At 42.2% G+C, this 576,716-nt stretch overlaps 2 protein-coding genes across 2 annotated transcripts; one reads left to right on the top strand and one right to left on the bottom strand.

Moving 5' to 3' along the window:
• Positions 1–29,138: 29,138 nt before the first annotated feature.
• FBN2 (fibrillin 2) lies at positions 29,139–323,598 on the bottom strand. The gene is made up of 65 exons (XM_088475116.1): positions 323,405–323,598; positions 318,944–319,026; positions 301,810–301,908; positions 300,296–300,391; positions 286,312–286,407; positions 234,108–234,305; positions 219,804–219,929; positions 201,467–201,592; positions 189,859–190,011; positions 188,216–188,389; positions 181,648–181,785; positions 181,030–181,149; positions 179,532–179,657; positions 176,667–176,789; positions 176,395–176,517; positions 172,560–172,712; positions 171,646–171,699; positions 169,920–170,045; positions 155,038–155,163; positions 152,183–152,302; positions 151,096–151,233; positions 150,318–150,368; positions 149,287–149,412; positions 146,745–146,972; positions 144,809–144,934; positions 143,451–143,579; positions 142,899–143,024; positions 140,525–140,650; positions 137,878–138,000; positions 135,770–135,895; positions 127,389–127,514; positions 124,692–124,814; positions 121,595–121,717; positions 119,231–119,356; positions 116,708–116,830; positions 112,981–113,103; positions 109,814–109,975; positions 109,541–109,609; positions 106,585–106,710; positions 106,363–106,488; positions 103,216–103,368; positions 97,273–97,341; positions 95,590–95,715; positions 90,486–90,611; positions 88,311–88,436; positions 87,616–87,732; positions 83,250–83,378; positions 66,348–66,467; positions 62,521–62,646; positions 62,229–62,381; positions 61,660–61,725; positions 60,435–60,560; positions 59,769–59,888; positions 57,018–57,140; positions 56,772–56,903; positions 54,832–54,954; positions 52,256–52,462; positions 50,494–50,619; positions 48,470–48,592; positions 42,298–42,414; positions 40,334–40,462; positions 39,347–39,466; positions 36,944–37,172; positions 36,443–36,614; positions 29,139–32,069 (listed from the first exon to the last, which is right to left on the bottom strand). The coding sequence occupies exons 1-65, from the start codon at positions 323,587–323,589 to the stop codon at positions 31,698–31,700; spliced, it is 8,601 nt and encodes a 2,866-aa protein (XP_088331242.1). The 5' UTR covers positions 323,590–323,598; the 3' UTR covers positions 29,139–31,697.
• Positions 323,599–433,944: 110,346 nt separating this feature from the next.
• Positions 433,945–435,768, top strand: LOC148521470 (uncharacterized). Its single transcript, XM_088475148.1, has one exon. It carries the CDS (start codon positions 433,945–433,947, stop codon positions 435,766–435,768), a length of 1,824 nt encoding a protein of 607 aa, XP_088331274.1.
• Positions 435,769–576,716: the final 140,948 nt, after the last annotated feature.

Below are 576,716 nucleotides of genomic sequence, written 5' to 3' on the forward strand. Positions count from 1 at the left end.
AGACCTCTCTTCTGACCTCTAAATCAGGCAGACGATCACCTGGCCCAACAACACTTCCCACCTCAATGGGAGGCACATCAGTTGGCGGGCCACCGTCACATTCCGCATTCTCTAGTTCGCTAACCATAGTAGAAAAAGGGAATAACTCTGACTCAGAAGAAACTCCCTCCACTACATCGACAACCTTCTCAAATGGATCGGGGTTGTTCACCTCTGGAACAAAACGGCTTTCCCACAACTTCCAGAAGTGAGCAAAGTCTCTCCCCAATATTGCATCGTACACCAGACCATGCACCAAACCCACAGAAACTATAGCAGAGCCACATGGTGTCTCGATGTTCACCTCGGCCGTAACATAATATTGTCACCACATCGGAAACACTGAGTCATATTAATGTCTAGTCGTTTACGGGGCAAGAACCTTCCCGGCCTGGCAGGCCTGTCTCCAGGTTCTACACCCTCAGTCTTAGGTACATTCCACCGCCCAGCACCCTTCTCCCCTGGAACAGTCTTACCAGTGTCTGTGGGAGTTCGCTGGTGCGCCATCGGGGCTCGGTGGGGCATACTCATCAGCTCCTCAGCTGCCACGTACCTCTCCACCAGCTCGACCAACTGGTCCGCGGACTTAGGGTCTGCATGGCTCACCCACTTGCGCAGAGTCACAGGTAATGATCGCAGGTACCGGTCCATCACGACCCTTTCCACGATCTGTGGTCCCGTCAGCGTCTCGGGCTGTAGCCATTTTGAGGACAGATGGACGAGGTCATGCATCTGTGAACGTGGAGGCTTGTCCTTATGGATCTCCCAGCGGTGGACTCGTTGGGCACGAACAAAGGTGGTGACTCCCAAGCGAGTTAGGATCTCCTGTTTTAGTTTTTTATAGTCCTTGACATCAGCCAGGCATAAGTCGATATATGCTTTTTGTGGCTCCCCAGACAAAAAAGGTGCCACCAGACTTGCCCACTGCTCCTGGGGCCAACTCTCCCTTTCGGCCGTTCTTTCAAATGCGGCGAGATAGGCCTCCACATCATCGCCCGAAGTCATCTTTTGGAGGAAGTGACTGGCTCGTACGGATTGAGTGGTGGTGGGAGGACCAGTATTAACATCTCTGGGCCGGGCGACCAGGTGCTGTACCACCTCTTTTATGGCCTGGCTGTTTTCCGCTAAGGCCTGGCGGGTTTCCTCAATGGCGACCTGTTGAAGTCTGGTAGATTCCTGCTGAATTCTGTTTGTCTCCTGCTGAGCTGCTGTATCTTGAAGCAAGGCCTTAATAATGTCCTCCATTTTGTCCTGGGGTGTAGGTTGGAAGCTGAACCTTGCCTCTCTGAGCATTGGCTGATGCCTCCTCTATGGGACTCCAAGGACACAGTGTTATTTCCACACTCACAAATTGGGTGTCTGTCCCTTTAATTTTTAAATGGAAAGTTTTCCTCTTGCTGCAACTTCAATGTGTGTGGTTGCCCGCATTCTCCACCATATTGTGACACAGTTAGGTTAGGGGGTCCCTCTCCTGGGTAGAGGACTCCTTCCTTACACACACACACACAGCAGCAGGGAAGCAGCACACCAGTCTGGATGCAAGTACAAGCTGGTCGGCGCCAGTCTTTATTGTACAATGTCAGAGACATAAAGAAAACAAAAATATAAATCCTAGCCCTGTCGGGGCACTAACTTCACAGGTAGTTCCCTCACTACCAGAACCTGGCAGGGCCTAATGCCCTCGCCAGCAACAAAAGCACAGCACAACACTCACGGTTAGGTTTCCAAGTGTCTCTGAGCAAACTCCCTGCCTGCTCTCCCAGGTGAGACAATCAGCCCTAAACAAACTAGGCTTATATTGGCCACTCTCAGGTGGAAAACTAACAATCCTGTTACCAGGCTGCGAGAACCAAAACCTGGAGTGGCCGTGGGTGGAGCCCTCCCTCTCCTCTCACCCACAAACCCCAGGTCCCAAACCGGCATTTCAAAAAGCCGAAACTCAAACTCAAATGTACCTGCCACAGACCACTTTACCAGTGATCCTATCACAATATATATATATATATATATATATATATATATATAATATATACACAGTGCAAAAAAGATCCGGCACTCGTCTAAGCCTGAAGCTATACAGTACCCGATGCCCTCAGAAAAAGATGGGAAGTGGAAAAAAGTACTGCGGCACTCTAGGTTTTAACTCCAATTCTATTTCAAATATACATAATGGTGAGCCAACGTTTTGGGGTCACAAAGCCCCTTTGTCAAGGTGAATGAGGTTTCATTCGCCTTGACAAAGGGGCTTTGTGACCCCGAAACGTTGGCTCACCATTATGTATACTTGAAATACAATTGGAGTTAAAACCTGGAGAGCCGCAGTACTTTTTTCCACTTATAGATATATATAGATATATTTATATATGTATCTATAGATATATATATACCTAGAATTGTGTAGGAATCCCTCTAGCCCGGCGAATTGCAGCAACTTGACATGCATTGATTCCACAAGTGGACAGATGACAACTTGAGACAAGTTGACCCATGCTGTCAGAATAACTTCCCACAGCTTCCTGATAGGTGTAGGTGCAGAATCTTGGGTGCGAATGGACCTCTCATGTTGGGCAAACATGGTGGCCACACCTTTCGTCACAATTCTCCAGAATTCTTCACAAACTAATTTTGGACAAATTGGGACCAATGATGCAGTGCATGATCCTGCTGGAATATTCCATCATTGTGGGTGTACATGAAGTCCATGAAGGCATGCAAATGGTCATCAAGCAATGCAACATAGTGGTTACCAGTCAATTTCATGTTTTTACAAAGATACAAATCCTTAAATGAGACCTTGCATGGACAAGCCTATAGGTGGGAAGGCTGGAAATTGCATCACCAAGTTGCTCCAGCCTCAAGAGCACAAGCTCTGAATAAAGGCCTCTTCTGATCATGCACAGGTCCAGCATATTTTCTATAAAACCCCAAATTTACAGAACATATCAGAAGAGGTCCATGTCCTGAGCTGTTGCTCTAGGGTTGATTATCAATGGCTCTGCCATCAATGATTTTAAACCATTGATGGTTTAACTTCAGTCATGTACAGACCACAGCCATGCATGTACAGATTATGCATGTACACTATCGGTGGCCTCCCATCAATGGTGAAACTAGCTACCGTTTCCATCTGACCATCAATGCTAATCATTTATGGTCGACTGCCAATCCTATGTTGCTCTTCTGTGAGCAGAATAGGGACTTTGGGAGAGTGACCACCATTGCTAGGCCCCCGTCCTCTCTGGGCCTGTAATGGCCACAACCCCTGCATCAGTTGTAGTTCCTCCACTAGCTCAGGTAAAATTGTAATAACCCTACAGAGAAGTGATTTTAACTCACAGGTTGTTGAAGCTGTTGGTGACAAGTATGAAGGTGCCCTCATTCTTCTGCTCTCTTTCCTTTTCTTTTCTCACATCACGACAGAGAGACAAGGACTCTCACAACCCAAACACAGCAATGCACAACTTTTTAAAATAAAATATACTCTATTATTTTATATGTTATTTCAGCGTGTTGTTCCTTAATTAATTCTATTATTTTATGAAGGTGCATCAATACACAGAAACAACAAATTCATACACTAGTTACCTTACTCATTTGTAACACCTTAAGTTAGAAGTAGTAACGAGTTTGCATGTCACACTAACAGAAACAATCATGTTTACCAATAGTATTCCCTATGTTCTCCTAACTCTATCTTACTAATAGCCTTATTCCCTTCTTTACTATTTCTACTGTTAGTCCCCTTCTCCCTTTCTATAATAAGCCTATAGAGCAGTAGAAATGTATTACCTTCCCCGATAACACCTACATAAACATAGACTACAATTATGGCATAGTCACTTTCTATTAACCTTTGTATTTAGAAAATGGTACCTCGGGGTCAGTGCTTACTAGGCTCAATAGCACAAGGTTCCTCAGGAAATTTACAGTATAAATTTAGGGTCTGATTCAGAGACAGACGCTCTGAAAGAGCGCTCGCTCTGAATCAGGGCATTTTTTTTTTTATGGAGCAGCATCCTGGCCGCTCGCATAGATGTGGGTGACCACCCACAGCTATAGCGGGCGGCCAGGTTGATGGTCGCGATGGTCTAAACCATCGCGACCATCAGGCTTGCGACGAGACCCTTGTGGTAGGGTCTCGTGGCCACAAGCCCCAGAGAGCTTCTGGCTCTAATAGAGCCGGAAGCTCTCCCACTGACATCACTGGTGATGTCAGTGGGGCCGCCCACAAACGGCAGGCGTTTGCTTGGGAACGCCTCCGTTTGTGAAGCCACCCCCTGGCCACACCTACCAAAGGGGGCGAGCCGTCAATCACCATCGACAGCTCGCCCCCTTTGGTGCGAGACCCGGAGCGTCAGAGCACCCGTTGCTAGCTGGGTCTCGCGCATGCGCACGACGGAGCCAGCTCCGTCGTGCGCATGCCCAGTGGGCAAACATCGACCCCGTTACGAGCGCTCAGCTACCGGGTCTGAATCAGGCCCTTAGAATAATAGTAATCAGCTGTTCAGTCAATATAACATTGTTGCACTTTAATTAGATGCAAACCCAGGTTTGCAAGAGCTCTTTGTTTGAACTATCTGAGCCATGTAAAAACAATATTCCGTTAATCGGGATTACTCTGACTTCCTTAGTCATATTCTCAATTTATAGGATTTGTAATAATTTATGGAAAACTGTTATGCTCAGTTACATGTGATGCCCTCTTTTTGGATTTTGGTAGGAGTGTAGCTATCTTAGCTGTAGAATTTATCCGGTAGCGGCTCAGTAATAAATTCATATAAAAAAACTATACTTGAAGAATTCTACAACATAAGTATATCTGCTGAGTCAGTTAATCTTCTGAGTGCATTTGAGACTAGCTGTTCCAATTAGGAGTTAACTGAGCCTAGGTTTGCTAGAATCTGGATTCTGCTGCATATAGCCGTAACTAGACTTTTTGGTGCCTTGTGCCAGAAAGAGCATTGGTGCCCCCCCCCCCCTACATTTCAAATAGGGATATAACACACCCGATAAAGGGGAGTGGACTCATGGGGAAGGACCAGGGAAGACATAGGGGAGGCCAGAATATGCTGGGAATAAAATAAGAGAAAACTACAAGAGAGAATGATAATAAATAGAAAGTTTACAGGCCCAAACAGCACACCCATGCCCTGCGGTGCTCTGTTCCATGGCACAGGTCGCACCACCCTAGTTACGGCCCTACTGTTGCAGTTGGTGGGGGTATCAAATACCCAGTGGTGGCTCCAGAGGTAAGGCTGCAGTGCAGTCCACAATTCAAATAGGGGAGCCACACCAACTGCCACTGAGTCCTGGCCGTCGATGTTTGGCAGCGTTTAGGGTGCCAATTGGTGTGGCTCCCCTATTTGAGCTTAGCACGGAGCTTAGCCCCATCCACTGATGGAACAATATGTCCCCCCAATGCTGATTGGCCTATGGCCCGCTGTGCCCCCCAGCAGCAGTGGCCATCAAGGGGTGCAAACCTTCAATGATTTACCATAAATGGTATTGTGTCATCAACGGTAATAACCGATGGAACCATCGATGGGCAGTCCACTGACTCCCATCCCTACAAAAAAAGGAGTAGCCTTTTTGGTACAGGCATGTGGTCTTGTGTCACATCCCTAAGTGTGTTATAACACAAAGCACTAAGTGTGTTATAACACAAAGTGTAATTTATATAACAGTTAAAAAAAAACAGTTGAACAAACATTGAACAACATCGACGACAAGGTAATTACAATATCATTCCTTACCAGTAGTTTGTGTGTTGAACATTATTGAATGAATTGAAAAATGGATCAGAAACTTCTATTAATGATCTCACTCCATGGAATCATCTCTAAGACTACTACATCCTTTACTCTCCCTGCAGCTCAACCTTCTGTACATATTGCTGCCTCATTACTTTCCTCTTCTCTTACAAACACATATGAGCTTTTAACTTATCTATACACATTGACAATAACATCCACATCCTGTCGCCATAACAAACATTCAGACAAATCCAACAAATATATTTATATCTCGCTCCTGTTGCTTCTATTAGCTGGTGACATATCTCCAAATCCAGGCCCAACCCACATGCCACACCCACAACGAGCTATAAATCCAGCTAACCTCATAAACATTGCATGCCTCCCTTCACCATCCAAGTCACTAAAATGTGCCTTATGGAATGTACGCTCTGTCTGCAATAAGCTAACATCCATCCATGACCTCTTTATTTCAACCAACCTCAACCTTCTGGCAATAACAGAAACATGGCTAACACAATCAGACACTGTCTCCCCTGCTGCACTTTCACATGGTAACCTACACTTCTCACACACCTCCAGGCCTGGTAATTGTAAAGGAGGTGGGGTAGGAATATTACTCTCCCAATCTTTCACATACACAGTTCTCCCACAGGTACCTTCACTCACATTTACATCATTTGAAGTACATTCTATCAGGACTTTCATGCCTTTCTCTCTGCGAGTTGCTGCTATCTATCGCCCGCCTGGGCCACCGCAACAATTTCTGGAACATTTTTCAGCCTGGCTCCCTCACTTCCTATCCTCAGACATCTCCACCATCATTATGGGTGATTTCAATATCCCCATTGACAGTCCACAATCTCCTCATGCCTCCAAACTACTCTCTTTAACCTCCTCTCTTGGCCTCTCCCAATGCTGACTCCTCTACTCATAAGGAGGGCCACTGCCTTGATCTTGTATTTACCAGACTATGCTCAGTTTCTGATTTCACTAATGCTCCTTTCCCTCTCTCAGATCACAATCTTATCACCTGCACACTTTCCTCCATTACATCAACCTCAATGTCAGTGAAATCAACCAAACCTCCTAAAACCCGCAGAAATATTAATGTGATTAACTTTCAACAACTATCTACCTCTCTACAACAATGACTCTCACCAATTTCTGCACTCACTTCTCCTGAGACTGCTGCATCACAGCAAAACCAGATTCTAGTAAAAGCCCTCGATGAAGTAGCTCCAGCTACCCATCACACTCCGCGTAGACTTAGACGTCAACCGTGGCATTGTAACCTAACAAGGCATCTACAAAAACTCTCACGTAAAGTAGAACGTCAGTGGCAAAAGTCTTGCACTCCAAGTGACTTCCTCACATATAAGTCCATCTACAACTCTTATCGTACTGCTCTGGACACTGCCAAGCAAATATATTTCCAATCTCTTATCTCTGCTCAAGCCTCTAACCCCAAGCGACTTTTTAATACATTTAAACTGCTTCTTACCCGTCCCTCACCTAAGCCACCTACTACTATCTGTGCACAAGATCTTGCTTCCTATTTCAAGGACAAGATTGATAATATCCGAAATGAAATGTTATTCTCTTCCTCAGCTAGTGACCTACTCAATTCCCTACCTGAACCCTCTGGCACATTCTCTTCATTTGACCCCACAAATGAAGATGAAGTATCTACACTCTTCTCATCCTCCTACTCTATTACCTCTCCTCTAGATCCTATACCCTCACAAATTAGTAAAGCTCTGTCTCCTGTGCTCATCCCAACCCTAACTAAAATCTGTAATCTCTCTCTTTCTACTGGCATCTTTCCATCACTGTTCAAGCATGCAGTGATTACTCCCATTCTGAAAAAACTAAATTCTGACCCTAACGCTCTCTCTAATTACTGTCCTATCTCCCAGATACCCATGCCCCTCCCAGCTACTGGAGAGACTTGTCTACACCCGCCTCACACACTTTCTTAACACCCACAACTTATTGGACCCACTTCAGTCTGGCTTCCGTTCCCAGCACTCCACAGAGACAGCACTGACTAAGGTAGTTAATGATTTGGTCACTGCCAAGGCTAAAGGCCATTACTCACTTCTAATTCTTCTAGATCTCTCTGCTGCTTTTGACACTGTTGACCACTCTCTTCTCGTACAAACATTACAATCCCTAGGTCTTAAGGACACAGCTCTTTCTTGGTTCTCTTCCTACCTATCTGATCGCTCTTTTTCTGTTCATTTTTCTGATTCTGCCTCCTCTTCGCTACCTCTATCAGTTGGAGTGCCGCAAGGCTCTGTCTTAGGTCCTTTGCTATTCTCAATCTATACCACCTCTCTTGGCAAACTAATCCGCTGTTTTGGATTTCAGTACCATCTGTATGCGGATGATACTCAAATCTACCTATCCTCTCCAGATTTATCACCATCTGTATTGGTCCGTGTCACTGAATGTATTTCTGCCATTTCATCTTGGATGTCATCTCGCTACCTGAAACTTAATATTTCTAAAACAGAATTAATTATATTTCCACCGGCCAATAACAGTTACCAATCTGATCTCTTTATCACTGTTGATAACTCAACAATCCACCCCACCCCACAAGCTCGCTGCCTTGGTGTCAACTTTGATTCTGAACTGTCCTTTGTTCCCCACATTCAATCTGTCTCAAAATCATGTTACATACATCTAACAAACATATACAATATTCGACCATATCTCACACAAGACACTGCAAAAACTCTAATCCATGCACTCATTATTTCCCGCATTGACTATTGCAATAGTCTCCTTACTGGTCTTCCCAAAAACAGGCTATCGCCATTACAATCCATTATGAATGCAGCTGCAAGGCTTATCTTCCTTGCCAAACGTTCATCGTCTGCTGCCCCGCTCTGTCAGTCCCTCCATTGGTTGCCGGTTTTCTACCGTATTCAATACAAAATACTGTTACTTACACATAAGGTCATTAACCGAATTACACCAACATACATCTCTTCACTCATCTCAAAATATCTCCCAACCCGACCTCTCCGCTCAGCACAAGATCTGCGTCTCTCATCCCCGCGCATTACTTGCTCCCATTTACGGTTACAGGACTTTCTTCGGGCTGCACCCACTCTATGGAATGCCTTACTACACACAATAAGACTTACCTCTACTCTTCAATTCTTCAAGCGTTCCCTGAAAACTCACCTCTTCAGACAAGCTTATCAGATTCCAGAACTGACCACATAACCTTCATAGCTTCCATGTCTTATTACATCCCCTCTCACAGTCCACACATAACCTCACATATTGTCTTTCTTTCACATACTCCTGACATTTTGCCGACATTCCTGTGTGACTGGATCATGCAGCCCACCAAGAAACTCTGCATTCTGGCCGGACCAAATTGCAATATATAGCACCTATCCTTGTGTATCAATGCCTATTTCCCTATAGATTGTAAGCTTCCGAGCAGGGCCCTCTTACCTCTATGTCTGTCAGTTATTACCCTGTTTTGTTCTATCAATGTTTCCAATTGTAAAGCACAACGGAATATGCTGCGCTATATAAGAAACTGTTAATAATAATAATAATAATAATCCCTATTCTCTGTCACGCTGGGGGCATTTCTAGCAATTCCTCTAGCTGCTGGGCTGCCCCCAGTCACTTTATTGAGATGTGCACAGCATCTATTCACTGCTGCTATACAGAGAAGCAGATGAGAGGTAGACCGCTCAACCTTGCCCCCCTGTGAGACACTGTGGCCCATGGGTGGGGTGGTGGGACCTTGCCCGAAAAGAGAGATTTTCCCGCCAAAATTGGGATGGTTAGACAGCCTGCATCTCTGATTTCATATGCAGAGCTGGTTATTTATTACTTTCTTTGAGAATCTCCATGGAATATATGTATATATTATTATTATTCTTCCTGACTGAGAATCTGTAACAGTAAGTCCCTGTGGTGAGGTGAATGCAGTGTTACAGTCCTCTCTGCTGCTTCCTATGCTATGCCTTCAGAGCCTAGGGATTCCTAAAGAGATCCTCTGGTGGTATTCTGAGCTGTGTCCTCCAATGATGTGGCTGAAGGGGAAACTCTGTTGATGCCTCAAGTTGACATCCATTGCAAATATCCACAGAAGGTTGGCACAGTCCCCCACCTTTCTCTTTCTGCTGGTCAATCCTCCTGTCTTGATGATACAGCCTCTAGGAACAAGCTGGCAGTACAGGTCTGCTCTCTCAATCAGGTACCTCAGCATAGCCATTAGTGGGGTCCTCTCCTTTATATACCTGCTATGTGTGAGCCCCCTTGCTCTTTCAGTCACCCCCCTGCAGCTTTCCAGAGCCTTCCCCTAGTGTCGGGTCTCTCCGGGTCTTTCCGGCTGTGGCTGCAAAAATCATTCTGTGATACCTCGCTGTAAAGTGACAGGAGCCGATTGATTGGTACTTTATCTCCATCCACTTTATTTCTCTCCAAGGCTTAGTACATCTCCCCCAAAATGAGGTAATGCTTGGCAAATCCCACAGTGTCCAATTTTACTAATTTATATATTAGCTGGAAAGAATAAAGGTTATCCTTGATCAATTAGTGCTTGGTATTCCTGGATAAAGAATTGCGATTATTTGCCTGGGTATATGTGAGTTTTTTTTCTATAAGCATTTTGTATGTACCCATTGGCGTACCTATAATGGGTGCAGGGTGTGTGGATTACACAGTCTTCTGGGTCCAGGAGGTCCAACACCCCACACCTTGCACCCATGAAGTACCCTACATCTTGAGTCCGGTGCCAGTGCTGCAGAAATCACTGGGAAAATGCTGCCATTTTTGCAGATACATTTGTATATACACAGTAGGGAAATCACCAGGAACATGACACGGAGCCGGCAACTGGGCCGGCGAGAGAGGAAGGGGCCTACACCAAGACTATACATAGGCTCCCTCCTCTCTTAAAACAACCCAGCATGCACCTTATTAAAAGCCTCGCTCATCATGTCTCATAAATGCGACAAGGTTCATTTTTAACATGTGTTTCGTATCCAGCCACGGAGACTTGGAAAACTCATAAATTTGTAGAGTATTTCAATGTTTACAACCCTGGAGGTCACACTGTGTATGGGAAGACAGGATTAATCCAGGTGTTACATCTCCTGCTGTGTAGATCACTGGCTGCTAGTATTTCTCAATTGTATTGTACAGAGTTCTGAGAATCATAATGACTACAAGTATTTTGGTTGTTTTAAGGACTTTTAAACTTTGTGCATTGCTGATTCCCTATTTATCATCATACAATTGTAAATATACATCACATCTGTGTGCTTTGTAATGCATTAGTTTGCCTATTTTATTAGAAGGCTGTGCAAGTATTACTATATTAGTCATTGCCAGCAGACAATAAAGCTGAGACATTACCATTGTGACACATACTGTATGCAGGGAAATGCTGTTGTATAAAGCATTGCATTGTGCCGATCCATCACAATATGTGTAGCCAGACGGTAATTAAAACAAGACTGTACACAGCTCGGGATGTAGTCAGGAAGCCGACGGTCTAAATGCCGACCACCGGCTTCCCATTTCTCTAATCCCGACGTGGTACTAATGACCAGCGTCGAAATCCCGATGCCTGTCATTATCCATACGCCAGACGACCGAAGCCCGGCATACCGAACGAAGGTAAGCCAGGCGCGGACAGCCACAGGGGAGGAGGGTTAGGTTTTAGGGCTCCAGGGGGGATTTGGGGTTAGGCACCCCCGGGAGGGTTAGGTTTAGGCTAGGGGAATGGGGGGGTTAGGGTTAGGCAGGGGCGGATTGGGATGAAAACCAGCCCGGGAAGTTTCGGGAAGCAGTCCTAATGGGGGTGGGGTCAGTGGTGGGGCGGGATACTCCCTCTTCATATGGCCTGATTCTGAGTCGGACGCAGTTGCAGTCACTACAAACCCCTTGCATTGTATACAGCCATATGTCTGAATGTGTAAGTACTGTGACTCCCATCTACAGCATCTTCACACGCTGCAATCTGCTTCGTGCTGAATCTGTAGATCCCACCATTGGTGACACCATCAAAACTTGGACCAGCCCTATGCTAGGTGTAGATCCTAAAACAATGAAATACTCATTATTAAAACCATTATTAATTCTCTGACACAGAGCAGTGTAGCAGAGAAGTCGCCACTTAACTCCTTGCTGGAGGCGTCTTGCAAGGAGTGACTCATAGAGCTCTGCAAAGGTCCATGGCAGGAGCTGCTGCGGCTGAGCACCATAACACCATACAAGGAGCCTCTGCGCATGTGAAGAAGCTCTAAACACTGGCCAATTGGAGCTAAGCTCCGATCGCTACAGGCGTCATACGCCACTGAGGGGAACACAGGATACTGCCCCTGGAGATATCTAACAATCCAGAACTCAAGACACAGCAGAAAGTTACCGAACGCAACATAAGAACAAAATGAAGAGAATGTAATTATTTTCGCCAACAGCTGATAGCGCCAGGTGCTCAACAGAGCAATTCAATTGTTGCTCTGTTTGTGGCGCATACAGCCACGGGAGCACACATTTCTGCGCACAGTCCCCTGGGCAGGTGAGCAGAAATGTGTGATAAGTCAGCAGTTTGGCCGCCCAAAGCTTGTCTATAGATTGGTTTAGCCATATTATGTGGCTAAACTCTGTCTATTTGGGCACGACATGTGCAATATGCATGGGCATCTAAAAACAATTGAATATAGCACCACGATCTCCCGTCACTTTAGATGGGAGTTAGGATGTGAAAATCATTTAAATTCCCTTGAATGGAAACTATAGGAGAAAGCACAAACATACAGCATGGGGGTCCCCTTAGTGATATACACTTACTACGGAATTGGTATTCCCGACAATGGTAGCCCGACATCAGCAGAGATCCCAGCAGCGGAAGCCCGACAGCACTGGAAATCCCGATCGTGGATAGGTAAGTATTGTCTAACCTAACCTAACCCGTCTAACCCTAACCCTCCTTAGGGGTGCCTAACCCTAACCTCCCCCCCAAGTGCCTAACCCTAATCCCCCCTCTAAGTGCCTAACCCTAACCACCCCCTTCCCCGCTGCCTAAACCTAAGTCCCCCGGGAGCCCTAAACCTAACCCTCCCCCCCCCCGCGGCTGTCCGCTCGCGGCGCCCGGCATCGCTGTATTTCGGCATTGTGTAGCGGGGGCGGGCCAAAATGACGCGACCGCGTGGCCCCGCCCCCTGTCACACCCGGAAACTGGCATCAGCCCGCCCGGCCACGCCCCCTGTTCTGCCGATCTGGCTGCTCCCTCCCGGAGGGAGCAGCCAGATAGTCGGCAAGTATGCTGTGTAAGCATGTGTGTGTATATGTGTCAGCATGTGTGTGCATGTGTCAGCATGTGTGTATCTGTGTCAGCATGTATTTATATGTGTCAGCATGTGCGTATATATGTGTCAGCATATATGTATCTGTGTCAGCATGTGTGTATCTGTGTTACTGTCAGCATGTATGTATCTGTCAGCGTGTGTATTGGTGTCAGCATGTATGTATCTGTGTAACAGGGTTGCCTGCAAGTATGCTGGGTAAGTATGTGTGTGTATATGTGTCAGCATGTGTGTATCTGTGTCAGCATGTGTGTATCTGTCAGCATGTGTGTATATATGTGTCAGCATGTATGTATCTGTGTCAGCATGTGTGTATCTGTGTCAGCATGTGTGTATCTGTGTTACTGTCAGCATGTATGTATCTGTGTAAGCATGTGTGTATTGGTGTCAGCATGTATGTATCTGTGTAACAGGGTTGCCTACCCTCTCGATTCGGGCGGGAGCCTCCAGATAAACGGATGCAGCTTCCGCCCCCCCGGAAAGCAGGCAAGCCTCCCGCATGCTGCCGTTCCCCTGTCTCCCCCCCGCCAGTACCTGATAAACCCCCTTCAGCGGGGGGCCGCTGATGGATTCGCATCATTTTGGCCCCGCCCCCTGCTTCACAATGCCTGTATTTCGGCATTGTGTAGCGGGGGCGGGGCCAAAATGACGCGAACGCGTGGCCCCGCCCCCTGTCACACCCGGAAACTGGCATCAGCCCGCCCGGAGGGAGCAGCCAGATAGTCGGCAAGTATGCTGTGTAAGCATGTGTGTGTATATGTGTCAGCATGTGTGTGCATGTGTCAGCATGTGTGTATCTGTGTCAGTATGTGTGTATCTGTCAGCATGTGTGTATATATGTGTCAGCATGTATGTATCTGTGTCATCATGTATGTATATGTGTCAGCATGTGTGTATATATGTGTCAGCATGTGTGTATCTGTGTCAGCATGTGTGTATCTGTGTTACTGTCAGCATGTATGTATCTGTGTAAGCATGTGTGTATATGTGTCAGCGTGTGTATTGGTGTCAGCATGTATGTATCTGTGTAACAGGGTTGCCTACCCTCCCGATTCGGGCGGGAGCAGCTCCCGCCACCCCGGAAAGCAGGCAAGCCTCCCGCATGCCGCCGTTCCCCTGTCTCCCCCCCGCCAGTACCTGATAAACCCCCTTCAGCGGGGGCCCGCTGACGCGATTTGCGTCATTTTGGCCCTGCTCCCTGCTTCACAATGCCTGTATTTCGGCATTGTGTAGCGGGGGAGGGGCCAAAATGACGCGAACGCGTGGCCCCGCCCCCTGTCACACCCGGAAACTGGCATCAGCCCACCCGGCCACTCCCCCTGTTCTGCCGATCTGGCTGCTCCCTCCCGGAAGGAGCAGCCAGATAGTCGGCAAGTATGCTGTGTAAGCATGTGTGTGTATATGTGTCAGCATGTGTGTGCATGTGTCAGCATGTGTGTATCAGTGTCAGCATGTATGTATCTGTGTCAGTATGTGTGTATCTGTCAGCATGTGTGTATATATGTGTCAGCATGTATGTATCTGTGTCAGCATGTATGTATATGTGTCAGCATGTGTGTATATATGTGTCAGCATGTGTGTATCTGTGTCAGCATGTGTGTATATACGTGTCAGCGTGTGTATCTGTGTCAGTGTGTATGTATCTGTGTCAGCATGTGTGTATCTGTGTCAGCATGTGTGTATATATGTGTCAGCATGTGTGTATATACGTGTCAGCATGTGTGTATCGGTGTCAGCATGTGTGTATCTGTGTCAGCATGTGTGTATCTGTGTCAGCGTGTGTATATACGTGTCAGCGTGTGTATCGGTGTCTGCATGTATCTGTGTCAGCATGTGTGTATCTGTCAGCATGTATGTATATGTGTCAGCATGTGTGTATCTGTGTCAGCATGTTTGTATATATACGTGTCAGCGTGTGTATCGGTGTCAGCATGTATGTATCTGTGTCAGCATGTGTGTATCTGTCAGCATGTGTGTATATGTGTCAGCATGTGTGTATATGTGTCAGCATGTGTGTATATATGTGTCAGCATGTGTGTATCTGTGTCAGCATGTGTGTATATACGTGTCAGCATGTGTGTATCGGTGTCAGCATGTGTGTATCTATGTCAGCATGTGTGTATCTGTGTCAGTGTGTGTGTATCTGTGTCAGCGTGGGTGTAATTGTGTCACCGTGTGTGTGTATCTGTGTCAGCGTGTGTGTATCTGTGTCAGTGTGTGTATGTGTCTGTGTGTGTCTGTATGCGTCTGTGTCAGTTTGTGTGTGCGTGTCTGTGTGTGTATGTGTATATGTCAGTGTGTGTATATGTGTCAGTATGTACTGTATGTGTATATGTCAGTGTGTATGTTTGTGTATATGTCAGTGTGTGTGTATATATGTGTCAGTGTGTGTATATGTGTCAGTATGTACTGTATGTGTATATGTCAGTGTGTATATGTCAGTGTGTGTGTATATGTGTCAGTGTGAATATATGTCAATGTGTGTATGTGTATATGTCAGTGTGTGCAGCGCCATAGCAGGACGGCAGTGCGCCCTGTGCTGCATTTCCGCCCCTCTCGCTCACCCCCACCCCCCTCCTCCCCCTGAGCGCTTACCTTTTCCTCTCGGAGGTGGGTGGAGGGCGGGGATCTTCACCGGCATCGCTGGTGTGCGCCGCGCAGCACTGCAGGTCACTTTCTGCAGACCTCTCCGGAGTCGGGCAGTTCGTGGCGGGTGCCGCTAGAGTATTCCGCCCTGTGCAGAGGCACCGGCCGCACCACCCTCCCTACGGCCCTGAGTGTGTGTTTATGTGTCAGTATGTACTGTATGTGTATATGTCAGTGTGTATGTATGTGTATATGTCAGTGTGTGTGTGTATATGTCAGTGTGTATGTATGTGTATATGTCAGTGTGTGTGTGTGTGTATATGTGTCATTGTGAATATATGTCAGTGTGTATATGTCAGTGTATATTAGGGGTGTGCACCGGCCACTTTTCGTGTTTTGTGTTTTGGTTTTGGATCTGGATCTTTCTTCGTGTTTTGGATCTGGATTGGTTTTGCCAAAACCACCCTTCCGTGTTTTGGGTTCTGGGTTTTGTGTTTTGGATCTGTATTTTTTTGAAAAAAAGCATAAAAACAGCTAAAATCACAGAATTTGTAGGTTTTTCTGCTCCTATGCTATTATTAACCTCAATAACCTTAATTTCCACTCATTTCCAGTCTATTCTGAACACCTCACACCTCACAATAGTGTTTTTATGTCCAAAAGGTTGCACCGAGGTAGCTGGATGACTATGCTAAGCGACACGAGTGGGCGGCACAAACACGTGACCCATCTAGGAGTGACACTGCAGTGGCAGGCAGGATGGCAGTTAGAAAAACTAGGCCCCAAACTGTACATAATGCAAAGAAAAAAAGAGGTGCAAGATGGAATTGTCCTTGGGCCCTCCCACCCACCCTTATGTTGTATAAACAGGACATGCACACTTTAACAAATCAATCATTTCAGCGCCAGGGTCTGCCACACAACTGTGGCTAAAATGATTGGTTCGTTTGGGCCCCCACAAAACAAGCTGGCAATTAATGTGTCCCTGCACAAACTGGCTCTACGGAGGCAAGATGTCATCCTCATCCTCCTCATCCACCGATTCCTCACCCTCTTCAGTGTGTACATCCTCATCCTCACAAAGTATTAACTCGTCCCCACTTGAATCCACCACCACAGGTCCCTCTGTACCTTCTGGAGGCTGGTCTCCCTGGAAGAGCTGATAATTCATTTTGATGAACATCATCTTCTCCACATTCTGTGGAAGCAACCTCCTACGCCTTTCGCTGACAAGGTTCCCGGCTGCACTAAACACTCTTTCGGAGTACACACTGGAGGGGGGGCAACTCAGGTAAAATAGAGCCAGTTTGTACAGGGGCCTCCAAATTGCCTCTTTTTCCTGCCAGTACAGGTATGGACTGTCTGACATGCCTACTTGGATGCTGTCACCGATGTAATCCTCCACCATTCTGTCAATGGTGACAGTATCATATGCAGTGACAGTAGACATGTCAGAAATTGTTGCCAGGTCCTTCAGTCCGGACCAGATGTCCAAACTTGGTCCTGCCTGCCCTGCATCACCGCCAGCGGGTTGCTTAGGATACCTAAGTTTTTTCCTGGCAGCCCCAGTTGCGGGAGAAAATGAAGAAGGAGCCGTTGACGTGTCACGTTCCGCTTCAGCTGACAGTGTGTTCACCAGCAGGTCTTTGCACCTCTGCAGGCTTGTGTCGGCCGGAAAGAGAGACACCACATAGGCTTTAAACCTAGGATCGAGCACGGTGGCCAAAATGTAGTGGTCTGATTTCAACAGATTGACCACCCTGGAATCCTGGCAAAGCGAATGAAGGGCTTCATCCACAAGTCCCACATGCCGAGCGGAATCGCTCCGTCTTAGCTCCTCCTTCACTTTCTCCAGCTGCTTCTGCAAAAGCCTGATGAGGGGAATGACCTGACTCAAGCTGGCAGTGTCTGAACTGACTTCACGTGTGGCAAGTTCGAAGGGCTGAAGAACCTTGCACAACACGGAAATCATTCTCCACTGCGCTTGAGTCAGGTGCATACCCCCTCCTTTGCCTATGTCATAGGTGGATGTATAGGCTTGTATGGCCTTTTGCTGCTCCTCCATCCTCTGAAGCATATAGAGGGTTGAGTTCCACCGCGTCACAACCTCTTGCTTCAGGTGATGGCGGGGCAGGTTCAAGAGTGTTTGCTGGCGCTCCAGTCTTCGGCACGCAGTCGCTGAATGGCGAAAGTGGCCAGAAATTTTTCGGGCCACCCAAAGCGTCTCCTGCACGCCCCTGTCGCTTTTCAGAAAATTCTGCACCACCAAGTTTATTGTGTGAGCAAAACATGGGACGTGCTGGAATTTGCCCAGATGTAATGCCCGCACAATATTGGTGGCGTTGTCAGATATCACAAATCCCCAGGAGAGTCTAAGTGGGGTAAGCCACTGGGCGATGATTTCCCTCAGTTTCTCTAAGAGGTTGTCGGCGGTGTGCCTCTTACTGAAACCGGTGATACACAGCGTAGCCTGCCTTGTAACGAGCTGGCGTTTCTGAGATGCTGCTACTGGTGACGCTGCTGCTGTTGCTGCGTAAGGTGATACATCTACCCAGTGGGCTGTCACAGTCATATAGTCCTTAGTCTGCCCTGTTCCACTTGTCCACATGTCCGTGGTTAAGTGGACATTGTGTACAACGGCATTTTTCAGGACACTGAGGACACTTTTTCTGACGTTTCTGTACAGTCTCGGTATCGCCTGCCTAGTGAAGTGGAATCTAGACGGGATTTGGAACCGGGGACACACTACCTCCATCAATTGTCTAAATCCCACTGCACTAATGGCGGATACCGGACGCACGTCTAACACCAACATAGCAGTCAAGGCCTCAGTTATACGTTTTGCTTCAGGATGACTGCTGTCGTACTTCATCCTCCTCGCTAAGGACTGTTGGAGGGTCAATTGTTTAGTAAAAGTAGTGGTGTTCCTACTTCCTCTCTGGGATGATGAACGACTCCCAGCAGCAGCAGCAACAGCAGCAGCGGCAGCAGTAGGCGTAGCAATGCAGGATCCTCCGGAGGAATCCCGGATAGGAGAGTCAGTCATGCCAGTGATATGGCCTGCAGGACTACTTCCGATCCTGACTAAGGAGGAAATTGACGAGGAGGGAGTTGACGGTGTGGTTTGCAGGCGCTTGGATACAACAGGACAACGGGATTTAGGTGTCCCTGGACTGCTTACGGTCTGAGCCAAAGTTTCTGAACTTGACAGTAACTTTTTATGAACGCGCTGCAGGTGCCGTATAAGGGAGGATGTTCCTAGGTGGTTGACGTCCCTACCCCTACTTATTTCACCTTTACATATGGTACATATGGCAAGACAGTTGTTGTCCGGATTTGGATAGAAATATTGCCAGACCAAAGAGGTGGAATGTTTGGTCTTCTGCCCAGGCATGACCGTGATGGGCTTTTTCATCCCACGGACAACAACTGTCTCCCCCGGAGCCTGATTTAAACAAACCACATCACCATCAGAATCCTCCTCGCCAACTTCCTCCTCAGCGCCAGCTACACCAGTATCCTCATCCTGTTGTACTTCAACAGTGACATCTTCAATTTGCATATCAGCAAGTGGACTGTGGGTGCTCCTTTCAGCACTTGCAGGGGGCGTGCAAATGGTGGAAAGAGCCACCTCTTCCCGTCCAGTGCTGGGAAGGTCAGGCATCGCAACCACCACCACACTTGGACTCTCTTTGGGGATTTGTGATATCTTCTTAGAAAGCACAGTTCTTCGCTGTGCTTTTGCCAGCTTAACTCTTTTGATTTTTTTAGTGGGAGGAGTGCTTCCATCGTCATGTGAAGCTGAACCACTAGTCATGAACATACTAGGGATCGACCTTAGCCGTTCCTTGCCACTCCGTGTCGTAAATGGCATATTGGCAAGTTTACGTTTCTCTTCAGCTGATTTAAATGTCTTTTTCAAGGTCATTTTCCTGAACTTTGCCATTTGGGATTGTATGTGCCCTCTACTATGACATTGGGCATCGGCCTTGGCAGACGACGTTGATGGCATGTTATCGTCTATGTCATGACTAGTGGCAGCAGCTTCAGCACTAGGAGGAAGTGGTTCTTGATCTTTCTCTATTTTATTTTTATCGGAGAAAGTTTGGTCCTCCATTTATGTTATATCGATTTGATATATACGTGCGGCTAAACACAGAAAATAAATTTTTTTTTGGTTCGGACTGGAGTGTACTTTGTGGGTTACAGCACCCTTTAACGGTCAAGCCAGCCGGCCCTTTACTTATGACACAGGCGCACTCTTGGCACTACTTTGTTGATGCACGTGCGGCTACTGCGCACACAATTCACAAACACAGAAAATAATTTTTTTTTGGTTTGGACTGGAGTGTACTTTGGGGGTTACAGCACCCTTTAACGGTCAAGCCAGCCGGCCCTTTACTTATGACACAGGCGCACGCTTGGCACTACTTTGTTGATGCACGTGCGGCTACTGCGCACACAATTCACAAACACAGAAAATAATTTTTTTTTAGGTTTGGACTGGAGTGTACTTTCGGGGGTTACAGCACCCTTAACGGTCAAGCCAGCCGGCCCTTTACTTATGACACAGGCGCACGCTTGGCACTACTTTGTTGATGCACGTGCGGCTACTGCGCACACAATTCACAAACACAGAAAATAATTTTTTTTTTGGTTTGGACTGGAGTGTACTTTCGGGGGTTACAGCACCCTTAACGGTCAAGCCAGCCGGCCCTTTACTTATGACACAGGCGCACGCTTGGCACTACTTTGTTGATGCACGTGCGGCTACTGCGCACACAATTCACAAACACAGAAAATAATTTTTTTTTTGGTTTGGACTGGAGTGTACTTTCGGGGGTTACAGCACCCTTAATGGTCAAGCCAGCCGGCCCTTTACTTATGACACAGGCGCACGCTTGGCACTACTTTGTTGATGCACGTGCGGCTACTGCGCACACAATTCACAAACACAGAAAATAATTTTTTTTTAGGTTTGGACTGGAGTGTACTTTCGGGGGTTACAGCACCCTTAACGGTCAAGCCAGCCGGCCCTTTACTTATGACACAGGCGAACGCTTGACACTACTTTGTTGATGCACGTGCGGCTACTGCGCACACAATTCACAAACACAGAAAATATTTTTTTTTTGGTTTGGACTGGAGTGTACTTTCAGGGGTTACAGCACCCTTTAACGGTCAAGCCAGCTGGCCCTTTACTTATGACACAGGCGCACGCTTGGCACTACTTTGTTGATGCACGTGCGGCTACTGCGCACACAATTCACAAACACAGAAAATAATTTTTTTTTGGTTTGGACTGGAGTGTACTTTCGGGGGTTACAGCACCCTTTAACGGTCAAGCCAGCCGGCCCTTTACTTATGACACAGGGGCACTCTTGGCACTACTTTGTTGATGCACGTGCGGCTACTGCGCACACAATTCACAAACACAGAAAATAATTTTTTTTTAGGTTTGGACTGGAGTGTACTTTCGGGGGTTACAGCACCCTTAACGGTCAAGCCAGCCGGCCCTTTACTTATGACACAGGCGCACGCTTGGCACTACTTTGTTGATGCACGTGCGGCTACTGCGCACACAATTCACAAACACAGAAAATAATTTTTTTTTGGTTTGGACTGGAGTGTACTTTCGGGGGTTACAGCACCCTTTAACGGTCAAGCCAGCCGGCCCTTTACTTATGACACAGGCGCACGCTTGGCACTACTTTGTTGATGCACGTGCGGCTACTGCGCACACAATTCACAAACACAGAAAATAATTTTTTTTTAGGTTTGGACTGGAGTGTACTTTCGGGGGTTACAGCACCCTTAACGGTCAAGCCAGCCGGCCCTTTACTTATGACACAGGCGCACGCTTGGCACTACTTTGTTGATGCACGTGCGGCTACTGCGCACACAATTCACAAACACAGAAAATAATTTTTTTTTTGGTTTGGACTGGAGTGTACTTTCGGGGGTTACAGCACCCTTAACGGTCAAGCCAGCCGGCCCTTTACTTATGACACAGGCGCACGCTTGGCACTACTTTGTTGATGCACGTGCGGCTACTGCGCACACAATTCACAAACACAGAAAATATATTATTTTTTTAGCACTTGGGGGGAGCACCCCTGATGGACAGAGCACCCCCTGGACAACACTACAGCACCCCTTTAGGACTGGGACACTGCACAGGACTTTGGAACTGACTGCACAACACAGTCCAGCCAGCCCCTATGGACTTTGAAGTAGTGGACACAGCCCCTATTAACAACAGCAGCACAGCACAACACAGCCAGCCCCTATGGACTTTGAAGTAGTGGACAACAGCAGCACTACACTACACTACACTACACAGCACTAACTCCCACCCTCCCTCTTCACTGTCCACAGCCGAGTGAGAAAATGGCGCCGACGCGGGTACCTTATATAGGATCCAAAACCCGCGAGACTCGGAAGGCGGGATGATGACGTTTTGCCTCGATGTCAGATCCGAGTCAGGCGGGAAAAGTCGAGCCTGACTCGGATCGGACTCGGATCGGGGGGGCTCGGGGGGGTTCGGATTTCAGAAATCCGAACCCGCTCACCCCTAGTGTATATATATATGTGTGTGTGTGTGTGTATTCATGTGTCAGTGTGTGTGTGTATATATATCTGTGTCAGTGTGTCTGTGCTGAGAGAGAACGCGGGGGGAAGATGATGGTGTGGCTGAGGGACGACGCAGGGAGGGAGCTGATCGCCTGATTGAGAGGCGACGCAGGGAGGGAGCTGATCGCCTGATTGAGAGACGACGCAGGGGGGAGGTGACGGTATGTTGAGAGATGAGGCAGGGGGGAGATGATGGTGTGCTGAGAGTTGACACAGGGTGGCGGTGATGGTGTGCTGTGAGACGACACAGGGGGGAGGCTATGGTGTGGCTGACGGATGATGCAGTGGGATGATGGTGTGGCTGAGAGACGCAGGGGAAAGGAAGTTACACAGGAGGCACGAGGCTGGTTGAACCGCTGTTGTATGATGATGACTTTGTTATTATTCCCACACAAACAGGCATCTTCCGGACGATGTGACCTACATGAATAGTGAATACCGACTGAAGATGCCGTCGTCCCAGGGAGGATACATTTCTTCAGAGGTTCCACGTTGTGAGAAACCACCGCAGAGATAAGGTGCATATGGAATGTAAAGGAATGTGCCAAAATATGGGTGTCGTGTCATGTTGGCACGCCCCATATTCAGTAGCCACGTCCCTTCTGGTAGGTGACCACACCCATATTTTTGGCGCGCACCGAAGGCGCGCAAGATATATTTGTGGTATGTGATGGGGAGGGGGGCGCCAATCTGAAACTTGCCCTGGGCTCCGCAGACCCTAGTTACGCCACTGGGGTGGTTCAATAACTAAGGAACAAGACCGCTCATTGTGTAAATGTATTCAACTCTTACATATGCGTATATGAAGCCAGGACATGACGGCTTGCTGAACTTTACATTCATGTTGTGCACAGTATCCACTGAAATGTTCAGTTCGTCAGCAATATCACTAACTTGAAAGCATCTGTCCTCCTGAATCAGACCTTCAATGCAGCACACATTGTCATCTGCGGTGGACATGCTTGGATGGCCGGGTCGATGCTCATCTTGAACGTCTGTCCTGCCGTTATCAAAGACGTGCACCAAACCCAAACCTGTTTCCGTGACATGGCATTATCACCGTACACCGTAACAAGTTGGCGATGAATTTCAGCTGCTGATGTGCCCTTTAGACACAGAAATCTGATGACACTATCTATCTCAATATTTGACTATGTTTCCACCAGCCCCACCATCTTACTACTGATGTTGTGACTGTATGGGCAGGATGTACTAAGCAGAAAAATGCAGCCAAAATGACGACAATACAATTTTTGGAGTTTTGCCCACATTTCCATATGTACCAAGCTCTGGAATATGGGCCTGATTCAGCAAGGAACGCACAGGAGAGAATGCACGCACTCAGCCAATGTTTTTGCACTGTGCATGCTTATGCGTTGCACTGCACGTGTGCAAACTAGCCAGTGTGATCGGTTTATGGTACGCAGACTACACGCAGTGTGTACGCAGACCCTTCTGCAACTAATTGATAGGAAGTGCCATTTGTGGGTGGTGACGGGGGGTGGTCAGGTGAATACAGGCTTTATAATGCCGTTATAAGGGCGTACATAATTAAGGCAGTGTGGCAGCATACACAGCCATACTGTAAGCTGTACACAGGAAGTGGCCAAATTCCTGTGGCAGGTCAGGTCAACCACTATTATGCTAATTAGTCTGATGGTTCTCAATGTTAGCGATGGTTACGCTATCTTGCGTGCTGATCAGGCTGTGAGTAAAGGTAGATGGACGGATTAGTATTGAGTTGGGCCTCTACATCTTGTGCTGCGGTCTCCGTGTGTATGCATTGATTAGCATATTCTCGCAGCGGATGGGTGCGTGTGTCTGCATCTGTGCGTTCCTTGCCGAATCATGCCCTATGATACATTCCGGACCTTGGACCCAGTGGTAATGCCTTCTATTCGCATTTCTTCTGGGAGGGATCCAATCGGATCTCCCCCAGTGTCCCCCATGGTGGCACATGCTATTCTGCTCATGCGCAGCTGGATTTCTCGGTATTAAACCCAGAAGCAGTGGCATAACTAGTGTATTTGGAGCCCTGGGCAAGTTAAAAAATGGAGCACTTCCAAGTATCTGTGCGCACCAAAGGGGGCACGGAAAAGTGGACATAGCCACATGCCACAAGGGGCATGGTCACTGAAAAATGGGGATGTGTCAACATGTCACACCACCGTTTCTCGTCACTCTGGGAACATTCTTTTCCATTCCATGTGCACCTTAATGTCCCCAGTAGTAGTGCCTCTCTTGCAATGCCCACTGTAGTAGTGCCCCTTATGCAAAGTCCCCAGTAGCAGTGCCCCCTGTAGTACTGACCCTTATGTGGTGCCCCCTTATACAATGCCCCAGTAGTGCCTCCCTATGCAGTGCCCCCTTGTAGTGGTCCCCCTATGCAGTGCCCCAGTAGTGGTCCCCCCCCTATGCAGTGTCCCCAGTAGTGCCCTTTATACAGTGCCCACAGTAGTGGTCCCCCTATGCAGTGCCCTTTACACAGTGCCCCCTGTAGTGGTCTCCCCTATGCAGTGCCCCCAGTAATAGTCCCTCTATACAGTGTCCCTTACAGAGTGCCCCCAGTAGTGGTCCCCCCTATGCAGTGCCCCTTATACAGTGTTCCCAGTAGGGGTCCCCCTATGCAGTGTCCCTTATACAATGCCCCCAGTAGTGGTCCTGCTTATACAGTCCCCCCAGTAGTGGTCCCCCCTATACAGTGCCCCTTATACAATGCCCCCAGTAGTGGTCCCACTTATACAGTGCCCCAAGTAGTGGTCCCCCCTATGCAGTGCCCCATATATATAGAACAGACACAGAAAAAACAGAAAAAAAACACAACACTTACCTGAATCCCTGCTCCTGCACCTACCACCATCCTCTCCTCCATCCTCCAGCTTAGCACTATGGGAGAGTCATCATGACGTCTCTCCCATCACCCACTGCGGGAGCTGGAAGGTGGATTTAATGAGTGAGCTCCAGCCCGGCTCCGGTCATGGGTGCAGCAGCCAATGAGAGTCTGTCTGACTCTCGCTGGCTGCTAAAACAAACACACCGCCGCTGGGTAGTATGAGTGTATTACCCGGCACCAACAGCAATGTGTTTGTTACTGTGTAGTGTGCCCCCCCACACGCCGCCAGTCCAATGGCACTCAGGGCACGTGCCCTGCTCGACCCCCCTAGATACGCCACTGCCCAGAAATCCCTCTATCGAGTCTATCGCAAAGGACAGCTCTTATTGGCATATCTAAGCACATACCGGCATAATCAATGCCGTTATGTACACGATAAGTGCAAAGCTTAGTACTTCCCGCCCCCTGACTGATATGAGGCGCAGTCTAATGACCGTGAGGGGAAGCAGTTGTCCAACTGCTCTGGCCTGCCGTAAAGTTAGAACGAAATAGAGAACATTACACACATGCTTGTTACCTTACTTATTGAGCCACCCTCATATTACACTTTCTGGTAAAATTTACAAAAGAATAAGAGGAAACATGACACATATGACAGTGTTCTGGTCTGTTCAATAAGTTCAAAATCATTCTACTGGTAAATTACATCACCAGTGTAAGAGTTCAATGGACATTTAAGAAACATGTTGCAGAAGAAACTTATGGCGCCCTATAAGTAAAGTGTAATAATAATAATAATAATAATAATGACCTCTTCCCTAGATAAATGATGCACATGCACCCGACCATCCACATGATGTAAAAGAAAATGTGAGTCATCAGATCAGGGCACCTTCTTCCATTGCTCCAATGTCCAGTTCTGACACTCACACGCCCATTGTATGCACATTTAGAGGTGGACAGGGGTCAGCATGGGCACTCTACACAACAAGCTGCAATGTACTGTGTTGTGACACCTTTCAGTTATAGACACAGTTAACTTTGGGCCTGATTCAGACCCACTCGCAAGCGGCTGTCCGCTCGCAAGTGGGTCGATGGTGTGCACTGCGCATGCGCACGACGGAGGGAGCTCCGTCGTGCGCATGCGCCAGACGCGACGAGCGAAGGACTTTCCTTCGCTCGTTGTGTCTGATCAAAGGGGGCGTGCTGTCGATGTTGATTGACAGCACGTTCCCAAGGGAACGCCTACCGTCAGAAGCCGGCCCACTGACATCACTAGTGATGTCAGTGGGAGTGATTTTGGCTCTGATAGAGCCAAAATCACTCCGGGCCTTGCGGTTGAGAAACTCAACCGCAGGCTCCGGGTCGCAGTGGTGATGGTTGCGATGGTCAAGACCATCACGGCCATCAACCTGCACGCTCGTATAGGCTGTGGGTGGTGACCCACAGCTATACGAGTGTCCAGGAGGACGCTCCATAATTATGGAGGACGGCCCTCATTCAGAGCGTGCGCTCTGCTCAGAGCGTCCGGCTCTGAATGAGGGCCTTTGTCAGCAATTTGTGGTACAGTAGCTCTTCTGTGGGATTGGACCAGGCAGGATAGCCTCCGCTCCCCACGTGCATCAGTGATCCTTGAGTGCCCATGACCCTGTCGCTGGTTCACCAGTTGTCCTTCCTTGGACCACTATTGGTAGGTACTAACCTCTGCATACTGGGAACACTTCACAAGGTCTGCTGTAGATGCCATGACCCAGTCATCTAGCCATCACAATTTCACCCATGCCAAAGTCACTCAGATCCTTACACTTGCTCATTTTTCCTGCTTCCAACAATTCAACATCAAGAACTGACTCTTCACTTGCTGGCTAATATATCCCACCCAACACCTGCCATTGTCTGGGGCGCCGAGTGGGGCGAGTACTAATTACCCAGAACCGGGCTTGTTGGAGGGGCCTGCAAATAGATATTTTCTTTTTCTTTTTTTTGTAATGGGGCATAGCCACGCACCCGCGATTAGGCCACACTCCCTTCCCCGGCCCGAGTCAGCTCTCTATGGCCCTGGCCATTGTAACAAGATAATCAAACATAAAACATGTAAATAATTCAGACTAAAGGAAAGCGGTTGATGGATTGTACCATATTTACTATACTATTTTATATTATATGTAAGATTATTATTATTGTCCCTGTGATGTGTAATGTGTAGCTACAGATGTGTCCACACTTAATAGACATCCATACCCCATACACTGATGTACAAATGTTGCACACTCCATTGATCAGTGTAGTAATGTAGTTTTGTCACTTCTATATGTTTTAAATGATGCAAATATTATGCACATATTGTGTGAAAAAGACGATCTGCGCTGTTGAGTCGCACAGGACTTGGGAGCTCATTCAGAATCGGTCGTGAGCGCTGAGTGCTCACAACCGACTCGATGTTGCCCCACAGCGCATGCGCACGACGGAGCCGGCTCCGTCGTGCACTTGCGCGAGACCCGGCTAACGACGGGCGATCCGTCGTTAGGGGTCTCGTAGCAGACGCGGCGAGCTGTCGATGTTGAGTGACAGCTCGCCCCATTTGCTGGGCAGGCTGGGGGCGTGCCCGGCCAAACGGAGGCATTCCAGTCGGAATGCTTGCCGTTTGGGGGCAGCCCCACTGACATCATTGCTGATGTCAGTGGGGAACTTCCTGCTCGAACAGAGTAGGAAGCTCCCTGGGGCTTATGAGTGCCCAGACCCTACCCTGGGGTCTGGTCGTAAGCCCTGATGGTCGCGATGGTCTTGACCATCGCAACCATCACCCATGTTGGTCGTTAGAGCTGTGGGTGTTAACCCACAGCTTAATGATCGACAAGGAGGCGGCTGTTCAGGATGCAAGCGGCCACCCTGATACAGAGTGACCGCTTGCATCTAATGACCGCCTCTAAATGAGGCCCTTGGTGCTCATTCAGCCCGATTGAAGCAACAGTAAAAAAAAGACACATTTGTATGAAGCAGAGTATTAAGACAGGAGGGGACAAGTGTGCGGAATGTCCATTGACTCCTCCTCCTCTAGGAAAAAGAGCCCAGCGCCAGCGCAGATAATGAGAGACTCTGAGTCTGCGCCAGACACTTATGTGCATGTACTTTACACATCTCCGACATGATCTTCAAGAACATGGCGACGGTGCCATGTTTCTGTTGATTATCCAGAAATATGTGGCGGCAGCTGTCAGAGATTTGTGCATGTGATGGCCAGGTGGTAAGTAAAACGATGGGTGCAGGGTGTGCAGTGTGACCCGTGTATACCGCACACCCTGCACCCATTATAGTTTCGCCTAGACCTGTAAAGGTATATTGGTGCCTATTCATACTGAATAAACGTGCTATAGAAAGTTTATTGTGTGTGTAAGTGGCTGGAAGAAAGTTATATGTATATGATTATTAGTTTTCCGTCTAGGATACCTGCTATAGTATGTGCCTGAATAATAAATAGTGATATATATGACTAACACTGTCTTATTTCAGAGCAGAAAAGAAGTTGTAGTTTGGGTAAACTCAAAACCGGTTCTAATCAGAGCCAAAAATAAATCCCTGAAAAATTGCCGCATATGTCTATGAACTTATCATGGATTCCGTTAACATGTTAATTTAATGGGTGTTAAAAAGGGTCTCTAATTGAATAGCCCCAGACATTAAAGCCTGAGGCTACCACTCATTTTTTACACCCGTTAAATGAACGTATCTAATTGAATTACCCCCTATATAGGATAAAATACTTGCTGATTATGTCGGTGTGTATGAAATTATCACTAAGCAAAAGCAAGAGAGCGCTAGATAGAACTAATTTGCAAAAAACAAAATGCTAAAAACAAACAAACAAAGGAATAAACAGTAATACTTTGTAAATACATTTCCCGGATTAATTAATGGAAAACAACAGACAACAAGTACCCCAAAATATGTTTTATTGTAAGAAAACAGATGTTATTCAAATACACACTGACCTATAAAACAAACCAAATGCTTAACATATTAGCACTTGTCAAACTTGAACACAGATTTGTTTTCTTAATGATTGACACTAAGAAAACTGTTCTTAAAAAGAATCTTTGGTCTATACAGGTGTAAAATAAAGCATGTCCATATGGGACTGAGGTGATTTGCATCAGAGTTTCCTCTTCTTTCATATAACTAGTTAAGGGCACCAGTTGTCTTAAGAAAAATAAAATTGGTATACCCTTTCTTAAGAAAAAGGGATAGTTTATTTTATAATACTTTATTTCAGAATTTGGTATTTTACCATCTAATTCCAGTACTTAGTGGAAAAATGTATTGCGAGCCAAAGCATGGTGTAGGTACACTAACATGCCATGTCTAATATAGTAATTATATACATTATTTTCTGTTTGTGTATAATGATTTTACAAAGACAATAGTTAATGTACCATTTGCTATCCCACTGGAAGGTGATAAAAAATGATGTTTCCCACAATGAAGATACCTACAGTACGTAGTTTATTGAGCACCGTGTTGTATAGCACACTACGAGGCATAATAATTACAGTGCTTTGTAAAAATGGAATGCCGAGAAACCATGGGTCGATCATGGCATTTCAGTACAGTAAATGAATAATGTATTTCTTGTTGAATGTCTGCTATACAACTATTATTGATCAGTGTCTGGTGGTACGGCCTTCCAATAAGTCAGAGCGGTTCCCAGTGTCTGTAAAACATGTACCTCAAACAGTCTTTGCTGCTATGTAGCATCCTAAATAAAGAAATATCAGAGTAGCTCAAAGTTGTGTTCACAAGTGAATAAAAATGGCTCAATTACAACAATGTATATTAACAAACAGGGCTCCATGCTCGTTTCACTAAGAATCCAATATATTACTGCAGCAAATAAATATACATTTACATTTTACTCTGGACTATAGCATATTACCTCAGAACAACTGCAGACTGCGAGGAAAATAAACCTTGGGGTGTCCTGCTTTGTTTCAAGTGCCTGGATATAATCCTTCACAGGAGCCAATCAGAATTTAGAATGCCCTGGTCTGTGCTTTTGTGTTGCATATGTAAATCATAATGAATCTGCATATTCTTCAGCTTAATTTGCAGATTCCTGAGTCACATTTAATTGTATCACTCAGAGAGCTGCTTATAGTGACTTGCATTGAGATGTACCGTTCTTACTTTGACGTGTAAAAAAAAGGTTTCTATACTAAGATCTACTGTACAGTATGTCCCAAGCTTTTGTGCCACTAAAAATATCTTTGATTTGCCAGAATCAAACCAATGGGCCTTATGCAGGGTTGTAAGTACATTGCGCATAAGTTGCAAAGGAGCATACATGGAAAAATGCATGTAAATGCAGAGTTATACGCATCACCAGACTGCCACTATGTTACACCTGGTTTGTTTCTAGTCATCATCCGACCTCATGGAGAGATGTATCAAACTTTGGATAGAGATTAGGTGGAGAGAGATAAAGTACCAACGAATCAGCATCTAACTCTCAGTTTACACGCTGTTTTTGAAAAATGGCAGTTAGGAGCGGATTGGCTGGTACTTTATCTCTCTTCACTTTCTCTCTCTCCAAGGTTTGATACATCTCCTACTCTCTGAGTATACTTCCCTATACCAGGTACAAAGGACACGTATCCAAACAGGCATGTTTTTGCTGACGTCCAACTTTTTATAGCACGCAGTTACGCTGAAGCGTCCTCATTGAATTTCACAATGTGAGAACGCCCCGCTACAACTCAGCTGTGCCTCTTGAGATGCAGTCAAAATGCAAATGATTATGTATTGTTTGTATACGCGTGCACTCTGTTCCGGAGCATGCGCAGTGCAAAAAACACGCAAGATAGCCTCCGCAAACAGGCCTATGTTCAACTCTGCACCATCCCCAATGTATTTAGTCTATGTACACTTTTTTTTAGCATTACATCTTTCATTTTGTTAACACTTATAAATAGCGATCAGCATAATATACACAATTTTAAAAAACATGCTTATATAAAATAATTATATAACTAAAAAACATATGCAAATTTTGTTATGGTATATTGAGTAAAAGTGGGTGAAAATGATTTGTATTAAAATAATTTTGTTCCAATTTATTTTAAGTTGGAATTTGGATCAATATTTGAAAATTTTAATACAAAATTACCCTTGTTTTCTTTTTCAGTCTCTACAATGGGCACGATAACGATAACTTGGGGTACATCTATATACTGTCTTAACTTAGTTTACACCTGTGCTGATTTCATTTTTTGGAGGCTATATTTAAATTATTAGAACCAAAGATGACATTTTATAAAATAAAAATATGTAAAACATTGACATTTCTACATTATTCATCATGAAAGTCATTGTGCATGTGTGATACAAAAAAAGTGGTCCGTTAAAAATAGTTATTGACTCCATAAAGCTTTCAAAAAAGAAGATATGCTCAGATAGATAAATAAAGGGGTGGACGTGATAGGTCTGAGTTTTAATTTGCTCTTAAATTTAAGAGATGTCTATCTGTAGTCTCATTCTGAGAGTCTCCCCAAGCTCTCCTAGGAGGTAGTTTTCATCATGTTTCTTTTCCAGTTTAGTGAAGTCACTTTTCCTATAAATGGGAATACTGGTTATGTCCAGTGTGTAAGTTCCTGGTAGGATTTTCTTCCGAGCTGTGTGGAGGTAACTGAGTCCATCTCGTTGGTTGATGTGAAAGATAGTATCATTGCCTTGGGATATAACATAGCGAACATGATTATTAAGTGGTTGAATTGCTGGAACAATTTCCACTATATGGTTCTTTGTATTTAACTCCGAGATGTTTAGCATTATCTTCAGTGGCACATCCATAGCTATACTCTTCAGACTTATATTTTCATTCTGCATAAAACAAAACCCAACACATAATTACACAATCAGCACACAATATATATATATATAACACCATAACTCAACCTTTCAATCAATAGGATTTGATCTGTTAACCAATCACAAAAACATATGGGTTATTCCATGGTAACTTGCATTACAAAGTGACATAGCAAACAATCAGCAACTCCTGTATACAGTCTTCCAAAGCATGACCCATCTCATCACTTTCTAAGCAAACAAAACCAAACTCCTTTTGCTGTTGACAGCCATGCACACACTCGTCACTTCACCCTGCAACGTGAGTACCCATGGCCCACATAACTGTTCAGTTTAATATACTGTATATAAAAGTTATTTTATACTAGTCGAAATACTCGGCGTTGCCTGGGTTTGACGAATGGACCTTGAAGTACATCTGCAGCCTTAATGTTTTACATTGTCTTCACCTAAAACCCCATTCCATTGACCCTGAAAATGACCCCACTGTTTGCTAACATGGTTTTAGCCCTGAAAAGTACCTATATATCCATTTACAGTCAGGTGCATAAATATTGGGACATTGACAGAATTTTCATATTTTGGCCTTTATTCACCACCACAATGGCTTTGAAATGAAACAAACAAGATGTGCTTTAACTGCAGACTTTCAGATTTAATTTGAGGGTAATTACATCCAAATCATTTGAACGGTGTAGGAATTACAACGGTTTCTATATGTGCCTCCCACTTTTTAAGGGGCCAAAAGTAATGGGACAAACTAAACAATCCTAAATCTAACTTTCACTTTTTAATACTTTGTTGCAAATCCTTTGCAGGCAATTACAGCCTGAAGACTGGAACGCATAGACATCACCAAACGCTGGGTTTCATCCCTGGTGATGCTCTGCCAGGATTCTACTGCAAATGTCTTCAGTTCCTGCTTGTTCTTGGGGCATATTCCCTTCAGTTTTGTCCTCATCAAGTGAAATGCATGCTCAATCGGATTCAGGTCAGGGGATTGACTTGGCCATTGCATAACATTCCACTTTTTAGCCTTAAAAAACTCTTTGGTTGCTTTTGCAGTATGCTTCGGGTTATTGTCCATCTGCACTGTGAAGCTCCGTCCAATGAGTTCTGAAGCATTTGTCTGAATATGAGCATATAATATTGCCCGAAACACTTCAGAATTAATTCTGCTGCTTTTGTCAGCAGTCACATCATCAATAAATACAAGGGAACCAGTTCCATTGGCAGCCGTACATGCCCACTCCTTGACACTACCACCACCATGATTCACTGATGAGGTGGTATGTTTTGGATCATGAGCAGTTCCTTTCCTTCTCCATACTCTCCTCTTCCCATCACTCTGGTACAAGTTGATCTTTGTCTCATCTGTCCATAGGATGTTGTTCCAGAACTATAATGGCTTTTTTTTAGATGTTGTTTGGCAAACTCTAATCTGGTCTTCCTGTTTTTGAGGCTCACCAATGGTTTACATCTTGTGGTGAACCCTCTATATTCACTCTTGTGAAGTCTTCTTTTGATTGTTGACTTTGAAACATATACATCTACCTCCTGGAGAGTGTTCTTGATTTGGCCAACTGTTGTGAAGGGGTTTTTCTTCACCAGGGAAATAATTCTTCTGTCATCCACCACAGTTGTTTTCCATGGTCTTCCGGGTCTTTTGGTGTTGCGACAGCTCTTTGGATCTCACATTGAGAGTCGACAGCAACTGATTCCAAATGCAAATGTCACACCTAGAATCAACTCCAGACCTTTTACCTGCTTAATTGATAATGAAATAAGGAGGGAATAGCCTACTTTTGGCCCCTTAAAAAGTGGGAGGCACATATAGAAACCGTTGTAATTCCTACACCGTTCACCTGATTTGGATGTAATTACCCTTAAATTAAATCTGAAAGTCTGCAGTTAAAGTACATCTTGTTTATTTCATTTCAAAGCCATTGTGGTGGTGAATAGAGGCCAAAATATGAAAATTCTGTCAATGTCCCAATATTTATGCACCTGACTGTATATATAGTATTTAGACACTGTTACTTCAACACTGAGGTATAAAATATGTTGTTTGTTTTTCCATTAAGAGCCTGAATGATAAGGCTGTTGGAAGCCCCCACTCTTGAACATGCCACATACAATTGCCTAAACTTAGCTTTAATGTGGCATACTAAAGGGGGAAAGCTTTGACATGGAACATAGAAGTCATTCACACCTGGATAACAATGCAATTGTTATGTTCTGGGTTGTTTGTGGACCCGGGGTGGTAGTAGGAGCGATCACAGAAGCGGGTTTGAATATAAAACTAGGGTTTTTAATACGTGCTTGAGTAGACATAAAATATGGCAGTAAATAAAAGTCCAGGTATATATAAACATGCACTAGAGTTCTGTGGTGGGAGTAATGGGTTAATGTCCAAGTAGAAAAAATTAGAACTGTCCAGGTGTGCAGGTAGTGAGACTGGAAATAATAAGCCAGGTATGCAGGTAGTGATGCAGGAAATAATAAGCCAGGTATGCAGGTAGTGAACTAAGGCAAATGAGCAGGATGTCAGCAGGCTCAGGCACTCAGGTATGGGCGAGGGTGGTGGAGGAAGCGGGGTAGTCCAGCGGAAGCTAGGAGCTGACTGGCAGACAGCAATTCACAGGAACAGGATAGGCACAGAGAACTCCCTCTCAGCTAGGCTGAGATACACATTGCACTGGCAAAGAAGGAAGGCACTGAACCTTCCTAAATACCCCATGCCGTGCTGTTACTGGCCAGAGGGAACATGTGACTCACCAGGATTGGTCAGCCACATCATATGGCCAGAAGGCAAAATGGCAGCGCCCATGCCAAACGGAACGGAGACGCTGCCAGGCCTTACCAGTGCAGAGTGACAACAGGCCCACACAACAACGCGCGCAGCCAAAGCCCCCCGCCAGACATCAGCTCCGCCACCAGACAGCCCGCGCCACAACGACCTCACAGGTAATACCTGCTTAGCGCCATGCTGAAATAACCTGGCCGTGACAGCAATTTATGAGTAAATGCCAGTGCACGCTGGCATTTTCTCTGACTGTTTGGAATGGGGTATATTAGGAGCAGAGTGACTTATAGGACAGAAATCAGTATAGCTTCCCAAATCACTGCGGTTTAAAAAATCATTGCAGAACAGAAATCAGTGCAGAACAGAAATCATTGCTGAGTAGAAATCTCTGCAGACCAACATTGGAGACCATGTCATATGAAAATGTGCTTGGAGGAAATTGGTAACTGTCAGCACAGGTGCAGTGTGATAGTTGATCCTCTTCCGTTGGAGCTCTGCCTGCCCCCCACTGGTATATAACTGTGCCTTCAGATCAGTGCAGCTTTAAGCAGTGACATGCAGTGAGGTAATTGGCTGGGGAGGCACCGGCTAGTAAGATACATATATGAACCCGAGAGTTCATGTGGGCATTGTACAAAGGTGCAGAAGTATATAGTGCTGGAAATTTGTTGTGTTTCGATCAGGGATGTGCGGAAAAGATAGACAAGGGAGGCAGTGCCTCACCTGTCATACACTTTTTACTCCAGAGTTTTGAGTATAAAAATGATTAGAATAATACAAAGAAGATATGTACAATACTTTATTTACATTTTTCTTATAATTTTTAAAGTCAAAACTACTCTGGAGTATACCTAAGTATGACAAAAATGGCTCTGCCTCACCTGACCACACATCACTGGTTTTAGGCACTGTAAAACATCCTGTTGTTTAAACAAAAATTTCAAATCAGAGACTCCACGGCCTATTTGGTGGGCACCATGTAGCGTCCATGGCCCTGACGAACTTCAAACATACCCAAAAACCTGCTCTTGGTCAAACTACACCAACATGCCCAATTTGGTGGAGCTTCTGTGGTGTAAAAAAATAGCTTTGCCCCATAAGTGGTGACCAAATTATTTCTGCGGGAAGCATCAGATCATGTTATAATAACATCAAAAACTCACAGTAGGTTATCCTTTTCTGTAGCTGGTCAGTCATGGCGGTGTGAAGACACCATCCAATCACAGACTCCCTTACTACAAAGACAATGTGAATGCGCTACGCTCAAACGGTGACATCATGATTAATATGAAAAGGACCAATGGAGGAAAAGTTCTCAGTTCAACCTTTTGCCCACCACTGGATATTTTTAATATTACAATTTTTTTTTTTGCATTAAAATGTTTGTATATAAAATTATTGCATGTGACACAGTGACTATGGTGTTGCACAGTATTTTGAATCTTTTTACACAATTATTTTCCGATTAAGCCAAGAAATTTCCACATAAACCCAAAAGATTATTTCATTTTAAGATAAAATGTGAAACAAAGATCAGCATAACAGTCGTGACAATAAATAGAGCACATCTTGCTCGTACCAGTGCAAATTGGGTATTGTTAGAACTTCTTTTTGCCCTTCCTGTTTTCTTTGGGTAACCGTTGACTTTACATTCATAGCAGGTTTCTGGGGACAGTGCATTTTCATCACTTTCTTCTCTGGCTGTAGACAAATACTGGCCTCTATTAAAACCCATGCTGGAGACACAATGCCTGCAATACACAGAACATACTTCTGTATTTACTTTTTTTAATAACAAAAGCTGTGGTTACTGGAGCATGTGGAGCTCATCCATTGTGGAATCAAAAATATTACAGTTTCCATAGAACATATACTGTATTTTATTTTATAGTACACAGAACAGACAAAGCTAAAGTGGCAGCATGTGACTGTGGTTGCCATGGTAGTCCATGACACTGCGAAAAGTTATAAATTAGTAATAGTTGTGTAAAATATTACATTGTAGTATTGAAAACCCCGCTATGGCTGTATTTACAGATCCCGTACAAATAGTAACAGTATAAGACTGGTATAATCTTACCCTTGTCCAACTCTGAAGTATCCCGGAGGACATCCGCAGAGGTAGCCTCCATCAGTGTTGGAGCAACCATAATTGCACGGATTCTTGGATGTACACTCATTCACATCATTGCAGGAAGTCGATAGCTGGTCAAATGTAAATCCAGGTGGACAAGCACATTTGAAGCTGCCAAGTGTATTGTAACATGATGCAGAACCACATGTGTTTTGTGCTGCACATTCATTTTCATCTGGCAGTAAAATAATGAACAGTTACACTTTAGATTAAGGATAATCATTATACTGAGTTTTCTAATTTCACAGCATAAGGGGTGTGTTGTACTAGAATCCTGAAGCCAATGTCAGTCACAAGTAATTGTTGAAAAAGGAAGAGCAGGTGGAATAAATGCAATAAATAAATGATATATGCTCATTGTGAAAAACGAGGCCCCTCATTCTTTTGTTAGCATTTTAAATTCCAGTGAAAGCAAAATAAGGGTACGAACTCAATTGGTTTCACTTGTACCCATATCCACTTGTGTCCATACACTGAAGAGGCAGCATTTCGGTGGCATGATCTGGAAACTGCCTGATCTATTTGCTGAAAGTGAACACAAAGGGGGAAGGGACTAGCCTCCATTATCCACCCTCCTACCCCAACCACCATCACCACGGGTATGTGTTATTTATTTACCCCATTACATTTTTAAATTACTATATACACTATAGTAGTTATATTTTATTTTATTACAATACTGTAGCTCTTCCAGTCTGTGTAATAATTGCTCACAAAGATTATAGTTATACATTAATCCTGCTAAAGCCAGGCTTAAATGTAAGCCATCCAGCTACACCTCCTTAGGGTTCAGATAAGATCCTTAGCAGCCACAAAATGAGTTATAGTGGTTCTTTGGATAGTGCTAGAAAGGTACAACTGTTTGCATTTATATCTATTTTTATACTGTACTCTCTTGTACTATATCTTTATCTTATCTCATTTCTTACAACTCACTTTTGAACAGCCCCATAGGCCTTCAAATATATATGTGAAATAAGCTGCAAAATGACCACAATACTGGATGGACATATCAACAGTTGGTTTGTGTAGCCGATGAACGTTCAGTGTATTATGAGGGTCAGCCAGTTGGAAAAAGATATTAACAAGAAGTCTGCTTTAATGGACTAAACATTTTTTGTTTAGTACATATAGGGCCGATTCAGAGGTGTACACAACTCATGCGTGGCTGTGATTTCTTATGGATTCACAATAGTGAAAATATGCAAATGCCAGTGTTAGCATTCACCTTCTGTAATAGCATGCGACAGACTCAGCAAACTCTGAGCAGCCGCTTCCATTATCTGTGCACAGTGCAAATCCGATGGTGGTTAAGAACAATCCACCATCGATGCACCATTGACCCCTAGCACAGCCTATGGGTCGTGCAGTGTATCCATCTGAAATCCCTCAACAAATGGCACGTGTGACTGTGGTGTGAATAAGAACATGCCCATGACATGCCCGTAGCATGCCCATAAGATGCTATAACCTCCCTATACTCTGTCCCTCCACAGCTCCTATCTTCCCTCCAATAAGGCCCTGCCCCTCTGTACACTTATCCTATCTGGATCCCCTGGGTCTATTGCATTATCCTTTACCATGTGGCTAACCATGATTAGGCTGGGAGACTAGGTTTTGTGTAAAAGCTGGGACCGGGGGTTAGTCTCCCACACAACTGGGTGTAGAAAGGGGTCATAGTGTCTTGAATTAGGTAAAGTGTGTGTGTAGTGATGAAATAGGGGGGGAAGTAAAAGAAAGGTCACCCCCTCTTTTCCCCAAGAAATGTGTTGGTGGTCATTTTCTTTCCTGTGAACCTCTGGCTCATGTCCAGGAGGGGACGTGATCTATGGGTGTTGGCAGGCCACCTCCCAGAAATGCCCATGATCACAGTGGCCTTTCTAATGATACCGATCCCATACGCTATCATACAGTTAGCTTTGCACATGCACAGTATGGGTTTCTCTGCGCAGTAGCAATACATGGCTCAACTGCACAAACTCCCTCCACCTTTGAATCAGGCCCATAGGTAGAGGGGAGCAGGAGCATGACTGACATCTGATTATGATAGTTTGATCAGAGAAACCTAATATAATCCTGTAATCCTAATTAAGACTGAAGTTGTGGGATCTCTGCTCACTGCTTGAACAGATAATTGGGGGCTATTTATCAACAAGTGGAGCTGTTACCCATAGCAACCAATCAGATTATGTCTATCATTTTATAGAAAGATCTAGATAAATTACAGCTAGAATCTGATTAGTTGCTATGGACAATACTACGACTTGTCCTCTTTAGAAGGTTTGCTAAATCTCTCCCTTAATTAAAGATTATTTACAAACCATATATTAGTATTTGTACAGGTCTTACCGACACACTGGTTCCATTGGTAATGCTGAACGTAGCCCTGTGGACAGCTACACCGGTAACCACCAGCTATATTCTGGCACCCATGCTGGCATCTGTGATTTCCATCACACTCATCCACATCTGTACAGAAGAACAATATCACTAAGTTAGTTCAAAACTGGATCTGACTTGCTCACATGCGGGCCTATTAATCAATATTATTTTTACTAAAATGTGAAAAAGGGTAGTTTTCATGATAACCTACTCCAATCACTGTAATGGGAAATGTGATCTGCCCAGATTTACCAAAAAATTCTATTGTGAAAAAATACTGGGGGAAAAACCCTGTGATAATAACACCATTTCAGATGGCGTTATTAGGGCTCTTTCCCAGTTCCCCAACTCCTGCTCTGTTTTAACAGGCAGAGTCAGGAGCCGGCCCCTGTGATCACCTGTGTGGTCTAAATAGACCACAAGCTGGTTACTTAAAAAAAATTGTAAATAAACAAAAGAAAAACTTACCTGCGTCCAGGGATCAGTGCTCAGGTGAGGGCCTCTGGGGCTCCGGTCAACTAGTCTCCAGGCTCCTGCACTGTGACCCTGGACAGCTGATGCATAGAGCAGCTGAGCGGGGTCACATTGCAGGAGCCTGGAGACCATCTGACCAGAGTCCCAGAGAGAGGACCACACAGGTAAATGTAAGCTGGGGGGGAATCGCGGAAGGGAAGGGCCACTTGGGACGGTCGCCGAGGGGGGGGGGGGGTAACGTTATGCCCCATAATCACAGTTGTCAGCAAGACAAAGAACAAAACTCACTTTTCCCAATAATGTCTTGTGTTCCTAAATGCTGAGTATTATCATGTGTAAATCTTCAATTAACTAGCATTCCATACTGTATCTATTTAAATAAACATTTTGCAGTCTGTCAAAAACATTATGCACACCTGATGCAACGAAACTAAATGATCATCATCACAAATAAAAAGAATCATCATATACAATACATACCATCACAGTTTAAGCCAGTGGTATCCAAAGAAAATCCTCTTTGGCATTCACAAGTGAAGCTGCCAGGTGAATTTTGACAAACTCCTTTAGAACCACATAAGTTAGGTTGTAAACTGCATTCATTGTTATCTGGAAAACAAGTGTCCTTTTTTAATATGTCAGATTTCCTTAGCTGTAAAGAAATACCTCCCTGGTTCTGTTGCACAGATAAAAAGCCATCAAACCTCTTTATTTCCTTGCAGAATAGGACATGTTCACTACTTGGAATTGTGAGTTCTAATGTAATTAACAGCTCTTTCTGTGATATAACATTTGTACTTATTACTTTGTATGTCTAAAGTCAATCCTCCATCAGAATTCAGATATTTAGGTAGCTAACGTGAAGTATATTGTAAGAGGTATCGATATGAGGGCATTTTGATTTAGATTTCTTGTCGATATATGAGTTACTGTATAAATCTGATGCACACTTGTCAATATAATGATAATTCCTATGATTTGTAGGATGCAAGTTTTGATAATTAACAGAGAATCATAGTACAGGAAGGCCTTTGATAGCCCATGGATGGGTTGTCATTAGTATGCTCCACTCAGGAGAGGAGATTGGTATAGGTCATTAGAATGCACTTCTGGAGTCATCCTTGTACAGGATGCCGAATTTAAAAGTACAATAATTTAACCTGATAGGATATGGGTAAACAAACCCTTTCTTATATGTATGCATTTATATGAAGTGAGGATGCAGTGCTATCTGCTAACACATATAGGGGGTAAAACAAAGCTGTCTGCTTGAAAAAGTATTCAGACATAAGCAGAGATCAAAGTCTCATCAGTTTTCATGCGGTTTATGACGTAAATTTAATATTTCTGTAATTGCTAGTAACTTCCAATGGCCCATAAAAATATCTACAGTCAATATGCAGCCCCAGTGCGATTTGGAAAGCCCTCGGAAATGTGACTTTCAAGATTTGAGGTAGCTAACCTTTCCCATATCACACTGCATCATAGTTACAGTTATATTGTAGCTAAAATAGCAGATATTATGTAAACACACCATATCTTAGGTAATCATTCTACAGGCGAAGTTATGCACAATTATTCAGATTTAAGTTAAAATTGACTGCGCAATTGTTGTAGAGTTTAGGGGACCTATGGCTCCTTTAAGTATCACAGGTGGCAGTAAAAGAAAGCACTGTATCATCTAGGTATTCAAATTTCAGAGCTCTGGCCACAGTCAGAGTGCACCTCTGTCAGGGATACTTACTGAGGTCCCTGACATATATCCACCATTATTTTCAGTAGACACAAAAAGTGACCATTTGAAAGGAGATACGGATCAGGGAATTTCCCATAAACAAAAAATGAATCATGCACCCTGCAGCCAGTAGAGCCACCTGGAGCATATTAATGCTCCTGGCATTGCTCTTCTTCCTAGTTCAGGTACCTGGCCCTTTTAGCCTGATATCATCATATGTTCGGGAGGCAGGGCTGGCACTGGATGGAAAAACATCCTTCTCTTGCTCTGCAGAAGGTGGGAGCCATGTTTGGTGGTGTGGGTGGCATGTTGGGGGAGCAAGTGGGGATGTACAAGTGGCTGTGAGGAAATGTGGTGGGCTATTTTATAATAATGGGGGTCTGAGTGCTTATACAGTAGGGAAATTTGGTGGCATCTGGTTAAATTTTAGAGCAAGTGAGCGGCATGTGGGGACATTTTGGAATGAGTGATGGGGTGCAGAGATAACTTTGTAGCTTTTTTATTTCTTAAAATTAAGAGTAATGTGCACCTCTTTTGAAGGTTGGAGGGTTGCACATGTGGCCCTTGAAGTTTGTCAGGTTGTCCATCACTGAGTTAGGATGACATCACAACAGGACAACATAAAGATTTTACTCTAATGCTAAATTTAGACACATACATGGTTATTTTCTTTCACATATGCACAATGTGGTACTTAGAATGCCCTCACCAATGCAAGCAGTGTGATGCTGGGTAAAGCCCGGAGGACATTTACAACTGAAACTTCCAACATTGTTGACACAGAGGAACTGGCAGTTGTGTTGTTTGGTTTGACATTCATCAAGATCTAGAATAAATAAGAGATCCCAGTTAAGCAGTTTTCGAACACACACACTTTCTCTTCATTTCAGCCACAAGGCAGGTGCACTCATGTTTTTGTCTAAAATTGTTGCAGATGTTACTCAAGTGCAGGTCTGAAATATTTCCCTTTTTCCTGCTAGAGGCCAAAGGCTTAGGCATAGAGGCATGTATGGAATCCAATAGAATATGACGATGTATCTATATATCTATATTCGCACTCATAAACATTGTAAAAGGGAAGTGTTGTCTTTGAGGTGATGCCAACCTTCCTTTTTCAGTATTAAACTGCGTTCCTAAAATCAGTATAAGTAATAATTAGCAACTCAATGCAACATACTAACTCAGAACTCTTCTCCTGACATACACTGTGCTTACAGTGGGGAATGATTATGTATTTCTTACATAGGTATAATGTGAAGGTTTTTTTTTATTGTTGACATATTTTACCATTACATTTAAAAGATATATGTGATTACAGGCTGAAATGTATTCTATACGTTTTTGCTTAATTATGTCTAGCAAAAGGTAATGTCTATTCCAGACTTAGTTTTATTCTCTATACAGACTATGAGTTGTGGCTGCACCTCTTTGCCATTTCTCTGTCCAGTCCTGGTCAACCGCCTATATCCAAGCCCACCTCAGTGATCTCACTTGCCACTAGGCAAGGTCTTCTAGCTGGACCAAATAAAATACATAATACTACGCAAGAGAAACAATATCTAAAATTTCACAATAAAATACACATTTATTAATAATTGAATGTATCATCCAAGCAACGCAATATATTATATCACTATGTAACCATACAAGTCACATATAAAAACAAAGAACCACACACAAAACCTCAGTAATCCCTTGAAGTTATTCCTGTCGAAATAATACTGTAATAGGCTCACTGGAGAGTGGTAATCAACAATGTTAGAGTTCTAAACTCCTGATGGTAGTACAATAGTGTCCGTTGTAAACGGGCTTCAGAGCTAGATAGATTTTCACCAGATTTCAAGGTGATTTAGCTGGAGGACTGTTCACCACCTTGCAAATGGTGTAAATATTGTGCAGATTTTTATTGTTCTATCTGTCCTGATAAAAATGAGTACCATATACTGGAACATATATTATAATCAATACCTAGTGATGCTATTCACACGTACAGTCTGTGCAACAGTGCTGCAACTGAAAATCATGGTGTATGTACAGCAATGTCCTGCCCGTCTTAATTGGTACTCTTTAGTGAGTTATAAGGGAAGTGGGGTGGGCAGGGAATAAAGGAAAATAGGCAAAGTAGGTGCTCACGGTTTCTGCATACTTGACAGTGCTGTGATTGAATTCCTCACACTACTCATCCGAGCGTCTTTGGAGCCTGTTACTTCCGCTATTCCCCAGGCACGTGAACCGAGACGGAACGTGTTAAGGGCTCCACCTCCTAACCACACACATACTGGAGCTCTATATCCGGCCACCCTGGATGTTAAGCGACGTTGGCAGTTATCTGCAGCCGGCTAGTGTGGAGGCTTCATACTACCATCAGTGTTTATGCCCGGGGGATTTTATTTGGTCCACTTTATTTATTTAACCCCCACAGTAGGTTAATTATACTCCAGCATCAGATCCAAAGTAGTTTTTAATTTGGTAGCACCTTGTTGTTTTGGTTTTTCTACTAAGGCGTTCTAGCTATTTATTTGTATTGTCAAATTGTAATCACACTAAATACCAGGAAGTCTCTAAAGGCAGATACACATCAGGCGATATATTGGACGACATATTGTTCCGACATGGATCGGATTGATATATTGTCCATATCACTCAGCGTGTACACTTAATCATGCACTCACATGCATTGTCAGCAACGTTGTCCCATCTGATGTGCTGTGCGTCAGATGGGACAACGTCGCTGATAACCGCATGCAGGTGAATGCGGAATGGAAGGTTATATTGCGCAGTTGTACAGTGTGTAAGGCTGCCTGATATATCCTTTCATTATGTGTCTGGACGGCTGGGATACACGTCTTTCTGATATGAGTAGATGAAGTGATTATAGGGAAGATAAATGATGGAACTGTACAGCAAAAGGAAGCTCTTCAGATAGACTTACAAAAAGTCCTATAAACAAATATATATATATATATATATATATATATATATATATATATATATAGAATCCCAAAACTGCCGGCACTCAGGGGGTTAAATCATCTGGTCTCGGTGTAATGTCAAAAGATATATATCAATCCAACGGGGAATAGACAGGCACTCAGAGGCACGATTGAAGATGCTCAAAATAGTGTATTAACGTCTACGTTTCAGGGCACCAGCCCCTTCGTCAGGACACACTTAACAACATATGTATGTTGTTAAGTGTGTCCTGACGAAGGGGCTGGTGCCCTGAAACGTAGACGTTAATACACTATTCTGAGCATCTTCAATCGTGCCTCTGAGTGCCTGTCTATTCCCCGTTGGATTGATATATATATATATATATATATATATATATATAAAACCTTTATCTTTGCAATAGACAAATATGTATGAAAGACAAATAATTCAGGGTAGAAAACCTTGTAGAAATTAGAATATATGAATTTTTTTTACACTGTTTAAAAAAATAAAGAGGGATAATCATTTTAGCAGAAGCCTCTATAATATGGCAGAACTGCAGATAGCTTATTGTTTCACCATTTTATCACAGTTTGTGCATATGTGTTTGCCAGCAGTTTACTAGAAAACAAAAATTGGATATACCATATTACTTATTTTGTTTTTTGATTGTTGGGGTAGACATGTTTAATTTTAAATTAGAGATAAAATACTATATAATATTAATTATATTTTCTGCTGACAGGGTTTTGAGAAGCTTGAGGCTTTTTCTTTGCATCAGGATGGTAGCAGAGAAAGTGGCTTAGTATAGTTAAATGTTTAAATATGAACTTGATTCTAATGTTATGATGAGTAAAGTGTCTGTGTACTTATTTTATTAATTATCATGTTAAATCTCCAATACAACATAGGATTTTTTTTTACTTAATGTGCCCATCCCAACCCAAGCCCGAGCCCCTGCGGCTGCTACATGCATGTTTTCACTGAGCACTGCCAGAAGGACAATGAATATTGTTACCCAACTTGTTAAATAAGAGAGGGGAGGTGGCACTATAGGAAAATATTTTCCTAGGTGGTCATTTTTAATTAGTCATAGAAGCAAACTTAGGTTTGATGTTCCCACCTGAGTGTTGAGAGATTGTTCCTGATTGGTTATATGTTTATTATGTAGATAAACACCTAGATATTAACTTATATTGTGCAAACAGCCCGTCTCATGCCATTGTTTTTTTTTTGTTTGTTTTTTTAACCAATGGATTAAGCTGGATAAAGACACAAAGAAGGGTGTAGATGAGAAATTCATAGTACCACTACACTCCAGAAAAATGTATGGGGCAATCATGTGGCTAACATTCTAACGGCAATATCTGGAACATTACAAATATTTAAAAATACAACTGATTAAAAAAAATAATGGGGTCCATTATGATTTTATTAAATATTTAATATTATTACCAAAACATATTGGGTCCATTATAAATACTTTAACTATATATTACTATTAAATAGGATAGAAGGGAAATATTATTACATTTTCACAATACTGGAAGTACTAAATGTATTTTAATACTGTACAGGGATACTTTGAAGGAAATGCAGGGGTGGCTTTAAATTAAACAATGGTAGTTTTCCCAAATCTGCACGTGATTTATGGATCGAGAGCCACTGTACATTGCCAGCAGTTTGATTTTTTACCTTCAAACTGCTGGCTAGTAAATCCAACATTTTGGAGGTTAAAACCACTGGCAATATACAGTGGTTTCATACCACCATAAAAAAAAACTTACGTAAATCTAGCCCTAAATATGATAATACCTGGGAAAGTTTCAAAGAGAATGGAGACGGAGTACTCAGATAGAAAGACAATATATTACAAAGTGTGAACAATGTCCAGTCCATTATATCCACAGACATCATTTGAGTTGGACAATTTAAATGTTCTTTGGGATATACACCTCTTTATTTAGTCTGTAATTTAGGTTGCACATATTCAATCACACAAAGTTTTCAGGTCCAAGTTTCAGAATGCATTTTCTATAATAATGGCTCAAGTTTGACATCAATGTTGCCAGGATAAACATGTGTTCTCCCACGATATATATAAATAAATCCACAGTTTTACATATGGTTTCTATCTTTTTGTCTCCAACAACAGTGATATGGATTAAACCTTTGATTTATTTAATGTAGCACTGGCAAAAAAAATACCTTTACATATACTGTAAAATGTTTGAGAATAATTCAATTTATTGGAATAATCTCTCTAAGGCCCTTATTCAGACCCACTCGCGAGCGGCTGTCCGCTCGCAAGTGGGTCGATGGTCCCCACTGCGCACGGAGCTCCGTCGTGCGCATGCGCGAGACCCGACGAGCGAAGGACTTTCCTTCGCTCGGAGTGTCTCATCAAATGGGGCGTGCTGTCGATGGTGACTGACAGCACGCCCCCTTTGGTGGGCGTGCCGGGGGCGTGCCTGCCAGACGTAGGCGTTCCCAAGGGAACGCCTACCGTCTGAAGCCAGCCCCACTGACATCACTAGTAATGTCAGTGGGAGTGATTTTGGCTCTGATAGAGCCAAAATCACTCCTGGCCTTGCGGTTGAAAAACCCAACCGCAGGCTTTTGCTCGCAGTTTCGATGGTCGCGATGGTCAAGACCATCGCGACCATCATCCTGCACGCTCGTATATGCTGTGGGTGGTGACCCACAGCTATACGAGCGTCCAGGAGGACGCTCCATATTAATGGAGGTGGGCCCTGATTCAGAGCGAGCGCTCTGGTCAGAGCGTCCGGCTCTGAATCAGGGCCTAAACTCCTAACCATTTGTAGGGACTAACATCTGACTGTGGCTAATTTTCACAAAGCCATAACAAAACCGGCTATAGGAAAAGCCAGATTATAACCTAATTTACCTAATTAATAAAATTGAATGTTAATATAAAGAATAATAATTCTACTGTACTGTATTGATCATTCTTATACAGCCTTCAAACCTTTCTGTGTACTATTAGCTAACATTTTGGCATACAGTATGTGTTCCTTGTGGGAAAAAAAATTACATATACAGTAATTGCTGCAACCATAGAAATAAAGAAAGTTTTATGTAGCATAAGGGCTCGTTCGTATAAACGGTTTGTTAGCATTTTCTTATGTCATATCCAACATGTAACAAGATATGGGTGTAACGGATACTACAGCACAGAGGCTGCTTCTGTGTAAATTCAGGGATGGATCCCAGCTGCTGGTACACAAAAGATTATCCGGACCCATGGAGGGAGCCAAGAGTCCGGTAGACAGATAGGCACTCGGGAATCTGTCCCTGGTAGCCAAGCATGATTTAGGGACAAGGTCAAGAACAGAGCCAGGAATGGAAGTAGGATGAAGCCAAGGGTCAAAGTGCAGGAAGTCAAACAACACAGCAAGATTAACAGGGCCAGCTAGACCAGAGTGCAAGCACAATAATCAGGCACAGGGACTGTTTTTTTACAGACTTATAAAGATCCAAGTCATAATTGTCATAATTTTGAAAATGCCCTCAGTGAGATACAGAAGGGCAGGCGCAGGTGTAAAGTGTGAGGTGCATTGAGTCACGTCATGGTGGCCAGGCCCCCCTCTGTTAAATGCCCATAGTTCGAACTTGAATGAGTTATAAGGGTAAATGAGTTGAATGTACAACCTAATATTTTTATTTGTTTTTTGTATTTACCGGAAACACACTGAATTAGACTTAATTATTGTGTTTAATTTTTTTCTTTTGTATTGCTGATTAAAATAAGCATATACTGTATACACACAAGTTTATAGGTTATTAGATGTCAGATTGTAAGTGTTGAAGCCAAAACTCTACAAATCACCTTTCTGTATGTGTAAAACATCTAGCAATTCACTCACTTCCAATAATTAGACCATTCCTTAAGAGCAACTTTAACTTCTTCACTTTCCTCCACTTACCTTTACAGGTCTTGCCGTCCTCTTGCAGTATATAACCTCGAGGGCACGAACACTGGTATCCCCCTTCTGTGTTCTTACAGATAAAATTACATGGTTTGGGGGACTGGGAACACTCATCAAGATCTACGAGGTAGTAAAAAGGATAGAAAAGGAATTATAAACGGCTTTACATAATTACATACGATGTTACATAAAGAGTGTAAAGGAGCTTTCCTGTTTTATACTGCAGGCCCAAGTACATTGCTCAGTAACGATAGGGAGATCCTATAGCTCTGGGTAGTTTTTGCTGTGCATCTCCCTTTTCATCTATATCGTTGAAGTAGTGAAGTAGCCAAACAGACTTTTTATTTATTGGTTTAATTGTGGTTTTATATGGGCTTGACATGCTAATTTTACTAATTAGTAGTTTATAGCAAAGTTAATTATTAATACATTAAATACAAATGACTTTTGTTTTTTATTTATTGTACTGTATATGGACATAGAAAAAAAGTGATTTAAATTATACATGTAAGTTATATGTATGTACAGGTGGCAGAGGACAGGCCTCATTCACCATGAATTATCTTTTACTACCATATTTATCATGCTTATTTTATTGGCAAAATACTCAAAACTACTTTAGTCTTACCCCTCTTTCCTGCTGGTATTACCCATCTAATGCCACTGACTCCACTATTCAAATAAGATTTGTAAAAGGAAAGATGCCACTGTGATTCAGAAGACGACAGAACTGGTCATACTAAATACAGAGTTTCCATTCGGTCTTTGACACCTTCAGAGCCATCTATGAAATGAGGCGATGCTCATTTAATGTAAATGCAAATTAATAAACACATCTGCCATTCCCTGATAATACCAAATTGACGAAAACATTATCTTTTTTGCTTTTATCATTTTGAAGAATTGATCAATGTCTGCAATGATATTTGGTATTTCCCCACTCATTATTTAGAATTGTGTGGATTTTTAAAAATGTCCTACTCATTAGATATTAATGCATTTAATAGTTTATAACAATATGAGCACAGCAGGACTGCCTTTATTTTAAATGTGATATATTTTTCCATGTATTTTACATTTAGGTTTAATTTAGCAGAAATAAAACATCGTACTTCGAATGAGTAATGAGAAGTGCATGTATTCCATAAACAGCAGGGTCAAAACCTTGCCTGGCTTTCCAGTACCCCCATTTATTTGTATTCAATTTCAATAAAAACTATTGTGAAAAAAAAAAACTTTCTGTGACACCTGTCTAATCAGGAACCACCTTCTACTTTGCTCTTTCCCCCATTGAGGCCCTTCCAAATATTACTTATATGTGAAGTTTTGCTTCAGAGCTTTCTGTACCCAAGACCTTAATTTCATAAGTATTGATTAATTAATCAATTAATTGCCCCCTTCCACCATGAGTAGCACAATTATTGTAATAATACCATATTTGGTCTAAGCAATATAAAACTGTGCCCACACTACATGGGGGAGATTCAATTATTATTTCTTGGGCTGCTTTTTTTGGGGGGCGCCCAACGGAGTAATTCAATTGTTATTCTGTTCGGGTACGATAGCTGCCGATGCCTCTTACTTCTGTTCAGGAAGGCACGGGCAAAGATGTGCAGCAAACCCATGGGTAGGGCTCCCAAACAGCAGTTTGGGTGCAGTAACCAGGACTTTAGATGGGTTTAGCTGTTTTACATGGCTAAACACAGTCTAGTAAGGCGCGATGAATGCTATAATTAATGACCGCCCAGAACAATTGAATTGCAACACTGGGTGCCCATTAATTATCGCCGCCCACAAAACAATTGAATCTTCTCCATTGGCATGATAGTCTGGGCAGACGTTCCTGGAATACTTTTGTCATGTGATCACTCACAGCCAATGTAATGAAAGCTGGTAGCTAGATGATGTCAAAGGGTGTTTATCAGGAACACAGTGAGTTTGCAGTTTTGTGAAGGAATGTTTCAACACCTTATTTACAATGTAACACAGCTAATCCATACAGCAGTGAAAACAGATCTTACCAACACATGATGTGCCCCCGATGTCAGTCGTGTAGCCAAAATTACAAAAACATCTAAAAGAGCCGATGCTGTTGACACATTGCCCATTGTGACAGAGGTTTGGCATCACTTTACATTCATCTATGTCTGTTCAAATAGATGACATTATTCAATGAGAATGCATCATGTGGATTAAGGAAGAATTTTCATTGTAATGCAGTTTTATTAAAATATAGGAACAAAGCAGGAATGTTAGTGTAAAGAAAAACAGGCATGTGTACAAAGGAGAAGTAATACAGAAAACATATTCCCCACATTCCTCACATTCTGTATTTATCATTCTAGAACTCAGGATGTTTTGGACGGTAAGATGTCAAATAAGGGTCTATTTACTAAGCCTTGGATGGAGATAAAGTGAACAGATATAAAGTCCCAACCAATCAGCACTTAACTGCCACATTGGTTGACAGTTACAAGCTGATTGGTTGGGACTTTATATCCGCTCACTTTATCTCCATCCAAGGCTTAGTATAATCTATAATCTATACAAGTGTTGGTGCTTTACTGCCCATGACAGCTAAACAGTTACATTTCAAAGTATGCAAATGGCAGAAAGGTCTACACATGCCAAAGAACTATAGCACCCTAGCCTTACTGCATCACCAGCTCATTGTAGTTTAGCTGTGATGTAAAATCATTTTGAATAGAACAGTTAGATATTTGACCACTGAATAGTTGATAACGTCAGGCATTTCTTTGTCTAAACCCTGTGAGTTAATGACAATGTCATTAAGGACCTCACTAAGAGTATGACACAAGGCAGGTTTTTAAATGTAAAATATGCTTTTGTTTGAATTGCACATGTACATGAAAAGGGGTATTCCTACATCCATATTACACTATTTGTGTATCCCTGATTAGTGCCGAGTCCTTACATCTGAAGAAGTGGGAAGGGGAATGTTAGCATAGGCCAAAGTGAGTAAAGGTATTTTTACTGTATGTACTTGTGCTCTACCTAGTGGTACTGTACGCTTGTCAGGAGGAACATCTGTTGTGAGCGATCTACTACAGGAGCAAGATTCCATGCTGGTGATGATCATTATCAGCACAGATCTGTTCAGTTAAAAAATGTTTTGAAGGAATGCATTACATGTACACGACATGACTGTCTCCAATTGTGGGGGATGGGACTGATGACACTAGAGCAGGCAAACTCGCAGAATGAAGACCCCTGTCATGAGTTCAACCACCGCCTAGACCTAAGGGATTCGGGCCAATATATACTGTAGATGCAGACCCATTCTACCTAGAAAAAAAAGCCCTATGCTGGATCACTAGAGCTCTCCTTAGCACATGTGCTGTGGTAATAAATACTTCAAAGATATATTTCACATTTTTTTCCTTGTGACAAACTGCAAGCAGCTGCAGCTCTATACTGCTCGGTTATGCTGGTGCTTATAGACCTGCAAGTGTCAGTAAAACTACGGATGCCATGGGATAAAACAAAGAAAACCTATCCATGGCGAGGAATTGCTCATTGCCACAATGTGAGTGACAGGGCAGGCAGCCTGACAGCTAATAATCAATACAGAGCAGCTTTACGCTAATGGTCACAGACACACATTTTATGTCTGTACTTTTGGTATAAACATGGGCAACTTTCAATGAGTGAATAGGAGAGATTAAACATAACGGTTGTGTGAAGCTTCGTACCAGACCAAGGGGCCCATATTCCAAATCAACAAACCATTTATTACAATTAAACCCACCAACTTGAACGTACCTCTCCCATCAATTGTGTATCCTGGTCCATGCGGGCAAAGTTTCTTAAATTGAGTGGTACCTGGAAGAGGGCAGATCTCACACTGGTTGCCCCAGCCTCTACCTCCATTGCAGCAACATTCAGATTTAGTCACATGATTGCGATTGCTGGATGACAGCTGACACATTGTTTGCAGTACTTCAGAGAAGCAAAATCCCTGGCGTGTGTCTGAAGGCGGTGAGACAGGCAACAACTTTATACATTGGAATGGTTAATTATCTGTAGTGCAGATCGGAGGTAGAACTATTTCAGTGGGCTAAACTTATTTATTAAACGTAACATGCAAATTCTAAGACATAAAAATGTATTTAAGTGTAATGATAAAAACAATATCTAGCATTATCACCTTATTTATGGTCTTCATTGTAGTTTTTCACAAGTTAAAACTATTGTATTAAACAAGCCTACACTGAGAAACAGAACCAGTTATTCTCAGTAATATATTTCCCTTCTGTTAATTCAATTATATTACAATTATTATAATATTTATATCTATTGGCTCTTAAGAATATGTTCAGATTGAGTGACGTGATGGCGAATACAGTAATAATGGGCATCAAACAAAACTTGATCTTTATGTCTAGAGATAATTTATCCCTCTGGAGGAAGGGTATATTATACAGAACGGCAGTCATGGAACATGGATAACACTCCTTCCAGAGCAAGTACTAATCACTGGCAATGTAATGAGGCTGCTGTGCTTTGCACGGTAGGGGCAGTAGAGTTATATAATAGCTGCCTTAACTACTAGAGCTAATTAGCTCCTTCCCCTAACTGGAGCCCGGGGACAGCCTTATGCAACTGTTTCTCTCAGGACTCCAAGGTAAGTGTCTCAAATCTGGACAAAAAAACTGCAAAGTATGAAGCTGATGACACCCAAATCTATATCTCCTCCCCCGACCTCTTGCCTTGCTACTCCTATCACTTTGCCTCTAGCCCTTCACCGGGACGGGGCAATTTCTGAAGCTTTGTCCAGCGCCCCAACTTTTTTTTAACAACTTCACACCTGTACCTGTCAGTTACATTGCAGCACAAAAATATGTTACATTCATGTAAAAACTGTATAAGCACATTTAAGACAGAAGATGGAACCTGCTTGGCATTTAGCAAATTAGCTATCAGATTGCATTTCTATTGTCTTACAAATTCCTCCTAAAATCCACAAGAACTGGTGTCGCCTTATTTTGTTCCAATTAAATATACTGCTGTATCCAAATGCCGTAAGGGCTTGTAGCTGTGTATTTCCATGAACATTATATATAGTAATGCATAGACAGCATCTTTTGGTGGATGTTTTCCACTTGTATATAAAATGAAATTCAAAGCCTTCATTTAACATGATTTTGCATTGGATTTCCTTTCCATCTTTATTTAATTAGAACAAACTGTTTTATACAAAATTGTTTGCCACATTGAAATATTTGGGGTAAAGTTCCAGCTATGGACTGCCTTACATTGGCTAAGATAGCACTTGTCAACATATGAGCAAGATCCCTTTCACTAATATATGTAATGTAGAAGTTCATAAAATATAACCCATACGTATTGTTAAAAATTATCCAGTCAGGTATTTTACAGTTGTTATAAAATGAAAAAAAAAAAAGGCACTGACTATCTAGACTTTACTTAAACCGGCTGTAGAAAATACATGATCTTGAGTAAGACAAGGCTGAAAATCCTTCATCAAATGAAATGTACCATAAAATTTTATACGGTGCAATGCTTCCAGGCTGTTTTTTTTAATGATGTATGGGCCTTTATTTGAGTCCTAATTACTTTACCACAGTATTACTCTTATGCTGCAGACATAGGACAGGAAAATGATGGGACACATAGGGCCAGAATGCTGTAAGATAGCAGACATTATCATATTGTCCATTTTTTAAATATCTTTTTTTTTTTTTTAAAGTAAATAGATTAACCTCTTCAGTGCCAGAGGCATATTTTGGCCTAGTCAAGCAAACTTTATTATAATATTTTGGGAGAAACATTTTGCTTTCCTGTGATAGCATATTAGCAATACAGTTGTATTTTCTGGCTAATAAATAGGAAGAGACTGCAAAAATATGTCAAATAAATGCTTCTAAGTTCTTCCTATAGTTACAACCCCACTATAACTATATCTACTTACAGTCATCTATCCTAACAACTTTCATTCATTCCTAAATTCTGTAAGCAACTACATAAAGACATTTCACATTCCAGTGCAGAACTCCGCCACTATAGGAATTGCAAAAACTCAACTGCACAATGCTGCTAATAAAAGACCTGAGGGTTAAGGAAACATGTGGAACTTTATATAAATCTAGTGCACATTAATAATATGCTTTTATTTTCTACCTACTACTAAAATTTGATCAGTTGTTATAGATTACAGCATGTTTTTCCAGTGTAGCAGTTGTCTTAAATATCCTTTTGTATTATGGCCTTGTATCAGTACCCATAGTGGGGTCTGCTTATCTTCTGCAAGGATTTCATTGCTGACATGGAGTTGTGTAACAGTAATCCTAACTAATTCTCATGTTCATTTTATTTACCGAGGCATTCCGTCCCTGAGACAGGCTGAAATCCTTCGTTACAGTCACACCGATAGCTTCCAATGGCATTGACACAACGGCCATTTTCACAGATACCCGGTTTGATCTGACATTCATTTTCATCTTTAACATGCCAGATAAAAGATATAAAAAGAGGAGTAAAACAATGATTACAAAATGTTACTTCTATATTGCTACGAGAGATATGCAGGCTCAGTTATTTCAAATTTTCCTGGCAAGTTCGGAATTTTCCCGCCAAATTTCGGGTCTCAGACAGAGACAAACGTCATCTTTCATGAACAATCTTCATCTTTCATGGACTTTTGTCCATAAAAATGTTGTTTGTCCATGACAGATGATGTTTTGCCTCTTTCTGAGATCTGAAATATGGCGGGAAAAATCAGAAGTTGGCGGGAAAATCCGAACCGATCCGAGCATGCACATCTCTAAAAAATATACGAATAAATATACTGACAAAATATGTGTAATAAGGCTACCTCTGATCTCTGTGCCTTAGACGTGACTGCTAGCTATTGAATGTCCAGTCTTTGATAACGTTCCCGGGTTCCAGCTCCATCACATTCTTCTGCCACTTACAGTTGTTTATAAAGCATAATATAGTATATCATATGATAATGTACTGTCATATCATAGTTTAGCACATTGTAAATGTTTATAGGTCGGCAGGAGAGTGCAGAGAAGACAGGACCCAGGAACTCTGTGAAAGAATGTAAGTACAGTATAATAGCGTACAAGCAGGACTTTGGTGCGACTAGCTGTTGTGCTCACCAGCAGTATTATGTATGTTAGTATCCTAAAATAAAAAACTGGTTCCATTAGAGACAAAGTGGTTACATTGAAAACTCTTTTAGGTCTTCATTTCCCATATAGTGCTCAGTATGTTATAGACTACATAACCATACGGAGGTCAATTATAGTAAATCATAATTATTTTTCTTTGCTTCAGATATGCATTTCCATCCTGCACATATGCACCAATAATACCTATACGTATCACTAACTCACATCACCCTGGAGCGGCAAGGCCTAGATTAAGTGTAATAATGTGTATTTTCCTGTTTGCTGGTGCTGGAGAGCTGATGCCAGAATACACGATTATAATGATGGCAATCAGCAGCACTATCCAGCCGATTGTAATTGGCTGACGACCTTTTCAACTATCTAGATTATAGTGTTTGTATAGTTTGCATGATATATATATAATATGTGAAGTTGTGATCATCTATTCGAAATTATTAAATGACATTTTTATTTACTACTAGTTACCAATGCTGGTAAGAAGATTACTAATATATTTGATTTTTAAAGGAAGTAAACAACAGTTTTTAGAGGTTTGTATTTTGATATATTTCATATTGAAATATGGACTTTATCATTTATTAATATCTGTTAAGACAATTTGTATTATTATGTATCTACTGCTTCAGAAGCCTGGTAAGGTTTATCTATACTGGTATAAAAGTCTAAATATTTCTAATAACTTAATCCACTTATAACAGAATAAAAAAACAGTTGTACTGTGCTTGGGACTTGGCCCTGGGCAAAGCTCCACATACACATAACATGTGAGCACCGTGTGACTCGGTAGCACCAAGCGTCTATTTTCCCTTAAATGCTTCTTATTCGCAAAGTGACACACAAGCAGGATCTGCTGATTAGAATTATATGCGGCATGTCTATAGTCTGTGTGCTACTGCCGCTGTGTCTGCATGCAAAATGCTACGTTACAGTATCACAGCCGAATAAGATGCATTTAAGGGAAAAAGTCACACAAAGAGACGCCCGGCACTACTGAGTCACGTCACGGCGTGATGAGTCTAGAAGGGCTGTTTAAAGTGCAATGAGGCTAGATGTATGTGGACACATCTGTAGGGTGAAGAAATGAAACGGACACCATAAACTAAAGAAACAAATCTTACCTATACATCCTTCTCCATCAGGCCGTGATGCCATTCCAGGAGGACAAATGCACCTAAAGGTACCAATATGGTTTTTACAAAGCATCCCTCTGGATTCACAGTCATGGAATCCCTCTAAACACTCATCAAGATCTGTAACACAGTGCATGACAATCAACATCCACAGGAAGAACCTACTCCATATTTACATAACAATTAGCTACATTTTTCTGAACAAAAGATGTAATACTGTACATTATTATTTACCTTTACACATCCTCTGATCCTCTCTAAGAACATAGCCAGCAGGGCATGTACATTCATATGCACCATAAGTGTTAATGCACCTGAATACACATATTAGTGGATTTAGTGCACATTCGTTGATATCTGGAGAAATAAATAAAATAATTAAAATTAATTAAAATTTAAATTAAATTAATATATATTTATATTTAATCAATATAAAATAAAAACAAATACAAATAACATGAATTAATATAAAATGATTATCCAACTATTCAGTTAATAACACATTTTGGGCTTATTCAGTACTGGAGTACTGATCGCAAGTGCAACAACGGACACAGATCGAGCGATTATTTGCCATCGCACATGCATATAAGCCACACTGCGCACGTGCAGCGATCGCACTGCAGCTATGGAAGCACAGAGGAATCCATTGCAAAGTGACTGACAGGCTGATAGCATTTAGGGGTAATGATGAGGGGGTAGTCAGAAGAAAGCAGGCATGTCTGTCCGTTTGATCGCCGTTTTCTGTATGTGCATAATTTATCCACTGCGACTGCATACGGAGCATGAGAGCTCTCTGCGTGCAAAGAGACTTGCAGTGTCTGTGGCTGGTCAGACCTGCTGTAAATGCTGCGTGACTGGCCAAAGTATGACGATGGTTCTGTTGTTTACGAAGGCAGGGGCGCCGAGAGGGGGGGGGGGTACTAATTACCCAGGCCCGAGCTTGCTGGAGGGGTCCAGCGGGGGCCCAGGTCTGACGCCGCCACCCTCCTCCCTGTCAGCTGAGCAGTCCATGCTGCTGTGTGCTGGGCTGCAAAGAGAGTCTCACAGTGCCCCCCTCCACAGTGCCAAAACAATGTTTTTTTTTCTTAAGGGGATGTAGCCACGCCCCCCGTAATGAGGCCACGCCTCCTTCACCCAGGCCCTGCACGGCTCTTGGCAGGCCTGTACATAAAATAGCGACATTGGATGGATATGAAAAAGCAGAAGTCGGCATCTTTATACTAGTTGAGCTTTGGCAAGCATTAGCATATTTTCGCAGCCGCGTTCCGTGCAAATTCGCAACTGCGATCGCAATTGCGATCGGTACTGAATCAGACCCTTTCTTAGCAATTGTGATAACTTTGGATCATAACAGCTATGTTACTAAACTACTTGGCTACTTGGTTCTTTAGGGTGTATATTTATGAAAGGGTGAAAAGCCCTGTTGCCATGTTCATTGGCTACAGGGCTTTCAGAGAGGAAACAAGGATCATGGCAGAATGATGTTAACCGAAGATAAAGAAAATGACTTTATTATTTGAATAAAGCATTTTTTTGTTTGGAAAATAGTTTCTACATATTTTTTTATTTTTTATTCTTTTTAATTAACATATTTTACAAGTCTTAGCTTTCATTTCCACTGCATATGTCAGTTCATATGTTCATCTGAGCCTAACCTGGCGGAGTTTAGCTGCCTTGCAAAATATTATTGATAAACTACAGCAATAACAGTTGTTTTATTGTTGTGATGAGCTAAGTTAAATTAAAAAAGTGGTTGTCTTTTATGTATAGGCACCATACATACTTCGCAACACTCTACATAAAGGTAAAACATACAAATCAGTGCAAACGTACAAAATAGTAAATGGGCTCCTATATGCTTTTAGTATTGTGATACCCAGCAGAGACAGAACAATTACCTCCCTTCAGTCAGCAGATATGAAAAAAATACCCTGTATTTCCTATAATAAAACATGTCCAAGAATATAATAAAAAGTGGACAAAAAATATTTCACTGCTGTGAATTTAATAATAACTAAAGATAAAATTGCAGGATATGGATTTGAGTTGGATTTAATTTCACATTGTTCTCTGTGATATTAGTACTAAGCAACGTTATTCCATAGTGATGAGGTGGAGATAACCTGGCTGTAGTGGAATGATTATAGTATGACTGGAATCACGTACACTGAGCAGTCTACATACAAGTCTATGTCATACAGTTATTAAAACACATGCAAAAGTCAATCTAGTTCTTCAACATCTAGGATACAGGCATTGAAACAATGGAATGATTAAATGTTCCAGCTATATGCTAATGCTATATGCTAACTGGTTTATAGTTACAAAAGAAATATGCTTCTTTGCAATATTAAATAATTTTTAGTTCTATAAATTGTTCAGCTCTATACTCTAAAGCTGGCCACACACTAGACCAACTTACATCCAACCATCCAACTAGTTGATTGGTTGGAATGAAAACCTGGTAAGGAATGAAAGCAAGTGACAATCAGCAATTTGCTCCGAAACGCCGGAAAATGGACAAAAACTGTTGTTTGAACAAATTGTTTAGAGCAAACATTTAACAAACTCGTCTGACGACCATTTTCATCTGTTTTCTGACATTTAGGAGCAAATTGCTGATCATCATTTACTCCCATACGTTACCAGATTTTCATTCCTACCTATCAACTAGTTGGCTGGTTGGATGAAAGTTGGTCTAGTGTGTGGCCAGCTTAGGAATGTTCCCGGTGTTGTTTCCCTGATGAGATGAGCATATACAATAGTTTTATTGTTACAACACATGAATACAAACTAACAATATGTACTGCACAGGGGACATAACAGTTGTTTTACCCATCCTTCCTGTGTTTAACCTTTTATCCCTATGGTTGGGATTTTGAATGCTCAACAACGGTCATTTGTGTTCTGCGACCTACATCCTAGCTGCAGTGAAAAAAACATTTGGATAATGGGTACACAAAGACATAGTTACTGGTTTACCTTCACAGTTCATCATAGGACCAGGTTCAAATCCTTCTTCACAGGAGCACTCAAAAGTACCAATGACATTAGTACATGTTCCATTCCCACAAGGATTACCAATGGAACATTCATCAGTATCTAGAATATGACATATATTCTATGTAAGACACTAAATTCATGAAAACAAAACAAAAAAGTACAGATAAAATATCCCTAAAACATTCCAATAGACATTAAACAAATAATTTAAGGATATAAAAACTACATTGCATAGCAAACCTTCTGGCCATATTATTTATGGGAACTGCTGGCTAAAGCACAGTCCCCAGCAATCGATTATCAGGACCATATTTGCATTACAGAAATATACAAATAAACTGTCAATGGCCACACCCTCTGCAATATTGTAAACCATTATGTGGCTATACGCTCAATACCACAGTGTGTGTGTGGCACAAAAACAATAGTGATGGCCAATAAAAATATTTGCCAATGCAGTATAGAATCTATAAATACGTAAATAAGAAAAAAAAAACATACAACGTTCAAAATACATTTGACTTTTAAAATAAATAAGTAAACAAGCAAAGAAACAAAGTTAAACATTTCTACGAATTGACATATCAAATTCCACATCACAAACTGAGCTTTCCTATGAGTTGTTAATTAACATATGATACTTACCTACACAATTGACTCCTGTATAATCTAGATTATAACCCATGGGACACTCGCATCGAAAAGATCCATCTGTATTAATACAATGCCCGTTTGCACAAATTCCTGGGTTTTCAAGGCATTCATTGACATCTAAAACCAATAGAAAACATTATAATATACAAAATATTTATGTATAGTATAACAAACAAGAAAATGATGGACCAGAAGGTGTACTCTTCTTATCTCCATACTAAGTAACAAATGTCATTTTTATACCTAAAGTAAATAATAAAGAACAGTAAAAGATTATCATACAAGAGTCACAACTGTGTATACACTGTGTAGCCTGTATCTCACTGCAAACTATCTCTGCTCCTGTATTTCATGCTGCAGTGAAACTCATTTAGGGAGACAGCTACTGACAAGGTATAATACATTCTGCATTCTGATATCTCCTTCTAAACCACTGTTGTACAACAGGTGAACATTTATTACACTACAGATTAAATAGGTGCATCAAAAATACACTCTATGGGCCCGATTCTGACTTGCACACAATAGCGATAGTGTACAAATCTCACAATTGCTTAGCAAACTACGCATGTGTCTAAGCCTGTATATGCAAAACAGAGTTGTAGAGATCACAGTCACTTCTCCACTTGTGTCTGTGTGGCTTAGAATAAGTATCCCCTGGGCACAGGTGAAATGCTACTTACAGCATATTACGCCTACGGGTAATATAACTTAAACATACTGCTTAAAGTTAGAACACCCTCACAGGTCAAATAATAAGTAGCATTTAACCTGTGTCGGACTCCTGGCGTCAGAATAGAGTTTTTTGGTACTTTTTACATAATGATCTGGTACCTATTAATATTTTGCATTCAAACTCACTAAAATCTTTTGTATTTCCAATACACCTATCCTGAAAATGGACATATATATGATCTGCTCTACTATATGTTACCAATTTGAGTAACATATATTTGTAAAGGGCAGGTGTATCTAATAAACTTGCCACTCAGTGTATATTATGCTATTAATATATTAATATGATATTAATTGAATTTCAGCTATTTTCCTATTTACTTTACACACCATACTCTCTGAGCCTTATGATGTTTTTGCTGTTGCTGGCTCTGGATATTATACTTCTATAGGACATACATTTCATTGGGATCAAAACATGAACATTTTAGCATTATAATGACTTCTGTTGTCTTAGTGGAATCTTCTCCCAAGTTGTTACCTTCTCTAGTGTCTCCGATTCCTGGAATAGTACCATGTCCAAATGGACATAAATGCTGAAAAGTCACTAAAAAAAAGGAAAATGAGAAAATAAGACCTACACCTGAATAAGTACATTATAAAAAAATATATGATTATTGCAAGAAAATAATTTAGAAGATGTAACTAATCTCTGAACAGGAGCAGGTCCATGTTAACAAAATGTCAAACATCACAGATGTGGTAGACAAGACAAAACATAACATAGCTATAACTATAGCCAAACCACATTAGAGAGTGGTTTGGCTGTGTAGAAAGCCTGGAAAGCCAGCTGAAAGGGCAGCTGTCTGAGTGTTATCATCTCCCTTCCCAATCAATTTTCCATAGAATTCAATGTAAAAATCTGTATTGTCCTTGGCTGTTCTCCAACCACAAAGAGTCTCGCCCTTGGCCAGATATGTCAGCGTTTCTAGTTGGCATAGACAATTTCTAGTCATCATAGAGCAAATACAGGTCAAAACATTTATGCCTCTGTCTACCTTCACATGAATGGAATAAAGAAAGTGGATTGGTTCCATTAGTCTCACATACCTTCTCCTTCCTTTGGGCAGAGTTCACATGGATCTCCCCAGCCCTCCCCGGGCATTTTGCTGCAGCAACATGTTGCTTTAGTGCTGTTATACGCTTTGGGGACTGAACATTTCCCGTTTTCAAATTTGGTAAAACAGAAGCTTTGACGAGTATCTGGAAATAAATATAATGTTTTGGTTGCTAACCTTGATTACTCTCAGTTTGATGTGCAATGTTGAGAATGATAAAACATAAAAAAGTAGTGTATTTCCTATTTTATGACATGCGAAAGCAGATTCGGAAGGATACCTACCAAAGCATCTTCTCCCATTATCTGATAAAACAAACCCTGGTGGGCAAATACATTGAAAGCTTCCTGGGGAGTTTGCACAGGTTCCAAAGAGACAGATATTGGGGTCTTCAATACATTCATCAATATCTTGAAGAGAAAACATACACTACTATTAACGGTCTGATATTGTGTACCTGGACAATGCTTCATGCAATGAGAAGGTGCTGCAGATCATTTGTAATTATGGTGTTATATATTAGTTCCTATAGCACATTCCTATTTCATAGCAGACATAACTCACCTGTTGCTTCTTCATTGTGTTACCTTATCCTTTCCCTGTCATATAACCACCAATAAGCACTAGCTGTATTTCCCCTCATATTGCCCAAATATTCCCTAAACACTGCACTTTCAATGTTTTATATTCATTTTATCTTGGCTCTTTGCTTTCTTAAGAGTCACAGCCTATGATTTACTGAACCTTGTATCATCTCAATTCACTCTGTAGTCATAATCCCCATATTATCAATGTCCAGGAATATACTGGTAAAACAGTGCACACAACATTGGAGAATTATGTTTTGTAAAGCTGGATTGCCCATGTTTGGCCTCTACAAGCAGAAGTTCAATAATACAGCGTGAGAAGTGCCTGCTTACTTATCTAGTACAGGACAAAAAGGAAGCTCAATTAAAATAAATTATTTGTATTCATCAATCCTATAGATGTGAACAAATTATACTTACATTATGCTAAACATCAAAATAATGCCTTGCTTCTATGTATAAAGGTCAGGATAATACATATATATAATGAAATATGTGCAAAGGAAGCATGGTCATCTTTGGTTTAGAAAATAAGAGACGGGGTCTTGCACTGACTGTTGTACATGATGTGAGAATTGTACTTTATCACTCCCATGGTTACAGTTACATTTCAGAGTCAGCAGGATAGCTGTTTCTTGTAGGGTATTGAAGCACTAGAATAGCTAAAGATATATTAACGATGTTATATAAAAACAAAATACAGTAACAGTTGCTGTATAAGTGATCTGCAGACACTGAATGATGTCTTGTTTCCTAGATGAAAAGCTCTACAATCACTCAGAAAGATCTTAGACTTTTTACAATTCTAAAACAACATACAGACACGGCTAATAACAGTTTTCGTGGTGTTTGCCAAGCATTACAGTTCTGTAGACACTGACATTAAGTAGACTGTCTGCATTTTTACATGTGCAGAAACAATTATCTCCAAAAATGCTAATGTCCTTTTTTATTGTAAAATATTTTCATTTCTAGGTGCTTTGTATTTGAACTAGATATGTAATGTAATATCATTATTGTTTTGTTCCATTTTTCTCTGAACATTAAACAGACACTGATGTGGTAAAAAACACATTTATTATCATGTGAGGATTTTAAGAATAATGTTAACACGATTATTGCTTGCCTGCTACTGCTGAAGCCCAAGCATGCTCTACACTTGCTGCAGAGGACGCCGGTGATTGACAACTGAACTAGGTGGGCACATGTACATCATGACGTATCGGTCCAACGATTGGTAACGGTGTATGCACTTATTTCTAATTGTCAGCTATGTCTTAGAATGTAAGATCTTACGAGCAGGGCCCTCTACCCTCTTGTACTTCTCCCTACTTTAGTTTCATCTACTTCTTACTCACCACTAGAGCACCTAACATTTGGTTGCTTATGCTCTGTTGCTTATCTGGGTGTTATGGTCGCTAATGTAGCAATATATATTATCCATGTCCTGGTCCTGTATTGTATTGTTCTGTAAGTCGCTTGTCTACAACTTGTTTATGTACTTTGTAAGGTGCTGCGGAACATTTGTGGCGCCATATAAATAAATTATAATAATAATAATAGGTCGGCAGATCGGCCGGGTGGCCGATCCTACTGACTAGTGTGTACCCAGCTTAACATAATAATAAAATAGCTGTTGAACTCTGCAAAACAAACTGACTTTTACAATAAACATGAACTTCTTAGTGCACATTTCGATCAAATTGTGAATGCCCATCTACCATGTCAAAGTCACCTCTTTCAGATGGGGACCTACACTAACTTTATAATTTTATTGTTGGACTTACCATACTTTCTGCCTCTGAAATACAACTATATGTATATTGGTAGGAACCATGTTGCTTTGATTAAAAACACCTAGATAGACCAGTGGGGTGCTGGACTAAAAAGAAGGCAGTCACCCCCTTCCAAATATCAGTCACCACCTTCCAAATATCAAAGTGTTAATGTAGATCAGTGCTTCTCAAAAGTCAGTGTTTGGGACACACTAAAGGCCCCCATACATCAGCAATATATTGATCTATTCATCAATCCCCAGACATTGGGGCATTAGTGAAATACAACATGTTGGATTTCCTTGAATTGCCATTCATGATCAAAATATGATCGTGATCAGAAAATTGGGGATTTTTAACATGAAGAATTTCACTGAATGCCAGTCAGCATTTTAAGCCAGCGAATTGGCGGTTCTGGTCCGATCGGTGAAACGGCTGCCTAATGTATGGGGCCCTTAACAGTGCATGTCTTTCAGGTCTCCTCACAGAATCCTAAGTGAAGTAATCAATACCACTTGTGGATCTTTTAAAACATGTTAGCCAGTAATGAATGTACCTGTGGTCCAGCAAGGAGTTATGGAAAACATGCACTGTTAGTGTGGCCCGAGGGCTAGATTTGAGAAGCACTGGTGTGGATTCCCATCTGAATATATCTATAGTGCTGAAATCTCCATGTTCATAGAGAGGTGGATTGGACTAGGTTGTGGGAGAAACTGAGTGATGAGTACAATAAGGAAACTTATGGTTTTCCTTACGGTTTATAAAACAACCTCTGCATACTGTAAAGTCAAACAAGCATTGTGCTGCCAGCAATATACCGGTTCACATTTAACTTTTTTTTTTTGCCTCTAGGCCACTTATCCTGTCTTTATCACAGGGCTGCATGTACCCCAACCTCATTTATAGCACACAAATACAAACGAAAAAAATATAGATTTTTGTCATAATTTAATTAGTTGCTAGATACAAGGCTATAAACCATAAATCTGAAATACCAAGTACCTGATAAGAGGGCAATAAGTTAAATATTATGTATTGTGGCACGATCAGGGCAGGGGTGCTTGTCATGCAGCAGCCAAGTAGTAGTACACCAATCCAGGGTAACCGCAGCTAGTTTTATTAGCAGCACAAATGTAAACAAATGTAGAAAAAACATACAAGTAAATCCTGACTAGGCAAAATGATTCCCTCTTTCAGAGTGGAGGGACCTAATGTCCCTCTAACAAAACAAAAGTCTTTATCAAAGCACTTACATTCAGTAATCACAGTGTCTCTCTACAGGCCTCTGACCTGTTCCACAGGCAGTGAAAGACTGATACACCCTTTATCAGCCTATTGCCGGTGGTCTGGGAATCAAGACTGCTAATCAGCTTCTTTTTACCAGACAGAAGCTAAAAACCTGGGCCATATATCCCTCCCCATGACAACCTTATCAGTGTTTTTGTCACAGTACACTTAGTGATTTGCTGAAGTAACATACAGCATACAGGTCTAATTATTAATACAAGTCTTATTATTAGACATATGCACTGTATACAGATTTCTCGGAATTATGTGATATACAAGTGGACCTTTGCAATTGTTAACTGGCAAAATAATGTAAAGCTGGTGTTTCTTATGGTCACGAAAAGCTCAAAAAGATGCATATAGATTCTGTACAGAAAGAAAGCAATATGATGAAATGCCAACATCACAACATTCTCCTCCAGTAAGGTTACAGCTGAGAAGGACAGCATTACCCAGCCTTACCTAGACAGTTATCAGCTTGGACTGCATATCCCACAGGACATATACATCGGAACGAGCCTTCCAAATTCTGACAGGACCCAGGAGCACATGAGCCAGGATAAGCAACACACTCATTGATATCTGTACAAAAACGTATAAAACATGGTTATTAGTAGCACATTTTGCAAGTCATTTAGTCATGTACATACTTTTCTAGCAAAAGTGATATGGTTGTTGTTCAGAATAAAGGTTTTTGTACATATGTGTATACTTATGTACAGTTTTATTCAGTCAAAAAAGTGGTATAAGTATAACAACAATTATTACTATTATTAATATTGTTTAATTATTGTATGAACATATACTCACATTCTCTTGTTTATAATGTTATATATTCAGGGAGGTTACTTGGTTATGGGTGCTACCTACTGGCTTCTGTATAAACCTGATATTTCTGGTATACTATTCTAATATATTTAATCAGCAATAGATTATACCTAGCAGGTGACATCCCTGTAATTTATTTATGAATGCAATATAATACAATGACTTATTACTATAAATTGTAAGCTTTCAGAATGGTGTACTTCCTTCATTAGGTAATTATATTATATATTACACTGAAAATACATGACAGATGTATGCAGAGAGAATAAAACCCACATTGTTTATACATTGCAGAGGGAAAGGTTCACGCAGAAGGACAAATTTTAACTCTTTCACTGCAGGCTATCGTATCAAAGATAGACAATGATCAATTATTCATATCTTGATCACAGATGAAAACTGGCTGAATGGACAGGATAATTTGCAAGTAAATTCCAGTAAAGGGCTAATCAGACATGGAAGAGAACAGACGGACCATTGTGATGTGCAGCAACAGAGTGTCCTTATACACCTAGCCTCATTACACCATACTGTATGAGAGGAATCGGTATGAAATACAGACTGCTGAATAGCCGCAGATTCTCATACTGACGCTGGAAGCCCGAAGGGAGGATATCCTGACAGCGGCCAGTAAGTATCCTACCCCTCCCCTCTCCCCCCCTAACCCTCCCTTAGGGGTGCCTAACCTCCCCCCAGTGGTGCGTAACCCTAAGTTTCCCCCTGCCTGCGGTGCCTAAACCTAACCCCCATTTCCTGCACCTTAAACCTAACCACCCCCGGGGGATGCCTAACCTTAACACCCCTTTCCCCTAGCCTAAACCTCCTCAGGGGTGTCTATATGTATGTCCCCGCAGGGGTGCCTAAACCTACCCCCCCCCCCTGTGGCTACAACCAAACCATCCCCGGCTTACCTCATTCGGGAAGCCGGGCGTTGGGATTTTGGCGTGGGGCTAAAGATAGGCATCGGTATTACGACACCTATCTTTAGTCTGGGAACGGCTTTCCGCCAACGGTTTCCCGACGGCCAGCATTCCCGGGTGAGACATTTGTCGTGGCTGTGCAGCACTAAGCGATGTAGTGTAGAGTTTTTCTCTTTACATTTTGTGTCTCCTACATATCGCAAATGCAGCGACACATCACTCATATTATACTAGAGACGCTGGGCTGCGACTTTAATTGCACAGGAATTAGTTTTAAACACGTACAAATTCACAGATGAAGCACAAAGGGACTTGGCATGAAAAGAAGCTGCGGCTGCTGCATTTTAGCACTTTGTATACAGATTCACACTAATTCGCACACAGATGTACAAATGTCACACATCAAAGTGACCAGCGCAGTCTGGCTTAGTAGTTTAGTCACTTCCAGTTGTTTTATTGTGCAAATAAGATGCTCAATACTACCAAGTCATTTGGCGCACCAAGAGGGTCTGCTTGGCCTGACTGAAGTCGCTGTGTGTGAGGACACATCTGTACAAGTCTTCCTTATTAGATTAGCAGATACATGCTCTGAAAAATCTATTGAAATTTATGTGAAGAAAAAAATAATTTGATCTATATAATTAAATATCTTTAGTATATGCAGAACTTTTATTTTTTTAAGAAGTTATTTATCATGTACACTGTGGTGGTTATATGCAGTCCAAAAAAAACATTAAATATGATTATTTAATTGAATTATTAAATTATTGCACAATTACTGTCTAGTTAGAGATTGTGACAGCTAAAGATATGCTGTTATTAGGTATATTTGTTGTTGATGCTCTACTCTAGGAGCAAATGACCTTGCTAGAATTGCAAAAACCATGTTATTTAAATATAAAATGTTAAAAAACTACTAATTATTTTCCACGGGAGCATATCTCAAATTGAATGTGCCTGTTGTCGAAGCTGGATTATTGGCTGAGACAAGATCAGTTTAAAATTGAATCGTGGCGACGCCATCTTAAGTACATATTGCGATATTACTATTAGCACCATGCGGCTGCATCTTTCATCATTTCTCATATACACATTAATACGCACAATTGCGCTGTTAACTAGTCGCATATTAGCGAATGCATAAGATCCGATATGAAAACGCTGTTTAGTAGCTGAATGCGCACGCATCTGTCCCCAGTTAACTAGTGTCTTTATATCAAACCCCGTATACTCACACATTACAGATTCACATACAAGGTTCCATAAGCTTTAAGGTATAAGATTTAAGTTTGTTCACTTAGTATAAATGCTGTGAAATAAAGATTATTTGGTAACTAAGGTTTTATACATGCTAAGTAAGCCGTGTTTGGTTTTGTACTGATGCATACTCTTTCAACAGAATTCCGGTATTATCGGTATGGAGATCGCATCATGCATTCTCGACTTATGGACCGCAGAGACTTCAAGCAACAAAATGTATATAATATGAACACCTGTTAGGATGTTGCATGTGGCGGGAATCCAGAGACCCGAAGTTGTTAGAGGCTAGGTTGGGTCTATTTGAATCAGCCTGTTAAACGCTCTGTAACAGATGTATCCCCCTTGGGAACCTATGACATCAGCAACAAACGTCTCTATTGTTTTGTCTATTCCTGGGGGGTATAAATATGTGTGCTCAAACGCTGGGTTTTTAGTCTTCGTACTGAATGCTGATAGACGAGGGGTTTCTTGCTGATGCCTAACATCTGGTCCGGAAGCGCTGCGTATGTATACTGTGCTTGGGTCTGTATAATTCCTTTGCGCCGAATTGTGTCTGGATCAATAGTGTGTAACTGACTGTTACACACTATTGAAAGAGAATTTAAAGACTCGGGTTCAGACCTCACTGCCTGGCTGGAGGGGATTCACAATAGATACCCTCATAGAATCTGCCATAGAACATGATAAAAACATCTCAAAAAAGAGAGAGACCCAGAGCGAAAAACTAATGGCTGTCAGTATCCAAGCTCTGGAGGGAATGACGGTAACATCTTGTAGACACAGGGGCGACCAGGTCAGTCATGAAATCTCCCGTTAATTTACAGGTGACCAACGAGACAGTACCAACAATGGGTGTAACAGGTAAAGTGGAACATTATCCTTTAACAAAGTCCACGGAGGTTACTATTGGGCCGTTGCATACCAGGCATTCTTTCCTTCTGGCTGCTGCAGCTCCTACTAACCTGCTGGGTAGAGACTTGTTATGTAAGATGGCATGTGTTATATATTGCACCCCTGATGGTGTATTTTTAGATATACCAGAGAGAGTTGCACACGAGGTGCGGGATATATTGGACACTCCCCAAAGGATAATGTATCACTCTACAAGTTTAAATGAAAATCCATCTCAGGTAGATGAAATGTTGTCCCAAAATCCAGATTCCCTTTGGACTAAAGATGGACAGGACACTGGATTAATGGCAAACGTAAGCCCTGTAATGGTAAATTTAAAAAGCGGTAGGCAAGCTCCAAAAATTCCCCAGTACCCACTAAAACAGGAGGTAGAACTATGGGTTTTTCCAATAATTGAGCGATTATTGCAACAGGGAATTTTAGTTCGTACAGCTAGTGTAGTCAACAGTCCCATCTTTCCAGTGAAGAAGAGTGGTGGGAGGGGTTATAGGCTGGTCCAAGACCTTAGAGGTGTTAATAAGGTAGTAGAGAGCCAATTCCCTGTAGTGCCAAATCCAGCTGTCATCCTGATGCAGATCCCACCACATGCAACCCATTTCACTGTCATTGACCTCTGTTCTGCTTTCTTCTCTGTGCCTCTCCACCCTGACTGTCAGTATCTATTTGCATTTACATACAGAGGTGTACAATATACATGGACACGGTTACCCCAAGGTTTCATAGACAGCCCCAGTATCTTTTCCCAGGCATTGCACGACTGTTTACAATCTTTCCAACCTGCCAATGGATCTGTTCTAATTCAATATGTGGACAATTTATTGCTATGTTCTCACTCCTTTATGTCATGTTTGAATGATACTAAACTTTTGTTACTTCATCTCTCGCATACAGGACACAAGGTGGCTAAGGACAAACTACAGCCATGCCAATCCAGAGTAAAATATTTGGGACACTGCCTAACCCAAGGGTTACGACATATAACAAATGATAGAATCCAGGCCATACAAAACATGACACTGCCGCAGAATCAACAGCAAATTCGTACCTTCTTGGGAATGTGTGGATACTGTAGAATGTGGATCCCAGGTTTTTCTATTTTGGCCTTGCCTTTACAGGAATTAGTCTCTTCCTCAAAGCTTGATCGTGTCATACACACAGAGGAAACAGAGCAGGCTTTTCTTAATCTTAAGGATAGTCTGACAAAAGCTCCTGCATTGGGAATACCTGATTATGAAAAACCTTTTGATTTGTATTGTACGGAAGCCGATGGTTGTGCTGCAGGTGTCCTTACACAAAAACATGGTGATGCCAGTAGGCCCGTAGCATACTACAGTGCCCAATTGTACACTGTAGCAAGATCACTCCCAACTTGTTTGAGAAGTGTAGCAGCTACCGCTCTATTGGTGAGTAAAAGTGAGGACGTAGTACTGGGTCATGAAATGATTGTCTACACTCCCCATGCTGTATCTGCTCTGTTGAACTCACCTCAAACCAGACACGTCTCTTCGGCTAGGTTTACAAAATGGGAACTAGCTCTAATCGCACCCGCAAACATCACTGTTAAACGTTGCAGCACGCTGAATCCAGCAACGTATTTACCATATGTACAACATGATGTACAAAGGGTGGAAGGAGATGAGTTGCTGGCGGGAGGTGAGTTCAGCAGACATAACGATATGCACGATTGTATGACATATCTGAATCAGACATTTACTGCTAGACCTGACATACATGACACACCTTTAGAGAATGTGGATGTGACTTTTTATATGGATGGGAGTTGTCATAGACAAACAGACAGGTGAATTATGTACAGGTTATGCTGATGTAAATGACACAGACATCATAGAAGCTAAGCCTCTTGGTCCTCCTCACTCAGCCCAGGTGGCAGATTTAGTAGCACTAACTAGAGCGTGTGAACTGGCAGCAGGCAAATCTGCTAACATTTACACTGACTCGAGGTATGCGTTTGGGGTGGTGCATGATTTTGGGGCTCTATGGCGTCTGAGAAATTTTATGACAGCAGCAGGCACACCAGTTGCACATTCCCGACACATAAAACATCTTTTAGAAGCAATCCAACTGCCCAAAGCGGTGGCAGTAATTAAATGCAAAGCCCATACATATGAGGATGATCCAGTGTCACTGGGCAATAACAGAGCCGATGAAGCTGCAAAATGGGCAGCAGGGTTAAAAATGTTTTCTCCAACTGAAAAAATTATGTCTTTCCAAACAATTGATATGCTGAAATTAATTGAGATGCAAAATTTGTGTTCAATTCAGGAAAAATCAATTTGGAAGGCCAAGGGATATGGGCAAGAATTCTCTGGGCTCTGGAGGGACGGACAAGGTAAGCCAGTAGCCCCCAAGGGATATTACCCCAGCCTGGCTGAGGCAGCACATGGTCTGACTCATCTGGGAAAACAAGGTATGTGCAAGTTGGTGAGAGCATACTGGTGTGCACCAGGTTTTTCTTCACAAGCAGAAAAGATAGCAAAGTCCTGCCTGACCTGCTTGAGGAAGAACATAGGGAAAGCGATCCCTACTGAACCGTCCCACATTTCACTGACTGATGGACCTTTCCAGGTGATACAAATTGATTTAATCCAATTACCACCCTGCAGGAACCTTAAGTATATATTAGTGTGCACAGATGTATTTTCTAATTGGGTTGAGGCCTACCCAGCGGCCACTAATACTGCAGTGTTTACTGCCAAGAAAAAAGTTCAGGAATTTGTATGCAGGTACGGTATCCCTAAAATCATCGAGAGTGACAGGGGTACTCATTCACAGCTGATGTTTTTCAAAATATGTGTAAGCTGATGGGTATTAATAGCTGACTTCACACCCCCTACCGACCGCAAGCCAGTGCCAAGGTAGAGAGGATGAACGGGACTAATAAAAATAAGTTAAGTAAAATCATGACAGAGACTGGACTAGGATGGCCAGAAGCATTACCTATGGTCCTACATAGCATAAGGACCACTCCTAGACCTCCTCTAAATCTGTCCCCATTTGAAATACTGTTCAGTAGACAACCTCATTTGATTATAAGTCCACAGGAAGACCTGAAGGGTAACAACGAGGTAACTGTAAAGTATCTTATATCAATGAGTAAGCAGTTAAAACAACAGCAGCAGAAACTGAAATTGTTGTCCCATGATATGCCTGAAACTAACTGTCATGATGTTGAACCAGGAGAATATGTTATGATCAGAAATTTCTTGTGTTCAGGTTGTTTGACTGATCGGTGGGAAGGTCCGTACCAGGTGCTGCTGACAAGTACTACATCTTTGAAGGTGGCCGAGAGAGATACCTGGGTCCATTCCACTCACTGCAAAAAGGTCAATCAACCGGTGGAGAAACAAGTTGGAGACAAGGCTGATAGCGTGGACCTGTCGCTCGCGAGCTTGTTCTGGGAGGATTAAAAAGGTCGTAGTGAGATACCTGAACTGTGGGAAATTTGCAGGTCTTGTTGTGACAATGGACGGGCCTGCTGTGTTCATTTTCATATTCTCTATTAGAGTGTTCACCATCCTGGCCGTTTCGGGAATATCAAGTTTCTGTGATGGGAGACCGATTGAGGAAATGGGAGCTTTTGGCAGTGCTGATGGAGTGGAGTCAGGAGGAGTGCAATGCCAATCAGGGGAGTGTCTGACCAATCTTAGTACTCTTATTGTTAAGAGAGCTGTCATTCCGGATACTCAGGGATGGTGTGGAGGTTTATCATCTGAAGATTCCTGTATTTGTGAGCTATGTGGGTCCCTAGTTGATGAGAACTGTATCCAACGGTGCCAACCTAATTATAACCCGTACTGGGGTGGGTATCCTTTAGAGGATTATCATAGCATGGTAGGAAAAGTGTTAAACTGATTGATGGGTGTGTTCACATGTGCCATAGGGACAGCATAATGTAGGGTTGGTGCCATTTCCGCTGAATATCACAGAAATTTTAGAATTACAGAAAGGGAAAACATTGGATGGAAAGTTCCTCTCATCCAAACCACCTCATTTCAAACTCTATCAATTCCAAGTAGATAAATCACTTTTGTGTTTAAACATAACCAACCCCAATAAACCCGGGAGTTGGGAAGTGACGGGGAATAATCAGATGATGACCTTCTCACAAAGAGCTGATAATGAGTCCATAAACCATGATCTGTTACGCTCAATTAAATCTGGTGGGAAACATTTTAGGTATCGGTATACATTAAGTTCCACCAAAGAAATTATTGGTAAGGTGCCAGATGGTTATTGTGCTAAAATAATACAGCCAGAGACTTGCATGTACCAGATAGAAGACCCAGAAATAGGATCGTTTGCAAGAGAAATGTGCTTAATGATAATGATGCATATCATCCCTTATGTTCTCCCTGATAATGTATATTTTATATGTGGAAGAAAAGCGTATAAGTGGCTCTCCCCGAGTTCCGAAGGTTTGTGTTACCTGGGAAGAGTAGTCCCAGAAGTTATGACCCTCACACATGTTGAAATGCTTGGTATACATAAAAACACACACCGTCACCATATCTTCACACACAATATGAACACAGAGGCAAAAGAAATATGATACCTGGTGACGTGCATAAAGCCATTCAGTTAATCAGTGAACCAACTGTCTTTCAAGTTTTAGTCGCATTGGATCCCACCAGTATTGCTCGGGGTACATTAAATTTTAGATATATTCAGGAACTTGCTAAATTGATAGATAATATCACCGAGATGTACGATGACACATTCAGGTATACAGGGAAAGAATTGGAAGCGTACAAGAAGAACTGGTGCAACACAGGCTAGTGTTGAATTATCTAACTGCTGTTACTGGAGGGTATTGCGTAACATTAGCCACCCAGTTTGGAGTAAAATGTTGCACCTACGTCACCAATGATACTAGCGACCCCAAGGAGGTGATAGACCGAAAGATGGATGAAATTCTGTAGCTAAAATGGGAGTTTCGTAAGAACCATAACGCTTCAGTGGCTGAAGTAGGGGAAAAGATAGAAGGATGGGTTTCATGGCTGAACCCAGTAAAATGGTTCTCAGGTCTAGGGGAATGGGTCCAGGAAGTGATCGCCCGTATAGGCAAATTCTTGATCCTTATACTGATTGTCATCATAATAATTGGCATATGCGTCCGGTGTGTTCCTATTATGTTGAAGTGTGGAAAATGTAAAAATAGAGTAAAACGAAAGAACGAAAGTATGATGGTGGTCAGAAATGACAATATGAATGCCGAGGTAAATATAGAACTGCATTACAACCCTGAACTAGGAAATACCATCATTTAATGTACCATATTTAGAAATACATAGAATGTATTATTGAAATGTTATTTTTAAAACACCTTAGATAATGTAAAGTCTCAATTCCCCTTCAAGACTGCCTTTATAAGACTGGTGCATCCCCACACCTTTCACATGATCTTCCAAGATCTGCGGTGTGCATATAATAGTAGTTTTATGTCCCCACCCAGAGACACATTATTGATGGATTAAGAACCACCTTGTGCCATTCCATAATAACACTAAATAGTATATAAATGTAAGCCTAAATTATATTTTAAAATCAGATTGTGATAGCATGTTGTTCGCTATCAAAGGGTGGACTGTCGAAGCTGGATTATTGACTGAGACAATATCAGTTTAAAACTGAATCGCGGCGACGCCATCTTGGAAATGAGATCGCAAGATGCCATTTTGCGACTGGCCGCCCAAGCGCCATTTTAGATATACTCACAATTAAGTACATATGGCGATATTACTATTAGCACCATGCGATTGCATATTTCATCATTTCTCATATACACATTAATACGCACAATTGCGCTGTTAACTAGTCGCATATTAGCGAATGCATAAGATCCAATATGAAAACGCTGTTTAGTAGCTGAATGCGCACGCATCTGTCCCCAGTTAAGTAGCGTCTTTATATCAAACCCCGTATACTCACACATTACAGATTCACATACAAAGTTCCATAAGCTTTAAGGTATAAGATTTAAGCTTGTTCTCTTAGTATAAATGCTGTGAAATAAAGATTATTTGGTAACTAAGGTTTTATACATGCTAAGTAAGCCGTGTTTGGTTTTGTACTGATGCGTACTCTTTCAACAGAATTCCGGTATTATCGGTATGGAGATCGCATCATGCATTCTCGACTTATGGACCGCAGAGACTTCAAGCAACAAAATGTACAACTGTTAGGATGTTGCATGTGGCGGTAATCCAGAGACCCCCAGTTGTTAGAGGCTAGGTTGGGTCTATTTGAATCAGCCTGTTAAACGCTCTGTAACAGATGTATCCCCCTTGGGAACCAATGACATCAGCAGCAAACGTCTCTATTGTTTTGTCTATTCCTGGGGGGTATAAATATGTGTGTTCAAATGCTGGGTTTTTAGTCTTCATGCTGAATGCAGATAGACGAGGGGTTTCTTGCTGATGCCTAACATCTGGCCCAGAAGCACTGCATATGTATACTGTACTTGGGTCTGTATAATTCCTTTGTGCCGAATTGTGTCTGGATCAATAGCGTGTAACTGACTGTACTTTTACTTGAATAATACTTGTGCTTTGGAACCACAGATTCCAGGTCTGAAGTCTTTATTTACTGTATGACTGCATATGCAAATTAGCGTCATCCTTAGAGGTTTATAGGTAGGATATTAGAAGGTATAGGCAGGGGTATATAGAGGTTCTAATCCAGTATCGTTACTGTTAATACACAAATAAATGAACCTTTTTTTGCATTGTAAATTTTATGTCTGTTCTTAAGTCCAACTCTAAAGCCCCTGTATGTTATATATATATATATATATATATATATATACACATATATATATATATATATATATATAGTGCTAAGCAAGAATTCTGTGTTAATATTAATAATATGGGATGTTTCCGAAAATAGATACGGTTCCTATTTTCCAATCCGGAAAAAAGGACTAGCTTTAGATTGCACCCTAATCCTGCACTTTACTCCATAAGTGCTGTCACCTGTCTTGGTTAGAAATAAAATCTGCAAAAAGCTGAAAAGGGATATACTGTAGATGTGTTGTCCAACCAGCAAACATTACCTATCATATACTTTCACTGTCCACTGACTGCTCACTGACTTCAAACGTTATTCACTCTCGGATACATTTTCTAAAAGCCGATTTTGGATTTTTGTGCGTTTTGCCATCTAGTTTGCAATCGGAAATTTACTAAAGTCAAAACCTACACAAAACTGACCAAAAATCCGACTTTAGAACATCAGACAAACATTTGATAGTTTCACCTAGATGACAATAGAAACTGGTTTTAAACGTTACTGTTAATAAATCTTCAAACAAAAAATTTACCTGTTTGGGAGAGCACTGTACAGATCACTACTGAATCATATGTGCAGGCTTCATTAGGTTTTAAAGTAAGCAAAGAGTTAAAGTTAAAGAAAAACAAAAAAAACAGTGTGGGGTCCCCCCTATATACATAACCAGCCCCGAACCTCTTAGCATGGGCAGGTATAGAAAAATAGGGGGAAGAGTTAAATACCCCCCTATTTTTCTACAACTAACATTGCGCTGAACCAGCTGGGAGGCTTACACTATAGCAGGGAAACAAACAACGTGGGGTCCCACTACTATAATGTAAAACCAGCCCCAAACTGGTCAGCCAAGGGCTGGATTTCCTAGGAAAGTGGGGATCTCAAATATAAAATGGAGTCTATTTTTTACACAATTAACCCTGCTTTCGACCCAGGGCTGGTAGTTCCTCGACAGCGGGGACCCCCATTTTATTTTTTGGGTACCCACTTTCCAAAAAATTCCAGCCCTGGTTTGACCAGTTTGTGGCTGATTTTACATTTTGACAGGGAGACCCCATACTGTGTGTAATCCTGCTATAATACTGGTTATAGGAAAATACAGGTACAGGACTGGTTACAGTTTTTTTTTGGGGGGGGCAACGCATTTTTTTTAAACCCTCTATTTACTTTCTAACCTAATGAAGCCTGCACAGATCATATTGTTCTGTACAGTGCCTCTGGTTGGAGGGCTTTGTAGTCGGTTTTGCACCTTATTTGCCATCTGCTTTTAACTAGGGGTGAGCGGGTTCGGATTTCTGAAATCCGAACCCCCTGGAGCCCCCCCGATCCGAGGCCGATCCGAGTCAGGCTTGACTTTTCCCACCTGACTCGGATCTGAAATCGAGGCAAAACGTCATCATCCCGCCTTCCGGGTCTCGCGGGTTTTGAATTCTATATAAGGTACCCGCGTCGGCACCATTTTCTCACTTGGCTGTGGACAGTGAGGAGGGAGGGTGGGAGTTAGGGCTGGCTGGGCTGTGTAGTGTAGTGTTGTGCTGTGCTGCTGTTGTCCATAGGGGCTGTGTCCACTCCTCCAAAGTCCATAGGGGCTGGCTGTGTTGTGCTGTGCTGCTGTTGTCCATAGGAGCTGTGTCCACTCCTCCAAAGTCCATAGGGGCTGGCTGTGTTGTACTGTGCTGCTGTTGTCCATAGGGGCTGTGTCCACTCCTCCAAAGTCCATAGGGGCTGGCTGTGTTGTGCTGTGCTGCTGTTGTCCATAGGGACTGTATCCACTCCTCCAAAGTCCATTGGGGCTGGCTGGACTGTGTTGTGCAGTCAGTTGTCCATAGGGGCTGTGTCCACTCCAAAGTACTGTGCAGTGTCCCAGTCCTAAAGGGGTGCTGTAGTGTTGTCCAGGGGGTGCTCTGTCCATCAAGGGTGCTCTCCCCAAGTGCTAAATAAATAAATATTTTTTCTGTGTTTGTGAATTGTGTGCGCAGTAGCCGCACGTGCATCAACAAGGTAGTGCCAAGCGTGCGCCTGTGTCATAAGTAAAGGGCCATCTGGCTTGACCGTTAAAGGGTGCTGTAACGCCCAAAGTGCACTTCAAACAAAATAAAAAAATATTTTCTGTGTTTGTGAATTGTGTGCACTGTGGCAGCACGTGCATAAACAAAGGAGCAGCGCCAAGCGTGCGCCTGTGTCCCATAAGTAAAGGGCCGGCTGGCTTGTCAATTAAAGGGTGCTGTAACACCCAAAGTGTACTCCAAAAAAAATAAAAATATATATTTTTTTGTGTTTGTGAATTGTGTGCGCAGTAGCAGCACGTGCATCAACAAAGTAGTGCCAAGCGTGCGCCTGTGTCAAAAGTAAAGGTCTGGTTGGCTTGACCGTTAAAGGGTGCTGTAACCCCCAAAGTGCACTCCAAACAAAATAAAAAAATATTTTCTGTGTTTGTGAATTGTGTGCACTGTGGCTGCAAGTGCATCAACAAAGGAGCAGCGCCAAGCGTGCGCCTGTGTCCCATAAGTAAAGGGCCAGCTGGCTTGTCCATTAAAGGGTGCTGTAACCCCCAAAGGGCACTCCAAACAAAATAAAAAAATATTTTCTGTGTTTGTGAATTGTGTGCATTGTGGCTGCACGTGCATCAACAAAGGAGCAGCGCCAAGCGTGCACCTGTGTCCCATAAGTAAAGGGCCGGCTGGCTTGTCTGTTAAAGGGTGCTGTAACCCACAAAGGGCACTCCAAACAAAATCAAAAATATATTTTTTTGTGTTTGTGAATTGTGGGTCTGATTCAGACCCGCTCGCGAGCGCAGGACGCTTGAAAGCGGGTCGATGGTGCCCTACTGTGCATGCGCATGACGGAGGGAGCTCCGTCATGCGAATGCGCGAGACCCGGCTAGCGACAGGGTAGCCGTCGCTCCGGGTCTCGCACCAAAGAGGGCGTGCTGTCGATGTTGATTGACAGCACGCCCCCTTTGGTGGGCGTGCCGGGGGCATGGCTGCGAGACGGAGGCGTTCCCATGGGAACGCCTACCGTCTGAAGCCGGCCCCACTGACATCAGTAGTGATGTCAGTGGGAGTGATTTTGGCTCTGATAGAGCCAAAATCACTCCAGGGCTTGCAGCAGCGAGACCCTACCGCAGGGTCTCCGTCGGAAGCCCGATGGTCACGATGGTCTTGACCATCGCGACCATCATGGACGCTCGCTATAGCTGTGGGTGGTCACCCACAGCTATGCGAGCATCCAAGAGGCCGCTCCATTTTCATGTAGTTGGGCCCTGATTCAGAGTGAGCGCTCTGGTCAGAGCATCCGGCTCTGAATCAGGCCCTGTGTGCGCAGTAGCAGCATGTGCTTCAACAAAGTAGTACCAAGCATTCGCCTGTGTCATAAGTAAAGGGCCGGCTGGCTTGTCCGTTAAAGGGTGCTGTAACCCCCAAAGGGCAATCCAAACAAAATAAAAAAATATTTTCTGTGTTTGTGAATTGTGTGCACTGTGGCTGCACGTGCATCAACAAAGGAGCAGCGCCAAGCGTACTCCTGTGTCCCATAAGTAAAGGGCCGGCTGGCTCATTTCTTAAAGGGTGGTGTAACCCACAAAGTGCACTAGTGTCCAAAAAAAATAAAAAATTATTTTCTGTGTTTGTATGCGCCTTAGCCACACATATATATCAATATAACATAAATGGAGGACCAAACTTTCTCCGATAAAAATAATATAGGGAAAGTTCAAGAACCACTTCCTCCTAGTGCTGTTGCTGCTGCTGGGAGTTGTTCATCATCCCAGAGAGGAAGTAGGAACACCACTACTTTTACTAAACAATTGACCCTCCAACAGTTCCTAGCGAGGAGGATGAAGTACGACAGCAGTCATCCTGAAGCAAAACGTATAACTGAGGCCTTGACTGCTATGTTGGTGTTAGATGTGTGTCTGGTATCCGCTATTAGTGCAGTGGGATTTAGACAATTGATGGAGGTAGTGTGTCCCTGGTTCCAAATCCCATCTAGATTCCACCTGCATCCTCAAAGCAGCAGCGACAAGCGTGCATCTGTCTGTTAAAGGGTGGTGTAACCCTCAAAGTGCGCTCCACAAACAATAAAAAAATTCTTCTTTTTTTTCTGTCTTTGTGAATTGTGTGGGCTGTAGCCGCACCTGCATCCTCAAAGCAGCAGCGACAAGCGTGCGTCTGTCTGTTAAAGGGTGGTGTAACCCTCAAAGTGCGCTCCACAAACAAAAAAAAAATTCTTATTTTTTTTTCTGTCTTTGTGAATTGTGTGGGCTGTAGCCGCACTTGCATCCTCAAAGCAGCAGCGACAATCGTGCGTCTGTCTGTCAAAGGGTGGTGTAACCCTCAAAGTGCGCTCCACAAAAAATAAAAAATTCTTCTTTTTTTTTCTCTCTTTGTGAAATGTGTGGGCTGTAGCCGCACCTGCATCCTCAAAGCAGCAGCGACAAGCGTGCGTCTGTCTGTTAAAGGGTGGTGTAACCCCCAAAGTGCGCTCCAACCAAAATAGAATAATTTTCTTTTTCTCTGTGTTTGTGTGTGAAATGTATGCGCAGTAGCCGCACCTGCATCCTCAAAGCAGCAGCGACAAGCATGCGTCTTTCTGTTAAAGGGTGGTGTAACCCTCAAAGTGCGCTCCACAAACAATAAAAAAATTCTTCTTTTTTTTCTGTCTTTGTGAATTGTGTGGGCTGTAGCCGCACCTGCATCCTCAAAGCAGCAGCGACAAGCGTGCGTCTGTCTGTAGTACTGACAGGAAAAAGAGGCAATTTGGAGGCCCCTGTACAAACTGGCTCTATTTTATCTGAGTTGCCCCCCCTCCAGTGTGTACTCTGAAAGAGTGTTTAGTGCAGCCGGGAACCTTGTCAGCAAAAGGTGTAGGAGGTTGCTTCCAGAAAATGTGGAGAAGATGATGTTCATAAAAATGAATTATCAACTCTTCCAGGGAGACCAGCCTCCATAACGTACAGAGGGACCTGTGGTGGTGGGTTCCAGCGGGGACGAGTTAATAGTCTCTGAGGATGAGGCTGTACACAGCACTGAAGAGGGTGAGGAATCGGTGGATGAGAAGGATGAGGACGACATCTTGCCTCCGTAGAGCCAGTTTGTGCAGGGACAGATTAATTGCCAGCTTGTTTTGTGGGGGCCCAAACGAACCAATCATTTCAGCCACAGTCGTGTGGCAGACCCTGGCGCTGAAATGATTGGTTTGTTAAATTGTGCATGTCCTGTTTATACAACATAAGGGTGGGTGGGAGGGCCCAAGGACAATTCCATCTTGCACCTCTTTTTTTCTTTGCATTATGTACTGTTTGGGGCCTAGTTTTTCAAACTGCCATCCTGTCTGCCACTGCAGTGCCACTCCTAGATGGGCCACGAGTTTGTGCCGCCCACTCGTGTCGCTTAGCATAGCCTTTTGGACATAAAAACATTATTGTGAGGTATGAGGTGTTCAGAATAGACTGGAAATGAGTGGAAATTAAGGTTATTGAGATTAATAATAGCATAGGAGCAGAAAAACCTACACATTCTGTGATTTTAGCTGTTTTTATTCTTTTTAAAAAAAAATACAGATCCAAAACACAAAACCCAGAACCCAAAACACGGAAGGGTGGTTTTGGCAAAACCAATCCAGATTCAAAACACAAAGAAAGATCCAGATCCAAAACCAAAACACAAAACATGAAAAGTGGCCGGTGCACACCCCTACTTTTAACTGATAGATTAAAACTAACGGCATTTAGAGCTGCAAAAACCAAGTGGCATCAATGTTGTGTTTCAATTGAAGCTGAAACCTTACAGATGATAACTATTGTTAAGTCGATGTTGATCAATTTTAAAATCAATTACAAATTGACCTTTAGTAAATTCACTACGCAGGTTACACTTCTAAATTGTGGTTAATTAAATTCATGAGGCTAAAGACTGCTATTAGATTGTTGTAACTTAGGGCTACTTTTTGTGAAACCCTAGGTACTATGGACCTCATTCAGAGACCATCGCGACCATCGGGGCTTACGACGAGACCCTAGGGTAGGGTCTCACTTGTCGTAAGCCCCGGAGAGCTTCTGGCTCTGTCAGAGCCGGAAGCGCTCCACTGACATCACTTGTGATGTCAGTGGGGCCTCCCAAAAACGCCTCCATTTGGGCTGCCACTCCCTCGGCCCGCCTTCCAAACGGGGCGAGCTGTCAATCAACATCGACAGCTCGCCCCCTTTGGAAAGAGACCCGCTACGACCGGCACTGCAATAATTTAATTTAAGTCGCCACCCACCAGTTGCCATCTACGAAAGGTCCCTGATTGTCAATCATTTTGCGAAGAAATCCTCACTGCGAGCGACAATGTTAGTGAAACGATGCATGATCAGTGCGACTCACATGCATGTACTGATAAGCTCAACTGCGTAAACATCAGCATTCTGTCCATCTCTTAATCAGACCCCCTGACTTTTACTAACTAAATTATATCATTATAATTGTTTTTATTCCAGATATGTTGTTACTTTTTTAATATAGCATACAATTAGATATAATGCATAACTGGCTATATTAAGTACATCTCTTTAAAGACAGTAACAGAGTTTACAATGCTCACAAGTTAAACTTTCCTAGCAAGGTCAAAGACCTAAGTTTTAATAATGAATCAGACTTACCAATACAATTCTTTCCATCAACAGTCAGCTCATAACCTTCATCACATAAACAGATGAATGAGCCAATTTCATTGAAGCAACGTCCATTTCTGCACCGCTGGCCATAATAGGAGACACATTCATCAATATCTGCAAGCAAAAAATAATTAATTAGACAGGTATTAAAAAATACTTGTGAGCAGAACCAGTATGCATGGGAATGAGGCCAAGTTTCTAGAATACTCACATCACTGAGGCCCCTTTATACTTAACCTAAGGAAAATAACCAAGGACACATCACAATTGCCTAACTGCTGTGAAAGTGGGATTGGTATGATTTACCGCCGGACACATGCCTGGCGGTTCTAATGCCGACGCTGGAAGATCGGCGGTTCTAATCCCGACAGATAAGTATTTTCCTATTCACTAACCTAACCCCCCTAACCCTAACCCTCCCTTAGGGGTGCCTAACCCCTAAGTGCCTAGCCCTAACTCCCCCTGTAAGTGCCTAAACCTAACCCCCTCTTTCCCGCAGCCTAACCCTAAGTTTCCCGGGGGGTGCCTAACCCTAACCTCCCCCCTAGGGGTGCCTAACCCTAACCCACCCTTCCCCTAGCCTATCCCTAACCCTCCCAGGGGGGTGCCTAACCCTAAGTCCCCCCCGGGAGCCCCTAACCTAAAGAGGCTGTCGGCACCCGGCTTACCGTCGATCGGGATGCCAGGCGTCGGGGTCCCGGCATAGGTAAAATGACAGGCGTCGAGATTTCGACGCCTGTTGTTAGACCCTTGCCGGGATTAGACAGTCGGGATGCTGATGGCCATTATTTAGACCGTCGGCGGCTTCCCGACTGCATACCGTGAAGGTGGATATTGTTTGAATGTTGACAAATGAGTTATACAGTTTGTACACAGTTTGACTTCACTCAATTGTTTCTCACTCAGTTTGCCGATGACTGGCCTAGCATTATAGTTACATGTCCCTGAACATGGTTTCACCAACTCTCACCACCACCATCTATAGATATTTTTAAAATTAAGCACATTGACCATCAACTATATAAACACTGCATTAATGATAAACTAATTAGTTATAAAGATGCCATGATTTGGGAACTTCAGTTAATAATGTTATGTTATGATGAAATTAGTTAATTGTGAGATACTAACTAACAATGATACTTTTATATCTTTCTATTAAAACTTCTATAATATGTAGGCAAATAGAATAATTGTACCATAAACCCATAAAGTAAATGATGTGCTTATCGTAAACGAAATACAGCACGCAGGGTAAGTGCAGCCACTTTAACATCATAAAGCAATTGGTGCATGTAGCAGCTGTATTGGAAATAAGCCTTACCGCACATGTGTAATCACAATCAGAGATCATTGCTGTCACTCCTGAATGAACCAGTGATGTTGGGTTGATCTCCCAGTTTGTATGTACAGTATGGGCCATTAATATTCCAGATATTGTTATGTATGTAGAAATGGTGATTTTCTACCTCCATGTTTATTTTTTATTATATGCTTGGTTTGAGTGAATGACACAAAATAATAATATATCACATTGTGAAATATGATCCATGTGGCATAGCACATGCATGCTCATTCTACATTATATATTTCAAGTACAAAGCTGGATGCACTAAACTTCCACCTTGCCCACCACCTGCTGTCACCCTTACTCATTCGGAAGACAGCCACATACCCACACTCTCCTCATCCCCCTGCTCTAAATCAATTGCAAGTCCACACTACAGCAACCCTAATAATCTCATTCTTCTCTCTCCTCTTAACTCTGTCCCTCTCTCCTGTGCCCTCTGGAAAGCCAGTTATGTCTCCGTTCATGACAGCTTCATCTCCAACTCCTTGAATCTTCTATCCATCACCAAATCCTGGATTTACCCATCTGACACCATTTCTTTTGCAGTTATCTCCTTTGGAGGCCTCACATTCTCTCACACACCCTGGCCTGGAGGTTGCCATGGTGGTGCTGTTGGGGTCACTTTATCCCCTGACCACTCCTACCAGGTCTTACATTCTGAACCCTCCATTTCATTATTTCCATTAGACGCTCATGATATTCGCCTCTTACAACGTCTTCAAGTAACTGTCCTTTTTCATACCCCTGGACTTGGCTCAAAATTCCTCGATAACTTTGCTTCTTGGCTCTTAATCTTCAAATGGGCTCTCAAGACCCATTTTTTTCTCAAAGCATTCCAGTGCTCATCCTAACCCACTACTGCATGCTCCTTCCTCACAATCTAGCCCATCTGTGTCACCCCTGTTTGTCTGCCCCTCCCCTTTAGTATGTACACTCACACTTCATATCTGCTCGAAAATAGCCTAATTTATGCCTTAAAATAATCATGAGAGTGAAGGGACTGTTTTTAATACGTGTCACTTTTGTGTGTCTAAGCTTTCTATTACAGTATGCCTATAAATGTTGTGGTTTACATCACCTCTGAGCAGTAGAAAAATCAAGTCCTTTTGCAGGAAGGGAAATACTGTGCATCCACCTGTTGTACTAAGAATACCTCCTTAGATGTACCTCCTCCTCTCTGCCAGCTCACTGAAATAACCTTATCCTGCGAAGTGGAGTCTTCTTTTCCATATTGAGTGCAAAGCTATTTATGTGACTAATCTGCATTTAGATATGACCAACATCAGGCATTTTACACTGCAAAGAGATGCAAATCTTTTGTACAAAAGAATACACACTAAAGTGACATCACCCTGCGTATTGAGAGTTTTGTATGGTCTTATGAGCCATATAGTACCTGCCCCAAGAATATGAAATGTCATTTACACTATTTCTTGATAACTGAAATAAGGATTTGAACAGCGCTAATAACCTAAATAGTTATAAGAAAATAATTGTGCCTTAAATCGTTATCCCGAGACAATCGAGATGAATTACATTGGACTCCAAGTGTATGATGAATATTAGCATAAAGAGAAGATACATCCATAGTTAGGAAAGCATAAGATGGTTTCCACTCTACGGACTCAAACTGCTGCTAGAAATGGGTTATGTCTCTTAGATGTGATCTCACAGCAGGAACATAAGGTTGGAGAAAGGTATCAACATAATGGGAAAGATTGGATGTGAGGGAATTGGTACCAGAGATATTGGGACGCCCGGGTGGTGAAGTGAGGGATTTATGAATTTTGGGAAGATGGTAATAAATTGATGTGACTGGATAAGTGTTACAGAGAAACCACCAGACTTCTCTCGATATGGCTCCAGAGGCAAGGGCCACATCTAACAAAGATTTGAGTTCCAGGAGGAAGACTTGGGTGGGGTCTGAGGGTAATGTACGATACAAAGAATGGTCACTCAGTTGGTTAATGGCTTCATTTAAATAATCAGCCCTATATTAGACCACCAGACCTCCCCTTTATCAGCCTCCTTGATAATAATTGAAGTGTCCTTTCTCAGTAAGTTTAAAGCTCTTTTCTCTTCTCTGGAGAAGTCTGAAGAGGGTTTGTCCCTTTTCACCTGATGACATAGGGATTTGAAATCATCCAAAGTGATTTTATAGGAGGATTCAACTGTATTACCTTTTGCACAGAAGGGATAAAACTCAGATTGGAGTTTTAATTTGTTTTGTAAACCCTGTGTACTGGCATCAAAAATTTTAATAGTCGTTCCAGATTTGATGGGGGAGATCTTACCCACTTCCCAGAGGTCCTCAAGTATAGATAGAGGAAGGGAATCAGTGGACTTTTAACAAGATACTTATCTCATCAATTCTTTTTATACTTTTCTTAAATTTATTTTTATTGTTTCCTTTCTTTTGTATTTCATTCCACCCATCTCTTATGAACTTATTTTTTATGTCTGGATTACCAGTGATAATACAGTATATTCAATTTTATTATATGCTTCTTTGCATACAATCTGATATCTGAAACTGCAGCAATAAACTAACTTTCTAATCAAGCCGTATAGAGTTCCATAATATACATAATATATACATCTTTTCATTATATTCTAGTCATTTTTAAATACCTTTCTGTGTATATATATATATTCTTATTTGCTAGTGGTATTTTACATGATGAATTCCTTGGTTAATTAACCCATGGCATAACTATTACGGTTATTAGCGCTGTTCAAATCCTTATTTAGTTTATCTTGTTTTATCGGGAGCCTGACACCCTCCACTTGAACCAGCTGCTTATTAACAGCGCCAACTGATTTCCTTTTCCCCTCCCTATCTATTTCATTGTGTATTACTTCTTGGTAACTGCTTGTAACTGGCGGTGATGTGTAGCATTCTAATAATACAGCTTTCTCACTGTACCATGGCATATGGAATCACAACGATAAGAAAATCGTGCAGGACACATCAATGTAAAAGAAAAACACAATACTTACCCATACAGTCATTATTATGAGTGAGCTCGAACCCAGGATAGCAGAGACAGTTATATGATCCCACTGTGTTTTTACAGGTTCCATTCCCACATGGCTGCCGCTCACATTCATCAATATCTGCCAAAGAGATACACGTGAAACAGGAGGAAATATTCTCCCTGCTGTGGCTAAACTTCATTTTATGACACTTGGAAGTTTTTTCCTAAACATTGGTTGGCTAAGATGAGAGCATGTGCAGTCCAACAATAACTAACAATCCACAAGTCTTCTACTGCTACTCTCTAGACTGCCATAGATCACACTTAAAATGTGATCAGTTACAAAATCTCTTACTTATAATACATACGTGCCAGTTTTATTTCATGTGCAACAGCAAAGGCCAGAACCGTAACTAGACTTTTTGGTGCCCTGTGCCAGAAAGAGCATTGGCGCCCCCCTCATTTTTTCAAAGGGACATAATGCACCCAAAAAAGGGGAATGGCCTCATGGGGAAGGACCAGGGAAGAGATAGGGAAGGCCAGGAGATGCTGGGGATGAAATAAGAGGAAGCTACAAGTGAGAATGATAATAAACAGAAATTTGACAGGCACAAACAGCGCCGCCTGACCTGTGGTGCCCTGTGCCATGGCACTGGCCGCACTACCCTAGCTACGGCCCTGACAAAGGCCCAGTAATATTACTGCTGGAGAACATACCCATGCACATAGTGCGATCCGGGGACGCCTTGAACCCATTGTTGCATTTGCAGCGATAGCTGCCCTGTGTGTCCTCACATGTGCCATGACTGCAAACATTGGGAATTTCCAGACATTCGTTGCGATCTGCAGAGTGGATGTACATATAAAATATATGTGGTTAAACAATTAATAGAGGAGACTGGTACAGCCCTTAGGGTTACAGGACATTACTTTCCCTATGCATGCTTCCTACGTAAACCTGAGCTATATCATACTCTGTGTACTTATGTTAGTCTGGATTTGTATTATGTTTTTTCATTCTACAGAGATCTTTGTACTTTCTTTGTACTCTTTGTGTAATATGTAAACATGAATTTATAAATTTGTAAAGTAAGTACAGAGTAACTAACAGATAAATCAGGTATTGTTATTACAGTAGTAATGTACAATTTCTAATTTATTATAATTATTGTATCTTTTGATGCTCTGAATACAGGTGAAGGATGGAATACTATTGTTCTCAAATACAATCTTCATAACACTGGCACTCAAATCCACATCACATACAGTGCAATATGGCATTCCTGTGGTGCATTAAACCAAGTTGATGTGTACTGCAGTACTGGGCAGAATATAACTATGAGTGATACTTTTTATTACAAGTTGTGTGAATAATTAATTTTACGACTGTAAAACATGCCTCATTTATAGTTAGGAGTAAACGGAGCAAGAAGGTGCAATATTACAGCTTGGTAAACAACAGGGCTGTAATTGTAAAATGTGCAAACAGATTTTTGGGTCTATTTATCAATCTGAGGCTGATTTTCTATAGATAATCAGCTATTGCAACAATGAAACTCTTTAAGATGATACGATTGTTACAGCTTTGACGGTCAATACTAGCCCTCTCTGTGCGTGACTTGGATTTGCTGGGTCATTTTCCTGGTGCGCTGGAAGCTTGGACTTGTACTTTCAGTTGCAATTTTAATTATATATATATATATATATATATATATATATACATATAAAAAACAATCAAATTCACATCCTGAGATGGTACTTTTACTGTTGCAGCAAAGGCTTTCACCTGCGGTATCCTGCAGTAGCTGTCGCCAACCGTAGGAATTGTTAAATACAGTAGGGATAAGCTCTAGATTTAGGAATTATCTCCCTTTAATAAGTGTACCCCTTATAGTTGAGAGAGGATGTTGTCCTACTGTAGCTCAACTCTAAATTGCAATGTAAAACTAAAGTTGAACAGTATTGTGTGCTACATGCAAAAAAGCCAGTTTTGTCCTGCATACAAATACATGCAATTCGTACCCATTGCATTTCAACATTGCATTATCTATAGTATTATTAAAGTATGATTCCATCATAAAATTAGCTGTGTTTATTACACAGGCCAACTAAGCACATGGCTAAGCAGCACTGTTCACAAAGCACTATTGAAATGGTTTAGTGTTCATTTTGTATATAATAAGTTTTTTGTTTTTTCCCCCAGCTACTTGGTCTTTAGCAACCACTTATTTTCTTTTTTTTTTTTTCAAACAGAGATAATGGATAAATGTGACAGTTTCATGAACATGTGAGGTGCACAATTGCTGAGCACTATAGTACAACCCTGCAGCTTTGATCTTAGCATCCAGTAAAGATCTGTTATACCTCTTTTCCACCAAAAACCCGGGTCCGACCTAGGTTTATAGACATGGTTCTAACCCAGGTGAGACACTGTTTACACAGCACCATCGATCTGGGTTATTCTCAGACCAGCCATGTTCACACTGAACCTGGGTCTGCCCTGCTAAACTTGTGAGGTCATAAAAAGAGGGAGGTGGCTGCTCCACAATCACCAACCAGCTCATTTTAGGCATGACCCAGGTCGGATAACCCGGGTTGCGCCGTTTACATTGCACCATTACCCAGGTTCATCCTGGGTCCGACCCTGGTAACTACCTGGGTTGGATTGCAGGGTCACTTGACCCGGGTTATTTTTTGGGGACCCTTTTACACTGAACTGCGACCCGGGTAGACCCAGCAATAACCCAGGTTTTTGCTCTGGTGTAAAAGGGGCATTAGTGACAACATCAAAAATATGGTTCTGTCTCCTTTGAGTGACACTTGTATCTACTTGTCATAAATGTTTAGTATGTTACCCATAGATACAAAGTGCAGAAATGGTGGGTCTCTTACCAATGCAGGCACCATTGGGCAAGAGCTTGAATCCAGCAGAACATTCACAGCGGTAGCTGCCAGGACTGTTTAAGCAATCTGCATTTCTCTGGCAGAAATACTCTCCATTGGTACATTCATCGATGTCTAAAACAATCAAACAATACCACATTCAATCTGAACAGCAACGATCAAGTGCTTAGATTTTGCTACAATCAAATCAATAGTTCTCTTTAGGATGAAGTTTATTTTATTTTCAGTGCAAATAAAATAATTGTATAACACATAAACTAGAGCTAAGAAACTTTTGGCTTTATATCAATTTTGAAGTAAAGTAACTACAAGTCCCAGATATGGTCACACCTGGACTTGCAGAAAGATCACATATGATTATTGTTATTATTATTCATCTATATAGTGCCACAAAGGGGTCAATCCAATTAGGTGCGAATTGTGAGGTGCGAGCTGCGAGTTGCTATTTTCTCTTCGAATTCGCATAGCGAATTCATTTTGCAATCCAATTAGCAACTGAATCAGTCAGACTGAATTACCATTTGCACCTCCCTGAGAGATGGAAAGGAAAAATCTTTATTTTAAGGTTAAAAAGTCAGGACACTGTGCTGCACCCCTTGGACACCCCCTACCCTTATGACTAATTAGGCAATTGGAAGTTTCCAATTAGCTTAATTAGTCCAATAATTACACGCCATTTTTTAGGGTCTAACAAAAAAGTCCTCAAATTACCCGCAAATCAACTTTTTTGTTAGTTTAGGCACCCCAAATTTAATTACAATATTTTTTTAATTGAAAAATACTTGTTTTTTTTAATCTTTTTTATTTTATTTTTCAAGGTGCCCTCAGAGTACCCCAAATCACCTTTTTTTCCCCTACTCTTTTTTTTTATTTTTTTCGTTCAATTCGTTTGAGATTAAATAAAAATAGTTAATTTTTTATAATTTTCCTGCATTTAAAAAAAAGCATTTGACACCATTTAAAAACCTACAGTACCTTCCTAATGACCACAAACAGCCTTCTATATGGTCCTGGTAACAAAATTATCCATTTTGGGGGGTCCAGGATAGTCTCCCCACTTTATCATGCACTTCTCTCAAATCTCATCTGGCAGCAATTCGCACCCCTCCACTGCGAGTAGTGCGAATTGGCATTTTTAATTGGATTGGAGAATTCTCGGGAACGCTCATCGATGCAAAGTCTGCGAGTTTCAAGAAACAAACTCGTTACTCACAATTTGCACCTAATTGGGTTGACCCCAAAGTGTTTGTGATGCTGTACAGGTAAATATTTAACAGACAGCACAGGTTAAAAAACACACAGTGTGATATTTATCCAACTGAATGACAGTAACAATAGCAGCTGTGACACAGGGCCTGATTCAGAGCCGGACGCTATTTGCGCTCGCTCGTTCAGAAAAAGGGGCCGGCTATTTAAATTGAGCGCTCGCTCTTTGCGGTCTGTTGACGCCTCTATGTCTGAACGAGCGAACGAAACATGCGCTCGCTATTTTGTAAAGACGCACCCTGGCCGCTCGCATCCTACGTCATCTCCGCTATTTATTTTATTAATCGAGTACATCGAAAGGCATCTGAACTGCTCGCAGTGCTTGTGGCAGGATTTTCCTACCGCAATCATGTGAACAGTTCAACCAAGTGACGTGGTCGATGACGCTGCTTTGTTAATTATGCACACCCTTAAAACGCCCATTTTGACCTTTAGGCACGCCTGCGTTCTGATCACCACTCCCCGTTTTCAAGCACCTTCCCCTGTTACCACCCACAAACGCCTCATCCTGTCACTCAAATTAGCAGGCACTTGCTATTTTGCGAGCGCTCGATTTCCAACCGCAATGACTGGTTGGCGCATGCGCATTACGACCCATATGCATGTGCAGATGTGCAAACATGGCTCGGAGCGAACGAGCGGCCGCTTACGAGCGGCTCTGAATCAGGCCCACAGTGCACTGGAAGAGCAGACTCACAAGGGGCGGGATATAAATGGAAAATGCGATTAAAACCCAGTTTTACCACATTTTCCATATGTACTATTGGGTGGCCGCCGGGGTTCTGACGCAGAAGATAATGTCAGCTTTTGCTGGCGTTACCCTATTTTGCTGGCGTTACCCTAAACCCGGAAGTCCAGGACGCAGTGCTGATTGCAAAGGACAGCTCTTATCGGAAGAGCTGCCCTTTGCGTTACTGATCGCATATGTTAGTACATTTGCAATCAGCAGGGATGCGATGTCAGGGGGAATGTACCGCATAATGTTAATACTACCCATCCAGGATTATTGCTGCTCATTGAGTGCGGGGTGCACTGGAAACATGGATAATGCAGGATGAGAATGTGAGAGTGTGGATGGCCCATAAGGGCTTACAATCTTGGTGAGTGGGGGAAAACTGAGAGGTAAACTAGGAAGAGGTAAGGAGGTAGGACAGCGGGCGTGAGTTGGGATTGTGAGGAGAGGTGGTAGGGTTCTATAAACAGGTATATCTTCAGTTCACGTTTGAAGTTCTACAGGCTGATAGAGAGTCTTATAGGGCAGGGGAGGGAGTTTCAGAAGAAAGGTCACTGACAGAGAAAGAACATAGAGAATGAGATTGAGGGCCTCATTCAGAGGTGGTCGGAGGATGCAAACGGTCGCTCAGAAACTGGGCGGCCACATGCATCCTGACCGCCCGCCTCTGTTTCGGTCGTTAGGCTGTGGGTTTACACCCACAGCTCTAACGACCGCTAGGGTGATGGTCACGATGGTCAGAGACCATCGCGACCATCGGGGCTTACGACGAGACCCTAGGGTAGGGTCTCACTTGTCGTAAGCCCCGGAGAGCTTCTGGCTCTGTCAGAGCCGGAAGCTCTCCACTGACATCACTAGTGATGTCAGTGGGGCCTACCACAAATGGTAGGCATTCCCATGGGAACGCCTCCGTTTGGGCTGCCACCCCCTCGGCCCGCCTTCCAAACGGGGCGAGCTGTCAATCAACATCGACAGCTCGCCCCCTTTGGAAAGAGACCTGCTACGACCGGCGCTGTTGGTCGTAGCGGGTCTCACGCATGCGCATGAAGGAGCCGGCTCCCTCGTGCGCATGCGCACTTGACAAACATCGAGGCGGCCGTGCGGTCGTAGACTGTACGCCCACCTCTGAATGAAGGCCTGAGTGTGGACTGCCATGAGTTAGAAACATGTAAAGTAAGAGGCTGAGGAGTGATAGAGTGCTTAGAAAATAAGTGTGATGAGCTCTTCATGAATTTGTAGGGAAGGGGAGTAAGGGTAGGAGCTGAAAAAGGAGATGTTCAGTCACAGCAATGAGATAGGAAGATTAGATGAACATCAGAACTCAGAACACATTTAAAAGAGAAGAGGTGGGATAGAGGAAGACCAAAGAGTAGGAGATTTCATTAGTTGAGGCAGGAAATGACTAAAGCATGTATAAGAGTTGCCTCCATAGGGAGTAAAGGTTAATCCGGGAAATGTTGCGGAGGTGAAAGTGGCAGGTTTTGGAGATAGTATGGATGTGGGGAGCGTGACACCTAGGTAGGGGGCTTAAGGGAGTGGAGAGAGTATAGTGTAGCAACAGAACGAGACAGGTGGGGAGGAGAATGGACTGTGGAGGAAGGGTTGGTATAGGGTAGACAATGAGCTCAGTATAAAGCTGGGGACTCATCATGCGATGTGTGTACCCAGCGGCGGCACCATGCGATGTACAATGGCAAGATGTGTAGTTCCATATTGCATTTAGCAGCATGGGGCCATTCATTACATCAACCATCTGCTGTGCATGACAGCAGATGAGACGATGTGATGAACGACCCATGGGCACATGCAATCCACGCGATATATCGTTCCAATCCACGTCGGAACGACATGAATCGCAAAGTGTGTATCCAGCTTTAGACATGTTAGCTATAGCCCTGGCCTAATTGTGGCAGTGCTACAGAGGTGACAATCTGCCTACGTTATTATTACTACTTTATTATTTTAGTTTTTATATAATCATTTGCTACTTATTATTTGCAATTTGCAATTATTTTATTACATGAATACAGTGGTATTACAGAGGGTAAAATTGGTCTAGAGCGACAGAAAATATAACTCCAGGCTACAATAGATGGATAACCACAGGATGTTCAGGTCTGACGTAAATGAAGGCTATCTAACTCTTTACAAAGCAGGAGCCTCCAGTTTGCTTGCTCTGGCAATTAAAGTGATATGTCCTCCATAGATTCCAATGGGATAGTGTTATCATGCAAAATGGAAGCAGGTTTTGAAAGCAAAACTTTCCCCGCCCCCCACCCCCAAAAAAGCAAACTTGCTTTTTGATTATTGCTGTATATTTTACTATGGGGTGATGCAAGCTCCAATGCTATTGCTATCGCAGCTGCTACCATGGTACATAGCACTATTATGGTAATGCAGCAGGAGGCATCACACATCCTGCATGCATTACTGTTCTGAGCTGTGTCCATGGACGCAGCATCGGAAAATCTGTGTGATGCTCTGTCAGCTGAGGGACCATGGGGTCACTCAAGCCAGTGATCGCAGTTGTTCAAAGAGGCCAGGAAATATCCATCAGCCGATGGAGATCCTGGCCTTTTCCATACCCCCCAACGTCAGCGACACGCCTCCATTTTGGGAAACGGAGGACGTTGCCGCCCCCTACCTACCCAGAAATGGCAGCAGACTGTCAATCACTGACAATCTGCTGCCGCTCTGCATGCAATCACGCAAGACCCGTACTGCAGATGCGCTGGCACAGAGCGGCTACATTCAGAGATGTGCGCTTACCATCGGGTTAGTGTACATCTCTGAATTAGCCCCTATGTACAGTATGGTATCAAAACAAGGAAATATTATACACAGAGAAGTAGGCCTGTACCTATAGAACATGGATTATTTTCTATCACTTCTGAATAGTATATGAGATGATAAGAAACCTCTAGCTAACAGCTGACAGATATCAGGGCACAGCTGTTATATTTAGAGTAGTTATCATATAATAAAAACAGATAAGCTTGTGAGACATTCAGTGCTCCATTTGAAATGTAATGGACATCTTTTCTAATATGAAACAAAGGTTTCTGTAATTGGAACAAGACATGGTTCTGTTACCTTCACAAATCAAAAGTAAATCATTGTAGCTGAACCCTGTCGGACATTCACAGCGGAAACTGCCAATTTGATTGATACAAACTCCATTTGCACAGATTCCAGGGATCTCTTTACATTCGTCAATGTCTAAAAATATTAAATAATGGAAATTATATGCTTACAGTAAAAAACACAACATACAATCACAGTGTTTTTGTCTTCTGACTCTAGAGAATATATTTCTACCATTATCAAAATATATTTTGGGATGACATGTGGCAATATTGAAGCAACTAGGCAGAAATATAACATAATATCAAATACAATTTTTCTCACTTCACTACGTCATTTTCTACATTTCCTGGTTTCTAAATATTATACAAGTTAAATAACAACTGGATTAAGGCTTAATTTAGCGTTAGCCTTAAATCCAAATGAGCATCACAAATATATGTGCATAGAAAAAGAAGTGAAATTTTGAGCATTGTGTAACCTTCATTAGTGCCCTCCTGTTGTTGGAGGGGCGCATGGTTTTGGTCAAGCACAAGTCATGTACAGCAGGAACCTGCACATGTAAGTGCAACAAATGCCCTGGAGATGTATCCTATTTAGGGTAGGTCACATCTCCAAGGGGTTGTAGCTGTATCTGATCCCAAAACCCTAGAGTAACAATAATATGTGCGGCTGATAATTAGCGGTATGGAATTCCCTAATGGAATTAGGTCTGCTAAAAATGTGCGAGCCATTGGAAATCAGCATTGTGTTTAATAGTGCTGGAACTCATTCTGGCACCATTTGGGCAATGGGTGCCAGGGCAATAAGTTGAAGTCAGCCCTGGCTGCCAGTGGCCATAATTCCACAAATGTACCTACTGTTATAGTGAAGAAAACAACCTTTTTTGAATCACATTATTCTCCTAAATCAACAAGGAGTATTATTTCTTCTTTTCTGACACAGTTCTAAGGAATAGGGAGTTTTTATGAAAATAATTAGGTAAAGCTGTTAAACTACATGTTCAGGTGCCCCTGGCTCTCAGGTCATGTTGGCATATGTAGTTCTATAAGCTCCAGTGTGCTCTCGCACCCACAGCACCAGCTTACCAAGGAGCCAGTTCTCCCCAATATGTACGGGAAAGTTCCCAATTTCGTGGAGCTCTTTTGGACTCTTGAAAGAGTGGACCAGTCTCCCACATGCTGCCCACTTACCTTGTGAAGATACACCAAAGGGGTTTGATGACACAATTAGCATTGAATCTTCTAGTCATCATGAGGGGGTAGATCCGCAATGATGTGATTGCTGCACACCCGCCACCTTCCCTGTAACTTGGACATGGTTGTCCCCCCTGGGACTATTCCTGAGTGGGATTTTTAACTGTCACCATGTATGAGTCAATGGTTAAAACTTTTTCAGGGGGAACCCAACCTCTTTAAACATCAAGAGGTATAGCACTGGTGAGGATGAGACACATCATTTTTTTAACGGTATTCAATTAATCTATTTTCAGAACAATTGCTGCTGATGATGATGATGTATGCTATACTTTAACTCCGGTCGCATCTAGATACTCTATCCCGCTGTATACTTACAGTATATGTCATGTTGTACTGTATGTATCTCAAGAATACTCATTTAAACTTCCACTAAATCAGGTCCTAAATGTGACCTAAGAATTCCGATTCCATATATTTTGTCTTCATAGCTTACCAACAGCTCTGCCGGTGTGTATATCAAAGGTGAAGCCGGGGATCGATCCACAGAGATTTTTGAAATTAACTATAAGACAGGTGGAAGAAATAAAGTCAGTAACTATTACAAATAAGGTGGAATTTTTATTGTAATATAAGAAAATAACAAAAAATACCATGCTGCACAAAACAATAAGATTTCTTTTTCAATATACTTGCATGAAATAAACCAGCACTTTTCTAGAGCAAAGAATGATATCAGTCATGAACGTTGGCAAACCTGGGTTAATTAAAGCTTTAAAGACCAGGCCTCAATTCTGATCCCTACTGTACTGTATGCCCTCTCTATGTGCCAAGATCTGGTCATAAACTGGCAACATTGCAATGGTGAAAGGCTGCACCTTAATTTTCTTGGAGCATTTTGCACTTCAGGGTAATTAATTAATTTTGTATATTTCCTTATTTGTACAGGGTAAGCTTGAGGCCATGGAGTTGTATTTCTGCTATCTAACTGTATGCATATGAGAATACATAATGTGGATATTTGGACAGTTTCAAAGACAATAATAATTGGCTACAGGAAACGTTGCATACACATCTATTTGCCAACAAGAATTCATTTTTACACTACTATACAGCTCCAAGTTTGGTGTAGCTTGGTTTCACTTTTCCAGTACTGGAGTACTGTATTCTGATATCTACATATGTATTCTATCAGTGTAATGGCTATGTCCAAGTGGGGTTTTCTTGGAAGACAAAGTCAATGTAAAGAGATTATTAGATTGATCTCTTAATAACATAAATATAAATATTGCATCTTATAACTTTATTGTTTGTATCTTTATGGAAAAATAATTATGCCTCTTAAAAGCAGTCCAATAAACTTAAGTATTGTCTGGACTACCGAGATCTTTTGAGACTTCAATACAAAATGTTTCCAGGTTGCCGTTAGTTTTAATTTGCAAGAAGCTGAGGGTTTATTTTATTATTCATAGAATTGGCAGGCCTCTGGCCTCTGTATGATACAACTTCCAAACAGCTCTCCTATTCCCTACTGACTTTGTACAATTCATTTATAAAAGCCATTAGCATAATTACAGAGCTGTATTTTAATCATTGTTGCATGTTTTCAAAGAATGCGATTCCCATCGAGAGGGATGTTTCAATTTGTAAAGCCGGTTACAACAGCACCCTACAGCGCAGCGTTTACTGCCAGCCGCACAGTCACTGATGTGGAATGTTATTAAATTGAATATATGTGTGTATGCAAGGAAATGGAAATGATTACCATAACTATTGTACGTTAATTTGATCTAGATTTAGAGTACATAGAAATGAGCCATACCACTATTAGGAACATTAAAGTAATATACTATCTGACTACTTCGGAAGTAATGGCTGTGATTCTGAGCATCATATTTTTCTCATACGTCGCATGCATTACTGGCTGCATGTGCATGTTGTGATCATTTCTATACGATCTCTAATTGGGAGATCCTGTGTGCAACTGGGCAGCAACAATGCAAGCGAATGCAAGAGAAAGATTTTTTGAGAGAGTTGAGGGCATGAAGCCAAAGTTATGCATTATTCTGAGTCATGTGTGTGCACTGTGAGTACCAAATTCAGTCGCATGTCCAGCACCAAGTATGGGGTTTGTGTAAATACCAATGATAAAGATGACGACTGCTCTTGCGTATGGAAGAGTGGGGCACTGCTATCACAGAGATGCATACAGATTAGGGGTTGGGTATGGGATATAGGCGCTCGGGATCCCGATGCAGCCATCCCAACAGGGATAGGATACCGACATCTGCCAGTCAGTATCCTAACCCTCTCCCTACCCCTAAATCTAACCCTCCCCCATTAGTTCCAAACCCTAACCCTAACTCTCTCTCTCTCCGCAGCCTAAACCTAACCCTCCCCCCAGTGCCTAAACCTAATCTCCCCCCGCACCATAAACCTAACTCTCCCCCCCAGTGCCTAGCCCTAACCCTCCACCTAGCGCCTAACCCCTAACCCTCCCCCTAGTGCCTAACCCTCTCCCTACCCCTAACTCTCTCTCTCCGCAGCCTAAACCTAACCCTCCCCCCCAGTGCCTAAACCTAATCTCCCACGCACCATAAACCTAACTCTCCCCCCCTAGTGCCTAACCCTAACCCTCCCCCTAGCGCCTAATCCTAACCCCTAACCCTATCCCTCCCCCTAACCCCACTTCCCATCGGGATGCGGCGCTGGGATTGTGACAGGTGTCAGGATTCCGGAGCCGGTATTCTAAGCATTGGCATCCCGTATGTTCGGCTTATAACTACATCCCCAGATTAGAACATGCATATAATGACATAAGCGTACCATTAGCATTTCATTCACATTTTGTTCGCGTCCTGAGTTGCATTTGCATTACGTATTGACTTACAATCAGGCCCAGTATTCCCATTTATCATATATGTTGGCACAAACAAACTTTCTTTGTAAGATGCCACACAATGCTATAAACTGTATGATCACCATCATTATCTACATTAAGATGACTGAAGCAGAGTTTACTAAATGAATGTAATTTAGGAGAATGTGTTTTCTCAATCCCAATCAAGGTCATAAACACTGTACAGTAGTAATGCAATCCTGCACATTGCTGTCTATGACCTGTATTTACTAGTTCTTTCTAAAAAAAAAATTGGCTTTGATTTACAGGAAAACTGTCTGTAATGATGAACTTTGCAACACAATGTTCTGTGCTTGGCACAGTGTCGAATCCTGTTTCTGTATAAATTTCTATATAATGTTTATTTAGATCTCTTTATTTATACTGACAGTTCAGTACACATAAAGGAATAGAGAAGTAATTTTGCTTATAAAGCTTATGGGTGTTGGTAAGTTTCACTTCCCCTCAGTTAGCAGGTCTGTGGCTTTGGGATTAAAATATATGGGAAGAGGAGGTTAGAGAGGTGTATTACAGTATGTAACATATGGGGTAGTAGCTGAGGGAGACAAAGGATACACCTATACATTTGTAAAGGACTGTACATACTCTAGCAAAATTACTCATCCAGTCAAATAACAAAACGTGTCCATATACAGTGATTTTGAAGAGGGGTTTGGTTGTATTGGATAAAACTGGCCCCAAGTCATTGCATTGGCCAGCTGACGGGTTCCAATCAATAGAGCTACAATAAAAAAGTTGACAGTGTTTAGATAGACACTAAGGGGTCTATTTACTAAGCAGTGTTAGGAGAATTGAAAAGTGAATAGTGAAAAGTGATAAGGTGCCAACCAATCAGCTCCGAACTGTCATCTCACAGGCTGTGTTTGAAAAATGACAGTTGGGAACTGATTGGCTGGCACCTTATCACTTTTCACTCTTCACTTTTCACTTCTCCTAACACTGCTTAGTAAATAGACCCCTATCTGGTAGACAGACGATAAGTCGTCAGGTACAAAAGGTCAACAGGTACAAAAGGTTGACACCAAACAGGTCGACATGGATGAAGATGAACATGTACAAAAGGTCGACGTGGTCAAAAGGTCGACATTTGAATGGTTGATACAAAATATGGACAACCCTTTTTTTTCATGGTCAGGCACTTACTGGAGGATTAGGATTAGGCATTACCCTGACGATTAGGGTTAGGCACCAGGATGGAGGGTTAGGGTGAAGATTACTATTAGAAAACAAAAACCCATGTGTCGACCATTTTTGTATCAACCATCCCAATGTTGACATTTTACCATGACGACCTTTTGTACCTGATGATCTTCATCCATGTTGGCCTGTTGTGTGTCAACCAATTGTACCTGTTGACCTATTGCCTGTCTACCAGTTGGTGTTGATCTTCTGACTGTCTAATGGGAAGAAAATTACTTGCAGTCAAGACTGCAAATATCCCGGCGCTCAATACAAAAAGAATAGTGTAATCAGTGCCAGCTGCAAGTAATGAGGGTTTGGTCAGAAACCCAGAGACAAAAGTCTCCACAGCAAAGACAAATGAAAAAACAAATCTTTACTGCGCTAAGCACTGCTGATAAATTGAAATTAGAATATCTATATCAGGTTTGCTGTCTGTTTAATAAACAGGAGGCTTAATATAAAATAAATCTGATGTTTTAATAAATACAATATAATCCACATATAAACGGCAAAAATTGCAATCAAGTACACATGAATAAAAATCAATCATCTAGAGAACTGCAGAGATCATATAACTCTCTAACTGTAATGCATTAATATGAGAGTATAACTCGATACCATATCACTGAGGTTCCACAGCACAACGTTCTGATACTGCCACTATTGCAACAATGTGGCTTTAAAAGTAGCAATTTGTTTCCAATGGTAAGACAGCTGAGTTCCGCTGCTTGAAATACAATCACTACTGGCGTCCCAGTGTGAAGTAGAGTCACGCTGGAGAATGAAAGGTGGAAAGAGGGAAAAAATTGTAGTACCTCAACCCCTGGATATCTGTATCCACACTGATGTCCGTCCTGGCTCAGCCTGTCTATTTTACGAGACGAAACGCGTTGACGTCATCACCCAGGCATCTGAGGTTGTTTCACAGCACAAAACCACTTGCCGCTTGACACTTTGGAGGATTTCTACAAGGTGACGATTCATCCCTGGAGTTCACCGCCAGCCGATACACGGCAACCGCTCCACAGGCAGCGCTGGTCTCCCGCTGCACGGCAGTCGGCCCCATCCAGCCGCGGCTTCACAGCAAATAGACAGGCTGAGCCAGGACGGACATCAGTGTGGATACAGATATCCAGGGGTTGAGGTACTACAATTTTTTCCCCCTTTCCACCTTTCATTCTCCAGCGTGACTCTACTTCACACTGGGACGCCAGTAGTGAGCGGAACTCAGCTGTCTTACCATTGGAAAGAAATTGCTACTTTTAAAGCCACATTGTTGCAATAGTGGCAGTATCAGAACGTTGTGCTGTGGAACCTCAGTGATATGGTATCAAGTTATACTCTCATATTAATGCATTACAGTTAGAGAGTTATATGATCTCTGCAGTTCTCTATATGATTGATTTTTATTCATGTGTACTTGATTGCAATTTTTGCCATTTATATGTGGATTATATTGTATTTATTAAAACATCAGATTTATTTTATATTAAGCCTCCTGTTTATTAAACAGACAGCAAACCTGATATAAATATTCTAATTTCAATTTATCAGCAGTGCTTAGCGCAGTAAAGATTTGTTTTTTCTTCTGACTGTCTATCTAATTACTGTAGATCATTTAATCCACACCAAAAAATGCCTGGCTATTCTGAGAAAGAAGATATCCTGGGCTTTTAGTAGAGATAGTGTAGAGAGGAGATGAGTAAATGTCCCATGATTTGCTCCAAATAATTATCTCTGTTATTAGGTCAATAGTTTATTTTTATCAAATCAATAAGAGGTGGTTTAATAAAAGGATTTAATTTTTTTTACTAGCGCTCAACTGTTACAATATAATTTTTATAAAATGTATTTTTGAATTCCAGATTTTTTTCAGGTTAGAAAATTCATAGACACCTGAACGTTGCTGTAAGATTTCTCTCACCTTGGGCTCACTTTTGTTGTTTCAGGGGTATATTTACTAAAGCACTGGTTTTTAGAAGTGGAGATGTTGCCCATAGCAACCAAACAGATTCTAGTTATCATTTATCTAGCACCTTCTAGAAGATAATAGCTAGAATCTGATTGGTTGCTAAGGGCAACAACTCCACTTCTAAAAACCTGCACTTTAGTAAATATACCCCTTATTGTACATGTAGGATGCTGGCTGTATGTGATAACTCTGTTCTCATCTGAAAGTTTATTGAAGGCTTTATGCTGCATTATTACATATTGTTGTATGCTTTAAATGACAGGCCATTTATCAAGGGATTGCATAGAGCAGGAAAGGTGAAGAATGTAAATTCTATGGTAAAGAGCAGAAATAAAGGTGATCAGTAATAATAACATATCATGTACCTGATCCAGGAATTGGGCATGGTTCACAGGGCTTACTCCAGGCTTTGCCAATATTATACGTACAGCAACACATCTTTTTTGTGACATTAAAGGGCAGTTCATTGTCACACATAGTCCCATTGTAAGTCCGGTAGCAATAACTCTTCCTCATATCTGGTAGAAATTGTAAAACATTTTTGTACAATTAAATAAATCTCAGCTCACAGGAACCAAAAGTTTATATAATATGATAAAATAAACCTGATGTATTACAAAATGGAAAAACTGCTTTCAGTCACCAGAGTAACAGTAGGTTCAAAAATAGAAAGTCATGCCAAATAACCAAAGGTAGTTTGTATTTTAAATGGATAATAAGTTTATGTTCGAGCAGACCCTGAATAAATTCCATCAGATTTGGATGCTTGACTAAATAACAATCCTCATCGATAGAACATATAAACCTTCCTCTCTTCTAAGATGGGATAATTTGTAATTGTATCTTGATATACAATTTACTGGATTTATATAGATTATATGTTGCTCCTTAGTATGGCAGGCACCCCCTCAATTTATCCCATTGGTCTCCACCTTTACTGTACCCCATTGTATTTTTGTTAATATTAGTAGAGTATAGCGTAGTGCACCTGGGCAGCATGTGACTTATTGGCGGAGTGAACTGGGAAGGACACTGGGGTCTGTAACTTGGTAGATGGTATGATGTAAATATATGAATAAAGCCACAGACAATACACTGGGCCCTGGGTGTACAGGATGTTAAGTGAGTGGCGCAGCCGAGGTGCTGGTGGTGGTTAGTCCCTATGTGGTACAGCTTAACCAGGTTTCAGGTTTACTTAACTAGATAAGACAATATGGTGGCATAAATTCATGGGGATGAACAGGAACAATAACAGTGCTGGAGCAGCCTGAAGTGTAAGGGTATTGCTGGGCGTTGTAGTACGCCAGGTGGCAGGATGGTGTATTACCCGGTGGTTAGTGGCGCTATGCTCTTTAGTAATAGCGGTGGTGGTATAGGGTGCTTGCAGTACTCTGTAGGGCTATATGTGGCTCTTATGGCTGGGAGTCTCAGAGAGCATGTCCAATGTACTGGAAAGCTGAGAAGCAAAGACACGCCAACAGGACATGCATGTGCAGTAGCTAATGTCGGAGGACAAGCCTCCTGCTGAGCAGCAGCGGGTCCTAGAGACCGCTAGTTCTGCTGCAGTATAGATATTAGACAGCGCAGAGCTCCACATTTACACTAAATGTTCATATTTTGAAAATAAAGGTTTCGAATATAAAGTCAAAACGGGGAACAGAAAAATTGCATTTCTTATTTATATGCTGGCTCTGTACCTTGTTTACTACGATTCACATTGTAACATTTTCCATCTGTTTTATAGCTGTATCAGGTTATGTCTATAATCTGATAATGATGTTAAATCTTAGAGTGGAAACATAAATCGCACTGATAATATTATAATGATTATTTCTTTGATAAGCTAAACTTGATCTTGGTCCATTATCGCAAAAAAATTTTTTGTCATTTAAACATTTTAAGAGGAAATGTTTTTGAAAATAGTGAAATAAAGACTTGGAAGAATCAATAATATATACTGTAATACTGTATATGTAATAAATAACATTTATAAGATTTGTTCTGTGTAAACTCAGAGACAACCTACAGGGTCTGATTCAGCAAGGATCACTATAGCGATTACGCATGCAGACGGGATATTGTTTCTTTCTCTGCATGCATCGCAGTGCGCGTAGGTCTCACTACACAGACCCATCGCAGAGTGATTGACAGGAAGTGACCGTTTAAGGGTGGTGCCGGGTGGGGGGTGATCGTCGAGACGCAGGCATCCCAGTTCGTTTGAACGCAGTTACAGGGGCGTGCATAAATTAGCCACTGCAATGCCATATGCAGCTTGGGCTTTCATTGCGTGTGCTGAGCAATTTCTGAGTAAGGTCAGACCTTGTGCGTGAGGCTCCGATGGTACTCGATGTTACCGATGGGTTCGCAGATTTGCTAAGTATTACGGATGTGTGTAAGGTGAAGTGGGCGTCCTTATGTTAGGCTGTGATGGCATTGCGATAGCAATCATTAGCATATTTTTTCAGTGAGACTGTGTGCGTAAATGCAGCTGCGATCTTAATAGCGATCCTTGCTGAATCAAGCCCACAGTATGTAACACATTCAAAACACTAATTGTAACATGTGAGACTGGAATGTTGCATGCTGTGTTTGAGTCAGAGACAACGGCGACACTTTCCTGATTCAGTGTTGAAATTTTAATGAAACTAGTGATGTTGTTCAAATAAATAGTTCGAAAAAAATAAATTTCAAAACATGTTCATAAAGCTTATTTTTAAAACTTATGGATGTACAAATTAGCAGGAACACCTTTCCTCTTCCAAACCTACTAGGGTTTATAAATACATATTTATAAGATAAAACCAAATATATATAAACTGTGTACAGTATACCAAGAATATATGTGGGTAATGGGCTTACAATTTGAGAGTGGCATAAAGTATCATTTGTAAATACATCTTTGTCTCCACGGTGCACCAACTAGCAGATCTTTAATAAATGCATTGGCCAATTAGCGTCGCATTTGCATCCAAGACTACTGCTATTAAGCATGCAGTTATTATCCTAATATGCCTTACTGCAGCCATTTGTGATCGGACAGTTATTCACATGCAGACAAATAACACTCTAGAATAGTAATGTGCAATTTCTCCACAGTTTTGATAAGACCCATATTAGCAAATAAATATAATTATATATGTCTTAGCCAAATGTAGAGCTTAAGGGAAGCCTGAGGTTTGTTTTAAAGGGATCCCTTTGCTTGGAGAGGAGGCAGTCATTGTGTGGGTTGAATCAATTGAAACAATAACACAGCAAATAAGTTGTCAAGGAACCAGTGACAAGGTGCTAGAGAGTTGAAAAGGTGCATTGGATTTGTCTTGAACAACAAAATTACTTTTTAAACTGAATATAAGCAATGGGTGCACCTTGATGCAAAATATAGTTTAAACCATTTTTCATTTTGTGTATTCTTATTTTATTTACATTTCAAGTACTGTAGTGACTTGTTCTTTATTGCCTCTATTAAGTTAGTCCTTATGGAGGGAACACAATTTAATGTATTTGTGTCATACCCATGCAATTATGTCCACCATTGACCTGCATATACTCCAGAGGGCATATGCACGTAAAGTTTCCCAAGGTATTGTAGCACGTTCCTGGTCCACAGACCCCGGGATTTGTGAAACATTCATCGATATCTGCAAGTTACCAAACAGAGATTTAGAATTCCAAAATAAATAAAATGGAACAGACTACAGCATTGGTTGTGTTTTCTCATTTCTGGTTGCAGTTACCTTCACATATGCGAGTTTCGTCACTGAGGTAGTAGCCTGGTGGACACTCACACTGGAAACTCCCAAATGTATTAATGCAATTACCACCTTGGCATAGACCTGGTAACTCCTGGCACTCATCAATATCTTAACAAATAACAGACATACCATTACAACAATACACATACTTAATATTTAGGATGTGTGTATAATCATATAGACCATAGTTGCAGTGCAATTAATGAACATTTATGTGTTCAACTTCAAACCATACACAGAAAACACACAATTAAAACAGGTTGAATCAATTTTTATGTACATTACACTGGGATGCAAATTATTGTTCATCTATTTTGGATGTGTAAATTTAGATGAGATATACAGATTAAATGAAAAGAGATCCTATTTATTTCAGTGTGCAATACATTGTGTATTCCAGTGGTTCTCAAACTCGATCCTCAGGACACCCACACAGGTCACGTTTTCCAGGTCACCCAGCATGTGCACAGGTGTATTCATTACTCACTGACACAGTTTAAAAGATCCACAGGTGGGGCTAATTATTTCACTCGTGATTCTGTGAGGAGGCCTGGAAAACATGCACTGTTTGGGGTAATGAGGACCGAGTTTGAGAACCTGTGGTCTATTCCACATGTTCTCAAACTCGAGAACCACTGGCCTATTCAATGTAAATCAGCCCTACATGCACAAGATAACATATAAGTAAGCAGCACATTGGCACAGTGGTTAGCATTACTGCCTCACAGCATTGGGGTCTTGAATTTGATTCCCACCTGGATCGTATGTGGAGTTTGCATGGGCTTCCCTTGGGAGCTCGTATTTTCTCCCATATTCCAAAGACATACTGTACTGATAGGTGAATTGGCTGTTACAAAAATTAACCCATGGTCTGTCCACATGGCAGGAAGTACTGTATAGACTGTAAGCTCCAGTGTGGCAAGGACTCTTGTAAATGATTAAATATTCTTTGTAAAGCACCGTGAAATATGTATGTGCTATATATAATATTTGTTAATAATAGGCGTTTTTCATGCTTTATTCTCAGCATCAGAAAATAAATAAAGAGGAACTTCCAATGGAGGGAAGAGATACTAGAATAGGGTGAAAAAAAGACAAATTTGGACAGCAGGGACCTTTAGTGAATGGAAGGAGGCAGGATGAGACATCGAACAAAAAACTGTATTTATATGTAACAAAGGTCACACATCCAAATTGTGTTTTTCACCTAGAGCATATAAAGGAAAATGAGAAAATTGGTCTAAATGCAAATACAAATCTGCCAGTACATGGCTGCAGAATAATAGTCTATTTCAGCTTTGCAGCTATTTGGGATTAATTTTCTTTCCACAAGTATAAGCCTAATGCAGCCAAAAAGTCTAGTCAAGTTTGCAGCTAATTTTCCAAGCTGCATGTGATCCAACACAAGAGCTTAACGTATTATTGCAGGTAGGAAGATGAAAAGTCAGCTCAACGCCAACCAATGTTATATGGAGGGAGCTAAACTGGACCTGGGGGCTGGGGACAACTCACAACAAGCTCCAAGCACTGTTTCCCCATAAAAATAATTATACAGTGACACTTCTACAACTTTTTACAAGTGAAAAGATAAATAAGTAAACAAATTACTTTTTGAAAGTCACTGTGCTCTCCAACTTCTTTTCCAGAGTGAAAACCATCAATCCACATTTAAGCAAAATAAACAAAACAAAAATAGTGTAATATTGACAAAATAAACACTCCAGTGTCCCTGGTGCCTAAACATAATCTCCCCCTCTCAGCACCCTAAACCTTTTCCCTTCCTCCTTAGTGCCTAACCCTACCCCCCCACCCCCTGTGGCACCTAACCTCTAACTCTAGCCCTCCCACTAACCCCAGTACTTACCGTAAGTATGCTGGTGGTCAGGGATCCCAACTGTCAGAAGTTTGACCAGATTCAGTGTCCAACAATTCTAATGTGTCCTTCGTAAATCCACCACCTAGGTTTAATTGTTAAGATGAAATACTCTTACTGGCTCCATATGGTTAGGGGCATATCTCTGGGTATTTTAGTCCCTTCTGATATAAAATGATGTGAAACACCCTTTAGGACTCTCATACGGCATTGAGAAAGATAATTTATTTAACAAAATGTGCTGCAGGAGGTGAGGCGAGACCCAAGGACTTACTAGACAGTGGATGAGTACATTGTATCTAACATTTGGGTTCCAGGATAACCAATGAGAGATTTTGATATGCCTTTTTTTCTTGTTCATCTGGTATAGAGCTTAATAGCATATGTTTTGTAATAAACTGTTTCATCTTCTTTATACCTCTTAGTGTAACTAGTAATTATATTTTATGACATTGGCGGTACGTCTCTATTGTGTACCTTATCTTTTTGTGGTATTTATGTGGAGCCCTAAAGGATGTTTGAAATCATATTACAGTACATCAGAAGGGAAGGATTAAATGACCCAGAGTTTTGTGCCTAATCACAAGAAGTCAGTAAGAGTATTTAATCTCAACAATTGAACCTAGTTGGAGGATTTACAAAGGACTTATTGGACACTGGGGTGTTTATTATTGTCATGATTACACTATTTTTGTTTTATATATTTTGTGTAAATATAGATTGATGGCTTCCACTCAGGAAAAGAAGTTGGAGAGCACAGCGCCTGTACAAAGTAATTAGTTTGCTTATTTATCAATTCACAACAAGCAGACAATGTTGTCGTTTGTTATTTAACTTTAAGTGTTCCTGCATTTATTCAGTTAGCTTTGTAGCATTTCACCAAAATCAAAAAACCACAATGAGTATGCCACAAGCAGAGTTTTTTCATTTCACAACTAGTTTGTCTACACATCTCTGTTCATGTAAGCACAATGCTATTCCATATTGGCAACTGTGCTATATTTTATCACAGTAGGAAATAGCATAAGAAAGTATACTATGGTTTATGCCATAAAAGTCACTTACCTTCTAATAGGATCGTGATGGGGTTGGGTCTGAATCCTTCTCCCCCGGGGCACAATGTATTATATTCAGCTGAAAACAATAAAGTTTTTTTTAGTATTTACGCAAAAAAAAACATGTTTTTATCTTTAATTATTCATTTATAAATCAATAATTTTAAATATTAATTAAAATTAATATTGAATCTACAATATGCTAAGTGTCCCCTGAATTAGCCTATATTATACTGGTAATATATTAAAACCACAAGGAAAAAGACACAAGATTCATTCTTACAGCTGTTGACAGGTGGGCATATCTCACATGGGTTCCCCCATGCTTTTCCTAGAGAACAGCAGCATGATGAGCGGCTTACTCCAACACCAATCTCTGTACTACAAGAGATGGTTCCATCACCGCGAGGTCCATGGTTCCGATAACAATTGCCCACTCTCGTATCTGAAAAGAAACATTAATGCTCTTGATGGACAGTCAATCATACATCAGAGAACTTACTAAGTCTGGTTACTGCCATGTCTTGAATTACTGTCTCTCTGAAGTTATACTGCTTTTATTTGTTACTAGCTAGGATATCCAAGCGTTGTCACTAGACTGGACCCTGAGTACATCTGCAACCTTCATTTTTTTACATTATAACATATAACCTATGCAACCTATACAACTATGCAAATTAGGAGTAAATGACAGTAGAGACAGCTGTATTCTCATATCCTTTGGAATGGGGTATATCAGGAGCAAACTGACTTACAGATCAGAAATCAGTTAAGCTTCCAAAATCACTTGAGTTTCAGAAATCATTGCAGAATAGAGGGGATAATTCAGCTGTAGACTGATATGATATTACAGTTGCTAACATGTTAGCAGCTGCAATAGATATAATATGGGAATGCAGCAGGAGGCGTCAAGCATTCATTACTGATCCGAGCTGCGTCCAAGGACATCCAAGCAGCATTGGATCATCTGCAATCCCTTCAGCCGGCTGAGTGACCATGAAGTCGCTCAAGCTGGCCACCGCATATGAGTTAAAGAGGCCAGGAAATCTCCATCAGCCGATGGAGATCCTGGCCTCTCCACTCACCACGGCGGTGACACGTCTCCATTTTGGGAAATGGAGGCAGTTGGCACCCCCTCCCCACACAGAAACAGCAGCAGACTGTCAATCACTGGACTGCGTGAAGGATCATAGACCCATACTGTACATGTGCAGTATGGGTCAAGCTCATGTGCAGATTCATAATAATCAAGAATCTGTGTGATCCATGTCACTGCATCCGCAGCTTAATCACCCCCTGAAATCACTCTGCAGGCCAACATTGAAGACCATGTCTAGCAGGGCTCCCATCAGGGGAGGATGCTGGGACTGGAGTCCTGTTCCCAGACAGAAGGGGGCCCACCTGTAGTGGCACTGTTTGGCTGCGATCAATCTCTCCTGCTGTTTGTAAGCTCCACATGCTAAGCTTTGCCAGGATGAAAGATTGTGGTTTGAATATGCTGCCTGCCACAGTCTGAATGTATCGAGTGCTGAGCTGCTTATGAGCCTGCCAGGCAATCTGCTAAGACCCCTGAGGCTGCTGCTGTAAAATGAGACAGTGAGTGAAATGCTAATAATGCACACTGTTTAATATCAAAGTTTATCATGCAAACACAGAGGGCTAACAAACTCTGTATTTCATGTATACAGAAAAGTGATGTAACACAGCACTTTGGAAGAGATGAGAGTGTGACAGTGTGTGTATAAAGCATGTCCCAGTTTTATGGGATTGTGTTACAGAGTGTGGCCTTGACAAAGTTCAAACCTAGGCAAAAACCTAATCTTGGTTCAAACTACACCACCATGCCATATTTGGTGGAGCTAAGTACAAAACTCTGGCCGTGCTTAAAGGACAGACACACACACACACACACACACACACACACACACACACACACACACACACACACACACACACACACACACACACACACACACACACACACACACACACACACACACACACACACACACACACACACACACACACACACACACACACACACACATTTTCTCACTTATTATATAGATTTAAAACCTTTCCAGATAAGAGATCATATTTAAGGCACCATAGTAAATACATAAGTGTGACATTTACTGTAATATATGATTATTGCGCTTGTAATGTAAAAGTAATACTAAAAAAAAACAGTATAGATAATATTACTGTACTAAATTATTCGTCATGGTTTGGGCTCACTCCAGTTCAACTCCTGAATGATGTTCTAATTAAATTTTAAGCTTTCAGCTGATGCCAAGTGCACAGCGTCTACTTCCCTGCAGAATTGTATAGGTTAGCAAAAAAATATGACATCTGGACAGGTCAAGAGATCAGTCATTAAGAGTGAATTCTTCCAAAAACAGAGCTGGCAAAACAGTAATATTGATCTCAGGAAGATAAACAAAGTGGCTAAAGTTTAATTCCTGAAGTGTTGGAAAGTTTCTGTATGTCGTGGCATTGCAGAATGGCTAGTTAAACAAAAACAGGTGTGCATATTTTCTTTTAATAGAAACACTGCAGATTCATCTTATTTCCACTAATTCTGCCACATACAGTATATCAAATATACAGTAACCATGCACAAATATGTATATCATATTATCTACATCCAAGATTCAGCCACTGTTGAACTGCAAGTACTGCCCGTCAGTGCTGTCCTTGATATACTGTAGGATTAGGCATTTTACACCTATCCAGGGGCTGCTATGCTTTAAGCTAGACAGTCACAGACTCTCGCACAAATATATTTTTAAAATAATATGGGGGCATATGGTGACAGATTTTGATAGATGCTTAAGCTGGGTACACACTAAACAATGTGTACCCAGCGCGATATCATGAGCTGCGGGACCTGGCGGGGGTGCCAGCATTGGCAAGTGCATGCAGGTCCGACGGGCGATGTCACTGACGACGTACGGGAGCGCTCATTGTCGGCAACATAGCGGCTACACACTGGCCGATGTGCCTAATATATCGTACGATCCGCCGGATCGGACGACATATCGTCTAGTGTGTATCCAGCATAAGAGGCTTAAAATTCCTGAGGTAAGGATCATTAACAAAAGAGGCTGAGGCAGGAGAGAGCAGGGGCAGAGAATGGCAAAGAAGGAAAGTAGTTATGAGAATAATGAAAGGGATGTTTCAGAATACATGAAGTTAGGGGAAGATGCAGCTGTATGTACTAAATAAATAGGAAGTTACTGAATAAGTATCAAGAGTAGCCTGCATTAAGGATAAGAACTTTAGGTAGTATAGTGAATGGTAGTAGACAGAGGGAGAGCATCCTAGCTGCTGAGTTTATGATGAACTGTAGATGTCAAATATTTCAAATCAAACAAAACAAAAACATACAATTTAAACATTTAATTATAGTGCAGATTCTTTAATGTACTCTTTGTAGCTTCCCCTTACCTACACAGCCTACACCAGTTGGGTTAAGCTGAAAGTCAGGTGGACAGTTACATTCATATCTCCCAGGAGAGTTAACACAAAAGCCATTAACACAATTGATTGGATCTGCACATTCATCCACATCTGCAGACAAAAAAGATAATATAATGATTATTAACGGTTACTTATATAGCACCAGCATATTCAGTTTCGATTTACAGTTGGAATCAAACAGTAATAAAACAACATATTTAAAAATGTACTAAATAGACAAAAATTAATTGAATACAATATAATGTAATGCATACAATACAATAAAATAAAACACCAAAGCGTATCCCCACTAAAAGAGACGTCTATTCTTGGAAGTACTGACCGGTAATTAATGACATCATCCCCTTTGGCTGTATACAAGCGGCGGTGGTGAGATATAGACATCCAACCACCCTGCCATTGCATATCAGCCTTATGGTGCGTTCACACGGTACAATTTAAATGAACGATATGAGCGATAACAATATCATTCATTCTTAAATCGTTCATATTTATGCTGCCATCGATCGACTAATGACTAACGATGCGTGTTCCTGCATGGACGTTAATGATATCATTAATCGTCCATGCATGCAGGCCAATCTGAACGATATCTATCAGTGACTGCAGGAGGGAATAGTCATTGGTCATGGGTGATATTGTTGGTGTGTGGGTGAATGATATCATTCAACCAACACACCAGGAATTTCAAGGGAGATCGTTCAGCGACATCGATCACTGAACAGATCGTCCCGTGTGTAGGCAGCATTATTCAAAAGGTGCAGCACTGTTTGTAAGACAGCCTGTAGGAGCATTTAATATATTGCAAGTCCGGAGCGGCACAAGTGAGTTTTAACCACCATTCTACTGCATATCAACATTGTTTAAAAGATGCAACACTTTGTGTGAGACGGATTGAAAGATCAGGCAGATTGCTTAATATATTGTCTGTGTCATGACTTAAATATTTCTGGATGTATTATTCTATGAAGATAAGCACTTTGATGTCTGACATATAAAGACTTTACATGAGCTATAGAAATAAGTGCCTATTTTTTCCTTATAAGCTTATGCTTCCAATTAAGTGGAGGCTGCCTTTTTTTCTGCACCATTCATTATAACAGCTCAGCACATATTTTAGCACCTTATACTGTACCTTATTTTGTAATGTGCCATATGTGAAATAGACAATTATTGTGCAAATATGTCTCAATTTTAAAAAGAAGAAACTCTGATCACACATTGGATACAAAATTGTTTGTGCTGGTGGATACAGATTAATGACTGTGTTGCTATTCCTTTGGATACAATTATTGGAATCACAGTGGAAACGCAGAGTATTTTCTATCGATTTTGACAGACATATGTCTTAAATTCTGATCCAGAGGATTTTAGTGGTGATATGGTTTAGTGTTTTATTTTATTGTATTGTATGCATTACATTTTATTGTATTCATTTAATTTTTGTCTATTTAGTAAATTTTTAAATATGTTGTGATTAAATATAGTAATCTGACAGCGCCTCGAATCCCTTTTTTCCTTTGTTATAGTTTTTTGTGGGTTGGTATATTTCCCACAATTGTATTCCAGGTGGCAGTCAGACTATTCACCTATATTTCCACTTAGGGGGTGCAGCGCCAGATGTTTTTGTTTTCTGTTCAGTAATAAAACAAGACTGGGTAATAAGAGGTAAGAGGGCCCTGCTCACAAACTTACAATATATGGGGATGCATAGTTTTATTAAATAAAATACAGTAATAAAAATTTATATGAATTAGGATACTGTCATACCAGCTCTTTATGCTCTCCTTCCCAGAAACTCACACTACTGTGGATACACACTATAAACTCTGTAAGCTGTTTCCGCTATAGTGTGACAGGGACACAGACACTACACTGCTTGCAATAGGCAAACAGAAGGAACAGGTAAACAATAGGGGGTATATTTACTAAAGGTTGATTTTAATTGATTTAAAATCAATGAAAATTGATTAACATTGATGTTGTGTTTCTGGGGCTAAATCACACATAACTAATACTTTAAAAACCAAATAAAAAATTGTCTGTTAGTAAATGTGTGATTTAACCTCAGAAACACGATGTCGAAAGATTTTGACCAATTTTCATACAGTAGATTTTAAATCAATCAATATTGATTAAAATTTACCTTTAGTAAATATACCCCTAGGGGTATATTTACTGAATGGCAGCAATAATAATAAGAGGGGTATTTATCAAAACTTGGAGAAAAATAAAATTACATTTTACAGGCAGTTTGAAAAATGACAGTTACTTTCTCTCTCACAATTTTATCTCTCACCAAAACTTTGATAAATACCTCTATAAATTCATAACCATGCATGTCCTGCATTTAAATTCTGCAGACAAACCCATCAACAATCAGCAGCTTTAATAAGCAACATTTGTGGATTTTATAAAGTGACAGTATGGCATCACCCTTATTAGGAATTTGGAATTCTATGTTTACAATATAGAGACAAACAAGATAAACAAGACAAACAACATACCATAAATTATATTGATTAATAAGAGGTATAGATTATTGATTACTTAGGATAATGATTCTTAGCTTTAAAAGTGTGTAACTGATACATTGTAAAGTTCTATACATTAAAAGCTCCATTAAAATCTATTTCTGACCTTGTCAATTTTGTTAATAACTCATATCATCTGATAATTACTGTAAGATTTTCTTTTCCAATGTGTCTTGCACAGAGTAACATGAGTTTATGCCCAAACCTCTTCTGATCCCCCTTCCTCCGTATACATTTTTAAAAACAGCCCAAATCTCAGTTTTTGATTCAGATTATCCTGTTTACAGACATCTGCCAAGTATTCAGTGTTCTTAGCTTGGGGAATGTCTGTGTATAATAAAATAAAACCTAAGGTTACAACTTTACCTCACTACAGCTCCAAGTCATACGTTTTTAAATATGTGTTTATTTTACGCCTTGGAGTATATTTTATTATGACTAGTTATATACAGTTGGGTATGGGATGCTGATGCTCGGGATCCCAGTGGTCAAAATCCCGACGCTGGCATCTCGACCTGGTTACAATGCCGATACCTAAAGGTAAGTACTCCTAACCTAACCCCTAACCTCTCCCCAGCACCCTAAACCTAACCCTCCACCAAATGTCTAAACCTAATCCTCCCCCTAGTGCCTAACCCTAACCCTCCCCCTAACCCCAGTACTTACCTACAGGATCCCGGCCTTAGGGATGATGGCTCCGGTATTCTGATAAGTGTCGGGATTCTGGCAACGGCATTCTGACTGCCAGAATCCCAGTGGTTGGAATTCTGATCGCATCCCATTATATATATATATATATATATATATATATATACACAAAGCCAAAATATTCTTGACCACTGTACAGAATAATGGTGACAATATGATAATAGGACACAAATGAACCCAGGTAGACAGAATCAATTGGAAATTAAACACCTTAATAATCTATATTATAAATTGAGAAGGACAGACAACTATCCTTCTTTTCTTAGTAATGGAAGCATCTGAAAACTAAATTCTAAACTATTATTACAGTACAACTTTTTATTGACAATAGAAAATGTATAATTTAAGTACAGTAACATAAATATAACGCTATGATTATGATTATGGGCAAACTGCCACCTTTGTTTTCTAGTCCTAGCCCAGAAAGTTACACAATCACCTATGGTACACACCAGTGCAATTTCCTCCAGTGCGGTCCAACTCATACCCATCATCGCAGACACACTGGAACATTCCTGGTAGATTTCGGCAGGTCCCAAACACACAAATATTATCGAAATAGCACTCATTGATATCTGAAAGAAGCAAATATCATATAAAATTTCATGGTAGTATGCGCATGGAAATTGGAAATGTATAAACACCATGGGCATAAGACTAAAGTAAAAATAATATATAAATGAAATGAATGTGCCAGTAAAAACAATTTAATTGTTTTTATAAATAGTTTTACCTTTTATTTAAATTAAATGTTTTTGGAAGAGTACTTTAAAAATGACAAAATCAAACAATAAATTTACAATTGACTAAACAGTCTCACGTTTATCATATAATGGGATCTGTACCAAACCATTTACTTTTTTATATTAAAAAAACAAAACAACAACACACTCTAGCCAGGAGCACTACTAAATATGAGGACTCGTCATAGTGTTATACTATAGTATTATCCGGTGCTCCTTGTCTGCATTTAGCAAGGAATGACCCCACTCCGTCTAACTACTCTCAGTGGGCCTGATGCAGAGATGCACGCACTGCCCGTCGCTGTTGTGATCCCATACGCAGCAAACTTGCGAAAATATGCATATGACTCAGCTGCAGTCTTCTGCACAGAGACGCCCACCCTACATCTTATGTACAAATACCAAAACATCAAAAACATTGGTCACACATCCAACCTGTGAGCAAGCCTAGAATGTCTGTCTCACCTAAGACACCGGGGGATCTCCTGATGTGTACATATTTGCAGAGACTCACTAGGAGATGCCCAGAAAACGGTCCTGACATGCCTGTATTTATCTAACCATCCCCGTAACCTCCATCAAACACTGACTACCTGTCACTCTCTTTGTGAATAAATCCTCTCTGCAACCGCCGTTGCTGACCTATCGCTGCATGTACGCAGGGCGGTTTTGACACAAAAAATACACTTCACAGTGTCCGACATCGTCATTTTGTGCATCTCTGAATCAGAGTAAATAAGTGGTAACAACGTCACCATCATGCCCCACAAACCACAAATGTACTGTGGTAAACTGAGGCATGATATCACCAAAGAGGATTTTACAATGTACCCTGGCAGCTGTGTGCTTCGTAATTACCTCCTAAATATGGAGGAAAATCATTGTTTTGCACATATTTACTAACACAATGTTTAATATTTTGCCGATATATTTCTGTACATTTTAGTCACTTTTTCAGATGTTATTTTTCTTATAGCCGTGGGCTATTACGCTAAGTTGCTCTATGGATTGCAATGCAGAGAGCCAACAAATACTATTTATTCCAGTGACATCAGAAAATGCTTTGCCTGATCCTATAAATACATGATTAATAGGCATTTTACCACAAGTAAGAAACACTTCCAAGTTTTCCGTATCGCTATCCTTTTAAGATCATTTAACCACTTTACTGACAATGTCCCTACTAAGAGGCATTCAAAATTTGTACATTACACCTAGGGAATGTGTCGCAATCCCCAGTGTCCCTTGGCCCTCATTTTAAAATTACCTCCCCCCCAAAGTGCAATAAGCCCCTCCCCCAGTGATCCTCAATAATATTATCCCTCACCCGCCTGGTGGTAATAAATCCCAGTGGCACTACAACCCACAATGTCAATATTTTATACACCCCCATCCCCAAGACCAAAAGACTTAATGGGGCAATACCCCAACTTCCAGTCCACACCTCGAGCAAAGTGCCAATAACCTCTTCCCCCGGGACATTTCCTACCACCTCCCATGGCATTCCGCCCCGTTCCGCACATGCAGAACACAGCAGAGGTTGTGTCATGGTGGACTGGCCATCAGACCCCCCCTCAGTGGCGCTTATCTCTGCACTCACAGAGATCAGTTTAGCTGTGCTCAGTGGGAGATTAAGTCCCCCTCCTCACAGTTTTGGTCACGGCGTATGGGCTTCAGAGTGCTGCTCGCATGGTATTTTGGGGTTAAAATTTTGTAGTGATGTCAATGGTCACAGCCTGCTACATTACTACCGGGGGTTGGAGCAGCAAGAGTAAATAATCCATTATGCACATGTGCAGAACAGATTTCCTTTTTAAAAGCCTGGGCACGAAGTGGGACGGCACAGTTGCATGGGCTGTAGTCTTGTCAGTAAAAGCACATCTGGGAACATGACCGTTGTTACACTCTGATTCTTGTGCACATAATAAAAACATATTTCTGTCATTTTGATACCTAGACCAGTGCACATGTGTTACTAGATCTTTATACATACAGTATCTAATGTCCAAACTCCTCTATGACCCATGGTGCACAAAAGCTGCTCAGTACATGGCCAAGTGATCCATTTCCTTTACACTTCGGAAGTGCCATGCTGTCCTATTGTAAGTCGTTTAAATAGACCATAGACAACTATTCTGGAAGGGTCTGTCCTTGTATGTGTAAAACACCTGCTCCCTTTTAAGCCATGATTTCTGACTGTTAAGCAACTGGAATGATCAGCCGTAGACTTACCCTGGCAGGACTTGCCGTCTACAGCTGTAGTGAAGCCCATCTCACAATCGCATCGATACGTACTTGGGACATTTAGACATTGCCCATTCTCACACAGGTTAATATTTTCTGCACACTCATCAATATCTGTATGTGACAAGAACATAATGGTGACCTACTAATTCCAATCCTCAAAGTTCATTTCATAATGTAGGACATTTTATTTCAGTTCCCACATGCACCTGGCATGTGATCAGACTCCAAAGTGTGAATCACAACGCCTCTCTCTGTTCAATACCTGTAACCAATTTCCAGAGACAGTCCCAGGTTGTAATGATTTGACCTTGGAATACTTTGTGAGAAGTACATTCCTATTTGTCTATATACTGAATGCAACTTCCAGTATCTGTTGTTATTTTCTTGCCTTTCTAAATTAATATTTGTTTAACAGCTGTGTTTCAAATGCAAAAAATACATTGTAACCGAAGTTAATAAAATACAATGATTGGGGATTTCTAGTAAACCCATGCTTGATGGGCATCTGAATAAATTTATTAATGTTTAGGCATACAGTATGTAAGTATAGTCAATCTGTGCGAGACAAGCATGAAGTTGTGCTCCTATTACAAATGTCTATGGAGTTATTCCTGATACCGGAAAATAAAAGCAATATTTATAAATATGAATATAAAGAGTTCATGGCCTCTGTACAGAATGGAGCAAAAAAAGCAAGTAACTTTGGGCCTGATTCCGTACAGATCGCAATAGCGATTACGCACGTAGTCTCACTGCGAATATATGGTAATGATTGTGAATGCAATGACATACGCAGCCTAACATAAGGATGCCCTCTTTACCTTACACACATCCGTAATACTTAGCAAGACTGCAAAAACACCGATAACATCGAGTACATGCAAAAGCAGTAAGTATTTACTGTACCTTGCATAATATATATATGCTTTATTTCCATCTCAGAATCAGCCCCAATGTTGTATGCCCATTTGTTTCCATTTAAAATAATATAGTTGGTACAGATGTGTCCTGATACACTATTGCCGCAGTCACGTCAAACAGCCCTTCTCATGTACGACTTGGCTTGTTCCGAGCGTCTTTTTGTGTCTTTTCTGCTAATATGCGTCTAAGATGCAATACGATGTGTCTAAACCGCTTAACGAGACTGCACTGATTCATTTGATATGCAACACTTGTACATATATGTGCAAATGAGTCTGACTCTGTATACAATGTGCTACAATGCAACAGCTGCGGCTTTTCCTCACGCCAAGTTCCGGTGTGCTTCATCTGCGACTTTGTACATAGTTATAAGTAATTCCTGTGTGGTTAAAGTCGCATCCTGGTGTTTCTGATACAGATTGAGTGGTGTTTTGCTGTGTTTGCAGTTCAAATAAGACACAAATTTAAAGGAAAAATAGCTAAGCTACAGCGATCAGCGTGGCTCACTAGACCCAGGTGTCTCGCGCCTCATGCCATATTGAGGCTAGGTGCATTAGGACACATCTGTACATTTGAAATAAACCTTAGAAGGAAACAATTTAGAAAACAAATGTAATAGAAGCCCAGTTTTGATGAAATTCACAGAATCTACTTGCATCAGAACTTGATTTTAACTCAATTATTATTTTTTTATATGAAATTGTTAAGGCCATACTCCCTTTGGGACATCATACTTTTTGTTTAGCCAATCAGAAGGAATGTTTAAAGCAGTGATGGGTGGCAGATGGCCTTAGGTATATAACTAAACCTGGGAGCTGTCACCTGCGGCCCCTTCATACTTTATTGTCAGATTGCGTGTTATAGAGTATAATACTAGTTTAAAATGTTTGCTGATTTTTTATTACAGATACAGTAAGTGTCTCTCTTTGGTTAAATGTATTGTGTTAACTTATTACTCAGATTAAGTGTAATATGAGGCCTTTTGAAGGTTAAAGGACTGCCTGTGCAGTCCCTGAACCACTGTATATCAGGTTTAGATTATTAAAAGTATTACTAGAAGTTTCCAAAGTTATAATCTTATCTTCCTCCAACAGATCATTCATATACATGCAGTGTATACTGCCAAGGGCATATCTGAAAAATCCACCACAAAATGGGCTTAAAATATACATGTCCATACTTCCATCCTGGAAGAAACCAGTGCATTAAATTCATCCTGACAAGACCTCATATATACTGTTACTGTGCATTTTGTTTACTTAACTTTGAGGTTAATAGCATTTTGCCAAATTTTAACCTGTAATTTTGATGGAAGTCTCTAACTTTCTATTGTACTTTTGTACTTTGGTAAACAATGGATCCTGTATGTTCCCGTCCCTGTGAGAGAAAAGACCTGCTGAGAACAAGTAATGCTTGTATTTGTTTCACCTGAGCATGTAAATCCATCTCCAGCATAACCTTCAATGCAGGCACACCGGTACGATCCAGGGGTGTTTAAGCAATGGGCTGAAATGCTGCATCTGTGAGTTCCATTAGAGCATTCATCAAGGTCTACAATAGAAACAGTTGTTAGAGGGTGTATAACATGGCATTCAGAGTAATAGATCCACTCGTAATTTGTAAATATGATGTATGTATAAATAGATCTATAGAAGTTAGTCTAAAGATGAACATAATTATTGGTGTCTACACTTGGGTGCGCCTATATGTAATGTGGTATTACTAGAAATAGTAAAAGTGAAATCCCTTTTCTACTATAGCAGAGAACAACTTGCCACATGGACAAAAGACTGGTGCAGAATTATTACTACGCTAGTTGGGTTAGCGTATATCATGTGACTTCTCACTGCACATGCCCATAATTGTGCTGCTTACATTTGGTTGCGCCTGGATGGGTGGAATGAGGGCATTTAACGTAGGTCAGGTAACATACGTTGTAGTGTTTGTGTGTGTGTGTGTGTGTTTTTTTTGCCTACATGATACAGGGAGTTGCTTCTGTTGATTTATAAAATTTTAAAGATGTCTAATCTCAAAAGAGTTTATTTGACATTAAATGATTTATAACAATGGGGCATAAGTATCTGTCATGTGTTTGGTACAATCTAGAAGTACATTCTATTGTTGCTGACATTTTGTGTGTCAGGTCCAAGGGGCTTATTCATCATTGTTCCCCTAAAACCACCCATGAATTAAGTATGCAACTCACCGTGAGTTGCTGCTGCGCTTACTAAACTCCAAAAAGCAGTTGTTCCTGCGAGCCCTACCACTAGCATTTTCACCGCTAATTGAAATGAAAATTTCCACTGAGTGAGAAGGTGCAGGGACAGAGGAAGGCGGAGGGACCCCTCTTCACTATCCGGACCTCCAGGAACTAACACACTCTGAAGATGGCGTCAGTTCCCTCAATCAAACGTGATGAATGCAGGTCCCCATACCAATGGATGGAATAAATGTACGTACTGAGCTGGGTATACATTTTACTTAAGCTTGGATAAATTGTTGCATCAATGGTGGGACTAATTGCAAAGTTTAGTACAGCTTTAGATTTATGATCAGAGCTGATGTATAGGTTATGATTACAGGAAAACATTTATTTTCTTCATAACTAGATGTATTAAACTCATAAGACTATTTTGGAAATATATCTCCCTACCTAGCATAACCTGCTGGCTAGGTACACACTTTAATAAACTATGGCCCGTATTCAATTTGGAGCGAAAAGCCGAAATCGGCGGAAAAGTTTCGCCGATGATGTAATTTCGCCAGGTGAAAAAGTATCGCCGTATTCAATTTGAAATACTTTCCGCCTAGGTGGAAAGTCAATGCAATGTAATAGGCGAAAAAGTTTCACCTATGAATAGCAGGCGGAAAAAAGTGCAGAATTGCGGTTTTGGGGTGCAACATTGCGGGAACCCCGTGCAGCCCAAAGGTAAACTGTGCCAATTTTTTTTTAAAAAAGACTTAAGGACACCCCAAAAAATGGCTTTCAATTTGGGGGCGAAAAAAAACAAAGTTGGGGGATAAAGTTAAAAACTAGCGAAATAGGCTCCAGGGGGGGTCCCCAAGTATGCTCCAGGTGCTTTTTCGATTACAGGTGTTTGTGGCAGGTGGATTTTTCACGATTTTTTTAACTACACTTTAGCAACTTTTAAATCTGCGACCCCCCATTTTCAAGTACCCAAAATTTGCTGGGACTAGTTATTTTCTACAAAAAACACTGCTAAATGGTATTCTTCACCACTTCTGCAAAAACGCTATGAAGCATCTATTGAGACCATTTAAAGTGGCCAAATACCTTCATCAGGGCTATTTGGGGGGACCCATAGTGAGCCCCCATGTCATTGCATCTTTTGGGGTGGTGTCAGGCTGAATTCCCCAAATCTGACAGCACTTTTTGCCTGTTTCATTTTTGCCGGGTGCCGTTTTTGCGTACTTTCAAATTGAATACGGGGATACGCGGGGATGAGCGCGATACTTTTCCGCCTGCAAAACAGGCGAAGTAGGCGGAAAGTCCGGTAGGCGGAAAAGAATACGGCTCTATGTATCAAAGAGTAACCTGAGAATCCCTCCCTCTACATGGGGACAGACATGCATAGAGGCCACTGCAGCTTCTATGCTATAGGACAATCTAAGAGAATTTCAATTCTCCTCAGCAAAAGCTATTTGAATTGGGAAATTCAAACCCAGTAACTCTGAGACATGTCTGTATACGACACCTGACCTGTGAGGTATACTGCCCTTATCTACTAAAGCTGTATATTTTACTTAACACTGTAAATTTTAGAATCATTTAAGCAACTCTTTATTGAAGAGACTTTCCTCTTTAAAACAAGGTATTCTATGTCTTCCTAGAACGCCAGTGGGCTAAAACACAAACTGTCTTACTAGGCAATGTAATAGCATCTCTGCTTTAAGGAGTCAATTTGCATACTTAATGAAGTACCGTGACTAAATATACATTGATAAAATACAATCACAGAACATATACATGACACTTCTGAGAACTGGGGTGCTGATAAAACAAACATATATTTGTTTCCATTCTATAAAACTGCAAGAAAAAAACAAAAAACAAAAACAGACTTTAGCTATAGGTGACAGGTAAGTTTTCCTGTGAACTAATTTTTATAAATGTTCATCATATACCTATACTGTAAACTGGTACAAATTAAAACCTTATAGTTCTCTTTTTTTCACGTTAGTAGTATATTAATGTTCCTGGTTATCTGGATGTCGTTGTCTAGTTTCAACAATCCCTTTGAAATCTGCATCTATTATATAAAACTGTAGGATGATAAAAAAATCTGTCATCACGATACAGGGGCCTGTCAGGCAATACTAGACGATCCAATGTAACGCACAGCTACTTTTTTAGTGATGGCAAGAAGACAGGCCTAAAACGCAAAGTGCCTAATTTCTCAGTTACATCACATGTTCCTAAATTTCCAGGAAATCTTTTCCTACATATTCCTCTAAATTTGCACCACTAATTTATGTTATGAGCCAATTACATAATTGTGCTTACCATTACATGTGATACCATTTCCAGTCCAGCCTTCCTTACACGAACATTTAAAACTGCCTGGTACATTGAGACATGTAGCATGCAGATCACAGTTGTGTGCGCCAATTTCACACTCGTCCACATCTGAAAGGATTATACAAACATTAAGCACTAAGAGGTTTGAAACTACAGGTCTATCTTGTAGACACCTTCCATGGATATACTGTACATGTGACGATGACACAAAAAAAGGCCATGCCAGCCAAGGTGCGCAATCCTGATTCTTCTGGACAGTTGTATAGTTAATCAGCTGCTTAAACCCAGCAATATAGTACCACAACCTGGACACTGAAAGGGGATGCTATGCTATGAATCCAGCTAATATAAAACAGAGTCAATGTCTCTCACTCTTCATTGTATAACTGCCATGTTTCTCACTCGGGGCCTGATCCGTCCATTTAAAATGCAAATGCAGAAGGAGGTGTCAGACACCTGCTTGCTGCATCTGCGTGATCCCAGCGCTGCAACCGAGGTCGCAGCCCGGGTTCACCACCGGAACAATCGTGACCATCGATTGCAATTGTTGTCCCTTCGGCCCAGCTGAGGTAAGCTTCCCTGACCGGGTCCTGGCAACTTGCATGGCCAGGAAGTCTGCGTGCACCCATGCAGACCCTGGCCTTGTCCCTCCCATAAAACAGGGGTGACACGCCCCTGTTTCTGAGAATGCTGCCAGGGAACGACCCCGCTGCGCCTACCAAATGCTGCAGCCTGTCAATCAGGTTGCGGCTGGGAGACACTGCGAGCGAACTCACAGACGGACAGCTGAACATGCGCAGTCTACCTCCTGCGCATACGCAGTCCTCCCATCATCGGAGATGTGCGCTAACCATCGGGTTAGCATGCATCTCTGAATAAGGCCCTTAGCCTTGATATTTTTCCAAAAATTATGAGCTATATTTCTTCTAGGCTGTGCACTTTGGCAATAAAAGTGTTAAATGATGAAGATCCATCCTGGTTATTGCATTGAACACCAGATACCCAATGTCACCCTTCAATGTGAAATCTGCATTAGATAAGGAATACTCATATTATCATTAGATTTATACTGTTTCTATTGCAGAGCACACATCACACAGGGAAGAATGATGAGGGTCCTCTGGTCCAATAACAGCTGCATAGACTTTTGTTACTGACCATGTTAAAAACTAGAAAAACTTATTTATTCTCATGTTTGACATTGTACATCCTACAGTATGTTCGGAATTATCATTTTCTCTAGATAAATGTCCATGCACAGGATTTAGGCAATGTGCTATAAAACCCTGGAAAAACCCCATCATTCTATACATAAGCCATACATAAGAGGTGAGTCAGCTGGAGACTCATTTTTCATTTGATGTTTTTTCCAAGTATGCTGTTTGGATGGAAATTATTTAATTATTAGGCTGCTTGTTGCATAGATTACAGTATACAATATAGTCCAGATCCAGTGATAATATAAACATTATAAAGGTCATCTAGTGATTATGGGGGTGATTCGGAGGTAGAAGCAAAGCAGTAGTAGCTGCAACTTTTGTTGCAGCCACTACTGCAAAATTCTGCAGTTGATGGGTTGTTTGTGGTGAGATGCCCACCGGCTGCAGCCCTATTCAAAGGCGCACCATCAAGAGGACATTGGCAGCATCATTAGACTTCTGAGCAACCCTATGTTTGCTCAGAATGTATGTCGGAATTTGGTTGCAGGAGCGGCGCAGTCCCTGCCACCGGCACACCCCCGACACTCCCGCCGTCTCGAGCCACCCCTGTTACCACCCAGGAATGCCTATCGGAACTGCACGGATTTCCATGCAATGGGAATCTGCATCTGTTGGTGCTGACCACCGGACTCTATATTGCTTTATACATACAGTACTGTGCTAATCAAAGTACAAGAGCTTTTTCCATACCGTTAATGAATGAAATGATTGCAAATTTCAATATCAGTGTCTATCTGTAACAGCTTTAGTTTCTAAAAATGTTAAAAACAAAACCAACATTTTTGGATTGCTGATAATGCTTTGTGGAAAAAAAAGGTTAATTTCATAATAAAAAAAATAGCAGCCACTGTAAAATTTTATACTAACTTGTGTGCAGGTTCACAAAAAAACAGAGGATGGCAAAATATTATATATATATATATATATATATATATACATACATGCTGTATGTATATATATATATATATATATATATTTACACACACATACATACATGTAAATATATATAACATTTATACATGTTTCATTTAGAAAAAAGAGAAAAAAAAGAAACCTTAGTGTTTAAGTATTGCTTTAAACCAGTCTTATAAAGCACTTTTCCTCTTTTATTTTAAAATACACAAGGCTGAAAATTTAGCCGGTGGGTTTACAGATAGCCATGCAAGCAAGCAAGCAAGAGGGTAAGGACATTCATCAACATGCACATGCAAGTCACTGACATTACAGGCAATTAGGTACTGCACACTGTCTGGTCTTTTCACACTTCGATCCATGCAATCATGTTAATGAGAAAAAAAAAAGCAAAACACCGAAGTCAAGTTAGAATTTTTTTTATTCGGACTCATGACAAACAGAATGTAGTAAATATAAAATTTTCAACCGAATTGGAAGTGCAATGCTCGCATCTGGAGTTATAGAAAAAATGTGTCTATCTTAGAAGTTCACCAAATTAATGGTATACCTGTGCATCCAGTTGTTCCCTTTTTCACTGAATACCCAACCTGACAATGACACACAAATGATCCTTTGGTGTTTTCACATTCACCAAACATGCAGATGTTTGAATTGATGTCACATTCATTAACGTCTGTGAAGAAATAGTTTATGATTAACACTTACAAATACAGCATTCACTACAGTATATCTCAGTCCATAAAAGTATTATAGAACAATGTGAATAAACATCATTATTAATCTAAGGCTAAAACAGTTTCTGCAAGCTTAAAAATAATGGACAGTCTTCAGCCTATCATCCGCACATTTTGATTGGAATTTACTGTGGTAATGGGGAAAATATAACAGCCGGCGAGAAGCAGGCATTCGCGTGATTGTGGCAAATCTGCCAGTTGTTTTAAAACGGCAATCATTTCAAATTGGCCAGAACTGCACCGATGCCTGCATCTCACAGGCTATTACATTTCATGAAAGTGTAGGTATGGAATATAGAATTTGGAAAATAGAATTGGTAATCTACAATGTAATCTCCTCTATATAATTCTGTAACTGGTGGGTTGTTATTGTTAAAGTGAAAATATATACTGAGCACAATTAACCATACATACGCTAGATCTAAATTTACATTACACCAGATAGCACTCTGTAAAAGTAGCCCTTCCTAATAAGCCCTTGCTGCTTGTAATTCCCAAAAGTATCTTCCATGTGAGATACGCTCCACACCTTAACAATAGGTATAGGGCCTGCTGAGTGCATGTTAGATAATTTATCTATTCCTGTATTACCTATCGTTAGTGAGTAAATAATCAATTTTTGATTTCTGTCATTATGAAAATGAGTATGGTTAAATACAAAAGGTATTAAGCCTTATAGACTCCATCTTGTTTTTCATATGTCTATACTAAGTGATTTAACTTTGGCCCATTTTCTAGGGAAAAAGGAATGTGTCTAGCTAATTGAAACACAGGGGCTGATTCAGCATTGCACACAAGTGGGCAGGACCCATTGTGCGAGTGTGCAGAATGGGTCCTGCATAATCACACATAGCCCCTTTGATGCTTCTGCCTGATTGACAGGCAGAGGCATTTAAGGGGTGGTGCAGAGGCAGTGTCAGCCGGCATTCCAGGAAACGGGGGTGCCAGCCATATTTTCTGGGAGTGTAAGACTCTTGCTGAGGCTTACAGCTGGCTGGCGGCCTGGCACTGTCCTCCATCACAACCATTAACCACCAGTGGTTGCATTGGTGATCCCAGCCTCCGACCTCAGTTGCTGTGCTGGGATCGCAGATGCAGCAGGGGGTGATATACAACTCCTGCTGCATTTGCATATTAGCAAGGACAGAATTGCAATGCTGCCATGCAATGACTATTTCCAAGAAGAATGAATGCTGAAAACCAATAGCAAATAGACTGTTTTACATAATGAATCTTTATGTAAGATAATATTTGCGGCTTTTCTTTTTAAGTACTGTTACAGTGCCTGTTGATTTCGTGGAATTTGTAGTAACGTACTATGAATGTTTATGAATATGCATTAGCCTAGCTAGTTGAAACCTGTTAATGTATTTACTATTTGTGCTGCGACACAATGAGCTGTTATAATGTTTTCATCTTATGAATACTTGAAGTAAACTATTAACTACTTCATTCTTCACTGTGCGGACATTCAATTATTACATTAATTACTAACACTAATATAATTAGAATATGTATAGTTGTAAGTTTTCACACTTATCTGTAACTCTCTAATGTACTTAAGTAATTTTGTTGCATGTTCTTTCATAATAAAATCCTATTGCTTTGGTCACCAATTTTTTTTTAATGCTTCGTGCATGGCAAATGTAAGACAAAAAGAAAATAGAAAAGAACAAACTAAATATACTAATAAGAGCAATGACTCATAATGTGCATAGTTCATTATTGTCTAAAATCTGTCCATGCAATCTTGACCTGCTGAGGACTAAGGCCCTCAATCAGAGTCAATCGCTAGATACAAGCGGTTGCTCTGAATTAGGGTGGCCGCTTGTGGTGGGAAGTGCGGGCTCCTGGTCGCTAGCTAAGCTGTGGGTTAGCTAGCGACCAGGAGCTCTAGCGAGTGACCAGGTTGATGGTCGCGATTGTCAGGACCATCAAGAACATCGTGCGCTTGCCGAGACCCTAAGGTTGGGTCTCGGCAAGCGCAAGCCCCAGGGAGCTTCCTGCTCTGATCGACCAGGAAGCTCCCCACTGATATCATTGCTGATGTCAGAGGGGCCACCCCCAAATAGCAAGCATTCCGTCAGGAACGCCTCTGTTTGGCCGGCCACCCCCCCTGCCCGTCTCCCAAATGGGCCGAGCTGTCAATCACCATCCACAGCTCGCCCCCTATGGTGCGAGACCCGTAGTGATGGAGCGCCCATCGCTAGCCGGGTCTCACGCATGCGCACGTCGGAGCCGGCTCCAACGTGCTCATGCCCAGTGGGCAAACATCGACCCGGTTGCAAGCGCTCAGCGCTCGCGACCGGGTCTGAATAAGGCCCTAAGATTTATTCAGTTGATATCTGTACTTTTCATTACTTAACAGTAGCGATATTGTAGTAGCTTTATTTTATTATACCTTTGGATTTGTATGATTTATTATATGAGCACTACATAATCAAAACATTTTCATATTGTTTGGACACTGAGGTGTCATTCTATTTTTGGTGGAGAGTCAGAAGAAAAAACATCATTAATTCAGCTTTTATTTTAAATATTATCAGAATCTGTCCAACTAGATTTTTGAGTCAACCATGTGATGAATTGTGGTCCTGATTCAGAGAAGAACATTGTAGCACAGCCCCAAAATATGTAAAAGCCGCAGAAGGCATCTTGAGTAATAAGAAGGCCACTGTTGGCTTCTCTGATCCGCTGCTGTGTTATGAGACACAGCCCTCAGAGCATCTGCATGAGCACAGGTCATCTGAGTAATGCTCAGGTTACTCAGAATGGCCGTGTATTTTTCGTTGCCATCCAAGAACACAGCCACTAACCTCGGCACACCACGAAAATGGGGTCGACATGCCCTCGTTTCCAAAGATGATGGCTGCCGCCGACCCTTCTCCGTCCCCAAACGGCTGCAGCATATCAATTATGCTGGGGCTAAGGGGGCACACCGACTGCCATCGTAGGCACATGCACAGTACGAAGTTGTACATAAACCATTGCAGTCCCTGCATTGCTATGGTAGAGAATAATCAGTTCCTATAATGAATATTTACCCTTGGAATCATGTAGCTAAGGGGTATATTTACTAAGCTTCGATTCATTTTTTGGCAGTTTTCAGCATTTGTAAGCTGCGTATTTACTAAAACTGAAACCAATGGGAAACTATCAAGAAGCCGGACACTGTCAGTGTTTTTAAAATATATTAAAATATTTATATATATATATAAAAATATATATATATAGTGCCCTCCATGCTATACACACTGGCTGTGTTGCTTCATGCAAAAGATTCCATACCGGTGACACTCAGGAGTGAAACACATAGATTATACTTCATTAATGTTTCAATGCTCTATTCATGCATTTTCGCCATGGTTTTTCTTGGATTCCCTGTATAGGCTTATAGTGATCACGTAGTGTGGTTCTCTCCGTGTGCCCGATTGGCGCCGCCTTCTGGTGTCATTCATCTGAGCTTGGGGCGGCGGCAGGCAGAGGAATGGATGGTCTCACAAGTATTTAGGTAGGTTTTATAGTTCATATATCATTTGCACCCAGACGAAGATGCATGAATAGAGCATTGAAACGTTGGATTATATTTCATTGGGTGTCTCATTCCTGAGTGTGTGTGTGTATACATATATATATATATATATATATATACGGGGAAGCAAAACTGAAGGGCACTCAACAGGACTTCCACAACCTAGGTAGATATGATCAAGAAACCAGGCAGAGCCAGATGTACTGTCAACGTTTCAGCAGAAGGTGCTTTTATCAAGACATTGTCTTGATAAAAGCACCTTCTGCTGAAACGTTGACAGTACATCTGGCTCTGCCTGGTTTCTTGATCATATCTACCTAGGTTGTGGAAGTCCTGTTGAGTGCCCTTCAGTTTTGCTTCCCCGTATATATTATACCTTCTTGGTTTGTTGTGGCACCGGGGCAATACTTATATCCTTTGGAGAGTGCCGGACTCCTACAGGTTTTATTTATATATATATATATATATATATATATATACACAGTCAGGTGCATAAATATTGGGACATTGACAGAATTTTCATATTTTGGCCTCTATTCACCACCACAATGGCTTTGAAATGAAACAAACAAGATGTGCTTTAACTGCAGACTTTCAGATTTAATTTGAGGGTAATTACATACAAATCAGGTGAACGGTGTAGGAATTACAATGGTTTCTATATGTGCCTCACACTTTTTAAGGGGCCAAAAGTAATGAGACAAACTAAACAATCCTAAATCTAACTTTCACTTTTTGATACTTTGTTGTAAATCCTTTGCAGGCAATTACAGCCTGAAGTCTGGAATGAATAGACATCACCAGACGCTGGGTTTCATCCTTGGTGATGCTCTGCCAGGCCTCTACTGCAAATGTCTTCAGTTCTTGCTTGTTCTTGGGGCATTTTCCCTTCAGTTTTGTCTTCATCAAGTGAAATCCATGCTCAATTGGATTCAAGTCAGGGGATTGACTTGGCCATTGCATAACATTCCACTTTTTAGCCTTAAAAAACTCTTTGGTTGCTTTTGCATTATGCTTCGGGTCATTGTCCATCTACACTGTGAAGCGCCGTCCAATGAGTTCTGAAGCATTTGACTGAATATGAGCGTATAATATTGCTCAAAACACTTCAGAATTAATTCTGCTGCTCTTGTCAGCAGTCACATCATCAATAAATAAAAGGGAACCAGTTCCATTGGCAGCCATACATGCCCACGCCATGACACTACCACCACCATGCTTCACTGATGAGGTGGTATGTTTTGGATCATGAGCAGTTCCTTTCCTTCTCCATACTGTTCTCTTCCCATCCCTCTGGTACAAGTTGATCTTTGTCTTTTCCGTCCATAGGATGTTGTTCCAGAACTGTAATGGCTTTTTTAGATGTTGTTTGGCAAACTCTAATCTGGTCTTCCTGTTTTTGTGGCTCACCAATGGTTTACATCTTGTGGTGAACCCTCTAGATTCATTCTTGTGAAGTCTTCTCTTGATTGTTGACTTTGACACACATACACCTACCTCCTGGAGAGTGTTCTTGATTTGGCCAACTGTTGTGAAGGGGTTTTTTCTTCACCAGGGAAATAATTCTTCTGTCATCCACCACACTTGTTTTCCGTGGTCTTCCAGGTCTTTTGGTGTTGCTGAGCTCTCCGGTGCATTCTTTCTTTTTAAGAATGTTCCAAACAGTTGATTTGGCCACACCTAATGTTTTTGCTATCTCTCAGATGGGTTTGTTTTGATTTTTCAGCCTAATGATGGCTTGCTTCACTGATAGTGACAGCTCTTTGGATCTCATATTGAGAGACGACAGCAACTGATTCCAAATGCAAATGTCACACCTAGAATCAACTCCAGACCTCTTACCTGCTTAATTGGTAATGCAATAATGAGGGAATAGCCCACACCTGTCCATGAAATAGCTTTTGAGTTGATAGTCCCATTACTTTTGGTCCCTTAAAAAGTGGGAGGCACATATAGAAACCGTTGTAATTCCTACACTGTTCACCTGATTTGGATGTAATTACCCTCAAATTAAATTTGAAAGTCTGCAGTTAAAGCACATCTTGTTTGTTTCATTTCAAAGCCATTGTGGTGGTGAATAGAGGCCAAAATATGAAAATTCTGTCAATGTCCCAATATTTATGCACCTGACTGTATATATAAAATAAACTACAGTATGTGTGTTTTTAATGCCATAATGGCTTGTATGTATGCATTTCTAATTATGTACACATTTTATGTGATTACCTGTTATATTTGGTCTACAATTGAAGGATCCAATCTATATATTAAATACAGATCATTCCACTAATGATTACCTTGGTCATAATAGCTTGGGTTATTACGATAATTTGGCAGGCAGTCTTATGAAGACTACAGTGCACCAAAATTTCAGTCCAGAATACATACATAGCCACCATTAAAGTTAGGGAGAGGTGGGCTTAAAGGAGCTAAGGAACCCTTCACTGGAAATGTGGCAAAATATTGTTTGAAATACTTTAAATATCTGGTAGAACTGCAGTGTGTTATTACATGGAAAGTTTACTCTCAGCTATAGCCATCTCTCTCCCCCAAGGAGCAGGTAGGAAGGGGGTGGGGGGTGGATTCCTTATTTGGACTCCCCTATACCTTGTTACATTAAGATTGGAGCAGCTGGAAACAGTTTACATCCTGTCTTTTTCCATACAACTTATTAAAGTGCTTCTATTGAAGGAGTTGGGGGAGGGTCAGGCGCTGGTGTGCAACCCCTATTTACTACATGAGCAAGTGAGAAAACAGAGTGTTGACCAAAAGGGGACTTTTCCTTCAAAAGGGGCATTTAACAAGTAATTTATATGTTTCCCCTGACAATTCCTTTTTTATTCTCGTGAGACAATGTTATCCATATAGCAGGAAACATGTGTTTTGCAGCTCTGTAGCATAGGACACGCAGTGGAAAACAGGACTGTCTTGCCAGCTGACTTGTAATGCCAACATTTTCTCGGAGTGTTTTCTTTGTGTTTAACGTTACAATTATCTTTGCATTTTTCTCTGCATCTATTTCTAATGAAACTATTTTGAAGGCTATACTGGAATCACTCCTCCATAGATTCAGTAATTGTGTATCCAGTGATTTTTTTCTTTCTAAATTGTAACTGCTGAGGAACTTCCAGGCAATAGCTATAGCTGGCTAACTGTACAACAGACTTTCTGGAAGGGGTTAAGTGCACACATTATTTCCCATAAACCTGTGACATCACCAGCATCTGGATTACTGTAACTCAAGTGGAGTATGGGATAAATACTGGGCTGTGGAAGTGACAAGACTTATTTTTCCAATGACATGGTTCAAAAGAAAACAATGTCTGCGTTTCCAGGGGAATTTTGTACCTGTACACTTTCCAGCACATCATACATTAAGCACACCGGATAATGTATACCAATCCTCACTTGTTACAAATATTGTGCAATGAAAATTTACCTAAAGATTAAAGTATACGTCAGTAAGACCAACAAGGAGGAAGTCAGCCTTTATTTAATTACGGGGAAATTAAACTGATGATGGTCGTAATAAACTAGCTGTATATGACTAATAGTTTTGAATCATTACATTCTTTCCCAGTTGCATTTTAATCTTTACTCTGGAAATATGTAATGCAATCTGAGATTGAGGGCCTATGGCAGTGGTTCCCATACTGTGTGCCGTGGCAGCCTTGAGCTGGTGATACAGTACCAAATAAAATGAATTTTATTCAGTGTGATAGGCAAAACCAGTGCTAATGACTGCCAATCAAATAATATGTGGACAGAAAGAAGCGCAGCCCTGTCAACCACCACATAACTGAAACTAGAGGTGACATAGAAACACAATTTACTTCAATTTCATTTTTTTCTGAATTTCTCAATAAGAAACTTGTGGCCCAGGGCAGGGGTGCCGTGGAAAAAATGCTGATACTCTAGGGCGCCGTGATTCAAAAAAGTTTGGGAATCACTGGCCTATGGTAAGTATAGGGGTGGGCCTCAAAGCCTGTTTTTCAATGTGAATTATTATATCACTTGTTATTTTATAAATAGGAAAACTGCTGATGAATTTGTGAACAAAATAATATAATATGCTGCATTTAAAAAAAATTATATTTATTTACAAATTAGCTGGTGTTTTTCTTATGTACAGCCTCTGTTTTATTACTGTGTCAATCACTCTACAATCTAACCTGTGGCTGTGTGAAGAATGAACACAGAAGAGCCCTAGGCCAGTCAGGGAGGTTTAGTCGGTTAATAAACTAAAATACATTGATTTGTTGCCTACTAAACTAAATTCTGACAGAGGCACAAAAACATTTTAAAAATAATCAATTCTCCTAATTTAAATTAAGACTGGTTGTAATGAGACAAGGGCAGAAGAGCAGATAATATCTTAATAAGGCAATAAAAAGGCGGATCCATTTAGTCACATGACCTTTGAACTCTTTCTAATTTTTTTAAAGCATTTAACATACAAATTTCCCTTAGAGAGTGCTCCTTCTGTAACAGGACAAGTGCCATACTGATTCAGGGTATTTTAAGTTGCATTACAGCAGAGTTTATGTGTGTGGGTAAGAAACAGCATATTTCAAACTATTATGTATTTATGGGGAAGAGATGTGATTTTGGTAGGTACAGCATATCTGCAGAAGAAAGGCAGAGATGGAAGGTTTCATTTACCTATGCATGTTTTCATGTCCACGCTCGCCATAAATCCATCGTAGCAGAGGCAGCGGTACTCTCCTGGGATGTTGGTACATTGTCCTCCATCACAAATATCTGGGCTGTCTTCACACTCATCAATATCTAAAAAATGTTGATAAAAGGACTCACCAAGTGTAGCAAATCTTTAACATGAATTTCTAATGTCAGTATGTGAATTCAAGAAATCAAAATAGAAAGACGCAATGTATAGTCACACACACAAGCCATGTAAATTATTGCAGGAGGGAATTTAAATATTGTGGTGTTAACCAATCACTGGAGTTGGATTTTAAATGAAGCAAGACTGCTGAAGATCAAGTTAATAATATTGGTGAATTGTGTGCTTTAGTCCCAAGTCCTGTCAAAGAATAATGGAGGGGAACATAAAAAAACCTGCGAAGGGGATTGGTGTACAGGTTGGTACATGCTCAAACCGTTGGGAGGAATATGCTTTAGACTAAAAACAACATGCATAATCAAATTCTATTTTTTTGTCTCGTGTTAAGGTTATCCAAAGTGGATAACCCACCTTTCATTAGCATATATATCATTGCACTACACATCATAACACTTACCCATCATCATCATCATCATCATCATCATCATCATCATCATCATCACACTTATACGTCAATGACCAGTGTGTACACACAAATTATTATATGGCACATCATCACATACTCAAGTATTGTAGATATATAACATTGCCCAATACATTGTATTAGTTATACATCACTATACTTACACATCATTCTCTGCATATGACTTTAAAGGGTACTATATGCATGCACACATTCTTGCACTACACACCACTGAGCACTGTGTGCATATACATTGTTGTACTACACACCACTGAGCACTGTGGGCCTGATTCAGAGCCGCTCGTAACCGGCCGCTCGTTCGTTCCGAGCGATGTTTGCACAACTGCGCATGCGTACGGATCGTAATATGCATGCGCGAACCAGTCAGTGCGGCCGAAAATCGTTTGTTCGCTAAATAGCGAATGCCTGCTATTTTGAGTGACAGAATGAGGCGTATGTGGGTGGTAACAGGGGAAGGTGCTTGAAAACGGGGAGTGGAGATCAGAACGCAGGCGTGCTTAAAGGTCAAAACGGGCGTTTTATGGGTGTGCATAATTAATACAGCAGCGTCATTGACCACGTCACTGGGTTATTTTATAGTCAGAACTGCTCGCAAGATTGTGGTAGGGAAAACCAACCACAAGAATAGCGAGCAGTTCATACGCTGGTCGATGTACTCGATTAATCTAATAAATAGCGGACATGACGTAGGATATGAGCGGCCAGGGGGCGTAGTTTTCCAAAAAATGACCGCAAGTTTTGTTCGCTCGTTCAGACCTAGAGGCGTGAACAGACCGCAAAGAGCGAACGGTTCATTTGAATAGCCACCCCTTTTTTCTGAACGAGCGAGCGCAAATAGCGTCCGGCTCTGAATGAGGTCCAGTGTGCATACACATGAATGCACTACACATCAGCGTTCTAGGTGTACACGCCAGAACATCACACATACATTATGGCATGTAACTGAAAAGACGTTTAACAAAGTTGACTCACACAGTAAATTCTCTAAAGGAATAAGTCAGATACAAGTTAGTAATTGCTTTCTGGTACTCCCAGTTCAAGACCTACAATAATATTAATTCAAACTATTTCTAGTGTCGCAACCTTTTTCCCCAGAAACATAACCTAGAAATAATTGTGGTGGATTTGGCTTACTCTGTGTTATCAGGAAATGAGCACGATGAGATCACTTTACATAAATCTCACTTAGCCTGTCCTGTGCAGGGGATATACTATTGTCATAAAGTAGGCTTAGTAATCATTTTAATAGCCCTACAAAGAATAACGGAGTATGATCCTCACTCTTATGTGTCAAAATATGGAATCATAATTCACACACTTTCTGACATTTGGGCATAACTGGAACTCCTAGCAATTCACAATTACCATTACATGTATCACAACTCTCCTATTTCATATGTCTATTATATGTCAAACACATTTGTGCACATACGCTACTTCTCTGTACAAGTGACCATCTGACATCATATAGACATCTGTTACCTCCACAGGTCCTTGAGTCTGGCAGTAAAGCATAGCCATCCAGACAGCTGCATTTATAGCTGCCTTCTGAGTTTTCACAGAGGGTGTCACATCCACCATTCGTTATCTTACACTCGTCAATATCTGAAACAGGATAAACATCATGTTTAATGCTGTAGTACTACAGTTACATCTCTAACAAATAACATGGTATAAAACACTACATACTGCGATTATGTTTACAGTTTAGCACATACTGTATGTGAGCCCACAATGATAGTGGTTACTGTCCATATGGGTAGTCAATGTATGCAATAATTGTGGTTTGGAAGGTGGAAATCCACAGCGCATGTTTTACAAAAGTGAAAATGTCACTGCAAGACACTATTATCATAATACATGTTTTATTTTTGCATATATATTTGTGTGTTGTGTGACATTCTTTTTCTTGCATGGAAGAAAGGACAGACAAAAGTTAATGAAAATGAATGGGGTAGCAGCCACTTCAGCAGCTGTAGGGGTTTGTTAGTGCTCCTCAGCCACAGAGACTCATGTAGCTGTCACCAGTGTTGCTCCAGGACCATGCTTTTTGGTACCGTCAAAAGTTTCTAGATTTTCCAAGCTTATTAATTAAAAAAAAGTGAAATAGTGATGCATGAGGGGAAATAAAGTCAATCATATGTAAAAATCTCAAGATGATTTTAAACGCATTTGTGTCCAAATTTGCAAATTAAAAATTTGCTCTCTAGAAAAAAAAAAAATCACAATTCCTGCTCTGCTCCTGTAGCATATGCCCCAGGCTCACGTCAGGTATACATCAGATACACTTAAATAGGGGGGTGCTTCTCATCGTTAGGCCCCAAATTGTGGGTCGCTGAAGATGGGTGGGGCCAAGGTAATGTGTTTTTCCGGATTTTTGTACAGCGTTGACACCCGGCGCGGGACCTCGGAGAGGTAAGAGTTAAATAATATTGATGCAGGGGGCCCGTGTGCACTGCATACCCTGCACCCATTATAGATACTCCCCTGCTTAGGGCCGTATTCAATTTGAGGCGAAAAGACAGTTTCGGCAATAAAAAGTATCGCGTGTGACCTAATTTCGCCAGGCGGAATTTTTTCGCCGTATTCAATTTTAAAGACTTTTCGCCTAGGCGGAAAGTCCATGCAATGTACCCGGCGGAAAAGTTTCGCCTATGAATAGCAGGCAGAAAAATTGGGGTTTTGGGGTGCAACAATGCAGGAACCAACATACCAACATACCCCCAAAGACAAACTGTGTCAAAACATTTTTTAAAAATACTACAGAAGACCCCAAAAAAGTACTTTAATTTTGGGGGCAAAAAAGACCCAAGTTGGGGAACACACTTAAAAACTAGCGAAATAGACTCCTGGGGGGTCCCCAAGTATGCCCCTTGTGTTTTTAAATTTGCATGTGCTTGCAACAGATTGGTTTTTTGCAATTTTTAAATCTTCACTTTAGCAACTTTTAAATATGCTACCCCCCCCATTTTCAGGTACCCCAAATTTGCTGGGACTAGTTATTTTCGCCAAAAAAACCTGCTAAGTGCTATTCTTCACCACTTTTGCAAAGAAGCAAATTAGAACCTATTGAGAACATTTAAGTACCCCAAATACCTTCAGCAGGGCTATTCAGGGGCATCCATAGGGTATGCAGTTGGGAAGCCGGCGGACGTAATCCCGACAGCCGGCATCCCGACTGCTTAATCCCGGTGAGGGTTAAATGACAGGCATCTAAATCTAGATACCTGTCATTTTACCAAAGACGGGAGACCCGATCGAAGTGATGCTGGGTGCCGAGCGCGGACAGCCACGCGGGGGGGAGGGATAGGTTAGGGGCTCCCGGGGAGGACTTAGGGTTAGGCACCAGCCTGGGAGGTTAGGGTTAGGTACCCATGGGGGGGGACTTAGGTTTAGGCGGCGGGGAAGGGGGGGTTAAGATTAGGCACTTAGAGCGGGGATTAGGGTTAGGCACTGGGGGGGAAGGTTAGGGTTAGGCACCCCTAAGGGAGGGTTAGGGGGTAGAATAGGTTACTGAATACTTACCTGGGGACGATCGGGATTTTTATCCTTGTCGAGCTACCGCTGTCGGGATTTGAACCGCCGGCCAGAGGTCCGGCGGTAAAGCATACTAATTCCATCCATAGTGATCCCCCATCTCAGTGCATCTTTATGGGGTGTCAGGCTGATTTCCCCAAATCTGACAGGACTTTTTGCCTGTTTAAGTTTCGTCGGGTCTCGTTTTCCCGTTTTCGCGTCCTTTCAAATTGAATACGGGGATAAGCAGGGTTGCGCACGATACTTTTTCGCCTGCAAAACACGTGATATGGGCTAAAAGTCCGGCAGGCGAAAAAGTATTGCGGGTGTGAAATTTATTGAATACGGCCCTTAGTGTGATAATAACATGTGTTACAATGTTACAATGATGTAAAAAGTATTATTTCTAATGTTTTTTTCTCTTTATTAAGGTAATATAATGTCAAAGTTGCTTTTGTCTTTTTTTAGCACATATTATCCTACTTTTTACACCCTTCTCCCCATGGTTCCATTTTCTAAGCATATACTGTAATTAATCTCCCACTCTGAGATGTCTCGAATGATTCCTTTGAAACTATTCCATCCTTAGGCCATTCCGTTCTTTACTACTTACCTATGCAGCCCAGTCTGTCTGGGGTAGATATGTACCCTGGGTTACAGGAGCATTGGTATGTACCAATTATATTCACACACTTTCCATTCCTACAGAGGTTTTCACTGAGAGAGCACTCGTTGACATCTGTATGGGATACATAACAAATATTTTGAAAATATATACAAGCTGCATAGTTATACATTATTTATTTAGAAACCTTTATATGGTCAAATGGACTATTTTGTTACCGTCTCTTATTATTTACCAAAGTCTATATTCATTTAGCTCCACAGAAGATACACGGCTCCACGCAGAAAAAAGTATATACCAAATGAAATTAACATTTTGTTTCTTCTAATAGATTCATGTTAGTAGTATTATTCTGAAATCCTCAGTGAAAAAGGTTGACACATGTTATACAGAGAAAATAATGGTCTTAATCTTGAACTCAGTGTATCCCATAGTTTTGAACCTTATACATAATGAATCTAACACAAGAACCAAAATGTTAAATTAATTAGGGAAGAAGTTGGTGTAACTGATGAACTTGAGATAACAGATTTGTACAGGATACTGTTAATACCTTCTGCTCTGTGACAAAAGAGGCAAAGCTGTAGGGAAGTTGTTGCATGTTCTATGTAAGAGAGGTGCGGGTAGTGGATAGACTGCGTGCTTACAGCTGCCAATAAAGTAATTCCAGTCCTGACTGTATAGAATGTAACAAATCAGGGCCAGATTTAAGGGTTTTAGCACCTTAAGCCATGTCTGCTGTTCACACTCCAACTATATAACTCCCCATTGGGCCATAGTTCCGACCCCAGCCATATAACAAGAAAGTGAGACGCGATGATAAAACAATTGTCAGGCTGCTGACCCAGGAAAGACTGAACAGGAGAGATTGCTTTAATTGTTTTGTTGTATACCACATGCCCTTGGCAAGCTTACTGATAACCACAGATAACAGTGATTTATAATAATATACATTACATACTGACTTACTCTAGCATTTCTTTATGGTATAGGATATAGACAGAAGTGATTTTGAGGTTCGCCTTTGCCCTTAAAAGACTAAGGGGTCTATTTACTAAGCTGTGTTAGGCGATAACTGGAGCGGAGGTAAGGTACCAGCCAATCAGCTCCTAACTGCTAAGTCACAGGATGTGTTTGAAAAATGGCAGTTAGGAGCTGATTGGCTGGTACCTTACCTCCGTTCACTTTATCTCCTAACTAAGCTTAGTAAATAGACCCCTTAGGGTGAAATTCAATTAGGCGTGATAATGCAATAATGTTTAGTGCGCAAAGTTTTCGCACCCTTCATGTGCGAATTTCCACACAAATTTTTCACGCAATTCAATCCCAAAAGTCACGTTGCTGCATTCACGCAAAAATTCTAGTGATATAGGATAACAATATAGAAGTTTATTAGTGGCCCTAATACAAGTATTTGGGGTTCTTAAATTGTGTCAAACGGCTGTTTTATGCATATTTAAAAAAATGTAAATAAGTTTAAAAAGTGTTTTTTTGCTAAATAAATGTTCTTTTTAAGTTGGAGGCACATACAAATGCCTATAAATATATGTTTGTGTCATTTAAAAACCTTCAAAATACACCTGTAACACCCACCTGGAATCTTAAAAACACCTATCCCACTCATATAGCACCCCCATATACTTATCCCACTCATATAGCACCCCCATATACCTGTCCCACACCAAGTAACCCATTTTGCTGCACCTTGCACTTTTTCACCTGAAAAATTATTTAGTTATTGGCCAAATTCAGCTCATTAAAAATATTTTTTGCCTAATTAGTCTTTATGGAGGGTGTCCCAGTGGTTCTGAACCAAGTCCCAACATTTTAAGTAAAAAATAGGGGTTTTGCACATCTTTTTGCCTACTCAGAAGGTGGTGAAACCTATTTGCATCAAATGTTATGGAGAATTTGCACCCGTGAAAAGTCAAGTCTAATAGGATTGCGCAATAAGTACAATTTCGCACTATAAGCTGTTTTTTCATGGAAACTTATCACGCTTAATTGAATTCCCCCATAATAAAATAAATAGGCCCTTAAACCTAAGTCTCACTTACATATTGTATCCCACTCTGCAGACCCTCTCTGCCTTCTGTTACCCAATAATGTAAGATTCAGAAACTCAGAACAATCATAAACCAGAAGGTAATGAGCACACATACAGTAAACTACCAGAAGAAGCAACTTCAAACTTTATATTTATTGTAAGCATTTAGAACCGCAAATGTTTAGGAAGGTTCAAGACAAAGGTCTGAAATACTTGAAGACACTGCTGGCTCTTAATCATAAGCATTTTCTTTAGCAAAACAAACTGCAGTATTACATGTCATATGGAATAGATGGAAACATTCTCTAGACGCACCTACACAGGCATCTCCTGATAGCGCGAGCTCATGCCCATGGGGACAGTTGCATAGAAAACTGCCCTCAGTGTTCACACATTCTCCACCCCTGCAAAGCAAAGGGTTCCGCTCACATTCATCTATGTCTGGAAAGAAACATAAAACAAACACTTACAGTAAACTGAAATCTGCATTATATCCTAATTGCTCTGGCATTAAGTCAGACTGCCAATATAATGTGATTTATAAAGTATATAAACAGAGGTTCTTATTCAAAGTGTTGTAACTTTTTCTCTATACAATCCAGACCCATACAGCAGCTTAGTGAATTTCATCGTTTTATTTAAAAATAGGGAGATTGTAGAATCAAAACAAAGTAGATATTTACATTAGAAAACAAATAAGTGCAATTAAATCACCTTTAATATGTGTGAGAAGTTCCAGATATGCAAATAGGTATTAATAGTAAAATTGCATGGATAACGATGTACATAGAAAGATAAACACCATGTGGGAGGATAGGCCTGGAGATACCACTAAGCAGGAAAGGAGAAAATTATTGAGTAACTCACCCATACAGTTCTTCATCATCATGAAGCCACTTTCGAAGCCTTCAAAGCACTCGCATTCAAAGCTCCCGGGTGTATTGACACAAACACCACTTCCACACAGGTCAGGAGAGATTCGGCACTCATCAATGTCTGTACATACAAATAACCTTAACATGTTTATTTAATGTAATCCTTTTAATTTAAGTAGCACGTGCATGATACATTTTTTGATGATAGTGGCAACAGCTAACAATACCATGTTGGACTATAAACTACTTCTCCCCTAAACCTTACTGAACAACTTCATTACAGGATTTCATTCTAACCTCAATCAGCAATGATGTGCAGATAACTTAGCTACCAAAATAAACATAAAGAAGACAAAAATAATGAAAGTAGGTACTTCTGGAATGATATGTGTGCAGAACTGGCTATGCATGACCATTTACCATAGTTGTGGTTCCTATGAGAAATAGACATACAGTATATGACAGACAGGGGTGATTCCTGGGGAGAGGCTGAAGACTATTCAGTTTGCTGATGTTTCATAAGGAACTGTAGCTAAGGTGATACTAGCAGGGACGTCTAAGGGAAATACAATATCAAGTACAGTAGTTGCAACCCTGGATGAATCGGGTTATGAGAAAGTGTTAGAGACAACATTGTCCTCCACCATTAAGCCATCATATGATGGAACTTCTCTTAGAAGAATAATGTGAAAATACAGCAAAGACTCTTAGACATTGCGTGTGACATACAGTGGCTAACAAGCACTTGTAGCTGCATTTCAGTAGGTCACAAGCATAAAAGATGCTTCAGGCAGCATCTGAAAAAACGCAACGCAAATGTACCTGAACCCAAATTGTAATGTGTGTGGGTATGGTGACTGTAGAAACATTTGGTTCCTATGACGAGTCTATTCACGTGAGTCCTTATAGCATTAGAAACACTAGTTTAATTAAATACATTTTGGAACCTATGGGCACCCACAAGTACTCTATTGACTTATGTTTCCCCCTAGCTGCTATAAAGGCAATTTATAACAGTGTTGTCTTTATTTAGGTAGTTACCTGGGCTTCACATGATGGTAAGTTTTTCTTCATTGTTATTTGTGTATTTATATATATTTTAAATCAAAATGACAATATTTACAATGTTTATTAAAACTTATGGTCATTTTAGTTTTGCAAAATTGTCAAATACAAAATGGAAATCTAATCCCAATATGTTGCACAAAATAAATAAATGGTACTTAGTGGTCCATAGGCTTGGCTCAAATTATTACTGAGTTATTGATAATGGCTGATTCGTATATATAATATAATATGCAGCACTGAAAATGCACTTACGAATAAGGACTAAAAACTATTTTATGTTACCTGTGCAATTTCTTTCTTCCATGTCCAGAGCAAACCCATTGTTACATTTACACTTGAAGCTTCCGATTGTATTTCTGCATTTCCCATTAGTACATATCCCATGGAAAGCTTTACATTCATTTATATCTAGGGACAAACCAAGAGATGTTATTGTACTGCCTTTTCCAGTAATCCTGTAATAGTCTATCACTGGACAAGATTTTTTATCTTGTAATATCCTTCCTTAATGTGTATTTATTGATATGACGTTTGATCATCTGATTTCAAAGTACAGGTTGAATCTCCCATATCCAAATATTCCGAAATACGGAATATTCCGAAATACGGAATATTTTTAGCATGACTGAGATAGTGAAAACTTTGATTTTTGATGGTTCAATGCACACAAACTTTGTTTAAGGCACAAAATTATTAAAACTAAAGTATAAAATGACCTATAGGCTGTGTGTATAAGGTGTATATGACACATACATGAAATTCATTTATGTACTCACACTTTGTTTGAGGCACAAAATTATTGAAAATATTGTATAAAATTACCTTCAGGCTGTGTGTATAAGGTGTATATAAATTATAAATGCATTCTGTGTTTAGATTTGGGCCCTATACCTAAAACATTTCAATATGGTATGCAATTATTCCAAAATACGGAATATTCCGATATCCAAAATACCCCTGGTCCCAAGCATTTTGGATATGGGAGACTTAACCTGTACTAAAAAATGACTTACAGATGTGTCCACATAAATCTTATCTCCGCGCACTACAAGTCACATTAAACATAACGTGTTAGCTTGGTAGCGCTAAGCATCTTTACTTGCGACTTTTTACCTTCAAATGCGTCTTATTCACAAAGTGATGTGAATAGGACATACAAGCAACTTCTGTTGGCTTCATACCTATATTCTATGTGCAACTCAAGGTGCATCTGCATGGAAAATGCTACGTTACAGTGTCAGCGGCTGTGACACTAACGTAGCATTTTACATGCGGATACAGCTGCAGTTGTACACAGAATACAGGCATGCCGCATATCATTTTAATCAGCAGAGGCTGCTTGTGCATTCTGGGCCTGATTCAGAGCTGCTCGTAAGCAGCCGCTCGTTCGCTCCGAGCGATGTTCGCACATCTGCGCATGCGTATGGGTCGTAATGCGCATGCGCCAACCAGTCAATGCGGTCGGAAATTGAGCGCTCGCAAAATAGCGAGTGCCTGCTAATTTGAGTGACAGGATGAGGCGTTTGTGGGTGGTAACAGGGGAAGGCGCTTGAAAACGGGGAGTGGTGATCCGAACGCAGGCGTGCCAAACGGTCAAAACGGGGGTTTTAAGGGTGTGCATAATTAACAAAGCAGCGTCATCGACCACGTCACTTGGTTGTTTCTTAGCCTGAACTGTTCGCATGATTGCGGTAGGATAAACCTACCACAAGCACTGCGAGCAGTTTAGATGCCTTTCGATGTACTCGATTAACCAAATAAATAGCGGAGATGACATAGGATGCGAGCGGCCAGGGGGCGTCTTTACAAAATAGCGAGCGCATGTTTAGTTCGCTCGCTCAGACATAGAGGCGTCAACAGACCGCAAAGAGCGAGCGCTCAATTTAAATAGCCGGCCCCTTTTTCTGAACAAGCGAGCGCAAATAGCGTCCGGCTCTGAATCAGGCCCTCTATTCGAATCACTTTGCAAATGAGACGCATTTGAAAGCAAAAAGTTGCATGAAAAAATGCTTGGCGCTACCAAGTCATGCCACGGTATGGAGCGACTAGAAAGGCTGTTTAACGTGCAAGGAAGTAAGATGTATGATTGTGGACACATCTGTAACTATCATAAATGTAATTTAATCCCAAACCTAAACCCTAGGGAATTAAACTATTTGCTGTGTTAAAGTAACAAAAGTATCTGGCAAGTCCATACTCATTTATTAGAGACTATTACCTTTGTAGAAAGGTCTCCCCGATAAAATATCTGCTCTATTAGTAAAGCCTGGACCTCTGGGACACAACAGATTATATTCATTAGAACCAGGCTGTGGACACTCCTCACACTCTGAGCCCCAGGCTGCTCCTACAGCACAACAGCAAGCATCCAGGCGGAACCTGCCAGGAATAGGCTGGACACATTCGTCTTCATCCCATTTTAGGAAACATTGCTCCATACGTAAATCTGCAAGTGAGTAAACTCGCTGTCAATCATTTGTCAACCCTTCATAAAGAAATGCAAAGAGTAGTGGGCGGGCGGTCGGGCGGTCACATAGAAATGGATACTAAAGTACTTTCTGAGAATTCAAATATATGTAATGGTGATATATCATTACCTATATGCAAGCTTTTCAGCGTCTAAAGTTGGGTACACACTATACGACGTGGAATGATATATCACACAAATCGTACAGTGTGTATGCCCGATCCATCATTCATCGCATCATCCCATCTGCGGTTCAGCAATGAATGACGCACTGCTGTTACATGTACCATGTAATGACACATGGTGCCATCATACACTGGATCGTGCAGTGTGTATGGAACATGCTATTTATTGTTACATCACATCAGTGGGTCGCACCATCGCATGGTGTGTACCAAGCTTAAGACGTCTTATGCACATTGTATATATATATATATATATATATATATATACACACACACACATACTACATACAGCATGTGTTTGCTCTAGTCATTATGTCTTTAGGTGTCTACTAATAAATCAACTAATGAAAGGGGTGTGACCCCAAGCCCTATATAAACCTGATTTAGTAATGCAAAGTATCTACGCCCTCCTTCTGAGGAAACTTGGAGCAAAAGTCCCAGAGAAATGCATTAAGCTGCATGGGCTCTTTTGATTTTTGCTGCTTAACTAAAACACAAACTGTCTGCTGCTGATTACATCTCCTGTAATTCCGATTACCGCCGACACTTTGGAGGATTCGAGTTGTGACACTCTGCTGCTTAAATAGCAGAATCGCTGCTGCCGGCCATTGAGCTTACCCCCTGCACTCTGCCGCTTGCACGCGGGAGCTTCAAACGAGATCACTCAGCTAACTATCCACCAAAAGTGGTCCAGCGGACCCAGCGGCTAACACACCATGGTGCTGCTCTATCACGGCGGCTGTCAACCCTCAGTGCCACACATATAGGGTCTCATTCAGACCCGGTCGCAAGCGCCGATGTGCTAGCAAACGGGTCGCTGGTCCCCACAGAGCATGCGCACGATGGAGCCGGCTCCGTCGTGCACATGCGCGAGACCCGGCTAGCGAGACGGCCGCTTCATCGCTAGGGGTCTCGTAGCAGACGGGGCGAGCTGTCGATGTTGAGTGACAGCTCGCCCCGTTTGCTGGGCGGGCCGGGGGCGTGCCCAGCCAAACGGAGGCGTTCCAGTCGGAACGCTTGCCATTTGGGGGCGGCCCCACTGACATCATTGATGATGTCAGTGAGGAACTTCCTGCTCAAACAGAGCAGGAAGTTCCCTGGGGCTTACGAGAGCCCAGACCCAACCTTAGGGTCTGGTCGTAAGCCCCGATGGTCGCGATGGTGATGACCATCGCGACCATCACCCTGGTCGGTCACTAGAGCTGTGGGTGGTAACCCACAGCCTAGCGATCGACCAGAAGGCGGCACTTTAAAAAGTAAGTGGCCGCCCTCATTCAGAGCGATCGCTTGCAGCAAGCGATCGACTCTGAATGAGGTCCATAGTTCACTGCGGGGACAGTTTCAAGAGACATGAACGGAGACTGTATTTAAAGAAGTTGATTCAGGCCGAGGTGAGCCACGGGACCAGAGTGGGAATTATACCATGGCACCCTCAAATTAATCCACATACACCGACAGCTCCTATCCTTACTCCCTTGTGCCGCACTTACAACGCACTATAGGAATATATGTAACCCAATCGGATTGGACATTGCAGACCCTTTTCAGACTGGGTGAGACTTTATTTCTCTTTATCCACACATATACTATCTGAAATGTTACATTGAAGAGACTATTGCTATCACCCTGTCTGTTTTAGCAGCTTGTTTTACATTGATACATTATACCCACAGGGCTCATTGGTATCCTCTATGTTTGCATTCACTGTTTAGCCTAACATTGTGGTTTAATAAATAGTAATTTTATATTTGTTTACCAGCGCTGCATTCTTTTCTTTTTATTGATTCATTTGTTATAGTGGGTTGCAGTTCCCACTCAGTGTAGCAGCTCAGTAGTCAATACAGTCCTCACACAGAATATATTGCGCACCTGTCTTCCATTTCTAATTAATGGTGCCGTCATACACTGGATCGTGCAGTGTGTATGGAATGCACTATGTATTGTTACATCACATCGTTGGGTCGCACCATCGCATGGTGTGTACCAAGCTTAAGACGTCTTATGCACATAGTAAAAAAAAAAATGTATATATATATATATATATATATATTATATACATACATACTACATATATGTAAATATTGGTCACCAATTAACAAAATATTTACCTAGGCAAACTCTGCCTGTTCCATCCAATGTGAACCCACCAGGACACTCACAGAGAAAAGATCCCTGAGTATTGACGCACAGCCCGTTGGGACACACACCTGGAAACACCTTACATTCATTGACATCTGAAACACAAAACAAGAATTAAAGCAAAAAGTCACAATGTCAATCAAAGTTTTATAAGTTCTGTTTTTCTGGATTGATGTATTGGTCAGAATGCACAAGTCAGCTAAATGCAGACTCCTTTGTACAAAAGATTCTCAACTACAAAACAAAATCTAAATCCTAATGTTCATATTAGAAATTTACAGAATGAATATAAATGATAAAATATGATCTATATTTTAGTTATTTTTCCAATGCATCACAAGGACATCAGCAACTAGTAGCATCCTATTTACTAATAGCACAAGGAACTAAGAAACTATTGTGTATTACAGTAATACCATGAGGAAATCAGCAACTACTGTTTACTAATAGCACAAGAAAATCAGCAAATAGCAATGTCCTGCGTAATAGTATGACAGGAAAATCAGCAATAAGCAGTGTTCTGTGTACTAAACTACTAATATCACAATGAAATCAGCAACAACTGTATATTAAAAACAGCAACTAGTACTAATATCAGCCAGCGACTAGACAAACTCAAGGCTTCTGCCATTCACAGTGAGCCTTCCCTTTAGGGCAGCCTGGTTGCTTTATTAGCTAGGACACGTGGTCTGCAGAATTTTGGTTAGCATGCCAGAACTGCAGTCAGTGTGTTGGGGAAGACTTTTTCCACTGAGTAACCTGTGAACGATTGTCCATCCTTTAAATGGCAGCTGTAAAGCCAAATGCCAAATATGATCTAAAAATGCTTTTATTAGCTTAAAAAATAAGAATGAATGTCAAAAGGGCAACGCAAACATTTATTTTTATCTTTTAAACACAGCAAATAAATGTAAGGCAGTATGCACATTTTCATTTGCAAGAACGCTTTGCTATATTTATAAGCACAAAGATTTATGAGCATGAGGATAAATGCTGTTACCTTCACATGAAACCCCTTTGACTCTTGCAAATCCACGGGGACAGGCTGTATCTGTAATATAAGAATGGTTTTATTATTTTTTTTTTTTCATGTTTTAAATTTCTCCTCAAAATAGCTAATTCTCAACCATTTATCACATAACACACAGCTGTTTTTATCTATTGTCTAATCTCTGTGTTTTTGACAGGAGAGATGGGTACATTGAGTTTACTGATCTCTATTGGGAGATGAATGGACAGTGCACATGTGGGTCGTACCGAAGCAGATTATGGAACAGGAAGTAGGATAAACAAACATTTTCTACTTCCCCCCATCTTTGCTCAGCCACCTGCTAAGCCAGTGATTGCTGGGCATTACTTGTCTCATGCTGACCCTAAAGGACCACTGTAGTTAGTTAATGGGCCACTGATTTAGCCCCTTCTGTATATAGAAACCGGACAGGGATTTTTTGGTCCAGTTTTTTATAAATTAGACGCCATATCATTGGGTTACCTGATAAATACCAGACTTGTATCCAATGATGGTAATTAACCATCACAATGGTGCCTGTGTTCATTAATTAACCATCACAATGGTGCCTGTGTTTATAAGCCCTTAGAACTGTTGTGACAAAATAACAGTAGATCATGGTCAAATGCATTGAGAGTTAAAAATTGTGACTTTAATCTCACTATGGATACACTGTTTCAACTTTTCCTCTTGAATTCATTAGTATGTCACTTAATTATGTGTTTAATAGGATAAATCATGAAATCACTATAAGTATAAACTATGTTACCTATTTCACATCTTTCACAAGGGCTTCCCCAGGCAGCTCCCAGACTAGCGCAGCATTCTGACTTTAGAGTTGCTCCATTAATATTGACCTCACAGCGATCATCTTGAATATTGAGCCAACATGTTCCTTTGAGACTATCTGCAGTAAATAGAGGTCTTTTAAGTGAAAAGATGATACCAAAACAAAACACAATGCGTAACGTGCTGCATATTGTTTTCATAAACATTGTATAGAATGGTTGTTCTTGCGAGCAGGGCCCTCTCCCCTTATATTCTTTGTGTAATCATGTAATCTAAGCACCGTCATTTTGTTAAATTATAAACTAAATTACTTGTCTGCAGAAGTCTGTATCCATTTGTATTGCTAAATTTATGACCCTATGTACGGTGCTATGGAACCTTCATGGCACTGTATATATAGAATAATAATAATAATAATAATAATAATAATAATAATAATAATAATAATAATAATAATAATAATAATAAATATAATAATAATAATGTTGAGTGTCTAGAGCAGTCAAAATAGAATTCATCTTGACATGTAATATATATAATATCTTAAAGCAAATAACTAAACAGATGAAAACACCAGTTTAGGAACCCTCTAATTTGAAATGAAGAATAAAAATAATTTTTATTTTCTGAATAATGAGCGAATGGAGTTACAATTATCTAGTATGATAGTATCTGGGTTTCTACTTCCTAAGGGAATATCTTCACTTACTCTCTAATGGTAGAACTAAGTCTTCTAGACAAATATAATGAACATATATGAAAGCCCCAGAAATCAGAAGTACACATACTGTATGTCTGGTGATAAGACTCTGCACTGACTCGGATATGGTATAAGACTTTGTTCTAGTGTCGTTTCTTTATAAAGATTACATATCTAATTTTTGCTATATTAATAACCAAATCCTCAGTCTCGTTACCCTAGAATATATAATAAATGATCACAGCTTTAGGTATAAAAGCGATGCAGAATGTGTGAACTGGTTGTGTTCGTACTACTACCTATTGTATTACTAATGTCTGTTCATTGTTGATATTTACAAACTTCCCAGAAAACATGAGATACCAACCTATGCAAATGCGAGAGGTGGAATCCAGCTTACTTCCAGGAGAACACTCACAGTTAAAGGAACCAACAATATTTCTACACGCTCCATTAACACATGGGTTACTTTCACATTCATTTATATCTGGAATACAAGCAAAATACTTTTGGTTAGACTTGGATTATGCAGCAAAGAGAACCCTGAAATGGATAAACAGAAATATGCAGACATGTCTGCTCAATATTTTAGCATTCAATTGTGTTTTGAGTTGTGTTCTATGATACTAACATGGCATGAACTGTTATGACATATAATAAAACATATTGGCAGAGATACAGTGCATATTTTTCCATAATCTGGAGTCTTTGGAGAAGTAAAACTGGTGTTTTCCTATCCAGCCCTCACATTCCAAGAAACACACAGAGAACAGTATTATTTTTGCCATGGCTGGCATGACTGCACTGGGGTTTAGGTACAGGGCTATAAAGAGTTGGTACAAAAAAAAACTACTGTAGTGAGCTCACTGTGTTCTTATTGGACAGAGATGAATTAGATATAATCACATAGATAGATCGGAGGTGATCTGTGTCTCCCTAGCAGTTGTAGAGCTTCAAGTCCCAACAATTCTGGAGCTAATAAGTTCATATCTTAAAGTCTGGTGGTAAATCCAGGTGTGTGGCCGCTTGTATGGGCCTGTGTGGCCAGTAAAGCCACCATTCAGATATTATTTTCCATCATTGTGTACTATACATTTACAGGACAGAACTATACCCATCTCTCAATGCCAGCCCTCAGGTATAGAAGCAAGAGTGGCCTAAGGAGCAAATATCCCTTTTGCTTATCTATAAAACTTTCAGAATGAGTCATGAGGTAAGTACCATTACCAAGTATGGAAATATAAGCAATGACAACAGCAAACACCATATATATGTACAGTATATATACAGAGTATTATAGCAGTTTATACATGAATGAAGGTCGTTCTCTATGTAGCATATGACACATGTTTCCAAACTCGGTCCTCAAGGCAGCCTACCAGTGCAGGTTTTGAGTATATCCATGCTTGATACTGGTGACTTATTTAGTACCTCAGTCAATTTGATTTAACCATCTATTCTCAACCATGGATATCCTTAAAACCTGAAATGCTAAAGTGCCTTGAGGACCAAGTATGGGAACCGCTGACATATAACAATTCTTACAATATAAAAATGTTCAAGTTCAATATAGTTCCTTGAGCATATGCAGACATGAGACCTATATAGCTCACAGATAAGGTTGCTATACACTAAAGTGCAAACAGTTATGGGATAGCAGTATGTAAAGGTAATGGCAGGCGGCGTTACCATATTGTGTCATCTTGGAAAGGCCCAGACCTGCATCAGTTGTAATCTGACATCTTGTGAGTCAGTTTAAAATCCGGCTAGGATGCTAATGCAAGGTGACGTGAATTATCGGAGTTCAAAACGGGCATGATAGTGGGTGCCAACGAATGGAACATTCCATCTGCAAAGTTGTGCAGACATTCAACGCTCCTCGATTTACAGTATCATGTGTGTACTAGGAATACCTCAGCGGTAGCAGGCAAAGCAGGAGTGGCATTAACTGGAGTCTTAGTAAATAGACCCCTTAATGATCATGACCAGCAGTGTCTGGACTGAATTGTTCATGGTAACAGACAAGCAACACTGGCTCAAATCACATCTACTTTCAATGCAGGAGGTACCAGATGCATATCAAGCAGGTCAGTGAAGTGTTCCTTAGCTTCCAGAGTGCCCCTGTTAACAATTCAACACTGGACACACCTCCTCACCTGGGCTTATGCCATCGCTAATTGGACCTGGAGGACTGACAACAGGTGGCATGATCTGATAAGTCACAGTTCCAGTGGTTTTGGGCTGATGTTAGGGTTCGGGTGTGGCGCAGACCCCATGAGGTCATGGACCTTAGTTGACAACAAGGCAAGACCGATAACCGCTATGTTGCATTGCTTGATGACCATTTGTAGCCCTTCATGTACCTCTGATTAAATATTCCAGAAGGAGAATGCACCGTGTCATCAGTTCCAAGTTGTCCAAAATTGGTTCGAGGAGCATTCTGGAGAGTTCTGTCGAATGGTGTGGCCACCACATTTGCTGGACATGAATCCAATCAAACATTTATGGGACGTAGTGGAGAGGTCCATTCGCACTCAAAATTCCTGCACCTACAAATATCAGGGAGCTGTGGGAAGTTGTCCAGGCGGTATGGGTCAATATCTCTTCAGAGGTCTTCTGTCCACTTGTGGAATTGATGCCATGTCGAGTTGCTGCACTTCGCCGGGCTAGAGGGGATCCTACACGATACTAGGCATCTATCCCATGACTCTTGGCACTTCAGTGTGTGTACAGTATGTGATGCTGTAAATGTTGTGAATGTCATCAACAAGGCTAATATGATACTGTTCCCAATCCGCATACATCTTAACATAGTTGTTGCTTTACATATTTTCCCTACTGCTGTTTTCTTAATTTCAGCAAAATGTGATTTGTTGTTTGTGCATCAGATTTTTTATTTCATTTCATGCTTTTCCTTCTAAAAAAGCACAAGTGCTGTCATAGGCTTGTGATGAATATAATGTGTAAGATTGGAAAAGCAAATGGTTACTAGTAGAGCGCTATGTGCATGTCTTCTTCTGCCTGATGTCTAAACAAAGAAAATACCTGGAGCAGTTCTGAGGTGTCTCAGTTCTTCTGAACTGGGCACCTATATTATGGGATCCAGACATTTGTACAAATTGGTGTAGAGGACCTAGTAACTAAGCATTTACTTTGAAGATGAAAATATTATTTAAATACTAACAGCAACTTACATTTCACATGCATGAACTGAATAATTACCTTCACAGGTCTCAGTACTGGTCTTGAATATGTATCCTTTGGGGCATGTGCAACTGTAACTTCCTGGTGTGTTTCTGCAGAGACCATTGTCACACAGCAATCTATTCAGTAAGCATTCATCCATGTCTGAAAAATAAATGTTCTCCATTTAAAGAAAAAAAAATCACCATTATTAATATACAGTACTGTGTTTGAGTCTATCCTAATTATATATTTATTTACCTTTGTCATGATGATGGAATGGTTAGAATGGTTAATAAAACGGTTAATGGAGGAAGGATCCGTATAGGCCTTGCTCCAGAAGCTATTGTAATACACCATCCTGCAGAAGCTTCTACACACAGAACAGATTTAGTTTTCGTTATCTGTCCAATCTGGCTTATTGGAAGGAAAATCTGGTAATGTATGGGAATAAATTACAGACGACCATTTGTTCCTAAACACTGGATGCAGACAAAATTGGTTGTTCATACAATTTGGTTAAATCCGTTTGATTTAAACAATTTATCCAAATTACAGTTTTTGTCCCTGTCTCAGCATTTGGGAGCAAATTGTCGATTGTTATTTACTCCCATACATTATCAGATTTTCATTCCAACTACCCAGATTGGACATATAGGGCGGGAATGCATGATGCATTGCATCCGAGATGTGATGCATCCCGCCGCTCTATGCATGCAAGCTGGCATTGGTAACACTGGTATGCATGAAAGAATGTGCATAGGACCGCTCTCTTGGTAAGAATGAGACCGAATGAGGGACTTCTGGGTCTAAGACCCAGAAGCTCCTCTGGCATTCTTCTTAGGGATGTGCAGGCTCGGATAGGTTTGAATTTTCCCTTCAAGTTCGTTTTTTTCCCGCCAAAAATCGGGTCTCAGAAAGAGGCAAAACATCATCTTTCATGGACAAACATCATCATTCCTGGACAAAAGTCCATGGAAGATGATGTTTGTCCATGAAAGATAACGTTTTGGATTTTTGGCGGGAAAAATCCGCACTTGGCAGGAAAAATTGAACCTATCCAAGCCTGCACATCCCTAGTTCTTCTGTGCATGAGCAGAAGGACGCACGTGCTGCAGGGGGTGCTGGGAGGGATCCGATTGGATCCCTCTCACAGCACTCTCCCAAGAGAAGCCCATAGGCTTCAATAGGGTAATGCCATTAGGAGATGGCATTACCCACCACAACCAAGCCTTAGAGTGCATCACATTGCGAGGCTTGGTGCATATGAGAAATGCGGTCAAACACGCATTTGCAGGGTTTGACCGCATTTCTCCCTTTGCTGCATCCTGCCTTTAATCATATTGTAAATACCTATCTTAAGTCATGCTGGCAAGTTCACATCTTACTAGTATATAATTTTTGACTAGCGTGAACTTTATAGGAAAATGCTCTCTCAAATGTCGACTAAACTGCATTCAAATAAATTATGAAGTATATAGGATCACATAAACACTCAGTTTAAAAAGATTCCCATGTGGGTGATTCAATGCTGAGATTCACATGTAGACCTGAATAGTTACAATAGCAGAGATTTAAAGTTTTTAAAACAGAGACTTTTCTTTATCGGTACTCTTAGTGCTTACTAAGTATTAGTAATACATTTCTATAGTGTAATCATTATATTTGGTTTGTATGTTCCAACTATCCCCATGGGGGTGATTCAGTGCGTTCCTTCAAACTTTAGGTAATTATATTCCTTTTTTCATCATTAATATCCGAGTATAGATAAGTACAGGGCTGGACTGGCCATCTGTATTAGTAGCAGCCTCTCCAAGGAGACTCACAGGGGCATGTTCTACCTATATGGAGGATGGAGCCAAAGACAGCGCAGTAGCACATTAGGTCGGATGTTGTGCTGTGACGTTACTCCGCACTACAGTGTCCCGGCAGCAAAGGGAGAGGAGATAGCGCTGAGCCCTCTCTTCCAATAGCTTTAAGTGTACAGAGAGAGTAGAAGCCCTGTATATTTATAGTTCCACTTTTAAAACATTTCAGAGAGGCACAAGCCTTTTTCTACATTTTTAAAACATAAGGAGATGTTTGAGGTTAGAAATTAATATACAGTCAGGTGCATAAATATTGGGACATTGACAGAATTTTCATATTTTGGCCTCTATTCACCACCACAATGGCTTTGAAATGAAACAAACAAGATGTGCTTTAACTGCAGACTTTCAGATTTAATTTGAGGGTAATTACATCCAAATCAGGTGTAGGAATTACAACGGTTTCTATATGTGCCTCCCACTTTTTAAGGGGCCAAAAGTAATGGGACAAACTAAACAATCCTAAATCTAACTTTCACTTTTTAATATTTTGTTGCAAATCCTTTGCAGGCAATTACAGCCTGAAGTCTGGAACGCATAGACCTCACCAGACACTGGGTTTCATCCCTGGTGATGCTCTGCCAGGCCTCTACTGCAAATGTCTTCAGTTCATGCTTGTTCTTGGGGCATTTTCCCTTCAGTTTTGTCTTCATCAAGTGAAATGCATGCTCAATCGGACTCAGGTCAGGGAATTGACTTGGCATTGCATAACATTCCACTTTTTAGCCTTAAAAAACTCTTTGGTTGCTTTTGCAGTATGCTTTGGGTCATTGTCCATCTGCACTGTGAAGCGCCGTCCAATGAGTTCTGAAGCATTTGACTGAATATGAGCATATAATATTGCCCGAAACACTTCAGAATTCATTCTGCTGCTTTTGTCAGCAGTCACATCATCAATAAATACAAAGGAACCAGTTCCATTGGCAGCCATACATGCCCACGCCATGACACTACCACCACCATGCTTCACTGATGAGGTGGTATGTTTTGGATCATGAGCAGTTCCTTTCCTTCTCCATACTCTTCTCTTCCCATCACTCTGGTACAAGTTGATCTTTGTCTCATCTGTCCATAGGATGTTGTTCCAGAACTGTAATGGCTTTTTTATATGCTGTTTGGCAAACTCTAAAATGGTCTTCCTGTTTTTGTGGCTCACCAATGGTTTACATCTTGTGGTGAACCCTCTAGATTCATTCTTGTGAAGTCTTCTCTTGATTGTTGACTTTGACACATATACACCTACCTCCTGGAGAGTGTTCTTGATTTGGCCAACTGTTGTGAAGGGGTTTTTCTTCACCAGGGAAAAAATTCTTCTGTCATCCACCGCAGTTGTTTTCCGTGGTCTTCCGGGTCTTTTGGTGTTGCTGAGCTCTCCGGTGCAATCTTTCTTTTTAAGAATGTTCCAAACAGTTGATTTGGCCACACCTAATGTTTTTGCTATCTCTCTGATGGGTTTGTTTTGATTTTTCAGCCTAATTGCTTCACTGATAGTGACAGCTCTTTGGATCTCATATTGAGAGTCGACAGCAACTGATTCCAAATGCAAATGTCACACCTAGAATCAACTCCAGACCTTTTACCTGCTTAATTGATAATGAAATAACGAGGGAATAGCCCACACCTATCCATGAAATAGCTTTTGAGTTGATAGTCCCATTACTTTTCGCCCCTTAAAAAGTGGGAGGTACATATAGAAACCGTTGTAATTCCTACACCGTTCACCTGATTTGGATGTAATTACCCTCAAATTAAATATGAAAGTCTGCAGTTAAAGCACATCTTGTTTGTTTCATTTCAAAGCCATTGTGGTGGTGAATAGAGGCCAAAATATGAAAATTCTGTCAATGTCCCAATGTTTATGCACCTGACTGTATAAGTTAGTAAATGAATTACATTTTAAACAAAGGGAAGGTTTACTGATGTAAATGATTAAATATCTATTCAATGCGCAATATGATGGTGCTACATAAATAAACAATAATTATATAATACGTTACTTGCATTTAATGCAATACATTAGCAGGAAAGCATGTTCCAATGGCAACCTCTGTATTTACTTGTTAGGATCCGGAGGAAGCACACTTCAGAACATACTTGCCGACTCTTCCGCAATGGGCGAAGGCTCACAAAAATCGGGTGGCCTTTAATCTTGCACCCCCACCACTCCCCCCTTTCCCCCTCCCCCCCCGTACTTACCTGACAAAAGTGGGAGATCCGGATGGGTCTGATGACATGATTTACGCTCAATCGCATCATTGTAGCGACGTCCCCTGCTTTACAATGTCAGAAATTTTGGCAATATATAGCGGGGGGCAGGGCCACCACGCCACTGCACCATCCACCATTGACACCACCAAGCCTGAATTGGCTGCCCCCTCCTGAAGGGGGCAACCAGAACGTTGACAGGCCTGCTTCACAAACACCTGGTAAAGTTAGCTCTGGCAGCTTCAGTCTTTCACCTGGCAACCAGCTAGCTGTGCAAAGTAGACGTTGCTGCTCTGGGCTGCATTCTAACTCATGATCAGGGTGCTTTTTGCAGCTGGGCTCGAAGCTGTGGTCAGCTATTAGTGATTGGCTGCTCAGCCTTTATTGGGCTTCTGATCTGACTATCCTTTGCTGGTTGTAATCAGTCTGTTGCTGTCTGCCCTATTGAACACTTGTATACCTGCTCAAGCATTGGTAATGCATCCAGCTAATGGGTTACTCAGAAAACCTGCTCACCATTGCTACAGCATTCAGATACCTGTGCCATTCTGAATACCTGCTCACCATTGCTATTGCATTTAGCTACTAGTGCCATTCTGAATACCTGCTCACCATTGCTGCAGAATTCAGCTACTTGTGCCAATCTGAAAACAGGCTCGCATTGCTACAGCATTCAGCTACTTGTGTCATTCTGAATACCTGATTGTAAGCTCCTAGGAGCAGGGTCCTCCTTCCCACTGTCTCACAGTCTTCTTCTCTAGCACTTCTATGACAGCATTCACCTTCCCAGCTGTATTGTGTATGGAGAATTGTGTTTCTAATTGTTACTTGTGCTCTCTGTTTATAAGTTGGTTACTGTATTGTAATGTAATGTTCTGTGTACCCTTTACTGTATGTACGGCGCTGCGGACGTCTTGTGGTGCCCTATAAATAAAATGTAATAATAATAATACCTGCTCACCATTGCTACAGCATTCAGCTGTTTGTGCCATTCTGAATACCTGCTCATCATATCTATAGCATTCAGCTATTTGTGCCATTCTGAATACCTGCTCATCATTTCTATAGCATTCAGCTATTTGTGCCATTCTGAATATTGGCTCACTATTTCTACAGCAATAGCAACTTGTGCCATTCAGAATACCTGTAAAGCAACGGCATCCAGCTAATAGGGACATTTAGAAAAACTGCTCACATTTCTCCACATTATGCAGTTTCCAGTGCCATCCAGTTTCTCCTGGTTACCAAGGTATATTTATCTAGAGCATTTAGCTGTTGTTTCTAGTCTCCTTTTTAATTGTGGTGTCCTGTTCCCTTTAACCACACGAGTCAGTGATCTTGAGCCTACACTAATCAGAGCATAAGTCCTGGGGGCAACAGAGTACCTCTGAATGAGGGTAGTTCCAGGAAAGGGGGCTGCTATAGGTGAATAGCTCGGCATTTCAGTTCTGCAGTTTCAGAATCACGTTAGACATGCATAACATTACATTAACCTTTAAGCTTGAAACTTGAGAAAAATAATTCAGTATGTCCATAAAGTTTGGATTTAAATCAACATATTTGACAATGTTAGTGCAACATCACCTAAAGATTAATACACCATGACACTGCCAAAATCTCGCTATTTCCTAGTCATTGAATTTGATAGTCATCGATTAAGCTTCAATTGCCAATGTTTATAAAGTGAGTGAGAGTGGGCACTTCTGATGGAAAGCACAACCAATTATAGTAGCAGAAGAAAAGGTCTAGTTTTAGCAATGAGATCCCTGTACATATATCTAAAGTTTTAATAATACCTCTCCGTTTTATCATTAATGGCAATATCATATGAGGACATGGTCCATCCATTCCATATACTACCAAATATGCGGAGGGTATAACTACTATTGTGTACAATTATGCTAACCAAAAATACCCAAGCAGTACTGCAAGGGTCCAAAGGCACCATCCAAGCCCATACAATGCAAAACCTGAGCTAACATTAAAGTAGTAAAGCCATAGTGATTAGCATAGGCTGAACGTTATAGAAGGGACCATTTTGCCTAAATAAGAAGGACACGGATATTCCACAGTAATACAGTACTTGTAAACTGGACCAGATAACACCAAGGCATACTGAGTGACAGAGGGAAGAACCATCTATCTATAGTCTGCAAGTAAAGCAATGACCACCCTGGAGTCCAACATTAGACCAAACTTCTGCCATGCCAATGCTATTCTATAGTAAATCAAGTAAAATAAAAAGGAAAAATACTGTGACAGTGAAAGGAGAAGTAGCAATAAACACATAAAAAACAGACAATAACCAAAAACCTTCCCCCACCCTGTATACTTATTTCCAACACAATATACTTGGAGCCCTAAGAATGAAAGATCTCATTTTTTTAAAGTGGCAGTAATTTAAAAAGGCAGAACCAGGCTATTAAATTTCCTCCCAGAGTCCAGAGGTCTGGATCAGGAGGAAACAGCAGAATGTGCAACAGAAACAAAGCTGTAGTGAAATAAAATTATAAGCAAATACAGAGGAAGCAAGGAGTCCACAAAAACAACATTGTACCCTCGGTCTCCTTCCCAACTAATCAACAGCATCCCGAGGTGAAGTAAAGCTGTGGGTAGTACCATAATCCATAACCTGGAGCCAAGCATAAAAGAGCTACTGAGAGCCATAATAGGACCTTAGGAAAGAGAGTCCACAGAAATCCAAGATTAACATCTCATCTGTGGTATCCTCTCAAACCAGTCAGTGGCATCCTGAGGAGAAGCGAAGTAATGAGTAGACCCATCAGCCACAACTCGGAGAAGAGGATGGAGTACATGATCTGCAGATTGTGAAGCCTCCTTTTAACCTGAAGAAATTGAGAACAGCTCATCCAAAGCACAGTACAGGTTACACCGAAATCGAGTTGTTGGTAAACTTGAGAGGACCACCTCCCCAGCCAGTGCCTAAACAGTATCTTGGTTTTTGAAATGAAGGATCTTGAAGACACGGGAGAGAGCTCCAGGTGAAAATGGCTGAGAATGGAAGCAGTGGCCAGGCTCCACAGCAAAATGAGGGGGAAAAGCAACTTTACCATATGCCCATACCACCTAGTCCTCAAGAAAGTTTCCATGTTCCATTTCCTCAGACCGCTCAGGGAGGCATACAAAGTGCAAATTGTCATTTAGTATCAGACAATTTGAGTTTAAAAGTATCTATCTAAATTTGAACTTTCATAGGAACAGTGAGATCCTCAGGAGAGGAAATGCAAAGCGAAGCTGTCCCAGCTCTCTCCCCCATCTTCTGAAGATCATGCAGGATTAAAGGGAAGTCAACCTGTACTTCCACAATTTTCTCAGAGACCTGTAGGACCTGGTCAATATCCGAACTGCCAGTAACTAAGCTAGGAGATGACTCCCACAAACACACCAATGGATCAAGCAGGGGAGCTGCAGTGGAGACAAAGTTTTCCAGCTTAGAAACAGCCCTGGAGGCATGGCCCAATTTGCTCATGATAACAAGGAATAACACTGAGGGGCAGTCCCAAACAAATAATCAGTTGTACACAAGGTGGTATACCTGGTGCTGTCACAGGAATCAAGAGGGGGAGTACAACAATGCAGACAGGAGGACAGAGGAGAGGAGGAAACCAGATAATGGAACAGCAAAAGACCCACCTGAGAGTCAACAATCCAGCAGACAATAAGAGACTGTGAGGACTGGGAACACTCAAATCTCAATAGGAGCAATAGTCAAGCCCAGGAGGGCAATGCTGAGGCAGGTATACAGCTGCAGGGTACCTGTGAAGAAGTCTCCAAGTGCCACCAGTTGTGCTGACAGAGAGGAGTGCAGCTGCACAGAGTATTGCGAAACAAGCAGGTAACTGGCAGCAGACTAACCAGAGCAGCAGGATCCCAGACAACAGGCACACACTTTCTGAAGACTCCATATGGCAGCAGCAAGCAGTAGAGCAGAGGAGGAAGCCAGTCTAGAACGTATCTAAGAAGGTGGCTGTGGGCAAACTTTTGAGCAACAAGCGGAGGAGAAAGCCAGAGCGATGAATGGGAGACAGGCAGCCAACTACGTATCAAAAGAATGCCCGGAGGAAGCCCAAACAGATAAGACATGGGCGCACAGCAGAGACAGGTGCAGGAAGCTGGGGAGAAAAACTGCACGAGAACAAGAGGCAGCAGTAGCCATGATCAGTATCCAATACACAGGGAGAGTCACAAAGATCAAGCAAACCCCAGGATACAAAGGAAGAAATACAGAGTCTCAATCCCAGCTGTTAGGGACCCAGGAACTCCAAGAATAATGGATTTAGGGGTCTATTTATAAAATACACAAAAAAAGTAGGTGGCGTCTAAGAACACATGTCAGGGAGTGTATTTATAAACCACTTTATTGAAGGCTAAAATATTAGTATATAAACTTTCAAAAATCTCAGTAAAACCCCCAGGAGTATAAGAAAATTCTATATACACAGTATGTATTTAAATGAATAACATGTCTTCAAATAAAACACAAAATTACAATTAGAAGATAAACAATCACAATAAAATATCTCTATTATTCTCAAATTGATGGATTGAACATCTGAGCTCTGATGCTTCAAAGAGCCAAGTGAAAATGACCCAGTTAGCAGCAATGTTCTGAATAACTGAGAAAAAAATGAATTGAAAGCTGGATGGCCCAATAAAACTAAGTAGCTGACAGTGTTCCACAGCAATTAGCAACAGTGTGTCCAGTAACTGATAAAAAAGCTGCTAAACAGCAGTGAATTGAGAGCTAAATGGCCCAATAAAACTAAATAGCTGACAATGTTCCACAATGCGCTGTGAATATGCATTTCCAATGTAATAATGCGGAATGAGAGAACTCAGTTCTACGCTGTACTCAGTCCCCTCTTGACAGTCCCGCTGCTCCAGCGGCTTGCAGATGATGGTAGCTCCGACTCCAGCAGCATGAAAAATATATAGCATACAAAACCACCGTCTTTCCTGGTGAAGAAATCTGTCTGCAGTCCTCCGAGTGTCTCACTCACAGAGGGCTGCGCGGGTCACGTGGGGTTTCAGCTGTGTGTATGATGTATGAGCGGGAGAGATATATGGAAAGAGTCCCAGGGGATGAGTCTATTTATAAAATAATGTTTTCTGGATATCCCCTGAAAACAACTGGGGGAATATCCGCAAATATTATATTTTCTCAAGATGTAACAAGGAGAACATTTTGCTATGGGGCCCCCCCAGGTCTAGTTACTTCCCTGAGTTTACGGGCTGCCATTCACAAGTTTTTTTGGGAGATGCACAGTAGAGCAGCTGAGGAGGTAAAGCGAATAAAGATTCCTTATTGCTGTGATAAGAAATCTTTATTTTCGGAGGCTGACCGCAAATGATAATAAATATGCCCCTCAGGGTGAATAAATGGTAGGAGAGCTAGCAGTGTGCTACCTACTTCATGCTATCTATTTTTAAAATATTATTCACATGGACTCAGTATATAAGTGACTGATAATACAGACAGAGAAAAGTGGCTGAGAAATTTGTGCTAAAAGATAGTGAACAGTGGCCCGAACTACGTAGTGTACCACTGAGCTCTTTGGATTTTAATATTTATAACTCTGCTTAGAACCCAATAGAACTGCTGCTTATAAACATCACAGTTTTTCTATGTTTTCTATGAGGATAAAATGTCTTGATATCAAAGTGACATCTCTTTGCCATTGTGTTGTATGAATGATATAAGTTCCTGTCGTATTCAGCAGCTTCAAGATCATTAACAAAACTGTGGCAGAAGAATTAATGATGGACATACTGTATGTAAACACCTATTTCAGACTCTTGCACTATTGAGGACATTTGAAGAGAAATGACTTATAATACTATTTGTCTCAGAAAGACTGATGTTATAATTATAAGCTAAATTGTAAATACAGTAAATCTGGAATCATTCCGCAATTTACTCTGATAATCCATTTTGTGTGCAATTACTATTATGAATGTTAAGTTCTAATAAATATGTTTGACATATTATTCTCACTGGGAGCCTAGTACTTATCTATGCACAGTTTTGTAACAACACATACAGTCAGCACGTCTTATATTTGTTTGAATTTCTGATTTTGAGCAAAAAATAATATGGTTTTTGCAATATCTACAAAATACAAACAGCAATAGCTGGAAAGTGTATGTTTGTTTACATTACCACAAAGAATGTTTGGAATGAAAAGAAAACCACAATTAATGAACTTGCTTTTTATTCACCACAAAGGCTTAGTTAGGACAAATGACCATAAAATGATTTGCAGCCAACATAAATTCAGATGTCAGGATACATTAACCTGTTCTTTTAGGTACATGTTCATTTTTTTAAAGTAAGTTTGCTTGAATTTACATTACAATTTAATATGAAAAAAATATATTTTCATGTTCACAAAATATGCATAAAAGTTCCCATAAATAACTTCACTTCAACTCCACCTGTTAGTCCTCAATTATTAGTTGCATTATTTATAATTCTTAAGCCTAACCTTAATCTATTATAAATATGGGGACAGGGCATAGCCAAGATTTATTATAAATCTTAGGGCTAAATTTACTAAACAGTGATTTTCAAAGCATCTCCACATCTTCTGTGGTTTTGGCAGCTGGATTTAAGGCTAATAACATAATTAAATTTATATAATATAAACTTAATTTCATTTTAGGCTTATAGTTTATTAAACTGTATTGTATGCCCATACAGATACTGTATATGGCATATCTACTAAAGGTTATTTTGCATGATGAGAAAAATCATTACAGTATTTTGTTTTAAGATTTTATACCCAATTTTTTTAATTACCAGTTTTTGTAAAGTGACAAACTCTAGTAAAGAAGAATCTATAAAATTGTCTAAACCTCCCGTAAAGATTGCCAAACATTTCAAAATCAAGGCATTCACAAATATCTCAGTTTAAGAATATTACATAGGGAATCTATGAAGTATAAATTTAGTACAGAAAATATCTATGGTAATCATTAAACTTACTTTCAGTGATCTGAGACACTCGAGATTGAATCAAGATGCTTAAAGACCAGTGATGGAGATGAAAAAAAACCCTCTAACCTTTTATGCATAAATGTAACTTCCTATTTATTTCAATTTGGTTTCAATTGGGTTTTTGCATATAGTGATTTGCTACTTTCCATTATAACAGACAGAACCTTGAATATGTGTTGCTCTGAGTCCTGCATAATGAAAACCAGCACCAAGTTGGTTAGTGCAAGGTTGTTGCCTCTATGGAGTGGCTAAATGACCAATGTGCTTCAGCCTCCCAGATACTACCAACACTGAGTTGACAGCTGTGCAATGTTAATTAAGAAGATTGGAACCCTTGGTTATCGCAGTATAATAAATGGTCTGTCCGTGACCTATGTGAATGATCCCATAAGAGTAAAAATAAATAAACACTGACAAATTTTTTAAATTTAATGTAATTTGATTCAATATAGTTTAATGGGAAAAGCATTTTTTTCCTGAATCATCATAGTTTAGAGAAAAAAAAAAACAATGAGAAAAAAGCAATGGCTGCAACTAATTGATTTCAGTGACTGAATGAAACTGAATGACTATGGAATGTCCGGTTCTTCCCTTTGCCACCTGTCAAACATAACTAGTTTATAATCAGTTTCTCCCACTGTCCACTTTTACTGTATTTAGCTGTGATGAAGAGATGTCCATGTTTTGATCCCCCATGAAGCACTTCAGTTCTAAGGATAAGTGGGACTCATCCTCAGCACTTTAGGGAGTTAGTTCAAAGTAATAAAAATAATCTCACAAACCTGCCAACACTACTTTCAGCAAATAGGGGATGGGTGAGGAGGTGGGACAATGTTGACATTATAGTGCCTGGACATGACATCACCAAGTGTGCCCTGCACTAGAGACCAAAATATGTAGAGTCAGGGTGTTGAGAAGTGAACTAAAAGTGCCATCTAATACCCTGCACACTTGGGACACACTCATGCATCCCATCCTGGCACCTACACACTCACAGTCAGTTTCATTTAAAACACTCACACTAAAACAAGGGTGTCTGAAAAACACCCTTGTTTAAATGAACTGTTTGGGTACTGCAGAAACAGATTACTGATAAGGGAAAGTGACCAGCTCAAAAATTGCCAAAACAGGCGTAATGAAAAGGTGAGAAAAGCTTCAGTGGCAAAGGGATTAATATACACTAAATTAAACTAGAGATGAGCGGTTCAGTTTTGGTTTGGATCTTCCCTCTAAGTTCTTGAAAACACAGTGATTTAAAGACTATCACTGGTAATATTTCTCCAAACTGTAATGCTTTTGTATTGTAGTTTTTTTGGTATTATGTCTAATATACAAGAGCAAACAAATATTTACCTCATTATTTTATTATTTTAATAGTAACAGGAAGGTGAAAGAACTTCATCATGTGTAATGATAGTGGTCCCTTTGCTAAAGTTAAGTTTCAGCTAAACTAAAAATAAAATATTTTTTGCTTTATTGAGAAAATATGGACAATAAGCAAAATACTCTTCTTGTCAATTATGCAGTGATTAATAAAGTGCATACATTAGTCACATTCTGCAGTATCCAAGCATAGCAGCCCACCTTGGACTGTGTCCATAAAATGCAGATGTTCTGATCATCAGTTCTTTGTTTATAAATGCAACAAAAAACCACAGATACTTGAACAGATATACATAGATTTAAAGTAGTTTAGTCATGGCCATGAAGAGCCGCCTCCCTCTCCAGATATCCGGCTTCCATTTACTTACTGACAAACATTTGAGTGTAATAAAATCTTATGTCACAATGCCAAGTCATATGTAATATGTGAGCTAAGCTCCCCTGTCCACCATTATTGTGTTCATGTGCTACTACACACTGCATCTCATATTGGTACTGTTATTTATTTACCTATTTTACTTTTTATTTTTTATTAGCATTATGTTTAAGTATCTTACATAAGATTATTTAAGCCCTTTTGTCCTCATTTAGAGTTAGGAATACATCCAGCTAGAAGGTGCAATTGTACACCTTGGAAAAACCATGTTGTACTGTAGGGTGGGCAATTCTAAATCACAGTGCACATTGTTTGTGATTTAAGGCCTCCATACATCAGCAATTGAATGCAGCAATCGTGCAATTTGCAATCGATTGTGTATAAAAATCTTTCCCTTTTCAATCGATTGTGGCAATTCTGTGATCGATTGAAAAAGGGAAAGATTTTTATACACAATCGATTGCAAATTGCACGATTGCTGCAATCAAATGCTGATGTATGGGGGCTTTTACCTAAAGGGTCGTCATGAAAAGTGTTTTCTCAGCCACAGTAGGTCTCACCTCCCTTTGTTCAAATCAGGCCCCTAAGGAGATGCTATGTCACTGCAAAGCCCTGGCTCAATGCTGGAGGGGGTCTGGCCACACAATCTTAGGGGAGCCCAGACAGATTTTGTATCCTCCCCCCATCTTTGTGCTCCTGGCAACTTGCAAAAAAGGGCCATATATTTACTGTATATAAAAATATTCACACTCTGCTCATTGTAGCATGGTTTTAACCAGATATGTACTCTATCTGCATCATTTTAATGGGAATTGCCCCTAACTCTAAATGAGACATTATGAGGGGTATTCAATATGAAACGTAAACTTCGCTGTCGAAGTTTACGTTTCATATCGGAGCTTTTACCTGGGATAAAGTATCGGGCACGCGCCCGCTTATCCCTGTATTCAATATGAAACCTACGAAAACGAGAGCCTGCGAAGTGGGATTTGCATTAAATTATGAAAGCTGTAAAAACATGGGTGATCACTATGGGTACCCCCGTTTTAGCCTGCAAATGAAAGTCGGGGATTTAAATAGCCGCAGCAGGTGTTTTTTCCCGACATTGAAGAAGTGATGCAGAAGAGCACTTAGTTTATTTTTTTCATTTTTTTAAGTGGTCCCATCAAATTTGGGGTACATGAAAATGAGTACTAGCATATTTTTATGTCCTTAAAGTAAGTTTTTTAAAATTCTGCAACTATGCATCTGCCGCTAATAGCCTATGCTAAAATACAATTGCCACATACTTGCAGGATAGCCCTGAAACTATTTCCCTAATTTTTAAACACTTTTTCCCATTTTTTTTTCACCCCAATTTTTTAAATAATTTTTTGGGGTGTCCCTATTTTTTTTTTTGACACAGTTCTGTTTAAAATGTAATTCCCAGGGGTGCAGGCTATTTTTTTTAAGCCTGCACCCCTAAACCCCAATTCTGCACTTTTTTTCGCCACCTATTCAGTGGTGAAAAGTTATCCCCGATTTTTTTCAAAGACTTTTTGAACCTGCGAAAAGTCTTTGTAATTGAATACAGTGTAAAACTAAAACCTGCGATAATGACGTCATAGGTGCGATGTTAACGCAAAAACTGAGTTTTCGCTCCATTTTGAATTCCCTTATATGTGTCTGTTTCTAAAACTTCATAATTTTGAATCTGTTAGTTTTAAGGGGGGATTATGATTCTACAAAAGAGAACTTACACCAAACGGTCATAAGCTTTTTATTTATTACTGTGTGCCTGCATTTCCACAGGCAGACTGTCATACAAGGTGAGCACCCACAAGTATTGTCAGTTCTCTGTGAGAATAACACACATGGCACTACTTGTTATAATTAGTCACAGAAAGCAGGAACATCTGAAGCTGTTGACTGCAAACACATATATTATTTGAATTGGAGTAAAAAAGTACAGGCATAGATTTTTTTTTTTCAAATTGGTGATGTATGGTTAAATGCTTATTAAGCATACACAGACAGAAAAACCTGGCAAGCATATAAAAGAGCAAAGACAACATTAGACGAATAAACTCACCCACACAACTTCTTCCTGAAGAATCTGATTCATAGCCGCTGTTGCAATTACAACGGAAGCCTCCTCGTAAGTTTTCACAAATTCCATTGGAACAGATGTCAGGATCCAGAGCACATTCATTGATGTCTATAGTTACATGACATTTGTTTATATTTGATTTTTTTTTATAAACCACTGTTACATGAAAGCAACATAAGTATGAAATGTACAGTATAAAATCTGAATATTGGTATATGTAGAATATAGGCAGCACATTATTATGACTTTTATATACACTTTGCATATGGGACAATATATGCACTTTTTACCCTATAGGTTTCCTTTGGACAATGTACAGTTGATTTACTTCCAGCTCTGCATTGACCCCAGTATATTTTTAGATCAATATCAAACTAAGGGCTGGATTCAGACCCGCTCGCTAGATGCATTCACACACTAGATGTGTATGCAAATTTAGCAAGGCGAGCGATCGCATGGCAAGGCAATAGAACGCCCACTATATTTTAGCGTGCGATTTCAGTGTTTATTTAGATGCCCACCAGCTTGTCTTAAGACACCCACTAGCGCACGTCACCTCCAGGAAGTGTATGCAACCATCGGTACTTCGAGTACCATCGGAAGCGAACGTGGCTGACCATACCCTACCGCAAGCACTGCGAGTGCTTCAGTGTGAAATACAGCAAGGTGAAGTGTGCTATGACACTGTCTCTTAATTATGCACGCCTCTGAAACGGCGTTAAGATGCTCAGGCACGCCTGCTTTCATACCTCCATTCCCCCGTTTACAGGGGCCAGCCGCTGTCACAACCCACAAATGGCCTCTCCTGTCACTCATTCTGCCGGGCAGTCTAGCCGCAGCGAGCGAACGCTTTCCGATCGCTCGCAGTGGTTTGCGCACACGCATTGCGATGCGTACGCATGCGCAGAATGCATATAAAAGGTGGCTGCGTGTGAACGCATCCTAGTGAGCGGGTCTGAATCAGGTACTAAGGCCCTCATTCAGAGCCGCTCGCTATTTGCGGTCGTTCATTTTAAAAAAAGGGGTGGCTATTCAAATGATCCGTTCGCACTTTGCGGTCTGTTCAAGTCTCTAAGTCTGAATGAGCGAGCAAAACTTGCGGTCGAAATTTTGAAAAATACGCCTCCTTGCCGCTCGCACCATACGTCATGTCCGCTATTTATTAGATTAATCGAGTACATCGTACAGCGTATGAACTGCTCGCTATTCTTCTGGTTGGTTTTTTCAACCGCTATTTTGCGAGCAGTTCTGACTTTAAAAAAACCAAGTGACGTGGTCAATGACGCTGCTGTATTAATTATGCACTCCCTTAAAACGCCCGTTTTGACCTTTAAGCACGCCTGCGTTCTGATCTCCACTCCCCGTTTTCAAACACCTTCCCCTGCTACCACCCACATACGCCTCCTCCTGTCACTCAAAGTAGCAGGCATTCGCTGTTTAGCAAACAAACGATTTTCAGCCACACTGACTGGTTCGCGCATGCGTATTACAATCCGTACGCATACGCAGTTGTGCGAACATCGCTCAGTGTGAACGAGCGGCTCTGAATCAGGCCCTAAGTTTTTTAAGGCAAACTGTTTCTAAATCCATGTACATGTGGTAAATGTTCATTATATGTTAATTGTAAAAGTGCACATAATAAGGGATAGAATGGAGAAGGATGTGAAGTCATGCTGATTTGATATAAAACATGTTAAAATTAAATTACCTCTTCCATCAACAGTAATGCCAATTCCTCCACTGCAAAGCCCTTGAAATTCAGCTGCATTATAAAAAGTGAAAAATAAGATTCATTTAAAAGTATGAATTGTGCACAATTAATTAACCTTAATCATGTTTTAATTCTTTCATTATAAAGAGTCCATGCAAAGATAACTAACACATGAAGACATATATAATTAATAAACGTGGCACAATATTTAGCATACATGGCAAAAATACAATGAGCATGCTTCATACTATTTATACAATGTCAACCATTAAAATGATTGCCTTTCAGGTTTCTATTTATTTACCTATGAAATGTTTCATACAACAGATATTGGATTGCACGTGCCTCCCTGTCACTTCTGTACAGCAATCTGACTAGAGACCACCAGTGCTATATTTCTGATAGTTTCTTTGAAATATGGCACCTGCATCACATTTACAGAGAAACTGTCAAAACATAAGCGTATGCACAGAAGATAGAAAGGACTATGACATAGTGCCAGGGTCTTTGCTATCTTCTAGGCACGGACCAGACACCATATTGGTACCCCTCCTGTCGTTTATTTTTGGTTCCGCCCCTGTGTACATCTAAATATTGATACATGATAATACACTCTTAGAGGTATATTTACTAAAGGTCGATTTTGATCATTTTAAAATCGATCAACATCGATGTTGTGTTTCTGGGGCTAAATCACACATTTATTAACAGACAATTTTTGATTTGGTTTTTATGTATTAGTAAATGTGTGACTTAGCCCTAGAAACACATCGATGTTGATCAATTTTAAATATACAACTTCCTCCTTAAAAATGGACACTGATAAGTATATATATAACCAGTGTTGAGCCTGTTATAAATAATTTTATAGTTTCTTCTACTGGGTGGATAGGCACTTAGGATGTTTTTACCAGAGTTACGTGGTGGGCATGGCTGGCAAGGTTCTCCAAACCCATAGTCTGGGTTGGCACAGCAGCACTCGGATTTGGTCACAGCTCCAGGAAATGGACGGACACAAAGACCTTTCTTGATTGCTCCATAACAAGTGCTACGCATGTGGGTGTCTAAGGAGGGAGGACAAATACATTTCTTAAAATCAATGTTATTGTATTTATAACCTTTCTAAATACACTATAAAGCAATTAACCTAAATCATATCTTGAAAATTCAGGTGCTAAGAATGGGACAATAAAAAAACAATGAAACATATTAACACATTTTCTAAACTTTATGTGGGATGCGGTCTTAATCCTGACCACTGGATTTCGATGCTCAGAATGCCAGTGCCGGAATCTCTACACCTGTCAGAATCCCGGTGCCAGCTTCCCGACCGCCGACATCTCAAAGCAGGGTTAGGAGGAGGGTTAGCATTAGGGTTAAGCAATAGGAAGAGGGTTAGGGCTAAGCACTGAAAGGGGAGGGCTAGATTTATGGTGCAGGGAGGGGGAGGTTAGGATTAGGCACTAGGAGGGTAGTTAGGTTCAGACACCGGGGAGAGAGGGTTAGGGGTAGGGAGAGGGGGAGGGTTAGGTTTGTGGTGCGGGGAGGGGGAGGGTAAGATTAGGCACTAGGGGGGAGGTTAGGTTCAGGCACTGGGGTGGGAGGGTTAGGGTAGGGATAGGGGGAGAGTTTGAATACTGACTGACAAGTTTTTGGATGCCGGCATCGGGATTCTGGCCGCTGAGATCCCAAGCATCCCGTACCCAGCCCCCTTGTGTACTATGCACGATCTTACGATAGTAAGCGTTTATAGATTGTACTCTGTGTCTGTTTTTGTTCTCATTTTAGTATTTACATATATCAGTATTAAATGGTTTGCCTTTAATTGTTTTCTTTTTTATTTCTAAATCTTTATTTATTAACACCAAATTTAACCAGAGATTCCCAAACTCGGTCCTAAAGGTACCCTAACAGTCCAGTTTTTAAGGATATCCATGCTTGATCACAGGGGACTAAATTAGTACCTCAGTCACTTTGATTTAACCACCTGTGCTCAACCATGGCTATCTCTAAACCCGGAACTGTTGGGGAGCCTTGAGGACCGCGATCGGGAACCTTTGCATTAAACTATTATGTTGACTTTTAGTTTAATAGACAGAAATAAGACTTTAATTTGCCTGAGGTACCCCTGAAGTTATACTGTATGTACCTCAGTTTGAGAAACCATGATGTACACTGACATAACAAACTAGGTTTAACTAGGATTTTGTTTTCTTAAATTTTACATATTTTTCATTGGTGGGCAGTGGGAGGCAGTATAATTTTCATCAGATCATAGCAATACCTAAAATAGTACTGCTGCAAATTATTATGCTGGGGAGCCCCGTCGAAACCCCCTGCTTTGCTATGATGTATCAGCATCTTACTACTGCAGGTGAAAAGAAGTATGGAATTGTGCACATCATGCTTAATCCAGCAGGGAACCAGCAAAGACTTTCTAGCTTTGCTGGTTCCCAAAGACTGGTACAGGTAACACCATCTCAGAACAGCATGACCCAGCAGCAAAAAGATTTGCTCTCCGCCGCTTATAAAATTCAGTCTAAGCACCGTTCTTACAGAAGTCTATGGGGATAGCAATAAGCAATGGTTAGGTACTGCTGGGGAAAACAGAGATTTCTTTTTGGTTTACCTCTAGGTAAAATGTGAAAAGCTGACATTCTAAACTTAAGTTATAGTCATTTAAAAAGTCTTGTAGAGTAAAGCTGGGTATACACTGGAGCGATGTGTACCCAGACGATATGGTGGCTGACGGGCTGACATATTGTATTCACAGTACACATCAGAACAATGTAATTAAGGACGGAACAACCCTTTATTCAGTCCTTCATTGCTTTGCACAGCACCACATGTGATACCGTCTGGTTGGCCGTGTAGCACGGCCGACCAAAATATATATATCGTTATCGACCATGAAAGCGCGCAAAATGGCCGTACACACTCTGGCCAATATTTAATTTCAATTCAGCCAGATACAACATATCAGGCCGATATCTCTCCAGTGTGTACCCAACTTAAAGAGCAGTAAATTGAAAAGATGAAACACATTAAAGGAGACATTTACTAATGAGCTGTTTTTTGGTGTGGTTTAAAAAACCCCACACATCGTATGTGTTTTTCAGCTACAAGCCGCATTATTTACTAACCAGTGGTTTCGAGGTTGAAAGCTCAAGTTACATGTAATGTGTAGTGGTTTTGAAAGGCCAAAGCAGCAAATGATTTGCATCAAATCTCCGGGTTTGACTTGTCGTCCTTGTAGGCTTAATCCACACTTTAACAAGGAACTCCACCAATCCACCCAACAAATCATACAAAGCTTTACCCCATCCCACATGTCACCATCTTGGCCCACAAATTGAAGGGCTTACATGTGCAGCAAGTTTGTAATGTTGTTGAGGAGGTGACCATTCAACTGGGTCTTGAAAGTTATGAAGGAACTTTCCAGGCAAAATTTTAGTGGAGGAGCTTTGCCGATTAGCGGGCAGTACATGTAACGCACTTTACATGGGAAATATCAGTGGTGGTGAAAAGAGCAGAGAAGAGGCAACTCTGAAAGAAGAGAAGAGAAAAGGGGAGGAAAAGGGTATCTGCCCAGGTTTATATGTAGAACTGTAAGGACAAGCACAATGATGAAAGGCTTTGTTTACAAGTAGAACAACTTTGTACATTCTGCTAACATTGATAGGGTACAAACAGAGATTGAGAAGAGCAGGCAGATACAGAATGGAGCGCACAATATATAATTCTTGGAGCAGAATGTTGGATAGCTCGTAGGGGTGCAAGGAACCCAGGTAGAATGCCAGATAGAAGAAAATTACAATAGACAACAATGGGCAAATTAGGCTATACATTATTGTGTAAGTGGCAAATAAATGTGCAGATTTGAGTATCACAGGAAGAAGTGACATGATTTTCTAATTATATGAGTGAGAGAAGTGAAAGAGAGTGATGACTCAAGTATGACTCCAAAGCAATAATGCTGGGAAACTGATTTAGTGGATGACTAAATTGACTATAACTAGATGGAACTTCAGTACATTAGTTAGGTAGAAAGAATACAGATGTGTCCACATACATCTATCCTCTGTGCGCTACAAGTCGTGTTACACATAACGAGTGAGAGATGTGCAACTCAGTAGCGCTGAGCATCTTTTCGTGCTACTTTTTACCTTATTATGCATCTTTTTCACAAAGCGATGTGAAAAGGACAAGCAATCAGCTTCTGCTGATTAAAATAATATGCGGCATGCCTTTATTATGTGTGCGACTGTGGTTACATCAGCATGTGAAATGCTAGGTTACAGTGTCAGCGGATGTAACATGTAACGTAGCATTTCGCATGCAGATATAGCCCAGTCGCACACAGAACATAGGCATGCCACATATCATTTTAATCAGCATAAGCTGCTTGTGTGTCCTATTCACATTGCTTTGCAAATAATATGAAGGTAAAAAGTTGCATGAAAAGATGCATGGCGCTACTGAGTTGCGCCCATTAGAAGGGCTGTTTAACGCACAAGGAGGCTAGATGTATTCTACCCATGTTAAGATTCAGACAGCTATCCACATTCCTGACAGTGCTTGAATATACAGTAGATGAAATTTTTGCTACTAATAAATTAGACCATTCTTATCATTCAAGTGGAATGCCTCAATACAACCTGTCAGTATTATTGACTATGCAATAAAATGAATGACCTACTTTAGTCAAAATGTACATACATTAATTTGGATAGTTAACAAACTTACCAACACATACACGTCCATCTACCCCAACAGCCAAACCCGGTGGGCAATCACAGCGGAAAGACCCCTCTGTGTTGATACAGTGACCATTCATGCAGATGCCCGGCGTAAGACACTCATCAATATCTACAGAAAAAATTCTAAAATTATATATTATAAACATTAAACAACATTATAGTTACAAAATAGGCACATAAGACAATGAAAATGACTGACAGAGGCAACATGCATTCTTCTAAATAAAATTGTTTTATAGGCCAAAACACAGTACATACCTGTGCAATAACGACCGCTGGCAGCCAGAACAAATCCTGGTTTACAGATGCACTTAAAGCTACCGTCCTCATTTATACACATACCGTTTAAACACATATTTGTTGTAGCACATTCATCATGATCTGGGAGAAGAAAGTACAGCATGCTATTAGATATTTAAAGTACACAGTAAACTAATTATCACACAACACATGTTCAAAAATGCCTTGTGTACAGTGGGCCTGATTCAGAGCCGGACGATCTTTGAGAGCGCTCGTTCAGAATCAGGGCTTTTTTTTGTTATTGTTGCGACCTCCTGGCCGCTCGCTAAACTGTGGGCGACCACCCACAGCTTTTGCGTGCGGCCAGGTGATGGTCACGATGGGGGCTATGCGCTCGCGAGCGGGTCTGAATCATGCCCAGTATTCATACATCCTGACATATTGAAATTAAACAATATAAAGCAGTGGATTAACCCAATTGTTACAAGATGTCATTACATAGCTGAGTCCCATTCATGGCTGGCATGTCTATTAAGTAATAAGGTATATTTATTTTAGTCATATAGTTATTGTAATATCTTAATCTGCCCAGAAAGAACCCAGTTTATATGAAACATACAGTATAAGCCAATAAACACAATAGCATTTTATACTAATTTCCAGGACATAGCTGGGAAAATGTACTTAAAATCATACAGAACAAATGATGGTAATATATACTGAAAATTACTGTTAATACATAGGGATAAAATCTGGCACTGTATCCCTAATAAGCTGCCTTTAAACAAAGAAGTTACACTGTAACCCCAAGATATCTGGGTCACTTGGCAACAAAACAGTAAAATTTTAATGATTTCTCACTAACTAACAAGTTTTTGAAAACTATGCGCTGATTCAGAGGCCAATCGTCTGTGACTTTATGCAAATGCTGCTACAAAGCCCTTCTCTGGTGTACAACCATGCATCTGATTGTGCAAGAACTGTCCACTGTCCGCTGGTGCATATTTAGACGCACCATCATTTGCCCCCAGTGGCGTCACCAGGTGTGACGCCACTTTGTACAGCATTTTGAACCCCTCATGCATGCTGAAGGGGGTGTGACCGCATGTCACGCACCAGTTCACGTCACGCTGTGGGCTTGCCTGGCACTCCAGGAGCTGCTGGGCAGTCTCCAGCCTTTCCTGATATAGTTGATGGCACGTGCAGTTGTACGCATCATTTGTGATGCCATCCGAGGCGTGCGACACCAAAATAGCAATGCAGTGCGAATGGTGTCACCTGGTGCAGCCCAAAGCAACCTTGTGATGCCACTGGTTGCACCATCAAACTTGCACCAGTCCTATGTGTGTGGTTGAACGTCTGTGGATGCAACACACCCACAGCACTCCCATAACATGCCCATAAGGCAGTCCATCTTGTGCATGCACTGAGCCACCTCCCATTCACCACCCAGGTACATCCATGACGTTTCCTGAATCCGTGCCTCTCGATCGCAGCAGTGCCTTAGTGCATACACTCAGTGTAACACATGCACCCTAGGGGTTTTTAGGATCTTTCACGCATGCACAGTAGCAAATATTATCTCAAATACATGAACATTGGCATTGCATGCGGCTCTGAATCAGGCCCTATGTGTTTAAGTGATAACATGTATAAAATCCCTCAAATAGTGTGAGGTAACAAAACTCATTTGTGTTTGTTGCTCTTGCAATACTTTAGTTATTCATTCTTATCGAGATAAAGTGAAACAGTAATTTGCCTAACCAGGAGAACTAGCACTGTACAAATAAAGTATAATGCCCCCAAACCTTTACATGTAGTCTTGCTTAGAGGCACTGGAGAAATAGGAGAATGGAGTGCAATGTTAGACCGACAGTAGGGACAGCAGCAGAGTGTGCAAGATAAATAAAAACAATTATATTATTTTATGTCATTGAACCTTGCCCAAAACTCATGTTTTAGTTTTGCCTGTTGTTATCGTCTAAAGTAGGAATCCCAATGGATCTTCTGCATTAAATGTATCAGCATCTTATAGTCAGAGTTGACAATCTTATTGCAAAAGATCATGAGAATGACTAATTAATTTAAAATTTCTATTTAGTTTATTTGTCATATTTTGCTACCAATTATTTAGTTAAAATACCCAATCTTACTCTAATACCGTAATAGTAAAAGTTATTGGATCTTATGCTATATTTATAAGCATATGTTTTCATAACTTTTCTCAACAGTTCAGAAAAAAATATACAAAACATCCCACATCCATATTTTCATGATGATAATGAGATCTTTGATTATGCTGCATCTCAAATGAGTAACCGCAAATAAACTTGTATGAAGGAATTTGATGGAAGTAGGAAATTAAGATGAACTTCCTACACTGGGGATTTAAAACAAGCCAAGAAAGCTACAGATAATATCTTATAAATTTATAAAATCAAATTATACAGGATGTATTTAGTTGTCTCATAAATTATTAATATTATTATTATTATTATTTAAAAAAATAAAACAAATTAGATTACTTTATTTCTAAATTAATGATGAAAAACTAGTTCATTGCATGGAAAACATCTTTAATGATGAGAAAAGTACCTAAATAACTCTGATAAAAATCAATGTCTAAGAACAGGTTATTTTATGATTTACAATAATGTACAGGTTCACATCAGTTGATCAATACTTTTAGAAACGACATACCGGTAATCACTTAATAAATAAATGTTCAGTATCTGACATATAAAAATATGTAAACAGTTGTTTCTAATGATTCATAAATATTGAGTTTACAAACTAATTTAATATGTTCACTTTATTGCATCCTTGATTACTGTTTTAGCAGATATATACAGTATTATATTTCCAGAGTTTAGTACTGTTTACCTGCACAGTTCTTTCCATCAGCAGTCAGCTCAAAGCCAGCATTGCAAATACATTGGAAGCTTCCCATGGTGTTTACACATCGACCATGTTTGCAGAGAATTCCATTTTGAATGCACTCATCAATATCTATGTTATATGACAAATAGTGTTCAGTTTTTAGTAAATTAGTAAACGATATAAATTATACAAAATTAATTTTCATATTATGTTGTGTGTGAACATACTGAATTAAATTATAGTAGACACATCTATTCAAGCTGTAATTGTACTCACAAGTGAGAGACACATGCAGCAATATTATGATCAGAAAATAGTGTTCAGAATTTTTCTATGTGCTAGATATCGTATGTAAGCAAATACATGTTTGGGAACTACTGAAATAATATAAGAAGGTTTTCCAAACTTGGAGCACTGAGTTTACAATATACAACATTACATTTTACAAAACACCCCTGTTTTCCCCTACACTTTCCTTAAAATTTTAAATTGCCCACATAAAATAGTTTAACAGTGCTCTATATGCAGGGTACACATTAGACAATATTTCAGATGATCCGACGTTTAGTGTGCACCCACTATGTCATCTCTTGCGCGCCCCCGCGGGTTGGCAGCCGCATCGCCAGGTTGGCCCTACATGCAGCTCAATCTCACGATACAACTGATGACCCCATGCATGCAGCAGGATGCGGCAGGGGCCAACATATTGAGCGGTTGGACACCGGATTGGCTAATGTGTACCGGCCGTTTGATATGTCGGCCTGTTGGCGGGGGGTTGTCAGTTGCATTGCTGGGTACAAGCATTGTTTAGTGTGTACCCAGCTTTACAGTGTCTGTACGAGCAGACAATGTCAGTTTGTAGATCTTTATATCCCAACAGCAAATTTTTTTCGCTTTATGGTTCCTTTCTAAAAATGTAACATTATATCAAACTAAGCATTTTCTTACTCATTAAATCTAACTTTACTAGTGTAGTATTATGTATAGACATAAGGATTACCAAAAGCATATATTATTGAGGGGCAGCTAAATATACTTTATATTTAAATACACTAAATATACTAAATATATTTTCCATATTTTCCCCAACACCTAAATGCCATTCCATTTTGAAAAATAATGTAATGGCAACAATTAAATAATACAACCCCTTAGGTCAGGGGTTCTCAACAATACAGTCCTCAAGTACCACCAACAGATCATGTTTTGTAGATTCCTTTAAACATGAACAGGTAAACCGATCTTGCTGGGCCTGTAGTTATCCCACTTGCTTCCACAGACAGAAATGGTCAAAACATGACCTGTTGGGAAAACTTGAGGATCCAAGTTGAGAACCACTGCTTTAGGCTGTTAGTATAGTCTTTAAACGCTGAGAAAGTAACTTGTGTTCATAATTAGTATAATAATATTACTAATAGCATTTGTGTTACAATAGACCATGCAAGCTTTCTGGACTTCTAGCTGAATGGGAAAGTTACTGAAGTGTAATTACTGTACTTACCAATACAAACCTGTTTGGTGGGTGTTCTCTGGAAGCCAGAATGGCACTTACAGAAATAGGATCCAGGTGTATTTACACAATCACCATTAGTACATGGGTTTGATGTGCACTCATCAACATCTGTTTGTAGTAAAAAAAAAGGATATGGCACTCTGAATCATACAATAACTTGAGAACATGTCATTATTGACAGTGGAACAAGTAAATGTTACATTTACAGACATATTTTGCTATGAAATTAAGCAATAAAACCAATTAAACAACTTAAAGAAAAATTATGTTGTCCACACCTACAATATTCTTATCTAATTTTATGTTAAAACATGTCCTCTTACCGTAAATGATCAGATATTTTGTTCAACAGATCTATCATTTTAATCAATTATCAGATTTCCGCAGTGTTGAATGCTGTTAAATGATTTACCCACCAACTTTGTTTTATGTGATATATTATGTGGTTATAACTGTACTTTATAAAGTAAACTTATTACAGTAAAAATAAGTGCAACTTGCACTATCTTCTACCACTTTCCAAAAACATTCCATTGCTGTGTAAACTGTGCCACACACTATCACAAAAACACAAACTACAAACATAGAAATATGCTGTATACATACCATTACATTCTGTATGAGTATCTTGTTTATATCCCATGTTGCACTCGCATCTGTAGCTGTTAAGGTTGGGAATACACCGTCCATTTAGACAAAGATTTGGGTATTGTTTGCAAATGTCTATTGTCTGGTTTAATGTTGCTGTTGTAAAGTAAAATAAAATAAATTTTATTTAGTGAAGATTTTCTACTCCAACAAAGTAAAAAAGCAGTGAAATTTTGTCTGAAAAAAATATTTGTACAGCACTACATTACAATTAAAATTATTATTTTTTTAAATAATTTGTACAGTTAAAAAGTGTACACACTTTCCAGAAAGCTGATCATTGTTTCGCATTGATCTGTACTTCAGATTCTCACCACTGTGCTGATAGACCTGTAGGGATGAACATTTTTAATTGAATTTAAATTTCTAATAGACTGGACTTATACGTTTAGAGTGCAATAATATATATATATTATATATGAAATTACAACCTGAAGAAACACGTTAGGATAATTCCAGTAACATGTGGGTTCGGATGGGCTTTCTTTTCTATGTTGACTACATTATCCAGTCAGAATGAAAAAAAATTAAATTTTCATCCCTACAGGTCTATCAGCACAGTGGTGAGAATCTGAAGTACAGATCAGTGTGAAACAATGATCAGCTTTCTGGAAAGCTCAACCTACAGTATGTGTTATTGTCTGGGACGTTGTTAGCATTCTTAATTAGGAAAGGACTAGTGGTAACCAATTTATTTAAGATGGGAAATGAAATGTGTTCAAATAATATCTAGCGATTTTCAAAATATTAATCGCTGGAAATGCTCTAACCATAGTTAAAATTCAGTGATACTTATGGAAATGTTTGTCCATTAGATGTCTTGATTTTTATCTTATTATGTCTTGATATTTAATGATATATTGTTTATTTTATAGTGATCAATAAAATGATATATCTTTAACTACTCTTAGCAAGCTGATCTCTATTTTTAAATAATTTTACTGGGTTTGAAATATTCAATATAATTTGTAACATATCCGCTCTTTAATTTTGATTTAAATATCACTCATGGAGAGTAATTACTATTAGTTTTCTGCTACAATAAAATTAAACCACAATTGTTTTACCCCAGACCAGTTATAAACAAAGGTGATTACAGTATGTATTAAACTGGATATTATTTTTTTAGCCTTTATAGCATGTATTATGTAAATCTCAAGCAAACCACAGGATTGCTCTGAGCAAAAGTAAAAATATAGCCCCCCGTGAATGGAAGCTGTGGCCTGCTGATAATATCTTGCATGCTCACAATTAACAAGCATTTGCCTCCTGGCTGCACACTCAGCTAGATCTCAATAATACAGATGTGTCCACATACATCTTACTTCCTTGTGTGTTAAACAGCCCTTCTAGTTGCTCCATGCCGCGGTGGGACTCGGTAGCGCCGATTGTCTTTTCATGCAACATTTTGTCAGCAGCTGTGACACTGTAGCATTTCCCATGCAGATACACCCGCAGTTGCACACAGTATATAGGCATGGCACATATCATTTTAATCAGCAGAAGCTGCTTTTGTGAATACACTTCATCTACATCACTTTAGCAAGACGCATTTGAAGGTAAAAAGTTGCATGACAAGACGATCGACGCTACTGAGTCGCAAGGCGCTCACGCGTTATTCACAGCGTTTTGTAGCGCACAGAGGTAAGATGTATGTAGACACATCTGTAACTACATTTTGTCTGAAGCTCATGTCTATGTACATATATAAAATAAATAGGGTTAAAGTTAAACATATTTAATTAAAAGCATCAAAATTTTTGATCAGTCTATAGCTTACACTACGTTTAGAAATTTCAATCTCTCTAATCCAGACCCTGTATTGAACATAAAAAATGCACATATTGGAAGCAATAACATACTGAGGGATCTGAGTGCAAAATAGTGACTGTCTTTCTAAACATAAGGATGCTAACAGTAATGATCACAAACAGGATAATGATATTGAATCCTTTTTAAATTAATATTAAGCCTCCTTAAATTTGTATAAAATATTTATTTTGTTTTTTCAGTTCCATACAACATCATGAGTAATGTGTGTGGAGTGATGTGTGTGGAGGAAATGCTGACTATTCTAAAGGGATCCTACAGTTGTAAGGATGTTGCAATGAGGAGTCTAACGCTCATACAGATGAGCATTCATATCTATTTAAACAACAAAACATGAGAAAATTAATTGATCTACAAGACACCAATCATTAGTCTACACTGGTAGTTACTTAATGTCAATGTACAGTTACAGCAATATCATAATGGCTGATAGGATGAAAGGAGGTCACTTCATAATAGAAAATACAGTAGGTAACTCTAATGACTTCATAGCTTGCCTAGATGTGCACGCATATGCACACTTGCCAAATGTAGGTAATGCATGCAAGAAAAAGGGTATTTATGTAGAGTCTTCTTATACTGTGAACAACTTGAGAAGAACATTACTTGCGCTAGGCATACCATTGTGTGTATGTAGGCCTGATGGATAGGACACAAAGACACTAAATGCAGAAGGAGGGTTTGAAGTAGAAGATAAAACTTGATACCGACATATACTGTATACAGTGCCTATCTTTTTTGTGCACTATGAAAATGCAGATTTTATGCCAAAAAACCTAGACTTATGCCTAAAAGAGCCATTTTATTAATAGCAAAATGATGGTTTTGCCATCGATGTAGAGATTCAATGTAAAAAAAAAAGCATGTAATTTTTCTGCATTGCACATGTACCACTTATCAACTCCATTCAATTGCAGGTGCCCAGACCTGAACCATCAATGATTTAACTATCAATGGTTTCCCCATGATGGTTAAAACCATTTACGATCAATGGTTGAACTTTTGAAGGATAACTCAAAATCTCAGTTACTTTATACAGAATAAGGACTAATGTGAATTAAAATGTCCATTAAACTTCCTTAAGCCAAAGTTGTAGTTTTATGTACATGAATAATATGCCTGCAATTGTGTGGTGAATCGCCCATAATGGCAGGATATACGCTAGGGAGACTTGTGTATCTCTATAATGCCATTTATCAAATTGTGACATACTGTACAGTAGAACCTTTTTTTAGTCACACTTTTGTGGGCTATGAAGACAATATGCCAGGTACTAGCACTAGTAAAAACAAATGACATCTACAATTATAATTAAGTGCCACAGATGAATCCGAGCAGAGGTTAGCATGACGAGACAGAATATTTACTCTCATCTCATGCTCAAAGGAGGTCAGATGAACATTATGTTTGTGCTGGTCTCTTGTATGCAATTTATGCCCTTTAGTAAGGGCCCCCATACATCAGCAATCTGAAAACCATAATTGAACAATTTGAATATTTATTGCCCGATTTTAGGATTTCCCAATTTAGCAACCTGCGCCCAGTGGCGGGCTGGGCCGGGGGGCAGGGTGCCATGTGCCCCCCGGGCAGCAGCGTCATACGGGCCGCGGGCCGCGGGCAGTCTGTGTCACTGTGACGGAGTCCGGTCAGCGCTACACAGCACAAACACACAGCCAACACACAGCCGCCGGAGCCGGCAGCTGTGTGTTTGCTGTAATCAGCAGCCGCTGAGAGTCTGTCTGACTCTCAGCGGCTGCTGCTGCTCCCACTGCAGGAGCCATCCTCTGGCTCCCGCATTGGGTAATGGTAGAGACGTAATGAGTAATGACGTCTCTCCCATGCAAAGCAGCCGGAGGAGCTGTTAGTGGCGGGACCAGGAGCGGGAGTTTCAGGTAAGTGATTTTTAATTTTTTTTTATTAAGTCTCTCTCTACTGGGGGGGGATTACTATGGGGGCACTACCAGGGGGGATTACTATGGGGGCACTACCAGGGGGGGGATTACTATGGGGGCACTACCAGGGGGGGATTACTATGGGGGCACTACCAGGGGGGGATTACTACTGGGGGCACTACAAGGGGGGGACTACTACTACTGGGGGAACTACAAGGGGGGACTATTACTACTGGGGGCACTACAAAGGGGGGGACTACTACTACAGGGGGCACTACAAAGGGCGGGACTACTACTACTGGGGGCACTACAAAGGGGGACTACTACTACTGGGGGCACTACAAGGGGGGACTACTACTACTGGGGGCACTACAAGGGGGGGACTACTACTACTACTGGGGGCACTACAAGGGGGGGCTACTACTGGGGGCACTACAAGGGGGTACTACTACTACTGGGGGCACTACAAGGGGGGGACTACTACTAGGGGCACTACAAGGGGAGGGGACTACTACTAGGGGCACTGCATAGGAGGGAGGGGACTACTACTAGGGGCACTACATAGGGGGAGGGGACTACCACTGGGGGAACTGCATCGAGGGACCACTGCTGGGGGCTCTATATAAAGGGCAATACTGGGGGTACTGCATAGGGGGGAGACTACAACTGGGGCCACTATTTAAGGGGCATTGCATAAGGGTTACCACTATTGGGGGCACTGCATAGGGGGTGGACTGCTACTGGGGGCACTATATAAGGGGCACTGCATAGGGGGTACCACTATTGGGGGCACTATATAAGGGGCTTACTACTGGGGGCACAAGGGGCACTGCACAGGGGGTACCACTACTGGGGGCACTATATAAGGGGCTTACTACTGGGGGCACAAGGGGCACTGCATAGGGGGGATCACTACTGGGGGCACTACTGGAGGCCTGCATAAGGGTGTTCTCTCCTGTGGCACACGGGGGCACTGCATATGGGCACTACGACAGGGGGCTGCCCCTAATCTTTATTTTTACCTTACATTAATCCCATATGGACCCGCCTCTTCCCTGAAACATTTGAGGGGGGGCGCCGTAGCACGCACGTTCTTCGGGCACCCTGGCTACACGCTACTCCTCTGCCAGGGCTGCCTTCATGCATTTGCCCCCCCAGGCTAAAAGTTGCCAGCCAGCCCCTGCCTGCGCCCATACATTACAGATCTTTTTCAGTGATTTGCAGATCATTTTCAGCAAACAGATCTTCCAATCCTGAAAGGCCCATCATTTTACTAATAACTGTCTGCAAATCTGCTGATCAACTCCATACACTAGCAATCTACAGCCCCAATTGATCTGTGAAATCCAAAATGTTGGAGAACCTGATTTACCAAGTTCAATCACTTTTTGGTTGAAATCTGCGATCTTTGGTCCATACATTGCAGATTTTTTACACAATCATGTGCAAATTGTAAAATTGCCACAATCGATTGCTGATGTATGGGGGCCTTAGCTTGTATGAACTCCAAGTCCTATTATGTTTGCACTGTACTGTACTTTTGTTTGGACTCTGTAATGTGCTGTGGACTCTTTGTGGTGTCCTATAACCATGGGCGTAACTACCATAGGTGCAAGGGGTGCAGCTGCTATGGGACCCATCTTCCTTGTCAAAAGTTACACGTGTTATATACATTTGGCCCCATTTGGGTGGTACATATTGGCCCTTACAAACTTTTGCTATGGGGCCTTCAAATACCTAGTTACACCCTTGCCTATAATGGATAATAATAGTAATGAGTCAAAACCTGGTAATGATAAAAAAGAAAACGAAATTTCTCCGATAACCCCACATGATGTAGAAGAAAGAAGCAATGATAGTTTCAGTTACGATGAAGCAAAGAAAAATAGTGCCTTGGGATATTAGAATTGTGAATCATATATGGCTTATACATTATACAGTACTTGGCAGCACGTCTCAACTTTGTGCACATGGTACTAGACAGGGCTTACATAATCATATTAGGTTATAGATATGGTTAAGATTTGTATATTGAAGTACTGGGATACCAGATATATTAGATTGTACCAGGCATCAGATATGGCCCAGCATATGGACGCATGTCACTTGTGGAGTTAACACTTAGATTTTGAACCTATGTGTTGATGCCTGCTTATGTTGTAACTGTCACCAGGGCCTATCCTGCTAGCTGTTTACTGATGTGTCATTGAAACACAAAGCTGCTGCACATCCTCCATTTCATCAAATATATTGCATGGCAGCTGGGAGGCACCAAAGGAAACATGCAGGAATGATCTGTAATAGTATATGCTGAGCACCTCTTGTAATGTCTTCTCCAACAGCCTTTGTGCAGTTGGGTCTGGATGACACAGTGCAATGTGGCAGGAAACTGGGCTGTGCAGTATGGCTGTTAATGATAAATGTGAAATTGCACTTAGCTGCTGGTCTTCTATTCACAGTTGCAGACTCACCATGACTTCTTGCACGGGGCCCCATTTTTGTCATAATAGCCCTGCAAACTCTTTCACACCAGCCTTTCAAAGTCACTAAATTACAGGCTGTTGTTCTCTTTGCTGATTCATTAGACAAAAATGTACAGCTAAAGTATTGCTGCAACAAGAGGAGTCTATAAAAAGTCTAAACAATCTTGCAGCACTCTTGAAAGAAAGGTGTTTTAATTAGAACCTTAAATGTCCACTCTCCATACTCATGCAATAACACCAACACTCTACTCCACCACCTTTTCCATATACTTCAGTGTTTTGATTTGACCAATAGTCTACACATTATGTATATAAACTTACCAACACCACCGCCAGTTCCTGGTCCATCAATTCCTGTTCCTCCTACAATGGGAGGAAAACCATTTCCACCAGGTCCAGGTCCAGGTCCAAATATATTGGGATCAAATCCATCTGGACCTCCTGGTCTGGGACCACCAAATGGAACACCATCAATACACAGTCTTCGGTATTCATCTAGAGAAATATACAGTTAGTTTCGGCATACTTGCATGAATAAAACCACATGCAAAGACTGCTCTACTACATGTGGACAAAGCTTGTTTATAGATAAATATGAAGACACATTGGAAATGTTGGAATTGGTTTATAAGCTTTTTTACAAGGAAAGTTCATAATAATAAAGCTGCCAATACAGATCATACAGTGCTGTAGCTCAACTAAATTGATTGTTCAAAAGGCTTCAAAAGCATCTGTGTCATTACACAACGAGGAAAATATACTGAATTGTATGTCTTTATTGTAACACATAGTTATTTTAGATTTGGGTTAATTTTAAGAATTCGTGTAAAACCAAACTGAACAAATCCTGAACAGATCTAAAAAAAAAAAAAAAGATACTGCTCTCCTTAGCTTGCACACAATGGCAGATAAAGATAATCTTCCAATTACATTTTACTACTAGTCCTAATTGTATTGACAATTGCATTGTTTTGTATTTACTAGGATTGTCGAAATTGGCTATTGAACTTTTGGTATGTGGTCATCTGAATGGAACTTTATAGAACCACATATGTTTTAAGAAACAGTGAAGTTGATTTTTCTTAAAAGCTTCACCAATAATTTGTATATAAATTGGTTCTACTATTTATTAAAGCAGTAGATATTTGTGAAAATGATTGCCAAGTTTATTACAAATTCTTAATTTTTACAAATCACTTTTAGGTTCTAAAGGTGTTCTAAAATATTTAGATAATTGCCTAAAAATAACTTTGTTGAAAGAAAGCCGTGAAGTCCATTATTTTAGGGAAGTAGAGAGAATTTTGAGATTCAGATTGGTAAAAAATAATATAATATGTACATTCATATTAAAAACTCTGTAGTGTAAAATCAAAATGTACATTTGACAGTAAAATCTGATGGTTAGTGCAGTGGAATCTTGTAAAAAGTTCACAATTCAGTTCTGGTCTGCCAGATACCTGCCTACTAATACTGCTGTCCCAAGACTGATATTGATAATATATTATATAACTTTGAGGGCTCTACCAATATCATTCTTCTCCCTGGGGAATAAGGCGGAACTGCCTACAGGGAGATGTCTGTTGTGAGTTGCTATTTAGGATGGACAAAACAAGAAAAAAAACCCTGCAACCTTGTCAGCTCCTTAGCTTAGAATTAATATGTAATAATAAGTCATCAGTCACTCTCAACTGATTGAAAGAAAGAAGGATGACAGGGACTTCTTCCTATGGTGGAAAACAGTATTGCTCACAAGCCTTCCTTATCCCCCCTCACCAATGGGAATTTACCTTCTTCTTCACTAAAGCCAGCTGTGAACACTACACCAAAGGTTACTCTGAAAACATGCCATTTAAAACACAAGGTATATATTGTGTGGTTTGTTATTTTAACTAATAGCAAAATTAAAGACATAGTAGTAAAAATAATAATGAAAGATAAATCAAATTAAATCAATAAATTCTTACCAGAGCCTCTGACTGGACACAACTCAGGTAAGGATCCTATAGCCCAGCAGCGACCAGATTCACAACAGCACTGCATTTTTGTAAATCTTCCTGTCAGCTCCTGTGCACAACGTCCATTCACAAGGCTGGAGAAGCATATACCAGATCTCTGATCTATGAAAAAAGCAAAAATGATAAAATAGCACATATGTTCCAATGTGTTCTCATTTGAATTTCAAATAAACAAGAAATTGTGTAGCAAGCAACAGCACAGCATTCCTCTCCTCCTTCTATAACCTCTGGTTCTCAATGGGGAAACCTGTTGCACTCTCTTGCCACCTTCAGACGTATACCAGTCGATTTGTCGACAATACAAAGGTTGACTATTCAGAAGGTCAACACATTCTGAATGTCAACAGTCGAAAGGTCGACATGGTCATTCAGTCAACAGTCATTCTGTAGAAGTATTTCGGCTGAAACAGTTAATTAGTTGACATATCCAAAATGTCTACATTTAATATGTTGACATTAAATTGTCAACTTGTTATGACACCTTCATACAAAAATCATGCTTCTTTGTTGACAGTTGCATGATAGAATAGCTAGTATACTGTAGCTGAGCCTGTAGGGCAATAGCAGAAACCGATCATTGTGCAATCAATAGTGCTTTGAGGCTGCATATTACACAATCACTAGTTACCACAATATATATGCTGTTTTGTACAAACAGACACTTAATAAATATATTTACAATTCAAATTCAGATATTTTTTCCTTTTTTTTATATGGCTGGAACAATCTTCTTCTGCAACGTGTAGAATCTGTAGTTCTCATCTCACTGCTCTGGAAAAAGTAACTGAATTTATATCTATTCCCTTGCTCTATTTGCCCTAGTCCCTAGCCACTTTTCTCAAACCCCTATCATATGTACAATATTTACCAAACTGTTTTTCTTACTTTCATCCATCTTTAGAATTTAAACAATGTTCATTCGCTTTATCTTCCAAACCGCCAGTGCGCGCGCTCTCTCTCTCTCTCTTTCTCTCTCTCTCTCGTTTTGCACGCCGGCAATCACTAGAGCAATTCAATTGTCGTTTCGTTTGGGCGAGCATAGCCGCCTCCACTGACAACATGGCCTCCAACTGTACCGCTTTTGCCAGTACAGTACCATTGTTTTTGTATGGTCTGTACCGGCAAACAGCACTGTAACGGTTTGTATCAGGTTCCGGATTTCTTTGCAGCGCTGCAGGGACACAGACTTCCGCAGCGCCGCTCAGTGACACAGGCGGCTCCCTTACCCCACCGTCCTTCCGTGGCTGTCTGCAGGCTAAGGGCCCGATTCACACCCGCTTGCTAGATGCGGACGCCCGCTCCCAGCGTATGCAAATTCAGCTAAGTGACGTCAAGGCAGGCGATCGCATGGCAAGGCATAAGCACGCCAACTATGTCTTGGCGTGCAATCACTTTGTGTATGCAGACGCCCACCAGCCTGTCTTTAGCCGCCCATTAGCGAACGTCATCTCCAGGAAGTATATACACCCATCGGTATATTGGGTTCCATCAGATCTGACAGCATCGCTTGCGGTTGACTGTACCCTACCACAAGCACTGCAAACACTTCAGTGTATAATTCAACCAGGTGATGTGTACTATGACGCTGCCTGTTAATTATGCACACCTCTGAAACGGCGTTAAGATGCTCAGGCACGCCTGCGTTCACAGCTCCACTCCCCCGTTTCCAGTGGCCTGCCCCTGTTACCACCCAAAAATGGCTGGACCTGTCACTCATTCAGCTGGGCTGTCTCTGCTGGGCGAGCGATTGCTTCCCGATCGCTCGGACTAGTTCGCACACACGCACTGCGATGCATACACATGCACAATTGCATAACATCGGCTAGGAGCGAGCGAGCGGCTGCTTGCAAACGGGTCTGAATTGGGCCCTCTGTGTGCAGTGAAGCAGCTGGCGCTGGCTATTTACTGTTACTGTGCACTTTGAAGTTCATCTTTATATATCACTGGGGCAGGGTGGCAGCTGGCGCTGGCTGATTACTGTTGCAACACTGCAGTAGCCATCCAGTGGCGGCTGGCCCCCAGCCCCCAGTGATATAGAGAGACGAACTTCAAAGTGCACACTAATGGATATATTTACTAAAGTGTGAGTTTTTAGAAGTGGAGATGTTGCCCATAGCAACCAATCAGATTCTACTTAGCATATAACTAGCACCTTCCAGAAGATAATAGCTAGAATCTGATTGGTTGCTATGGGCAACATCTCTACTTCTAAAAATTCTCGCTTTAGTAAATTTATCCCTAACAGTTTAACAATAACCAGGCAACGCCAGCTTCCTCCACAGTGTACAGTCCCCCATGGCCACGCCCCCGTTACCTGTGGCCATGCCTTCTTTATCTGTTGCCACGCCCCTTGTACCGGTTTATTACTGTGAAATGTTGGAGGATATGTGACATTTCTACTCGCAGTCCAGCTGTCATTTTGACAGGCTGCTAACTAGTTAATACTTAATAGTTCTCTACTAGCTTTGTTCCTCAAATTTAATGTCCTTAAACCACTGCCAGGGACAAACGCAGAATTTCCAGAGTGGTGTTTCCAAATGCCTGATTTTAGTATGAGAATTGCCTGCCCATGAAAGGGCCTGATTAGCACTTAACAAGAATGCCTTATACAAAGTTCAGTGTATGTAATGCTTCAGGCATATAGAGGACCAAGGGCCTGATTCAGTAGTGCACGGTAGTGCTACAGTGCAGCACCCGGCTCCTGTCACTGAGGAGGAGCCGGCACTTTGGTGGCAACCTTCGGCTGAAGACACCCAGGTGCAGCCTGCACCCCACTTGTGACTCCATTGAGAACACCTCATAGATGTCTTCCATCATTCTGAAAATCTTTGAAATGCACACTCTGGCCCTGATTCAGAGCCGGACGCTCTGACAGAGCGCTCGCTCTGAATCAGGGCCGACCTTCTTGTTTTTCAGAGCGGCCTCCTGGCCGCTCGCATAGCTGTGGGTGACCACCCACAGCTATAGTGAGCGGCCAGGAAGATGGTTGCGATGGTCAAGACCATCGCGACCATCGGGCTTGCGACGAGACCCTTGCGATAGAGTCTCGTTGCCGCAAGCCCTAGAGTGCTTTCGGGTCTACCAGAGCCGAAAGCACTCCCACTAACATCACTTGTGATGTCAGTGGGGCTGACCCCAGACGGTAGGCGTTCCCATGGGAACGCCTCCGTCTGGGCAGCCATGCCCCTCGCCCGCCCACCAAAGGGGGCGTGTTGTCACTCAACATCGACAGCACGCCCCCTTTGGTACGAGACCCGGAGCGATGGTTTGACCGTCGCTATACGGGTCTCGCGCATGCACACGACGGAGCCGGCTCTGTCGTGCGCATGCGCACTGGGCCACCGTCGACCCGCTTGCGAGCGCATAGCGCTCGCGAGCGGGTCTGAATCAGGCCCTCTGTTTGTAACAAAGGGCCTGATTCAGCAAAGAATGCAAGTGAGATAACGCACGCACTTGGCCGATGTTTGTGCACTGTGCATGTGTAATCAACGCACTGCATGTGCGCAAACTAGCCAGGGCGATCGGGTAAGGGTACGCAGACTACACGCAGTGTATACGCAGACCCTTCCGATATTGATTGACAGGAAGTGCCGTTTGTAGGTGGTGACGTTATAGGGGCATGCATAATTTAGGCAGTGTGGCAGCATAAGCAACCAGACAACTCGATGCACGCAGGAAGTCGCCAAAATCCTGCACGAGATCAGATCAACCTCTATTGTGCATATGGTTCTGATGGTTCTCGATGTTACTGATGTTTCTGCTGTCTTGTCTAGGCTTTGAGTAAAGGGAAGTGGGCAGCATTGTGTAGTGCTGGACGTCTGCATCTTATGCTGCAATTGCCATGCTTATGCATTGAATAGCATATATTCGCAGCTGCATTCCTTGCTGAATCAGGCCCAAAATAACCTAACAACCTTCTGGCATTATTAGAAACATGGTTCACACAATGAGACACTGCATCACCTACAACTCTATCACACTATGATCTCCATTTCACCCACACCTCCAGGCCTGGAAGCAAACAAGATGACGAGTTGCACCTCATTTCTCATTCACAGTTCTACCAAATATTCCATCACGCGTGCCCCTATTCTTTGAAGGGAATGTTGTCAGGATCCAGATGGTCAGAATGCCGACAGTTATAATACCAACAGCAGCATCCCAATGACCACAATCCCGACAGATTAGTTTGTATTAGGGTTAGGTTTAGGGTTAAGAACTAGGGTTAGGGTTAGGCTGCGGGAGGCGGCAGTTACAGTTAGGCTTCAGGAGGGGATGGGTGGGTGGGATAAGATTAGGGTTAGGATTGGGGTTAGAATACTTACAAAAATCTGTCTGGATTTTGACCTCCGGGATGCCGCTGCCAGTATTCTGACTGTTGGCATTGTGACCATCGGGGTTCTGTACCCAACCTCTTAGGAGAACATGTCAAATGAATTTTCAATTTATTCTGTGTGATTTTTTGTGATAAATTTGTCCTTGTGGACCTCGTCAACAATTCCTTGAACATTTCTCTGCTTGGTTACCTCAGTTCTTATATTCTGGCTTCTCCACATTAATCTTAGGTGGTATCAACATCCCAACTGAATATCCAAATTATAATTTTAATGTGCTTCCAAACTAATTACTCTAACATACAGTGATGGCAACTGCCTTCATTTAATACTTTTCTTCTCTCATTTCATGACCCTACACCAGTAACAACTCTATATTTAAAAGTTACCAAGCCTCCTCATATACCCACAGAAATCTTAATTCTAATTAATTAAATTTTATACTTCTTTACCCAATTTTTAAATGATCCTGTCCTGATCTGCAAGTACCACAGTCCAGCAACAGTCTTTAATCAACTTTCACTGCATTAAATACCATCTGTGCTGCGGTTAACTAAAGAAACCTAATTAATTCTAAGCGCTCGATCCAATTAGAAGCAAAGGGGGCGAGTCCTTGTTGTAACAGTGCACAATTCACCCTCCTTGTGGTCTAATCTCACCCAGGACTGTCACAATGTTGCTCGCAGTGCTATGGGGCTATAAACAAAACAGTGCGAGTCTGGCAGTATAGTTAGAGCCGCACTTACACGCACCATGAGTAACTCGTTCCTAATTGGATCGAGCAATAAAACTCTCCAGAAAAGTAGAACATTGCAAAAGACTGACACTTTCCAAGACTGCCTTAAACATAGTGTCCATCACTCCTAGTGAAATGCTCTGGCCATTGCCAAACAAATAAAATCGGATTTCTAACCTTAAATACCTCTTTAATACATTTAGATACACTCTGAATCCTTGCTTCAGACTTCAAGGTCATGTACAAGGTCTGTGCATCCATAGCTGCATAATCAGAGTGTTTTGTTCAAAGTGTTTTGTTACAAGTGTAGTAAAACTAATATTGTAATAGGGTTGGGTAAGGGATCCCGGTGGTAAGAATCCTGATGCCAGCATCTCGACAGGTTTAGGATACCGACAACTCTCGGTCAGTATCCTAACACTCTCCCACTCTCCCTACCCCTAACCCGCCCTCCTCGCTACCTAAACCTAACCCTCTCCCCTTAGTGCCTAAACCTATCCTCCCCCTCTAGTGCCTAACTCTAACCCTCCCCCTATTGCCTAACCCTAGCCCCTAACCCTAGTACATACGGGATGTCGGCGCCGGGATTTTGACAGGTTTCAGGATTCCCACACCGGTGTTCTAGACGGCGGCATTCAGATTGTCGGGATTATAACTATATCCCGTATAGGGTGCCTGCATTCTTAACGCCAGCATCCGACTGTCAGGATTATAACTACATCCCGTATAATTCAGCGTTATATTGAAGTTCATATTTGTAATTTCTACACCAGGCAAAGAAAAATGTTAGAGAACTCTCATGTCTGTCCGCTCACTGGGCCTGATTCAGACCCGGTCGCAAGCGCTGAGCGCTCACAACCGGGTCGATGGTGGCCCAGAGCACATGCGCACTACGGAGCCGGCTCCATCATGCGCATGCGTGAGACCCGCATAGCAACGGGCAATCCGTCGCTCCGGGTATCGCACCAAAGGGGGCGTGCTGTCGATGTTGAGTGACAGCACGCCCCATTTGGTGGGGGGGTGGCTGACCAGAAGGAGGCATTCCCATGGGAAGGGTCTCGTCACAAGCCCCCTCCAGCAAGCCCGGACCCGGGTAATTAGTACCCGCTCCCCCTCCCTCTCGGCGCCCTTGCCGACGGGGGGGAGGGACATGTCATGCTGCATTGAGGCATGACATGGTTAGTGACATCCCCCATCAGCCCTGCAGTAGGGACGACGGATGATGTCGCTAACAACCTGCGAGAGTGAGCATATCATGGGTATACTCTAGATGATGTAAACGATATGCCTATCTGATCCGCGGGATTAGACAACACATCGTCTAGTGTGTGTGTACCCAGGATTTCTCTCTGCTTCTCCTCCCACTGTACTACACATCTAGCTGAACCAATCCCCTAACAAATCAGTGTCTCTGAAAAGCACTGGAGAGATCACTGAAGAAGTTCACGAAGTTAAAACCGCTGTATAATTTGCATGTACTGTAGTATACAAAATTCCACAAGGAGACAATGCATATTAGTGCCCATAGGAAAATTCCTTCAGGCTTGTAAAAACAAACAAAAAAAGTGACATTGTTCTTCTATAGTTGTATAGATAGATCTTCCAAAGATGAATTGAAGTGCACTTAATGTGTTTTGTTGCCCTCAGTAACTTCATCCGAGCTACAGTCATGGCTGTGATAAAAGGTATTGTAATCAAACTGTTCCTACAATTCACAGAAATGATCTCGCCAGGTGCTGCATATGAAAACATCCTGTTTTATTACATTTTCAAAAAGTGAAATACAGTCCGAAAACTGCTAAATTTATTGTAAATTTATTTTAGCTGGCATTAAATATGTACAGTATTCTGGTGTTTGTGCAATGACTGGTGAATATGAGTAACAGATCCAAACATGGTCAAGAAGCCAAGGTAACAATCATTGCATGCTTACACTTATTCGGTATCAGCTGTGGTAAAAAAAAGTTTTTTGACAGCATTTCTTAAATCAACTTGATATATATCCCTGTGTCAGCACATACTATGCTTTCCTGGCTTCAGCGATATCCATCTGTCAGCACGAGGACACTTGCAACAATGGTTGATATTAATCTTCAGCATCTGAACCTTTGCATGTTATAAAATCTTTCTGGTGGACTTCCAAACCAAACCCATTAGATGAGACAGCTTTCAACAAAGTGGTGTGTAACAGCAGCCCCCAGCCAAATAGATACAACCACAGCTGAGAACTAATGTGCTTCAATCTCTTAATTGGTAATAAAAAAAAATATCAAGGTTCGTCACAATGTTCTATTAAGTTGTTTATACTAATTTAATACATTTGTATATTGGATAGATCATGGAGACTAAGGATTGTCTTGTACAATTACCCCAAGTGACCTGAGTAGTGATGAAGTGCAGAGAAATAATGTAAGGTTTATCTAAGGACAAAATAAGATAAGTAGACGTAAACTGTTTATATATACATTTAATGTATCACTATGTCTGGTTTCACAGTTAAACTCAGAATCAGCTGCTTGATTACATGGTAAAATGTTTGTGTAAATCAATATTTTCAATAGTTAAGTCATTAATCTCCTGATAACAGGCACCTGATATACAGGAAGCAATTTCTCTTATATTCTCTTATATTGTGTGTAATGCTAACCAGTACTATTACTATTCTGTATTCCTGAATTTGCACACAACACTATTGTGGCATATTATGCTTTAAATCTATTATGCACCTCGGGTAAGTTTTAATAAAGACGATCAATTAATTGCAGAGAAGGGCGGCCAAGTGGTGGTAAAAGGGTTACATATGAATTCCGTAATTGAAATCACAGATTTTCTTCACAGGCTTTAGGTGAGCAAATATTAATAGTTGTATTTGCCTGCTGATTCACTATGGGATTAATGTTCATGTGCTTAACATTCATTGTATACATATGGTTGGAGCTGCCATATTATATAGGTAATATATAAATTATATAGGTACTAGTAAAGGCACCTGGCACATTTGGTCATCTGCTATAGCTTGGTATCTACATGAAACAATGGTTTTTAGCATGAGTACTGTAAGACTGTCACGTAAGGACCAGTGAGCACAATGTATATGTAACAGATTTTACTGTGTCGATATAATAATGTTATCAAAACGGGATGTAGTCAGGTTACCAGCGGCCAGCATCCCGGCTGCCGGAATACCGACACTGAAAGTCCGACATGGGACTAAAGATAGGCATCGGAATCCCAACGCCTATCATTATCCCCACTATGAAATCCCGATGCCTGGCATACCGTACGAAGGTAAGTGGGGTGTCTTAGGTTGTAGTTGCGGGGGTTAGGGTTAGGCACCACTAAGGATAGGTTAGGGTTAGGCACCCCCTCCGAGAGAGTTAGGTTTAGGGTGCGGGAAGGGGGGGTTAGGCACTAGGGGAAAAGGTTAGGGTTAGGCACCACTAAGGGAGGGTTAGGGTTAGTGTAGGGAGAGGGGAGGGTTAGGGTGCTTCCAAGCCCCAGTCAGGATTTTCATCCGTCATCTTCCACTATCGGTATATGATCCAGCAGCTATTCAGCCACCGGGATTACGTACTGATTCCATCAAAACATAGTGCAATGGTTAATTTAAGAATTAACTGAGTTATTGTCTTATTTTATAATGACTTTTTTCATCAGGTCCATTGTATGGTGTTTTATATCACAAAAGATATCAGGCCTTAATACCATTGCTGCAGTGTACAAAAACAAAACAATCATTGGGATGCGGTTGAGTGTTGTTTTAATCCCTCTCTTTAAATATATTACACTAGCTGATGTACTCGGTTTCACCTGGGTAGAACTTAGATGTTTACTGTTGCCATTTCCATCTCACCACTCCAGTAACATATATTAATCCTTCACCTCTATAGTAATGCATCCCCTCCCTCACTGCTATAGTAAGACATTACCCTCCCTCACCTGTTTACTAACACATTCCACTCCCTCCCCTGTGTACTAACAGATTATTCTCACTCACCTGTGTAGTAACACATTTCCCTCCCTTGCCCATGTTGCAACACAGTCAACATTCCCCTCCCTCATCTCTGTAGAAATATAATCCCTCCCTCACATCTGTAGTAACACATTACCCTCACTCACAAATGTAGTAACTTATATCCCTCCCTCACCTCTGGAGTAACACATTCCCCTCCCTCATCTCTACAGTAACACATTACTCCCGCTCACCTCTGTAGTGACACATTCCCTCCCTCACCTCGGTAGTACTACATTATCCCCGCTCACTGCTTTAGTAACACATTACCCTCCTTCACTCCATAGTAACACATTAGACACTCCCCTCCCTCACCTGTGTAGTAACACATTCCCCTCTCTCACCTATGTAGTAAAACATTCCCCTCCCATACCTGTGTAGTAACACATTCCCCTCTGACTATTCAATAGGGGAGCCACACCCACTGCCAGTGATGTTTGGCAGCACTTGGGATGACAGCTGGTGTTTGGATCCTGAACTGTACTACAGCCACAATGAGACAGTCAGGCAGGCATTGTAGCCATTTTCAGCCCCTTAGAAGTCAAATTTAAAAAAAAATTCCTGCTTAGTGGGCACCTAGGTCATGGAAGAAATATACTCCCTGATTTTCATATTTTTAGGTCCAGGGTTTTGGTCTAGGTGTTAAAGAGTCAGTTAGTGAGTTAGTAAGGACATATATATATATATATATATATATACACACATATATATATATATATATATATACATACACATATATATATATAACAAATCAAACAATGATTGCCACAGTTTGTCAGAGTGATTCTTCTCTTAAAGAACCCGTGAGTGCCACCATTGTACCCCTTTCTGTTGTCTATATATTTCTAAAATAAAGCAAGGGTGCGCCACTAGTGCATGAATCGATAAAATTGAATCAGCAAACCGTTAAAACAATTCTAAAACTCCGTACCAAAAATGGCGGTATAAATGACCGCAAGCATAACAGCATGAGAAATATAACATCCACAGCAATACAGCTCACAGCAGGAGGATCGCTCCGTTTGTCTCCTTCCAAAACTGGGCAACGCCCCTACTAGTTTCTTCACTTCGCCTTGACAAAGGGACGAGTGTGTTCCGAAACGTTGGTTACCACAGAAGTGATTTGTGTGACTGTGAATACACTGTTTCGACATTTAAAAAGTCTCCAGAGTGCGTATTGATGTATTAATTCTCAGCCTGTGAGTGCCACTTTTTTGTATTGGGATATATATATATATATATATATATATAAGCAACAACTCCGGCACTCCTTCACTCAGTGTAACTTGGACAAGCAGCCCACACCTTGCTCCGGTGCCTTCCTTATTAGGAGGACAGCACCCCCAATACACACTGTACAGAAAAATAGGCGGCACTCGGAGACTGGATAAGACACGTGAAACCCTCAGCCGAGGGACTTTTAATCAATCATAGGTCAACATTTCGGGGTCTTACACCCCTTCCTCAGGACAGCATATATCTTGGCGAAGGTCCGGCACTCTTACTGAGAGTAAGAACAGCTACCCGGGTGCAAGTGTCAGCAAATGCATAAAATAACGGTGCTAGTACCATGGAAGTCATACTGCATCACACTGCACTCCAGGACTGGATATAGAAAATTTATTAACAGCGACGTTTCGGAGAGACTAGCTATATATATAACGTTTCGGGGTCAATCCCCGTCATCAGGACACCGAAACGTTGATACAGTAAAGCACTGGATTGATTTGTTGATTCTCAGCCTGTGAGTGCTACTTTTTTGCATTGGGATATTTGGAGGGGCTGAATACCCCAAGGTGAGCACCTCAGCACGATACCATTAAGCTCTAAATAGGAGTGAGTGCTGGTAAGTTTTTGTCTTCTATAGCGGCACTCCCAGCAACGAATATTAGCTGCTGCCGGTGCCCCCACAAAGCCGGATATGCTTGAAGAAGGTGCGATCCAAGTCTCTTTATTGCAAATGCCAGGAGTGCCGCACCTTCTTCAAGCATGGATCTATATATTTATATATATATATATATATACACACACACACATACACACACAGTAAATTGTGTGCCTTATTCAGAGATGTACGCTAATGCAGCTGCAAATTGTATGCAGCGGCTGTGCGAACATATGCAAATATCGCAGCTGCTGGGATTTGTATTGAGGCGCCCACAAGTCTAAATCAAAGTAGCTGTATACAAAGACGCAGATCAGTCGCTTATTGGAGTTCTGAGTGACCGCCGTTGCTGCCCATAAACGGTTCCTGCCCGTCAATGACTTTGCGAATAAATCCCCAATGCAAGCGACATTGGTAAGCAAAATTGATGCATGCGCAGGGCGACTCAGAAGCATGCACAGACCACCGATAATCGCTTAACTGAATAAACATCGGCATTGCGTCAAACTCTGAATCAGACCATTGTTCCATGCATTTATTACATGGGTTTAACATCTGAAAACAAAAGGACAATAACAAATTCTTCTTACCAATGCAGTGCAAGCCATCAACAGATGTGAGATATCCACGTGGACAGATGCAATAATAGCTACCAATTGTGTTGGAACATTCTCCTCCATTGCAAATACCAGGAATAGTGCTACATTCGTCAATGTCTGTTGGTTTAAATAAAACATATGGAAAACAAGGGATTAAAATTGAGCTCGTGTTTGAGATGTTCAACAAAACCCATCATTTCTATAGCTAGAATAAATAGAAAAGAAGCATATCATAACACATAAGGATGTCTGTAACCTAGTATACACATGCACTAATTATTAATCCTCTCTCATTTGAGAAAGGTTCATGTCCCAAAGAGCAATTTCATTGTTCATCTGCACAAACTTCTTCTCATGATCATCGCAGTCTTTTTACTTTAATTCACACGCACACGGTCTGCAAAGGGAAACATTCAGCTGTAAGTAATTGCCTATAATCAGTCAGAATTGGACCTTTGCTTTCTCAGTGTACTGCTCATGTGAACTTCAATTAAGCACTGTATAGAGTTTAGCACTCATGAAAGGGAGGACAACAGGTTACATTTGTGCATTTGTTTTTATTTTATTTTGAACAGTTCAGCAGGGTCTGTGCAAAAGTCATCCCATTTACAAAAGTGCCCAAATGCTATTTAAATCCACAAAACAAAAAGAAAGAGGAAAACTGTATTAATTCATTTACATTGTTAAGATTAATACATAATGTAAAGGTCCCCATACATCAGCAATCTGAAAACCACAATTGAACAATTTGAAGATTTATTTCCCAATCAAGCAATCTGCGCCCATACACTACAGATCTTTTTCAGTGATTTGCAGAACGATTGCAGCAAACACAGATCTGGCAATCTTGAAAGGCCCATCATTTTGCTAGAAACGGTCTGCAAATCTGCTGATCATGTCCATACACTAGCAATCTACAGCCCCAATCGATCTGTGAAATCCAACATGTTGGACAATCTGATTAAACAATTCCAATCACTTTTTGGTTATAATCTGCGATCTGTGAAGCCCATACCATGCAGATTTTTATACACAATCGATTGCAAATTGCACGATTGCTGCAATCCATCTCTGATGTATGGGGGCCTTAAGTGAGAACAGGTATATACCTTAAGGCCCCCATACATCAGAGATGGATTGCAGCAATCATGCAATTTGCAATCGATTGTGTATAAAAATCTGCAATAGTAGTGCTGGGAACGTTTATTACTTTTATTTTTGCACATATGCTGATCTTCTATTTTTGCTTACTATATTTCTGTTTTATGGATGATACAGAGTTTTCATTATGAGGCTTTAAGAGACAGTTAGACTCCTTTTGCAGAGTTTATTCTTTATATATATTTAGATGTCTAAGCCGTAGGTTATATTCTTCTCTTTAAATCAGATTGCTATTGTTATTATCATTTATATATATAGCGCCACAAGTGTTCCGGAGCACCTTACAAAGTACATAAACAAATAAGTAACTAGCGACTTACAATACAATACAATATAAAGCAGGACACAGATATGGATAATAAACATAGCTATATTAGTGACCTTTGCACCCACATAAGCAGCCAAGTGTTAGTTGCCCTAGTGGGGAGTAAGAGATAAATGAAAATACAGTAGTGAGAAGCACAAGAGGGCAGAGGGCCCTGCTCTAAAGAGCTTACATTCTAAAAGGGAGGGACAGACAAACAGGAGTGACACAGATGCTATGTTCATGTTTATTATATAACTGGACACTATGTGTTCATATTTGTATTTTACTGATTCTCTGATTCTATTATACTTTTATGATCTCTTTTTCCTGCCTTATGATGTATACATACTCGTACTGCTTTTGCACTATGGGATTTGATGTTTAGGGGTTGCCCGCCCTAGGTCTTATTGCCCTGTGGGCATGTTAATATCAATTTTGATTAGGAGTTCACTTAATTTCCTGTTTATACACGGAAGCTCATATACAGTACTAATACTCTGAATGGTGCTCCCTTCCTATGTCTATTTTTTGAGTGTATAGTTTTATACTTGTTTTTTTTATTTGTGTTTTAGTTCTTTCTGTTTTTTCCATTTCAGTTGGGGATGTTGGAAATGCATTCATGTTAAGTCCTTGGTCACAGTGCATTCATTTTCTGTTTCATCACTTACTACTTTGTATACAAAATGTCTGATTTGAAGGTATGTTCCTGGAACGTGGGAGGGATTGATTCCCCTATAAAGGATAAGAAAATTCTCCTGCACTTCACAGGTAGATGTAGCATTACTGCAAGAGACCCAGGGGTCACCTTAGCCGGCCGATGTTCCCTCAGAGTATTCGATGCAGTGTTGGACAACGCAGCTCGGATAATTAATGCAGCAGGAGGAGTCAAAATACGATTCAGCAGACCAGGCCACCTTCTTCCATTGCTCCTTTGTCCAGTACTGATACTCATGTGCCTATTGTAGGTGCTTTGACGGTTGACAGGGGTCAGCATGGGCACTCTGACTGGTGTGCGGCTACTCAGTCTCATATGCAGCAAACTGTGATGCACTGTGTTCTGACACCTTTCTATCATAGCCTGCATTAACTTTTTTGCTCTGCATGGTCATCAATGATCCTTGAGCGCCCATGACCCTGTATCCAGTTCACTGGTTGTCCTTCCTTGCAACACTTTTGGTACGTACAGAACCACTGCATACCAAGTACACCTCACGAGACCTGTTGTTTTGGAAATGCTCTAACCCAGTCATCTAGCCATCACAATATTGGCCATTGGGTCAAAGTCGCTCAGAACCTTATGCTTGCCCATTTAACCTGCTTCCAACACATCAACTTCAAGAACTGACTGTTCACTTGCTGCCTAATATATCCCACTCCTGTTGCCAGTGTAACAAGATAATCAATGTTATTCACCTCACCTGTCAGTGGTTTTAATGTTATGGCTGATGGGTAAGTATATCTATATATTAAAGAAGCAGGCACTAATATGGGATTTGATTAGAACTTATCCTTAATAAAGTGAAGTGAAGACTGAGCAGCGACACTTTAGAGACTCTAACTTCTTTCTTACGCAAGGAGCTGTATTCTCCAAAACGTTGCTGCTGAATCTTCTTTTCACTTTCTTTAAGATAAGTATTCAACAAGTCCCACATGAATGCCTGCTTCTTATTTATCTATGTAAACACTTCCTTTGTATTGTGTGTTTCCCGTGCACCTGAGCCATTAATTACAGGGAGGTTTGTGCCTAGCTACAGTATGTGCTGATGTACTTTACAATTTCAGTGTTAACATATTAAAATAGCATTGAGACCAAACCCATGAATCTTTATTAACGATTTAAGAAAACAATTTTGTAATAAGATGGATCTTCCTTTTTTTTTTCTCCTTGGCAGGTTTGAAAATATTGCGGATAGAGTATTTGTCATTTGGAAAACTACAGAATGTGCATGTTCTAGTGAAAGACTATCCAATCTTCCAAATAAAAACATTCTTTGAAATAGAATCTGGATTGTGGGAAGCAAAGCCAAACACTTTAAATAAAGCTAATAGTTGTAAATTCCAAAACCTTGCAATGTCCAGGAATTCTTAAACCCTTCCATGAACTGACCACATTAAGGGCAGAAATATAATGTGTTGAATGAAATGCCTTTTCAGTTAATCCCATGGAACTAAACTGCTAAGGAAATGATACAGAATTTGCAGCCCTGCTCTACTTGTAGCTAAGACCATTAACTGTAAATTACACAAAGACCAAGAAGGTAGTTTTCTCTTGAAATGAGAAGTATAATCTATCTTTAGCATTTAACTGAAAACATACATGAATCCAGTAATTTTTATTGTAAAAGCAGATTGCAACTAAAGCTTGATGACCATAATATATATATATATATATATATATATATATATATATATATATATATATATACATATATATATATATATATTTATATATATTGTGATGACTTGGGGTAATTATCTTGGTAGAGGGTGGATTGGTGCAGTGTTTAGGTGCTTTAATGAGGGTCCACATGCAGCTTACGTGTAAATAAATGGAATAGTGCTTTACTTTTCAGCATGGAAATCAGGAAACAAAAGTGAACAGAAAATAATAAACAGCCTAGCCACTATTTAGGGCATCTAACTCACTTCTTGACCGCTGACTATAATGGTGCAGCTAGTCTGCCAATAAAGTCTCTGCCTGCTTCTCTGCAGGTCTATTGCCAGCTCCAGCCTGGCTTGGCTGCCACAGCTATACAAAACACAGTCAGTCTTGGTGGTCTTTCCTGTCTCCTCCAGGTATAGGCTCTGGCCTCCCCAGCCTGTAGCCCAGCTGCTTCAATGTATACAGTCTTTAGAGTTTTTCAGTCCTCCCTGCATCCTGCAGGTTTGGACTCAAGCCCCCTGGCTCCCAATGGCCTCCAGACACACTGGTCTCTGTAGCAGCCAGTCCTCCTGGAAATGCTTCCACATGTAGCCTGACTGTAGGTCTGCCTCGTTAGCCCTCACCTGAGCTCTCTCCACAAGGCAGCCCAAAGGTGTGTCACAACTCAGTATTTCTACCCTGTGTGGCAGGATCTCTACAACCCCACACAGAATCTGCTGCTCACCAGTGCCATCACTGGTGATACTGCCACTATATATATATATATATATATATATATATATATATATATACAGTGCATACTGTAATTTATGAGGAAAAAAAGGCAACCACAGTCCCAGCCGGATCACCAATTAGACAACCTAAGGTTCTGCCCAGAATCCAGGACACTGAGCGATGTATTATTCTAGTTTATTTTATTGTAACCATAGTTGCTAACTCTGCTACAATTTCAGGGAATCTCCCTGACTCCCTGAAGAGTCTAGCAATCTCCCTGATTGCATCTTGCCCTCATTATGTAGCTATTATATACAGTACTTAGGAAAATAAATAAATCAGAGTTATATACCTTCAAATGGGATCATCAGTGGCATTTACCTGCACTGGTTGTAAGGCACAAAGGGGAGAAGTATTAACCACTGAAGCGGCATCAGCGCACGCTGATACCGCTTCTCCCCATGTATGATTGGGGGGCTGGGCGGTAAATAACAGGGACGCTATGCTATGCTATGCAGTTGGGTACTTTGGGAATCGATGTCAACTTTTACCACTTACATTTTCAATTAATGATGAGAATCCCAGAAGGTTCCATTAACTCAACAACACATGTACTTTACTTTCTATATCCATGTTTCAGTTTGTTTATTTATATCATGCCAGCAATGATTTTGGACAGCTGGGTGATTTTGAAATGAATTGGACTGTACAATAGTGCAGAGACTTGCTCCTTTTGGCGACTGCCGTCAGTTCGTACGTCATGTCTGGGAAAGGCTGCAGCGGACAAGATACAGTTATCAATGATGTTTTCAGAGTTTGAAACAGAAAGATGCACTGTTTATATTTCAATGCAGGAAAACAGTAATTTAATCCTTTAGATTCACCCAGATGCCTCTGCATTCTTTACATTACAAAAACAGTCTGTTTCTGAAATTTATATATTTATATGATCTGAAATTTATGTTAGGTACGTCACAAAGGTCTTTAATTGTGATGAAGTTTCAGCATGGCGACTCAGGATCTTCCGCGCACAGGTTTAATTTCTAAGGCATGATTTGAAAGCAATAATGCGAGAATAGCACTGCTATCCTAACAAAGGGTTCTGTGTATGAAGCTGAAAAGGATACATTGTTGGACAAAGTAATTGTTCCTGACTTATCAACAAACTACATATAATAACTTTTTCTTTGATGTTTATCTTTTGGCAACCCCCCCCCCTCAAGAATGTATACTTCTAAATACTTTGGTATTAAATATTTAAAGCTATAGGGGGGAATTCAATTAGCCGTAGTAATTTACAGCGGGCTAATTTATCCCCCAGGATTGTTCAATTAGCCCCAAAGGCAGCCCACAGACTGCAGTTAACAGAGATTTTTTTCCCGAAAAGCAATCCCAGATAAATAGCTTGTTAATGGGTGTCACGAGCATGTTAACACATAGGTCCCGTGTTAATGGCTGTTACCAGGTAATTTAATGGGTGAGAAAAAGAGGCTCTAATTGCGCCAGGTGTTAAAGCCCGAGGCTACCACCATTTTTCTCACCTGTTAAAGTAACGGGCCTAATTGAATTCCCCCTATAATTTTTTTCATTTTATATGTAAAATATTTACAAAGTCACAATTTGCAAAGATATCGCCATGATCATAGGCAATTTTTAGGGGTGAGTGTCTAATGGCTGGATCTCCCCATCCATAATGAATTAAAGTACAGGAAAATAAGAGATAGAATAGCAAATGCAATCTCACTTCTACCAGGAAGAGTCAATGAAGAACCCTTTCATGCTTCTTTTGGCTGCTTATACACTAGGTCAGTAATTAATGTATTACATACCCTGTAAGACTAGGGTGGATATTTAACAAACTTTTTCAGGCAGCAGAATTGGGATTCATAGAAACATAGGGAGGTAATTAAAAATGCTAAATTTCTCACTGTCAAAATCTACATTTTTGGCCTGCGGTGGGAAGATAAAATATTGGTTAAAGTTTGCTTTCATAGTATACAATAATTTGAATTTTCATGGTAGTTTATTTAAATAATTCATTGGTTACATAGTACTGTAGCTAGAACACTATGTAAGTGTAGTTTAGATAGAACACTGTAGAAAATTCTGTTCTGTTTTCGGAAGATGGAGATTTCCTGGCCTCTTTTGTGCATCTGCGTTGGTCAGATTGAGTGACCCCGTGGACACTTAGCCGGCCGAGGATCCCGCAGATGATACAATGCTGCGTCCATGGACGCAGTTCAGATCAGTAATGCAGCAAGAGATGTGATGCCTCCTGCTGCATCACCATAATAGTGCTATCACAGCTGCTACCAGCCCCTATCCCACCATATGGTTGTAAATCTTACAACAATCTGCCATCAATCATTGGCTGATTTAAAGCACTACAGATATCAGTATGATCTGTGCAGACTTTGCTGTGTTAACATAGTTATAACGTGTAAAATGTAAAAAAAAAAGAAAAATGGCATGGGTCCCCTTTCTAAACGATAGGCAGTCCCATGCCTCTGAGCCTAGGCTGGTATTGAAGAATAGTGGGGACAAATGGCATTGGGTCCCCCCATATTTTTCGATAAGCAGCAATAGGTTGAACCAGCTGGTGCTGGTGACCATATAGCAGGGACTGATACTTCTGTACTTATAGTTGTAATGGTAGTGTGTGTACATAGAATTGTTTTTGGAGAAATGTACTCCTTGGAACTGTGTATGAACTATGGAGACAAAAAAATTAATTTTCTGAATTTTTGTCTATCTATTCTTAGTAGTAGCCCCAAGCATCTTTTTGTGTTAATCCCTGAAGAAAAAGCTGCAAATATTGTTTACAAAGGCATGTTGTGATCAATGTCTACAATATAAAATATACACCACAATATTAGATGCCACTACTGTCTTTGTAAAATTATTTCAGCTGAGCAATAACAGACATCCACGCGAGCGAAGCTGCAGGAAATGCTAGTAGTAAATATACCCCTTTGTGAAACCATTACCTATAAACTCTGGGGAGCACCACCAGAGCTGGGATGGTTGTCCAGGGGCCTCAACACTCTGGGAGGTCCCCACACATAGCTATATTACCAGAAAGGGGGCATTATGGCATATGTGAACCGGGGATTCTGTTAGGCAGCATATCATATTGATAACTTTATTGTTATGGCCCCCCACAAGTTATTTGCTCTGAGGCCCTCTAAAACCTTAATCCAGCCTGTTAAAGAGGAAAACTATGAACGTGTTTAGCCATACAGGATATGAACATATGGATAGAAATAAGAATAAGATTATATAAGAAGATAATGGCATTTGTATAATAGTAATTATTTAGTATCGCTTTAAGAACTTATATATAAGGAACTGATGTACCTGCTTTCACCAGGGTAGACCTTAGATATTTTCATATCCTTTTTACCATCTTAACTTAACTTATATGCTTAGTTAATTTTATGTCTCTGGTGTAAAGGAGCGTGCTAGTATGAAGATCAAGTAAATTAAGTCACCATTAGTAAAGGGCTGGGACATGTCAAGGAGATACTAAGCAGAGTTGGTTGTCCCCCTTGCTGTTGTAGGACATGATGGACAACTCCTCCCAGTTGTCCACCAGGTGCCTCTTAAGTAGTTCACGCACCTACCTAGCCATTAGCTAAGTGTCATACATGAGATAGGAGTTGAACCAGAACAGGCATGCTCCATCTCCTGTGATGGGGACAATGGTGTGAGGCACCATCTCCCATTTAACATTCAAAAACTCAATTGCCATGTTCGAGAAAATAAAAAAAATCCAAATACAAAGCAAGTGAAGTATACAAATGGAAAAAACCTAGGGGGTGATTCAGCAAAGGACGCAAATGCTATCGCAGCTGCTGACATGGTAGCAGCTGCGATAGCACTAGTATGGTAATGCAGCATGCATTACTTATCCGAGAAGATATTCAGATAATCTGCGATTCCATCGGCCAGCTGAGTGCCCGATGGGTCATGCAGGCTGGTTACCGCAGATGCAACAAAGAGGCCTGGAAATCTCTGTCTGCTGATGGATATCCTGGCCTCTTCCCACCCCACCAACGGCAGTGACACGCCTCCGTTTTGGGAATATATTCCCTGAATTTCATGTTTCTTGGTCAAGGGGTTTGGACAGGGAGTTGATGAGTCAGTCAGGTAGGACTTTGCACAGGGGTAGAAAACAAAGCTCTTTTCACCACCTTAGGAATTTAATTTCATAAACACCCTTCTTAGTGGGTACATACATCATGGAAGGCATATACTCCCAGAATTACATGTTTCTAGGTCCAGGGGTTTGGGCTGGGCATTCATGAGTCAGTGAGTCAGCCAGGCCACTTGTTATATATATATATATATATATATATATATATATAAACACATATACTATATATATATATCAGCATAAGATACTTATATACTTTGCAATAGTAAGAATTTATGAACTTTTAATGTCCTAATATAATAATGTGTTCAATCATTTGAATCTTAAAATACTGTTATAAGAAAAGGATGTAGTAAAGGGTTGAACGAAGACACGTGTGAATAATATGTGGTTAAGGTATATTTCCTCTTAAAGTGATCTACAGAGATGATAAGGTTTACTTTGAGAGAAGTGGAAGAATTGAAACTTAAATACAGTAGAATACAAAACTATGATTAGGTCAGTCTAAGTGACAGCGTGTGTTGTCTTGAATTCACAGCATAATGACATTAGCTAACAGGTGATTGTGGTCAACCGAAATGGAACAACAGCTAAAAGCAAAGTTGGAACAAAGAACTGCTCATTTAATATGGTGACTTTGGCCTGTTTCCAAAAAAGACAAAGATTGAAGACATATCATATTTCAACTGTTTCAAGTGATGGACTCTTATAAACAAACATAATTTGGACATTCGTCTTTAAGAGATGATATCTGCCAATTTCTTAGAATTTAGTGTGACATGCTATGGTTTTTAATCTATGAGTTTGTGTAACTTGCAGTGGATAGATCAAGTGTGTTTGAGATAGGTAAAGGTTTTTTTGGATTAAAGCCTACGTTGGGCATGCCTGTGCTGCAACACAAAATGGCTCGATTGCATGCTAACTTTTTTTTAACTACTTTAATCTCAGTTGTCGGACAATCAGTTATTTCGACCATAATAGGCCCTGAGCACCACCAATACAGTTATTACACACATTATTATTCTTATTTTAAGTATTGTTGTTTACAATATGTACCTGCCATTGATTAACCAATTCATTTTAGTCCTCCTGTGTGGAATTAAATCAATACCTTTTCTATATTTGACACTTGTATATGGCAGAATTGGTAGCATTGGCTATATAGTCTATAAATATACAATGATATAATGGCTGAGGCTAAACCAACAACTTGCTCACACATCCATACATTTAAGGTCCTAAAAAAATCTATTTTGTTTAATAGTGGGAATACATAAAACTTGGGAAATGGCTTAGTTTATGTTCACAGTTGAAGTTAAATATCAATGGGAAACATTAGCTAAAACTGGTCTCACACCTTAGTTTTCAAAGCAGAATTTTATGTGTCAGTAAAACAATTGATATCCACTGTTAATATATATCACTAAAGTCTATGAGATCTGCTGGCTCAGAAACTACCTCCAAACTTCTGAGGCTCACTAACACTACATACATGTTCTGTCTTCAGTATCTCCACCTAGCAGATAGTAAAAACTGCTGACATCCAGGTCCACTCTAAATTCACTCTAAAACACTGAAGACTGTCACATACAATTAGTAAAAAGCTATTAAAGTATAATTTTAGGGCTCATGTATAGTTCAACATATTTTGCGCCAAACGTGGAGGCATAAAAATAGAGCTGATGTATATCAATATGTGCTCAGCTCTGCAAGGGCAGCATGTGTAGCAGCTTCACACCTGGGGAAAACAGTGGTATATGTATCAGGTTGACACCAGGGAAAGCTGTAGTACAGAATTGACGTGCAGTGAGGTGAAGCAGGTGAGCCTTTCCTGTCATACTTCGTTATACTCCACAGTTTTTATTATAAAAATTATAAGAAAAATGTAAAGAAAATATTATAAATATCTTCTTTGTATTATTCTAATCATTTTTATAGTCAAAACTCTGGAGTAAAAAGTATATGACAGGTGAGGCACTGCCTCCCTCCCTTGTCTATCTTTTCTGCACATCCCTGATCAAAACGCACCAAATTTCCAGCACTATATACTGCTGCACCTTTGTATAATATCCACATGAACCCTCAGGATTCATATATGTATCTAGCTCTGATACTAGCCAGTGCCTACCCAGCCATTTACCTCCCTACACGTCACTGTAGTACAGTATATGCACCAGGTTAACGCCAGGGAAAGCTGTAGTATATGCACCAGGTTGGTCCCAGAGAAGGCATTATTATATGTACCAGGTTGATGCTAGGGAAAGCAGTATTATATGTACCAGCTTGATGCCAGGGAAAGCAGAATTATATGTACCAGGTTGATGCCAGGGAATGCAGTAGTATATGTACCAGGTTGATGCCAGGGAATGCAGTAGTATATGTACCAGATTGATGCCCGGTAAGTGCAGTAGTATATGTACCAGATTTATGCCAGGGAAAGCAGTATTATATCATGTACCAGATTGATGCTAGGGAATGCAGTATTATATCATGTACCAGATTGATGCCAGGGAATGCAGTAGTATATGTACCAGGTTGATGCCAGGGAATGCAGTAGTATTATGTACCAGATTGATGCCCGGGAATGCAGTAGTATATGTACCAGATTGATGCCAGGGAAAGCAGTATTATATCATGTACCAGATTGATGTCAGGGAAAGCAGTAGTATATGTACCAGGTTGATGCCAGGGAAAGCAGTAGAATATGCTTCTTGTTTGTGCCGGGGGATGTGGTTTGACAGTGGTACTGTAGTAGCAATTGTAAAAGTTACAATACACAATTCATAATTAACATGGTACTTTCATGAAGCATTAATTCTGTATATGTGAAGAGTCTGTCTATGGGCCTGATTCAGAGCCGCTCGTAAGCGGCCGCTCGTTCGCTCCGAGCGATGTTTTCCCAACTGCGCATGCGTACGGATCGTTATACGCATGCGCGAACCAGTCAGTACGGTCGAAATTCATGTGCTCGCAAAATAGCGAATGCCTGATAATTTGAGTGACAGGAGGAGGCGTATGTGGGTGGTAACAGGGGAAGGTGCTTGAAAACGAGAGTGGAGATCCGAACGCAGGCATGCTTAAAGGTCAAAACGGGCGTTTTATGGGTGTGCATAATTAAAACAGCAGCGTCATTGACCACGTCACTGGGTTATTTTATAGCCAGAACTGCTCGCAAAATTGTGGTAGCAAAAACCAACCACAAGAATAGCGAGCAGTTCATACCCTGGTCGATGTACTCGATTAATCTAATAAATAGTAGACATGACGTAGGATGCGAGTGGCCAGGGGGCGTAATTTCCCAAAATACGACCGCAAGTTTTGTTCGCTCGATCAGACCTAGAGGCGTGAACAGACCGCAAAGAGCGAACGGTTCATTTGAATAGCCACCCCTATTTTCTGGACGAGCGAGCGCTAATTGCGTCCGGCTCTGAATCAGGCCCCATGTCTGGACATTTTTATTAATAAATGCTAAATCACATTTTACATGTAAAATCCAAATAAATACATAGGCAAATGCAAGGATAAAGTACTATTTAAGTTCAACTAAATATGAATAGCTGTTGTCTTCCCTATTAAAAAAATCATATGGGAAATTGCTTTTCTGTCACAAACCAATTGCAAATATCAAATAAATAATGGGAACAGATTACAGCTGCCACAGTGGCAGAGATTAAAGGCCCCCATACATCAGAAATTTATCACTGCGTTCCTGCGATCATGCAACCCATGCAAAAATGTTCGTGACATGTACAATTTCACCGATCCTACGACGGATCGCAGTATATCGATGTCCGCCGGTCGGCATTTCCGACCATTTCTGAATCGATCGCAGAATCGCAAGATCGGACGCCTGATGTATGGGGTCTTTAGACGTGCTTAGCCATTCAGAAGCAGCTGCCAATCATAATCATCATAGTTTGCACTCGCAAGTGATACACCTCCTGACAGGCGCATATGCGAACACGCCCTTACTGTGTTTGGGCCACTCACTTTTCCTAGCAGATAAGAAACACTGAAAATGCTGCAAAAAAAAATCAAAAATTCTGAGCTTTTGTAAACAGCAGAAATACACCAATTCTAGAACATAGATGTAACACCAGTCATAATGAAACCAGCACCCTGGAACAAAGCTTAAGAAATCCACAATTCAACTTTGTGGACCCAAATATAGAACATGTCTGTAACAAATGAACTTGCTATAATCTCCTTTCCTTGAACACTTAACAGATTTCAGCTGTGAGGTTGCAGAATTTCTGGCATTAATAAAGTGACATGTTTACTGTGTACACCAGCACTGTTTGCAGAGCACTGGCCTGAACCACACTTACTGAATGCATGCACCAGCTCTGACTCAGTAAAGGCCAGAGTTTCACATTACAGTTCACTTAAGGAAATATAAATATCAAGTACAAGCTGTTCCTTTATAATATTGTTTGATATTATCACTAACACATATCAATTATACAATAAATGATATGAAGTTTGAACTGCTGTCTCCAGGGTAGAGCCTGATTACCGACAAGGCGGTACAGTCGGACGCCTAGGGCCCATTGACTATAGGGGGCCTGGAGCCCATCTGCACGATGCACACATCCACTAGCTTGCTGTGTGCATCTCCGAAGCAGCCTACTGACCACATAGTGAGGCTCAGAAGTCAGCTGCGCTGTTGGCACGTCACTTTACCCGGCTCCTGAGTGAGATTCCTGATGTGCAACATGGGTTGGGTCATAGTCAGGGAGCTCACCTACACCAATCACAGCCAGCGAGCGAGGCTACAATAGGCTGATAACTCCTGAATCAATAGTTGGATGAGAAGGATGCGTGTTAAGCTGGGCATCCACTATACAATTTTCTGTCAGATATCTGTCCAATCTGGCTGGTTGGAATGAAAACCTGGTAATGTATGGGAGCAAATGACAGTCGTCCATTTGCTCACAAACACTGGAAAATAGCTAAAAATGATTGTTCAAAGAAATTGGTTAAAACTCACAAATTTAACCAATTTGAACAATTTTTTTGTCCTTTTTTCAGTGTTTAAAACCATATGATCCACTGTCATTTGCTTCCATACATTACAAGGTTTTCACTCCAACCAGCCACATTGGACAGATATCTGACAGAAAATTGTATAGTGGATGGCCATCTTAACACTGACTGAGATAAACTTAGTGTTACTGCCACAGTGTTAGGTTGCTACTCTTTGGCTGCTGATAGTGGTAGGAGAGTGGAGCAACAGGGGAGAGATGGGTGGAGTTGGTATGGAATTGTGAGTGGAGTTGGGGGAGGTGTGAGGGCTAATGATGTAGGTTCTGGGGGAGGTGTGAGGGCTAATGTTTGGTGGAAGTGGGGAGGTATGAGGGCTAATGGTGTTTGATGTAGGGGAGGTGTGAGGGCTAATGGTAGTGGAGTTGGGGGAGTTGTGATGGCGAGGGGCGTATCTACCCCTTGCAAAAGAAATGGTAGTTGCTCAGATCAGCTTAATTGCATAACACAGGTGCTTGTAAAGGGCGGGGTTTACTCTGAACCCAGTTTGGAGAGGCATGAAGGCAGTCAGCATTAGGAGGATGTGCTGATGCTTATAGTGCCATGTGGAGGTTTTTTGGGGTACCTCCAAGGTAAGTTAGCTTTTATATGTACTGTTATCATGCAGTACATCAATTGTAATTATATCACCCAGAGTGGGTGCTACTATTATGTAGCAATAATTATTTTGGGGTGAGCGTTTGGGAGTGGGGCCCCCGGGGGGGGGGGGTTCTGACTGGGCCTTTCTCATGGCATCACCACTTAATGCACATAGAATACTTTTATCACTTTTCTATTTGTTTGTATATTATTTATGTCATTTTAGTTCTTTCTCATTTCATTAACACTTATTGATTTATACTTACACATCTTTTCTTTATACTTCACTATCACCTTTTTCCCTTTTTCGTGTGATGCCCTGGGGATGGCCCTTGGTTGGAATTTTTTTGGGGTGCCTTGCTTCTCGGACGTGAACCCCTTAATGCTAGGAACGCCAGTATAGAGGAGCCTTGACGATTGGCCTGACGCTTATTCATATATTTGCAAATGTATGTAACTAATACCTCTGAATCGCTATTATCATGTAGGATTTAAGTATTGTTTTTGCTGCAGTGTGCTGGGGGGCAAATCTCTTTTTTTTCTGTATCTACCCCTTGGCCAGGATTGCACTCACCAGGAGCACCACCTGCAGTACTAGCCAGGGAACTCATCCCTTCCCTACCAGGGTCCCCAGTATAAGCTTCACCTTCCAAGGAGCTTTCTATACTTATTAATGAAGGATAAGCTTCTTATATATAACATTATGGGGTCTATTTACTAAGCAGTGTTAGGAGACAGAGTGAAAAGTGATAAGTCTGTGATAAGGTGCCAGGCAATCAGCTCCCAACTGTCAGTTTTCAAACAAAGCCTGTGAGATGGCAGTTGGGAGCTGACTGGCTGGCACCTTATCACTTTCTTATCACTTTTCACTTGGTCAAAATCAAACAAAGAGTCACAGAGAGGCTGAAGGAGGCATAAATAGAGTCACAGGGGCTTATTTATTAATGCGTTTTATCATATGCAATGAGTGATAAAACTTGTTGCGTATGATAATGGCGTTCCAGGCAATCAGCTCCTGTCATTTGTTTGAAAAATGACAGTTTGGAGCAGATTGGCTTGAGCACCATTTATCATATGCAACAAGTTTTATCCCTTGTTGTGTATGATAAAACTCGTTAATAAATAGGCCCCACAGAGAGACAGAAGGGGGCACATATAGTAGTCACAGAGAGACAGAAGGGGGCACATATAGTAGTCACAGAGAGGCAGAAGGGGGCACATATAGTAGTCACAGAGAGACAGAAGGGTGCACATATAGTAGTCACAGAGAGGCAGAACGGGGCACAAATAGATGCACAGGGAGGCAGTAGAGGGTACAGATTGACACACGAAGAGGCTTAAATGGGTACAGATAGAAGCACAGAGAGGCAGTAGTCAGTACAGGTAGATACACAAAGAAGAAGAATTGGGTACAGGTAGATGCACAGAGAGACAGTAAAGGGTACAGGTAGATGCACAGAGGGGCAGTAAAGGGTACAGGTAGATGCACAGAGAGACAGTAAAGGGTTCAGGTAGATGCACAGAGAGGCAGTAAAGGGTACAGGTAGATGCACAGAGAGGCAGTTAAGGGTACAGGTAGATGCACAGAGAGGCAGTAAAGGGTACAGGTAGATGCACAGAGAGGCAGTAAAGGGTACAGGTAGATGCACAGAGAGGCAGTATAGGGTACAGGTAGATGCACAGAGAAGCAGTAAAGGGTACAGGTAGATGCACAGAGAAGCAGTAAAGGGTACAGGTAGATGCACAGATAGGGTACAGATTGACACACGAAGAGGCTTAAATGGGTACAGATAGAAGCACAGAGAGGCAGTAGTCAGTACAGGTAGATACACAAAGAAGAAGAATTGGGTACAGATAGATGCACAGAGAGACAGTAAAGGGTACAGGTAGATGCACAGAGAGGCAGTAAAGTGTACAGGTAGAAGCACAGAGGGGCAGTAAAGGGTACAGGTAGATGCACAGAGAGACAGTAATGGGTACAGGTAGATGCACAGAGAGGCAGTAAAGGGTACAGGTAGATGCACAGAGAGGCAGTAAAGGGTACAGGTAGATGCACAGAGAGGCAGTTAAGGGAACAGGTAGATGCACAGAGAGGCAGTAAAGGGTACAGGTAGATGCACAGAGAGGCAGTTAAGGATACAGGTAGATGCACAGAGATGCACAGAGAGGCAGTAAAGTGTACAGGTAGATGCACAGAGAGGCTGTTAAGGGTACAGGTAGATGCACAGAGAGGCTGTTAATGGTACAGGTAGATGCACAGAGAGGCAGTAAATGGTACAGGTAGATGCACAGAGAGGCAGTAAAGGGTACAAGTAGAGGTAATGAGAGGCAGAAGTGGGTACAGTACAGGTAGATGCACAGAGAGGCAGTAAAGTGTACAGGTAGATGCACAGAGAGACAGTAAAGGGTACATATAGATGCACAGAGAGGCAGTAAAGGGTACAGGTAGATGCACAGAGAGGCAGTAAAGGGTACAGATAGATGCACAGAGAGACAGTAAATGGTACAGGTAGATGCACAGAGAGGCAGTAAATGGTACAGGTAGATGCACAGAGAGGCAGTAAAGGGTACAGGTAGATGCACAGAGAGACACTAAAGGGTACAGGTAGTTGCACAGAGAGGCAGTATAGGGTACAGGTAGATGCACAGAGAAGCAGTATAGGGTACAGGTAGACGCACAGAGAGGCAGTATAGGGTATAGGTAGATGCACAGAGAAGCAGAAGTAGGTGCAGATAGATGTAAAGAGAACCAGTACGGGGTACATATAGAAACAAAGACAGAACGGGATACAGATAGAATCAAATAAACTACTTAGGCTGGCCTGCTTCGACAGTGGTGGGGTGGATCTAAGGTAGAGGGGCCCGAATTTAGAACTTGAATAGGGACCCATGAAATGATAATCTGCTCCAGGGTGATATTCTTACCCCACTACCTGCTGACAGAACATAACTTTGTTGTCTGTGGAGAAAGTCTCAGCAGATTAGGACTGCATACAAAGTAGAATGGAATGAAACTGAGTTTTGTAGCAGCACAGAGATGCAAAGTTCCGGCAATGTTCAAGTTCCGCTTATGCTTTGTCATTCCAAAGTGTTTATGTACATTCTCATTTTCCAATATCTATATTCTGCGTATAAAGCTGGGACTATGGCGGCCTATTTACTCAGCCGTATGGTGGGTGCGGTTGGGGTGGGAACAATCAAGGTCAATTCAAGGGAAACATGTCAAATTTCACAACCATACAAACATATTTCTCATCTGTAATAGAAATGACTTTGTTTTTCCAGAATAGTGACAGAAATGTGTGAAGTTGTGCAAATGGATTTATGGATTTATATAACTTAAGGATAATGTCAGTTTAACAAATACATAACACAGGAGGTACCAGAGATATCTCTGAGGTGCGGGACTCCCTTGACTGATGGGCCTGTGTGCACAACAAACCTTGCACCCATTATAGATATGCTGCTGCCTAGAATGAAAACTAATGTTCATTAGACATCTTTATTAGTGCAGATTGTCCTCTCCTTATTTTTATACATTCTTATTTTGAGACATTATTCAACGTTTTGGTTTAAATCTCTTAAAGCTTAGTGGTTCACAAATAGCTTCCCTTCATATGCTTACCTTCACCTATCTGTGTTATAATAAATACTTGACCCTAATTTTTGCCAATTCGGTTACTAAAGTACATTATCGGAATACCGGCTTAGCTCACATAGTGACTTCCCCCACTAAGAGGAATTAAATGCTATATACAGTACAGACAGACTTATTTTTTTTGATTTATAAAAATGCCATAGGAAATTCTAACTTCATACCACGTCCAGGAGCTTAGGAAATAATGCAGTTTTAATTTTCCATGTCTGTAACCAGCAGGTGTTTATTACAGTTTCTTTAGAATCCCTTTTGAGTGGCTGGAGAAACATTTGACACTAAAAATGGGCATCTATGTGTAACCTAAAATTGTTTGCACGGGTTAATTACCTTCACATTTCTGTGTTGTTTCACTCTGCTTATGACCGACAGGACACCTGCACTCATACGATCCATCTGTGTTAATACAGTTTCCTCCTTGGCACAGTCCTGGGATTGCTTGGCATTCATCAACATCTAGAATGTAAGTAAAATAAATGTGTAAGGAAATAACATGTGGATACCGTGTAACGGAAGAAATAATAAAAATAAGAAAACCAGATAAAATATGTATACACACTCTGCCAGCCCTTTGTATGAGGGGCAGACATCAGTTTAGTCATACAGTAGATAACTTTTGCACAAATTTATTTTGAAGTATGTTTAGTTTTGTTGAATTATTTGGCAAATGTTATCAAAGTAATTACGAAATAAGGGGGGTTTGGTGGAAAACAGAAGACTCGGGAACATCTTGGAACAACATACTATAGAAGTAGTTTTGCCCCATTTAACATTTGGAAACCTAGAAATGTCAGGGTTTGGCATATTTAAATTAGCCATACAAATGATTACTCGGTCTACTCATTAGGTTAATTATCGGGGCCAGAGCGGACTCTGATAATTAACATACTAATTAGACACGAGCGCCGGAGGTGTCTCCCTGAAGCGTTTGACTGCTCCTTTTCGGAGCAGGGAAATTTACCATTACCGAGTCGACTTGCCGATGCTAGTGCACCTGCGTGGCCTAGAGTTCACGCAGGCACACAAAGCCCCGATGACCAGCGGAATGAGCCGGACATGGTCAGAGGGATCCAAAAAGATCTCTCTTTGCAACACAGTACTCCTTCCCATTGGGTTGCGCTGTGAGTGGCGAATGCTCCTGCAGTCAAGCTCTGAAAATATTATATTATCAGAGCTTGATGAATCTCTGTCCCCATACTACATTGGAAGTGAAAGGTAAGCAGTATATTTTTAATGTGTGGTCCGGACACTTAGGGCCTCATTCAGAGGCGGTCGGAGGATGCAAGCGGTCGCTCAGAAACTGGGCGGCCGCTTGCATCCTGACCACCCGCCTCTGTTGCGGTCGTTAGGCTGTGGGTTAACACCCACAGCTCTAACGACCGCTCCAGTGATGGTCGCAATGGTCAGAGACCATCACAACCATCGGGGCTTACGACGAGACCCTAGGGTAGGGTCTCCCTTGTCGTAAGCCCCGGAGAGCTTCTGGCTCTGTCTGAGCCGGAAGCTCTCCACTGACATCACTAGTGATGTCAGTGGGGCCTCCCCCAAACGGTAGGCGTTCCCATTGGAACGCCTCCGTTTGGGCTGCCACCCCCCCGGCCCGCCTTCCAAACGGGGCGAGCTGTCAATCAACATCGACAGCTCGCCCCCTTTGGATCGAGACCTGCTACGACCGGTGCTGTCGGTCGTAGCGGGTCTCACGCATGCTCTGTGGGGGGCCATCGACCCGGTCCGAGCGCTTCGGCGCTAACGTCCGGGTCTGAATGACCCCCTTAATTTCTACAAAAGCAGGTGAAGATGGGCTTTTGTAGAAATTAAGTGATAATGAATAGACCCCATAATCACCATAAGTGGGACCTAATACATAATGCTAGGTCAAAATAACACTACATCTGTTTATGAGACTTGTATTACATACTGCAGTAAAATAAAGACAATATTGCCAATCAGTCGCAGTTGCTGTCTGAATAAATCAAGATGCAGCCAAACTGATGGGAATTTCTATGTAAATATGTTTTACTATGTTTTGTAGGTTCCTGTTCTCTCTATCCTGATGAGCTGAGGTCTCTGGAAAAGAAACACGCAGCAACATCTCTCCTGCCCTCTCCCTATACAAGCAGCAAACCATGGCCACTCATGGTTATTCAAATATGGTTTTGCTTCCTCCAACCTCAGACACCAGACAAGCGGAAGAATCTACTAACCTCAGATTACCCTCACCTGGCCCATGTCCAGCAGCCCAGAACAGAAGAAATCTTACACTGGCTAGCTGGCTTACTCCTACAGGTTGCTTAGTTAATACAAGAGCCTTGCCCACAAGACTTACAGCGCTGCCACTGTTCATTTAGGCCTCAAGAAAAAGAGGTTGAGATATGCTGACAAGTATGTACACATCTCTATGGCCTGAGTCTCAAGTAAGTGTTTGATGGTAGGGCAATGTCTTTCTGTGACACCCCGATCAGTGTGCTTACCGTTATCTGAGTCACTGACACCAATACACAATTAATGATCTAGAAGCAGCTCACAATATACACAGATATAGCACCATTTTCGTCACTGACTCCAGTTCTTAACTGTATAGATATAAATTGTATGGGATTCAACAGGATGCTCTCTTTATTGTATGGTGCTAACTAGAATGCCCTTTGTATTGTATGTCGGTCCCTAGAATGCTTTATTTATTGTTCGGCTGTCAATAGGATGCTGTCTGTATTGTACATATCTGGGATGCTTTCTCTATTTTATAGGTTCTGTGGAATGCTCCCCATATTGTATATAGGTCTTTTAATTTATATATGTAGCCCCCGTTACTTGGCAGGTGATATGAAGTGTGTAGGTAGAAAGTGCACCCAGGGCAAGATTAAGGCTTGTGGGGGCCCCAGGCCAACTAAGTGTGGGGGCCCCCTTCAAGCCACACATAGCCCATCTCCCCCAAGCCACACAGAGCCTACTGCTCCATCTCCGCCGTGGCACTGATTACTCACCGTGACCACCTGACCTCCTGGCAGAGCTGCTCAATGATGTGTCATATAACGCCGATTAGGGAACTCGGGAGCCGCTCTGCAAGTGCTGTTGCTAGCCATCAGTCATGTGGTGTGGGCAGCTAGTTTCAGAGGCTCTGCACACACTTCACATTCATCCCTCACCTATCTTCCTGTACCTGCCTTTCTGACGCTCATTACAGGGAGTCAGAGGCCACATCCCTCACAGACACAGCAGTTAAGCCCAACCCACTCATAGGGCTGATGCTAAGGTAACAGCTGGATCCCCTTCCGTAGATTGATCATGACATCATCAGCAGTGTCTAACATCATTCCCTACAATCCAAGTGGGCATAGAGGGGGAATATAACCATGTGGCAAGAGTAGCGAGCCACCGTGCCCGAAGTGTGGCGAGCGAAGCGAGCCCGCGAGGGGTTAACTTTCTTTTTTTGGTGCACTGTGTGGGCAGGAAACTACACTTCCGCCCTCAGTGCACGTCACTTCCACATACAATAACTGAAGTGGAACTAGTCTTTACCCTGATGCTAAGCCGCCCTTTTCCTCTAGCGGTTGGGGACTTGCATTAACCACTTCTTCCTTAGTGATAAAAACACAGAGCTACAGTACAATGCCATTCAAATCATTGCCAGAAATTGTGTTTGTTATGCCAAAGCTGACAGCCATCAAGATAAGGGCGTGTTAGTGCTATCCCCTTTGATCGTCAATAGGACAAATCTTGGTGTAGTTTACACAGAAATGAACCAAGCACGAAAGTTCATCTGAGGTCCTGCTCCACCAAGTAACTGACACTCATATAAAGTAACAATGTGCAGACTGGAACCCAGCCCCTAGAGGAGCGGGTGGGGCCTTCTAACAGTGGTGCCACCATGGATTCTCCTGAACCCATGTTGCCAATCTGACCCTATCTTCTTCTCCGTTCAAGCTCATACTGTACTTGATTACAAACAACATAAGAAAAAATAAGTACATCTTCTTCTCTTCTCCTGCACATTGTTTGGGTCACAAAATGTAGCCTAAAATATATACATGCTATATATTTATACTGTCTTCCCAAACATATTCCACTTCTTTTATCAGCCTCTCCTTTATCTTCACAGTTACGAGTACTAGGCACACACACAGCTCATATGCAGTAATACCACAAAGGGTTTGGTACTATTCTCACTCTCACTCTGCAGCTCTCCTAATATTGCTTTATAGTCTGCCTTTTATATCACAGCTGTTTTTCTTTACACAGTTTTGATCTATTTTAATATCACAGCTCTGAATATCTTTAGTATCACAGCTCTTTCCCTTTAATATCACAGCTCTGCTTATCTCTATCAAAGCCTGATTCTATTTTTTTTCCACAGCTCTGCTTGTTTTTACTATCACAGCTCTGTTTCTCTTAAAAATAATAGCATTACCTCTCTTTAATATTGCAGCTGTGATCCTTTGTCTATCACAGCTCCCACAAAATAATCCTTGGTGGACGAAAAAATAAATAAAAAAAAGAAGGTAGAGACAATACAAGGAGGAGAACACAAAAAATAAAAAATAAAAAAGACAATATAAAAATACATACAAATATTATAATAAAAAATATTGTAATACAAAATACATATAGATTAGAATTGAAAAAAGAAAAACTTATTTCACATTCACAGTTAAAATAGATCTGTGGACCCTTTATATTAAGTCTGTGCTAGTTTGGAACACTGTTGACAGTTCCTATAAGTTAGGTCCTGAAATGGATACAATGTAGGGCAATTGTAAAGCTGCATACATAGGTAAAGATTTCCTTCCAGCCATCCAACTAGTTGATTGGTTGGAATGGAAATCTGGTAAGGTATGAAAGCAAATGACAATCAGCAATTTGCTCCCAAACACCGGAAAATGGACAAAAACTGTTGTTTGAACAAATTGTTTGGATCAAACATTTAACAAACTTGTCTGAACGACCATTTTCATCTGTTTTCTGGCATTTAGGAGCAAATTGCTGATCATCATTTACTCTCATACATTACCAGATTTTCATTCCAACCAATCAACTAGTTGGATGGTTGGACAGAAAATCTTTAGGTGTGTACCCATCTTAACTCCTCTAATCTCTCACTCCCACTTCTGAATGTCAGAACAAACTGGTTGGATTTATATGCATATATTAGCCATTGTTTAGAGGGATTTCAACAGGTCTCAGTCCTTTTGCACATAGGGCATGATTCAGCAAGGAACGCAAGGGTGCGGATTCACACACCCGGCTTCTGCGAAAATATGCTAATGAATGCATACGCACACCAGTCACACCAGAAAAAGAAGGCGCCCAGCACTACATAATACCACCCACTTGCCTTTACTTGCGTCCTCTATACCTGGCAAGACAGCAGGAACATCGGTAACATCGAGAACCATCGGACCCATATGCACAAGTAGTTGTTGACCTGACCCTCCCGCAGTCTTTGCTACATCTCCTACACACAGTGAGAGCTCAGGCTGTGTAGGGTCTCGTAATGCATAATTTATGCACGCTTCTGCAACGGCGTTGGAACGCACTGACACGCCTGCGTTCGCATGACCACTCCCCGTCACCACCCACAAATGGTGCTTCCTGTCAACCACTGGATGGTAGGTCTGCGTGCTGTCTGCGATCACATTCCCCTTCGCAGTGCCTAGTTCGTGCTCGCAAACTGCGTCTTATATGTCTGCGCTGATTGCAAACATCGGCCGGGCGTGTGCATCCGCACACTTGCTTTCCTTGCTGAATCAGGCCCTTAGTCTCAAATGATGAAAAAATATAATTAGAACTTTCAAAGAAAATATATGAATTTTCCCAATAAATCACAGCTGTTAAATCTCCTATCAATTAGGAGTCACCTGCAGAGAGAAAGTTCCGACATCGTTATATAGATTGAACATTCACCGGAGATTGTAGAGTTAGAACATGGAAACAAAGCACAGAACTGTTACTTGTATTAGGAAGAGGGTTATCTGTTAGTGCCTCAGTGATATGGTACCTTTATACTCCAGTTCTAATACTCCGAGTCGCAGGGCTGTTATTCCATAACAAGTGCACTTGCGGCTGCGGCTGTTTACCCACTGGAGCTTCTTGAAATGATCAAACGGGGAGTCTGAGGGCCTCATTCAGAGGCGGTCGGAGGATGCAAGCGGTCACTCAGAAACTGGGCGGCCACTTGCATCCTGTCCGCCCGCCTCTGTTGCGGTCGTTAGGCTGTGGGTTAACACCCACAGCTCTAATGACCGCTCCAGTGGGGCCTCCCCCAAACTCAAGGCGTTCCTATAGGAACGCCTCCGTTTGGGCTGCCACCCCCCCGGCCTGCCTTCCAAACGGGGCGATCTGTCAATCAACATCGACAGCTCGCCCCCTTTGGATCGAGACCCGCTACGACCAGCGCTGTCGGTCGTAGTGGGTCTTACACATGCGCACGACGGCGCCATCGTGGGCATGCTCTGTGGGGGGCCATCGACCCGGTCCGAGCGCATCGGCGCTAACGACCGGGTCTGAATGACCCCCTGAATCTCTGCAGTGTGGACCGATAACAAGCAGTGTGTGCGGTTCTGATATTCAGAAGTGGGAGTGAGAGATTGATAGAGGAGTTACAAGTCCCCTACATTGTATCTATTTCAGGACACAATTGATATGAACTGGCAACAGTGTTCCAAACTACCACAGACTTAATATATTATACCCTTATATTATCTCTACCTTCATTTATTTTTATTTATTTTTTGGTCCACCAAGGACTATTAAACTGTTTTTATTGCCTACTCTCAGGTGTATTGATTAGTCCTAATTGGTGATAGCGCTCCATTGTTTGTGCTTTTCCTGTATCTGGATGTGACTGGATCACGTGAAAGATGAAGTGAGTGACAGCACACTATGGACACACTTTGGAAACAACATACTGATACACTGACTAATGCTGGGCATACACCTTCTGATAAAATGTCTGTCAGGCTAACAGACCGATTATTTGACATGCTGACAACATTCAATATCATTGGCGTACTGTACACTGTCAGATTATGGCAATGATATTGGATGTTTTTAGCATGTCAGATAATTGAAACTGGAGCACAAATTATTGGATCTATCGGACATACAGGTTGATTTTGCTTGGTCGTGGCATTACTCTGTACAATTATCAGCCCAACCAGCTAATTATGGGCTGATTGGGAAGATAATTAAACAGTATATACCTACCATTACTTTCAGCCTGTATCAGGTATTTCACTCCCTATCAGGTGCTGAGAGGCCCAGATTTATCAACAAGTGATATTCTTGTTACTAATCTTAAATGGTGCTCCAACCAATCAGCTCCTAACAGTCATTTTTCAAACACATGGCAGTTAGGAGCTGATTGGTTGGAGCACCATTTAAGATTAGTAACGAGTGATAAGAATATCATTCATTGATAAATCTGGGGCAGAATGTTCTGACACAGATTGGCTAAAAAGAGCAATGAGATGTTTGCTGTGTTAAAAGCATATTTTGTTATTTCAATTTTACTATTTCTATTTATTCTCTTGGATGCATGTGTTCTGGATCCTTTACTGATATACAGTAAGTGATTGCCAAAGTCCAATGCTATATGGATGCGTATATGGCAGTGCCACAGGTATTTGCAAATAGAGTATCTGATGTAAATGTAATTTCTGAAATATATGGGGATTAGTATACGTTTTACCATTGGACTGTTGGATATGCTGAGAAGTACCAAACATCACGCAGTGAAACATTTGGCTCCTCTATTACTTCCTGCCTTTATCGTTTATTGATCAACAGCAGATGCCCGACAGTCACAGTAGATTTATAGAAGATGTGGTCTTATTATGTATAAGAAGAAGGCTTTGAAGATACATTTTGCAAACCCTTATCATCTCTGTGTATTAATGCTCTAAACATTTTCTACAGAAAACAGATACTGAACTTGAATTTCCTGCTTGAATAAATACTTGGAAATATCTGTTTACTATTTTGTTTTACACTCAGTGAAAAAAAAAAATCATCTGCATGTTATATACTGTACCCTGGAAATGCAACTACTATGATATATTTAATAGTTTATAAAAGCTAAATTACATGCATGCTGTTTGTTTAGCAAAACATGTGCATCCCTAGCATAATTTTCATTTAACAAAACTGTTGTACACTACTGTGTCAGTGGCCATCAAAAGACATTTCTAAAGCTGCATTTACCACCTCATCTTAATTTTACATATCTGCCCCATCCCCCTCTGGAGCTCTATGGGCTGCTCCTGACATTTTATAAAGTCTACAAAATAAGTACAGTAAGACCAACAAAACAATTAGTTACACAAATACAGTGGCGTCACTGGGGTTGGTGACACCCAATGCTGCAAAAAGATCCCCTAAATGTGCATGTTACTGAAAGGGCGTGGCCTCACCTACAGTGGGGTGTGGCCTTATGTTTTACACCTTTGTCTCATCACTCTGGGGGCGTGCCTTCAGTGACTCTCCTCATATTGCCGTCTCCTCCTCAGTGATCAGGAGCCGTAAGCTAAACAATACCATCCCAGTGCAGAGCCAGGTTCAGGGTCACTGATGAGGAGCCTGTATTTTGGTGTCCCCCCCTCGGAAAGTGACATCCGGTGCAGTCTGCACCCCGCCACTAGTGATGCCACTGCACAATGCACAAATGTACCCACTAATACACAACATGCTCTTTGTTAGTCAACAGTTAACATAACAGCATTCAAAGGAATAACTCTGCCTGTCCAAGCATGTAAAGGATGCTAATTACAAACATTTTCAACTTCAGTACTCCAAATAGTTTTATTAGGGCTATTGGAACACTAAAAATATATCATTACTATATGTTCATTAAATGTTTGTTAGTTATAATTCTTTTTATGCATTATTGTTTTGGAACTTAACCTGGCAATTTTTTTTTAAAATCCTGAAATATGACAAAATTGCTTTTCAAGTTCATATTTCATTTGATGACTGCATAATTTGGCTGTTTAAATCTGTTGACACTAGAGGGTAAATTTACTAATGTGAGAGTTTTTAGAAGTGAGTTTTAAAAGTGATGTTGCCCATAGCAACCAATCAGATTCTACTTAATATTTAACTAGCACCTTCTAGAAGATAAAAGTTAGAATCTTATTGGTTGTTATGGGCAATATCACTTTTAAAACTCCCTTCTAAAAACTCTCACTTTAGTAAATTTACCCCTAAGTGACATCTCTTTTTTTCATTCTATCATTACGGACTAGGGGAAATGCACAGGCCTGTGACATAGACATGCTAAGCTAATGACATGACCACTTGTTTCCCTTTGAAAGGCTAGTTAGAGACAGGAGGACAAAAGGCTTTGATGATGCTAGTTTGATTTCCATCAACTCTTAGATTCCTGGCAAAAAGCCCCAAAAATCTATATGTTTCAAATGAATAATTTATTACTGGCTATACTTTTAATATTAATTACTAGGTGAACTACCTAGTGTTGCCCAGGTTTAAATCTTCAAGTTATTAAGTTTTATTATGTGATACCATCCAAATCTATCCAGTGGAAGGCCCAGAACAGGCTCCCTGGGTCAAAGTTCTGCCCAGCGCACTCCGTCGTGAGGTCCGACCGGGACCCCAACCACTCCATTAGGCATCCCAGACCAATTGCCACCTCTCTGTGAAGTTTTCATCCAAATCCATTTAGTGCAAGGCCCAGAACAGGCTCCCCGCGTCAAAAATCTGCCTAGCGTACACCAATGGGAGGTCCGACCAGGACTCTAACTTCCCTAAAACCTAACTAAAACTTGTGAACCGGAGCGGCATATCGGGTACATCGTCTAGTATGTACTCATGATATGCGCGCTCCCGCGGGCCGTTGGTGACATAGTCTATCGGCCCTACTGTAGGGCCTACGGTGGATGTCGCTAATGATGTCTTGCTGAAGAATACAACATGACACATCACTCCCCCCCCACCCCGTCGGACCCGGCATTGGCAAGTGTGTATACAGTTTCCGCATACCGGGTCCCGTCGCGGTAATGTCGCACTGGGTACACATTGTCTAATGTGTATCCAGCTTTACACTGCCATACGAATCGGTTTTGAGCAAATCCATCTCTAGGTGATAATGCAGCATTGAAAGACAACTTAACCTAATACTAGGTAACCTAGGCATAGGGATAAACAGACCATGCATACATGACTCTTACGAAACTCATGAATACAGCATGCACCCTTTTTTAGTAGTTATTAATCATCAGGTATATGTCGTCATGGTTTGAATGTTACCATGGACGTGAGGTCAGCATTCACAATGTCCACAGACCCAATGTCGACAGTCGATTTTAGCCACTTTTAGGATTAAGTTTAGGGTTAGGCTACATTTATAGTTAGGCTGCGGTTAGGGTTAAAAGGAAAACCATATGGTCGACATGTCGATTGTCAACATTCACAATGTCGACCTTCTGTCAATGTTGACATTATGTCAATAGCAACATTGTAAATGTCAACACGACATGTCGACCTCTTTGGCTTTCTTCCAGCTAATTATTGAGCGTTTGGTAAGGCTTACAAGCATTATCTGGGTGACCTGTTCAGATGAAGTTATTATTTTCACTAGGTTTATTGGCATGAGATTTGCATATCATTATGTGGCTTACTTATCCCATGGCCCCTCTCTCTGGCAGTAAGTTCCATTTGTTTAAAAACATACAGAAAATATGTTAAAAGATAAAAAATATAGAATTTATTTTCACATTAATAAGACCTTTATATCAATAATGTATCTGTTACCTGAGATGGTGATAACATATCCGACATTGCTGCGCAGCTGTGGGTGGTCATTGCTGCTGACCACCCACAGCTATAGCGAGCGGCCAAAATGATGGTCGAGGTGGTCAAGACCATGGCGACCATCGGGCTTGCGATGACACCCTGCAGTAGGGTCTTGCTGCCGTAAGCCCTGGAGTGCTTTTGGCTCTATCAGAGCCAAAAGCACTCCCACTGACATCACTAGTGATGTCAGTGGGGCCGGCCCCAGACGGTAGGCGTTCCCATGGGAATGCCTCCGTCTGGGCAGCCACGCCCCCGTCACGCCCACCAAAGGAGGGGTGCTGTCAATCACCATCGACAGCACGCCCCCTTTGGTGCGAGACCCATAACGACGGCTTGGCCATCGTTATTCAGGTCTCGCGCATGCGCACGACGGAGCAGCCTCTGTCGTGCGCATGCGCACTTGGGCAACATCGACCTGCTTGCGAGCGCTCAGTGGTCACGAGCGGGTCTGAATCAGGCCCTGAGGGCTGTAGATTCTGTCTTCATGCTGCTCTCCAGGGACATCTTTTCTGCACATGCGCAGATCACTGGGAAAATGGCCGCCGCCATTTTCCCAGTGAGTTTTTGCTGTTGTGCAGCACCGGTATGGCACGAAGAGGTAAGTATATTATTAACTATGGGTACAGGGTGTGCGGAGTGGGTCCCCCAGGACCCAGGGGCCTGTGTGCACCACACACCTTGCACCCATTATAAAGATGCCTATGTTGCTGCGGTATTGCTATCACCGTGAAGCTTGTTTAATAAGCTTCCCCTTGCAAGGACATTAGGCTATACACTGTCTTCTGCTTGTTTAAATATTCCCTGGTGATACTGACAACATATTTGAATTCAGATGTCATAACTGTGCTTGCATATTACTTAAGAATAATATTATTATTATTATTATTATTATTATTATTATTATTATTATTGTATTCAGTATTTATATGGCTTCACATATTATGCAGCACTTTACAATATGGTGTAAATTGCTATGCAAACAACAAATAAACACTGATACAAGAAGTATTGAGGCTCTCACTCATATGAGCTTACAGTCTTAAGTATAAGAGGAATGTAACATAAGGAGTTTGGGTGGAGGGTGACATTCACTGAAGAGGAATGAAGGGAAAGCAAACATCAGTAATACCCTTTTACACTGACAGGAAAATCCCGGGTTTTTGCACGTGAACACGTATCAACCTGGGATTTTTGTCAGTGGAAATGAATCAACCGGGTCCAGGGATCCAACACGGGTAGCTTGCAGGGTTGGGCATGAGTCGTGCCCGTATAACCCTGCAGTGTAAACGGCGCAACCTGGGTCATGATGATCCGGTTTGTGCCGCATGATACCTGATTGGCCGACTTCAGTGGTGCTTGGAGATTACATCATCTCCAAGCATCCACTGCAACCCTGGAAGACCCAGGTCACTGCAGACATGGGTCCAGTGTGAACTGTGCCTACACGGGGATAACCCAGGTCAGCAATGCAGTGTTGGAACTGTTCCAAATCAAGGGTCAGACCCTGGACTTTGGCGTAAAAGGGATATTACACGTGCAAAAAAATCCTCATAAATAGTGATATGAGTTGAAAAACAAGAGGTGCTTTAAATAAGAACAATGTGAAATAAAGAGAATGGGGCGTTAACTGTGCGGAGATATAATATTTTATATTATGCATATGGATATTTAATTACTTTTCTACTGGATGACAATAATATCCTAATTAGCAGGTCTTAAGGAAACATAAAGTCTACAGCAATGATTGGGAATGCAGCAGGCGCTTAAGGAATACACGGACACTGGTGACTATTTATTGATGTCTGTTATAGCCTTTGACCAGGCATCCCCCTGCCTATTACTGTATCACTTAGTTATGTCTTTGTTCTCTGTTGAACTATCCAAGCAGTGTTTAAAATAAACATGTAAAAAGAAGAAATCACAGACAGATCTCAGTTTAGAGCGCTATTAAAAATATAGATTTGTTATGACTGTTCAATTAAATAGTACAGTTTAACAATTCAATGGCATAGCTATAAGATGTGAGCGGGTTACTGTTGCAGGAATGTATCTATCAAGTGATCCCCTACCCTGCAGCGGCATTTGTAGAGACTAGAGGCAGTGAAATAGCACCTGTCAGTATACTAAACGGCCCTCCAATCTGTTGCAGGTTAGGAAGAGCAACAACCTCCTCTCTCATCCGGTTTTGAATGTGTGTTCTCTGTTGTAGTGGTAGTGGGCATTTGTGTTTAGGGGAAATCGACTGGCTAATTGATGCGTATGTACAGAGTGACACTTGGGATGTGACAATGGGACTTGGGATGTGAGCATGGGACTTGTGCTAGCAAAGAAAACTGTTTTAAGGTGAGGGCAGCAATGAGGAGGAATTATTAAATAAAAAATAAATCCTTTTTGGGACCACCCTCGTGGAAGGCCACAGCAGAATCATCTTTGTACTCTGATTTCTATTAATTATTTCAAACCATTACACAATTATCTTTATTTTCAACAAATAATTTGCTCCACTTGATTATTTTGGCATATACGCTTGTGAGTAGGGGCAGGGGCGTTTCTAGAGAGGAGGGGGCCCGTGTGCAGCCTCTGACACGGGCCCCCTCCTATCCACCTGGAGGCCGGCAGCACACTGAGCTGTGCGCGGCCTGCGCCAGAGTTATAGACTCTGGGCATTAGTGTGTGCCCAGAGTCTATAGTGTATGCACAGATCACCGGGAAAATGGCCGCGGCGGCCATTTTCCAGTCGTTTTACAGTGCCGGACCCCCGCACCGACGTGGGACTCCTTAGAGGTAAGTAATATTATGGGTGCAGGGTGTGCGGTGCGGGGCCCTGCTGGACCCAGGGGCCCGTGTTCCCCGCACACCCTGCACCCATTATAGATACGCCCCTGAGTAGGGGCCTGTTATCCCACTGTATTTTAATATCCAGTCTTGTTTTATTACCATGTAGTAATACAAATGTAATGTGCAACAGAATATGCTGGCTCTTAAATAAATGTTAATAAAAAAAATAATACAGCTGGTGCCATATCTTACATTGTAGTCATTTTCCTTCCATTAATTACTTTTATGCCACCTAATCAATGGATGTTCAGCAGATGAGATGATGAAGAACACTATTTGGCTTATCTGTAAGTGTTCCTCAGTAGAGAGCATCCCGGTCCTTTGCTGCCTTCACAGGTTTCTCTAGATGTGTACAGTAAGCCTTTCTCACACTCCATTTATCTGTATAACTCTATGGGGGAGATTGGATGTATTAAACCTTCCAGAGAGATAAAGTGGAGAAATTACCAATCAGCTTTTGTCATTTTATAGACTGTGCTAGGTAAATGACAGCTAGAAGCTGATTGGTCGCTATAGGCCACACCTCCACTTTATGGTTTGATACATCTCCCCCTCATACACCCTTTGTGGGCTTTTTCTTTAGATTTACTCTTTTAATGCACCCATTTCCCTTGTGAAATTGGCGGAATAGAGGGCATGATAAACAATTCATGGCGCTGTGCCCACTGCAAGATCCCTCAAATTGCCATACCATGATGATGGACATCGTGTCGCCACATCCCCGCATGTGCTACTTGGATGTTCCGGAGAGGAGATCAAAAACTGTATGCAGGCATGATCCATTTCTGATAAATCACGCTTTTTGTATATGCAAACTATAAGTGCATAAAATAGGACAGACCTGTGATAACATTTATGACTTTATATGGAGCAATCCTTCATGGGAGTACTTGACATAGAATGTGACCATTGCATGTACAGTCAAATATATTGATTTAGTTTCTGTACAGGAAGTATTTTTCTACAAATAGACATCTTAAAGCTGTTTACCTTGGCACGCCCCACTGCGAATGTTGGGGATGAAGCCACGGCGGCACGGTTGTGGTTGAGGAGGGCACATCTCACAAGGGTGTCCCCAGGCACGTCCAATTGTTGCACAGCATAGTGTTTTTGTGCAGACAATACCAGTCACCTGACCCTGACACATCTGATTGCTGACTTGAGTGAAGCAGGGTCCTGTTCTGTAGTCTGAAAATTAAACCAGAGTAAGATCACATTGAAATCATACTATACTTTTATACTATTAAAGGATTACAGTTATTATTGGTATTTGCCGTAGGATTATAGCACAGTAAATTAAACACTGTAGTTCATTTACAAATGTGGTATCATGCACTTGTCACTACTGTATCTGTGTTTATGGAATTGCATACTGGTTTGTGAGCCAATATAGTGCATATTGCAGGATGAGCATTAGGATGGATGGACCAAGATGGAGTCCCAGGGAAACACGGTGCTCCATATGAAATACCAAAGCAAACAAGTTTGCTAGGTCAAATTGATAGATTACCACATTTTTTTATTTTTTTGCAAATATTCTTTAATGTATATCAAGTGATAGCAACCACTGAAATTTGGAGGTGTTCCCTCTACAAAAAGTTGCACAACCTTTTGGCTGCGCAATGCAACCAGGTTTTTAGACCATCTTATTATCATCATTAATATCATCATCAACATTATCATCACAGGCTATTATTGTAAGATGCCACAAATCCAATGGCGCCCATCAGCATTACACATCAATACTTCAAATAACACACAAAAGCATAACAAGTACATAACAGTAGCGCAACCCCCCCCCAACAGACAAGAAAGCGGGCACCATGTTTATTAAGTCCCACCCCCTCATGACGATTTGCAGCTCAACGGGGAGGAGGCGGAGTCAATATGACACGATTGCATTAGATTTGTGTAATTTTGGCTGCGCCCCATCGCGATTGACCCCCGAATCACTGCATTTTGCCACTTGGGGAGGGTCCTAATTACATGGTGCCTGGTCCTGTCCCCATCTGCCACTGCAGCTGCTGCAAGGTGAGAGAGAGAGTGTGTGTGTTTTTGTGTTGTATGTGTGACATACATGTGTGTTTGTAATATATATGTGACATATGCATGTGTATATATGTATGTATTTGTGTGTGTATAAAATATGTATATGTATGTATGTGATGAAGTCTAAACCATAGGACGAAACGCATTGGGACGTTTGCTGTATCCTGATATTCCTCTATGGACAGATAAGCTCTTATATTTTATACTCCTGTACGTGTGTTACCTGGTCGTTGTATGTTTTTTCTGCCTGAATAAATCTTGCATTTTTTTTGGACAATTCAATGTCATTGGGACTGCTAGTTGCTTATTTGCAGTATCTAAAATAAATATGCACACACTATGTTGTTTTTCTATGTTATTCCACATACCCTAATTCCAAAGTGATGGTCATGGGATCAAAGATAAACTTGTCAGATAAGTGGTTGGATCTATATCTCACTTATTATTTGAGTTTTACACTAGTTGGCGCTGCATCAATCTTCACTAGTTACATTTATTGTTATGTGTGTTTCACCAACGTACATGTCAGTGAATGCAAGCAGCCACTCACATATTTGGGGAAATGTGTGTTTTATTGTTATTCACCTTAGAACTTAGTACTTAAGTGTGAGTTCTTTTCTGTTACCCGAGCAATGGTATCTTCATTGTTTATATATATATATACATGTGTATATATATATATATATATATATATAATATATATATATATATATATTACATGTGTATATATATATATATATATATATATATATATATATATATATATATATATATATATATATATATATATATATAGTTTTATAGTCTAATGGGAGAGGGCAAAGCAGAGACAATAGGGAGATGTATCAAGCCTTGGAGATAAAGTGGAGAAATTACCAGAAGCAACTAATCAGCTTTTAACTGTAATTTATCTAGTACAGTCTTTGAAATGACAGCTAGAAGCTGACTGGTTGCTTTGGAAAACTGACCCACTTTATCTCTCTCCAAGGCTTGATACATCCCACCCAATATGAGCTCATGTGGATGTGGCAGATAGAGAACATATGTACAGTTAATGTCTAAATAGGCACACATAAACCGATACACACAAATACCTTCTGAATATGCCCTAGAGTACCCATTAGTTATAGTTATAACTGAGGAACAAACAATTAAATGAGTGGTACAAAATAACAATAGCAATAGACAAGGCTTTGAGAAGAGGCATCCACTTGTGCGGACACACGTATTTTAGCCAGGGACCAAAAATATGCAAAATATTGTGCAAAGTATCTGCTCACACAAGCATAAAAATGCTCAATGCCTGTAGGCACCTATAGGGGCCTATTTAACATGTTAATTATCCTTGGTCAGGTAGCCCCTGATAATTTAGTTTCCAAATCACTGCGAGTAGCAGCGGTAGATACAAAATCACCAGAGCAGTTCAACGTTGCTCTGGTGTAGAGACAGCTGATCCGAATATCAGCTGTCTGCGCAATTCTTATCACTGCTACTTCTGTTCATTTTCACATACTTATGTAGAAATTACCATATGCCACAATGAATAGACTCTATAGAGAGAAAGCACACCTATTATTTATAACCATATGATGCATCCAACAGGCTACAGAAGAGAGAGGGACGTAACTCACTAAGCCCAACTGCTCCCTTGTGTCAGTTTGGGAGTACATTATTGTTAGGGGTGGGCGAAATACTGGCATGTCTAGAGACTGACACCTAGTTGTGCTGATATTGTTATGAACTGTGGCCCCGATTCATACCTGCTCGCTAGGAAGCGTTCACATGCAGCCAGACGATTTTTGCATTATGCGCATGCGTACGCATCGCAGTGTGCATGTGCGAACCAGTCCGAGCGATCGGGAAGCGTTTGCTCGCTGCGCACAGACTGCGCAGCTGAGTGAGTGACAGGAGAAGCCGTTTGTGGGTGGTGACAGGGGTTAGTCTTTGAAAACGGGGGAGTGGAGGTGCGAACGCAGGCATGCCTGAGCATCTCAATGCTGTTTCAGCGTTAGGCACTTACCCTGACGGTTAGGGTTAGGCACTTACCCCGACGGTTAGGGTTAGGCACCAGGAGGGAGGGTTAGGGTTAGGCACTAGAAGGGAAGGATAGGGTCAGACACCTACCTCAACGGTATGGGTTATGCACTAGGAGGGAGGGTTAGGGTTAGGCACTTACCGGAGGGTTAGGGTTAGGCACTAGAAAGGATGGATAGGGTCAGGCACCTACCTCAACGGTATGGGTTATGCACCAGGAGGGAGGTTTAGGGTTAGCCACCAAAGGGAGGGTTAGGGTGTGCCTACCATTTGTGTGTTGTCCATTTTCATGGCTACCTTTTGACCCTGTTGAAAATTTGTATCTGTCGACCTACTTCCATGTCGCCCTATTGCCTGTCTAGCATCTGGTGTCTATCTAGATATTGTCGACCTTTTAACTGTCTATCTTATATACCACACCGATCTCAGCGATGTCATTCAGTACTACAGTGTATTGTTAAGCTAAATTTTGCATTTTATTGTGAGGTGACAGGTACAGTAAGTGCCGTGTACAGCAGTGGACTGATTTGTCTCTCTATTTTATACAGCAGTTTGTAAAGGGATATGAAATATTTTTCTTTAAAATGTTTGGTGCAATTAACAATGTTCATGGCTTTTTTGGAGCCAATCGTGCATTATATACTGCATATGTTAGTATTTTTGCATATATTGCTAGAGGTGCATCTCAACTTTTAAGAGTGTAATAGTTCAACAACAGAAATACTTAAAACTGCTTTCCCCTGAAGTATGATAGAGGTCAATGGGAAGACTCCCCAGCTTAATGCATTGTCTTAATCATTGTGTTGATCCAGATGTAAGCAAACAAAAGGAAGAGAATAGCAGCCAATAAATACAAAATAATCCTTAACCAAAGTTTGACTGTTTGAACAAATAAAATAAAGCTTTGGTATACTATTATTTTAATAAACCAAGGAAGATGAATATAAGAAAAACTTATTTAGATGCTGATCACATTACAATATGTTTTAATGAAAGTATTTCTTACTAATTTGTTTGACTCAAAAAAAAAAGTTATTATTGTTCACTTTTATACTCCCCATTCCATTGGAGATCTGCCAATAAGTGACTTCAGTCAGTGGTCCCAGAGGGTGGACCACAGCTACACTCCTTGTTCTGATTGTTACTCCCCTGTCTTTCCCTTCCTTCAGTTAATCCACACTTTTTTTTACCTCTAACATCCCTGCTGCAGTTAGACTTCTCCCGTCTGCCTGATTTCACCCTCAGCCTTTCCTGTACTTTTAAAAAAGTGATAGAGCAGCTGTGGCTCCAAGACAGCCAGCGAATCATCAGATTCTGTGTATGACCACTGGCCAATAAGATCAAGTTTAAAATGCAGAACCAATCTCATTGGCCACTGTGGGTATGCCGGCTTCTAATGATTGGTCCTGTCTAAATGACAGACTTTCTGTGGCTGATGTCATTGGAATAAACAACAGCAGTTGGCTTTTGTCCAGAGGTGTGTGTGGCTGAGCCTGCCCCTTTTATGCTGCTCAAGAGAAGTCCCAGCTGCCTGTAAAACTCTCTCACCCAGCCTATTCTTTGTTCAGCCTTCCCCCACTCATTGAGCCACCACTCATCATCAGGCCCTTGGAAAATGTATGTTGAACGGGACATCACGGTGCACTGAGTGCAGTGTGCTCCTCCTAAATAGGAGCAGGCAGGGGGCTGGACAGCTGCAAATGTGCTTTTGCGGGGTGACCCCAGAGAGAGGGTAATACGGGGCACCTGCCCGTAAATACCCCTTAATCCGGTACTGATTACAAAACTACATCTAGTCTGTGATGTATATGAGCCACTTTTACCTTACCTCCTTTGAAATAAACATAACTACTCCATAGATACATGACAACTATCCTGCTGCATGTCACTGCTGAGGCTGTCCCTTCCTTGACCACCAGCCTACCCATACACTTCTAGTCTCTGCCCACCGGCCCTCTGGACCACTCCCAGTGCCCCCCACATCAATCTGTCTGCTACCAGTCTCCACCTACTGGCCCGTCCATCCGTTCACAGACCCTGCCAATCCACTCCCAGCCCCTGCACAATAAAAAAAAAAATAACAAAAAAAACACAAGTTTGTATCATTAGGCTATCTGCCTAACAGGAAAAATCCCCATAATGCCTATGGCCAATCAGCCCCTGCTTACCAGCATGTATGTACACTAATTAAATTGGGCCTATTTATTAGCAAAGTTTCCCTTAAAATCATGCAGAGATTTCAGTTTCCACATGGTTTAATTAATCAGCCTTTTTTAGTTTGTAAATTCCTGTTGTGGATATAATAAGACATATAATAATAGAGTCAAAGCAAACAGAAGAACATATAACAGTATGGTAAGACATCGGGAGAGAAAAATTAAAGGGGTAGGATAAAAAAAGGGGAAAAGAGAGGGCAAGGAAAGAAGAGGGAAGGGAAACAATGAGGGAATCAAGCCTCCTGTAGAATTCCGAGAACAATTATATTAGAATAGAATGGGGGGGGGGTCTTCCAACAACATCCATGTCTGCAACCAGGCAGTCACCTTAGAACATGTAAAGATCTGAGACGTGATATTTGCAAAGTCTGCCAACAAAAATCACCCATATCGTAAAGAATTGTTGTTCTTTATTTTTAGTAGAAGGAGTGGTTTCCAGCCAATCCATTCTAAACATAAATTGTAATTTTTCCTTGGACATGGACAAGGGTGGGTGCAGAAGAGATACACTGTTGTTATATGCATTTTTTAGCCACCACGGAGATCGTAGTAAGTAGTTCTCTTCTATCTTTGGTACACCTCAGTGAGGCCATTAAAACACCTGAAACTCACCCATTCCAGACAATAAAGTAATAAAGAAATTCAGAGAGATAACAACATTTGGGACAATGCCTATAGCATAATAAAACGATGGTAATAATGTTTAGTTTCATTTGTTGCACCAGTCAAGAGGCAAAAAGAAGGGTAGTGTTTTGCTTAAATACTGTTGTGCTTGGAGATAAACAGATATTGCGTTTGCCCTTTGGCTTTGTAAAAAAATTATAAACGCCTCCCAAAACAAAACTGGGTGGTCCCAGTGGTCAAGATTATCATATTCCAATGTCTTGCTTACACTTGTGTTAAATATATGACTTATTATCTTCATTTTGCGAAAGGTAAGGGAAACGCCAAAGGCAGGGCTGAGTCAGAGGAGTGCTAAAAGAAATATAATGATAATATTGACTACTTCTGAACGAGAAATACGAGTAAATAAGGTGGCAGCGATTAAGAGATAGTCAAATTGCATGAAAACTTTATGCACATGAGAATAAATAATATATCTCTACTAGTTAAATTATATTGCCTCAATTCCCACATCTCCTTCTTACACCCTGCTATCCCGACCCATTCCTAATGTTTTGCGCCCACAGCAAAAATTGATCAAACATATTTTAAACACGGCCAAATGTCAAATCGCAGCTTGCTAGAAATCTTCTGCACCACCCTCATTGTCTGCTACCATCAACGCTGTCTGGTCCACATATAGATTAGAACGCATCACTTCAGTTATTAATGACACTCCAGACCACCAGACCAATTTGTCAAAACTTGGTCCTTTTGGACAATTCATTTTAGGGCTGAACTTCCCCTAACTACTATATAGCCTCGCTCTTCCCATACCTGAAACCGATGATACAACTACCTAGTGCTGATTGGCTCCCCCCCTTCTCTTTGCCCTTTTCCCCATTTCTCCTCACCTTCTTCTAAACCCCATCATATTGACCATCTGTTTGCCCATCAATGTCTACTTTCATATGTTGCTACTCATCTAAATCTAGCTTGACACCTGTGTATTAATATTTTACTATATTTTTATAATTATTATGATAGTGGCAAACGTATGTTCTTGTTTATTTTTGTCATGTCACAGTTTCCATTGTATAGTTTTGCAATGTATTTTCTATTTTTACTGCATGACATTTTTTGTAATGTCTTATATTTCAATAAAAATTATAAAAAAAATAAATAAAAATAAATAAAGTATGTAGTCTCCAGGAAAATTAAATCATGATCAGACAACAAAACATGTAAACCGTTGTTAAACAAGTGAAGTCGGATGGGAGTATGGACTGATTTGGCCAAAGAAAGATCACAAAACAAACTCCCTCCCTAGTATCAGATTACGTTCTTGATAGTGCATAAGCAGTTGCGTGACAGAGGCATAAAAATAAGGGGTATTACAGTAGGTGCATAATTATTCAAAACTGTAAAGAATTCACCATGAATTAAAACTTGTAGCAATTAATATAAAAAAAGTAAATTAAACATCAACAATAACATACTGCAAATTTGTACTAATAAATATCATCAATTTTTTGGAGGTGTATGGAGCAGAGATACACCCCTGGATACAGTTACCCCCAACATGAGCATGTACAGCATCAGCCAATGTGTCTTCTGTAATAACATAATATCTGAGCAAAGTAAGGGTGTCTTAACCCAGTGGACAGAGACCATTAACAAATACCTACATGGGAAATCATGTAAAAAAGGAACAAATCACATAAAGTAGTTGTAACAAACCATCCTAGCTAGTGGGGAGAATAGTAGTCATACCATAATGACCATGTTCAAAATACATGTTCAAATACAGGAGACCTGCTTAAGAGAAAAAAATGGGGAAGGAAAGGAAAGATAAAGTAAAACAATGGCACAAACAACATTAGGCAAAAATTAAATATATCAGAGAAATACCAGAACAGCCAGATATCTACCAGCTAGTAAAAATTGTTTGCCCTGGACTACTAATATGTAGAGGTCTACATGGCAGAAACTACACAATATGAGGGAATGAAATATTTAAAAAGATGCAACTCCCCCCCCTTTAAAATAGTGGATGTATGCAATAGACAATAATTCACTATTAAACAGCGTAAAATACAACAACATAAAAATAAACCAGTAGGTACATGATATGAAATGTATACAGTGAGCGCACAGAAATATCTCAAAATCAAATTATCCTTTTGACTACTTTTTCCCCTTCTAGAAACAGGAATAAAGAAACGGGTAACACAAGGGTGAAATGGGGAGGGGGGAGGGGGCGGCGGACACAGAGGTTACAGCTTTACTCCAGTAACAACTAGCATAGCTTGGAACAGAGAACCTGCAAATGTAATGGGTTCAGCAAACATCTGCCGAAAGGCTGCAAGAACATCAGATGTACAGTAGCCTACAAAGTCAGTGCAGGGTGGTAACAACGGACAGCCAATTGGTATATGTGGGAACAGCTTGTGTGGAGTAAAAAATATAATAGGGATATAACAGCCGGACAGTCACTGGAAAGTAACAAACATTGCACCCCGACTTCAGAGAAACTGGAAGTGTGGAGGTGAAATGTTTGAATCAGTGATTTACAGGACTTGTCGGGAATCAAATGAATTCTACTTACCAAAGATAACAAAAAAATGCAAAGGGAAGGTGTCAGTGAAAACATGGAAGCAATGTTACATCCAGTGGGGTAAAAGGCATATGTTCAGAGGAATCAGTGGATTTGATAAAAAAAAAAAAAGGACAGGCCCCAATGAACAAAATTGAACAAGGCTCATCTCTCTCTACTGCGGTCCAAATTATTAATAGGGACTGGGTGTTACAGTCCAATCCAGCAAGCAATGCTCAAGGCACCAAAATTACAGCAGAGTCAATATCCTGGAATACCTCAGAGTAGGCAGGAGAGAGGTAGGTTTCTCTTGGAGTTACAGCACTGGAGCAGGTGGTACAGCTCCTCAGGGAAAGATGGCCACCAGTAGCTACTTTAGTAATGACTTCTCACCACTTACCCAGAGAGAACACTGCAGGGCAAGTGGTGATAGTGTAATCCAGGTAAATATGGATGCCTGAGAGATGATGGGTGGTCAGCGGGAACATCCTCAAAGGGAAATGGCCTGCAGAGGGTTGTCACAGATGCTCCATTTAATAGGAGCAGAACTCCAGTGTATCCCAGTAGGTTTCCGTATTGCAGCCAGGCAACGGAAATCACATCACTAGCGACCACAAGGTATTGGACATCCGACAGTGGTGGTTAGTAAGTCTCCAGAAGATATCTCCTGCATTAGGCAAACTAATGCTGCAGACTTCAGTCCCCATTATTATCAATGGGTACTGTGGTCTTTGAAAAAGCCTCAGCTAAAGAGGCAAAACTAGTCAGAGGACCCCTTTGATTGACGGCACCCCTATTGTGCGACAAGTGACCTTGGAGATTCTCTCTAATATCAAGCGGATTGGACATCTTGCAGTCAAATTACAACAAGGTGGACTGCTGATTCATTTGAATTACGGCGTCTACGCTGATAAGCACGGGACACAGATAGACCGCTGGTGCAGCGTGGCCCAGCTCCGGCTGCCGCTAAAAGACATATCGGAGACTAAATCCATCTTCTGGCATCATTTGTCCAAGATACGCTGACTACAGTTGTCCGTAGGTACTATGCGTCACCATTCTTTGTGACATGATAGCCTGTTCTATTCATATGATACATATGGGCAGTGTCGCAGTATTTTACTAAACTGAACCCAACATCACCATATTAAAATCCATTTGGGGATTTATCAGAGGAATATGCATTATACTGTTTTATAAATAAGTAATTACTGATATACAACAAATTATATTTTATTGTATGTTATTGCTTATATATACATTGATAGTATTTATGCAATTAAATACAAATATATTTTTTAATGTACGGAGTCGTGACTGTTTAATTTTCTGCTACCTCACAATTTACAATCAGATTATTATTAGCGCAGTTTCCTCTCTTTTTCTTATAGTATTTTTTTTGTTTTTTTATGGGTGTTCACAGGCCTCAACAATAGGATCTGTAGCTGGTTAACAATTAAGTTAATTACACATGAATATGCAAATATAAACAAAATACGGAGGACAACTGCGCAGAAGGTGCTGCAAAGTGGGAAATGTCAATGGGGAGATCACCAAACCCCAAAATGAAATACTGACCAAACAAAAAAATAGACAGACCCAACCACTGCGCACTTTGAACAGATAATGAATATGCACTCGTCAAGATAACATGCAATGTACCATGAACTAAAATGATACAATGGTACCAAGCTCGGGATGGTTATCTTCTTGCAGATATAGAATGTTCAGCATAGTGGACAGTATTGTAGTTCTTCTTATATAGAATCTTGCAGAAGAAACAAGAAAAAAGAAAAAACACAAATGGTGTAGTAGATCAAGACAAGTTCTTTCATCTAGAGTATTGGGACATGACTTCCTCCCCTAAATCTAGAAAGTGAAGGTGATCGTACCGTACTCACATTAAGGTGTTACGGACTCCTTATATAAAGGTATCTTTAACTTGGAAGTCTTGTCGCCAGCGTGCACTTTATCAAGTAGTGGTGCTCACCCGTGTGGAATATGAAATATGAAAGGACGGGTGTACCCCAACTCACACTTCAGAGTTGATTCATATGCTAATAAAGGTATCTTTTAAATATGGCAGTCCCATTCCTCTCTTGTTGCCCAGTATCTCTTCCTCGTGTCCCAGTAGGGACGGGGGAGGGGTGGTGCCGTTAAAAAGTGGAATGGAAACTGGCCGTCATAAACCATCCAACAATTTTATTTCTTATTTTAAAACATAAATGAACTGGGTAACCAGTGGACAAGAAAGACATAGATGAAATAATAATGACCTGGAGTGGACGATAGGTCCGGACTAGTCCGCCACAGGTCAATGATGTCCAAGTCCAAAAGGATACCCCTGTACCCTGCTGCAAAGGGGTATCCTTTTGGACTTGGACATCACTTGACCTGTGGTGAATTGAAGAGCATACACCACCTGGGACAGATGTATCACTAAAAGGGGAGATCTTTGTGCTGCAGCTCAGTCGATGTCTATGCTGATTTGGAGCAAGGCCGACCTATGCTTGTCACTATTGCAGGTTAAGAGTCAAACCATCCACTTGCAAGAGACTGGTAATTAGGTTTTTGCCTTTATTTCTTTACAGTGGCCTCAGTAGTAAAGTGGACACCAACTATACAGTAAGTCCACTGCAGCCACAATCCTATTTGCCAGTGATCAGCAAAGGTGTTTCCTTTGCAGCCACATGGAGCACTGCTATTCATTGAATGCCACTTGGCTTCACTTTTCTACCCTGCCCAATGTGAGAGCCACTACTGCCAAGCATCCCTAAGGACCAAAAGCTCAGCTTTGTCCAGACTCCCTGTAGCTTGTACAGACAGACTGAAACAGGGAACAAATGCCAAGACTACACAAAGTCCTACTTGTTTTTTTTTTGTCAGGTCTTATTTCAAAACACGAGAAGTCCAAGCAAGGACCTACTAAGGATCTCACTATTAACCAACTCGTTTATCCCTCTATGATTATGTAAATTGTCATTAATATTTTCTTATAATATGCAGAATTTATGTTGAGAATCTACTGAATTTTGATATGTAGCATTACTGTAATATATAATCTTCAGATTACTCAGCTAAATATATGTACTTGCTATCAATTACTCATGTGAAGTGATTAAAATCAACCTTTGACCTCTAATTATCCCAATTTTTTAATGTAGAGATTTAGAACACTGCGTATTTTACTCTTTTTAGCAAGTGCCATAAAGAAAATGCTAGTAGACTGCAGAAATGGCACTGTTTCCACTGCACTGTATTTCATTCCAAATGTACATATAATATTCTTTGCAGATGGCTTGCATGGAGAACTTTCCAACCATAAATATTCTAAAATGTGAACATCTATTTCTTTTATATGTTGATGCCAGCTACGAGCAGACAGACTATATTAAAACAATTCTGTGATGTCTGGATCTTAATTAATACTACAACTACAACAGTAGCTGGACCATATACCTTAAACAGTTAGATGTCAGTATAGGAAAAAAATATATACAAATATGCCACTTACAGCAATCTGTCAGTACAATTGTCACATTCAGGGCACATTATTTATTTTTACAATTGTGGGAAACTGATGTACACAGGAAAATTATTTTCCACATTCCTTTATTGGTTTCTGATAATACTTAGTTTAGTGTATATTATAATTATTATTTTTTAATTGTATTGTTTTGTACAGCTCTGAGCTGGGCAAATCCTGGCTGCCATGTCACCATGGCGATAATTCTTTTTTTAACCTGGCAACTACAGCTTTTTCCTCTTTCTGCCCTCTTGCAGTAGTCACAGCCACGTTTTCATGTCCTGGAAAACCCTGATGACTTTAGAACCAGAGCTTCACTGTAGGAGTGAGAGCAGCCCTGATAATTGTAATTGCACTCTGTGCAGGGGAGTCCTCATCAACCGAAACTAGCTGTAATAGTTGTCAGCAGGTGCATACACAAGGAGGGAAAATCAGGGGAGGACAATTGAGGGGCTTAGTATAGTTCATTGCAGTGATATGTACACAGGCTAGTATATTGTGTTACATGTGACTACTCTAAAAAGTGTTGTGTAGCTTGCAAATATTTTGTTAAGGCCTACGCTAAGCATATAGTTATTCACTGCAGTTCAAGTAAACAGTTTGATTTTGGGATGATTTGGCTGATTGTTAGATCACCTTTCTGAATGAAAACTGAACATACATATACTGTATGTCACGGTCTTGATATTCTTTAGATCCAGCTCGGGACCCTTAGGTATGATGAATGTGCATAGGAAACGAGGAGGCTTAATAATACTTTGGCTCATGGGTATGAACAGGAGTATAGGTACACTAATGGCGGTGTAGGAACCACAGACTTGTGATATGCATGGACACTGAACTGGAACCAGAATGAACAAACCAGGGGCCTGATTCAGACCCACTCGCGAGCGGCTGTCCGCTCGCAAGTGGGTCGATGTTCTGGACTGAGCATGCGCACGACGGAGGGAGCTACGTCGTGCGCATGCGCCAGACGCGACGAGCGAAGGAAAGTCCTTCGCTCGTTGTGTCTGATCAAAGGGGGTGTGCTGTCGATGTTGATTGACAGCACGCCCCCTTTGGTAGGCGTGCCGGGGGCGTGCCTCCCTGATGGGGGCGTTCCCACGGGAACGCCTCCCGTCAGAAGCCGGCCCACTGACATCACTAGTGATGTCAGTGGGAGTGATTTTGGCTCTGATAGAGCCAAAATCACTCCGGAGCTTGCGGTTGAAAACCTCAACCGCAGGCTCCGGCTCGCAGTTTCGATGGTCGCGATGGTCAAGACCATCGCGGCCATCAAACTGCACGCTCGTATAGCCTGTGGGTGGTGACCCACAGCTATACGAGCGTCCAGGAGGACGCTCCATTTTCATGGAGGCCGGCCCTCATTCAGAGCGTGCGCTCTGCTCAGAGCGTACGGCTCTGAATGAGGGCCCAGGTCCACTGGGCAACCCCTCGCCTAGTGACCTGTGAAGGCCAGAAAGACTAGGGATACACTCTAGGGACAAGGGTGAGTTTTGGAACTCAGAACAATATAGTATTGGTAGATTGGAACTCAGAACTCAGGCCAGCAATCAGAGTCTAATGTAGTCAGAGTACAGCTTGAGGAAACTGTAACTCTGGTACTGCTCTGACGCAAGACCTGGAACTGGAACCCAGTGAGGAACTGGACACATATACTACACACTGAACCCTAGCCCTGGAACCAGCACCCTTCTCTGAACCAGCCCAAGACCGCACACAGTACAGGGAAACCAATACAAAGTCAGCACAATAACCTGAACAACCACCAAGCACAGAGTAAAACAGTATAGGTAACTTGCATGCACTGTCCCAGTGGTATGATGGAATGAAGACCACGGCTGCACTCGTCAGCTCTGCACTGAAGAGTAGCAAGTTGGTGTGCAGCATGGAAACTGCCGCGCTGATAGGTGACACTACACAGCAGCAGATGGAAAGCAGGTAACTATACTTGCTGGCTGAACAAAGTGGTTGGAGAAGGTCTGAATGCAGAGTGGAAGCTGCAACGCTGACAGGTGACAATACACAGCAGCAGATTGAAAGCAGGTAACTGTATACTCGCTGGCTGAACAAAGTGGTTGAAGCAGGTCTTTATGCAGGTGACCATACACAGCTGCAGATGGTAAATAGCAAGAAATACACAGAGTAGCAAAGAGAGTCACAGAGAACGCGATCCCAGGATACAATGAGTAAACCTGGAGCCTAGAACTATCCAGGGAAAGGTACACCTTGTTCAAGTAATGGGGCCCATCCATCAGCGATGGATTGTCGCGATCCCGCAATGCTGCAACCCGGCATCGCGGGATCGCAGAAATCCAACATGTTGGATTTTGCCGATTTGATGATCGCGATCGTCAAATCGCTGACATTTAACATGACAAATGTCTGCGATCCGGCAACGGATCTCAGAACATCGATGGTGGGCGATCGGAAGTTTCCAATGGTCGATCGAAAATTTCCGATCACATCCCTGCATTGCGACAATCCGTCGCAGATGTATGGGCACCTTAATGGGTTGCTCCCAGGAAAGTTTAAATAGGAAGTGGTGAATAGCCTTTGGTCTGGCTGACGAAGTGAGCGCACAGGTGCATTAGTTAATCAGAGAGAGGCGTCCCTGAGATGTCTTGGAAACAGAAATAAAATAAATGCTTGAGTTTTTAAGGGATGCTAAGACCCCAATTTGTGACACTGTACTTGATGCTGTAACTATTACTGCCCACAGGGAGGGACAGGGGGAAACACATGTTGGGGGGTTTACCCGGCATGCTCAGCTGATGCAACAAGTCTAGTGTATATATATATATATATATATATATTAGGGGTGAGCGGGTTCGGATTTCTGAAATCCAAACCCCCCGAGCCCCCCCCGATCCGAGGCCGATCCGAGTCAGGCTCGACTTTTCCCGCCTGACTCAGATCTGAAATCAAGGCAAAAAGTCATCATCCCGCCTTCCGGGTCTCGCGGGTTTTGGATCCTATATAAGGTACCCGCATCGGCGCCATTTTCTCACTCGGCTGTGGACAGTGAAGAGGGAGGGTGGGAGTTAGGGCTGGCTGGGCTGTGTAGTGTAGTGTAGTGCAGAGTAGTGTTGTGCTGTGCTGCGCTGTGCTGCTGTTGTCCATAGGGGCTGTGTCCACTACTTCAAAGTCCATAGGGGCTGGCTGTGTTGTGCTGTGCTGCTGTTGTTAATAGGGGCTGTGTCCACTACTTCAAAGTCCATAGGGGCTGGCTGGACTGTGTTGTGCAGTCAGTTGTCCATAGGGGCGGTGTCCACTCCAAAGTCCTGAGCAGTGTCCCAGTCCTAAAGGGGTGCTGTAGTGTTGTCCAGGTGGTGCTCTGTCCGTCAGGGGTGCTCCCCCCAAGTGCTAAAAAAAAAATATTTTTTCTGTGCTTGTGAATTGTGTGCGCAGTAGCCGCATGTGCATCAACAAAGTAGTGCCAAGCGTGCGCCTGTGTCATAAGTAAAGGGCCAGCTGGCTTGACCGTTAAAGGGTGGTGTAACCCCCAAAGTACACTCCAAACCAAATAAAAAAATATTTTCTGTGTTTGTGAATTGTGTGCGCAGTAGCCGCACGTGCATCAACAAAGTAGTGCCAAGCGTGCGCCTGTGTCATAAGTAAAGGGCCGGCTGGCTTGATTGTTAAAGGGTGCTGTAACCCCCAAAGTACACTCCAAACCAAATAAAAAAATATTTTCTGTGTTTGTGAATTGTGTGCGCAGTAGCTGCACGGGCATCAACAAAGTAGTGCCAAGCGTGCGCCTGTGTCATAAGTAAAGGGTCGGCTGGCTTGACCATTAAAGGGTGCTGTAACCCCCAAAGTACACTCCAAACCAAATAAAACATTTTTTTCTGTGTTTGTGAATTGTGTGCGTAGTAGCTGCACGTGCATCAGCAAAGTAGTGCCAAGCGTGCGCCTGTGTCATAAGTAAAGGGCCGGCTGGCTTGACCGTTAAAGGGTGCTGTAACCCCCAATGTACACTCCAAACCAAATAAAAAAATATTTTCTGTGTTTGTGAATTGTGTGCGCAGTAGCCGCACGTGCATCAACAAAGTAGTGCCAAGCGTGCGCCTGTGTCATAAGTAAAGGGCCGGCTGGCTTGACCGTTAAAGGGTGCTGTAACCCCCAAAGTACACTCCAAACCAAATAAAAAAATATTTTCTGTGTTTGTGGATTGTGTGCACTGTGGCTGCACGTGCATCAACAAAGTAGCAGCGCCAAGTGTGCGCCTGTGTCCCATAAGTAAAGAGCCGGCTGGTTCATTTCTTAAAGGGTGGTGTAACCCACAAAGTGCACTACTCTCCAGCAAAAATAAAAAAATATTTTCTGTGTTTGTGTGTGCCTTATATATCAATATAACATAAATGGAGGACCAAACTTTCTCCGATAAAAATAAAATAGGGAAAGATCAAGAACCACTTCCTCCTAGTGCTGTTGCTGCTGCTGGGAGTTGTTCATCATCCCAGAGAGGAAGTAGGAACACCACTACTTTTACTAAACAATTGACCCTCCAGCAGTCCTTAGCGAGGAGGATGAAGTACGACAGCAGTCATCCTGAAGCAAAACGTATAACTGAGGCCTTGACTGCTATGTTAGACGTGCATCCGGTATCCGCCATTAGTGCAGTGGGATTTAGACAATTGATGGAGGTAGTGTGTCCCCGGTTCCAAATCCCGTCTAAATTCCACCTGCATCCTCAAAGCAGCAGCAACAAGTGTGCGTCTGTCTGTTAAAGGGTGGTGTAACCCTCAAAGTGCGCTCCACAAACAATAAAAAAATTCTTTTTTTTTCTGTCTTTGTGAATTGTGTGGGCTGTAGCCGCACTTGCATCCTTAAAGCAGCAGCGACAAGCATGCGTCTGTCTGTTAAAGGGTGGTGTAACCCTCAAAGTGCGCTCCACAAACAATAAAAAAATTCTTTTTTTTTCTGTCTTTGTGAAATGTGTCGGCTGTAGCCGCACCTGCATCCTTAGAGCAGCAGCGACAAGCGTGCGTCTGTATGTTAAAGGATTACATCGGTGACAGCATCCAAGTAGGCATGTCAGACAGTCCGTACCTGTACTGGCAGGAAAAAGAGGCAATTTGGAGGTCCCTGTACAAACTGGCTCTATTTTACCTGAGTTGCCCCCCCTCCAGTGTGTACTCCGAAAGAGTGTTTAGTGCAGCCGGAAACCTTGTCAGCGAAAGGCGTAAGAGTTTGGCTCCACAAAATGTGGAGAAGATGATGTTCATAAAATGAATTATCAACTCTTCCAGGGAGACCAGCCTCCAGAACGTACAGAGGGACCTGTGGTTGTGGATTCCAGCGGGGACGAATTAATACTCTGTGAGGATGAGGATGTACACAACACTGAAGAGGGTGAGGAATCGGTGGATGAGGAGGATGAGGACGACATCTTGCCTCCGTAGAGCCCGTTTGTGCAGGGGACAGATTAATTGCCAGCTTGTTTTGTGGGGGCCCAAACGAACCAATCATTTCAGCCACAGTCGTGGGGCAGACCCTGGCGCTGAAATGTTTGGTTTGTTAAAGTGTGCATGTCCAGTTTATACAACATAAGGGTGGGTGGGAGGACCCAAGGACAATTCCATCTTGCACCTCTTTTTTTTCTTTGAATTATGTACTGTTTGGGGCCTAGTTTTTCAAACTGCCATCCTGTCTGCCACTGCAGTGTCACTCCTAGATGGACCACGTGTTTGTGCCGCCCACTCGTATCTCTTAGCATAGTCATCCAGCTACCTTGGTGCAACCTTTTGGATATAAAAACACTATTGTGAGGTGTGAGGTGTTCAGAATAGACTGGAAATGAGTGGAAATTAAGGTTATTGAGGTTAATAATAGCATAGGAGCAGAAAAACCCACAAATTCTGTGATTTTAGCTGCTTTTATGCTTTTTTAAAAAAAAATACAGATCCAAAACACAAAACCCAGAACCCAAAACACGGAAGGGTGGTTTTGGCAAAACCAATCCAGATCGAAAACACAAAGAAAGATCCAGATCCAAAACCAAAACACAAAACACGAAAAGTGGCCGGTGCACACCCCTAATATATATATATATATATATTTATTATTATTATTATTTTTTTTTTTTCTATTTGATCACATCCTGTTTTTCTTTTTTTATCTTGCTTGGAATGGCACATAAGACTCAAAATATAATTGTACTTTATTGACATTTTGACATTTCATTACAATATATTTTATTTAGTATTTTAATATATTATTATTTTAGATTTCTTTTATATATACCTGCTGTTGCACTGAGATTTTATGAGATGTATTTATTGCCACTATGTTTTTCAATCTCATCTATCAAGGACAGGGAATCAAAATTTCTCACTGCAGAAGAGAGACAAAATTGGGAAGAACAGAGTTGCTTTGAGCCCTGAACTTTATGTTGTTATTATTATAACCCTGCAAAAGAGATTAGTAAGAGACTGATGAGAAATAGCTAAGAAAGGATAAACAGCTGAAAACAGACAGGGCCTCATTTATGACACGCAAAATGACCAAATCTGTGCTCCTTCATTTCTGCTGGTGTGCCTAGAATTCCATAAGGGATTTGCAGGCAAGGCAGGGTATATGAGTTACACTAACTATGATCACATGCAAATATATTTGAAGTTAGAGTTACATCTCAAATGTGTATTTTGGAGGTGAATTTTTAATGCATTAGAAAACAGATGCGAGTTCTATTCTAATCATGCAAGTACTACTTGTGCATTGTTTACATCTTCTTTTTAGAGTTAAGATGTGCCTAAGCATAACAGTAAATATAGGTGAACTTAATTAACTCTGGTCTTTATATACAGCATTTGTGCAGGTGCAGGTTTCCAAAGATATGTGCAACTTTCAATTACCTCTCCAAGTGTAAAATGATACATGTTACATAGACAAAACTGTTCCACTAATTATTTACCTAGTTCTGCATTTAACTGCATTATTTTGCACAGATCGTAGGTGGAATGTGGCCTTAAGTACATCCAGCCTTACCTCAACTATACCATACTGCAGAATGACCTGTCATCGTCCCAACTCTACTAACAGACTATTCTTCCCAGAAAATTGATATTTACTAGACTACTTGCGTCTAGTCTGGCCTGTCTCTAATTCTGCAAGTCTCTGCACACGAAAAGAGCTCTTGTGCTGTGGAGGTGATCGCACTGGCTAAATTGTGGCCGCCCATTAAACGTCGTCCAAACGGTAAGAGACACCTGCATTTTTAAGACCCCGTCACCTCCCCCAAAGGCTTGCTAGTTGTCAATCATTCCTATGTCTTTGCTGGCTTGCGCACAGGATAAAAATTGCTCGGCTGTGTTGATGTTTGCATTTGCGATCCAATCAGGTCCACAGATAGCAATAGCTTTTGACAAAGTAGAAAAGCAAAAGTAGCAACATCAGTACATTCCAATCCTAAAATACTATGTGCTGCTGGTATTCAATGTTTAGCATTTTTCTATCTGTGGTCGCTTCAAAGCAGATACACAAGACAAACATTTACATTTCACAGTGGCTTCACCTCTCTGCAGCCACCGGGTGGGGGGTACTGCAGGGCTGCATGATCAGCAGTGATCAGCAGCAAGACAGACAATGGGGGAGGGTAAAGGATGCAGAGGAGTTGGGAGATGCCTCTGCAATTGGCGATTGCTGGAAGATTATCTTATGACAGCCGCCCAATGTACGATTCTGACTGGTCACATGTCAGGTAACGCACAGCCTGGCATGGTCGCAAGTGATGCATCCACACCAGTCAAGTGGTTAAACAAAAGAAGGGAAGGAATATGGAGAACTTTACTGCTTATTTCTTTTCAAGCTAGGAGTGAAACCGATCCTGGTGATAAGTATGCTTGAAAAATAGTCACACAGGAGGGAATTTCCTGAGCATTTGTTTGCTTTCATGGAAAATGCTTCTCTTAACTTTCTTCTGACGTTCAAGTTCTTTTATCTTTAGTAACAACGAATAACAATGTAATTGCATCACAATCAAGAAAACACAACATGTATTACTGATTATTGTTCAGCTGCCAAGTGCAACCACAATCTCTGGACCACAAATTTAAGTATCAAAATAGCTTCAGTTTGGGTTCAATGAATAAAAGGAAAAATGTTCTACTGTGGTTTGGTCTGTACCTCACCTGTTGTACAACATATAGATACAAATAATAAATTGTTATATGGAATTAAAAGGACTAAGAAAAGATAAACTGTACCCTCCATGGACTGTTTTAAATTATGGGGAGCACCAGACTCAATGGCTTAAATACTCAATGTATTGTACACATCATCACCATCAACTTATTTTATTATCAGTTACTTATATATCGCCAGCATATTCTGGTGCACTTTACAATTAGGAACAAACTGTAATAGAACACGACTGGGTAATCAATGTGTCACTGTCAGCTTTACAACAAGCCTCTTTCAGCAACCACTGTATCTCTGAGTGGCGAGGCAGCAGTATAGCAGTAGTCTCAGGAGACTGAGGACCTCCAGTGTTTCAGGACCCAGAAAACCTTTAATAGAATTTCCATTACAAGGTACTTGTGTTTCAAGGGAACAGTACCTCCATTCTGTAAAGTAATTAACGATTGTTGAAAGACGTTATCCACATCATAGGTCTACAATAAAAGGTAGAAAGTTAATAGGTCAACACCATAAGGTCAACAGTCAATAGGTCGACATTGTCAATTGGTTGACTTGGACATTAAAGGTCGATGGGGTTAATTGTCAACATTCAAATGGTCAACACAACGAATATTAACAAGTGGTTTTTCATGATTTTTAGGGTTAGGATTGTTCTAAAATAACAAAAAAAATCAAATGTCAATCTTTTTTTGTATTGACCATTTGAATGTTGACCTTTTAACCCAGTTGACTTAAGTCACTGTTGACCTATTGACCCTGTCAACATAGTGGCTGTCAACCTTCTGGTGTTGACCTATTGAATGTCTACCTATTTATTGTAGACCTATCAATCCACACCCTTGAAAGACTTAATCACACAACATAGTATTATTCAATATAACCCATCCTAAACTCTTAGTATAAATAGAAACATTGCTATGATGTAGACAAGGGGTCGGCAACCTATGGCAACAATGCCACAGGGTGGCACGCGGCACTATATCAGGTAGCACTTGTGACTCTGGAGATGTCAGTCACAGCTCAGGATGACTCGGGAGAGAGTCCCAAGCTCTGAGCTCCGTCATCCAGGCAGTCCGTCATGTTACATAGCTGTGCTGCGAGTCTGTCCTCACCCTTCCTGCGTCTTCTTGAGTGTGGACATTTTCAGCGCCTGGAAAATGCCACATAAGAGACTAAGAAGCTCTCTGGCATTGGCCACACACATGGTTATAGACACATTTAATGTGTCATAGTATGCATAGGTGAAGAATGCATACATGGAATGTTTTAATGAAAATGTCCTGTTTATTCAGTGTCAGTGTGTGGTGGTGTGTGGCCTATTTATGTTAAAAAGCCCTGTTCAGTCAGTGGAGGGGGGATTTAAATTAGAATGTATGAGTGTATATGTGTATTGGGGAGTAGATGGTTGTTTTTTGTGGGAGGGAGGGGGGCAGGTGGCTGATTATGGAGGGAGGGAAATAGGTTGGTTAGTGAGTGTGGATACGTGTATATAACTCCTCACAAACTAGTACCCTCATATTCTCTTATATTAGCCCCATCAAATTACTGACTTTTCTATTTTCTATAAAATAATATTTTAAATAGTATACCGTTCAAAGACCACCTGCATCCATGCTGCAGCATTTCAGCATTCATCATGGACTGGGATCATGTTAAGGGGCGTCCCTCAACTACAGAGCACTAGACACTGCAGCGAGCTCCCTGAAAATGCAAACACACTGCAAAAAACTGAATACCAAACAAATTCAAAATCTCATTATATTGTGTTTTGTCTGCATCTATTTTTGGTATCTGGTCCTACTCAATCCAATTGCAGTCTGTTGTAGGCCCTTCATGATTGCCTCAAAGTCAGTTTAAATCACAATGAGGAGACACCACCAGCTGCCAGCAAGTGCTTTATTATGCAGGAAGATTCAACTACTAAATCCACAGGAATTTTGAGCCACAAAGATCAGACCCTAAATTCAATTTGTTGCTGTAATAATCTATGGAGATTGACCAAATAACAATATAACAGCCTACATCAATTCTCTACACATCTAACCAGCATATAAATATTGCATCTTGTCTGCACTATTTTTTGGATCCTTTACCATTCATAGAAAATGTAAAAAAAATCAAGACCATTTCAGCAAGAATGGCAAAAAAAGTATGGTTTTGTGAAACAAGGTGAGCGCATCATTTGTGTTGTGAATCTATTGTTGCATGCACATACTTCCTACAATGGCACCTAACTCTTGGTTTCACATCCTTGTCCTGCAATGTTTTGTACTGTAAGTCACTGTTTTCTATGTACTTTGTAAAGCATTGGAGAACTATTGTTATTATTAAAGGATATTAATAACAATAATAAAATGCAGCAGCTATGTGTATTGCATGAAAAGGAAATCCTTTTACTGATGGAGAATTTTTGAAACACACCGTTTTACAATGTTGCGAAGATATTTTTGAAAAATTTTAAAATAAAAAAGATGTTATTACTCAAATTCGAGATATATCACTTTCAGCTCGAACTGTACAACGTCATATATGTGACCTGACTGAAGATATTGATGAACAGTTGAAAACCAAGCTAAAAAATTTGAAGTTTTTAGTTTCACTTTGGATGAGATCACAGACATAAATGACGCAGCCCATGTAACTGTAATTGAAAGATTTAATTCTCAGATACACAAATCTGTTGATTGTAAGATCTCACGAGCAGGGCCCTTTCCCTCATGTGTTGCTTCTTATACTTTCTTCTACTCCTTACTCCCCACAAGGGCACCTAACACTAGATTGCTGACTCCCTGCCTCTTAATTTGAGTTTTATAATCGCTAATTCAGCATATCCTTGTCCTGTATTGTACTGTAAGTCACTGGTTTCTTGTTCAGTTATCTTTATGTACTTTGTAAGGAGCTTGTGGTGCCATATAAATAAAGGATAATAATAAGAAGAAGTTTGTACAGTTGCTCAATGTCTAGAACCTAAAAGAAGTAGATGTCCTCAATGTCAACATGGAAATTGCTGAAATTGTGTTCTGTATGTACTGATTGGGCAATGGCAATGACAGGTAAAAATAGACGTTAGCTGAGCAGAGGAAACATACTCTCTTGACTTGTCACTTGTTTGGATGAAACTGAAATATTATTTATTTGTGAAATTGTTGATTATTATCCAGAACGGGAAATTGAAGAATGGCTTATGTTCATGACAGCTATGACTCTACATTTAAATATCCTGAATGTACAAATTCAGGGTGAAAGATTTGTTTGAAATTTGGGATTCTTTTACTAAGAAACATCACATTTTCACAGACGATATAATGTCATTACTCTGAGAAAATTTTTGTGGCTAAGCAAATTGGAATTAAACATACAACAGTAGAAGGGATATATTTCTCTCCTGCAAGATGATTTTTCAAAATGGTTTCAAGATCTCCAACTTCATGGGCCAATGTTTCAATATATCTTGAACCCTGTCAAAGCAACAGAAAGTACTCTGAAATCTGTTTTAAGTTTCTCAATAATAAAATCTCTGGAAATGGAATTAATTGTTTTTTGTTGGGCTCGAGAAGTTTTCTGGTACATATGAGAAATGGAATTTAAAAAAAATTAAAATAGATTCCTAGATATTACAGCAACTACATGGGGTGAGCTGCCATCCAAATTTTCAGTAATGAAAAAAGTTGCATTGTCTCTGTTATCTAGTTTGGAACAAGTTATTATTGTGAGAAAGTTTTTTCAAGACTAGAAAACACACTTAGTCCTGGACGCAGTAATTCACAATGCAAAATACATGTCTTCGTCTCCAGACTACAAACCATCAACCAAACATGAAGATATTTAACTTCAAGAAAGAAGGGCAGGGAAGCTACTAATATTTTATGTAAGAACCCATCTATTATTTTTGTTAACATTTAAGTGTATATAACATGTTGTGATGGTCAGGCCCCAGAAGTGAAAAACATTGCCTTCCCTGATGTAGACTCAGTGGGTTACACATGGGGGAATGGAGTTTAGTACTTTGGTATGACTGCTAAATTGTTGAAAGCAATCTATGGACATATTATGAAAATATGTTTTAGCCCTAAAGCTCATACAATACAATGGAAGTGTTGAAATATTATGGCGAAAATAAAGTAAGCTTGATATAAGGATTACACGGAATCCTAATGCTAGCTATACCATTAAGGATGTCAGAGAAAAATCAAACAATTATTTCCCAAAGACTGTAATAGTCTTGTTACTGTAAAGGTCAATGGGGTGCTTTCATGGTTTGTTACATCTTCAAATTATAATTGGGTTCCAGTTTTTGTTCCACCTCCATTAAGTACCTTTTAAAAACATTCCAGGCACCCAATTCATGTGTTTTGATGTGATAGTGTCAACTTACACAATCTACAGCAATGGTCACATCACGTGACTTCTATATTGGGAATCAGAAGATATTGAAGATAATGTACTCTGGGCCTAATTCAGACCCGCTTGCGAGCGCTCGCAAGCGGGTCGATGTGCCCATGCGCACGAGGGAGCCGGCTCCGTCGTGCACATGCGCAAGACCCGCATAGCGACAGCCAAGCCGTCGCTATGGGTCTCGCTACAAAGGGGGTGTGCTGTCGATGGTGAGTGACAGCACGCCCCCTTTGGTGGTCGTGCCAGGAGGCCGCTCTAAAATTCAGAGAGACGGCCCTGATTCAGAGCGAGCGCACTGTCAGAGCGTCCGGCTCTGAATCAGGGCCACTGTACTACAGCTGGGTGCATTTATATAAGGTTGGAAACTCCAAAATAAAACTTAAGATTTCAACCAACTATGCTGTCAATCATTGCGCCAGTTATCTAGAACCTTTTCCAGCTGGTCACCCATTAGACAGATCTAGTGATTCGGTACTTGGTTGAGTGATCATATGCCATTTTTAAGCTTACCGATAAATACAAACTTATTGTTCTTAATAATAATGCTTGTTTGGGTCCTCACACATTGCACATTGAACCATTTTGCTAATATAACTGATGCATTCACAAAACTTTGACATAGCAGCATGTAAAGCGACTTTGAGTCCTACGGGAGAAAAGTGCTATATAAATTCAATTATTATTAAAATTATTATTATAGCGACAAGGCACACATTTAAATCTATCTACGAAAATGTTGTATTTGTCACATACAATTATTATATTTAATTTGAATGAACTCCTATGTGTGCAAGTTGAAATCTGTTTCCACCTATAAAGCAGGGCCAAGAAAAAGTAGCCACATAGCTATAAGGTACAGTATATTATATTCAACCACACCACTCACAGCAATGCCAATAATAATGGGTCTATAATGTATTCTCATTAATCTGTCTGTAGAAATGCATACTGTAGGATTACAAAAAAAGACAGTAATCAATTTTAAACAAACATTACATCTAATATGCATAATGTGAAATATGGGTCTCAGGAGTAAACTAATACCAGAGGATTTATTACATTTAATTTCCCTAAAATGTTTGCTCAAAATTAAGATAAGCTGGTGTTCTTAGTGTCAACTTTTCGTATAAACTAAATCCTGACCTTTGCAAGTCCCCTAACATTCAACACAAACAGTGATTATGCAGGTCAATGAAAAATATTAATAGCTGAAAAACATGTACTGTTTTCATGTTACACGGAGGTAAGTCTGCAGCTTCTGTAATCTTGCCAGCCATTAGTTACTGCTCAGCCTTCTGTCTCCAGCCCGGAAATTAGTCTGCGAGGACTTCAGATAGCTGAACAACTAGTCAGGATTTAGCAAAGCAGAAGAGGCCTTCTGAAGGGAAATTACATGTGTTCAAAATTAAGAAAAATGCCTCTGTTAAAAAGCTGTAGATTACAGAATTTCACAATCCTGAGCTGCACAAAAACTCGGCTCTGATAAGTAGATGTTAATCGCAAAATTATGGACTCTCAATCAAAGATGGCCCTAAGTGTGTGGAGTTAGTATATTCTCCACATGCTTACGTGGGTTTCCTCCGAGTACCTCGGGTTCCTCCCACACTCCAAAAATATACTGGTAGGTTAATTGGTTCCCAACAAAAAATTTACCCTAGTGTGTATTAGAGATAGAGATGTGCGGTTCGGTTTTACTCGTATTTACTCGGATATGTTCGGATCTCAAAAACGGCATCATCTTGGCTAGCTGGCTGTCACATGTTGTGGATAGCCAATAAGAGAAATCCGAACTAATCCGAACTTGCAATAATTTGGCGATAAGAACAGAATAAAACCGAACCCGCACATCTCTAATTAGAGATAAGCGGGTCCGGTTCTCTGAGAACCAGACCCACCTGAACATTGCAGATACGAACCGGATCCGAGTCAGGCAAAACATCATCAATCCGGATGTCAGATTCTCACGGGTTTTGGATTGCATATAAGTCCTTCCCCGCAGTGATCAGAACCATTTGCTTCACTCCAGCAGCGCTGTACTTTACTGTGTAGCTGATTTGTGGGCTGTACAGGGGCAGTGCTATCCCGGGGCTATGCTGTCCGTCCAGGGGCTGTGCTGTCCATCCAGGGGCTATGCTGAATCCATCCAGGTGCTGCGCTGTACCTATCCGTACATGGGCTGTGCTGTGTCCATCCTGGGGCTGTGCTATGATCTATCCATACACTCCAGTGACTGCTCCTGTGCTCAGTGCTGTGCTATGTCCATCCACTCATGTGCTGCTGATGCACCTGTCCAGTGTCCATCTGCCCCTGTCCAAGGTCCATTTTGGATTGCATATAAGTCCCTCCCCACAGTGATCGGCACCATTTGCTTCACTCCGGCTGTGCTGTACTCTGCAGGGCTGGCTCTAGGGGTGTTTGACCTGAGCGGTCGCACAGAGGCACCACCCATAGAGAGCGCACCCCTCCCCAACATCCCGATTTCAGCCGAAGTGGCCCGTGGGTGGTCAAATCGGGAGGTTGGGGACCCCCCACTGCCGCAGCTGTGTGGCGGTGCCGGACCCCGGAGACTCTGAATGGATGCTGCACACATACGCGCAGCATCCATTCAGTGATGGGAGAGGGCTGGGGGAAGCCCAGCTAGTGAGGCTCTCCTCAGCCTGATGTTATTTGGAGGCAGACACGCCACCTAATAATGCCACGTAGGTGGTGTGGCCTATGATAATTAGGCCACGCCACCATTTTCGCACGAAGATAGGGTGCAATGGAGGGGGCCGGCACAGGGTGCTCCGACCCCTGGAGCCGGCCCTGGTACTCTGCTGTGTGGCTGAGTTTTGGGCTGTGCTGAGTCCATACATGGGATGTGCTGTCCAGTGACTGTGCTGTCCGCCCATGGGCTGTGATGTCCGTCCAGGGGCTGTGTGCTGAGTCCATCCAGGAGCTGTGCTGTCCATCTAGTGGCTGTGCTGTCTTTCCATGGCCTGTGCTGTGTCCATCCTGGGGCTGTGCTGTGATCCGTCCGTACACGCCAATGGCTGCCCTGTACTCAGTGCTGTGCTGTGTCCATCCACTCCTGTGCTGCTGACGCACCTGTCAATCCAGTGTCCTTCCGTTCCAGTGCTGCCGATGCTCCTGTCCGGTGGCCATCTGCTACATTGCTGCCGACACACCTGTCAGGTGTCCATCTGCTCCAGTGCTGCCGATGCTCCTATCTGGTTTCCATCCAATCCGACACATCTGTCCGGTGTCCATTCACTCCAGTATTGCCGACACACCTTTCCGGTGTCTATCCACTCCAGTACTGCTGACACACCTATCCGGTGTCCATCCGCTCCAGTACTGCCGACGCACCTGTCCGGTGTCCATCCGCTCCAGTGCTGCCGACGCACCTGTCCGGTGTCCATCCAATCCAGTACTGCGAACGCACCTGTCCAGTGTCCATCTGCTCCAGTGCTGCCAACGCACCTGTCCAGTGTCCATCTGCTCCAGTGCTGCCAACGCACCTGTCCAGTGTCCATCTGCTCCAGTGCTGCCAACGCACCTGTCCAGTGTCCATCTGCTCCAGTGCTGCCAACGCACCTGTCCAGTGTCCATCTGCTCCAGTGCTGCCAATGCACCTGTCCGGTGTCCATCTGCTCCAGTGTTAACATTTTTTTTTTTTTAAGTGAAAAAAAAGTAAGAAAAAAGAAAAGTAAAAAAAAAAAAAAAAAAAAGTTATTAAAAGTAAAACAATTGTTTTTTTGGGAGCTGTACCCCAGAGTATTCATATAAGTACTGTGATGCTGCAGGCAATACCCCAGTGTATCCATACAAGTACTGTGACACTGCTGTCCATACCCCAGTGTGTATCCTTAACACTGTCAAGTACTGTGATGCTACAGGCCATACCCTAGTGTATCCATATAACTACTATGACACTGCAGGCCGTATCCCAGTGTATCCATATAAGTACTGTGACGCTGCAGGCCGTACCCCAGTGTATCCCTAACACACAAGTACTGTGAAGTTGCAAACCATACCGCAGTGTATCCATATAAGTAGTGTGACGCTGCAGGCCATACCTCAGTGCAGGGCTGCCATCAGAAATTGTGGGGGCCCCATGTTTCTGCAACTCCAGCCCCACAGTGTCTCACCAGCCCCCCGTCTGTCTTTCCAGCCAGCAGCCCTTCTGTCTCCCCAGTCAGTCTCCCTTCTCTCTCTCATTTTTTTATACATTCCCCATCCCCACTCCCTCCCTTTTTTATGATTTTGTGATCCAAGCCCCACCCCATCACTTATATATTTACTGCATTTGTGCCTTACCCCACACACTCCTTACAATATATATGTAATATATATGTATTTATGATTTTATTTCCCTAAGACCACCTCCACACTTTCCTTTATACAGTATGTGTGTATGTGACCTATTTAATAAACTTGTGTCTACTTCTTTATTTTACTTACCTGTTCTTCCATTTCTTCCTCTAGTCCTTCTCTTCTTGCCTGTGATCACTGCTGGGGATCGGCTCATGCTGGCCAGGGAGAAGCGTGCTCGCTCCTCTTGCAGGTTGTTCTTCTGTATATGAGATAGGGATGGCCATCAACCATGGATGAAAAATAATCATTGATGGTTTATGGCCGGTGTCGAATGCTTTTGCCATCGATGGGGGAGAATCAGATGGTTTCCCACCATCAATGTCTAAGCAAAACCAATTTTTTTGTTTTTTCACAAGGTGCCGGGACACAGGACCTCATTCAGAGGCGGTCGCTGGGGGGCGATCGGTAGCACCCAAAGTGATCGAGAATTTGCAAAGCGAGCGCTCAGTCGCGCAGAAACGAGGAAACAACCACAACAATGAAAGCACACCTCCTATCTCTGCGTCCTAATGCAGAGTCGGTCGCAGGCGGCAACCCACGTCAGCACGATTAACACCTGTTACAGTGTTAATTGCCTACAGACATCGGTTGAGGCAGAAACCATCGCCTGCACTGGCAATGCTTAAGGTAGACCCTGGGCTACCTTTAGCACTATGAGCAGTAGCATCATTATTGCAACGAGATGACGTGTGTGATGACTCACTCAGTAACATATGCACGCTCTTAAAATGCCCTTTTTAAGGTCACCACACCCCCGTTCACAAGCACCTTCCCTTGTAACCACCGACAAACGGCACGAAATGTCAATCTCAGCTACGACCTCGTAGTGACTAACGAGCAAGAGGATTGCGGTCGGAAAGACAGGCTTGCGCACACGCACTGCCATGTACACGCATGCACAGTTGAAAAAAACATTGCTCGCTACGACCAATCGCTCCGTGCGACCGCCTCTGAATGAGGTCCACAGAGCTTAGCTCCATCCTCGGCACCTGCAAAGCCCCACCCATAGGTTCTGATTGGCCCATGGTCCAGACAGTCATAATACAAGGATGACCAACGCTTGGTGAAACCATTGATAGTCATCCATTGCCTAGTTGGTAGTCATTGATGGCCACTTTCTATTTTGTCATCAATGGTAAGCATGCGGATAGCCATCTATAGCATGAGACATCCTAACATCTCACTCCCTTTCTCAGCATCAGTATGTGGTGCGCTGACGTAGGAGGAGGGACTCGGGGTTGGGAGGCAGACACACTGAAACAGCCAGGCACGCCGGCATCTCACATTGTCCCTTAATGCAGCAGTGGCCAAGCAGCCGGGGAGTGGAGTCATTAGTCTCTGCCGGCCGGTGGCCCTTCCAGTAACAAAAATTGTACCTATCCGGGAGGCAGATATCACCTTGGCCCCCAGGACGGCTTCTGGGTAGGAGCCAGGTGTGGGCCCCCCTCTCTGTCTGGGCCTCGGACATTGGGGCTCGGCATTCCCCCCCTGATGGAAGTCCTGCCCCAATGTATCCGTATAAGTACTGTGATGCTGCATGCTGTAACCCAGTGTATCCATACAAGTACGGTGATGCTGCTGTACCCAAGTGTGTATCCCTAACACACAAGTACTGTGATGCTGCAGGCCATACCCCAGTGTATCCATACTCCAGTGTGTGTGTGTCAGAGTTCAGCCGGGGATCGGCTGTCCCTTACCATCCTGCCGGCTTCCTCTGACTTCCTGGGCAGTCAGGCGGCTCGTGCGGTGACGTGGGAGGTGCTGAGCATTCTCCCTGATGCTGTGTCCCGGGCGGCCTGGTGCGCGGGGATCGGAGTCCCTGTCATGGACGCCGCCATGACACGTCCCTCTCTGACTGTCCTTCCTCCCCCTGACAGTCTGCCCGGTCAGCTGACGCTGTGGACCAATCACTGGGCTTCCAGGGGTATATTTCCGGCTCCTGTGTATCAGGTAGTTGCCTGAACAACCATTGTCGCTGCTAGTGTTACTAGTGGTCTCTAGTTCGAGGTTCCCTTGCTTCCAGTGATCTATTCCTGTGTACAGCTATATCGTTTATCTCACCAGTGCTTTACCACCTCAGCCTGTGTGCAGCTATATCGTCCATCTCACCAGTGCTTTACCACCTCAGCCTGTGTGCAGCTATATCGTCCATATCACCAGTGCTTTACCACCTCAGCCTGTGTGCAGCTATATCATCCATCTCACCAGTGCTTTACCACCTCAGCCTGTGTGTAGCTATATCATTCATCTCACCAGTGCTTCACCACCTCAACCTGTGTGCAGCTATATCATTCATCTCACCAGTGCTTTACCACCTCAGCCTGTGTGCAGCTATATTGTCAGTGCGTTACCACCTCGCCTGTGTGCAGTATACCTCCATTCCACCAGTGCCTTACCACCGCCACCTGTGTGCAGTATAGTATCCATTTCACCAGTGCTTTACCATCACAGCCTGAGTGTAGTTATACGTACCCACCTCTCCAGTGTTGTAATCTCTGGCTGGTTCCAGTGCCACTACCCACCTCGTTACTGGACTCTGAGGTCCCTACCTACGTGTTACAGTATTGCATCGTGGTGCACTCTTTCTGACCGGCAACCCGGTAGAGTGTGTCCGCAGTGCACATTTCCTTGTACCTCAAGTACAGCGTCCCTATGTGCCCCTTACTGGCAGCAACCCTTTGGGCCATGAGTGTTCGTCTCTCCTTTTTCCCGCAGGCTTTGGTCACCTAGTCAAAGGACCGCGACCTGCTTGCGAGGTGCAGCTCAAGCCCATATGCCGATTGGTGGGGTCACTGGCGAACACCATCTCGTGGGTTAGATTCCGCACCTTTGACTAGGTCTCGCCAATGACCAAGACCTGTGGATGCGGAGGTCGTACATTCAGGCCCCTCGCCTTCATTTCCTCCCGCAGCCTCAGGCCTCAGCTTCCAGAAAACCCCCTCCCAGCATGACAGTTTGTTCAGGCCCAATGGAAGCTACAGGCTACCCAGGTACTGGGAATCTCCAGGAGCTAACGGCTCGCATGGATAACCAAGAGGCGGCACAGCAACATGTGGCCCAGTACCTACAGGAATTATCTGGTCAGCTCCTATCTATTCAGAACACTCTGGCAGCTATGTCTCATGCTCCACCTTCTGTCGCTCCTATGGTTTCTCCTGTATTACCTTCGGGGGTCGCTCCTCAAAAATCCCGTTTGCACTTGGCTACTCCCGAGAGGTTCGACGGTACGCCTCAACGATGTCGTGGTTTCATAAACCAGTGTGAGATCCAGTTCGAATGCCTACCCCAGAATTTCCCTACCTCCCGGTCTAAGGTGGCCTATGTAATTTCATTACTAACCGGGGCAGCTCTGGATTGGGTCTCCCCCTTGTGGGAATGAGCAGATCCACTCGTATCTAGATATGAAGACTTCGTGGCCACTTTCAAAAGGATCTTCGATGAACCTGGGAGATCTGTCTCTGCTTCTTCAGATTTGCTTCGTGTCCGTCAGGGTACCCGGTACGTCAGGCAATATGTAGTACAATTTCAAACCCTGGCGTCCGAACTAAAATGGAACGAGGAAGCACTGAAGGCAGCCTTCCTACATGGCTTATCTGAGAGGATGAAGGATGAATTGGCATCTAGGGATTTACCTCCCACCTTCTCGGATGTCATATCCCTCTGTATAAAAATTGACCTTCGCCATAGAGAGCGGTGGGGAAATAGGGGGAGTGGAGATCGTCCTCGGGATCGCCCATCCTTGGGAGGTAATGCCTCTCCTTCCTTCCCTAGCAGTGAGCCGATGCAAATTAACAGATCCCGGTTAAGTACAGCCGAATGGAACTGGCATTTTCAAAATAAATTGTGCTTGCATTATGCTGCTTCGGAGCACATATTAAGGAATTGTCCTGTATTGGCGGTAAACGCGAAACCCTAATTGATGTTGGGAGCATGCAATTGAGGGTTATTTCTGACTCCTCTCATGTAAATGACAGTTTATTGCCTGTGTCGCTTTCCTACTGGTCCAGGACAAGGATGGTTAAGCCCTTGTGGATTCTGGGGCTGCCGGCAGTTTAATTTCTAAGTCACTGGTCCAGAGCCTAGGCATTCCGGTGGTTCCATTGCCAAACAGGTTATTGCTCTCTGGTGTAGATGGCAAGACCTTGCTAGGGAGATCTATTTCCTCTAAAACCCTGCCAGTGTTCCTCCAGATTGGATGTCTGCACCAGGAGACAATTGAATTTTTTGTTCTTCCCGACTATGAACTAGTTTTAGGCCTCCCCTGGCTACAAAAGCACAACCCTACATTTGAGTGGTCCAGTATGCAGATTTTATCATGGGGTCCAAGTTGTTTCCATGGATGTCTCGCCCAAGTACTCCCTGTCCGCACTAACACGGTGTCCTCCAGTGGAAATATAAGCTTCCCCCTGTCTGGCAAGCCCAAGTGTTCCTCTGTTCCCGGTCTACCAGCAGCTTATCCAAATTTTGCCAATGTATTTTGCGAACAGGCTGTGGATAAACTTCCGCCTCATCGTTCCTGGGACTGTGGTATTGAGCTCCTGCCAGGGAAGAACCCTCCTCGGGGTCGAACCTACCCATTATCAGTTCCTGAAACAGCCGCTATGGCAGCATATATAAAAGAAAATCTAGCTAAGGGGTTTATCCGGCCCTCCACTTCTCCAGCAGGGGCAGGGGTTTTTTTGTTAGCAAGAAAGACGGCGGTCTTCGGCCTTGTATTGACTACCGTGGTCTCAACCAGATTATTGTAAAGAATCGATATCCTCTGCCTCTGATTCCGGAGCTTTTTGATAAAGTTCGCAGGGCCTCTTTGTTCGCCAAACTTGATCTGCGGGGTGCGTATAAGTTAATTCGTATTAAAGCTGGAGATGAGTGGAAGACCGCTTTTAACACCAGAGATGGCCACTTCGAATATCTCGTAATGCCCTTCGGACTCTGCAACGCCCCAGCGATATTTCAAGGTTACTTGAACGAGATTTTCCGGGATGTCCTCTACAGTTTTGTTATAGTCTATTTGGATGATATTCTAATTTTTTCCAAAAATTTGCAAGATCATCGCCAGCATGTCCGCGAAGTCTTGTCCCGCCTCCGGAAGCATCACCTTTATGGAAATATATCAAAGTGCCTTTTCGAACAAACCTCGGTACCCTTCCTAGGCTACATAATTTCTGGAAAGACTCTCCGGATGGATCCGGAGAAGTTAAAAGCCATTTCTGACTGGCCGTTACCTAAATCCTTGAAGGCTACTCAACGCTTCTTGGGTTTTTCGAATTATTACCGTCGGTTTATACCAAATTTCTCCACACTGGTGTCACCTATCACAAATCTCACAAAGAAGGGGGCCAATCCCATTCACTGGCCAGATACTGCCATCCAAGCCTTCCAAAAATTAAAAGAAGCCTTCTCCACTGCACCTATCCTGTGCCAACCCCAATTGGACAAACCATTCACAGTTGAGGTAGATGCTTTTTCAGTAGGGGTAGAGGCAGTACTGTCTCAAATCTCTAGTGATGGAAAGTACCATCCCTGTGGGTATTTTTCTCAAAAGTTTTCCATTGCCGAAAAGAACTACAGAATTGGTGACCAGGAACTACTAGCTATGCGGTTAGCTTTAATGGAATGGCGGCATTTGTTGGAAGGAGCCAACTTTCCAGTTACCGTGATCACGAATCATAAAAACTTAAATTACCTCCAAACGGCTCACCGTCTAAATGCTAGACCGGCCCGTTGGTCCTTGATCTTTTCAAGATTTAATTTAAAACTTCAATTTCGTCCTGGCAGTCTAAACAGAAAAGCTGACGCCCTCTCACAGTCTTTCTTGTCCAGCACTCAGGAAGAGGATCATCAATGTTCCCGACCAATTTTAGATCCTGTAGTCTTCGCCTCTACTCAGATTTTGACTCCTCCCCCAGGGAAAATTTTTGTGACCCCAGAACTACGGGGAAAATTACTAACTTGGGCTCATAGCTCTCTGTTTGTTGGCCATTCTGGCATCCTCAAGACTTACAAGTTCCTTTAGCGTTCCTATTGGTGGCCCACAATGAAAGGGGATATTCGAGAATTTATTCTTTCATGTGTAAAATATCCATTCCTAATACGCCTTGGACCCATATATCCATGGATTTCATCTCTGAACTACCATGCTCCCAAGGATACAATACCATATGGGTAGTGGTGGATCGCTTTTCCAAGCTGGCACACTTTATTCCATTAAGGGGTCTCCCTTCTGCTCCGCAGTTGGCAAGAGTCTTTATTAAGGAAATATTCAGGTTGCATGGACTTCCTAAAGAGATAATTTCCGACTGCGGAGTTCAATTCGTAGCTAAATTTTGGAGAGCCTTATGTAGCACTTGTGGAACCAAGTTGAAATTTTCTTCAGCCTACCATCTACAAACTAATGGGCAAACCGAAAGAGTTAACCAAGAGCTGGAGACTTTCATAAGACTCTTTGTTTCCTCCTCACAAGATAACTGGCTGGATCTATTACCTTGGGCAGAATTTTCACATAACTTCAAATATCACACCTCCTCCAAAGCCACTCCTTTTTTTACGGTGTTTGGGAGACATCCTCAAGTCCTAGATTTTCAAAATGTACCTACTGTAGAGGTCCCAGCAGTTTCTAAATTGGTGGAGTCCTTCATGACCATTTGGAAGAGGGTTCATTCTTCTCTGAAGCAGTCGTCTAAGAACTACAAAAAATTTGCGGATAGACGACGTGTCGCTGTTCCACTGCTGAGAGTTGGAGATAAAGTCTGGGTATCCTCCAGGAACACCCAGTATGAAGCTAGCCCTTCATTGGTCCTTACCGTGTTCGCAAGGTCATCAACCCAGTTGCGTATAAGTTGGAACTCCCTCCTCAACTAAGAATATCCAATACCTTTCATATTTCTTTGCTGCGTCCTCTAGTGCTGAATCATTTTCAAACTTCTGCTCCCAAGTTACCTCAAGTGCAAACTTCTCAAGGTACAGAGTTTGAGGTAGGGAGGATTTTGGACTCTCGATTTACCCAATCTAACAACCTCCTGGTGCGCGGGGATCGGAGTCCCTGTCATGGACGCCGCCATGACACGTCCCTCTCTGACTGTCCTTCCTCCCCCTGACAGTCTGGCCGGTCAGCTGACACTGTGGACCAATCACTGGGCTTCCAGGGGTATATTTCCGGCTCCTGTGTATCAGGTAGTTGCCTGAACAACCATTGTCGCTGCTAGTGTTACTAGTGGTCTCTAGTTCCAGGTTCCCTTGCTTCCAGTGATCTATTCCTGTGTACAGCTATATCGTTTATCTCACCAGTGCTTTACCACCTCAGCCTGTGTGCAGCTATATCGTCCATCTCACCAGTGCTTTACCACCTCAGCCTGTGTGCAGCTATATCGTCCATATCACCAGTGCTTTACCACCTCAGCCTGTGTGCAGCTATAGCATTCATCTCACCAGTGCTTTACCACCTCAGCCTGTGTGCAGCTATATCATTCATCTCACCAGTGCTTCACCACCTCAGCCTGTGTGCAGCTAGATCATTCATCTCACCAGTGCTTTACCACCTCAGCCTGTGTGCAGCTTTATCGTCAGTGCATTACCACCTCGCCTGTGTGCAGTATACCTCCATTCCACCAGTGCCTTACCACCGCCACCTGTGTGCAGTATAATATACATTTCACCAGTGCTTTACCATCACAGCCTGAGTGTAGTTATACGTACCCACCTCTCCAGCGTTGTAATCTCTGGCTGGCTCCAGTGCCACTACCCACCTCGTTACTGGACTCTGAGGTCCCTACCTACGTGTTACAATATTGCATCGTGGTGCACTCTTTCTGACCGGCAACCCGGTAAAGTGTGTCCGCAGTGCACACTTCCTTGTACCTCAAGTACAGTGTCCCTACGTGCCCCTTACTGGCACCAACCCTTTGGGCCACGAGTATTCGTCTCTCCTTTTTCCCACAGGCTTTGGTCACCTAGTCAAAGGACCGCGACCTGCTTACGAGGTGCAGCTCAAGCCCATATCCCGACTGTTGGGGTCACTGGCGAACACCATCTCGTGGGTTAGATTCAGCACCTTTGACTAGGTCTCGCCAATGACCAAGACCCGTGGATGCAGAGGTCGTACATTCAGGCCCCTCGCCTTTGTTTCCTCCCGCAGTCTCAGGCCTTAGCTTCCAGAAAACCGCCTCCCAGCGTGACAGTGTGTCCCTAACACACAAGTACTGTGATGCTGCAGGCCGTACCCCAATGTATCCATATAAGTACTGTGACATTGCAGGCCAGTGTATATGTTCCATATATTTATTTTTTTATTAACAGTTTCTTATATAGCGCAGCATAATCCGTTGCGCTTTACAATTTGAAACATTAATAGAACAAAACTGGGTAATAACAGATATATAGGTAGGAATGCCCTGCTTGCAAGCTTACAATCTATAGGGAAATAGGCATTGATACACAAGGATAGGTGCTCTATATTGCAATTTGGTCCAGCCAGAATGCAGAGTTTCTTGGTGGGCTGCATGATCCAGTCACACGGGAATGTCGGCCAAATGTCAGGAGGATGTTAAAGAAAGACAATGTGTGAGGTTATGTGTGGACTGTAACAGGGGATGTAATTAGACATGGAAGCTATGAAGGTTATGTGGGCGGTTCTGGAATCTGACAAGCTTGCCTGAAGAGGTGAGTTTTCAGGGAACGCTTGAAGGATTGGAGACTAGAGGAAAGTCTTATTGTGCATGGTAAGGCATTCCATAGAATGGGTGCAGCCCAAAGGAAGTCCTGTAACCGTGAATGGGAGCAAGTAATGCGTGGGATTGAGAGACGCAGTTCTTGTGCTGAGCGGAGAGGTCGGGATGGGAGATATTTTGAGATGAGTGAAGAGATATATGTTGGTGTGGTTTAATTAATGGCCTTATGTGTTAGTAAAAGTATTTTGTATTGAATGCGGTAGAAAACCGGCAACCAATGGAGGGACTGACAGAGCGGGGCAGCCGACGATGAACATTTAGCAAGGAAGATAAGCCTCTCAGCTGCATTCATAATGTAAATGTAATGGCGATAGCCTGTTTTTGGGAAGACCAGTAAGGAGACTACTGCAATAGTCAATGCGGGAAATAATGAGTGCATGGATTAGAGTTTTTGCAGTGTCTTCTGAGAGATATGGTCCAATTTTGGATATGCTTTTTAGATGTATGTAACATGATTTTGAGACAGATTGAATGTGGGGAACAAAGGACAGTTCAGAATCAAGGACGACACCAAGGCAACGAGCTTGTGGATCAGGGTGGATTGTCAAGTTATCAACAGTGATAGAAAGATCAGGTTGGGAACTGCTATTGGCCGGTGGAAATAGAATGAATTTTGCTTTAGAAATATTAAGTTTCAGGTGGCAAGATGACATCCAAGATGAAATGGCAGAAAGACATTCAGTGACACGGACCAATACCGATGGTGATAAATCTGGGGGGGGGGGTAGGTAGATTTGAGTACCATCCGCACACAGATGATACTGAAATCCAAAAGAGCAGACTAGTTTGCCAAGAGAGGTGGTGTAGATTGAGAATAGCAAAGGACCTAAGACAGAACCTTGCGGTACTCCAACTGATAGAGGTAGCGATGAGGAGGCAGAGTCAGAGAAACAAACATTAACAGAGCGATCAGATAGCTAGAAAGAGAACCAAGAAAGAGCTGTGTCCTTAAGACCTAGGGATTGTAGTGTTTGTATGAGAAGAGATTGGTCAACAGTGTCAAAATCAGCAGAGAGATCTAGAAGAATTAGGAGTGAGTAATGGCCTTTAGCTTTGGCAGTGACCAGATCATTTACTACCTTATTCAGTGCTGTCTCTGTGAAGTGTTGGTTAACGAAAGTCAGACTGAAGTGGGTCCAATAAGTTGTGTGAGTTAAAAGAGTGTGTGAGGTGGGTGTAGATAAGTCTGTCAAGTAGCTTGGAGGGGCATGGGAGCTGGGAGATAGGACAGCAATTTGAGAGAGTGTTAGGGGGCAGAATTTAGTTTTTTTCAGAATGGGAGTAGTCACTGCATGCTTGAACAGTGATGAAAAGATGCCAGTAGAGAGAGAGAGATTACAGATTTTAGTTAGGGTTGGGATGAGCACAGGAAACAGAGCTTTAGTGATTTGTGAGGCTATAAGATCTAGAGGAGAGGTAATAGAATAGGAGGATGAGAAGAGTGTAGATACTTCATCTTCGTTTGTGAGGTCAAATGAAAAGAATGTGCCAGAGGGTTCAGGTAGGGAATTGAGCAGGTCACTAGCTGAGGAAGAGCCCACCATTTAATTTTGGATCTTATCAATCTTGTCCTTGAAATAGGAAGCAAGATCATGTGCACATATAAGTATTGTAACACTGCAGGTCATACCCCAGTGTATCCATACAAATACTGTGATGCTACAGACCATACCCCCATGTGTATCCCTAACACACAAGTACTATGTTGCTTCAGGCCTTACTCCAGTGTATCCATACAAGTACTGTGATGCTGCATGCCATACCCCAGTGTATCCATAAAAGTACTGTGACACTGCAGACCATACCCCAGTGTGTATCCCTAACACACAAGTACTATGATGCTTCAGGCCTTACCCCAGTGTATCCATACAAGTACTGTGACGCTGCACACCAAACCCCAGTGGATCCATACAAGTACTGTGACACTACAGACCATACCCCAGTGTGTATCCCTAACACACAAGTACTATGATGCCGCAGGCCTTACCCCAGTGTATCTGTACAAGTACTGTGATGCTGCAGGCCATACACCAGTGTATCCATAAAAGTACTGTGACACTGCAGACCATACCACAGTGTGTATCCCTAACACACAACTACTATGATGCTGCAGGCCTTACCCCAGTGTATCCATACAAGTACTGTGACACTGCATACCATACCCCAGTGTGTATCCCTAACACACAATTACTAAGATGCTGCAGGCCTTACCCCAGTGTATCCATACAAGTACTGACACTGCAGACTATACCCCAGTGTGTATCCCTAACACACAAGTACTGTGACACTGCAGTCCGTACCCCAGTGTATCCATATAATTACCATGACGCTGCAGGCCATACCCAGTGTATCCATATAAGTACTGTGCGCTGTTTGAGGCATTGCTGACTGTCTTTTTGCGTAGACAACAAACATTTTTAAAGTTTATTAAACTGCCATCCTGTCTGCCACTGCAGTGCCACTCTTGTTTCCTAGATGTGCCATGTTGGAAGTTGCACTGCCACAGCCACTGAAATCTTCTACATGCTGTTGATGAATCCCAAAGATGTCCAGAAATTGTTATGGCCACAGACAGCATCCCCTGCATGCCCCTTTAGATTTTTTTTTTTTCAATTCTGAACCACTAAACTGATTGGGTGGGCAAAACATGGTAGATTTTCAAATTTACCCAGTTTTTTAATTGCTCCTTCCCACCCCACCCCAACCGGTTGCCCCAAGACCCTGATGAATTGATAGGCTGGTATGAATAACGGTTCAGCTCAATAAAGGCCTGCCTCCTTTGTATGTTGGTGCCTCTAAGTGGAATAACTGGATAATGTAGATGGTTGGTGTCATGCTAAAGACCAGAAATATGATCAGCAGCACAGAGCATCTTCCTGCCAGGATGTGTGCAATAAAGTGCAAATACATTTAATACAAAAATTAGTTGTGTATATTGGTCACATACATATTTACATGGTACATACTGGGCGTAAAGCAGGCTGAGGTAACCTGAGGCACTTCACCTGTTGTTGACAAACAACCTCCAGCAGGCCTGGCAAAGAGCACAGATGCTGGGAGTTGTAGTTCAGCCGGAGAGCTACAGGCTGCTTTTCTCTGTTGTAAACAGCAAGTCTTGGGGCCTGATTCAGAGCCGCTCGTAAGCGGCCGCTCGTTCGCTCCGAGCAATGTTCGCACATCTGCGCATGCATATGGGTTTTAGTACGCATTTTCGAACCAGTCAGTGCGGCCGAAAATCGCGTGCTCGCAAAATAGCGAATGCCTGCTAATTTGAGTGACAGGATGAGGCGTTTGTGGGTGGTAACAGGGGAAGGTGCTTGAAAACGGGGAGTGGGGATCCGAACGCAGGCGTGCCAAACGGTCAAAACGGGCGTTTTAAGGGTGTGCATAATTAACAAAGCAGCGTCATCGATCCACGTCAGTTGGGTGTCTTTTAGCCAGAACTGCTCGCATGATTGCAGTAGGAAAATGCAACCACATGAATAGCGAGCAGTTCATTCGCCTTTCGATGTACTCGATTAATCTAATAAATAGCGGAGATGACGTATGATGCGAGAGGCCAGGGGGCGTTTTTTACAAAAAAACGTCCGCATGTTTTGTTCGCTCGTTCAGACATAGAGGCGTCAAAAGACCGCAAAGAGCAAACGGTCAATTTAAATAGCCAGCCCCTTTTTCAGGACGAGCGAGCGCAAATAGCGTCCGGCTCTGAATCAGGCCCTTGGTCCCTTTATCCCCAACAACCTCACTGAGCACAAAGTAAACGTCTATTTACAGTGTGTACTATTTATCACCTCCACATGCAAGGCCACCACATTTCAATTAGATGTATAAAAAATATACAGCGTATATGGGCTGAATCAATATTCAATCAGGCACAAAACGGCTGCCCTCACTGTGTGTTAGCAACAGTTGCTCTGCAGATGTCACTCAGGTGATCAGGTTTTAGGTGGTTGGTTCACATAGGATTGGAGACAAGTGGGCTTCAGTGAGTTTGCTCCCATATACGCCCCAAGCATCTCTGTGTGATGGTGCAAACACTGCATAATATCTTCTGACAAACTTTCCATGCTCAAATAGCGAACCTTCTCCAGCTTAAAGATGTCTTTCAGGAAGTGAAGAACTTGATCCTACCTCACAAATTGTATTCATAAACAAAAAATTAAAATAAATGTACACACTAATCAATCCTTCTTTACTTTCCATGCCTTCAACTACTCCATAAACATATTCCATCTCCTTCAGGCCTTGATTAATGAAAACATTCTTGGCTTCTCTATGTCGTATAGTTTATTAAACTGCTATACTGTCTGGCACTGCAGTGCCACTCTGTTTCCTAGATGTGCCATGTTCGAAGCTGAACTGCCACATGTTTGTGACGCCCATTGCTGTCGCTTAGCTTAATCAGCCAGCTAGCTCGGTGCAACCTTTTGGCCTAAACTGGATAAAGTAAATATTGTGAGCTGTGAGGTGGTCAAAACTGACTGGAAATACATTTTATGTAGGTTAATAATACCGTAGGTACAAAAACAGGCCCAAATTATATGATTTTAGCTGTTTTTATCATTTTTTAGAAAAAAATACAGATTCAAAACCGAAACGAAAACATGCAAGGGCGGTTTTGAAAAACCAAATCCAGATCCAAAACACGAAGGAGATACAGATCCAAAACCATCAAAAATGGCCTGTCGCACATCTCTAGTATGTATGCATGTGTGCATGTGGTAGGGAACAGATTGTAAGCTCCACTGGATCAGGGACTGACATGTATGGCTAAATATTCTCTGTAAAGTGCTGTAAATATGTGTGCTACACATATTATATATATATTAGTTTCAACTAGGGGTGTGCACCGGCCACTTTTCGTGTTTTGTGTTTTGGTTTTGGATCTGGATCTTTCTTCGTGTTTTGGATCTGGATTGGTTCTGCCAAAACCACCCTTCCGTGTTTTGGGTTCTGGGTTTTGTGTTTTGGTTCTGTATTTTTTTAAAAAAAAGCATAAAAACAGATAAAATCTAAGAATTTGTGGGTTTTTCTGCTCCTATGCTATTATTAACCTCAATAACCTTAATGTCCACTCATTTCCAGTCTATTATGAACACCTCACACCTCACAATAGTGTTTTTATGTCCAAAAGGTTGCACTGAGGTAGCTGGATGACTATGCTAAGCGACACGAGTGGGCGGCACAAACACGTGGCCCATCTAGTGGTGACACTGCAGTGGCAGACAGGATGGCAGTTTTAAAAACTAGGCCGCAAACAGTACATAATGCAAAGAAAAAAAAGAGGTGCAAGATGGAATTGTCCTTGGGCCCTCCCACCCACCCTTATGTTGTAGAAACAGGACATTCACACTTTAACAAACCAATCATTTCAGCGCCAGGGTCTGCCACACGACTGTGGCTGAAATGATTGGTTCGTTTGGGCCCCCACAAAACAAGCTGGCAATTAATCTGTCCCTGCACAAACTGGCTCTACGGAGGAAAGATGTCATCCTCATCCTCTTCATTCACCGATTCCTCACCCTCTTCAGTGTTGTGTACATCCTCATCCTCACAGAGTATTAATTTGTCCCCGCTGGAATCCACCACCACAGGTCCCTCTGTACGTTATGGAGGCTGGTCTCCCTAGAAGAGTTGATAATTCATTTTTATGAACATCATCTCCACATTTTGCGGAAGCAACCTCCTACGCCTTTCGCTGACAAGGTTCCCGGCTGCACTAAACACTCTTTCGGAGTACACACTAGAGGGGGGGCAACTCAGGTAAAATATAGCAAATTTGTACAGGGGCCTCCAAATTGCCTCTTTTTCTTGCCAGTACATGTACGGACTGTCTGACATGCCTACTTGGATGCTGTCACTGATGTAATCCTTTAACAGACAGACGCACGCTTGTCGCTGCTGCTTTGAGGATGCAGGTGCGGCTACAGCCCACACAATTCACAAAGACAGAAAAAAAAAGAAGAATTTTTTTATTGTTTGTGGAGCGCACTTTGAGGGTTACACCACCCTTTAACAGACAGACGCACACTTGTTGCTGCTGCTTTGAGGATGCAGGTGGAATTTAGACGGGATTTGGAACCGGGGACACACTACCTCCATCAATTGTCTAAATCCCACTGCACTAATGGCGGATACCGGATGCACGTCTAACACCAACATAGCAGTCAAGGCCTCAGTTATACGTTTTGCTTCAGGATGACTGCTGTCGTACTTCATCCTCCTCGCTAAGGACTGCTGGAGGGTCAATTGTTTAGTAAAAGTAGTGGTGTTCCTATTTCCTCTCTGGGATGATGAACAACTCCCAGCAGCAGCAACAGCACTAGGAGGAAGTGGTTCTTGATCTTTCCCTATTTTATTTTTATCGGAGAAAGTTTGGTCCTCCATTTATGTTACATTGATATATACGTGCGGCTAAGGCGCACACAAACACAGAAAATAATTTTTTATTTTTGTTGGAGACTAGTGCACTTTGTGGGTTACACCACCCTTTAAGAAATGAGCCAGCTGGCCCTTTACTTATGGGACACAGGCACACGCTTGGCGCTGCTCCTTTGTTGATGCACCTGCAGCCACAGTGCACACAATTCACAAACACAGAAAATATTTTTTTATTTTGTTTGGAGTGCCCTTTGGGGGTTACAGCACCCTTTAATGGACAAGCCAGCTGGCTCTTTACTTATGGGACACAGGCGCACGCTTGGCGCTGCTCCTTTGTTGATGCACATGCAGCCACAGTGCACACAATTCACAAACACAGAAAATATTTTTTTATTTTGTTTGGAGTGCACTTTGGGGATTACAGCACCCTTTAACAGTCAAGCCAGCTGGCCCTTTACCTATGACACAGGCACACGCTTGGCGCTACTTTGTTTGAGCACGTGCGGCTACTGCGTACACAATTCACAAACACAAAAAATTATATTTTTTTATTTTTTTTGGAGTGCACTTTGGCGGTTACAGCACCCTTTAACAGTAAAGCCAGCCGGCCCTTTACCTACGACACAGGTGCATGCTTGGAGCTACTTTGTTGATGCATGTGCGGCTACTGCACACACAATTCACAAACACAAAAAAATATATATTTTTATTTTTTTTGGAGTGCACTTTGGGGGTTACAGCACCCTTTAACGGTCAAGCCAGCCGGCCCTTTACCTATGGGACACAGGCGCACGCTTGGCGCTGCTCCTTTGTTGATGCACGTGCAGCCACAGTGCACACAATTCACAAACACAGAAAATATTTTTTTATTTTGTTTGGAGTGCCCTTTGGGGGTTACAGCACCCTTTAACGGACAAGCCAGCCGGCCCTTTACATATTTATTATTTATTATTTATTTATTAACAGTTTCTTATATAGCGCAGCAAATTCCGTTGCGCTTTACAATTTGAATCAAGATTAACATTATACTGGGTTGTAAAAGACATACATACATGACATACATAAGGGTAAGAGGGCCCTGCTCACAAGCTTACAATCTATAGGGAAATAGGTGTTGATACACAAGGAGAGGTGCTATTGCAAATTGGTCCAGCCCAATTGCAGATATTCTTGGTGGGCTGTATAATCCAATCACACTGGAAAGTTGGCCTAGGGTTAGGAGGATGTTCAATTGAAGAAAGAGAAGATGTGATAGGTGTTTACTATAAGAAGAGAGTTAGATAGGGAGCTATAAAAGGTTAGGTGGGCGGTCCTGGAATCTGATAAGCTTGTCTAAAGAGGTGAGTTTTCAGAGAACGCTTGAATGTTTGGAAACTAGTGGAAAGTCTTATTGTGCATGGGAGGGCATTCCACAGGGTGGGTGCAGCCCGAAAAAAGTCCTGTAACCGTGCATGGGAACAAGTAATGCGCGGGGATGAGAGACGCAGATCTTGTGCAGAACGGAGATGTCGGGTTGGAAGATATTTTGAGATAAGTGAAGAGATGTATGTTGGTGTGGTTTGGTTAATAGCTTTATGTGTGAGTGTAAGTATTTTAAATTGAATACGGTAGAAGACCGGCAGCCAATGGAGGGACTGACAGAGTGGATCAGCAGACACTGAACGTTTGGTGAGAAAGATCAACCTCGCAGCTGCATTCAAAATGGATTGTAGTGGGGAGAGCCTGTTTTTAATAAGGAGACTATTGCAATAGTCAATGCGGGAAATTATGAGTGCGTGTATAAGAGTTTTTGCAGTGTCTTGCGTAAGATATGATCGAATTTTGGCTATGTTTCTTAGATGTATGTAACAGGATTTAGAGACAGATTGAATGTGGGGAACAAAAGACAGTTCAGAGTCAAGGATGACACCTAGGCAGCGAGCTTGTGGGGTGGGGTAGATTGTCGAGTTGTCAACAGTAATAGAGATATCAGGTTGGTAACTGCTATTGGCTGGTGGAAATATAATTAATTCTGTTTTGGATATATTAAGTTTGAGGTGGCGAGATGACATCCAAGATGAAATGGCAGAGAGACATTCAGTGACACGGACCAGCACAGATGGTGACAAATCTGGGGAGGATAGGTAAATTTGAGTATCGTCTGCGTACAGATGATACTGAAAACCAAAAGAGCTGATTAGTTTGCCAAGAGAGGTGGTATATATTGAGAAAAGCAGAGGACCTAATACTGAACCTTGTGGTACTCCAACTGATAGAGGTAGCGAAGTGGAGGTAGAATCAGAAAAGCGAACAGTGAAAGAGCGATTAGATAGGTAAGATGAGAACCAAGAAAGGGCTGTGTCTTGAAGACCTATGGATTGTAGTGTTTGTATGAGAAGAGAGTGGTCAACAGTGTCAAAGGCAGCTGAGAGATCTAGAAAAATTAGAAGTGAATAATGGCCTTTAGCCTTGGCAGTGACCAGATCATTTACTACCTTAGCCAGTGCTGTCTCAGTGGAGTGTTGGGAACGAAAGCCTGACTGAAGTGGATCCAATAAGTTGTGGGTGTTAAGAAAGTGTGTGAGGCGAGTGTAGGCAAGTCTCTCCAGTAGCTTGGAGGGGCAAGGTAGCTGGGCGATAGGACGGTAATTTGAGAGAGAGTTAGGGTCAGAATTTTGTTTTTTCAAAATGGGAGTGATCACTGCATGCTTGAACAGTGATGGAAAGATACCAGTAGAGAAAGAGAGATTACAGATTTTAGTTAAGTGTGGAATGAGCACAGGAGACAGAGCTTTACTGATTTGTGAGGGTATAGGATCAAGAGGAGAGGTAGTAGAGTAGGAGGATGAGAAGAGTGTAGCTACTTCATCTTCATTAGTGGGGTCAAATGATGAGAACGTGCCATTGGGTTCAGGTAGGGAATTGAACAAGACCCTGGCTGAGGAAGTGCATACCATTTCATTTCGGATATTATCAATCTTGTTTTTGAAATAGGAAGCAAGATCTTGTGCACTGATAGTAGCAGGTGGGTTGGGTGATGGAGGGTTAAGAAGTGATTTAAATGTATTAAAAAGTCGCTTGGGGTTAGAGGCTTGGGCAGAGATAACAGATTGGAAATATATCTGTTTGGCATTATCCAGTGCATTACGATAAGAGTGGTAGATTGTCTTATACGTGAGGAAGTCACTTGGAGTATGAGACTTTCGCCACTGACGTTCTACTTTACGTGAGAGTTTTTGTAGGTGTCTTGTGAATTTGGAATGCCACGGCTGACGTCTAAGTCTACGCGGAATGTGATGGGTAGCTGGAGCTACTTCATCAAGGGCTAGTTCTAGGGTCTGGTTCAGGTGTGATACAGCAGTCTCAGGAGAAGTGAAAGTAGAAATAGGTAAGAGTGATTGTTGCAGAGAGGTGGATAGTTGTTCAAAATTAATAGCATTAATATCTCTGCGGGTTTCAGGAGGTTTGGTTGATTTGCTTGGCATTGAGGCTGATGTAATGGAGGAGAGTGTGCAGGTGATAAGGTTATGATCTGAGAGAGGGAAGGAGAATTAGTGAAATCAGAGACTGAGCATAGTCTGGTAAATACAAGATCAAGGCAGTGGGACACAGGCGCACGCTTGGCGCTGCTCCTTTGTTGATGCACATGCAGCCACAGTGCACACAATTCACAAACACAGAAAATATTTTTTTATTTGGTTTGGAGTGCACTTTGGGGGTTACAGCACCCTTGAATGGTCAAGCCAGCCGGTCCTTTACTTATGACACAGGCGCACACTTGGCACTACTTTGTTGATGCACGTGCGGCTACTGCGCACACAATTCACAAACACAGAAAAAATATTTATTTTTTATGCACTTGGCGGGAGCACCCCTGATGGACAGAGCACCCCCTGGACAACACTACAGCACCCCTTTAGGACTGGGACACTGCACGGGACTTTGGAGTGGACACAGCCCCTATGGACAACAGCAGCACAGCACAACACAGCCAGCCCCTATGGACTTTGGAGGAGTGGACACAGCCCTATGGACAACAGCAGCACAGCGCAGCACAGCACAATACTACATTGCACTACACTACACTACACAGCCCAGCGAGCCCTAACTCCCACCCTCCCTCTTCACTGTCCACAGCCGAGTGAGAAAATGGCGCCGACGTGGGTACCTTATATAGAATCCAAAACCCGCGAGACCCGGAAGGCGGGATGATGACGTTTTGCCTCGATTTCAGATCTGAGCCAGGCGGGAAAAGTCGAGCCTGACTCGCATCGGCCTCGGATCGGGGGGGCTCGGGGAGGTTCGGATTTCAGAAATCCGAACCTGCTCACCCCTAGTTTCATCTATACAGCTGGTCCTTGTAAACAGATTACTGATGGGCACTGCATATACCAGTCCAACATTGCTTTAGATAACCACCATCAGTATGCCTTTCTATAAGACTGTCCCATAAAGTACATTGCACATTATGTTCTATTATTACTAGGTATTATTACCAGTTATTTATTTACAAGGACCAACTGTATAGTTGAAACTAATATATTTTATGTAGCGCATAGCTATAAAAAACATAAATATACAATAACTTTAAAATATGAGCTTATCTGTATTATAGAGTAACAACAGTGACTTTTCCTATGTTATTTTGTGTTGAAAATTCCTAATTTATCCTATGTCTCAACACAGGAGCATTAGTAAATTTACTGGCCAGTCTGAGTCTGAGTTTGGTCTAAATGATTTGTGACACAGCAAATGTTTTTCATCCAATGTCTGAATTAGTGGTTTCACACTTTAATATTGTCATATACAAAAAGACAGAGTTGCAGATGCACTATGCGATCATTATGTATACATTTAAATTTATAATATAGAATTTCAGAGGTAGTTTGCATATCAATGGCCACTGATACGGGCCTGCCCACCAGCGTCAAGGTCACCTCATTGAGCAGGTCCCTAACACTCTGGGGTTCACATCTGGGTCGCAGGGCATGTGGGTTGCAGGACCTCCCCAGGGCATCACATGAAAAAAAGGGTCAGTGAAGTGTCTCTCCATGCTCAATGAGGTGACCTTGATGCTGGTGAGCTCTAACTCTTTGTAGATTGATTCTGAAACCAGTTAAGCAAATCAGTTAGAAAATCAGCGGAATGTCTCAGATTTTAAAATGGGTTAAAAAATCAAAAAAGTGTAAGAGATTTTGATATTTTTTGGACACATTTGAGCCAGTTTGCACATATTCATGTTAAATGTAAATATTTTTTTTACTTTATTGTGAACTGCAAATACAGTTTTGTTCACAGTTTTATTTATAAAAAATTAAATACTTGCAAATTATAAAAATAAAATTTTGAATGCGTTTTTAACAAAAAATGAAGAACGCTAATTTTACCATGAACCTCGAACATGAGCGATGAACATGAGCTTCCAACAGTGAATGCAAGCCACAAATTTCAAACTACAAATTCAAATTGGTGTCTGTGTCTGAATACTGTACACCATGAACAAATTAGAATTCACATTTGACTTTCAAACTGGTTTGAGATTTTCAAACATGCCTGACCAGGAATATACTGCTATTTTTGCTGGGGTAAAACTAAGTATCATTCCAATGAAATATTGTCCGCACTGGCCAAATAACAAGGCACAATTCTTGCTTGTCATTACAAGGCATTAATTGAACAAGGCATTTCAGAAATAATGTTATTTTATTAGACAAGAGCTCACTAAATATATTATTTTGAAAAGACAGGCTTTTTAGATAGACCATAAGGAGAGTAGTACAGCAGTAGGTTTTGCTTCTTCAGACACAACAGACTGCGATAATTCTGTGTTTAACAACTTGTAAGTTAAGTGTATCTGCAGTCAGCCAGTATTTACAGACAAATGTAGTAACTTCTAGAGGTGTTTTTATTGGCTCTAAATGAATAAATTCTTTTTTTTTCAATAAATGTTCAATCTCAATTTCTTTTATTTCATGGCTCCAGCTTTCCTTCCTTCAGACACGTTAATAGTTTCTCTGATAACTTTCTTAAAGCTGTTCCCTTGTACTATTCTTAAAGTGAATTCTGATTTTATTAATCAACATGGTGTATTTATTATTTTATTTCTCAGTTTTAAATGCAAAGAGGACTATTTATTAACATCAGAGATCCAGCCCTTGAAAATTAACAGTATTTATTGCCCCAAAAGAACGGTGATTAGGAATATTTTTGGGGGATTATTTATCAGTTTAGTCATGCTGGCACAGCTGCACCATTAACCAGCAGTCCTGGCAATGGCAAACCCTCCTCTTTTGCTGTTGATTGCAGTGGTGTAAGGTTGCACAGCCAGGTCCTGTCCCCAAAGCGATCCTGGGATATTAGGCCACACATGCACGGTAAAAGAGCCAGAGGGAGTGGAGGGATCTGTTGAGAACCCAGTTCGCACTTTGATGGCTCTTTCAAGATGGTGTTAGGTAGCAAAAACAATCTTTTTATATTGCTTATTTGCGTCCATTATATGGAGAGAGCAGTATGCAGTGCTACTGACGAGACTGCTCTGTGAGATTTCCTGCTTTGAAGTTTAAACATATCATTAATATGGACAAAGCATAACTGTTGTTTCCACCCTTTAGGGTGCCAAAAACCTTGAAGACTAGGCCCCAAAAAGACTAGGTGGCGTTAATAAAAAGAAAAACATCATGCAAAAGCTATTGCAATGTAATGTAACGGTATCTGGGTACACAAGGTGAGTCTTTCGCAGACATGCTAAATTTCACTTTGACTGACGGCTGGAGTTGGGCAAAATAGGGAACCAGCTTGGTTAAAATCAAGTGCACAATGGGCCTGATTCAGCTTGGATCGCAGTTGCTAATACACACGCAAACGGCCGATTGTTGCGTTCTGCGAATGCATCGCACTGCGGGCCTGATTCAGACCCGCTCGCGAGCGCTCGCAAGCAGGTCGATGTTGGGCCAGTGCGTTAGCGCACGACGGACCCGGCTCCATCGTACACATGCGCGAGACCCGGATAGCGACAGGCAAGCCGTCGCTATGGGTCTCGCTACAAAGGGGGTGTGCTGTCGATGGTGAGTGACAGCACGCCCCCTTTGGTGGGTGTTCCCGGGGAGTGGCTGGCCAGACGGAGGCATTCCCATGGGAACGCTACTGTCTGGGGCCGGCCCCACTGACATCACAAGTGATGTCAGTGGGAGTGCTTTTGGCTCTGATAGAGCCAAAAGCACTCCAGGGCTTGCGGCAGATGAGACCCTACCACAAGGGTCTCATCGCAAGCCCGATGGTCGCGATGGTCTTGACCATCGCGACCATCTTTTTGGTCGCTCGCTATATCTGTGGGTGGTCACCCACAGCTATGCGAGCAGCCAGGAGGCCGCTCTAAAAAAAAGAGAGGGAGGGCACTGATTCAGAGCGAGCGCTCTGAAAGAGCGTCCGGCTCTGAATCAGGCCCTGTGTGTGTGAGAGACGGCCACTGCGATCGGGATCGCAGTGTCCACGCAGACCCCTTCACAGAGTGATTGGCAGGAAGTGCCGTTGCTGGGTGTTGACAAGGTGGTAGTCGGGGAAACGCAGGTGTGCCAGTGCATTTGAACACCGTTGCATGGACGTGCATAAATTATCCACTGCGATGCCCTACGCAGCCTGAGGACACATAGCGTGCGCTTAAGTTAGCATTTCCTGAGTAAGGTAAGAGCTTGTACAAGTCTACGTGAGGCCGCGATGGTACTCGATTGTACCGATGGTCTCAGTCTTGCTAAACGGATGTGTGTAAGGTAAAGAGGAAGCGTCCTTATGTAGTGCTGTGGTGGCATAGTGATCGCAATGAATTAGCATACAATCGCGGTTGGACTGCGTGCGTAATCGCTATTGCAGTTGCGATCGGTAGTGAATCAGGCCCAATATCCACTAGAAATATATACTGTACTATATCATTAGATGACATATTTCTTCTGCATTTGTCAGTTCAATCACAGATGAAGCAGGAATTAGATCACTGATCGATAGCATGGGGTTAAATTTTAAATAAACAAACCACAAATCATTATCAAACTTTTAATTTCAGTTGACTGAAATAAATGTACAGTGAGAATAACAAATTTAATAATGTAATACGAAATACAAACTTAAAAAAGAAACAAAATAAGGTTATCATTTCATATAGAAATAAACAAGCAGTATGAAAGAAGTGACTTACCTCTTTCACATTGCGGACCAGTAAACCCATATACACAGGCGCATCGATTGGGTCCGATACAGCGTCCTCCATTCTGGCAGCCATTTTCACAGACAGCTGTGCAAAAAATGTATTGATGTATTATTAATATTTTTACACCATTTTACAGCTACCTCACATTCTTATACATTGTCCAGATATGGGAATAAAGACATTAAAAATGAAGTACAAAAATTAACTATTACATAAAGATTGAGTGGATGGGTAACTAATGCTTGCCATACACGCTACAAATATCGGGGTGATCCGCCTAATATCGGCGGATCGCCCCGATAATTGTAGCATGTTGGGGGGGTGACTGAGGGTTAAATATTGCTCGGTCGGGCATGCCGGATTGTCCAGCATGCCCGTCCGTTGCGATATTTCCCGTTAAACTGTCGGCCGCATCGGGCAGTGTATGCCCAGCCGCGGCCGACAGACAGACATTTCCTGTGTTCGTTCCTACGGAAGGAACATGGAAATGTCTCCTCCCCCGGGGGCAGAGCGCGGATGTCGGGCTGATACACTGTAAGAGAAATCTCACAGTGTATGCCGGCGACATCTGCGGCTAGCAGCCGGTCAGATAAAATGTCTGTCGGTCTGACAGGCATTTTATCTGGCCGTGTATGCCCAGCATAAGCTGTAAAATAGCTCAATCAATGTTACAAGAATGTAATCAGCTTCACCTAAGAAATACATGTAATTACCAACATTGTTAAATATGTATCAAATAAATATTCCAACTCCCAGGATTGTTGATATATAAGCTTATAAAGGCTAGCTAGACAGGAGCTGCATCCAGACAATTAGCTCCTGCATGCAATGCTTTACCCACTGTAACAGCTAGGATAGGTACAGTCTGTCGATGTGTGTTCCTCTGCATGCTGTCAGAAATGGCAGACCAGGGTACCTTATGCAGATGAAAGTGGGGGCTTAAGAGGTACAGACACCCTCTGAAGGACTAGATGGGGGATCCATGAACAGTAGATATAGTCCAAAACTAGATAACCCCATTATGGGAGTACAAGCAAATTAATGCTTGGCTATTTATATTATACAAGTGGAATACTTAAAATCTATGTGACCAGCTTCCACTCTTACATATTACCAGGGGCAGATTGGGCCACCGGGACAGCGGGATAGTTCCCGCTGGGCCGGTCCCCCCTCTCTTTGCTGGGCTGCTTTTACACTGACTGACTGCCGGCCGGCTGCTCTGATGGCCGCTACCGTGATCAGGCAGCAGCAGTCATGAATGAGCTTCTGCACATGCACAGAAGCTCATTCAGCAGTAAAATGTGAAATGGCCGTCGGAGGGCAGCTGCAGCAGCTCCTCCCATGGGCCATTGCGGAGCACGTGAGTGACACTCACAACGCCACCTCCGGTTCAAGCAGCCACTACCAGCGCAGGAGCCGGGAATGGGGCAGAGGGTGGATGCCGTAGGAGAGTCACCAAGGAAGCGAGCGGCCGCGGCACGAATGCCACCGGAAATCCCAATGGAGGTTAGTCACTAGCAGGGCCGTTTCTAGGGGTGGACGTGCCGTGCGATTGCACGGGGCGCCCCGCCCCGACGATGGTAAAAATACGTCCCACAGTCCAATCCTTCCTAGCCTACAGCCCCACCCTCCACCATTGCACAATGACAAGCGTCCCGATCAGCCACCCGCTTGTCATTGTGTCATTGCGCTGCAGTCAGGGTCCATGAAGCCACCGGAGTGGAGTAGAGTCTAATTGTCCACCCGGTCAGGAATACATACCGACCAGGAGGACTACTTCAATGCTACCAATCTCCAGCTCTGCCTTCTCTGGCTGTGCAAAGTGGAGCGATGATGTCACATCGGCACCGCACCTCTGCCCGCCCTCCTGCTGCATGTGCTTCAACACTGTGCCAAACTACTAATGAAGATGAGCTGCTCCTCCGGCTAGGAAGCTCACATTATTTAGAATCAAGGTAAGGGCTGACAAGTTAACCCACCTGTCAGGCTGCCTGTCTCTGCTTTGATGGGGAAGGGAGGTGGGCTGCATAATATAAAGTATTTTCATGACTAATAAATGTATTATATATATATGACTCCCAAATGTGTGCTCTCTCTCTCTCTCTCTCTCTCTCTCTATATATATATATATATATATATATATATCGAGAAGGGAGTTATTGACTGTGGGCGACCAACCTGCTAATAATAAATATTCACACAAATATATAAATATAAATAAAGTGCTGAGAGCTAACGTGCTTGAATCAGCCTGAGCAAGTATACATAAATCATAAAGTGTTTAGTGCCAAATAGTCCTAGCAGCATAGACCAATGAAGTGCTTAGTGCAATATAAATACTTTTAGCAGCATACAAAAATAAAGTGATAAAAGAAAGCTAGTACCATAAAAAAAAATTTAATAGGGTTTGACAAAAACAAGATAAATACGATAAAACACTGTGGTTCCTAATCAGGAGTAACCACCAGAGAGCAATAAATAACCGATAAAAATAAGATCAATTTAAGAGGTAAAAGAAGAGTTTTAGCTTATCTGAAAATCAATTTGAGAGGGTCTGGGTGTAAATCCTCAGGAAGAAGTCAACGGACGAAACGCGTTGGGACTCATTACTTGCCCTTGGGACTTACACCCAGTCAGTCCCATGCTCACATGTCTGCTGGGTGGTGGCTACAGTGACTGGAGCGCAGCTCTAATCGGGCAGCGGCTACAGGCTTTTGCACATTCGGGTTAATAGTCGGTGCCTGTGTACTTTGCTCTGTTATGGTCTGCTGGGCCAGTTGTCAGTCTCTTGAAAACTGTGTATGGCCTGGTGTAGGAGTCTGACATAAAGTGAATTAGAAATGTGATGGGTATTCCTGGGCCGTTACAGGTTTTTGGCTTATTAGTTGTAGATGTAGCGCAGTATGGCCATGTTACTCTAGAGTCATAGGTGTGTCGCTGAAAGTCGCTGTGCACAGAGACTCTGCATTGCTCACATTGGAGGCCATGCTCAAACGGATGATCTGCACCTAGCATAGGGCTGGTGAAAGTTTCAATGGTGACATCTAAAGACACACAAAGCATGACAACAGCCTCTGTAGACAGTAATAGTGGGCATCACAGTCCTTTCACATTCGGGCACATGGATATGCACCAGAGAGAGGAACTGTAGCAGAATTAGCATAAAGTCACAGTTTGTAGCAAAAGACACAAGGAAGGCCGCAACTGCATCCAACTCAGAATCAGACCCTATGAGGAGGGATTCCGCCCCCCACGATAGACCCCGTCCCCTCATCAGACCACGCCCCAATTAGGGCTGCTTCAATAAATTTCCCGGGCGGGTTTTCCATCCCAATCCGCCCCTGCATTTTACAGCTGCATATAAAATCTGTTCTATCCATGCATGTTTTTTTAAACTGATTTTAATTTTAAGTATTTTGCAGAAAGTTGGCAGCACAAATGTATCAGGACTAGTGTATCACTGCCTGTGGTTACATGTTGTAAACAATAAATTCTGTGGTTACATGTTGTAAACTTAGTCATATACTGCAAAAGAAAATACAATTGTCATTTACTTAGTTCCGGAGTGGCTCCTTTTCCGATTAACAGTCTATAAAATACTGACAGTGTTATGTTTCTAAACATACAGAGGGTACACCATGTATCCACTTTCTTGGCTAATGTATACCTTGTCTTACTCATTTTGTAACCCGAAACATTGTTTCCCTTAGCTTGAAGATTTTTTTCTTTATTTCTTATTATTGTTCTTATTTTACTTATCATTTTTACTAAAACAAAAATGATAACAAAACCCTAAAAAAAGAAAAAGGAAGACATATACAGAGATCTATAATCAATTATGCTTAAACAGAGACCTTGGCCTTTTTAGGTGAGGGTAAGGCAGGATTTTTCTTTTTCCCTTTAGATGGGCAGACAGGTACTTTACTTAGGTATCAACATACTGTACCTCCACACTCTTCTCAATTATATAACTTTAAATACACCCCACTATTATTACAAACATATGCTGATTTCAACAAATAAATCCCCCACTGTCTTACATAGGCAGATGCCACCTTTATAAAATTATCTGTTTTCCCAGACTTCTTTGTATTCTCCAAATGTTGCCAATTATACCACCCAAGAGAGATTTGAGGCTTCTTAATCAGGTCCTGCATCAGGTCTTAATCAGGTCCTGCAGAGATTCATATGGTCAGGAAAATGTCCTAGAATTTTGTTGTTTTAGTTGCAACAACAGATGCATTTGGGTGGTGTACAGTTATCATGCCTCCGACAATATGCTCTGGTAGCTAATTTTGAATAGTCATGGACTGGATTGGGGGCTCTAATAATTATACCATGTACTCTATGGCTGTAGGCCTTTACCAATACAGGGGCAGAGGAACAGAGGCTCAATGACTGATAACAGCTGCATTCCAACATCCCTCCCCAGTCAGATAATCATCCACTCACTACCCAATTTTTGCTGGGATGCATGGGTTCCCACTCAGGAAGCTGAGCACTGCATTTGCACCTTCACATGGGACCGTGGACTCTTTCTCCCCCCATGACCCACAGCCACTCAGGATGCAGCAGCCACCACTAAGAGTGACCAGATTACCAGGCAGCATCCTCCTTAGCACCAGCCCTAACAAAGCCCCCCTGCACTGATGGGCAGATTGGGTTAAATACATATCCAGTGGGGGAAGAATTATTTTTGATGATGGGTGTCCTACTATGGTGACTGGCAGGATGTCAAGGTTCATGGGCACGGCATCTGCATGGATCCCAAGAGGCAGGCAGAGTACACTGGCTCCTGGCCTCACGGCTTTGATTTGCTGGGGGACTACACATGGTCCAGTGCGAACATCTACCAGGGCACTTGGGCGCAGGGAAAGCATACTCTTCTCTCAAATACACTGATGGCAATTAAATTAGTTCCTAGGTTAGGCACAATAATACATCTTCAAACCTATGACAATTTCCTTGCCTTTCACCTTCAAGCATAAAAGAAAATGGTCCCACTTTTTGTGGCATTTGGGATAATGTCTCTAATTCCTATGACTTTTGCTGACTCACGATTTTAATGTTTTGAACCAACTTTTATTATAGCTAAAATGCCTTGTGGCTCCTTAGTCCATGTACCAGCAGTCCTTACGATGGGTATTAACTACATTCATGTCTGACTCAATCCCGCTACCACGTTTAGGTGATGAGGTGCCACTTGATACATTTGATCAGCATTCTGAGGCCTTATGTCCCAACTGATATCTGAAACATCTATACTTAGGCTTCTTGTGCTTTGAACTTTTGGACAGTAGGACAGAATTCTCAGCATTTATTTATGTTGGTATGCTTTCTTGAAACTGCACATATAGTCTCTGTGGTTAACTTGTTAGTATTAGACTCTAATGCTACTACCAGGAAGTCATACTCTTTGCATAAGATTTTGCAGCATAGCAACTGCAGCCTTTTCTTCATCTGTAATGATGCCCACTGAAGTAAATTGCTAAGAGATGGATAACATTCTGTCTATATACTCATTCATGCACTAAGCATTGTTGCATACAATGTGCACCTCAAGTTAATTCTACTCATTAACCCTTTATCTTCATAAGCCATTTGCAAAGTTACTCACATATGATGTGTAGTCACTTTCATTTGGATGATGGAATAATTGTGTGATTCCACAGCTAGACCAATCATACCCATAGCACTATCTACTTCTTCTGAGCTTGGATTATAACCAGGGTTGCTAGTAAAAATCCATAACTTAACTTGCTTTAATTGTATCCCCATGGAAAATTTCCATGTACCATAGTTTGCTGCACCTGCAAACTTTTCTAAACTCATGCTGATCCCTGCACTGTACATTTCTCTCATACATGTGAAAAAGATACACAAATGGAATGGTATTTGTATGTTTGCGCCAAGCTGGCTGCTTGGGTGAGATCTCCTAAGGGGGAGGTATCTAACTCCTCCAATAATAAAGCTTACACAAAAATATATCAGGTGTCCCACCGTAGCGCCTGCTCCAAAGAATGATCAATTAATACTTAGCTTATATGTATCACGAATATCTTTGGACTTCTTATCTCCAAATCGAAATGAGGTGTAACCAATGTGTATCGTAATATGTGAAGAAAGACAAAAGAAGAAAAAGATCTAGTGCAGATTGTCTCACCATAAATTCATAAAATACAAATAGAATATTTTCCAAATAATCCTGATGCTATATGCAGAATAAATGCTTGTGTGAAAAATCCTTAATATATAACACACATTTATTCAAAGCACAAATTAATATAAGCACATACAATACAATATACAAAAGGAGCTTCTAGATGAATAATGAGAATCCTTTGAAACATCAATTCACCAGAATTACAGGTGAAGTTGGCCTCCTACCAGAATCCAGGTAAGTAGATGCATATAATAACTGGGAAGATGTAAAAAACCCGGGTTCAGCCTCAGCTATTTGTCCTCATCTATCCCACACCGGTTCTGGATGGATCCTATGGACCCTCTTTGCTGCCAACGCGTTTCTACCATTAAGGTCTTTATCAAGGCAATGAGGGTCTAGTAATGTGGGCCACCTTAAATACCCTTATCAATCAAGAACTGGATTACTGGGAGGAGCCACCTTCTTTACAATATATAATTCAAAACATCAATTCATGTATCACAATATATATAATCATTAAAATCCCCTATACTTATATATTTAAAATTCTTAAATTATCCATATTGCACCAACCCAGAATTTTTTTTAAAAAACGGCATCCATGTCACTTCCGGTAAGCGGGTCCACGTGTGTCCTATCGCGTCTCCTTCCGGTGTTTCACGTGAGACACACGGCACTTTGGGATAAGTAATTCCTTCCCCAGGTGTCCAATAACCATATAGGTGATGTCCGAACGTTATGTCCTTACGACGGACACAAAGTTCCGTCGCTCTGAGCGCAATGGCCGGAAGTACACGTCACGCGGCCTTAAGGATTCTGGGATTTGTAGTCAAAAAGTCCCGCCGCTCCCGGAAGTCCACATAACACTGTGTAAGGATGCTTGGGGCTTGTAGTAGAAATGCCTCACTAGTTCTTAAAGTGACATATCAGTAACCATGCCTTCCATGTGAATCAATACATTGTCAGTGCTTTAATAACAGCTGAAGTTCATGGTTTAGAAAGTCCATTTATCCCATATTAGCCTATCGGAAAAATATATCTGTAAAATAACAAAACGTACAAAATATATTATATAAAGCAGCATTATATTATTAAAGTGACCACATGTACATAATAAATAGATAATAAAAACTCCATATAAATAATGTACTTATAAATAAAACAATTTAATTTAAGAACCATTTAATTTCGAAATCCTTATTGATCCCTCCCGGATGTAAAGTCTTAAGGGAATAGATATAATACATCTCTGCTTTGGCCAACTCATGAGGTAGATTATTATTTCTCCAATTCACTTTTACTTGTTTTAAAACCCCAAATTCTTTGATATCCCCGATATTCTTGTTATGGATATCTTTAAAATGGGATGATAATGCATGGGTCTCTAGACCCTTTTTAATGTTACGGATATGTTCCGCAAGTCTTATCTTTAGGGGTCTGGATGTTCTACCAATGTAATATTTATTGCAATTACATCCTATATAGTATACAACATTTTTTGAGTTGCATGTAGAGAAATCTTCTATTTTTTTCTCTATGCCATTAATCTTTACATTCACACACTTCCTAACCCCCTTAACTGTTTGACACATTGTACATGTACCACATCTCTGAAAGCCCTTAGTGGTGATTCTACCACTAGTCCTAGGGGGTGAAAGTGCACTTTTGGTAACCTTATCCTTAATGTTTTTTGCTCTTCTATAAATGAATCTTGGTTTATCCGGAAGTAAAGGTTTAAGAACTTGATCTGCTTTCAGGATAGGCCAATGAGTTTTCACAATTCGTTCAATTTGCTTATATTGTGAATTGTAATCTGTGATAAACGCCAACTTAAAACCCTCATTAGAATTTTGGATTTGTGTCCTTTTCTCCGTTAGTAATGTATATCTTTCGAGATTTATACACTTTGCCATAGCTACCTGTACCCATAGTGGGTACAAAAAAGAGAAGGTACAGGCAGCTATGGCAAAGTGTATAAATGTCATTTGATTGGAAGTATTTTTAAATGTATAGTCACTGCCTCACTGGTCATCGCATGTGCTATAATATCTGGTATGTGCTATGACTGCTGCTAAATGTTTTAAATCATCCGCAGGCCACAATCATTCCCTCTCTCTGTTCTGTTGTCGTACAACTTACAAGAACAGTCCATGGGAAGTGCAGCTTCCCGGTCTCATGTGTCTGCTTATACTTACTGCAAATTGTGATAGCAAAATGAGTGAGGCTTCTAAGAGAGAAAAAAAAGTGTTTGCAAGGAGAAAATATACACAGAACAAACATGAAGATAACTTCACTTTTGGTAAACAGAAACGACAACAGTTTGTGAGTTCAAATAAAGCTATTTCACTTCATCCACATTTTTAATTCATTCATCCCCATTCGTTTTTGTGTAGAAGTTCATGGGGCAACACAGTCTTTGCCCACCCAAGAGAACTGATGGGGGGGCACCTGCCCCCTCTGCTCCCCAGTTCCTATGCCCCTGATGAGTGGTAGATGAAATTCGTCATTTTTTTGCCACCGTGGTAACCTGGAGACCAGGATTTATTCAATAAAATGTTGGTGGGGCCATTGCCTCTCCGTTCACATTCAGATATCTTTGGGGACTTTGTGAATGTATAATATGTTACACATTGTGACTGCAATATGTAAAAATCTATCACATATTACCACTTATTGCTTTTTTCATTTTTTAGATTTCTTTATATTTTATTTAATATTGATTGTTCTCATGATCCCTTACTGATTTTACACATTTCTAAATGTAATGAAATAGCCTCAATTACCATAAGAGTAGGACAGCTTCTATAGCGAGAATTCTGATATTCTTGTCCTGATTTTACGGTATGCAGTCAGAAAGCTGGCGGGCCTAATCCCGACAGCCGGCTTCCCGACTGCTTAATCCCGGCTAGGGTTAAATGACCAGCGTCTACATCTAGACGCCTGTCATTTTACTGACGCCGGGAGACCGGCGCCCGGTATCCCGATCAAAGTGATGCCCGGCGCCGCTGCGGACAGCCGCTGGGGGGAGGGGGTTAAGTTTAGGGCTCCCGGGGGGGATTTAGGGTTAGGCACCCCCCTGGGAGGTTAGAGTTAGGCTAGGGGAAAGAGGGGTTAGGGTTAGGCACCCCCAGGGGGGACTTAGGGTTAGGCACCCCCCTGGGGGACTTAGGTTTAGGTGGCGGGGAAGGGGGGGTTAGGTTTAGGCACTTAGAGGGGGGATTATGGTTAAGCACTGGGGGGGAAGGTTAGGGTTAGGCACCCTAAAGGAGGGTTAGGGTTAGGGTGGGGGAATAGGTTAGTGAACACTTACCTGGGGACGATCAGGATTTTAATCCTGTTCGGGCAGCCGCTGTCAGGATTTGAACCGCCGGCCAGGGGTCCGGCGGTAAATCATACCGATTCCAATTATACTCATCATTAGAAAATGGGAGCATATTTTGGTGTTATTTTATTCACTTCTGAAATTATTTCCCTGATTTCTCCCTGTTTCTTGAACTACTGAGTACCGCTGAGTACCCCCGCAATGAATGTATATCAAAAATCTCTAACATTGACCAGTTTGTTATATTATTTTTTTTACTAACTTTTAATACAAGTTTGGAATATATTACTGATATAGGGCCTGATTCAGAGCCGGTCGCTATTTGCGGTTGTTCGTTAAAAAAAAAGGGGTGGCTATTCAAATGAACCGTTCGCTCTTTGCGGTCTGTTCACGCCTCTAGGTCTGAACGAACGAACAAAACTTTCGGTCGTTTTTTGGGAAACTACGCCCCCTGGCTGCTCGCATCCTACGTCATGTCCGCTATTTATTCGATTAATCGAGTACATCGACCAGGGTATGAGCTGCTCGCTATTCTTGTGGTTGGTTTTTGCTACCACAATTTTGCGAGCAGTTCTGGCTATAAAATAACCCAGTGACATGCTCAATGATGCTGCTGTTTTAATTATGCACACCCATAAAACGCCCGTTTTGACCTTTAAGAACGCCTGCGATCGGATCTCCACTCCCCGTTTTCAAGCACCTTCCCCTGTTACCACCCACATACGCCTCTTTCTGTCACTCAAATTATCAGGCATTCGCTATTTTGCGAGCACATGAATTTCGACCGCACTGACTGGTTCGCGCATGCGTATAACGATCCGTACGCATGCGCAGTTGAGCAAACATCGCTCGGAGCGAACGAGCGGCCGCTTACGAACGGCTCTGAATCAGGCCCTTAGTTACTGACCAACTAACCATAAGAATAACCTGTTAGTTTTGCTAAATGAACTAAACACAGCATAGCTGCCAACAAAATAATTTCTATAGAAAACTTTTTGGGCAAATGTATTTAATTATGCATGTCATGTTACTGTGTAGGTTTATGCGCTTCACAACCCATGTTGAAATATTGATTGCATTTGTTGCATTTTATATAATTTAATTAAATGGATATTAGCTTGTAATCCTCAGACAATAAGCATAGATTGTGAGAAATGTGTCTACGATGAATGATCGGAGTGTTTGTACTTAGGAATGAGCCCAGTTTCAGATGTGCAGAGTGTACAGTAATGGAAATGTGTAAATATAAGGAAGGTTGTGAACTCTGCTGCTGATGAATCTTTGGGAGTTTACCTATACTCCTTTCACTGAAGTTATAGGAGATCAAAAGCTTGGCCAAGAACCACACACACAAGAGTAAAAAATAAGCCAAGATGGCAGAGAGATAGACGATGAGCAGTGCTCCAAAACTATAAAATGAAAATGTAAAAAGCATATGTTTCATTTTCTGTAATCATCAATACACACAGGGGTTATTACAGGTGCCAGAATCCTCTCGCTAAACTAGACTTACTGATTAAAATAGTAAGAGAAATATTTTTTACTGTGATTTGTAGGCTTTTTACAGCAGAATAGAGATGAGCAACAAGAATTGAGTTTGGCAGAGAAATAGCAGAGCAGATTCTGCACTATATTTGCAGATCGCCCTTTTCGCTGATTTAATAGTCTACAAATAGAGCTGGGTGAACAAATGGTTCTGCTATGTGAAGTGGCTGGGGTAGCACTTGGAACACTTAAGGTCAAATTCCTCTGACAAAACCGTGCAAAATGGTTGCAGCCAAATGAGAATTTGAGCCAAAATTTCATGGAACATCTTTAAACATCTCCCCCAACTCTGCAGCAGGATACATATGTAATGCTTTCCTAATATACTCCAAGTTAGTGCTACTAAACTGTTTATGGGCAGTAACCAATGATGGTCATCCCTGACTGCAGATCTTGAAAAACAGACAGAAACAGTATTTAGGGCTTTTTGCCTTTGATAAATAAATTCAATGGGGTAGATTTAAAGTTATGAAAATCGAACAAAAGCGATCAATGTCGATGTTGTCTGTCTGGGGCTAAAGCAGACATTTACTAATATTTAAAAATAAAAATTCAAACATTTTCTGTTAGTAAATATGTTTATATCTATTAAAATTGACCTTTAGTATATATACCCCTAACAGTCCAGGTATTATATTTGATATTATTGCCCTCTCAAATACCAGGGCTAGAACTGCTGCCAATGGCTTAGTAAATATATTGCTAAAACTCTTTTTCTCCTTCTTAAGCTATAGAAATTTGATGCCACCATAACATGTATTTGGCATAGATCTAACACTTAGGATACAGAGGTGTAGGCAGACAGATAGCACAAATTGTCTGAAGACTTCCAGCTTCACTGTGGAATGTCATTGCTTTCAGTAGATGAGAAACAGTGATCCTATCAATTCCAATATGAGTATAATTTGGAATTATGTAAATTTTGCTCCAAGATTATGCCAGTTATCTGATGTCTCATTCTGAGCCTGATTCGGAGTCGGGTGCAGGTGTAAATGCAGATTCCACCATACTGTGCATGCGCCAAAGAAAGAAATTGCCGTCTGTTCATGTACCAGATCATAAAATAAAATAAAAAGGAATCTCGCTTTGGCGCCTCAGTCCACGCTGCAGCTGGTTGCAGTATTATAAAGGAAAACCATCTCTACAACAAAAACCAATACCTAAAACACTCTGAATATTGCGCTCAGTACGTCTATGAGTTTCTAATGCAACAAAGTACAGTATCTTTTTCTATACACAGGATTGCTTGTAGGCTCTTTCACCTCCCCATGGTATTAAACTTACATGGGAAATTATGTTAGAGAGCGTGGTATACAGAAATGAAGCTTCCCCTTATACCTGATATGTCTTCCTACCTCTTTACCAAATAGTCTTACAAATTGGGGGCCTTTCTATGGGCTGCTTTACAACTTGCCGGTTACACTGACACTGTGCTCACCCTATCTGACTTCCAACAGGCAGACTTGCACACGCTTAAGATTACAGTGTTATTTTAACCCCCTGTAAAGTGGTACCCCAGTCAGTGTCAAGGCTGTAAGTAGCGGTGTAACACTGGCAGAGCGCGGTGCTTTGTGGGCGGTACTGTTGCTACCCCCAGGGCAAGGCTTCTGGCTAGCAGGGTGTCTGGAATGACACCATGCAGTAGTGGACGCTACAGACAGGCAACCTGTCGTAAATACAGCTGCCCGGTGCATCTTAATGTCTCTCTGGGCACTGCTGCAGTTACGGGTGCTAGCAGCTCAGGGTGCTCAGAGTCCTTGTTACGGCTCTGCCCACTGTTTTAGTAATAAAAACATAATGCACGAGGAGCATTTTTACGTTTTCTTCACCCATAACATGTAAACATTTGGAGGAAGATTTAGGAACATTGCTACACCTAAGAAAGACATATCGGGGATAAAGGAGAAGCTACATTTATGTATACAACGTTCTGTAACATAATTTTTCAAGTACATTTAATGCCATGGGGAGGTAAAGGAGGCTACAAACAATCACCTCTATAGGAAGAGACTTAGGGGTATATTTACTAAAGTGAGTTTTTAAAAGTGGAGATGTTGCCCATAGCAACCAATCAGAATCTACTTAACATTTAACCAGAACCTTATAGAATATAATAGCTAGAATCTGATTGGTTGCTATGGGCAACATCTCCACTTCTAAAAACTCACACTTTAGTAAATATACCCCTTAGTTGCATTATAAAATCATAGACACATTCATCACCGTATTCACAGTATTTTTGTATTTTGTATTGTATCGGATCAGATATACGCACAAGGATGGAGTTCGGTAGTGCATACGAATTGATCCAGCCGACGATGGAGCACACTATCTGTAAAATGGCTGTATCTGAGCAACTGGCTGGCAATTATCTGAACACATGGCACTGTTCTGTCTTGTGGGAGTGTTATGGGAGCATTATGGGCATGTATGCCTGTTTGCATGCTCGATCGTAGAGTGTGGACGGAATTTGGATGCCTGCTTCAGACTGATCTTTAGCACCCAGCATGCGGTGGGTGCAAGCCCAGATCCTAATGATGATGGTCATTGCTGCAGACATAAAATCAATGGGTGGGATAGGCTTCCACATGCAGATGCAGATGCATGGATCTTTAGTATACATGGGCGGATTCTCACATTAACATAAAGAAGTAAATAGGCTGCTATGGCCGAACGGAAAAGTGACCTTGGCATGTCCAACTCAGAATCAGGACCACTGTGTGGCCATATATCTTTATATTCTCATGTTTTATTTCTACGTGTGATTTTAAATAATATAATAAACAGATCAACGGATCATTAACATTTATAAGGATTGTGACTGGAAGTCAGCACCAGTGCTGTTGATTACTGTATGTAAAGCAGGACAGACAAATTAGATTTCTTTCAGCAAGCATCTACATATTAATCAAAGAATGATAAGACTCATATACTGTACTTACGTTGCCCACAGTGTGCTCCAATGTAACCTTTATTACAGCGACACTGATCTTCATCACAGGTTCCTCCATTCATGCATCGTATGCTACATTGAGGAACTGCAAAAGTAAGTGAGAAGTTATATACACAGTACATATAGCACTAGAGCAATGTTTAACACCTTTACCTATTTCAGGGAGTAAACCTCAAACAATGTCTTTGCGTACAGTTGCCTAGTACAGTAGCACAAGGTAATGTTACTCATTGTAACTGTGTAGGCTATACGCAAATTCAAGGGCCTGTTCCCATCCTGACCAACATAATACTCTACTCCCAGTGACACGTTGCAGTACATACCCTTCCCACAGGCAATCATATCATGATCAGGTCATCAAACCTCAAGAGTATAAAGGAAATTGGGGAACGAGAAGGCAAACATAGCAACTGTACTGAATAGTGAGCTCTACAAGTTCACTAATAACTACCACCACAGAAAAAGGATATTTAATACAATCATCACAAGGTTATTTTATGAATGTACTGTATCTCTTAATATTAATTTAGAAAGAGAAAAATCACATTAGAGTTAAATATACTAGTTGGGGATCTCTCATTCCCTTCTCTGCTCCCATCACCGCCATGGGACCTGACAGACATCTTCCTAACATTATCCTAAGAGAATAGAAAATGTAATGTACAGAAGCAGTTGCACTATGGAAGCAGCTAACTATTAATGATACAGAAATGTTGATACATTTAACAGATGTTTTTCAATAACTATAGAAAAATAAATAACAGTGTCTGAAGAATACGTCAGTCTGTGTTGTCTGACGTCTGGCAATCTCAGTGTAGATACAGTATTATGGTGGGTACACACTGTGCGATTAAAGTGGACGACTGAACGATAACGATATCGTTATCGTTCAGTCGTCCACTTTATCGTCCATTTTTATCACAAAAACGATGAACGATAACGACGACGCGTGTTCCCACGGGTCGTTCGTCATCATCGTTCATCGGGTTAACATGCAGGCCAACCTGACGATGTCGTCAGGTTGCTGCATGTTGGAGAATGGGGGAAGAGAGCCCAGCGCTGAATGATATCGTTAATGATATCGTTCAGCGGGTGTGCTCAATGTCATGAACGACATTGAGCACACCCTGCCGGGGACACACTAGACGATATCGCTCAGGGAGCATATCGTCTAGTGTGTACGCACCATTACTCTGTATTACTGAGTATTTGGGAAACTACATAAACATGGAAAAATAATAATAGTTCTCGGACTCTATTACATTGGCCAAGTTTAAAAAGTGTGAGAGTTTTCTCTCACATTTTCTAAACTCTCACCCTATTACATTTGGCCCATTATGTGGATTGTTAAATGTTTGAAATTGCTTATTTTTGTATTGACATTAGTGCTGTAACCTTGGAAATGACGATTTTTAATAGCATTGTGATTTTTTTATTAATGATAGAAAATGCTAATTAAAATAATAAAAATCAAATAAAAATATATTTTAAACTGAAACTCACCGGTTTTAGAGACACAGGTTGGGGAAACCTGTCCATTAGAACAAGTGCACATGTTTGGACGGGAACAGAATCCATCATCACAGCTGTTTCTACAGATTGCTAAATAAAAGAAATGGGGTTGTTAAATGTAAGTATATGTGGAATTGCTTTAAACAAACAAGTAAAAAAAAATCAGTGAACTGCTTTTAAGAAACAGCATTTCACAGCGGATGGCTCAGTGCATACAGTGCATACAGTTTTATCCTTCCTGTAGCTCACAGATTTGCATTGCAAGGTGACATATTTTGCACTATGAGAGATGAGTGGTGTGGCGATAGAAGAAACTACAAGTCTGTGCTGAATTTGAATGGTTTCATAAAGTTACTGCATACAATGCAAAACCCCTTAGTTTTACCATCATTTTGCAGGTGGGCTATCCCTTGCCTACAATAAGGAGCTGTTGGCTTATCCTGCAGATCAATCAGAGTTTATTGTAGTGAATGGCGCAATTTAGCACTTTTATTTTTGCAATTAACTGAAATATCCAATACTATTCATGAAATAAACTTATCAGAGATATGTCTCCACTAAATATTTAGTCATGGTGCAATGTTCACTACAATACGTTCTGCTATATCCACTGGTGAAGCGTACTGTGAATCGCAAGTAATAATAATAATTGTATTTATATAGCGTTTTTCTCCAATAGGACTCAAGCAAGCTCATTTTAGAAATAAAATTGAAATTGCAGAATTGCAGCTATTGAGGATCAAATAAGGTGTATATGTACACATGAATACTTCTATTTAATAAAGGAAGATTCCAAAGCTTGTGAGCAGGGCACTCTTACCTCTATGGCTGTCTGTTTGTTATTACCTATTCTTACTTTATTACTGTTTGTTCCCAATTGTAAAGCACAACAACATATGCTGAAATCAATCTCTGATGTATGGGGGCCTTAACTGTTAATAAACAGAAAAACAAGCTGTGCTGAATTGTTTACTTTGTACCCTATGCAGCAAACATATAATCATAAGGTGAGAATTGAATTACTCTTTGGGAGCATCACCCTAAGTTTGTGCAATGTGCAAAGCAGGCTCAATGATATGAAGAAACAGCTATTTATCCATGATCAATTTACTATCCATTTATAAATTATTCCACCATGAGTGCAACTATACATGAGCCATTTACTTTACATTGAAAGAGGGAATCAAATAGGGAGAAGTAACATTTTGAGCAATTTGGCTGCAGTCTCACACAAAGTTAGTTTACTGGAAATGCTATGACTATACACAAATCATTTATGTACATAGTAACACTCCCCCCCCCCTTTTCCAGTGGTTACAAGACTACAGGAGATACACAGAAGCACTGAAGTTGTTACAAGACTACTGAAGATACACAGAAGCAGCAATGCTGGGAGTTATTGTCTTTGAAAATGTATCAGATAAAATGGACTTTGCTAAATTGACACTGGTAAGGGCCGGATCACTATTGTTAGTACATATAAAGTATATTAGCATTTTAGTTTTGGTTGTCCTACAGAGACATAAAAGGTAAAATAAAGAAATATGTTATTACTGTTGAAGGTCTGGAATACATCAGACTGGGTGAACCTGTAAATATTGTCAGCGAATGACCTGGGACAGCCCTTATATACCTGATGTGGAATGTTCCATGTTGACATTACCTAAACAAGTGCTTTACCATTATAATGTTTTTCCTTTGGTGACTCAGTGAGAAAATTACTTTTAATAAATTCTGTTTTATTAAAATTAGATTCTACTGAGGTATATCACTGCTGTCTATATTATTACATTCTAGTGATACTTAATTCTGCCCTTAAACATGCAGACACAAGAGTTTCAGTATATTTTAAGCTCACAGGGCCTGCTTCAGAGACTGTCGCTATGCCGATGTTTTCACAAATGTCCGATCTTTGTGTATGAGTATAAGTCACACTGTGCATGTGTAGCAATGGTCCTGTGTCGGCAGTCTCAGTGAGAATTTATTTGCAAATTGGTTGACATACAGGGACCGTTTGTGGGCAGCATCGGTGGGGTGATGACTCAAATGCAGGCGTATCACACCCAGATGTGTCTCAGCCTGCAACTGCGATCCCAAACACAGTTGCAAAGGCTCTGGCATCTCAGGGCCTGATTCAGACCTGGTCGCAAGCGCTGAGCGCTTGCAACGGGTCGATGGTTGCCCACAGCGCATGCGCACGACAGAGCTGGCTCCGTCGTTCGCGTACGCGAGACCCGACTCCGGGTCTCCCACCAAAGGGGGCGAGCTGTCGATGTTGAGTGACAGCTCGCCCACTTTGGTGGGCGGGCCGGGAGGGTGGCTGCCCAAGAGGAGGCGTTCCCATGTGAACGTCTGCAGTTTGGGGGATGGCCCCACTGACATCACGAGTGATGTCAGTGGAGAGATTCCGGCTCTGGGGTTTGCCGCTACGAGACTCTACCATAAGGGTCTCGTCGCAAGCCCGATGGTCGCGATGGTCTTGACCATCACGACCATCATCATGGCTGCTCGCAATAGCTGTGGGTGGTCACCCACAGCTATGCGAGCGGCCAAGAGGCCAATCCACAAAAAAAATATAGCCCGGCCCTGATTCAGAGCGAGCGCTCTGTCAGAGCGAGCAGCTCTCAATCAGGCCCTCAGTTCCAACGGCCATTCTGAGTAAAAATAGGGTTACACAGAAGTTCTATGATCGTCCCATGTGCGACCAATCTGGGATGCCGCAGGTGAGTGTTTCAAGTACCAATGGCTGCTCCATTTGCATATTTACGCACATCTACTGCATACAGGATTGCAGCTGTGACAGCCTCTAACAGCCACCTGCAATAATAAAAAACACATCTCTCATCCATACAGCCCCCCCAAATACCTGTACCACTACTTTAAACCCATTTTCCAGCACTTTTATTTTTTTACCCCAAAAATTACATAATTATTCACCAAATGAAGCTAATTAAAAAATAGTTTTTGTCTAATTAGTCATTAAGGTGGCTGTCCCAGTGGTTCTGAACTAAGGACCTGATTCTGTAAGGATCGTAATTGTAAAGCTGCACTCAGCTTTACAATTACAATAAGGCTATAGATATGATGTATGCACTCAGGCAGCTTTGCAATTGCGATCCTTGCAGATATGGTAATGCAGCAGGAGACATCACGCCTCCTGTGCATTGTCCAACACAGCATTGGTTAATCTGCGTACCATGGGGTCACGCAGCTGGCCACCGCAGTTTACAGGAAGAGGCCAGGAAATCTCCATCACCCGACAGAGATCCTGGCTTATTTCTTCCCCCGCAATGGCGGCGACACGCCTCCGTTTCGGGAAGCGGAGGGCATCGCCGCCCTCTGCCCGCCCCCAAACAGCAGCAGCGGCCTTGCAGACCCATTCTGCACATGTGCAGAACGGGTCCGGCGACTGCACAGACTCCCGAACATCCCGAACTAACGTGCACTGTTGAATCAGGCCCTAAATCCCGACATTTTTAGGCAAAAATAGGGGTTTTGCACAACTTATCACCTGCTCAGGAGGTGGTGATAACTTATTGAGACTTTATGCAGTATTCGCACCTGTGAAAACCCATGGTTAATAGGATTGTGCGATTAGCATTTTGTGTGAAAAGTTAGCACCAGTGAAAACTTTTTGATAAAATGTTGCTTATCGCGGCTAATTGAATACCCCATAAATCTGTATTAATGACATACACAGGGAGCTCTCTATTGCACCATTTGTCCAGAATAAATGTGTTCCTTCTGAATGTTGTAGTCCGCAAGTACATATTTCCTACTATACTTGTTATGCTTATTTCAAACACTCTTTTGAGAGTACCTATATTATTTATTCTGATTACATAGATGAGGATTCAATGATATAATATATATTAAATAAAATAATATAATATAAGGAAGTGGGTAGACTGACGTGATTTTTTAAAGTCTTTTCACCAGTTCTGTAACTGGGCTGACTAATGCCCTGTGCAGTCCTCTCCTCAGCGCATGACATTATGATGTCATTCAGAAGGGGCGGGACCGCCAGCACTGGTAAGATCAGCAGTGCCCGAAGCATCCTCGCTGCAGTCTACATGTGTGAAGCATCGAAATGACGCTCTGGGCAAGACTGCAGCAGCGATTCTGGCCAAGTGGCACTTGCATCTGGCTATCAGGTTGCCGTTCCACACTCACGTGGCACCTGCCTCTGGCTAGCATGGTGAACTTCCTAGTGAAGTGGACAGAATTAGGAGAATTTCCGCGGCAATGGCGCATGTCCGTGCAGGGGGCGGGGCTTAATGATGCGATTCTACATGATTTGCGCCTTTTGGCTTAATGACAAAATTCATAAGATCCCGCCCCCATCGCCACCCACCTGCCTCTCCTCCCAGGGCTTCTCCCGGGGAAGAGATAGCAAAGGTAGGCAACTATGTTTTTACATGAGGGCATATTTATCACAGTGCTTCACATTCCAGAGCTTGGTAAACCGACAACATAGCAGCCTCCATAAAAAGCTGTGGAGGCTGCTTTGCATTTGGAAATGGAAATATCTGATGTGTTTTCGGGGTTATCCCGCAAATATCAATTGTTAAATAGGCCCCATAAACATGTACAGGTACAGGTTTCACATAATAATGATTAGAGCTAGGTACACATCTATACAGTCAGCATTTGATGCAATGGTTCGGTCGACCCAACTCCAGATCGAATGCCCCGACCACAGTACCGATCACGCACATACACACCTATACAATTTTACGGCAAGGGTATGTAATGCCAGCTGTCGGGATGCCTCCTGTCAGAATACTGACAGCGGCATCACGATGGTTGGTACTCCCCTTCATGCCTATACCAAATCTTCCCCCTTAGTGCCTAACCCTAACACCCCCAGTGGTGCCTAACACTAACCCTCCCCCCTAGGAGTGCTTAACACCTCCAGTGGTGCCTAACCCTCCCCCCTAGGGGTGCCTAACCCTAATTCCCCCCCAAAACCTAACCCTAACCCCGCTACGCTCCCTAAACCTAACCCCCCCTGTGGCTAACGCTAAGGGCGCCCCAGGCTTAACTCGTTCAGCTTGGCATCCTTCGGCGTTCCGGCATTGGGATGAAGATAAGTGTTGCTATCTTAAGTCCCTTGTGGGATTTGGTTGTCGGTATTGAGACCGGCGGCATCGCAACCGTCGGTCTCATAACTACATCCCCAATTTTGCTTGCGATGTTCAATTCCCCTCCATCCACACTATTGAAAGAAATTGATTGTACCAGCATATACACTCTCCCATTTCAGGCTACAGTCACAGCAGATGTAAACAGAATTATTATATTATATTATTATGCCATAAGGGTAGTAACAAAGTGATTATTCACCATATATTTAATGTTTAAATATTATTCCATATTTTATGGTATTTTTCAAGGTACATATTAAGAGGAAAGAGGGACATGGTGTAGACTCATGCTTGGTTTGTGATGTGAGCGGCCAAGGAGCATTTTACGCCACTTATTGGCTAACGCTTGTGCATCGGGACTGCATACACACCTATACAATCCAATATCGAGAGAACGGTCCGATGATTGTATAGGTGTGTACCTAGCTTTAGACACTCATATGAATTTAGTCCACTTGTCATTCCAGGGATTAGGTTATAGCAGGAGTATTCAACATGTGGCCCTCAGCTGTATAGAACTACACATCCCAGCATGCCCTGCCACAGTTTTAGCATGCCCTAATAGAAAAAATGTTGCAGGACATGCTGGTATATGTAGTTCCACAGCAGCTGGAGGAACGCATGTTGAATACCTCTGGGTTATTGGCTTCATGAATGAATAGAGAGGCAATGTGGGCAGCACAGACGGTGTAATGGTTAGCATTACTGCCTCACAGCACTGAGGTCGTGGGTTTGATTCCCACCACGGCCCTAACTGTGCGGAGTTTGTATATTCTCCCTGTGCTTGCGTGGGTTTTCTCTGGGTACTCCAGTTTCCTCCCACACTCCAAAAATATACTGGTAGGTTAATTGGCTCCCAAGAAAATTGACCATAGTGGGTATGTTTGCGAGCATGTGGTAGGGAATATAGGCCCTCATTCAGAGCCGTATGCTCTGAGCAGAGCGCACGCTCTGCATGAGGGCCGGGCTCCATTTTCATGGAGCGTCCTCCTGGACGCTCGTATAGCTGTGGGTCACCACCCACAGGCTATACGAGTGTGCATTTTGATGGCCGCGATGGTCGTGACCATCGCGACCATCGAAATTGCGAGCCGGAGCCTGCGGTTGAGGTTTTCAACCGCAAACTCCGGAGTGATTTTGGCTCTATCAGAGCCAAAATCACTCCCACTGACATCACTAGTGATGTCAGTGGGCCGGCTTCTGACGGGAGGCGTTCCCGTGGGAACGCCCCCGTCAGGGAGGCACGCCCCCGGCACGCCCACCAAAGGGGGCGTGCTGTCAATCAACATTGACAGCACGCCCCCTTTGATCGGACACAACGAGCGAAGGAAAGTCCTTCGCTCGTCGTGTCTGGCGCATGCGCACGACGGAGCTCCCTCCGTCGTGCGTATGCTCAGTGCAGACCATCGACCCACTTGCGAGCGGACAGCCGCTCGCGAGTGGGTCTGAATCAGGCCCATAGATTGTAAGCTCCACTGGGGCAGGGACAGATGTGAATTGTAAGATATTCTCTGTAAAGCGCTGTGGAATATGTGTGCGCTATATAAATAACTGGTAATAAATAAATAAATGTGGGTCAGTGGAAAAATAAATACTGTGGAGGCAGCAGAGGACACACAAGTCCTACACAGCTTTGTCAAGTGCGGCGCCCATATAATTAACAAGTACTATCATTTTTGCCAGATATGGCCGGGAGCTTCACATAGATATCCCATAGATACACAGTAAAGGCCGTAAAAATATTAAAATAAATACAGTACTATTGAAAGCATTTCATATGCTGCCAAGCTATATATTGTTTTTAAAAGTGATTATATCCTTGCCAATTATAATTGTTGTTCTATATTTTTTAAATATTGTTTTTCTTAAATAATGTCTGATTGATGTAAATACAGTGTTACTTACCACTTATCTAATGGTAACGTTTCCAAAATAAAGTCTAAGGCACAAAAAGTATACACAGATGGACAGACCTGCTGAAATTGGATTTAATACAATATTTGATTTTCACACAAATCTGTTATGATATGATATACAATATGTATATTTTATTGTAAGTTGATGGTGTGGCTCAGTAGACTTTTAACCAAGACAATAGAAGATCTGAAGTGAATTTTAGCTAGAATTGCAGTTTTAGTTCCCAGTAATGACTGCCAAACCTCCATGGGAGTTATTTAGACCTGGAAACATTTTGGGCTCATAGTGCTTCAAGATTGCTCCAGTGCGAGGACAGCTGCTGCAAATAGTATCTGTTCACGCGATACACTGGAACTAAGCCTGGTCTGAACTGAGTGCATGCATGCACATGGAAAGCACCAGCACAAGCGAAGGATCAGACCAGATCCCTCTTCGTAACCTGGCACTCCTTCCCATTGGAAGTAGCAGGGCTCCGGGAACCAATGCCATCTGAAGGTGAAGTAGATTTTCATTGTCAAACTTAGTGAAAATTTTTATTTTCACTTATATTAAGGGATGAAGAATGGGCCCCATTAAGTTATGGCACAATATACTGTAAAGCAGGGTTGCCTACCTTTAACATTCTCTTCCCGGGAGAAGCCCGGGTAAGAGATGCAGCAGGGGGCCGACGGGGGTGGGGCTTGACGATTCGCGTCATTAAGCCCTGCCCCCTCACGGTAAAATTGCCGCGATTGGGCACAATTTACATAGGGGGCGAGGACAAATGCTGTGATTCATGCAGAATCACAGCTTAAGCCCCGCCCCCTTCACGGAGACCCGCGATTGCCGAGGGTATTCTCCTAATTCTGCCCACTTCACTAGGAAGTGGGCAGAATGCGGGAGAAATGCCTACCCTTCCGGGGGTGCGGGGGGTTACCCGAAAAATCGGGAGCCTCCCGCGAAAACCGGGAGGGTAGGCATGTATGCTGTAAAGACCTACAGGTAGTGATGCATAATTATAGGGAAATACAGATTTACTGGATGCCCACAGAGCCATTTTATACCACAACTTAGCTTAATTTTTTCACTTCCTCAGAGGTGGCAGAAACTTAATGGTGGCCATTACTTTCCAACCTATTTGTGTGCCACACAGTTGCATAACATTTGTAATCAATGAAGGAGATGAACTGAGAATGATAGTATCCTGAACTGTGAATCCATATTTTAACTTTTTAACATCCATTTCATGGTCCTATATCTGAAAAATGTGAACATCCACACTAATAAGCAGAATGGAGGTAGTATTAATGGCATATGTACATATGCACTATACATCTACATTTTATGTCCAGTTAATAAATGGCATTTTGTGTCTCCATGTGTTCCCTGTAAACAGAACTGTACATTTCCTACTACAGGCATGTTGACAGAAGTTAACTGCGCATACATTTATCAGTACAATTTACAGTATATTAGCATGGAAAATGGTTGTTGTCTTTTCTTACATTACTAGATATCAAATCTAGTAATATTGGGTGAATTATTGTAAGGCACATTTGGGGGCATTAACGCATTTTGCTATTTTGGGGCATTATTGTGTGTCTTATGAAGTGGGGGTATTACTGTGTGCTATATACCAGTTGCGGCATTAGTGAGTAGCATATTACCAGTTGGGGGCATATTACCAGTTTGGGCATAAGTGTATGGCATAGGAGGCAGTGAGGGGGATGTGCCCCAGCGCTCACACTATACAATGCAGAAATCACCGGCATTGTACAGTAGGGGGGCGTGGTTATGATGACGCAATTCATCCAAGTTTTTTTCAGAAGACTAGGCATGTGTGGCACAGATGTGTGGCATATTACACATCATAAAATCATTCAAAATAGAATTATTTCAAGATATGTTTATTAGTTTTAGTGTTTCTTAGAATTATTTTTTTTCAGCAAAGAATCCTTACCTAAATGCTGGGAGTAAACTGAGAGAAAGCATTTTGTGGCTCTTCTTTCAAAGTAATTTCCTTTTCATGGCACTCCTTGCAGAAAGTTTAAATGCTCCTGGTATAGAGTGTATAAGGAAATCCTATGAGGCTGAGCTGCATCAGTTGGTAAGAGGAGCTGAGTCCTGATTGGTGGAGATCATCACATGCTCCTCCAGTACCCCATGCCTCATGGGATTGATTAAATCTGTGTAGTGTCTAAAATCAGGAATTATGCACGGACTGGGTGACCAAGCAGCCAATTTAATCATTGTGTAATTACTGTAATCTTTTCTTAAGGTCTTTAAACTTTTTTTTTTTATCATTACAGTAAAGCTGTTCTTAGCTTCTTTGAAACCAAGGGGTATATTTACTAAAGTGTGGGTTTTTAGAAATGAAAATGTTGCCCATATCCACCTATCAGATTCTAGCTATTATAATCTAGAAGGTGCGAGATAAATGTTAAGTAGAATCTGATTGGTTGCTATGGGCAAAATCTCCACTTATAAAACATGCACTTTAGTAAATATACCCCCAAGGGGTCAAATCAATTAGGTACAAGTTGGGTTCTGCAATCTGTTCTCATGGCAAACTCGCACCACAAATTTAATTTGCAATTCAATTGCAAACTTGCATTGGTTTTTCAGAGGAAACTTGTGTTTGCTATAGAGATACTCCCTCAGCAGGTGACAAGGTAGGGAAAATCTTTATTTTAAGGGACATAGGGCCTGATTCATTAAGGGTCGCTATTGTGATCGCAGCTCTGTAATCGCACGTAGGTCTATAAGCTAATGATTGCTATCGCGACTGCCAGCATAGAGACCCCCACTGCTACCGTTATCTCACATCCATAATAACTTGCAAACCTCCATAAACATCGGTAACACTGAGTACAATCGGCCCTTCGTGCAGAATTACAGCAGCCCTGACCCTGCTTAGAAATTGCTAACCTTGTTGCACGTAGTGAGTTCACAAGCTGCGTATGCAATCGTAATGGCTAATTTATGCACACCGTTCAAACGGCGTTCAAACGGTCAGGCATGCCTGCATTTCTCGGGCCACCTCCCTGTCACCACCCCTAAACGTTCACTGCCTGTCAATCACTCTGTGATGGCTCTGCATGGTCTCCGTGATCGCAGTGCGATCGCAGTGGTGCCTTCACGCACGTGCACTGCGATGCATACACAAGCGCAGTACACAACAATTGCTTTAGCAATAGCAATCCGTAATGAATCAGGCACATAGTGCAGAACCTCTGGTACACCCCTCCTAATGAATAATCATGCAATTGGAGGGATTTAAATAGCATTATTTGGCCAATAAAGACGTATGTTTTCAGGAGAATTTCTCTAAAGAGCTCAATATTGGGTTAAATTATGTAGAGGTGTTGTGCAGATGCGAGCTAAAAGAGATTCAGATTGTCAACATATATCTTGCCTCCTTTCGCACTAAGCAACCCTTCTAGTAGCACCATGCCGAGCGTCTTTTTGCTCAACTTTTTCCCTTAAAATACATCGTATTCGCAAAATGATATGAATAGGACTCGCAGCTTATGCTGATTAAAATATGTGACATGCCTATATTCTGTGTGCGACTGCATGGTATCTGCATGCAAAATGCTATGTTACAGTGACACAGCCGCTGACAGTGTAACGTAGCATTTTGAATGCAGATATAATATGGTTTCCCCACTTTTTGATGCTATTCTCCCAGGTCGCATTTTATAGAAAAGTCGCAAGTCCTAGCCGCAAATTGGCATTACTAATTGAATCTCGCATTTCTCGGGTGCGCGCATTCGTGCAATGTCTGTGAGTTTCATGAAACAAACTTGCACCTAATTGAACTGACCCCCACCTGGCACCTCTCCCATTCCAGAAGCTATTAGTAGTCCCACCCACTAGAGGCATTTTCTGCACCAATAACTGACAGCGTATATGTAAACAATGGCTTCACTATGGGGGTGCAGGGCGTGCGGGCCCCAATGGAATACACCCTCGGAGGGGGTGACACCAAAATGCCGGCTCCTCCTCAGTGACAAGAGATGGGTGCTGCAGTGTGACATTCTCCTGCAGCACTCACCTCCTGTCACAGAGGAGGAGCTGGCAGGGCAGCAAGTACTAGTCTCTGGGGGCAGCCAGCATGTCCGCGGATTCCACAAGGCCACGCCCCTTATTGTTGACAACGTCCCCTTTTTTGGGCACAAATGGCTTTGCCGCAAGGGGGGGATAAAGTGTGCGCACGGTGCCACCAAACCCGGTGACACCACTGTATGTAAAAATCAACCAAGAAAGCTACACCTACAGTATGGAGCAAAAACTGACTAAATATTTTATATCCTACAGATATATATATCTATCATATTTGATAAAAGACAGGACTCATGATCTTTAAGGCAATAAATGATACATGTATAGAAACCTTTCAGGTCAATTAATGAACTTTCATATTTTATGTAAAGAACCAGAGTGCCATCTTTGTTTTGGAGAATGTGTGGTTTATTAGTGCAGGTGTTGGGGCAAGCATGATACTACAGTATTAAGGTGCCCATACACGGTGCGATTTGCATACCATGCGATCTTGTATGCAATCGCCCTTGCACTCTCTCCAGCAGCTGAGCTGAAAAGCTGCACGATGTTCACCCAATCTATCGTGCACAATCTAAGAGTTCGATATGACACAGATGAATGTAGCACGGACCAGGGAGATCCATTCTACATGCATCTGTGTCATTGACACAGAGCATGGATGGGAGAGAGACCCGTCTGTGCTGCTGTATATTTCTGTGACACAGATGCATGCATGGACCAGGAGATCCGTGCTACATGCATCTGTGTCTTTGACACAGAGCACTGATGGGAGAGAGACCCGTCTGTGCTGCTGCGGTAAAAAAAAAAAAACCTGTGTAAAAAAAATGGCGTGCCCCTCCCCCCCAAAAAAGAGCAACCAGCCCCGGGCTTTTAGTGACCCAGTGCTGGTTGTGCTTAAATACAGGGGACAAACGACGTAGGGGTCCCCTGTACTTAAGCACAACCAGCACTGGGCTAGTCAGAACCAGCCCTGGTTGCCAAAATACAGGGGACAGCCAACGTAGTGGTCCCTCGTACTTTGAGCAACCAGCACTGGGCTCTGATCCGGTCCTGGTTCTGGAAATACAGGGGGAAAATTGAGTAGGGTCCCCCTGTATTATCCAGAACCAGCACCTGACTTTTTCTAGAGGGGGGCTACTGCCACAGCCAGGGGAGCCCTTTCACCGGGCCCCCCAGCCGAAGCATTAACCCTGACTGCTAGTCAGCCCAGGCCGGGGATGCCTGGGGATCCCATCTGTGTCAATGACACAGATGCATCTAGCACAGATCTCCTGGGCCATGTGTGCATCTGTGTCATTGAAATACACAGCAGCACAGACGGTTCTCACTGACCCGTCCATGCTTCTATGTCAATGACACAGATGCATGTAGCACGGATCTCCCTGGTCCGTGCTACATGCATCTCTATCATGCATGATGTGCACAAACACCGTACGATGTTTGTCACAATCTTACTGCAGGTTCAGTTGATCTGCGATGACGATACATGACGCCGGGGATGCGCATCGGCATCATAATTGTACTCGAATACGGCACTTTTTACACAATTGGTTGAATGGTCGAAAATGGACAAATCGTGTAAAAAAATCACACACTCAACACACACAAATTATATATAATTATAAGTGGTCAGAGTGCTGGAAACCTGGCTCAATCCCAGAAAGGCTGGTTTACTGCTATGGTCCTGTCTACTTACTATATTTCACACAAGCCCCTGTCTTCACTTGCTTCCATTAAACAGATGGAGGGTAGCAAAATGGCAGGGCTCTCCAGGTTTTGGTCAACAGCATGATAATAAAAAAACGTTGAGGTTATGTTCAGAGTAAGTGTACATGGATTGGAGAGGGCGAGGAGCTGAAACTGGGGGATGCAGTCAGGAAGCCATCGGTCCAAATGCTTAATGTTTAATCCCGACAGGGGACTAATGATAGGCGTCAAAATCCTGTTTCAGGGCTCCCGTGGGGACTCAGGGTCAGGCACCCCCCGGGAGGGTTAGGGTTAGGCTAGGGCAAGGGGGGGGTTAGGGTTAGGCACCCCAGACGGGAGGTTAGGGATAGCCACCACCCTGGGAGACTTAGGTTTAGGCTGCAGGGAAGGGGGGGTTAGGCTAAGGCACTAGACCTGGGAAGGTTAGTGTTAGGCACCCCTAAGGGAGGGTTAGTGTTAGGGGGGGGGAATTAGGTATAGGTAGTGTACTTACCAATCGGGATCTTGATGCCTGCCGGTCTACTGCTGTCAGAAATTGAACCGCCGGGCATAGATCCGGCGGTCATTCATACTGACCCCAAAACTGGTACCTTGCCTAGAGCCTCATGCAGTCTTACATCAGCTCTGTGTAAGAGATAAGCCTCTAAAAAGTGTATATGTGAATATGTTCATGTCTATGGGCTCTATTCATCATGTTAATTATCGGGTCACATTCGGGTCACATTCCTACTCACCGCGAGTGCCAGAGCAATTCATCATTGCTCCGGCGCCGAGATGGTTGATCCGAATATCAGCTGTCTCCCCTCAACTTTTTACTGCTCCTTTCGGAGCAGTGTAATTAGCGCGCATACGTGACCTACAGTTCACACATGTGCACAAGAACCCCGGCGTCCGGCGGAAGGAGCCAGACAGGGGCCAACTGATCTCCTTCCTTAGGGAAGGAACGGGATGCGGAAGCACTCGCAATCTGAATCTGGCAATGCTCCTGCAGTCAAGCTCTGCAAGTATTGTATTTTCGGAGCTTAATGAATACTCTACCCATACTAGTGTATGTGGAAAGCGGGTCATACTGGGAGAGAAGAATGCAAGTAGAAGATACTGTATCTGTGATAATTCCTGCTTTACCTTTTTGATGAATGGCCTGAAAACTTAATTTCTGCAATTGCTGCTTTTGTAGAAAATAACATGAATTCATCCTCTCTTTACAATGCTAACACTTGCCCACCCCTCTCCTGGTGTCTCTACCTCTCTTGGTGTAAAACAATGTAAATCTATAATATAAAAAACCCTGAAATATTGTTGCATTGTTACATGCTGCATGGGTGGTTCATTGCATCATCCCATCTGCATCCGCAAATGGGTGTACACACTGGGGGTCATTCAGACCCGCTCGCGAGCGCAGGACGCTCGCAAGTGGGTCGATGTTGCCCCACTGCGCATGTGCACGACGGAGGGACCTCCGTCGTGCGCATGCGCGAGACCCGGATAGCGACGGGCTCTCCGTCGCTCCGGATCTCACACCAAAGGGGGCGTGCTGTCGATGTTGATTGACAGCACGCCCCCTTTGGTGGGCGTGCCGGGGGCGTGGCTGCCAGATGGAGGCGTTCCCTTGGGAACGCCTACCGTCTGAAGCCGGCCCCACTGACATCACTAGTGATGTCTGTGGGAGTGATTTTGGCTCTGATAGAGCCAAAATCACTCCAGGGCTTGCGGCAGCGAGACCCTACTACAGGGTCTCCGTCGCAAGCCCAATGGTCGCGATGGTCTTGACCATCGCGACCATTATCATGGATGCTCGCATAAGATGTGGGTGGTCACCCACAGCTATGCGAGCGTCCTGGAGGAGGGCCCTGATTCAGAGCGAGCGCTCTGGTCAGAGCATTCGGCTCTGAATCAGGCAGACTGCACGATCCATATGATATATAATTCGGATCTGCATCGGAATGATATATCATGCAATGGATCGCATAGTGGTGTACCCCACTTTACAGTAGCAGAATGGAAATGCGTATTTTACGCAAATTGGTGTGTATCCAACTTTAAATGAGACCATGTCTTTGAGGTGGTATGAGGATTTCCTGTTTTTAGTGCTTTATTAATGGTTATCGTGCAATAGTTAGATTTAATACATGATATAAAATAATTTCATCTAATGCTGGGCATACACTATACAGTTATCGGGGCAATCCGCCCGATATCAGCAGATCGCCCCGATAATTGTACTGTGTGCAGGCGACCAAGGGTAAAATATTGATTGGTCGGGCAAGCTGGACCGTCCAGCATGCCCGTCCGATGCGATATTTTGTAAGTTAAATGTCAGCCACATTGGGCAGTGTATGCCCAGCCGCAGCAGATATCGGGGCCAATACACTGTGAGATATCTCACAGTTTATGCTTGTGATATCTGCTGGGTGTCAGGCTGCCAGATAAAATGTCTGTTGGTCTGAAAGGCATTTTATCTGGCAGTGTATGCCCAGCATAAGTAAATGAAGGAAAACAGATGTTTATCAAACTGTTCTCATAGTGGCATGAAGTCCACCTTTCCCCAACCTCTGAAACCAGAAGAACATCTGCTCTTTGCTTCTTTTCACAGAATATCAGACTGGTCCCTCAGGCTAATAGAAGGTTGTTGCTAGATAATGGTGTCTTCTCACTGCTGTGGTTAGACATCCATAAAGTAAGCTACAGCTTGGGCAGCCTAAACAATTTATGGTGCAGCTCAGAGCTCATAAAGTGGCTTGGTGTTCCTAGGGTAACATATGCCCCCATGGTGGTACCTAATGATACTTGTTAGGACTTTCACATATATTATGTTGCCAACTACAGATCTAGGTTAAAAATAAACATCTCCTATGTCATAGCAAAAGCAGTGATTACAGGTGCTAGCCTGGCACACACAGGGCGAGATATAATAAAGTGCAAAATGTGGTAATGTGATCATTCTGGTGCTTCGTCCAAGTGGGTAACACCATCTTCAGGTGGCGTTACCCAATAGAAGCCTATGGGCTTCTTATTGGGATGCTCCCCCTGTGAGGGATCCAGCTGCTGTGGAACTACACATCCCAGCTTGCCCTGCAACATTTTTATCATGTCATAAATAGCAAAACTGTGTCAGAGGATGCAGGGATGTGTAGTTCCACAGCAGTTGTAATGACTTATGTTGAATATGCCTGGTGTAGTGCTTCCTACTTGCCTCTGTTCCTTCCCTCACATCATGACACTGCCTCTGTCATGTACAGCATTGTCATCAGTATAATTATTTCAATGGAGAGCTCACTGCCTCCACACTCATTTCCTGAAATACCATGTGATCATTCTGATGATAAGATTTTCAACAGATCGTTCTACTGTATCCTTATACAAACTGGGGGCACAGACATCTAGGAGTTGAAATATGAAAAGGTGAATAAACGTGTCTACACATTTTTTAAATAGATATTCGTATAATAGGGATTTCAAGGAGTAGGAAGACTTTCAAATTACCAGTATGTACTGTAGACTAGTTAACTATTTCCATAGCCCTGTTATGCATAGATAAAGTAAATTGTACTATATGACAGTTTATCCATTTAAATTGTCCCCATTTGTAGCTGTATTGTGGAATGGCAAGCCCACTTTGACATGCAAAAAAAATCACACCAACAGCTAATAATAAATTAAACATCGAAAGCTAAAGCTATATAAGGTCTATTTAGCAAAAAATATGACATCTCGTTGATAAATATCAGCCTTTTTCGCCATGTCTCGCAGACTACATATCACCATATTTGTATAAAAATACCTTCCAGGACAGATCAAGTGAAGAAGACCTGTCCCGGATAGGAGAAACTGGCCAGCTGTGGGCTCTTTATGTCGTCTTTCGCAAATGCTTGTAGTTGAATGCACATGCTCCTACTCACGCATACATAGAACGGGTTCCAAGAGCAACTGCTGCATTATGGGAGAAAGCAGGAAGAGAGCTGTCTCTTCCTTGCTATATCCAATGTGAGAAGACATACTGTAACATCATCCAGAGATGGCGCTACTGTATGTTTTAAACAAAGAGAAACAAAGCTTCTTTCACCTTTATAAATACTGCATGCGCCTAGCTACTATTGCTGCTTATGGAAGAAATCTGATGCAGGAAATAGCAGAGAAATATGTGCACTTTTCTCTTTACTAGATACAAAGAAGCACAATATCTTAGAATGCTGAAAAAGCTGTTTTTATCTTTTAGAAATAGACCCTTATGTCTTAAAGGGAAATAAAACAGATGCCATTATACCAATACAAATGTATAATGCAGTAGTACAACAAAAGCAAACACTTACGGACAATGCACTGGTTTCCTCCAGGGAGTGTTTTCCATCCAGGGCAACAGTATGAATGAAATCTAGATCCACACACATTTGGCCTTTTGAAAATAATGATAATAATAATTATAATAATTAAAAACACAGGTATTAGTTATATACATATAAAATACACAAAAATGTGTGTGTGCGCGTATGTACAGTATACAATATATATACAAAAATATTTGTCATTCTTATAACAATGTGGCCACCAGAGGTGCTGTTTCATTGGGGACTATAAAATATATAAATCATATAATGTTATTAAGGAAAGCCTGGCAGTTATAATTATATACAACCTCCCCACACAGAGAAGGGAGTGATGGCTCAGGCTGACCCAGTATTCATGAGAACACTGCCCTGTCAATTCACTGGCAACCAATGATATCACAGAAGGAAGAAGACATTAGTTCCCAGTGAATTCCCATAAATATGTCACTAGATTCTAGCAAATTTATAGAGCCATTCTACAGAATACTGGTGCAGCCTCCAAGATATCAGATCCACTGTTCACAGCAAAGGGTGCACATTAATCAAATCTGAGATATAAACTTACTTGGGAAGAGTATTTTGCCCATGTGTTTACTTGTGGAATAGTAAAGTAAATATGAGTAAATATAAATTGATTACACTTTTATTATAAATATTCTATACTTTTCGTATATTATCAGAAAGTACCACAATTCCCATTATTATATGTGGTGGTCACTGATTGATTATTTTTTTTTTAAATCAATTAATTAATGAACTTATTAAATAAGCAACCAATATTGGGAGAGAACGAATAACATTACAGATGTGTCATCGTACACTTACGTCGCAATATGCCTGGTGCAAGTGAGCCGCCAGGTCCCATGCAACTCAGCTAGTGCAGAGTGTCTTTTTTGTGTCTTTTTCACCCAAAAATCCATCTTATACCCCTTTTCCACTGTCGCAAAAACCCGGGTTATTGCCATGTCAACCCAGGTTGCGGCTCAGTGGAAAAAGCTCCAGAAAAATATCCTGGGTTGACTATTTCTTCATGGGTCTTGAGCAGGGTTTTCCATGGGTAAGACCCAGGTAAGGCTCAGTGTAAACGGGTAACACTGGTCATCCATCCTGGGACCAGTTTACAGCATGGTGATTGGGTGAAATGGGAAGGTGTTGTGACAGCTGTCACCAGGGAGGGTGAGATTACAGCCTCCCCATATGGTCCGGACCGTACTGGTTTTCACACCATTCTCGCTTCATACAGGGAGGCTGTAATCTCTCACTTGGTGTTAGCTGTGACATCAGACACCCTTCCAGAAGGACACCCCCTGACTCTGCAGGTCGTTGGTCCGCTCTTGTCTGGCATTCAGGGAAGAGCTGGAGTTTCTGATACTTGGTGATGTGCAGTGTGACTGGCGCCAACCTGGGAATATCATGGGTTGGCGTCGCAGTGGGAACGGCATAAGTCCGGGTTCTGACCCGGCTTTGAACACTGTTCCATATCCCGGGTCAGACCCGTGACTTTGGTGGAACAGCGGTCTAAGTTGCAAACGGATGCAACAAATCGCGTCATGAGACTGCAACTCAGCTAGTGACTGCACAAATTAATTTGATATGCAGCACTTTTATATCTGTGTGCATATGAGTCTGTATACAAAGCACAATGGAACTTAGCATGAAAAAAAGGCGTGGCCACTGCATCATAGCACTTCATATACAGATTCAGACTCATTCGCGCACAGATATACTAGAGTCACATACAGTATCAAATAAATCAGCACAGTCTCATGAAGGGGCTTGTCACATCCGTTTGCGACTAAGACGCATTATCAGACAAAAAAGATGGTCGGTGTAACCAGGGTTGAATAGAACCTGGCACGACAAGAAAGGCTGTTTGGCGCGACTGCAGCAATACTGTATAAGTACACATCTGTACATGGAAAGCTTTGTTTTCACCTGTAAAAAAGATGTAGTAAATACAATATATTAGGATGGTATAAAGGTTAACATTATTGACTATGGCACTAACTGTGCGGAGTTTGTATATTCTCCCTGTGCTTGCGTGGGCTTCCTCCGGGTGCTCCGGTATCCACCCACACTCCAAAAATCGACTGACCAGTTAATTGGCTCCAAACAAAAATGTACCTAAGTGTGTATGTATATGTGCACCTGATAAGCTCCACTGGGGCAAGGACTGGTGTGAATGGCTAAATATTCTCTGTAAAGCGCTGTGGAATATATGTGCACTATATAAATAACTGGTAATAGCTAATAATAAGTCTATGTATAAATTAGTGTGACCTGAACTTGTTGTCATAAAAAAAGAACCAAACAAGAAAAGCATTTGATACATATTTAGCTCCTGCTGCCTAGATCACTGTTTACAATGCCAGTAAAAATTCTGCAAGATTTCCAAAATAAGCAAAGTCCTGGTCAGGTTCATTCATAAAACACCCTTGCTCAATTCCAGTACTCTGAACTCGGAAATAACTGAAGGTTATAAAATAGTAATTAGAGGATGCAGGAACCCCCTAGTGTTCAGATATGAATGTAATGACTGCTTTACAGTTTCAAACAGATTTATCAACTTACGTTTTTGTAAAACTTAACACTAATTTAGGTCCACTTAGGATACATCAATTTCTATAGCAAATGCTGACAAGCGATTATGATGTCAGAAAGATAGTGGGATTGATGCAGAATAGAGCATATGCCTGTTTGTGGAGTGTATTTTGCGTAAATTCGCATTTTGCGTGCTCTGGATCCAATCGTATGTAGTGGATACGCATTTCACATAGTCCTTTCTCACGTAGTTAAAGCTTAGTGAGGGCATATCGATAAGGGAAGCCAATCCTTGGTTTTCGGCCTAATATTGGCCGGATTTGAATCTCGGGGTTAGAGCTTCCAATCCCGGGATTTCGGGATTAGTGAGTGCATTCGCAGTTTAATTTTTTTTATATGCTGGGCACCGCTGAACATCTGCAGCATTCGCTCAGACATGCCCGACCGCCCCAGCCCCTGGCTGTGTGCAGCGTGTCGTGACGTCAAAGGTCACACTACGCACCCCTATGCTGGCCCGCTTCTTCAGCCGCGCCCACCCGCCCCATTGACCAGCTCAATCACGGGTATCCCGGGAATCCCGCGATTGAGCATTTTTCAATCCCAAATCCTGGGATTGAAAAACGTCCCCTGATTGGTCGACGTATCTGATGGTTTTCTTGGCTCATTTTATGCACTAAATACTGTCTGGTAGTGCATCCTGATAATGATGACGGCTATGAAACTGAACATATGGATAGGGGGTGCTCAGGCACCAAAGATGACTAGAACTCTGCATACGGGCAAATATATTTGGTTTTTTTAAGTGTGAGCATCTGCGGCTGATTTTATTCTACTCTGCATCAGGCCCACTGTGTACAGTATGTATTTCTAGGCAGCAGGTCTATTCATTTAATACAGAATAGCTAAATAGTGTTCTGCCCAGATTAACCATCAGTGTGGAAAGCCCAAACCCAGCACAAGATTATGTTCCCATAAAGTACTTGCAATAGGGTTAAATTATACCAAGAGTGAGGGGTATTTCTGTGGACCGCACTTGGCTTAACACATTGTACGTGACTGTCTGGCCTTCAGATCTCTAAACAATTCTTGATATTCATGATGTCAGCTAGTTAATAAAATAAATGGAAGCCCTAACTCAATAATGTATACAAAGAGGGTTTAACGGTTGCATATATAGAGCCACTGGAGATACACGAGTATACTGTACAAACTGTTATCACTGTATAGTAAAATCTTATAATGCTTATACAGTGTTATGCTGTAATAGCCATTGAGGGGAGAAACCTTTATTTCAAAACAGCAGTTTTTAAAATTCACTTTGCAGTTTGCCATTCTGTGTTTCTATATCCTCTTCAGTCAGTTAGCTACAGGACTGCTAAATCTGCAGATGATCAGGGATTATTGATGCCACAGAACGGTGAATTAAAAGTACGCCATATAGCAAAGCTTTGTTATACATTACAACATGTGCTATTACATCTCCAAACATGACTGGTGTAGGGTTTCACATGGAGCGTAGAAAAGTAAGGTGTGTGTAATAAAGTGCAGCACTGGCGGCAGCATGATATGCCATAGAGTTTCAGGGGCATATGTATCAAAGCTTGATGTGAGATAAAATTGTGAGATATACAGTATATCACCAACCAATCAGCTTCTAACATATTGCAGGCTGTGTTTAAGAAATTATAGTTTGGAGCTGATTGGTTGGTGATATATATTTCTCAATTTTATCTCACATCAAGCTTTGATACATATGCCCCTTAGTGTGGGAAAAACATTTTTTTTTTTTAATACCTTTTAGCATTGCAGCAAATAATATCTCCATTATCGCAAATGATAATAAGAATGCAAACTGACAGCATTAATTTATGGAAAGAAAATGTCACTTATAGGCTTATTACTTACCCATGCAGAGAATACTGTGATCCCCTCCTGCGGGTCCTGCTGACAACTCCCCCATTGGATCCGTCCTTTGCATCCTGCGTTCCATGCCTGGACTCTGTGTTGAAGACCTGTTGTGCCGTTGAGTACCCATAGACTATAAGAATGCAGCCGAGCAGGAGCACTCCCCTCCTCTCTGGCCCCGGCATCGTATAAGGATGCTGGCTAGTAAGCCTTGGTGCTCAGGACACAAGGTATCCACTTCTAAACTGGAAGGTAAAAACTTGCTCTTTGCCTCATTCAAATCCAGAATCCAAATGATCCTCGTGTTCATAAAATAAAGTGGAATTGATTAAACAAAGATGCAGTGATGACCCAGGTGGCATAAATGAGATTTATTATCAGGATGATGGTTGAAAAATCAAAAGAAAAAAAAAAAGAAAGAAAGAAAAGAAAAATGCAATCCTAAGTAAATCAGTGCTTCACAGAAGTGATATCTCCCACTGTTGGTGCAGCCAGAATAAAGGGCATTAGATGGGAATAGCTGTGGAATAAAGAAATCTCTGTGCTTGAGAGTGCAGACTTGTCCCCATACTCAGTCTGTGTGAGAAGCAGACTTCAGATGACAGTGCTGAGGGCTGGGGGTTTATGAGGCGGCTGCCTGTCAATGGGGAGGAAACCACAGAACCAGTCACACACGTGAAGGGTAAGGGGAGGGAGGGAGGGAGAAATGGAATGGTGAGGAGAGAGAGAGGAAAGAAAGAAGTGGGGCTTTTCCTTCATTAACCTTTTAGTGATCACTGTGCTTTTCAAACTGGTCCTTTCATCTCAGTTCTAGAACGGAGGAAGTTCTTGTTGGAACTGCAACACTTTCTTACCACCTATTTACTTTTCCCTTGTTCCTGTGGGATTAAGTGAAATTTTTCTTGCATTTATTTGGGTAGTTAAGGGATGAAAAGTTCCTTTTTCAGAGAATATTGATATGTTGAGAATAAATTTCCAAACAATGCTTCCAAACAATGTGATATATGCAGGTGGAGTTTGGATATCCGAGTCCAGGTTATCTTCAACCATTTCACAGGAAACAGGTGAGAGATTATTTGGTAGGTTAGAAAATCCTTTTCTAACACGACACCAGATCCTCCGTGTATAACTGTTATGAGGGTATAGTTCCCCAACATTAATGGGCATATGTCCCAGAAGCAGAGGTGTAGGGTGGAGCCATTCCATCCAGAGCGTATGCATGGTACAGCGCTATCCCTAAGTACTGAAGGGAAGAGTGTGTGACCAGCTTGTGGGGGCACATTGAAGTAAGAAAAGAAAATATTAGGGACATGAAGTGCCCACCGGGGATATGCAATATTAGGGGCAAATTAAATGATGCAGCTGATGGGACGTGGGCTGCCCACAGAGTTGCAGAGTGCAATACGAAATGTTGACGATCAGGTTGTTGACATCCAAACATGTACAGGAGGTTAACATGTCGACAGTCGGCTTGTCTACGATGTGGCTTTCCATTGGCAAGGTAAGTATCCCTAACCACATCCTAAACCTAATAACAGCCTAACACTAAAACTGTGAAAAAATCATCTGTCGACATCCTTTTGGTAATATTCACAATGCCGACATTATGTCATGTTGAATGTCGTCATTCTGTCAAAGTCAACATTTCGAATGTTGACATTTAGACCATGTCGCCATTCTGGTGTCGACATTATGAATGTGTACCGCACAGAGCAGGCAATCTACTGTACAGTGCATAGTCTGGGTCCACCCACAGGGGCAGTCAAAGTTTAGCCTGGCAGTCGAGCATATAGCACTGGCTCATAGTGCATGAGCAGTGACCATTTCTTAGGTACCATGAATATGGTGGAGGTTCCACTTTATCTGAATTATTTGGCTGGCACTATTGGGGCAAATGGTTCTCCAGCTACAGTAGGTTGGAACTACAAGTTGCAGCTTGCCCCCTGGCAGGACATGTTGTGATTTATAGTTCCATAACACTGCTGAGCCAAAGGCACTGATAAAACTAAAGTGTAATTTACTGAAAGCCACCTACCTTGCTTCTTGTCTTCTAGATGAATATCTTCACCTTTGCAGCTTTTCCAGGGCACTGCAGGGGAGCAAAGACAGTCCACATGGGAATCTTGCATTACAATACAAATTAAATATGCTTTGTAATCAAAAGTTTGATATTTTCAAGTTGTTTACTATACTAAGAAAATGGGATGTAGTTAGCAGACCGGCACATGGCATGCTGCGAGTCTGAATCCCAATGGCGGAGGCCCGACACTGGATTTAAGATAAGCGTCGAAATACCGACGCCTATGTTAATCCCGATGCTGGAATACAGACAGACGCCATCCTGAACGAGTTAAGTCGGGGCCATCTTATCTGTTAGCCACGGGGGGGGGAGAGTTAGGTTAGGCAGCATAGGGGGTTAGCATTAGGTTTTGGGCAGGGAGGTTAGGGATAAGCACCCCAGGGGGGGTAGAGTTAGGCACCACTGGGGAGGTTAGGGTTGGGCACAAAGGGGGGAGACTTAGGGTTTAGGCACTAATGGGGGGGTTAGGGTGCGGGGTGGGAAGGGATTGGGTTAGGTTACAAGAATGGAGAGTTAGGGGGAGAAGGGGGCAGGGTAAATATACTTACCCAACTCCTGTCGGGATACCGACCATCGGGATGCAGCTGTCGGTATTTTGACAGGAGGCATCCCGACTGCCAGTATTACATACCCATTCCTAAAAAAATATATCGTCAAAATTATAATCTATATTTTAAAAATTATTAATTGTTTAATTCCTTTATAGTAGCATCTTTTTAATATTGCATGTGTAAACCAAGATGACGGAGGAGTTCATTTCATTTTATTTCTGTTAATAATTATCCAGCTCTAAGATATAGAGCACTTTGGCCTTCCTTCAGAGGCGGCCGTACGGTCTACGCCCGCACGGCCGCCTCGATGTTTGTCAAGTGCGCATGCGCACGAGGGAGCCGACTCCTTCGTGCGCATGCGTGAGACCCACTACGACCGACAGCGCCGGTCGTAGCAGGTCTCTTTCCAAAGGGGGCGAGCTGTCGATGTTGATTGACAGCTCGCCCCGTTTGGAAGGTGGGCCGGGGGGGTGGCAGCCCAAACGGAGGCATTCCCATGGGAACGCCTACCGTTTGGGGGAGGCCCCACTGACATCACTAGTGATGTCAGTGGAGAGCTTCCAGCTCTGACAGAGCCAGAAGCTCTCCGGGGCTTACGGCAAGTGAGACCCTACCCTAGGGTCTCGTCGTAAGCCCCGATGGTCGCGATGGTCTCTGACCATCGCGACTATCACCCTAGCGGTCGTTAGAGCTGTGGGTGTAAACCCACAGCCTAACGACCGAAACAGAGGCGGGTGGTCAGGATGCAAGCGGCCGCCCAGTTTCTGAGCGACCGCTTGCATCCTCCAACCGCCTCTGAATGAGGCCCTTTGTTTTGATATGTAATGTAGCATTTTTTTATTGCCACTATTTGCAGTGATAAAATAAACCCTTATCCCAATTTATGAAAAAAACACATATATTGGCAAAAAGCGATAAAGGTTAACTTACCACTATGCCAGTCCAGTCTTGAAGCCAGTTTACCCTACTTGGGCTTTCATTACCACCAATATAAAAAATAAAAATAAAAATGTTACAAAATTGATAAAATATATTTTAAAAAAGAAAAATATTTTTTACATTTTTACATTGAACAAAGTTTTAATAAAGAATAAATCAGTTTTTTCAGTTACTGTAATCTGTTTTCTGTTAATACAATAGGCATTGCTACAGTACATATACCACCTTAATACGTGCATATCACATGGGAAAGCCTTTGCTGATGAAAGCTGGTGAATCTTACTGCTACCAGCTCTTTATAGAAAAAAATTATAAAATAAAAATATTAAGCTTACTTGCCAACGCAGATTTGTCCACATTGCTTGTCAACAGTAAACATCATGACTGCATCGGATTTAGTGGGAGAGGATTAGGAAGGTAATGGGTTAAGAGGGCAGAAGTGGCAGAAGAATTTGGTGGCTGAACATGGGCAAGAGAAAAAGTTAAGAGAAGCACAGGGGATAAGTGAGTGATGGTGGTAAATACACTGGCGTCACAAGGGAGGTGCGGGAGATGCGGGCCGCACTGGCTGACACCATCCGTGGAGGTGACACCAAAATAGCAGAGCTGCTCCGCTATTTTAGTGTCACCCCCTCGGATGGTGTCACCGAGCAGCCACCCTGCAGTGAGAGGTAGGGGAGAGGATGGGGGCTGCCCAGCAGCTGCTGCTCCACTGCAGCAGCTACTAGGCAGCCATCAGACTCTCCCCTGCCTCTTAGGCCCATTGAGTGCCGAAAACTGGGGGCGTGACATGCGGCCATGCCCCCAAGAGTGGCACACTTGAGTGAATGTGGCTTCGTGACACAAGGTCACGCCCCCTTCCGCTCGCACCTCTGGTGCGCGAGGGCTTGGATCCCGGACCCACCACACCGGGTATCAGTACGGTAAGTGATGCCGCTGGGTAAATAGTAGAAGGTGGAGAGATAGATATAAGCAGTGCTTCAAGTGGTCCTAGAGATGTGGTGAGACTCACCTCTAACCCCCTGTCCTCAGTGCTTTATTAATAAAGGGACAGCCCGTGCCATAGCCAAAAGGGGTGTGGTCTCAAAAGAAAGGGGCATGGTCACAATAGTATACCCAATTCAAATGATGCCACACAGTAGCACAATCTTAGTGCCCCTGATTCACATTACACCACATAGCAGTGTCCCTTATTCATGTTATGACACACAGTAGTTCCCCTTTTACACAATGCCCACATTAGTGCCCCTTATACACAATGCTCACAGTAGTATTGCCCCTAATACACATAATGCCCACAGTAGTAGTGCCCCTTACAAATAATGCCCACAGCAGTAGTGCCACTTATGCAATGCCCATTTTGGTGGTGCTCCTTATGCAGTGTCCCCAGTAGTGGTGCCCCTTATGCAGTGCCCACAGTGGTAGTGCCCCTTATGCAGAGCCCACAGTAGTGGTGCCCCTTATTCAGTGCCCCCAGTAGTGGTGCCCCTTATGCAGAGCCCACAGGAGTGGTGCCCCTTACGCAGTGCCCCCTATGCAATGCCCCCATTAGTAGTGCCCCCAGTAGTAATGTCCCCAGTAGTAGTGCCTCCTGAAGCTAAAGCTTCACACAGCCTGGCCAGGTCGTGGCAGCTTGCGAGGCCAGGAAGTCTGCATGCACCCACGCAGACCCTGCCCTCGTCCCTCCCGGAAAACGGGGGTGACATGCCCCCATTTCAGGGAACTCTGCCAGGGAATGCCCCCGCTCCGCCATCAAAACGCCGCAGTCGGAGGGCTGTGCATTCACAGTCCTCCAAACATCGGAGATGTGCGCTAACCATTGGGTTAATGTACATCTCTGAATCAGGCCCACAGATCATCCAGACATTGACTCCCTGAGAGAGTCTATGGTCACTCAGAATGGACACCGTAACTGAGACACCAGAGTCATGTTTCCTGCGTATGAGATTGCAGATTTAGGATGTGACATGCCCCTGAAATGGTCGAGCCACACCTACGTTTTTAGCCGACACTCCCCTTTGCCTCACCCAAACACTCCCTGACTGTCAATCACAATGCGAATAAAGACTTGCAGCGTGTGACTACGGTAATGTACATTGACGCATGCGCAGTGTGACTTCGACACATCTCCAGTGGCAAAAAATTGTTCCATTCGCGAAAACAGCTGCATTGTGTACAACTCTGAATCAGGACTGTAGTACTGTGTCATTTTCAAACAAAATCACTAATCATTAGGGATTAGGTCAGTGCTTAAGTGAGGGTTTGAGTTAGGTTTAGGTTTTAGGTTTGTTTTTTTAAACTGAGTTTTGCTAATATTAAGGTTTCCTTTGGGTGCATGGTTGTTATTGTATAATTGGGATCAGGGCTAGATTAATCTTCATAAATTCTAAGTTAAACATTGACCATAACCATAGTGATCTCATTTTCTACTAACTAAAACATCTTTTGTCTTTAGAATTACAGACTGCAACTTGTTGCTCTATGTTGCACAATTTTGCAATACACCAGTGCTTCTTTATCACACATCCTTAATAAATCAATTTAGAAGATCAGCTACAACAAACTAAGGGAACCCTAGAGGCCAGGGACTGGCTGGCAAATTTTAGCTTGGGGGAAAGAACTCAACACTGGCTCTTGAGCATTAGCTCATCCTTAAAAAGTGATTTTAAATATAGAACAAAGGAACTGATTTATGAAAGGGTGAAAATCCCTTTGCCTGAAGAGAAACTGGATGATTTTGCTGGGTAAAGGGCTTGTTATGTATTTTTTTTTTAATTCTTACTTGATTTATGTATATATAATATAAAACAAGTTTGTAGTAACACAACTAAGCAAATAGTGGCATCACAAAGGGGATTGTAGAGCTCCAAACTCCACAAAGACAGTATTGCCAAATCCCTCCTGCACCATGCAGTGCAACACAGCCCCAATCCCTCCTCCCTACATTGCAACCTGAATCCCTACTTAACCATGCAGTGCAGCACAGCCCCAATCCCTCCTCCATGTAGTGCAGTGAATCCCTACTTCTCCCTGCAGTGCAGCCACAATCCCTCCTTAACCATGCAGTGCAGTGCATCCCGAATCCCTCCTCCCTGCAGTGCAGTCCTAATCCCTCCTTCTCCCTGCAGTGCAGTCCTAATCCCTCCTTCTCCCTGCAGTGCAGTCTTAATCACTCCTTCTCCCTGCAGTGCAGTCCTAATCCCTCCTTCTCCCTGCAGTGCAGTCCTAATCCCTCCTTCTCCCTGCAGTGCAGTCCTAATCCCTCCTTCTCCCTGCAGTGCAGTCCTAATCCCTCCTTCTCCCTGCAGTGCAGTCCTAATCCCTCCATCTCCCTGCAGTGCAGTCCCAATCCCTCCTTCTCCCTGCAGTGCAGTCCTAATCCCTCCTTCTCCCTGCAGTGCAGTCCTAATCCCTCTTTCTCCCTGCAGTGCAGTCCTAATCCCTCCTTCTCCCTGCAGTGCAGTCCTAATCCCTCTGCAGTGCAGTCCTAATCCCTCCTTCTCCCTGCAGTGCAGTCCTAATCCCTCCTTCTCCCTGCAGTGCAGTCATAATCCCTCCTTCTCCCTGCAGTGCAGTCCTAATCCCTCCTTCTCCCTGCAGTGCAGTCCTAATCCCTCCTTCTCCCTGCAGTGCAGTCCTAATCCCTCCTTCTCCCTGCAGTGCAGGCCTAATCACTCCTTCTCCTTGCAGTGCAGCCCTAATCCCTCCTTTTTCCTGAAGTGCAGCCCAAAGAGACCACAAGAGAGACTTTGTGTAAAGGATAGGAGGCCATGTTTATACCTGTGAGAGACAGGACTGAGACTATTGAGAGCCTGTGTTACATTTGCAGACTAGCTGCCCATAATAGGTGGGGATTCAATAAGTGAGTTAGTGCCCTGAATGGGGACAAAGTGGTTGTTATTGTGTACTTGTGTGCTGACAGTAAAGCACTATTTATTTCATTTAAACCTGAAAAGCTGCGTGTGGACCCTTATTATGCACCAAGGCACTGCACCACTTACCCGTCTACCAAGCTAAATTACCCCATTATCACATTCTTTATCCAAGTTCTATTTGCAGGAAAAAGTCAAAAAGTTGTCACTCAACCCTTGAGCATATTCATGCTAATTCGTACATCTACGAACATGTTCAAACATGTACAGAATTAACTGTTTCAATTATGTGCAAACCATCTTGTACATATATAGTATATACTTGATCTGGCTCAAACATAGTAGAACCTGTTTGGGTTTCTCTAAGTTGTTAATCAATAAAAAATTAAGAAGAGTCCCCACCAGTACAGAGATGAGGTTATCTTCTATAGGCTTGCATTAAAGCTAATTCAAAGGTTAGTTCCTTTTTCCAAACTCTGGAACATGAGTGTACTGTCCTTGTAGTTCACAGCTATATTAAATAAGTTTTTATTATTAAAAATATATATATTGGCTTTTCTCTAGAGACCAGCACAGTTAACATCAGATTGTTGATTTTATTATAACATTTAGATTCTCATTAACTTTTCATTGTTTATAGATGGACAACTGTAAATCAAATTTCCTGAAATATTTGACATTTTATTACAGTAAATTACATACAATATGTGTTTATGATTCATATACATTCTCATTTTACTATGTGCATAATTGTTGATTAGGTCACATACTGTACTGCATTTTATAAATGGAAACATACATTCCCTGGAATGTATGTTTCCATTACAGATATATACAAAATATAACAAAATGCTTGAAAATGTAATAAAATATATCAGCAGATAATAAAGGAACAAAGAGTTTAACCAATTTTGCTAAATTATTTATCAATGTTTTGCATTTGCAAAAAATATCCATTAATGGGAATTCATAATTTAAAGAGTAAACTATTGTGACTGTGGTTGGGCATGTAATGTTTGTAAGTGTTTTAGAGTAGTGTGTACAATATTATGGGGCAGCACAGACGGTGTAATGGTTAGCATTACTGCCTCACAGCACTGAGATCATGGGTTTGATTCCCCCTACGGCTCTACCTGTGTGGAGTTTGTATATTCTCCCTGTGCTTGCGTGGGTTTCCTCCGGATACTCCGGTTTTCTCCCACACTCCAAAAATATACTGATAAGTTAATTGGCTCCCCACAAAATTGACCATAGTATGTTTGCGAGCATGTGGTAGGGAATATAGATTGTAAGCTCTACTGGGGCAGGGACAGATGTGAATGGTAAGATATTCTCAGTAAAGAGCTGCGGAATATGTGTGCGCTATATAAATAACTGGTAATAAATAAATAATACAAAATTGTGCCCATTTTTCTTTTACAATGTATAGGGAGTACAGCGTTAGTTACTCTATACATGCTGTGTTTTAGTTACTAAAATGCATTGTATGCTCCCCTGTTCCGATAGTGCTTGATTGGCACTTATTTCTTTGCATTTAAAGATGGGAGAAAAAAAAGTAAACATTTATCCTACATTACAAATGTAGCTTAGGTATGGAGAACAATTAGAAATGTACTGATAATAGTATTTTTTGTTTTTATATATGTCACTGATTGCCAGTAGTTTTCCTTTTTATAAATTGTTATAAGATAAATACAGGTTCTGTAACATTGGCCCTTATGAAAGTTTCAGCAACACAGCAGCTTCCATGAGAGTACTTCTTATCTCTTATGTATTATTCAGCCAGGTGTCATAAAGCTGTTTATGGCCAAAACCAAATAACTACTGTAGTATGCCATACCATATCCAGCAGTAACATCTGTCTGCACTATAAAATAACAGCCGGTTAGCTATAACTAACAACTGAAATATAATAACAGGGTATAGATGCAGTCTACATAAAATCTGCATATAGTTTAGTTTGGAATCATTGTATATACCTGCTAACGTTTAAAATAAAATACAGGGGCACTGAGGTCCTGGGTAGGTGTACAGTATGTAGGCAGGTCACGTGCAGTTCTGTATAGGAGGGCCTTACTACGATCCTCATGCTAACTGAACTTGTATGTTTTTGTTTTTTTAAAATGCTCCACTTTAGTAATTATTAACTTGGGAATCCTGAGGAATAGGAATATATAGTGAGCAGCTTTACTATACAGTTTTTCAATATTGAAATATAATAACATTTCCAAGGGTAAACCCTGCTACTATCTCGAAATTAAGGACAATTGGAAAACATGTATTTTTTGAGACAGCAAGAAACATACTAATCTCCTGAACATGATACAATTTGATTATTTAATGAATTGAATGAGTAAAGTAGCAGTAATACTGTATGTATGAATTACTACGGATGCCCACATTCATTGATAATTCGATAATTCTTATGCCAATTTGATCGGTTTCAAGTTGATTGAATATTAATGTCTAAGGATTTTACTACACTCCTAGCATGAAATGAAAATTAATTTATGACCTATCAGATCATGTGTGTGAAACAAATATTTAACTTTTGACTCACAATCTGGTTAAAAATGTGATTAATGATTAGATCGTAATGTACTGTATGTGCCTCAGATTTACATTGATTTGACTATTAAGAAATGCAATTGTTCAATTGGAAACACCAAAAATTGACATTTGTAGGTGGTCAGCTATAATATACTTGTTAAAAAAATACAAAAAAGATGTTTAAAGGCCATAGTTATAATTCTGGAGAAAAAATGTAATGGTGTCGGGAACCCTATGCAGATAGTAGATAGTGTAATGGCAACCCTATAGATAGCAAACAATTCTCCTGACTCCAGAAACATAATGATATGTTAATTGATTTATATACAAAATTAATCCTAGTATGTATGTGTGTCCTTGTTGTAGGGAATATAGGCCCTCATTCAGAGCCACTCGCTAGCGGCAGTACGCTCGTTCCGAGCGATGTTCGCACATCTGCGCATGCGTACGGTTTTTAGTACGCATGCGCGGACCAGTCAGTGCGGCCGAAAATCGTTGGTACGCAATATAGCGAGGGCCTGCTATTTTGAGTGACAGAATGAGGCGTATGTGGGTGGTAACAGGGGAAGGTGCTTGAAAACGGGGAGTGGAGATCCGAACGCAGGCGTGCTTAAAGGTCAAAACAGGCGTTTTAAGGGAGTGCATAATTAATACAGCAGCGTCATTGACCACGTCACTTGGTTTTTTTTAACTCAGAACTGCTCGCAAAATAGCGGTTGAAAACACCAACCACAAGAATAGCGAGCAGTTCATACGCTGTACGATGTACTCGATTAATCTAATAAATAGCGGACATGACGTAAGGTGCGTGCGGTCAGGGGGCGTTTTTATAAAAAAAACGAGCGTATGTTTTGCTCGCTCGTTCAGACTTAGAGGTGGGAACAGACTGCAATTTGCGAACGGATCATTTGAATAGCCACCCCTTGTTTTTGAACGAACGACCACAAATAGCGAACGGCTCTGAATCAGGCCCATAGACTGTAATGTCCAATAGGGCCAGGGACTGATGTAAATGACGGAAATATTGTCTGTATAGTGCTGCTGTATGTGTACTCTATAAAAATAACTGTTAAGAAATAAATACTTATACAAATAAATAAATACTCCTATTCCTAATTGCACCAGACAGCAGGGATTATTTTATAGAACTTCTCCCAATTGCTTTGGGTGTTTTTAGGTATGTGGTTAGGCAACTTTCATTGCCCAGCACCACACTGAAGTGGGGGTTCTATATTATTTTACTAGCCCCTATAACACACTGGGGATATTCATTCTTAATATAAATAATTTTTACATCTTGTGGGGAACTTATGATACTATATTAACACCTTTTCTAGCCCTATTATTATTATAATTTAGTTAAACAAGTTTAGTCCTGCACACCTTTGATTATGATTTTTACAACAGAATATATTGTAAAATGAAAAAAAAAAATAATCACCCTTTTTACTGTTTTTTTAATTTTTAGGTTTGATAAGGAATTAATAAATTGAAACTCAAGCTTCTAATATTTTTTATGGTTAATAAATATTACATATAATGAAACTGTTTCTTTGCTGTCTTAGGTACTTAGGTACAGTACAACACAACTTATTAAAAAGGTACAACTTTTATTTATTTCAACAGATAAACTTATTAGTTAGTGTAATACACATTTGTTTTTAACAAAAACCCAGTATGCATACAAAAATAATATAAAATAAGCTTTGCAACTCTAGTTAGTATCTAGAGAAGCAACAGTTATCAGATGTGAATGATCAAAGTTAGAGAACCCCAAAACTCAGATGTATAGCATAATAATTAGAATTTGAATAAAAGTAGGGTGCACTGCAGCCCTGACACGGCACTGATCTTGAGATGTGACTGCCCTTGCATGTACTGTACCTGGTTTACTACTAGTCTTCATTATCAGTGAGTACCTACACCTACCCTATACTAGGTACAAAAAATACACCTCAAAATAAGTTACACCTCTTTGGTTCTAAGTGTAGATTTTATTAAAATGAGTATGACTCTGCATTGCCCGCACTTGCATGTGCCCATATTCGGAGCATTGCAATGTGAATTCACACATGATATGCTCCACTGACAACTTTGAAACAGCTGCATAGTCCTTATACTCTGCATAAAATATCAACATACAAAGGCAATTCCAGGAGAAAATGATCCTGTTATAAAACAGTCTTAATTAGCAAACACTGATAAAATAAAATTAAATGAATTCAAATTACATTGTTTTTATATTGTATATAATTTTCACTTTCTAATTGTAATCGTTTTTTTATGCTATTTTTCTAAGAAGAACAGTAACTGAGCATCTTCACTTTTCTCTTATTTCACAGCACTTTGATGTTTTCAGAGCCACAGGAAAAAGACTTCAGACCTTGTGAACTCTAAATGACCAGAAAAAACAGATAATTTGTTATTGCACCTTGACCATGCCTTTGCTGAGATCATAGCATGTGATAGACTTTTTATTCTCAGAGAGATATTGCGATGTCATATGATAACATAGAATTGATTGCTCATAGTCTCTGAAGTGATATAACTATATTTGCATAAAACACACATTCTTTTGGCATTCCATGATAAAAGTAATTGATGCCTGTGACATAGTACTAAATAACATTTTAAGACAGAGGAAGAGAAACACCTGAGTTTTTCATAACCCTTTTGTGTTTCCTTTTATTTCAAAAACACACATTGAGAACACTAATGTTTAAAAGGAACATCTGCTTGAAGTATGCAGTTGTACATTCCTTTGATTCTCTGCTTTACTTTAATTTCCACTTCACAGCTACAATTTGGAAGCATGATTGTTTTTACCTCTGCTCTTAGTTACAGTGAAAATATACTGGAATTGGAGTTCATGTAATAATATTTTATAAAGGGTTGTTAGTAAGTAGCATTGGAAACAATGTTAATTTCTTTGAAACAAAAAAGAACATTTTGTTGTACATTAATGAAACACTGTAACAAATGGGGTTTTTAACCACAAAATAGAAAACTAGCACAGTCATCAATTTAGTAGTACAAAATTGTCTTTTTTGGGCTGAATTGTGAATTTAATAGACCTGTATAATGTGTCCGTGACCAATCAGGGGCATAGCAATATTTTACACTATATTAGTATCTCCATTTCTTCTGAACTTCTGGGATCGAGCAAAGAATGAGAAATAAAGGATCATTTATAATAGTAATGGAAGAAAAAGAACATGGGGGAAAGGGCCCTGCTCAGAAGAGATTACATTATGAAGGGTGGAGGTAGACAGACACCGGTAACACAGATGGGGTAGATAGTGAGCATGGAAAAGTGTTAGGATGAGAGATGGAAGGCTTTGATGAAGGTGGGTCTTGAAGTTTTGCAGAGAGCTGGAGATTCTGACAGAGAGAGTTAGAGAATTCCAGAGGTAAGGAGCAGCACGTGCAAAATCTTGGAGGCAGTCGTGGGAAGAAGTAATCAGTTGGCAGGAGAGGCAGCATTCATTAGCAGAGCAAAGAGGGCATATAGGAGTATGAAGGGAGATAAGGTCAGAAATGTAACAGGGAGAGGGCTTTGTTGGTGAGTGTGAGAAGCTTGAATTGAGTTCTGAAAAGGAAAGAGAACCAGTCTAGGGCTTGTAGGAGAGGGGACACAGATGTGGTAAATTTGGAGAGGAAGATGAGCCAGGCAGCAGCATTGAGGACAGATTGGAGTGGAGAGAGGTGGGAGTCAGGGAGGCCAGGTAGGAGGAGGTAATCATAGTCCAAATAAATGTACAATTAATGTTATTTGAACCTAAAGTGATATCCTCCAAAAATAAATGAAATCCTTTAATAATGGTTCTAATGTGTTACCCAGTTGTATAATAGCAGTGATAATTACTTTGGCCTCTCCCAATCTACACAATATCTCTCCTTATATGGGTGGGTAAGGGTAGGTCTAATCACAGTATAGTGTTATAAATACGAATAATTTCAAGTAAAATATTTGTATCTTACCCTCTTCCAGTGCCTGAGAATCCTTCTTTTTATATCTATCTACCATCAAGGGTTTGGGAAATCCTGTTTTTCTCTTTAGGCTGTTATAGGGTAACCTCTAGCATCACCCATACCTATTTAATTTATGAGAGAGGGCCCATGCTGACTCCTGTTCTCTGCCAAAATCACCTACAATGGGCACACGAGTGTCAGAGCTGGACCATGAAGCAATGAAAGAAGGTGGCCTGGTCTGATGAATTGTGTTCTTTTACATAATGTAGACAACTGGGTGCATCTATGTTGTTTACCTGAGGAAGATATGGCACCAGGATACACTCTTCAAAGAAGTTGGGCCAGCGGAGGCAGTGTGATGATCTAGATCATGAATTGAGCACAAAGTCAGTGAGAGTCCTAACCGATTGGGGAGATGGAGCCACAGGTTCTGATATACAGGGTAAGTCTGGACTACCCTGTATAGGCTCCAAAGAATCTTAGTCCCAAACGGAAAGGGTTGTTCCAATAGATAAGATGCAGCATGCACAGTCTCCCCAATCGGGTAGGACTCTCACTGACTTTGTGCTCATTTCATGATCTAGCATTTTATATGTTATATGTTTTCTGTCTCATCATGCCTTTTTATTCTGTCTTTTTATGTAAATAAAAAGTTTTTAGCAGGATATATTGAGACCTACACATTTTATTGTGATTTGAGCACCAAGAGGTTACCACTATTGTTAATTTTCACTATATGCTCTATTTGGAAGTTTGGGAACTTCCTACAGTGATTGACCTCTAGGACGGACTGTATACATATTTTGCACTCACAAAGGGTCTTCTATCATTTTTTTATACAAGTGTGATTATCTAGGCAATGTTCTGCTGCAAAACCCTTCATGTGGATACTGCTTTTACAAATACTATACCACCTACTTAAACATTGTTGCAGATACCTTCATGGCAACAGTATTCTCTGATGGCCGTGGCCTCTTTCAGCAGGATAATGTGTCCTGTCACACTGCAAAAATTGTTAAGAAAAGGTTTGAGGAACATGGAGAGTTGACTTGACCTCCGAATTCCCCAGATCTCAGTCCGATTGAGTATATGTGGGATGTGCTGGAAAAACGAGTCTGAGCCATGGAGGCCACACCTCTAATCTTACAGGACTTAAAGAAACTGCTGCTAACATCTTGGTGCCAGATAGCACAGGACACCTTCAGTGGCCTTGTGTAGTCCATGCCTTGACAGGTCAGAGCTGTTCTGGCGCCACAAGAAGGACCTACACAATATTAGACAGGTGGCTTTCATGTTACGGCTGATTGGTGTATGTCATTGATTAAGGTCACATGAGGCCATGTCTAGATGAAAAAAAATAGATCTACAGTAAGATTTAATATTTCATGGATGAGCACTGCCATTTGATATGCAAGCACATGATTTTGTAATTCATAACACTGGAAGTTCTATTATTGTTAAATGCAATATTGTTATTTTACATATTACATGTGTGGATTTCAAATGATGTGGTTCCTGTTGAAACAAGAGACCCACAATAAAACTTAAGAGTATAGAGATAAGCTCCACAACAGCTTAGTATTGGTGAGCATTCATTTATTTATGGATGAGTTTACAAACTACATTAGTAGATGTCCTTCCTTCCTAGTTTTTCTCCAGGTTTCTACACCTGTTTGAACATTTGGGAGTAGGAGGAGACATCTACCAGGATACAAACCAATGGAATGTATTAGTACATATATGAATTGTTCATATCCGAGGGCTGATTGAAAAGTAATGAGACTGCCTCTGTTTTTCAGTCCCATAGGTAGATGTGGCAACGCTATGCTAGTTATAGTGAAGCTCATACATCGATGTGTCTGAACCTGCGATTGGACTGCCGTAGTCTTCTTTCTTTGGTCACAGCGAGTGGATGAGGAAGACGTGTCTGTGAGATTACGTCAGAGATGTGTTGTTAAATTTTGTGTTACACTTGGAAAAAGCCAATATGAAACTCATGAAATGTTACAGCAAGCATAGGGTGGAGAAACAATTAGCCGTGCTGCAGTATTTCAGTGGTGGAAGCACTTCAAAGAGTAATACGCGAGTGACTGGCGAAGCACGTTCTGGGAGACCATCCACCGCAATTACAGATGTCAACATTGCCAAAGCTGCAGAGATGTTACAAAATGACAGAAAGTTAACTTTACGTGAACTTTCGGCTTCACTTGGCATTTCAATCGAACAGGTTCAGCATATTGTGACAAAGGAACTGAAAATGCATCGCGTGAAAACCTATTTGCGTGGAGCCATGAGGAAGAAAAGACCACATATGCTGAAGAAACAGTGGTTTTTGCTCCTTCAAGACAATGCCCAACCACATGTTATTGCTGTTGCATTGGCAGCGCTGACTGAAATTAATAGGACAGCACTGGAACACCCTCCATATAGCCCAGACTTAGCGCCCTGTAATTTCTGGGCATTCCCAACCCTGAAAAAACAACTGCCAGAAAGAAGATGATTAAGTGAAAAATGCCAAAGCAGCAACACTAAAAGTAATGTCACAAACCAGTCTACTGCACCTCTTCGAATCGTTGTTGAAACGCTGCAAACAATTTATTGAATGTGAAGGACGCTACTTTGAAAAAGAAAAATGTTCAGATCCTGTCATCTGGTTCTGAATAAAAAAATCAGTCTCATTACTTTTCAATCAGCCCTTGTATATATGTGCTTTCATCTTCCTGGACTTTGAGTGACTTGCATGGTCTGTGGTTAATGTGCTGTTTTACTACTTAGTTATTATCATTTGTGTTTAACATTTCTGAGACAGTTTACTCAATTTGACATGTGACATCACATATGCTATAATTTTTGGGGGGCTATGGCACCTGTTCAAATGTCTGAATCCATCTAACAAGGCAAATTAGTTCTATTCTAGGAGAATGCTAGGCTTGGTCTAATAATGAGGCACCATAGGAACATTTTTGTATTAATAGGAATAGAATAAATATTACTGCCCTACACAACAAATGACTTGTTTGACTTATTCCCATACTTGAACTTGAAAAAGCGTTTTATTAATTGAATGAATTCCTATTCCACTAGGGTGCGCTCTTTCTTTCTATTATTTCACCTCTGTTACCTACCTGACTTGGTGATTCATGCTAATATAAGCAAGGCGTATACTGAATTAATATACTCCATAAGGTTATGCTTTATAACTTATTTTTAACTTGCTTAATTCTTGGATGAATGCTGATATGTTTCTTTGTTCCTAATACTTATATATTTTAAACTTTGCTTTTGTTTGTCATTATCATTAAATCAAGACTACAGTATCTGGCTGACTACTCATGATTGGATTAATTGAGTTTGTCTGATTGTGTTTGCAATATTTTGCCTAATTAGCCATTAAATAACTACATATGCGAAGACACGAAACAATAGCATTCGAATAGGAAAGTATTGATCTATGAAAGATGTGTTTGAGCCATGAAACAACTGAACACATCCAAGGTACAATATAACATACTGTATTTTTAAATGTATATCAAAATATATAATATATCTTGTATGTGTTTATTTGTAGCGTGGTTTAAGCACAACTTTAATACATCAATACTTCACTATATGGTCCCTATTCTCTTCATCACAGAATACATCTGTGGTAAAGGCAGGTGCCTTGGAAATCTGCCACCTCTACATAAGAGGAACTGAGGCCCTCATTCAGACCCGCTCGTAAGCGCTATGCGCTCGCAAGCGGGTCGATGGTGAGGGCCTGCGCATGCACAGCACTCGCAGTGCGCGTGCGCAAGCCCCGGAGTGAGTGACAAATTCACTCGCTCCGGGGCTTGCTACAAACGGGGCGGCTGTCGGTGTTGATCGACAGCTCACCCTGTTTTGTAGGCAGGGTGGGGGGGTGGGCGGACAAATGGAGGTGTTCCTGAAGGAACACCTGCCGATTGTAGGCAGCCCTACTGACATCACCAGTGATGTCAGTAGGGAGCTTCCTGCTCTGTTAGAGCAGGAAGCTCCCTGGGGCTTGCAGTAGATGAGACCCTACCGCAAGGGTCTTGTCGCAAGCCCCGATGGTCGCTTTGAATCAGTTGTATCCTGTCTCATTAATCAAAATCAATAGGCTAGAGGATGATATACCCTCTTCATATAAGATAGTGTAATCACTGTTATTGGTATGTCTTACTACGTATTCTCTTGTACAAAATATATATAATCAAATAATTCCTCTTAGTATTCATTCATCAACATAGTTGTAATGGTTAAATTGTGCAAGTATTATGCCACAATTAACAACAATGTTATTCCACTGTTTCCCTGTTTATTGTAAGTAGTTTAATACAGGCATAATACACAGTGAAGACTTCAGTGTGGCTTTTGTGAAGTCATAGATCATTAAGAAATGTAACTGTTAATGTATCTAATCGGGGACCGAGACACACAATAAGGTTATTAACCAGACATAAACCATAATGATTCACATATTCTTCTATGAATCTGTATCATGTTAGTAACAAATAGTTTAGGAGCAATTTGGAGACATTGTAGCTGTTAAAACCGCAGAGCACGCTAACCACATGCACTACTGCCCTGACGTACGTTTCGCACAGGCTTAATCATCTTTTCTCTTGTTTTTGTTTCTTAAGCATGACTATATTCCTGGGAGCACCCCCTCATGGTAATTATATCTATTAATAAGATAAGATATAGGAGGATCGGACTACTTATACATTGTGTGTGGGTTTGTGTGGATACAATTCTTCTTTTGTTGCTAGCAATTGCCTACTCATCAGCAGCCACAGAAGGCGTCACACAACAGCATTATATCAGTTTGCAATCACATCGCTCTTCTGGAGAAAATTGGTGAGTCATTTTGTTGCGTTTTTTTTCATCTCTTCAATGTATTTTTGATGGTCAATAAATCTTGTTGAATTTTGCTGTCAACATCTATGTTAAAAACAGCAGCCTTGCTAAGGTGCCAGAATGTTAAGTGCCGATGTTTGTGTGATTTTGCAGCAGGATATAAGTGGAAATTTTTTTATAAGCAAAACCAAGCTAGTTTTGCCTTTAATATATTCACTGCTTTAAATAATGCACTAAAACCACAGAAACATCGGCATTTTCTGCAAATTGAAGGCTATTATATTTCCTCTTCTATCCACATTTAACTAACACCTACAACCCTTTGCTTAAAAAACTTCTTAACTTTGTAACTTAATAGTTTTTAATCTACATTTGTACAATAAATACCATTACAATTTTATTGATAAGTATTGTAAATACAAAAAATATGCTTGTGTGTTTTAACAGTTACTAAAACTTGTATAGGGCCCCCTAGCTGAAATAATTGCCCAGCTAGATTCTCCATACTGTATCTAGGAAGATCTCCCTCTCTAGAGACTTTGGGCCTGATTCAGTAAGGATCGATATTATGATTGCAATAGCAATGCCATATGCAGCCACACATAAGGACACCCACTTTACCTTACACACATCTGTAATACTTAGCAAGACTGCAAAACCATTGGTAACATCAAGCACAATCGCAGCCTCACGCACACTTGCACAAGGTCTGACCTTGCTCAGAAATTTCTAACTTCATCGCTCGCAGTGAAAGTCCAAGCTGCGTATGGCATCACAATGGCTAATATATGCACGTTCATGCAACGGCGTTCAAACGCACTGGCATGCCTGAGTTTCGCCGACCACCACCCCCAAATGATACTTCCTGTCAATCAATCTTCTATGGGTCTGCGTAGTCACGATCGCAGTGGAGTCTTCGCGCACGTGCACTGTGATACATGCGCATGCACAGAACACAAAAATCGTCCAATTACGTGCGTAATTGCAGTTGCAATCAGTAATGAATCAGGCCCTCTATCTACTGTATGAAGGGCTAGATATCCATATCCAGATTCTCCTCATCTAGATTCTCCCTATCTTTGAAGAGCTAGATCTCCCCATCTAGAATATCTCTCTTTATTAAGAGCTAGATCTCCCTATCTAGATTATTTATATCTATGAAGAGTAATATCTCCTTCTCTATATTCTCTTTATCTATGAAGAGTTAGACTTCTCTATCTACATATTTCTGTCTTTGAATAGCTAGATTTCCATATGTAGATTCTATAAAGAGCTAAATCTCCCTAACTAGAGTAAATCTATGAAGAGATAGATTTCCACATCTAGACTATATATGAATAGCTAGCTCTACTTATCTAGATTCTCTCTAAGAAGAGCTAGATTTCCCTTTCTAGATTCTCTATATATATGAAAAGCTAGATCTTCCTTTCTAGATTCTCCTAATCTATGAAGAGCTAGATCTTCCTATCTAGATTCTCCCTATGTAGATCCAAATCTCCTTATCTAGTTTCTCCCTATCCATGAAGAACTAGATTTTTATATCTAGATTCTCCATATCTGATCTCCCTATCTAGATTATTCCTATCTATGAAGAGCTAGATCCTCCTATTTATGATGAACTAGATTTCCATATCTAGATTCTATGTATCTATCTATGAAGAGCTAGGTAGGTAGTCTCCACCAAATTTAGCAATAGACTGCTGCAATCTTCATTTTGCTATTACCATCTCAGGAAATAATGACTGGGGAAAAATATTCTTAATGTAACATTTATTTAAATAAATCATTTTCAACAGTTTGGAATTTAAGTGAAATATGTAATATTTTTAAATGTTTTATATTTTTAAGCAGACATATTTTTAGAACTGGCAAAGCCAAATTAGGAATGTACTCATGTCAAGACTGGTGAAGCAGTAACATTTATTTTACTGCACCCAGCCATTATGTCACTTATCTGCTTCAGCAATATTTGCATCAAAAACAGATTTTCTGTTGCTGCTGCAATACAAAAATCGTATAGACTAGTAGTAAATAGGCCACACTGTTTATCCAGGTTGAAATTTGCACCCTTTAGCTGGGTTTGCTCAAAACTCTAAAGGGGGAGATGTATCAAACCTTCTAAAAAGTGGAGAAGTGAACAAGTTACTCATAGCAACCAATAAGCTGCTAGCTATCATTTATCAAGTACATTCTATAACATGATAGGTAGAATCTATGGGCAACTGTTTTGAAGGTTTCATACAGTACATCTCCCCTTAAATGAGGCCCTGAATGAGTATCCAATGAATAATGTTTGGCTAGTTGATCACTGCAATTACCTTTGCAAAAATACTCCTGTTTGCCCTTTATTTAATTTAACTATTCCTTTTGTCTCCTAAATTGCTGCTCGGTTGAGCTTACTTTTCATACCCAGATCGCACCCAGGATTTTATTCATGCGCCTATACTGGGTGCGACCTTGCTGAGACACCCTTCAGATGCCGGGTCGATGACATCACCACCATCATGTGGTGACCCGGAGCTTGGATATGATCTCATCTCCAAGAGCCAGCTCTTCCTATGCAGTGAACGGGACCCAGGTTACCAGTTCACACTGCCCTGCAAGTAGGGTTGAATACACGTTCAACCCTTCTCGTGACCAGGGTTGAAATGCCGGGCCTTTCAACCCGGCTTATTTCAACCTGTCCATTTCACACTGCACAGTAGCCCAGGTTGCTGCACGTTCACATGAAATAATTAAGGTCTTTGCTTATATATATAAAGAAAAATCAATTTGCGGCCGGCACTCCACTGCTCACGGTGATTTTACTGTGCCCAGTGCCCTTCGATTACCACTCCAGGAGGGAAATACAAGCAAAGTTCCTTTGTCGCCAATCAAGGCGTCTTGGTAAATGAAAACACGGACTCCAGCTGTAGGTGTCAATGTTTCAGAATTATGTAATAAATTAAGTGATAGGTCCTGATGAAAGAATTGATTACATACTGTAATTCTGAAATGTTGAAAAACTGCAGCGGGAGTGCGTGTATTCTAGGGATGTGCAGGCTCGGATAGGTTCGAGTTTGCATGCCGAGTTCGGATTTTTCCCTCCAAAAATCGGGTCTCAGAAAGAGGCAAAACGTCATCTTTCATGGACAAACATCATAGTCTATGGAAGCTGATGTTTGTCCATGAAAGATGACGTTTTGCCTCTTCCTGAGACCCAATTTTTGGAGGGAAATATCCGAACTCGGCATGCAAACTCGATCCTATCCGAGCCTGCACATCCCTAGTATATTCATTTACCAAGATGCCACGAGTTACGCAGGAGGAACTTTGCTTATAGTGTATGTATATATATATATATATATATTAGGGGTGTGCACCGGCCACTTTTCGTGTTTTGTGTTTTGGTTTTGGATCTGGATCTTTCTTCGTGTTTTGGATCTGGATTGGTTTTGCCAAAACCACCCTTCCGTGTTTTGGATTCTGGGTTTTGTGTTTTTGATCTGTATTTTTTTTTTTAAAAAAGCATAAAAAGAGCTAAAATCACAGAATTTGAGGGTTTTTCTGCTCCTATGCTATCAATAACCTTAATTTCCACTCATTTCCAGTCTATTCTGAACACCTCACACCTCACAATAGTGTTTTTATGTCCAAAAGGTTGCACCGAGGTAGCTGGATGACTATGCTAAGCGACACGAGTGGGCGGCACAAACACGTGGCCCATCTAGGAGTGACACGGCAGTAGCAGAAAGGATGGCAGTTTGAAAAACTAGGCCGCAAACAGTACATAATGCAAAGAAAAAAAAGGTGCAAGATGGAATTGTCCTTGGGCTCTCCCACCCACCCTTATGTTGTATAAACAGGACATGCACACTTCCAATCATTTCAGCGCCAGGGTCTGCCACACGACAGTGGCTGAAATGATTGGTTCATTTGGGCCCCCACAAAACAAGCTGCAATTAATCTGTCCCTGCACAAACTGGCTCTACGGAGGCAAGATGTAGTCCTCATCCTCCTCATTCACCGATTCCTCACCCTCTTCAGTGTTGTGTACATCCTCATCCTCACAGAGTATTAATTCGTCCCCGCTGGAATCCACCACCACAGGTCCCTCTGTACGTTGTGGAGGCTGGTCTCCCTGGAAGAGTTGATAAATCATATTTAGGAACATCATCTTCTCCACATTTTGTGGAAGCAACCTCCTACGCCTTTCGCTGACAAGGTTCCCAGCTGCACTAAACACTCTTTCGGAGTACACACTGGAGGGGGGGCAACTCAGGTAAAATAGAGCCATTTTGTACAGGGGCCTCCAAATTGCCTCTTTTTCCTGCCAGTACATGCCTACTTGGATGCTGTCACTGATGTAATCCTTTAACAGACAGATGCATGCTTGTCGCTGCTGCTTTGAGGATGCAGGTGCGGCTACAGCCCACACAATTCACAAAGACAGAAAAAAAAGAAGAATTTTTTTATTGTTTGTGGAGTGCACTTTGAGGGTTACACCACCCTTTAACAGACAGACGCATGCTTGTCACTGCTGCTTTGAGGATGCAGGTGCGGCTACAGCCCACACATTTCACAAAGACAAAAAAAAAAGAATAATTTTTTTATTGTTTGTGGAGCGCACTTTGAGGGCTACACCACCCTTTAACAGACAGACGCACGCTTGTCGCTGCTGCTTTGAAGATGCAGGTGCGGCTACAGCCCACACAATTCACAAAGACAGAAAAAAAAGAATAATTTTTTTATTGTTTGTGGATCGCACTTTGAGGGTTACACCACCCTTTAACAGACAGATGCACGCTTCTCACTGCTGCTTTGAGGATGCAGGTGCGGCTACAGCCCACACATTTCACAAAGACAGAAAATAAAAGAAGAATTTTTTATTTTTTGTGGAGCGCACTTTGGGGGTTACACCACCCTTTAACAGACAGATGCACGCTTGTCGCTGCTTCTTTGAGGATGCAGGTGCGGCTACAGCCCACACAATTCACAAAGACAGAATAAAAAAGAAGAAATTTTTTATTGTTTGCGGAGCGCACTTTGAGGGTTACACCACCCTTTAACAGACAGACGCAGGCTTGTCGCTGCTGCTTTGAGGATGCAGGTGCGGCTACAGCCCACACAATTCACAAAGACAGAAAAAAAATATATAATTTTTTATTGTTTGTGGAGCGCACTTTGAGGGTTACACCATCCTTTAACAGACAGACGCACGCTTGTCACTGCTGCTTTGAGGATGCAGGTGCGGCTACAGCCCACACAATTCACAAAGACAGAAAAAAAAATAATAATTTTTTTATTGTTTGTGGAGCGCACTTTGAGGGTTACACCACCCTTTAACAGACAGACGCACGCTTGTCGCTGCTGCTTTGAGGATGCAGGTGCGGCTACAGCCCACACAATTCACAAAGACAGAAAAAAAAAGAAGAATTTTTTATTGTTTGTGGAGTGCACTTTGAGGGTTACACCACCCTTTAACGGATAGACGCACGCTTGTCGCTGCTGCTTTGAGGATGCAGGTGTGGCTACCGCCCACACATTTCACATGGACAGAAAAAAAAGAAGAATTTTTGATTTTTTGTGGTGTGCACTTTGGGGGTTACACCACCCTTTAACAGACAGATGCACACTTGTCGCTGCTGCTTTGAGGATGCAGGTGCGGCTACAGCCCACACAATTCACAAAGACAGAATAAAAAGAAGAATTTTTTTATTGTTTGTGGAGCGCACTTTGAAGGCTACACCACCCTTTAACAGACAGATGCACACTTGTCGCTGCTACTTTGAGGATGCAGGTGCGGCTACAGCCCACACATTTCACAAAGACAGAAAAATAAAGAATAATTTTTTTATTGTTTGTGGAGCGCACTTTGAGGGTTACACCACCCTTTAACAGACAGACGCACGCTTGTCACTGCTGCTTTGAGGATGCAGGTGCGGCTACAGCCCACACAATTCACAAAGACAGAAAAAAAAAGAAGAATTTTTTTATTGTTTGTGGAGCGCACTTTGAGGGTTACACCACCCTTTAACAGACAGACACACGCTTGTCGCTGCTGCTTTGAGGACAGTATCATATGCAGTGACAGTAGACTTGTCAGAAATTGTTGGCACGTCCTTCAGTCTGGACCCAATGTCCACATTTTCAGCACCATCGGCTCCCAAAGCCGCAGCATCTACTATTAACTGTCTACCATTGGCTACTGCTGCACCATCGGCACAGAAGCTGCACCATCGGCACATTTTCAGCACCATCGGCACATTTGCCGCACCATCAGCTCTCAAAGCCTCAGCATCTACTACCTACTATCTACCATCGGCTATAGCCACACCATCGGCACATTTGCTGCACCATCTGCACATTTGCCACACCATCGGCACATTTGCCACACCATCGTCTCTCAAAGACACAGCACTCATAATCAGCTTTCTACCATCAGCTCTTGCCACGCCATCAGCACATTTGCTTCATCATTGGCACATTGGCCAAACCATCAGCACACAAGCCGCTCCTCTCTAAAACAACACCATTAATTCTTCCTGTTGTAAACTCTTTCCCTCATCACAGGATTCCAGCCGACACCCCTGTAAACTGCTACTACTCCGAGGAGTAAGTCCAGGCGGCTGCCTAAGTACCGGTGAGCAATTAATCTCTAAGGGAACAATGGACGGTTGTTAGTGGTGGAAAACCTAATAGCCTGAGTTCTAGATGGCTTACTAGGGGTGGTCACTGGAATTCATAACAATTACACAGTGTAAAGGGACACACTGTGCAGCTAGTCATGTTCAGGAGAATCACCATCACATTAAGCTACAGCATAGGTGACAAGGAAGCCAGCTTAGTGCACAAAGGTAAATTAATGTGATATTAAAAAATCAAATTAACAATATTCTAAATCATTTCAAGGATTTGAGGGATTTTACCAAAAATATTGCACCTGCGGGGTTTTTCCTGATGGTGCCAGATATTTTGGTATTCAATTGGGAGCTGGGTTTTGATATTATTTTTTGAGCACCTCTAATTTTTCCTTAAATCCTTATTTTATGGAAAAATTCCCGGGACTTGCTTCTGGACCCCTGTGGTACCCTCCTAATGACTAACTAAACAATTGCAAGTTTCCAATTAGCTTAATTAGTCCTTAATTACTCACCTGCTGCAGCTCTGTCCTCCGGTTCTCTTCTCTTCTTCAGCTTCCAGCATCGCAGAGAGCTTCCATGGACCAGCAGGTTTTACCCCTAACCCTGCACCCCACTTCCCCTAACCCTGCACCGACTCCCCGAACGCACTACCTATACTACACTACACTACCACTGCTAACCCTGCACCTGATTCGCACACACTATACACAATCTTTTCAAATTGGATAATGTGGTTATCGGGAGCGCACATACCCAAGGTAGTCCAAAAGTGGTCGGGCAAATCCTTGAGGCCAATTGGATATGCCCCATAGAGTTACATGTTGTTTGTTAAATCAGGATAATACCAGTACTGTAATACCTGCTTGTTTGTTCCTATGTAGGAGGAATAAAAGTACAAAAATGATGTGCAAGGGTGATGCGTACTGTAGTTAATGTAATACATTCATGTCATTTTCTTCTAGAACAAGATTGTGGCAAATTGCCAGGATTGTGTGGGAAAATATCCACATTTTAATTAGGATGTTATCAAACTATCCACCAGTTCAATGTTCTGGTTAGAAATTAAATGTGGATATATAAAATACAATTTCTAGTACAAATAGTTTTTGCTAGCATAAATATACATAATGATTACATATTTTAAGATGTAATTTGACTCAAGGTCCCATTAACAGTAAATGAGGACAAACATGTGCTGACATTTGTTATTAAAAACAGTTCTAGGTTTCTTCTCGGATGCCCAATTATGACAACAACTATAGGAATCTGTTTCCTCCAATTATGTCACTGTCAGAAAAATTTAAAATATAAATTCAGTTTTTAAAGTTGGGTCTATCCCTGGAAAACTGGGACACACGAGAACCCTAAATATGAGATAGAACTGGAGCCGTGGTTTACTCACCTAAAAAATTGATACTTTATGATAAGATATATTAGAAGAGGGATATCATAAATACAGATCAACAAAACAAAAGGCACAATTTATTTTGACTGATTGGGGAGGTCTTACATCAAATCTTGAAGCCAAAACCAGAATCTGCACGTAATCCTGTTTATGGCTCCATTTTCTAACAACTGTTATGTGTACTCTTGTGTCTAGCTAATCATTGTTATTAACAATTGACACATGGCATCTTACTATCACTTCTGTTTTAAAAAGATGACAGTCACGATGAAGATAGTCACTCTTTTGAGAACAATGGTGGAAGTCTGTGTAATACATTATGCGCCATTAACTTCACTGTATATAGCAAGCGATAAAAACAATACATTTTTTTTTTTGTTTCGTAATACTACAGTCTCCTTGTAGACACTAAAAGGAACCTGAACTAAAGTGTCCTAATTTCAGATGGAAAATTGTCCATCTGTGAGGCGATCACAATAGTCCAATAGAAGAGTCTTCAAATGGACTCCATGTGTAATAATCTGGGGCTTTGTGTTTCCTTCTAATATATTTGCCACTGTTTCCCTCAGTGGAGTGGTAGGGGTTAACTTTACAACATATTAATTGCTGGTCCTGTAAAAAATCCTGGAAAATTTAGACCTTCTGCCCACTGAAGTCTATCCCTTTACATACCATATGATAATGTAATCTATAGATGACATCACAAGGAAGATCATTCTGTAAGATGAATGGATGAGAAGATCTATAAGCAAACAGTATTTGGAATTCTGAATAATTCTGTAGGATATTTTTGCAAATAATTGTGAACACATGTCTGATGCAATGTTCATGATCCTGAGATTATTTGGTTGCTCAGGCCATCTAGATGGCAATATATAGACTTAAGTTCTTTGTTGTGTTGGTACACAGCATCCTGTAGTTTAATTTTGGAATGTTGGAGTTCCTTATTGTGTTCCCTAGGACAGCGAGCTTAGCAGCAATATTGGAAATGTCTACCTAAAGTGCTGAGATTTACACTTTCACTGTTTTCTCTTAACTTTTTGCTCTAGGTAAGAAAAGTCTTGCTTTGTAGGCATAGAGGACTCTTCAATTAACTGCTCATCCATGATGTGCCGCGCTGGAATGGTACATAACGTCAGCAACATTCCTAGTTTTTCCTTGCATCCCATAGAAGTGTACAGGTAAATAAAAGTCTACTGTAAGCTATGTAGATGTGCATAGTTGCACATTGTGGATGTCCAGTTGATCACCCCCACTGGGTTGGGAAGCCATATGCATTCTGTTTAATGTTTGCTGATTAGAAGTAGGTACTGACAACAGGATTTCAATTGACAGGGTAAAGTTTCCATGTTTTCTATGCTTTTTCTGAAAACTTTTCATATCTCTCCACAATAAAGAACTGCGGAACCTCACAGATTATTTGTCAAGCAAATAGACTGTCACATTAGCACATGGTTGCATAGTTGCCAGAAATGGTTCTCCTTTTGAGCTAAAGAGACAAAAATTGTATTTTTGAAGTCCTCATTAATTGACTTGAGATTAATATGTATTTCAATAGGTGAAAACTGTAGTAAAATCTCAGCACTTCTTTGGAGATGGATAGCAAGTATATTAGGCTTTCAGAAAATAGGGTTCTGCCTAACCAGCCTGCAATGCAACTTCAACTGTAAGTTCAATAGTCAAGCACTAGTAACAAAGCAATCTTGGAGGCTTGCGATTCTAGTTCAGAACATTTAAATATTGTGATAACTTTTTTGCCAGGAGACATATCTGGGCTATATTATATGACTGCCACTCGGAGATCATAGAATAAGATGATTTGAAACATTTACATAGAGGTAATCCTAAACTTTCTTTGACAATAAAAATATAGTCCACATATGTTAGTAATTTTTAAAGCTATTTTATGTTGTAACAATTACCGGTAGATAGATATTTTTAATCACCCCGTCTCGCCATTGACTGAAGAAAATTTGCTTACCCCTGATTGCCACAGTAGCTACCCCTGTGAGTACTCGTACACCAAGTTTGAGAACTGCTGGATTTCTGGTCAGTCATTGAGACTGCTGTATAAGTTAGATAGTTGCCGGGAAGGGAAATACATTTTTTTACGCGTATCTGTTACTTGATTTGACTTTTAATTAAAAAATACTTTGTTAAGCCCACTAAAATGACATTTTGTTTGTAGTCATTGTTTAAAATGGCAATATATGAATGAACTGGCATTGCTCCAGTTGCATTCTGCATCACTGATGTCATTGCAGTTGGCTTATTGGAATTCCACTGACTGCGCTCTGCTCATATGTGTATACTTAAGCAGCAACAGACTAATTGAATTCAGAAGAGTGCTCTTGTAAAGCTGTGGTTAAAGCAATCTTCTGGCAGTTATGTGTATAATACATTATTCTAGTAGGCGTACTGACTGACAATGTACTGTCTTGTGAATAGTAAGAGTACAGTTTATAGAAAGCATTACTACTATAGGATCGGTACATTTATGTGTAACCAAACTTCTAAAACCAAGGAATATAGTCAAAGAGATGAATGATACTGTACTCATAGGACCTTTCTTTTTAGAAAAAATATAATTTGTAAGATAATCTGTGTAAATATCTAGGGAAGGGGTTCTCAACCCCAGTCCTTAAGTACCATCAACAGGTCAAGTTTTTGAGGATTTCTTTAATTATGTACAGGTGAGTTAATCTATTTTGCTGGGTCAGTAATCAGCCCACCTTATTCCCCGGACAGAAATACTCAAAATGTGAACTGTGAGGAAAACATGAAGGTTGGGGTTGAGAATCACTAAGTAAGTACTCGTATCTGTCCATGGGGTATATATACTAAACTGCAGATTTATAGAAGTAGAGTTGTTGCACAAAGCAACCAATCAGATTTTACTTATTATTTATCTAGCACATTCTAGAAGATAATAGATAGAATCTGATTGGTTGTTATGGGCAACACCTCCATTTCTATAAATCCGCACTTTAGTAAATATGCCCCCTACAGTCTAATGGTGCAACTCTTATGGATGCTCACAGAAGGCTAAGCACTGGTCCAGCCAATGTGATTATCCATAGAGCTCTAAGAAGGAGCACTCATTCATCTAAAGATCCAGGAAAAATTATTTGCTATTTGGGAAGTTGGATCCAAGGTGCATTTAGGGATATATCCACTTTTGTCATCTTTTTGAGAGGGGAAAATGTGCAAAATATTATGTAAATAAAACTTTTTAGTAACTGGATTCACAAGAATATCCTGAAAATTAATTTAAATTTTTTCATTCTTATATTCTTGGGCATTGTGCTACTTTGGAGTTATACATGCCAGCGTCAGGCAGGTCATAAGGATTTATCAGAGTATATTTCCTGTATACTTCTTTGGATAGGATCGACATCATTCGAATAGTAGGATATTGTAAGGAGTCCATATACTGTATATGTGTGTTAAGACCCCTAGTACATATTTTTAAACCACATTACTTTTCTTTTTAATCTCTCTATATTTTTAATACTTCGTCATTTTATTACTCCCGGGAGAATTTGAGTTTTAGCTAGTACTTAACAAAGGTTAATTTTTAAGCTTCATTATCATTATTCTTCTACTTGTGCACCACAACACTACCTCTTTTCATTTTTCTGTTTAACTATGTTAATCGGTAGTAGGTCAACATGCCAACAGGCACAGTGGTGACATTCTCAGAATGTTGGCACATTCAAAATGTTGACATCTGAAATACTGCTATCTGAAATGTCAATATTCTCAGAATGCCGACTGTTTGGGTTAGGCATTGCCGGGAGGGTTAGGGTTATGCTGCAAGGGGGGGGGGAGATTAGGGTTAAGCAATAGGGGTAGGGATTGAGATAGGGGATAGTTGAATTATACTTACCAGAACCGCCACTCAGACATCCACGCCGGAAGTGCTGCACACAAGACAGCCAAGACCAAGAAGAAGACGCTGGACAGTGGTGCAAGTTCATCTAAGACGCCTGGAGGTAAGTTACCATTTGGTGCCCCCCCCGGGAGATATCTGCAGATTTATAGAATCCCCCAAATGTATCTGTATTCCGGAGACTGACCACGGTAGCTAACACTATTTCAAGGTGGCGTTAGCTGCTGTTGCCCATGAGCTACAGATCGCAAAAAGTATCAAAAGAGGGATTCCTAGGATGCACAGTAGTAATGAAAAAGTTAAGGGTTTGTATTAGGGTTGTGTATAGATCCCCTTCAGTTAATGTGCCTAGAACACATGCAAAGGTATACAGCTTTCCCATCGTATACCAGAGACATGAGATAAGGGATATTGCAACATTGTCTATTATAAAGATGGTGACTGCACTGAGGAATGTAATGTATGTTTGTATGTATGAAGAGTGACCTCAGCTACGTTAATTTGGAGTATATACAGCTATGCATTAGTGACAGATAAGATGGAGGTGAAAGCGGTGTGGGGTGGGGAGCCCTCCTAATACCCCTGATGTAGAGGACCTGATGTGGGGTCTTTGAGGACTGAGGTTGAGTCAAGATACTATACGGCTGCCACTGTCGTGGGACTACAAATCACAAAATGCCAAGTCACATGCTGGAAAGTTGCTCCATCAAAGATCTTCCCCCATACTCAGTCACTGGTGCCCCAGGCCCCGCCTCCCATGTCCTTGCAGCTTTGTCTGGTGCATCACTGTATCATTGTTGACATCCAGCTCCTGGAAGATCTGCAGCCACAGGTCCGTGGCTAGAGCTTCCACCATGGAGGAGTGGGACGGGGAGTTGTGGGTGAGGGGGGCACAGGAACTGCTGCACAGGTCCGCGGCTAGAGATGCCACCAGGGAGGAGTTGGACGGGGAGTTGTGTCTCACTGGAATAAGAAGCTGCAGAGGAGCAGTGACACTAATGAGCAGGGACAGGCTATAGATAGACGGAAGTGGCATCTGATGGTCTGACACAGAGCCCTCCACTAGTGTATGGTAGATTCTCAGGTGCTGGGAAGAGGTGCCATGTATTCTGCGGCCACAACGGTATACTCCGGGTACATATTTATAGCCCTAAATGGGGTGAATATATTGTGGGCCATGGAGGAGGTGCCCTTTTAGTGCTGGCTGCTGGCGGCAGGCGCCTCCATTGTCTCCCATAGTTCTGACGATGGAGCCACTGCAGCAACTGGGACCAGGTAAATGACTACTGGCCCACCAGGGACGTTATGTCGACAGACTTACATGTCATACATGTAAACATGATGAATGTTGACATGCTCAGCATGTCGACATTTCAACCATGTTGACATTCTCATGTCACGACCTGAAGCACGTCAATATGATAAATGTCGATCTAACATACCACACTCTCTGAAACATTTCACATTTGTGGACAAAGCACTTGACTACACTACCAGATATTATACATAAATCTTTTACATAGAAGTACAGTACAATATTTAGAATACTTGACTACATATGTATGATTATTGATTGATTGTTTCACCCTTACATTCACTACAAACCTATATTAGTAAGTAAATAATATATATGGTGTGTATGCTTTTTGAGGTCTAAATTAACTTATTTTTTTCACCTTTAAAGATGTAGTAACAGATAAATAGAATACCTAAAATAGGATTTTCTTCTTTTAAACAGCAGCTGGGATAGTTCATGTAATGTCATGCCTCAGATGTTATTTACTAAACAATATATTTAAACAATGAAATAGTTGTACTGAGTCTTGGCTTGTAACCTCATTCTTTTAATTATACATGAAATGCACATTATTTTCTGTGTACTCGTGCCAGATTATTCCAATGTAAACAATTTACTAAACAGAATACTTATATTAGCTCAATATGTGATTACAAGCACTACTCATATCTCACACAAATATGTACTATTTAAACTCAGTAGGCCCAATATAGCGTATTGTAAGGCAAATTACAATCAACAAATTATGGTCAATTACTTGCAAATAATGTGTAGCTTCAATTTGATCAATATTGCTAGTGTGCCAAGCTATAAGCATACTGTACATGTATATTACTTACAACAGCACCTGATGATTGTATCATGTGGACCATCTAGTTTGGCTGCAGGTGTTGGACTCACAGAGGGAGGTTATCTGGCAACTTGATTTACCAGCATCTACTGATAAATTGTAATATTTTTTGGTAGTGTTGTTTTCTACAGCATGAAAAAAGGTAACAGTACTCTGAAAAAAACTTACTGTTTCTCATGTAAACTTATTTACCACATTCTGCATTTTTAATGCAACTGTGATAATTTCTCCAAAAACTGCCAGGTTAGAGCTACTGAGAAAGCCCTGCCCCTGCTATCAGGCTGACAGTGAAAGATCTGGAAGATCCCTCTCTGAATAAAATGCAATACAATAGCCTATAGACACTGTTGTTTGGGCATTGTGTTGTTTTTGAGTCATACTATAAGTGGGCATTATAAGTAGGTTGCCTTTGTTACAGCATGTGGTATAGGGCCCATACACCTGCACGACCAGCATAAGATCAGATTCATCATATGATTTCCCTACGATTCCCCGGAGCTCCCTGGCAGTCCCGGCAGCATGTTTGTTGTTTTTCTTAGCACAGGATCTGTCGTAAGATCGATCCTGTGTCTCACAGGCTCATAAGGGAAACAGTAATTGAATTGACTTGAATTGCTGCACAATGGATCGCATGAACAAAATTTGTGGAAAACAGGTTACTGTATGTTTAGCATTAAAAAATTACTTGATAACTATGCCCCCTCATGAGCTTACAACAGGGTCGTATCTAGGGTAGTGCGACCAGTGCCAAGACACAGGGCACCACAGGGCAGGGGGCGCTGTTTGGACCTGTCAATTTTCCTGTTTATTATCATTCTCACTTGTAGCTTCCTCTTCTTTTATCCTAAGCATCTCCTGGCCTCCCCTATCTCTTCCCTAGCCCTTCCCCATGGGGCCATGGCCCTTTTTTAGGTGCACAATCTTATGTCCCTATTAGAAAACTGGGGGGGGGGGCACCAATGCTCTCTCTGGCACAGGGCACCAAAAAGTCTAGTTGCAGCTCTGGCTTACCACCTACCTCTCCTGACTTGAAGATTCAAGGTGACATGATACTTTATGGTGTTATCATGTAAAATGTGCCTATTTTATTACAGTATTCTTTTCTCTTTACCAGCACTTTAAGAAAGAAGTCCACTAAACAGATAGCAATGGAAGCAAAAATCAAGCTCCCAGTTTTCTAACTGGATGTTTGAAAGATGGTACATCCCATTGTTGGTGCAGGAACTTGGTCTGGTTATGTTGCTCTTGCTTCTTGCAATGAAATGTATGGACCCAGATGCTACACCTCTAACACTTGATTTCTATGTGTGTAGTCTTGATATGGTCTAGCCTACAGTACCTTCTCACTAGGTAAGATTCCTTTATTGTAGAGTGATGTGAACCCAATCTCTGTGACATAGCTGATCATATTCATCTCTTTGAGTCTCACAGACCTGTAAGGGTAATGACTGGACACATTTTGATTGATGTTTTACACTAATGTAGAATAAATACAGGAATAATTAATCTAACAGTTTCAGGTCGACAGCAAACAAAGATACGGGCAGATATGATGGTACATATTATCACAGGTTTTCCATGTCATTATTTTATGAGGGTTTAGTCCAGACTTAGTATAAAAATAATTTTGTACCCATAAGAGAAATATCCATTTTATTTGTCCATTAATCAAAATGATGATTGGTCTCATAATTAGTAAGTGAAAATGGCTAAATAGCTCAATCAGCATGCTGTATAGCTATCTTGCCTATCAGACCAAAGTTATCTCCTAAGAAATGCAATACAAAATGTTTTGTATAAAACTATACAATAAAACCAGTTTAAAATAAGCATATTCTAAATAAAAAATTTTTATGTAAAACTATACAATAAAACCAGGTTAAATAAGCATATTCTAAAACTTACTGTAAATACCTAAGAAAAACACAGAACACAGACATTAATGAAAATACTCCAAATCACTTGATAAATGCACCCTGGAAACATTAACATATTTCTTAATTTGAAAATACCTTCAAGGGAAAACTGATTACAGATTTCTCCTTTATAAAAGTAAAGAGCAACTGCTGTATGCAGCCCATCCACAATCGTAGATACTTTATCACAAATAAATACAGAAATAAATTCTGAGGAAATAGGCACTGCAAGGCCTCAAAAAAAGTACTGTATATTACAAAGTAAAGAATGCTCTTTGGCTGTTATCAGAATCTGATAATAAGGTGCATCTCTTGGCCAATGCATAACATATATTATATTATAGAACATCTTTATTATATGACCAAAAAATAACAGCAATTTCTAAAAATAAACAATTAAAAATATACATAAATATAATAATAAGGAACAGGGGATAGAAACAGTTAATCTAGCCTGATAAAACAGCAGCACTGACATCTATTAAGGGAACAGGGATGGGTCGGTCAGTATTCTAACTCTCCCCCTCTCCCTACCCTAACCCTAAACCTTCCTCACCGGTGCCTGACCCTAATCTCCCCCACTAGTGCCTAAAGCTAACCTCCCCATCCCTGCACCATAACCTTCACCCCTTAGTGCCTAACGCTAACCCTCCCCCCAACCTCCGCCATGAAAGTGACAAGTGTAGGGATTCCGGTGTCGGCATTGTGAGCGCCGGAATCCCTGTGGTCGGGTTATTGAAAGCATCCCAGGGAAAGGTATAGGTGCTCAATAGGCCAGAAATGGTGTAAGGTTAATAAAATTTATATAAGATATTAGAATATCCACTGAATATAAAACTGTTCATAAACAATGGTGAAACAACTGATCCTCAATAATTTAAATACTTTGACAGTTTGTGTTATTGTCATCAGCCTTTAAATGTCAGACTTCTAATCAGACTGTAGTGACTTACTTCAGTCTATAATTGTAGTGAATCTCTGGATGAAATAGAGTAAATAAATCCAGTAAAGTCAATATAATGAAAAGATCAGAAGACTGTTCTGCATTGTAGTCCATCACATAATAAGTCCTTATTTAAGGAAACATTATTATTATTTTTATCCTTTATTTATGTGGCGCCACAAGTGTTCCACAGCGCCTTACATAGTACATAGAACTAGTAAGTGAACAAGAAACTTACAGTACATTACAGTGCAGGACAAGGACATGGTTTATATACATTGCTGCAATAGCGATTAAAGCGCTCACAATAAGCAGCAGGGAGTTGGCAGTCACGTGTTAGGTGCCCTTATGGGAGTGAAAAGAGTAGAAGAAAAGAGAAGAACATGAGGGAAGAGGTCCCTGCTCGTGAGAGTTTACATTCTAAAGGGGAGGGGCAGACAGACAGGCGTGACACAGAAGGGGAAGACAGGGAGGAAAGAGCATTAGAACGGTAGCCAAAATTCATATACTTATTCAACAAACATGAGTAAAACAATTTTACAATACTTGTGCATTATGTTATAGCCTGCGAAATGCAGGCACAGACGCGATTCTGGTGAGTTAGCTTGTATTTTTAAAGAGGCAATAATATAAATGGCAAAACTAGGTTGGTCTTGCTTTTTAAATTATGGTCGCTTTAAAAAATACAGCCTAACTTTCCAAAATTGCACCCTTACTAGAATTTTGCAGCCTATTACTGTACATAGGGGTGTATCTGTGATGGGTGCAGGTACCCTGTACCCATATAGAGTTATACTTACCTCTCTGTAGTCTCCAGTACAGAGCAGCACTCTGAAGACTGCAGAGAGATAAGCCAGAATCTACTGTGCTGCCAGAGAGGAGAGGGCCAGCAATGCGAGAAGAGGGGGCCGGCATCAAGCTAGAATCTACTGTGCTGCCAGAGAGGAGGGGGCCAGCACTGCGAGAAGAGGGGGCCGGCATCAAGCTAGAATCTACTGTGCTGCCAGAGAGGAGAGGGCCAGCACTGCAAGAAGAGGGGGCCGGCATCAAGCTAGAATATACTGTGCTGCCAGAGAGGCCCTCTCCTCTCTTAAAATGCCCATGTCTGTACAAAAGGCACCTGCTCTTTTTGCCCTTATGTTCTGACCTGACTCTCTACTATAGGTAGTGCTTTGGTGGGAACAGATTAGGTGACACAACACAAGTACATGGGATTTATGATATTTTATTGTATTTATTAATAGTTTCTTATATAGTGCAGCATATTCCTTTGCGCTTTAAAATTGGAAACAACATTAATAGAACAAAACTGGGTAGTGACAGACAGACATAAATGTAAGAGGGTAAGATAAGGTAAGATATTTATGTATATAGTTATGTATGGGGGTAAAAGGGTAAGATAAAGTAAGATATTTATGTATATAGTTATGTATGGGAGTTGGAGGGTAAGATAAGGTAAGATATTTATGTATATAGTTATGTATGGGGGTAAGAGGGTAAGATAAGGTAAGATATTTATGTATATAGTTATGTATGGGGGTAAGAGGGTAAGATAAGGTAAAATATTTATGTATATAGTTATGTATGGGAGTTGGAGGGTAAGATAAGGTAAGATATTTATGTATATAGTTATGTATGGGGGTAAGATAGTAAGATAAGGTAAGATATTTATGTATAGAGTTATGTATGGGGGTAAAAGGGTAAGATAATGTAAGATATTAATGTATATAGATATGTATGGGGGTAAAAGGGTAAGATAAGGTAAGATATTTATGTATATAGTTATGTATGGGGGTAAGAGGGTAAGATAAGGTAAGATATTTATGTATATAGTTATGTATGGGTGTAAGACAGTAAGATAATGTAAGATATTTATGTATAAAGTTATGTATGTGGGTAAAAGGGTAAGATAAGGTAAGATATTTATGTATATAGTTATGTATGGGAGTTAGAGGGTAAGATAAGGTAAGATATTTATGTATATAGTTATGTATGGGGTAAAAGGGTAAGATAAGGTAAGATATTGATGTATATAGTTATGTATGGGGGTAATAGGGTAAGATAAGGTAAGATATTTATGTATATAGTTATGTATGGGGGTAAGAGGGTAAGATAAGGTAAGATATTTATGTATATAGTTATGTATGGGTGTAAGACAGTAAGATAATGTAAGATATTTATGTATAAAGTTATGTATGGGGGTAAAAGGGTAAGATAAGGTAAGATATTTATGTATATAGTTATGTATGGGAGTTAGAGGGTAAGATAAAGTAAGATATTTATGTATAATATAGTTATGTATGTGGGTAAAAGGGTAAGATAAGGTAAGATATTTATGTACAGTATATAGTTATGTATGGGGGTAAGAGGGTAAGATAAAGCAAATATATTTATGTATATAGTTATGTATGGGGGTAAGAAGGTAAGATAAATGAAATATATTTATGTATATTGTTATGTATGGGGTAAAAGGGTAAGATAAAGGTAAGATATTTATGTATATAGTTATGTATGGGGGTAAGAGGGTAAGATAAAGGAAATATATTAATGTATATTGTTATATATGGGGTAAAAGAGCTTAGGTAAAGGTAAGATATTTATGTACTGTATATAGTTATGTATGGGGGTAAGATAAGGTAAGACATTTATCTATATAGTCAAGTATGGGGTAAAAAGGTAAGATAAGGTAAGATATTTATACATATAGTTATGTATGGGGGTAAGAGAGTATGATAAAGGAAATATATTTATGTACATAGTTATGTATGGGGGAAAGAGGGTAAAATAAAGAAAATATAATTATATATATAGTTATGTATGGTGTAAAAGGGTAAGATAAAGGTAAGATAGTTATGTATATAGCTATGTATGTGGGCAAAAGGGTAAGATAAGGTAAGATATTTGTGTACAGTATATAGTTATGTATGGGGATAAAATAAGTTAAGATATTTATGTATATAGTTATGTATGGGGTAAGAGGGTAAGATAAAGGAAAGATATTTATGTATATAGTTTTTTATGTGGATAAAATGGTAAGATAAAGGTAAAAATATTTATGTATAATAGTTATGTATGGGGTAAGAGGGTAAGATAAAGGAAAGATATTTATGTATATAGTTTTTTATGTGGATAAAAGGGTAAGATAAAGGTAAAAATATTTATGTATATAGTTATGTATGGGGGTAAGAGGGTAAGATAAGGTAAGATATTTAATTATATAGTTATGTATGGGGGTAAGAGGGTAAGATAAGGTAAGATATTTATGTATATAGTTATGTATGGGAGTTGGAGGGTAAGATAAGGTAAGATATTTATGTATATAGTTATGTATGGGGGTAAAAGGGTAAGATAATGTAAGATATTAATGTATATAGTTATGTATGGGGGTAAAAGGGTAAGATAAGGTAAGATATTTTTGTATATAGTTATATATGGGGGTAAGAGGGTAAGATAAGGTAAGATATTTATGTATATAGTTATGTATGGGTGTAAGACAGTAAGATAATGTAAGATATTTATGTATAAAGTTATGTATGGGGGTAAAAGGGTAAGATAAGGTAAGATATTTATGTATATAGTTATGTATGGGAGTTAGAGGGTAAGATAAGGTAAGATATTTATGTATATAGTTATGGATGGGGGTAAAAGGGTAAGATAAGGTAAGGTATTGATTTATATAGTTATGTATGGGGGTAATAGGGTAAGATAAGGTAAGATATTTATGTATATAGTTATGTATGGGGGTAAGAGGGTAAGATAAGGTAAGATATTTATGTATATAGTTATGTATGGATGTAAGACAGTAAGATAATGTAAGATATTTATGTATAAAGTTATGTATGGGAGTTAGAGGGTAAGATAAAGTAAGATATTTATGTATATAGTTATGTATGTGGGTTAAAGGGTAAGATAAGGTAAGATATTTATGTACAGTATATAGTTATGTATGGGGGTAAGAGGGTAAGATAAAGCAAATATATTTATGTATATAGTTATGTATGGGGGTAAGAAGGTAAGATACATGAAATATATTTATGTATATTGTTATGTATGGGGTTAAAGGGTAAGATAAAGGTAAGATATTTATGTATATAGTTATGCATGGGGGTAAGATAAAAAAAGACATTTATGTATATAGTTATGTATGGGGTAAAACGGTAAGATATTTATGTATATAGTTATGTATGGGGGCAAGAGGGTAAGATAAAGGAAATATATTAATGTATATTGTTATATATGGGGTAAAAGAGCTTAGGTAAAGGTAAGATATTTATGTACTGTATATAGTTATGTATGGGGGTATGATAAGGTAAGACATTTATCTATATAGTCAAGTATGGGGTAAAAAGGTAAGATAAGGTAAGATATTTATACATATAGTTATGTATGGGGGTAAGAGAGTATGATAAAGGAAATATATTTATGTACATAGTTATGTATGGGGGAAAGAGGGTAAAATAAAGAAAATATAATTATATATATAGTTATGTATGGTGTAAAAGGGTAAGATAAAGGTAAGATAGTTATGTATATAGCTATGTATGTGGGCAAAAGGGTAAGATAAGGTAAGATATTTGTGTACAGTATATAGTTATGTATGGGGGTAAGATGGTAAGATAAAGGAAATATATTTATGTATATAGTTATGTATGGGGGTAAGATAGTAAGATAAGGTAAGATATTTATGTATATAGTTATGTATGGGGATAAAATAAGGTAAGATATTTATGTATATAGTTATGTATGGGGTAAGAGGGTAAGATAAAGGAAAGATATTTATGTATATAGTTTTTTATGTGGATAAAAGGGTAAGATAAAGGTAAAAATATTTATGTATAATAGTTATGTATGGGGATAAGAGGGTAAGATAAAGGAAAGATATTTATGTATATAGTTTTTTATGTGGATAAAAGGGTAAGATAAAGGTAAAAATATTTATGTATATAGTTATGTTTGGGGGTAAGAGGGTAAGATAAAGGAAAGATATTTATGTATATAGTTTGATTACTTTGCATAAATATTTGTACCCACTTTGTTTTAGAAAAGTCATTGTAAGTTGGTTTAATGGTGCAGCTATTTTGCTTGAAGCTAGGCTTCATTTGAAATACTGTTCACTAGTAAATTGTAAATAAATAATTTGGCATATGTCCTGTTCTTCTTGACTCACCTCAAGAATATATTTTTTCTCGGTGCTACTACTAGAATATTGAGTTTAGATCCACATTAGAGTTTATAGTTTGTCTTACAGGCAGGAACACATTGGTTTTTTAGTTTTATGTTTGTGGATTTGCATTATAAAAGGAAGCTGGCCATTATATAAGGAAGTGGCTTCTTTACAAAAGTCTTTGAATAATATGGATCCCCAAGTGTGATAAATTGCACACACAGCGATTCCATACCTTTTAAAGGTCTCCACTGAGTTGGTTGTAATGCAGTTGGTTGTCGTGTCGGTATGTTTTTCATTAGCATTTGGAAAACACATGGTTGTACAGTACAGTTCACTATCTATTCCCACCAGTGGTATGATAAACTCATTGTAGCTTAGGCAGTATAATAATGCAATTACTGTATATATAATACAAGGACAAGATTTTTAATCTTTATAGTCCCCTACAAACAGGAATTAAACTTGCCTTTGAAGTCACATCAAATCAAAAGTACAGTATTTAACTGACCATATATTAAACACAAAATGATTAGTATTGGAATAAAAATAAGATCTTTCTTTCTTTCTTTCTTTCTTTCTTCATACTTTACAGTGGTGGGGTCATTTAGGAAAGTGTAGTGTACATGCTATTTCATCTGATTATTTTGGTGCATTTATATTTGAATAGTGTGCATAGATTAATGTGGTAAGATAATGGTGTTTGCGAGTTGTATAATGTATTTCATGTATTGATGGATAAAGTTGAGCTGACTGAGGTGCCCTGTTGTACTACTTCCACTTTCAATATTTAATTTTTTGAAGTAAGTCAGAGTTAAGGGACGATGCACTTTTTAATGCAATATGTTTTTATTAAGGCAAAGGAATTTTACTTTAAAGAAGGCACGAGACATTATGGTGGTGCTGAAGGAACTGAGGGGTCTAGCATGAGGGTAGAGAATTGTCTCCAAGAGGGGCTATGTTGTGGGTACTGTAGTTCTCAGATTCCTTTAATCTCAACCAGTCATACCATATTGCAATAAAATTTGAGTTTTTAAACGTAAATGATGTGGTCAGGTCCTCCATCATCAAGTAGAGATGGATCCTCTTGAACCACTGAGAGATGGAGGGAGGCGTGTGTATCATGAGGCACTTTTAAGGGGGAGGAGTTATTTTAGTAGGTAGAATCAGAGTTTTTACCTCCTGTAAAAGAACTTATTTCTAAGGTAAATGCTAACCATTAATAATTCCTTCAAATGGGTAAATTTTGTATTTTTTGCAGCAAAATGTTTTCCTTTGCTGCAATAAGTGTATATCTTTTTTCGTAATGAAAATTATGAAAATCTTAAAATATGCTAATGTTACATATGCAAAAAAAACAGTTCATAAGTTCCATTAGTTATGTTTAAAGTGGTTTTCCCCTTTAATTCCATTTCTTGCAAATTCTGTAAATCCCATGTTAGGGGCCTACCATTTACTATATTCAGATTGGTCCTGTCAATGATATACTTTATAGCTTGGTCCTCTGCTGAGCATATGAGATGCTGCTTAGTTCGCTCAATAGTGTAAGATCTGGCAGATTAGTTCTGGATAAAAGCTGTCTGCTGATTGGACGAGTGTTCACTCCTCTATTCAGCAACCAGCTTTTATTGACGGTGCTGCGTCAGATCATACCAGTTTCACAGATAGTCGCGCAGTGTCTAAGGCACAGATTCTCAAATTTGGTCCTCAGGACCCCAAATAGTACATGTCTTCAAATAATCACAAGTGAAATAATTATCTTCACCTGTGGATCTTTTAAAACATGTCAGTGAGTAATGAATACACTTGTGCACCTGCTCTGTGATCTGAGTGGTTCTCAAACTCGGTCCTCAGGACCCCACACAGTTCTCATTTTCCAGGTCACCCAGCAGGAGCACAGGTGAATTCATTACTCACTGACACATTTTAAAAGAGCCACACACAGGGGCGTATTTATAATGGGTGCAGGATGTGCGGGTCACACGGGCCCCTGGGTCCAGGGGGGGCTCGCACCGCACATCCTGCACCCATATTATACTTACCTCTCTGGAGTCCCATGTCGGCGCCAGTGTCTGCGTTGTAAAAAAATGGTCATTTGCGCATGCGCAGTACAGGGAAAATGGCTGCTGCAGCCATTTTCCAATGACTTGCACATGCGCTATAGACTCTGGGCACACTCCAGTGCCCATAGTCTGTAAGTGCGGCGCTGGCCGTGCACCGCTCAGTGCGCTGCCAGCCGCCGGACGGAGAAGAGGGGGCCCATGACAGAGACTGCACATGGGCCCCCCTCCGCTCTAGAAACGCCACTGTCCACAGGTGCAACTAATTATTTCACTTTGGAATATGTGAGAAGACCTTGAAAACATGCACTGTTTGGGGTCCTGAGGACTGAGTTTGAAAACCTGTGCACTAGCCTATATGGTGTAGGTTAGGAACACTGAATGATTGTTTGTGAAATGAATAAAAGAAAATTATTCAATATACTTTTTTTTCTTAAAATCATGCAATCTGAAACTTGTCATATGGGTATGTTGTATGCTTTAATAAATCTATGTAAAAAAAGTTCTGGTGTTTTTTTTTATATCTGCTATGTATTTAACTTTCTGTATTAAAAGTGCGCCAAAACCCGGTGTAGATGACATGTTTTGACTGCATAGCTCTATGGAAGTGAACATAACAGGAAGAAATACCATCTTAATTCTGTACAGATGTGCTGTGCATTCTTGTAAGTCTTGAAACAAAAGAGGAAAATCTACTCACAGCCCCCCCTCGGAGTATTGGGTAAAAAAGAAATATAGCACTACAGTATGTAATCTGTATGTGACCCAAGGAACACAATATGGAGCAAATGCACATTACAACACCACAATCACTGCTAAGTATTAAAGAACAATAATAATATACCATAATTTAATTTCAATCCTCAATAGAATAAAGATGACACTGACTGAATTTCTATGTGGTCAAATTGCTACAAGTGACCTTGATTATTTTCTCATTTTTGCTTTTTCTAAGTGCTTTTCTGTGTTGTTTCAGTATGTCACTGTACTTGCGATGATTGTATGGAGGGAAAAACCATGGAACTGAAGAATTCACAAGAAGATACAAACAATGATCACCCCAGAAATAGCAATACATGCAGAAGGTATGTGCAAATTTAACTAAAGTGATTAACTAGTTAGAAGGAAGTATATCTAAGGAACACAATTTATCTCAAAAACATATGATTTGTGCAGGATAATATCAATATATTCTTGAGACAGGAATGTTAAAGCTACCAACTGTTCTATGTTAAAGAGATGTGGCTTTTGAATCTGGTTGGGTAAGTGTATGGATGAAGCCCACAACCTTGTCCGAACCATACCTGTCTCTCCAGCCTACTTTTCATTTTATGTACTGTATATACTGTATAAACAAGCATACTTGTATTGTTAAACTTTCTACTCTTGCAGTCTGATGCAAATGTGACTGTTGCCACTATTTTTACCCATACAGGCTTCCACATTTCCTTTGTTTCTATGTAACTGGTGATGGAGGTATGTAATTGCATTTTATATATAGTATTGTACCCACGAGGCAAGAACACAATTTTAAGGCCTGAAACATTGATTAATCCCAGTATCCCCTTGTTTCTGCAGGTAGGCAAACTTTTGTCTATACTCACTTGCAGGCAAATTTCCTACAACCGTGAGACAAAGGTCAGTAAACCTCAATGAACAGCTCAACACTCCAATTTACTGGATGATTTTCAAACCCTGCATACCAGTGTGGTTCTCCAACCTTGGCCTCAGGCATCTGAGTGCATCGCTTTGCAGTTGTCCGCTCTCAATTTTAACCCCTTCACAAGATTTATTGGATTTTTTCACCAGCTGGAATATTTTGTGAGCCATAATGGAAGCATGAACTGGTGTTCCCAGTCCACTCTAAAATTGCAAGAAACAAAACCTGTGGTGCTCAACTATGCCAAGTGTCCCACTTTGCCATTGTAATGGCGCAAACTATGAGACCTAAAGGCCTTATGAATAATTTTACAAAATTGTCCTCCTTCTTGGTGAAAACATCTCCAGCTATAAAAACTTCCAGCTGTTTTTGAGGCTGCAGATATCTTTTCCAATAATTCAAAATCTAGTTGTGATTTTGAAGATATTTAATAATTTTACTCCCTAATAACCAAAAGAACTGACAGACTGTATTAAATACTTTATTCTTCACTAAACTCATCCAGATAATTGAAAATGATAAAAAAACTTATCTTAGCTATTTATAAGAACTGCTATTACTGAAGATAAACAATGCCCCAGTTATACTTTAGCAAATATGGTTGTTATGTACTCCATCCTGAAGCTTTTCACAGTGAGAAAACTGTTGAATATCAACATTTTGGTTGTCGACCTACAGTCCATGTCGAAATTCAGTTTTCTTCAAAACCTGTTGACATTCTGGTGTTGACATTCTGGTGTTGATATTCTAAATGTCGACCTTTCATACAAATTCTCTCAACGTGTTGTACACATCAAATATGAAAGTTCCAATCGAGTCCACTCTTTGGTGGTGTGATGTATAAGGATATTGCATGGTCCTCAAAGATAATAAAGAAAATACATGTGTGGATCATAAAAAGTAGAAGTGAATCCCGATGATGAGGTTCTTCTCACTTATGGTATTGTTGTCACACAGCACATCAAAAGTCTCGGGGGCAATTCAATTGTTTTTTAAGGCGTGATAATTAATGAGGGAATGTCAGGTTTTCCATATCCAATATATCCCTGGTCCAATTTGTAAGGATGGTCACAGTGTCCTTGCCACCCACCGATGCATTTTGACTGTGAGGTCTTTTTCAAGGTGTATAGTATATTTCAATTTGCCCTAACCAAAAGAAAATAGAAGAGTAAATATATGGAGTAAAGGGATTTTATTTAATGGGTAGGGTTCTTCTGTCCAATCAAGGAAAATGGTTGCTACAGTGTACCAAGACCTAAAGTCATTATTAAAGAATACTTGAACATTTCAAGTAAATTATTACTTTGTTCATCAGTTTTAATTGCTCAAAATCTTATAATAAAATTGGAAGTTAATTGACAGAACTTATAATTTAGTTAATAGCAATTGCATTCCAAAATTAAGCAAATTGTGGTAAGATGAAAATGAAGACGTTAATTCTCCAGCTGGTGAATGAACTAAGGAGAGGGAATGAGCAAGAATAAGGGCAGTGGAAAGAAGAAGAGTTTGCAGGACCAAGGTCATCTAAAAAGTAGAAAAAATTTCAAACTGGTCTGTGCAAAAGCAACTAGACAAGTGATTTCTGTAAGAAGTGCCGCAAAGCTGTGTGCAGAAAATGTGTGTGAAAAGTAAAAATCACAGGTACAAAATGTGTCTAGTACTGTAGGTTCAGATAAGATGAAAATAATAATTTTTGGAAAAATCTGGACTTTAGAAAAATTAGAGGCATGGCAAAGTTCTGCACTGAGAAGCAACATTTTTGTGTTCAAATCGGCAATCTGAAAGTATCACACTCTCACGTCAAATCTTTGAATATTATTTATAAATTACAAAGAGTAATGCAAATTAAAATAAAGTTATTATTTAAGTTGAATTTGGAAGTTTCGAATGCATTTCTTTTGAGGGATCAAAATGATCACTTCCTGCTGTTCTAGGTATAATACATGAAATGTCCATGAACATATACTTTACATTTTGTATATTGCAATACATCATCATAAAAAGGGAATGGAACAAGGAAAAGTCACAATATTATTGAAGAAATAATAAAGCAGTGGCGTAACTACTGCCCCCGCAGCCCCCGCGGTGGCTTGGAGGCACTGGGTAGCTTGGGGGCAACGGGGGCAGTAGTTACGCTACTCAGTGGCAGAACTCCCGTAACTATGGAGGGTGCAGGGGGTGCGGTCGCACCCCCTGCACCCTCCATCTGCCGGGCGCCCACTGAGTGTGTTACCAGCGGGCACCTGGCTCCTATTCAAACCCCTGGCGGCAGCCAGAGGATGGAGCTCCCTCTGTCTTCCGGGTCCCACAGTACACTATGGGAGTGACGCCATGACGTCACTCCCATAGTGCCGAGGAGCGGATGCTGGGGACGGAGCACAGGAGTGAGCTCCGTCTTCCGGGTCCTGCAGAGCACTATGGGAGTGACGTCATGACATCACTCCCATAGTGCCGAGGAGCGGACGCCGGGGTATGGACGGCAGCAGCACTGGAGCGGGGATAAAGGTAAGTGGGTTTTTTTTGTGTGTGTTTGTGTGCATGCGAGGGGGGGAGCAACTGCAGGGGGCTAACTACTGGGGGCAACTACAGGGGGCTCACTACTGGGGCCAACTACAAGGGGCTCACTATTGGGATCAACTAGGTGCAACTATAGGGGGCTCACTACTGAGGGCAACTACAGGGGGCTCACTACTGGGGGCAACCACAGGGGGCTCACTACAGGGGGCTCACTACTGGGGGCAACTACTGGGGGCTCACTACTGGGGGCAACTACAAGGGGCAACTACTGGGTGCAACTACAGGGGGCTAACTACAGGGGGCTAAGTACAGGGGGCAACTACAGGGGGCACTACTAAAATGGGCACAACTACAGGGGGCACTACTAGAAGGGGCACAACTACAGGGAGCACTACTAGAAGGGGCACAACTACAGGGAGCACTGCATATGGGCACAACTACAGGGGGCACTACTTTAATGGGCACAATTACAGGGGGCCCTGCATAATGGGAACTACTACAGGGGGCATTGCATAAGGGGCACTATTACAGGGGGCATTGCATATGGGGCACAACTACAGGGGGCACTACTTTAATGGGCACAACTACAGGGGGCCCTGCCTAATGGGCACTACTACAGGGGACTTTGCATAAGGGGCACTATTACAGGGGGCATTGCATAAGGGGCACTAGTATAGGAGGCATTGCATTTAGGGGCACAACTACAGGGGCACTGTATAAGGGGCACTAACTTGATACACACAGCCTGAAACTTTTTTGGCATGGGGGAGCAAAATTTATAGTTACGCCACTGTAATAAAGGTAGCGGTAATTTTGACTCCTTTGGCCATTCTAGTGTTAAGACATCAGTCATTTCAAGTATATTTTTTAGCTTAGTCATACATAGGTGTTGATATATGTTACTGTCCACAATGGTATTATTTGCATTTTTAGGCTAGAATGCTTTAAAAGGATTGTAACGTAAAAAACATTACTTCCATTATGACTCAAACAGTGTATTGTGTATACTAGACACCCCATATGATGCTTCATTGCCCCCACTCCCAAGTCATTGCTTATTATATGTTTATAAGAGTTGTGGAAGAAGATATGGGAATGAATGGGTTGTGAACTATGCAAAAAACTAATCTTCACAATGAAGTTCACATCCGTGCCCCATATAAGCCACATCCCTGGCAGTAACCACACTAGTCATACCATAAGGGGCATAATGGAGGGCAATGTAAGGTGATAAGGAAACCCAAGGATGATAGGTGTTAGCTCTGGGGCCTTCGTATGAAGTGACATCATTGAAGGCCATGTAAATAAATGCACTACAGGAGAAAAAGTTTTTCTTTTCACCAGAGTTAGTGTTTGTGTCATCTGTACTTGTTGTGCTGCTGCCTGTGGTAGCTCCACACACATGAACTACACTTGCTACTAAGCCTGCATGTGCAGTGGCACCTTTCTGGTGAGCTACACTCTGTGTCTGGGATGAAAAGAGCAGAGCGAAATATCAAGTTCATTTTTTATTTCCCCTCTATTCGTTTGCAAGCAGTGAGAGGGGTTATCCAGCATGCATAACCCATTATCTGTAAGTAATCCAAAATTCCATGTTGTTTTGGGGATATCCTGGCAGTCAGTGCATAATCCTTCAATTGATTTGATTGGGAAGGTGATAACCTTTACTTCAGCCCACTGTCTACTACAATGTCTAACTGCTTAATAAACATTCTGGAGTCCACTTCCTATAGCACCTGCAGTATCCTGGTTCATGATCAAGACTACTATTATATTTGTGTTAAGAATCATGCTGATTTGTTTACAACATCCTGATTGATTTACCTGGAGCTCAAATTCCATTTGGTTGACTTTATTTCTTGTCATTGCTGGGGTTAAGAACATTAGGACAACACAAGTGTTCTTTATTCATTCCATCTATCTCACCAGTGGGAGCTTGTGGACAAGTAAGATATTGGTTTAACACTTGTGACTGAACCAGCTACTATATTCCATATTACTTTTGGAATACATTTGTAAATATATGATCTATTGTAATCTGAATATTTATACTTTATGTATGATTATCACTAAAGATTTTACAAACATTGATATTGGGATATAGTGACACAGGTATTCATTAGGTTTTCATAAAATCCCAGTGGTCATTACATTCTTATATTCCTCTGATGAAGTTGGTGAGTGAGATGTGTTGAACCCGGATGGTTGGCTGAGACCTAAATTGTAAAATTAATATCTGAAGACGCCATGTTTGCGTTGTCTGCACGACGCCATCTGGCGTAGTTGGTATAATATCATTGTGCACGGTGCTATTTTAGCATTGTGTACATCTGCTGTGTTACTGCACACTGTTAAAAATATATATAATAAATGCACATGGATACAAATATATATAAATATATTTTTAAAGACTTCATATATTCAGTAATGGCAGACAAGTCTTGTGGACATGTTTGTGACAAATAATTAAGAATACACAAAGATACTGTGAGTGTTTGCTCCGCAAACAGATACAGTATGTCTGTGACAATTGAAGTATAACGCAGACACTGATATGCTCAGAAGGAGTGTTCTGAATGTGGATTTGGAAACAATTGTCAGAAGTTTAGCTATTGTTAACCATTGTAGGCCTTGTGTCCAATGCTAATGTGGCTAAGTAGAACTAACAGTTGTATTCTGGATAAACATAGGAAAGCCTTTTGTTAAAATTATCAGACTGTTTGCCAAAGCTTGCTCCATCTATGAACATTACAAATGCCATTGTCTGTTATTTTTTAGCACAGACAGAAGTAATATTGATAGTAGCCAGTGACTTTTTGAAGCTATATATATATATATTATATATATATATATATATATTAATTAATATATATATATATATATATATATATATACATATATATATGTATATATACACTTAAAATATCACATGTGTATCCACAATGTGTGCACACATATATACAGTTGCTATTGTAAATAGAAACACATACAGCACACCTTTTTACACTGCATGTAGACACACAACGCATACTTTCACATAACCATAAATATACACGCATTCATAAAAGGTTCCTGCACATTATGGTTTATATTAAAGTTATTAATTATGATGTAAAATGTATGTATTTGATTTTAATGGTATACAACATGATAGACATGGCATGTTTGGTACTAAACTGACACACTGTTTATTTCCAGATATCTGAATCTATCAGCGAGGGAGTCGCATCTTGCGTTCAATAGTTATGGAATATAGGAAATTATTGGTTAGAATGTATACACTGTAATGTAGTGTCTCTATCTAGTTTAAATCAATTAAAGAAAGACAATGTAATCTGGAGAATTGGGACATACCCCTAGTGAACTGTCCTATGAACTACAGCGTACTACAAAGACCAAGAGCAAGAACCAATGGAATTATGTTTGTCTGTCTACATTGTTGTTATCATGATCTATTAGGGTATATAGCCTGTGTCCCGGTCCCAGTTAGTAGCCATTCTCATGGATGACCACAGACCTCAGGATTGATGACTGTAACTGGTACCAGTGCGCTTGCGTATGTATATACTGTACCTTATATGTTTAATAATCCTTTGAGCTCATTATTTAGATCAAAGCGCGTAATACTCTTTTATTGTAATAATAACTTTTTGTGCTTTGGAACCACACTCAAAGTCTGGAAAGCAATTATTTCTTGTGCAACTTGCAACGCTAATTAGCGATATTTGGGTATAAAGGTTATTAGGTATTCATAGATGAAACACAATAATAAAGAAAGGTAGCATTTGGCTGATCATTGTTAGTACTTATTGCCATAAAATACTGTATTGTGGAATGAGGATTTTCCAATCAATACAATCTCATTTGGAACATTTGCTATTCTCAATGCAAGTTTCATAAAGAATCTCTTCAAAAATGCAATTTGGAATAAATCCAGTTCTTACATGAACATATCATACCCATTTCACTGACTTGTGAATTCAATTGTATGACTTCTGTACAGACATTTGGGACTGAACATGTTCCTAATTAGAAGTCACAATTATATACATTTGGAGATCAATTAAATCTATTTTATTGAAACTTTAACCATATTTTTGTTTGAGAGTGTCTAATAACTCTAAGTGGAGAGTCTGGTTGTCTAGCTATTAAATACCATTGCATGGCTGGGGTACAATACTGTTTTATGTTACAATGATTGGTGTACTATATATTTTATTTATTAATATGCCTGAACTATTATTATTATTATTATTATTATTATTATTATTATTATTATTATTATTATTATTATAAAGAGACACTACTATACTACTATAATTTTGTAAAAAGGCAATACTTTTTTATGAATTTTATAAGCGTGCAACAGATAAGGAACCTGGCAGAATATTTTTTTATAATTGCCCTGGTTCCAAATGCTCATGGTTATAAACAAGGGCCCAATGCCATTTTGCAATGGATCAGTCATCTCTAGGGTTTTTTTTTACATATTTATTTCACGGTGAGATAGCTTAAACCACTGGTGATGTGTGGGTTTTTACCCTCCAAATATCTTCTGATTTGAAGGCCAAAATCGCAAGGAATTTGTGGAAAGTTAGAGTTCTCTGTATCAATTACAGGCTATCACCTTTCCCCCTGAGTCTACAGACCTATTTTAACTCTGCAATTACAGTATATGTGAAAAGCTAATGTCATTATATACTTTATTTATATCAACCTAAGATCTGAAATTAATGGATCATAAAAAATTTATATACTTTGTTTTACAATTATGAATTAACTTTTTGGATTTTACAGTATATTTTATATTGAATTGCCATCCCAATACAAATATGCCACAAGAACAGTAAACCACATCTAGAAATTAATACTATCTCATATGAGCATCCTTCTTGGAATTTAGTTTCTATAAATTAATAAAGTTAGCAGTAAAATACCTTGTGTGTCAGGATTCAGCCTGGGATCGACTGTTATTCACCGCAGCAACGGCTTCCCCAGACTAGCAGTGAGGTCAGAGGCATGATGCAGTGACGGGTGACACACTGAGTATTCTCCCCGGAGCCCAGGTGATTTCCACGCAATCATCCTCATTGGGGTTCCTGCGGCGGCGGTCATGGGCGCAACCATGTTGTTTGTATCACCTGAACAGTCTCTCATCCAATGGTAGCCTTGGCAACTCAATGACTCTCTCCTCCGATGGACAGCAACCTAAGGGTATATAGCTGGACTCCAGGAACTGGAAGTTGTCTGAACAACTTTGCTACTTCGGTGACAGGTTGCAGTGACATTGTTCCAGGCTCCACGTGGTCTCTACCAGTGATTTGTTTCCAGTGATATTCACTAGTGATTATTCCCGTGTGTTCTCCTAACTGGTTTCTCTAGCGTTACTCCAACGCTACCCTGCATCTGGATACTCCAGCTACACCTCAGTACACAGCCCGTGTACAAGTCTCCAGTGTTATACTCTGACACTATCCTGCATCTGGATACTTCAGCTACACCTCAGTACACAGCCCGTGTACCAGTCTCCAGTGTTATACTCTGATGCTATCCTGCATCTGGATACTTCAGCTACACCTCAGTACACAGCCCGTGTACCAGTCTCCAGTGTTATACTCTGATGCTATCCTGCATCTGGATACTTCAGCTACACCTCAGTACACAGCCCGTGTACCAGTCTCCAGTGTTATACTCTGATGCTATCCTGCGTCTGGATACTCCAGCTACACCTCAGTACACAGCCCATGTACCAGTCTCCAGTGTTATACTCTGACACTATCCTGCGTCTGGATACTTTCAGCAGCACATCAGTGCACAGTCTGTGTACTAGTCTCCAGTACTCTGTATTCCCCCGAGCATACTGCAGTCTCCTTGCTAGCTCCGGATACCTGACCAAGGGCCACAACCTGCCTACTGGCTGCAGCAGAAGCTCAAGTCCCAATTGGAGGGATCACTGGCAAAGACCTCCCAGTAGGTTAGACTCCGCGCCTTTGATCAGGACTCGCCAACATTTGGATCTAGCTGATGAGGCAGACTTACATACAACCCCCTCGATTACTGCTCTCACCACATCCTTGTACCCTGACTTCCTGCCTTTTGGCAGAAGACTCCCTGAGTCTAATCCTGACATTGTATTTTCATGGAAAATAATAAATATTGTTTAAAATTAAGCACTTTGGATCATAACATTGTGACTAAAAATATTAGTAACTAGAAAAAACAAGCCTTAATGAAGACAATATACTGATAGCAAATATTTTAGTTAATTGAAATGTGAAAATGCATGTGTTATTGCGCTAGAAGCAATATAATATATCCATCAATTAGAACAGTAAGTCTTTTTTAAATGAACCATATCCTAATGAAATTCAAATTCCGAAGCCAAAAATACATCTAAAGAGCTAGACAAATGATGTATGGTCAGTACGCTTCCAACCACGCCAGCGAGAAGTGAAACAAAGATTGCATTGTTTTTCCCTTTTTCTCTATGCATCTTTTAATTAACACAACATTCCAGACGTGAAACTTTCCAACAGATCAAAAGAGAAGAAAAAAACCTACTTTATTTAATGTATTTTTGTGTCTATTACTTCCTATATAATTCAGAACTTTTTATATTTAATATTGAAACTTTATTTTACATTATCTATTATGTACTAGCAAAAAGAACACTATACATGTAATCTACAATATCAATGAAATATTGCAGTGCATAAAAAAAAAAAAAAAAAAAATTCTGCTGAGCCAGAAATGGAGCAAACTTTTCAAGTCTCTGTCATGGAGCATGGAAAGAAAGCACACATGGCTTTTCAACAGGAAAAGGATTCCTGAATAACTGCTGCAAGCTTGAAAAGTGGAAATCACCTGCAACTCATTAAGAAATTATAGAGGGATATGAAACCAAGGGAATGTTTGCATGAGCAGAAAAGCCTTAGAAGGATCAGTGTACAATATGACAACCTTAAAATGTACTTGGTGCCTCCCTCAGTGATTTGCCTAGTTCCTAATGATTTCATAGACTGCATTCTCATGAACAGGCCACAAAATGGCCTTTGTCTGTAAGCGATAGGTCCACTTTAAAACAATCAGGGTAATGGTGTGTAACTTGCAGGAAACTGCAACTTTCGAAGTTCCTATGTGACAATTTTTTTTATTAAGAATTTTTATTATTATTAGTAGTAGTAGTAGTGGTAGTAGTAGTAGTAGTAATACTACTACTAATAATAGTAGTAGTAATGTCCTGGATGTAGTATTATTATTATTATTAGTAGTAGTAGTAATAGTAGTAGTAGTAGTAGTAGTAGTAGTAGTAGTAGTAGTAGTAGCAGCGGTAATACTGCTACTAATAATAGTAGTAATGTCCTGGATATATTATTATTATTAGTAGTAGTAGTAGTAGTAGTAGTAGTAGTAGTAGTAGTAATACTACTACTAATTATAGTAGTAATGTCCTGGATGTAGTATTATTATTATTATTATTATTAGTAGTAGTAGTAGTAGTAGTAGTAATAGTAGCAGTAGTAGTAGTAGTAGTAGTAGTAGTAGTAGTAGTAGTAGCAGTAATACTGCTACTAATAATAGTAGTAATGTCCTGGATATATTATTATTATTATTATTATTAGTAGTAGTAGTAGTAGTAGTAGTAGTAGTAGTAGTAGTAGTAATAATACTACTACTAATAATAGTAGTAATGTGCTGGTAGTATTATTATTATTATGATTATTATTATGATTATTATTATAATTATTATTATTATTATTATTATTATTATTAATAGTAGTAGTAATAGTAGTAGTAACACTACTACTAATAATAGAAGTAATGACCTAGATGTATTATTATTATTGTTGTTATTATTATTATTATTAGTAGCAGCAGTAGTAGTAGTAGTAGTAGTAGTAGTAATACTAATAATAATAATAGTAGTAATGTACTGGTTGTATTATTATCATTATTAGTAGTAGTAGTAATACTACTAATAATAATAGTAGTAATGTCCTGGATGTAGTATTATTATTATTATTATTATTAGTAGTAGTAGTAGCATAAATACCTACCCCCGTAATTCGTGGGAGGCTCCCGATTTTTTGGGTAACCCCCGCACCCCCGGAAGGGTAGGCACTTCTCCAGCATTCAGAATTTCCACTGCGATCGCGGATCTCGGTGCAGGGGGCGGGGCTTAATGATCCGATTCTGCATGATTTCCATCATTTGGCCCCGCTCCCTATTTACATTTGATCAAATCATGGCAACTTGCCATAGGGGGCAGGGCATCTCCTGGGAACACAAATATAAAGGTAGGCAAGTATGATTAGTAGTAGTAGTAGTAGTAATACTACTACTACTAATAATAGTAGTAATGTCCTGGATGTAGTATTATTATTATTATTATAATTATTATTATTATTTTTTATCATTACCCAACTCTCTGGCATTTCCCCAGCTGTCCTAAGGAGACCAGCAGGCTGCCTTTATTGATTGTCTATATACTATATATTCTAATTATACTTTGCATACTGTATTTATTGTGTATTCTTAAAATGCTGTCATCATTTAGTGCTTGCTTACCATAAGCATTACAAGCCGTGCAGTTAGGACTGACTGACATTGAGTCTGATGTTTATAAATGCACAGTGATTTAGACAACACTAATCCCTCATGTCACCCACTCACAGTATAGACCCCCTAAAGACGACCATGCCAGGAGAACTGCATGACCCATTCACTCTGCAGGTGCGTGTGATAGGATGTAAGTGGGATGCAGTCAGGATACCGGTGGGCGCTATCCTGCCCGCCGATATCCCGACACTTACATCCCAATATGGGCTAAAGATAGGCATTGAAATCCTGACTCCTGTCATTAGCCTCACTACGGAATCCCGACACCCGGCATACCGAACAAAGGTATGCCGGGTGTTTTAGCATCTAGCCGCGGGGGGGGGGAGAGTTAGGTTTAGGGACCCCCAGGGGTGCTTAGGCACCACTAGGGGGGCTAAGGTTAGGCACCCCCGGGAGGGTTAGGTTTAGGGTGCGGTGAGGGGGGTTAGGTTTAGGCACTAATGGGGGGAGGTTAGGGTTAGGTACTGGGGGGGAGGTTAAGGTTAGGCACCCCTAAGGGAGGGATAGGGTTAAGGGGGGAAAAGGGGGGGGTTAGGGTACTTACCTTCAGCTGTTGGGATTTCGACCCGCCAGGCTGCCACTGTTGATATTTGATCCAGCGGCTGACATTACATAGCGATTCCATGTGAATGGTGTAAACACAGTAACAATAGAAATCTACATGCCCTAGACATGTGGACAATACATTTCTACTGCACTTGTACTGTACTTATAAATCGGATACAAAAGTTTAGTTAGAACAAACTCATACTCTTTAATAATCCAATCAATTTAATAGGCTATTGCAGTAAATCACTAAACTCCATTTTCATGAATATTGATTCATGGCTGTCATCCATGTCTTTAAACAATGTGTGCACTTTAAGCACTAGCTGTGTGGTCTTACAAAAAACCTACTGTATGTTATAAATTGATACTTTAAAAACTGCTCATATTTCATGCTAGCAAATTTTTCTGCATTATCGGTTGCCAGCGCCTCCTTTATGCCAGTAATAGTGTAACTATAAGAGAGGAAAAAGACATTCTAGTCGTCACAAAAATAGATGGACCTACATTGGCATAGGAAAGTAAAAGAAAACACATTCTATTATTTTTACCAAAGCACACAATCAGCTGGATCACTCCATGTTTGTATAAAACTCACTATTTCATGTCACAGATTGCTGTTACCTACTGTATAATAACTTGGTATATAGTAGAGATGTGCAGACTCAGATCAGTTCAGATTTTCCAGCCAAATTCAGATTTTTCCCGCCAAATTTCGGTTTTCGAAAAGAGGCAAAACATCATCTTTCATGAACAAACATCATCTTTCATGAACAAACATCATCTTTCATGGACTTTTGTCCTACCCTGGCATGACTTATTTTGCTTTACAAATCATTGCACTACTCAATTTTGTAATAGGATTTTTGTAGCATTGATCTTATTGTAATAGTTGTCGAAGCTGAGTAATTGGCTGAGACAAGATCAGTTTAAAATTGAAGCGCAGCGACGCCATCTTGCGACTGGCCGCAAGACGCCATCTTGAAAATGAGATCGCAAAACGCCATTTTGCGAATGGCCGCCTAAGCGCCATTTTAGATAAACTCACTTTTTAGTACATGTGGCGATAATACTATTAGCACCATGCGATTGCATCTCCCATCATTTCTCATATACACAATAATACGCATAATAGCGCTGTTAACTAGTCGCATATTAGCTAATGCACAAGACCCCAAATTAAAACACCATTTAGTAGCTAAATGCGCATGCATCCGCACCAAGTTAACTAGCGTTTTCATATCAAACCCCGTACACTCACACATTACATATTCACTTACAAGGTTCCATTAGCTTTAAGATATACGATTTCAGTTGGCTCAGTTAATATAAATGCTGTGAAATAAAGATATTTGATAACTAAGGTTTTATACATGCTAAACAAGCCATGTGTGGTTTTGTACTGATGCGTACTCTTTCCACAGTATTCCGGTGTTATCGGTGGGGAGATCGCATCATGCATTCTCGAGTTATGGATCACAGAGACTTCAAGCAACAAAATGTATTAACTGTTAGGATGTTACAGGGGGCGGAAAGGGAGAGACCCCCAGCTGTTAGAGGCAGGGAGAGTCTATTTGAACCAGCCTGTTAAATGCTCCGTAACAGATGGATCCCCCTTGGGAACCAATACCATCAGCAACAAACGTCTCTTGTTTTGTCTATTCCTGGGGGGTATAAATATGTGTGGTCAAACACTGGGTTTTTAGTCTTCGTGCTGCATGCTGATAGACGAGGGGTTTCTTGCTGATGCCTAACACCTGGTACCGGAAGCGCTGCATATGTATACTGTACTTGGGTCTGTATAATTCCTTTTGTGCCTAAATTGTGTCTGGATCAATTGCGTGTAACTGTCTGAACTTTTACTTGAATAATACATGTGCTTTGGAACCACAGATTCCAGGTCTAAGTTTTTACTTACTGTATGACTGCGTACGCAAATTAGCGTCATCCTTAGAAGGTATAGGCAGGTTATTAGAAGGTATAGGAAGGTGTGTATAGAGGTTCTGATCCAATATCATTAGTTGGGGGCTCGTAGTGAAGTCACTTACCTGCTCACACGGTACATACGGCTATCGATATTTCAGCAAAGGGTGGAGTGGCCACATGCAGGGTTTGCCTGCAACCGCTTTGTGCTAAAAGATCGCTATCCATCTCCGTGTGAATCAAGGAAGCTGACTAGAATCCAGGGACAAGAGAGGAAAAAGTTTGTTTTCCTCTGTTGATAGAACCTTACGTTTAAAGGGGTGCCGCAGTACTGAGTACGCGGCTAAGTCGCAGGTTTGCGCATAGCAAAGATGCACTTTTGTGTACGCAGCTAAAGGTTGTCATACGGTTGTGTGGTAGTCGCATTATTGTGTATGCGACTGGTCGCACAATAGCGTATACGTACTTCCGGTTGTGCTGCCATGTGTTTGAACAAAGCTGTTGAGGTTTACATTTTTTTTATATTTAATTATTACCAATATCTGGGTTAACGTGTATTTTTCTGCGCAGGAAAAAGTGTGTAACAGTGAGTGTTTTTGTTGGTAGGGGTAACTTGTTCCCTACAGTTAAAGGTACCGTATGACCTTTAAGGGCTAAGTGCTAGACGCTCGGTAAGCAGCTTTACCTTTCTATACACAGTAGCAGTGTACATGTTGTCTTTGTTGTAGAGAGGTGCGTGGGAGTGGCCGACATATAAACTCCCATAGGTGTGGAAGTTGCCTTACTAAATCTTATCCGGGTGTGGAAGTTGCCTTTTTCAAATCTTATCCAGGTGCATGGGCGTCGCTGACTTAAATCGTCCACAGGTAAGTGAAAGTATCTTAATTGTCTTTCACCAGTTTAAATCTTTATTGAAAAGCCTAAGATTTTGTCTCAGAATGGGAGCCACGCAAACAGTAGAGATGTTAGACAATGATGTGCTGCTAATGGAGGCGCCGATCGGATTGGCCCGTCGTATTATGCATACTAAGTACGGTACTTATGCAATAAGGTATTGTGATTTATGGTTTAATATGATGAAGAAGAGTGTTAGACCGTTTCCCAGAATTGGTAGTTTTGATAAAATTGTGTTAGATAATATCCGGGATCACATCGGTCTGATGCGCTCCCGAGAGAAAAAGGTTAAATATTTTGAATGTTTAAAACTGTGGCAGCATGAAGGGGATGTGTGGCTTAAAAATGTGCAAACGACACAAACTAGCGTCGTGAGCACATTGCCAGAAAATACATCCGCGACGCTAAATTGCAATACGGGCGAGCCGCAAAATGGCGCGCCCGTTTCGGCAAGGTAGCATCGTGGAGAGTATTGCCAGCAGTTCACGCTCACCTCCCCCACCTTATGTGGATGGAGGTGCAAGTACAGTTACCAAAAATACCCATAAAAATGTAACAAGCAACTTGTACCCTCTCTTAAGCAACTATAAAGAACATGTTAATGATGTGGATGATGAGCCTATTGTAATGTCTGCCATTTCCCATGCTGTACAAATGATAGATGTGGCATCACCACAATCACGAGTGGTGCCGCCATCTCCATCGGTAAGAGCAAGGAAACTGTTAATGCCCTCTGCACCCGTAGAGGAAGTTGTTCATACCATACGCAGCAGCAGCAGACTACACCCCCAGCCAGGTAACCAGGTCGAAGGTAGCAGCGCTACCGGTCTGCATCCCATTCGGACAATAACTGTTCCAAATGGAAATGCAGATGCGAACGGTATAGTGCCCACGAGGGAAGTAGTAATGCATTGTCCTTGGACAAGAGCAGAACTAAATTCCATCATAAATGATTTCCCCGATCCCAAAAAGGAATTAGCCAAATGTCAAAGATTTTTGAGAAATTTGGGTAGTTCACATGAACCCACTAATAAAGATTGGCGTGTGGTGTTAAGGGCCTGTCTACCACGCAATACCGACGTGACAAAATTTATCACGGATTGTGTATTGGATGGTGACATTCCCTTAACAGACCAAGTAAACCAAGGTAACATTTCCCGTATTGTAACTCAATTGGGTATATATTTCCCAGTAGTAGTTAACTGGAATAAAATTTTCACCATTAAGTAAAAAGAGAGTGAAACTGCAGAAGATTATTGTGATCGGGCTCTGCAGGCTATCACCCAGTACACTGGGATAGAGGATATTAAAGATAGCACTCACCACAGGGGAATGATAGTCACGATACTCATGGACGGTCTGAAGGAGAGTTTAAAAACCCAGGTTCAGACCTCACAGCCTGGTTGGCGGGGACTCACAATAGACACCCTCATAGAAACCGCCATCGAACATGATAAAAACATCTCCAAGAAGAGAGAAGCCCAGAGCGAAAAACAAATGGCTGTCAGTATACAAGCTCTGGAGGGAATGACGGTAACATCAAAGCCAACAAACACACTGGCACTTGCACACACACTCACATCTGAACAAGTATGTGCCCTCAATAATCCCACACATCAACAAGCACAACTCTATCCCACTAACCCGACACAACCACAGGTCCCATACTACCCGCCAACTTCTTATCCCCCACAATACCCTTACCCTACCTATCCTTACCCATATCCACCACCTTTACCCTCTGCGCAAACCTCACAACAGCACATGTCTTCACCCGATACACGAACATGTTTTAACTGTAAACAACCAGTACACTTAAGTAGAAACTGTACAGAAAAAAGAGTAGGAAGGGGAGACCTGGATATCCCCATAAGGGATATGCACAGAGGCCAGCAAGTGTCCAGCAGGCTCCAGCTCCAATTGTGGCCATAAATGCTTTATTGGAGAAAGGTAGCCAACGCTAGGGGTCAGGTCATACCTGTAGTCTACAGATAGTCAAGTTAACGGGAAGTACTAGGGAAGAACCGGTCATGATGGTTGATGTAGCTGGTACTGAATATCGATTTCTTGTAGACACAGGGGTGACCAGGTCAGTGATAAAATCTCCCGTTAATTTACAGATGACCAACGAGACAGTACCAACAATGGGTGTAACAGGTAAAGTGGAACATTATCCTTTAACAAAGTCCACAGAGGTTACTATTGGGCCGTTGCATACCAGGCATTCTTTTCTCCTGGTTGCTGCGACTCCTACTAACCTACTGGGCAGAGACTTGTTATGTAAGATGGGATGTGTTATATATTGCACCCCTGATGGTGTATTTTTAGATATCCCAGAGAGAATAGTATACGAGGTGTGGGATATGTTAGACACTCCTCAAAGGATAATGTATCACTCTACAGTTTTAAATGAAACTCCATCACAGGTAGATGAAATGTTGTCCCTAAATCCAGATTCCCTTTGGACTAAAGATGGACAGGACACTGGAATAATGGCAAATGTAAGACCTTAGAGGTGTTAATAAGGTAGTAGAGAGCCAATTCCCGGTAGTGCCAAATCCAGCTGTCATTCTGATGCAGATCTGATGAAATGCAACCCATTTCACTGTCATTGACCTCTGTTCTGCTTTCTTCTCTGTGCCTCTCCATCCTGACTGTTAGTATTTATTCGCATTTACATACAGAGGTTTACAATACACATGGACATGGTTACCCCAAGGTTTCATAGACAGCCCCAGTATCTTCTCCCAGGCATTGCACGACTGTTTACAATCTTTTCAACCTGCCAATGGATCTGTTCTAATTCAATATGTGGACGATTTATTGCTATGTTCATCTCTCACAAACAGGACACAAGATGGCTAAGGACAAACTACAGCCGTGCCAATCCAGAGTAAAATATTTGGGACACTGCCTAACCCAGGGGTTACGACATCTTACTACAGATAGAATCCAGGTCATACAAAACATGACACTGCCGCAGAATCAACAGCAAATTCGTACCTTCTTGGGAATGTGTGGATATTGTAGAATGTGGATTCCAGGTTTTTTTATTTTGGCCTTACCTTTACAGGAATTAGTCTCTTCCTCAAAGCCTGATCGTGTCATACACACAGATGAATCAGAACAGGCTTTCCTTAATCTTAAGGATAGTCTGACAAGAGCTCCTGCATTGGGAATACCTGATTATGAAAAACCTTTTGATTTGATTTGTATTGTACGGAAGTCGATGGTTGTGCTGCAGGTGTCCTTACACAAAAACATGGTGATGCCAGTAGGCCTGTAGCATACTACAGTGCCCAATTGGACACTGTGGCAAGATCACTCCCCACCTGTTTGAGAAGTGTAGCAGCTACCGCTCTATTGGTGAGTAAAAGTGAGGACGTAGTATTGGGCCATGATATGAATGTCTACACTCCCCATGCTGTATCTGCTCTGTTGAACTCAGCTCAAACCAGACACCAGAGAGATACCTGGGTCCATTCCACTCACTGCAAAAAGGTCAATCAACCAGTGGAGAAACAAGTCGGAGACAAGGCTGATAGTGTGGACCTGTCACTCATGAGCTTGTTCTGGGAGGATTGAACAGGTTGTAGTGAGATACCTGAACAGAAAGAAATCTGCAGGTCTTGTTGTGACAATGAACGGGCCTGCTGTGTTCATTTTCATATTCTCTTTTAGAATGTTCACCATCTTGGTCGGTTCGGGAGTATCCAGTTTCTGTGATGGGAGACTGATCGAGGAAATGGGAGCTGATGGCAGTGCTGATGCTGATGGAGTGGAGTCAGGAGGAGTGCAATGCCAATCAGGGGAGTGTCTGACCAACCTTAGTACTGTTATTGTTAAGAGAGCTATCATTCTGGATACTCGGGGAAGGTGTGGAGGTTTATCGTCTGAAGATTCCTGTATTTGTGAGCTTTGTGGGTCCCTAGTTAATGATAACTGTATCCAATGGTGCCAACCTAAATATAGCCCGTACTGGGGTGGGTATCCTTTAGAGAATTATCCTAGCATGGTAGGCAAAGTGTTCAATCAAACTGATTGCTGGGTGTGTTCACATGTGCCATAGGGACAGCATAATGTAGGGTTGGTGCCATTTCTGCTGAATACCACGGAAATTTTAGAATTGCAAAAAGGGAAAACCTTGGATGGAAAATTTCTCTCATCCAAACCACCTCATTTCAAACTCCTTCAATTCTAAGTAGATAGATCACTTTTGTGCTTAAACATAACCAACCCCAATAAACCCGGGAGTTGGGAAGTGATGGGGAATAATCAGACGATGACCTTCTCACAAAGAGCTGATAATGAGTCCATAAACCATGATCTGTTATGCTCCATTAAGTCTGGTGGGAAACATTTTAGGTATCGGTATACATTGAGTTCCACCAAAGAAATTATTGGTAAGGTGCCAAATGGTTATTGTGCTAAGATAATACAACCAGAAACTTGCATGTACCAGATGGAAGACCCAGAAATAGGATTGTTTGCAAGGGAAATGTGCTTCATGATAATGATGCATACCATTCCTTATGTTCTCCCTGATAATGTATATTTTATTTGTGGAAGAAAAACGTATAAATTGCTCTCCCTGAATTCCGAAGGTTTGTGTTACCTGGGAAGAGTAGTCTCAGAAGTTATGACCCTCACACATGTTGAAATGCTGGGTATACATAAAAACACACCATCACCATATCTTCACACACAATATGAACACAGAGGCAAAAGAAATATGATACCTGGTGACGTACATAAAGCCACTCAGTTAATCAGTGAGACAACTGGCTTTCAAGTTTTAGTCGCATTGGATCCCACCAGGATCGCTCGGGGTACATTAAATTTTATATATATCCAGGAACTTGCTAAATTGATAGATAATATCACCGAGATGTACGATGACACATTCAGGTATACAGGGAGAGAAGCGTACAAGAAAGAACTGGTGCAACACAGTCTAGTGCTGAATTATTTAACTGCTGTTACTGGAGGATATTGTGTAATATTGGCCACCCAGTTTGGAGTAAAATGTTGCACCTATGTCACCAATGATACAAGTGGCCCCAAGGAGGTGATAGACCGGAAGATTGATGAAATTCTGCAGCTAAAATGGGAGTTTCATAAGAACCATAACACTTCAGTGGCTGAAGTAGGGAGAAGATAGAATGAACCCAGTGAAATGGTTCTTAGGTAAAGGGGAATGGGTCCAGGAAGTGATCGCCAGCATAGGCAAATTCTTGATCCTTATTCTAATTGTCATCATAATAATTGGCATATGCGTCCAGTGTGTTCCTATTGTGTTGAAGTGTGGAAAATTTAAAAACAGAGTAAAACGTAATAACAAAACTATGATGGTGGTCAGTAATGACAATATGTAAATATAGAACTGCATTACAACCCTGAACTAGGAAATACTGTCGTTTGATGTATTATATTTAGACATGCCTAGAATGTATTATTGAAATGTTATTTATAGAACACCTCAGATAATGTAAAGTCTCAATTCCCTTTCAAGACTGCTGTTATAAGACTGGTGCATTCCCATACCTTTCATATGATCTTCCAAGATCCGCGGTGTGCTTATAATAGTAGTTTTATGTCCCCACCCAGAGACACATTATTGATGGATTAAGAACCACCTTGTGCCATCCCACAATAACTCTAAATAATATGTAAATGTAAGCCTAAATTAAATTCTAATAGCAGATTGTGATAGCATGTTGTTTGCTATCAAAGGGTGGACTGTCGAAGCTGAGTAATTGGCTGAGACAAGTTCAGTTTAAAATTGAATCGCGGCGACGCCATCTTGCGACTGGCCACAAGACGCCATCTTGAAAATGTGATCGCAAGACTCCATTTTGTGTATTGGCCGCCTAAGTGCCATTTTAGATAAACTCACTTTTTAGTACATGTGGTGATAATACTATTAGCACCATGCGATTGCATCTCCCATCATTTCTCATAGACACAATAATACGCATAATAGCGCTGTTAACTAGTCGCATATTAGCGAATGCACAAGACCCCGAATGAAAACACAGTTTAGTAGCTAAATGCGCATGCATCCGCACCAAGTTAACTAGCGTCTTCATATCAAACCCCATACACTCACACATTACATATTCACTTACAAGGTTCCATTAGCTTTAAGATATACGATTTAAGTTGGTTCAGTTAATATAAATGCTGTGAAATAAAGATATTTGATAACTAAGGTTTTATACTTTCTAAACAAGCCGTGTGTGGTTTTGTACTGATGCGTACTCTTTCCACAGTATTCCGGTGTTATCGGTGGGGAGATCGCATCATGCATTCTCGAGTTATGGATCGCAGAGACTTCAAGAAACAAAATGTATTAACTGTTAGGATGTTACAGGGGGCGGGAAGGGAGAGACCCCCAGCTGTTAGAGGCAGGGAGAGTCTATTTGAACCAGCCTGTTAAATGCTCCGTAACAGATGGATCCCCCTTGGGAACCAATAGCATCAGCAACAAACGTCTCTATTTTGTCTATTCCTGGGGGGTATAAATATGTGTGCTCAAACATTGGGTTTTTAGTCTTCGTGCTGCATGCTGATAGACGAGGGGTTTCTTGCTGATGCCTTAACACCTGGTGCCGGAAGCGCTCCGTATGTATACTGTACTTGGGTCTGTATAATTCCTTTTGCGCCTAAGTTGTGTCTGGATCAATTGCGTGTAACTGTCTGAACTTTTACTTGAATAATACATGTGCTTTGGAACCACAGATTCCAGGTCTAAGTCTTTATTTACTGTATGACTGCGTACGCAAATTAGCGTCATCCTTAGAAGGTATAGGCAGGTTATTAGAAGGTATAGGAAGGTGTGTATAGAGGTTCTGATCCAGTTTCGTTATAGGATTTTTGTAACATTGTAATAGGACTTTTGTAGCACTATTCTTATTGTAATAGGATTTTTGTAATATTGTAATAGTACTTTTGTAATACAATTTTTGTAGCACTGTTCTTATTGTAATAGGATTTTTGTAATATTGTAATAGTACTTTTGTAATAGGATTTTTGTAGCATTATTGATTATTAACCAGAGGTATTATATTTTTACAAACTTATAACTAATTGTTTTTCAGATATCTCATCTTGAGCTGCAGGGATTCATTATCACAATATTGAAAGTAAAACCGTAGAGAGTTACTGCATGTCAAGATATTCAACATGTTTTTCTGGCTATAACTTTCAGCCATTTAATGGTGATTTACCATGAGACATTCAATGCAGGATTTAAATGCCTCTAAGATATAGTGTGCAGATCTATAGTTAATTTAAAATACTATTCCCATAAAGTACTAAATATGTTCTTTTATGATTCTGCTTTATGGTTACTTTGGCGTAGTGACTGCAATTACTGCAATTTCCCTGTATAAATGTGTAGTAAAATGCAACACATGTCTGGTCTAGGTTACAATCATTCCTGTTTCATTTGGAAACCCTAGACAGTAATAGAATTCTGCCAGGAATTAGTTTTATACATTTGAAGATGGTATGTGTCTATGAAATGTCAGATTCATACATGAAGATGGCAATTAAACTAAACATGCCCATTAAGGGGTCTATTTATTAAAAATATGATCCCAAAAAGTAATAGGGCCCATACTTCTAGGTTGTATCAGGGAAATTTCCCGTTCTTCAGTTGTAGGGGATCGGAGAAATCCAACATGGTGTACAATCACAATTCCCCGATTCCGACCCAAAAACAGTCGGAATCGGCAAGTCGGGACTTTTTAAAATGTTAAATTTCCTAGTTTCACAACAGTAGAGATACCACGATGTTTGTCTCTCCTACTCATTTAATTTAATTTCTCAGATTTTTAATGGACTACAATAACAGTCAATTTGATGAAACCAATTCTGCTCAATTTACTAAGATATACTTCCCTCCCCCCCCCCTTCTTTCCTTATGTGTTATGCGCTCTTTGTTCTTTGTTGCTTATCTTAGATACTATTTATTGAAAGTCAATCCATATACTATTGACCGGGGATTTAGACCAAGTCAATATATATTTTTGGCTAAGATAAAGGTCTAGTATGTTTCTTTCTTTTCCTGTTTATTTCTTTTCATTTTTTCATCAATATTGTGACTATGTGTATCACTTATTTTGCTCTTTATAGCATATTAGATATTATATTTGTATATTCCATGTATACTTTATGGATGCTATTTTGGAAAAAATCTATAAAAAGGACTTTAAAAAAAAAATTCCCAAATTCTCCGACGGATCGCTGATCATCAATGGGCGCTGATCTGCATTTTTGATCCATGATCAGAGGATCAGATTGGTGTCATCAGAACGGAGAATCAGGCTGTAGATGTATGGCCCACATAACATCTCGTATCACTGCCTATTGCAATAAGGAATGTCCTGGCAAATGTTAAAAGCTTTACTTTTGAGCCTGATAGCAATGCTGAAAAGTTACATTGCCAGGTTCTGTCACTGGCATCACTATGAGGGTGCGTGGGGTGCAGGCCGCACCCGGGTGTCACCCACTGAGAGGTGACACCAAAATGCCGACTCCTCCTCAGTGACAGGAGCCGGGTGCTGTAGTGTGACATTTTCCTGCACCACTTGGCTCCTGTCACAGAGCAGGAACCAACAGCTCAGCCGCAGGAACTAGTCTCAGGGTCTGGGGGCAGCTCAGAATCTCTGGGGATGCTGGGCACACCCCCGGAGTGATGCGTGCCATATTTCCCATGAGACCACACCACCCTTGGATTAGGCCATGCCCCCTTTTCAGGCGCACGCAGCTTCCCCGTGCGGGGGGGATATGAGGCACGCACCATGTGTCACCATACCCAGTGACGCCTCTGGGTTCTGTCATGGCATTATTTCTCTACGTTTGCAACTTAGGTGAGAGCTGCAGGGAGAGGAGAGATCTGAATATATCCATAGGTATGCTAGCACCATTTCAAAGTGAAGTTAGCTAGTGAAGTCAAGCTTCGAAATCAAAATGTTAACAAATAGTACATTCACAATTTCTCCATACATTGTACTCTATGGGGACCACAGTGTGCTTTGATTCTGCCATTAACATAGGAGATATCTGTGAAATCTCTTGCATTATAGTCTTGATACATTGCTTAATTTAATTTAAACTAGTGACCTGCCCCAGCTTCACACGGGAGCAATTTTAAATTTAAAGCGATAGTATATTTTTAACCGACATCTTATAAAATTGCCCTGTAGACGACATTAGTCGTTTATCCTCCTGTCGTCACAAAAATATTTTGTTTTGATGTGAAAGGGCAACGTAAAGTGGTTCTTGAGATTAGCTCGAACATACAGACAGACTCCTACCAGGGACTTTATATTATACTATATATATAATTATATATAATGCAGAAACTGCTCTTTCCACATAATTAATGGCATCAAAAGGTTGAATAAATAGGCCCCTTTAGGAGGTGTCCAATTTGTATTTATATCTCCAACTAATTGTAAAATTATATACAAATAATTCTATCTCTCTGATTCCTGTTATTCGCTTATTAGAAAAGCGGAAAGATCTAAGACTAAAGGAAAAGTCATACGAATTAAATGGTATAATGAACAGGTCCAGCCCTTATATAAAACAGTAATGAGGTAGAAGTATTATGAGTGTATAGACGGACAGACATTAACAAATAAATACAGAAATAAAAGACAATTAAATAAAACATGAAAATATGATTGGAAAGAGGTGAATGTGTAATGAGAGAAAGAAAAGGTAGTGGATTGCTCATTACGTAATATTGTCTAGAAACCGCAACTAATGTACTTAAATATGGTGTCCCAGTGGTGCCACTCTGTCTGCAGCCCATCCCTTTCAGAAGCAGCTCTGTATGCTAAGACAGATTAGTAGCTGACTGAGAGATGGCCCCGGCCACTGTGAATTATAGGGATGAACAAAATGGATTTGGAAAACTACTTTACACTTTTATAAAACATAAGCACATTTTTTAAAAAAACCTTATTTTGTGTTTTAAAGGTACCAATAGAATAGGATGCGAAAATAAATCCTCTGGACATAATTAATGTCATGTTTTCATAAGTTGCTAATACAGATGTAGCAAGCGTTAATTTAACAACATTTGCACCTTCCTGCCATTCATATAATGCATTGTGGTAATACATTGGAATGAGTTACCAAGGTCTCCCAAAGCTTTGATTACATTTTTTTTACCTACAGTACCGTTTTCTACTGGCAGCGCTATTTATCTAAAGCGGTGTACATAGTGCATGGAGTCCCACTCCAAAATGGCTAACAGAAGCAGACTTCGACAGACTGAGCAAGTTACACTATAACAGGGAGAACTGCAGCGTGGAGTCCACCTGTCATAATGTGAAACCAGCCCTGTCTACAGGGACGGATTTAGGGTGTATGTCTCATCTAGGCATATATTATTAGGCGCTCAACCCCTACCCTCCCACCCGAGATTCTGGTGAGACTCCACCTCCTCCAGCAGAGGTGTAACTAGGGTTTTTGGTGTTAAGGGCAAAGTGAAAATGGTTCCAACTTCCCACCCTTTTCTGCTACCTATTGTTTTGGCCTCTTGCAGGCTAAGAACCTTATGCTCCAGGCTCCCGGATTGCACACGACAATTGCGCCACAGCAGGGCTGCCTCCAGGAGGTGTAGTGCTCTGTGTGATCATTGTTTGGCGCCCCCACACCCCTAGCACATGGTGAAACTGTGCACGCCCAAAAAGGTTGCGAGGCCTAATTTCCATAAACCATGCCCCTAGATGAAGCCATTATAGGGGCATACCCGTATGTCACACCTTCCGTTTTACGTCATGCTGGGGGTGAGACCAGTATTCCATTAGCAGCTGGGCAGCCCCCAGCCATATTCCTGCACTGAATGAATGCTGTGCATGTGTACACGGCATCCATTCAGCTTCACCAGCACCGCTGCTCTCTGCTTAGCAAAGGATGGAACAGTGCTCGAAAAACGGGACAGTCATGCTGAAATCGGGACAGTTGGGAGGGCTGTGCCCCTATGGTATGGCACCCCTTTTCAGCCGCACTGGTCGAACTTCCCTAGAGCTGGCCCTGCTCCAGAGTCTCCACCCGGTACAAGCAGATGAGTTTGTGTGAGTGTAATAAAGTTGCACTTTCATGGTGTGTGAGTCTTGTCTTTTTTTAATATTTATTTTGCAGATGAACTAGAGGTACAGACGGGCCCTTAATGCCCCGCATGCTGATACTTGATATTCTCCAAGTACCAGCATGCGGGGGAGGCTTAATGGGACCTCTAGTTCTACTGTAAAAGACAATATTACTTCATCTAATTTTTGACACAATCAATCCGGCACCCACCACCCATGGTCAGGGATAAATGCTTTGGCCAGGGGACCTAGAGAAAGGGTACCCCTTCTGTGGCATTACACCACCGCTAGAAAGAGTGTGGTGATGGTTTTGGAAAATACGGGGGGACCCCAACTCATTTTGTCCCCAGTATTTCCAAAACCATGCATGGCCCACTGAGACTAGTGCTGGTTGATGAAAATACTAGGGTACAACTATGTATTTTTTCCCTCATATTTTCACAACCAGGAACGGTTCAGAAAAGCCCAGTGCTAGTTGTGCATTTAGGGGGGCCCCACATCATTTTTATTTTACACTTTTAATAGGTTTTATACACATAAACATGAATGGATCATACTGATCTGTGCATGTTTCTGTGTAACTGGAACCTGCTCATGCTAAAATCTCCAGTATGAAGCAGGTCTATTAATTTGGGAATTTCAGTTTGATTTTGTGTTCGATTTGGTGTCAGATTTACAATTGAATATTATTACATGTGGGGATCCTATGTTGGTCTATGTAAAAGTACCGATGTTTAGATGATTTTGAAGGGGATTCAGTTTTATATTCAATTTCATATTTGATTTTGACTTTAGTAAATCTCTGCTGCTCAAAATCAAATGCAAACAGAATGCAAATCACCCAAAATGCAAAATCGAACCTTGATAAATATACCCCTTGATAGCTGCATGTATCAGTAGAGACCCACAGATCAATTATATATTAACAGTCTTATTCGCACGTTGACAAATCTGCATGGAGATGCACAGTATTGGTTAGTAGTCAAACAATTATCTTTTTATTGTAACAGTAACTGTGTGTAACAGTGGGAACCAACCAAACAGATAAGTATTGACAGTCTTATTTCACATCCTGAAAAGTTTGTACTGTACCTTGAAATCACAAGATCTAACCAAAATATCTACCACAGTGTTGTTCATTGGCCTGAGGTGCAGAATATCATGTTTGTGGCAATTATAAATAAAACTTGTCCTTCTCGAGGGTAGGTAGTTGAAACTGATAAGCCCTAATGCATTTCTTGGCCCCAGTATATTGTCCGTTTCCTCAGAGGGAGTAGGTCTAATACAAACCTAAGGAGAGATCTAGATACCTGCTCACTGATAGCTCGGGGTGTTTGGAATAGAGAGGGACATATGTAACACTTCCTCATAGGTGTGAAAGGTAACGGATGTTAAGCGGCAGGAAATTGCTGGAGGTGAACTGGGATAAGACACTTAGACTTGTACTGGATGGTGGCACAACTGGGACCGGATAGGAACCCGGAATGTAGTACACAATGGAGACAGAGTGGGACCGGACTATAGCACAACTGGAGCCGGAGTGGGACCAGACTATAGCGCCACTGGAGCCGAAGTGAAATTGGATTATAACACCTGGAGTTGGAGTGGATTTGGACTATAGCTGGAGTGGAATCAGATTATAGCAACTGGAGTATTACTTCCTTTGGAGTCAGGCAGATCTGTAATAAAGTCCATTGATAAATGGTTCCATAGCTGCTTGGTATTGAAAGCGGTTGGAGAGGACCGACTGGTTTTTTATGTTGATTTTTATGCTGGGTGCATTTGATACATGAGGCAATGAACAGCTGAACATCTAATTTAATGGAAGGCCACCTATAAGAGCGTGAATGGAATTCAAGAGTTTTCCTGACACCGCCATGACCAGTGAATAAGGATACATGAGCCCATGTTAACAATTTTTGGCAAAATTCTAGATGTACGTACACCTTACCAGGTGGTGGTACAGGAGCTACCTGAATGTTGGCAAAAGAAAATGAACTGAGAATAGGATGAGATTCTTTATAAGTAGCATCCCCTTCAGTAGACCAAGCACGTAATAGGGTGTCTGCTTTACGATTTTGAACTCCAAGGCAGTAAGGTGATTTTGTAGTTGAACGTTGAGAAGAATAGAGTCCAAGGAGACTGCCAAGGGTTGAGACACTGGACAGACTTTAGATACAACAGATTCTTATGGTCTAAGAAAACAGTTACGGGATACTTAGCCTCTATAAAGATATCATAACTCCTCTAAGGCTAATTTGATGACTAAGAGCTCTTGGACTCCAATTGCATAATTTATCTCAGCAGGAGAAAATCTTCAATGATGAAGTTTCTCGTCTTCCATGTTCTGTGATAGGACAGCACCTACTCCTAACATACGATGCATCAACTTCAAGGAAGAATGGTTTCTCCAGATAAGGCTGATGGAGGATTGGGGCTGAGGTAAAAGCTTGTTTCAAAGCATAAAAGGCAGAGGTGGCCTCAGAGGACCAGTGTGAAAGATTTGCGCCTTTTTTTGTTATGGCTGTTATCGGGGCTACCAGAGAGGACATTTTTTTTATGAACTTCAGGTAATAATTACAAAAACCTAGAAGTCTCTGGACTGACTTCAAAATGGATGGTTGTGATGGCACTTAGCTTTTAGGATCCATTTGAAGGTTATTCCCTGAAATAATGTACCCTAGGAATGGAACTTCAGGCACTTCAAAAACACACTTGGACAGTTTACCTTAGAGATGATTGACACAAAGACGCTGCAAAACTTCTTTCACATGATGGGACTCCAGTTCTTGGGAGAATATTAGATTATCATCTAGGTAGACAACTACATAGAGGTACAAGATGTCTCTGAAAATCTCATTAACAAAGTGCTGTAATAAAGCCGAATGGCATAACTAAATATTTGCAATGGCTATCTCATGTAATAAAGGCTGTCAGGCAATGAGGAAGGTCTGATGAACCCTTTTTGTAAATTCTCTTGAATGTATTCAGACATGGCAGAAGTGTCCTGAGCAGATAACAGATATGTTCGACCTCTAGGTGGAGATTTTCCTGGGATTAATTCAATAGTACAGTCCCATTCTTTATGAGGTGATAGTGTATCAGCAACACATTCACTGAAAACATCAAGGTAGTCTTTGTAAGCTTCTGGAAGTACTACAGACCCTCCAGACTGGGTTAAACATAGAGGAATCACACGAGACAGGCAAGACTGAAAACAGGAGTCACCCCTTGAATTATGCTGCGATGTGGGCAAATCAAATTGAGGATTATGAAGCTGTAACCATGGAAGACCAAGGACAAGTTGATGAAAAGCTTTGGGAATCACTAGTACTGTAGCTCTATTTGTTCACATTGCAGTGCTCCAACCTGCAGAGACAATAAAGTAGTGGAATGAGTAATGAGGCCTCCATGAATGCGACTCCCATCCCCCACTGTAAGAAAGACCGGATTAGACAAAGCCTTGATGGGAATGGAAGTTTCCTTAACCAATGATGATGTAATGAATTTCCCGGCAGTTCCAGAATCAACCAAGGCACCAATTGGGCCCTCGGGGGGTGGTCAAAGTCACATTCAACAAACAATCAGACTTCGGGGAGGATTACGCTGAAAACCTTAACCTGAGTTCCTCAGAACAGGTTAGGGTCTGGAGTTATCCGGAAGTACAGGACAAGATCCAATAAAATGATTAGGTCCAGCACAATAAAGACATTATTTTTCTCTCTGACGCCTCAAGCGTTCCTCTTGAGATACTGTACTCACAAGCAATTAACTTGCATAGGCTCATCAGCAGGGGGAGAAGAAGGATGTGGAGTACTGGGTATGGTAGACTTTAATTGTTCAGGCTACTCTGTCCCAGAGGCATAGATCAATTTTGGTGCAGAGAGATCAGTTCCTGCAAGGTCCCAGGAGGATCATGAAATGATAGCTCATCTTTGAGCCTTTCAGAGAGGCCATTCCACAAGGTTGCTTTAAGGGCTTGATCATTCCATTCAAGTTCAGCTGCAATAGTTTGGAACTGGACCACATATTGACCTACTGACTGGGAACCCTGACGGACTCCCAAGATATCCATAGAAGCTGCTAAGAAACGACCTGAACGAAGATTCTTTTAAAATTTGCAATGAACTCTGCTTAATTTGAAACAATAGGATCTGCATGTTTCCATAAAGGAGACACTCATTCCAAGGCTGAACCAGAGAGGAGTGAAATGATATACAGATGATCCCAGCTAGTTTGTTGCTCCATATGCCATGTAGCGCACCATGCATCTCGCGCCACACAATACGCCTTGAGTTACGCCACATAGAATGTTTCGTAACGGAACATATAGCACTGGAAAAAAGTCACAATGTGTAATACAACTTTTTGTCCACCAGGTGTCACTTTTCCTAAACTACACAGCACATGTGTCTGATCTCCAATGCATTTTCTGTATCACCGCACGGGCTGAGCTGCAGAAGACTATCTAATAAAGTTTTAAATCATTAAGTGTGTGAGTCCTGCACTTTTATATAAAAATATTTCACACGCACAGCTCTATATTACACACTGACTGTGCGTTTGAAGCTGCACACTTGCGTCAATGTCGGCGCTGTCCCAGACTAGTGATTTCATGACTTTAGTAGCAGGCTCTGTTTGAAAGAGGGGTCTCTGTATTACAAACTGAGTGTGCGTTTTAATCCACAAACCTGCCACGCTGTGGTGGCTGCCAGCTCCGGGGGTTGCAATGGGATCTCTGGCGCATGCCCAGTGGAGCCACTCCATATGCCAGTCATGCTATGCTGTGGTGTATGGTGGATCATAGTACTACGCATGCCTAATGGGTTGGGATTCAAACACAGTGCATCCCAGGCTTAAACACTGTAGTCATTTCATGACTGTAGAAACTAGTAGCGGGCTGTTTGAATGAGGGATCTCTGTTTTATAAACTGACTTTGCATTTTAATCAGCAAACTTGCAGCACCATCGGAACATCAGCGCTGTGGTGGCTGCCTGCTCCAGGGGTTGCAATGGGATCTCTGGCGCATGCCCAGTGGAGCTGCTCCATATGCCAGTTAAGCTATGCTGTGGCGCATGGAGGCACATAGCACTGCGCATGCCCGGTAGGTTGGGAGTCACATGGAATGAAAGTGGGGTATCTGTATTACAAACTGACTGTGCGGTTGAAGTTGCACACTTGCGTCAATGTCGGCACAGTCGGCGCTGTCCCAGACTTAGACACTATAATGATTTCTTGACTTTAGAAACTAGTAGTGGGCTGTTTGAAAGTGAGGTCTATGCATTACAAACTGATTGTGCTTTTTAAAACACACACTTGTCGGCACATCGGCACGTCGGAGCTGTAGTGGCTGCCAGCTCCGGGGGTCGCAATGGGATCTCTGGCGCATGCCCAGTGGAGCTGTTCCATACGCCAGTCACGCTATGCTGTGGGGTCTCTGTATTACAAACTGTCTGTGCGGTTGAAGTTGCATACTTGCGTCAATGTTGGCACAGTCAGTGCTATCCATGATTTTTGAGTTGGAAAGTTCAGGTGCGATCAGGTGGACACCAGCCTGGCTGCCATGGAGATTAGCGGTCAGCCAACCGGAACCAACATAGCTGCATCCAGTGTCCAGAGCCAGCCGGAGCTCCGGACCCCTGAGACCACCACCATGCTAGGAACTTGTCGACAGTGCACTCTGAGAGCCTCCTGGCTGGGACCGCTGCCAGGACTGAGCAAAACGACCCCGAAGGTCAGGACGGTTCCTGACACTCTTCTGTGCTCCGGAACTACACATGCGCCCACTCCTGAGATTCCGCCTGATGCATCATAGGGGCAGCATCCTTTGTTCTTTGTCCAAATAGCCACAGATAGATTGGGGCATTGAAAAGTTTTGATGCAGGGGGACTGCTGTGCCTCCCCCAGAAAGTAGTGCCCCTAGGCATGTGCCTTTCGTGCCTAGTGGAAATTCCAGCACTGTGTGGGGTGGAAACTCCTATGAAAATTGGCATGGCAAAAATTACAGCATATACAATACAATACAATGCAATACAGCACAATTTTATATTATATACCTAAAAGTAATATTATGATAAGTGTTTTTTGCCTCAAACTTATCTATACACCAACACTATCATTGTTAAATCTGTTATTGTTTGTTTTAGTTTCTGGGCCTGATTTAGCTTGGATCACATTTGCAAACATCAATGCAGCAGAGCAATTTTTATCCTGTGTGCATGCACTTGCACATATGCAGCATACTGTAGTGCTTGGTCTGTCTTTCATGTAAATGTGAAGTTTAGGTGTTAGACATTGACAACATAACATTACAGACACCAAGTAAATGATGAAATGAGACTACTAGGTAAGACTACTTTTATATTCTATTCTCTTTCATCTCTGCCCAATATTACAATATTCATTTTTGTGGAGTTTAAAGGACCGATAAGACTAATAATTTTATTATGGAACCGTGAAGATAAAATTTATTTCTCAACATTACAGTATCTTAACATTGCATACAGCTGTTGAAATGGAAACTACAGTTATAATAATGTACCCATACATTATTGGTGCTGTCCATTTGTATCAACCAACAAATCCATGCCATGGACGGGTTGTACTAAATGGGTAAATGCAGTAAAACCCCCAAAAATGCAGTTTTTGGGTGTTTTACCAAATACCCCATATGAACAAAACACCAGAATGCATTGCATTCAGCCCGGTGGGCAACTCAGTAGACGCCTATGGACTTCTTTCCAGGACGCTCCCCCTGAGAGGGATCCAATCGGATCCTCCCATCACCCCCCGTGGCGTTCTGCTCATGAGCAGAAGGACTTCTGTGTATTAAACCCGGATGTCCTTTTTTCTGGGGGCATCGCAGAGGACAGCTCTTATAGGGAGAGCGGTCCTTTGCGATATTCTAGGTACATACCATGGTAATGAACCGTGGTATGTACCCGAAGAGAGGTGTGATGTACCAAATCGCGGATGCGATGCTTAGTACATTCCGCCCCATGTGTTTCTACACGACAGCAAAATTGTCTATTACTGTCTGACTACTGAATTGGATAAGGACTTCTCTCGTAACATAACAAACTGATACAAAGGGCTGGAAGACATTTATAAGCACTTTATTTAATGTGTGCCAAATATAATTCAGTAATACATAATACAAATAACATTTTTATTATTACTAGTACTTTTTCTCTGATGTTACTCAAGGGTACACAGTACTGGTAACTTTTTGTTAACAAAATTTATTAATGTTATTTTAAATTATTTTATCTAGTTCCATTATGGAAGCTTCTATAAAGCTTGAATCAACCTGTAACTCTATGTGAGTGCTGGCACCTTCTACTATTATTACTAATACAGATAACTGCATGTTATATTGTGTGAATTCATTCATAAACATTGTTTTTGAAAGCTAACACTGGCAATGATTTGGGGACATTTCATTATGCTTATTTTTTTGCAACCTACTTTGTTCTATTGCATCAAGTTCAAATACAATCTTAAGGCCGGTAAACACTAAATGATGTCTAGTGTGTACAACCTCATTAGCGACTGGACCCAGCAAGAGCATAAACACTTGTCGATGCCGGTAGCTACGGCAGGGGCCATGCTGCATTCGGGATCATGGCCCCAGCTAATGATATCGCATGCATGCAGATGCAGATCCAACGGAGGATGTCGCTGACAACGTGCGGGAGCGTGCATCATCAGTGACATAGCGGGTACACACTAGACAATGTGCCTGATATGTCGCTCTGATCCGGCGGCTTGGACGACATATCGTATAGTGTGTACCCAGCATTAGTCTTTCCTGGATCTGTTATTTGCCTATATTATCCATTGTAACAAAATAAATGCAAAAAAATGTTAATGTTTTCACAGCAAAAGCAGACGGCCCTCGATAATTAACATTCTGATTCGCAGCGAGTGTCAGAGCAATTCATTATTGCTCCGGTGCGGAGACAGTTGATACGAAGATCGGCTATCCCCCGCCAATCCTTTGAGTTTGCACTACCGACTCAGCAGTACTAGCGTGTCTGCATGAACTGGGCTTCACACAGGCACACAAAACCCCGGCGTAAGGATCCCCACACCATCTGAGGGATCAGACCGTAGTCTCTCATTGATAATAATGGGGACTACGGTCAGCAGAGCTAAGCAGACTCTTGCAGGAGACTTTGCATTTGGCTATTAGTATATAGCGGAGAAACAAAAATATATAGAAACTGTAGTTTCTATATATTTAATGATTAAAAACCTTGATAAATTGGCTCCTTAAAGAGGAGCTATTGTACAGTTAAAACATTTTATGAGCATCCTACACTTCCCAGATTTCTCAGAATTCACTTTTTGGGGCATATTTATTAAAATTATTTTTACTAAAATATTGTGAAAACAGGTGTTTTCTCATCCATTTCACATTATTTTAGTATCACCCACATTTATTAAAGGGCAATTGGAGTAGTTTTCGGGAAAAATGACACAAAATCCTTCAATTCACATATTTTAAGTAAGCAGATCGTATTTCCTATACTTGTAATGGGAAATGTGATCTGCCCATTTTTTTTAAAATATACTGTAAAATAATACCTATGATAATAACACCACCTTGAGATGGTGTTATTGGGGCTTTCCCCCGGATCAGCTGTGTGGTCTAAATAGACCAAAAGCTGATTACTGTAAAAAAAAAAAATTGTTAAAAAAACCCACTTACATGCATCCAGGGACCGGTGATCGGTGCTCCAATGAGATCCTCAGGGGCTCCAGTCAGCTGGTCATCATGCTCCTGCACTGTGACCCTGGTCAGCAGTTGCATAGAGCAGCTGACCAGGGTCACAGTGCAGGAGCCCGAAGACCAACTGACCGGAGCCCAAGAGAGAGGACCTCACCAGAGCACCGATCACTGAGGTAAGTGTAAGCTGAGCAGGGGTAAGGGTCGTGGGGGGTTCGCATGTGCTAGGGGGGTCACAGGGGGTGTGTGTATTGTGATAGGCACATTCTTCCAGTATTTTGAGATAAGTGTGCGGACGAGATTCGCAGGGACAGAGCTTTATCGTGAGATCTGTCCCTGCATGCGAATGTTAGTAGATCCATGTGATATTTCCTAAATTCACAATGTGAATTTAGTCGAAAATATCACACTACAACCACATTTTAAATGCGGATTGTAGTAAATAGGGGCCCTTGGGAGTTAGATTTTCATACAAGAATCCCCCCTTCTGCATTCACCATACCTGACAGCCTTGATAAATTCATTGGGTCTGAGCCAGAAAATATGACAGATAACCATCATCTGCCATTAACACTCATGTGACGTGGGCTGGGCTCTCATCAGCAATTATGGTATTAATATTTAATTAGCAATTATGGTAAAGCCAACTTCACTGACTTCTAATCGCACTTCCTAAGGTCGTGAGTAGATATCGACATAATGCCATAAACACAATGGAAAGCTGTGTTTAGGTCGCAGCCATTGACCACAACTAGGCTAACTGATTAGACTTCTGAGCTTAACCTGCATAAGCACACAAGACAAAAAGTTCTGATGGAACCTTGCACCTAATTAAAATCCCCCATAGGTGGGCTTTCCAGTTGCACTGAACCCTTAATATGACCTATACCCTTGGTATAACCTTTGAGCAGCTTACATCACGAATGCAATATTACTATTGTATAACTTATTTACTAGGCCTGGGCTGCAGATCAGAATATGTAAATTGACAGAAACAAAGCTGCATCTGAGTTTTTTTAGTTCCACTGTGGGTATTCCTTCCAACAAAACTTCTGCTGGCACACCAAATCCTCCCAAAATAACCAATAGAGTTCATAGTGTAGTTTTTTTTCATTTTTTGCTCATTATCTGGATGCCACTTGTGTTTTTGCTTTTTTCCCAAAATCCCATTGACAAATCCTGCTTTTGCCCCTTCAGTGAATACAACAATCTGAGACTGTTAGAAGGCTGATATTTCTCAAACAATGGATATTAACCCATAGTTCTTTTACCTTTACCCCAGGAATTATCTGTTCAAAATGTATTTTAACCAGAGTTGTAGTTGTGGTCCAACAACAATTGCAGAGCCCCAGGTTGTCTGGCATTTCAAAACTTAATTTTTTTAATTTGCGTTTTGGAGTAAGTCTGATATGCTGCATAAAGTGTAGTGCTGGCATCCTCTTTAGTATTAAATGTTACACCGTTTCAGACTATCCTGCCAACAATAATGGAAATCCTGATATAATGGAATCTTTTTTTTTACTTTAAATGCCTAAATAATATAAAATGAAATCATGCAAAACATTCAAAGTCTATGCTAACTCTTTTAGTTCCTTTTGTGTACATTTATTCTTTTCCAGTGTTGCTCTCATCTGTTACTGCAGGGGTTCCTAACCATGGTCCTCAAGGCACACTAACAGTCCAGGTGTTAAGGATAACCATACTTGAGCACAGGTGACTTAATTAGTACCTCAGTTATTTTGATTTAACCATCTGTGCTTAAGCATGGATATCACTAAAACCAGGACTGTTGGTGTGCCTTGAGGACCGAGGTTGGGAATCACTGTGTTACTGTAACATCATGATGTTCGAGAATTAAAAGAACATTTTACCAATTTTGGTGGAAGATATAAACTAGTGACATTTTATTTATTTATATAGTGCTCACATATTCCGCAGACTATTTTAGTCATTCAAATCACTCCCTGCCCCGATGGATCTTACAATCTATATTCCCTACAAAGTGGACAACCATACACACTAGGGTCAATTTGCTCTCAGAAGCCAATTATCGTACCAGTAATTTTTTGGAATTTGGAGAAGAATATACAAACTCTGCACAGATAGTGCCTTGGTTAGCAATAAAATTTATGACCTCAGGGCTGTGAGGCAGGACTGCTAACCAGCAGGGCCGGTGCTTCTTTTAGGCAACTGTCTAAGGGCACCAGGAACTGAGGGGGTGACCCACTGAGGCTGCCTGTGAGAAAAATGCTGAATGTCCCCTTCGACAACTACAGCACCCAGTAACCACTCTCCGTTCCCTGCTTCTATCATCACCACCAGAGAGACAGAAAGCACACAGACGTCCTGTAACAGACATCGAATAACAACAGCAGCATAATTTCCCTGTACTGCCATCAGCCGCTGGGGACCCACAGTGCTGGAGCGGAAATTTACAATAGCTTATCACCCTCTCCCTGCTCCCTGTCTTTACCATCACCGCTGGAGGGACGGTGGAAGCTTAGATGTCCAGGAACATTGGACTTATACCCTGTGAGAACTCTACATTACTACCGGCTATTGGGGATCCAAAGAGCCAGAGTTGCAGTTTACAAGAGCAGATCAACTGAGATCCGCAGCACCCCTGGACGGCTTAGGGAAAGGTAAGGGGGAGGGCAGGGGGCAGTAGACTAAAGTTCTGCCTAGGGTGTTGGGATACTTTGCACCGGTCCTGCTAACCAGTATGCCAACAACCATGCTGCACATAAATTAAGTCTCAGCTCTGATATACATAGTAATTACAGTCTAAATTAATTATCTGTCTTAAGGAAACAGATTACAGTAGTGCCAGAAAGGAACAAATTTGTACAACATGCTATGGCAGGACAGAGTAGATCCAGGGCTGTTTCTACTATGAGGTGAAGGGCAAACAACACTCAGAGGACACCTCACAATGGGCCGGATTCAGAGATGGACGCAATATTGATGTTTGTGCAGTTGAGTGATTATTTACTACTGCGCATGTGCAAAAAGTCCTGCTAACCCCAACGGCGCATGAGTACCACTGAGTGTACCCAGAGACCACTGAGTGTTTCATATAGGATCGCTCCCATTGGAACTGGCGGAATAAAACCATGGGCATTCCTGGGAGGTTACTGAGAGGTGCCATGTATGAGCACATAACAAGGCCGTCTCATGAGCGTGTTATGGGAGAGTAACAGGCGTGTTTTGAGAATTTTCAGAAGGAGACACTGCGTCAGCCGATGGTGGAGTGTTTACAACCGCCAGTGGAGTTGCACTGTCCATGAGAATTGAAAGTGGTCACCTCAAAGTTTCCTCAGTCCGTCGTATGCTAGTACATAAGGGGTAGGCTAACGCTAGCATTTGCATATTACCATCATGTGCATTAGCGTCCACCTCTGAAAAAATTTCCTCAACTTCACTCTTGGTCAATAAACTTATTTCCAAGGCCCAGACACTCTCTGTAATTGCAGGAAGAAATCACTTGCACTATAAGGCACCTGCTACCTTTGCTGCAGTCAGTGTATTGGGACAAAATATACAGAAAATTATTTCAAAGTGCTATATCAAAGTTGTTCTAAAGCTACAATAATTGCAATAAATTCATTTTTTTAGGCATAGTTAAAAAAATTAAGCTAAATTTGAGTAAGGTAAACAGGTTTGACAATGTTCAGTCCAGTTTAAAACTGTTTGAGCCTAAAGAGCTACATGTCCCTTGTTAAGCTTGTTTTGTATTTAGTGCTGTAAAGGTAAACATAATGCACTTTGAGTCCTCTTAGGATAAAAGTGCTATATAAATAACTTTATTATTATTATTATTATTATTATTATTATTATTATTACATTTTACAGTATTTAAAAAAAAAAATTATATGTGAATGACGAATTCAAAAGTCAAACTCAAATTTGAACATAGTAGTGTGTGCTGGGGAAGAGAGAGTAGAAGATATTCTTTCTGTGGGTGAATAACTCCTATAAATGAGTAGAACCATGGCCACATTGAAACATTTATTCCAGTAAGGTTATAGGGCTTAGAAGCAGCAGGGCATACTTGAGCCAAGAGGTTTTCCAAGGTAGGATGTGAGCACCTCACCTGAGACGACCTCTTTGGCCAGATATATCCCGGCTGCTGAGTCTAATAAATAATGTGATACTGTTGAGGGTCTTACATGCCTTTGAGTTGAATCTGTCAAAACTATGGATGTGCGCCGACCCCCGTGTTTTGGTTTTGGTTTTGGATCTGTATCTCCTTCAAGGTTTTGTATCTGGATTCGGTTTTGCAAACCACCCTCAAGTGTTTTGGTTTTGGTTTTGGATCTGGATTTTTTTAATAAAAAATAGATAAAAAGTTTTAAAAAGAGCTTAAATCATGTAATTTATGCAATCGAAAACCCTAAATTCGGATTTAAAATTTACAAAAAGATCAGAACCGCGACCCGGATTTACCCGGATTCACGAAATTCAGGTGGATTCAGATTTCTGCAGAACCGAATCGAACATCTCTAGTCAAAACTATTCCATACACTATTTGTATCATTGCACGTTCAACTGCAGAATTTTGCTTGTTTCGCCTGTGGAAGTTGGCCTTTTGGAATTCTCCTGCCCGAACAATACCATAGATCCAAGTGTATTGGCACAGTTGTAGCCTGGAATCCATTCATTTACAAACGCAGTATGGAGTACCATCTCTCAGAAAGGAAAAACAATAGTAGAACTGAAAGACTGTGGGTGTGATTCATAGTTGTACGGTATTGCACTGCCACGGTGTGTTTGCATTGTGCAATACTGTACAGCTAATATGTTAATGCAGTAGGAAGCATCTAAGGACAAAAGACGTCTCCTGCCAGCATTGCAGATCTTAGTGCTGCACCCAAAGATGCAGCAACGGATCACCATCGGTCGCAGTCATCGGCCATCTGACTAAGCCTAAGCTTACTCAGACTGGCCTCCGGACCTGCTCAGCCAGGGCACATGTGCAGTACATATCCTGCGCATGCTCTGATCATTAAACATCAGAGTTGTATCCAAACCATCAGGCCCGGTATCACTGGAACTTTGCACCTTTAAGATTCGAAGCAGCCTGTTCCATCAGGAAATTCAATGAATACAAAATGTTGCTGCATATTCGTTCATCTCTGTTTATCCTCTGCTGGAAGTGGGGACATTTTGTGCATACTTCATATTCAATATGAAATTATTCTTCAAAAGTGTTTAGAGCTTAGAAGCATTCAAGGAATGGTTATAATTAAAAGGTAATAAAGGAAAGCATTAGAAACAAAATATGTGAGTGAGTAGATGAGAGTTGTCTGACATCTGTTTTATCTGTACTGCTTTCTATGTGTAATAAAAAAAACAACACACATATAATTACACACAAAATTCTCGTCTGCAAAACAGTTTTACTGCCTCTTCTTAAGCTGTTTATTAGCTTCACACACTCAGCTAGATGTAACCGAATCTTTGTTTATTCATCTAAACATGTGTGTATTATATGTATGACTGTAACCTTCAACCTGCATTAAACAGAACGCATCCCATTGGTACAGTGTATACTGAAGACATTTTCTATAAGGAAGAAAAAGGGTTTCAAATGTTTGTTACAAACAGATGGAATAGTGAGAATAGTAATTAGAGGGTAAAAGTAAAGTGCATAGTAATAAAAAGGTCAGTCCAACAGTTGTCTCAGTGTTATTAGCCATCTGAGGTGACAGGCATTCATCTGTACATTGGGTCTCACAGATACAGTGTCTTCCAATACACAGACAACAAAATTCAAACAATATATAATTGTATGCAGATCAGTGATTAAGAAACATTTATTGATGCACAATTACACTGTACAACAAATGAATACTTTTCATTTGTTTCCTTTCTAAAAATAGTCACACATTACTAATTTGAGGTCAAGAAAAACGAAAATGATTTCAGAATGTTTTTACTAGCTCTATTTTTTGAGCTACACTACTTGCACTATAATGTATGTACATTAGTAATATAGTCATAGTGAAAAGCTATTTTAAAATAATCTGATATTTTCTTGATAGAAAATAAATAACAGTTGTTTTAATTCAATCAATCACAAATAAGAACACAAAACGAAACAAACATACAGCATACGAAACAAACATACAGCATACGAAACAAACATACAGCATACGAAAGTACTATCTAATATAGTGGCTTATTCATAGGGGTGCTTTCTCTTTGCTTGGCGATTGTACTCCTCTTCTGGGGCATCTCTTGTCACTGTCCAACAGTAGTGATTCACCTACCCTGATATCTCTGTTCCATTGCTGAAATGCTTGTCACTCAGTGCACCACAGTTATCTTGTGTGGGTAATCCCGTGAATCGCATATATTTGAATAGGGGAGGGGACAAAACACTAGTTCATTTAATTGGGTCATTAGGCCCCGTCCCCTCTGCACGGAACGCAGATTGCTGGTAAGATTCTCTCCATTCTGCCTACTTCACTAGGAATACCCCTACATCGTCATAAATGGGCTATATCTCGGAACTCATTGCTAACTGAGAGTTTTAAATGTCATATTCCTTCTTTGCATGCTGAAATCAATTAGAAGTAACTATTTTCACATTGGAAACATTTTCATTGTTGTGTAGTGTTATTATTATTATTATTATTATTATTATCCTTTATTTATATGGCGCCACAAGGGTTCCGCAGCGCCTTACAAAGTACATAAACAAATGAGCAAACACAAAAACTTAGACTTACAGTACAAAACAATGCAGGACAAATACAACATTTATAAACATTGCTGCAATAGCGATCATAACACTAAGAATAAGCAGCAGGGTGTCAACTACCAAGTGTTAGGTGCTCTTGTGGGGAGTATGGAGCAGATGATGGTATGAGCGAGGGAAGGAGAAGCACATGAGGGAAGAGGGCCCTGTTTGTGAGAGCTTAAATTCTCTAGGGGAGGGGCAGACAGACAGACAGGGGTGACACAGATGGGGTAGACAGTGAGGAAGAAGCATGGAGCAGAAGGTTAGGATGAAAGCTTTAAGGCTTTGATGAAGTAGAGAGTTTTGAGAGATTTGTAGAGAGATGCAGAGTCTGATAGGGAAAGGGAGAGAGTTCCAGAGGTAGGGAACAACCCAGGCAAAATCTTGGAGGCGGAAGTGGAAGGAAGTAATCAGTTGGCAAGAGAGGCGGTATGCAATTGTTAAGCGAAGTGGGTGGGCAGGGGTGTGAAGTGAGATGAGATCAGAGATGTAAATGGTAGAGGATTGGGTGAGGGCTTTGTAAGTGAGTGTAAGAACCTTGAATTGGGTTCTGAAGGGGAAGAGGAGCCAGTGTAGGTCTTATAGGAGAGGGAAGGCAGATGTAGAACATTTGGAGAGGAAGATGAGCCGAGCAGCAGTATTAAGAATAAATTTGGGTAAAGAGAGGTGGGAGTCAGGGAGGCCAGATAAGAGGAGGTTACAATAGTCCAATCTGAAGATGACCAGTGTGTGGATGAGGGTCTTAGTTGCCTCCAGGGTAAGAAAGGGTCTGATCCTGGAAATATTTTTGAGATGGAAGTGCCAGGACTGTGAGAGGTACTGAATGTGTGGTTTGAAGGAGAGGGAGGAGTCAAGGATAACCCCATGACAGCACACTTGGAGGCTAGAGGAAAGAGTTGTGCCATTAATAGATAATGTAATTGTAGGAAGTGAGGTTATGCGGGAGGGTGGGAAGATGATCAACTCAATCTTAGACAAGTTAAGTTTAAGAAAGCACTGGGACATCCAGGGAGAGATAGCAGAGAGGCAGTTGGAGATACGAGTGAGGAGAGAGGGGGAGAGGTCATGGGAGGAAAGGTAAATCTGAGTATCATCAGCATAGAGATGATATTGAAGGCCAAAAGAGCTGATGAGTTTACCTAAAGAAGATGTATAGAGGGAAAATGTGAGAGGTCCCAGAACAGAGCCTTGGGGAACACCTACCGTTAGTGGAAATGGGGGAGGAAGAGAAGACATGAGAGGAGACAGAGAAGGAGCAGTCAGAAAGGTGGGAGGACAGCCAGGAGAGGGCAATATCACATAGACCAAGTGAGTGAAGGATCTGCATGAGGAGAGGGTGGTCCACAGTATCAAAAGCAGCAGAGAGGTCAAGGAGAATGAGCAGAGAGTAGTGGCCCTTGGATTTGGAAGCAAGGAGGTAATTGATGACTTTTGTAAGGGCACTTTCAGTGGAGTGAAGAGAGCGGAAGCCAGACTGAAGTGGGTTAAGCAGGGAGTGGGAGGAAAGAAAGGTAGTAAGGCAGTTGTAGACAATACGCTCAAGGAGCTTGGAGGCAAAAGGGAGGAGAGAGATGGGTCGGTAGTTAGAGAGAGTGTTAGGATCAAGGGTAAGTTTTTTAAGAATGTGTAAGACAAGGGCATGCTTGAATGAAGAAGGGACAGTGTCTGATAAGAGGGAGAGATTAAGGAGGGGGCAAGATGGGAGCAGGCAGAAGGCGAGAAGTAGCGGAGGAGGTGGGAACGGATAGGGTCAAGGAGGGGGATGAGCAGATGAGGGCAATGACTTCCTCTCCTGAAACAGGGGATAAAGATGTCAGATGGATGGGGAGAAATGATTAGGGAAGAGAGGGAGTGGAGTGCTGGGGGTTTGGAGGGACATGGGGCCTGATTCAGACCCACTCGCGAGCGGCTGTCCGCTCGCAAGTGGGTCGATGTTATGCACTGAGCATGCGCACGACGGAGGGAGCTCCGTCGTGCGCATGCGCCAGACGCGACGAGCGAAGGAAAGTCCTTCGCTCGTTGTGTCCGATCAAAGGGGGCGTGCTGTCAATGTTGATTGACAGCACGCCCCCTTTGGTGGGCGTGCCGGGGGCGTGCCTCCCTGACGGGGGCGTTCCCATGGGAACGCCTCCCGTCAGAAGCCGGCCCACTGACATCACTAGTGATGTCAGTGGGAGTGATTTTGGCTCTGATAGAGCCAAAATCACTCCGGAGCTTGCGGTTGAAAACCTCAACCGCAGGCTCCGGCTCGCAATTTCGATGGTCGCGATGGTCTCGACCATCGCGGCCATCACAAAGCACGCTCGTATAGCCTGTGGGTGGTAACCCACAGCTATACGAGCATCCAGGAGGACGCTCCATGAAAATGGAGCCCGGCCCTCATTCAGAGCGTGCGCTCTGCTCAGAGCGTACGGCTCTGAATGAGGGCCATGATGTCCTGACGTATGAATTAATTTTTAGATGTAAAGTAGGTGGCAAAGTCAAGGCCAGAGAGTGTGGAGGGAGGGGTGATGAGGGAGTGGACAGAGAAGGGAGTTAAAAGTGGTGAAGAGGTGCCAGGGATTAGAGGACTGGGAGGAGATAAGGTTCTTGAAATAGGACTGTTTAGAGAGGGAAAGGGCAGAACTGTAGGATGACAGCATAAATTTAAAATGGATAAAGTCAGCCTTAGAGCGCGATTGAATCTGCAATGGTGAGTACTGATCACCGGAGCAACAAAGTCCAGTGCTGAAGTAAGGGAGTCATTGTATAAGGAAACTGCTTGTTCAGGACAGGAGAGAGAGAATAGGGGAGAGAAGAGAGTCGAGTAGGGAGGATAAGGAAACTGTCAATAGCGTCAATGTTATGCTTTGTAATGGTAGCCTTTGGAGGCAGAGGCGGAGAAGGAGAGAGTGATAGGTTAAAAGAAAGAAGGTGATGGTTAAAAAGGGGGAATGGGGAGTTTGAGTAATCAGTAATATCACAATGGTGAGTGAAAACCAGATCAAGAGAGAGGCCACTCGCATGGGAGGGTAAGGAGGTCCATTGGGAGAGACGAAATGAAGATATATGGTTAAGGAGTTTAGAGACAGAGGATTCTGTAGGGACATCAATTGGGATATTGTAGTCACCTAAGATAATAGAGGGAAGACCTGAAGAGAGAAAGTGAGGGAGCCAGGAAGCAAAGTTGTCTAGGAATTTGGACGAAGAGCCAGGGGGACGGTAAATGACAGTTACTCTCATGTGTACTAGTTGGAAGAGGCATATGGCATGAACCTCAAATGTAGAAAATGTAAGGGACAGTTTTGAGGGTATGAGTTGGTAGGAGCAACTGGGAGAAGGACCACAACAACATGGTGAGAGAGAATGTGAGGTCTCCTGAGGACAGAGCAGCAGGAGAAGTGGTATCAGAGGGCAAAATCCAGGTTTCAGTAATGGTTAGGAGATTCAGGGAGTTCTGGAAATGAAAAGGTCATGGGTTGGGACCACTTTATTACAGAGAGAACTGGCATTTCAGATGGCACAGGAGAGAGGGACTGAGGTAGTGAGAGAGATGTGAATGAGATTATTAGGGTTGCTGTAGTGTTGAGGTGATATGAATTTGGAAGGCAGGATTGAAAAGAGTGTGGGGATAGTATGGTCACCTGAACTACGAAGGGAACCTGTAGAAGGAGGGAAGGGAGGGAGTTTAGTGTGATGCCGATGAAGGTGTTGTGTGGTGATAGAGAGAAGAGGGTGGGTGCAGGGCTTAGTGGTGGGATAGTAGGACCATTGTGGGGGAGAAAATAATTAAAGTGGAGCAACAGGAGAGGAGGGGAGGGAAGCAGATGGGAGAGAAGGGGAGGAAGAGGTGGAAGAGACTAGGGGGGCAGGATAGAGGTGGCAACAGGGGGTAGAATAAAGGATTAGGTAGGCACCGAGTAAGGAAGAATTTGAATAAGATGGGCATGATGTGGATAAGGTAAGAAGGGGAGGAAAACTGGAAGTAGGAATAGTGTCTGTATGAGAAAGACAGAGCTAAAGATTTGCAAAAATGCTGGTGAAAGAACACTGCTGGTAAATATGTATGCTCAATTACTTTTTTTTTTTATTGAGGGGAATATATGTGAAGATCTAATGGGTTCAGAAAATTGGTAATAAGGAAGACTATTAGTAGTTTGAAGTTGTGAGGCTAGGCAAAAAAGCAATGTTAAATCAGACAGTATCTGCAAGGTTCAAGAGGTAAATTGGCATTGGTACAGATATGAAATTATTTATTTGTGGGGGCGCAAATAGTTGAAAGTGACATGATAATTTATTTGCAATGATTAAACAAGGAGTTCAGTGATGCATGTCCTGGTTATGCAGGCAGCAGGTGTTTGTTGAAGAGGTAGTGAACTCACACTTGATGCTCCATAGGTGTCCATATGCAGTGTTGATTGCAGGTGAGTTTTGAATGATGAAATGTTCTCCTTCTGTTTCATTTCGGTTTAATGCAGGTGTAATGCCAACATTTTTCCTAAAATCTATTTTGCACTTGTGAAATCTGTACTTATGAATCTGCTGCGTACAGCCTAGTGAATGATATTTATGTAGAGATGTAGCCAAGTGTGCACCCTAAATAATGACAACCCCCCACTGGCCAGCCAATACAGACCTACAGTAGCAATAAAATGACTTAAAAAAACATGTAGCACATACCAAACATCTAGGACTTAAGATCAATCATGCCTACACTCAAAGACTGGAGATAGTACTTATGGTAATTTCTATACAATAAAATATTATAAGGCACTTTACCACTACAGATGACAAATTCTGTTTACCTAAATATATAATTCAAACAAAGCAGCACATCAGGAGTTCTGCAGCTGACTTCAGATAACAAATTCTGTTTGCCTGTTGGAGACAGAGATAGGAGGGGTCAATTCAATCAATATCAGCTGACGATATAACTAATAACACCGATGTAACATCAAAATTATTTCAAAAATCTATTTTGCACTTGTGAAATCTGCACTTATGACAATGTTCTAACTTCAGCCAAGGCATACAGGACCTCATTCAGAGTCGGTCGTTGCGGCCGCACGGTCGTACGCATACGATGTTTTTCTTTCTGCGCCTGCGCACGGCTAGCAGTGCGCATGTGCGTACGAGCTCTACCGATCAAAAATACTGTCGGTCGTAGGGCTTCCGACACGGAAGTGGATTGCTAAAGTTGACTGACAGGAAAGACCGTTTGTGGGAGTATACGGGGGTGGTGGTCTGGAAACGGAGGCGTTCTTCAGCGTTTCCAGGCGTTTTAGGGGAGTGCATAAATTACCTGCTTCATACGACCAAGAATTGCGGATGCATGAAAACGTCACTCTACGAACAGGCTGATCGTCCAGGCTAAGGTAGGCAAGAAGCGTCCGTAAGCCACAACAGTACAATAGTTAATCTGATGTTACCTGCGATGTTTCGATTTGGAACCACACAAACCAAGCAGCTAAGATTGCTGCATTGTAACTATTAACTGCTAATTACCTTGTAACTCATTTCACTTGCGTGTGCATTAGGGAATTCGTAACACAAATGTTTCTTAGTGCTTTTTAAACAGTTTTTGGATAAAACAGTTTTTAAAACATCTAGCATTGTGTTTTGCGTAGCAGCCTTTTTAGATACCACACTTTTTAAACCTTGTATACATTGATATAGTTAAAGATAGACATTTTTGGTATGAAATTTGTTTATTTTTTTTAAATTTGCCTTTCATCACAATGTAAATAATAATTGTTTCGGCAACATTTGTATATAATTAAAATAATGTAAAAAAAAAAAAAACATACATTTTTTGTTAAAAAAAATAAAAGAGCTTGAGACATTGGTGACAAGAAATATGGGGACTGGACAACAGGTGAGGGAGGAGATATACAGGGCTACTTGCGTCATTTGGGCCGGCTCGGAGGAAGAGGTAAGCTATCGACAGCCAACTGGCGTGTAACACGCCGCCTGGCCTGGCCAAAGGTAGATTGGATTTCCTCTGGCCTAGGCATAGGGCTTTTGATACTTGCGGGGGGTGGCTGTTGGGCTGCCAGAGGTGGTGGTCCTTGGAGGAAGGGAGTCTCGCTCCATCATGGCAGGTGGGTTGGCCTGCTCCTGGGTATTGGCCAAACGATCTAGGGCCCCAGCAATGGTCTCCAGGGCCACCGCCACCCTCACCAGAGTGGTCTCCATCCTCAGAAGAACACATGTGTTCTCCTGAGTTTGGGAGACCAACCTGGTGAGGAGAGGCACTGCTCGGTCTGATAGTTGCCCTGGAGTAGACTCCACAGGGCCCCCTGATGGAGTACTTGGATCCTCCCCTGCAGAGTCTCCATCTGTGCTGGACCCAGTCTCCTCTGAGTCTGGAATATAAAAATAATTTTTTATTTGTTTTTCCCCCCAAAAAAAACATAGACGTTTCAGCTTTATACTTTTGGTCTAACAAAATGAAATTACCTTCTTGCACATGTGGAGCGTTGAAGTCGGCCATGTCAGTGTCCATAGTGAACACGCCGACTATCTCCTCTTCCATCACACATCCCTGAGCCAACGTCTCCAACCATGTCAAGGGCAGCTCCTCAGGGATGGGACCACCACCTGTCCCCGCAGCATGGTCCACCCTACTCCGTAGCTTCCTCTTCTGTTGGTACTTGAAATCAGTCCAGCTGTCAATGTTATTTTTGAAATTTAAAGTGTTAGTTTTTTTAAATAAGATCAAGCTTTGGACTTCAGTACACTCACCATATCATTTTCTTACCGTTTTTTTACGACTTTCTGTGTTCTGTAGGTTGTCTCCACACAATTAACAGCCTTGGATATCTCCTCCCAAATCCTGTCTTTGGCTCCAGCCCCCATATTTCTCGGTGCATTGACTAGGTTCTCCATTGTCATGGTCACCAATGTCTCAAGCTCGATCCATGAAAATGGAGGGTTTCTTGGCCTTGGCTTTGTCCTCGGCCTGCTTGGGCCCGCCTCCTCCTCCTCTACTGGTGGACTTTGATTCCCAGCACCTACAACAATTTTTAAAATAGTAAAAAATGTTAACTTTTTTTTAGGGAAATATGACCAGTTCTTGTGTTGTGTAAAAAATGTGATTTGCACTTACCTGGCTCAGTTGGCCTCTGCTCACCATGCTTCTTGGTTGACATTCTGCTAACCTGTGAAAGAACATGAAGAATACTGCTTGTGCAGACTTTTTTATAGATGTGATCGCATCCCTGGATTGGTCACCCATGCATCCTTATTTCCCTAACTACAAATGCACACCTTTCCTGCATTCCGTAATTACCGCGTGGGTTGGGCTAGATGTGAGCACATCCCTGGATAGGTCACCCGTGCATCCTTATTTCCCTAACTACATATGCACACCTTTCCTGCATTCCGTAATTACTGCGTGGGTTGTGCTAGATGTGAGCGCATCCCTGGATAGGTTACCCGTGCATCCTTATTTCCCTAACTACAAATGCACATCTTTCCTGCATTCCGTAATCACTGCGTGGGTTGGGCTAGATGTGAGCGCATCCCTGGATAGGTTACCTGTGCATCCTTATTTCCCTAACTACAAATGCACACCTTTCCTGCATTCCGTAATCACTGCGTGGGTTCTGCTAGATGTGAGCGCATCCCTGGATAGGTTACCCGTGCATCCTTATTTCCCTAACTACAAATGCACACCTTTCCTGCATTCCGTAATCACTGCGTGGGTTGTGCTAGATGTGAGCGCATCCCTGGATAGGTTACCCGTGCATCCTTATTTCCCTAACTACAAATGCACACCTTTCCTGCATTCCGTAATCACTGCGTGGGTTGTGCTAGATGTGAGCGCATCCCTGGATTGGTTACCCGTGCATCCTTATTTCCCTAACTACAAATGCACACCTTTCCTGCATATTTCAATAATTGGGGTTTGGTTTCTTTATTTAAGGCAAAGCCAAATGTTCCATTACTTGTGGGTTGTAGTTAGAGTGTTTGGTGGTGCAGGAGGTGTTTGATAGTAGTTAAATAGTTTGAAGTTGATTGAGAGGTGCTTGTGTGTGTTGTTTGAGAGGTGTTGTGTGTGTTGATTGAGAGGTGCTTGTTTGAAGTTGATTGAGAGGTGCTTGTGTGTCTTGTTTGAGAGGTGCTTGTTTGAAGTTGATTGAGAAGTGCTTGTGTGTGTTGTTTGAGAGGTGCTTGTGTGTGTTGATTGAGAGGAGCTTGTTTGAAGTTGATTGAGAGGTGCTTGTGTGTGTTGTTTGAGAGGTGCTTGTGTGTGTTGATTGAGAGGAGCTTGTTTGAAGTTGATTGAGAGGTGCTTGTGTGTGTTGTTTGAGAGGTGCTTCTTTGAAGTTGATTGAGAGGTGCTTGTGTGTGTTGTTTGAGAGTTGCTTGTTTGAAGTTGATTGAGAGGTGCTTGTGTGTGTTGTTTGAGAGGTGCTTGTGTGTGTTGTTTGAGAGGTTCTTTTGTGAATTTTTTTTATTTTTTTTTTATTTTGGTTGTGGTTTTTTTGGGGGGTTTATTTAGATTTTTTGGGGGGGTTGGTTTTTTTTGTGTTCCTTTCTTTTTGGTGGTTCTTTTTTGTGTTCCTTTCTTTTTGGTGTTTGTTTTTTGTGTTCATTTCTTTTTGGTGGTCTCTTTTGTGTTCCTTTCTTTTTGGTGTTTGGTTTTTGTGTTCATTTCTTTTTGGTGGTTCTTTTTTGTGTTTCTTTCTTTTTGGTGTTTGTTTTCTGTGTTCATTTCTTTTTGGTGGTTCTTTTTTGTGTTCCTTTCTTTTTTTTTTTTAAAGCATATTTTTACTGTAAAACCACAATAAACAATATAGCATGTTGGTCAGAAAATGACAAGATATCAATAGGACCACAACAATAATGTGCAATACAATGGATCCATGGGGAACGTATCTGTACAGGAATTAAAATGGTGGTTCACCTGAAGCCAAGGTTTCTTCATTATACCAGGCTGTAAGTTGAACTGCAGCACGAATCGTGTCTTTAACCTGAGGTGTTAATGTGTGAACATATGGAAGCCAAATATTAAAGAACTTATCTGCCTCCTTGTCTTTATTAAGGGATAGTTCTAGCCAATCCATATTAAATAGATATGTAATTCTAGGTTGTAAAAGACTGAGCGTTAAAGTATCAGTGGATATCCATTGAGAAAATATTGTTTTTTTCGCAGCTGCTGCAATCTTTGCTAGTAATAGACGGGCACCTCTAGAGTGACAGGACGACCCAGATGATGGTACAATATCCCACATAGCCCACTCGGGTGTTAGTTCAAAAACAATTCCCAATTTGGTGAATATATATGTGTGTACTAAGGACCAGAACCTCTGTACCTCCGCACAGTGCCACATACAATACATTAGATCCGCATCAGGTTGACCACATTTAAAACAATTTGAGTCTGTGGAAGTACCTGTGATGAGTCTTAATTTGGGGGTGAAATAGGCGCGGTGTAATAATTTATATTGCATTTCAGCGTATGAAGCCGAAATTAATTGCTTGTTAAGTCTTACAAAAGATTTTAGAATGGTGGATAGGGGTATGTTAGGGAATGTGGAATGCCACTTGGCCAGTCCCACCATCTCCACTTCCAAATTTATTTCCCATCATATATAGGTGTATAGCATAGAAGTGGAAAATTACATAGAAGGGCAGCGAGACAGCACATCATCCAAACCACTTTTCCCAGATATAATGGGAATTTTAGGGAGTAAAGTACTGACATAACTACGTATTTGGAAATATATAAATAAAGGGATTTGGATACAAGGAAATTTTTCCTGTATTTGGTTGTGAGAGTAAATAGTCATTGTGGAGAGATCGAGTAACTGATATATGTAACGCAATCCCTGTGTGTTCTAGGTTTTGAAAGTCTGTGTTAAGAAGCCAGCATCAAACCCTGGGTTATGACCGATAGGAAGGAATAAGGAGACATTAGTAGGGACTCTCATTTGAGTCCTGGCTCGTCGCCAAGCCATGCATGTAGTATGCAGTAGTAGGTTATGTGCTACGTGAGGTGGGAAAGACGAGGGTCGTGTGTGTAGTAAACTAGCTAATGGCATTTCAACACTAAAAGATTGCTCTATTAGTGTGTCAGCAAATCCATTTGTTCCTCTAATCCAGTCAATTGCGTATCGGTAATTTGACGCAATGGCATAGGATTTTAAGCAAGGGAGGTTAATTCCGCCTAAAGTAGGTGGTTGGCTGAGTTTGAATAATGAAATCCTGGGTTTTTTGTTCGCCCAAATGAACTTGCTGAGTACCTTGTTAATCAGTTTTAAATCAGATTCTAAAGGAAGCAAGGGGAGCATCTGAAAAAAATATAAAATCCTGGGAAAAGATATAATTTTAATTAATTGACATCTACCGAGATATGAGAGTGGGAGGTGTTTCCATTTTTTAAAATCTAAAAGTGTACGTTGTATTAAAGCAGAGAAATTGACTGAGTATAGGGCAGAGCGATGTGCCGGAATATTAAGGCCTAAGGGCCTGATTCAGACCCACTCGCGAGCGGCTGTCCGCTCGCAAGTGGGTTGATGTTATGGACTGAGCATGCGCACGACGGAGGGAGCTCCGTCGTGTGCATGCGCCAGACGTGACGAGCGAAGGAAAGTCCTTCGCTCGTTGTGTCTGATCAAAGGGGGCGTGCTGTCAATGTTGATTGACAGCACGCCCCCTTTGGTGGCCGTGCCGGGGGCGTGCCTCCCTGACGGGGGCGTTCCCACGGGAACGCCTCCCGTCAGAAGCCGGCCCCCTGACATCACTAGTGATGTCAGTGGGAGTGATTTTGGCTCTGATAGAGCCAAAATCACTCCGGAGCTTGCGGTTGAAAACCTCAACCGCAGGCTCCGGCTCGCAAATTCGATGGTCGCGATGGTCTCGACCATCGCGACCATCACAATGCACGCTCGTATAGCCTGTGGGTGGTGACCCACAGCTATACGAGCGTCCAGGAGGACGCTCCATGAAAATGGAGCCAGGCCCTCATTCAGAGCGTGCGCTCTGCTCAGAGCGTACGGCTCTGAATGAGGGCCTAAGTATTTTAGAGTTGTTGTGGCCCATTTAAATGGGAAAGAATTTTTCCAATTTTTTGTGGCGTCCGAGTGTAGGGCCAAGGCCTCTGTTTTGTTATAATTTATCAAAAAACCAGAGATAATATGGAAGTCTTTCAAGATATGAAGAAGTTTAGGTATGGCAGAATGTGGGTTCTCAAAATACAGTAATAAGTCATCCGCATACGCGGAGACTTTTAAAGTGTTACTTCCAATATTTATTCCCTGCCATTGTTGACATAGCAAAAAGGTGCGGATAAGAGGATCTATAGCCAGGTTAAATAATAAAGGGGATAAGGGGCAACCCTGTCGGGTGCCCCTGTGTAATCTCATAGATGAAGTATTCAGGCCGTTAACTGTTAAGAATGCTATAGGGGTATGATATATTGTTTTGAATAATGTGATAAATTCGGGACCAAAATTTTGTAACTGGAAGATGCGCAATAGATGGTCCCATGACACCCTATCAAAGGCCTTGTCAGCGTCGCAGCTGACAAGGAGCGTTTGGTTATTTCTCATTTGGTGAGATTTAGTTAATCCTGCAATCAAATGTCGCACGTTGATCACTGAGTGTCTTCCTTTCATAAACCCAGTTTGTGCGGTGTGTATGAGATGTGGCAATACTAATTGTAAACGTTGAGCGATAATACCAGTGAGGATTTTAAAATCCTGGTTGAGCAGAGATATTGGCCTGTATGATTGGGTCAGTGTAGGGTCTTTCTCAGGCTTCAAGAGAAGGATAATTCGGGCCTGGTTAAAGTCTGGTGGTGTTGAGTCTCCCTTCAATATTGAATTAAATAAGGAAACTAAATGAGGGGTTACAAGCGGATTTAATATTTTGTAGTACTCAGCACTAAGGCCATCTGGGCCGGGTGTCTTCCCGTTGGCCAGGGATTTGATAGTTAGAGCAACCTCCAATTCTGAAACAGGAGTTGTTAGGGAGTCGCGGGCCTCTTCAGAGAGGGATGGTAGATTAGCCTCTTTCAAAAAGTTCATCCCCAGAGCAGGGTTATCATCCTGTGCGGTGTATAAGTCTGTGTAATATTGTAAGAAAGAGGCCTTAATGTCTTCATTGGTATGTAATGATCCTAGGGGACCTTTAAGAGAAAGAATGGGAGAGGATGTTTTCTGACTTCGCACTATATTAGCCAGCAGCTTGCCCGCTTTATTTCCCCAACGGAAATAACGATGTTTCTGGAAATCTAGATAATATTGGGCTCTTTCAGTGCACAATGTGTCGTATAAATTTTTGTTATTCAAATAATTCCGCCGTGTCTCTGTGTTGTTATTCTGCAGCATAATGGCATATGATTGTGATAAGGCTTTACTCAATTCCGTGAAACGTGTGTTACGTTTACGGCGTTTATGGGAAATATATCCGAGAATATGCCCCCTCACTACTGGTTTAGATGCGGCCCAAAACAATGATATGTCGCCAATATGAGAAGCGTTATCATTATTATAATTAAGAAATTGTTGTTCTAAGTATTTTTTAAAGTCTGGAGAAGTGGATAAGTATGAGGGGAATCTCCAATTGAAGGAAGATGTTTTGGGGGTAGATAGTTGTAATGTGAACCATGTAGGCGCATGATCGGAGATGACTATATTTTCTATATGAGATGTTTGAATCCTATTAATTAATGAGCTTGAGACCAGCCACAAGTCCAGCCGAGCTGAGGAGTGATGGGGGTGTGAGTAAAACGTGTAATCACGTGCTAAGGGGTGGAGGTGTCTCCATGGGTCTACAAGGGCGAGTGATTCAAATAGAAGTTGTAGCGTTGGAGATGTGCTGCCCCACCACTGACCGGATGTTCCCGTTCTGTCCAAACTAGGAGAAAGAGTAGTATTGAAGTCTCCTCCTATGACAAAGGCGCCTTCTGCCCAATTCTGGAGTCGGGCATATAGATCGGAGAAGAATGCATTGTTGTGACCTGTGGGAGCATACAAAGTGACAAGCGTGATTAATTCACCTTCTAAATTCAGTTTAAGAAAGAGAAATCTGCCCTCGGTGTCCAGGATCGAGTCTACAACTGTGTATTTTAAAGATTTATGGAAAATCACCAGCACCCTTCTTTTTTTAGATGTGAAAGATGCAGCTGTATAATCTTTTATTTAGGAGTCTCTAAGCGTATTGGGGTCTCCCTGTCTCCAATGGGTCTCCTGTAGCACTGCTATGTCGGGTTTAAATTTTTTAAGTTGTTGTAATATTTTACGCCGTTTAATTGGGGTGTTTAAACCCTCTACATTACAAGTTAAAAATCTTATGTTTTTATGTGTTTTAGTGAGATCAGTAATAGAGTGAGACATATTGTGTTATCCTATACCTGTCCTGTAGATCAAGAAAGTGAACCATCGTAAAGAGATCGTGACGCTCTCAGTCCCAGCACGCAGAGAGCACCTGCAGTAAAACCTTGAAAGTGCCATTACAGAAATACACATAACACAAAAACAAAAACATGACCTGCCATAATATGTGGAATATAGCAAACATAATGCAGTCCAACAATCTTTGAAAAAAATTTTAAGAACCAAAAAATAAGGCTCTACAGGCCTATTTAAACACAGTGAGGTATAAAAGTATCGATAATTAAAAAAAAGAAATAAAAGAAAATCAAAAAGGGGATGGGAAAGAGGGGGAATGGCAAATGTGCAAAAGGAAGGGGAAAAAACAACAAACCAGAGATTATCTTGACAATTCTGCCATTGACGTTTAGCAGTTGTTAAAATAACCAGAAATCTTGAAAACAAACATGAGATATATACTTCCAGTAACAAACTCTCCATGTTTGTGTTAGGAGACGGATTTGTATAACTGCATGTAAATTCTTAATTCACGATATCATTTTGAGGGGTAATTTGGTCAGTTAGAGAGTCCAGAAAAGTCTTTGCAGACGATGGAGAATCGAAAAAGTGTTGTTTGCCGTTATGTAGGACTTTCAGTTTCGCAGGGTACATTAATGCAAATCTCAGTCCCATATCAAATAATGCTTTGCAGATAGTGGAGTATTCCCTTCTTTTCATCGCTACTTGATATGAGAAATCCTGAAACAACAACAATTTGTGCCCCTGGTAGGTGAGGCCTTCTGATTTGTGGTAGGCATCTAGTATGCGAGTTTTGTCCAGATAATTCAACATTTTCATTATAACAGGTCGAGGTCTTCTCTAATCAGAAGCACGGTCAGGGCCTATGCGGTGAACTCATTCTATGGTGAGGGTACTGGAGGAAGCCGAGCAATTGAGCTCAGAGGGTAACCATTTAGAGACGAAATCCATGAGATCTCTTTGCTTAACAGATTCCGGTAGGCCTATTAACCTTAAATTGTTGCAGCGATTTCTGTTCTCTAAGTCTTCCAATTTTTCCTGCATAGCAGAGATCGCTGATTCCTGTGTACGTATTACGCTTTGTGCCTCTGTTAGCTCATCTTCAACATTGGAGATACGTTGTTCTGCTTCCGTGAAGCGTCGACCATGTTCCTTAAGTTGCGAAACTGCTGACTCTATAGCTTCTTTGAGACCAGCCAGTTTTTTGTCTAGCAAGGGAGAAAGAAGCTCAGATATTTCTTGGACTTTAGCTATTGAGGCGGTACTAAATTGAGTCGAGTTAGAGGCTCCGTCCAGGATATTGTCAGCTTGAGGTGAAGTAGGAGAGTCAGGAGATGAGGATGGGGCTGCATTTTTGTCTTTCCCTTTAGTAGTTTGACCTTTAGGTGCATGCTGTGGTCTAGCCACAAACTTCTCCATGATATAGGGATGTGATGTGCGATTGACTCAAGAGCCACTAGAGGGAGCCCCAAGTGTTCAGGATATATATGACACTGGGTCTGTAAATTAGAGCCTATAGTATGGCTTATGAGCACTATCTTTGGGTCTTGATAATGGACCAGACAAGATTCCAGTATGAGGACACAGCTACACCACCCTGCTCCCTGACATGAGCAGCAAACAGAGAAGGTTGTGAAGGAAGGTAAGCGCTGGCTGCAGCAACTTGTTCAGGTTTCAAAATGGCGGCCGCGGGTGATGTGTGGCCAGCGGGGAGCTTATGGCAGGGGAACTTCAATGAAACGGTGTCCAGGCGTCCCACTTGCTCCTCGGGTCTAGTGATAGCCCGGGTGGCTGTTGCTGGAGGTGAGGAGGGGAGAAATTATGCCCGGCCGTGATCCAAGATGGCGGCCACCGGCAGTGCCGCTTTTCCAACGCGGCTGTACTCCGGTGTTGTTAGGAAGTACAGGGGGCCGGGGAATGCGCCGCTCTTACCCGCGTTATCCTGGAGACCTCAGGGTGGCTATATGTGAGTCAATGAGTCTCTCCAGCGGCGCTATGTTGCGGCTATATGGAGCCGGTTTGGGAGCCCATTAAAAGTGCGGCCAGGTCATTTGGTCCACCCACCGGAAGTCTCATGTTCCTCTCTTTTTGGTGTTTGTTTTTTTTTTTTTTTTTAATTTTTTGTGGTGGTGGTTTTTGTGTTCCTTTTTTTATTTTTTGTGCTTTGTTTTTGGTGGTGGTTTTTGATTGACAAATTTGATTGGTTCGGACTTTTAACAAACCCCGTTAATTGTTGTGCTTGAGCCGGTTACTTGTCTGGTTTGGTTGGCCGGGCTTTTGTCTTCTTCCAAAATCCAATTTTATTCGAAGAATCAAGTAAGTGTGCCAGCCTACTCCATTTTGATTTTGGTTTTTTTGGGATCAACAATCATAAAAAAATTAAATATTTTTATACTAATTTTTATATTTTTTAAAATATTTATTGAAGGTGTTTAACACTCCATTTTGGACTTGAATCAGGTAAGTGTCTATTTATTCAAACCTACACTTATTTATATTTTTGTTTTACATTTTTGATAAAATTTTACTTGGAATATTGTTTATTGATCTATTTTTTAAATGTAAATTTGTACATTTAACAACAATTCATATTGGCGATTTTAAAAATTAAGCATGGTTTTAACACTAAATGTAGTAATATTGGTTTGACCTCAAGAAATCTAATTTTTTTTTTATTCCGTCTAATTTTAAAAACGTACAACAAATATACATGTAGTGATTTCCGAAGATGGCACTGCCCGACCCTGTAATAATATGCACCATTATTATAAAGCTAAGTTTTTTTGCACAAATAATCATAAAACAATTAAAGAACCAATTAAAAATATAAATTTAACCAATTAAAAATATAAATTTAACTTTACAGAGCGATGTTGGACAGCTAATAGTGGCCATGTTGACCCCCACCAACCTTCCTCAGCCTCCTCCTGGGCGTAGGCATAGGAGGCATGCAAGGGCCAAGATATATAGAACATGTGTCACCCTTTTTGGAATGCCTGATGATGTGGTTGTAACCACTTATCACCTGCCTCCAAATATTATCCTAGACACTCTTTCAATAATAAAGAATGATCTAGAAAGTCAGATTAACATTCCTACAGCAATCTCACCACTTACACAGTTGATGGCGGTGTTACATTTCTGTGCCTCAGGGTCCTTCCAAACCACTGTGGGGCTGGTGGGTGGCCTCTCCGAACCCTCATTTTCACGGATCCTGAGGCATGTGCTAGATGCATTTTTCAATCATCTAGAACATTTTATTAGTATGCCTTTGGATATGGAAGCCCTTTATGTGGTAAAGCAGAAGTTTTTTGAAATTGCAGGCTTTCCACACGTCATAGGGGTAGTGGATGGCACTCACATAGCACTTCAGCCCCCTGCATTAAGGGAACAAATGTATAGGAACCAAAAACATTACCATTCCCTAAATGTAATGGTGCTATGTGATGCCTCCCTCCAGATCCTCTCCCTGAATGCAAAATTCCCAGGCTGCAGCCATGATGCGTACGTGATCCAGCATTCAGGGATTTTCCCAAAATTAAGCACACTGCAAGCTGGTGACGTGGATTCTTGGTAAGTAAAAGTCCAGTATGTATTTCTAGAAATAGTGTAAACAGGTTCTCATGGTAAATGTATGTATCTTTTGGTGTCCCATTTCCATCAGGTGACAGTGGATATCCTTGCATGCCCTGACTGCTGACTCCTTAGTTGACTCCCACACAAGGGCCCCAAACTCACTATAGTGCCGCGTTTACTGCCACCAGGCAGGTGGTGGAGCGCTGTATCAGCCTTTTAAAGGGCCGGTTCCGGTGTCTCCATCACTCTGGTGGTGCACTCATGTACTCGCCGGATATGGTTTCTCGCATTGTGGTCCTGTGTGGGATTTTACACAACATTGCAATAAGGAGTCGAGTACCCATGCAGCCAGAGGAGGCCTTGCCAGAGAATGGCCCCACGGAGGAAGGTGTTGTGATGCTGTTAGGGGGGCCAGACGCGATGATATTGTTTCACGTTTTTTTAGGTAGGCATATTTAAATTTTTTTTAAATTAAAATAAAATTTTTCAAAATGTATTTTAATGTGTACCTTTTTCTTTTGTTTTCTTTTCCTACCAACCAAATCACAACACTTTCCAAAACCTGCAAAAAAAATGGAACCCATTGGCAATACCCTGTATGTTTTTGGACAACTAACACATTTTGCACGGATATCCCCCAACATGTTTAGTTAATTTGCCTTTTGTTTTAGTAATTTCTATGTTTCCCAATCAAAAATCTGTTTGTTTTTTACTATAGTTGTTTATGTTTGACTAAGCCAGATGTTTTATTTGGCCAAACCATGAGAACATTTGTTATGTGTGAATCTGTTATGAAATTTTTTTTACCAGTAAAAGCCTGTTGGCAACATGTTTGTTATTTCATAAATGTTTTAAATGAAATACAAATGTTGTTTTTTGTTTGTTTTAAAAAATTGAAAGCCATTTTGAGGTGGATAATGTATGCCAACCCATAATTTAAAAATATACAACATTACTGCAAATGTTCTTAAGGTTTACTAATACATTTTTTAAGTTCTTACACTATGGAAAGGCACCCACCTTTGGTCCAAAAATTTTTTACATGCAGAATTACACCCTTTAATGTGTGGCAAAAAAAGAGGACAAATGTTTGAAATACAAAAACTTTATTTTTTTTAAAGTGTCATAAAAATGTAAAAAATTGAAAACAAACAAACTACACATCCTCCAAACGCCCCACTAATCTTTGTAGGCAGCAGTAGGCCTGCATTAAATAGCCCGAGGTCTCTCTCAGCTTCTCCCGAATTTCTCAGGATGTGGGTTAGATCTGTGGAAAATTAAAAAATTTTGAGGATTAAATACTTCATTAAAATTAGAAACATTTGAACATTACACATTTATTCAATGTACCAAAAAGTGTTTAAACACACTGATGTTACGGTGTGTTTGAAAGTATCAGACACACAACATTATTAATAGGTTCTACTTTTATGTTGTTAAACTAATTTGAAACCCTAACTATGTGGCATAAGCCAAAATCCACTATGATGATGTTACAAATAATGGGAGGTGTATTCTTAAGTCATGATGGCCATATCCTTAAAACACAATGCACGTATTCACTTCTAGAATGTTGTTGATAAACCAAAAATAGAATGTGTTTGTTTGCTATGGAAAACATCACTTTGCCTAAGTACATTAGTACATTTTAAACACAGTGTACAAAACATCAACAAGGGTAGTCTGGTTCCTAGCACCTTGCCAAGTTTGGTGACAAGTTTTTTTACATTGTAAAATTCTAATCCAAATGTAATCATTATTTCCTAAAACTCCAAAACATTTTTAAAAAACCACTAAACCTATATTTTTGTGGTCCACAATAAAAAAAGGGCCAGCCACTAAACATAAGGTAGTAATTCTGAAAAACAGCATTACTGCGCAATGATGTTGAACCCCATACAGCAAATTTTTAAACAAACAAAAAAAGGTCACAAATTTGTACAAATACATGGATAACAACAACACCCAAAAAAAAAAACATACCCTCAGAGTGTGCCGACACAGCAACAGATGGTGCCGGAGATCCTTCGGTTGAGGGTGAATATTCGGGAGTGGTGGGAATGGTTGAAGGGGAAATGGAGCAGGAAAGATCACAGGGAGGGGAGATTTGAGACATTTGGGATGAGTGGGCAGGGGAGGGAGGAAGACTTGGGGAGGATTGGAAGAGGGAGGGAGGGTTACTGGTGGAGTATGGTGGTGGGGAGGGAGGGCTGGGTTGAGGAGATGCAGGTGAGGGCTGCTGGTTTCCACCAGCATGTCTTTGCCTTCTGCGTGCCCTTCTCTGTCTCCACTGGGCTTCTAAAATGTAAACATAAAATCCTAAAATAAAAATATTTTAGAACTTCGGCTACACAATACAAGTACACTTTACACATTCTGGACAATAGGGACAACATACAGGAGGGATTTTTAACAATTACTAAAATAATTGGCATTTTTAACAGTCCACTAATTATTACTTTTAAACAAACGCATACTTACGTCTGCGTATTTGCGCCTGCAAATTCATGAGGAGTGCAGGCGACCAGCGGCGCAGGTCTGACCATCGCCTCTCTAACTGGGCAATATTGCGCCTATACCCCGCTGATCGGAGGGCTCGCCTCACCTCCGCATAGGCCGCCCGCTTTATGCGGTTGGAAATGGGCAGCTCTGCGGACGTAATCCGCCTGTCCAGTATGTTTACCAGGATAAGCAACTGTCTCCTGGTAAAGGCTGCGGCTCTCATGATGGTATTGGCTGATTTTACAGAAAACATGAAATTTACATGGGGTACAAAAAATATGATTGGCTAAAATATTTACACTTATCTCAAAAAAAACACTATTGGCCAATCCTTTAATCATGTGTCCCGAAAAATAAGGTCACATTTGATTGGCTACAACACGCAGTGTGCAATTGCAAACATAAGAGTGCAAATAATCCTAACGCAAAATGCACATGCATTTATAAAGTTAACACAATTAGCAAACGTATATTCACAGTTAATAAACCTTACTTTGTTTTGAAAATTGTGTGAAAATAAAAAATCGGAGAAAACAACCACGAAATGAACAATAAAGTTTATTGACACATGATAAAAAACTCGTTTTAAAGAACAGCAAGAGTTAAACACTTAACCACTTAACTGACGAATTCTTTTTCCAAAAACCGCTCCAAAATTGTCGGTTTCTTTTATGATTGAATTAGGTCAAGAACATAATTTTAAACTTATCCATCACTATTTTATTTGAAAAATTTTTTTTAATTAAAACCCAGTATACCATAAAAATAGCACTTTTTATGTTACACAGTAGTGATGGCCATTGAAAGCTGTACCATTGATGGTTCAACCATCGTTAGAAGCAATCAATTGTTTAGCGATTGGGCAAGATCTGTGTAGACCACAATTGTCGATGTTTCCTAAACATCGATTGATGGCTACCATCGATGGTGCAACATTGATGGCCACCAGCAATGGCAAACCACTTGTTTTCAGTCAGACCATCGATGTTTGCAAACCATTGATGGTTGATTGACAACCCTAAACAGAGGCTCTGCGATATCTATCGAACATATATATATATATATATATATATATGCATATATATATGCATATATATATATATATATAGAACATATATGTATATATATGCATATATATATATATGCATATATATATATGCATATATATATATATATGTGCATATATATATATATATATGCGCATATATATATATATATACATATATATGCACATATATATATATATATATATATATATATATATGCATATATGTTCCAAGTATGAACCGGCACTCGAACTATAATAACGTTTCAGAGCCAGACACGACCCTTTTCTCAAGGCAGGCATTTGTGATATTCAATTACATTATAGACAGCAGACATGATCGCTAATGAATCTTAGCTTTAAGTAGCAGTATGCTTCAAGTGTGCTGGCGCCGACCGGGACAGGCAGGGGGAGGAGTTGGTGCGCACGCGGCGGCCTCTGTCCTCCGCTGATGACGTCACTCCAGAGCTGGTGGGTTGTCATAGTAACAAGCCACTAGATGGGTGTACTGTCTACCCGGTCCGCGCCAGCTACAAGGAGAGGCACAAAAAAGATTATTGTCACAAATATGCAACAAAGTTACTTTACATTCAAAAAATCACCTATACTATTTACTATAAAACATACACATAAACTAACAACATATAACACGGCTCAGGATAGCTCTAATGATGAACTATGGATACGGAATCCTGACATCTCATTGAGTAATCACTCTCTACCAAGGGATATCTCTAAGGCATAGGTATTATCTTTACAGAAAAACATTAAGGGACAATTTCTCATTAAGTCCTGCAGGAAGAATAGTATTTAATTTATGTATCCAGGACGCTTCAAGTCGCAAGAGTTTTTCACCTCTGTTTCCTCCCCTTAATGTAGTAGGGACGTGATCAATTAATATATGTTTTAGAGCAGACAGAGAATGGCCAGCTTGTAAAAAATGTCTCGCCCACTGGCTGTTCAGCCACTTTTTTCGTAATTGCAGATTTGATAGCAGAACGGTGCAAAGCCATCTGTTCTCTCACTGTCCTGATGGTTTTACCCACATAATAGTACCCGCACGGGCACATTATCAAATAGACAACATAGGATTAGGTACAAGTGAGGACATGTTTTATATGGTACATGTGGTCCCGATGAGGATGTTTAAATGTTGATCCTGTCAACATATGTTGACACGTGGTACATTTAGTGCATTTATAGCACCCTGGTGCTTTTACCCGAGTGGTTTGGTCTTCCTGGCTAGATGGAATGAATCCAGTAATGTCCGTGTGGACCACCATGTCCCTAATATTCCTGCCTCTTGTAAAGCAAGCCATCGGTCGTTTGCCTGTGAAACATGGTAAATCCTTATCTGATGTAACTATGGGCCATAATGCCCGTGTGGCCCGTTGAATCACTGGACTGCTAGTTTGATATTCAAGTTTCCAAGGGATGGTGTTACTTTTATCTTTGTTTGAAGGTTGTAATAATGTATCTCTTTGAAATAACAAAACCTCATCTCTTTGCTTCCTAAGAAGAGGTAGCGAATATCCCCTTGTCACAATCTTGTCTATTATTTTTTCTAACTCTTGTTGAGTATGGTGAGGATCACTTGAAATACGTGCAATTCTTAACATTTGTGATTTCGGGAGTCCTCTCACAAGTGATTTAGGATGGCGGCTATTAGCCGCAAGGAGAGTATTGCGATCTGTGGGTTTGGAATAAACCCCTGTTTTGATACGACCCTCTTCAATGGTTACTTGAACATCAAGATAATGTAATGTAGATGTACTACAGTTGTAGGTTAATTTGATAGGTGAATCACGATCATTAATTTGTTGAATCAGCATCTCAAACGCCGTTATACCTCCAGTCCATAACATAAACAAATCGTCTATATACCTCGTGTACATTAGAATGTGTTTACTGATCTCTTCATCAGCGAAAAACATGTCTTGTTCTTCACTAAACATATAGACATTTGCGTAACTCGGGGCTACATTACTGCCCATGGCACAGCCGGACACCTGTTGGTAAAATTTCCCATTATATAGGAAATAGTTGCGTGACAACGTGAGTTCCAGTAACTGTAAAAAAATGGTTTTGTCCAGGATAGTCATCCGGTGTTGTTCTATAAATATTTTCATAGTTTCTATTCCCTTTTTGTGGGGAATAGATGTATACAGACTTGAAACGTCCATCACGCAAATCAGGGTGTCCTGTGGAACCACTGTGACCATTTTTAGTGCCAATAAAAAGGCTGTGGTGTCCTTGATATATGATGGCTGTGCAGACACAAGAGGCTGGAGAATTGTATCTAAAAACATAGAAATAGGCTGGTACAAAGAGTTCTTTGCCGATATTATCGGTCGTCCCGGAGGGGATTGTAAGTTCTTATGTATTTTAGGGACCAAATATATTATTGGCACCACTGGGAACTCTTGTATTAAAGATCGTGTCACCTTATCGCTGATTAGGCCATCGTGTTCTGCTTGTGCTAGAATCTGATCGAGCTCCTTTTTATAATCACCGGTGGGGTCCCTAGCCAGACTCTGATAGGTATTGGTGTCAGCTAGCTGTCTTTTGATTTCGCTCATGTAGTCGCTCACATCCTGGATCACTATCGCGCCCCCCTTGTCAGCGGGGCGGATAATGATGTCTCTGTATGTACTCAGATTGTGTAAAGCTTCTTTTTCTTTTCGTGTTAAATTGTAATGTTGAGTGGTCGATGCCTTGATGTATCTAGAGACAGAGTCATCCCTTAAGCGGTTAAAGGTTTTTAATGAGGTATTGTTAGATTGGGGATCAAACGTAGAGGTGCTGCGTGCTTGCAAAAATGTTGTAAATGGATTGTTAGATTCTGGTAATACCTTAGTTTGAAAAAATTCTTTCAATCTAAGGTTGCGAGAGAACCGATGTAAATCTACCTGCCATGTTAAATCATTATGAACGTTGGTGGGGACAAATGAAAGGCCTTTATTGAGCACGTTGGCCTCAACATCCGTGAGAGTTCTAGAAGACAAATTACATATTAAATTTTCTTTTTGGAGGATGGACCTTTTATTCCTCGCGTTTTGACCCCCCCGGCGGGTGGAAGACCTTTTATAGCGCTCTCCCCTGTTGCCATAGTTGCTGTATCTAAAGGGACTGGTTGTATGTCCCCACTTTCGTCTGAATCGCGGATCGCGAACTCACTGTCGCTATTGGACGTGACGGTTTCAGTGTGTTTATTTTCCCATCTAGCTCTCCACCCTTGACGAGGTTGTCTTGGTTTTGGGAAAGGCTGGGATCTGTTGTCCCCACCTGTTAACCAGCGATATACATGATTATTCTCATAATCATCACAAACCACCTGTTTTTTATTACGTTTAAATTTAATTAATTCATGGCGGTATGTGTCGCTTTGTTTCTGTAATTTTTGTAGTAATTCCGCATTACCCTCACGTTCAAAACTAGGTATGGATATAGCAACTAGAGATTCAATTTTCTCTCTTGTCTTAGCCAGTTCAAGCCCTGCTTCATGGATGACAAGTAACATTAAATCCATGCTACATTTATTCACCACTCCGATCCATTTCCTACAGAAATCAGGATTTTGTCTCCCAATCGTGGGAGCAGTTTTGAACGTGAGGGTAATGCGGAATTACTACAAAAATACCGCTGGTTAACAGGTGGGGACAACAGATCCCAGCCTTCCCCAAAACCAAGACAACGTCGTCAAGGGTGGAGAGTTAGATGGGAAAATAAACACACTAAAACCGTCACGTCCAATAGCGACAGTGAGTTCGCGATCCGCAATTCAGATGAAAGTGGGGACATACAATCAGTCCCTTTAGGTACAGCAACTATGGCAACAGGGGAGAGCGCTATAAAAGGTCTTTGACCCGCCGGGGGGGTCAAAATGCGAGGAATAAAAGGTCCATCCTCCAAAAAGAAAATTTTAAATGCAATTTGTCTTCTAGAACACTCACAGATGTTGAGGTCAACGTGCTCAATAAAGGCCTTTCATTTGTCCCCACCAACGTTCATAATGATTTAACATGGCAGGTAGATTTACATCGGTTCTCTCGCAACCTTAGATTGAAAGAATTTTTTCAAACTAAGGTATTACCAGAATCTAACAATCCATTTACAACATTTTTGCAAGCACGCAGCACCTCTACGTTTGATCCCCAATCTAACAATACCTCATTAAAAACCTTTAACCGCTTAATGGATGACTCTGTCTCTAGATACATCAAGGCATCGACCACTCAACATTACAATTTAACATGAAAAGAAAAAGAAGCTTTACACAATCTGAGTACATACAGAGACATCATTATCCGCCCCGCCGACAAGGGGGGCGCGATAGTGATCCAGGATGTGAGCGACTACATGAGCGAAATCGAAAGACAGCTAGCTGACGCCAATACCTATCAGAGTCTGGCTAGGGACCCCACCGGTGATTATAAAAAGGAGCTTGATCAGATTCTAGCACAAGCAGAACACGATGGCCTAATCAGCGATAAGGTGACACGATCTTTAATACAAGAGTTCCCAGTGGTGCCAATAATATATTTGGTCCCTAAAATACATAAGAACTTACAATCCCCTCCAGGACGACCGATAATATCGGCAAAGAACTCTTTGTATCAGCCTATTTCTATGTTTTTAGATACAATTCTCCAGCCTCTTGTGTCTGCACAGCCATCATATATCAAGGACACCACAGCCTTTTTATTGGCACTAAAAATGGTCACAGTGGTTCCACAGGACACCCTGATTTGCGTGATGGACATTTCAAGTCTGTATACATCTATTCCCCACAACAAGGGAATAGAAACTATGAAAATATTTATAGAACAACACCGGATGACTATCCTGGACAAAACCCTTTTTTTACAGTTACTGGAACTCACGTTGTCACGCAACTATTTTCTATATAATGGGAAATTTTACCAACAGGTGTCCGGCTGTGCCATGGGCAGTAATGTAGCCCCGAGTTACGCAAATGTCTATATGTTTAGTGAAGAACAAGACATGTTTTTCGCTGATGAAGAGATCAGTAAACACATTCTAATGTACACGAGGTATATAGACGATTTGTTTATGTTATGGACTGGTGGTATAACGGCGTTTGAGATGCTGATTCAACAAATTAATGATCGTGATTCACCTATCAAATTGACCTACAACTGTAGTACATCTACATTAAATTATCTTGATGTTCAAGTAACCATTGAAGAGGGTCGTATCAAAACAGGGGTTTATTCCAAACCCACAGATCGCAATACTCTCCTTGCGGCTAATAGCCATCATCCTAAATCACTTGTGAGAGGACTCCCGAAATCACAAATGTTAAGAATTGCACGTATTTCAAGTGATCCTCACCATACTCAACAAGAGTTAGAAAAAATAATAGACAAGTTTGTGACAAGGGGATATTCGCTACCTCTTCTTAGGAAGCAAAGAGATGAGGTTTTGTTATTTCAAAGAGATACATTATTACAACCTTCAAACAAAGATAAAAGTAACACCATCCCTTGGAAACTTGAATATCAAACTAGCAGTCCAGTGATTCAACGGGCCACACGGGCATTATGGCCCATAGTTACATCAGATAAGGATTTACCATGTTTCACAGGCAAACGACCGATGGCTTGCTTTACAAGAGGCAGGAATATTAGGGACATGGTGGTCCACACGGACATTACTGGATTCATTCCATCTAGCCAGGAAGACCAAACCACTCGGGTAAAAGCACCAGGGTGCTATAAATGCACTAAATGTACCACGTGTCAACATATGTTGACAGGATCAACATTTAAACATCCTCATCGGGACCACATGTACCATATAAAACATGTCCTCACTTGTACCTCATCCTATGTTGTCTATTTGATAATGTGCCCGTGCGGGTACTATTATGTGGGTAAAACCATCAGGACATTGAGAGAACGGATGGCTTTGCACCGGTCTGCTATGAAATCTGCAATTACGAAAAAAGTGGCTGAACAGCCAGTGGCGAGACATTTTTTACAAGCTGGCCATTCTCTGTCTGCTCTAAAACATATATTAATTGATCACGTCCCTACTACATTAAGGGGAGGAAACAGAGGTGAAAAACTCTTGCGACTTGAAGCGTCCTGGATACATAAATTAAATACTATTCATCCTGCAGGACTTAATGAGAAATTGTCCCTTAATGTTTTTCTGTAAAGATAATACCTATGCCTTAGACATATCCCTTTGTAGAGAATGATTACTCAATGAGATGTCAGGATTCCGTATCCATAGTTCATCATTAGAGCTATCCTGTGCCTTGTTATATGTTGTTAGTTTATGTGTATGTTTTATAGTAAATAGTATAGGTGATTTTTGCATGTAAAGTAACTTTGTTGCATATTTGTGACAATAATCTTTTTTGTGCCTCTCCTTGTAGCTGGCGCGGACCGGGTAGACAGTACACCCGTCTAGTGGCTTGTTACTATGACAACCCACCAGCTCTGGAGTGACGTCATCAGCGGAGGACAGAGGCCGCCGCGTGCGCACCAACTCCTCCCCCTGCCTGTCCTGGTCGGCGCCAGCACACTTGAAGCATACTGCTACTTAAAGGTAAGATTCATTAGCGATCATGTCTGCTGTCTATAATGTAATTGAATATCACAAATGCCTGCCTTGAGAAAAGGGTCGTGTCTGGCTCTGAAACGTCGGCTATGTGGCATGCATTAAACTTCTTTTGCCTATGATAATAGTCCCGGAGTGCCGCTGATTTTTCGCATGTATATATGCATATATGAATATATGTGCATATATATATATATATGCATATATATATATATATATATATATATATATATATCTGTGTATATATATATATTATTTTATTACGGCCAGGTCCCTTATAAATGTGGGCATTATGGGGGAGGAGGAGCAGCTGAGGCTGGAGGGCGGCCCGGACCGATGGCACAGCGGCGGCTACCAGAGCCGCCGCTGCTGCTTCAGCTCAGCCAGTGATCACTATGTGATCACTGCTGTGCCAGAGCCACAGCGGGAGGGTGTCCCGCTGGTGGCCTGGCTACTCAGCAGCAGCGGCGGCGGCTACCAGAGCCGCGCTGCTGCTGCTGCTTCTACACAGTGATCACACTGATCACTGTGTCTTCCAGGAGCCGCAGCGGAAGGGTGTTCCGCTAGCGGCTCCTACACATAGCAGCAGCGGCGGCTACCAGAGCAACCGCTGCTGCTTCTCACTGAAGGGGGTGGGGCCGGCTGGGCTGCCCGATCACTGCTGGCCACAGTGGTCGGGATATACTGGAGCCTGCAGCCGCGCCGGGAGGGGGGTGCCGCCAGATGCCCGATCACTGTGGCCAGCAGTGATCGGGACACAAAGGAGGGAGAGCCGCGGGTGTAGAGGGACCAGAAGGTCCCTCTGATAAAGGGCGGCAGCCATTCCTGACTGGTCGTATCAGATACGACCATGTCAGGGAAAGCCCAGCCTGGTGTGGTCTTATCTGATACGACCATGCCAGGCAAGTGGTTAATTAGATAATTGACAACAAGCTAATAACAAGCTGATCGATAGTCCATGTAAACATGACATGTGACCATCAAAACAGCACATACGGCCGCAACCATCAGAACATAATTAGCATACAGCGACTGACAGCGCCTGACTACGATTGACTCGTTCGTTCATTCAGATCAGTTGGTAGCTAGAGGAGGTGCAGTGCTAACGAATGGGTGTCACTTTGTTTATGATCACCCTGCCGTACGATTGGATTTTGCGGTCATTGGTCGTACGACTGTGCGGCCGCAACGACCGATTCTGAATGAGGTCCACAGTCTCTGATAATAAAAAAACACTGAAAAAAATGGAGATCAAACAATAGGTCTCAAAAATGCAACAATAATAGTATTAGATGCAATATAACATGGCGTATGGGACTGATGCTGGATCACATTGAAACCGTGCGCTAATCAATCAATGTATGAAAGACCTGACATTATGAAGTCACTTCTCCCAGACAAATAAAAGTGAGGGCTACCATCCAGATGAAAGTCCATAAGTGAATGGGTGGTTGAATTATCAGATGAAACTGGCTCCCTCCTCTATGAAGACTTTAGCAAACAAATCTTTGCAGTGCAACCTGAAGTCTAATCTCATCAATATGGTCATGTGTATAAGGTATCATAGGGCCTGATTCAGAGATTAACGCAAAGCCGATATTTTTTGCAGATCGAGCTATTGTTTGTTATTGTGCATGCATGAACGCCACACTGTTGGGTAGTCAGCATCTGGGGGTGGTAACAAGGGGGGTGGTTAGAACGTTTGCATTAGTTAGCGCCTGCGTGTCAGGAGAGCTGCAGTGTTTGCGGCTACATATGATTACGCTGTAGCATGACATTGGACGGATATGAGAAGGCAGCAGTGGGCATCTTTATGCTTGGCTGTGCTTTGGAAGGCATTAGCATGTTTTAGTTGCAAATGCATTAGAGTACATCTCTGAATCGGGCCCATAGTCAGCATAAAAATGTTCTTAAACACGGAGACAATGTTATGCTTATACCTCTATGAACTCTTTAGCATGGTTATGTCACATTTCCAAGCAAATCAATCCCCATATAATAAGTATTTTAATACCGAGTGCAAAATTAGAGCTTCATCTATATTCTTCTTCTATCCTCTTCTATCATCTTCTTTTAATAAAATGTGTTGCAACCTAATTTAACAGTAAAATACTCAATCTAAAATATACCTAGAGATTGTGCTGTAAATGCAGTATGGTAATATTTCACTGACCATATTATTATTATTATTATTATTATTATTATTATTATTATTATTATCCCTTATCGGTAGTGCACCACACAGTGGGCCTTATTCAGACCCGGTCGCAAGCGCTGAGCGCTCGCAACCGGGTCGATGTTTGCCCACTGGGCATGCGTGAGACCCGGCTAGTGACGGGCGCTCCGTTGGTACGGGTCTCGCACCAAAGGGGGTGAGCTGTCGATGGTGATTGACAGCTCGCCCCGTTTGGGAGGCGGGCAGGGGGGTGGCCGGCCAAACGGAGGCATTCCCGACGGAACGCTTGATGTCAGTGGGGAGCTTCCTGCTCGATCAGAGCAGGAAGCTCCATGGGTCTTGCACTTGCCGAGACCCAACCTTAGGGTCTCGTCGCAAGCCCCAATGGTCGCGATGGTCCTGACCATCGTGACCATCAACCTGGTCGCTCACTAGAGGTGTGAGTGGTAACCCACAGCTTAGCTAGCAACCAGAAGGCTGCACTTCACACAACAAGCTCCGCCCTCATTCAGAGCGACCGCTTGTATCTAGCGATCGACTCTGAATGAGGGCCAGGGGGCCTGATTCAGAGCCGCTCGTAAGCAGACGCTCGTTCGCTCTGAGCGATGTTTGCACAACTGCGCATGCGTTTGGTTCGCAATGCGCATGCACAAACCAGTCATTGCGGTTAGAAATCGTGCGCTCGTAAAACAACGAGGGCCTGCTAATTTGATTGACAGAATGTACCATTTGTGGGTGGTAACAGGGGAAGGTGCTTGAAAACGGGGGAGTGGAGATCCGAACGCAGGCGTGCCAAACGGTCAAAACGGCGTTTAATGGGAGTGCATAATTAGTAAAGGAGCGTCATCGACCACGTCACTTGGTTGTCTTTTAGCCTGAACTGCTCGCAGTGATAGTGGGAAGTATATCCTGCCACAAGCACTGCGAGCAGTTCAGATGCCTTTCGATGTTCCCGATTAATCTAATAAATAACGGAGATGACATGTGATGCAAACAGCAAAGGGGCATCTTTACAAAATAGCGAGCGCATTTTTCGGACGTTCGCTCAGATATAGAGATGTCAACACACCGCAAAGAGTGAGCGCTCAATTTAAATATCCGGTCCCTTTTTAAGAACGAGCGTCCGCAAATAGCGTCCGGGTCTGAATCAGGCCCAGTGTCTGCAGCACCTTAAATCTATATAATAAGCAAGAAAGTGTGTTTGTGTCTGTCTGTTTGTTTGTCCCTAGCTCCACTAAATTTGGCATGGTGCTGTAGTTTGACCAGGATTAGGATTTTGCCTATGTTTCAACTTTGTCAGGGCACACACTATAACACAATAAAACCGGCACACTCTTAAATTACACAGGTTCTGGGACTGAGCGGCTGGCTTCATACACACCCCGTCACACACTCATCTCTACCTGTGCTGTGTTATATATTTTTCCAACAACCGCATACATAAAATACAGAATTAGTCAGCCCTCTGTATATGCATGATAAACTTTGACATTAAACAGTGTGCATTATTAGCATTTCATTCACTGTCTCATTTTACAGCAGCCACCCCGGGGTCTTAGCAGACTGCCTGGCAGGCTCATGAGCAGCTCAGCACTTGATACATTCAACCTGTGGCAGACTGCAAAATCTATCCACAATCTTTGATCCTGGAAAAGCTTAACATTTGGAGATGAATCGCAGCCACACAGTGCCACTGCGGGCGGGCCTCCTGTCCCGGAACTGGACGCCAATCCCAGCATTCCCCCCTGATGGCAGCAATGCTAGACATGGTCTTTAATGTTGGCCTGCAGAGTGATTTCAGGGTGTGATTCAGCTGCAGACACAGGACCTGATTCAGAGCCGCTCGTAAGCGGCCGCCCGTTCACTCCAAGCGATGTTCGCACATCTGCGCATGTGTATGGGTCGTAATGCGCATGCGCCAACCAGTCAGTGCAGTCGGAAATTGTGTTCGCTTAAATTGCGAGTTCCTGCTAATTTGAGTGACAGGATGAGGCGTTTGTGGGTGGTAACAGGGGAAGGTGCTTGAAAACGGGGAGTGGAGATCCGAACGCAGGCGTGCCAAACGGTCAAAACGGGCGTTTTAAGGGTGTGCATAATTAACAAAGCAGCGTCATCGACCACATTACTTGGTTGTTTCTTAGCCTGAACTGTTCGCATGATTGCGGTAGGAAAATCCAACCACAAGCACTGCGAGCAGTTCAGATGTCTTTCGATGTTCCCGATTAATCTAATAAATAACGGAGATGACATGTGATGCAAACAGCAAAGGGGCATCTTTACAAAATAGCGAGCGCATTTTTCGGACGTTCGCTCAGATATAGAGATGTCAACACACCGCAAAGAGTGAGCGCTCAATTTAAATATCCGGTCCCTTTTTAAGAACGAGCGTCCGCAAATAGCGTCCGGGTCTGAATCAGGCCCAGTGTCTGCAGCACCTTAAATCTATATAATAAGCGAGAAAGTGTGTTTGTGTCTGTCTGTTTGTTGGTCCCTAGCTCCACTAAATTTGGCATGGTGCTGTAGTTTGACCAGGATTAGGATTTTGCCTATGTTTCAACTTTGTCATGGCACACACTATAACACAATAAAACCGGCACACTCTTAAATTACACAGGTTCTGGGACTGAGCGGCTGGCTTCATACACACCCCGTCACACACTCATCTCTACCTGTGCTGTGTTATATATTTTTCCAACAACCGCATACATGAAATACAGAATTAGTCAGCCCTCTGTATATGCATGATAAACTTTGACATTAAACAGTGTGCATTATTAGCATTTCATTCACTGTCTCATTTTACAGCAGCCACCCCGGGGTCTTAGCAGACTGCCTGGCAGGCTCATGAGCAGCTCAGCACTTGATACATTCAACCTGTGGCAGACTGCAAAATCTATCCACAATCTTTGATCCTGGAAAAGCTTAACATTTGGAGATGAATCGCAGCCACACAGTGCCACTGCGGGCGGGCCTCCTGTCCCGGAACGGGACGCCAATCCCAGCATTCCCCCCTGATGGCAGCAATGCTAGACATGGTCTTTAATGTTGGCCTGCAGAGTGATTTCAGGGTGTGATTCAGCTGCAGACACAGGACCTGATTCAGAGCCGCTCGTAAGCGGCCGCCCGTTCACTCCAAGCGATGTTCGCACATCTGCGCATGTGTATGGGTCGTAATGCGCATGCGCCAACCAGTCAGTGCGGTCGGAAATTGTGTGTTCGCTTAAATTGCGAGTTCCTGCTAATTTGAGTGACAGGATGAGGCGTTTGTGGGTGGTAACAGGGGAAGGTGCTTGCAAACGGGGAGTGGAGATCCGAACGCAGGCGTGCCAAACGGTCAAAACGGGCGTTTTAAGGGTGTGCATAATTAACAAAGCAGCGTCATCGACCACATTACTTGGTTGTTTCTTAGCCTGAACTGTTCGCATGATTGCGGTAGGAAAATCCAACCACAAGCACTGCGAGCAGTTCAGATGTCTTTCGATGTACTCGATTAATCTAATAAATAGCAGAGATGACACATGATGCGAGCGGCCAGGGGGCATCTTTACAAAATAGTGAGCGCATGTTTCGTTCGCTCGCTCAGACACAGAGGCGCCAACAGACCGCAAAGAGCGAGCGCTCAATTTAAATAGCTGGCCCCTTTTTCTGAACGAGCGAGCACAAATAGCGTCCGGCTCTGAATCAGGCCCACAGTGACAGGGATCACACAGATTCCCAATTGTCAGGAATCTGCGTAAGCACCTGACCCACACTGCACATGTGCAGTATGAGTCTTCAATCTCACATGCAGTTCGGCAGCAGACTGTCAGCTGATGGAGATTTCCTGGCCTTTTTTACTCATCTGCATCTGGCCAGCTTGTGTAACCCCATGGTCACTCAGCCCGCCATAGGGATCGCAGATGATCCGATGCTGCAACCTTGGACCAAGCTCAAAACAGTCAAACATGCAAGAGACGTGATGCCTTCTGCATCAGTACCATATTACATATCAACTGTTTCTTGAGAAGATTTTCCAACGATAAATTTGGGAGGGGGGAACGTAAAGAACAGAAGCCAATAAAGGGGGGGGGGAAATGCATAGATACATCCAAACATGACATAATCACAGACAAAATGGAAGACAATCAGTCAGTAGGAGTATCAAGAACATTATAACATGGTCAGACGTAATACATCATGCATATATTCCCAGACAAGAGGAGCAGCGGCAGCTTGGGACAAAACACAGAAGGCCTGAAGACTATAACCAAAATTACATAGGTTGAGGAGCATTATGGAAGGACAACCATGGGGCCCAAGTAGAATAAAAGAGAACAGCTTTATTGTCAATTATACAAGTGATAAATTTCATTTGGTAAGTGAACCAATTCGCTTCCACAATTGAAGATGTAGAAGGAGGCAGATGGGACTTCCAATTGAAAGCAATACAGGACTTAACTGCATTCAGGATATGCTAAATAAGTTTCTGAGTGGGTTTCGAAAAACCAGCAATACTTCTGGGTAAGAGGGAGAAGGTTGGGCATGCGGGCATGGCAACAATAGTATTCTAAAAGATAAATTGATGCACCTTAGCCCAGATAGGGGTTAATTTTGGGTATGACCAGAATATGTGAAGCAGCGTGCTCACCTCACCACACCTCCTCCAGCAGAAGATGAGGCCAGACCGCAGTTTATCGTCCACGTATTTGTGACTCTGCAGGTGATCTGTCTGCACTCGGCAGGGGTGCTTTGTTGTCCATAAAGAAGGGGTGCTGTCTGTTTTGTTCATCAAGGGGCTGCTGCCTCATTCAGGGGTGACAATCCCCAGTGTAAAAAAGACAAAAGTGCTTCTTTTTGTGTGTGTGTGCGTTAGCAACTTAGCTGCGCTATTAGTGTTTGGTGACACTGCCGGCCAGACCGCAGGTTCTTGTCCATGTATTTGTGACTCTGCACTGCAGGTGGTCTGTTCGCACTCAGCAGGGGTGCTTGTTGTCCATCAAAAAGGGGTGCTGTCTGTGTTGTTCATCAAAGGGCTGCTGCCTCATTCAGGGGTGCTCTTCCCCAGTGTGAAAAAAATAAAAGTGAAATTAAATTAATAATATCAATATATCAATCCATAGAAAAAGAAAGATATTTATTTTGTATGTGTGCGTTAGTAACTTAGCAGCACTATTATTGTACGGTGACACTGTGGAAGTTTATCATCCACGTATTTGTGACTCTGTGGGTGGTCTGTCCGTACTTGGCAAAGGTGCTTTGTTGTCCATCCAAAAGGGGTGCTGTCTGTGTTGTTCACCAAGGGGCTGCTGCCTCATTCAGGGGTGCTCTTCCCCAGTGTAAAAAAAAATATTGTTTGGTGACACTGCCGGTCAGACCACAGTGTAAGTTTGTTGATATGGAGGACGATCAAATGAGAGGAGAGCAGAAACCACATACCAGTTTTGCAGCTGCTGCCAGCAGTCATGATGACGATGCAAGACCGTCAATGTCATCTATGAAGGCCGATGCTCAAGGGCTTAAGTAAAAATCATACTAGCAATGTTTTACAGTGTTAAAGAAAAAAAAATAAAAGCTAAGTTAGCTGCAGAGAAACAAAAAATTGGCAATATGCCATTTACTACGCAAAGTGGGAAGGAAAGGGTAAGCCCTTGGCCTTTTTTTATGACTGGTGGTTCTGCATCTTATGATGATGCAAGCCCTTCTCCCTGTAGAAGTGTCAAAAAGATAAAAATTGCTATGGAACATGAACCAACTGTGTGCTCAGAAAAGCCACAGATGCCCGAGGAGAGTCCAAGTGTGTCCGTGGTTGCGATGTGTGAGCCTGACCTTTCTAATACTGTACTTGAAGAGGATCTTCCTTCCACCATTTGTGTGACCTCTGCAAATGTGGGGATGAGCAGCACAAGTCAACATGCTGACGTAGAAATCGAGGATGCTTCTGTGGAATTGCACCGCTCGTCAGTTACAGGACTGCTCGTCAGTTGGCATAACAGAGAACCAGCGGTTCAGCCAAGCACCGGAGGCCCATGTATGGGATTATCATAACCAGCCTGCAGATCTAGAACAATCTCGGGAGTGACGCCCGTGTAAATTCCATCTGACTCCAACTGACGGATCTGACACTCTTTACAAAAGCCGGCCGGTGGTAAGGTATTACCACTGAGACTGACTCATGAGAACCAGTCTCTATCTCATTTTTGCATGGACAGTGCTATATATCATCGGGGCCAAAGTCCACACTATTGAAATTGTGTCAAAGAGAATCCTAAACAGAGTATATTAATTACCTGCTATTACTGATTTGATGCCTACTGACATATTGATACTAAGTACCAATTTCAATAATACCATACAAGTGTGTGACTATAAGCCATAGTACTATTGGAGATCTAAATAAATTACCTAAGCCCTAACTCCAACAACTCTATATCTATACATACAAATGTGTGGTAACAAGTCATAGTACGACTGGTGATCCATATCACCCACCTACCCGGATGTCAGTGACTTTATTGTGGAACCATATTCATTCATTGGCATACTCTATGTAATGACATAGGAGACACCTTCTGTAGGGATGTATCTCCTGTGTCTTTTTAAGAGGCATTTATACTGTATTGAACCAGTCTGTATTGTATGTTTGTTTTTAATTTTCTTTTTTTTGTGTGTGGTTCTTATTTTATTTCTATATCTATATTTATATTTTGAACTTTATCCCTTATGTCGCATATTTATATGTAATAAAATGTTTTTTATATATAGCGCTCCTTTGTCTGGTTTAGTCAGAGTTTTAAATTCTACTGTTGGTTAAACAGGTTATATACAACTAATCAATTGACTTCAGATCCAGGTTTTATAAGCTATCCTATTGACCGCACAGGTGGGCTGTTGCCTCAGGAAGTAAAGAGTCCCTCTGTACAGTGTCAGTTCATGTGTTGCCCTGCCCTCCTGCTTGGACTCCAACCCTTCCTCTTCTGTCCAGTCCCATTTTGCAGCTAGAGGTAAATAGTAGCTGGGTCAGTGGCCCTGAAGCCAGTAATTTGAGTGCCCTGGGGAGCAGTTGCCATTACCCCTCCTTGCCAGCCCACCCCTGCAGCTGAGGCCACAGGTAAAGGATTGTGTGCCCACCACTAGTATAGGACATCATTTACAGTTGGACATACATTCATTTTGTGCTAGATATGCATATCTCTACCGTGCATGTACACCATTTGAAATGTATACGCATACATCCATATTTAGATTTTTGCTTAGCATTGACTTGCGTGCCCTTTGGAGAAGTGTAAAGGGGGTGGGCAGAGGCAGGTGTGTACATGGCTAGTTATGCCACATAATTGTGACATAGCTCGACATGAGCACATGCACAGATCATACTTGCCTACTCTCCTGGAACGGTTGGGAGCCTCCCGAAAATCAGGTGGCACTCTCGGCCCCCCGGAAGAGTGGGCAAGTCTCCCGGCTGGCATTGTGTAGTGGGAGAGGACCGCAATGACGTGTTCGTGCACTCATGCTACTGCCCTCAAAATTGGGTTTTGCCCTCACGCTGTGCCAACCTGGCTGCCTCCTCAAGCAGGAGGCAGACAGATTGTCAGCACACCTGGCCCAGATATGCCTTTTTAAAAAAAAAGCTTTTTATTGACAAAATGTTTCAATACAAGCACAGTAAAATGAAACAATACCCCGTTGCATATAATAACATTATGACAATCATTTAACCGCACATCATACAAATATATAGGGACATATCCGGTAAGTAGTTGAGCAAAAGCCTATGAAGTCAGATATGCCTTTTAGGAGATGTAACTGTTGTGGGTACTGATGGCTGATACAATGATGCACATTAAATAATGACTAATAGCAGCACTATCTAGTCACAGTACTTCATTACCAAGCATAGCAGCTATATTATATTAAGCCATGGCTGTCTTTTTGAAATATGTAGCTGAAATTTCCACTTATGGTGCATACACACGGGACGATCGTCAATGATAACGACATCGTTGAATGATCTCCCATGTGTGCTGGATGATCGATATCGATCATTCAGCACACAATCAACCCACCAACGATGGCCAATGACCCGCAATCAATGATCACGGGTCCCTATAGTAACCTGGTCGATATCGACCAGGTTGGTCTGCATGCGCGGTCAATGGACGATATCTTTATCATCCATACGTGCCCGCACATCGCAGGTCATTGGTGAGCGATAACAATATGATTGATATCTTTATTGTTTCATATTGTGCATTTTAATTGTACCGTGTGTACGTACCTTTAGACTACTTCAGGGAAGAAGATTACCATTGACTTTTAAAGAGATAAATAATAGAGATGTGCACTGACCCACGTGTTTTGGTTTTGGTTTGGGATCTGGATCTCCCCTGGTTTTGGATCTGGATTGGTTATGCCAAAACCTCACCTCCGTGTTTTGTTTTACGGTTTTGGTTTTGGATCTGGATTTTTTCTTAAAATATAAAAACAGCTAAAATCACAGAAATTGAGCCTTTTTTTGTTCCTGCAGTATTATTAACCTCAATAACATTTATTTCCACTCAATTTAGACCACCTCACAGCTCACAATATTGATTTTTTTTTCATCTAGTTGAGGCCAAAATGTTGCATCCAGCAAGCTGGCTCAAAACTGAGTGATAAATAGACTTGAGGACTGTGCAAAGACGATAGTTGGGGTAACCCTTAAGTATTGAAGAATTGATAGTTGATAACTGATACAATCCAGAGGTGTTTCTAAGGCAGGGCGAGCGAGGCACGTGCCCTGGGCGCTGTGGCAAGCAGGGCAGAGGGGGGTGCCACCAGCCAGGGCAGTACAGTCTGGAATGATAGTCTTCCTCTGCCCACCCCCGCAGCCTGCCTCCACACACCCTGCAGACACCGAAGCAGACACTGTTCTCCGCTGCCGCCCCCTCCCCGTCCGCCTTCACACGCCCTCGCCCATCTGCTAACCTCAGCCTGATTGTCCAGTAACCCATCACAGTCCATCCCACCAGCCCGGCTGCGCATTGTAGTACCCAGGATGCTGGATGCACACTACGCGGAGCTGAGTCATGGTCCGGCGATGTGACAGCTCCGGAGGCCGGCATTGCAAGATAAGGAGTCTGCAAGACGTGATGCGGACGGCCATCTCAGGTTTTTCTGCTGTATTCCATGGACCCCTAGCCATCCTGTCCAGTGTGCCCTGACTCCTGGTGGCCACCCTGGCCCATCTCTCAGCTTGGGACCCATCACCCATCATAATAGTGCTGTGGTCCTTTTGGTCTTACAGCACAGAGGGGTCTCTGACACAGAAGAAATTTAAGCAGCGCAGGGTCCCTTTGGCACAGGAGGGCTGTGCCACCAACGCGCAGCCACATGCAGGCACCACCAGCATGGAGACCTGTGCTCAAGTCCAGACACACGGGCTGGTTCGGCACCTGTGGAGTCAGGCGACGGTGGGGGAATGTCTTGTTGCGATCTGTCCGGGCTGCCCGCTGGGTCCACGGTGCTGCAGTCAGCTATATCAGGAATCCTCAAGCATTTTTAAGGAGTAGGCTCTGTGCGCATTGCTGGAGGCTGTGGAGTTCCAGGGCACAGCACCTGAAGGCTGTGTGAAGGTAGTTCGGATGGGGCCTCTTCCTCATCTGCTGCTCTGCTGACTGTTCCACTGGCCATAGCTACAACATCCTGGGCAACTGAAAGCCCTCAGCAGGTATCAGGTAGCTTGAGGACCAGATAGCAACAATGTGGCTGCATCCCCTACCACTATAGCAGGTTATGTGGACTGGGCGAGTGAATACAAGCTCTTTGTTGCCATATGATATGAAACCATTATGCCCTCTTTATTCATGGCACATCAGGTGCATTTCCTGTCGTCATTGTTTTTAAATATTTAATAGTTAACTATATTTAAACCAACTAACATGCAATGTCCCCTTTTGCTCCTTTCTTGAGACTTTTAAATCCATGACTCCTTACTGGTGAACATGCTGATTCCAAGTGCTTTTCATTCACAGCAAGCTTCTCTCAAACATAGGACTTGCCTGATTCATTAAAGATTGAAACTACAACAGCGCACACAGTTGGCCATTTGTTGCGTACTGCGTATGCATCACAGTGCGCATGTGTGAAGGCTACACAGTGATCGCACTGCGATCACACAGAGCATGGTAAGCCATTGCAAAATGAGTGACAGGTAGTCAGCGCTTGGGTGTGGTGACGGGGGAGTCGTTGGAGAAATGCAGGTGTTTATGTTTGTTTGAACGCCATTACATGGGCATGCATAAATTAGCCATTGCGATGGCATACGCAGCTTGGTGCAGCCCCTGGCTGAAGAATTGATAATTGGTGCAGCCCCTGCCTGAAGAATTGATAATTGGTGCAGCCCCTGTCTGAAGAATTGATAATTGGTGCAGCCCCTGGCTGAAGAATTGATAATTGGTGCAGCCCTGGCTGAAGAGTTGATAGTTAATTGTTGATGCAGCCTCCGGGCTGAGTAGTAACGAGGTTAGCAATATCTACAGTATGTCAGGTCAGGGCTGCTGTAGTTCTGCAAAAGGGTCCGATGTTACTCGATGTTCCCGATGTATACACTGGACTGCAATGTAATAATCCTTTACTGGTTTTTTTTGGTTTGAAGCCCATTCTGCAGTCAAGCAAAGTTAATTGTACACACCTAATGGAACAAAACCACACATATAGGTAGCAGCAATCACTTTTTACATGGATTACACTCTGATAACAGTTACATTATACCAGGAAACTTAAACATGAAAATATTAAAGTGTATAAGTAGAATGGAAAAACTTAAGAAACAAAACATTTTTAATGAGGAAGTTTTGGGAGGGGGGCGCCGTTTTTCAATTTGCCCTGGGTGCCAAAAACCCTAGTTACAACTCTGATACAATCACTGGCTGAAGTAATAATTGATAGTTGGTGCAGTCACTGGCTGAAGTAAGAATTGTTGATACTTGATAATTGGTGCAGCCCCTGGCTGAAGAATTGATAGTTGATAGTTGGCGCAGACATTGGCTGAAGTAAGAGGAGCTGATACTTGATAATTGGTGCAGCCCCTGGCTGAAGAATTGATAATTGGTGCAGCCCCTGGCTGAAGAATTGATAATTGGTGCAGCCCCTGGCTGAAGAATTGATAATTGGTGCAGCCCCTGGCTGAAGAATTGATAATTGGTGCAGCCCCTGGCTGAAGAGTTGATAGTTGATAGTTTAATTGTTGCTGCAGCCTCCGGGCTGAGTAGTAGTGGAATACACAGCTATGATTAGGAAGGAACCAGTCATGCAACAGCCTTGAGGCCTGGAACTCTTCACAAATTGCGGCCATTACAGCCTTGAGGACTTGTGAGGAGTGACGACAGGTGGCCTTTGGACCGTGAAGCAGGATGCAGCCTTTGGGCCGAGTAGCAGCTTAAGTGCTGAGAACCCTTGGCTGAATGTCACTGTTGTGTGACTTGTGCCATCAGGTTGACACAACAAGCAGCAATTGGTTCAGAAGTTTCTTGAAAAAAAAGAAAGGGGCATGCAGGAGATGCTGTCTATGGCCATTCCAATTTCTAGACATTCATAAACCATAACGTTAAAAATGTCAGGCAGCAATGCCCCAACCAGCACATAATGGAAAGGAAAAAGGTGCAAGATGGAATTGTCCTTGGGCCTTCCAATCCACCCTTATGTTGTATATATGAAACAGGACATTCACAGTTTTAAAAACCAATCACTTCAGCGACAGGGACAGCCACTTGTGGCTGAAATTATTGGTTTGTTTGGACCCCCCACAAAACAAGTTGACAATGCGCAGTGAACATTGGTGGCAATGATCCCATACACAAACTGGCTTTACAATACATTAGATCAGATGTCATCATTGTCATCGTCATCCCCATCAGTGTGTGCATTCTCCTCTTCTTCAAACAATATGAATTTGTCCCCGCTGGAATCTGCCATTACAGACGCTTCTGTATTTTTTGGACTTAAGTGCTGGTAAAGGTCTTCCTCGTGGAATGTGTAATTCATTTTGATGAACATCATCTTTTCCATATTTTGGGGAAAGTAACCTTCTACGACGATCTACTGACAAGGTTCCCGACTGAGCTGAAAATTCTTTCAGAGTACACACTGGAGGGTGGGCAACTTAAGTACAGCAAAGCCAGTTTGTGTAAGGGACTCCAAATTGCCTCTTTTTCCTGCCAGTAGTGAAAGGGACTGAGTGACATGCCTATTTGGATGCTATCCCTAAAATAGCCATTAACCATTCTCTAAATGGTGACCGTATCAGACAAAGTCATGGTAGACATGTCACTCATTGTAGGCAGTTCTTTCAGACCCAACCAGCTGTCATTAGATTTTGCTGACTGATCTGCATCACCACCAGCAGTGGGTCTCTTAGGAAAATTTATTTTTTTCCTGGCAGCTGTAGAAACCGAAGGAGGAGATGCTGCCGTGTCACGTTCCACTTGAGCTGACAATTTTTTCACCACCAGCTCTTTGCATCTTTTCAGATTTATGTCTATTGGAAAGAAAGACACAAGGTATGACTTAAACCTAGGATCAAGTATGATCTCCAAAATATAGTGATCTGATTTCAAGAGATTGATGACCTTTGGATCCTGTCAAAGCAAATGAAGGGCTTGATCTACAAGTCCCACATACTTAGCGGAATCACTCAGTTTCAGCTCCTCCTTCAGTTTCTCCAGCTGCTTTTGCAAAAGTCTGATTAGGGGAATGACCTGACTTAAGCTGGCAGTGTCTGAACTAACTTCACTTACACCTACGACCAAATAATATTTTAGTTGATAAAAAATTATTTTATTCTAAAGGTATTTGGCCCACTATTTTAAAAACTATGGCCCTCATTCAGAGCCACTCGCTAGCGGTAGTACGCTCGTTCCGAGCGATGTTCGCACATCTGCGCATGCGTACGGATCGTTATACGCATGCGCGAACCAGTCAATGCGGCCGAAATTCATGTGCTCGCAATATAGCGAATGCCTGCTATTTTGAGTGACAGAATGAGGCGTATGTGGGTGGTAACAGGGGAAGGTGCTTGAAAACGGGGAGTGGAGATCAGAACACAGGCGTGCCTAAAGGTCAAAACGGGCGTTTTATGGGTGTGCATAATTAATACAGCAGCGTCATTGACCACGTCACTGGGTTATTTTATAGCCAGAACTGCTCGCAAGATTGTGGTAGCAAAAACCAACCACAAGAATAGCGAGCAGTTCATACACTGGTCAATGTACTCGATTAATCTAATAAATAGCGGACATGACGTATGGTGCGAGCGGCCAGGGGGCGTTTTTAACAAATAAACGAGCGTATGTTTTGCTCGCTCGTTCAGACTTAGAGGTGTGAACAGACTGCAATTTGCGAATGGTTCATTTGAATAGCCACCCCTTGTTTTTGAACGAACGACCGCAAATAGCGAACAGCTCTGAATCAGGCCCTATATTCTCTCACTATATTAAAATTCCTTTGTGGTATATTACTGTATCTTGCAGGCTAGCTGGTGTTTTAAGAGAGTATGGGGTTTATTCACTAAGACTCCACATACCTCTGCGAAGCAGGAGCTGGCCACCGCGGTTATTACTAATAATAGACCGGCCGAGGAGGGTGAACCTTAAGTCACCCCCTTGACGGTGTAAGCAGCATAGTAAAGAGACACAGAACTCACCATCACAGTTCCCTGGAGACCTGTGCAGCAGGAAGCAGAGAGACAGGGTTTTTTTTCAACAAACTTTATTAACAAATGTCCAAACTGACACAGCTCAAGTCTTGCTTCTCCAGTGAGGAGAATCAGATACCCGGCAGCTACAGGAGGCGGTATCAGTGCTGGAGAAGACACCCGACGGTAAGTGCCCTCTCCCCTTAGTAATACTATAGCAGCGCTAGGTACCCCAGGTGCAGTGCAATATTGCAGCCTGCACTCAGCACTGGCAGGCTGCAGGCAGAGATAATCCCTTTAGTACATAATGAGAAGTGGTATGTAAAGGGCTTTTCTCTGTCTTTAGAATTTCTAACCCCTTATCTCCCCTATATTCCTAATTTTTTTTTGTAATCTTTAGAATTACAGCCCAGACCATTTCACTATAACTGACCTACACAAAATTTCGATACATTCCATCTGGACAAAGTCTATGATTTCTTGGTTATAAAAAAATACTTTGCAATTTGCTAATGTAATTTCTTTTCTCATAAACCTACAGTATATTAGAGACAGGTGAGACAAATAATATAGAAACTTTTTAATTACACACTGTACATTTATAACCTTTACCAGATGGAAATGCTCTATAATAGTCATAAGTAATAAGAAGGACCAGATGTTTTTTTTTTTTTTTTAGTAAAACAGATCTACGATATATGTAAACAATGTTAGGATTGATTGCATTGTGTTTAAGCAATGTTCAATTTCACTGAGTGTACAACACTGGGTAGTATAACACTACTAGGCTACATTCACATTTCAGGGGAGTCAGGGGTGTATTACGAGAGGAGGGGGCCTGTGTTCATTCACCATCCGGGGTCCCCTCCTCTCTCCCCGGCAACCAGCAGCAGACTAACGTGCCTGACCGCTGACCGCAGCATCAGTAGACTCTGGGCAGGGTCTGCTGTGTATGCGCAGGTCGCCAGGGAAATGGCGCAGCCCGGCATTTTCCCAGCATTTTTCCCGGCGATTTCCTCTGTGCATATGTGCAAAACGCCGCAAAAAATTGACCCATTTTCCGGCATTTTGTACAGGGCTGAGACACCCGACGCAGGACCTCGGAGAGGTAAGTATTAGATAATACAGGGTGCGTAGTGTGGGCCTCCCCTGCACTGCACACCCTGCACCCATTATAGATACGCCCCTCAGAGGAGTATATCAATGTTCCTTTTCTTCTAGAACTATCAGATAAATAGCACTTCCAGTATTCTTCTTTTGCTTAGTGGTGGTTCTCCAAACAAAACACAAACATAGTTGCAGAATTGTACACAAGTTGCCCAATATTGCTTCTGCATTGCATACATGGAAACATAGTTGCCCGAAATTTTGGGGCAGTCATGTTGGCATAGCAGGGGGGTGTGAGGTGGCATAGTGGGGCATGGCAGGGGACATTACTCTGCATTAGGAGTGTAGTGGGGTGCGTGATTGCATCATTCAGCGCAAATGGGGGGTGACTGGGAAACTTACAAGCTTTTCTGGTGATCTGTGCAAGTCACATAGTGCATGCATAAAATCTTGCCATAATCACAAGATCTATGCAGAGACAGATGCCGTCATGATGCGCTGTTCCCAGCAGTCAGGCACCACTGGGCACTAAGCATACTGACAGGTAATCCTGCGATATGTGAAAAAACAATAAGTGACAAAAGTGAGCTGGTGATGGTGATATTGTTACATGTATACAGAGACCAAAGAGAAAAGTGATTTTCTCTACAGTAACTGTATGGGTCAAGTTGCACTGGATCTTGTGCAATTATCACTTCTATTGATAATACATCTCCCCCAAGGCCCCTCTGTGATGAAACATGCTGGGAAATAGATTTGTACTGTATTACTATATGAAATTACCACTCTTACAGCATTGAACATGGCGTGGCCAGGGTGAGATAAATGGCTGTGGAGGCACTTGCTAGTATCAGAGCCAGATTTACCCACACATATATAGAACAGATTTCCCCATCCCTTACACAGAAGGTGTCAGTCCCTGCAAAGTGACAAGGTGCCAGCTACTGGAGTCTGCAGGAAACCCCCCCAGACAGTGTTCTATTGTCCACAGCTAACCCTCCTCACCTTTTTCTCCTTGTGGGTGGGATCTACTAACATCGTGTGGTACATCCTGCCAGACATTGCATCCCTACTGATCGTAAATGTACTGACATATGCGATCAGTACCGCAAAGGACAGCTCATTTGATAAGAGCTGTTTTTGTGATCAGCGATGCACCCTGGGCTTCCAGGTTCATGACCCGGGAGTCTATCTGCGTATGCGCAGAGTGACACGGCGGCCGCGGGGCATCCTGGGATCCCTCATTCCAGCGCGATGCAGTAGAAGCCCATAGGCTTCTATACGGTAATGCCAGCAAATGCTGCCATTACCCTCCTCGTCAAAGCAGCCAATAGTGAATATGGAAAATACGGTAAAACCCTAAAAACAGTGTTTTTATCTAATTTTCCATTTAGTACATCCTGGCCTGTATTTTTCCTGCATATTTAATTTCCTTCCCCCCTCAGTGCTGCTGCTGAGCTCCATTGTCTGTGTACTTCCTGGATGAGCCCACTTCACTTTAGACCTAACCCTTCCTGGACTGGCCACTTGATTGTTAGTGGTGTCCATCAAAGCTCATACTGTAGCACACCCTTCAACAGTGAGGCATGCCTCCTTTAGCTCTTTTTCTGTGTTTTATTGGCTGCTTCGCGGCCTAGGTCCCAGCTCCAGGCAGTGTCTGACTATCAGAGGAGAGGTTGAGCCCTTGCTGCCTCATCTCTCCCTGATGAGCTTTGTCTTTAAAAACAATCAGATTAATACAAAGAAGAATATTTATAAGCTATAAATATCTTCTTTATATTATTCTAATCACTTTTATAGTCAAAACTCTGCAGTCTGACAGGAAGTATGACAGGGTAGCACTGTCCTAACTGTGGACTGCAGTGTTCCACAGGTAGGAAAGGTAGGGAGGGAACGCTATCAATTGCTGTGCTTCCCAGGTAGAGGGGAGCCCAGCAGCTGGGGAGGCGATGTACATGCACCCTGCGTAAATAAGGGTGTGATGTGTCCCCCAAGGCTTTAATCTAGCTCTGAATATATCAAATGGGTTCACATAGCTACATAAATGTAGCACAATTTGGGAAGTTAGAAAATATCAAACCAAAACCAGAGCAAAAGTAAAAACACTTAGAACAAAAGGGACAATGGGCCTGATTCAGAGCCGTTCGCTATTTGCGGTCGTTCGTCCAAAAACAAGGGGTGGCTATTCAAATGATCCGTTCGCAAATTGCAGTCTGTTCACACCTCTAAGTCTGAACGAGCGAGCAAAACATACGCTCGTTTATTTGTTAAAAACGCCCCCTGGCCGCTCGCACCATACGTCATGTCCGCTATTTATTAGATTAATCGAGTACATCGACCAGCGTATGAACTGCTCGCTATTCTTGTGGTTGGTTTTTGCTACCACAATCTTGCGAGCAGTTCTGGCTATAAAATAACCCAGTGACGTGGTCAATGACGCTGCTGTATTAATTATGCACACCCATAAAACGCCCGTTTTGACCTTTAAGCACGCCTGCGTTCGGATCTCCACTCCCCATTTTCAAGCACCTTCCCCTGTTACCACCCACATACGCCTCATTCGGTCACTAAAAATAGCAGGCATTCGCTATATTGCGAGCACATGAATTTCGGCCGCACTGACTGGTTCGCGCATGCGTATAACGATCCGTACGCATGCGCAGATGTGCGAACATCGCTCGGAACGAGCGTACTGCCGCTAGCGAGTGGCTCTGAGTGAGGGCCAATTAGCGAAAAAGAAAGCTCCAAACAGTAGTGGATGAGCCTAGTTAAGGCAGGGCCCACAAGGAAGAAATAGTTGGGGATCCTACAGCAGATTTACTGCTAAAGTGGAAAAAGTTAATGAAGCACCATATCCAAGTAGGGAGATGGGTAAGGAAACAAATTTACAGTATGTTTCAAATACTCTCTTTGGACTTAGCCTTGCAAGATCAGTTTGCCTTCAAAGCACATGGGCAAAGGCCTCAAAAAAGGAGGCTTCACAGTATTAAATGTGTGGGGGGAGAATTGAATGACTTTTATACCCCATGTTTGACTGATTCATAAAGCAGCTACCTGGGCTAGTCACCTTAAATTACATATTGATGTTATTTGGAAAGCTACACAAATGACAGAACAGAACTAAGTAGACTACGAAGGGGGGTATCCAATTAGACGCGATAACTTGTTTTTCGGCAAAAAGTTTTCATGCTATCCAATTAGCCATAGTTTTCACAGGGCCAAAGTCTTTCATAGCAATTATTACAAATTAGTTTACACCATCTCTGAGTAGGTGAAAGTTGTGCAAAATCCCCATTTTTGGCCTAAAATGCAGGGGAGAAGGGCAACATAATGGTACTCTAACGCAGGTGGAAGAGGGGACAGCACACAGGAGGTTGGTTTGGGAGGTGCAGAGTGCGAGACGTCTGCAGGCATGTGGGGTAGCGGCAACAGCAGTGGTGCAGAGCAGTAGCAGTGGTGCAGTGCAAAGGGCATCAGTGGGCGACAGAGGGTGGAAGAGGGGACCGAACACAGGAGGTTGGTTTGCATACTTCCCAACTATCCTGCTTCAAGCGGGACAGTTCCGTTTTTCTGGGACTGTCCCGCCTGCGGGCCGCAGTGTCCCGTGGTGGGGGGGAAGTTGGGGTGTGCAGGAGGAGAACAATGCCGTGCGCATCTGTTCTCTTGTGTACGGAGAGCCTGGGGGAAAGAGCCTGCCCCCAAAGTGATGAAAACGGGGGAAGCCGCAAGGATATGCCCCTTTTACAGCAAGCCACACCCACTTTTTGGGCGTGACCTGTACCTCCTCAACATCTTTAAATGTTGGGAGGTATGGGTTTGGGATCTGCAGAGTGCGAGATGGCTGTAGGCGTGTGGGGTAGCGGCAGCAGCAGTGGTGCAGAGCAGTGGCAGTGAAGCAGTGCAAAAAGGGCAACAGTGGGCGACAGAGGGCTCACTGGTAGTGAGTATACACCTGAGAAAATAAAATCAATAAGTCACAGATGGACGAATGCAGCAGTGAGATCTACGCATTTATGTTAAAAATTGAATGTGAAAAAAAAAGCGTGGCCCTACCCCCCAGAAAACAACCAGCCCGGGCTTTGGAGCCCCAGTACTGGTTGTGCTAAATACAGGGGACAAACCACGTAGGGGTCCCCTGTAATAACACAACCAGCACCAGGCTTTTGAGAACCTGTCCTGGTTGCCAAAATACGGGGGCTCTGAGCCGGTCCTGGTTCTGGAAATACAGGGGGGAAAAATGCATAGGATTCCCCTGTATTTCCCAAAACCAGCACCGGACTCCGTCTAGCAGGGGGGTGATGCCACAGCCAGGGGAGCCCTTTCACCGGGCCCCCCAGCAGCAGCATTACCCCTGATCGCTAGTCAGCCCAGGCCAGGGATCCCTGGGGAGTTGGGGACCCCCCAATAAAGGGGGTCCCCAACTCCCCAGGCCCAGGCTGATAGCCCAGGGCTATCCCCGGCACCCCTGGGCGGTGGGTGCTGGGTTGATTATGTATAGTGTGGTGCATAAGAAAATATAAATATTGTCTTTGCAATAGTACTACAGGTCCCAGCAGGCATCCCCCGCATGCTGGTATTTGGAGAACCACAAGTACCAGCAGCCGGGGTATTAAGGGCCTGCTGGCACCTATAGTGCACCTGCAAAAGAAATATTCAAATAAAACACACAGACACAGTCTTCTAAATCTTTTATTTACTGGGACCTTCACCTGGAGCACGGCGGCCAGTAAGCTCTTTTGCATGGTCGCCGCACAATCCAGGGCTTCTGTGGCGTCTTCACCTGGAGCGCGGCGGCCAGTAAGCTCTTTTGCGCGGCCGCCACTCATCCAGGGCTTCCCGTCGTCTTCATTCTTCATCTGGTCTTTCCAGCTCACCGGCCGATGACTGAGTGGATGGGGCTCGCGCTGCTGGCTGTAGTTAAGCCAGCCGAGGGGGCGGGGTGATGATGTCACGAGCCATGATTGGCTCACAGCAGCCATCTTTGAATTTCAAAAATGGTACTGAGGCGCCATTTTTGAAAAGGGCACGCTCAGTTCTCACCATTGAATTCAATGATGAGAACTGCTCATTGGCTGAGAGGCGGAAGGCTTTCCTCTCTCAGCCAATGAGCGATCCGAATCAGGATTTCTGTACTGAAATCCCGGGCAGAGCTGTCAATCGGGCAGTCGGCCAAGACACCGGATTGTGTGCAGAGGACCTGATCCACGCATAGGAGGAGGTGAGTATGGAATTTTTTTTTCACAGGTAATCCATTGGATTGTCTACAGGAGAAGAGGACAGATTGGCTTCAGGGATACATAGGTGAGTATGTGAGATAGTGTGTATGCATGTGTGAGTACATGTGTGTGTGAGCATGTATGTTTTAATAAAATAATGCTTTGCTACGGTGTGTGTGTTTTTTTCAATATTGCTTTTGCTGTGGAACTAAAGGTACCAGCAAGCCCGCAATGCCCCACATGCTGACACTTGTGGTTCTCCAAGTACCGGAATGCAGGGGAGGCTTGCTGGGAAGTGTAGTTCCACAGCAAAAGCCAATATTTAAATTTTCAAATGCACCACACTTTACCGGGGAGCTGCAGAGACCAGCTTAAGAATGAAGACGACGGGAATCCCTGGATGTGCGGCGGCCATGCAAAAGAGCTTACTGGCCACCGCGCTCCAGGTGAAGACGCCACAGAAGCTCTGGATGTGCGGCGGCCGTGCAAAAGAGCTTACTGGCCACCGCACTCCAGGTGAAGACGCCGCAGAAGCCCTGGATGTGCGGCGGCCGCACAAAAGAGCGTACTGGCCGCCGCGCTCCAGGTGAAGATGCCGCAGAAGCCCTGGATGCGCGGCGGCTGCGCAAAAGAGCTTACTGGCCACCGCGCTCCAGGTGAAGGTCCCGGTAAATAAAAGATTTAGAAGACTGTGTCTGTTTGTTTTAGTTGAATATTTCTTTTGCAGGGGTACTATAGGTGCCAGCAGGCCCTTAATACCCCACCTGCTGGTACTTGTGGTTCTCCAAGTACCAGCATGTGGGGGATACCTGCTGGGACCTGTAGTACTATTACAAAAGAGAATATTTATAATTTCTTATGCACCACACTATATATAATCAACCCGGCACCCACCGCCCAGGGGTGCCGGGGATAGCCCCGGGCTATCAGCCTGGGCCTGGGGTTCCCTAAGGAGGGGGACCCCTTTATTGGGGGGGTCCACAACTCCCCAGGGATCCCCGGCCTGGGCTGTCTAGCGGTCAGGGGTGATGCTGTGGCTGGGGGACCCAGTGAAAGGGCACCCCTGGCTATGGCATCACCCCCGCGCTAGACGGAGTCCGGTGCTGGTTCTGGGAAATACAGGGGGAGCCCTATGCATTTTTCCCTGTATTTCTGGAACCAGGACTGGCTCAGAGCCCTGTGCTGGTTGCACTAAATATGGGGGACCCCTCTGTCATTTGTCCCCCGTATTTTGGCAACCAGGACAGGTTCTCAAAAGCCTGGTGCTGGTTGTGCTTAATACAGGGGATGCTATGTCATTTGTCCCCTCTATTTAGCACAACCAATACTGGGGCTCAAAAGCCCAGGGCTGGTTGTTTTCTGGGGGGTGGGGCCAAGCCATTTTTTTTAAACACAGGCAGCCAGTCATGGTTGTGCTTAAATGCAGGGAATAAATGACATAGGGTTCCCCCATATTTAGGCACAACCAGCACCGGGCTAGTCAGAACCAGCACTGGTTGCCAAAATATGGGGGACAAATGATGTAGGGGTCCCCCGTAAGTTATGCAACCAGCATGGGGCTCTGATCTGGTTCTGGTTCTGGAAATACAGGGGAAAAAATTATTAGGGTCCCCCTGTATTCTCCTGGACCAGCACTGGACTATTTCTAACGGGGGCTGATGCCACAGCCAGGAGAGCACTTTCACCAGGCCCCCCAACCGCAGCACCAACCCTGACCGCTAGTCAGTCCAGGCCAGGGATCCCTGAGGAGCTGGGGACCCCCCCAATAAAGGGGGCCCCCTCTTCAGGGCACCCCAGGCCCATGCTGATAGCCCAGGGCTATCCACAGCACCCCCGGGTGGTGGGTGCTGGGTTGGTTGTGTTGTGTGGTGCATTTTAAAGAATATTTTCTTTTGCAGGTGAACTATAGGTCCCAGCACACCTCCCTGCATGCTGGTACTTGTAAAACCACAAGTACCAGCATGCTGGGCATTAGGGTCCACTGCCACCTGTAGTCCACCTGTAAAAAAAAATGTTAAAATAACACAACACACTTTAAAATTGTAATATTTTATTTTACAGGTCTTCACCTGGGGGACGGCGGCCTTTAAGCTCTTTTGCATGGCCGCCGCCACCCCAGGACTTAGGCATCTTCCCCTGGCAGGTGCCAACCCGCCAGGGCTTCGGTGTCTTCGCCTGGTGGGCACCAACCTGCCAGGGCTTCGGTGTCTTCACCTGGCCAGCGCCCACCCACCAGGGCCTCTGGCGTCTTCACCTGGGGGGTGGCTGCTACCTGTCCAGGGCTTCTATGGTCCTCTGCAGGTGCCACCGCCTCCAATGACATCACGAGTCATGATTGGCTCGCGGCAGCCATCTTTGAAAATCAAAGATGGCCATCTCGAGCCAATCACAGCTCGTGATGTCATCGGCGGCAGCAGCTGCGGAACCAGCGCCTGTTCGGGTGTCGGCGGCAGGCCTGGATCTAGTCCCCGCCAGCCATTCTGCCAAGTACGACAGCGGCGTCCATTTTAAAATTCAAAGATGGCCACCGCAAGCCGTGATTGGCTAACGGCGGCCATCTTTGAATTTTAAAAATAGCGCTGAGGTGCCATTTTTGAAATGGGTGCTGCTGCCGTATTCGGCATAATGGCTGGAGGGGTCTGAATCCTCTCGGGTCCAGGCCCGTCCAGGGGTCTGAATCCTCTCGGGTCCTGGCGGTGGTGCCAGACCCTACGCAGCCAGACCCTCACCGCCGCCAGACCCTACGCTGCCGCCGCCGGGCCCTCTGCCGCCAGACCCTCCACCACCAACACCCACGTCCCCTGCCGACAACCGCGACCCGCCGCCACCGTGGTCCCCACCGCCGCATCAGTGTCCCCGCCGCTGCTTTGCCCGCTACCGCCCGCAAACTACGCCCATCTTGCTGCACCCAAGTGAAGCCACTATGACAACATCTGCTGGAAGCTCCTTCTGCGGCTGCGCAACAAGTTGAAAAGTCCTATCTTTATAATGGCGCATTCTTGAGGCAATAATTTAAAAACGGTGACTTTCTAATTTACCTGATCCCCAAAAGCATGTACCCTGGCACAATAGCTAGCTAGTAAAACAAACCCTAACCCCACTACCCTGAGTTATGCCTTCCCAAAAATCCCCCATAGACTTCTGCACAAAAGGGTTCCTAATTGACAGAAAAAAGTGACAGTTGATCCTAATTTTTTATGTTTTTGCCCTGAAATTTGGCATGCAGCACCGAGCGACAGGTCTACCCGGCCATGCCAAATTTCAGATCTTTACCTCCTATAGCTTTTGAGGTGTAGCCCCTTGAACACCCTGCCCCTCCTTCAGAATTCTCTATGGAGAAATCCGTTTTTTTAGATGCAGCCTTAATATAAGGGCACTCCACTCTTTATAAAACACTGGTACTTGCCTGGGTGCCCAGTAGAAGCAGATTACCCGGTATATTAGGCAGAAGAATAGGCGGCACTTACAGGACTTTCAATCAAAATATAATCACCAACAGGTAACCTGTCGGTGATTACATTTTGATTGAAAGTCCTGTGAGTGCTGCCTATTTTTCTGCCTTATACTGACTTCTGCCAACTATTGGACATATTCACTTGCGGACTAATTGAGCAACAGTCCTTTTTGGAGACCACGGAAGCTGCCACTCATTTTTTTTGAGGAGTGTACAGTACTTTTTACTTGTTTTGGGACAGTAAGAATAGAGATGTGTGCCGGCCCTCGTGTTTTGGTTTTGGATCTGGATCTCCCATGGTTTTGGATCTGGATAGGTTTTGCCAAAACCTCACCTCCGTGTTTTATTTTTAGGTTTTGGTTTTGGATCTGGATTTTTTTCTTAAAAAATCATAAAAACAGCTAAAATCACATAAATTGGGCCTGATTTTGGGCCTGATTCAGAGCCACTCATAAGCGGCAGCTCGTTCGCTCCGAGCGATGTTCGCCCAACTGCGCATGCGTACGGATCGTTATACGCATGCGCGAACCAGTCAGTGCGGCCGAAATTCATGTGCTCGCAAAATAGCAAATGCCTGCTAATTTGAGTGACAGGATGAGGCGTATGTGGGTGGTAACAGGGGAAGGTGCTTGAAAACGGGGAGTGGAGATCCGATCGCAGGCGTGCTTAAAGGTCAAAACGGGCGTTTTATGGGTGTGCATATTTAAAACAGCAGCGTCATTGACCACGTCACTGGGTTATTGTTTAGCCAGAACTGTTCGCAAAATTGTGGTAGCAAAAACCAACCACAAGAATAGCGAGCAGCTCATACTCTGTTCGATGTACTCGATTAATCTAATAAATAGCGGACATGAAGTAGGATGCGAGCGGCCAGGGGGCGTAGTTTCCCAAAAAACGACCGTAAGTTTTGTTCGCTCATTCAGACCTAGAGGCGTGAACAGACCGCAAACAGCGAATGGTTCATTTGAATAGCCACCCCTATTTTCTGGATGAGCGAGCGCAAATAGCGACCGGCTCTGAATCAGGCCCTTTGTTCCTACAGTATTGTTAACCTCAATAACATTTATTTCCAGTAATTTCCAATTAATTTTGACCACCTCAACATATTTTTTTCATCTAGTTAAGGCCAAAAGGTTGCATCCAGCTAGCTGGCTGACTAAGCTAAGCGACACAGTGGGCGGCACTAACATGTGGCAGTTCAGCTTCCAATTCCAACACGAATACAGTGTGTTATACAGTGTGGGTTGGATACACCAATAGTGCACTTACTGTGACAGTAGTGTTGACATAGCAGGGTTGCTGACAGTGTCCTCAGTACATGGGATGGCAGTGCTGTGGTGCTGGCAGTGTCCTCAGTGAAGGGTACCGGCAGTGTCGGCAGTGCGGGGGTGCCAGCAGTGTCTTTAGTGCAGGTTTGCTGGCTGTGTCGGTAGTGAAGGGGGTTGCTGGTGGTGTCCTCAGTACATGGAATGGCAGTGTAGGAGTGCTGGCAGTGTCCTAAATGCAGGGTATCGGCAGTGTCGGCAGAACAGGGGTGCCAGTGGTGTCTTCAGTGCAGGTTTGCTGACTGTGTCGGCAGTGCAGGGGTGTTCTCAATGCAGGGTGCTGGCGGTGTATCGGCAGCATGGGAGAGCCAGTGGAGTCAGCAGCGGGGCTGCCGGCGGTGTCAGCAGTGGGGGTGTGGATAGCTGGGGTGTCTGCAGTGAGGGTTTCGGCAGCAGGTGTGTTGGCAACAGGTGGTGCCGGCTGCAGGTGTGTTGGCAACGGGAACCAGCGCCATCTTCTTTTTGTTCTTTTTTCCCTGCATTCAATGGGCTTAATGCTGCTTGGCCAAGAGTCATGACAGACGGCTCTGTCAGCCAATCAGTGCTTTGCCCATTGAAGGCAAAGGGATTTTTAAAAATGAGCGCTTGAGGCAAAACCTTGAGATCCGACAGAGGATAGCAAAGGTTTTGCCTTGATTAGGGATCCGGGGCAGGAGGAGAGATCCAAGGGGTACCTCGGATTGCCCCAGATCCCCGAAGTTCGGACGGGTCCAGTTCTCAGGGAACAAGACCCACTGATCTCCAAGTAAGAAAACATCTTTTGGAAGAGAGACAGTATATCAATATATTTTTATAGCGCTGGACACCATTTTTTGTCATATATATATATATATATATATATATGTTTATTTATTCATATATTTACAGGACCTAGCAGGCTGACACCATGTAGGCCAAATGACTTGATTCCAATGAAATCGCATCATAATGGCTTCGTCTCTTCCATATTGACACGCGAATTGCGGCAATTTGCCTCAAGGGGGTCAGGCTTAAGAACATGGTGCCTGCACTCCAGTCTGTCAGGGAGGGTTTCTGGGTACTCAGAAGCCCCCCTGCGTGCGCTACTGTGTTGGTAATAATTATTCTATTACATACTGTATTTTTTGGGGCAGCCTATGTTTGTGAGGGTTTCCCACAGGTACTCTGGTTTCCTTTCACAATCCAAAAACATACTGGTAGGTTAATTGGCTTCTGCCAAATAAATAACACTAATGTGTGTACATGTAGTAGGGAATATAGGGCCTTATTCAGAGTTGTACGCTAATGTCGGTGATGTTGCTTATGTCTATGTAGCTGTGATGCAAAAAATTTGCAAATGTTGCAGCCACCAGGAGATTTATTGAGACCCACACCTGCGGCTTTGCAAATCCAAGCATCTACGTACAAAGACGCAGCATTGGTCACAGACAGTGGCGGCTCCAGAGGTGGGACTTCAGCGCAGTCCAAAATTAAAATAGGAGCACCACACCAACTTCCATTTCAAATGCTGCCAAAGATGGATGGCTGGGACTCACTGGCAGTTGGTGTGGCTCCCCTATTTGAATATTGGACTGTACTGCAGCCCCGCCCCTGTAGCCGCTCCTGGTCACAGATCATTTAATTGTCGCAGTCCTGAGTAAGCCTATGGTTTTGCAGAATGTCCATTAGAACTGAGACTCCGGAGCCATATTACACATGTACGGGATCACAGGTGCAGGATGTGACACACCCCTCACTAGCGCATGCAGGGGAGGTATCAGAGTACCCAGAACCCCCCTCCTTCCTGACAGACTGGAGAGCAGGCACCATCTTCTTGCGATTTGCAGGTCAATCGAGAGGAGGTGGAGCCAATATAAAGGGATTTCATTACAATCACTTCATGTGGCTCCGTCCCCACCAGATTGACCCGCAAATTGCGGCATTTTGTTGCTAGGGGGAGGGTCCTAATGACATGGTGCCAGCCTGCCAGGTCCCATCCTTATCAGGTCTACAACCCGCAGCTGCTGCAAGGTAAGTGTGTGTAATGTATGTGTGATATACAGTAGGTGTGTGTGTAAGGTATGTGTGATATATGTATGTGTGTGTACTGTATATATATGTATGTGTGTGTATGTATTATATATATATATAATTATATATATACAGATGTAGCCATGCTTATCCATCCCACGATGCATGTGTATCGTGGCATGGATGGCGCGACTAGTGTGACCGCGTCTATGGCATGTGCATGCATATGCACACCCCAGCCATAGACTGCAATGGGCGTATGCTGGCCATGAGAGCCATGCTATGCCGCAATGCCCGTGCGCACACATCCCAGCAACGATGTAGCCGGTTACATCTATATATATATATATATATATATATATATATATATATATGTGTGTGTGTGTGTGTGGGTGTGTGGAAACTCCCCTGTAAAAATCTTGCGTTTGCCCCTACCCCTGAAACGTTTGGGACACACCTACTTTCTTTGCCGCCACTCGTAACCTCCCCAACTGCTCCATGACTGTCAATCACACTGTGAATAAATACTCGCTGCGAGTGACTACGGTAATCTACCTTGACACATGTGTAATAAGTCACTAGTGGTGGGGTGTTGGTAGGTGAGTCGTACCTGTTTCCCTGCAGAAGTCGTCAATCCCGGCCTTTCAAATAGTCTTTGACCTGCTGCTGCTCTTGGATTCTGTAGTGGTTAGGCAGAGAGATGGGAACCCCCCAAAAACCCCTGACAAGTCACTACACGTGTGGACAGTGACAAAATGTTTTATTTTGCCTGAATGGTAGATCACTGTAATGTTAATTAAATATACACAGTTTAGCAATATGACTTTGTTAACAGTAAACTCAGTTTCACGCACAGTATAGTTTAACCTTTCATAATAAGTTATAGCAATTTTACAAAGAACAATACAATGATGATAAACGCTCTAATATCTCACAAATAATCTAACACTCTGGCATTACCATTAGGAAATATCAGGAAGTTCTGCAACAGATAGTTGTTTTCCCTTAATGTAGTCTCGCTCAATAACACCTATTGCACCAAAGTCTTAATGGCTACAGGCAGAAAGCAAAAGAGTTCTCTCCACACTTTGGACTGGGAATGTCAATGTATTACTATTATCCACAAGGTGGTGGCACTGGGATAATATCTTAAATGTATCCAGACTAATGGTCACGTTACTTTCAATGACTTCCAGATGGTAGAATATATATATGTATAACTGTTCTGTCCTTGATAACTGTATGCAAAGGGAGTAACACCCTGTTCTCTTGTTTGTCTGCTAACAGAATGTATATATCACAGTTCTGTTCTTGGATTGAGTTAACAGAGGTAAAGTATTTCAATTAGGTTAACTGTATACTATGCAGGCTGTTATTCTGACCAGTTCATTAAACAGCATGAATCCCAAGTCACATACAATGCACACCACTGGTTACTATAGACTGGTAGCTGGTTGCTTTGCCTTCTTAAGGTAAATATCCCTTGGTAGCAAAGGGAGGGAAAATAAATCTTGGATAAAGTTCAGTTTAGAGTGCTGTAAGGGTTGTTACTCACTGTGCCTTACTGAGTCTTTCATAATAGATAATGGGAGCCACAGTACACTTTAGGATATCACTGTGCCTGCGATCACTGCACCTGCTCCTTCTTTGTCTGTCTCACTGGGAGTCTCTTACTTCATATTGCCGGCTACTTGCTGCCCACTGCGTCCTCTGACCTGGCAGTGCAGCTTCTTCACTTTCCTGGCTTGGCTTCTGGTCACAGCCCTGCAAACAATCCCAGGTGCTGCACTCCTCACAGCCTACTTCTCAGTCCCCTCACACACCACACATGTGCTTTCTCAGCCAGTTTCAGGGTCCTTCTCTCTCCTCCCCTTTTTGTTACAGTTTTTAGTCTGAGCTCACTAGTGAAGCACACTCTTCCAGATTTCCTGGGTCCTAGTGCACCTCCTCACTTCAGTTCCAGAACATTCTCCAGCTCAGGGCAACATACAAATGTCCACATATATGGGGGTCTTTACAGGGTATCACACATGTGACTTAGACACATGCGCAGATACTGTAGCTGATTATCGATCAACTGAGAAAACATCGGCATAGAGTAAATCTCTGAGTCAGGCCCATAGATTGCAAGCTCCACTGGGGCAGGGACTTTTGTGAACAAAATATTTTCTGTAAAGTGCTACGGAATATGCGTGTGAATAACTAGTAATAAATAAATACATTTGTCAATCCATTTAGCTAGTACCAAATCTAAACAAGACAGGCACAGTAACTGGAATCAGTCTGATTTACCGCCGGCCGCATGGTTGGCGCTTCAAATCCTGACAGCGGAAGCCCGGCAGGGGTGAAGATCCCGACTGCTAAGTATCGCTAACCTAACCCCCCCTAAACTTAACCCCCCCTTCCCCGCAGCCTAAAGCTAAGACTCCCGGGGGGTGCCTAACCCTAACCTCCCCCCAGGGGTGTCTAACCATAACCCCCCTTCCCCTAGCATAACCCTAACCCTCCCGGGGGGCTGTTAAACCCTAAATCCCCCATGGGAGCCACTAACCTAACAATCCCCCCTTCGGCCCTCCACGCCCGGCTTACCTTGGGACGCCAGTCATCGGGCTCCCGGCGTAGGAAAATGACAGGTGTCAGGATTTCAACACCTGTCATTCGACCCTTGCCGGGATTAGACAGTCGGGATGCCGACGGTCGGCATTTAGACCATCGGCATCCCGACTGCATACCCAGTAACTATATAGTACAAATTTTATAATTAATTTTTCTAAATGATATTTTTAAACAGCACTAATTAAGTGGTCTATTTACTAAACCTTGGATGAAGATAAAGTGAATGGAGATAAAGTCCCAACCAATTAGCTTGTAACTTTCATTTTTCAAACACAGCCTGTGACCTGGCATTTAGGAGCTGATTGGTTGGGACTTTGGGCCTGATTCAGACACGCTTGCTAAGATGAATACTCTCACTGCTGCCGATGGTATGCAGTGCGTATGCATCGCAGTGTGCATGTGCATACCTTAGCAAAAGTTCACAATGCATTCACTCACTGCGCATAGCCAGCGCAGCAGAGTGAGTAACAGGAGAAGCCATGTGTAGGTGGTAACAGGGGCTGGCCATTAAAAACAGGGGAGTGGAGGTGCAAACACAGGTGTGCCTGAGCATCTCAACGGCGTTTTAGAGGTGTGCATAATTAAAAGACAGCATCATAGTACACGTCACCTGGCTTGTTTTTACACTGAAGTGCTCGCAGTGCTTGCGGCAGGGTATGGTCAACCTCAAGCACTGCGATAGCATCCGATGTTACCCCCCGATGTACCGATGGTTGCATACACTTCCTGGACATGACGTGCCCAAGTGGTCGTCTTAAAACTAGGGGTGTGCACCGGCCACTTTTCGTGTTTTGGTTTTGGATCTGGATTTTTCTTCGTGTTTTGGATCTGGATTGGTTTTGCCAAAACCACCCTTCCATGTTTTGGGTTCTGGGTTTTGTGTTTTGGATCTGTATTTTTTTTTTAAAAAGCATAAAAACAGCTAAAATCACAGAATTTGTGGGTTTTTCTGCTCCTATGCTATTATTAACCTCAATAACCTTATTTTCCACTCATTTCCAGTCTATTCTGAACACCTCACACCTCACAATAGTGTTTTTATATCCAAAAGGTTGCACCGAGGTAGCTGGATGACTATGCTAAGCGATACGAGTGGGCGGCACAAACACGTGGTCCATCTAGGAGTGACATTGCAGTGGCAGACAGGATGGCAGTTTGAAAAACTAGGCCCCAAACTGTACATAATTCAAAGAAAAAAAAGAGGTGCAAGATGGAATTGTCCTTGGGCCCTCCCACCCACCCTTATGTTGTATAAACAGGACATGCACACTTTAACAAACCAAACATTTCAGCGCCAGGGTCTGCCACACGACTGTGGCTGAAATGATTGGTTCGTTTGGGCCCCCACAAAACAAGCTGGCAATTAATCTGTCCCTGCACAAACTGGCTCTACGGAGGCAAGATGTCGTCCTCATCCTCCTCATCCACCGATTCCTCACCCTCTTCAGTGTTGTGTACATCCTCATCCTCACAGAGTATTAATTCGTCCCCGCTGGAATCCACAACCACAGGTCCCTCTGTACGTTCTGGAGGCTGGTCTCCCTGGAAGAGTTGATAATTCATTTTATGAACATCATCTTCTCCACATTTTGTCGAAGCAACCTCCTACGCCTTTCGCTACAAGGTTCCCGGCTGCACTAAACACTCTTTCGGCGTACACATTGGAGGGGGGGCAACTCAGGTAAAATAGAGCCAGTTTGTACAGGGACCTCCAAATTGCTTCTTTTTCCTGCCAGTACAGGTACGGACTGTCTGACATGCCTACTTGGATGCTGTCACCGATGTAATCCTTTAACAGACAGACGCACGCTTGTCGCTGCTGCTTTAAGGATGCAGGTGCGGCTACAGCCCACACATTTCACAAAGACAGAAAAAAAAGAAGATTTTTTTTATTGTTTGTGGAGCGCACTTTGAGGGTTACACCACCCTTTAACAGACAGACGCACGCTTGTCGCTGCTGCTTTGAGGATGCAAGTGCGGCTACAGCCCACACAATTCACAAAGACAGAAAAAAAATAATTTTTTTATTGTTTGTCCAGCGCACTTTGAGGGTTACACCACCCTTTAACAGACAGACGCACGCTTGTCGCTGCTGCTTTAAGGATGCAGGTGCGGCTACAGCCCACACATTTCACAAAGACAGAAAAAAAAAGAAGAATATTTTTATTGTTTGTGGAGCACACGTTGAGGGTGTCACCACCTTTAACAGACAGACGCACGCTTGTCGCTGCTGCTTTAAGGATGCAGGTGCGGCTACAGCCCACACATTTCACAAAGACAAAAAAAAGAAGAATATTTTTATTGTTTGTGGAGCGCACTTTGAGGGTTACACCACCCTTTAACAGACAGACGCACGCTTGTCGCTGCTGCTTTGAGGACAGAATCATATGCAGTGACAGTAGACTTGTCAGAAATTGTTGGCACGTCCTTCAGTCCGGACCAGATGTCCAAACCGGCCCTTGACTTATGACACAGGCGCACGCTTGGCGCTGCTACTGTGTTGATGCACGTGCGGCTACATCGCACACAAGTCACAAACACATAAAAAAAATAGTTTTTTATTTTTTGGAGCACTTTGAGGGTTACACCACCCTTTAACAGACAGACGCACGCTTGTCGCTGCTGCTTTGAGGATGCAAGTGCGGCTACAGCCCACACAATTCACAAAGTCAGAAAAAAAAGAAGAATATTTTTATTGTTTGTGGAGCACACTTTGAGGGTATCACCACCCTTTAACAGACAGACGCATGCTTGTCGCTGCTGCTTTAAGGATGCAGGTGCGGCTACAGCCCGCACATTTCACAAAGACAGAAAAAAGAAGAATATTTTTATTGTTTGTGGAGCGCACTTTGAGGGTTACACCACCCTTTAACAGACAGACGCACACTTGTCGCTGCTGCTTTAAGGATGCAAGTGCGGCTACAGCCCAAACAATTCACAAAGACAGAAAAAAAATAATTTTTTTATTGTTTGTCCAGCGCACTTTGAGGGTATCACCACCCTTTAACAGACAGATGCATGCTTGTCGCTGCTGCTTTAAGGATGCAGGTGCGGCTACAGCCCACACATTTCACAAAGACAGAAAAAAAAAGAAGATTTTATTTATTGTTTGTGGAGCGCACTTTGAGGGTTACACCACCCTTTAACAGACAGACGCACGCTTGTCGCTGCTGCTTTGAGGATGCAGGTGCGGCTACAGCCCACACAATTCACAAAGACAGAAAAAAAATAATTTTTTTATTGTTTTTCCAGCGCACTTTGAGGGTTACACCACCCTTTAACAGACAGACGCACGCTTGTCGCTGCTGCTTTAAGGATGCAGGTGCGGCTACAGCCCACACATTTCACAAAGACAGAAAAAAAAAGAAGAATATTTTTATTGTTTGTGGAGCACACGTTGAGGGTGTCACCACCTTTAACAGACAGACGCATGCTTGTCGCTGCTGCTTTAAGGATGCAGGTGCGGCTACAGCCCACACATTTCACAAAGACAAAAAAAAGAAGAATATTTTTATTGTTTGTGGAGCGCACTTTGAGGGTTACACCACCCTTTAACAGACAGACGCACGCTTGTCGCTGCTGCTTTGAGGACAGAATCATATGCAGTGACAGTAGACTTGTCAGAAATTGTTGGCACGTCCTTCAGTCCGGACCAGATGTCCAAACCGGCCCTTGACTTATGACACAGGCGCACGCTTGGCGCTGCTACTGTGTTGATGCACGTGCGGCTACATCGCACACAAGTCACAAACACATAAAAAAAATAGTTTTTTATTTTTTGGAGCACTTTGAGGGTTACACCACCCTTTAACAGACAGACGCACGCTTGTCGCTGCTGCTTTGAGGATGCAAGTGCGGCTACAGCCCACACAATTCACAAAGTCAGAAAAAAAAGAATATTTTTATTGTTTGTGGAGCACACTTTGAGGGTATCACCACCCTTTAACAGACAGACGCATGCTTGTCGCTGCTGCTTTAAGGATGCAGGTGCGGCTACAGCCCACACATTTCACAAAGACAGAAAAAAGAAGAAGAATATTTTTATTGTTTGTGGAGCGCACTTTGAGGGTTACACCACCCTTTAACAGACAGACGCACACTTGTCGCTGCTGCTTTAAGGATGCAAGTGCGGCTACAGCCCACACAAGTCACAAAGACAGAAAAAAAGAAGAATTTTTTTATTGTTTGTCCAGCGCACTTTGAGGGTTACACCACCCTTTAACAGACAGACACACGCTTGTCGCTGCTGCTTTAAGGATGCAGGTGCGGCTACAGCCCACACATTTCACAAAGACAGAAAAAAAAAGAAGAATATTTTTATTGTTTGTGGAGCACACTTTGAGGGTATCACCACCCTTTAACAGACAGATGCATGCTTGTCGCTGTTGCTTTAAGGATGCAGGTGCGGCTACAGCCCACACATTTCACAAAGACAGAAAAAAGAAGAAGAATATTTTTATTGTTTGTGGAGCGCACTTTGAGGGTTACACCACCCTTTAACAGACAGACGCACGCTTGTCGCTGCTGCTTTAAGGATGCAGGTGCGGCTACAGCCCACACATTTCACAAAGACAAAAAAAAGAACAATATTTTTATTGTTTGTGGAGCGCACTTTGAGGGTTACACCACCCTTTAACAGACAGACGCACGCTTGTCGCTGCTGCTTTGAGGACAGTATCATATGCAGTGACAGTAGACTTGTCAGAAATTGTTGGCACGTCCTTCAGTCCGGACCAGATGTCCAAACCGGCCCTTGACTTATGACACAGGCGCACGCTTGGCGCTGCTACTGTGTTGATGCACGTGCGGCTACATCGCACACAAGTCACAAACACATAAAAAAATAGTTTTTTATTTTTTGGAGCACTTTGAGGGTTACACCGCCCTTTAACAGACAGACGCACGCTTGTCGCTGCTGCTTTGAGGATGCAAGTGCGGCTACAGCCCACACAATTCACAAAGTCAGAAAAAAAAGAAGAATATTTTTATTGTTTGTGGAGCACACTTTGAGGGTATCACCACCCTTTAACAGACAGATGCATGCTTCTCGCTGTTGCTTTAAGGATGCAGGTGCGGCTACAGCCCACACATTTCACAAAGACAGAAAAAAGAAGAAGAATATTTTTATTGTTTGTGGAGCGCACTTTGAGGGTTACACCACCCTTTAAGAGACAGACGCACGCTTGTCGCTGCTGCTTTGAGGATGCAAGTGCGGCTACAGCCCACACAATTCACAAAGACAGAAAAAAAAAGAATTTTTTTATTGTTTGTCCAGCGCACTTTGAGGGTTACACCACCCTTTAACAGACAGACACACGCTTGTCGCTGCTGCTTTAAGGATGCAGGTGCGGCTACAGCCTACACATTTCACAAAGACAGAAAAAAAAAGAAGAATATTTTTATTGTTTGTGGAGCACACTTTGAGGGTGTCACCACCCTTTAACAGACAGACGCACGCTTGTCGCTGCTGCTTTAAGGATGCAGGTGCGGCTACAGCCCACACATTTCACAAAGACAAAAAAAAGAAGAATATTTTTATTGTTTGTGGAGCGCACTTTGAGGGTTACACCACCCTTGAACAGACAGACGCACGCTTGTCGCTGCTGCTTTGAGGACAGTATCATATGCAGTGACAGTAGACTTGTCAGAAATTGTTGGCACGTCCTTCAGTCCGGACCAGATGTCCAAACTGGCCCTTGACTTATGACACAGGCGCACGCTTGGCACTGCTACTGTGTTGATGCACGTGCGGCTACATCGCACACAAGTCACAAACACATAAAAAAAATAGTTTTTTATTTTTTGTAGCACTTTGAGGGTTACACCACTCTTTAACAGACAGACGCACGCTTGTCGCTGCTGCTTTGAGGATGCAAGTGCGGCTACAGCCCACACAATTCACAAAGACAGAAAAAAAAGAAGAATATTTTTATTGTTTGTGGAGCACACTTTGAGGGTATCACCACCCTTTAACAGACAGATGCACGCTTGTCGCTGCTGCTTTAAGGATGCAGGTGCGGCTACAGCCCACACAATTCACAAAGACAGAAAAAAAAAGAAGAATATTTTTATTGTTTGTGGAGCACACTTTGAGGGTTACACCACCCTTTAACAGACAGATGCACGCTTGTCGCTGCAGCTTTAAGGATGCAGGTGCGGCTACAGCCCACACATTTCACAAAGACAGAAAAAAAAAGAAGATTTTTTTTATTGTTTGTGGAGCGCACTTTGAGGGTTACACCACCCTTTAACAGACAGACGCACGCTTGTCGCTGCTGCTTTGAGGATGCAAGTGCGGCTACAGCCCACACAATTCACAAAGACAGAAAAAAAATAATTTTTTTATTGTTTGTCCAGCGCACTTTGAGGGTTACACCACCCTTTAACAGACAGACGCACGCTTGTCGCTGCTGCTTTAAGGATGCAGGTGCGGCTACTGCCCACACATTTCACAAAGACAGAAAAAAAAAGAAGAATATTTTTATTGTTTGTGGAGCACACGTTGAGGGTGTCACCACCTTTAACAGACAGACGCACGCTTGTCGCTGCTGCTTTAAGGATGCAGGTGCGGCTACAGCCCACACATTTCACAAAGACAAAAAAAAGAAGAATATTTTTATTGTTTGTGGAGCGCACTTTGAGGGTTACACCACCCTTTAACAGACAGACGCACGCTTGTCGCTGCTGCTTTGAGGACAGTATCATATGCAGTGACAGTAGACTTGTCAGAAATTGTTGGCACGTCCTTCAGTCCGGACCAGATGTCCAAACCGGCCCTTGACTTATGACACAGGCGCACGCTTGGCGCTGCTACTGTGTTGATGCACGTGCGGCTACATCGCACACAAGTCACAAACACATAAAAAAAATAGTTTTTTATTTTTTGGAGCACTTTGAGGGTTACACCACCCTTTAACAGACAGACGCATGCTTGTCGCTGCTGCTTTAAGGATGCAGGTGCGGCTACAGCCCACACATTTCACAAAGACAGAAAAAAGAAGAAGAATATTTTTATTGTTTGTGGAGAGCACTTTGAGGGTTACACCACCCTTTAACAGACAGACGCACACTTGTCGCTGCTGCTTTAAGGATGCAAGTGCGGCTACAGCCCACACAAGTCACAAAGACAGAAAAAAAAAGAATTTTTTTATTGTTTGTCCAGCGCACTTTGAGGGTTACACCACCCTTTAACAGACAGACACACACTTGTCGCTGCTGCTTTAAGGATGCAGGTGCGGCTACAGCCCACACATTTCACAAAGACAGAAAAAAAAAGAAGAATATTTTTATTGTTTGTGGAGCACACTTTGAGGGTATCACCACCCTTTAACAGACAGATGCATGCTTGTCGCTGTTGCTTTAAGGATGCAGGTGCGGCTACAGCCCACACATTTCACAAAGACAGAAAAAAGAAGAAGAATATTTTTATTGTTTGTGGAGCGCACTTTGAGGGTTACACCACCCTTTAACAGACAGACGCACGCTTGTCGCTGCTGCTTTGAGGACAGTATCATATGCAGTGACAGTAGACTTGTCAGAAATTGTTGGCACGTCCTTCAGTCCGGACCAGATGTCCAAACCGGCCCTTGACTTATGACACAGGCGCACGCTTGGCGCTGCTACTGTGTTGATGCACGTGCGGCTACATCGCACACAAGTCACAAACACATAAAAAATAGTTTTTTATTTTTTGGAGCACTTTGAGGGTTACACCACCCTTTAACAGACAGACGCACGCTTGTCGCTGCTGCTTTGAGGATGCAAGTGCGGCTACAGCCTACACAATTGACAAAGTCAGAAAAAAAAGAAGAATATTTTTATTGTTTGTGGAGCACACTTTGAGGGTATCACCACCCTTTAACAGACAGACGCATGCTTGTCGCTGTTGCTTTAAGGATGCAGGTGCGGCTACAGCCCACACATTTCACAAAGACAGAAAAAAGAAGAAGAATATTTTTATTGTTTGTGGAGCGCACTTTGAGGGTTACACCACCCTTTAACAGACAGACGCACGCTTGTCGCTGCTGCTTTGAGGATGCAAGTGCGGCTACAGCCCACACAATTCACAAAGACAGAAAAAAAAAGAAGAATATTTTTATTGTTTGTGGAGCACACTTTGAGGGTATCACCACCCTTTAACAGACAGATGCACGCTTGTCGCTGCTGCTTTAAGGATGCAGGTGCGGCTACAGCCCACACAATTCACAAAGACAGAAAAAAAAAGAAGAATATTTTTATTGTTTGTGGAGCACACTTTGAGGGTTACACCACCCTTTAACAGACAGACGCACGCTTGTCGCTGCAGCTTTAAGGATGCAGGTGCGGCTACAGCCCACACATTTCACAAAGACAGAAAAAAAAAGAAGAATATTTTTATTGTTTGTGGAGCACACTTTGAGGGTGTCACCACCCTTTAACAGACAGACGCACGCTTGTCGCTGCTGCTTTAAGGATGCAGGTGCGTCTACAGCCCACACATTTCACAAAGACAAAAAAAAGAAGAATATTTTTATTGTTTGTGGAGCGCACTTTGAGGGTTACACCACCCTTGAACAGACAGACGCACGCTTGTCGCTGCTGCTTTGAGGACAGTATCATATGCAGTGACAGTAGACTTGTCAGAAATTGTTGGCACGTCCTTCAGTCCGGACCAGATGTCCAAACTGGCCCTTGACTTATGACACAGGCGCACGCTTGGCACTGCTACTGTGTTGATGCACGTGCGGCTACATCGCACACAAGTCACAAACACATAAAAAAAATAGTTTTTTATTTTTTGGAGCACTTTGAGGGTTACACCACTCTTTAACAGACAGACGCACGCTTGTCGCTGCTGCTTTGAGGATGCAAGTGCGGCTACAGCCCACACAATTCACAAAGACAGAAAAAAAAAGAAGAATATTTTTATTGTTTGTGGAGCACACTTTGAGGGTATCACCACCCTTTAACAGACAGACGCACGCTTGTCGCTGCTGCTTTAAGGATGCAGGTGCGGCTACAGCCCACACAATTCACAAAGACAGAAAAAAAAAGAAGAATATTTTTATTGTTTGTGGAGCACACTTTGAGGGTTACACCACCCTTTAACAGACAGATGCACGCTTGTCGCTGCAGCTTTAAGGATGCAGGTGCGGCTACAGCCCACACATTTCACAAAGACAGAAAAAAAAAGAAGATTTTTTTTATTGTTTGTGGAGCGCACTTTGAGGGTTACACCACCCTTTAACAGACAGACGCACGCTTGTCGCTGCTGCTTTGAGGATGCAAGTGCGGCTACAGCCCACACAATTCACAAAGACAGAAAAAAAAAATTTTTTTTATTGTTTGTCCAGCGCACTTTGAGGGTTACACCACCCTTTAACAGACAGACGCACGCTTGTCGCTGCTGCTTTAAGGATGCAGGTGCGGCTACAGCCCACACATTTCACAAAGACAGAAAAAAAAAGAATATTTTTATTGTTTGTGGAGCACACGTTGAGGGTGTCACCACCTTTAACAGACAGATGCACGCTTGTCGCTGCTGCTTTAAGGGTGCAGGTGCGGCTACAGCCCACACATTTCACAAAGACAAAAAAAAGAAGAATATTTTTATTGTTTGTGGAGCGCACTTTGAGGGTTACACCACCCTTTAACAGACAGACGCACGCTTGTCGCTGCTGCTTTGAGGACAGTATCATATGCAGTGACAGTAGACTTGTCAGAAATTGTTGGCATGTCCTTCAGTCCGGACCAGATGTCCAAACCGGCCCTTGACTTATGACACAGGCGCACGCTTGGCGCTGCTACTGTGTTGATGCACGTGCGGCTACATCGCACACAAGTCACAAACACATAAAAAAAATAGTTTTTTATTTTTTGGAGCACTTTGAGGGTTACACCACCCTTTAACAGACAGACGCACGCTTGTCGCTGCTGCTTTGAGGATGCAAGTGCGGCTACAGCCCACACAATTCACAAAGTCAGAAAAAAAAGAAGAATATTTTTATTGTTTGTGGAGCACACTTTGAGGGTATCACCACCCTTTAACAGACAGACGCATGCTTGTCGCTGCTGCTTTAAGGATGCAGGTGCGGCTACAGCCCACACCTTTCACAAAGACAGAAAAAAGAAGAAGAATATTTTTATTGTTTGTGGAGCGCACTTTGAGGGTTACACCACCCTTTAACAGACAGACGCACACTTGTCGCTGCTGCTTTAAGGATGCAAGTGCGGCTACAGCCCACACAAGTCACAAAGACAGAAAAAAAAGAATTTTTTTATTGTTTGTCCAGCGCACTTTGAGGGTTACACCACCCTTTAACAGACAGACACACGCTTGTCGCTGCTGCTTTAAGGATGCAGGTGCGGCTACAGCCCACACATTTCACAAAGACAGAAAAAAAAAGAAGAATATTTTTATTGTTTGTGGAGCACACTTTGAGGGTATCACCACCCTTTAACAGACAGATGCATGCTTGTCGCTGTTGCTTTAAGGATGCAGGTGCGGCTACAGCCCACACATTTCACAAAGACAGAAAAAAGAAGTAGAATATTTTTATTGTTTGTGGAGCGCACTTTGAGGGTTACACCACCCTTTAACAGACAGACGCACGCTTGTCGCTGCTGCTTTGAGGACAGTATCATATGCAGTGACAGTAGACTTGTCAGAAATTGTTGGCACGTCCTTCAGTCCGGACCAGATGTCCAAACCGGCCCTTGACTTATGACACAGGCGCACGCTTGGCGCTGCTACTGTGTTGATGCACGTGCGGCTACATCGCACACAAGTCACAAACACATAAAAAAATAGTTTTTTATTTTTTGGAGCACTTTGAGGGTTACACCACCCTTTAACAGACAGACGCACGCTTGTCGCTGCTGCTTTGAGGATGCAAGTGCGGCTACAGCCCACACAATTCACAAAGTCAGAAAAAAAAGAAGAATATTTTTATTGTTTGTGGAGCACACTTTGAGGGTATCACCACCCTTTAACAGACAGACGCATGCTTGTCGCTGTTGCTTTAAGGATGCAGGTGCGGCTACAGCCCACACATTTCACAAAGACAGAAAAAAGAAGAAGAATATTATTATTGTTTGTGGAGCGCTCTTTGAGGGTTACACCACCCTTTAACAGACAGACGCACGCTTGTCGCTGCTGCTTTGAGGATGCAAGTGCGGCTACAGCCCACACAATTCACAAAGACAGAAAAAAAAAGAAGAATATTTTTATTGTTTGTGGAGCACACTTTGAGGGTATCACCACCCTTTAACAGACAGATGCACGCTTGTCGCTGCTGCTTTAAGGATGCAGGTGCGGCTACAGCCCACACAATTCACAAAGACAGAAAAAAAAAGAAGAATATTTTTATTGTTTGTGGAGCACACTTTGAGGGTTACACCACCCTTTAACAGACAGACGCACGCTTGTCGCTGCAGCTTTAAGGATGCAGGTGCGGCTACAGCCCACACATTTCACAAAGACAGAAAAAAAAGAATATTTTTATTGTTTGTGGAGCGCACTTTGAGGGTTACACCACCCTTTAACAGTCAGACGCATGCTTGTCGCTGCTGCTTTGAGGATGCAAGTGCGGCTACAGCCCACACAATTCACAAAGACAGAAAAAAACGAAGAATATTTATATTGTTTGTGGAGCACACTTTGAGGGTGTCACCACCCTTTAACAGACAGACGCACGCTTGTCGCTGCTGCTTTAAGGATGCAGGTGCGGCTACAGCCCACACATTTCACAAAGACAGAAAAAAAAGAAGAATATTTTTATTGTTTGTGGAGCGCACTTTGAGGGTTACACCACCCTTTAACAGACAGATGCACGCTTGTCGCTGCTGCTTTGAGGATGCAAGTGCGGCTACAGCCCACACAATTCACAAAGACAGAAAAAAAAAGAAGAATTTTTTTATTGTTTGTGGAACGCACTTTGAGGGTTACACCACCCTTTAACAGACAGACGCGCGCTTGTCGCTGCTGCTTTAAGGATGCAGGTGCGGCTACAGCCCACACATTTCACAAAGAGAAAAAAAAAGAATTTTTTTATTGTTTGTGGAGCGCACTTTGAGGGTTACACCACCCTTTAACAGACAGACGCACGCTTGTCGCTGCTGCTTTGAGGATGCAGGTGGAATCTAGATGGGATTTGGAACCTGGGACACACTACCTCCATCAATTGTCTAAACCCCACTGCACTAATGGCGCATACCGGACGCATGTCTAACACCAACATAGCAGTCAAGGCCTCAGTTATACGTTTTGCTTCAGGATGACTGCTGTCGTACTTCATCCTCATCGCTAGGGACTGTTGGAGGGTCAATTGTTTAGTAAAAGTAGTGGTGTTCCTACTTCCTCTCTGGGATGATGAACAACTCCCAGCAGCAGCAACAGCACTAGGAGGAAGTGGTTCTTGATCTTTCCCTATTTTATTTTTATCGGAGAAAATTTGGTCCTCCATTTATGTTATATTGATATATACGTGCGGCTAAGGCGCACACAAACACAAAAAATATTTTTTTATTTTTGCTGGAGAGTAGTGCACTTTGTGGGTTACACCACCCTTTAAGAAATGAGCCAGCCGGCTCTTTACTTATGGGACACAGGCGCACGCTTGGCGCTGCTCCTTTGTTGATGCACGTGCAGCCACAGTGCACACAATTCACAAACACAGAAAATATTTTTTTATTTGGTTTGGAGTGTACTTTGGGGGTTACAGCACCCTTTAACTGTCAAGCCAGCCGGCCCTTTACTTATGACACAGGCGCACGCTTGGCACTACTTTGTTGATGCACGTGCGGCTACTGCGCACACAATTCACAAACACAGAAAATATTTTTTTATTTGGTTTGGACTGGAGTGTACTTTGGGGGTTACAGCACCCTTTAACGGTCAAGCCAGCCGGCCCTTTACTTATGACACAGGCGCACGCTTGGCACTACTTTGTTGATGCACATGCGGCTACTGCGCACACAATTCACAAACACAGAAAATATTTTTTTATTTGGTTTGGAGTGTACTTTGGGGGTTACAGCACCCTTTAACGGTCAAGCCAGCCGGCCCTTTACTTATGACACAAGCGCACACGCTTGGCACTACTTTGTTGATGCACGTGCGGCTACTGCGCACACAATTCACAAACACAGAAAAAATATTTTATTTTTAGCACTTGGGGGGAGCACCCCTGACGGACAGAGCACCCCCTGGACAACTCTACAGCACCCCTTTAGGACTGGGACACTGCACAGGACTTTGGAGTGGACACAGCCCCTATGGACAACTGACTGCACAACACCGTCCAGCCAGCCCCTATGAACTTTGAAGTAGTGGACACAGCCCCTATTAACAACAGCAGCACAGCACAACACAGCCAGCCCCTATGGACTTTGAAGTAGTGGACACAGCCCCTATGGACAACAGCAGCACAGCGCAGCACAGCACAACACTACTCTGCACTACACTACACTACACTACACAGCCCAGCCAGCCCTAACTCCCACCCTCCCTCTTCACTGTCCACAGCCGAGTGAGAAAATGGCGCCGACGCGGGTAACTTATATAGGGTCCAAAACCCGCGAGACCCGGAAGGCGGGATAATGACGTTTTGCCTCGATTTCAGATCCGAGTCAGGTGGGAAAAGTCGAGCCTGACTCGGATCGGCCTCGGATCGGGGGGCTCGGGGGGGTTCGGATTTCAGAAATCCGAACCCGCTCACCCCTACTTAAAACAGGCTGGTGGTTGTCTGCATACACTATGTGATCACTCTCTAAGAAATATTGGGCGTGATAATGCATTGCTGTGCGGTAGCACTGCCTATGCAATTTGCATGGGCAATTTGCATACACATCGTGTGATCGCATCTAGCGAGGGACTCTGAATCAGGCCCTTAATCTCCATCCACTTTATTTCCATCCAAGGCTTAGTAAATAGAGTCTTAAATGTTTTGATCACACTAGTGTCCTACGCATTGGGTTATCATTCTGTAATACTAGATAATGTAGCCATTGTGGATTAACATATAGGGCTTAACTCTTTTCTATTTGGCATTTAACTTCCAGTGAGCACACGGAATGTTAAAGTTCTCTGTGTGGTCTAATTCCTTTCTGCTCAAAACAGTGCAGAGCCTCTGAATGTTATACAATGTTTTCTTTACATTCATATTTTAGAGAAATTAGCACACAAGAGAACGATGATTTACTTTCATTCTGAAAAAGATCTACCATGTCTTTGGAAAAAAAAAATCACATTTCAGCTCTATTCCTATTACCACTTCCCATTTCTTTTAAACTACAGAATGGTTATTTTTGTCCCTGTTTCCTTGATTAAATACAAAGAGGTCTTTTATGTGTAAATTATACTGGGTGTAATATATTTTAGGAGTAAGAAATGCCAGTGTACCGCCCTTGTCTAGGAGTGATGCCTTTACCTCCTACTGTGAATGCATAATGCAGCCAAAATTAATTCAACACATATATGTCTTTCAATGGCACAGCAAAGCAATTGTGGTTGGAAACTTTATGATGTAATAAAATGAAATCTATGCCCTTAGAAATAATCATACGACATAACAAGTATTACATTTTTATTTTATTTTTGTTTCATTTCTGTAGAGTACAGCTGTAACTGTAACAAGTCACCAAAAGGTATTACTGTACTTCTGTCCGCCCTGTCCATCTCAGTAAGTACATCACTCCAACCAATGTGTAGTAGAGACATTACTGTATTTTATGGCCTCAATATATGATACGTTTCATAGTCAAATTCAACTTTTCAGTGTGTACAATTTATACCCTTTGTCTGGCTAAGCGGTGATTGTTTTCTGGCAAATTTAAATTCTGCTGAGATGTCAGCATTTATAGACATTTCAAACATGGCTGTATATATTGTCTGATTCAGAGTTGTACGCATACCCAATGATTTACGTACATCTCCGATGTTTGGCGATCTGAGCATGCATAGGATCTTTACTGCACATGAGCAGATCTGTGTCTGTGATGACGGTCGCAGTGCCCCCTAAGACGCAGCATGTTTGACATGCTGTGGCCATTTGGGTTAGGGGAAGGAGCAGCAACACAGTGTGTGCCCAAAAATGGGGGCATGTCCTTGGAGGCAGCTTCACTGGCCCTGGCAGCGTGACTTAACCGGACATCCTGAGTAACTCAGGGACACTCAGATGTCAGATGGTCACGCAGTAGATCTGATGGCTGCATCTACGGACACAGCATTGGATCAGAGAATATGGCAGAAGGTCTCTTATTACTCAAGACGCCTCCTGCAGCTTTTGCATATTGACCATGTGTAGACCTTTTCCTTTTCAACGTTTTGACCATGTTGACATTTTGACTCTGTTGACCTAAATCCATGTTGACCATTTAACAGTCGACCATTTGACCCTGTTAACCATTTGAGTTTGTCGACCTATTGCCTGTCAACCATCAGGGGTCGACCTATTGACTGTCTATCTATGCACTGTAAATGTTTCAATCCACACCCAATTAATAAGGGGAAATAGATATTAATGTAAATGAATAGGGAGAAAAATATTAAATATAAAAAGGGGAAATATATATTATACAGTATATAGTAAGGGAGCACAGTTATGAATGTAAATGAGTAGGGGAAACAAATCTACTATATAAAAGTGAAAATTTGTCCTTCTGTCCTTCTGTCTTTCTATACAAATCCACAGTTTACAAGCCACGATTGTGAAATTTTACATACGAGCGTATTAAAACACAGCGGAGGCAACTAAAAAAATTTGAAATAGAAATTTAACTGTTAAGTTTTATTTAATGAAAAAACACCATTTTTTTCATAGCATTCGCCCTCTACAGATCAGAAACAGAATTACTAAAGGATTTAGCTTATCTACTATTTTTACTTATTTATCTTCTCTACTAAATCGAAATTAATTACTGTTACTTTTTAATTACTTAAAAAAGCACAATTTTTTGCATAGCATTCGCCCTCTACAGGTCAGATATGGAATTACAGAAGGATTTAGCTTATCTACTATTTTTCTTTTCTATCTTCTCTACTATATCAAAGCGAAAATTTGTCCTTCTGTACTTCTGTCTTTCTATACAAATCCACAGTTTACAAGCAAAGATCGTGATGTTTTACATACGAGCATATTAAAACATGGTGGAGGCAACTAAAAAAAATGTAAATCAAAATTAATTACTGTTAATTTTTAATTAGTTTAAAACCACAATTTTTGATAGACGCTCATTGTGGGGCCTCACAGCATATGTGTAGAGCCTCAGAGCAAGCATTTTGTGTTGTCATGTTTTGTCATGATCTTAATGTTTATTATCGAAGAGAGCTTTAGCAGGCTTTGCCAGCATTCTCAGCTCTCTGACTATACCAAATTACGCAACAACATTTACTTCTTTCTTCCAACTGAGTCAAAATGATGACTTTGCAAAGACCCTGCTGTACTGTGAGCTGCCAAAATATTACACATGGAATGCTTCTCCCAAAGTTTTTCTACGCAGAAAACAGGGAGTTGCTGTAGATGGTCATCCTGGTATCAGAGCAACAGAAGCTCTTGGGCGTGTTTACACTGTACATCCTACAAATTTTTAATGCTTCTATCTCCAAAGTTTGCTTTACACCATTACAGGTCCTACTTCCTTTGGAGACCTTAGGACTGTTGATGGGGAAGTTTGTCACACTTTTCGAGAGGCCTGCCTAAGGAGAGGTTGGTTGGAGGATGATGTGTAAACAAACAGTCTTAAAATCCCAGGCAACGTCGGATACTCCAGCTAGTATTAAATATAATAAAGGTAAACAGATATTGAATATAATAAGGGAGCACAAATATTAATGTAAATGAATAAGGGTAAACAAATATTATGTATAATAAGGGGAAACATTAAATACAATATGGAAGAATAGATATTAATATGCAAATGAATAAGTGGAAACATATTAAATATAATAAGAGAGCACATACTGTACATTAATGTAAATTAATAAGGGGAAACAGATATTAAATACAATTATTCAGTATTAAATTTGCCCCAACAAAAAAAAAATAAACAATTGGTCCCTGATAAGTATATTTACTCGTTATTTAGTCAACTTAATTATCGATACTTTTATACATAAAGACACCTCTATGTTTGGCATTTTTTTTCAACATGTTTGCCAGGGATTTGTACACTTGCAGTTTATTACATCTGATTCAACGCTCTGAAAAATTGGATTTGCAAGTCGTAGTTAGAATTGTTAGAAAATTGTGATTTTTCTGTGTCTTCCCAGTGAATTTTACTCTAAAGCATCCAGTGGTTTGCATTTTGCCCAAAAAAATCTTTCAAAACCCCCCGCAATTTTAGCAAATCGCACTTCATTACATGTCCCCCATAGACATTACTTCAGAAGATACACCTTTTAGAAGGGCTACCTATTGATTGTGATTGATGAACAACATTATCTAATCACTTCTGATTGGCTTAAACATTTTCATCCATCCAGTTGTTACAGTAGTACTTTAATCATCAGCATTTTGCCTATATTATAGCAAGTTGCGACTGCCTGTTCACAATTAAGTATCTTGTTAATTAAATGTTTGTTTGTTTTTACCCCAAGTTTTGTGTTAATCGCCTTGTAAATATGCATTAATAAAAATATAGATCTTGTTATTTTAAATGTAATCTCTTTTATAGATGTCATAAATATTAAAATCTTACACAGAAAACAATTACTTTGACTTATTTGAATTTAAATCCAGGCTTCAACATGTTTAAGTAATTTAAGGTGGTTCTTGTTGATGCTGACAATTACGTTTTTAGCATCTTACAAGTCCTTCTACCTTCTTCCAAGTCCTCTTAGTAGCATGGTATCTGAATTCAATGTTTGGAGACTAGCCAAACAGTTTTAGGGATATATACGGCTATAACAAGGCGGTCACATTAGCATACCACAGCACCTCAACCATTTACAGTGTTTACTTTCTTTTAAATGTAAGTTAATTTTCATTAGTTCAATGATTTTTCTTCACACCTTGCCAACAACATTTATGAAATACAAAATGGATTCTAAATAGTTTAACAACTAAATAGGCATTAGTTAAATCTACACTTGGAAAACCAATTACATATTGAAGCTAATGTAGGATATATTTGACAACCGTCCAGTATTCTGAGATCTGGACAGAAACCAGCAGCTTCTGTGAAGAATATTATCTGAATATGCAACTTTTTAATGCCCCATAAATAATTTTCCATATGTTCTCCTGAATTTGTCAATATAACAACTTTTTTTCAACAGTTTTCTAAGGGAATTGCTGGGAAAGAACAACTCATTTGCTTCTTTCATGCAGCCATGTGCTTTTTATATACAGAGAAGTGCAGATGAATAGGCTAACCTGTTCTCATTGTTTCCTACAATGTGAAGAGCTATAAGATTATCAAGGATAAGCGCTCACAACGGAACATTATACATACACATGTATTTTATTTGTTTTAAATAATTTACAGAGCATTTTTTTAATAATTATATTAAATTACATTCCATTGTCTAATTGCTTGGTAAAGTGAAGCGACAATTTGAAACTTTTCCTTCACAGCTGGACCATTTGGACCAAAAGCTAATATTTAAAGTTATATTAGCTAAATAATATTTACACTTCGATTTCAAAGAGAATGCCTCTTTCAACATGTTTTTACCAAATAAACACCCAGAGCCCAGTGTAGTGGTGGGGATCCTTTACCTAGCACCTCCAGATGTTAATGTTACATGGCTGCCAAAACTGATTCTCTAGTCAACTGTCAATGCACTGTTCATGGAGATTGTACAGATGGGTTGATACTGGGTATCAAATGGAATAGTTATCTTCAATTGATGGTTTTAGCACCTGCTCAATCAAGTACTGCTCCTGACATCATCATCACCTTTGTGGTTTGCATGGAATGGACAGTATGTCTGGAGACACCCTGACAGTTTGGGTAAAGATATAACTTTAAAGGAAACCAAGTTGTAATACTGAGTCTGAGTTAGAGATGTTCGGTTTGGTTATACTTGGTTATATTCAGATCTCATCTCAGAAATGGCATCATATTGGCTATCCGGCTCTCACGTGTTTTGGATAGCCAATAAAGTATATAATATATTATAGTATATAAATGTAATGATAGGTAAACTACACATACTGTGTAGAATGTAACTTGGAGTAAAAGGATCATGTCAGCTGTGTCATTGTTAGTGTTAAATAAGAAAACACATTATCATGGAATACAGATGTAGTTTAGTATTAGAATTGTAATAATGAACAGAAGTTTTCACTCCACCTATACTATATCTACATTGTTACAAAAATATAGGGCATTTTAAGGCCTAATTATAATTTTTGTTATTAAACCCTAAAACTATTGCAACAATATGGAATTATTTCGTTGTAACTGAGCAAAAATCTCTTGCCAGTGCAACAGCTCTCATAAGAGTTTGTCTCGATGAAGAATGTGTCATTTAATAAGAAGCAACGGAGGAGGATAGACTTACAGAATGGGACCAGAAGTTTCCTTTCTGGTGATTATGCCTCCACCAGCATAAAGGGACTAACATCATTCAGATGGCAGAAAGCTAATGGGGCCAGAGCTTGGTACAAAGGGCCAGAGGGCCGATTGAGAATTATGGGGACTATGATCTGCAGCATTGGTTGCACTAGTGCAGGACATACCTCTCTTCTTCTCTCCATTATGCCAAAAGTGCAAAGTGCACGAGAGGACAGTTCCCGTACAGGGGCTGACTGTGTGATGAAATGTTTATAGAAATCCATCCATTTTAGTTCCAGCCATCTCAACCATGCTGTGGAGAGAATCTATATTCTGTTGATGGAATTAGGTCTTCCAGTGACATATAGAAAACAATTATTGAGAACCAGTCCTGGAGGGTAGGGGGCTTCTGATGATTTCCACAGTGTTGGGATTATTTATCTGGCTGCATTACTTGAATGGCGTACCAGAAACATTTTTTTAAGTGCTAACAGGTATTGTGGATCTGGAGAACAGTATAAAGCCTTGGCTGGATTGTAAACTTTGAATGTAATCATTTAAGGCAGGATTCTAAGTGGAGACATATTTACATTGTCTTATGACATAAGATAATTCTTAATTAACTCCATAAAGTGGAGGACCAAAAAATAGAAGGAAACTTAACATGCTTTTTTATGTTAAACAATATAAACAGCATATGAGCATATGACAGGAGCTGATTCTATCCAGACTTTACAGAAAGCAGTTATGATGCCTTACGTTTTTTTTATATTTTCTTTCCCCTATCACTGGAGGCCAACCATGGACTGGGCCAGGCGTCTGCCGCACTGGCTTACCCTTAAGTTGGATGTCTTTGTACAGTGATTTGTTAAGGGAGAAATATATCATTGATAGCAGTATACCAAATGGCATTAGATTACTTGTTTATCAGTGTTTTCTATTAATCTTAACTCAATAATGAAAGAAATACAGTCTCAAAAATGAATTCCAATTGTTTTTCTTATTGACATAATGGTCGGTGTCTTTCATATGAAATAACAGAGCTGAGGTATTTTAAAAGGATCTGGAATACAATATTGCAGATGACTCCCAGAGTCAGTCAGGGCCTGTCATAATAAAACACATGATAAAATGAAGTCATGGGTGTGATTATGATACAGCCATTCATTAGAAGACAGTGACAAATAGTCCTTTGACTATTTGTAAATCTAATTCATTTTAGTTTAAATATTCCCACACAGTCACAATAAGTTTTAATCTCTGTATGTAAGACAGATGCTTCATGTGAGGTGCTGCAATGAGATAGATGCGCAAAATGGACTTAATAACCTCACTGTTTATTGTTCTAAGCATGAGAACAGCATTGCTTTATCACTGGTACACAGATGTCTATACATATTACAAGGCATACTTTCCTAGTGCCCATCTGGATCTAAGCAGGAGTGAGGCTATGTATATCTGAAGCTTTATAATGTAAATGATAATAAAAAAATGTTTCCACCCCAAAAGCAGCTGCAATTGCGGTCATTTCCATTTGTAAATGTTCTCATTTGTTTACAGAAGACGTAAAGTAACTTCAGTGAGTAGGCAGCAGGATATTTAACAATCCTAGGTCTTTGTTCTCAACAAATATTAAGCAAACAAACAAAAGTTGAAGATTTTAATGAATATTTGTTTACTAGAAAATGTAGAATTTCATTCACATTTGTACTGCTCCTGAGTAACTGTGGGCACCATACAATGATCACCAAATGGCAACGCTCTTTTCAGTTCCACATTTGGTTCTATAGTGGATGAAAATAATCATTGTGAATGTTAACATGCTGGAAAATCTTAGTAATGCACATAAACATCTAAAAATGAAAGTGTTGTAACACATAGCCAAACAGGCTGTTGTGATATCATGCCACCTGTCACGTGTGTGCTCATTTCACATGATTTTATAGTGTGTACAGGCTTGTGAAGAATGTTGACTTTCTGGAAGAACTATTTTTTTTTTTGCTCAGGATTGGTGTATTGAGGGTGTATTGGAACATGCCATACAGTTTAAATTAGGGATGGGCGCCGGACCATTTTTGCTGGATTTGGATTGGGTTCTAATTCATCGTCTGTCTTTGGATTTGGATTTACCAAACTGTGGTGACTGGATTTGGATTTGGATTTTTTACAAAAATGACAAAAAAAGCTAAAATCACATAAATTGGGCTTTTGTTTTGTTCCTAGAGTATTATTAACCTTAATAACATTACTTTCCAGTCATTTCCAGTAATTTTAGACCACCTCACAGCTTACAATATTGTTTTCACCATTATTGGCCAAAGGCTGCAGTGAGCTGGCTGGATACTAAGCGACAGAGCAGCGGCACAGACATCACAGTTTAAAGCACATCTATGAAACATTGCCAGACAGCAGTGGCAGAATTGAAAGGTAGCGCAAGATGATTACGGTGCTTGTATACACAGTGGACTTATGCCCAAGCAGTCACAGTGCTTGTATACACAGTGGTCTTATGCCCAAGCAGTCACAGTGCTTGTATACACAGTGGTCTTATGGCCAAGCAGTCACAGTGCTTGTATACACAGTGGTCTTATGGCCAAGCAGTCACAGTGCTTGTATACACAGTGGTCTTATGGCCAAGCAGTCACAGTGCTTGTATACACAGTGGGGTATGGCCCAAGGAGTCATGGTGCTTGTAATGTATACACGTGGGGTACAGCACCAAAAAAAAAAGTTTTTTTACTTTTTATGTAAACATTTTTTTTTGTACATACAGCCACTTGTAAGTCTGGAGTCTTTGGACACAACCACTTTAATCAGCATAGCATCATAGCGCAGCGTATATCAGTGTGCGGTCAGTGCCCCCTTACATAGCCACTTAATAGTATAGCGCAACATACTGTACATCAGCGTGCTCAGTGCCCCTATACATAGCCACCATCATCATTGAATAGCGCAGTATGCTGTCAGTGCCCCTATACATAGCTACCAGCATAGTATAGCGCAGTGTGGGCCTGATTCAGAGCCGCTCGCAAGCGGCCGCTCGTTCGCTCCGAGCGATGTTCGCACATCTGTGCATGCGTATGGGTCATAATGCGCATGCGCCAACCAGTCAGTGCGGTCGGAAATCGTGTGATCGCAAAATAGCGAGTGCCTGCTAATTTGAGTGACAGGATGAGGCATTTGTGGGTGGTAACAGGGGAAGGTGCTTGAAAATGGGGAGTGGAGATCCTAACGCAGGCATGCCAAACGGTCAAAACGGGCGTTTTAAGGGTGTGCATAATTAACAAGGCAGTGTCATCGACCACGTCACTTGGTTGTCTCTTAGCCTGAACTGCTCGCATGATTACGGTAGGAAAATCCAACCACAAGCACTGCGAGCAGTTCAGATGCCTTTCGATGTACTCGATTAATCTAATAAATAGCGGAGATGACGTATGATGCGAGCGGCCAGGGGGCGTCTTTTCAAAATAGCGAGCGCATGTTTCGTTCGCTCGCTCAGACCTAGAGGCGTCAACAGACCGCAAAGAGCGAGCGCTCAATTTAAATAGCCGGCCCTTTTTTCTGAACGAGCGAGTGCAAATAGCGTCCGGCTCTGAATCCCCTGTGTCCCCTTAGGAGAGCGATACACAGCATGCGTGTGCCTCCTTCTGTGTTTTTTAATACAAGGCGCCGCGAACAGGACTCGGCACCTTGTATAGAAAAACAAGTCTTGCGAGAATCCGACTTCATTCACATGACGTTTGGATTCGCCGGGGGATCCCAGTTGGCGGGAACACCCAAACTTGTATTCGGGTGGGCTCGGATCCCACATGCTCGGAGCGGTCCGGATTCCATAGAAGGGAAAACCATGTCCAGTGACGAAACGCGTTAGGCGGTATGCTAAACTAATCTGTCACTAACACGCTGACACACTGTTGCTACTTGGATTGTCTGGTGCCCTGTTTGGATTCAGTGTTCCGGTCAGGCTCGTGCTTTGACGCGTGTGCCACGGAGGGCATCGTTGTGGTGCACGGACCGGCTTTCACGTATAGCGTGATGAGTGGAACCACGTTTCAGTATCCGGCGAGCCATAAGGAGAAAGGGAGAATATCAAAGAGGAAAAGATAAGGGGGGCCCCCATATATTTTTTGTCTACAATCTGTGAGTACTCACAATTTCTCCCTATCCAAGTGGGCTTATGGTATAATATATGAACTGCCGGTGGTCACTCACTTTACCCAATTGCAGGATATATATCTGATCTATGATTACCTGCCAAATTACACTCTAAAGTTATCCATAAAGGGCTTGATATTTAGTAGAGATGACTGAATATATATGAGATGTGAAGCGAACATTAAGAGCCAATACAGTGTTTCAAATATATAGAGACTGTTACACAGGACACTGCTACAATTTAATTGTTTACTGTGTTGTTGCTAAAAGCCAGATATCCAGAAGGGACAGCCATAAACACATGGTATATCACTTTATCATCAGGAGCCAGCACATGACGTTGATCTAAGATACGGAGACTGTCACACGGAGTGCTGCTACTACAGTAGATCAATTATCATTTATCCACGGGCGAAACTCCTATTATTACCTGGATATTCCTGTACTAATTCAGGCAAATCCTGTTTGCTATATCACTCATCATCAAGGAGCGGCATTAGCCGCAATTAATTGATATACAGCTGTACTGATGAATTAATCTCTACAATTTTATAAAAGAGCACAGTGTTTAGTGTCATTTTCATTGCATATATGGTATTTATACCCAATATATATTGTCTGTTTATGTATGTAGAATAATGTTTGTATGTCATGCTTAGTTTTTATCTAGTCATTATTATGTTATAGGTCTAATAGATAAATAAATAAATAATACACATATTTTGTACATTACATCTCATTGGTAATTTATGCTCATTAACTAGTGAGTTAACTGTAGTATTAGCGCAGAGTATTGTTTTTCCTTTCCATTATCTTATTCTTGCAAACATACACAGAGTTTGCATACTCCGCTGCAATACTTCAGTACTAGATCTTTAATAGGTTTCAGCGCCAGATATTGATAGTTTACGGATTCCATAGAATCCAGACCACTCATCTCTAGTTTAAATAATACTTTATCACAGCAATAGGTAAAAGAAAGATGACAGTGCATAGATGTTTCCGATTTAGTGAAATGGTGTAACGTTTATTAAGCTGTATAAAAGGACCAGATTCTCACTCTACCTCATGGTTGGTTTTATGATGTGTGCTGGCCTATGTTTTCTGGTTTTGGTTCTAATTTGTCGGCCGAATTTGGTTGGTTTTGCCAAACCGCTATGACTGGTTTTGGCTTTGTATTTTTATCAATGAATTGGCAAATAAAAGTTAAAATCACATAATCTGAAATTTATTTCTGTTCCTGGAGTATTATTAACCTCAATAACGTTAATTTCCACTCTCTCCAGTAATTTTTGACCACCTCACAAATCACAATATTGTTTTCATCCAGTTTAGGCCAAAAGGTTGCATCGAGCTAGCGACAGCAGTGGGTAGCACAAACATGTGGCAGTTCAACTTTAAAAATGGCACATGGCTCACACTGCGTGGAGTCACAGGGCTTATATATGCATGTTAACAAAACACACTAGGGTAAAGTGCACTAAAGAATACAAACAGAAGTTAACTATATATTTTTTTATTTTGAATTTTTTGAGCTCGCAGCTCAATTCAAACTGCAAGGAGTCACAGGGCTTATATATGCATGTGAACATCTTTAGATAGACAACACAGCCATTTTACAGCAGAGTACAATGCAGTATACAGCAGTGTGCTCCCCTATACACATTGACAAAGAGCAGCACAGCTACTTGTGAGTGTGGACACAGCACAGCCTATACAGTAGAGTACAGGGCATCATACAGCAGCGTGCCCCCCCTAAACATATTGACTAATATACAGAGCAGCACAGCCACTTGTGAGTCTGAACACAGTACAGCCTATACAGCAGAGTACAGAGCAGCAAATAGCAGCATGCCCCTGCTATACACAATGACTAAGAGCAGCACAACCACTTGTGAGTCTGGACATGGCACAGGCTTTACAGCAGAGTACAGCGCAGCATACAGCAGTGTGCCCCCCTATACACATTGACTAAGAGCAGCACAGTCACTTGTGAGTCTGGACACAGCACAGCCTATACAGCAGAGTACAGCACAGCATACAGCAGTGTGCCCGCGCTATACACAGTGACCAAGAGCAGCACAGCCACTTGTGAGTCTGGGTACGGCACAGCCTTTACAGCAGAGTACAGCGCAGCATACAGCAGCGTGCCTGACAGGCATATGGCACAGAGTCCCGGCCGTGGTGACTTATATAGAATCCAAAACCTGTGAGAATCTGACGCCACCAGGATGACATTTTGCCTCGAAGTGGAATCCGAGTCAGTTAGAAGACCGGAGCTGCCGCTCGGATTGACTTGGATGTCAGAAGTTCAGGCGGGTTCGGCTTGCATGCAATCTGAAATGCTCCTCTCTAGTTTTATCGACTTCTTTTTCCCTAATTTTAACTAGCTTCTTTGCTCTAACTGGGTGTATAATATAAAGCAATTTTGTAACTATTATTTTGAATATAATAACATGGTATATTCATATGACTTATCTATCAACAGGAGAAGAGCCTGCACTAGGACCTTCAGTAGTCCACATAGATGGAGAGCTCAGTGCAATTCCAGGTGAAAGACACAAACAGATTTGCTAGAGGGTTATGTGGGGTAGACACTAGAGAAATGCATCGATCAGTCAACCAACCGACTGATGTAATGATTTTGAAAAGCATACACACTTACTAATTGACTGCACAATATGTCTGACCAGAAGAACCACTTTAATATTCCCATACAGTTTTGATATTGTTTGCAATGGTTCCTGCAGCCAACATAACGAGCAGTCATTTAGTTGTGTGTACACACTATAAAATGTGAACAATGTATTACATCTGCCATGCAGCACAGATGATGCAATACAAGAGAGACATTATTCACAGATATATTGCATGTACACATGTACAGATGGGTGGCATCGACTGTATGAAAGATATATAGCCTAGTGTGTACACAGCATTAGAAATGGGCGAAATGATTTAACATAGAGATATGAACAATTTAATTTGGTGAATTATTTCGTTATTTGGTCCCACTTAGTCATAATAATTACAATAACTGGAGATTTAGGCCAATTTCAGTCCATGAAATGTAAAAAGACAATCTGAAGCATCCACAAATGTCACATGTCTGTAGCATCATAAAAAGAATTTACAGCATATTGGAGGATATTTAGTCTAGGGATGCTCCTTGTGACTATTAATGACCATTAGTAGTTCAGAATATTGTACACAGATATAGCATTCACTATATAATAGAGATGAGCGGTTTGGTTCTGCTCGGTTACGTTTAGATCTGAAAATGACAGGCGCCGGAATTTCGACGCCTGTCATTTAACCCTTGCCGTGATTAGACAGTCAGGAAGCCGACGGTCGGGATTCCGTCCATCGGCTTCCCAACTGCTTCCCGCCCTAAGACGACTATTGTTTCAAATTAAAATAATGTATTTAAGGTTCTCCTCAAACCCACAAACTAATAAGAATATCAGTAGGCATACTACTAATATGCCTAGGGTCACTAGTTATTAATACTATAATAAATTCAGAGTGAAAAGTAAAGTGGTCAAATAGGCAGGCTACAAGACACTTAATGGTATATTTACTACAGGTCGATTTTAATAGATTTAAAATCCATCAAAATAGACCTTTAGTAAATATACCCCTTAGAGTCTGTGGGCCCAAGTAGTAGCAGAGACTAATATCTGGTTTAATAAATAACCTATACACATCGTAGCACTCCACTAGTGGAGGCAAAGTTGTAGTAGAGGAAAATGCACCCTGCAGAGACTGGAGGTCAGCACCTGCAGTGCATCCGGAAAGTATTCACGCTTCACTTTTTCCACATTTTGTTATGTTACAACCTTATTCCAAAATGGAATAAATAAATTTTTGTCCTCAAAATTCTACACACAATACCCCATAATGACAATGTGTAAAAACTTTTTTAGATTTTTGCAAATTTAATAAAAAAATAAATAAAGAAATCACATGTACATAAGTATTCACAACCTTTGCTCAATACTTTGTTGATGCACCTTTGGCAGCAATTACAGCCTCAAGTCTTTTTGAATATGATACCACAAGCTTGGCACACCTATCTTTGGGCAGTTTCGCCCATTCCTCTTTGCAGCACCTCTCAAGCTCCATCAGGTTGGATGGGAAGCGTTGGTGCACAGCCATTTTCAGATATCTCCAGAGATGTTCAAGTGGATTCAAGTCTGGGCTCTGGCTGGGCCACTCAAGGACATTCACAGAGTTGTCATGAAGCCACTCCTTTGATATCTTGGCTGTGTGCTTAGGGTCATTGTCCTGCTGAAAGATGAACCGTTACCCCAGTCTGAGGTCAAGAGCACTCTGGAGCAGGTTTTCATCCAGGATGTCTCTGTACATTGCTGCATTCATCTTTCCCTCTATTCTGACTAGTCTCCTAGTTCCTGCCGCTGAAAAACATCCCCACAGCATGATGCTGCCACCACCATGCTGGACTGTAGTGATGGAATTGGCCTGGTGATGGGTGGTGCCTGGTTTCCTCCAAACATAACACCTGGCATTCATGCCAAAGAGTTTAATCTTTGTCTCTCATGGTCTGAGAGTCCTTCAGGTGCATTTTGGCAAACTCTAGGTGGGCTGCCATGTGCTTTTTACTAAGGAGTGGCTTCCGTCTGGCCACTCTACCATACAGGCCTGATTGGTGGATTGCTGCAGAGATGGTGTCCTTCTGGAAGGTTCTCCTCTTTACAAGGGTTCTTGGTCACCTCCCTGACTAGGGCCCTTCTAGGCCGATCACTCAGTTTAGACAGCTGGCCAACTCTAGAAAGAGTCCTGGTTGTTCTGAATTCTTTCATTTATGGATGATGGAGGCCACTGTGCTCATTGGGACCCTTCAAAGCAGCAGATATTTTTCTGTACCCTTCCCCAGATTTGTGTCTCGAGACAATCTTGTCTCAGAGGTCTACAGACAATTTATTGGACTTCATGCTTGGTTTGTGCTCTGACATGCATTTTCAAGTGTGGGACCTTATATAGACAGATGTACGCCTTTCAAAATCATGTCCAATCAACTGAATATATCGCAGGTGGACTCCAATTAAGCTGTAGGAACAGCTCAAGGATGATCAGTGAAAACAGGATGCACCTGAGCTAAATTTCGAGCTTCATGGAAAAGGTAGTGAATACTTATTTACATGTGATTTGTTAGTGTTTTTTTAATTAAATTTGCAAAAATCTCAAAAAAACTTTTTACACATTGTTATTATGGGGTATTGTGTGTAGAATTTTGAGGACAGAAATTAATTTATTCCATTGGAATAAGGCTGTAACATAACAAATGTGGAAAAAGTGAAGCATTGTGAATACTTTCCGGATGCATTGTAAGCCTTTAAGTCTACAGGTACATGCAAGTCGAGTGGAAAGTAAGGGAAACTCAAGAGATCTATACAACTGGAAAATATCAGTTGTCACTACACTTACATTGAGTGATTGTCGCCAACAGTACTGAAGGCTCACCACTCAGGAACACTGGGCTGATGCCATCTATATACAGTGTTCCTCTAGAAGTCTGTGCAATAGGATTCCTGGGTCTTAAACCGGTAAGTCAGTACTTTGCAGGGACAGCTCCCACTGCACGTATTCTGCACGCATTTGCCGCATCGACAGGAATGAAGAGGACTGTGAACGAGTGGTGTGAGTATAAAGAGACAGGGATGGGAGGGACAGGAGGAGGTGGGCATAGGAGGGGCAGTGGCATCCCTCCCCGCGGTGTCACCCGGAGTGTGGAGAAACATTTTGAGCATGCTGAAAAAGGGGCATGGCCTTGTGTGTAGGGGCGTGGCCTGGAGGGACAGGGCGTGGCCTCACGGCCCAATCCTGATCCCCTGTGGTCCCATTATTAATATTACTGGGGAGGGGAGGGAGGGTGCAGGGGTGCTCACTGCTTGAGTTGCAGTGCTGGCTCACTCACAGTGTCAGGAGCCAGGTGCTGCACTTAATACTACAGTGCAGCACCCGGCTCCTGTCACTGTCAGTCTGCACCTTAGTGTCACCCCTCAGCGGGTGACACTCGGGTGCGGCCCACAAACCCCCTTGTGATGCCACTGAGGAGGGGTGACATGCACACACACATACACACACACTAGTAAAGGGACCTAACACCCCCATCTGCCTCCCACTCTGCTGTATACTAACCCATGCCCAGAAAGGTTCTCCGTACTCTCTGGCTGTACTATCTCATATCTGTTGTGGGAACGCATGTGCCTCAGTTCAGATATGGGAAAGACGATACGATAGAGATATGTACACATAATTATGTTCAAAACAGTAAAGAAGACTACTAATGCAGATAACAGTGTATTAAAATAACAATAACATGTAAGTGACTCGCCTTCAAAAGTATATGGCAGCTCCCACCCATACTGAGGCTGTGTATGGATGGTAATGATGCTTGACTTTTCCCTCTTACACTTTTCAGTTGACCCATTGAAGAAGAGTCTGTGTATGTAAGTGTGTTGGGGGGGGGGGGGGTGCTGAGAGGAAGAGGGGCATTTGGAAGCATTAGAGAGAGAGAGGATGAAAGGAGAACTGGGATAGGAGGCAGGAGAGGAAGCCGATGGGAGAGGGGAAGCAGTGATACACATAGGAAGCAGGAGGTGACTCACTCAATAAGAAACTGAATGAGTGTGATCAAAGGGGAGGGGCCTGTTCACAGACAGCAACTAACTAGCCACTGATTGTGTCAGGAGCAGGGCCATAGCTGGGTACAGGGGGAGAGCTCCGGCCCAAGAGCAACAGAAAACAGCACCCTATGGCCATGCACCCAGGTACTAAGTTACTCTCCTGTCCTGAATGATGTAACTGGTGGACAGCAGTCAGGGATGGCCCGAGCCCAAATTTCATGGTAAGTGAATATAGATTTCGGTGCCCCCTGGTGTACTTTTGTGCACATCTAAGGCGCATGCCCGAAAAAAGTAAGGGGGTGAAAGCTATTATAAGGCAAGCTAGGTCCCATCCTTCACCATTTTCAACAAACGTTCATATATTACAAACAGGACATATGATAAGACTTTTTCAAATCATGCACACACACAGCCACATATGCACACACAGATAGCCACATATATACATTAGGGATGTGCAGGCTCGGTTTTACTCGGATTTACTCGGTTCTTATCGCCACTTTACCGCAAATTCGGATTTATTCTATTGGCTATCCAAAACACATGATAGGCGATAGCCAATAAAATGCCATTTAAAGATCCGAGTAAATCCGAGTAAAACCGAACCCGCTCACCCCTAATATACATACAACCACATACTGTATATATACACACAGCCACATATATACATGGGTCTTGTGGAAATTTATAAAAATATATTTAGGGTTTTTTTTATGATGCTTTATAACTCTGTTTATACTCATAGGGTGATGACATTATATTTTCTGGGTTCAATATATCTATCAATTCATTTATTTGTGAAAGATGCATATATACAGTTTTTACATATTTATATGTTTCGGAAACTATTTATTAATTTAAATATTTGTTGATATATTTGTTTATCTTGAATTAACAGGTTTGTCCAGCTTCAAATCTGGATATATGAGTTCATTTCTAATTGCATATATATTTTTTATACATATATATGTATTACATAAGTTTGATTGTCTGCATGGTTCTTTCATAAACTTTGGACATTATAGTAGCAAGATCCATAAGAGAACAGCGTAACAATGTTACAAGCTTTAAAATGAAACAGCTTTTGACACTTCTAACACAGCGTGAGGCATCTGTTGTCAGATAAGACCATGGTGCTGTGAAACTTAATGTCTAAAATGGAGATTGAATCCAGGTGAATTTAGGGTTTAATCAGTTCCAATTGAGGATGGCACAGCAGCGGACGGAGCAATGTTCCAAAGATGACCCTGAGAAACCTGTAGCACTCAAGTACGCATGTGCAATAAGGTGGATCAGGGATTTAATGAGCTCCAAATAGGGCAGTTACAACAGCGGATAGAGCAATGTTTTAAGGATGACCTTGGGAAACATGTAGCACACATGGAGTACACGTGCGCAGTAGGGTGTTTCTGCAAAAAAACAGCTGATTGCAATTACCGGCATAAGAGTACTTATAGAGACTGCCATAATTGAAAGACACACTTCTTGAGAAAGCCGCCGACGGGTCTAAGAGGCGGAGAAATGCGTTGAACTAAGTACCCATGTGTGCAAAGGTTACGGTAAAACAGAGGTTCATGTGTGACCAAATGGTCTCCCTGTCCGACTAAGCGCTATTCCCAGCACCCAGTTTACATCGGTGCATGACCGGTAATCGGCTTTTGGAGTATAGCAGTACGATGGACTGGTAATATGAGCAATATCTTATATCAATAATAATATAGTGCTGAGCACTAAAAGAGAACAAAATTCTGGATTTTGCACTATACAAAAATATATATAAAAGATCTTTTTGTGTGCATTCATGACAAATTCTGAAACCTTTTCACCTATGCCCAGTGATCCACAGCACCTGTTATTGAAAGCTGGAATGTTGAAAAACTAAAATTGGCTAAATCCTTTTTCTCTGAGAAGACAGTATTTTGCCTAAATACATTTATACTGAACAGTTTGAATGTTTAATAACAAAAAATTGATAATATCATCAAGTGTCTATATAAAATCATAGAGAATCGTTTATAAACTCACTTGGATTTTTTCATGCTTGTGTGAGTCTTCAAACAGAGGGACAAGCTGATTCACAAATAATTAAATTGGAACATTTAGAGAGAAGATTTTTTCCTCCTGTCTAACCAAATAGTAACATCGTTACCAAATATATAATTCTTCCCTTTTTGAGACTATATATTACAAATTTGCATTATGAATCATGTTATAGCTTGAGCCAGACTGTTTTTTTGTGCCCAATTGTCAACTAGTATGTCCAATTTATTATTAGTATTTTATTTATACTGCATAGATGTGTGTTTTTTTGTTTTTTTATATGCAATAAATGTCTATTTTTTTAATTTTGACCAACACCTCTCCTTTATATTCTTCTTATTTTTTGGGAGATCCAGTATCCCTCAAACTGTATGGGTATGGGGGCAGTGGTCAAATTCAAACCTATTTAAGATCATTTAACAAGTGCTATATTTACATGTATATATATGTAACTGATAGATATATTTGCCCAGAAGGTCAGCGCCTAAATATTTGTGTGTACTTCCTCTAGAAGAAAGCAAGATAGAAGAGAAGGAACATTAGTTCAAGCCCCACAACTGAGTCAACAGAAATGTGGGCAATCCACTTCACATTAGATGATTTGAACAATCTTGGAAGGCTCAACGATTTGAGAACTTGGGGAATTCTTGAGTATATTCTGCCCAAAGGAAAAACTGACATTCTCAAGCAAATTATTTAATGATTTACTTGAGCAAGAAACTGACAGAAACTGACATGCACATCCTATATATGGTGATATATTATCTGCAGCCCTATATACCATACAGTGAGAGATGGCATACAACTTAAAGTAAGAGATCTACCGGACATTGACTTTAGCACCATAGAAAATAAATTTACCAAAACCCTAGCATCCCTTCAGCAAAGAAGATTTTTGAAGCCTCTTACAGGTTAAATGAGCAATCGAAAGTATACTGTTTAATTCCTCCAAGATTTTGCCCATGCTGCTCCCTACCTCTGGAACTCTCTCCCTCTACCTATCAGACTCTTCACCTCTCTACATATCTTCAAACGGGCTCTCAAGACCCAATACTTCATCAAAGCCTTCCAGCTCTCATCCTAACCCACTGCTCCATGCTTCTTCCTCACTGTGTACCCCATCTGTGTCACCCCTGTCTGTTTCCCCTCCCCTTTAGAATGTATGCTCTCATGAGCAGGGCCCTCTTCCCTCATGTGCTTCTCCTTCCCTCACTCATATGATCTTCAACTCCTAACTCCCCACAGGGGCACCTAACACTTGGTTGCTGACGCCCTGCTGCTTATTTGAGTGTTATGATCGCTATTGCTGCAATGTCTATAAACTATGTCCTTGTCCTTCATTTTTTTGTACTGTAAGTCGCTATTTTCTTGTTTTCTCATTTGTTTATGTACTTTGTAAGGAGCTGCTGACCCCTTGTGGCACAATATAAATAAATGGATAATAATAAGTATACAGTAGATTAAGTTTTCTTTTAAGCATATCAGTCCATTATAATGGTAAGCAATCAAAACTTAGAGAACCTGCTGTCCTGGAACAATTTTTCAACATTCTAAATATTTCTATGGTAGACCTTTCAGAGTGAAGTCATACCTAGATTCAACACTACTTCTGCACTGTGAAAATGATGGCAGATGGTATGAAGAAGCAAATGAATCTCTCAGTCACACGTAGAAGAAAGAACGAAGGATATAAGATGAGAAAACATAATCACCTTACTCTGTTTCAAATAACAGTTGAACCAAACATGGATCTCCTATAATTTGGCAAAGATTAAAGACAATTTATCAAGGCCAAACAATTTAACTTGCCATACGCATATGGGCTGAGCTATATACAGCTCCCATTTTTAAATTGTTTTCATAATTTAAATAACTGACACTAGTTTAATAACAGGAGAAGATGTAGCAAAACTTGGAAAGAGATAAAGTGGATAGAGATAAAGTACCAACCAATAAGCTCCTAACTGTCATTTATCAAACACACCTTTTCTTTCACCAAAATGGATTCCTGGTCATGTGTAACCTATGGCTTCTCATGTGGATCTGAAGCTGAACAATCCTTTTTTGCATTTTTTTAAATGTTGTATACTATTTTACTTTTCTTTTCAACCAACCCTCCTTGTTACTAACTTATTATCTTTATTTTTGTATTGCTTCAATACTGTACATTTTGTGATGTAACGTTATTACTTTTCTTATGGTCATATAGAGTTAGACTTGTGCTTGATTAATCTTAATCTTTACACATTTTAAAAACATTGTAAGATGTTTTAGTTTGCAGTTCCACACCTCTAACCTGATGTAGCCCCCACCACCCCCATGTGGCACCTATTTTATCCCCCCCCTCACATCAATAACTGTCTACACTACTGATTACATCCCAGATCTTGCTTGACTTCAGTTGATACAGTTTTTGTAGAGGATTATATTTAGCATACTCTAGAGGTTGTATATGGAAAATACATAACTATGGCATTTTACAAGGACTGCGGCAATCCTCCTTTTGTTACAGCTGTATCAGCATAGCTTTAAAGTATGAAATATCAGGAAATTAATATATTTAATTTATTTATTTGGAACAAGTGGAACCGGAATCCCAAATCAGGCTGCCAGTTCCACAGTGCACGCGTGAGCTGGCAAGTCAGTTCACAACTGTCCAGATCAACAATGACATCCAGCGATGCGGTGAAACTACTCTCATAACTGACAATCAGTATTACCGGGGAGCTGAGAACCTTTGAGAATTACTGAGAATCACAGAGTATCATTCACCTGCAAAAGTTTACTAGTAAATTGCGGCAGTAACTAATGTTCTATAGCTGCAATATGCAGCAAACACTACCTGATTCTCCAAAGAAATGTCAACTGAGCTTATTACTGGGAAAGTGGTAAATAATTGGAACATAAGTTTTATAACCCAGTTATTATAAAAAGATTGTGTTACCACAACGAGTTTCATACACTGCCCAATCAGTAGCAGCATCAGGAGGCAAATAATACATCACAGTCATACTGATCAGATAAAATATAAATTCTTTGAATATAGGTGTACTGATCAGACACTTATCAGCAATAATCTGTATTTCAGTGGATGCAGTGAATCAACCCATATAAAAGAGAAACAGCTATATTTAATTACAACAAAAAGGAGAATATTAACAAATAAGAGATTGATATTGTTTGAATAAAAGTGATGTTTTAGCAACAACAACTATTCATAAGTACAGTGCACCTTACCAATTTTTGCTTTTCTTTTTCAAAATCAAAATACACAAGATGAAATCAGGAGCACTTCCAATGGTTCCAGGTGGCTCCCGGGTGTCTGGACCTTCAATCAGCCATGGCAGGTGGGTGTCCCTCATGTTCTGCTGATCAGGTAGAGTGTCACACAGATTTATTATAGTTGGTTTTGTCTACCCAAGTTTATTTAACTAGGGGATTACTGCGCTCAAACATATGTCAAGAATGAACCTGATAGCTGGAGCTGATGCACCAGAAGGTGTCCAACCTTTATGAGTTGCATATAGATAGGTAGAGGAGGTAGCGCTGCACATATGTGGCATGTGTTATGTGTTGTCCAGTTAGCTATGTTATTGTGTGTATATTGAATTAGTACTTCTTGTTCAGAACTTGGTGTGTCATTGCGGTGAGTGTATAGTGAAAAGAGCCTCAAAACAATCATTGGGTTCAAAATCAATATATTGTATGTAAGCCATTTTGCTATGATATATCTGAGTTTTTCTAAAAGTTTGAAACTAGTATGCCTCTTAGTGAAATCAATGATACAGAGAGTAGCCTGTGAATAAGCTGACATTGGGCCTGATTCAGACCCACTCGCGAGCGGCTGTCCGCTCACAAGTGGGTCGATGTTCTGGACTGAGCATGCGCACGACGGAGGGAGCTCCGTCGTGCGCATGCGCCAGACGCGACGAGCGAAGGAAAGTCCTTCGCTCGTTGTGTCCGATCAAAGGGGGCGTGCTGTCAATGTTGATTGACAGCACGCCCCTTTGGTAGGCGTGCCGGGGGCGTGCCTCCCTGACGGGGGCGTTCCCACGGGAACGCCTCCCGTCAAAAGCCAGCCCACTGACATCACTAGTGATGTCAGTGGGAGTGATTTTGGCTCTGATAGAGCCAAAATCACTCCGGAGCTTGCGGTTGAAAACCTCAACCGCAGGCTCCAGCTCGCAATTTCGATGGTCGCGATGGTCTCGACCATCGCGGCCATCAAAATGCACGCTCGTATAGCCTGTGGGTGGTGACCCACAGCTATACGAGCGTCCAGAAGCACGCTCCATTTTCATGGAGGCTGGCCCTCATTCAGAGCGTGCGCTCTGCTCAGAGCGTACGGCTCTGAATGAGGGCCATTGTCTTTTGGATGTTGTTGCTGCTGCTGAAAGTGATACACCCACGCAGTGGGCTGTCAGAGTCATGTAATCTTTCATTTGACCAGTACCACTTGGCACATTGGCATTTCCGAAGCCAAGAACTAGTTTTCTTTTAATGTCGTGGTACAGATGAGGAATTGCTGTTGTTGTAAATGGAATCGAGATGGAATTTGGTAGCGGGGTCACAGGACCTCCATTAAGTGTCTATAACCAAATTAATTGACGACAGATATTGGACGCAGATCTTAATGCTAGCATTGTCGTCATGGCTTCAGTGATTCGGTGTGCAATGGATGGCTGCTTTCATACTTGCTTCCTCTTGCAAAGGATTATTTCACAGTCATTGTTGATTGAAACTTGTCTCCTTGGTCCCCTCCTGGAATGAAGAATCACCAACAGCAGCAGCAGACCTAGCGTGCAAGGATTCTTCTGGGAAATTCTGGATAATAGAGGAGTCAGTTAGCCTTTGCAAATTGGATGTAGGAGAACTACCTCCAATCATTAATGAGAAGATTGAAGATTAAGGTGATGAAGGTGGAGATGCATGAGCTGGGATCTGCCTGAGTGCTGGGATCTAGCTGATGCTGGACTGTCTGTTATTATTTTACCAGATTTTTCCCAAAACTTTACATGAACTGGCTGCAAATTACTTAACAGTGAGGAGGTTCCTAGATGGTTAACATCCCTACCTCTACTTACTTTGGCTTTACAAATGCTACAGATGGCAAGACAATTGTTGTCAGTATTTGGGTAAAAATAATTCCACACACAAGAGGTGAATTTTTTGTCTTACGCCCAGGTATGACAACGGCCTTCTTCTTACCATGGGCAAGAACTGCTGCCTCTGGTACCTTACTTAGGCAAACAACATCCTTTTTTCTGAACATACAGTTTGTTCTTCAGCCCTAGTGTTTATTTCTGCACTGATTTGCCTGTTTTACATTTGATACCTCTTCTAGACTCTAAGGAGTTTATTTATCAAGCAGTGAAAAACTTAGAGAAGTGGACCAGTGGAGAAGTTGCCCATGGCAACCAATCAGCTTTGAAGTAGCATTGATCAAGTACAGTCTATAAAATAATAGGTAGGAGCTGAGTGGTTGCCATGGGCAACTTCTCCACTAGTCCACTTCTCTAAGTTTATCACTGTTTGATAAATTATCCTCTGAGTGAGAAGGTGTTTGTAACCATAAATTTAATAAGTTCATTTCTACATGCAAATGTACCATGCAGTATTTTGTTCATGTTAATTTTTAGAGAATAGCCAACTGTTAAGTCAAACAGGACATTATAGGACCTAGGTACAGTGGTGACCTAATTTAAGACAGTTGGTAATAGAAGTACCTTATATAGTGTGAGCAAACCACATGCAGACACAGAATAGTGTGATCAGCAAGAAAGAGAGAATATAAAGAGTTGTCTGGAGAGGTCAAGAGAAAGGGAATCCATCAGAAGGAAGAAAGGGGGATTTGTGTAAGGCATTGGAATGGCATGCACCTGTGATTAGATATCTGCAACTGTGACCATCCATTCTCGATATGAAGCCGACCTCCCATTAATGAAGATATGATGGACATGTATGTGACCACATATAAGTTGAGTATTGCTGCACCAATAGACTGTATTTCTACCTCTGTTTTGTTCTTTGATAATAAACTGCTGTTTGTTTATATAACCTTATAAATCTGGTTATGCATATCTTTACTCAATTATGTGATATTTTCACCGATAACAGTGTGTTATAAACATCCCACTGTGAACTGTGTTGCATCATCATGTGAGGTTACAGAAGATACCTGAACAGCAGTTCTAGAACAACCACTCGCAAATTAAGGTTGAGGCTTGAGCCTTCCCTTGTCACTGCGTGTAAGGAGCAGGCATTTTAATGTCACCCCCTTGGAGGGTGACACCTGGTGAAATCTGCACTCAAAGCAACCCCCTAGTGATGCCACTGGTTTGGATACAGGCAACCCCTTTGATTTGAACTTGCTGGAAAAATCTTCAACTGTTTCATAGCTTGACAGTTCATTTTGAACTAGCACTCAGCATCCTGGCACCATCAGTGCTGTCTCTGTGGCAACTTGGACACCATGTTTTATACTCAGTTCATTGTTTGCACATCATTCGAGTTAAAGGTGTGTGTATCAGCATGTCCAATGTCAGCAACAGTACATATATGCTTGACAATTGTCCAGTTTTCATTGCAAAGATTTACTAGGTCTATTGTCTTTGCAGTGACTGAGCTTGTTCCTGTCTGATGTCACACAGTCTGTGAAGATGGCAGCAATGCTGTAGCAGATAGCCACACTTGTTCTTCATCTGTCAATGTAGCATAATCATCCTTTTCCCCCTCTTAAAATGGATCTTACCACCTTGGAGCTTTGCTCATACAGAAATCTAATATAAATATTTCTGGTATCTCTGGGCCTGATTCAGCAAGGATCGCAACTGCAATTACACATTCAATCAGCCGATTGTTGCAATCTGCACGTGCATATGCATCGCAGTGCATGTGTACGAACTAGCCACTGCATTCAGGATTAAGATCACAGTGACTACGCAGACCCATCACATAGTGATTGACAGCAAATGCCATTTGTGGGTGGTGACAGGGGATGGGCGGAGAAACGCAGACGTGCCAGTGCGTTCGAATGCCATTGCATGGGCATGCATAAATTATCCACTGTGATGCCCTATGCAGTCTGAGTGCTCATAGCGGGTGATGAATTTAATAATTCCTGAGTATGTCAGACCTAGTGCAAGTGTGCGTGAGGCTGCGATTGTACTTGGTGTTACCTATGGTTTCGCAGTCTTCCTAAACATTATGGATGTGTGCAAGGTAAGATGGGCATCCCTCTATAGTTCTGCTATGGCATAGCGATTGCAATGGATTAGCATACTTTCGCAGTGAGACTGCGTGTGTAACTGCTATTGTATTCACAGTTGAGATCCGTAATGAATCAGGCACTCCATCACCATTGACTTAAATTTAACAAGTCCAGCAAGTAGCTGTGGTACAGCTTTCATGCTTCTTCTTGTGAGTACCATCTTCAATGTATTAAAGTCTGTTTCTGTGCCTCTCTGTTAGCAATATCATTTTTTCTATTTTGATCTCTCCAGCAATCAACACAAAAGTCACTGCCATTAGTAACTGTGCATCTTTCAGCTGTTTCAAACCCATTCACTTACAAGGTTTTCTCAGGAAATACACTGGGCTTCAAATGTCATTACCAATCACAAAAACTGAAATGTTGTCACTAAATAATCCACCTGTCAGTGTGTCTGTAATTGTTTGTTGCTGTTTGTTATCAGACAATTTCCTAGTCAGTTTGTCTGTAAAGAGTGTATGCACATCATAACTCTTCATCAGTGCTAACCAACCCTCATCAGTATGTATCCCACATCCTCCGGTACACAATTATCATGTAACCAGTGGGCATTCTTTGCATTGAATATCTGTAGACTCTGGGTCCTAGTGCCCAACATCTATTCACAGTGAGGAGACAGTGCAGGAGTGCACTGCTTTCTAACAGAATCACCAATTACCATTTTAACCCTATGGTGAAAGATGGTAACTCTACCTATACAATGAATTGGTAGTAATCAGATTCTATACTGTTCCAGTACCTATTATCCATCAATCCCAAACAAAAACAGGTATTTAAAGGAGTTGGGTATGGGATGCCGACGCTCAGGATCCTGGCGGTCACAATCCTGATGCCAGTAACCCGACAGGGTTAGGATACCGACACTTTCCAGTCACTACCCTAACACTCTCACTACCCCTTACCCTCCCACCCTGGTGCCTAAACATAACCTCCCTGTAGAGCCTAAACCTAACCTCCCCCTCCCCACACCCTAAACCTAACGCTCCCCCTTAGTGCCTATGTCTAACCCTTCCCCTAGTGCCTAACTCTAACCCTCCCCCTAACCCAAGTACTTACCGTACAGATTCTGGCAGACGGGATTTTGTACAGATCCCATTTAAAGAGAGGGGAATCAATATAACATAATGCAATTCCTAGGGCCTGATTTAGAGATGGATGCTCTATGCCTTTCTCACTCACCCTGATGCACACTATGCACCTCTCACACACTCTTCACCTCTCACACACACTGTGCCTCTCTCACACACACACACACTGTGAATTTTACATACACACACACACAAAAACACTTTGCCCCTCTCTAACACTCACACAGTAGAGGCCTGATTCAGAGATGGCCACAGTTTCAACCTCTGTTGTGATATTTTTACCCTTGTGTACTAGTGTGCGCTAGATAGTGCAAGTCCTGAAATGCCCACATTTAATGCCAGTGGCTGGTGCAACTCTGCCTTTGGTTCCAAACACTTGGCTCACCATCATGTACACCATTGACACTTGCACCAGCCTATGGTTGGTGATGTCTCCTTATGAACTCCAGCTGAACAAGGACTCTGTGGCTGCAGTTATGCCATAATATGCCCATGACTCAGTATTTTTTGCCCAGGAACACCCATGGTTTTGCCAAGCGAGTTTTAATTCCAGTACCTCTGTACACAAGACAATAGTGGGCTATGCGTATGCTTAGGAGAGTGCATAACTGTAGGGGTTTTCAGTTTTCTGCGCTTGTGCAGTAGCAAGTAATTGCTCAACTGCATAAATATCAGCATTGCGTCCAACTCTGAATTGGGCCCTGTGTATCACACTAACACTAACCTTTTTCCTTTGTTTTATCTGCAGTTTCCCTTCCAGCATCCAGTAGCCTCCTGTTTCCTCCTATCCCTGTGCTTTGATTGACTAAGTGACTGTGTGATATGTCATTTAGTCAATCAGAGCACAGCAGACACTGCTGAGGAGTTTCTGCACTGATCAGGAAATTCCTCAGTGTTACAGGGCAGCACAGCAGCTGTATGTATGTATGTACATAGGGATCAGTCAGCTGCCTGCCCCTGCATTCCCCCCCCAATGATAGTTGGTGGGGCACCAAAGCAGGGGTCTCACATCAATTTACCTGGCCCCTGCCAGGCCAGTCCAACCCTGGTCTCCCCCCTTGTCATTATACTTTACCTACAAGAGCATGCCCTGTAGCAACAAATTGTAAGTGTAACTGCAATTAAAATTTGTAATTCACACAAGACATTTTTTGCAAATGGGCTTATGTTTAGAAGTGCTGAAAATAAGGGTGTGTGGGTGGTGCTGCTGCCCAAGGCACAATGTCCTGGGAGCAACACCGTCATTGTGACAGGTGTGTGCTCTGGGCACACACCTTGCAGCCTATCCACAGATGTTAGTGGCCTTCCCCTCAGTATGATATTATGACGTCACATGAGGGTTGGCACAGGGCACAAAATCACCATTTTGTACCCGATGTTCAGCTCTTATTACCCATTCATTTACTTAATTTGTATGGCACTTCTAAATTATTCTTTTCTGCTCTCTAAGATAAGAGTTGGTATAAATATCTGACTTTTAATAAGAATTTGTCAGTGTTGTTTTGTGCAAAGGTAATTTAGTTTAATTAATAGAGTTCTTCTTAGATAAATCACCACCCACAGATAAAATCAATAGAGTTTTTAATACATAAAGAAGTAAATGTGCTTAGGCTGATAAGTTATTTCTGGAGATTTAAATTTTTTTAAAATATTCCTTGAAAATATCTCAGCACTCTGGGGTTGATTCAGACCCAATTGCTAAGCTGCGCTCTCTCGCAGCCAAAAGGGGCCGGGTAGGCAAATTCTGTGATCCCACTGTCTGGTGTAAGGACGCCCTCTATGTCTTAGAGAGCGATGGCAGAGCAAACGCACGCCGGTCTAAAGATACCCACTTTTCTTTCTTAACACACGTCATCACCAGCAAGTATATGATTAATCAGAACCATCAAAAGCCATCGGAGCAGCACGCAGCACTTGAGGTAGACCCTGCGATCACTGCAGGCTGAAATACAACCAAGTGATGTGTACAATGACTCTTCCATGCTAATTATGCATACCCATAAAACTCTATTTTGATGCCCAGACATGCCTTTGTTCGAAGCACCACTCCCCTGTTCACAAGCACCTTCCCCTGTTACCACCCACAAACGGCACTATCTGTCACTCAAAGTAGCATCCAGTCTGTGTACTACGAGCGCACAATGCCCGGACGCAGTGACTGGTTCCTGTATGTGTATTTTGCCGCATATGCATGAGGAGATGGGCGATAATCGCCCATAGCGTGCATCTGCGCCTTAGCGACCGGGTCTGAATTGGGCCCTCTGTCACTGTCCCTTTATTAAACTTTCTTATTATCAACATCATTTACAGAGCTCCATTATTTTGAATATCTTTGAACATTCCAAGGGGGTTCGCAGAGGTACTATACAGAGCCAGATGACTCAATAGGTGGGGAGGGAACTGATCTCAGCTTACTGTATACTATATGTTCCCATTTCCATGTTATCATAAGGAGATCATGGAATGAGACATAAACAGTTTATACACATTTATTAGTGTGGTGACTAAATAGCATAAATAAATTACTAATGTAAATCTTCTATAAACAAGTAATTTATATTTCTTCTGTGGCATGTAACCTTTTCTTTTGGCTCCTGGCCTTATTTAAGGATACATGAAGTCATTTATTTTATTTAAAGTTATTGTTAAACCATACACAAATTCTGACATTTACAAACTACCACTGATGAGCATCATAACAGTCCCTTATTATGCAGTGGTGGATCACTGAAAAATTCTCTTCTGCATAGGCATTGCATGTACTGAGATTATGGGGGTTATGTAATAGATCATGAGTTTAAGGAACTTGCGTGTTTTTGGCTAGTTTGCCACTAAATGTAAAAAGGCAATTAGTTTTTAGGCAAAACAAGCTTTAGGTTATGTTGCAAACTCACTGAAAACACGCCGGCTCCTTAAACTCAGAACCTATTGCATAACCCACTATAGATGTCAGCTATGAAACTGCCACTCAAGGACTGACTAGGAAATTTTAGTATACAGGGCCGTAACTAGGGTGGTGCGACTTGTGCCATGGCACAGACAGAGCCGGATTTAGACCTCATTGGGCCCTAAGCAAGTTATCAGTTTGAGGCCCCACTTCTTCAACTGCATGCAATTTTACACACACACACACTGCCCCCATAGCTGCACATACACTCATTGCCCCCATAACCACACACACATGGCCCTCATACTGTAGATACACACAAACACACTGCCCCATATAGTAGCTGCACACACATATACACACACATTGCCTTACTAACAAGGTTACCCCTTACTGACAGATACCACTTTCTGACATAGACCCCTTACTGACACTGATACAGACACTCTTTACTGACACAAACACTTACTGAGAGACACCGCTGAATGACACAGATACACTTACCTACACAGACACCTCTTACTGTCACAGATACCACTTACTGACACATAGACACCACTTAGTGACACAGACACACTTACCTACACAGACACCTCTTACTAACAGAAACTGCTTGCTGAAAAAAACACACTTAATGAAACAAACACTTACTGAAACACACATTTATTGACACAGATACCACATACAGGGTGGGATGCAACAAAGGGAGAAATGCAGTCAAACCCCGAAAATGTGTGTTTGACGCATTTCTAATATGCACCAAGCCTCGGAATACGATGCACTCAGGGGCTTGTTTGCAGTCATTAACGTCATCTCCTGATTGGCATTAGAAACCTATGGACTTCTATTGGGAGAGTGCTGTGAGATGGATCCAATTGGATTCCTCCCAGCACCCCGTGGCATGTGCGTCCTTATGTGCATGTGAAGGATGCCAGAGAGGCTTCTGGGTCATAGACCCAGAAGTCCCTCCATTGCAAAGGGCCGCTTTTACAGAGAGAGTGGTTGTGCATTCCTACATGCATAGCGGCGTTACCAATGCCGGCATGCAAGCAAAGAGCATCTGGATGCGATGCGTCATGCGAATGCCATGCGTCATGCATCCCGCCCACTGAAAGATTCCCCTTACTGACACCACTTATTGGCACATTATTATACATACATACTTCCTGACAGATACCCCTTACTGAAAGACAATACTTACTGACCAATACCCCTTACTGACACACACACTGACCACTTACACACACTGACTGACACCAGTTACTAACACACACACTGACACTACTTATTGACACACACACTGACACCACTTACTGACACACACTGACTGACACTACTTACTGACACACACTGACTGACACTGACACCACTTACTGAAACACACACTGACTGACACTGACACACACACTGACTGACACCACTTACTGAAACACACACTGACTGACACTGACACACACACTGACACCACTTACTGAAACACACACTGACTGACACTGACACCACTTACTAACACACACACTGACTGACACTGACACCACTTACTGACACACACACTAACTCCACTTACTGACACACACACACACACACTGACTCCACTTACTGAAACACACACTGACTGACACTACTTACTGACACACACTGACTGACACTGACACCACTTACTGACACACACACTGACTCCACTTACTGACACACACACACTGACTCCACTTACTGAAACACACACTGACTGACACTACTTACTGACACTGACACCACTTACTGACACAGACACTGACTTCACTTACTGACACACACACACTGACTCCACTTACTGACACTTACTGACTGACACTACTTACTGACACACACACTGACACCACTTACTGACACACACTGACTGACACTACTTACTGACACACACACTGACTGACACTGACACCACTTACTGAAACACACACTGACTCCACTTACTGACGCACACACACTGACTCCACTTACTGAAACACACACTGACTGACACTACTTACTGACACACACTGACTGACACTGACACCACTTACTGACACACACACTGACTCCAATTACTGACACAAACACACTGACTCCACTTACTGAAACACACACTGACTGACACTACTTACTGACACTGACACCACTTACTGACACAGACACTGACTCCACTTACTGACACACACAAACTGACTCCACTTACTGACACACACTGACTGACACTACTTACTGACACACACACTGACACCACTTACTGACACACACTGACTGACACTACTGACTGACACACACACTGACTGACACTGACACCAATTACTGAAACACACACTGACTGACACTGACACACACACTGACTGACACTTACACACACACTGACTGACACCAGTTACTGAAACACACACTGACTGACACTGACACACACACTGACACCACTTACTGAAACACACACTGACTGACACTGACACACACACTGACACACACACACTGACACCACTTACTGAAACACACACTGACTGACATTGACACCACTTACTAACACACACACTGACTGACACTGACACCACTTACTGACACACACACACTGACTCCACTTACACACTGACTCCACTTACTGAAACACACACTGACTGACACTACTTGCTGACACACACACTGACACCACTTGCTGACACACACTGACTGACACTACTTACTGACACACACACTGACTGACACTGACACCACTTACTGAAACACACACTGACACACACTGACACACACACTGACTGACACTGACACACACACTGACTGACACCACTTACTGAAACACACACTGACTGACACTGACACAAACACTGAAACCACTTACTGAAACACACAGTGACTGACACTGACACCACTTACTAACACACACACTGACTGACACTGACACCACTTACTGACACACACACTGACACACACACACACTGACTCCACTTACTGAAACACACACTGACTGACACTACTTACTGACACACACTGACTGACACTGACACCACTTACTGACACACACACTGACTCCAAATACTGACACACACACTGACTCCACTTACTGAAACACACACTGACTGACAATACTTACTGACACTGACACCACTTACTGACACAGACACTGACTCCACTTACTGACACACACACACTGACTCCACTTACTGACACACACTGACTGACACTACTTACTGACACACACACTGACACCACTTACTGACACACACTGATTGACACTACTTACTGACACACACACTGACTGACACTGACACCAATTACTGAAACACACACTGACTGACACTGACACACACACTGACTGACACTTACACACACACTGACTGACACCACTTACTGAAACACACAGTGACTGACACTGACACACACTGACACCACTTACTGAAACACACACTGACTGACACTGACACACACACTGACACCACTTACTGAAACACACACTGACTGACACTGACACCACTTACTAACACACACACTGACTGACACTGACACCACTTACTGACACACACACACTGACTCCACTTACTGACGCACACACACTGACTCCACTTACTGAAACACACACTGACTGACACTACTTACTGACACACACTGACTGACACTGACACCACTTACTGACACACACACTGACTCCACTTACTGACACACACACACTGACTCCACTTACTGAAACACACACTGACTGACACTACTTACTGACACTGACACCACTTACTGACACAGACACTGACTCCACTTACTGACACACACACACTGACTCCACTTACTGACACACACTGACTGACACTACTTACTGACACACACACTGATACCACTTACTGACACACACTGACTGACACTACTTACTGACACACACACTGACTGACACTGACACCACTTACTGAAACACACACTGACTGACACTGACACACACACTGACTGACACCACTTACTGAAACACACACTGACTGACACTGACACACACACTGACACCACTTACTGAAACACACACTGACTGACACTGACACCACTTACTAACACACACTGACTGACACTGACACCACTTACTGACACACACACTGACTCCACTTACTGACACTGACTCCACTTACTGAAACACACACTGAATGACACTACTTACTGACACACACTGACTGACACTGACACCACTTACTGACACACACACTGACTCCACTTACTGACACACACACACTGACTCCACTTACTGAAACACACACTGACTGACACTACTTACTGACACTGACACCACTTACTGACACAGACACTGACTCCACTTACTGACACACACACACTGACACACACTGACTGACACTACTTTCTGACACACACACTGACACCACTTACTGACACACACTGACTGACACTACTTACTGACACACACACTGACTGACACTGACACCACTTACTGAAACACACACTGACTGACACTGACACACACACTGACTGACACTGACACACACACTGACTGACACCACTTACTGAAACACACACTGACTGACACTGACACACACACTGACACCACTTACTGAAACACATACTGACTGACACTGACACCACTTACTGACACACACACTAATTCCACTTACTGACACACACACACACTGACTCCACTTACTGAAACACACACTGACTGACACTACTTACTGACACACACACTGACTGACACTGACACCACTTACTGACACACACACTGACTCCACTTACTGACACACTCACACTGACTCCACTTACTGAAACACACACTGACTGACACACACACTGACACCACTTACTGACACACACTGACTGACACTGACACCACTTACTGACACACACACTGACTGACACTGACACCACTTACTGACACACACACTGACTGACACTGACACCTCTTACTGACACTGACACACACACTGACTCCACTTACTGAAACACACACTGACTGACACTGACACCACTTACTGACACACAGTGACACCACTGACTAACACACACACACACTGAAACCACTGACTGACACACACACACACTGACACCACTTACTGAAACACACACTGACACCACTTACTGACACACACACACACTGACTGACAGACTTATTAATTTATTGTATATTCACACAGCACAAGAAGACCAGCACAACAAGGCCCCCCTTCACCCAGGCTATAACAGGTGAGTTCTGGAAACATCTACCAAACAACCCCCCCCACAGACCCCCCCTCCCAGACTACAGCAGATGGGTGCTAGAAACATGTACCTGCATCTCCGGAGGAAGCATTTCCCACACTGCCATGCAGCCACGGATTGGCTCAGCTCTCCTCTCCTCATAGGAAGTAGCCTCCTCCCTATGATTGTACAGGTGATGGGGGTAGTAGTGGGATTACAGATGGGGCTCCTGAAGTGGGTCCCCAAACACAGCAGCAGTGGGGCTGGATGGAGCTAGGCAGCCACTCCCCTCCCTCTCCCTCCAAAGCATTGTAGACTACAGTGCAGACACTGTAGAAGTGTGGGGCAGGTCAGCATGATGTCATGAAGTCACATGGTGCATGCTGTGCTCCTCCTGGAAAGGAAAGACTCTGCTACCACTGGGGCATCTTTTTTGCATCTCTTTTTGCCGGAAATGCGTGCGCACCAACAGACTGTGCTGATTCATTTGATATGCAACACTTTTATATCTGTGTGCAACTGAGTCTCTAAGGGGCCTATTCATAATGTTAATTATGGGGGTCCGAACAGACCCTGATAATTGACATTCTAATTCACCATCTGAAGATGGCGAATGCCCCCGCAGTCAATCTCCGAAAATATGATATTTTCGGGGCTTGATGAATTCTGTCCCCATACTAGTGTATGGGGACAGCAGGCCATTCCGCAAACAGAAGGTAAGTAGGAGATCTCTGTGATATCTCCTGCTTCACCTTCTTAATGAATGGCCCGAATACTTAATTGTCACAATTGCAGGTGAAAATGTGCATCTGCTTTTGTGACAATTAAGTGATTATGAATAGGCCCCCAAATCTGTATACAAAGTGTTATAATGTAGCGATCGCAGCTTTTTTCATTCAATGTTCCATTGTGCTTCATATACAGACTAAAGTGCACACAGATATACAAGAGTCGCATATCAAATAAATCAGCACAGTCTGCTGGTGCTTCATAGTGGCATCACATTGCGACTTAGAAACATTTGTGGCAAAAAAGTTGCCACCCTCCCTCCCTAAATCCCCCCAACCCCACTCCCTGACCCCCCCCCTCCATCTCCCTTCCTCCCTCCCTCCCCCCCCCCCAACTGGCTGCTTTTTCCAAAGCAGTGACATTTCTACCAAATCTGATATCACATTGGCTGTTTATGATGTAGCCCTGTCACATGACCAGCCTAGCAAGCAGTGACTCAACAAATGAGGCTGACATCACAATGGCAGTTATGGATCTAAGCCTGTCACAAGATCATCCTACTGAAGTAATATGACATAATTCAAATTGCAAGCATTTTACCATTGAAATGTTTTTATCTATCTATCTATCTATCTATCTACAACAGAAGTATATAAAAAAAAAAATTTGAGTGGCATATTAAGAAAATGTTGTTGTTTGGAGGGCCCCAAAACATTTTTTTACAGCTTGCCTGTAAGCAATTAGGTAAAGGTTCACTGCTGGGAAAAAATTATCCCAACAATCGCTAAAACTAATAAAACTATAGATGTGTCTTTACACATCTTTGCTACAGTCATGCTAAAAAAGCCCCTCTTGGTGCGTCAGGTCCTATGAGACTCTGCTACCACCTGGCATCTTTTTTGCATCTTTTTTTTTGCCGGAAATGCGTGCGCACCAACAGACTGTGCTGATTCATTTCATATGCGATACTTGTATATCTGTGTGCAACTGAGTCTCTAAATCTGTATACGAAGTGCTATAATGTAGCGGTCGCAGCTTTTTTCATTCAATGTTCCATTGTGCTTCATATACAGCCTCAGGTGCACACAGATATACAAGAGTCGCATATCAAATTAATCAGCACAGTCTGCATAGTGGCATTGCATTGCAAATTAGACAAATTTGTGGCAAAAAAGATGCCTGATGCTTGCAGAGTAGCACAGGACTTGGCGCCTTACTAACGCCAGGCAAGTTGCACTGTGTGGCGAATTGAGGCTAGATGTAGGAGGACTTATCTGTATCTTGAAATAAACATATTTTTACTAAGTTTACGCACTGTGATGAGATGCTGTCTTCATGCGAACAGTGGAGTTGTGACTTGGACCTCATTCATGATGTGTGTGATTTGCAGTTAGTTCATACAGTACTGTAGATCACATTTAATTGAAATAAAAAAATACAATTTACAGCTGCTAAATAAAATAGTGAAATTAATATATTCTAAATAAGCAGCGGCTATGTTCATAAGGCAGATATTTTAAACTTTTTCCAACTCATGGCCTCACTAACTAAGATGTTACTCTAAAGCTGTCAAGCTCACATCACTTTAGTCACACCTGCAGCCTGAAGGATTGTTCAGAAGAGGGTAGTTATAGGCAAAGCAGCAGACGGGCCAATCTGGCAGTGACACGCTCAAAGTGATGTCACTGGAACCTCACCCACTGCAGTTCCCATACACCACTCATCAAGGATTAAGCAGCCTCCAGACAAAGCTGCTGAATTCAGGTAGTAGGCCAGATATTAGCAGGAGTCTGTAGTATGGCTGTCCATGTTCTATAGTATCTATATCTACCCATTCAATATTAATTTCATGTAACATTTAAGTTAACATAAGCTTACCTTACACTGTAAGATGTCACAGCAGAATATACAGCTGGTCACTGTCTGCTTTCTATCAACTAATGTTACTATGATATTTTAATCGCAGTTAATGTTTATTAACTGTATCATCCAGTTCATTATTAGTGTTTTCTTTCTAGGGTCATCCATCCCACACTCCATCCCTAAATCCCTCCTGCCCACTCTGTTTTACACTGCCTCCCTCCATCCCTAAAACCCCCAAACACCCCCCTCCTTCCTGGCCTTTCTCCCCCTTCCCACACTCACTAAATCAATACCACCATCCTACACCCCTCTCCATCCCTTCCACCCACACACCCATCTGCCCATTATCCCCCCTCTCACACTCCCACCCTCTATCCCACACTCCCTACCTCGAGTCCCACATTCACTCCCTCCATCCCTAAATCCCTCCCACCCTCTGTCATCCCACCCCTTAAACCCCATCCTCTCTCTCACCCTCTTCCTACCCATTCTCCCTCTTCCCTCCCTCCCACCCTACCTGCCACATTCCCTTCCACCCACTTTTCCTCCCATCTGCCACATCTTACCTCCCACATTCAATCAGTCCCACCCCAGCTCCCTAATCCCACACTCACTCCTCCCTTCCTTCCTTCCTCCCTAAATCCCTACCACCCCCACTTCCTAACTCCCACCCTCACTCAATCCCACCCACCTCCACTCCAAAACCCACAGCCTTCCTAAATCCCTCCCACCCCCAATCCCAAACCCACACCCTCACTAAATCCCTACCACTCCCAATCCCAAACCCACATCCTCCTTCCCAAAATCTCTCCCACCCCTACTCCCTAACCCCCACCCTCCCCCTTCCCTCCATCTCTAAGTCCCTCCTACCCCCACTCCCTAACTCCTACCATAACTCCTGCCCTACCTCCTCCCGCCCTACCTCCTCCCTCCCAACCCCACACCCAAACCCCATATTCCCTCTCCCTTCCTCCCCCTCCCTAAATTCCTCCTCTCTCCCTAAATCCCTACCACCCCCACTCCCAAACCCACACCCTCCCTAAATCCCTCCATCCCACCCCCACTCCCTAACCCCCACCCTCCCTAAATCCCTCCCACCCCCACTCCCAAACACACACCCTCCCTAAATCCCTCCCACCACCACTCCCAAACCCACTCCCTCCCTCCCCCACTCCCTAACCCCCACCCTCCCTCCTCCCTCCCTAAGTCCCTCCACTCCCACTCCCTAACCCCTACCCTTCCTCCTCCCTCCCACCCCCACTCCCATGACCCCCAACCATCTCTCTCCCGTCCTCCCCAAATCCCTCCTCCCTCCCAAAACCCCACCCACATCCACTCCCAAACCCCCACCATCCTTAAATCTCTCCCACCCCACCCCCTAGCCCCCACCCTCCCTAAATCCCTCCCACACCCACTCCCGGACCCCCACCCACCCTCTCTCTTCCTTCCATACTTCCTCCCACCCATCCTCCCTCCTTCCCCCCCAACTGACTGCTTTTTCCAAAGCAGTAACATTTATACCAAAACTGACATCACATAGGCTGTTTATGATGTAACCCTGTCACATGACCAGCCTAGCAAGCAGTGACTCAACAAAGGAGGCTGACATCACAATGGCAGTTATGCATCTAAGCCTGTCACATGATCATCCTTACTGAAGTGATATAATTCAAATTGCATGCATTTTACCATTGAAATGTTTTTATTTATATGTTCATCATCTATTTGTCTGTCTGTCTGTCTGTCTGTCTATCTATCTATTTGTCTGTCTGTCTGTCTATCTATCTATCTATCTATCTATCTATCTATCTATCTATCTATCTATCTATCTATCTATCAGGAAGCAACCTACTGAAGTCCTATCCACTACTGAATGTGTGGCACTTACAGAGTCAGCCAAGGAAGCCTTACACGTAAAGGAGGCTTTGGGCAAAACTTATTAAGCGGCGGGTTCTAAACCCCGGTGGGTTGCTAGGCTGTCAATGGTGTGGAGGATTTTACTGGGGGGGAAGCTGCAGCATTGCAGCCCCTATATAAACAGATAAACTCCACCACTGCTAAAAAGGGTGAAACAGGCTGTAGGCTGGATAACACTGCCTTAACTGAAATTCTTTAACATTTCTATAATTTATTATAATGTGTATATACAATATAAAAAGTATGTATTACACATAACATATTCTAAACAGAAGTCCTATTGGGGGGGAAGCAAGTAACAAAATATATTTACATGAATTGTATCTAATTTTTAATAAAAATAGAAAGACTAAGTGACTTGTACACAGTAACAGAAGAAGGTGTAAGATCCAGGATCTGTGGGAAACGTGATACCAGCCTGGAGATGAACAGACCAGCATCTGAAATTCCACTTCAGTGTTAACGGCCACGATTAAGCCTGTCATTTCCACATTTTTACAAGCAACAAGGTTTTTTAAAAAAAAAGAAGAAGAAGAAAGTACATGTAAAGCAAGCCATGTATACATGATGTTCAATAGCATTTCCGTCCATGGAGTTATTTATTTACATACTGTACAGTTCCATAGAAGGAGCTGTAAACTTTTTATGAACCAAGTAAGAATAGTAATGCCGCCCCTTTTGTTCCATTATTGTAATATATTATTTAGATTTTCCTGGACTAATATTATTTTTCTAGATGATTTGCATGATTTCTATTCAAATTATATGGTATAAGCATTAATGCGTTTTTAGAATGATTGAATGAAGAAATGAAAATTAGTGTGAGTGCTATTGATTGCTCAACACTAATGCCTTAATAATAAACTATTATACTGTAGGTAAAATTGAAAACACACTAAGGGCCGTATTCAATCAGCGGTGAAAATCCGTTCTCGCCGAAAAAGTTTCGCCGATGACGTCATTTCACCATCAAAAACATCCCCATTTTCAATTGTTGAGAAAACGCAATGTAATGTACCCTGCGGACAAGTTTTGCCTATGAATAGCTGTTGGAAAAAAGTGCAGAATTGTGGTTTTGGGGTGCAAAGGTAGGGAAACCTTAGGGAAGCCTAAGGACAGGTCCCCAAAGGTAAACTGCGTCAAAAAATTCCTAAAAAAAAATAAAGAACACCCCAAAAAAATGACTTTGAAAAAGAGGGCAAAAAAGTTCAAAGTTGGCGTACAAGCTTAAAAACTAGCAAAATAGAGTTTGGTGGGGTCTGCAAGTATGGGGAAGGTGTTTTTTTGATTGCAGGTGCTTGCTGAAGGTGCATTTTAATGCTTTTTAAGACCTCACTTTTGCAATTTTTAACCATGCATGCACCCATTTTCATGTACCGCAAATTTGCTGGGACTAGTTATTTTCACCCAAAAAAGCTGCTAAATGCTATTCTTCATCACTTGTGCAAAGACGCTAATTAGCAGCTAATGAGAGCATTTACAGTACCCCAAATAGCTTTAGCAGGTCTATTTGGGGGTATCACCCATGATCCCCAATGTTAGGGCATCTTTTGGGTGGTGTCAGGCTGATTTTCCCAAATCTGACAGCACTTTTTGCTTGTTTGAGTTTCGCCGGGATGCGTTTTTGCGTCCTTTGTAATTGAATGCGGGGATATGCGGGGAGGTGTGCAAAACTTTTTCGCATGCAAAACTAGCGATGTTGGCAAAAAGTCCAGCATGCAAAAAGTACAGGACTTTTCGTGGCTAATTGAATATGCTCCAAATTGTGTTTTAGAAATCTGCATGGTTCTCCTTGATTCCTAATTGGTGGAGCATTTGTGGAATGGCATTTCTGGCTGAAAGAAGCCTCTGCTCACTGTGTGCCTCTTATACCCTTTTACGCCGACATGAAAATCTCAGGTTTTGTACGTGAACGCGCATCAACCTGGGATTTTTGTCAATGGAAATGGATCAAACCTGGGTCCAGTGACCCAGGATCCAGCACGAGTAGCTTGCAGGGTTGGGCACGGATCATTCCCGTGTCACCCTGCAGTGTAAACGGCGCGACCTGGGTTGTGATGACCCGGGTCGTGCCGCATGCTACCTGATTGGCCGCTTCAGTGGCACTTGGAGATTACATCACCTCCAAGCGTCCACTGCGACGCCGGAAGACCTGGGTCGCTGCAGACCTGGGTCCAGTGACAGTATAAAGGGGTCATGTCCCGGGTCTAATCTGGGTTAGAACTGTGTTCCAAATCCTAGGTCAGACCCTGGACTTTGGTGTAAAAGGAGTATCATCTGTGTATGCATGGAAAACACGATAATGGGCTGGACGTGACAGCCTACAGACTAATATAAATTAATTAAGCTATGTATGTATTATTTTGATTTCATGAGTCCCAGTAGCACACCCTGTGTTTCATGGATCGCAAAGACCATCGTATATATTGTGTACCACCAAATCCTCACAGTTCATCGTTTGGTAAATTGGGTGGCAGAATCTTTGTGTTGCACATCAAATGGGATGATGCCTCAGATGATGAGGTGTTACAACAGGCTAGTAATGATATATTGCATTTGTGCAGTGTGTAGAGTGATGCAATATATTGTTACATCACAATACCGTGTCGCTGGGTTCAGCACATTGATGTGGTATTGTGCCCTGCTTAAGAATCAGGTCATATGCGCTGTTGGTTGATCTATTTAATTTAGTCCCAAATGGTATAGAATGCACTTTAGGTGAAAGCAGATCCATCTAATTTTTGGATGACCTCTGGGCTGTTAATGATCATAAGTCGATGTATCATTTTATTAAAGCCTTTTGCACAACTTGTTATACACATTATTTAGGGAATGCATATTCTTATGCTCACTAATAAAAACATTCAACTAAAAAATAAATTATAGCCTGTACATTTTATTGGCATGTTTGCAGAAAGAAATGTGTGCAATTACACTGTAGGTTGAATTAGGAAAGGCATGGATATATTTCAAAAGATATATACTGTAGATCCCTTCACCATAGCACAGCCCATCACATAAAATATTACTGCGGGAACATCTGCACTACAGTACAACGTGTCTAGAAAATTGTTCACATTACTCCAATTAAAATTTATACTTGGAACTCCAAACTGGAAGCAGAACTGTTTATTGGACTCTATTTTATGAGGATTCCTGGAACATTGTACACACTGTGGTGGCTGTAATCAAATATCATTCTTACATTCTTAGTTTAAAAGTATATATATATCATAATTGCCCCGCTTAATAAAAATTAATGCATATCCTTGCAAAGTCATTCGCACAGGCTGTACATTGTTCTAAGTTGAAATTAGGTCATTTTGGATGGACAATGACATTCAGAAGTGTATTTATTAGCCTATGTATTCAAATTCTTGGTCATTTGTTTACCAAATGGCTCTATCAATTTTGAACGGACTGAGAAAGTGAACCAAGAATAGAGAATGTTAGATTTCCAGACTGTCACAGCTCAAGTCCTGGATCCAGTTAGTGGTTTTAGAATTTTGAAAGCAATGTGTACACTTTCTGTAATAGAAATACTTTATAAATAAGTATTCATTATTAGCTGTGACCAGGAACCTATCTGTATTAAATAGAACATTGGGCCTTATTCTGATGTGGACAGTTCAACTAAAATGCAAGTGCAGCAGGATGTGTCTGTAGGAAATAGACGACTACTGCATGCATCTGCGATCTGAGTGCAGCGTCTGTAGACGTTGCTTTGGATCACGTCGGCCAATCTGCGTAAGCTGAAGCTTACTCAGTCTGGCCATCAAAACCTATCTGCCTGCTGCAAAAAGTCTGTGTCCATCGAAGCAGACACTGATCCTGGTCACCGCCCCCAAATGCTTCAGCATGTCAATCATGCTGCGGCTCAGGGGGGACTGCGAACGATCATGCAGGACCCATTCTGCACATAGACAGAACAGGTCCTGCGCTGCACATATCCAGAACCATTGGATTTGTACATAAGCCATCGGGTTTGCGTATAAATCTGAATCTGGCCCATTGGCAGTTGTCACAGGCAGCAGGCTGTGGGGGTTGACAAAATGTTGGTACTGTAACTAATTAACAATAACTAATTAAATACCTGTTTTCACATTGTTGCACTGGCATAACTACCATAGGTGCAGGGGGTGTGGCTGCTATTGGGCCCGAGCCGACTCCCCCTGCACCTATTGTGCCAGGCCAGCCGTGGTCACGTCCTCCTTCAGCAACAATGTGCTGGGCTGCATAGGGCAGGCATATCTGCCCTCCCGGTTGGTTCAGCCTCTGTCTCTCCTCACTGACTGATACTGGGAGGAGGCGTGGCCATGATCCGGAGATGTCCCAGCAGGCTCAGCATGGCTCCTCCCAGCATCACTCAGTGAGGAGAGATGAAGCTGACCAGGAGAGAAGATGTGCCTGCCCTGCGGAGCATACGGCTGAAGGAGGACAAGATCACGGAGAAAAGGTAGGTTGCAGAGGAGGAGTGGGGAGTTTGGTGGGGGGTGCAGAGGTGGGTCTATTTGACCTAGAGGGCCCATGAAAATGTTGCTATGGGGCTCCCCTAAGTCTAGTTACACCCCTGCATTGTTAGTAGATGTAATGATATATAAAATAACAATAAATATTTTATATTGTATATTACTCTTATACAACAAATTATAAAAGCTTGTGTAAGGGATCAAAAGGGTTCCATTTGGTTGCTGCCTCAGAGGGCAAAAACAAGTAGTTTTATATCACATTAAAACATAAAGGTGGCTTTATAAACTATCCCGTGTTTTTACCAAGAAGTAGGGCGGAAGGAAAATAATTTACAATGTTCCCACTGAAAATATTTTTAGACTGCTCAATATTAGCAGAGTTAATACATCACAACCAAATTAAGCTATTTCATGTTATTATTATCATCATCAATTATTTATATGGTGCTGCACGTGTTCCACAGCACCTTACAAAGTGCATACTGTAAACAAAAAGTTGACCAGTGACTTACAGTACAATACAATACAATGCAGGACAGGGGCATGGATAATATATATGCGACTATAACACCTACATAAGCAGCAGGGCATAAGCAACCAAGTGTTAGGTGCCCTAGTGGTGAGTAAGAAGTAGATGAAAGTAATGTAAAGAGAAGCAAAAGAGGGTAGATGGGCATGCTCGTAAGAGCTTACATTCTAAAAAGGAGGGGCATACAAACAGGTGTGACACAGATGGGGTAGACGGGGAGGAAGGAGCATATAGCAGCAAGTTAGGATGAGAGCTGGAAGACATTAATGAAGTAGTGTGTCTTCAGAGCCAATTTGAATGATTGTAGAGAGGTGGAGAGTCTGATGGGGAGAGGGAGAGAGTTCCAGAGGTGGGAAAACAGAGAGACAGTTGAAGATACAAGTCAGTAGAGAGGGGGAGAGATCAGGGGAGGAAAGGGGAGTATCATCAGCATAGAGATAATAATGGAGGTCAAAATAGCTGATACTGTAGTTCACCTAGAGAGGACGTATAGAGGAAGAATAGGAGGGATCCAAGAACAGAACCTTGGGGAACACCTACTGTAAGAGGCTGTGGGGGGAAGAGGAGTCATGAGAGGAAACAGAGAAGGATAGGTCAGAGAGGTAGGAGGACAGCCAGGAGACGGTAGTGTCACATAGACTAAGGAAGTGAAGGATTTGCAGCAGGAGAGGGTGGACCACAGTGTCGAAAGCATCAGAGAGGTCAAGGAAAATAAGCAGAGAGTAGTGGCCCTTTGATTTGGCAGCAAGGAGGTCGTTGCTGACTTTCATGAGGGCAGTTTCAGTGGAGTGGAGAGAATGGAAGCCAAACTGAAAAGGGTCAAGGAGAGAGTGGGAGGAAAGAAAGACGGTTGTAAACAATATGCTCAAGGAATTTGGAGGCAAAAGGGAGAAGAGAGATGGGTCGGTAGTTAGAGAGAATGTTAGGATCAAGGCTAGGATTTTTAAGAATGGGAGAGACAAGGGCATGCTTGAATGCAGATGGGACAGTGCCTGATGAGAGGGAGAGATGAAGGAGGTGGGCAAGATGGGAGGAGGAAGAAGGAGAGAGGTAGCGGAGGAGGTGGGAGGAGATAGAGTCAAGGGGGAGGTAGAAAGGGGGAAGACAGGATGAGTGCCATGACTTCCTCTCCAGATACAGGGAGAAGGATGTCAGAGATGTAAAGTTAGATGTAAAGTAGGTAGCAAAGTCAAGGGCAGAGAGCAAGGAGGGGAGACGAGGAGGGGGTGGACAGAGGATGGAGTTGAAGGTGGGGGAGAGACACTGGTGATTTGAGGACTGGGAGGAGATGAGGTTCTTGAAATATGACTGTTTAGAGAGGGAAAGGGCAACAGTATAGGATGAGAGCATATATTTGAAATGGAGAAAATCTACCTTAGAGCATGATCTTCTCCACTGTTGCTTGGCAGTTCGTGAACACTTTTGCAGATATCTGGTGCATTTGGAATTCTAGGTTTGAGGTGCAGATCTGAGTAGTGATCGCCGGAGCAACAGAGTCAAGAGCAGAAGTAAGGGAGGCATTGTATAGGTAACAGCTTGTTCAGGCCAGGAGAGAGAGGATAGGGGAGAGAAGTGAGTCAAGCAGAAAAGGAAAGGAAACGGTGTTGATAGCCTCAAAGTTATGCTTAGTAATGGTAGCCTTAGGAGGCAGAGGAGGGGAAGGAGAAAGGGATATATTAAAAGTGAGAAGGTGATGGTCAGAGTGGGGGAATGGGGAATTGGAGTAATCAGAAATATCACAACGGTGAGTGAAGACCAGATCAAGCGAATGTCCACTCACATGGGAGTGTGAGGAGGCCCATTGGGAGAGGCCAAATGAAGATGTGTGGTTGAGGAGTTTGGAGACAGAGGATTCTGTGGGGATATGAATTGGAATATTGAAGTCACCTAGCATAATGGAGGGAAGGTCTGAGGAGAGAAAGTGAGGGAGCCAGAAAGCAAAGTTGTCAAGGAACTTGGAGGGAGGGCCAGGGGGACAGTAAATGTTGCTGCCTTAGTGAAGAACGGGATGTAGTCAGGATCCCAGCAGTGACCATCCTGATGGTCCCAATACCAGCAGCAGAATCCCAATGGTAAAAATACTGATAAATCCCAATGGCGAGTATTAGGGTTAGGTTTAGGATTAAACACTAGGGGGAGGGTTAGGGTCAGGCTCTGGTAGGGGACAGTTAGGATTAGGCTGCCGAAGGAGACTGTTAGGGACAGGATTCGGGAGGGGTGGGTTAGGGTTGGGGTTGGAATACTCACCAAAATTTGTCTGGATTTTGACCATCAGGATTCCGGTGCCGGTATTGTGACCATCAGGATGGTCAACGCTGGGATGTAGTATCCAACCTAGAAGACCATAGCTCGAAACACATAATTGAGTTTTCAGTGTGATTCGATAATTTATCCTAGCAATGCCCATGTATTCATCAGTTTATATAATGTAATAATAAAATAGTAGTAGTAGTAGTAGTAGTAGTAGTAGTAATGTAGGTATGCAGTCAGGAAGCCGGCGGATCTAATCCCGACAGCCGGCTTCCCGACTGTCATATCCCGGCAAGGGTCTAAAGACAGGCATCGATATGCCGGCGCCTGTCATTAGACATACACTGGGAGCCCGACGCCCAGCATCCCGATCAAAGGGACGCAGGGCGCCAAGCGCGGATAGCCGCGGGGGGGAGGGTTAGGATTAGGGTTCCCGGGGGGGACTTAGGGTTAGGCACCCCCTGGGAGGTTAGGTTTAGGCTAGGGGAAGAGGGGGTTAGCGTTAAGCACCCCCGGGGGGACTTAGGGTTAGGCACTCCCCCGGGGACTTAGGTTTAGGCGGCGGGGAAGGGGGGGTTAGGTTTAGGCACTTAGAGGGGGGACTAGGGTTAGGCACTGGGGGGGAAGGTTAGGGTTAGGCACCCCTAAGGGAGGGTTAGGGTTAGGGGGTAGAAATAGGTTAGTATATACTTACCTTTGACGATCAGGATTTCCTCCTCTGCGGGGATGCCGCTGTCGGGATTCCAACCGTCGGGCATGGGTCCGGCGGTAAATCATACCAATTCCGTAATGTATAAGCCTATTTCCTGATACTGCAATTATTTTATGTAATGCAATGCACAAAGCTCTGGCCCTCAGTAACAACATTATTCAATTTAAGAGTATGCCTTATTTTATTGTATATACTTAGGAAAACAAATAAGATTTTTTGCACCCCGCAGTTGATCTTACACACAACTCTAAATCCAACCAGAAGTGTTTAACAGAAAAACAAATAACATCTAAAATAATAATTTATTTACCACCCTTGTATTTGAAACCACTTATCTTTCCTTAACTCCTCTTACCCCCACTGACTTCCTCTCAATTTTTTTGTATCCACCCTCCTTTACTTCCTAATTCTTCTGAATCTATAAAGAACTTATGGAAATATAGTGAGGAGCAATTCAGGGGCATTTTTACAGACTTATTCAGCTGGAAAATAAATATATACCTGAATACAATCATATTCCACATAAACTGGGTAAATTCAGAAAATAAACCAAATCCTCTATAAAATGCTGAAGAATATTGATTTATAACTGATCTAAAAACTTGGATAATTTAAAGAGCATAAAAGACAATTAAAAAATGTACAAATTATTCAACTTCCAAAATAAAGTAGAAATAACAATCCCATTCCGAGTGCAGCTATTTTTCTTGTAAATAAATAGCTTATCTTAGCAAATGTCAAAGTTAATTAAATGCTGCCCTCTGCTGGTAAATAATTATATAGAAAACATATACAGTACAAGTGTTCGATTTTAAATTTATATAGGAACTTTAAACTCTGTGTGCATTAAGGACATTATGGAGGATATCAATCCCTATCCCTTGACTTTTTAATGATTTCAGCAGTTTAAGGGTTACTATGTGGCAATCATACATAATCACCAAATAATAATGTCTCAGGATACTCCTGAGTCTGTGGTTGAGCACATTGTGGATAAAATGACTTAAGAGTGCTTCCCCCCTCTCCTGGATCATCAAGCTCTGCCTTCTCCTGATCTTCAGCAGAAACTACAAGTAATGTAAGGCCTTTTAGCTAAATTTTTCTCCCATTCATTGGCAGGACGCTAGCACTGAAAAGGGCACCTTGACCTCCTCGATTCCCCTCACTCCACTTTAGGTGCCGCAGTAGGAAGCATAACTGGCATGTGCTCCTGTCCACTCTCTCCCAGGGGGCTCACCCAGAGTCCAGATACAAGGACAGATCAGTGACAAGTTGCAACTCACAACCCCGCTGCACATAACAGGGACGGGTGTTTTATCCCCACTTATATACACAATGGCAGGACCCACTTTCTCTGCAGCTCTGCTCTGGCTGTGGAAAGCTGGGAGAAGCACATAGCTGGCCAGAAACTGATAATCAATGATGTGAAGTGAGGGAGGATTTTGCTAAATGAGTACTGTATATTGCTATATCTGTGTGTGCAGCTGAGGTTTTGGTTGTTGGTAGGTGTGTCTCTGGGTGATGCTGAGATTAGGGTTTTTGTTGGGCAGTATCTCTGTGTGCTGCTGGGGTTGAAGTGTTGGTAGGTGTGTCTCTCGGTGCTTCTGAGGTTGGGGTGTTCATTGCAGTGTCTCTGTGCACTTCTGGGTTGGAGTGTTGGTAGGTGTGTCTTTGGGTGCTGCTGAGCTTAGGGTGCTCATTGCAGTGTCTCTGTGCACTTCTGGGGTTGAGGTGTTGGTAGGTGTGTCTCTGGGTGCTGCTGAGCTTAGGGTGCTCATTGCAGTGTCTCTGTGCACTTCTGGGGTTTGGGATGTTGGTAGGTGTGTCTCTGGGCCTGATTCAGAGCCAGACGCTATTTGCGCTCGCTCGTTCAGAAAAAGGGGCCGGCTATTTAAATTGAGCGCTCGCTCTTTGCGGTCTGTTGACGCCTCTATGTCTGAGCGAGCGAACAAAATATGCGCTCGCTATTTTGTAAAGACGCCCCCTGGCCGCTCGCATCATACGTCATCTCCGCTATTTATTAGATTAATCGAGTACATCGAAAGGCATCTGAACTGCTCGCAGTGCTTGTGGTTGGATTTTCCTACCGCAATCATGCGAACAGTTCAGGCTAAGAAACAACCAAGTGACGTGGTCGATGACGCTGCTTTGTTAATTATGCACACCCTTAAAACGCCCGCTTTGACCTTTTGGCACGCCTGCGTTCGGATCACCACTCCCCATTTTCCAGCACCTTCCCCTGTTACCACCCACAAACGCCTCATTCTGTCACTCAAATTAGCAGGCATTCTCTATTTTGCGAGCACACAATTTCCGACCGCAATGAATGGTTCGCGCATGTGTATTACAACCCATGCGCATGCGCAGTTGTGCGAACATCGCTCGGAGCGAACGAGCGTCCGCTTACGAGCGGCTCTGAATCAGGCCCTGTGTGCGCTGCTGAGGTTAGGGTGTTCATTGGGCAGTGTATCTTTGTGTGCTGCTGGGGTTGGGGTGTTGGTAGATGGGTAAGCGTGTTTCTTGGCGCTGCAAGATAAGGGTGTTCGGTGGGAGGTATCTCTGGATTGAGGGGTTGAAGTTTGGGAATTTTTGGTAGGGGGAGTGTGTGTCTGGGTGTTGCTAAGGTCAGGGTGTTTGGCTGAGTGAGTGTGTCTCTGTGGTGCTGGGGTGCTAGTAGGTGTGTCTCTGTGTGCTGCTGGGGTTGGGGCATTGATAGGGGCTAAGTGTCTCAAAGAGTTTTGCTGAGATTGGGCCTTTGGTAGGATGGGAATGTATTTATGTGTACTACTGGGGTTGGGGCATTGGTAGGTGTGTCTCTGGATGCTGCTGAATTTAGGGTGTTCAGGGGCAGCGTCTCTGTGTTCTGGTTGGGGAGTTGGCAGGGAGTACATGTGTCTCTGGATGCTGCAGAGGATGAGGTGTTGGTCAGGGGGATCTCTGGGTGCTGCCAAGGCTAGGATGTTGGTTGGGGGGTCTCTGGGTGCTGCTGAGGTTGGAGTGTTGGTGGGGGGGTCTTTGAGTGCTGCTGAGGTTGGGGGGCCTCTGGGTGCTGCTGAGGTCTTTGGGTGCTGCTGAGGTCTTTGGGTGTTGCTGAGATTGAGGGTCTCTGGCCCTGATTCAGAGCCTGATGCTCTGACAGAGCACTCGCTCTGAATCAGGGCCGTCCCTCTGAATTTTAGAGAGGCCTCATGGCCGCTCGCATAGCTGTGGGTGACCACCCACAGCTATAACAAGCGGCCAAAAAGATGGTCACGATGGTCAAGACCATTAAGACCATCGGGCTTGTGACGAGACCCTTGTGGTAGGGTCTCATCTGCCGCAAGCCTTGGAGTGCTTTTGGCTCTATTAGACTTGTGATGTCAGTGGGACCGGCCCCAGACGGTAGGCGTTCCCATGGGAATGCCTCCGTCTGGCCAGCCACGCCCCCGGCACACCCACCAAAGGGGGCGTGCTGTCACTCACCATCGACAGCACGCCCCCTTTGTAGCGAGACCCATAGCGACGGCTTGCCCATCGCTATCTAGGTCTCGCGCATGCACACGACGGAGCCAGCTCCATTGTGCGCATGCGCACTGGGCCACCATCGACCAGCTAGCGAGCGCTCAGCGCTCGCTAGCGGGTCTGAATCAGGCCCTCTGGGTGCTGCTGAGGTTGGGGTGTTGGTGGGGGATGCTGCGGGAGTTGGCTTGTTGATAGGGGTGCACCAACCACTATCTTGCCTCCGGGTGCCTGGTATGTACATATGACACTGAGAGAACTGGGTGTTGGGAGCTTGTTTGCCACATCTCACATCTTCAATAACATTTTTAGCAAAATAATCTCAATATTGTGGTATTGGCCCAGGGTGTAGTATTAAATGTTGGAAATTTTAGCTTTTTCATTTACAGTTTTTAACATGTTTATATTTAGAAAGATAACTAGTTTATTAAGGAAATACAATACACAATGGAGCTCATTCAGACCTGATCGCAAGATGCGGCCACTCGCTAGCAAAAAGGGGCCAGATATTTAAATGAAGCGCTCGCACTGCATCGCGTAAGAACGCCCTCTATGTCTTAGCGAGCTACAGCCATGTGCGCTCGCAAGTGTATAAAGACGCCCCCTTGCCATTCGCAACACTCCTCATCTCCGGGAATTGTAGGATTAATCCGTAACGTCGAGAGCCATCGGAGCTGCTCGCAGCCCTTGAGGTTGCCTTTCTCCGCCGCAAGCACTGCGATCAGTGCGGGCTGAAATACATGCAGGTGATGTGTACAATGACGCTACTTTGATAATTATGCATGCCCTTTAAACGGCGTTTTGGTGGCCTGACATGCCTGCGTCCGCAACACTACTTCCCCTGTTCACAAGCACCTTCCCGTTACCACCCACAAACGGCACTATCTGTCGCACAAAGTAGCGACCTGATAGTGGCTTACGAGCAACCAAAATCAGATCACAAAGACTGGCTTGCGCACACGCACTGCGAATTGTACGCATGCGCAGATGGGCGAAAATCACTCACAGCGAGCGAGCGCAACTTAGTGACCGGGTCTGAATCAGGTCCAATGTATGTTCCGACTGCAATTGTGTGGAAAAGTGTGGAGTAGGGGGAGAGATGCAGGCGGACAGCCCAGCATGTCTGTGAGGCCAGGAGCCAGGTAACACAAAAAATATTGCCATGACACTGGAGGAAAATGGAGATGATGCCTGATCATCAAGTGTAAGTGTCGCAAAAAAGGGGACAAAAGGGAGGAGATAGAAGGGAAAAGGTTTTGGAGAGAGAGAGACCCCAACCCAGTGAATGACGAGTCCAAAATACTGGTTTTATAATAAACATGAGAGTCTTAGGAAATAAAAACAAGGGAAGGATAATATTAAAAGACAGACACATGATAAGCAATAGGACAGGATACATAATTAGAGATGTGTGCCGACCCATGTGTTTCGGTTTTGGTTCTAATTCATCGTCGTGTTTTGGTTTTGGATTTGTACTTTAAAAAAAAAATATTAAAACAGCTAAAAGAACATAGGACCTCATTCAGAGCCAGTCGCACAGAGTGTGCAGTCGGTCTGAATGAGGGGAGGACGTCTTGAATTTTCAAGACGTCCTCCTTTGCGGTGGTAAGGCTCTCCACTGACATCACTAGTGATGTCAGTGGGGCTGCCCCCAAACGGTAGGTGTTCCCATGGGAACGCCCCCGTTTTGGCTGCCATCCCCCTGGCCCGCCTTCCAAACGGGGCGAGCTGTCAATCAACATCGACAGCTCGCCCCCTTTGGATCGAGACCCGCTACGACCGGCGCTGTCGGTCATAGCGGGTCTCACACATGCGCATGACGGCGCCGTCGTGTGCATGCTCTGTGGGGGGCCATCGACCCAGTCCGAGCGCATCGGCGCTAACGACCGGGTCTGAATGACCCCCATAATTTGGGCCTGTTTTAGTTCCTACATTATTAATAACCTCAATAACAATAACATTAATTTTCAGTAATTTCCAATCAATTTTGACAACATCACAGCTTACAATATTGTTTTCACTTTTCACCTATATAGGCCAAATGCTGCAGCGAGCTGGCTGGCTAAAGTAAGCGACAGAGCAGCAGCACAAACGTACAGCAGTTTAAAAGAATATAGCACAACTGCAGGGGTGTATCTAGGGGTCCAGGTGCCCCTGGCAAAGTAATAGACTGGCGCCCCCTCCCCCACATATTTTCGGAATAATTCTCTGTACTTCCTTTTGTCTGTCCGTGCTTCTCTTTTCATCCGTCTGCCTCTCTGTGTCTCTATATGTACCCCCCACTGACTCTATACGCCATATTCGTCTCTGTGCCTCTATATGTATCCCCAATTCATCTCTGTGCCTCTATCTGTGCTCCATTCTGCCTCTCTGTGCCATTCTGTACCCCCTATTCTTTCTGTGCCTTTAACTATACCCTCTTCAGCCTGTCTGTACCCCGTATTCCTCTCAGTGTCATATGTGCACCCTTCTGCCTCCATCTGTACCCCTTCCCCCTTGCTAAATTCCCAGCTGCCTGTTGAATGCAGCTTACCTGCTCCAGTAGTGCAGCAGTGTCCTACTTGTGGATTACTTGATCCTGATGGATAGCGCCCTCCACGGTAGGTAGGTGCGTCCCGGGAACCTCATCTCTCCAGTCCAATCTCCTCCGCCCGTCTGAAGTCATATGCGCGTGCGTATGACATCACACGCATGACTCTGGTTGGGAGCGCGGAGGGGGGAAGCTTACGTGGCTCAGGCGGCTGTCTGATTAGACAGCTGTGACCTGTATACGGCCATGCAGTATCTGTTGTAGCAGAGTCGGGCTCCGGCGCACCCTCTATTCTTTACGGCACCTGGAGCTACGCCCCTGACTGTACCAGGCAGCCATCGGAAAGCGATGGCGGCTGCACGGACCTTGACATCTAGGAACTTCCTAGATGTCAAGGTCCGGGCAGTCGCCATTGCTTGCCGGCGGCTGCCTTGTACAATAGAATAAATAAAGGGTTTTTTTAACAAGGCGCTCTTGACGTTGTGACGTCATGTGCATCTCATCGATGCTGCTGCTGCACTAAGGAGCCGCCGAGCCACAGGGGCATACACGGGACTGCAGCCATGGCAGTCCTATTTCCATTCTACCCCTTGGCCACGGGTGGCACCCCGGATGGTGCCCCCCCTTGGCTGGTACCCCTGGCAAGTGCCATCCTGGCCAATGGGTAGATACGCCCCTGCACAACTGTGAAACATTGCCACACAGCAGTGGCAGACAGGATTCTAGTTTAAAAAATGATAAAAACGTTTGTTGTTTATGCAAAAATACAGTTAGCAAGGCCCCAAACAGTGCATAATGCAAAGAATAGAGGTGCAAGATGGAATTGTCCTTGGGCGCTCCCACCCTTATATTAAAAAGGACATGCACAGTTTAATAAACCAATCACTTCAGCGACAGGGACTGCCACTTTTGTGGATAAAATGATTGATTTGTTTGGGCTCCACAAAACAATCTACCGATCGGCAGCTAACAGTGTTGTTAATGATGGGAATAAAGCAGCTAAGCTAACAGTGCTGTCAATGATCTCTATGGTGGCAAGATGTAGTCGTCGTCATTATCATTCTCACCCTCAATAGTGTTTATGTTATCTTCACACAATATTAATTCATCCCGCTAGAATCCACCATTGCAGAAGTCTCTGTACTTTGACATAGTTGTCATTAAAGGTCTTCCTCTCTCAAAGTTTGTACAAGGGCCTCCAAATTGTGTTTTTTCCTTCCAGTAGTGAAAGGGACTCTGACGTGTATTTGTACACTGTCATTAAAATAATCTTCCCCCATTCTATGGATGGTGACTGTATCAGAGGCGTCACTAATTTTGGGTAACTGTTTTAGACCTGACCAGATGTCAAAATGTTGTATTGACTCATCCGCATCATGGGTCTCATGGGAAACATCAGTTTTGTCTTGCTCACCAGGAGCTGTTTGCAACTCTTAAGATCTGTGCCAGTTTGAAACAAAGACATGACGCATGACTTAAACCTAGGATCAAGCATGGTCACCAAAATGTAGTGATCCGATTTCAAGATGCTGACAACCCTTGGATCTTAGTGAAGCAAATAAAATCTTAGCGGAATTGCTTCATCTCATCTTCTCCTTCATTTTCTCAAGCTGCTTTTCCAAAAGTTTAATTAGGGGAATGACCTGACCCAAGCTAGCAGAGTCTGAACTCACTTCACAGGTGACTATTTTAAATGGTTTCAGCACCTTGCACAACACAGAAAGTATTCTCCACTGCACTGGACTAATGTACATTCCCCCTCCTATACCTATGTCATGGCTTATTATGTAGGTTTGAATAGCCTGTTGCTGTTCCTCTATTCGCTGACGCATATAAAGGGTGGTATTCCACCTTGTTACTACCTCTTGCTTCAGGTTGGTGGGATGGCAAATTTTCTTGCAGCCGCTGCAATCTTCTACATGCAATTGCTGAATGGCAAAAATGTCTGGAAATGTTTCAAGCCACCAACAGCATCTCCTGCATTCGCTTGTCATTTTCAAAAAAATTCTGCACCACCAAGCTGACTGTGTGAGCAAAATATGGGACACATTAGAATTCACCCAGCTGTAATATTCTCACAATATTTGTGGCATTATCAGAAATGACAAATCCTGAGGAGAGTCTTAGTGGGGTAAGCCATTTTTCTATGACATCCCTTAATTTTCCTAACAGGTTGACACTGGTATGCCTCTTAGTGAAGCCGCTGATACAGAGAGTAGGCTGCCTGGGAATGAGCTGGGTTTTTTTGCCACCTACTGCTGCTTCTGAAGATGATACACCCATCCAGTGGGCTGTCACAGTCAAGTAATCTTAAATTTTACCAGTACTGCTTGTCCACATTTCTGTGGTTAAGTGGATGCTGGGTACAATGGCATTTTGTAGGCCAAGAATTAGGTTTTTAATGTCTAAGAAGACGTGAGGAATTGCTTTTCGGGTAAAATGTAACCGGGATGGAATTTGGTAGTGGGGACACAGGACATTAATTGTCTAAAACCAGATGCATTAATGGCAGATATTGGATGCAGATCTAATATTAGCATAACTGCCATGGATTAGATCAGGCATGGTAAACTCAAAATCCCAACCCGGGCCAAATATTCAAGGTCTAAGAGTGTGTGGGCCACAAATAAAAAGGGATCATTTGACACCAGGGCTGCCAACAGAAATTGTGGGGCCCGAGTCTGACAAAAAAGGCAGGGCCCCCCAATCCCAATTGGCCAATGTGGCATAGTTAAATTGGGAGGTGGAGCGAGTCACTTGAATCACTCTATTATGCGGCAGGGGCAGTGGCCCGGGGTGAGGGAAAAGTAGTGGGCATTGGTGGCCATAGCACACTGGTAGCTCCTACCAGTGTGCTATGGCCTTCCAGTGCCCACTACTTTTCCCCCCAGGCCGTATAATATGTGTATTTGGGCCACATAAAATGTGCATTTGGGCCACATGCTTGACTTGTCTGGCTTAGGGTGACAGCTGTCAAACTTGCTTCCTCTTGCAAAGGATTGATTAACAGTCAATTTTTTTTTTAAAAACTACTACTAGTATTCTTAGTCCCCTTCTGGGATAAAGATCCACCCCCAGCAGCAGCAGGCCTAGCGCTCAAGGATTTTTTTGAGGAATCCTGGATAGGGGAGGACTCAGCCTTAGAAAATTGGATGCAGAACTAGCTCCGATCATTAATAAGATTGATGATGGTGTTGGTGGTGGAAATTGCAGGTGCTGGACTGAGAGATGGGAGCTAACTGACGCTGAACTGCTTGTTGTTATTAATTTAGCAGAATTTTCAGATTTTGCAAAAAAAAAAATTCATGAATGCACTGCAAATAACCTAATGGAGGAGGTTTATAGATTGTTAATGTCCCTACCTCTGCTTACTTTGACTTGACAAACACTACAGAATGCTTGATAACTGTTGTCAAAATCTGGGTAAAAATAATTCCATACATAAAAGGTTGATTTTTTTCATCTTAAGCCCAGGCATGACAATGGCCTTCTTCTTCTTATAGGCACGAATTGCTTCCACTGTTGTCTGACTTACACAAACAACATCCTCTTCATCAACATCCTCATTAATGGGGTCAGCTACCAAATATCCCCTCATCCTTTTGCACTTCCTCAGTAGCATCCTCAATTTCTGTGTCAGCATCTTTACTTGTGCAGCTCATTCCTATATTGGCAAGGGTGCATAAATGGTGGAAGGAGGCTTCTCTATATGTCTTGTATTAGAAAGATCAGGTTTACAAATAGTACCCGTGGACACCCTTAGACTCTCCTCAGGGATTTGTGACATATCTGAACACACAGTCTGTTCTTCTGCCATATTGTTTTTTCCTGTTTTAATTTTTTTACACGGACCCCCTCCTCTCATAAATCATAGTTAACACAGGTGAAAGAACCTGGTACAGCACATAAATGTTCGCAAACATACTTTTCTGAGGTGATCAATACTATAAGACAGTGGGTATTTAGAATTTGCTGCTCTGATGACAATGAAGTTATTTGGACACATTCCTTGTTAGTATTGAATCTCCTTGAAATATACAGAATGTGCTAAGACAATCTAAGCACATTGAAAGCCAGCTGATGACAAAGCTATTGTGCTGCAAAATATGTGCACTACTGTACTGTGTATAAAAAAATCTTCATGAATAAATAAATGCAACTAAAAGGCAAATTTACAGCCTTAAACTTTGCTTACAGAAATTACTGTTAAAAATGAGCGCTTGGACATGTACTGTGTATAAAAATAAAATAGGTAAATTAGATAAACCACGATTTACATAAAATCATAAATAAAACCTCCTATACACACTCGTTGTTTATAGCTCTTTTTGTGGTAGAGTGGTATGGAGTAGAATATCTTAAAGGTAGTCCGGTGAATGCGGGAACATGGGTGTTTGTAGAAATAGCACACTGCCCCTACTCTTACCCTACAGTTGTCGTCCCTCCGGTATTCCTTTAGCTATGCGGCGCGCGATGTCTCCTCCATCCCTATCGGCTTTGGCGTGCTGTGTCTCCTTGCACGGCGGTCAGCAGCGTCTTGCTTCTGGTGGAGTGGAGAGATCAATCGAGCAGCCTATGCCTGGTCATTATGGACAAAGTAAAATATGAAAGTGAGGTAGAAAAACTATTGAAAGATCAAAAAACTTACAGAAAATTGAATAAAAACCCCACAGGAGATTTCCAAATAGAATTAATGGAGCATTTAAATGAAGGATTAGAGAAGGACATCCTACCAAAAAAAGAATACGATTACATTTACATCAAGAATCCAAGAATCCCTGTCTTCTATCAGTTACCAAATGTACATAAAGATATCCAGAATCCGCCAGGCAGACCCATAGTTTCGGGAATATCTTCAATCACATCCAACTTGTCGCATTACATTGACCAGTATCTGCAACCATTGGTATCAAAACAAAGAAGCTATGTACGAGACACTGTGCAAGTAATACAAATTTTAAAAGATTTTGAATGGAAGAGTACATACAAACTCTGTACCAGTGATATAAAATCTTTATATACCTGTATCCAACATGATGTCAGCTGTGAAAATGTACGATTTTATCTTTCTACTGCCACAGAAATACCAAACAGCCAAGTGAACTTTATTATGGCTAGTATTGAATACATGTTAAAGCATAATTACTTTTGGTATAAGGGAGATTTTTTCCTACAAGTGAACGGGACTGCGATGGGAACTCGTTTCGCACCAAGTTATGCGAATCTGGTAGTTGCAAAATGGGAAGACGAGACTATTTGGAACAACAACCCATTCGCAGGATTCATAAAATGCTGGCACTGGTATATAGACGATCTTCTGTTCATATGGGATGGACCGGAGGAACAATTGAATGCATTCATCAGATATATTAACAACAACATGAATTTAGAATTCACTACAGAGATCAGCAATACCATGGTAGTATACCTTGATTTGGTGATTTGGTGAAGATGGAGGGATTAAAACATGCACTCATCGCAAGAAGGTTGACTGCAATACGATCCTGGCAGCGAATAGTAATCACCACCAGAGATGGATTAATAACATTCCTGGTGGACAGTACAGAAGATTAAAATGGAATTGCACTGATGTAAAAGTTTTCAAAAAACAAAGTGAGGTGTTGACTGGCCAATTTCTGGAAAAAGGGTACGAATTAGAAGCACTAAAGAAGAGTCTACAGAAGATTGAATCAATAGAAAGAGAAGAATTGATTAAAGATAAAGACAAGAACGAAATCACAAATAATTTTGAACTTGCATTCCTGACACAATATAACGGCAATAACAAACGCATTGAGGAGATGTTATGCAGACATTGGCACCTGTTGGAATTAGATGAAGATCTCAAAACCATCCTCCCTAAAAAACCGAGAATTATATATCGGAGAGCAGAGAATCTTAAACAAAAATTGACATCAAGCTTCATTCCTTTGGAAAAGGAAAGTAATATCTCATTAAATAAGGGATGCCACAGATGTTTGGACTGCAAAGGCTGTAAAAATTTAAAAAAAGAAGATCGCTCTACTTCAGTTATTAAAACATTTACTGTGAATGAGCGAGAATTTCATATTTCAAGCCATATAAGCTGTAACACCGAAGGAGCAATTTATCTTCTGACATGCCCATGTGGGTTAAATTATATAGGTCAAACTAAAAGAAAAATAAAAACCCGCATAGCAGAACATATAAATAATATTAGAAAAGGACTTAGCACACATAGCGTCTCTCAGCATTTCGCAGATGTGCATGGTAAAAACCCATCAGGACTAAAAAATTTTGGAATAGAAAAAGTTTAAATTAATTGGAGGGGGGGTGACATAGTGAAAGAGTTAAAAAAAACATGAAAGCAAGTGGATTTTCTTATTAAAAACCCTAAAACCTCAGGGCCTAAATATAGATATCGAATTAAAAGTTTTTTTAGAATAAAGCATCTATTTTTTTAAAGTATAGTAACTATTTTTAACATATCATTCCTCTGGAACATTTCTAGTTACATTTAATTAACACTAATAGAAACCACGATTACTGAAACTGTTAACCTAGATAAGACACAAAGTGTCGTTTTAATCAATAAAGTTTTATGAAAGATCAAAAGAAAAGGAAACCATGGAGGAGGAATAAAAGGGCCCCCCAGGGAAGTGACCGTCATCCTTGACAAAGTACGTAAGGTACGAAACGCGTTGGTGACGGCATAGTTAACAGGCTGCTCGATTGATCTCTCCACTCCACCAGAAGCAAGACGCTGCTGACCACCGTGCAAGGAGGCACAGCACGCCAAAGCCGATAGGGACGGAGGAGACATCACGCGCCGCATAGCTAAAGGAATACCGGAGGGACGACAACTGTAGGGTAAGAGTAGGGGCAGTGTGCTATTTCTACAAACACCCATGTTCCCGCATTCACCGGACTACCTTTAAGATATTCTACTCCATACCACTCTACCACAAAAAGAGCTATAAACAACGAGTGTGTATAGGAGGTTTTATTTATGATTTTAAGTAAATCGTGGTTTATCTAATTTACCTATTTTATTTTTATACACAGTACATGTCCAAGCGCTCGTTTTTAACAGTAAGTTATGACACTAGAATTTAATTGAGCAGCTTTATCCGCGCAACACGACAATTATTTTAATTTGCATACAGAAAGTTTGCACACTTTTCAGGGTAGATTTACTAAACCTTTTAAAACAGACAAGTGGAGGTGTCGTCCATAGCAAACAATCAGATTCTGGCTATCATTTTCTAGAATGCAATAGAGAAATGATAGCTACAATCTGATTGATTGCTATGGGCAACACCACTATTTTTTTTATTTTTAGGTGCTTTAATAAATCTACTCTAATTAATTTTATCTACCAAAGCCCTTCAATAGTTCAAAACTACATTTAGGAGAGCTATTACTGTGGAATGCCATATTTTCTAGTTTATGGGGAAACTTCTGCCTAATTTATCCAGGGGCTTTTCATTCCTATCATTGATGTATTCGTTATTCACATTTCTCTATCAATGCAGGTGTAAAACTATGGATAATTTTATTCTACAATTCCCTTAGTTGCAGTTACTGTACATGATAAATTGCCACTGGCAGAAGATGAAAGGTAATAGAAATAAGAGATTCAAATCTATATTACAAAGGACTCTGGAAAATAACTTTCAGCATAAAAAAGCTAGCCGGCATGTCTGATGTTACATGTGTTCAGCATACGCTTAAATGACATCATCTAGAAGGAAGTTGAGATAAATGAATGCTACAAATTCTAAAACTTGTGAACATAGGGCACGCTGATAAAACCACTTTCTTTACATTAATATGATTTTTTGAACAAATACTAATAGACAAAACATATTTTAAATAATATAAAATATAGTATGTCACATTAATTGCAATGAAAAAGAAAAGTTGGAAGATGTACTGTATTTTATTCTTTAGTAAGAGCAACTTATTAACAATATAAATTATATATCAGTCACATATATGAGTTGCCCGGCATTTTCATTGCTGAATTTGGCAACAACATTGTCTTGTGTTTCAGTGAAAGAAGAACTGAAATTAACATATACTGTAATGTACTGGATGCAACAGACACTGCGGACGACTTTACAGTTTATTTTACTATATCAATATATATAGTGTGGCTTCCTGTAACTACCACAAGCATTATATATATATTGTGACACAGTTAGGTTAGGGGGTCCCTCTCCTGGGTAGAGGACTCCTTCCTTACACACACACACAGCAGCAGGGAAGCAGCACACCAGTCTGGATGCAAGTACAAGCTGGTCGGCGCCAGTCTTTATTGTACAATGTCAGAAACAAACATAAAGAAAACATAAACATAAATCCTAGCCCTGTCGGGGCACTAACTTCACAGGTAGTTCCCTCACTACCAGAACCTGGCAGGGCCTAATGCCCTCACCAGCAACAAGGGCACAGCACAACACTTACAGTTAGGTTTTCAAGTGTCTCTGAGCAAACTCCCTGTCTGCTCTCCCAGGTGAGACAATCAGCCCTCAACACACTAGGCTTATATTGGCCACTCTCAGGTGGAAACCTTAACAAGCCTGTTACCAGGCTGCAAGATCCAAAACCTGGAGTGGCCGTGGGTGGAGCCCTCCCTCTCCTCTCACCCACAACCCCCAGGTCCCAAACCGGCTTTTCAAAAAGCCGAAACTCAAGCTCTGACAAGAGCGCTTGCTCTGAATCAGGCCCCTCCTACCTAATATTGGAGCGTCCTCCTGACCGCTCGCATAGCTGTGGGTGACCACCCACAGCTTATGCAAGCGGCCAAAAAGATTGTCGCATTGGTCAAGACCATCGCGACCATCGGGCTTGCGACGAGACCCTGCGGTAGGGTCTCGCTGCCGCAAGCCCAGGAGTGCTTTTGGCTCTATCAGAGCCAAAAGCACTCCCACTGACATCACTAGTGATGTCAGTTGGGCCGGCCCCAGACGGTAGGCGTTCCCATGGGAACGCCTCCATCTGGGCAGCAACGCCCCCGGCACGCCCACCAAAGGGGGCGTGCTGTCAATCAACATCGACACCACGCCCCCTTTGGTGCAAGACCCATAGCGACGGCTTGGCCATCGCTATTCGGGTCTCCCGCATGCGCACGACAGAGCTCCCTCCGTCGTGCGCATGCGCACTAGGGCACCATCGACCCGCTTGCGAGCGCTCAGCGCTCATGAGCGGGTCAGAATCAGGCCCTGAGGGTATACAAATACGGTCGATGTATACTTATGCACATTTCTATAGCATATACACTTATGACTGAAGAAGCGGAACTGAACTGTAACAAGGCATTCTCCCGTAGGAAAATTTCAGTGAGGGTGATACACAGAGCCTGATTCTTATTGGCTAGTGCTGCCACAGTGACAGTCGACAGACACAGCCGCAGCTTCAGCTAGCCGCTGCTTAAATTTGGTGCAAAAGTCAATAAGAATCACACTGATTCTTTTTGGACATTGCTAACTGCTGATGGGTGGGTCAACGCGATCGACTGGTTGAGTGCCTATGGTCGACCAGTCAATCGCGATCAATGTTTTGGCCACCCGCTTTAAATGTTTACATGATCTACATAATTTCTCGTGGTGGGAGATGTATCAAACCTTGGAGAGAGATAAAGTGGAGAGAGATTAAGGAGGAGATTTATCAAAGCTTGAAGGGAGATAAAGTACCAACCAATCAGCAAGTAGGAGTCAGGCTAGTTCCAAATATGTGACTTTTTTATTAGTAGTAGTGTAACATACATGTATAGCACATCTGGCACAGCAATCATGGACAAAGCAAGTGCAAAATAAGCAAAGATATAGCAGCAAATACCATAGATGAAAATTATACCTGGTTTGTAGAGCTTTAGACAAATTTAAATTGAACTCTGAGTGACCACCGGTTCTTGAGCTGCATTTGGTTTGCGACCAACACCAAATTTAAAATGCTGCGGCATCTCCTCTGCCAGCGCTGGAGTCTATGCTCTGTCCCAGCACAAGCTGCTAAGCTCTCTAACATTCCTTCAAGTGTACTGAATGGTAGAAGGTGAGCTGCAGAGAACAGAGCCTCAAAGGCCAGGTCAGTGAAGGGTGTTCAGAGGATGTGGGTGTATGACTGTGAAGAAAGTGGCAGGGCTGTGTCTTGTTCTGCATTGAGTGTTGTAAAAAAAGAATCCAGCATTTGAAGTCTGTATTGAAAAAGCTGGAGATGGACCAAAGACCAGAGAACATGAGGTCCAAGGAGAAACCATCACAATGGCTATTATATTTATTGGAAGACACTAAGAACCTGATTCTCAGACACATATAGAAGTGCACGCAGCAGCGTCTATTGGACACCCATAGTATACTTACCTTGTGCCAGCAAGCGGGCCCAGGGCTGGCCATAGCTAAAATTTTTTGGTAAGCGAGTATATTTTTCGGTGCCCCCAGGCATATTGTTGCGCGTGCCCAAGCAAATTAAGGGGCCATGGTCTCATGGAAAAAGCCATAACCATGACACACACACCTTTCTCCTCTCTCTGGGAACAGTCCTTTCCATTCCATATGCACCTTAATGCAGTCCCCCAAGTAGTGCCCTTTATACAGTACCCCCAGTAAGCAATGTCCCCCAGTAGTGGTCCCTCTTATGCAGACCCCAAGTAGTGGCCCTTATACATTGCCCCCAGTAGTGATCCCCCATATGCAGTGCCCCTTATACAGTGCCCCTGTGCAGTACCCCTCGTGCCCAGGAGTGGTCCCCCTTATGCAGTCCCCCAGTATTGCCCCTTATATAGTGCCCCCAGTAGCAGTCCCTGCTATGCAGTGCCCCCTGTAGTGGTCCCCCTATGCAGTGCCCCAGGAGAGGTCCCCCTTATGCAGGACTCCAGTAGTGCCCCCAGTAGTGATCCCCCTATGCAGTGCCCCTATTACAATGCCCCCAGTAGTGGTCCTCCCTGTGCATTGCCCCTTGTGCCCCCAGTAGTAAGCCCCTTATATAGTGCAACCAGTAGTACTCCCCCCTATGCAGTGCCCCCAGTAGTGGTACCCCCCTATGCAGTGCCCCTTATATAGTTTCCCCAGTAGTAGCCCCCCATGCAGTGCCCTCAATAGTGGTAACTCTTATGCAGTGCCCTTTAAACAGTGGCCCCAGTTGTAGTCCCCGCCATATGCAGTACCACCAGTATTCCCCTTTATATAGTGCCCCAAGTAATGTTTCCCCGATGCAGTGCCCCCAGTGATAGTCCCCCCCTTGTAGTGCCCCTAGTAGTAGTCCCCCCATTGTAGTGCCCCAGTAGTAGCCCCCCCTTGCAGTAGCCCCCCTTTGTAGTGCCCCTAGTAGTAGTCCCCCCCTTGTAGTTCCCCTATTAGTAGTCCCCCTTGTAGTAGTCCTGCCCTTGTTGAGCTCCCAGTGGAGGATCCCCCCTATGCAGTGCCCCCAGTAGTAGCCCCCCTTGTAGTGCCCCCCCAGAAGACACCCACGTAATACAAATTAAAAAAAAAACACTTAGCTGAATCCCCGCTCCGGCTCCTGCTGCCTCTATCCGCTGCTCCGTCCTCCCGGGACGCTCTGCATTATGGGAGAGATGTCATGATGTCTCTCCCATTACACACTGCAGGAGCCGGAAGATGGAGCCGGCTCTGGCAGTGGGCGCAGCAGTCAGTGAGACTCTCATTGGCTGCTAATTACAACAAACACACAGATGCCGACGGCTGTGTGTTTGTCACTGTGTAATGCTGACCGAACTCCGTTCGGTCAGCGCTACACACGCAGTGTAGCTGTGTCACAGAGACACAGTCTGCCTGCGGCCTGCATGGTCGCAGCTGAGGCGCCCTCCACTATGTGGCGCCCTACTCAGCTACGTACCATGCGTATGGGTAGAACCGGCCCTGAGCGGGTCCGTCCTCCTCCACAGCGTCATCTTCCAAGTGACACCCTCAGGAAGATGGCGCAGTGCAGTGAAGGCAATGTCTCTCGCACTGTGCCAGAACCTTTGCTTTCTTGTGTGCATGTGTCATCTCCCCGAATAACATTTTAAAGATGGCGAACCGGTGCAGGAGGGACCCACTTGCCGAAACAAGGTAAGTTGTGGGGTTTGCACTGATCAGAGGATGGGACCCCCTGCACATGGGCCCCCTCAGGAGTTAATATGCCCCTGGGTTTTGAGACTTTGCACATAGGTGAGCTTTCAGCGAATCTTTGATGGTATAATTAAATACTATGGAAATATCTTTTTGCCTGAGGGAATTAAACTTGGCTTATTTTAAGATTACCAAGACTATAATTATAAAATAAACAAAAAATTTTAAATATAGAAAAATGTATGTACCTAACCTTGATTAGTTATTGTAGGTTTTCCAATAGTCTGAATCAGTGAAAAAAAAACACAGTCCCAATGTTGGAATATATGTAAGTCTCATAGGGGTAAAATTAGAGTTTTTGGAAGTGGAGATGTTGCCCATAGCAACCAATCAGATTCTACTTAACACTTAACTAGCACCTTCTAGAAGATAATAGCTAGAATCTGATTGTTTGCTATGGGCAACATCTCCAAATTTAAAAACTCTCACTTTAGTAAATTTACCCCATAGAATCAATTATATTCTACAGTGTTTAGACTCAAAGAGGGGTATTCAATATGAAACGTTAACTTCACTGTCGAAGTTAACGTTTCATATTGGAGTTTTTACCTGCGTTAAAGTATCGGGCGCGCGCCCGCTTATCCCCATATTCAATATAAAATTAACGAAAACGGGAGACTCCGAAGTTGGATTTGCGTAAAGTTATGAATTTTTCCTTAAAAAAATTGTAAGACCACCCTAAACTTGTAAAAACATGGGGGATTACTATTGGTACCCCCGTTTTAGCCTTTAAATGAAAGTCGGGGATTTAAATAGCCGCAGCAGGTGTTTTTTCCCGACATTGAAGAAGTGATGCAGAAGAGCACTTAGGTTATTTTTTTGGTTTTTTTAAGTGGTCCCATCAAATTTGGGGTACATGAAAATGGGTACTAGCATATTTTTAAGTCCCTAAAGTAAGTTTTTAAAAATTCTGCATTTGTGCACCTGCCGCTATAAATCTACTCTAGAAAACACCTGCCACATACTTGCAGAATAGCCCTGAACCTATTTCCCTATTGTTAAACAATTTTTTCCCATTTTTTTTTTCACCCCAATTTTTTTATTAATTTTTTGGGGTGTCCCTATTTTTTTTTAAAACTTTTTTTGACACAGTTCTTTTTTAAATGTAATTCCCAGGGGTGCAGGCTATTTTTTTTAAGCCTGCACCCCTAAACCCCTATTCTGCACTTTTTTTCGACACCTATTCAATGGTGAAAAGTTATCACCGTTTTTTTATCAAGGACTTTTCAAAACTGCGATAAGTCTTTGAAATTGAATACGGTGTAAAAGTAAAACCTGCGATAATGACGTAATAAGTGCGATATTAACGCAAAAACTATGTTATCGCTCCCATATTGAATACCCCTAAAAGAGGGAAATGTAATGAAGTATGATTTTAAACTACAATAAAAAATTGCTCGACGGGTTCAAATGCAATTTAATAGCAATTTGTGGATTTTTGAGAGCCACCAAAACAAAACAATCCGACGTTGACTTTTATTAAATATGTTGATTTTGAAGAAATAGCTTACTTTTCATTGGCTGAACGCAAAACACTGACATTCTGTGATTTCATCCTCACCTGCCCTATATAATGATGAGTTTGACTAAAATTTGAAAACACAGTATGTCGGCACAACTGCTTTAACGCACTTTCCTTATAGATAGCTGCCCTGTTATAAATGTTTATTGTCCCAAATGTTCAACTCAAATTAGTAAAACTAGAAAAGCAGTGCTATGACATGGCGCTATCAGTTAAATGTCCAATATGCAGTTCATATATCAAAGACATGATCTACGCTTTATTTTTTCTCTATGAACAGTTGCAAAAAATGCATATGTAGTATACTTTGCTAATATCTGTAAATGTAAGAGTTGTAGAGTATACCCAAAACTCAGGGCTCTGTATTTTTCAAATACTCCTTAAGATAGTTGTAAATACTGGCATTATATAAAAGGAATCCTTGATACAAGGCTCTCTCTTTGTTAATTACACCAGCAGGGGTCTCGTAAGTTGGGCCGCCCTAAACTCTAGTCACCTTTAAACAGAGAGAAGCTGTGTCTGATGGACACCTCAGCTGTAGGAGATCCTCTAATATTGTAATTTCTTCAACAGGTACAGCTTCACAGCATCGCAGAAAAGTATCACGCGCATGCCCGCTTTACCCTGTATTCAAGTTGAAAGCACGCGAAAACGGGACCCTGCGAAACTTGAACAGGTGGAAAGTACTGTCAGAACTGGGGAAATCAGCCTGACACCCCCCAAGAGATGCTCTGACATGGGGGTTCACTATGCTACCCCCCGATTTGGCTTGCTGAAGATATTTGGTGTTTTTAAACGGGCTCAATAGCTGCTAAATAGCGTTTTTCTATACGTGATGCAGAATAGTATTCAGAAGTATTTTTTCCTGAAAATAAGTTATCCCAGCAAATTTGGGGTACTTGAAAATGGGGGTCAGCATATTTAAAAGTTGCTATCGTGAAGTTGAAAAAAACGTGAAAAATCCACCTGTTGCAAGCACCTGCAATCAAAAAAACACTTGGGGCATACTTGGGGACCCCCCCCCCCAGAGTCAAGTTCGCTAGTTTTTAACTTTGTCCCCCAATTTTTTTTTATCGCCCCCCTTTTTCAAAGTGATTTTTTGGGGTGTCCTTAAGTGGTTTTTTTTTTTCATTTTGAAACAGTTTACCTTTGGGGGACTGTCTGAAGGCTGCAGGGGGGTTCCCGCAACATTGCACCCGAAAACCTCAATTCTGCACTTTTTTCCGCCTGCTATTCATAGGCGAAACTTTTTCGCCTAGTACATTGCATTGACTTTCCACCTAGGCTTTTTTCCTCAAATTGAATACGGGTCTTAGATGGACCCCAACACTGCTTTCTATAAAAGAGGGCATCGTCACCAATAAAATCACTGTCGAAACTCCCAAAGATCTAAGGGACTCGTAAGTACTATATACCAATTTTTACTCACCTATAATCAGCCTCAGAAAGAAGCACACAAACTGGCCTGGGAACATGATTTGGGTGAGACTCTGACCCCCAAAGGATAGACTGAAATCAGATTGGAAATCGCAGAATTCCATCTCTGTACTTGTTATGGAGAACTCCTAGAAACATTATTTTCGCTGGTACTTAGTACCCACCCATCTTCGTTCAATCTACCCTGCTACTAAAAACTTATGTTGCCAAATGTGTGGCCAGCGGGGAACCCTGTTGCATGTCTGGTGGTCCTGTTCCTGTATCAAACACTATTCAACAAAGGTTCATGATTTAATTAGATCAGTAAACTGGACGGGATTGCCGGATTTTCCTTTATATTCTTGTTGTCACGACCCACCCTGCACCTCCCATGTCCAACGCAAAAATCAATCAAACATATGCTAAATTCTACTAAATGCCATATTGCTACATGATGGAAGTCGACTACATCTCCCTCTTTATTTGCTACAATTAATACCATCTGGTCCACCTATAGAACAGAAATGATCACTTCAGTATTGCATGACAGTCCTACTAACTCCTATGGGGATAAAACGTGTAATGTTTGTAGTATCTAATATGTTCAGCCCTTGGCGTGCGGTCGACCGCTTGTCTGCTACACCACTATCTAGTGGTAACTTGTTTCTTTGTTATTTGTTATATTTTATATGTGTGACACACACTGCTGATGTCCCAGACACTTGCCCCCTGGGTCAGGGGGCACAACTAAGTGGAGGGGGCTCTCCTGCACCCCATTCCTTCAGCAGGCCACTATGGACTTTTCCTTGATCAGTCGTCCCTCCTCTGGCCTCACTCTTATGGCCTAAAGGAGAAGCACCCCATGTGCCATGCTAATTATACTGTATGTGCACCATACCAACACCTATGCCACCTGCACTCTCTACCATGCTACCCATGTTTTTCAGATGTCTTCTATTAGTCTTAGTGTTTTGAATTTACCCTCAAGTGATTGGAACTATCTTTCTAAAATCCCTCCTCCGACCTGTCCTCACCTGATCTTACTCATTACTTTTTAGTCTCTACCACCTAGGTGTTGCCAAACTGTCTATGTACACCTACTTGTACTTTCAAGTCCTTCCTCCTGGGTACCTCTTCTCTTATCTTCCTAGAGGATTGAGTACCTGTGCCCCCCCAATTCCTCTCCACTCTAATCTTTTTGACCACTCACCACCCCACTCTTTCTAAAGCACCCCCTTCATTTATTACACCTTGAGTGAGCTAAGTCTGGACAGGACTCACCCATTGTCCCTGCTTGGCCAAAACTACAATGCTTGTGTCCATAGTCCCTCTAAGGACCAAATGAAATAGGGTCTGAGTTGGTAAAATAGAGCTATACCCGTAAATTTTACAACTCACCCTATGTAATAGGGCACGAGAACATGCAAACTCTCATGTTTCTCACACACCCGCAATCCGCAATGGCAAAACACGCATCCAGATGTTTTACCATTGTAAGGATACAAGTCGAGCAATGTAAAAGTGTGCGAGAGTTTAACTCACACACGATTACTAACAGTAAAGCATCATAAGACCAGTCATGTGCGGGGTTGCTTCTCAGCCAAGGAGTGAGCTCACTCACAATTTTGCCTGAGAACACAGTCATGAATAAAGAATGGTACCAAAACATCCTCCAAGAGCAACTTCTCACAAACCATCCATGAACAGTTTGGTGACAAACAATGCCTTTTCCAGCATGATGGAGCACCTTGCCATAAGGCAAAAGTGATAACTAAGTGGCTTGGGGAACAAAACATTGACATTTTGGGTCCATGGCCAGGAAACTCCCCAGACCTTAATCCCATTGAGAACTTGCAGTCAATCCTCAAGAGGCGGGTGGACAAACAAAAACCCACAAATTCTGACAAACTCCAAGCATTGATTAGGCAAGAATCAGTCAGTATGTGGCCCAGAAGTTGATTGACAACATGACAGGGCGAATTGCAGAGATCATGAAAAAGAAGGGTCAACACTGCAAATATTGCCTCTTTGCATAAACTTAATGTAATTGTCAATAAAAGCCTTTAACACTTATGAAATGCTTGTAATTTTACTTCAGTATACCATAGTAACATCTGGCAAAAGGTCTAAAAACACTGAAGCAGCAAACTTTGTGAAAACCAATACCTGTGTCATTCTCAAAACTTTTGGCCATGGCTGTAGAAGTCCCAGCAAGCCTCCCCAGCATGCTGGTACTTGGAAAACCAGGGCATTAAGGGCCCGCTGGTACCACTAGTTCACCTGTAAAAGAAATATTAATACCACACGACACACACTCTGTGAAAGTATAATTTTATTTACACATACATTCACACTCACACTTACACTAATCTATAATTCCTATAGCCAATCACGTCCACTCGTCCTGTAGCATACCCGTAACCTGTAAGAAAAAAAATCATACTCACCTATTCCTAGGGTAGATCATGTCCTCTTCATTCCAAGTAGGCATTCAAGGGGTTAAAACAAAAAATGGACACCCGAAAGCAAGTCGGACAGGAGAAAGGGTATGTGTTTACACATACACTTCCTCCGCGCACGAATGACTGGGATCCGCGTGACTCTTTTCATTACAGGAGCCAGCAGCCAATCAGCGGGTGTCTCCGTAGGAGCTGCCCTCTGATTGGCACTGAGTGATCAATCTGTCTGTCAAACTTTCCCACATAGACATCAATGGTGGGAAAGTGCCATTGAAGTCTATGATGGGAACCGCTACATTGTATCCTATGATGGGAACCACAAGGTTAATAGAGGTGAACCTTGCAGTTTCCATCATAGGATACAATGTAGCTGGAGTGCACTGGGCAGGTTCTTATAGTGGCTGGCTGATGGGTGATTCACTGGGTGTTGGAGGTTAGTGGTAAAGTAATCTCTAGCCCGAGCCCAGCTGGGTTCTATTAAGGATTCTTACTGGGAAGACCAGAAATTAGTGGTCGGCTGAGTGTTGGAGGAAGGCCAGTGATATCCATGACTGCTTGTACAGACAGTGTGGGAGACCCATAAGGTCATCCTCATGAGGCAAATAATTAGTTACTGTAAGCTTCCTATTGCAATAAAGAGCAGAAACTGAGAATTACAAATCTCACACAGAATGTTCATCCTATGAAATTAAACCAGTTAGCCAGAAGTGAACTAAATGACAAAGTAGAACAATTTCTCTTTTGGCTTAAGCAACGTTATTATGAAAAAAGTAACAAGACTCACACTCCAGTTGCTACCAGGCTAAAAGCTCAAATATTCTCATCTGTGACTTCAGCTGTAAAATATGCTGAAGACAAACCGCAAAACAGTCCAACCAAAACAAAATAAATAATTATGGTTTTCTATGAAACACCTCTTCACCATGGAAACAGGACACAGACACTTCTCCGCAGAATGCGAGGCTACCTATTTACTTGCATTCTGCCACACATTGATCATTCTATCTCTGCCACACTTAATTGACCTTACCATGAAGAGGTATCTGAAGCACTCAAGACCCAGAAGTCCTCAAAGGTCCCTGATCCAGACAATTATTAAATGCCATTCTATAAGATGTTTGAGGATTCCCTTATCTCACACATGACAGAAACCTTAAAAAAATTGCTCAATATTTTTCACCCTTAGGGGTATATTTACTAAAGTGAGAGTTTTTAGAAGTGGATATGTTGCCCATAGCAACCAGTCAGATTCAACTTAACATTTAACTAGCACCTTCTAGAACATAATAGTTAGAATCTGAATGGTTGCTATGGGCAATATCTCTACTTTTAAAAACTCACTTTAGTAAATAAAACTTTTGTTTTATTATTAAAAAGCAAGAATGTTACATGCAGGGCTGCCACAAGGTGATCCCATGATATACTAGACATTTATAAAATCAGTGCAACTTATGAAATTGCTTGTACCCTGAGATATTCAATTTACCCCTTTAGAGTCAAAATAATGGAGAGCCCCAAGCTCAGAAAAGACCCCTCACACTGCTTCAACTAGAACCCTATATCCCTCTTAAATACCAATTTGAAGCTCTTTGTCAAGATCCTGGTCAAACTCCTTAACCTAATCTAGTCAAACCAGGTGGCCTTTGTCCTGTCCAGACAGTAATGTACAATAGATTTCATCCATTACATAAACAAGCATAAAATTCCCTCTCTGACATTTGTACTGTATGTGGAGAAAGCCTTTGACTGGGTTTCCTGACTTTTCATGACCCAAAACCTCCCTAATTTCGACTTTTAAGGAAAATTTCAACAATTAAAGCCCTTATTTTTGTTGTTGTAATTGAACCTCTAACCTCCAAACATAAAATCTCAGATATTAATGTCAAGATTGCCTAATACAAAATATTGCTCTTTGATGACATCCTCCTCAACTTGTCTAAACCTTTCACATCATTCCCTGTATTCTTTGGAGAACTCTGCAACTTTGGAGCCATCTCTGGTTTCAAAATTAAACATAACAAATCTGAAGCTCTCCCTTGCCACCTCCTAGAACATCTCAGGAAACCTCTCACACTAAACTTTGACTTCCACTGGAAAACTTTCCCCCATCAAATATCTAGGCATCAATCTAGCAACCCATTACCATCTGTATAAGGTCGACTAGCCCAACTTTCTCAGGCAGATGGCACAAGGATCAAGGCCACTGGGAAAAACTTTCTGTTTGGAGAACAGGATGCATAAATACAATAAAAACTGATATATCTCTTCCAAGCTTTACCCATTCGGGTTATCAACCCACACCAAAACCTGCTACTAAAAGATGGTTGGACCTGGAGAAAAACCTACTAAATACTCTCTTCTATATATATACAGCTCTCCAGCAAACAGATCTGACACTGCCGCCTAAGGCCCGTATTCATTCAGAGCCAAAAAGTTGCGTGGAAAGTTTTTGCCGATGCACGGTTTTCACCTGTTTCTAAAGAATCGCCCTATTCAATGCCAGGATGTTTTCGCCTAGGCAAAAACTCCATAGGCAAAAAACAGGCAAAAAAGTTTCTCCACCCAAAGGCAAGAGAAAAGAAGTGTAAAATCCATGTTTTGAGGTAAAAATGGGGGGACTTGGCTCAGAACCCTTCGGACCCCCCCCCCCCCAGTGACTGGTGAAAATGCAAAAAGTGTTTGAAAATTGTTGCTCTATGAATGGGTCAGGTGTTTTTAGAATTGCCGGAGGCTGCTGCAGGTGTATTTTTTGCATTTTTTATTCTGCACTTTACAAACCCCAAAATATACTAGTATTGATTTACATGTACCCCTAATTTAACTACAGCAATTATTTTTCATAAAAGACTTTGCTTAATATAATTTTTCCACACTTATGCAAATATGCATATAACAGCCCTTTGACTCAAAATAAGATCCATAATCACTTTTATTATGGCTAATAATATACTTCTGTATTGCTTCCCCAGGAGAGTTAGGCTTTATTGGGGGTACAGACTGATTTCCCCCCAAAAAACAGACCTTTTCCCCAGTTCTGCTATTCGCTGCATTCGCCCATATGCGTTTTTGTCTGTTTTACAATTGAATAGGTCGAAAGCGGGTGCATGCATTGAATAACCAGGCGAAAACTTTGCCTCAAAAAACGTGAATGAGGTGTAAATATGGCACTTTTTGACGAACTCGGCTTTTGAATCCGGCCCCAAGTCTCCACAGTTACCGTTACATTCTTGACATGGGTTAGAGTCTCCATTTCTGAAAACCCTTCCCCTCTGACTACTATGCAATAGCAGACCCTTTCACCCCTTGCCACAGTCCCAGAATGGGACATAATTTTCAAATTTGTACCACATACAATTGCATACATTCATGAGAAGCTTCATCTGCCAATTTTTAGAGATATCCTGCATTTACCACCTTGATGACAAATGCTGTTTTTCCTTCTTGTACCATATTATTCTGGCCCAAGAGCTTCCTCCCAAATACACACATGAACTGACTTGGGTAGCTGACCTTGGCTTCTCCTTGGAGACAGAAAAATGGGATAAGATTCATATATATATATGCACATACAGGTGAATGCACACACTAATCACTCAGCTTCAGCCAGGGGGCGTAACAAGACCTAGGGGCGGTCCCATAGTAAAATTTTCACATCCCCCCCTAGGTCCCCATCCGTCCCCCCTCGGTCCCACCCTCCGGGAACAGTGTCATGTTCCCGGAGACCTGCACACGCACAGCAGTCTCTGGCAGACTTATGGAGCCTGTACACGAACCCCTTCTCTTTTAAACCACCCCTGGTGCAACATTACTGTTCTATACCTATAGTGGAGATAAAGTGATTCTAATTTAAGGATTATATTCATCAAAGGATTTTTTTTTACAATAAAAATATGGTATTTTGTTAACAAATGCACCTTTTTTTTCATTTCATCCAATGTATTTATGAGGTTACTGTCAGCAAAAATAGCATTGCCGTCCCCAGCTGGGGATAATCTCCCTCATGGTTTTGCATAGGGGATCTTATATATGAATTAAACTACATGATGTTTACGGAAAGAATAGCTTGAAATAATTATTTATTAAATATTAAACTTTCTTTGCTGGATCCTAAATATTATTTTCTGGAGGGTGAGGTAGAAATTATATAATTATATAACTTTTATATTATGTTTATCATTTTTTATGGCAAGTTTTGGATTTTTTTAAAGATTTTTATACATTATGTATTTTATTGTATTTGTTTGTTTGTTTCAACATAGGAACTGAAAGCTCAAACAGCACTTATGTCCTTGCTCAGTTTAGCAGATTGGTAACTCCAGAGTGATATGTAAACCTTGTTGCCCTGGTTATGATTCACTGTGGCTGCTATAGTAAGTTGCATTCAGTTGTCATGGCGATAAAATAATAGCAAATCACAGCAATAATTAGTTTTTATTGGCGCCAAAAAAACCCCCATCCCACCGCCCCAAATTGCAGAAATGCATGGGACTGCATTGTTATAGCTTGTCTCACTGGCTCCACTGACCAGGACTGCCCAAATAATCTCCTGAGTATTTGAGCTATATGATTGGATCCTATGTAGAGGAAACTTCTTACTATGGTGCACCAGTGATTGTTGTGTATAACTTCATGTAAATGTAAAATCTACGATGTTATCCAGCCCAGCATTGAGAAGATATGTAAAACGTAATGCACTGATGAAGATTTGAACGTGATGCTGATATCTACACAGATTGAGCGATTATTAGGTATTGCGCATGCAAGTAAGTGGCACTGCCCACGCGCAGCAATTGACTTGCAATTACGCTCTCACAGAGCATTCACTTGCAAAGTGAGTGACAGGTAGTCAGCAGTGGTGGTTATAAAAATGCATGCGTGTCGAACGGTTTAAACACTGCTTTCTGGCATCCATAAATTAGCCACTGAGTTCTTGCTCGCAGCAGGAGAGCCCTCTGTGTGTCTGGAGACCTGTTATGTCTGCGACAGCTTATGGAGCATACGCACGGTCAGATTTTTCTTCAGATCTGAACGATAGCGATTTAAAAAATCGTTCAATCGTTCATATCTGAAGGAAAATCTGACATATCTGACATGCCTGAACGATGGACGATCAATGATGCGCGTTCCCGATGGTCAGATAACGATATTTGACATCTGATGTGTTTGCAGTCAGACTTGGACGATTCCATTCATTTTAATGCAGTCAAAAATCGTTCATTCGTTCAAATCGTTCAAATCTTTGGTAAAATCGTTCAAATCATTCAATCGTTCATCTGACAGGTCTGACAGATCTGACAAATCTGACAAATGTGACCGTGTGTATGCTCCGTTATGGAGCATACACACGGTCAGATTTGTCAGACTTGTCAGATTTGTCAGATGAACGATTGAACGATTTGAACGATTTTACCAAAGTTTTGAACGATTTGAACGATTGAACGATTTTTGACTGCATTAAAATGAATGGAATCGTCCAAGTCTGACTGCAAACACATCAGATGTCTGAAATCGTTATCTGACCATCGGGAACGCGCATCGTTGATCGTCCATCATTCAGGCATGTCAGATATGAACGATTTTCCTTCAGATATGAACGACTGAACGATTTTTAAATCGTTATCGTTCATATCTGAAGGAAAAATGTGACCGTGTGTATGCACCGTTAGACTTACTCAGCAGGCTGATGGCCTCCTGATCTGCGTTTGATCTGTCTGATGTTTCTGGTTATGTGCATGAGCGGCGGATGTGAGATACTTTCTGTGCAGACAGGGACTCCGACGCCCAACAACCTTGTGCATGACGAAGCTGCAAGTGACCGAAAAGGGCCTGGACTAATTACCATAGGTCACGCCCACTAAATTACGCTGTTTGGGAGTGTGCCCATATGGCACGCCTCCCATTTAATGTCAGGCTGGGGGCGAGCCCAGCACTCCATCAGTAGCTTCCTGCGCCAGTGGAGGTGCCCAACCTACCGACTACCGGTGGGAAACTTCGGCCCTTGGGTGGAACAGCGGGGCAGTGCCTGAAAAACAGGATTGTCCCGCTGAAATTGGGATGTTTGGTAGGGGTGCGCCTTCTATGGGGTGGCGCCCCTGTTGGACCGCACTGGTCGAACGTGCCTCGAGCTGGCCCTGAGTGGGCGTCTCTAAAAATGGACGGCAAGTGGCTCATTAGCATATTTTTGCAGTAGGGAATCTGTGCCAGATGGCAGCTGCGATGGCATTTACATACACATCTGAATCAGGCCCTAGATCTGCAAATTGTATTCACATTTTAAATGTAAACTTCTTTCAAATGACATCAGTGCAAAACTTCCTCTTGGGCTCAGCCCTTTCTTTTACATAGCAACTAATTAACATGCAAAGCTCTGCTGAGATGGAATGCACTTCTTGTAGAGACACTGGCTCTTTGTGCATTGTTGGCAATAAATGAGGTATATTTGTACATGAAAGGGTCCTTTGCCAACAAACCCTTTCTGACAAGAGAGTGCAGATTTTTACATTCATCTTTTTATAAATAGTCACTCTAAACCAAAAGCTAAATAAAGAAGCAGCTTTAATGTGATTAGGTAAGACTTCCGTCCTTCATTCATGAATTATAGAGTATGACTTGGAGGACAAGGTGCCGTGTACTGAATTTGAAAGTAGAAAGCAACACATTCCACACTTCCAACATAAATATAATGGTTTTACCAATCTGCAATATAAATGTGAGATTATGTTACAATTTTGAGTATACCAGTCTCTCTTCACAGCCAAAAGAAATTGCGAGCACTGTGCTGTACAATAAATGGGGTATGATATGCATGTAGGATGATATGTACTGTATGTTGCATAATTATCCATATTGCTTTATACTGTATTTATTGAATTTATGGCTGATCCAGATTTGGGAATAGAGTAAAGGTGCCTACACACAGTGCGATTTTTTTAAACGATATTGCAGTTTTCAGCCAATTGGAAATGACAAATCGTTTAAAAAGTGCCATGTGTAGGCACGATAACAATGCCAATGCGGGTTTCCGCTGGTCGTTGATTGTGGTCTGTGGGCCCAATTCAGACCCGCTGGTGAGCGCTGTGCGCTCGCAAGCAGGTCGATGGTGCCCTAGTGCGCATGACGGAGGGAGCTCCGTCGTGCGCATGCGCGAGACCCGCATAGCGACGGCCAAGCCGTCGTTATGGGTCTCGCACCAAAGGGGGCGTGCTGTGGATGTTTGGTGGGCGTGCCGGGGGCATTGCTGCCCAGACGGAAGCGCTCCCATGGGAACGCCTACTGTCTGGGTCCGGCCCCACTGACATCACAAGTGACGTCAGTGGGAGTGCTTTTGGCTCTGATAGAGCACTCCTGGGCTTGCGGCAGCGAGACCCTACCTCAGGGTCTCGTCTCGTCGCAAGCCCGATGGTTGCGACCATCTTTTTGGCCGCTCGCATAAGCTGGAGGCCGCTCCAATTTTAGGTAGGATGGCCCTGATTCAGAGCGAGCGCTCTGGTCAGAACGTCTGGCTCTGAATCAGGCCCACATGCAGAAAGATCACGACCTATCTTTCACGATTTAGCACACATAGGGCCTGATTCAGACCCGCTGGTGAGTGCTATGCGCTCGCAAGCAGGTCGATGGTGGCCCGGATAGCGACGGGCAATCCATCACTCTGGGTCTCGTACCAAAGGGGGCATGCTGTCGATGTTGAGTGACAGCACGCCCCCTTTGGTGGGCGGGCCGGGGATGTGGCTGCCCAGATGGCGGCGTTCCCATGGGAACGCCTACCATCTGAGGCCGGCCCCACTGACATCACAAGTGATGTCAGTGCGAGTGCTTTCGGCTCTGTTAGAGCCGAAAGCACTCTGGGGCTTGCGGCAAAGAGACCCTACCACAAGGGTCTCGTCGCAAGCCCGATGGTCATGATGATCTTGATATCATTATGTGAGTATACACAGCAAAGTGTTTTATACAAAGCGCCAATGTATTCCACTGCATCACCAATGCTACTGCCCCACCAATGTTATTATGCCACTGCCCCCACCAATGTTATGGGTGAAGGTGAAGATCCAGATTGTCTGCACAGTTTACTTAAAGAAGTAGAAAAAGATTCAGGACTTGCAGGCTTCTGCAGCAGGGGCACAGGAAGTGTACAAAACATCTCTATAGTACTACAACCTGCTCCGGTTTATCCAGGAACGAGACCCAAGTTACCATTCCATTCCGATGTCTGTTGGTGGAGAACGTGGCAGGTGAGGTGAACTGTCTGCTTTGGATATACAGATACAGTGCATACATGAGGTGAACTGTCTGCTTTGGATATACAGATACAGTGCATACATGAGGTGAACTGTCTGCTTTGGTAAGTACAGATACAGTGCATACATACCATGTCAAATGTTTTTAATGTAATAAAGTCTATTTAGCAGTCCCCATTAGTTCATTGTAGATAACCATCCTGCCATGGCAATGCCCCCACTCCATTAAAAAAGGCCATGTATTGCCCCCTGACTCCTGCACAGTCCTCGTCATTTCCCCAACTGCAGGTGCTGATACACACAAAAAAAAACCAATACTTACCTTAAACCCACTCCAGTGCCTGCTGCGGTCCATCCCTGGCACCCGCTCCTCGGAACTATGGGAGTGACATCATGACGTCACTTCCATAGGGCACGCCGGGACCTGGAAGCCGGAGCTCAGGAGCGAGCTCCATCCTCCGGCTGCTGCTGGCGCCTGGGGGGGAGAGAGTGGAGAGAAGGAGCTGGGCGCCCACTGGTAACAATCTCAGCGGGCACCCGGCAAATAGGGGGTGCGATCGCTGGGCTGGCGGGCCCCCGGACTCAGAAGCGCCCTCTAGTGGTCGCCGCCCATAGGTACAGTAGCTGCCTAAGCTTGCCTAGTAGAAGCGCCGCTCCTGCTGTTACTGCTGTTGCCTCTCCGCACATCTCAACTGTCGCATCCCATCTGGATACAGCAGTTCACATCGGCCATCTTGGAATCAAAAAGAGGTTGCCTTTTCTCTGGGAACCAGCTGATATGTGGGGAGGAGAAGCTTTTAGTGTGAATTTGTTGTGGAACCAGGGTGGTGATAGGAGCAGATACAGAAGCAGACTTAAATGAAAAAGTGGGGTTTTTAATAGGTGACTTAGAAGACATGGGAATGGCAAATGAAAAAGTCCAGCTATAGCATAAAAGTGCACATAATAACTGTAAGAGGGGTTAATGGGAAAATGTCCAGATAGTGACAGGCAGGAACAGTCCAGTAAACAAGTATGATGAGCTGTAACAGAATGCAGGTATGATGAGCTGTAACTGAATGCAGGAATAATGAGCTGTAACGAGTGCAGGCTGAGGTAATTATGTCCAGCTGGGAGTGAAGGGAGGCAAGGTGCAGGGAACAGCAGGTTCAGGTACTCAGGCAGGTGAAATGTATGTGGAGGGTGCAGGGTAAATCCAGCAGGATGGAGCAGGCAAGGTGCAGGCTAGTAGCGTAACAGACAGGCAGGCAGATAAGGCACAGGTACTCTCTCTCAGCCGCAGCTGAGAAACACGTTGCACTGGCAAAGGAAGGAAGGCTCTGGACCTTCCTAAATACTCATTGCCGCAATGTGACTGGCTGGAATGAGCACGTGACCTACCAGGATTGGACAGACGGAATCACATGGCCGCAGGCAAGATGGCGGCGCCCATGACAACGGAATGGAAACACCGCCAGACCTCACTAGGCCTAGTGACAATGTGCCCGCACAGAACCACGCGCAGCCAATGCCCCTCGCCAAACACCAGCACCACTGCCAGTGACCCCCCCGCCATAACGACCTCACAGGTAATACCCGGTGACTACCATGCCGAGAAACCCTGGCCATGACATTTGGTAGGAGTTGGGGCTGACTAACGGGTTTACTGGCACACACACTGCATGCCTCAAATGTGTGCACATTCAACTCTGCATCAGCTCCATTACTACTGTAATATTTGTTATTACTCTCATTTCAATTTGGTTTTAACATTTTTTGTTAAAATGCATACTGCCTTGCTATCCCTAACACCACAACCTACCTTTCTGCTTTTATTTGTACTGCCCTATCTCTGCACCTATAGTAGATGGAAGAACTCTCGTGACACTGAATATGGCCTGCTGGGATGCTGCACATCTCACACTGACTTAAACTGACTTGACTATGAGACATCCCCAGGTCTGTTCACTGTGCAGGGGGAGTAGCAACGTTCCAGAGCATTATACAACTGCGAATGTCACACCCCATACCATCAGACAAGGGCAAGCTACTAATTTACTGAAAGTGCAACAGTTACACAGGGGACTAACATTTATTATGGGCTCTGATGTCAAAATATGCCAGTTCTATAGCCACTGTTTACATAAACACCAGAAGAATTTCTGTTGATGAGTATTGTATGTAAGTAAAGCAGTAGAACAACATGGTATGCAGCATGTTCTATATTTCTTGTAGGATGGCTAGTTGGTGGATACCTGAGAGACTGGGTGTTTTAACATATTTCTGATTTCTGCTACTTTGTTAAACTCTTTTTATTAATTGTTTTTATTTTTATAGCAGCGGCTAAAACATAAGGACACTTGTTCAATGTTCAGTACCAGGGCTGCCATCAGAAATTTTGGGGCCCAGTACAAATGAAAAAGGCAGGGCCCCCCACATCCTCAATCTCACTCACACTCAAAGGCCTGATGGATGCAGAGGTGTGGCTTTGAGCCCTTGTACCCAGACACATGCTGTGAAGCTCTGTCCATGGTACTGATGCGATCTACACACCTCTCCAGGGGGTATATTTACTACAGTTCCATTTTGTTTTCTGTTCGATTTTTGCATTTGATTTTGATTCAATTTTTTTATGAAAGGATTTACTAAAACCCAAATCGAATGTCAAATCGAACAGAAAGATTCTGAAAAAGATCGATGTTTTCACATAGAGAATAACAGGATCCCTTCATTTACTAACATTCAATTTGTAAATCGAATGAAAAATTAACTCAAACTCGAACAGCAAATCCCTAAATGAATTGATGAACATCATGCATTTATTTTCTGTATGAGCAGTTCGATTTGACATAGATACATGCAAACATCAGTGAGATGCATGCATGTATCTTAGTGTAACAAGCTTGTAAAGAGTTAATGTTAAAAAAATAAATTATGTGGGGTCCCCCCCTAAATACACAACCAGCCCAGAACTTTTCATAGTCAGTCCTGGTTGCGTAGGTACAGGGAAAAAATTGCGTAGGGTTCCACTGTACTAATCACAACCAGCACTGGGCTCAGATCCTGTCCTGGTTCTGGAATTACCGGGGGAAAAAATGCGTAGGGTCCCCCTGTAATCTCCAGAACCAGCACCGGACCCTTTCTAGTCGGGGGCTGATGTCACAGCCAGGGGAGCCCTATCACCGGGCACCCCAGTCGCAGCATCAGCCCTGACCGCTAGTCAGCCCAGACCGGGGATTCCTGGGGAGTTGGGGACCCCCCAATAAAGAGATCCCCCTCTCCAGGGCACCCATAGGCTAGGCTGATAACCCAGGGCTATCCCCACCACCCCTGGGCGGTAGGTGGAGGGTTGATAGTGTAGGTGTTGTGTAAAAAAAGATAAGTGGAAACATTATCTTTACAGTAGAACTGCAGGTCCCAGCAAGGGAACCACAAGTAGCAGCATGCGGGACATTAAGGGCCCGCTGGCACCTATAGTTTACCTGTAAAGAAATGTTTAAATAAACACTAGACACACACTGTGAAAATAAAGTTTTAATACATACATACTAGGGGTGAGCGGGTTCGGATTTCTGAAATCCGAACCCCCCCGAGCCCCCCCGATCCGAGTCCGATCCGAGTCAGGCTCGACTTTTCCCGCCTGACTCGGATCTGACATCGAGGCAAAACGTCATCATCCCGCCTTCCGAGTCTCGCGGGTTTTGGATCCTATATAAGGTACCCGCGTCGGCGCCATTTTCTCACTCGGCTGTGGACAGTGAAGAGGGAGGGTGGGAGTTAGTGCTGTGTAGTGTAGTGTAGTGTAGTGCTGCTGTTGTCCACTACTTCAAAGTCCATAGGGGCTGGCTGTGTTGTGCTGTGCTGCTGTTGTTAATAGGGGCTGTGTCCACTACTTCAAAGTCCATAGGGGCTGGCTGGACTGTGTTGTGCAGTCAGTTCCAAAGTCCTGTGCAGTGTCCCAGTCCTAAAGGGGTGCTGTAGTGTTGTCCAGGGGGTGCTCTGTCCATCAGGGGTGCTCCCCCCAAGTGCTAAATAAATAATATATTTTCTGTGTTTGTGAATTGTGTGCGCAGTAGCCGCACGTGCATCAACAAAGTAGTGCCAAGCGTGCGCCTGTGTCATAAGTAAAGGGCCGGCTGGCTTGACCGTTAAGGGTGCTGTAACCCCCGAAAGTACACTCCAGTCCAAACCAAAAAAAAAATTATTTTCTGTGTTTGTGAATTGTGTGCGCAGTAGCCGCACGTGCATCAACAAAGTAGTGCCAAGCGTGCGCCTGTGTCATAAGTAAAGGGCCGGCTGGCTTGACCGTTAAGGGTGCTGTAACCCCCGAAAGTACACTCCAGTCCAAACCTAAAAAAAAATTATTTTCTGTGTTTGTGAATTGTGTGCGCAGTAGCCGCACGTGCATCAACAAAGTAGTGCCAAGCGTGCGCCTGTGTCATAAGTAAAGGGCCGGCTGGCTTGACCGTTAAAGGGTGCTGTAACCCCCGAAAGTACACTCCAGTCCAAACCAAAAAAAAATTATTTTCTGTGTTTGTTAATTGTGTGCGCAGTAGCCGCACGTGCATCAACAAAGTAGTGCCAAGCGTGCGCCTGTGTCATAAGTAAAGGGCCGGCTGGCTTGACCGTTAAGGGTGCTGTAACCCCCGAAAGTACACTCCAGTCCAAACCTAAAAAAAAATTATTTTCTGTGTTTGTGAATTGTGTGCGCAGTAGCCGCACGTGCATCAACAAAGTAGTGCCAAGAGTGCCCCTGTGTCATAAGTAAAGGGCCGGCTGGCTTGACCGTTAAAGGGTGCTGTAACCCCCGAAAGTACACTCCAGTCCAAACCAAAAAAAAATTATTTTCTGTGTTTGTGAATTGTGTGCGCAGTAGCCGCACGTGCATCAACAAAGTAGTGCCAAGCGTGCGCCTGTGTCATAAGTAAAGGGCCGGCTGGCTTGACCGTTAAAGGGTGCTGTAACCCCTGAAAGTACACTCCAGTCCAAACCAAAAAAAAATTATTTTCTGTGTTTGTGAATTGTGTGCGCAGTAGCCGCACGTGCATCAACAAAGTAGTGTCAAGCGTTCGCCTGTGTCATAAGTAAAGGGCCGGCTGGCTTGACCGTTAAGGGTGCTGTAACCCCCGAAAGTACACTCCAGTCCAAACCAAAAAAATAATTATTTTCTGTGTTTGTGAATTGTGTGCGCAGTAGCCGCACGTGCATCAACAAAGTAGTGCCAAGCGTGCGCCTGTGTCATAAGTAAAGGGCCGGCTGGCTTGACCGTTAAGGGTGCTGTAACCCCCGAAAGTACACTCCAGTCCAAACCAAAAAAAAAATTATTTTCTGTGTTTGTGAATTGTGTGCGCAGTAGCCGCACGTGCATCAACAAAGTAGTGCCAAGCGTGCGCCTGTGTCATAAGTAAAGGGCCGGCTGGCTTGACCGTTAAGGGTGCTGTAACCCCCGAAAGTACACTCCAGTCCAAACCTAAAAAAAAATTATTTTCTGTGTTTGTGAATTGTGTGCGCAGTAGCCGCACGTGCATCAACAAAGTAGTGCCAAGCGTGCGCCTGTGTCATAAGTAAAGGGCCGGCTGGCTTGACCGTTAAGGGTGCTGTAACTCCCGAAAGTACACTCCAGTCCAAACCAAAAAAAAAATTATTTTCTGTGTTTGTGAATTGTGTGCGCAGTAGCCGCACGTGCATCAACAAAGTAGTGCCAAGCGTGCGCCTGTGTCATAAGTAAAGGGCCGGCTGGCTTGACCGTTAAGGGTGCTGTAACCCGCGAAAGTACACTCCAGTCCAAACCAAAAAAAAAATTATTTTCTGTGTTTGTGAATTGTGTGCGCAGTAGCCGCACGTGCATCAACAAAGTAGTGCCAAGCGTGCGCCTGTGTCATAAGTAAAGGGCCGGCTGGCTTGACCGTTAAGGGTGCTGTAACCCCCGAAAGTACACTCCAGTCCAAACCTAAAAAAAAATTATTTTCTGTGTTTGTGAATTGTGTGCGCAGTAGCCGCACGTGCATCAACAAAGTAGTGCCAAGCGTGCGCCTGTGTCATAAGTAAAGGGCCGGCTGGCTTGACCGTTAAAGGGTGCTGTAACCCCCGAAAGTACACTCCAGTCCAAACCAAAAAAAAATTATTTTCTGTGTTTGTGAATTGTGTGCGCAGTAGCCGCACGTGCATCAACAAAGTAGTGCCAAGCGTGCGCCTGTGTCATAAGTAAAGGGCCGGCTGGCTTGACCGTTAAAGGGTGCTGTAACCCCCAAAGTACACTCCAGTCCAAACCAAAAAAAAATTATTTTCTGTGTTTGTGAATTGTGTGCGCAGTAGCCGCACGTGCATCAACAAAGTAGTGCCAAGAGTGCGCCTGTGTCATAAGTAAAGGGCCGGCTGGCTTGACCGTTAAAGGGTGCTGTAACCCACAAAGTACACTCCAGTCCGAACCAAAAAAAAATTTATTTTCTGTGTTTAGCCGCACGTATATATCAAATCGATATAACATAAATGGAGGACCAAACTTTCTCCGATAAAAATAAAATAGAGAAAGATCAAGAACCACTTCCTCCTAGTGCTGAAGCTGCTGCCACTAGTCATGACATAGACGATAACATGCCATCAACGTCGTCTGCCAAGGCCGATGCCCAATGTCATAGTAGAGGGCACATACAATCCCAAATGGCAAAGTTCAGGAAAATGACCTTGAAAAAGACATTTAAATCAGCTGAAGAGAAACGTAAACTTGCCAATATGCCATTTACGACACGGAGTGGCAAGGAACGGCTAAGGTCGATCCCTAGTATGTTTATGACTAGTGGTTCAGCTTCACATGACGATGGAAGCACTCCTCCCACTAAAAAAATCAAAAGAGTTAAGCTGGCAAAAGCACAGCGAAGAACTGTGCTTTCTAAGAAGATATCACAAATCCCCAAAGAGAGTCCAAGTGTGGTGGTGGTTGCGATGCCTGACCTTCCCAGCACTGGACGGGAAGAGGTGGCTCTTTCCACCATTTGCACGCCCCCTGCAAGTGCTGAAAGGAGCACCCACAGTCCACTTGCTGATATGCAAATTGAAGATGTCACTGTTGAAGTACAACAGGATGAGGATACTGGTGTAGCTGGCGCTGAGGAGGAAGTTGGCGAGGAGGATTCTGATGGTGATGTGGTTTGTTTAAATCAGGCTCCGGGGGAGACAGTTGTTGTCCGTGGGATGAAAAAGCCCATCACGGTCATGCCTGGGCAGAAGACCAAACATTCCACCTCTTTGGTCTGGCAATATTTCTATCCAAATCCGGACAACAACTGTCTTGCCATATGTACCATATGTAAAGGTGAAATAAGTAGGGGTAGGGACGTCAACCACCTAGGAACATCCTCCCTTATACGGCACCTGCAGCGCGTTCATAAAAAGTTACTGTCAAGTTCAGAAACTCTGGCTCAGACCGTAAGCAGTCCAGGGACACCAAAATCCCGTTGTCCTGTTGTATCCAAGCGCCTGCAAACCACACCGTCAACTCCCTCCTCGTCAATTTCCTCCTTAGTCAGGATCGGAAGTAGTCCTGCAGGCCATATCACTGGCATGACTGACTCTCCTATCCGGGATTCCTCCGGAGGATCCTGCATTGCTACGCCTACTGCTGCCGCTGCTGCTGTTGCTGCTGCTGCTGGGAGTCGTTCATCATCCCAGAGAGGAAGTAGGAACACCACTACTTTTACTAAACAATTGACCCTCCAACAGTCCTTAGCGAGGAGGATGAAGTACGACAGCAGTCATCCTGAAGCAAAACGTATAACTGAGGCCTTGACTGCTATGTTGGTGTTAGACGTGCGTCCGGTATCCGCCATTAGTGCAGTGGGATTTAGACAATTGATGGAGGTAGTGTGTCCCCGGTTCCAAATCCCGTCTAGATTCCACTTCACTAGGCAGGCGATACCGAGACTGTACAGAAACGTCAGAAAAAGTGTCCTCAGTGTCCTGAAAAATGCCGTTGTACACAATGTCCACTTAACCACGGACATGTGGACAAGTGGAACAGGGCAGACTAAGGACTATATGACTGTGACAGCCCACTGGGTAGATGTATCACCTTACGCAGCAACAGCAGCAGCGTCACCAGTAGCAGCATCTCAGAAACGCCAGCTCGTTACAAGGCAGGCTACGCTGTGTATCACCGGTTTCAGTAAGAGGCACACCGCCGACAACCTCTTAGAGAAACTGAGGGAAATCATCGCCCAGTGGCTTACCCCACTTAGACTCTCCTGGGGATTTGTGATATCTGACAACGCCACCAATATTGTGCGGGCATTACATCTGGGCAAATTCCAGCACGTCCCATGTTTTGCTCACACAATAAACTTGGTGGTGCAGAATTTTCTGAAAAGCGACAGGGGCGTGCAGGAGACGCTTTGGGTGGCCCGAAAAATTTCTGGCCACTTTCGCCATTCAGCGACTGCGTGCCGAAGACTGGAGCGCCAGCAAACACTCTTGAACCTGCCCCGCCATCACCTGAAGCAAGAGGTTGTGACGCGGTGGAACTCAACCCTCTATATGCTTCAGAGGATGGAGGAGCAGCAAAAGGCCATACAAGCCTATACATCCACCTATGACATAGGCAAAGGAGGGGGTATGCACCTGACTCAAGCGCAGTGGAGAATGATTTCCGTGTTGTGCAAGGTTCTTCAGCCCTTCGAACTTGCCACACGTGAAGTCAGTTCAGACACTGCCAGCTTGAGTCAGGTCATTCCCCTCATCAGGCTTTTGCAGAAGCAGCTGGAGAAAGTGAAGGAGGAGCTAAGACGGAGCGATTCCGCTCGGCATGTGGGACTTGTGGATGAAGCCCTTCATTCGCTTTGCCAGGATTCCAGGGTGGTCAATCTGTTGAAATCAGACCACTACATTTTGGCCACCGTGCTCGATCCTAGGTTTAAAGCCTATGTGGTGTCTCTCTTTCCGGCCGACACAAGCCTGCAGAGGTGCAAAGACCTGCTGGTGAACACACTGTCAGCTGAAGCAGAACGTGACACGTCAACGGCTCCTTCTTCATTTTCTCCCGCAACTGGGGCTGCCAGGAAAAAACTTAGGTATTAAGCAACCCGCTGGCGGTGATGCAGGGCAGGCAGGACCAAGTTTGGACATCTGGTCCGGACTGAAGGACCTGGCAACAATTTCTGACATGTCTACTGTCACTGCATATGATACTGTCACCATTGACAGAATGGTGGAGGATTACATCGGTGACAGCATCCAAGTAGGCATGTCAGACAGTCCATACCTGTACTGGCAGGAAAAAGAGGCAATTTGGAGGCCCCTGTACAAACTGGCTCTATTTTACCTGAGTTGCCCCCCCTCCAGTGTGTACTCCGAAAGAGTGTTTAGTGCAGCCGGGAACCTTGTCAGCGAAAGGCGTAGGAGGTTGCTTCCACAGAATGTGGAGAAGATGATGTTCATCAAAATGAATTATCAGCTCTTCCAGGGAGACCAGCCTCCAGAAGGTACAGAGGGACCTGTGGTGGTGGATTCAAGTGGGGACGAGTTAATACTTTGTGAGGATGAGGATGTACACACTGAAGAGGGTGAGGAATCGGTGGATGAGGAGGATGAGGATGACATCTTGCCTCCGTAGAGCCAGTTTGTGCAGGGACACATTAATTGCCAGCTTGTTTTGTGGGGGCCCAAACGAACCAATCATTTCAGCCACAGTTGTGTGGCAGACCCTGGCGCTGAAATGATTGATTTGTTAAAGTGTGCATGTCCTGTTTATACAACATAAGGGTGGGTGGGAGGGCCCAAGGACAATTCCATCTTGCACCTCTTTTTTTCTTTGCATTATGTACAGTTTGGGGCCTAGTTTTTCTAACTGCCATCCTGCCTGCCACTGCAGTGTCACTCCTAGATGGGTCACGTGTTTGTGCCGCCCACTCGTGTCGCTTAGCATAGTCATCCAGCTACCTCGGTGCAACCTTTTGGACATAAAAACACTATTGTGAGGTGTGAGGTGTTCAGAATAGACTGGAAATGAGTGGAAATTAAGGTTATTGAGGTTAATAATAGCATAGGAGCAGAAAAACCTACAAATTCTGTGATTTTAGCTGTTTTTATGCTTTTTTTCAAAAAAATACAGATCCAAAACACAAAACCCAGAACCCAAAACACGGAAGGGTGGTTTTGGCAAAACCAATCCAGATCCAAAACACGAAGAAAGATCCAGATCCAAAACCAAAACACAAAACACGAAAAGTGGCCGGTGCACACCCCTAATACATACACACTCACACATACTCTCCTACATTACCTGGACTTGTCCCCTTGTCCCTGTAGGCATCCATGGACTTCATAAAATAAAAAATGTACAAACCGAGCCACGCACTAACTAACAGCCATGATGGTTGTTAAGCGCTCAGACGCGGCTTCTGCCTTTGTAGAGCCGTTTCTGAGCATTCATTGCTCAGAAACGGCTCCCTCCATTGAAATCAATGGTGGGAACCGCAAAATAAACTTTAGTTACCCTGCAGCTCTCCATTGACTTCAATTGAGGGAGCCGTTCATTGGCTGAGAGAGGCGGGGGCTGACCTCTGTCAGCCAAAGAACTTTTAGATATGGCTCTACAAAGGCTAGAGCCGCGTGAGCGCTTCATTCGGGAGATAACAACCATCGTGGTTATCTGTTGCGTGGCTCGGTTTTATTCGTTTTTTTATTTTAAGAAGACCATGGATGCCTTCTTTGGACTGAAGAGGACAGATCCAAGCACAGGAGAAGGTGAGTATGTTTTTTTACCACAGGTACCCTATGGATAAACTACTGGAGAAGGGGACCGATGGCTACAGGGATACATAGGTGAGTACGAGTACGTGTGTGTACATATGTGAGTGCATATATGTTTAATAAACTTATACTGTGTAAAGTGTGTGTGTCCTGTGTTATTTTAATATTGCTTTTGCAGTGAAACTACAGGTACCAGCGGGCCCGTAATGCCCCGAATGCTGGTACTTGTGGTTCTCCAAGTACCAGCATGCGGGGGAGGCTTTCTGGGACCTGCAGTTCCACAGTAAAAAACAATATTTAAAACTATTTAAAATGCGCTACACCTACACTATCAACCCGTCACCCACCACCCAGGGGTGGTGGGGATAGCTTCGGGCTATCAGCCTAGGTGAGGGGTGCCCTGGAGAGGGGGACCCCTTTATTGGGGGGTCCCCAGCTCCCCAGGGATCCCCAGCCTTTTGTCAGGGTTAATGCTTCGGCTAGGGGGCCTGGTGAAAGGTCTCCCCTGGCTGTGGCATTAGCCTCCCGCTAGAAAAAGTCTGGTGATGGTTCTGGATAATACAGGGGGACCCTACGCATTTTTTTCCCCTGTATTTCCAGAACAAGGACCGGATTTGTTCTTTTGGGGGAGGGGTCACGCAGTTTTTTCGTTATATTTTTAAACACAGCAGCACGGAGGGGTCTCACTGATCCCGTCTGTGCATCTGTGTTTATTTTTTTACAGACAGATGCATGCATCATGGATATCCCTGGTCCATGCAAGCATCTGTCTGCTATCCTGCACGATCTAAAAATTGGCAAATCTTTAGATCGTGCTGCCAGGGAGAGTTCAAGGGATATCGCATCGTGAGCACATTGCGTAGTGTGTAGGCACCTTCACAAGTGGCTATGCTGGCAAATTGACTCTGCTGATTAAGGTGTTGAGACTCACAAGTGGCTGTATGTACAAAAAAAAAAGAAGTTTAAAAAATCTTTCTTGAAAGTTAAAAAAAAATATATATATATTTTTTGGCGCTGCACCCCACTGTGTATACAAGCACTGTGACTCAATTGAGCAATAGCCCTCTGTGTGTATAAGCACCGTGACTTCTTGGGCAATAGCCCCATGTGTGTATAAGCACCGTGACTCCTTGGGCAATAGCCCTCTGTGTGTATAAGCACCGTGACTCCTTGGGCAATAGCCCTCTGTGTGTATAAGCACCGTGACTCCTTGGGCAATAGCCCTCTGTGTGTATAAGCACCGTGACTCCTTGGGCAATAGCCCTCTGTGTGTATAAGCACCGTGACTCCTTGGGCCGTAGCCCTCTGTGTGTACAAGCACCGTGACTCCTTGGGCCTTAGCCCTCTGTGTGTACATAACGCATAAGTACTGTGACTCAGTAGTGAGTGTCAGTGAGTGGCAATGTTTCATAGATGTGCTTTGAACTGCTGTGTCTGTCGCTTAGTAACCAGCCAGCTCACTGCAGCCTTTGGCCAATAATGGCGAAAACAATATTGTGGGCTGTGAGGTGGTCTAAATTGACTGTAAATTACTGGAAATTAATGTTATTGGGGTACTCTAGGAACAAAAAAAAGCCCAAATTATGTGATTTTAGCTTTTTTGTAAATTTTTGTAAAAAATCCAGTCACAGCAGGTTTGGCAAATCCAAATCCGGACGACGAATCGGAACCAAATCCAGTAAAAATGGTCCGGCGCACATCCCTACTGTTAACATGATGAAATACATTAAATTCATACACGTATATAAGGAGTACAGGGGGGCCATTTGGCGTGTGTATGATGAAACCTTTAGAGCAAAGTCCCAGAGAAATAAGCCCATTACGTTTGGCACCAGGGACATCGATGTCTAGCTTAGGGCGCAGGCCAGCGGCCTGGCAGACAGGGGTAATGTTGCACCGAAGTGGACCGCATGGAGGCATAGCATGCTTAAACAGCATAAGTTCAAGTGCTATGCCTTTAATGATTCACAGTGCACCTGAGCACTCTGTAAATATAGGCACACCTGTTTGGTCTGCAATGGGAATCTCCCCACAAAGGATTGTGTCAAGAGAAGGGAAGGCCAAAAGTAAAAACATCCCACAGCACTTGTCCCTAGCAAAAGCGACTAGCCCAGTGAGGCTGGCTGGGATCCTGGAGTGGCTAGCCAGGTATCAAATTGGGCAGGAAGCCCAAATGCTACCTGAGGATTTTAAGGACGGGTTTAGGATCCCAGTAACTAGGAACGTGCAATCGCCAGCGTGTAATAGAAACTTGAACTCAAATAAGGTGATGCCATTGGCAGCGAGGGAGAAAATAAAAAGGAAGTGGCCTTGGGTAAGATGGCGGGACTTTTTACCCCCTCCCGCTACCAAATTTGGTCACCTCACCTCTAGGTTTAGCTCCCAAAAAGGCTCCAGACAAATTCAGGCTAATTTAGCACCTATCATTTCTGACGAGCAATATTTGGTGCAGTATCAGCCATTTTGTCAGGCGATCAAAATGGTCAGGAAGCAAGGGAGGGGTGCCTTGATGGCGGAACTGGATGGTGGAACGGGATAGTTTCAGGCTCATGGGCTTCAGTTTTGATGGTCTTGTCTTCATTGACGAGTGCTTGCCGATGGGCTGCGCTATTTCATGAGTGTTGTTTGAAACCTTTAGTACATTCTTGCAATGGTGCCTGGAGATGCGAACAAGGTCTAAGGAAGTAGCACATTATTTGGTTGATTTTCTGCTAATGGTGCCGGTGCAATCAGACCAGTGTGGCCGTTTGTTGCTACAACTTGAGGCTATGTTTGGCAAGTTTGGCGTTCCCATAGCAAGGGAGAAGATAGAAGGCCCCATGACAATCATTTCTTACCTAGGCATTGAGTTAGACACAGAATTTTTGAAGTGCAGACTGCCAGCTGACAAGGTGGAAAAGCTAGGCGCAGTGGTCAGGCTGTCTGCAGAAGCAAAAAAGGTCACCCTTAGGCAGATGCAGTCGTTGCTGGGCTTGTTTAATTTTGCGTACAGAGTAATCCCCATAGGCCAGATTTTTAGAAGACATTTAGAAAGGGCAACGGCAGGGGTGAGGAAAAGACACCACCTTATCCAGATAGGCAAGGAATTAAAGGAAGATTTGAGGGTCTGGGTGAGCTTTCTACAACATTTTATTGGCGTGAGAAAGTGGCCTAGTGCACCGCAGCCGAACCATAATTGCAGGGAGAGTAGTGCGCGTAGGCATGGCTAGAGAGGTGGAAAGTCAGTGGCCTAACAAAAAACCTGGCGGCTTTGGAGTTGTTCCCAATAATAGTGGCAGTGGACATTTGGGGTTCGAAGCTGGCTAACAAACACATACAGTTCTGGTGTGATAACTTATGAGTGGTTGAAGCCATAAACAGGTAGAGTGCATCTCCCACAGCCCCCCCCCCCCCACTAATTGAAATACTCAGGTGGCTAGTAGCAACGTGCCTGCAGCATAACGTCACATTCCAGGCGAAACACGTGCCAGGGGTGCAAAACGTCATTGCTTTCGTGGCAGAAATAGGGTATGTGTAGGTCTGCGGCGCCATTAGCGCAGGTCACAGGCCTAACTTGCCCATCTCATCTTTGGCAGATAGTAGAGTCGATTTAAGCAATCTATGGAGGAAAACCCTGGTACCACAGACATGGACAGCCTATATGGTAGCATGGAGGAAATGGAATGAGTTTCAAGCAGTAAGGCCGGAAAAGGGTAAGGATACCCTGCAGCAGCTTTTAGCATATATGGGTAAGCTGAGAAGCGAAGAGGCATCAAGAGCATCAGTCAATGCCATAATGGCAGGTATCTCCTTCTTCTCAAAAGGTACAGGGCAGGTGCGACCACACTAAGGCATTTGTGGTGCGCACAATGATGAGGGATGGGCTAGGAGTGAGTGCAAGAAGCCAGACACGTGGCAGCCTATTACGTTAGATCAGCTCGAGAAGCTAGCAGGTAGCAGCAAAAGCGAGGCATTGCTTTTCCATGCTGTTTTTGTCATGGCTTTTAGTGGCGCATTCAGAATAGGGGAGTTAGTTGCAGCATCCAGCAGGACAAAGGGTACAGGTTTGCTTCGCAGAAACGTAGTGTTGGCAGAGGACTCAGGGCCTGATTCAGAGCCGCTCGCAAAAAGCGAGCGCTCGCTCTGAATCAAGGCGGCTGCTTGTTTTTTTAGTTGCGGCCTCCTGGCCGCTCGCATAGCTGTGGGTTACCACCCACAGCTTATGCGAGCGGCCAGGTGATGGTCACAATGGTCAAGACCATCGCGACCATCGGGCTTGCAACGAGACCCTTGTGGTAGGGTCTCGTTGCCACAAGTCCCAGTGGACTGCCTGCTCCAATAGAGCAGGAAGTCCACCTACTGACATCACTAGTGATGTCAGTAGGCCCTACTGACATCACTAGTGATGTCAGTAGGTGGACTTCCTGCTCTATTGGAGCAGGAAGTCCACTGGGGCTTGTGGCAACGAGACCCTACCACAAATGGCAGGCATTTCTGCAGGAACACCTCCGTTTGCCTAGCCACCCCCCCTCCCCGCCTACAAATCGGGATGAGCTGTCGATCAACAAGTGTGGATTGTGCGCGAGTTTCAAGCAAGTGTGGATTGTGGGACATTCCTATGTCTATTTGGCGGAGGCCCACACGGCTGCGAGGCCATATGGGCAGGCTTGTCCTTGCCGCCAGAGGCAGGGTCAGTTTCCTGGTTCGGTAACAGGGGTATGTTGTGGTAGCAAGGCAGGCCCCGGATGCAGTAGTGTTACCCCTGGGGGAAACAACTTGGGTAAGATAAAGTTCCTAGACCTCCTCAGAATCATGAGGGAAGACATAGCAATGGAGCGACACCCACATTATATGGTCAATTATCATTCCATGGTTCAGATGACGGGGGGACGAGGAGTGGGGCTGGTATCGAGAGAGCCAGTGAAAAAGGTGAATGCAGCGATGGCAAAGCTGGTATCCACCGGTGGCGGGAGCGTAATTCAGCACAGGGACATTTTGGCGCATTGCAAAGGGTTTTACAGGAAGGATGGGGTGCACCGGTCGGACGTGGGTTTAGACTTGTTCAACAATACATTGCAGATGGCCCTAGAGCGTCTCAGATGGTAAAGGTTGCAGGATAGAGCTTCGGTCCCCAGCAAGTGGGAGACCTCATGGGAGGAAATGGTGAGCAAGGTATGTAGGGGGATTTCAGAGGGCCAGGCATACTCACCAGTAAATAGGCCGCACACCTGGTGCCAGCTTGAGACGGCTGGGCCATATGGGAGACGTGTCAAGTGAAGGGGGTATGCGCATGAGAGCTGGTCCCCAGGTTAAGAAATGGTGGGCATCTTGCTGTGTGGGGCCG

Source organism: Taudactylus pleione, unplaced genomic scaffold, assembly GCF_031769625.1.
Source record: "Taudactylus pleione unplaced genomic scaffold, aTauple2 ptg000162l, whole genome shotgun sequence".
In the NCBI taxonomy this organism is placed as follows: Eukaryota; Metazoa; Chordata; class Amphibia; order Anura; family Myobatrachidae; genus Taudactylus; species Taudactylus pleione.

Bases quoted from the DNA above. Each gene is read 5' to 3' on its own strand.
- FBN2 (XM_088475116.1), bottom strand. From the start codon at position 323,589: ATGCCGGGGCCAGAGAGGAGGGGAGTGCTCCTGCTCGGCTGCATTCTT. The intron at 95,716-97,272 runs GTAAGCTATGAA...TAATATTTTTAG, and splicing joins ACACACCGGCAGAGCTGTTG to ACATTGACGAATGTAAAGAG. The intron at 50,620-52,255 runs GTACGTTCAAGT...CTATTTGAACAG, and splicing joins ATACACAATTGATGGGAGAG to ACATAGATGAATGTAAAGTG.
- LOC148521470 (XM_088475148.1), top strand. From the start codon at position 433,945: ATGAGCGAAATCGAAAGACAGCTAGCTGACGCCAATACCTATCAGAGT.